The 517,867-nt window shown below is 43.3% G+C and overlaps 7 protein-coding genes, 2 long non-coding RNA genes and 1 other non-coding gene across 25 annotated transcripts; 6 read left to right on the top strand and 4 right to left on the bottom strand.

Moving 5' to 3' along the window:
• The first annotated feature begins 62,070 nt into the window (after positions 1–62,070).
• Positions 62,071–83,042, top strand: TCP11 (t-complex 11). 4 transcript variants are annotated; one of them, XM_042938523.1, is made up of 10 exons: positions 62,071–62,163; positions 62,488–62,625; positions 65,539–65,635; positions 71,753–71,873; positions 78,893–79,113; positions 80,054–80,190; positions 80,472–80,689; positions 80,769–80,950; positions 81,709–81,872; positions 82,611–83,042. In XM_042938523.1, the coding sequence occupies exons 2-10, from the start codon at positions 62,502–62,504 to the stop codon at positions 82,841–82,843; spliced, it is 1,497 nt and encodes a 498-aa protein (XP_042794457.1). In that variant the 5' UTR covers positions 62,071–62,163; positions 62,488–62,501; the 3' UTR covers positions 82,844–83,042. The 4 variants fall into 4 exon arrangements, with proteins under 4 accessions (XP_042794457.1, XP_042794456.1, XP_042794455.1 ...); XM_042938522.1 differs by having other exon boundaries at positions 62,097–62,364; XM_042938521.1 differs by having other exon boundaries at positions 62,097–62,364; positions 62,483–62,625.
• A 1,080-nt stretch (positions 83,043–84,122) lies between these two features.
• LOC122219810 lies at positions 84,123–95,961 on the top strand. Its single transcript, XR_006202558.1, has 3 exons — positions 84,123–84,401; positions 94,516–94,585; positions 95,823–95,961. It is a non-coding gene; the product is annotated as an uncharacterized LOC122219810 (long non-coding RNA).
• A 165-nt stretch (positions 95,962–96,126) lies between these two features.
• On the bottom strand, positions 96,127–275,217 carry ANKS1A (ankyrin repeat and sterile alpha motif domain containing 1A). Of its 8 annotated transcripts, XM_042938509.1 has the most exons (26): positions 274,909–275,217; positions 205,626–205,706; positions 203,707–203,863; positions 201,828–201,890; positions 194,980–195,276; positions 194,107–194,182; positions 193,717–193,818; positions 193,513–193,614; positions 191,924–192,120; positions 188,074–188,166; positions 183,174–183,294; positions 168,632–169,221; positions 129,505–129,571; positions 124,198–124,304; positions 109,310–109,408; positions 108,344–108,496; positions 108,124–108,231; positions 106,264–106,428; positions 104,442–104,567; positions 104,146–104,217; positions 103,887–103,973; positions 103,157–103,294; positions 101,498–101,668; positions 101,092–101,190; positions 100,394–100,491; positions 96,127–98,889 (listed from the first exon to the last, which is right to left on the bottom strand). In XM_042938509.1, exons 1-26 carry the CDS (start codon positions 275,097–275,099, stop codon positions 98,886–98,888), a joined length of 3,564 nt encoding a protein of 1,187 aa, XP_042794443.1. In that variant the 5' UTR covers positions 275,100–275,217; the 3' UTR covers positions 96,127–98,885. The 8 variants fall into 8 exon arrangements, with proteins under 8 accessions (XP_042794443.1, XP_042794441.1, XP_042794445.1 ...); XM_042938507.1 differs by lacking the exon at positions 96,127–98,889 and having other exon boundaries at positions 98,896–100,491; XM_042938511.1 differs by lacking the exons at positions 96,127–98,889; positions 101,092–101,190 and having other exon boundaries at positions 98,896–100,491.
• On the top strand, positions 230,537–238,862 carry LOC122219808. Its single transcript, XR_006202557.1, has 3 exons — positions 230,537–230,980; positions 231,937–232,006; positions 237,716–238,862. It is a non-coding gene; the product is annotated as an uncharacterized LOC122219808 (long non-coding RNA).
• Positions 275,218–275,308: 91 nt separating the features above from the next.
• TAF11 (TATA-box binding protein associated factor 11) lies at positions 275,309–283,591 on the top strand. Of its 4 annotated transcripts, none has more exons than XM_042938516.1 (6): positions 275,309–275,523; positions 276,037–276,729; positions 280,196–280,344; positions 281,764–281,851; positions 282,199–282,295; positions 282,932–283,591. In XM_042938516.1, exons 2-6 carry the CDS (start codon positions 276,559–276,561, stop codon positions 283,060–283,062), a joined length of 636 nt encoding a protein of 211 aa, XP_042794450.1. In that variant the 5' UTR covers positions 275,309–275,523; positions 276,037–276,558; the 3' UTR covers positions 283,063–283,591. The 4 variants fall into 4 exon arrangements, with proteins under 4 accessions (XP_042794450.1, XP_042794451.1, XP_042794452.1 ...); XM_042938517.1 differs by having other exon boundaries at positions 275,309–275,564; XM_042938518.1 differs by lacking the exon at positions 275,309–275,523 and adding an exon at positions 275,629–275,869.
• Positions 283,592–283,813: 222 nt separating this feature from the next.
• UHRF1BP1 (UHRF1 binding protein 1) lies at positions 283,814–343,584 on the bottom strand. Of its 2 annotated transcripts, XM_042938505.1 has the most exons (21): positions 343,333–343,584; positions 315,753–315,915; positions 315,613–315,651; positions 314,816–314,907; positions 312,239–312,428; positions 311,782–311,922; positions 311,181–311,351; positions 310,310–310,502; positions 303,188–303,274; positions 302,483–302,653; positions 301,958–302,097; positions 301,410–301,551; positions 300,955–301,148; positions 299,297–300,753; positions 294,363–294,559; positions 292,756–292,910; positions 292,517–292,667; positions 289,794–290,056; positions 289,240–289,348; positions 289,008–289,114; positions 283,814–288,610 (listed from the first exon to the last, which is right to left on the bottom strand). In XM_042938505.1, the coding sequence occupies exons 1-21, from the start codon at positions 343,374–343,376 to the stop codon at positions 288,485–288,487; spliced, it is 4,332 nt and encodes a 1,443-aa protein (XP_042794439.1). In that variant the 5' UTR covers positions 343,377–343,584; the 3' UTR covers positions 283,814–288,484. The 2 variants fall into 2 exon arrangements, with proteins under 2 accessions (XP_042794439.1, XP_042794440.1); XM_042938506.1 differs by lacking the exons at positions 315,753–315,915; positions 343,333–343,584 and having other exon boundaries at positions 312,239–312,319; positions 314,817–314,907.
• Positions 343,585–347,945: 4,361 nt separating this feature from the next.
• LOC122218989 (keratin, type II cytoskeletal 8-like) lies at positions 347,946–349,547 on the top strand. Its single transcript, XM_042937272.1, is given in 2 exon segments — positions 347,946–348,140; positions 348,142–349,547. Coding segments are annotated over 2 exon segments (1,449 nt in total). The 5' UTR covers positions 347,946–347,960; the 3' UTR covers positions 349,411–349,547.
• An 11,375-nt stretch (positions 349,548–360,922) lies between these two features.
• SNRPC (small nuclear ribonucleoprotein polypeptide C) lies at positions 360,923–420,221 on the bottom strand. The gene is made up of 7 exons (XM_042938504.1): positions 420,064–420,221; positions 372,565–372,988; positions 372,185–372,227; positions 367,762–367,870; positions 365,654–365,743; positions 364,036–364,140; positions 360,923–361,270 (listed from the first exon to the last, which is right to left on the bottom strand). The coding sequence occupies exons 2-7, from the start codon at positions 372,570–372,572 to the stop codon at positions 361,146–361,148; spliced, it is 480 nt and encodes a 159-aa protein (XP_042794438.1). The 5' UTR covers positions 372,573–372,988; positions 420,064–420,221; the 3' UTR covers positions 360,923–361,145.
• Positions 420,222–420,427: 206 nt separating this feature from the next.
• ILRUN (inflammation and lipid regulator with UBA-like and NBR1-like domains) lies at positions 420,428–516,276 on the top strand. 2 transcript variants are annotated; one of them, XM_042938502.1, is made up of 5 exons: positions 420,428–420,785; positions 457,933–458,087; positions 463,685–463,882; positions 495,848–496,176; positions 512,952–516,276. In XM_042938502.1, the coding sequence occupies exons 1-5, from the start codon at positions 420,628–420,630 to the stop codon at positions 512,985–512,987; spliced, it is 876 nt and encodes a 291-aa protein (XP_042794436.1). In that variant the 5' UTR covers positions 420,428–420,627; the 3' UTR covers positions 512,988–516,276. The 2 variants fall into 2 exon arrangements, with proteins under 2 accessions (XP_042794436.1, XP_042794437.1); XM_042938503.1 differs by lacking the exon at positions 512,952–516,276 and adding an exon at positions 506,156–506,354.
• Positions 491,217–491,319, bottom strand: LOC122220810. The gene has a single exon (XR_006202991.1). It is a non-coding gene; the product is annotated as a U6 spliceosomal RNA (small nuclear RNA).
• Positions 516,277–517,867: the final 1,591 nt, after the last annotated feature.

Genomic DNA, 517,867 nt, shown 5'->3' with positions numbered 1-517,867 from the left:
AATATCTCCAGACATTGCCAAATGTCCCTTCAGAGAAGGGGGCAAAATTGCACCTCCCCAACCCCAGCCCCATGGAGAATCTCTGTCATAAAGTATAAATCAAACCATGTCACTCCCTCGTGAAAATCCTGCAATGTCTTCCCATTGTTCTGAGCATGAAATCCAGGTGCTTGGTGTGGGCTTCAAGGCCCTTGTAGGCTAGATTTGTGTCCCTCTCCAGCCTCACTCAAGCCCCTCTGCTCTCATCTGCCATCACCCTTTGGCCATGTAAACATTTTTTGACATACCTAGATAAGACAAGCTCCTTCTTGGACAGAGTGGAAGATGGGGAGACATCACAGATTTGGGATATGTTCACACACATTTATGACAACTTGTAAATATTTCACTTATTGAATGGCTTACTTTTGTTTTTCCTGTCTCCCCCATAAGAATGTAAACTCCATGAGACCAGGAACCTTGTCTGACTTGTTAACTATTGGATCTTCATCATCTTCCAAGGTGCCTCCCTCACAGAATGAGTCCTGAATAACTATCTGTGGAATGAATGAATGAGGGTGGCAGGGGCTTCGAGAGGGAGAAGGTTTCTTGGGTACATTGAGGCCTGAATCTTGGGCAGGAAGGGTGTAGAGTAGGAAGGGCAAAATGTGTTCTGGGGCAGGGCTTAGGGGGGTGAAAGAAACAAAGGTCCAGAGAAGGCACAGTGGCCCGAATGTGCCACGACTGACCCAGGGGACATACGAGAGCAGACTCTCCTCATGGGGCAGAAGGACAGGTGCTGTGTGAATATGGTTTTGGGTCTGAGTGGATTCAGGGGTGAAGAGCTTGAGTCCCTTGATGAGGAAGTGCGGAGAGAAGTCAGCCAGGTTGGAGCCTCGTGAAACGGGAACCAAACAAGGGAGGGTTGTGACTGCTGAGCCGGGAGTCCGGACTTGGCTGGGCCTCTGAAAAGTAATGGTTATTCCTCTAATGGTATCTAACCTTGGTGACTCTGACTGCTCTGATCCCCTCGGGCCCCTGGAACCAACTCTATGGCCGTAACAGAAGTCAAAGGACTGATCAGACAATTGAGCCTAGACCAGTGCAGGAGCACAGGGACCCAAACAGAAGAGGCCTGGGGCCTGCTTCCATCTTCCCTCCCTTTCTTGATGTGTGGCCTTGCTCCAGGCATCGGACTACGATGGACCTCCGTGTCCTTCTTTTGGAAAACAGAGTTAACAATACCTGCCCCGTTCAGAGGAGAAATGAGGTCATGTTTGTGCAGCATTGTGAGCTCACTGGACACAATGAGTGTATTCTTCTTAACAGTAACAATAATAATCATTACTGCAAATCTAACCAGTGAATATATCTCCCCAAAGCTGGAGTTGGGCCCCTCAGTAGGATAGCAATTAAAGTTAAAAAAAAACAACAACAACAACAAAAACCTCTAGATGGGGGAATTTTCCAGCCCCATTTTGATCTTCGGAGTTTGCAGAGTTGATATCGCTGTGGGAGGGAGAGAGAGGCCTGCAGCAATCATTCATTCTATTTCCATTCAATTGTACTCATTGTATCTCTCTTGTCCTTGACTTATCCCCAGTGGGTTTTGCAACTTCTCCCCCTCCTGCATTCCAAGGAGAAAGAGGTCCCTTAGACTCTCCATCTCCACACCACCCAGGGTCCCATTCACTCATGGAAGTGGTGATCTGGCTGTTAGAGATCCTGGCATTTAGGCATTGGCCACAAACTAGCCTGCAAAGTAGGTGGTCCTTCCTGAGTACTTGAGCCTCTTTTCTACCCATCCCACTAAGTAGGCCAATGATTCCCAAACCAGGCTGTGCATTCAAGTCTCCAGGAGTGGGGCCCATGGATTCTCAGGTGATTCTAATGCAGCCAGCCAGCACCTGTCTGAACTTGGGAATCACCAGGTGTAGTGAAATATTAGTTATGAAACATGACTACAAGGAGCAGAGCAATGCTTACACATAAGTGCTGTTGAAGTTTGGGTCAAGCTGGCAGAAGACCTTCTCTCCTACCCCAATCCGCTAAATGACAGAAAACTCTAGAAAAAAAAAATCCCTACTATATTACAGTGTGAGAAAATAAGAGAGAACCATTAGCATATCAGAAATGTTGGATCCCTGAAGGATGAAGAACAAATAGCATCCAAGCTCTAAAGCAATCAGACTAGAGGGAACCAAAGCTAAAACACATGAAGGAGTAGATTGCTGTGGAGGGAAGAATGGTTTGAGGGCTCTAAGCCTGAGACAGCAGACTTGAAATAACCAGAGGAGGCCCCAGGGATGTTCCTTGCTGCTTTATGACCAGTTGGCCCCAACGTTGGGATTTGCCCCAACGTGCTGGGGCTAGAGAGGCAGAGCAATGCTCCAAGTAGCTTCTGACACTCTGAGAGAGAAATGGGGAATCCTCCAGGAGAAAAGCCGTCAGCAGGTGGCTCATCTCTCACACTGTCAATAACCAGGGACATGCTACCATGAACACAAAGCTGGCAAATAGACATCCTCAAATGCAGTGATGAACAGAACATCGTGAATCACTAAAGGTTTAAGGAAAAATAGAACCATGGTTCAGAGAAATTCTAAGCTAGTACTGTCCAATAGAACCTTCTGGGATGATGGACGTGTTCTATAGTTGAGTTGTCCAATATGTAGCTACACACCACATGTGGCTATTGAGCCCTTGAAATGTGGCTGTTGCAGCTGAGGAACAAATTTTTTATTTTATTTTGTTTTAATAAATTAGAATTTGTTTTAAAATATTTTATTTTTAAGTAATCTCTATGCCCAACATGGAGCTCGAACTCCCAACCCTGAGAGTAAGAGTCACATGCTCCAACAACTGAGCCAGCCAGATGCCCCTAATAATTTAAATGTAAATAGCAAGCAGCTACTGTATTGGATAGCATAGCTCTACACTTAACATAGAAGAGTAAACACCCAAAGAAATTGAGACAATAGAACAAATAACAACACAAAACAGTTTATTTTGGGGCACCTGGGTGTCAAACATCCCACTTCTGCTCTGGTCATGATCTCACAGTTTGTGGGTTGGAGCTCTGCGTTGGGCTCTGAGCTGATAGCTTGAAGCCTGGAACCTGCTTCAGATTCTTTTTGACAGAGAGAGAGAGCAAGAGAGAGCATGAGTGCAAGTGGGGGAGTGGCAGAGAGAGAAAGAGAGAGAATCCCAAGCAGGATCTGAACTGTCAGCGCAGAGCTCAGTGTGGGTCTTGAACCCACAAACTGTGAGATCACAACCCAAGCAGAAGTCACCAAAGTCGGATGCCACCCAGGCACTCCCAACAAAAACCAGTTTAAGTGAAGAATAATTATTATCCTATAGAGATTCCAAATAATAATAAATCAACCAGCAGGGGTAGCTGGCTGGCTCAGTTGGTGGAGCATGTGACTCTCGATCTTGGGGTTGTGAGTTTGAGCTCCACGTTGGGTGTAGAGATTACTTAAAAATAAAATCTTAAAACCCTCAATCAGTGTTCTTAGAAATTTAAAAATTAATTATCAGATTTTCAAATTCAGTAGATGGTCTGAGATGAATTTAATTATCTAGTTATTAGGGAAGGCTGAGCTGAAGAAGTCTCCTTAAGTATAGTGAAAAGAATAAAAAGATGGAAAGTCTGAGAGAAAAAGGTAAGAGACATCTGTCTAATAGGTATTACAGGAGGATAGGACTTCAGAGAATAGAAGAGAAGAAATAATTAAAGAACTAATAAAAGAAAATTTCCCAGGTGTTGAAGAAAGAAATTAATCATTAGATGGAATGTTTCCAGGAAAAAAAAGACCCACACCAAGACTTTATAGTGAAATTTCAGAACAACAACAATAAAGAAAAAAAGGCCTGGAACCTTCCAGAGAGAAAAAGCAGGTCACCAATAAAGTAATATTAAATTGGCATCAGACTGGATGTTAAAAGACAATGGGACACTATCTGCAAAGTTCCAAAGGGAAATGAAGTATTCAAGTAGGAAGGAGAAAATTAAGACATTTTTTTGTTTTGCAAGGGGAAAATTTGCCACCTTCAGATACTTTAAAGAATTCCTAGGGGGTGTGCTTCAGTTTAAAAAGTAGTGAATTCAGGGAAGAGGAAGACGTGGGATGCTGAAACTATGGTGAACAAAGAAACTAGTAAAACTTAGTGAACTTTGAGTAACTACCGAGGCATAATGTAAACATTTTAAAAACAATACGGGGGCGGCTGGCTGGCTCAGTTGGTGGAGCATGTAACTCTTTATCTCGGGGTCGTGAGTTCAAGCCCCACGTTGGGTGTATAGCTTACTTAAAAAATAAAATAAAATAAAAACAACAGTATGGAACCATAATCTACCCAGATGATCTCAACTTGGGAGGTGGCAAATGGAGGAAGAAGAGGAACACTAAAATGTGCTAAAGGAGACAGAGTTCCTGATTAGCTGTAGACATTGGTGGAAGAGCATAAGTTACAGATATATGGATTCAAGTGTAAGAGTAACCAACAGAAGATGGAGAATTGGAAAATAAAATTCCAACTATTTAGGGTGAATTAAAAGGGGGGCAAAGAAAACTTAATCTAACAAAAAGAAAAAAGAAAAAACAAATTAAAGAGGAAGCATAAAATAAAATAACAGGTTAAGTCTAAAAAATCATTGAAATAATACATGAAAAAGGAGAAAAGTTCTTCTGTTAAAGGCAAAAGCCTGCTGTATGCTCTTGACACAGATGTGTGTGATACTAAATGGCAAGAACATTTTGAATATGAACATATGGGGGAAATACACCAAGCAAATGATAACAAAAGTTAAGCAGGTATATTAGCATCAGACAATATGGAATCCCAGGCAAAAATCACTAAAAGAAACAAAGGATATACAGATAAAAGTTATAATCTTATAAAAAATATATTATTTCTATGATTCTTAATGCAGTTTCAAAATATATAAAGTAAACACTGATAGAAACCAAGGAAAAATGAACAAATCTCTGGCCCTAGGTAAGTCTCAGAAATCTACAGATTATGTAGACAAAAGTCTTAATGAAAATAATGGAGGATTTGAGTGACACAATTAACAAACTGTAACTAGTATATGTTATACCATACAAACCAAGAACACATTTTTTCCCCAAACACATTTTTAGCATTCACACAGAAAAAAACTCAAAAATTCCCCAAATCCCCTTAACACAATGTATTTTACCAGCCATTTTCTCTGTCCACAATATGTGAAAATCAGCAATTAACATTAAAATGTTGGGGCGCTTGGGTGGCTCAGTAGGGTGGGCAACCGATTCTTGATTTTGGCTCAGGTCATGATCTCATGGTTCCATGAGTCTGAGCCCGACGTGGGCTCCATGCTGGCTGCTTGGGATTCTCTCTCTCAGCCCTTCCTCCCCGTCAAACCATTAGAATGGTGGGGTGGGCTGGGGTGGGACTCTGTATCTGTGGTACTTGGAAATGTAAATTCATTCACAGGGAATTCCTTGGAACTCAAAGCCTGGTGTAATAGAGTCTCTTCTGATGTATACTTATGGATGGAAGTCTCATGCATGAATGTCACCTGTCATGGTGTCCTAAAGTAGGGAAACATTATTGTGAACCTTTGCTCCTGCGAGTGAAGTCTAAATAAACAGCCTGGTATTCAAACCCCTCCAGAATTGGCCCCCAGCCTGCCTTTCCTCTCTCACCTCCCACTCTTCTCCACCACACAGGCACCACAAACTCTTGGCATGCACACCACCTAATGGGTGCTCCTTGGTCCATGACACTCATCCCGTTACTTAACTCGCCCCGTCACTTAACTGTTCCACCTGAGTAAATCTCACCTCCTCCCCCTGATTATGCACACCAGCAAACTATGGCTCAAAGGCCGTATATGGCCCAGCCCCTGTTTTGTAAATAAAGTTTTTTTTTTCCTTTCGTCTGGGATCAGGGAGGCATTTGGACTCACTCTACCTGAGCGAAAGCAGCAGTGAGAGTTTATGTTGTTATACACACTGTCTTTAAAATGAAAAAATAGGAGGTGCCTGGGTGGGTTGGTCGGTTAAACGTCGGACTCTGGATTTTGGCTCAGGTCATGATCTCACTGTTCATGAGATCGAGTCCCATGTCAGACTCTGTGCTGACCGCGTGGAGTCTGCTTGGAATTCTCCCTCTCTCTCTGCCCCTCCCCTGCTTGTGCTTTCTCTGTCTCTCTCAAAATAAATAAAATAAATAAAGAAATAAAAATATTAATTTGTAAAAACCAAAATAAAATGAATAAATAGCAAAGGAAGATTAAAGTGTTTATCCAACACAGTGCTCTGGCGAAATTGGAATTATTATTGTCTCGTGATCTAATTCCTAATTGTTTTTTCTTTCTCTTGGACATCTCCTTTATTTAACAGAAGCTTATAATGTGTTTCCTATGAGTCTGGCATTCTTGTAGGTGTTTTATAAATTTTCACTCAGTTGACTCTCAAGACAGTCCTGGGAGTTAGATGCTACTGTCATCCACCTTGTAGAGATGAGAAAACTGAGGCACAGAGGGGTGAAACAACTTGTGTGAGGACACATTCCTAGTATGTGGCAATTTGGCTCTGGAATCCTCACTTACCCACCATCCTGTGCTGCCTTTCATCCTCAAATGTGACTTGCCTTTTTCCTCTAGGTTAAAAACACGTCAAATAATGGCTCATCTCCCCAGCCTGAGATTAGTACAGTTTCTACTCTATTAAACATATAGAATGGGTGTTGTATGTAAGTGATGAATCGTTAAATTCTACTCCTGAAACCAATATTACACTATATGTTAACTACCTTGAATTTAAATTAAAAACAACTACAACAACACATCGGGATCAGTCACCAAGGAGGGTACATGTAAAGAATGAGCTCCAAGGAGGGGGTGGGTTATGTAGGTTACCGCATCCCCATCACCTAGAACAGTGTCTGACACATGGAAGGTGCACAGCAAAAATATTCTGAATGAATAAGCAATCAGATGAATTGATGAATGAATGGATAAGTGTATGCATTAGATATGTATATAAATAAAGTTTTATTGGAACATAGCCATGCCCATTCATTTATATAATGTTTATGGCTGCTTTCCCCAGAGTTGAGTAGTTACAACAGAGGCTATATGGCCCACAAGGTGTAAAATATTTACAGAAAAGTTTGCTGAACCCTATTTCTTCCTCTTGCTGTCATCAGTAATCCAGGGCTGGAGAGGAACCCCTATCACTACTTGTTGAATGAAAAATAAATGGTCAAGAATGGCCTGTGCAGGAAATAGCAAGGATGTTCTCTGTGCCCCAGGAATGCCCTGATGGGGGAAGAGGAGGCAGCATTACAGATGGACGTCACCCTTGCAAAAGTGGTTAGAAGGCAGGCTTTGGGGCCGGGATTGACTTGGGTTTGACCGCCAGCTCTGCCATTTACCAGCTGTATGACTTCGGGCAGCTTCCATGCTCTCTTTGAACCTCAGCTTGCTTCTCTGCAAAACCATGGATGATAAAATCTAGAGTAGTTCAAGGCTCAAGCAAGGTAATGTGCAGAAACTGTCTAGGATCTAGGGCCCCGATAAACGATCATTCTTTTTCACTGTGGACGCCGAGTACTTTTCAAGGTTGGTCTCTGATTACTACTGGCCAGTTTTCAATGAGCTTTTGTGCCCAGGTAGCTCTTCACAGAGAAGACCACCACTGCCCCCACCCCTTTCTTCCTGCAGTTACCTTCTGTAGCCTTCCAGGTTCTACACTAGCTCTCATCCTGCCCTGACACTCCCCGATTTCTGGTCCCCTGTACCCATCTCTGCATGTACTCTCCCTTTCTCTGTTTTTCAAGTTATTATTGTTCTCTGGGTGTTTCCTGTGAATCCAGACATCTGCCCAAGCAGATCTGCCCTCACAGGGGGTCCAGTGAATTCTTGAGGGCTGGCCACTGGATTTGATGATGGTGGAGAGGGGTGCTGCTGAGCAGACCCAGCCCAGATCCAGGCCAAGTGGGCCCACACCCACCAGTCACTTGAGTGACCAGACTAGACAGCTTTTGCCTGAAGTTGCTGGACTTGAAACTGCCACCACCAGATAGGCATTCCTTCGTGATTATTCTTACCCTCATGCCATTCCTCTGTTAAAATGCAGGTAATTCCTGGGAGGAGATCACCTGTGTCCGGGTTCTTATCTTGAGTTATAACCTCTACCAATGGTCAACTAATTGTTGGGCTGTTGCAGTCTGAGATGAGGTGGTATATCTGCAAATAATTTCAACATTGTGAAGAGAACGTAGAAGCAAAGGATCATTCTTAGTGTTAGAAGGTGTTAGCAGTTATCCTCGCCATTTCATCACAAATGGCTTTTGAAGTATACTCCTGAGGAATGAATCTCTAATGGTGGAATTCCAGACTACAAAATAAATTTTAAATTGTTTAAGGTGGCAGGGCAGGTACTTTCACTTTCAAAGCCCACTGCTCCGGTGGTGATCAACTCAGCCAAATTCTAGGCCAGGTCTGACCACTGGAGTTCTGGAGTGGAGAAAAAGGTTACTGAGGTGACTGAGTTGTTGATGCCAAGGTTTAAGCCAGAAAGAGTCTTAGAATCCTCTCATATTACAGATGAGGAAATGAGGCCCAGAGAGAGAGAAGGTTTCTCAGTCATTCATAGCAGGGGAGCCTAAGTAGTAAGCAGGAGCTAAAGTAGCTAGGATGGGTCTGGGGGCCAGGAGGGGTCAGAAGGCAGGATGAAACCAAAGCTGTGTTAAGGGTGAAGCCCTCTTGCCAGTGCCTGCCCTCCTCAGCGCTTTCCTTATGCGCACCCAGCACAAATAGACAGACGGACAGAAGAGTCCACCCAGGCTGCCCCTCCCCCATCAAGTGCAACTGCTCCTTGCCTGGGGCCACCCTGCCAAGGGGAGGCCTCCCATCCCAGGCCCTTGGCCCATGGAGAGAAAGTCCGAAACAATGCCTTTAAACTGAAAACATTTTTGTCTTTCTCTATGGAACAATGGCCACTAACAACCATGGAACTGGAGCAGAAATGGAACGTGAACCCCAGGGGCCTGGGAGCCTGGAGGGGTGTGGGGGTGGGGAGGGACTTGGGGGACAGAGGTCTGAGGAGAGCCTCTCCCTACCACCTCCCATCACCCCCCCCCCCCCCCCACACACACACACCTCCTGTCCCTCTGAGGCACTTCTAGAGGCCACTGACTTTTCCATTTGGAACACCACTTGACCCCCGCCCCCAAAGTCTCATGGGGCTCTGGGTGGCTGCACAGGCCACCCTCCCACCCACCCCAACACCGTCCTGGGCACTTACCGCAGGAAGGCCAGGAACAGCAATCATGAGACAGCTTAAAACAAACCCCCAAGCCCCTGGAGCCCCTGCTGCGGAGAGGACAGGGCCATGTGGGTGACCCTAAGGCCACTGACTGACCTCCTGTTCCTTCACTGTGGAACCTCCAGCGTTGGGCTCTTTTGGGGGGTAGCTGAGACAACGTGCCCCGCTGAGAGTGGGAGATGACGCATTTTTCTGCGACCACAAGCCACTTTTGACGGGTCCGCCCCATTGAGGAGCAACCGAAACCTCATCCCACCCAGCACGGCCTTTGTCTGCACCACATATTTGTCTTATTTGGAAGATTTTTGTGGGTTTTCCCGTCTTTCCCCAGCGCTTACTGCCCTGAGGGGGTCGGAGGCCATGGTGGGGCTGCGGGAACGGGGTAAGAGGCATTCCTGGGGCACGATGCCTGGTGGTCTGCGGCATGGTTGGAAGAGGGGGAGAAATCTGCCCCCCACAACACCCTGTGCCCCAAATGGGCACCCTGGACCCAGGTCGCACGTGGCTCCTGGTCCTTCCTGGGCCTGTTTCCTGTCCGTTTTCTCCTCTCAGCCTCCTCAGCTCCTGCTCCTCAGTCTCATTCCTTCATCCCCGAAGCCCAAGCCTGCTTGGCTCCTGCCATCCCTGCCTCCTGGTGGGTGCACCCACCTTCCCTCCTCTTTCTTTCTGCCTATCTGAATTCTGAAGTGTCTCTCAGGGCCTGGTGCCACCTCTCCTCCTCCTTGGTGCTCCCCCTGCACCTCCTCTCCAACCCTTGGCAGGGTCTCCTGCTTCTGTAACTGGCTGTGATCAATTAATTGTAAACACCACTGCACTCGGACCAGCCGGGTCTCCTGCTTCTGAACTTCAGAAGTGTGTGTTTTCTATCCCTTTGGTGATTCCAAACGCCCCCTGCCTCTGTAACAGCTGCCCAGTGACATGGAGGACAGAGGCTACAGCTTTTGTTCTTTGGTTCCTCCCCCATCACACCTTATATGAAGCAGTTTGCTCCATTAATATTTGTTTGACTGGGGCTTCTCAAGGGTTGGCCATGGACCGAATTAGAGAATCTCAGTGATGGAAGAGACTTAATCCAATGATCCACTCAGAACTTGAATTCCTGCCAAAAAGTGTCTGGCTTCAGTTTACATGCCTCTAGTGATGGAGATCTCACTACTTGATGTGGCAAACCATTCCCTCTTCTGCTAGCTCTGACCTTAAGAAAGTTCTTTCTCATGTTGAACTGCTACCTGCCCCCTTTCCCCACCCTACTCCCAGCTAGACCACATAAATCTATTCCAATCCTCTTGCCTCACGAACGCCCTTCAGATATTTGAAGGCAGCAATCTCCTACTTCTGCAGTCTTGTCTTTTCCTGAGGGAAACACCTATTGTCCTAACCTCCAGTGCCCCAGTCCCCCGGTGACCATGGACCTGGAGAATTCTCCCCCACCCCCACCCCCCTATATAGAGCATTTCCCCAAAGCCCTGTTGAACTCATTCTCCTGACAAAATTTCCTCTCTTTCTGGATCAAAACGAATGCCATAGCTTTCAGATGGGGCTTGCCTCTATGTGGTTATTTGAGATGTCTCAAAGGAAGGACCCATTCTCTCACTATGTTAAAAAAAAGGAAGGAAGGAAGGAAGGAAGGAAGGAAGGAAGGAAGGAAGGAAGGAAAGAAATTGGAGGGCACTGAGCAGCTGCTTTGTCTATTTCTCTGTTTGTCCCGGAGCAGCCTACCCTCGCCTGAGGGGTAGCCGGCAAATCTAAAACTAATTCTACACTGCAGTGGAGGTCTGGCTTTCCACACACCTCAAAGGCTGTCAGGTCATTTCTGTGCATTTTAGTATAGGTATTCCAGAGGGAATACCAAACGTTTTAAACCAAAGGGGTGACTCATGGTGGCATTTCAGGATGGTGAGATATGTTAGGAAAGGCAAGTCTTGTGGTGCCAGGCCTGCCTCTCCCCCCACCTTTGGTGGGTGATGGAGAGCTCCCAGCCCCAAGTATATTTGCATCAGGACCAGACACTTCCCAAGGGGTTGCCCCCTCTAGTGCCCAGACCCCATAATTTGTGCCAATTATTGGAACCTAATGCTTTGCTGCCTTGTATATTTCACCATCTTTCTCAAGTGTCTGTATCTTGTAGCAAGTGAAGGACTCCTTGAGGAAAATGACAGGGATCTTAAAATATTCTTCCCAATGTTCTGTATCTTGATTGTAGTGGTGCGTACACAAACGTATGCATTTACTGAAACTCATCAAACTATGTACTTAAAACGGTTACATTTTATTGCATGTGAATTATACTTTGATGAAGGTGGGGCTTTAAAAAAATTCTTTGTATGTTCATTTATTTATTGTTGAGAGAGACAGAGAGAGACAGAGCATGAGCTGGGGAGGGGCAGAGAGAGAGGAAGACACAGAATGTAAAGCAGTCTGTCTGAGCTGTCAGCACAGAGCCCAATGCAGGACTTGAAATCACGAACCGCGAGATCATGACCTGAGCTGAAGTCGGACGCTTAACCGACGGAGCCACCCAGGCACCCCTGATGAAGGTGTTTTGTTTTTTTTTTTAAACCATGTCCTGCTCATACCTGGATTCATATACACTTGTGGATTGATTTACTGAGTTAAGCTGTACCTAGAGCTGTAGCCTAGAGCCATCTTCATTTCTAAACCCAATGATCAGCTTGAGATAGCTCCTCAAACAACATGGCTGAAATGACTCTGCATTCTCTGGCCTTGCCTCCAACCTGGTCCTCCTACCCAGTGACGCATGCCTAAATCAAGCAGACTTATTCGGTTCCTCACCCAGCCTATCTTGCAGGATTGCTTAAAATGACCATTACCATCACCAGTACTGTTGTGATTACACTTCCCTCATATACCAGCTCTCTACCCAGTATTGCCAATCACGCACCTTGAGAGTTGAAGGTTCCTCCCTAAAACTCCGAATGTGAGGTCACTATGACTCCAGGTTGATTTATCAGACCACGGCTGTTGCTCTGAGCTTCCTAATCACTGTGTTCCAGAAACCACGTGGCAGTGATCTTCTTGCCTGATGGGATACCGTCCCCGGGCCAAGGTTCTAACCATCTTGCCTGAGCTATGGCTCAAGGTGTCTGAGTCCCTTGGAGGCTGAGCTCTGTTCTTCTGCCCAAATGCCTAGCTTCTTTGACTTGCCCTGAACTCATGACTGTGTCCTTAAAAAAGAAGATAGGGGCTGCCTGAAGGTAGCAAGGTGGGATAATTTTTACTCTCCTATTTATGCTTTCCAGTCTATCCTAATGATTCCTGAATAAGTGAATCTGTCTTCCCGACCAGACTGCAAGCTCCCTGAGGGCAGAGGCTGAGTCCTAACCCTCTTCATTATTCTCAACTTCTAGTGTGTGCCTAGCACATAGTTGGTATTTGATAAACGTTTACAGAGTGATTAATGAATTGAATTTTATGAAGACTATGGGTGAGATGTTCTGCCTTATCAGACAGTATCCAGTGCTGATGGAGGGAGACCGGAACTTTATATATGGCTGACTGAACGTGCCTTGGTCCAACCATGTGGGAGGGCTATTTGGCAATCTCTTGCCAAGTGGAAGATGCCCTCCCTAGTCTTTACTCTGTATGTGCACAGGAATGTTGACAGCACTGCTCTATGTAATCATGAAAAGCTAGAAGTGACCTGGACGTCCATCCACAATAGACATTGTGGAAGCCACACAATCAACCACAGCTTCGCTCATTCATGTGGATGATTCTTAAAAACATGGGGTTAGATCAAAAAAGAAAGTTGCTGGGGCACCTGGGTGGCTCAGTCAGTTAAGTGTCTGACTCTTGATCTCAGCTCAGGTCTTGATCTCAGGGTCATGAATTCAAGCCCTGCATTGAGCTCCATGCCCAGCATAGAGCCTACTCAAAAAAAAAGAAAAACAAAGTTGCTGATGGATATATACAGTATGATACCACTTCCATGATCTTTAAATAAATGCAAAACATACTATATATTAGGCCTGATAATTTAGGCTCCAGACTGGCTGAGGGGGGACTCCGGACCCAGTTCACCCCTCTGCAAAGGGTATATGTAATATATATATATATGTCTATGTATATATTTTACTATGTATGCACTATATATTGATATAAGTAATATATGGTAAAGTATAGAGAATAATAAACATCAGATCCAGGAGAATGGTCCCCTCAATGGAGCAGGGAGCAGAGAGAGATATACTTGAGTCAGGTGCACAGAGGTCTCACCAGTATTGGTAAAGTGATGTTTCTTATGTCGGCTGGTATGGGTATGTGGTGTTTGTGATGTCATTCTTTATTCCGTGGTCATTATTATTGCTGTTCCCCAGACATTTGCAGCCCCTTCTCCTTCTAACCACTAGAAGGATTGCACTTCCTGGTTCCCTGTGACTGGCAGAGGAAGCCTTGTCATTAGTTCTGGCCAGTGACTTGTAAACTAGAGTATTAAACTGCATTTTGAGACCCTCCAGATCTCTCTTTGGCTTCTTGAGATGGTGACTGTTTTATCAGCTTGGGTCCCTGAGTGATTTCAGGGAGCAGAGCCCCTGGCTCATCCTTGAAGGACACATACCAGAAGCAGAAGTATGTTAAGCCACTAAGATATCAGGGTTGTTTGGTATTGCAGCATAGTCTAGAATATTCTGACCGATATATACCTTTTAGTGTGTCTAGAATATTTCAATTACAAAATGAAATGAGGGGAACATCCATGACCTTCAGGCAAATGCCAAGATTCGATAATCTCTCCTATGAGAGAGAAGGAAGGAGAAGGAAGAGAGAGAGAGAGGAGGAAGCCCTGCAACTCCTCATTTCCATTGATTTCCTTTAAAAAGAAAAAAGAAAAGAAAAGAAAAGAAAAGACAGGGGCACCTGGGTGGCTCAGTCAGTTAAGCGTCTGACTCTTGATTTTGGCTCAGGTTGTGATCTTACGGTTGGGTTCACGGGATCAAGCCCTGTTTCGGGCTCTGTCCTGACAGCATGGAGCCTGCTTAGAATTCTCTCTGTCCTTCCCCTCCCCACTGTGCTCCCTCTGTCTCTCAAAAATAAATAAACTTTTTTAAAGAGGCAATTTCCTAGCTCCCTGTTACCCATTGAGGAATGGCAGTGGGCAAGCTCAGCAATGAATTTGGGTAGACTTGAGGCTGGAGTGTACCTGGCATTTCACTACACCATCCTTAGAAATCCATTGCGCCCCACTGTGCTTTCCACTAGCCGGGGCTCACCTTTGGGAAACAAACCCAGCTATTGCTGGGCATCAGACACCTGTGGGGCAGATTCAGCTTGGCATATTCTCCGGGCTTCTGAGTCCCCCTCCTCCCCTAAGCTGCAGGAACATCAGCCAGAGCAGATACCAGAGATCAGAGAAGACAGGATGTGAAGTTTCCCATCTTACATGCCTGGCAAGAACATGAACCTGGGCTCTCGGGAGGTTGGGGCTGGCTGGCTCTGTCACGCAGTCTGGAGCCCACTGATACTTCAAACACCAGCCTCCTGCCTTCTTGCCTCCAGAGGAAGTGTTCCTGGATTACCTTGACTGGAGGGGAGGAGAGAAGGAGCTGCAGGTAATACCTGGATTTCTATGGTGCTTTTCTTCTTAAAGCTTCAAAAGACTTCCCCTACTCTGATCTCCTGTGGCCTTCCCCAGAAAGATGGCAAGGAGAGGAAGATTCTTTCATTTCCCAGTCCAGGTGAGGAAATGGGGGCCCAGAGTGGGTAAGCAAATGGCCCGTGGTCACAGAACAAGACATAGATAGGATTCTGATGGGCAAAAGTCTCTGTCTCCAGACCCCGTCTCCCTACACTGGTCCTAGACCCACTCTGCTGGGCTGGCTGGCCTCTCTGTGTGGGCAGCAGCTTCTGTGCTCTTAGCTGCCCTTGCAGAGGGGCGGACCAGGCCCTGAGTCTCTGCTCAACTGTCCTGGGGCCTGAACAGAGAGGAGGAGGAGGATCTGGGAGAGGCTAAGGTCAGCCTCCACTCCCACAGAGCAGTGACGACAGGTTGGCTCTAAGCCCCACGGTCCCGCCAACTGGGAGGTCAGGCCAGAGAGGCTGCCAGAACACCGGGGCTGAAGAGGGTCCAGATAATGCAACTGGGGTAGCCTCTGTGGGTGGAAATGACATTTCTTGGCTTTAAATAGCTCCATCTCCGGAGCCCCGGAGCCTCGGCGGGCCTATTAATTCCTAGACTCCTGGGGCTGCCCAGCCCCGTCATTCTGTTTGCACAAGCTGTGTAAGATCTTAGGCATTTTTCCTGCCACCCGTCTCCCCACCTCCCTTCAGTTTCCCTGTGTGATTTCAACAAGGGGTTAGTTTATTTCTAGTAGCAGGCCTGGGGTTCCAGCTGACCGCGTACATATTTTGTCCTTCTTGCAAGTGACATGGCTCAAATCAACAGCAAACTCTTGAGGCTTTTCTTTGTAACCTGGTGTCTCCGTAAAAGAAAGGTAATGTCTATGTGCACGAATGGCAGAAATAGAGGCCATATCTATGCATGAATGTGTTTGTATATCAGGTTAACTAACCAATTAACTCCCCAGATTGATTGATTGATTGATTGATTGATTTTAGCACTTACTAAGTGTCAGGCACTATGATAGCCCTGGGCACACAGGCTAAACAAGAGTCCTAACTGGTCAAACAACTATTATCACCCGCATGCCTGCCCCTAGTGGTGTCTCCTGGCCTGGTTGGATATCCCAGCCACAAGACCTACGTATCTCTGAATCTTGCCTGTCCTCACCCAGCTGAGAATGAAGAAGAGGAAAAGGCAGATGGGTACAGGAGGTGCTCAGTGCAGAAAATTGACAGATCATGGTAGCTGACTGGTTGGAGAAAGAGAAATCAATGACAAATCAGTGACTGTGCCAAGGTATTTGGCCTGATGACAGAGAAAATTGGAGAATGGACAAGACAGATACATGGGCTTTGGAGGGGCAGTAGGCCACTTGTTTCAGTTTGCTGATAACAAAGTCCAATCATAGTGGCTTAAACACACGAGGATTTCTTCTCTCACATAAACATCCACAGCTCCATGGACAGTGGAGCAGCTCCCCAGTCCCTGGGGGATCCTCTTATCTTCCTGCTCTGGTCATCCTCAAATTTGCCTCATGGCCCAAAATGGCTGCCGGAGGTCCACTCATTTCATCTGAACTCCAGGAAGAGAGAGGGAGGAAGGACAGGAGGACAAAAAGGGCATATGCACCCCCACCCTTTTTAAGACACTCACCTGTCACCCTCTGCTTGTGCCTTATTGACCAAAACTTAATCACATGGCTTCATCAAGCTGCCAAGGAGGCTTGGAAGTAGTTTTTTTTTGTTGTTTTTTTTTGTTTTTTTTTGTTTTTTTTTTTTTGTAGCTGGATGTGCTGCCCAGGACTCTGTTACTAGTGAAGAAGGGAACGACTGATATCAGGAAGCAACTAGCACTTTCTGCTATGGTACTTACTCAATAACTATGTGTGGACTTGCATTGAATCAGCAGGAAAGATAAGGAATTGTGTTTGGGGGCAAGAAGTTTGCAGTGAGGATGAAACATCTTATTTGAAACACGAGTGGAACGTATGTGAAAGGGAGCTGAATATATAGATTCTCAGGTCAGCCACAGAGAGGTTCCCAGAAAACCATGGCTGGTGAAAGCCCCTGGTTTAGCCTTAGGTCAAGTATACAGCATGGGGTAGGGGTTGGGCGGAAGAGAGGGAAGAGCACCTTGCAAAAGAAAAAATTGACAGACCACTGTGTCATCACTCTGTGCCTTCATCTGGGCTCATTCAGCCTTCGAGTCAGTCTGTAGGATGCTGCAGCTCCTACCTGTGGATAGCTTTGGAGGGTACCTGTTAAGTACAGTATGCCCTATTCTCTCCTGTGCCTAGGCTGAGAATTTTAAGGACATCCACAGGAAAGATACCCCCCCCCCCATCTGCTTCTCCCCATGAAGATGCATCCTGCTTAGTCCCTGCTTGGGGAATTCTGGGAGGTGAAGAGTAGGGGGCTGTCCCATGGAGAGGGAGTAAGGGCAAGGGAAGGGCTTCTCCCCTTCCTACAGAAAGCCTCAAGAAATTTCTCCCAGGGGATTTGAATCAGTGTTTCTCCATCACACACAATTTTACCCTGCAGGGGACATTTAGCCAGGTCTGGGAACATTTTTGATTGTTATGACTAGGGAAGTAGGGTGTGCTATTGACATTCAGTGGGTAGAGGCCAGAGATGTTGCTAAACATCCTACAAAGCACAGGACAGCCTCCCACAACAAAGAATTATCCTGCCCAAAATATGAATAGTGTCGAGGTTGCAAAACCCTGGTTTATATGAGTCTGATCACTGGGCCCACAGGAAACTTAAACAATCCGTTTAACCCAGACCCACGCAATGTCGATTGACATTTAAGCTAACTCTAGGCTTCTGACAGGCCTATTTAAACACCAGAGGAAAGCCTAAACCATGCTTGTCATAATTGACCACCACTTATTGACCATCAACTACGCCTGGGTTCTTTACATAAATGACTGCCACGTTTTCAACAACCATAAAAACGTAGGCAGCGCTATCATCATTATCCCTGTTTCACGGATGAGCAAACTGAGACTCAAAGAAAATAGCAAACAGCTAGTAAGTGACCCCAGGGCCCACTCACTTTTCATTCCCCACATGCTTCTCATATTTGTTACAGTCCCATTGCTACATATATCTGCTTATGGTGTCAGCTTTTGAAAGCTCATAATTGGGCATGACAAATGAGGGAGCACTCTATCAACCAATCCTTCTGTTCACTCTAGTACCTCTTTCTTCGGATGTTCTGGGTGAACAGGAGTCTCTATGCTTAAAGCATATAAAGACGTGTCAGGAGGATGCAGTTCCTTGAAAAGCAAAGCCAAGTAGCCACAAAGCAGATGAAAATATGCCCAAGTTCACGAAGAGGTCAAGGAAGTGCAAAGTAAAGTAACAGGGAGATACCTCAGGGGGTGCCACCTGTTAAAATCACCAAGCACTGGTGCCATGTCTTGCTGGGTGTGGGGGAAAGGGCATCCTCACTCACTGTTGGCAGGGAGGGGAGGTGTTAGAACTTTCACAAAAGCAATCTGCACTATCTTCTAAAATTAAACCCAGGGACACCTTAACCCAGCAATCCCACTTCTGGACAGATAACAGATAATGTAACAAGGCTTTTTCGACACCCTTGCTTATGGTAGCAAAAACCTGGAAACACAGTGGATGCCTGTCACAAGGGGGAAGTTTAATAAATTAACAAGAATGGATTTTATCGTAAGTAATAATAATAATAATACCGGTATACAGTCACAACAGTTCCTATGATATAGAAAAATATGCCTAGCAAGATCCCATTTATGTGCATTTGTGTATATGTAAATGCAGAGGAAATATTTGCATATGCTTATACGACCATGGAGAAAAATACAAAAGGGTTCATTCTAGGTTCTTAATATGGGTTTCTTGGAAGTGGAGACCATACGGGGGTGGGAAGCAAGGAAGACTAAAGAAGAAAGGAAAAGGAAAAAAACCGCATTTAGTATTATGTGTGATATGACCAAATGCATGCACTTATGCAACACTTATAAATGTGTAGGTATCTGATTAAATTAAACTATAAGAAATGTAATTCTCAAACGGGCCAGAGCTGAGGAGGAGGCAGCGTGTTTCCCCTGGCCCGTGGGCTCTCGGCTCCGGCTCCGGCTCCGGCTCGGCTCCGGGTCCCCTGGGGCCGGCGGGCAGTGGCTGCGCGCTCCCGGGAGGCGAGTGGCGGGCTGGCCGGGCTTGTCTCGGCGCCTGCGGGCGCGATGCGCTGCACCTCGTCGGGGGCGCGGAATCCCTCACCTCAAGGGAAGCAGACGCTGGCCGCCCGGGAGACCGCGCGGGGATTTTCCAGTGGGGGCGGAGGCTCCTGAAAGGCGCATTGTCGGCCAGGGGAGGCCGGCGCGGCTCAGGGACGGCAGGGTCACAGAGGCCTGGGGGTGGGAGGGGGAACCCCGGCTGGGCATCCCAGGGCCGCGCCTCGGATCCCCCCTCCCCGCCCGCCCGCCCGCCACATCGCCCGATTCTCCTGAAGCTCTGCGAGAGAGGCCTGAGGCCCCTGTTCAGCGCAGAGGCGAGTATTACCCGCATGCAGAGGGGGCTGGGAACTCGAGCCCAGCGAGCCACAGGGTTTGTGCGCAGGTCGGCTTCATTTTGGAGCCCGAGGGTGGCTTGGGCAGGCCTTGGTTGTCGGTATTGTGGCTCCCTCTCCCTGCGGCCTAGGCCTAGCTCTGTGCCTGCCGCACTGTAGGCATTCAACATTTGCACGGTGAATGACAGGGCCTTTGACAGGAGATGTCTGGGGATGACCCCTCTGGTGTCCCCATCCTCTCTCCAGAACCCTGGGCAGCATTCCTATACCATCAAAATCCCGATCTCGACCTGTAGACCTGCGTCCTGCTCCCCACCTCCCCTCCAGCCAGTGTGTGTGGGTGGGGGGGGGAGGGGGGGGTGACGGGGCAGGGAACTGCCCTGAGGACAGGGTCTGTATCAGACGTGTTTGATCACCTTCCAGAAAAAAAAACGACAGCCCAACACACAGTAGGACAGTTACCAAAATTTACTGTGGCACCGCAGAGGAAGAGGACACTTTGAGTCAAGTGGGTCTCTCCATGTCCCTTGAATAAAAATCTAATTAGGTCTTATTCTGCTGTTTGTACCAAGAGAGGAACTTAGAAATGTAGTCTTGGGCCACTCAGGAGACCTGGTGGCAGGAAGGCAGAGGTGTGACAAAACTCGTAGCTTAAAAAAAACAAAAACAGACTGAGTGTAAAGTTTAAGGGTTGATGGAGGTGGCCAAGAGGCTTCTCTTGTTCGCTTGCCCTGGGCTGTTTGCCAGAAAAGAGGGAGGAAAAAAAAAAAAGAGAAGAAAGAAAAAAAGAAAGCCCTCGTAGGGGTTAAGTGGCTCTAAGGGAAAGATTTTCTACCTGGAACTCAAGCAAGAATTGGGCTACAAATGAAATCTAACTTCTATGACCAGAGAGTTGGCAGGAGAGAAATGTGTGTAGGTGTGCGTGTTTGTGTGTGTAAAAACCCTGGGCTTGGGGTCAAAGTTCTGATTTCAGGATCCGAGCCAAGGTCTCAGCGACTTAGATCAGCCTCTTGACCCAGGGAAATATCCTTGACTTCTCTGAACCTCAGTTTCCTTATCTGTAGCCTGGGGATAATAATCCTACTTCATTTCACCTGACCGTCTCCCCAGTGGATGTGTGAGTACCTGTCTCCTTGCCTCCGTACCGCAGGTCCTCAGTAAAAGGCTGTGAGTCAAACGGAATCTTGTATATCAGTGTTTATTGCAGCATTGTTGAAAACATTGTGCTGAGTGAAAAGAAGCCAGTCACAAAGAGACAAATATTATGCCATTCCACGTATGTGAGTTACCTAGAATAGGCAAATTCATCGACTCGGAAAATAGAATAGAGGTTACCAGGGCCTAAGGGGAAGGGAAATGAAGCGTTACTGCTTAATGGGTACAGATTTTCTGTTTGGGATGATGAAAACGTTTTGGAAATAGATAGTGGTGATCGTTGCACAACAGTGTGACTGGAACTAATGCCACGGAATTATACGCTTAAAAATGGTTAAAATGGCAAAATTTATATTATACATATTTTCCTACAATAAAACATTGAAGAAGGAAAAAAAAAAAAAAAAGGCCATGGGGCCCAACTGTGAAAAGAAAGCCCTGTTTTTGGTAGCAGCACTTTTGTGATAGCTCCTAGCTGGAAACAGCCCAAAACTCCATCTAGAGTAGAATGGACACAGTGTTGTCTGTTCACACAATGGAATGCTACGCAGTTGTGAGAATGACAACCACACACAGCGATCAGGGTGAATCTCGCAGATGTGATGTTGAGTGAAAAAGGCCAGACACAGAAGAGGACGTCCTGTATGATTTCATTTATGCAGCGTTCAAAACCAACCAAAACAGTCTGTGGTGCAAGAGGTCAGGATAGGGTTACCCTTGGGGAGTGATTACTAGAAGGGAGCACGAGGGGGCTTTTGGGGGCTGGCAGTTTTCTGCTTCCTGATCTCGATGCTGTTACCTGGGTGTGTTCACTTTGGGAAAATGCTCCAAGCTACTTCATACTTATCATGTATATTCTTTTCTGTATTTCTGTTTACTTCAACAAAACTTCTTTTTTAGGTTCTTGTTCAAGTCTTGAGTGAAGGGAAGGGTGAACTAGAAAGCAAAACTACAGAAGCCTGATTTACACACTTAATCTGTGCCTAAGCCAGAGGGACTATGAAACTATAATTCTCTACACTGCTTGCGATTTATACCGCGCCCCCCTGCCTCCCCCCCTGGCCTCCACTAGCTGTTACCAATTAGTTTTTGAACTCTCAACAGCCGACGTTCCATAGCTAGTGCTAGCCAGGGACCTGGAGGGCAATGGGGTGCACCCTAGCACCAAGAAGAGGCCCTGATCTGCAGGCTCACAGCCTGTGGAGAAAATTCCACCATCGGCTTATAGGTACACAGTGGGCATTCGGCAAATATTTGTGTGTGGACTGTGTCATAAACATTCTTTAAGTACACCCTTGGCATCCCATTACCCCCGTTTAGGGAAGGGGTGTTTGTAGCCCCTGTTTGCAAGGACATAGGGTTTGGGTGCCTAGAGGAGAGGTTGCCCCTTTCCCCAACATCAGGAGTCCACCTTCCAGCTGCCCTACTGGGCACTGTGGGGAGAGCTGATCTAAAACAGTTGACTTGGCTCTGTCTGACCCAAGGTGACTCCTGCTACCAAACAACTCCGCAGTTGGGGTTAGGGGGAGGGAGTAATTTATATTTTTTGCCTGGTGACAAACTGCTAAATAATAGATCTGGCTAGGGTTTTGGTTTCCCCCCACTGGCTTGACCAGTGTGTTGGCCTTATTGACTCAATCAAGCAAGTTATTTCGGCCCTGTGGGGACCCAGAACTTGGTTTCTGCCTTCCCCTCTCTCCTGGGTGTTTGGGCCTCCCCCAGGTGTCTTGTTTGTTTGCCTGCCTGTCTGAGGCCCTGAGGGCTGAAGAAGGCAGTGTGGGCCTTTGCCAGACTCTTGGAGCTTACACGACCTGCGGGCTTTACAGGACCTGGGGCACGAGGCCCTGGAGGAACAGACTCCTGCTTGCAGGGGTGTTCCCCTGCACGTGAGTGGCTGTGGCATTTCCATCTTTTTTCTTTCTTTCTTTCTTTCTTTCTTTCTTTCTTTCTTTCTTTCTTTCTTTCTGATTTTATTTTTTTAGGTGGTCTCTACTCCCAACCTAGGGCTCGAACCTACAACCCCGAGATCAAGAGCTGCACACTCTACGGACTTAGCCAGCCAGGCCCATCCATCCTCTTTCTGTTTGTCCCAGCAATACCGTCCTTCCTCTCCCTCTAGGCCCTGCTGCCTTTCTTCCTGCAGCAAATAGCTGGCCATTCTTTTTTTTTTTTAATGTTTATTTTTAAGAGAGAGAGAGAGAGAGAGAGAGAGAGAAAGAGAACCAGTGGGGGAGGGGCAGAGAGAGAGGGAGAGACAGAGAATCCCAAGCAGGCTCTGCACTGTCATCACAGAGCCCAATGCGGGGCTAGAATTCAAGAACTGTGAGATCATGACCTGAGCCAAAATCAAGAGTCAGGTGCTTAATCTACTAAGCCACCCAGGAGCCGCTAGCCACTCTTGGTTTTAATGACAGCAATAGCAGAAACATAATACCTTATGTGGGAATAGTGTTTTATGGTCTATGAAGCCCTTTCATAGCATCATGTCACCTGACCCTCCCACAACCCTCTGGAGCCGATGCTCTTGGAGGTTCTGGAATTTGCCCAATGTTGGGGACTCATAAAGCTCAGAGCATATCTTTTGATTTCTGGTCCTCTCTTCTATCCTTTCACCCAAGATGCCTTCTTGCCTTTGGAGACTGGGGCAGAGGCTGCTGGTTGCCACCCCAAATCCATTCCCCTTCCTACCTTAGTAAGAGAACCTCAATTTTAGCATTGTGCCCAGGCAAAAGAAAAATTCCCAACCTTACTTGCAGCCAGTAATTTGTGAGTAGAACCTTCAGGAAAACTCCTTAAATGGGGTTGGGGGCATGGACCCTTTTTACCTTTCCTCACTGCCTGGAATCTGACAAGGAGGTGATCTTGAGGAGAAAGCCGTGTACTAGGATAGAGGAGCAGAAATACAAAAGGAGCCTGAGTCTCAGATGACCAGAGAGCCACCATACCAGCTCAGATTTCCCACCTCTTTTACATGAGAGAGAAATATACCTCTGTTGTTTGAGCTGCTGACATACGGTTGTCTATTTGCAGCCAAGTTTAATCCCTACTGATTTGGGGACCCCATTTCTGGTGATACACAGTCTGTCCTCCCTTTCTTGCCCACTCACTTGGAATGCAGGGGGCTCCCTCCTTGTAGTCCTCAGCTGTCTCTGTTTGTACCTGCTGCGCCCGGGTCATGAAAGCTGTCTCATGCAGGCACTTTTCTGGGTCCCTTGAACTTGCTGGGAGTTCTATCAAATGGCCACATAACAGTTTCTCCTGTGAGTTCCTACAGCCAGGTGATACTACTGTTGGGGAGAACACACAAGAATTCTCAGCACTCCGCAGTTTGCATAGATTTGATTCTTCTGTACATGCTAAGATCTATATTAAAAATAGGGATTTTATGGGGCGCTTGGGTGGCTCAGTCGGGTGAGCATCAGACTTTGGCTCAGATCATGATCTCACGGTTTGTGGGTTCGAGTCCTACATTGGGCTCTGTGCTGACAGTGGGGAGTCTGCTTGCGATTCTCTCTCCCCATCTTTCTCTGCCCCTCCCCCACTTGTGCACACACACTCTCTTTCTCTCTCCCTCAAAATAAATAACTTAAAAAAAAAAAATTAGGGATAAACACCCACACTGGAAACCACTGTAAGAGCATAAAGGGCACAGCCTCTCCAGCCAGAAGGACCTGAGTTTAAATCCTCTCTCTGCTACTTATTAGTGGCAACCCTGGTCAAACTCCTTAGTCTTGTTAAGCATCACTTGCCTCACCTGCAAAATGGGAATAGGAATAGAACCCACTTGATAGGGTTTTGTAAATTTCCTAGCATGGTGCTGGGCACCTTGTAAGAAGCAGTACATATTAGTTAATATGTCTTCCTTCAATAACAGCTTCCCATTCATGGGGCAGGGATGGTGGTGGGGAGAGTTGAAGTCTTTTTTTTTTTTTTAATGTTTATTTATTTTTTGAAGGACAGAGAGAGAGATAGAGCATGAGTGGAGGAAGGGCAGAAAGAGAGGGAGACAGAGAATCTGAAATGGGCTCCTGGCTCTGAGCTGTTAGCACAGAGCCCGAAGTGGGGCTTGAACTCATAAACCCTGAGATCACGACCAAAGCAAAGTCAGACACTTAATCAACTGAGCCACCCAGGTGCGCCCCCTTTTTTTTTAAAATTCCAGAATCATTAATATAAAGTGTTCTGTTAGTTTCAGGTATACAATGTAGTGATTCAGCAATTCTATACATTGTTCAGTGCTCATCACAAGTGGCCTCCTTAATCCCGGTCACCTGTTTCACCCATCACCCCACCCACCTCTCCTCTGGTAACCATCAGTTTGTTCTCTATAGTTATGAGTCTGCTTCTTGGCTTGTCTCTTTTTCCCACTTTGTTCTTTGTTTTGTTTCTTGTTTCTTAAATTTCACATATGAGTGAAATCATATGGTATTTGTCTTTCTCTGACTGACTTATTTTGCTTAGCATTATACCCTCTAGATCCATCCATGTCATTGCAAATGGCAAGATGTTGTTCTTCTTTTTTTTTTTTTTTTTGGCTGAATAATATTCCATTGTGTATGTATATCACTTCTTCTGTATCCATTCATCTGTCGATGGATGCTCGGGCTGCTTCCATATTTTTGCTATTATAAATAATGCTGCAATAAACATAGGGGTGTATGTATGTTTGAATTAGTGCTTTTGTATTCTTTGGGTAAATACCCAGTAGTGCGATTAACGGGTCATATGGTAATTCTATTTTTAATTTTTTGAGGAACCCCCATACTGGTTTCCACAGTGTCTGTACCAGTTTGCACTCCAAGTCTTGAAAGTATTGAAAACAATGGTAGGTATCCAAAGAACCTTTTAATGATGCCCATCATCTTAGTATCCAGGTGTTTTTCATTTCTCCAGCAACAAAAACCATGTTCGGAGGATTCCTACCAGGGCTAGAGCAGGGGACCAGGAGTCCTGCCAATATTTTCCCAGCTTTGCACTCCCTGCTATAAGCCTCTGATCCCGTTATTCCCCTCTCTTGCCTCAGTTTCCTCAGCTGGAACATGGGAGGGTTCAGCTAGAAGCCTGGCTCTCTTTCAGTTTAGGACATCACCATTGTCAGTCCCAATTCATGTCATCTCTCTGTGCCTGGTTTACCCTCCCCCAAACCACCCCCCCCCCCACCATGCCCTCTGGACTTGATTTCTGAGGTCCTGTCCCTGTGGCTTGCCTTCCCTTCCTCTGACCAGTTCACCCATCAGTTCCCCTGCCTTCTGGTGACTTTACCCTTTTGAAAGTACTCTCTGTCCCAGCATCATATGAAATGCCCCCATTTTTCTGGGGAAGAGGCAGCGCAAAGGTCTGTCTCATCTCTGCAGTAGAGTAGACTTGGTTTCCGATTTTCCCCCCACATAGGTTCAGAGCACTTTTAGTGTTCTAGGTCTTGTCCAAAGGGCTTCATGTGTTTAAACTCACATGGCACTAGAAGGGTAGATACTATATTGTTATCATCATCTCATTTTCCTACTTTTAAAATAAGGAGAATGAGGCACAAAGAGTTTAAGTAACTTGCCCAAGGTCACAGAGCTGGTAAGGGGCAGGAATGCATGTTTGCAGGCAGTCTGGCTCTAGACACTATGCTCTTAACCACTGTACTAGATGATAATCTGATGTCTCAACTTTGTCTCTTCTTAGTTATGCAATCTTGGGTGGGTTGTTTAACCTTGTCATTTTTGTAAATGCTGACCTATTTGAGAATACGTTGCAGACATCATGATCTTTGCTCTAAATATTTTAGCATTTGTCTACCATGAACAGGTAGAGACCTGTAACCTCATCAACTCAGGAAATTTGCCATTGATACAATACTAGCCTCTTATACAATGCTTATTTTCACATGTCTCTGTCTCAATAATGTCCTTTGTAACTGTTTTTCCCCCTAGTATTGAATCCAGTCAAGGACCATGAGCAGCTTTTAGTTACCATGTTTTAAAAACTTTTTAAAATTGAGATATAATTCACATACCATAAAATTCACCCTTTTAGGTGAATACTTCAGTGGTTTTCTTACTACATTCACATAGTTGTACAGTGATCAGCATTATCTAAAACCAGAACTTTTCCATCACCCCAAATAGAAACCCTGGACCTATTAGCAGTCATTCCTCATTACCTCATTTCCCCAGTCTATTGCAACCACTAACCTATTTTCTGTCTCTATGGACTTGCCTATTCTGGACATTTCACATAAGCTGAATCATACAATAGGTGGCCTTTTGTGGCTGGCCTCTTTCACTTAGCATAAGGTTTTCGAGGTTCATCCATATTGTAGCATGTGTCAGTACCTCATTCCTTTTTTTTTTTTTTTAATGTTTATTTATTTTTGAGAGAGAGACAGAGACAGAGACAGAACATGAGCAAGGGAGGAGCAAAGAGAGAGGGATACACAGAATCCGAAGCAGGCTCCAGGCTCCGAGCTGTCAGCACAGAGCCCGACGCGGAGCTCGAACCCACAAACTGTGAGATCATGACCTGAGCCAAAGTCCTACGCTTAACAGACTGAGCCACCCAGCGCCCCGTTACCTCTTTCCTTTTTATGGCTTAGTATTTCATTACATGGATATGCTGTATGTTGCTCATCTGTTCGTCTGTTGATAGCCAGTTGTGTTGTTTCCATTTTTTGGCCACTATGAATAATGCTGCTGTGACATCCACATTTTAGGGTGTAAACTGTGAACATGCAGAACATTCCCCCATTTGGATTATCTGTTTTCCTGGTGATGAGTTTCAGGTGCCCTGCATCAGCTTTCATAGCCTAACAAAGGGCTTTCTCTTTCTGCTAAGCCCAGCCATGAGCCGACATCTCTGCCCAGCCATGCTGCTGGCAGGTGGCACAGGCTGGTGGAGGCAGAGCTCCCTGCGGCCCCAACAAAGCAGCGCTGTGCTCACTCCCACTGCCCGCAGCCCCTGCCACTGCCCCCCCCTGCCCCGTGGACACAGAACCTCAGAGCTATTTCAGGCCCTTCGTGGTGGACCTGGCTGCTGGACACAACTGCCTTCCTTAGAGGCATGAAGGTCATTCCCTGGGCTTGGCTCCTTGGGTCTGGTGGCCCAGCCCCTTGCTTCTGGTTCCCACCGACCCCCAGCAGTACCCCCCGTCCTGGGCAACCAGAGTGAGGGAGCAGAATATGCATCACTGGGATGGGCTTCCTGTTGACAAATGCCGGCTTGCGGCATCGGGTGTGGTTAAGGCTCAAAAGAGCATCTATCTAAAAATGGGGCCTTTCTGCTCAATGGACGTGGAGCACGTGTGTCTTTGAGTCATTGCTGCTTCCTTCATACCGGCAAAAACAGCCTTTCTTCCCCTGCTGGTTTCCTCTCCAGGAGTCCCACAGCTATGAAAACCTGGAGTCTTTTCCCTCCTGGACCTCGTCCCCAGATTAACAGCCCACAGCTTTCCTGGCAAAATCCACAGGGTGGCAGGGGCTGCGGCACCAGAGCTGTTTGTTTATTCGTCAAAGCAGAGTGAGGCAGGGCTTTTTGAGTCACTTTCTGACTCGCTGTGTGGCTTTAAACAAGCCACTTGACCATTCTGGGCTCCTGTTTTCCCCAGCTGGAAATTAGAGAACGGATGACGCCATTCTTTGCAACATTTATCCACAGACAGAGGTTTGTTTACGGGTGAGATAATGGAGCAAATGATAGAGATGGGTGAACCTTGGCCTTGGAAGTACAACCATTTGACAATAGGTCAGATCCCCATTTGGCCGTCCTGTGGCTGGAGGTGGTTGTGGAAAGAGCGCGAGCTGTAGGCCAGACATTCCCAAGGTCAAAACTTGTCTCTTGGCATCTTATAGCTGTGTGGCCTTGGGCAAGTTAATCTCTCCGACCATGTGTATAATGGAGATAATAATAGTTTTTTGGGAGGTAATGGAGAGATTAAAAAACGTAGCATTTTGGGGCACCTGGGTGGCTCAGTCGGTTAAGCTTCCAACTTCAGCTCAGGTCATGATCTCATGGTTTGTGGGTTCGAGCCCCATGTTGGGTTCTGTGCTGACAGCTTGGAGCTCGGAGCCTGGAGACTGCTTTGGATTCTGTGTTTCCCTCTCTCTCTCCCCCTCCCCCACTCATGCTCTGTCTCTCTCTCTCTCTCTCTCTCTCTCTCTCAAAAATAAATACACATTAAAAAGAATAAAAGAGGTAGCATCTATAAAGTGCGAAGGACAGTTTCTTCAATATTGTAGATGCCAATAAGCCACTGATTGGGAGAAAGTATAATCAGATAGGGAAAAATATACCCGAATCTTCACTCCTCTCTCTTGGCCAATTTCTCATGCTGGAATTCAAGGCAGGTAATTTGGTGCTATTGGGCGAATGCCCCAAAGTTTTACTGTGCTATCTTTCCTGGGAATGAAGGCCCCTTGTCTCTCACCCTCCTTTTTGCTCAGCCCAGTTTTCACCGCCTTGGGAAACAGAACCAATCAGAAATAGGTTTCACAAAGTCCAAGTTACATCTGGAGGGTGAAATGCTGCAGGGTGAGGCGGTGCACCCCCACCTGTGGGGCCCCATCTCACTGGGAGGCTTGTGGGTTCTGGCCTCCCCGGTGGCACAGTTCTGGGTGGGCCACCCAGGGGCTGAGATTTCGGGACTGCCCGGCCACAAATCCTCCCTGTCTTGTGGGCTAATTCTTGATAGTCCTCGAAGCCCGTTGACTTAAAGCTTTGATCCCCTGCTGGAGAGAGAGACCCTGGGAAAAGATATCATATAATCCTCCTCAAACATGTGACCCTCAGCACCTGTAAGTGCAGTGACATCGCTGCTTGTCTCTGTGTCGTCGTTCTCCATCTTCGTTTTGGAACAGAACCCCCAAGCCCTCGCTGCCCAATTCGAGCAGGGTTTCTTGACTTTGGCACTACTAAATGTATTAGTCTGGACAATTCTTTCTCGTTGGGGGCTGTCCTGTGCATTGTAAGACATTTATTTGGCAGCATCCCTGGTCTCTACCCACCACTACCCACCCACGTGTGACCCAAAATGTCTCCACGGACATTGCCAGGTGCCCCCTGGGGTGGGAGCGAAATCTCCTCAGGTGGAGAACTGCTGAGTTAAAGACCACGTCTCCCAGCCTCCCTTGCAGCTAGGTGTGGCCACATAATGAAGTCTGGCCGGTGGCACATGATTTGAATACTCAGAAGGGTCAACGTGAGCAACAGCCACTTTCCCTACAGGGAGGCTCTCTCCTTCGTCTTCCCCCTTCCTGCTGCTGGGAATGTTGAACACAGTGTCAGGAGCTGGGAGCAGGAAGCTGTGGGTCAAGGAGGCAGAGTAACAACGGAGGAGCCTGGGTGCCCAGCGATGTGGAGCCACCGTATCCACCCTGTCGCTAATACTTAAGGTGCTGCATGAGAGGAAAAAACAAAACAAAACAAAGCAACACAAACAAACAAAAAGAACAGCCTCCTATTTATTGGAGCCACTGTCATGTTAGCTTTTGTCACTGCAGCCAAATTATATCCTAATTTCCAGAATGAGTGTATCACCGCCTTTCCTGATAGCAGACAGAGCATGACACAAGAAGTGAGGAGAACGTGAATGTGTAGATAAAGGAACGAATGACCAAGCCTGCCTCTAAGGAGCCCCTTTAAGTTCCAGGCACTGTGCTAGGGGTGTTTGTGAATACTGCTTCCCTTCCCTTGACTGAATCATTTGAGTGACCCTATGGGAGACGGCCTATTATCTGTGTACTTCCAGAAGAGGAGGGCAAAGCTCAGCGAGGTCGAGTGACTCCTCTGCATCTCCCAGCCAGCAGAGGACGGAGCCTAGGTTTGAAAGCCGCCGCTGCGCAGTGCTGCGCCTTCCGCTGGAGACCATGCAGACAGGAGGCTCCAGTAAGGATGCCACTGCCTTTGGGAAAACCTGTCACATGGAGCCCTGCTCCTGTCTCCACCCCAACACCGTCCTTCCTCCCTCACGCCCCACATTCAGCCCTGCTCAGCTCTCAGTGGTCCCCCCAGGCTTGCAGGTGCCTTCCTGCCTCTGCACCTTTGTTCAGACAGCCTCCTTGGGCTGGGCTGCCTTTAGCACCCTCCCCCATCCCTAAATCTGCTGGCTCAGAGCCCTTCTGAGGACTGCTCCGACATCTCCTCCTTCTTCGGGAAGCCTTCCCTGACTTGTACCCTTTTCATTCCGAGCAGGAGCCTCTCTCCATTCCCTCCACATCCATACCACTCTGTGAGGGCACCTCCCACACTGTGTGAGACTAGTGTCTACGTGAGGGAGCTCTTGGGGGGTGGGACTCTGTCTTCTTTGTCTCTGTCTCTTCGCTGATCAATGTGATGTTAAACCCCCCTACTTCCTCTAGGACAGGGGAGGGAGGGAGGGATGCTGGGATGCTGCCAAGTGAGAGAACCAGCTCAAGATTCATTCATCCCTTTGTGTGACCACAGTGAAGATCAGCTGCTAGTCACTGTGAGGAGTTTCACAGGGAGAAAATGTCCTGGGTTTGGTCCTCAAAGAGCAAAGACTCAGAAGAAGTCAAATATAGAACGTACGTGATGGTGAAGTGTGGACCCTCTGTGTTTGTGGATCGTCTAGAGAATGGCTCCCCTGAGCTCCCCCATCCCCCAGCAGGCTATGGGCTCTCTCCATCCCATCAGTCCCTAGGAATGCCAGCTTCTTCTAACAGCAGCCTGAGCAAGACATCACTAGGAAGAACAGTCTGCTTCCAGAAAGCCACACACCAAGATTCCAAGGCTGATAAGGAAGACCAGGTACCCCTGTCTCCCTGCCCCTACTCACTCAGATGGTGGGAATTACCCTTATATCTTGTTCTGGGGGATCTGCTGGCATTCAGGGCTGGGGGAGACCTTTCACAGCCCTCCAGAGACCAGGAAGGGCGTTCCATCTAGAACAGGATGATTCCCTCCCTCGGGTGCCCTGGAAGCTCAGAGGGGCATGTTGAGAGCCAGAGGACAGGCTGAGACCTCTGCACACTGCAGCTGGACCTGCCCCCACACTGTTGGGGGGGGACACCTATTGGTCCAGAGTTCCCAGGGGGTGTTTCTGTGGCCCTCTGACCAGTGGTTTGGAAATCTGGGCAAGGAGCCCAGCTATAAGTCAAGCCATTGCCAGAATAGCCTTCCATTCTCACCAGACCAGGGAAGGTGGGGACATGGCCTGGCCCACAGAACGGGCCCGAGGGTGGAGGAGAATGACAGATGTCCTGGGAACAGCAACGGTGTTGGTGGTGACAGCACCAGCCCCGGAGTACCTGTCAGGCGCTATTCTAAGCACATATGTAATCCTTACAGGCATCATGAGATTGATCCTGGCATCGCCCTCTTTATTTATCCAAGTCCTCTCAAAGCCTTGTCCAGGGCAAAATGCTCCACAGAAGCACCGGCCCGCTCTGTGAGGCCTTGGGCGGCGACACATCAGCCCTGCCGAGCCCCCGCTGGCTCCGTGAGAGCGAGTAGCAGCGCAACCACAACTGTGCTTTGGGAAGGCAAAGGTATTGACCAGACTCTCGGCTGTTCCTTTCTTCCTCAGCAGGCCTGGCCTGTGCACAGGCACCGGGGACCGCCAGCGCTTTCCAGGGAGAGACTTCCGATTCTTCCATATTCACGGGGTCCTCGCTCTTTTTTTTCTTGCTGAGCACACCCCATTTTGTACTGCCTGAGGAGGGCCTGACCAGTGTGGACAAGAGGCCTCCTGGCACTGGTCCCGCCCCTCACTAGCTGTGTGACCTCAGGCAAGTGGCTTTCCCTCTCTGGGTCTCAATTTCCTCATCTGTAAAACAAAGAGGTCTGCTGGAGCTACTGCTTTGAGCAACAAAGTCCTAATGTCCTGTGATCAAAGGCCAGCGGAAGGGCTGGGGGACCCAGACAGGAGAGCTCAGCCCTAGCTCAGCTTCCCATGTTAATGGCTTTGCCGAAGGAAGGTCCCTGGCTGCAGAGGCTGCTTTATCAAAACGTGTTCCAGCTCACTTAGGATTACACTTCACTTGGCTGAACTTCAAAAGGGGCACAAGGGCTCCTCCGCAGACAATGTGGGCGGAACGTCAACACGGCCGGGGCAGGCCTAAAGGGGTCACCTCACTGGGCAGCCAGGCAGGCGGGCGGGCTTTTATGGACCCTGCAATGGGGGAAAGCAAATGGAGGCAGGCTGCAGCCTCACGTGGTGGAGCTTTTGTGGCTTTCACGTGGTTATGTCTCCCCTGCTCTGTGACTCTCAGATCCCAAAGGATCGTCCTGATGGGCCACAGAGATAGACAGCCTCTCATAGGATGAAATACAATCTGAGGAGTTGCCAGCCTCCTGTGGGAGGGAGAGAACAAAGCAAGTTTGTGAGAGGCAGCTCACGGGTGACCCCTCCTCAGCAGCTCTGTGTGTGAACAAGGGACATGGGTTTTAGTTGATGAGTTAGTTGTCTGATGTGGCTTCCAGAGAAACTAAGGCTTTGGTGCTGCATTTAGAGAAATAGAGAACGAAGTTGAAGAAAAGTGAGAATATTAGTGTTACCATTTATAAATGCTTCCTAGCCTAGACCCTGGGCCTAGCTAGTTAATTATATGGATTACCTCATCATCGCCTGAAAATATCCAACGAAGAAAACAGTGTCATGATCTCCCCATATTTCCCGCACGCAAACGGAAGTTCAGAGACGTTAAGTGACTTGTCCAAGGCCACACAGCAGGTAAAAAGGCAGAGGTGGGCTTCAGTTTTGGGTTTCTCCACCTATTCTGGCACCAAAACAACATTATGTGACAAATAACAGAAAGCAGTGATTGTGAGTCTTCAACTTTTAGGATGTGCAGAAGTGGGGTCACATTTGCCCCACACTGAATCTTTGGGAGAAACTAAGACTAACGGGTGGAAGGAAACCATCTTCCACTCGGTGCAAGGAAGACATTTCTAGTAACCAGCTGTCTGAAGACCACAGGCCCCCTTCAGAGGTGTGATTTCTTTGACCTTGGGTGTGGTTTTATAGAACCACCCGGCAGGGAAGTGGGCAGGCAGGCAGGCAGATTCATCGGGCGAATGAGTGAAGGACGCTGTTGCTAACCCTGAGATTTTGGCAGATTCAAGGTCTGAGGGACCAGGTCAGGCAGGTACATCTTGGACTCGGGCATCCAACCAGCCTCATCATATGAACGACTTCTCCTGGTGTTACTAGAGGTATCTTATACTGGGCAACGGAGGGCCAACCTGAGGACCTACCTGGCTTGAGAGAACACTGGCCTCAGGGTCAGGACACCTGGTCTTTTGGCTTCAGCTTTCAGCTCTATGTCCTTGAGCCTATTCCCTTGACTTCTTGGGACCTCAGTTTCTTCACTGGTAAAAAATGATCTTGGATTGGATTGTTTCTATGGTCTTGAAGCATAAACAGCTGTTTCACAGGAACTTGGGACAGCAGGCAAACCCTAAGTGTCTCAGAGGCAAGTGTTGGCGAAACAGAAGCAATGGAAAGAAGACTGAGGGTGGACCCCGGGGGCAGCCTTCTGAAGGCAGGAAGTCCTGGCTTGGGGGCTAGGGCCCGGAATCTGGGCTGGTGGTCCAAATGGGGAAGCCAGCTCTTGCATTTTTATTGTGGAGAAGCTGGTAGAAACACACTCAGCAGACAAAACAAACACACCAAAGTGGGTTGTTGGTGAGGGCGTGTGTTTTGTCTGCTGAGCCTGACGCCACTGGTGTGCTTCTTCCCCCACAGAGACACACGAGACAGGCTCCTAGAGGCCCTAGGTCAGAGGAGGGGAGCAGGCTTGCAGCTCTGAAAGGGCTGTCCTGCGTTTTGCAATTAACACCCCTGAAGGTTTGTTATTTGTGAATGAGGGGGAGCTCCCCCAGAGTCTGCTTTTTGAACTAAGGAAAACCTGGGTTCGAGTCCCAGCTCTGCCACTCACTGGCTGTGCCAATTTGAGCAATTCGCTTAACCTAGGTTGTCCATATAATTTATCATCCAAATGGGAGCACTTTTGAGAATGGAAAGGAAAGTGAGCATTAATTGTGCTGGGACATAGCACAAACTGAGACTCTTTGGGGCAAACTGGGGCATAGGTCACTCCACTTAACCTGTGCCTGCATTGGAAGAAGGGACTGTGTGGTGTGAATATGCACGTGCTTCATATGGCTGTGCAGAGGAAGCAGTGAGCCGCACAGCATTAAGCGGGTGCTCACAGAGAAGGTTCCGGGTTGCCCCTCCCTGTGTTTCTGAGAAGGGCTGTAACGTGGGGCCAACTGGGGTCCCAGAGAGGCTGTGCTCACACCTTCAAATCCATGTGTTTTTCCCTGGAGGGCCTGTGCTCAAAGCCAGCTAGGATTTGGGCCTCCCTCTGGGATCTGTTTGCCTTTTCATAAACACAGACAGAGAGGGTTTTTCTTGCCCAGACCCTTCTGCTCACAGCTCAGGGATTGTATCTTGCAGCATTCGCTCCCAAGTGATTTGAATCAGGATCTACCAGGGAGTTTGTTTTCCAAGGCTTTAGTCAACATGTGGGGGTGGGAACACCAATCAATTTCAACGTAGAGTCAACTCTTTTTTAAATAGGGACTTTCACATTAGATTTTTCAAAATAACATAATATTGAAGCAAAATTCCATTTCCACCGTTCCATCACCAGCAGCAGCTGCTGAAGATATTCTGGTTTTAACCAGAGGCTTCCCCAACCTATGTGTTAGCTGGTTCCTTTACCTGTATGGCAGGGCCTGGGCTGTGATCTCACACGTTGGGGGTGTGGGATCATTCTTCCATGGGCTTCGGGTTCCCCTCTGGCTCCTTCCGTGTGGTCAAAGGACTGCTTGGGACAGAGTCTTATTTTGCCTCATTCTGATCCCTTGGTTTGTTGATTCCTCGAAATAGCAGCCATGCAGCCCACACCTTCCAAGATCCCTCCCTCTTAAACTGTGGCACAATTCCGGAAGTTCCCAGATGAGCATTCAAACCTCATAAAAAAGCTCTGATAGCCTTTGAGATACCAGGATTTGGCATGAATACTTTTGACAACGTATCATGGGTCCTGAATGCGATCACCCTGAGCAGGCCCAGACTTACACCTTCCCGAGACCTGCAGGTTGGCTGGGTGTGCACACGCCTGGCATCCTCCCGTAGGTCTGAGCCCCTGTCAGTTGCCTGCTCTGGTCCCGTCCCTCTTGGCTCCTACATTTCCAGAGCCTGTCCTGTATCATGCACCGCCCACCCCTGACCCGGGGCATCTTCTCTGCGGGCTGGGAAAATCAGGCAAAGTCTGAGAACTCCTGAAACAACCTGTTAGTTACACACTTACGATGTGTCCATCACTCTGCTAAGTGTAACACATGCTATTGCGCTTCATGAGCCGTGGCGCAGCTTGCACTCAAGAGCTGGGGCCCTGAGGAGGGAGGTAGAAGAGTAAAAAGAAAAGAACTTGAGCCTTGTGTAAGTACTGGGTTACCCCTCTGTGCCTCAGTTCTGTCACTTGTAGAATGGAGATAATAACAATAGTTCGCACCAATTGGATTGGTGCGAGAGCAGAGTGGGTTCACAAGTGTCAAACTCCAAGAGCCTGACATGTGGCAAGTTCTCAACTGCCGTTGGCCATTTTTATGATAAACCCTCATCGTAACCCTAGGAGATGGTGACTCTGACTATCCCTGTTGACAAACAAAAAACTGAGATTTGGAAAGGCCAAGTAGCTTGCCCAGGCCATGTGCTAGAATGATAGTAAGCATGCTTTGGGAAGTCTGAGGTCCTGCTCTCTGTGACATGAGAGTCTGGGTTAAATCCCAGTTCAGTTCCTTTGCACATATTTATAGAGACCAATGTGCCCAGAGCCAGGGAGCCAGTGGGGAGCTCCACCCAGTTCACATGTAGCCCAGGCAGGAAGGCTCTGGACTAGGCACAGTTAATCTCCAGCCACCCCCACTGGCTTCACCTGGCTCATTAAAACCAGACACGTTATGAGTTTACTTAGCATCTGCAGAGAACCTCTTTCATCTTCAAACACTTCCCGAAGCACCAACCAATTAATCCTTACAACACCCTCATCTCGTAGACAAATATTTATCCTCATTTCATACCTAGGAAAACTAAGGTGCAGAGAGAACAGGCTGGCGGGAGGAGGAACAGTGAGTGGCAGAGCCAAGCTGAGATTCGGAGCCCCCAGACCCCTCTGGCCACCCAGCCCATCTGGAGGCTGCAGGGAAATTCTTCCCGTAATACCCACTCCCCCCCGCCTTTTTTTTTTTAAATGGAAGCAGAACCTTTTGCAAGTTCAGAAGAATTAGATTTCTTTAATAGTAACCTGCAGGAAATACATTAAAAACACATTCTATCAGTTACAAATCTTAATGTCACCAGCCAAGGATGAGGGAATTAATGCCGAGCCCCAAAATACATATAGTCAGCAACTCTGGGGCAAGGGCAGAGACGATTTATAGAGTGCGAGGTCTGGACGTCTGGAGCAGGCAGGCTGAGCTCAGCGGTGAAATTGAAATAGGGCTGTTTTCAGATGGGGCAGAAGGGGGTGGGGAGGCTGCGAAGGTCGGCTTTGATTCAATCATTGTTTCCCATTTCTTCCCAGCGTAGTTTTTTTTTTTTTTTAATGCTATAAAGACCAGGTTCTGATCTGTCACAAGAAGATTGCTTTTGTTAACTTAAGCTCCTATCAAGGGCAACTTTAAAAGAATCAACCCCCCAAAACAATCCAATCCTGATTATCTTCCCTGTCTACCTGGCTCAAACAAAGGGGGAACGGCTGCAGAATCCGGGCAGCAAAGACAAAGCATGCGTATAATTAATGTGGTTTTAATTCCTTTAACAGCAGATAGTTTTCTTTACCTTTAGATTGTACAATAAAACACAATTACAGAAAACCACACCCCCCCCCCCCAAAAAAAAAGTGTAGCTTAGTAAATTGGGATGAGGGAAACAGTGCAGGTCTTTGAAATTGTTTTAATTTTTGGACTCAGTGCTCCATTTTGCCAAACCTGAATCTAACACAGCCTTGGAAAAGAGAAGTTTGGAATCTCAGGGGTAAAACATGCTCGTTTTAGGAAGGACGGTGGCCTCAAGAACTATGTATATCATTATGTATATATCAGCTGTTTAGAATGGCCACATCTGCAGCCATGAGTTTTTCTCACAGAGAAAGGGTAGTAAAGGACTCAGTGAGCACTAGGGGCTGAACCCCACAAGCAGAGTCTTGGGTCCCCAGCATGTTCCTACCACTGGCCTCTTTTGTTGCAAACCACACAGCATTCCCCTCCTCCCCGCCCCCCCCCCCCCAGGGGGCTGGGCAAGTTCTTGTGGCCTTTTTCCCTAGAGGCAGAGGTGAAAAGGAGTCACATCACACCTCCTCCCTTTACTGGTGAGAAAGCTGAGGCCACAGGTCTGATCCGAGGTCAACAGATAGTGGTAGGGCCAGGAATGAGAGCTGGGTCATAAGACTCCCTGTTCAGTGCTCCTCTGCCACACTATGGTGCCTCTTTTCCCCTGACAGGATAAGGCTGGGTCAATAGCTGCTTGTCAGGAACTGGTAACAACACTGTCACCAGCCCGAGGACCCAGTAGGATGACTAGTCATCCCCAGGCAGACCTCATGAGTTGGTCACCCTCCTGAGCTGTGTCCCTGTAGCTGATACCCAATTGTGTTGGCAATGAATATGTGTTGGAGGAGATCAATAGACAGAGGAAGAAGGAGTTTCTTGTGCTGAAAGAGTTGACTTGGAGTACAATCATCTGATAACTAAGATTTTTAAAAGTTACTGAGGGAAAGCACAAGTTTGTCCTGAATTATAACAGTTAACACTTTGAGCATGCCTTATGATTTAGTGCACTTCACATTCCAAATCTTAGTTATTTGGGCCCTTGAGGCAAAGATGTCTGATTAAAATCATTTTCACAAAGTGGGAGACTGAGGCACAGAGCTGGCCTAGCCACCTAAGCCAGTGCACCTCGCTGTGAGTGATGGAACTCGCAAAAGCCCCAGTTCTCTGACCCTTAGCAGATGCTGTTCCCCACCCCTTCTCTGGTCAGGAACCCTTGGCTAGAGGCCAGACCTTGAGTTCTCTCTTTATTTAATTGTTGGGAAGCAGGAAGCCAGAGCTGGGGGTTTCTAAATTCAGTTCCAAGGACCTTGGATTAACACCAAAATAATTCCCTTACTGGAGACTTGTTCTTGGAAAAGAACCTTAGAAGGGACAAAGAATGATCTCGGTTTGATCAAGCAAGGCTATTTGTTTACCTTTACCTGCCACGATCTGAAAGCTGAGCTCCTTCTGAGACAGTTTGCAGAATCTACCTTCCCAAATGCCATTCACACAGCCCCAGTCCCAGACATCATCGCTTTCCCTGCGCACTCGGGCACCGGGCTCTGCACTTCTGAAATTAGAGCTGGAGGTGAAGGCTTAACCAAGAGCTTTGCTTTCAATGCCTTTCTTCTTTCTTGGGTTTTAACTGCTTTTTCTGGCCTCAGGGAATCCCTTGGAAGTTAATAAAATTTACTACATCAAAGGGCTCCACAGCCATTACCCAATTAAAACCTCACAGCACTCCTGCAGCAGGTAAGCATTATTAACCCCATTTTACAGATGGGGATACTGAGGTTAATTGGTTTGCCCCTGGCTACTGAGGAAATGAGTGCCCCAGCTGGCATTAGAACTGGATGGTTTGTTCACATCACTCGGAGGTGGTTGTCTCTGCCAAAATCCGTTTTCCAAGGCACCTTGATTCTTAAAGATTTCTTTTTCCTTCAGGAAACTGATTCCTTACCAGCTGCATTGAGGATGAGGAATTTCCCCAAAGCTGGCTCCTGCCTTCAACCAGGAGAGGTGCCATAAAAATAGATGAAAGCTAAGAGTTCAGTGCAGTAATTTAGGAAACAATTTGGGCCTTTCAGAAATTAATGTTATTTAAAGATGCAGATTCATCCACCCCAGTGGCCTCCTGGGAGTGCTTCCCGAACCATCTGGTTCAATCAGCTCATTTTCTTTCCCCTAATCCTCCTGGCTCTCGTGTGTGTGTGTGTGTGTGTGTGTGTGTGTGTGTGTGTGTGTGTGTGTGTGTACAGCAAAGGTTCCTGGGGAACTCGCAGCATGAATAAAAAGCAAAGACCTTTCTCTTTCACCAGTCACCTCTCCTCTTTTCCAAACAGCATTAAATTCCTAATCCTGTTTATTCTTAGTGGGGGTATAAAATTCATGTTCCAACAGACAATGAGGAGATCTGTGGAGGCCTCCACCCCAGGGCTCATGTCCTCGCAGTTTGGGTCCAGCCGAGATGGTTGGGGTATCTTTACCCCGTTTGCTGAGACAACCTACAAAACCTGGTGGTGTTTGGGAATAAATTTGCCCAGGCCTGCTGAAGGAGGAAGAAGAAGCAAAAAAAATGTGTTTGGTCTGGTTAAAGCTATCCATGAGCCACAGGGAAGATTTCAAAGACTCAGGTGAGAGTTTTCAAAAGAAGCGTTTCAGCACAGTCCCAACTATGTAAGTCCTTACTTCTTGCTGTTCAAGTCCAATTATAATCCACAAAGGCAGGATGCTGTGTTTACATAAATAATTACGAGATTTCATAGAGCCAGACGTGTTGCGGCACACAAGAGGCAAGCCCATAAATTACATTGGGGAATTAAGGGTCAGAGTGATCTTATCTCCGTAAATCCGGCCAAATTCCGACAAGCTAAAGGCACATCCGGTTGACTGAGCCTTGGGAGGCACAGGCCCCAGGAACCAGTGATCCTGAGGATGGCGCTAACCCCCCAAGCCCCCCAACTCCCTTTCTGCTTCTCCTTGTTCAGGTTTGCTGGCTGCTCTGAGTGCTACGGGGTGGCAGGAAGAATTGTCCCAACTTGCTCTTTGCTCGATCTGCAAGAGAGGAAGGCAGGAGAGGGGTGTAGGCATCTTTTTCCTCCTGGACCACACAGGATCTTGCTCCTAAAACAACAGCAACAATACAGTGATGGTAAGCAGCAAGGCTGTGAGAGTAACAGAACAGAGCCTCTGCTGGATGTTTCCCTCCTGCATGGGCCAGACCTGGAGGTCTGCATTCATTCAACAGACATGTACTGAGTCACTGCTGCATCCCTGGGGCCACAGCACAGGGTTGAGGGCTCAGGCTCTGAAGCCAGAATGCTTGATTTGAATCCTCGCTCTGCTGGCCACCCTGGGCAAGTGACCTAACTCTCCTGGCCTCAGCATCTTTACCTGGAAAATGGGATAGTGATAGCACCACTCCTTTAGAGTGAGGTGAGGATTTTTTTTTTAAGTTTATTTATTTATTTTGAGAGACAGAGACAGCATGAGCAGGGGAGAGGTAGACAGTGAGGGAGAGAGAGGGAATTCCAAGCAGGCCCTGTGCTGCCAGCACAGAGCCTGATGCGGGGCTCGAACTCAGGATATTGTGAGATCATGACTGGAGCCGAAACCAAGAGTTGGACGCTCAGCCGACTGAGCCACCCAGGCGTGCCTAGAGTGAGGTGAGGATTCACTGAAGTCATGCATAAAGAGCTCTTAGAACAACTGGCACATAGTAAGTACTTAATAAATGTTGGTTATTGCTATTCTTATTCCTGTGCTAGGCACATGGGGGTCTCTGTTCTCAAGGTGGTTACAAGTGGGTTGAAACAGATGTTCCCACATAAACATGAAAGGTATAACAAGGAGTGTGCTAGGGGTGCCTGGGTGGCTCAGTCGGTTAGGCATCTGACTTCGGCTCAGGTCATGATCTCACGGTTCGTGGCTTTGAGCCCCGCATCGGGCTCTGTGCTGACAGCTTGGAGCCTGGAGCCTGTTTCAGATTCTGTGTCTCCCTCTCTCTCTGCCCCTCCCCCACTCATGCTCTGTTTCCCTGTCTCAAAAATAAAAATAAACATTAAAAAAAAATTAAAAAACAAGGAGTGTGCTTGATGAGGTACCAAGTGAATGGAAAAGAATAAAGTTCTAAGGAGTGGGCAGAAGGCGAGATTGCTGTGGCAAGGAGAAGGCTTCACAGAGGAAAGAAGGCTTAAGCTGGACTTAAAAGATGTGCAAGAAATGGCTGGACCATAGAAAAGCATGACAGATGGGAGCAGAGCTCCAGGGAAGGGGCTAGAACCCCAAGAATCCACAAGAATTAAGTTAGAAGTCAAAGTATTATGCAAGTCTGATGCTTTCAAGACTACAAGCCAAACCTCTTCAATTAAGATTTCCAAATCAAAATGTTGGCTTTTCTTATAGAGAAAGAAATATTGATTTGTGTTAACTTCGTCTGACAAAACAATGCTACAAAGTAAGGGCAACAGTTTGTTGTGAAGAGACCAGAAGAGGCAGAGATCTATTATAAATAGAGCTTCAGCTTATAAAAGGGAAGGATACAGGGGTGCCTGGGTGGCTCATTTGGTTGAGCTTCTGACTTCAACTCAGGTCGTGATCTCACAGTTTGTGCGTCTGAGCCCCACGTCGGCCTCTGTGCTGACAGCTCGGAGTCTAGAGCGGGCTTCGGATTCTGTGTCTCCCTATGTCCCTCCCTGCCCTCTCTCTCTCTCTTTCTCTTTCTCTCTCTCAAGAATAGATAAACATTAAAATTTTTTTTAAATTCAATTATATTAAATAAAATAAAAGGGGAGAATAGGTATATTTGATGGATGCTATTCAAATAAAATAATAGTGTGGCAAAGTAAAAAGTATTCTACCCAAAAAGTGTTCTGTTCAGTTCAATTATTCTTTGAATATCTATTGAGTATTTACTGTGTTCCAGACATTCAGGGAGGCTCTGGTAGTGACAATAAACATGGATTCTGATATAAATGTGTTGATCTCATATTTGTCATTTTCTGTAGGTTAGAAAATGATCTAAAATAAAGAAATAAAAGCAGATCCACATGAAGCAAGCATTTCAAAAACATTGCTATACGATGTGTTTCCAAAAACTTTTTAATCTGCCTTCATGCAATTTCATAGATGAATTTGGTCTTCATCTGAGTATGAATTACAAGAATTTGCTATTGAACATTTTATCTATTTATTTTTATTATTTTTAACAATGTTTTTATTTAGTTTTGAGAGAGAGAGAGACAGAGCACTAGTGGAGGAGGGGCAAAGAGTGAGGGAGACACAGAATCCAAAGCAGGTCCCAGGCTCCCAGCTGTTAGCACAGAGCCCAGCGCGGGGTTTGAGCTCGTGCGGGGTTTGAGCTCGTGAATTGCAAGATCATGACCTGAGCCGAAATCAGACACTTAACTGACTGAGCCACCCAGGAGCCCCTGAACATTTAAAAAATTAACACAGTTACCAACAACTGAATTTCTAAACAAACTTTTCCTTGGATATCACTACTTACAAAAAGTAATTAATTCAAGAAGCATTCAGTGAGTGAACCAGTCATGTGCCTGGCACTGTTCTGGTTGAAACAAAGGATAAGAAAGAACTTGAAGAAAAAAAAGAAAGAAGGAACTTGAAGAGAAAGAAGGAGTTTTGCTTCCGGAACAAGATGGAGCAACAGGAACTAGATTTATTCTCCTTCCTGAAACAACCAACCAAGCAACCAACCGACAAAACATATGGAAAAGTGGTTTTCAAACCATTTCAGGCAGTAAGACAGTTGCTGAGAGATAGGAAAACAAAGTAAGGACTACAATTGCCCAAGCTTACTGTCTTATGAGGGTTTCCAGGTGGCTGCAGCATGGGGAGAGAATCCAGGCAGAGCTTAGCAAATTGTCTGAGTTGAGAATTATCTGTTTGGGGACAGAGCAAAAGTCTGGGGAGAACAAGGTAGCCAGAATTTGCAGGACATAGTACTGAAGAGGAGATACAGAGATCTGGAGATCTAGAGAGGGTCTCCCTCAGGTATTCAGCATGATAGGCCCATGAGTGGGAGGAAACTACCCCAGGCTGGGGAAAGAACCATTTGAAAGGATCAGAGAAAAATCCTAGGTGTTCACAAAGAGCTGGGAACAGAGTCCATTCCCCTAGCCAGACTGGAATACTGTAACAATCATGGAGCATTGGGTAGAATACTCAATGGGTATCACATCAGTAGTAGGGAATAGTTAGCCCTACACTAAATACTGCTCTGGTCCTACCTAATTTTTTTCCCTCTCTCTCTCTCTTTTTTAAAGATACTGTTTTATTTATCTTTTTGTTTTGAGTAGGCTCCATGCCCAACATGGGGCTTGAACTCATGACTCTGAGATCAAGGGTCACATACTTTACTGAATGAATCACCCAAGCACCCCCTACCTAGCAGCTCTTAAAAGTAAGACTAAAAGGATCAAACTATTTCCAAGTAGCCTAACTGACTCCCATAACAAAGTGCAAGAGTATTTATAGAAATACCAAAATATCCAGCACCAACAAGGTAAAACTAACAATGTCTGGAATGTAAACAAAGATTATCAGGCATGCAAAATATGACTCATAATGAGAAAAATCAATCAAGGGGCACTTGGTTGGCTCAGTCTGTTAAGCGTCTGACTCTGGCTCAGGTCATGATCTCACAGTTTGTGTGTTTGAGCCCTGTGTTGGGCTCTCTGCTGTCAGCAAGGAGCCTGCTTCTGATCCTCTGTCTCTCTTTCTCTCTCTGCTCCTCCCCCACTTGCACAGCGCACTCTCTCTCTGTCTCCCCCCAAATAAATAAATATTTTAAAAAATCAATCAATCAAAATTGACCTGAACAGACACAGATGTTATAATTAGCAGCCTAGGATGTGAAACCAGCTATTATAACTGTATTCCATATGTTCAAAAACATGTATGACTTTAAAAAGATGCAAACCAAACCTTTGGAGATAAAAACTATAATAAGTGAGATGAAAATTGTACTCCCTAAGATTAATAGCAGATCACACTTTGCAAAAGAACATTTTAGTGAATAGGAAGACACAACAGTGAAGCTATTGAAAATTATACTGGGGAAAAAAGTTTTAAAAATGAAAAAAGCAGGGCACCTGGGTGGCTCATTTGGATGACTGTCTAACTCTTGATTTCAGCTCAGGTCATGATTCCAGGATTGTGGGATCCAGCCCCAATTAAGGCTCTGCACTGAGTGTAGAGCCTGCTTTTCTCTCTCTTTCTCTCTTTCCCCCTCCTACCCGTTCCCTACTCATGCATATACTCCCTCCCTCTCTCACTCTCAAAGAAAAAAGAAAAAGAAAAAACCATCAATACACATGGGACAACTTCACACAGCCTAATATATACATAATTGGAGACTCTGAAGAAAAGGCAGGAGTACAGAAAAATTATTTGAAGAAACAATAGCCCAAATTTTTCTCAATTTGATGAAACTTTACACTTACACTTCCAAGAATTTCAATGAGCCCCAGGTACAAGAAACCTGAAGAGAACTACACTAATATGCATATGATCCAATTGCTCAATACTTGTGGTGAAGAGAACATTTTAGAAACAGCTAGAGAAAAAAGACACATTACATACAGAGGAGAAAATATAAGGATAGCTGCAGATTTCTCATTGGAAACAGTACAAGTGAGAAGGCAAGGGAGCAAAATAGTTTAAGTACCAAAAAGAAAAAAATAAACCTGTCAATCAAAATCCTATACCCAGCAAAAGTATCTTCAGAAATGAAGAAATGTACCATACAGATCTTTCTGGACATACAAAAGCTGACAGAATTCATCACCAGCAGCACTACACTATAAGACATATTAAAGGAGGGGCACCTCGGTGGCTCAGTTGGTTGAGCGTCAAACTCTGTCTTTCGGCTCAGGTCATGATCCCATCGTTCTTGGGTTTGGGCTCCGCTCTGGCAGTGTGGAGCCTACTTGGGATTCTCTCTCACTCTCTGCTCTCCCCCACTCATGCTCTCTCTCTCTCTCTCTCTCTCTCTCTCTCTCTCTCTGTCTCTCTCTCTCAGGATAAATAAATAAACCTAAAAATAAAAAAAGGAAAAAGAAATGTTAAAGGAAGTCCTTCAGGCAGGAGGAAGATGATACCAGATAGAAACATAGGTCTCCCCTAAGGAATGAAGAGCACTGGAAAAGGTAACCACATGGGGAAATGTTTTATACATTCAAAACATATATATATGTTTCAACTGTGTATATCTCTTTCAAAGATAACTGACTGCTTAAACCAAAAAAAAAGGTGGTTTATTACACATGTGTAAGTGAAAAAGTATGGCAACAAAAGCATAAAGGCCAGGAAGGGATAAATGGACATTATAAAGTCTTTATACTATATGCAAAGTGGTATTATTATACACTGTGTATATAATAATAATATTGTGTATAAACTGTGTAGTAATAATATTATTATTAACTGTGTCAATAAGCGCATTAAAAATAAATGGTTTATACTGTCAAATTTCACTTATGTAAGGTTACTAGAGTAGCAAACTCCTAGAAACGGGAAGCAGAATGGCGCTTTCCAGGGGCTGGGGGAGGGGAAAATGAGGACTTATTGGTTATGGGAATAGAGTTTCAGTTTTGCAAGATGAAAAAATCCTGGAGATTGTTTGCATAACAGTTTGACACTGTTAACACTACTGAACTGTATATTTAAAATGGTTGAGATGTTAAATTCTGTTATGTGTATTTTACCACAATTAAAACCAAACCAAATCAAACAAAAAAAATTTCATGCATTTCTCTGAGGTGAAAAAAAATTCTAAATGCTTTAATTAAAAGGCAGAGGTTGTCAGACTGGATAAAAAAGCAAGGCCGGGGCGCCTGAGTGGCTCAGTCAGTTGAGTGTCCAACTTCGGCTCAGGTCGTGATCTCACAGTTCGAGAGTTTGGGCCCCACATCAGGCTCTGTGCTGACAGCTCAGAGCCTAGAGCCTGCTTGGATTCTGTATCTCCCTGTTTCTCTGCCCCTTCCCTGCTTGTGCTCTGTCTCTTTCTCTCTCTCAAAAATAAACATTAAAAAAAATTTTTTTCAAAGCAAGTCCAAATAGAACTTTTATTTATTTCTTTTTAATCACAAATGTGTCTGTATTTTTATACATTGATATTTGTGTGTCAATATTAGTACTCCTTCTGTAATACAATATATTATTATTTTAAACATTTCAAAAGATGGCTCTAAGCAGGGATCCTTTGTCTTCTCCAGACGCTAAAGTATCTCCACACAGTGAGAGTTTGGAAGTCCTGTCCTAAGCCTCACCTCATCCCTCATCTGGCCCTTCTTTCCTTGGATGCCTCATTTCCTTATCCATTCACAACAAGTGTTCTGAGTGTCCACCATGTGCCAGACATGCTTGATTCACTAGTGACACAGACACATGTGCACTGATAACTACTTGGTCCTTGTCCTGCCAGAGGAGGGCCCACATCCACCTCACCCAATGCTGGAAAGGTAAGGTCATGGGGCTCAGAAAGCTCACAATGGAGGAAATTACTTTGTCCAAGGACAGTGGGCCTTCCTGGGAAAATGAAGTTAGGAGTATGACCCAGGGAAAAAGGAGAAGTTGCCTCAGCAAAGGTGGCCAAGTGGATCAGCAAATGAAAATGCCTCTGTTGAAGGAGTCCTCAGGAGGACCCGGGTCTAGCTCGGTGAGAGAGGGGGCCAGGAGCCAGAAGGGAGCAGGGCAGAGCAGCAGGACCCTGCACACCTTGTCAGGGATTTGGGTTTTCACCCTAGGAGCTATGGGGAGCATCCAAAGCAGGCAGAAGAGTGGGGGCTGCCATGGGATCAAGATAGTCATAGATACATTTTGAAATGATTACTATAGTAGGCAAGGAGAAGGGACTGGAGAGAGTGAGAGAGGAAGCAGGGACATGAGCCAGGGGCTGCCATAGATGAAAGAGTCCAGAATACGCCACCGTGGCATGAAAATTATTTTGAGCTGAAAGTAGTCTCTTTCATGAACTCTCTATTCTGTCTAAAAGCAGGCCTCCCAAAATAACCCAGTTGTCCTAATCCCCTTCCTAGGAGCAACCAGGGAAAGATTGGCTTTTATCACCTGATAAACCCTGATATTGTCACAAAACCATCAGTAACTCTTCTCATCTATTCTGTAGGCCTGTTCATCTTTCCTAAAAGTCATTTGTTTTCCTTGTAAGTAAGTACTTTCTCCTCCTCTGCTTCTCCTATTAAGTTGGTATATAAGCTCCCACATTCTAATTGCCTAGTACTTGAATAAAAATCTTTTTTCTTGATAATCTGTCAGTTTAATCCACAGACCCTAGTTATGAATCTAAAAGGGTAGGGGGAAAGTTTTCCATTCTGCCTTGACATAGGTTTCTGGGAGAGAGGTGGTCTTGAATGGGGTTGGGGGTTGGAGGTGAAGAAAAGTAGATAGGTTCAGAACAGCATTTAGGAGATCATATATCATTGAAGTCAAGAGCACAGACTAGAGAGACAGCTTGCCTGGGTTCATAATTCTGGCTCCACCACTGTGTGACAAAAGCTGTGTGACCTTGGGCGAAGGAAACACACTCCAAATATAAAGACACAGATGTCAAACAGTAGAAGAGTGGGAAAAGATATACAATGCTAACATCAACCAAAAGAAACATGGACCTGGGAATATAATGGACAGCATGGTGACTATAATTAATAATACTGTATTTTTATATGTTTGAAAGTTGCTAAGAGAGTGGATCTTATAAGTTCTCAACACAAGAGGGGCACCTGGGTGGCTTAGTTGGTTGAGAATCCGACTTCAGCTCAGGTCATGATCTCATGGTTCATGAGTTCAAGCCCCACATAGGGTGCACTGCTATCCGTGCAGAGCACACTTTAGATCCTCTGTCCCCCTCTCTCTGTCCCTCCCCACTAACGCGCGCGCTCTCTCTCTCAAAAATAAATAAACATTAAAATAAAAGTTCTCAACACAAGGAAAAAAAAACTGTAACAACTGTAACTATGTGAGATGATGGATGTTGACTTAATGTGGTGACCATTTCAAATTGAATCAATGTTATACCATGAAACTAATATAACATTATACATCGATTATATCTCAAAAAAGAGGTCTGTGACTTGGAAAGATATCCATGATATATTAAATTGAAAATAGTTGTGAAAGAAAGAAGGAAAGAAAGAAAGAAAAGCAAACATCAGAAAAAGTAGATTTCAGAGCAAAGACTGTCGCCAGGTATACAGAATATCATTTAAAAAAATATTCCATATCATAATGATATGGGGGTCAATTCATCAAGATGACTTAATTCTGAAAATTTTTGCGCCTAATAACAGAGTTTCAAAATATGTGAAGCAAAAACTGACAGAATGGCAAGGACAAATAAACAAATCACAATTACAGCAGGAGATTTTAATGCTCTCTCTTAATAAATGATATTGACAGGTAGAACATAATCAAGGGTATAGAAGAAAAACACCAGCATCAATCAACCTGACCTAATTCCTATTTATAGAACACTCTATCCAACAACAGCAGAACATACATTCTTTTGAAATGCACATGGAACATTTACCAAAATAGACCATATTCTGGGCCATAAAACAAGTCACAATAAATTTTAAAAGGGTCAAGTCATAAAAAATATGTCCTCTCATCACGATGGAATTAAGTTAGAAGTCAATAACAGAAAGATTTTTGGAATATCTCCCAATATTTTGAAATTAGACAACACCCTTCTAAATAACCCATGGTCAAATAAAAATACAAATGGAAAACTGGAATGTATTTTGAATGGAATGAAAATGAAACCAACATATCAAAATTTGTGGGACTCCACTAAATCAGTACTTGAAAGGTCTCAAGTCAATAATCTCAGCTTCCACCTTAAGGAACTGGAAAAAAAGAAAATCAAATGAAACCCAAATAAGCAGAAGAAATGAAATTGTAAAGATCAGAGCAGAAATTAAAATATAATACATCAAAACAGTGAAGAAAATCAATGAAGCCAAAAGGTAGTTCATTGAGACATTAATCATACCGATTGACTGTTAGCCACATGGATCAGGAAAAAACAGAGGACACACAAATTGCCAATATCAGTAATGAAGGGGGTGACCTCACTACAGATTTTATAGGTTAAAAAAAGGATAATAAGGAAGTATTATGAACAATTTTGTTAATGTCAACAGTGAACAATAAATACCAACCAGACAACTTAGGTGCAATGGACAAATTCATTGAAAGATAAAGTAACAAAACTCATTTAATAAGAATAGATAACCTGAATAGCCCAATATCTAAATTGAATTTCTAGCTTAAAATTTCTGCCTAACAAGAACTCCAGGGTTAGATAACTTTACTGGTAAATTTCACAAATATTTAAAGGAGAAAAAAAATAGCAGTTCTTTTTTTTTTTTAAGGATTATTTACTTATTTGTTTATTTTTGAAGTTCATTTATTTATTTTGAGAGAGAGAGATTACACAAGCAAGCAGGGGACAAGCAAAGAGAGAGGGAGAGAGAGAGACAATCCCAAGCAGGCTCTGTGCTGATAGCACAGATCTCATGAACCATGAGATCACGACCTGAGCCAAGATCAGGGGCTGGACACTAACTGACTGAGCCACCCAGGGGCACCCAAAATACCAATTCTATACTAACTCAGAAAACTGAAGGGGAGAGAATCTTCTCAAATCATTCTGAGGCCAGTATTATTCTGATACTCTGATATTGAAAGTAGACAAACACATTTATAAGAAAACTACAGACCAATAGCCCTTATGAACATAAATAGAAAAATTCCAAACAAAATTTTAGCAAATCAAATCCAATAATATATAAAAAGAAAAAATACACCATGATCAAGTGGGGTTTATTCCAGGAAGGCAAGATTGACTTAACATTAGAAAACCAATATACTTCACAATCTTAACAAAATAAGAGAAAACATGAGCATCTTAATAGATGCAGGAAAAACTTTTGACAACAATACAACATGCATTCCTGATGAAAAACTAAGCAAACAAACAGTAGAAAGGAACTTCCTCAACCTGATCAGGACCATCCATGAAAAACCTACAGCTAACATACTTAATAGTGAGACTGAATGCTTTCCCTCTAAGATGAGGAGCAAGACAAAGAATACTTGCTCCCATCACTTCTATTCAACACTGTATTAGAGGTTTTAGCCAGTGCGATAAGGCAAGAAAAAAAATCGACATTTATATTAGGAAGGAAGAAGTAAAACGGTCTTTATTCAAGACAAGCATGATCCTTAAAGAAAAATTGATAAACCAGACTTAAAGAAAATGAAAAGTTTCTGTTCTAAAAGATGCTATTGGGATAATGAAAAAGACTGGGATAAAAATGTTTGCAAAGCATTTAACTGATAAATTGTAGCTGGAATATGTAAAGAGCTTTTAGAATTCAATAATAAGAAAACAACCCACTTTTTTAAATGAGCAAAAGCTTTAAATGGACACTTCTCCAAAGGAGACATCTAGGTGACAAACAAGCACAAGAAAAGATGCTCAACATCATTAGTCATCAAGGAAAAGCAAAGGAAAACCACAATGAAAAACCACTACATCCTAGAACGTCTTAAAAAAAAAAAAAGATTAACAATACCAAGTATTGGTAAGGATGTGGAACAACTGAAACTTCTGTACACTGCTGGTGGGGACGTAAGGTGAGGCAACCACTTTGGAGAAATGTTTGGCAGTTTCTTACAAAATTAAACATATTTACCATATAATCCAGCAATTCCACTCTTAGGTTTTTACCCAAGAGAAATGAAAACATATATCCACAAAAAGACATGCTAGAGTATTTATAGGAGCTTTATTCATAATAGTAAAACACTAGAAATAACCTAAAGAGTCATCTTAGACAAACTGTGGTGTATTCATACAATGGACTACTACGCTGCAATAAAAAGGGAAAAACTACCAATAAGTACCACAAAACAGGTGAATCACACAGATGTCATGCTGAGTCATAGAAGTCAGACACAAAAGACTACTGTTGTGAACTGAATTGTGTCCCCAAAGTCATGTGTTGAAGCTCTAACCAAGAGCTTTAACTGTATTTAAAGCTTTAACTGTATTTAAAGACAGGGACTTTAAAGAGGGAATTAAGGTTAAATAAGGTCATAAAGGTTGTGGGACCCTAATCCAATAAGACTGGTGTCCTTAAAAAATGAGGAAGAGACACCAGTGATGTGCCCACAAAGAGAAAAGGCCATATAAGGACATAGTGAAGGCAACCACCTGTAAGTCGAAGAGAGAGGCCTTAGGAGAAACCAAGTCTGTCAACACCTTGATCTTGGTCTTCCAGTCTCCAGAACTGTGAGCAAATAAATTTCTGGTGTTTAAGCCTCCCAGTCTGTGGTACTTTATGGCAGCCCCCAGGTACCTCCCCCCTCCACACCCCAGTGTGTTTCTGCCCCAGTGATTCCTTCTGGAACCTGTGTTCTCCCCAAAGCTTTGAAAGTGTGCCCTCCTCACACCGCACCCCCAAACAATTTTTTTCTTAAATAAAAGAAAGGAACATTAAAAAAAAAAAAAAAAAGAAGGTACCTGATAAATGCAACTACATATTATATAACTCCCCTTACCTGAAGTTTTAGAACAGGTAAAACTAATCTATAGTGGCAAAAAGTAGATCAATGGTTGCCTGGGGCCTGGGATAAGGAAATGGGCATTGACTGCAAATAGGCTCAAGGAAACTTTGGGTGTGATAGAAGTATTGTTTGACTGTGGTGGTGGTGGTGGTTACCTGGTATATATGTAGTTGTGAAAAGTCGTTGAACTATATACTTAAAGTTGGCACATTTTATTCATGAAAAATATGCTTCAATAAAGCTTTAAACAAAATATTATGTAAAAAGTGCATACAAGAACACTCGAATGCAGCGTAAGGGAGTTGTGAAGTCTACCAATGTTTCCTATGTTTCATTTCGCAATTTTGGATTTTTAGAGAGGTGGCAAAGGAAGCTGTGGGGGAGTCTCAGCCCTATATCCAGAGACGGATGAAGGTAGAGCTCTCCCTTATAAAGGCCCATAGAGTTATAATCATGTATTTCCCACAATCTAGTCATGAAAAAGAGACAACAATAAGTATTAGCCAACATTCAAAGATATTTGGTACTTAAATTTTGTATCTTTCTTACCAAGGTCCCATTTCTTTTTCTTTCTTTTTTTTTTTTAACGATTATTTATTTTTGAGACAGAGACAGAGCATGAACGGGGGAGGGTTAGAGAGGGAGGGAGACACAGAATCTGAAACAGGCTCCAGGCTCTGAGCTGTCAGCACAGAGCTCGACGAGGGACTCAAACTCATGGACCGCGAGATCATGACCTGAGCCGAAGTCCGACGCTCAACCGACTGAGCCGCCCAGGCGCCCCACCAAGTCCCCATTTCTATCCTTGACTGGTTTTTTTAATTAAAAAAAAATTTTTTTTTAATGTTTATTTATTTTTGAGACAGAGAGGGACAGAGCATGAACAGGGGAGGGTCAGAGAGAGAGGGAGACACAGAATCTGAAACAGGCTCTGGGCTCTGAGCTGTCAGCACAGAGCCGGATGCAGGGCTCAAACCCACAGACCGCGAGATCATGACCTGGGCTGAAGTCGGAGGCTCAACCGACTGAGCCACCCAGGCGCCCCTATCCTTGACTGGTTTTATTTAGCCTGGGGACAAGTCCTTCCCGGTGTCTTGTTCTCTAGTTTGGACTGGGTGTGGCCTCAAAGTCCCTCAGGATGCTTGCCTAACAGGGGACTGAAGGCTCTGGCTGCAGGCCCTAGAAGGTGTCTGCCCCAATTAAGAGGGAAAATTACTATACCCTAACCCAGCAAGTCTTGCTTCTTTGCTTACCATAGGAAGAAAAGAGAGAAGGGCACCTGGCTGGCTCAGGTTGGTGGAGCTGGAGCATGTAATTCTTGATCTCAGGGTGGTGAGTTCGAGCCCCACATTGGGTGTAGAGATTGTTTTTTTTTTTTTAAAGAGAAAGAAAATAAGAAAAGAGAGAGAAGACTTTGATTCAAGATTTTATAAGTGTTTTCTAGCTACTATCCTCTGAGCCCATAGTAGGTTCTTTCATTGCTCCTCTCACACACTCACTCAACTACATGATGAGTTATATCTCCATGCTAAATTCTGTAGTAAGGGCTGGGGTTAAGGAGAGAGTGAGGACCTGTGCCTTCACACTGCTTACATTCCCGTGGGAGTTAGGGGCTATAAGCATCTCAAGTCGAAGTGGCTTAAACAACAAGAAATGTATTGGCTTGATTAGCTTGGGGCATCTTAGGCAGGAGGCTGGGCTTCACGAGTGACTCTGGTGTAGTGAGGTTGGCACTGAGAAAGCTGCCAGGGACAGTTCCCCGCCTCACTCCAGCCGGACAAAGTCTAGAGGAACGGTTCTCCCTCCCACGCGGAAGCACCAAGTAGACTAATGGAGCCTCTAGCTGACCTCTCATTGTGCCTTATTGGCCTGACTCGTGTCACGTGCTCTCTCTGAACCAATACCCTAGCGGAGATGGGATTACTTTAGGCCAATCAGGATTCTCCTTGGAAATGGGTCTGGTAGTAACGCGCTGTGCTTGTCTCTGGGACCAAAAAGGAGAGCCACTAATGTATTCTAGCTGGGCTAAATTAACTCTAGTATGCACATTGTAATCTTCCATATTGGTTCCGGGCAGCTGATAACCCTTTAGCAACTTCCAGAAGCATTGGCTTCAAATACTGATTTCAACTACTTATTTCAAGGGAGTAACCTTAGACAAAACATACCAGGATGTCCAGAACTTTCACTACGTGACTGTGGAGGGGCAGTCAGGAAAGACTGCTCGAGATGGCTTCAGAAGCACAAGCTTGGTTTTGAGTTCCTAGTCCTGAGACTTTCTAACTGGGTTCAATCCCTTAAGTTCTCGGAACCCCAGTTCCTCTCCTATACAATGGGATTTGTGAGAGGAGTAAAGGAGATAATATATGTGATGCTTTTTAGTACAGTGCCTGGCTCACAGTAAGCGCTCAGTATTACTATTTAACATGTGCAAAGCCAGACCAGCTGACAGCATCACTAGATACACCTGGATGGTTCTGTTTGTGTCTTGAGCCACATCTTTATCTTCTCAGGATCTGATTTTAGGTCACAGTTGGTTGAGAATAGGAGTACTGCTTACAGGTGTTTGTCAGGGTTCTGTCTTTCACCTGTATTGCTTTTCTCTTGTGTTCCTCCACCTCCCCTTTTAGGAGGCCGTATAGAGCTCTGAGGTCAGACTCCCTGCGTTCAAGTCCCTATCTTACCACTCATCCCCTGTGTGACCTTGAGTCAGATACTTAAGTTCTCCTCAGCTGTAAAGCAGGTATAAAAAAAACATCTTTTATTTATTTTTTAGTGTTTACTTTTCAGAAAGGGGGAGAGCAGGGGAGGGACAGAGAGAGAGGAGACACAGACTCTGGAGCAGGCTCCAGGCTCTGAGCTGTCAGCACAGAGCCTAACGCGGGCCTCCAATTCACAAACCTCGAGCTCATGACCTGAGCCGAAGTCAGATGCTCGACCGACTGAGCTACCCAGGCACCCCAAAACAACATCTTTTAACAACGTCGTAAGGGTGTTGTGAGAATGGTAATAGCACATCCATGTGTGAAGGGCTCCCAAAGAGCCTGGCACATGCCAAGCATTTGATATGTTGTCTGGTATTATTAATACTATTTCATCTCTCAACCATGGCTCCCGACTCTATTCTTGTTATCCATTTGCCTCAGTCTCTCTCCTTAATTCCAGCTGCTTATTCTGACCTACCTGTTAGACATTTTCTCATAAGGATCCAACCAAAACTTCATTCTCCTCAACCTGTCCTAAAGGACACCTACAGTATACCACCCACTCTTCTCTTCCCCCAAATTCCCTCCTCCGCCTCCCTGCAGCCATTCTTCATCAATGTCAGCCCTGATGGAATGCGAGAATTCCAGATCCTGGAAAGCCTTGTTTCTCTCTCCTTTTCCCCACAAACTCTCATAGTTGGAGGGCACTAGCACCTGCTTGAGGGAAATGAGGACAGAGTGACTCGCCCAAGGTCACCTGCAAGTGGGCAGCCCAAGGAACTCAGGCTTCCTGCTTTTGAGGTGATTCCCCTTCCACCACCCCACGGTTGTTTCTCTGTGCCATGGAACCACTTTGCCCCAGTTGCCCTAAGGGCCTTGGCAGGCTCGCAGTTCCTGGGGTTGGGGAGACTAGGCTGGGGGGGGGGATGTCCCCAAGTAGTTCTTGAAACAATTAAAAATCAGATTTCGTAAGCCCAGTCTCCTGTTGTCCTGAATTGTGCACTGGGGAAGGGGGGAGATGGTGGGCAGGGGGGGGAGGTTGGCTCCTCTGAGAATTTCTAAGCATTGTGAACAAAGTAAAACCGTAGGATGTGAATCATTCTGAGTGTGCCTCTGTTGGTCACCAATGGGTACAAGAAATGTAAATTCTGCAGGGGTTATTGTTGGTTTAGCCAGTGTTTTTCAAAGTAAGAAATTCCAAGCATGGAATTTGAGGGTGCCCAAGGGAGCCCCCCAAGTCTCTTCTTGCCGCCCCATCTGTCTTAGCTCTGACAGATCTCAGGTATGAAACGCTGTAGCTGATGGGTGCTCAACGGGGGGGGGGCACGTGCAGGCTACACACAGGCTTCAGACACCAAAACAGCCTTCTACTCATTGCGTTTCTACTTCCTCAGACTATTGAAGTCAGAAAATTCTTGCCATTCCTGAGCTGGTAAGGGAGACTCAGACCCAGTGACCTCCTTTTGTTCCTGCCGGGGCTGCAGCCCTCTGCCTTTTTCGCCCCGTTCAAGTGAGCTCCCGCTTCAGCTCCTAGACGCTGAGGGTGGAGGAAAGGGGAGTGGGGAGGCCGCAGTGGGAAGGGTCTACAAGGTGAAAGGAAGGCGGCCACACTTTCCCCATTCTCCTGCCACACCGTGGGAAGAAGAAAAGCCCCAGAGTAAAACCAGAGTTTAAAACCATCCCGTACTCTGTTTGTAGAAACAGGAGGTAGAATAGAGGTTATCATGGGCTGTGAAGGAGGGGGTTGGGAGGAGGGGAGGGAGGCTTACTGTTTAATGGGAAGAGTTTTTGTGGGGGATGATGAAAGGTTTTGGCTATAGATAGTGGTGATGGTTACACAACCTTGTGAATTTAATTTATTGAATGCCACTGGGTTGTACACTTACAGTCGTTAAGATGATAAATATTATGCTATGTATTTGGCCTCAAAAAAATCGACAATAATTTTTTTTCAAAACCCCATTCTCTGCATTTCTTTTGAAACTGACTTCAAATAGACTGGCCTTCAAATCTGTGCAGCCGGGTTCTTTGTCAGGAGATCATTATACTTTGCTTTAGGCTGGTGGTTCGAGAGAATTATGGATGACAGGACTGATTGAAACTGATTTATTTCTCAAGTGTTTGAGATTCCTTCATCCCTACCCACTAATGTCTATTCAGGAAGGGCTTGTCTTTACCAAAGACAGAAAAATAAAAGAAAATATACAGGCCACCATCTAAAGTGGGCCTGGTTTAAGAAAATCTCCTATGTGAAATCTCAGATTTGGAAAACAAATTGGTGGCTGATGATTTGCCTTACAAAAGACTGATTCACTTAACAAAAGAGTTTACTCAAAGGTTCCTTTAAGAAGTTAGCCCCCTGATGCATTTAATGATATTATTGGATTAAAAAAAAAAAAGCCATCCCGACCATTCAAGGACACTGCACTGTAAATACGTGAATGCATTGTATTGTGTTGTAAGAGTGGGAATAAAGGAGTCAGGACTCTTTGACAAATGGACCATTTTGGCCCAGAGTAACACAAGGGTGGGGGGGGGTGGGGTGGGGGGGCACCAGCAGAGCAAGTTTTCTTGGCCTAAAATCCAGGCGGCTTTCTGGGGAGGCTTTGGGAGTTTGTGATTTATTTAAGACCAGCTAAGCCCAAGGCCTGCAATGTGTCCATTTTGAGAACTTATGGTCAAAGTTGTACCTCTGCTCATGCTGACCCCCCATCACCTGCCCTCATCATAAAGGCTCTCAGGTGTGAGTTCAACTCTGTCCTGCGATGGTAGAAAAACATATCTATTGCCAAAAAGTGGATTCTCTCTGGTGATGAAGAATGATCCTTATTTATGTCTGCATAGGTACATTCTGGGGCCCATAAAGGTTTAATTGTCCCTCTAACTAGTTTTTTTTTTAAAAACCCACAAAGAGGCTGCCAGCTTTCCCCAGAGTTTAAAACCAACTGAATGCGGTTCTGTGGAAACTGCTTTAAGTGTGGAACTCGCGCCGTGTCCTGGGGCACAAGGCGTGATTGTTTTGGGGAGTCGAAAGATGCAGCTCTTAGGAGGACTTTTAAAGTCAGTTTTTGTGGCTTTGGGCTGCTGCTGACCCTGGCTTGCTCTGCAGAGAGAGAGAGAGAGAAAGAGAGAGAGACTCTCTCATCAGGAGCCTGTTTCTGTAAGTTACTCCCAGGGTGCCACTGCCCTCTACTGCCACCATCCGGTTCAGGGGGGACCTCCCCGTCACAGGACCCTAAACATTCCTCTTCTCTCAGATGTTGTCTTTGAAGATTTAAAAGACTCACAGGACAGAGAAGAGATGGAAAGAGAGGAAACATGTCTCTGAGACAAAAAAGAGAAGGATGGACACTGGTAACTGAAACTGGGTCCAGACACAGACACAGTGTGCCTGACTTCTTGAGTGTGTGTGTGTGGGGGGGGGGGGGGGGAGGAGGAGCAAGGGCTCATTCTGCTCCTCCACACCGCCTGTTCATGCCTGTTTGCTCATTCTGCATCTACTACGTTCCAGGCACGGTGGTAAATGAAGTGCATGCAGTCCCTGCTCTCAGGAAGCTTATGGTCTCGTGGTGGAGTTAGACATTTGGTGAAGTTAATTTTGCTAACAAACATATAATTATATACTGTGATGAGGGCTATGAAGAAAATGTATGAAAGAAGCTAATGAGGTTCATAGAAGTTTCTCTGCAGAAGTTAGACCTGACAATCTAGACCTGAAGAATGAGGGAGTGAGTGAAGTTTGAGGGGGATAGGGGAAGGGGAAGGATACCAGATGGAAGGGACAGCATGTGCAAAGACCCTGAGGCAGGAAGGACCAAGGGCCTCTTGACTATTGCTGATAGAGTGAGATGTGGCTAAAGAGGTAGGATGTTTAATGCAGCTGCCAGAATCTTCTTTATCCTCTCTTTGAGCCCGCTTTCCTTAAAAGATTTGTAATGGTTTCTCCATCCATCACACTTCACTTTGAGCTTCAAAGGGCTATGTCCAGATTGCCCCCAGATTACCTAAAGCTTTCTCACCCTCCTCTTGGGCTCTATGAGGAAAACACGTTTATCAAGAGTAAAGCAAATAGTTTTGACATGTGGTTCTGTACCATAAGGGAGGCTATAATGAAGTCAGCCCTGGTTTACATGACTCCAAATGGTTTCATTTAAATGTCCCACCCTGTATTTAGGCGTCCCTACCACTTTAGTTGACTGTTTATCTTCCAGTATAGTCTACTGTACTTGCAGTCTTGGCCTCTATTTAATTCCGTCTCTTACTTTTTCCATTCCATGGCCTGTCATTTACATTTTTCTTTAGGAAATGCAAATATTTATTTACAGTATTAATTTTTACTCTTGCTTAGCACTATATATTATAAACGCTGTGCTATGGGTTCTAGTCCTGAATTTTCCATAAACTGGTGGTGACCTTAGCCAAGTCATTTAACCTCACTGAGTCCAAGTTGCTTTGTAAAATGAGGTGTTTTTCATTTCTGTTATTTTGTTTTGTCTTACAAAGCTAGCAGATCCATATTCAGGATTCCTCTTAAATTCTGTGGTTCTGTCCCTCTTACAGTCATCCGGGAGTATTTCTCTTACATTTTTGTCTTTGTCAACCCCTCTTTCAGAATGTCTTTGTGGGTAGGACCAACTTTCTGTATAATTGCTTTTGTGTGGTAACATACCCAGAGTAGTATTTAGCAAATGAAAACAGATCATGGTGTTGGGCTTGGGTTAAAGCTCACATATGGGGGGAGTGGTTGAGAAGCAGGAACATTCTAGCTGCAGGCCCGAGATTCCTTAAATTGCTTCTCAGTCTGGGGTGTATGAACCCATAGGGGTATATAGAGGTGTGCCAGGGTGTATAGGAAGCCTTTCCTTCTGGAACAAGAATTCTACTCCAAGATTTGAGGAGAGAAAAGTGACTCTAGTATTAAGACAAGTAGGGAAATATTGTAAATAGAAAAGAAAAGTTATATGATAGCTTAATATAAAAAGGGAACCTGGGGGGTGGTCACATGTGCACTGCAATGTGAGAGGAAATGGGGCTTTTACTTCTGTCCTTGGGTTGCTCGTCTCATGCATCTTTTGAAATATGTACACTTTAATAGAGTAAAGGTGCTAAGTCACTCGAGAAGGGCATTCCTGATAAATAGTGGACAAATGTGGAAAATCCAGTTACACCCATCAGGAGAGTTTAAAGAGGGTCCTGAGGTTGAGAGGGAACCAGGTTGAACAAAGACCAAATCAGTTTTACAATCTTGCTTGGTATCATGGCTGAAGGCTGAGTCTGAACTGATCCAAACATCTGGAAAATCTCTCACCCTTTCTCTGACCTCCAGGATCACTTGTCTGTACCCCCAGCTCGGATACTTACCATACCATTTTATGTTATATTTTCTTGTTTATACGGCTTCTCAGCTAGAATCAGAGAGGTAAGGTGAATTAAGAAAAAGTATGTGATTGACAGTCAAGCCCTTACTTGCCATGTGACTTTTGGTTACTACCTGAAATCTCTCTGATTCCCAGTTTGCTCATCTATTAAATGGTGCAAAATAACACCCACCTTGCCTACCGAACAGGTAGGATTGTGTGGAGAGCATATGGATTTGCAATGTAAAAGCATTTTGTAAATCATTAAACACAAATCAGTTATTATTAACTAAGACCCCAAAGGGAAGGTGGGTATATCTCTCACATCATCTTTCTATTCCCCTCAACTTTTAACTTTGCCTAGTTGGTTCTGATAACTATTAGAGATAAAGATCATGAAATGCTGTCCCCAGGCTGACCCTGGGAAAACTCTAATTCTTCTCTCCTACCCCCATCTTTTACTCCTTTTCTGGCTTCAGTCCCCACCCCCACCCCCAGGTGCTGCCACACTGCTGTTTCTTCCTACTGCCCCGTCCAGAGAATTTGGGTATTAAGAAGACATTTAAAGAGGCTGTGTAATATATATGCATGAACTGCCGGAGGTAATTTCAGGCATCAGCAGGGAAAGTTTTATGGCAATGCCATTTTTGTGGGCAAGTGAACTGGTGTCATTCTGGAAACTTTCTCCCAGAAATAAAAATGCCCAAAAAGAAATCTGGATTTTTCTTTTTTTTTTTTTTTAAGAGACCCAACCTAAATATTTCCTTATGTACTAATGAAGAACCATATTTTCATTGAACTCTTTACTGAAGTTGGACAATTCCTCTCCCTTCTGAGTTTGGAGTGAAGGCCAGCCTGTTTCATATTTGACATCTCTGAGGGAAATACCAGGAAAGGTTGAGGAGGGGGTAATGGGCAGATTTAGCATGTATTAGTTTAAGAACTCTTCAGCTAAACAGTAACTTTACTAGGCCATTCCCTTCATATCTGCCTTGGCCTCAGAGAAGAGTGGGCTTTCTTAACCAGAAATGTTTTCAGGGGCACCTGGCTGGCTCAGTCAGTAGAGCATGCAACTCTTGATCTCAGGGGTTATGGGTTCAAGCCCTATTTAGGTGTAGAGATAAGAACGAGAGAGAGAACTGTTCTTGGGCCTTTTCATAATTTTCCCCTTCAAAATGCATGAATTGTGCAAGAAAAAGCCACATTCCACACTAACAAAGCAAGGGTTATAATAACTTGATTTCTTACAGGCAATACTTTCATCTCATGTTTTATTTTATTACTTTAAATCAAGCTTTTGTTGTAAGAAACAAAGTCATTTAATAAAGAGGGGTAGGGGTGTACGGAGTGGATGCTTTCTTTTCATTTTTCCCCCTCAAAGTGCAGGGATTGGAGGGGAGGGTGGTCGTTCCAGGTCCTTACATCACTCCAGGGGCAACAGGGCAGACCCATAACCAACGGACTTGGAGCCAGAAGCGAGGGCCAGCCCTCCAGGTCCAGGATGAGCCCAGGCCAAGAATTCAGTGGAAGAGCCTACACTGCTGCCCAGCTCCCATGCCTCCACGGACCTGGACCTCAATAGACCTGGCCAGGAGTCTCGGTTTCCACACCTGTAGAATGGTAGCATGGCCTTGCTCTCTCAAAAAGAAACCGCCCTCCTGGGTGTGGTTCTGTTTCTCGGGCTATGAGAGCAGGCAGAAGAGAAACAAAGCACAGTGCCCCTCCCTCCCTAAGCAGTTCCAGGTGATCTTTTTCGTAGGGAGCCGGAGATGCCAGGCAGAGACCAACCCCAGCGACCACGCAGGGTCTGATGGGCTTCGTGCCCACGACGACCCAGCACGAGCCAGAACGCCTCGGCCCCAGCAAGGCGGGCGGCGGGCGGCCGACTGCGGGGTGGGCACGTGATCCCGCCCGTTGCCCCAGGAGACGGGCTGCGCTTTGTTCTCAAATCCCCGACTCTCCCACCGAGCGCCCTCGGCGTGGCGGGCGGGGGTGCGCGAGGGGTTCGACCAGTCGCTTCCGCGTCTCCGTCCTGCCCCTCCCGGCTGCCCGCCCCCCCGCCGCAGTGGTACAGCCCGGGTCCGGAGGCGGCGCGGCCGCAGCCCTGACCCCAGACCAGACCGCGGGTTGCCGGGGAGGAGGTGAGCGACGGGAGCCGGATCGCCGAGAGCTCCCCCTGCTGCCGGAGCCTGAGAGGGCCTGCGGCGGTCGACCCGGACGAGGAGGGCCGCCCGCATCTCGGCCTGCTGCCTCCTCGTTGCGCGTCCAGAGCCCGACTTCTGGTTCCCCGCACCGCTCTTCTAGGCTCCTTTGTCCCGTCTGTCCCCCGAGAGGCCCCGAAGGTGCCCACCCTACTCTTTTGGTCTGTCCGGGTCGGGCGCGACGGGCCAGGCTTCAGCTGCCTGGTCGGCAATTGGAGAGTCCCCTTCCCCGACGCCAACGGCGGGTCATTTCTCCCAGTCCAGATTCCATCCGCAACATGCCGGACGTCAAGGAGAAAGTGCCTCTGAAGGACACAGGCGATGCAGAGTGCGGGTCCTGCAAGCTCGAAGCCTCAGCACCGACCGGGGAAAACGAGAGCGGCCCCAAGGACCACCCTCCCTGTAGGTCCCGCCCCGCCGGCCTTTCGCCGCTCGGGCCGGCGCCCAGTGTGGGGCCGGCGGAGAGGAAGGGCCCACGATCCTCCTGTAGTCCTCCCGTCCCTCTTGCTTTGGGTCCCCTTCGCCTGGCCTCCCACCACCCAGTCTCTGCCCACTGGCCCTAGGCCCCCTATGACCCAAAGGTCTTCAAAGAGTTGTTGTTCCAGTTAAAAGAAGTGAGCCAGGTGTGATTATTTGAATCTGACAAGATTTGACGCCGTGTTCGTTCACAGCCGTTGTCGTTGTAGTTTGAATTTGTAAGTGGAAAATGGCGGACCCTTGGAGTAGCTTTAAAGGACCCAAGTGATCCCAGATGGAATTGTGTTCTTTTGGCGCTTCGTTGACTCAAGAGGTTACTACTGCTTTGGGCTCCTGTGCTTGAGCTCTGTACTATAGATGTACTTTTATGTTCCTATTGGGTCACAAGGGCTCTCCCACACTTCGGTAGGTCCAGCCTCACTAGGACGCATCCTGCATTTCTCTTATGATAATCTCTGGATAATTTAAACAGGCATCACTCCGAAGACCTGTCCACATGCAAGAGTTTAACCTGAGTTAAATTCTTGAAGATTGAAATGGGAAAAATTAGTTGAACGCCCTGCTACTAAGTTGAATTACACTTGTTTCTCCTATAGCCACATGGGGGCGCTGCTGGCTAACAGAATGGGCCCAAAGTGGCAAATTGGGTGCGGTGAAATTTATTTAGCTATGAATCTGATATGGGGGTGGAAGTCAGTATTTTGTAAATACAGTGTAAACAAGTTCTTCAGGTGGCTGGATTTTAAAAATCTGCATTAGTTGATTTTACCTCTCATTTCTCTCTCGGCCCGCCCCTTTCCTGAGTTTTACAGCTGTTGGGAGTTGCACAGCGCCACCAAACTCGTGAGCAACAACAATCTTGTCAATGTTATGAACTTTGACTTGTAGTTGGAAAGTGTTTCTCTGTGTGATCTTTAAGTCCTTCAGTAAGCTGCTGTAGCTCACTCTCCCTTTGAAGATGTTCTCTTCTCATTTCGCATTAGTGAATTAGGGGATGGTCCATTTACATATTTGACTGTGTTTTGCCATTTTGGCTGACCCTAAGGACTTCAGAGGGGCTGCAGAAATAAAGGGAACTTCCAACCCTGCATGTAAGGTTCACTTCATCTTTATGTTTCCCTAAGCAAGGGCTCAGTGGCTTTTTGGTAAATTTGCGATCACCTTTTTACCCATAAATTTTTTATTTAATTTTGAATTTTGAGATATTTCAACTTTGTTGAAAAGTAAACAAAAAGCGCAGTCGATGTCCACATTGTCAACATTCTGCCACATTGCTCTCTCTCTCTCTCATATATATTTATGTATTTTTTTCTTTTTTGCTGAATATATATATACACACACATTCTGCCACATTGCTCTCTCTATATATACATTCTGCCACATTGCTCTGTCTCATATATATGTATGCATTTTTTTTCCTTTCTTGCTGAGAATTAGAATAATGACTACCTCTAAAAACTTCATCATGTATTTCCTAAGAATAAAGGCATCCTATGTAACCCTTTTTCTACAATAACTGTCTTTCCTTTTTTCCTCTTTTTTTTTTTAATAGACTCCTGGCCCTGAGATCAAGAGTCGTGTGCTCTACCCACTGAGCCAACCAGGCGCCCCTCCTTTTTACATTTTGAATCTTCTTCCTTATGGAAAACTGGATCATTTACAAAAGTATAGTGACTAGTATCATGAACCATATTTACTCATCACCCAGCTTCAACAAAGATCAACTAACTCATGGCCAATCTTAGTTCATTTATATCTGCTCCACATCTTGGAATCCGAGACTTTGCTGGAAACAAATTATGAAGTGATGTTGAAAGAGAATGGGAAAATACGACTTAGCTGTGTGCAGCTTCGTTTCACATACAAGTGATCATTATAACTCTCATGCCTGTTATGTGAGAATGTTGTCAGCTGGGTCTGTGCTAAGACTTTAGAGCAGTGGTTCCCAACAGCTAGTGCTGGTTTGTGACAAAATTCCTAGCAATATTTAGTGAAAGAAAATAAAGATGTTGTAATGAGTTTTTTCCTAAAGCTAAATTGATTCAGTGTAAAGGACTACTCTTTATTCTGACAATATTCCCGTTCTGGTTTTTTGTTCTTATGTTTTTTTTTTGGTTTTTCTGTTTTGTTTGTTGTTGTTGTTTGTTTGTTTGTTTGTTTGTTTTTTAGAGGTTATTCTGTTATGAAATGATGGCTTGGTGGTGGTAGAGTGGATTTTTTATTTGCTTAGTTGCTGGTCTCACTGTCCATACTTGGCAAAACAAAAGTTGTCCGTTGCTCAAAAGTCTTTTTTGGAAATGTGATTAGTCTGTGCAATCCTAACATCTGGGAGCTACTGCTTTATGAGACCAAATGACATTGGTGCAACTCAGTACCATCTATATGGAGATGTTAACTCTCATCAGAGGCTGGAAGAGGAGAGTAGACTCAGTCCCCTTAGATAAATGTTTATTTTTGCAAATCACGAATCATTGTTTCTTTGCTGCTTTCATAATCATTTGGCTTGTTTGTTATTTGTAAAATAGCTTCTTTGTCCTCCCTTACCCCCACACTGGACTATTCCGCAAGGCACTGAGGCCTAGGACAGTTGGCTACAACATGCCCGACTACAGGCACAGGGCCTGGAGTTCAGGAAACAGAAATGACTAGAATGGTTGAATGAAGTTTGTGTAAGATCAAGTTGATGAATCTAAATTTGGGGCCTACTCAGAGTGAATCTCTGAATAAAATAGAAATTTAGGCTTGTGTCCACCATAAGTTTTTTTTTTTTTTTAATTGAGATAGAGTTGATGCATAACATGGGTTTCAGATGTACACCATAAATTCTTTGTATCACAGGTCCAATAGATACAGTTGACAACGTTTCTAAGCTGAACCACAATATTGGAATGAATCGTGATTTCCGCATGGAAGAAAAGGTTTTACCTCCAAGCAGGTACTGATTTTCTGATTTTCCCATTTTATTCATCCTGCCATAGGTTTTAGCACTAATGTCTTCTGACCAGACTTGAAGCATTTTTATTTAATAATACAGTCAATGCTTTCTCAATAAAACTGGAAAAAATACAGTGTCTGAATATAAACCTTAAGAGGTCTCAACAATTTATTTATTTTTTTAATTTTTTTTTTAACGTTTATTTATTTTTGAGACAGAGAGAGAGCATGAACGGGGGAGGGTCAGAGAGAGAGGGAGACAAAGAATCTGAAACAGGCTCCAGGCTCTGAGCCATCAGCACAGAGCCTGATGCGGGGCTTGAACTCACGAACCGCGAGATCATGACCTGAGCCGAAGTCGGACACTTAACCGACTGAGCCACCCAGGCGCCCCCCCCCCCTTTTTTTTTTAATTTTTTTTTTAAGAAGTCTCAACAATTTAAACAGAAGAGTAATTATTAGTATTAGAGAGTCAAGAAGCAAATGTTATTTAGTGAATCAACCACAGTAATTACTATTGGAATGTTGATTTTGGGACCCCCCACTAATAATAAAATATCAATAGAATGGATTTCAGATCTTCTTTGATGGGTGTGGAGGAAGCAGCCTGTGCTGCTGGCTGTGCTGTAGGCTGGCTATTGTGGCCATCAAATGATCCCAAAGCTTGGTAGCTAAAACCATGTTCGTGATCTCACAGTTTGCGTGGGTCAGAAATATGGGCGTGGTTTAACCGTGGGCCTCAGGCTCAAGGTCTCCCTCTCATGACGTTGCGGTCAATGTGTTGACTGCTGGCCAGAGCCCCCCTCAGTTTCTTGCCACGTGGCAGCTGGCTTCCCTCTGAGTGAGAGAGTAAGGGTCTGAGAGATGGTGCCCACGACAGAACCCACAGTCTTTTGTTGCCTCATCTCAGAAGTGCCTCCTGTTGCCTCTGCTGCGTTCTGTTTGCTAGAAGGTGGGTGCTGAGCCCAGCCCACCCTCCGGACATGAGATGACACCAGTGTGAATGCCAGGAATCCTAGATCTTTGGGGTCATCCTCCCGGCTGCCTACCTTATAGCTCCTTTCAATTACTCTCTTAAGTGACCGCAGATTAAACAGGCACAGATAAAATACTAGTTTTCTCATAGTGGCGTTTTCAATTGTCTTTTTGGCCAGCTCATAAATCAGTTTATTTTAGGAATCGGGATCAGAACTCTGTTGATAAATAATGCTCCCCCACCTCCGTCAAGCTTCACTTTGATTGTTAGTTATATTGGCAGTGTAATAAATAAGAACCATCTGGTAAGTGTGAATTAAGTGGCTCTGCTGGTTTATTGGCAGTTGAATGGGTAAAATCGGTGTCAGATTTTAAAACGGTTCTAATTTCCCACCAATGGATATGTGAGGGCAGCTGTGATTAGCTTCCTTAACTGGTTTTGTTATGTGGCAGCTTCAGGGAATCTGTGACTAAAGGGCCATTCTCTGTCACAGGCTGTTCCCCTCCCTCCTCTCTGTGCTCTGATTTGCCCTTGCCTGGTACCAGTGGGGGTCCATGCCAAGCACAGCTTCTATGGGAACGGGTTTTCACCAAAATCCACATTTCCTAGCATCTCTCTCACTGCTTAGATGTGTTTGTTGCTTGAAGGGGAGGAGAAAAGAATGAAACTGGGAGTGAAGGTCTGCCAAAGGGGCAGTAGTGAGACAGTTGGGGGGAGGGTGGATAGAAGAGATGCCAGAGGGAGAAATGAAACAGGGGAAATACTATGATTCAGAGCTGGGTTTTCACGTAAGGTAACACCAAATTCATATCAGGAAAAAGGTTGAAATAACAGAGGTCACTCATTATTGGCAATTGGCTTCCCTTGTGCATAGGATGGTGTTCGTGACAATTGCACATTCCGAAGGGAAATCCCATGTTTGGGCATTCATTCAATAGGTGTTATATTGAGTCGTTATGTGGTAGGCAAAAATGGGGAGTGCTGGAGATAGAGATATCGATAAATAAGGTACTGTCATTGCTGTTAGGAAGCTTTTGTAGGAGCGACAGTTGAATAACAGTAAAGACTGGTAAACTCACTCATAGTTGTGTATATAGAGTTTCATGAGAGTCCTCAGTTGCTTAAGGAGGGTCAGAGAAGATTGGCCCACAGAGGAAGACTTGAGTTGCTTATGAAGATTTGAGCTGAGTCTTAGAAGTGGAATAGATACTTTCCAGATGGTCTAGGTGTGAAAGAATGCTCCTGGCCGAGGAAACTATGTCAGAGGCAAGAATATAGTATGTTCTTTACAAGTACCTTGGTGTGGTTGAGCACAACATACTATGAGATAAGAGGAGATAAAGTGGAAAAGGAGAAAGGAGACAGAACAATATCCAGATGGGTCCAGGTAGTGGTTTATGTTGCTGAAGAGGGGAAGCCCCTAGAGGACTTTAAATGAGCATGGCATCGTGATCAGAACTGAATTTTAGGAGTATTTTATTTTATTTTATTTTATTTTATTTTATTTTATTTTATTTTTGAGAGAGAGTGCATACATGCATATTGGGAAGGGGCAGAGTGAGAGAGAGAGAATCTTAAGCAAGCTCCTTGCCCAGAGCAGAGCCCAGCATGGGCTCCATCTGACGACTATGAGATCATGACCTGAACTGAAATCAAGAGTCTGATGCTTAACTGACTGGGCCACCCAGGCGCCCCAAGAAGTCCTTGATTTTAGAATGAATTGGTGGAGAAGAGATTGACAAGGGACAAGACTGAAGGCAGGGGGACCAGTGAATAGGTTACTGCAGTCATCTGGGTGAGAGGTGCTGGGAGGAAGGAATGGATTTCAGACACATTTAAGATGCACAGTTTATGGAACTCGGAGATGGATTGGTTAAGTAGGATGAGGAGAAAAGAGTTGAGAACAATTCTAATGCACCTTAGACCATTGGACAGATTATAGTTGGTTACCTCTGATGATTGGGAATGGTGTGTTGGGAGAGGAACTTTGACTTTTTGTTCTTTTTCATCTTTGTATTGCTGAATTTTTGTTTTACAAGAAGCATGCATGACTACTGTATTTTTCGGGGGGGGGGGGAGATGTTTAATTCAAGAAAACCAATAGCAATGACTAGGTACAGCCTCGGACTTTTCAAATGGTTCCTTTTCTTATGAGTTTAACTCTGTAGATTTAGAGACATCATTTAAATAAACTTTCAGAGGAAAATTAATTCCTGTCGTTCTTTTTTTAAATTAATAAACATTAAAAATTTTTAATGTCTATTTATTTTTGATAGAGAGGGGGAGAGTATGAGTGGGGAAGGGGCAGAGAGGGAGACACAGAATCCGAAGCAGGCTTCAGGCTCTGAGCTGTCAGCGCAGAGCCCGATGTGGGGCTTGAACTCAAGAACCATATCATGACCTGAGCTGAAGTTGGATGCTTAACCAACTGAGCCACCCAGGTGCCCCAACACATTTTGTTAAAGTAGTTTTGTTTTCCAGAAAAATGATTGGAAAGTACAAAGTTCCCACATAGCCCCTCTTCTGCCCCATTGTTTATATCTTGTAATAGGTCACTTGTGACAATTGGTGATCTAGTATTAATACATTGTTATTAACTCAAGTCCATAGTTTACATTAGGGTTCATTTTTTGTATTATATATTCTATGGGTTTTGAAAAGTGTGTAATGTCATGAATTCACCATTTTTGTATCATACAGAGTGATTTCACTGACCTAAAAATCCCCTGTGCTCTACTTGTTCGCCCTTTAGTCCCTGCTCCACGAATCCTTGGCAACCCACTGATCCTCTTACTGTCTCTGTTGGTTTCCAGAATGTCCTATAATTGGAATCATACAATATGTAGCCTTTTCAGATTGGCTTCTTTCATTATGTAATATGCATTTAAGATTCTTCCATGTCGGGGCGCCTGGGTGGCTCAGTCAGTTGAGCGTCTGGCTTTGGCTCAGGTCATGATCTCACAGTTCGTGGGTTCGAGCCCTGCGTTGGGCTCTGTGCAGACAGCTCAGAGCCTGAAGCTTGCTTCGGATTCTGTGTTTCCCTCGCTCTCTGCCCCTCCCCCGCTCACGCTCTGTCTCTCTCTGTCCCTCAAAAATGAATAAATGTTAAAAAAAAAAAAAATGTAAGATTCTCCCGTGTCTTTTTGGGGCTTGGTAGCTTATTTCTCTGTAATGCTGAATAAAATCCCGTTGTCCAGTTGTACCACAGTCTGTCTGTCCACTCAGCTACAGAAGGACGTCTTGGTTGCTTCCAGGTTTTGGCAATTACGAATCAAGCTGCTATAAACCTCCCTGTGCAAGTGTTTGTGTGGACGTAAGTTTTCAACTCATTTGCTTAAATATGGAAGAGCACAGTTACAAGAGTATGTTTAATTTTGTGGGAAACTGCCAAACCATCTTTTAGAGTGGCTGTACCATTTTGCACCAGGAATGCATGAGAGTTCTTAGAGTTGCTTAACATCCTCACCAGCATTTGGTGGTGTCAGCATTTGGGATTTGGGGCATTCTCATAGATATGTATCATTACGTCATTGTTGTTTAATTTGCAGTTCCCTGATGAAATGATGTTGAGTATGCTCATTTTTCATATGCTCATTTGCCATCTGCATGACAACTTTGGCGAACAGACTTGAGTGTCTGTTCAGATCTTTCCCTGTCTTAAAACTGGGTTGTTCTCTTCTTGTTGGGTTTTAAGAGTTCTTTGTCTATTTTGGATACTAGTTCTTTGTCAGATACGTGTTTTGCAAAGATTGTGCTTTGTGTTTTCATTCCCTTAACAGCGTATCTCACAGAGCACAAGTTTTCCAACTTGCCAATTTTTTTCTTTCATGGATCTTGCTTTTGGTGTTTTATCTAAAAGGTGGTTGCCAGGGGTGCCTGGGTGGCTCAGTTGGTTAAGCATTTTACTCTGGCTCAGGTCATGATCTTGCAGTTCACAAGTTCGAGCCCCACGTTGGGCTCTGTGCTGACAGCTTGGAGTCTAGAGCCTGCTTCAGATTCTGTGTTTCCGTCTCTCTCTGCCCTTCCCCTACTTGTGCTCTGTCTCTCTCGCTCTCTCAAAAAAATAAACATTAAAAAAATAAAAACAAAAATAAAAAATACAAAAGGTCATTGCCAAATGCACAGTCCACCTAGATTTTCTCCTGTGTTATCTTCTGTGTTATCTACATTTTACATTCAGGCCTGTGATCCATTTGTGGAAGGTACCAGGTCTGTGTCTAGACACATTGTTTTTGCATGTGGCTGTCCAGTTGTTCCAGTGCCACATTCTGAAAAGACTGGTCTTTCTAAATGGAGTTGCCTTTGCTTCTGTTTTTTTGTTGTTGTTGTTGTTGTTTTTTAAGGGAAAGAAATGATGGATCTTTCTGGCCCTCATGACTGGCTACCTGGTAGTACCAGTGAGATTGGGAATACAGGAGGAACAGGTTTGGAGGGAAGATAGCAAATTCATGGGGCACCTGGGTGGCTCAGTCGGTTAAACGTCTGACTTTGGCTCAGGTCACAATCTCGAAGTCCATGAGTTCGAGCCCTGCATCGGGCTCTGTGCTGACAGCTTAGAACGTGGAGCCTGCCTCAGATTCTGTGTCTCCCTCTCTCTCTGCCCCTCCCCCTTTCATGCTCTCTCTCTGTCTCAAAAATAAATAAACGTTAAAAAAAATTTTTTTAAAAAATAGCAAATTCAGTTTTGGATCTGTTCATTTGGAAATACGTATATTCGAGTATTATCAAAGAAGGAAAATCCTGTTTTTCATTTTAGGACTGTAAGAAAATAAAAGATCATTTAGTTCATCGCTGTATGTATACACAAATGGAAACTAAGTCACATATTATCTAGGTTAGATGCAACGTCAGTGCTAAAGCTGGCCTGACATGTCTTCAGGATTCTTTGTGTTGCAGGGCGGGGAGGGCTGCTTGGAATCATGAAGAGCCCTTCTGAGAGCTTTTACTGATGCCCTTGATGACATCCGAGTCTGGCCCCAGCTTGTCAACTTTGCTACAGTCTAAACACAGTTCCTGGCCTTTCCCTGCCAGTATAATCGTCTTTTGTCATATCAAATGCTGTTTGTTTGGGGCTTAGGAGATAATGACCTTATAACAGTTTTTGGGTTGTGAAAGTAATTTGCTCATTTAACCCTCTTACAGTTTGGAAGGCAAGGTCAAGGAGACAATGCATAATGCCTTTTGGGACCATCTTAAAGAACAATTGTCAGCTATTCCCCCAGACTTCAGTTGTGCTCTTGAACTTCTGAAAGAAATTAAAGAGGTGAGTGACAGACTTTCCATTTGTAAATGTGAATGTCCTAGACATCTCCAAGGTCATTGGAATGTCAGTGGCTAGCAGATCCTAACTGAACATGGCCCATGAATCAGTCTAACCAGTAGATGGAAATCACACAGTTTCAACAAGGGAGTTTTTTATTTACTTACTTATTTTTTTTGAGAGAGAGAGAGGGCACAAGTGAGCGAGAAGGAGAGAGAGAAGCGGGGCTCAACCGAAGGGGACTTCTGTTGACCTGAAGCAGGGCTTGAACTCACAAACTGTAAGATCATGACCTGAGCTGAAGTCAGATGCTTAACTGACTGAGCCAACCAGGCACCCTCAACGAGGAAGTTTTAATATAAAAATTATTATGGGGCACCTGGGTGGCTCAGTTGCTTAAGCATCCGACTCTTGATCTCAACTCAGGTCTTGATCTCAGGGTTGTGAGTTCAAGCCCCGTGTTGGGCTCCACACTGGCATGAAGCCTACTTAAAAAAAAATTATTGTAACACGGAATTGGAGAAACAAGATCTTTGAACTAGTGAGAAGCAAAGAAAACTAAAGTATACTAAGATATCAGATCTAAGGAGAATATATTATGCTCCTATGGCTGTGCCAGGGGAGGCTACCAGCCTGTGGGCTGCTGACCACTGGGCACTGCAGGACCTGGGTGCTGCAGCAGGAGCCTGGCCCTGGACAGGTAGACACTTGCTCTGCAGGAACTGAGCCCCAGAGAAGCCACTCAGGCTGTGGGAGCCAGCTACTGGCAAAGCCACACACACACACACACACACACACACACACACACACACACACGCGCGCGCGCGCGCACACACACTGCATAATGCCAAGTGAGGATTCCAGAACCAGGAAGGGAAGCTCTCGCCTTTTGCAGTGTCTTTCTAGTATGTGGTGGGCACATCCTAAGGTGTCCCCCAGTGATCCACGCCTCTGTATAATCCCCTTTCCTTGCTTGAGTGGACGAGATCTGTAGCTTGCTTGTAACCAATAGAATATGCAAGGATGATGGGATGTCTGTCCTAGAAATGCATTTCACTATGAAAGACCCCATCTTAGCAGACTGGAGAAAGTCTCTTGCAGCCTTGAAGAAGCAAACAGGTGTGTTGTGAACTGCCCATGGAGAGGGTCTCATGGCAAGGAAATGCAGGTGACCTCTAGGATCTAAGGACAACATCCGTCTAACAGCCAGTAAGAAGCTGGGGCCCTCAAGTCTACAGGTGGAAGGAGACGAATTCTTCCAGCAATTGGAAATGAGCCTGGTGACAGCTTCCTCTCCAGTGCAGCTTCCAAATGGTCATGTAGGCCAGACAACACCTTGACCGCAGCCTTGTGAGACTCTGGACGAAGGACCCAGCTAAACTGTGCCTGGGCTCCTGATCCACAGAAATTGTGAGATGAGAAATGTGTGTGCTGTTTTAAGCTTCTAAATTTATGCTAATTGGTTAAGCAGCGCAGAAAACTAATAGTGCCCTCTACAGATGAGGCTTAACATTGTGCCACCTGGTAAAGGAAAAATATTTAAGGGACTTACTCATTTTCTCAGAGCAGAGAAAAAAATCATGGACTTGGAACTGAGAGACAATAAATTGACAAATGTTACATTCCATTCCTGTGGCCGCTCAGCTTCCACATGCACCCTTCCACACACACTGCAAATTCCTGAAAAGAACTCTGTTTCTACCTATTAAGATACAGCTGTCTTACAAGTTCTCGTTCTTTCCATAAAATGAGACTCACATTCCCAACAGTTACTGTAACCATTGCTATCTGTATTGCTCCTCAAATCCAGCCACAGTCCTTCTGAATATTCCGTTACCTAAAGTCCAAATTGTAAGGTTAACTTTCAGTAACCTATCTGTAAGATAATAGAAGGAGAGAGAAGAACATGGTTAGCATATACAAATAAACCCATACTTGTAACAGGCAAAGAGAAAATCTATAGTTTTTGTTTCTGTAGTTGGTCACAAGGCTATTGTTGACCTATGGCTTCCTGCTACTGTTGATTCCATATTTCTCTTGTCCACAGCCAGAGCCTCAGCGGTTGGGTTACTTTACATGCTAGAGTGACCCAAACCTTCATCGCCAAAGAGACTGAGTCCTTAAAGCAATTTACTGTTGTTTGTATGCTGTGGTTTTCTGTTAACCTTTATTATTAGGTGTGGAAGTACCAAGAGGAACCTCAGAGAATCTTCTTGCCCTCATTGTGTAGAGCACCAACCTGGTTTCCTCTCCACAGCCAGGTCATTTGCTCTAGCCAGTAGAAGAACTCCTTTTTTCAGCCTATTGGTTCAGTGGTCTGAGGAGCTCAGAATAACCAGGTGCAGCCACATCTTCTGATCGCCGGAACCAATGCCAGCTGAGCATCAGCAGAGCCTAAAGTTAGCAGGATGGGAAACAAAAATTCTCCAACTAGGTTATTAGGTACGATAGTAAGAGAAACCAGTCCTACCTCCACTCCCTGATTCCTAGGACCATGTTTTCTGGCTTTGGGAAACTATACCATATGATGGTCTTTGATTCAAAGACTGTATTGCATCTTATCAGACAGAACCTCTTCCTTTCAGGGTTTTGTCCCTCAACTCATGCTGTAATCGAGTCAATAAGCCATTCCAGTTTTCAGTTAAGGCCTGTTGATTCAAGGGGGAGGTGGGTATGAACCCAGTGCTGCACTTCCTTTGCTAGAAGATGCATCCTTGATCAGATGGGGCAGGACAGTGGATAAGACATTCTATGAGTACACAGATGTTGGTGCTGATAGAAGCGTTCACACCCATATCCAGAATATGTGTCTGTTCCAGTGAGGATGAATCTGTCCTCTCCTCGGTGGAAGAGGTCCAGAGAAATCATCTGCCACCAGGTGAGGTGGTTGGTTGATCCTCACTGGGGAGTGGCGCCTTATTAGGGGCTTTGTATTTTTAAGGATTTTTAAAATTGTAAACATATGTAACAAAATTTTTACCATTTTAATTTTTTTTTCTTCTTTTTTTTAAAGTAGGCTCCATGTCCAACCTGGGGCTTAAATTCATGACCCTGAGATCAAGAGTTGCATGTTTTATGGACTGAGCCAGCCAGGCATCCCACTGTCTTAATTATTTCTAAGTGTTACAATTCAGTGGCATCACGTACATTCCCAATGTTGGGCGACCATCATCCCATCCATTTCCAGAACGTTCTTATCTTCCCAAGCAGAAACTGTACCCATTAATAGTAACTCTTCATTACCTCCTTCCTGCAGAGTCTGGTATCCTCTATTTTACTTTCTGTCTCTGTGTGTTGACTACGCTAGGTACCTCATATAAAGAGAATCGTATGATATTTGTCCGTTTGTATGTGGCAGATTTCGCTGTAGCGTAATATTTTCAAGGTTCATCCATGTTGTAAGCAAGTGTCAAAGTTTCATTCCTTTTTATGGCCAAATAAAATTCCATTGTATAGATACACTACATTTTGTTCATCCATTCATCTGTTGATGGACATTTGTGTCGTTTTCACATTTTTGCTATTGCGAGTTGTACTGATTTGAACATTCATATACAAGTTTTTGTTTGAACACCTATATTCTGCTCTTTTGGGTACATACCCAGGGGTGGCCTTGCTGAATCATCTAGTAACTCTGTGTGAGAAACCACTAAACAGTGGTTTCAATGGTGGCTATACCATTTTACATTCCCACCAGCAAGGCATGAGAGTTCCAGTTTTTCCACATTTTCCCCAGCTCTTCATTTCTTTTGTCATTATAGACATCTTGGTGGACATGAAGTAGGATCTCACTGGGGTTTTGATCTGTACTTCCCTGGTGGCTAGTGGTGTTAAGCATCTTTTCCTGTGCTTGTTGCCCATGTTCTGTGTCATCTTTGGAGAAATGTTGATTCAAGTCCTTTGTCCGTTTTTAAATTGGGTGGGTTGTTTGTTGTTGTTATAAGAGGTCTTTACATATTCTGGATAGTAGCCCCTTGTTAGGTAAATCTTTTGCAAATACAGTCTCCCATTCTGTGGGTAGTTTTTTCACTTTCTTGATAATGTCCTTTGCACAGAAGTTTTAATTTTGGTGAAGTCCAATTTATCTGGCTTGTTCCTTTTGCCTTTGGTGTCATATCTTGCCAAATCCAGGATTATGAAGATTTATCCCTTTATTTCCTTCTAAGAATTTTAGGATTTTAGCTCTTCGGTTTATGTCTTTGATCCATTTTGAGTTGTTTTTATAAGATGTGAGGTAAGGGTCCAACTTCATTATTTTATGTGTAGCTTGCCAGTTTCCCCAGCACCATTTGTTGAAAAGACTGTCCTTTTCCTAGTGAATGGTCTTGGCATTGTTTTAAAGAATCATTTGGCCATATATCCAGGTTTTATTTCTGGACTCTGTTCTATTATTTTGCTCCATAAATCTGTCCTATCCCAGTATATGCTTGGTCTCCTATGGGCCATTTCATCTGATGATCGATTGCTGTGGTGCAGGCCTAATCATATGGTTAGGTAGGTCAGACAACACATGGTTCTTCCTGGGAAGCACAGGCCACCTGGCCACCGAGTATCTTATGGTGAGGTGTTTACTTCTGCAAAAGCCCAGAGGCAAGCCAAAAACTGTTTCTCAAAAGGCAAATAGCGATTTGCAGAAGAGGGCATAGACTCGCTCTAAAACTCTAGAGGTCTGTGCTGCGATGCTCTTACTGGTGCCTGCCAGAGGCTGTGTAACAGCATCCTTACCTGCCATGGACACTTTAAGTATCACTGAACCTGTAGGATCATGTGGCCCAAACGGTACTGCAGCTTGTATGACAGCCTGGACTTGCTGCCGTAGGGACTACTCTCACTCTGGTTCCCGCTTGAAATTGGAAACCTTAGGAGTGACCTTAGATGAGTGTTGCAGGAGCAAATTCACTTGTGGTGTATGTTGCCTCGAAAACCCAGAAAGGCCTGCAAGTGTTATGCCTCTTTTTTCATGGTGGGTGGTGTGAGGTACCACGACTTGTCCTTCACCTTGGAGGGGTTAGCTAGACAATGTGCAGACCACCGAAGCTCTAGCAACTTTGCTGGGGTGGCAGGCTGCTGACATTTTCTGGGGATTATCTGCCATCCTGTAGTTTGCACGTCTTCCTGAGGCATCTAAAGTCCTTGCTGCTTCCTCTGCCACAGATCCAACGGGTCTGTGGCCTTTTGAGTTCACACGTCACCTGTGCTACAAGTTTGGTATCTGTTAGGGTCCAATCAGAAGAAAGGACCCAGAAAGTAATGTGAACCAAGAGAAACCACAGTACCGCAGGAACACGCTGTGGAGGCGCCCGCCAGAGCCAAGAAGGCAGGCCTCTTCCTCCTTCAGGATCTCTCCGGCTCCCTCTGCGAACAAGACTTACCATTATGCTAGCCGGCAAAGTAAAAATACTTCAAGGGCCTGGCTCTGTTTTCCCAAAGTAGGCCCTGGAGGGTACACTTGGCACTGAGAACCTCCCGCCGGTAACTGGCATAGTTTACCATTTACATGTTTTTTGGGTTTTTTTAGTGTTTACTTTTGAGAAAGAGACAGTGTGTGCGGGGGAGGGGCAGAGAGAGGGGGACAGAAGATCAGAAGCAGACTCCACACTGACAGCAGAGAGCCCCATGTGGGGCTCAAACTCACGAACTGTGAGATCATGACTTGAGGCAATGTCGGCCGCTCAACCAACTGAGCCACCCAGGTGCCCTGACCATTTGGATAGTGTGGACAGACTTGTATTTAAGACGAGTCCGAACAGGTGGGAAACGTGGTACCACACAGTACTCCTCTCAGTTACACAGGTATGCGTTGAACCTCACCCTCACCCCCACCATGTTCTCTATGTTACAGAGGTACAGGGATGAACAGAGTCTCTTTTCACAGGGAACTTACATTTTGGAGTTAATAGGCTATTTCCAGTGCCCCTTAACTGTTCCTTGGCCTATTTCTTCCTCGCCCTTTGAAGTAAAATAATCTAAAAAATGTCTGCTTTTTATTTTTTATTTTAATATGAAATTTATTGTCAAATTGGTTTCCATGCAACACCCAGTGCTCATCCCAACAGATGCCCTCCTCAATGCCCATCGCCCACTTTCCCCTCCCTCCCCCCATCGACCCTCAGTTTCTTCTCAGTTTTCAAGAGTCTCTTATGATTTGCCTCCTTCCTTCTCTATAACTTTTTTTCCCTCTTCCCCTCCCCCATGGTCTTCTGTTAAGTTTCTCAGGATCCACATAAGAGTGAAAACATATGGTATCTGTCTTTCTCTGTATGACTTATTTCACTTAGCATAACACTCTCCAGTTCCATCCACGTTGCTACAAAAGGCCAGATTTCATTCTTTCTCATTGCCAAGTAGTATGCCATTGTATATATAAACCACATCTTCTTTATCCATTCGTCAGTTGATGGACATTTGGGCTCTTTCCATAATTTGGCTATTGTTGAAAGTGCTGCTATAAACATTGGGGTACAGGTGTCCCTATGCATCAGCACTCCTGTATCCCTTGGGTAAATTCCTAGCAGTGCTATTGCTGGGTCATAGGGTAGATCTATTTTTAATTTTTTTTGAGGAGCCTCTGCCCTGTTTTCCAGAGCGGCTGCACCTGTTTGCATTCCCACCAACAGTGCAAGAGGGTTCCTGTTTCTCCACATTCTTGCCAGCATCTATAGTCTCCTGATTTGTTCATTTTAGGAGTGTCTGCATTTTAAATTTAAGAGTACCTCATCACTGTGTGATGTGTGTATTTTATATTGTTCTTGGTGTTTCTTTTTACCACACTCCTTGATTTTACTTGTCTCTTTATCTCATTCTGCCTAGAAAACGATGCACTGTTGCTATATCGATCCCCTAAAGCCTTGAACTCTTATCGGCCTCTCAACAAAGATAAATAATGTTCTCTAGGAAATTTAGGTACCCGCTTCTTGGTCCCTAAAAGACAGGCTGACGTCCTTGACTGAAGGGGTTGTCCATTAGGGAAGGTTCGGGGCTTTGCACAGAAAGTGACTCCCTTTGATTTCTTTCCTGGGCAGATCTTGCTCTCACTGCTGTTACCACGCCAGAACCGCCTAAGAAGTGACATTGAAGAAGCACTGGACACGGAGCTCCTCCAGCAGAAGGCAGAACATGGAGCTCTGGATGTCCCGCATCTCTCTAAGTATATTCTCGACACGATGACTTTGCTGTGTGCACCAGTTCGAGATGAAGCAGTGCAGAAACTAGAGAACATTACAGACCCTGTTTGGTTACTGAGGTGTGAAACTTGACTGCCATCCCTTGAAACCTGCCTCAGTCCCTGGGCCAGGAAAGTGGGGTCAGACACCAGATTATAGCCCCTGTCTTGGCTGGCTCTTCCCTACTGAAGACCAGACTAATTCCTCTCTTTTTTCTCTTTGCTCGCCTATTAGCTATTTCCCCGCCCCAAATGGCCTTAGGTTGGTTGGGCCTCCCACATAACATCCTATCATGAAACATTATATAGAGTATGTGTTCAAACATCTTTTCCTCAGGCTTTCACAGTGTGAGGGGACAGGGATGGGAGGTTATTCCTGTATAATAGCTAAAGAAAGCAGGACCCAGACAGTTAAAAAAAGAGAGAGGAGTGAATGGCCTAGAAATGGCTTCAGAAATAGCATCACCTATAATCCCTATTCCCAGAAAGATTCATTAGCATGCTGGTATATTCCCCTTTGCTGAATCTACCTTTTATTTATTATTATTTTTTAAATTTATTTTGAGAGAGAGCACAAGTGAGGGAGGGGGAGAGAGAGAGAGAGAGAGAGAGAATCCCAAGCAGGCTCTGCACTGCCAGCACAGAGCCTGATGCAAGGGCTCGAACCCATGAAGCCATGAGATCATTACCTGAGCCGAAGTCAGATGCTTAACCAACTGAGCCACCCAGGCGTCCCTGACTCTACCTTTTAAAACAGACAACAGAATGATCATGTGGAGAGAGAGCTAGCCTGGAGGCTTCAAGGTCCAGAGACTTACCAGTTCCTCACTCCGCCATTCACTTACTCTGGGCCTTGGGTCGTGAGTCCCCTCATCACAATGTTATCTTCTGTAAACTTAGGAGGTGGGACTAAGTTAGTTTTAGAGCTTCTAACTCTGGAATACAGTGATTTAATGACACTTTCTGTAGGTTCCCCTCTCACTAGATTTCTTTTCGGAGTATATTTTATTTTCTATGTCAGGGGGATCTTCCAGGTCCTGGGCCTGATGAAAATGGACATGGTGAACTACACTATCCAGAGCCTTCAACCCCACCTGCAGGAACATTCCATCCAGCATGAACGGGCTACGTTCCAGGAACTCCTCAATAAGCAGCCAAGTATGTAAATAACTCGAGGGCAGGAGTGGAAAGATATGATCTTGGGTCTGACTGCTATGATGTTAGAGAGTATTTTGCCTCTTGGGAGCAGAAAATTTCTTCCTCAGGTAGCGGGAGGGAGAAGGAAGAGTTGTCTGAGACAGACACCCTCCACCGCTGCTGCCACCAAAGCTCTGATTTGTTGACCAGGAGCATATCTTGAAGAGAACCTTAGTCTTGGAGCTTTAGGGATGCGGATGCTGAACACATTTCCCCACTTCCCCACTCTCTTCCTATCACAGGCCTCCTCAGTCACACCACCAAATGGCTGACCCAAGCAGCGGCAGACCTCACCACACCACTTCCGACTTGCCCTGACACTTCTGACTCCGCCAGTGTGGCCAGCTCCTCTCCGAGCGAGGCAGCCATCAGCCCTGAGCCCCTCAGCCCTACAATGGTGCTGTCCCAGGGTTTCCTGAACCTCCTTCTCTGGGACCCTGAAGATGAAGATTTCCCTGAGGTAGGTCTGTGGAGGGCATCGCCGTGTTTTGTGTTCAGGACCCTCATCTCCTGACAGCCTGTTCTCCCTGCTCCCCCAGACCCTGCTGACGGATAGAACACAGCTGCAGGAGCTCGAGTCCCAGCTGAGCCAGCTAACCATCCTGGCCTCAGTTCTGCTGGTAGCCAGTAGTTTCTCTGGCAGCGTGTTGTTTGGCTCACCCCAGTTTGTGGATAAGCTGAAGCATATAACCAAAGACGTGATGGAGGAGTTTAAGTCCAGGTGAACTGCACAGATTTTTTTAGGGTAGATGGTAATTGTGGTACGAGAACATGGACAGGTCGTGAATGATGCTGACAGTTCTACCACAGACCACAAAGATTGGGACCATCCACAAAGACTGTTGATGTCTTTCCATAATGGTCTTGAGACTTGTGACAGAGAAAAAGAAAGCTTTCTTCCAAAAAGGGTAGTGTGGAGGATAGTTTACTACATAATGATTCATTATCTTGTTTGCTACAAAGCAGTCATTGTCTCGCTGAGTGGATGCCAGTGAGCTGGGCTTAGGTATATCCAGGAGTGTTGATTGAACATCCCCTGTGTGCAGGGGTCACACCAGACGACACAAAGGAATCAGAAGGCCAGGTCTGTCACTGTAATTGGTGATAGTAGGACATGTGACCACAGAAAATGTCCAAGAAAGGGTTAAAATTGTATATACACATACATAAATAAACTCCATAGGGCTAAAGAATTCTGAGTGGATACCAAACTCACGTCCAGAGTTGACTTTGTAGTCTGTCTTGTTTCCTAAGAAGCAGAACATGGTATCAGAGAGAACAGTTGGCTTCTGGAGCATAGTAGTGAAGATGCTGAGCCTACCCACTGGGCCCTGCTGCTACCAGGGACTGGGGTGAGGGCAGGAGGATATCTGGGGGTCTCCCTCCAGTGGGCCCAGCTCCTGGTGTGGGGCTTCCCTGGCTCTGGGCCTATGCCAGGGCCATCCGCTGGGTACCAGCTTACTCTTCTTCATGGTGTAGGCCTGAGGAGGCTATGCAGACTGTGAGTGAACAGGTGTCTCAGGAAATCCATCAAAGCCTCAAGAACATGGGCCTTGCTGCTCTGAGCAGTGAAAACACAGCGTCTCTGATAGGACAGCTCCAGAACATTGCCAAGAAGGAGAACTGTGTCCGCAGTGTCATTGGTGAGTATGCCTGTGGGGATGGTGAGAATGTTCTGGTGAGAGGTAGATCCCATCCCTGGAAGTCAGTTACTAAACCATTTAACAATAAAAAGCATGACCATTGGGCGAGTCACTGTTTAGGCTTTAGTTTTTTCAAAATGCTGGGTTGAGAAGATATTCCTTTTAGTTTAAAGACTGATTCTTGTTCTAAGGAAGATTTGCATCCAGGAATTCATGACTTCTGAGTATGGCATGCTGCCCAACCAACCTGGTTAGGTCATCCCTGGCCTTCTGGGTCGTTTCCTGACTGTAGTCCAAGACATGTGACATCTACCCCCCACGTCCCAGCAATAACAAATTGATGCTGAATTAGCCAGAGGACATTTTCCCATAGTAAGGACTTATCCCTGTTGGAATGGAGGGCATGAACTTGACCTTGCTCTTAACCTCAGCCATCCGAAGGATTGGTCTAAGATCCTCGTGATAAATACTCACTAGGATCTACTGATAGATGCTTAGGTAATCTTTTGAATAGTCTAAAATTTACTAGCCCACTAGTTTGTGATCTTTGCTATGTCCTTGGGAGCCAGAAAGCAGCCCCCTTCCCAAACAAAACAAATTTCCTTATCTCTGGGTGAGTGGGTCGGCTAGTAAATATCTCAGTTAACTTGGAGCTCGAGTGAGTAGAGTTGCAGGGGTAATGTTGCCCCCTGAAAGTTGTTTGCCTTTGCCCTACTCACTGTCGTCTCCTGCTCACAGATCAGCGGATCCATTTGTTTCTCAAATGCTGTTTGGTCCTTGGTGTTCAGCGATCTCTGTTAGATCTCCCTGGAGGCCTTACCGTCATTGAAGCAGAACTGGCAGAATTGGGCCAAAAGTTTGTCAGCCTAACGCACCACAATCAGAAGGTGTTTGGCCCGTACTACACGGAGATCCTAAAAACCCTCATCCCTTCCGCTCAGGCACTGGAAACAGAAATGGAGTCTCTCTGATAGCACCAGCTCAAAGCCCTGGCGCCTTGGACCCAGGAGAGCTCCTTATCACTCTCCTGGGGTGACATCACCACTGACCATCAGAGCAGGAAGCCCTCCTCCCCTCCTGCAGCCAGTACACCCAGGGCTGTAGTGATCAGCATGTAAACACCAGCTGGCCCAAACTCATTCATTAATAAACTTCTGAACCACAAGCAAACCTCCACTCTCCTGTGCTTCAGCTGTGGCTGAGCCCTGTGCTCTGGGCCCCCAACTAGCCGAGATGCCAAAAGACCCCCAGCTTTTCCTCTGCTGGCCAGGGGCTCCCTTCAGCATGCAGAGCTGAGAAGCCAAGACACTCGGGTGCTGGCATTATTTCTCTAAGGGTAAAGCATTTCTCTGAGGGCTCTGAGAATCTGTAGGATTATCCAAAATGTGACTATAACGGCTTCTCTGGAAGTCAGAAATTTTTGTCCAATTCAGCTCAGGATTGGGTGCGGTTGAAATAGGTTACTAGAAACCTCATTTCTAGTACCAGATTCCCCTGAAGATTTCAAATGATGCAACAAGAAATCAAGAAATAGTAAGAGTCTATTGCAGGTCTGCAGCAGGGTGAAACTGAGGCTGCATGCAGATGATATTGGCTGCTAGCAAGCATTCTGTTGAGGCAGGTTTCAGAGTTTGTGGGATTTCTCTCTCTGGAATATCTAGAGTTTATTGTTGATCCTGTTCTCCAGCTGCGTGAATTTCCTGTTCTCTCATCTCTAAGCTTAGACACCCCGTTCTTACGGAGGTGACATGGGCATTTAGAGGTGGTACAGCCTCCATTCTTCCTACTTCCTGTCTGGAACTGTAATGGGCAGGTGCGTTGTGAGCTCCTGTTGGCATCACCAATGAGGGAGGTTCTGGGAAGGGCCTGGGCTTGTCCCCTGGCATCATAGAGCACCACCATTCTCAGGCTGGCTGCACCAGAGCAGCCCTAACCTAGTAGAGCGAAATGAGGAAAATGTTCCATTTAGATTGGCCCTTTTCAAATAATGGAGAAGAGGGGCGCCTGGGTGGCTCAGTCAGTAGAGTGTCCGACTTTGGCTCAGGTCATGATCTCAGGGTCCGTGAGTTCGAGCCCCGCGTCGGGCTCTGTGCTGACAGCTCGGAGCCTGGAGCCTGCTTCAGATTCTGTGTCTCCTTCTCTCTCTAGCCCTCTCCTGTTTGTGCTCTGTCTCTCTCTGTCTTTCAGAAATGAATACATGTTAACAAATATATAAAATAAAGTAAAATAAAATAAAATAATGGAGAAGAGAAAATGAAAATTCACTTATGTGCTCTCCAGGTAATGTGAAGAGAAACAAAGGGTGAGAACGTTTCAGGAACGGAGTGAGCTGCAGACAACACATGGAATCTAGGACCAACAACAGAAGGGGGATTTGCACTCCGTTAACCCAGGGCTTCTTCCTCATTGACTTCCTTTTTAGAGAGAGAGCCTAGATGGGTGACACAGCTGGGGCAACAGTGCAGCCGTGACCAGAAGCGCTGGAGGGCCTGGATAGACATCCTCAGGATGGGGAAGCCCCGCAAAAGGGTATGTTTAACAAACAGTGAAACTTGCCTAGATGAATTTCTCTGATTTGCAAGGACTAATTTGAATTTCTTAAAAATCCACATTTTGGAAGCCTCATTATCTTAGAGGCAGAAGTGTTCTGAAGGGACACCCGTGAGAAGGTCTGGTCGGTGGGTGCAGACACTAAGCCGACAATAGAACCTTGCTTTATACTTCATAATTAAAATCTGGAATGATCGATTTCTTAGAAATTTTGAGTTGATTTTCCTGTGCTTCCATATAGAGGAGAAAGGGATCCCGACCCAAATAACGAAAGATTCTGTCCTGCCAATGGTTTCAGGGCTTATATACTCAACGTTGTGGAAAAATACACAAAATTTACCATTAGTGCATTTAGTACATTCACAGTATTGTGTAACTATCACCACTATCTAATTTCAGAGCATTTTCATCATCTCAGAAGGAAATCACACTCAAGAAGCTTGCTCTTTTGTTTGTTTGTTTAATATTTTATTTTTGGGGCGCCTAGGTGGCTCATTCGGTTAAGTGTCCAACTTCGTCTCAGGTCATGATCTCGCGGTTCATGAGTTCGAGCCCTGCATCGGGCTCTGTGCTGACAGCTCAGAGCCTGGAGCCTGCTTCGGATTCTGTGTCTCCCTTTCTCTCTGTCCCTCCCCCCACTTGCAATCTCTTCCTCTCAAAAATAAATAAACATTAAAAAAATTAAAAGAGATTTTATTTTTAAGTAATTTCTCCACCCAACATGGGGCTCAAACTCACAACCCAGAGATCAAGAGTTGCATGCTCCATGGACTGAGCCAGCCAGGCACCCAGAGTTCGCACTGTCTCTTCTCCCCTCCCCCTAGCCACTGGCATCCACTATTCTGCTTGTTTCAATGAATTTTTTGCCTCTAGATAAATGGAATCAGAATATGAGGTCTTTTGTGACTGGCTTCTTTCACTTAATAGAAGGTTTAAATTGTATCATGTCGTGGCATGTATCAGTACTTCATTCCTTTTTATGACTAATATTCCATGATATGTATATACTACAATTTATTTATCCACTCATCACTTGATGGACATTTGGTTGGTTTTCACCTTTTGGCTTTTGTGAATAGTGCTCCTGTGAATATTTGTGTTTGGTGTAAGTTTTTGTTGGAACACTTCTTTCTTTCCTTTTTTTTTTTTTTTTTGTTTATTTTTGAAGGAGAGGGCGAGACAGAGACAGGGACAGAGACACAGCATGAATGGGGAGAGGGGCAGAGAGAAAGGGAGACACAGAATTTGAAGCAGGCTCCAGGTTCTGAGCTGTCAGCACAGAGCCCGACGCGGGGCTCAAACTCACAAACCGCGAGATCATGACCTGAGCTGAAGTCAGATGCTTAACCAACTGAGCCACCAGGCTCCCCTGGGACACTTATTTTCAATGCTTTAGAGTATATTATATCCAGAAGTGGAATTGGTGGGTCAGGCAGTAATTCTGTGTTTATTGAGAAACTACTAAAATGTTTTCTACAGTAGTTTCTGCATCATGTTTACCTTCCCAGCAGCAGTGTGTGAGGGTTCTAGTGTCTCCACATTTCCACTAACAGTAATTTTTTTCTTTTAATTACAGAAATCTTGGTGGGTGTGAAGTGAAATCTTACTGTGTTTTGATTCACATTTCCCTGATAACTAGTGATGTTGAGCATCTTTTTCATGTGTTTCTTGGGCACTTGTAGATCTTCTCTGGGAAAGTGTTTATTTTAGTCCTTTGCCCATTTGTGAATTAGGTTGTTTGCTGTTGAGTGTAAGAGTTCTTACATATTTTGGATACTAGATCAAATCAGATCTGATGTGTCAGATATGACTTGAAAATATTTTTTACCATTCTGTGGGTTGTCTTTTTCTTGATAATGTCCTTTGATGCACAAAAGTTTTAATTTTGATGAAGTGTAACTTATCAGGCTTTCTTTTTATGGATTGTGCTTTGGCCATCAAATCTAGGAACTCTTTGCTTAGCCCTAGATCCCAAAGATTTTCTCCTGTGTTTTTTGCTAAAAGTTTTGTGTTTTACATTTAAGTCTATGACCCATTTAGAGTTAATTTTGTATAAGGTGTGAGACTTAGGTTGAGGAACTTTTTTTTTTCTTGCCTATGGATGTCCAGTTGCTCCAGTATCATTTGTTGAAAAGGCTGTCTTTCCTCTGGTGAACTGTTTTTGCACCTAATAAGTTGGGCATATTTGCCTGTGTCTCTTTCTGGGTTTCTATTCTATTCCACTGATCTATGTGTCTTTCTTCCACACAACACAGTATCGATTACTCTAGCTATATAATAAGTCTTGAAATTGGGTAGACTGATTCTTCCCACTTTATTCTTCTTTTTCAAAGTTAAAAAATTTTTTTAATGATTTTATTTGGGGGGGGGAGAGACAGAGAGAGAGGGAGACATAGAATCTGAAGCAGGCTCTAGGCTGTCCACACACAGCCTGATGCAAGGCTCGAACCCATGAACATAAGATCATAACCTGAGCTGAAGTCAGACGCTTAACCAACTGAGCCACCCAGGGGCCCCTCAAAGTTTTTTGTTTTTTTTTTTTATTAAGATATTCTAGTTTCTTTGTATTTTTGTAGACTAATCTTGTCTATATCTACAAAAAAAAACTTGCTGGAATTTTGATAGATATTATGTTTAAACCTGTGTATCAATTTTGGGAGGATTGATACCTTTACTAAGTTGAATGTTCCAGTCCATGAATATGGTATATCCCTCCAGTTATTCTTTCATCAGGACTGTGTAGTTGTTTTTTTTTTTTTTTTTAAGTTTCATTTTTTAGTAATATCTATACCCAACCTAGGCCTCGAATTCACAACCCTGAGATCAAGAGTCACACGCTCTTCTGACTGAGCCATCCAGGTGCCCTAGGACTGTGTAGTTTTTATATAAGTCCTGAACATGTTAGATTTACACCTAAGAATTTTTTTTTGAGTGATTTAACCGGTGTTTTACTTTTAATTGTGTCCACATGTGCATTTCTAGAAATAGAATTAACTTTTTCACATTTATTTTGTATCCTGTGATCTTGCTAAACTTGCTTATTAATTTTCTTGTAGATTCCTTGGAATTTTCTATGTGGATAATCATGTATTCTGCAAACAGGGCCAGTTTTATTTCTTTTCTAACATAAATGCCTATTATTTCCTTTACTTGCCTTATTGCACTGGTTTGAACTCCTAGAATTTTAAGACTGGTAATAGTGAAATCCTTTCCTTGTTCCTAGTTTTAAGGGGAAAACATTCAGTTTTTCACTATTAAATATAATGTTGGTTGTAGGTTTTTGTAAATGTTCTTAATCAAGTTGAAGAAGTCCCTGTCTGTTTTAAGTACCACAAATTTAGTGCCTTGAGACAAGCCAAATTTATTATCTACAGTTCTGGATGTAAGAAGTCCACAGTGGGTCTTATGGGCTAAAATTAAGGTGTAGGCAGAGCTGCATGAGGCTCTAGGGAAGAATTAGTTTCCTATGACTGCTGTAAAAAATTACCACAAACTGAGTGGCTTAACAAAACCAGAAATATACTCTCTCAGTTCTGAAAGTCAGAAATCAGTCAGTTTGGGCTGAAATCAAAGAGCGGGCAAGGCTGTACTCCTTCTGGAGACTCTAGGGAGAATCTGTTCCTTGCCTCTTCCAACATCTAGTGGCTGCTGGCATTCCTTGACTTGTGGCTGCATTACTCAAATCTCTGCCTCCCTGGTCACATGGAGGTTACATGGTCCTCTTCTGTGTGTATCTAAGCTCCCTTTTCCTCTCTCTCTCTCTCTCTTTAGTTTATTTTTTAATTTTATTTTTTATTTTTTAAAATTTACATCCAAATTAGTTAGCATATAGTGCAACACTGATTTCAGGAGTAGATTCCTTAGTGCCCCTTACCCACTTAGCCCATGCCCCCTGCCACAACCCCTCCAGTAACTCTCAGTTTGTTCTCCATCTTTATGAGTCTCTTCTGTTTTGTTCCCCTCCCTGTTTTTATATTATTTTTGTTTCCCTTCCCTTATGTTCATCTGTTTTGTCTCTTAAAGTCCTCATATGAGTGAAGTCATATGATTTTTGTCTTTCTCTGACTAATTTCACTTAGCAAAATACCCTCCAGTTCCATCCACGTAATTGCAAATGGCAAGATTTCATTCTTTTTGATTGCTGAGTAATAATCCATTGTGTGTGTGTGTGTGTGTGTGTGTGTGTGTGTGTGTGTGTGTGTGTGTATACATACACACCCCACATCTTCTTTATCCATTCATCCATCGATGGACATTTGGGCTCTTTCCATACTTTGGCTACTATTGATAGTGCTGCTATAAACATGGGGGTGCATGTGTCCCTTCGAAACAGCACACCTGTATCCTGTGGATAAAAATACCTAGTAGTGCAATTGCTGGGTCATAGGGTAGTTCTATTTTTAGTTTTTTGAGGAACCTCCATACTGTCTTCCAGAGTGTCTGTACCAGCTTGCATTCCCACCTTTTCCTCTCTTTTATAAGGATACTTGTGATTGGATTTAGGGCCCATAATCCAGGGTAATCTCCCCATCTCAAGATTCTTGATTTAATCAGATGTGTGAATTATCTTTTGCCATGTAAGTAACATATTCACAGGTTATGTGGATTAAGATGTGGACATCTTTAGGGAACTAGTGTTCACCCTCTATTTCCATTTTTTTCTGAGAGTTTTTAAACATGAATGGGATTTGAATTTTGTCAGTTTTTTTTTTTCCTGCATCAATAGATACTATGGGATTTCTTTCTTTCGATTGTTAATATATTGGATTACATTGACTGATCTTCAAATATTGACCAGCCTCCTGTCCTTGGAATTAATTTCAATTGGTCATGGTGTATAATTCTTTTTCTACATATCTGAATTGTATTTGCTAATATTTTGTTATTGATTTTTTGTGCCTATATTCATGAGGGATATTAGTTCATAGTGGTTTTTTTGTTTTTGTTTTTGTCTTCTTGTACTTTGGTTTTGGAATCAGAGTAATACTAGTTCATAGAATGAATTAGGAAGTGTTCCTCCTCTTCTGTTTTCTGGAACAAATTGTGTAGTATTGGTGTTAATTCCTCTTTAAACATTTGGTAGAGGGGCGCCTGGGTGGCTCAGTCGGTTAAGCGGCTGACTTCGGCTCAGGTCATGATCTTGCGGTCCGTGAGTTCGAGCCCTGCGTCGGGCTCTGTGCCGACCGTTCAGAGCCTGGAGCCTGTTTCAGATTCTGTGTCTCCCTCTCTCTGACCCTCCCCTTTCATGCTCTGTCTCTCTCTGTCTCAAAAATAAATAAACGTTAAAAAAAATTAAAAAAAAAAATAAAAAATAAACATTTGGTAGAATTCTCCAGTGAATTCATCTAGTCTTGGAGACTTTTTAAAATTATGGATTCAATATTTATAATGCTATTTGAATTATCTGTTTCACCCTGGGTGAGTTGTGTTTTTTGAGTAATAGGTCTATTTTGTCTAAGTTGCCAAAGTTATATGTGTAGGGTTGTGCATAGTATTCTTTTTTTTATCCTTTTGATGTCTACAGGGTCTGTAGTGATAGCCGTTGTTTCATTCCTGATATTGGTAATCTCGGTCTTCCTTTTTTGTCAGTTTGGCTACAGGTTTGTCAATTTTATTGGTTATTTCGTAAAACAAGCTCTGTTTCATTGATACTTTCCCAATTTCTGCATTCATTTTCATTGATTTCTGTTTTTATCTTGATTCTTTCTTTCCTTCTCCTTGCTTTGGCTTTATTTTGCTCTTCTTTTTTGAGGCTCTTGAAGGTAGTTAGAATATTGATTTAAGACTTGTCCTCTTTTCCAGCATATGCATTTAGTGCTGTGAATTTTCCTCTTGGCACTACTTTACCTTGTCCTACAAATTTTGATATGATGTATTTTAATTCTTATTCAGTTTAGTGTGTATTTTGATTTCCCTTGAGACTTTCTCTTTGACTCATGGGTTACTTAGAAGTGTATTTATTCCAAGTGTTCAGAGGATTTCCTGTTATCTTCATGTTACTGATTTTTACTTTGATTCTGTTGTGATTCAAGAACACACTGTATATGATTTTAACTCTTTCAAATTTGTTGAGGTTTGTTTTATGGCCCAGGATTGGTTTTTCTTGGTATATGTTCCATGCACACTTGAAAAGAATATGTATTCTGTTGTTGTTGGCCAGATTGTTCTATAAATGTCAATGAGATCCTGTTGGTTGATGGTGGTGTTGAGTTCTAATCTATCCTTAATGATTTTCTCTCTATTCATTCTGTAAGTTGATAGTCTCCAGCTGAATTAAAGTCTCCAACTATATTTATTATATTAGGTTTCTCAGGCTGCCATACAAAACACCACAGACTGGGTGGTTTAAACAGCAAAAATTCATTTCTCACATATTTGGAGGCTGGAAAGTCCCAGATCAAGGACTAACAAGGTCAGTTTCTGGTGAGGACTCTCTTCCTGGCTTATAGATGGCTACCATCTTGCTATGTATACCTCACATGGCCTTTCCTCTGCACCTGTGTCTGGAGAGATCTCTCCTTCCCTCCCTCTGCTTATAAGGCTAGCAATCCAATTGATTTAGGACCTCAGCCTTATAAGCTCATTTAACTTTAATCACCTCCTAAAAGCCCTGTCTCCAAATACAGTCACACTGGGGTGTTAGGGCTTCAACATAGGAATTTGGGAGGGACACACTTCAGTCCATAGCATTTGTGGATTTGTCTCTTTCCCTTTTCAATTCAGTCAGTTTTTGCTGCATATATTTTGCAATTCTGTTGTTTGGCATATACACATTGATTGATGTGTCTTTTTGCTGCACTGACCCTTTATTATTATATAATGCCCCCTCTTTCTTGTAATTGTCTTTGCTCTGAAGTCTACTTTATGAGATACTAATGTAGCCACTCCTGCTCTCCTTTGATTGATGTTTACACTGTATATCTTTTTCTATCCTTTTGCGCTCAGTCTGTTTATATTATTTGAGGTGTGTTTCCTTGACAGCGTATAGTTCATGTTTTTAATCTCCTCTGCCAGTCTCTTTTAATTGGTGTTTTTAGACCATTTAATTTAGTGTAATTATGATATGTTAGTGCTTAAGTGTGCCATCTTTTGTTTTCTAGTTATTCTGTTTTCATCTTTTTTCTGTCTCCCTTTGAGTTACTTGAAAAAAAACGTTACACTCCATTTTTATTTTATCCATAGTGTTTTTGAGTTTATCTCTTTGCATAACTTTTTTAGTGTCTTCCCTAGGAATTATATATATGCATAGCTTGCCAGTCTACTGGTGATGTCATCTACCAGTTCGAACAAAGAATAGAAACCTTACCTCCATTTTCATCTATTTACCCTCCCCATTTAAATGATAATTGTTTTGGAGCACCTGGGTGGCTCAGTTGGTTGAGCATATGACTCGATTTTGGCTTGTCATGATCTCAGGGTTGTGGGACTGAGCCCTGCATCAGGCTCTGCACTGGGCATGGAGCCTGCTTAAGATCCTCTCTCCCTCCCTCCCTCTCTCCCTCCCTCTCTCTCTCTCCCTCTCTGTCTCTCTCTCTCTCCTTCTCTCTCCCTCCCCACCCCCCCCTTCCCTCTGCCCCTTCCCCTTAAAAAAAAAAAGATAATTGTTTCAAACATTCCCTTTACAAATATTTAGAAACACATTAGACTGTGTTATGATTTTTGCCTCAACTGTCAAACACATTAGAAAGCTGAAGGGGAGAAGGAAAGTCTATGGAGTTTACCCATATTTTTGTTCAATGTTTGTTCATCCTTTCTGGTGTTCCAAGGCTCCTTCTTATATTATCTCCCCTCTGTTTAGACAACCTTTTTATCACTCCTTGAGGATAGATCTGCAGCTGAGTCCCTTCTTTTCCTTCATCTGAGGATGTCTTGACTTCTCTTCATCCCTAAAGGGGATTTTTGCAGGCTATGGGACCTGGCTCTTTTTTTCTTACAGCACCTGAAAAATATGTTACTTCCTTCTGGTCTCCACTGCTCTACTGAGAAATCCACCATCATTCACATTATGTGTCCCCTGTAGGCAAGGTTCATCTCTTGCTGCTGTCAGAGACTTTTGTCTTTCATTTTCAGAAATTTAATTATGATGTACCTTGGATATGATATGTGATGGATTTCTTTTGGTTCATCTGGTTTGGGGTATGCTCAGCTTCTTGAATCTGTGGGTTTATGTCTCTTGCCAAATTTGGGAAGTTTTCAGCCATTATTTCCTCGAATACTTTTCCAACCCTTTCCCCTCTCCTTCTGGGACTCTGCTGACACAAATGTTTGATCTTACGTTAGGATTCCTAGGTCCCTGAGACTCTATTCATTTTCCTTCCAGTCTGGATTCTGCCTCTTTCCCATCCATCCTGCTGTCGAGTCCATCCATGGAGATTTTGATTTTGGTTATTTTATTTTTCGGGAGCAGCTTCGTTACTGCCAGGCGTTGGTGGGTTTCCACTAGGCCTCCTTCGATACCACCCCAGTGGGAGTTGGGGGGCACCGTGTTTGCCTGGTGAGGGGGGAGGTCTAAGTCCCCTTGGCCTTTGCTGGCCGCTACTGTTTTTCTGCAGTGGCAGAATGGAGCAGAGCTGTGTCTTACCAGTTTTCTGTCTTACCAGGCTGCCTCCGTTCTGGTCCTTTGGCTACAGAGAGCAGACTTTGGTCTGGGCTTTGTCTGTGCCGGTGCTGTTTCTGCCAGGGGTTTTATTTGCTCTTAGCAAGAATAGGGAAAAGTAGGTCTACTTGATCTTCCTGGAAGCAGAAGTTCCAGTTTATTTTGGGAGCTGTTAAGTTTTGTCCTTCATTATGTGTGATGCAAACATTATTTTCAGTTGCTTTTTTTTTTTTTTAAATGGTGCATTTGGCTTTGCAAGAATGTTTGACTTTTATGTAGTTGAATATATTAATCTTTTAAAAAATGGATTCAGAGTTTTGTAGCATGCTTGGGAAGAGCTTTCTCAAACCAAGATTATGAAAATAAAAGTCTCCCCATTTTCTTCTAGTTTTGTTGGAATTTATTTTTTCTACGTTTAAATATGTGAGCCATCTGGAATTTATTTTGGTGTGAGTAGGAATCGGAATTTCCCTGTGCTGTCTCCGCCACCCCCTTGGTTACCCAGTTGTCCCAGGCCCATTACTGGGTGATGAATATTTTGTGGTGTTGGGGAAATTCTTTTATTTGATAAAAATTTGTTTAAAACTGTGTTGTTCCTGATAGCGGAATCCTGAAGGAAGCAGTCACAGAGTTGTAGCGGCAATGGCCACTTTAAACTCTGTACTTCATGGGTGTCGGTGGGTGACAAGCAGTGCTGTGTGAGCCACACAGTTTGAGTTGCAGGACATCCGGAAAGGTGTGCTTGTCCCTGTGTGCTGGGAGGCAGGTGAGCCCTGGTACCCTGTAGTTGTAGGAAGCCAGAGGTGGCCAGGGCGGAGAGGGCATTTTGAGCTGCTCTGGAAAGGGCTCCAGCTTGCCAAGCTCTGCCTCCCCAGGAGCCTGCCCACTGCCTAAAGGGTTAGCCACCGTGGCCACAGGAGTAACGCGCCAGCTGCCTGGGTTCCTGACCGCAGAGAATCGGGGGTGGGGGTGGGGGTGGGGTGGGGGGTGGCTGGTGAGGATGCCGTAAAATGTCATGGGGGAGAAGGGAGTGCACGAAGAGGGTCTACCTCGTTCAGCAGCAGACAGTAATGCTGGACTCCTGACAGCTCCCTGCCCCCAGAGCACGTCCTAGAGGGAGTCATGGGGACGGGGACGGGGATGGCCAGGCAGGATGGGGCAGGCAGATTCACTCCTGGTGAGTGTGTTCCATCCTTCCATTTGTGAAGCTGCCCCAACCGGCTCCTCCTCCTGGTCTTTCCCTCCTCATTTGGCCAGGCCGCAGCCCTGCCTGTGGCTCAGAAGGGCAGGCTCAGGTGCCCGACAGGAATGTCTCCCCGCCCATCCGGCTACCGAGGCGTGATCAGCGCTGCAGCGCTGGGGTCATGCAGCCTAAGAGTCCCATACGTAAGGCTTCCAAGTGATGCCAAAAGGGATTATGACAGTGGCACTATGTCCCGACACCCTGTTCCAGAGCAACAGTGATACTAATTATGGCCTTTCTCTCCTGGCTGTAAGGTTTTTTTCTGTCTAGGAAAGAGTGCCAGAGCCACAGAGCACAGGGGTGTGAGGATGAACCTCCTAGCTGGTAAGTGAGGCTCTCCACAACTGGACCTCAGTCTGCTTCCCAAAGTCAATGTGATCTGGCCTAAAAAGCTCTAATTGGAAGAAGCTGGGATTTGGTCCCTCCTCTATTAGCTGGCTAGCTAGGAAAAGCATTTCCCTGTTCTGGGGTCTTGTTTGCTTCATAAATACAATTGGGTGTTGGATTAAATCAGCGATTGTCTATTTAATTTTTTATTTATTTCATGTTTGTTTATTCTTGAGAGAGCGTGCGCGAGTCGGGGAGGGACAGAGAGAGGGAGACACAGAATCTGAAGCAGGCTCCAGGCTCTGAGCTGTCAGTACAGAGCCCCACTCTGGGCTCAAACTCACAAAGCGTGAGTTCATGACCTGAGCCGAAGTCGGATGCTTAACCGACTGATCCACTCCGGCATCCCTGTGATTGTCTTTTTTTTTTTTTTTTTTAATTTTTTTTTTTTCAACGTTTTTTATTTATTTTTGGGACAGAGAGAGACAGAGCATGAACGGGGGAGGGTCAGAGAGAGGGAGACACAGAATCGGAAACAGGCTCCAGGCTCCGAGCCATCAGCCCAGAGCCTGACGCGGGGCTCGAACTCACGGACCGCGAGATCGTGACCTGGCTGAAGTCGGACGCTTAACCGACTGCGCCACCCAGGCGCCCCCTTTTTTTTTTTTTTTTTTTTAAATTTTTTTTTTTTTTTGTGATCGTCTCTTTTAAAGCCTTTTGACAAATGGAGTATTTCACAGAAACTCTTTGCTAGGCGGCTTGGGTGCAAGCAGGCGTGGGACCAGGGGCTCTGAGGACGCCTAAAGCTACTGGACTAGATGGTCCTGAGGTCCTCTCCAGCTGGCCCTGGGAAGTACTGTCATCTTTCTGAGCCTCGGTTGCTTCAGAAAGGTGTGAGGGCTAACGAGATGGGTGCCTAGAAAGCTGCTAGCGGGGTCTGGAATATAGATGCTGTCAGCGAAGAGGTTATTAGTGCAGTGTGTGCCTTTCTAAACCCTCCCCTTTAAATACCAACCCAGGTGCTGGCCCCTCCTTCCCTGTCCCCATCCCCCCGCCCCCAGCTCTGAAAGCAGTCCTCCTTTCGGACGCTCAAGGGACCATCCAGTGTGGCTCGGGCTGGTAGCTAGTTTTTGTCTAAAACTAAGTTCCTTGAGGGAGACACGTCTGGTCCAGGGCTCAGAATCCTCCAACATGGTCCTGTACAGACATTCAATAAACGCTTGTGGGTTGACAGGCCCAGACAAGGACGCCGGAGCTGTGGCGATAACCAGAATGCGGCCCCTGCTTCAGAGGAGCTGTTCTAAGGAGGGAAGGTGAGTCACTGAGGCCTGGCAGCTCAACAGGGCCAACTACAACGGGTGATCCTTGGCAGCCTCCCGCTGAGGCACGCTAGCCAGAGCGGAGTCCCCGCACCCACACGGTGGGATGCTTGACCCCCCCCCCCCCCCCCCCCCAGAGCCGGCAGACGGCCTGTGCTGCCCTGCCAGAAAACAATCAAGAAGATTTCCAGTTCAAAAACTCCCCAAAAGTAAGGCTGGTTTCATGTTGCTTCTCCTTTATTAATTCAGTCTGTTCTAAGTTGTACAGTTATGAAAATAACAAAACCAAAGCTGGAAGCCCAGGGATATTTACACTCTCTCTCATGTAGTGAGGTCAGTCTATGTTGTTGCACAGATCGGTTATGTTTGGTACCACAAGATGCTCGTAATTCGGACAAAATCAGATTAACAATTATATGTACAGTAAAATAAAAGGGGAATTCATTCAAGTATCAAAATACAGAGACAAAGATTAAATAACATTTTTATTACAATTCAGTCCCATTGCCACACCATTAGCAACAACACTTTTGTGAACTGCATCTGACAGTCATTCTGCAGGTCTGGGCATTTCGGAAACAGACCGAGGTCAGACTAGCTTTCTAATGTAACGACTGCAACTATGTTTGCTGCCTGCTCAGCCAGAAGCTTCTCAGGGACTCCCTCTAGAATCCGGTGCTACAGACCAGAGAGGGATGTGGAGCATTTGCAAATACAGAGCCTGTCAGGGGTCCTACTGCTCAGAGCAGCCAGCCGGCGAGAGAGAAAGAAGCAAGCAGAGAACCTGAGGCCGGTGCCAGGTACTGACTCCGTTTCCAGTCCTGCCTGAAAGGGCTCCTGCACAGCTCAGAAAACGCAGCGAGACTCAGAGAAGTGCAGAAGCAGGGGCTTTTCCGCTTGAAGCCTGTCCTTAAAGTTACACTATCCCTTCCTAGGGAAGGAAGAGTACCTGCCCCACAGGAAAAGTAAGAAGGAAAGAAAGATCCAGTCCCTACCCTTCTTGACTATTCAGAAAGAAACCGATCTCAGAACGAAACCCAGCGCCCGAGCGGACTAGCCAAGGCTTTCCAACATGACAACACCCTGAATAAATAAGGATATAGCAGCTTCAAGGGGAGGAAACACCTATAGAGGATTTAAAAACAAAAAGCTTGAGCAGCTCATCGTAGTGTCTACACAGTTTTCTTTTGGGGCCTCCCGCACGGGAGGCGCACTGGGGGAGGCCAGGCCGTCCACGGGTGGAGGCGAGGGTGCCGGCACTAGCACGGCCCTTGGGTTTCCTCCGTCAGAGGCTCGAGGCCGGCAGGGGCGGGCGGGACATGCATGGCGGCCGCCGATGGGAAGCTCACGGGCCTCGGAAGAAGTGGGAAGTGAAGCCAAGCGTCCGGGTGTTGAGGTCCTTGTTTAGTACCGGAAAGTGGGGTGTTACCCGCCTCTGCTCCAGAGAGGAGGGGACTGGCGGGGCCTGCGGTGGCAGGCAGAGAGCAAGTCAGCAGGAGGACGGGGCCGGGCTTTCCGTTTCTGGCCAACCGCAGGGGTTGTGAGTGTGCCCAAGAGCACTCTCCCTGCACAGAACCAGCAGAGAATTTCAATTCACAACCTTCACTGGGAAAGAAGTGCCACCTAACCTGGAATGTTGGTCCCGGGAGCGGCCTGCACCGCGCCAGCAGAGCGTGAGGTCTGCTGAATCACCGGCGGGAGAAAAGGCTCCTCTCCGCTCCCTACTCTGGAAGGTACTGGGCAAGCAGCTGACCTGGCCCTGCCTCAGCCTCACAGCAACCGCCCTGTCCCCCCCACCCCCCTCCCCATTCCCTTCACCACTTGAGGAGCACAGAGCGAGATTCCAAATTAAAAAGCAAAGCAAGCCAGCAGGAGGGCTTAAGTGGCAGTGCTGCACCAGGACCCCAGCCTGCCCTGAAGGCCACGCTGGGGGAGAATCAAGTTGACTGTCACCCAAGAAGGCTAAATATAGCCTTCTCCACACTTAGAGCCAGGGATGAATCCAGCAGCTGAAATACAACAGTCGAACCAATAATTCAGAGAATCAAAGTGAGTCCTAATCACACAGACCCAATTAGACAAATCACAAATTGGCAGGCAGCAGTCTTAGCTGACCTACCCATTAATGCCCAAAACAAAGCTGCTTCTTCTCTCCAACTGAACTCAGGCAGTCTGAGGTCGCCAGAGAGCGTGTGGGCCGGCGCTCTGACCACCGCCAGGTCAGAGGCTGGGGAGCGGCCCAGAGCTCCGGGCGCTGGCTCAGACTTCGTGGCACCAGGGGCTGCTCGCTCAGCTCCGTCTGGCCCCTGGGCCTTCACATTTGGAACCCCAGAAACGGACTGGAAGTCTTTCCTTTTGCCGGGTACCCCTAAGGCTGTGTTTTCACTGCTGAGGCTGTGTCCGGCTCTAGACGGGACAAGAAGTCGTGCAGTTCATAAGGAATGGCAACTAGCTTGGCTGGGTTTGAAAAGTGGACTCTAACAGACCTACTCAGTTTTGCCCACTTGTGCCTGCTTTCAATTCACCCATGGGCCATTGCCTTCTCTTCACCCTACCGGACCACACCAAGGTCCCGTCCCGAGGACAGAAGCCTGCACAGACTGGCCTTTTAGCCAATCTCAGGTCCCCTGTCCTCTGATCTGATGGCCATTTCTCTAAAGATTGGCAGTTTAACCTAGAGGTTTGAGCCAAGTCTTAAAAATTCATTTTATAGAAAATTTTTTTCTATTAAAAAACATCTTCTGGACAAGTCACTTCTTGACTCTCTGGAGTTCCAGTCTCATCTGCTTGAGGCCTGGAGTGCAGCTCGCTCTGTGAGACCTGGTGGTGGCAGGTCCAGGCCGAGCAGCCCCGAGGAGCTGCTACAGGCAGAGGCTGGGCCTGGGTCCTCAAAGCGCAGGTGACACGGCGGTGGCGGTGGCGGGAGCCTGTGCTCCCCACGTCTGTGTTTCCGCGGCACAGTTGGCTCCTTCGGTGGCTCAGCTTGGCAGAAGCAAACACAACGGGGGGAGGAGAGGGTTAACCAAAGGGGCCTGCACAAGGTGGAGGAAACTGAAAGGAAACATGGAAGCAGAGCAGAAGGTCCCTCACAGCCTCCCCTGGGCGCCCTCGTGGCTGTTCCGAGCGCCCGTGGCCCACGGCCGTCTCCGGCTCAGCACGTCTGCTCAGGAAGGCACAAGCACAGGCAGGCCGGCACAGGCACCCACCCCGGTTTATCGACTTGGGCTTCAGCTCTAAAATAATCGCTGTCGCCTCCTGGCTTCTCTACCGGACTATCCTACGTTTGCACTGCTTCCTCCCGGAACTGCTGCCTTCCCGTCTCCTGCCATCTGAGCTGATCTGCCCTCACCGGACAAGGCGGGGCTTCTTCAAAGCCTCGGCTCCAGGATCCCAGCCGCTGCTGCTGAACAGACCGCACAGCCTACCCCCTCGGAGGAGTCGAGAGGCTGCGGGTGGCCGAACGGGGAAGGACCAGGTGACGGCTGACTAGCTCTGACCCCCACACTGTGGAGAAGTGTCAGCCCCTGGATGACAATGGGAGCGGCTCGGTCCAGGCCCCTGTCCTTGAGCGGCTCTGTTCTGTGAGGGAAGAAGGTGCACCGTGTGTGCAGGGCACAGGCCTCCCTCTTGCCGGGTCCTACAGAAAGGCCTTCCTCCTCGGTGAGCTAGACTCCAGGGCCGGCCTTGTGACTCACTGGTGAAGACACGAGGGGCCGACCACATATATGCCATCCCGTTCCTCGGAGCGGAAGACTCATCGGGACCCAGAGACCTGCCGAGGGAAGCTGGCCCGCGGGTGTTCAGATGCTCAGAGCTCCATGCTGTGGAGTCAGGCATGTGCCCGAGGACCTTGGCCCTCACAGAACGCAGTCTGACAATAGTCAAGACACATCGCCGAGCTCAGGCTCTCGCTGGAGGGAGACCAGCACCTTACGGCAGAGGAGAGAGGGACAGGGCCACAGGCCAGCCGTGAGCAGAGTGCGAGGGGATTCTGGCACCAGGTGGTCACAGTGGTTGGTTGTGTCAGGAAAGGTGCAAAAGGACAGTTCACTCCCGGCAGCGGCTCCCGGCTGTGGTTCAGCACGGAAGACAGGAGAGGAGGGCGGATGGAGCGCCCGGCCTAGTCAGAGGGTGCTGTCTGGACTCTGCTCGAAGACTGCCCGCCCCTCAGGATTCACAGTGCCTGCCCGCTGAGGCTTCCTGGGTGCCACAGGGCCCCCTGAGCCCTCCTGGTGCCCACCTCAAAGGCAACTCACCCCCTCCCCCACCGAGCTGTCCTCGCCCAAGGGGGGACTTCACAGTGTCCGGTGGTGTTGGGTACGAGCTGTGAGTGTGCAGTGTCTAGAGCTGCCGCCCGGGAGGAGAGCAGAGCCCACCGGGGGTGGGCAGCCGGAAGGAGAGCTGAGAAGAGCAGAGGTCGGATGGCAAGGCACAGTGAGACTAGTGGAGACAGGGGGTGGGCGGTTAGAAGATAGTGGTCTCATACTTGGTGCTGAGGCTCCGCTTAGAGTCTGGTTTAGGGTCCACAACCCAGGAGACACTGGCATGGGACTGGGCATCTGGGTCCGTGTCGGGCGGTTCCAGCTGCCAAGGAAGAAAGGCGAGGGGTCAGATGGGGCGCTGTACCTGGCCGGGGGGCAACAGGGCCCAGCTGTCCTTCCTACCCGCCCGGGCCACGCTGGCGTCGTGCCAGCATGAGGGACACGAGGGGCAGCCCCTGTTCTCCTTGAAGAGCAAGCTCCCTGGGGCTAGGGTGGCAGAAGCGGCACCCTCCCTGGAGCATCATGGGAGGGCCACCTCCAGGCCTCTTCAGAGACTTCTCCCATGGCTTTCTCAGAGCTGCTCAGGTAAAGGAGCCTTGCCTGACCTGAGCGTGGTGCTCGAAGCCCCAAATCTGTTGAGGGTGACAGGAAGGGGGGCGAGGGGCTGGGAAATTCCAAGCCTCAGGCGGGACCAGAGAGCGCACCCTGGGCAAGACCACAATGGGCGCCCCATTGGAGCGCCCCTCTGGAGAGAGGACACACAGAGAAACAGAGAGCTAAAGCACAGACAGGGATGGCGGGGAGGGGGGGGGAGCTCAGGAAAGAATGTCACGCAGGCAGAGAGGGGGAGGCCACTAGTGTCTCAGAGAGCTCACGGTCACTTCGGGGAGACTGACACACAGACAGCAGGAGCTGTAAAGACCTTGACTCCAGGACTAACAGACGGCAGCGGTAGGTAAGAAGGACGATGGGTGGTGCAGGTGTGACAGTAACAACAGCGACTATCGGGGGGCAGCGGCACCTGGGGCGCAGAGCAAAGCAGACACAGACACAGGGTGACGTTACTGGGGGCTCGCTGCGGGCCACGCTCTCTGCAGCCCCACGCCGGCCACCGGCTGGGCCCTGGTGGTGCCTGGCAAGGGAGGGGACAGAAGCCCGTGTGGGGGGGGGGGGGGGACAGCTGTCCACCTCCCGTGAGAGGAAATAACGGTGCTTCCCCAAGGGGCCAGCCGGCCGGCCGCAGCGTGAGAAGACCCTCCTGGAGCCCCCTCCACCCAAGCCCTCGAATCCCGGGGAGAGGGGGTTCTTGGCGGCCGCGGTCCACGTACTGCTGACTTCCTCACGCCGACCCGAGGCTTAGGCACCGGTTTGGAAGACTTTGTTTCAACCGTCTCGGCAGCGGAGGCCCCCATCGGCCTGGACTTTTGGGCCTGCAGGGCCAGCTGGTAGGCCACTTCGAACGCCTGCCCCAGCGTCAGGATGATCTCGTAGGTCAGATTCTGGGAGGAGACAGAGCGTGACTTTAGCACACGAGACTGAAGAGCCACCTCATCCGTTTGCTCGAACCCCTGCCCTGGCCTCACAGCCCTGAGCATAGGTGACCCCTGAACAGGTTAGGGTTCGGCCAATTCAGAACACCGGGCTTGAAAACACAAATCTGTCCCAAAGTGACTGATAACGCTGGGGAACAATCTGAGCATCACACACGTCTTGTTTCCTCAAGCAGGACTTTGTAAACACTAGGGGACCAAGCCCGCACCCAGCTGGCCTGCCAGTCAGGCCCAGCGGCGCCGTCTCCACCCAGCGTCTCAGCTTTCCCCGGAGACCCCGGGGCCTGCCACCTCACCACCTGTCTGTGCCGCTCCGCACCCTCCTTGCACCCTGTCCCTCCATCCGGGTGTCTCTCTTTTCATCTCTCTGCCTTCTTTTCCCCTGGCAAATGGGCCGCCGGGGGCGGCCAACTTTAGGTCCTTCTCAAGGTAGGGTCCTGCTGTGACACCTATGTATGCCTTAACCACTTAATATGAACAAAGCGGTGCCGGTGTTTTTATTAGGTTCCTATCTTTTCTAGTGTGTCACTGATAAAGTTTCTGAGTGTTGTGTCCCCAGTTCGATCCTCCCCAAACCCTGGTGTTTACTGTGTGACTTTATGTAGCATGTTGATTGTTAGAAGCACATATGTTGTGTTACGGCAGAAATGACTGGATGTGGAAAATGTGAGCTACAGGGGAAGTGCCAGGAACTACGAGTATGGGGTAGATGAGCTCGCTTAACCTTCAACACAACCCCACGAAGCCGGTCACATTATAGCCCCTTTTGGGATGAGGAGCCGGGGAGAGGGAACTTCTAAGACTGCACAGCCAGCAAGCGGCAGAGCCCCGAGTCTCATGCCAGGCCAGGAGCAAGCACTGAGGTCCCGGGGCTGAGGATGCCTAGCCGTCTGTGTTCCAGAAGCCACAGAGACTTGCGAACCAGCTGCTCTCCCCAAGGACGGCAGGGATCTGGACAGAAGACGGGGGATGAGGAGAGGGCCGGGGGCCTTGTCTCCGGGCAGAGGGAGTCCCTGCTGCATCGCTGTCCCTGGGCACAAGAGCCCAGCCTGGGCATGAATCTGGGAGAAGGAAGCCTACGGCCATGTCAGGAGGGCACTGCTGCCCCCAAGAGGGAGACAGAGGACGTTTCAGGGAGACTGCTGATAGAGGATAGGGTGGTGGGTTGACAAAGAGCCTGGGGGAGACCTTGGCTGACCTAAGAAACACCTGGGGAGAAGTGGGAAAAGCCTGGTCACTGGAACCCTGGATGCGCCTCTCATTCTGTGTGCTTCAGTCTCCTCACTGTATAAAAGGGACTGGACTGGATGGCTCCCGGGGCCTCATTCGGAACCAAAACATTTCCTAAGTGTCACCCATGCACCAGGACAGCACTGCACTGAGGCCATCTGGATGCAGGCCCCCTCCGGCCGTGCCCAGGGGTGGGACTCCACCCACCACATCCACCGTGCTGAAAACATGGCAATAGTGGTGGCTGGTCTGCAGGTCCTTGGTGATGTAGGCAAAGGTACAGAGGTCCTCTGGGTCCTGGGCCGCACAGGAAATGTTCCGGATCTCATGCTCCGCGATGACGTTCTGCCGGGGGAAAGCAGGGTCTGGAATTCTCCCGCCCCCTGAGGCACACCTCAGCCCCTTTATGTCACCCACCTTTCTCTGTCCCTGCCCGGGGTGTAGCCGAATATGCCACTACTTCTCTCTCCGATTTGTTTGGTGGGGGTGGGGACAGTGTCTAACCTCACCTGACTTAGGTTTAGAGGTTTCCACCTGTGATCACAGTAACCGAGGGAGTAAAATGTTCACATCTGACCACCAGCTCTCCAGCCCAGGGCAGGGGCAAGGCGGGGAGGGTTTCAGGAGGGTGGGGTTCCAAGTGCGGGGTGTCGGGGGAGCCCTTTGCTCATGAAGAGAATCACACCGTGAAGGGCCCGTGAACAGGTAAGAGGCCCACAGGACCCATGCTGAGGAAGACAATAGTCGCCTGTCACGAGGGCAGGGTCCTGGGATCAGGATGTGTGGCAGCCGAGTGGCAAGCATCTGGGCGAGGTGGTAGCAATGAAGAGAAATAAACAGGGCTGGGGACACCCTAGGTATGACGCCCAGCTTGTGGGGGGGTGAGGCATGGGGGGGGGGGGTCCCCTCCCGCCAATAGTGTTTGTGAGAAGCACACCTTGTTGGAGGCATCGATGAACTTGACACCTTTGTACGTGATGGACAAAATGATGGTGGGGATCTTCTTCATGTGTTCGGTGGATTTCTATGCGAAACAAGGAGTTGTCCTGTGAATGTCCCTTCTCAAGGCCAAGCCCCTTGGATCCCGCAGGCCCCGGCCTCCCCCTGTACACAGCGTGGGAGGGCCCAGGTGGCTGCAAATTGATGCCTCCTATCCCAGCCGGCCCCCTCCCACCCCCCCGCCCCGGACAACCTACCCGCATCTTGGCACAGGCGTCTTGGGTGGATTCTGTCCCTCGAAGATCTTTGATCAACATGGAGCCCAGATACTGAAGGAGCAGGCAGTAACTGGGCTTAGGAAGTCCTGTGTTATCATGCAGGGCGACCCAACCAATTTGGGACCAGAGCCAAAGGGTTTCCTCTCCCAACTCCCTTCCCCCATCCTAGCTGGGAGGCCCCCCTTCTCCCTAGGTGCTGGGGGCGTCTGAGATGTACAGAACAGCACTGGAGCCCTGGTCCCAGCCAGGAGAGATGGGCAGCAGGGGCAACTCACATTAGCTTCATAACCGCAGGACTCGAAGATGAGTTTCTCCGGCTGGTGCTGCCAACTCTGCACAGGGGCATAGGGGGCGGCCAGGCTGGGGGGTCGAAGGGTCAGCTTGGCCTCGCGGTGCTCTTCCTGTAGAACACGCAGGGTCACAGGTCTGCTTGCCCACTCCAGAGGAACTCATGGGCTCTCTGAGAGCTCCAGCCCACCCAAGGGCAAAGAAGCCAGCCACACGGGGTTCAAGAGCAGGTGGGGAGGGCAGGGGACAGACAAGCCATGCAGAGGCACTGTGGCGAAGGTGAGGCCCATCCCCACCAGAGATGCAGGACCTAAGCCACCTGAGAGCAGGCTCAGTCAGGAAGGCTCTGAGGTGGAGACGGGAAATGACTAAAACCAGAGAGGAGAAAACAAGCACAAAGCATAAAGGATGGGGAGCAGGAGCCAGGTCCCTGGGAGCCTCACATCCAAGTCAGGGATCACCCCACGTGATTCTGGGGTGGGCAAGTATCCAGTGCTAGGGAGACCTTCTGTAGTGTTCCCTGAGGTGGAAGCTGGGGTGGGGGAGAGGGTAGGAGGCCACTGAAATCCAGGTGCTAGGTGACGGGGTCCTTCTACCAGGGCACTGGTAGAAGTGGGGAGGCGGGAAGAAATTTAGGAAACATTTACGACCTCCATTCCCAGCACTGTGCAGAAGTCTCCTCATATGGAGTAACTAAAACTTTTGGACAACATGCTTTTCCAATCTCGTCAAAGTCATGGCTGTGCTGGTGAAAGGTGAAGGAAATCCGCAGGTGCTGGAGAGGAGAAGTATGAGCAAGAGAAAAAAAGCAGGGACGCCCGGGTGGCTCAGGCAGTTAAGTATCCGACTCTGGATTTTGGCTCAGGTCATGATCTCACTGTTCATGAGATCGAGCCCAATGTTGGGCTCTGTGTGACAGCACGGAGCCTGCTTGGGATTCTCCCTCTCTCCCTCTCTCTCTGCCCCTCCCTGCTGTGTTCTCTCTCTCTCTCTCTCTCTCCCTCCCTCCATAAAACCTTTAAAAAAAAGGGAGAGAGGAAAAAGCAGTGAATTTCAAGTTCACCTTAGCGGTGGGGGGTGGCGGGTGAGAGGGGATGAGGGACACCTGTCAATCTTGTGACCAGCAGGCCAAGGTGGGGGATAAGAGACAAAGCCTGGAATCTGTGTAAGGCAGGAAGCCGGACAGGTGGGGCCTGAATACATCTGGGAGCCCTGAACGCAATGCCCTGTCAGACGCGAGCAAGGAGTGCAGGATGGGGCCAACCTAGGGCAAGGGCTTCAGGGCGGCCTAGGGCCCAGCAGCGGCTGGTGGGTCTGTGAGAGTAGATGGCACAGCCACACGTGTCTCCCAGCTGCGCCCGACACTGGGCTGCAGAAATGTAGCAGGAAGAACAGGGTCTGACCCAGGCTGCAGTTCTGCTGGGCAGGCAGGGTGCAGGGTGTGGAGATGAGGAGGGGAGAAAGCAGTTCTGGGGTACAGGCAGGACAAGCAAGAGGGGGCCAAGAAGCAGCCAAGAGGCGGAGAAACAGGGCCGGTAGCCTGAGGGGCTGGAAGGGAGAGGCTGTAGTCAAAGAGGAGACAGTGGATCTGAACTTCTGAGGCCACATTAGATACAGGAAAGGCCCTTGCAGTGACAGCTGACCACAGCCAGGTGGTCACAGCCGAGGAGTCTCGGGGCTGGACGTCAGACACAGGCTGGGTGGGGCTGAGGGGGAGGAGGCGGGGTCCTCCTCCTGCTGCTGACGCGGGGATACAGGGGCAGTGGAGGGGTCTGGGGACCCCCGTTCACAGCTCCCCTCCTGCCCCACCTGGATTCTGAAGCGCTCCGCTCGAGAAGGTGCCGCAGGGTCATGAAGACTGTCATGCCGCCTCCTGCCCGTGTCCCCAGGAGGCAGCAGCAGGTCAGCGGAGCGGCCAGTGCAGGAGTCATTCTGGCTCAGCGGGGATGATGTCTGGGAGAGCAAGTCCTGGCACTGCAGCGGAGAGAAACCCAGGTAAACCTTGGAACCTATCAGATCAGTCCCTAGACTGGAGGTGTCAGCCAGTCCTGGGGCTGGTTAGGGCCCCACATGGGCAGGTGTACCCGTCAGAACGGGCATTAAGCTAAGGACCAACACCAAGCAGGCACCAAACAGATGGCACGCCGGGCCAGGAGCCGGTGGGGAACCTCGCCTCTGGGCCCAGCCCAGGTACAGTCAAACCAACCAAATTCTTCCCGGAGTCAAGAAGCCCTGGTGACAAGCAGGGCGGGCAAGCAGCCACCGGGGGCACCCCCAGTTCACTTGCACCCTCCTTGGCCTGAAGCCACACGGGGAAAGGGATGGTTACAGGGCTGGGAAGCCACTTTGATACTCAGCAAAGATGGAATCATCGGTCACAATTCACTGAAGATCTCTGGGGCCCGTGGCCAAATCCAAAGCTCTTTTTGAGAAAATACACAGCGCTGCCAGTCAGCACCCTGAGCCCCTGTCTCCTCAGGTCTTCACGACTGAATGTCAGCTGTGCATTGCTCCTCAGGCCGGTCTCCTGTGTAACGCCCACGCCATGAGGCTGCCGTCCATGGGCTGAGGCTCGGAGGGCCCTGCTCGGGGCCCAGTGCTCGTCAGGGGCTCAGTCTCACAGGTCTGGGAACAGAGCCTGTCCCAGACCTCAGCGTGGGCCCTCAGAGTCTAACCTGCAGTCAGGGATTATCTGGCTTCAGCACAAAGCATCCATGAGGATTTTAAAACCACAAGTTCTCAGGACACCTGGGTGGCTCTTGGTTTTGGCTCAGGTCATGATCCTAGGGACATGGGATCGAGCTCTTTGTCAGGCACTGCTCTGAGTGTGGAGCCTGCTTGAGATTCTCTCTCTCGGCCCCTCTCCTGCTTGTGCTCACGTGGGCGTGCCCGCGAGCTTTTTCTTTCAGAATAAACAAACATTTAAAAATAAATAAAATCAGGGGCGCCTGGGTGGCTCAGTCGGTTAAGTATCTGACTTCAGCTCAGGTCATGATCTCACTGTTCGTGAGTTCAAGCTGTTCATCGGGCTCTGTGCTGACAGCTCAGAGCTTGGAGCCTGCTTCAGATTCTGTGTCTCCCTCTCTCTCTGTCCTCCTGCTTGTGCGCACGCTCTCTTTCTCTCTCTCTCTCAAAATAAGTAAACATTAAAAACAATTTATTAAAAAAATAAATAAAACCACAGGTTCTCTAGCCCACCCCAAGTGCAGGGATTTTCCTTCCAAAGACTTGGGGAGGGCACAGGTCCCACTGTGGATTTCAAGTCTTGTTTCAGGTTCACGTCAGACTGCTGGAAAGGGGGCTCCTCCTGCCCCCTGCCTGCCCCACTGGCTCTGTCACCAGCAGCTGCTGGGATTTCGATATTTGCTGTGCTACTTTTTCTAACATTTTACTTTCTACATATATTTAAACAGAATCCTTTATTATAGGCCCTGTCAAGCTTCTGATGTAGATGGGAGGCATGTAATTGATAAATGACCAGCCCAACAACTCCTGCTCTGTGCTCCTTGGGCCCAGGGGCAGAACTGGTCCAACAACAAGAGGGGAAGGATCGTTCACTCCCCTACTATAGAGATCAGAGTGTCTCTAAAGAATCTCTCAAGAATTCTCTTTAATTCCTAGCAATATGAAGAACACCCACCGATCCCTTTCCACCCCTCCCCAACTCACTCTCAGCTGGGAAAACCGCGGGGGCTTCTGGGGTGGCTCCTCATAGGGCCTGTCTGCGAGGGAGGCGATGATGCGCTTGCGATGGCCGAGCAGGTGGACTTTCAGGACCTGGGCAGGGGTGAGAGGAGGGGTCAGGCCACACCTACGCCTGTAGCTCTCCTCCCAGCCCCAGGCCGTACCCTCGTGGGTCAGGTCTGGCCTGAGCAGAGGCTACACTCACGTTGACAAGCTCCAGTTCCCAGAGGTTTTTCACAGTGTCAATGGAACTGTAGCCACTTGACAGGAAGGAATGGACGTAGTCCTGCAGACCGAGGGAGTCCAGCCAGGAGGGCACTGATGGGGGGCTGTTGCCGTCATAGCCCAGAGCTTTCACCTGTGGGGCAAGAAGGGGCAGTAGGACTGACATCTCAGCACTCATGGGACAAAAGTCCAGAGGACCAGAGTCTCCTCCCTTCACACAGCCCTTTGTACCACTGCTCTGGTCCCGGCTCCCCCATCTGGGGTCACCGGAGCATTCCAGGGTTGGGGAAGACGGCCCTAGTGGATACAGCTCGATGGGAGAAAGGTTTGCAGAGGGGTTCCCACTGAGCTATGACAAGGTCACAGACTTGGTGGGACAACATGGTATGTTCCTGTGAAGTAGGCACTGGCCCCACTGCTGGGACTTGTTCATGCTTCCCCAGCTCTGGGTACCCTGGACTTAGCACCACCATAGTCGAGGGGGAGAGGCTTGGGCCTACCAGCCCCTGGCTCCCCCAGGGAAAAACTGCCTCCCCTGCTGCCCTGAGCACCCCTCTGCCTTTCCTGGGGAGGGGCTGACGTCAGGGGTCGGTGCAGGCTGGCCTGGTCTCCGGTGAGTCAGGAAAGACCCCAAGAGGCTCCAGGTGACAGGCCAAACCTGTGGGTACCAGCTCCTGTGCTGGGCAGGGGTCTGGAGCCTCCCTCCAGAGCCTGTACCGGGTCCCCAACTGTCCTTAGTCTTGCTGAGTCTCCAGGCCCCGGGACTTGGCAAGAAAGTAAACAGGCCTCTGTGCTGCCCGCTGTGTCCCTCGAGATGAGAGACAGACAGCCTGTGGCGATCTGCGTGCCCTGGAGCCAAGCTCCTTCCCTATTCTGGGTCCAGGTGGCGTCGGGGACAGGGCCCTGTCTCGGCACAGGCCGAGGCCACCGAGCTGTCAGCGGTCACCTTGGGCAGGGACCGTGCCGCCTGGAGCAGCTTCCGCCGGTGCTGTGGGTCACTGATGCCAATCTCCCGCAGGTCTTGCTCTTCCATCACGTTAGGCCCCTGGAAGCAGAAGAGGTTCACGTGAGCGTCCTCGTGAACGGGTGGCTGACGGCAGCCTTGCGTGGCCCCTCCTCTAGCACGAGCGCTGAGAGGGACGGAGACCCCGAGCTCCCCAGGGAGGCCGGGCCAGGCAGCAAGAGTCTTGTGTAGGCAGGAGTCCGAGGTGCACAGCACACAAGTCTGCCCAGACGGCCCACTCCCGCCCGAGCGGCCCCCCGGCGGGCTGGGCAGCGCCGGGGCTCCGAATGTGCACAGGGCAGTGACGCGGGCCACAGCCGAACCCGGGGCAGGGTCCGGCATGTCAGGCCCAGGCACAGCCCTGGCCCCACTCTGTGTCCACGCGCTTCTCGGGGGCGGGTTCCACAACCATCCGAGGTGAAGGGCGGGTGGACCAGCCCAAGCTTCCTCACAGACATGCTTTCCTAACTCGAAGGCTGCGACAGCCACGTCAGGTGGTCAGCCAAGGAACCAGCCTCAACCCAGGGAGGAGAGGAGTCTCAAAGCGGAGAGATGTCAGAGAAAGTCTTCTGGCCCTGGGAGCTGGGGGGGTGCCAGAGTTGGGCCATGAACCTGACCCCTGACGGGGAGGAGAGGGAGGTCTGGCACTCACTGTGCACGTGCCTGCTAGATGACAGGCCCCAGAGCTTGTGACCCGGACACACCAGTTCACACTCACGCCCCTGTGCGGTGGATCCTTTTCATCCTCGTGTTAAGGATGCAGAAAAGGAGGCAGGGAGGTCAGGAACTTGCCGAGGCCACACATCTGGCGGTGGGGCTAAGACCTGGCTGCTCCCTGTCCCCAACCTCTATGATGAGGCTTTATGCCTCACAGTAGCGTCATCAGGTAAGTCTTTTCAGATTATGATCCACGAAAACTCGTGCATTCTGCCCCACCTTCAGCCACAGCACCCCGCCCCCCCCCAACACAGAGGCAACTGGTACCACTTTTCTGGATGTCCCTCTGAGGCCAGTTTCCTTCTCTCACAAACGGAATTCTTGTACATCTTGTTCAACACCTTACTCTTACTACTTAATATACAGGCATACCTCAGAGATCTCATGTGTTTGGTTGCAGACCACAGCAATAAAGTGAGTAAAGTGAATGTTTTGGTTTCTCAGGGCATACCATATGTTTACTATGCTATATCGCCTATTAAGTATACAATGGCATTATGTCTAAAAAAGTACATACCTTAATTACAAAGAACTGCTAAAAAAAAAAATGTTAACCATCATCTGAGCTTTCAGTGAGTTACAATCACTGATCACAGATCACCGTAAAATAATAATAAAGAAAAAATTTGGAATATTGCAAGAATTGCCAAAATATGACACAGACACACCAAGTGAGCAAATGCTGTTGGAAACATGGCACTGACAGACTTGATCGACGCAGGGTTACCACAAACCTTCTTCCGTTTGTAAAAAATGCAGGATCTTCCAAGTGCAATAAAGCGGAGCACAATAAAACGAGGTACGTTTTACAGGTATACAGGAGATTGCTTCACATCAGGATATTTAGACCTGCCTCTTTTTTTAAAAGCCGCATGATCATCCAGGTTAGGGACCTATTATAAATTATTTTAACTAGGTCCCTGCTGCACGATGACTATTTCCAATTCCAGCTTTTACAAATAGTACTGCATGAATACCCCCATATGTGCATCATTTCTGGGACAGTTATCAAGAAAGACTGCTTGGTCAAAGGATATGTGTGTCTGGAAGTCTAACACACATTTATATTCCCATCAATGACACGAGTGCTAGATTTGTCACACTGTCGGCAACAATTGCAGAGAAATGGCTTATCACTGCACACTTCCTATTGTAAAAGCATCCCACTCACAGGGGAAGCTTCAGCACCTTTTCAGGTTTTGTCAAGTATTTATTTATTTTTATTTTTTACTTGAGCGAGAGAGAGCACGTGTGCGTGTGTGAGCAGGAGAGAGAGAAAGAGAATCTTAAGCAGGTTCTCTGCTCAGCGCGGAGCCCGAGGTAGGGCTTGATTCCACGACGCTGGGATCATGACCTGAGCTGAAACCAATGGCTGGATGCTCAGCCAGCCGAGCCACCCTAGGCGCTCCTTATCTATCAGGTATTTACATTGTGATTCCTGCCCCACTCCATGTTCTACAGGCTTTAGACTTGGTGACCCATTTAATAAAAGGGACTATCGTTACCCCCACTTTATAGCTCAGGAGACTGAGCCTAGAGAGCATGAACAACTTGCAGGGTCACACATATGTAAGCATGGACCCAGGATTCAGCCCAGCTGTCTTGTCCATACGCTCTGGGGCCACATGTGTGGGGGACATCCATACCTCCTTTTCCAGCAATTATCCCTTTATATCTTTATATATATATATATCTGGAGGTACTGATCTTTTCTGTACTTGATTTGTAGAAATACATTAAAAACTAAGGAAATCAGGGCATCTGAATGGCTCAGTCGGTTAAGCATCCTACCTGGGCTCAGGTCATAATCTCACGGTTCGTGGGTTCAAGCCCTACGTTGGGCTCTGTGCTGACAGTGTGGAGCTTGCTTGGGATTCTCTCTCCCCTCTCTCTCTGCCCCTCTCTGATAAGCGCTTTTTCTCTCTCAAAAATAAATAAAAGTAAGGAAATTAACCTATTATCTGGAAATAGTTAGACATTCGTTTTTTCCAGTTTGTCACTTCTCTTTTGACTTTCATGTTGGCTTTGTTCGTGCAGAAATCTATTGGTCTGTACCTATATCCCGTAGAGCTTCTCTTAGTTCTATCAGGCTGAGAAAGACCTCCCCTCTTCAAGATTTTTAAAAACAATTCTTGCATATTTTCTTCCTGTAATTTTTCATTTTTACCATTAAATCTTTAATCTACAATTTTTTTTAAGTGAAGTTCAAGAGTCAGGATTCAGTTATTTTTTTTCCTAGGCAGCAAGCTGTCCATTTCGTTAATGAACTGTCTTTTCTCTACCAATCTGAAGTGACCTCTGCTGTGTCCTAAATTTGTGTGTTTCTGGGACTCTTTCTGGACTTTCTATTTCTATTTAAGCAACTCAGGCCAGCGCATGCAGACCCTCACCTGGCGGTCTCGCCTTTGTGCCTGAGCCACGGTGCATGTTGGCACAGTAGCCCCCCCGGAGCCCGTGCATGGTGACAAAAACCTTTGCCCCGCAGAGGACCCCTTCCAAGGCTCAAGAGAGCCCGGGGAGAGAGCTCTGAAGCCAGACCGGAAGCTTTCCTGCTCAGGCTGCAGACAGAACACACCCCTTCGCAGGGGCACCAGGGAGGCCTGGGCCTGTAGAAGGCTCCGTGCGACAAGGGTACCACCCTCTCCAGGTCTGAGGCCAGTTCCTGAGTCACCCCAAAGTCAGGAGTCACCACCCTGAGTTCCTGCAGTCCCTCTGGGCCCACATCTACGGTGTGCTGACGGGAAAGGCAGAGAGAGGTGGCCTCTTGCCCAGACTCTGCCTGACGATGAGTCCTCACCTGGTGAGGACACGCACTGGACTGACCGGGGCACCTCGGAGATGACAGCACTGCAGGGAGTTTCTGAAATCCTACCGTATCCCCAGCATTTACTCATAACCCTTCACACGCTTTTAGGGCAACATTAAAGCTGAACTGAAGGCTGACAACAGGGAAAACCGGATCCAGCTGGAGACAGGGCCTTCATTAACCCGTCAAGAGGACTAGGGGGCTGTATGCGGCAGTGAGAAGAAAGAGGCAGAGGTAAACCAAACCAAAGTAAAGGATGTGATGGAAAATCAAAGCAGGTAGTTGCCAGAGCATGTCCAGGGTGCAGGCAGGGTCTCCTCATTTCCTGCACGTGCCACACCTACATCCTCTCGGATTAGTCTGCGTGGTGACTACGAGGTGTTACAAATCCTCAAAGGCAAGAAACATTCTGGAAGTTTCCACACCCTCTTTACTAAAGGGAGGAAGGGACCACTGGCTTTTGGAACCATCTTCACAAGAAAGGCTGTGGGGGAAAAGAGACTTTTTACTTTACCTTCTATCACGTTAATGTTTATACCGAGGGCTGCTATCTTCCAGGCCCTGTTGCGAGCCAGCAATTAGGGAGCTAAGAAAGCAGAACAGCTCATTAGCCTAAGCATTTCTGTTAATAGAGATTTCTTAGATTTTATTTTTTATATGTTTGTTTATTTTCGAGAGAGGGAGAGAGAGAGCGTGCGTGTGAGCAGGGGAGGGGCAGAGAGAGGGAGACAGAGAATTCCAGGCAGACGCCGCACTATCAACACAGAGCCCGATATGGGACTTGAACTCACAAACCGGACCTGAGCCAAAATCAAGAGTTGGATGCTTAACTGACTGAGCCACCCAAGTGCCCCGGTTTTCTTAGGTTTGAAAAAAGTTTCTAATTCTAGGAGAAATCTGAAAAATGTAACTAGTCGACACTCAGCCTGACTGGGTTCAGTCCCTGAGGAAGGCAGGACAGGAGGACAGAGGAGGGACAGAGTACCAGTGCCTCCCCGTCCAGGGCTCTGCTTCAGCCATTCCCTGTCCTGTTCCTCCCTCCTTGCAACCAGCTGGCAGGCGTTGACTACGGCTCCTCACTTTACAGGCCAGGAACCAGGTTTCACGGCCAGTGGCGGTGCCAGGATCCCACCTTCTTGGCCACATCCTGCTCTCTACACATCCAGGGAAGAGGGCAGCAAGAAGCGGTCGTCAGGGTCACTATGCACAGTAAGTGCACGTTCTGCTGGTCTTTGTGGGGGAGGTGACATGAAGAGATGCCAGTGAACCCGAGTCCTGACCACGTCCTGGCACTGTGCGGGGACTTTGCCTTCATCGCTTGAAAAAAACCGCCCAAAAACCTTTGAGATAGGAACTGCCCACATTGCACAAAGAAACTGAGGCTCAGAGAGCAGGAGTGACATATGCGAGGTCACAGAGCTTGTGAGCTGCAGAAGGACAGTTAAACGTCCCTCTGACGAACTCCAAAGTCACGCTCCAGTCTCCTTCTACTTGTTTAGGGAGGTGGGCTCTGTTGAAGACAAAGCAAAGCGTGGAAGGTACCTACCAGCAGCAGCAGGGAAGCCGTCCCAGGGCTGGGGACGCTCGGGCTCTGGAACTAGGGTCCCTGCATAGAACTTCCCTCCCGCCTCCCTGCCCTCCACCTCCAGGGCCGGGGCAGTGCTTCCACCTGTATAGAATCCCAACTCTTAGCGCTGCGTGGGCCCCTAGAAGTGGGTGAGGGGAAGGGGAAGGCCTGCCGAGGCCTCACAGTGAAGGAGAAGCAGGGTCAGGATGTGGCCCAGGCCTCTGCGTACACAGCCCAAGCCCTGGGCCCAGGAACAGGCTGACTCAGGGAGAGGCCGGCCCATCAGAGCTCAGCTGGGGCAAGCGTGCCCCTGGACTGACTTGCACAATCATACACCATCATTCCTGGGTGTCCTTCCCTGAGAAGGCACAAACGAGAAGTGGCGGTACTTTCACTCTCCTTCAGCTCAATCTATTTGAAAGGCCTCTCCTTCCTACCAGTATCTGTCACTGGGCTCACCAATGGGCGCAGAAGATGGCACTTTCAACAGGGGCGCGTCGGTGCTAAGCGGGGTCTCCAAGGCCCAGATCCTGCGCGTAGCTCAGTGGATGTGTGGACAGAGGGGAAGACAGGGGCCATGGGAAGGGAAGGAGCACGGACAGCAGGAACTGCCTCTGGGAGTCGTGGGGAGAGTCCTGGCGGAGGTGGAGGAAAGGGCTGTTGCAGGGCCCCAGTCCTTTCTCTCTAGCTTTCTCTGGCCCTCCAGGGGTCTCTGAATATCTTCAGAGTCTTCCTGACCATATGACTTCAGGAGAAGGAAAGATCCTTTTGCATCCTGAGAGGTATCACACTTGTCAATATTTTGCTGGAATTTTCTTTAACTGTCGGGCATGTCTTCATTCAACAAATAGTGGAAAAGACCTAAGAAGGGAACATTTGGAGTGTGGCACATTGGAGTGGACGCTTCTCAGCCAAAGGGAAAAACACTGAGCTGCTGGCTGAGGGTCCTGAGGCTGTTACGGGCCAGAGGTGCCTGTCTCACTCACGGCTTTGCCACCACCTGCATCTAGGGCAATGCCTGGCATGTTGTCCGCGCATAATAAAAATCTGTTGAATGACTAAGGATACTTTGGAGGCAACAACACGGATATAAAAAGAAGAGGCTGAACAGCCAAAACCAGTGCTGCTGACTCCGTGATTGTGGTCTTTTGGAGTCCTCTGCGAGGGAAGAGGATGAGGTCTGGGGAGAGGTGGGGACGTGCTGGGGTGGGGAAGGGGAGCCCCAGGGACGTATGAGCTGGGGGGGAGCAATGGCGGGGTCCAGAGGGAGTTTCACAGGGAGGTGGGAAGAGGGCAGAGAAGTGGGTCAAGAGCTCCCCAACTGAGGGAACAGCACAGGTACAGGCAGCTGTGACAAAAGCCACCCTGCCTGGGAGCAGAGAGAAGTTCCAGGAGATGGAAGTGGGAAGGTGGGCCTGGGCTGGAGGGCTGTGCCAGGGAGTTAGCTGGTCCTGCTCAGGGCAGAGGGAAGCTATCCTTTTCGTCACAAGGAAGCTGAGGTTCAGCAAAGGACTGACTTGCCTGAGGTCACATAGCCCTGTCCCTGCCATATTCAGGTTACAGAGCTGCCTCTTTCCCAGCTCAGAGAAGAACCAAAGCGGAGAGAGGGCAGTCATTTGAACTTCACCCTATTTGAACACCCTTCCTGACTTGTTTCCAGGCATACAGGGCTCAGCATGCCCCTGGCAAAGGGTCTGAGGATGCAGAGGTGCTAGCCCGGCTTACTGGAGGGGGGCCTGGGAAGCTGATGCCAGACCTGAGGATCAACGATTTACGGAAGCCCCAGCCCACGCCTGTCATGAAGGCACGGCATGGTGCTCTGCCCCCCTCCTGAGGCACAGGGTAGCACTCAGGGCAAGAAAGGGGGTCTGCCACCAGCAAGCCCCGACAGGTGGGAGGTGAGGCTCTAGCCTAGGCCCATCGCTGAGACGCAAGCCCAAGGGATGTTTCAGTCCCTCCTCAAGGCAGACAAGCCCTCAGCACGGAGGCGCTGGGCGGACCCCTGGCACCCGTTCTGGTCACTGTTTTGCTGGGGCCCTGATTCCGTGGCAGACCGTGAGGTCAGCCGGGCTCTCCGGGGGCTGCCATACCCGCTCCCCCTCCTGTCAGCTGGGGATCCAGGACCCAGCAGTTCGAGCAGTTTAAGTCCCTGAAGCGCGAACACTGCAAATTCTCCACCACGCTCAAACTCAGCCCTTGCCCTCTCAGGAGGGCAGGGCCCACAGGCAGCCTGGGGGGGAAGCCCAGACTGGTGTAGCGCGGCGAGCAACAAAGCCCTGCGCCTCCTACTCACTTTCTGCCCCCCTCCCAAAGATCCTTCCCGCTCCCCCCTGCCAGGCCCCTCGGGCCTCAGACTGCTTGGGTCTGCTCGCCCCCTCTCGCTCCTGGTCCACCTGTGCAGGTACCCGTGTGCTTACTTAGTACAACCCCAGCCTCAGAAGGCAGGCCTGGCTCAGACCAGGGCCCTGTGTTCGGCAACCTGCGCCCCAGGTGACCGTGCCCGGAACGGCTCCATCGCCGTGGCCGGTACGTGTCCTGGGAACCGCCAAAGCCTGCCTGCGGCAGAGAAGCCAAAGTGCCCAGTGGCGGGTTAAATCACGGGGCGCCCATGTACTGGAGCGTGTGCAGTCACTGCAGCTGGTCACGAGAGTCCGTTAAATGTCACAGGGAAAGGTGTGCGTGCGACACAGGAGTATGTGAGAAAGCAGGCTTGATGATAGTGCACCTGGGCATCCACCTCTGGGCCCAGTGACGGCCAAACGTCCGCCCCTCTGGGATCCAGCCCCCACTCAAACAAAGGCGGGTACGGTCTGGTGGAAGAGGGTCTCCTGGGCAGAGCGGTGCTGGACTGGCCTCCCAAGAAGGTTTATCATTGCCCCGAAGTGATTTCCAGACTTTCTGCCTGGCCCGCCCCTCAGGCCTCATTTCTGTATTCAGCGTGGCCGCTTTCATCTCAGACATTCACCGTTTCTGGGGCTGAGGGCTTTCCGTGTGCCAGCTACCACATGCAAGGCAGCTGTGGCATAAAGAACCCGTTGGAGTAAGAACTGAGTTCAAATCCCGACTGCGCCGCTCCAGGTTCTTAGAAAGTTAGAACCTTGTAAATAGGATCAAGCCCTCCTGCTTCGCAGGTTAAATAACAAATCCCATGGTGCTGAGCGCTCAGGGACCAGGTGCTCAACGAGTCTCGTGTTTCTCTGTTCGCCTCTGTCTGGCCCGGCCCCGCTGCCTCCCGACTGCCTCACTTCCCAAACGGGCACCTTCCCCCAGCTCCACACCCTCAGCAACAAGAGCGGCTCAGCCCTGACCCACACCCGCTACTCTCCTGGTCACCCCCTGCCCGCCCCCTGCAGCACAGACCTGCCCTCACCTGGAGAGACAGAACTTGAAGGTGACAAATGCAACCAGTTCTACAGAAGATGAGGAAGAAGCACAAATGCTACCAAGTCCCGTTTCTGACGCCAGAGGCCCCTCCGCCCGCCAACTTCAGAAGGGTCCTCAAGGCTGCGGCAACAGCACAAGCGTCCGGGACTCGCCTCCCAGTTTCACGGAAACAACACCCCTATGCCCCCTGTCCTCCCGAGCCAGTTCTCAGTGTTCCCATTCTCCCTGTACCAGCACAGCATCCTTCCATCCATCTGCTGCCCGCTGCCCCTGGACACCTGAGCCTTATCTGAAGTCAAGGTGCTTCATTCATCCCCCAAATAAACAGCGTAAGTTACCCAGGCCCAAGTCAGCCTGGGGTCAAAGGGCTCGGTCCCCAGACCACCCAGAGCAAGCTTTATGTCTTCGTGGGTCTGAGGACAAGGCCAATCTGATTCCCACAGAGCACGGTTGCCGCCTGGCCTCCACTGCAGAGAAAATGCCACCTTGCTGCCTTACATTCTTACATTTGTAGTCGGTCTCAGTCGCTGTTACGCATCACCACAGGTAACAGTGTGTCCCCTTCACAGCTTATGCCCCCATGAAGTAGGCAGTCAAGTGAGACGCCATGGGACAGGGGGACATATGGGGGCGCAGAACAACCTGCCCAAAATCTTATGAGGGGACCTGGAGGGAAACCCACATCTCCCAACTCCCTGATTCCCTCTGCAAGTGAGTAGAACCTCAACTTTTCTCTTGAGCCGTTGCCCCCCCAGTTCACGTCTAAGTGTGGCCTCAGCAAGCTGCTCAACTTCACTGAGAACACGAGGCAGGGATACCTACCATCCCCGACCCGTGGTGGTGGCAGCTGCAGGGCCAGAAGGGCTTCAGTGCCAAGAGCTCACTGGGGTCTGATTCCCAGCAGCTTTTTCCAGCCTTCTGGAAGTCGAGTGGCCCCCAACACACAGGGGGCGGATGGAATGGTCTGCCTGGTCCAGACGGGCACCTGCAAGTGATGCCAGGTAGCACTAGCCTAGCTCACTGGCTCCCAGGCCCCTTCTTTGGGGGGACACACTGAGCACGAGGCCCAGACACAGCATGTTCCTGGGCAAGCAGGTGTGGGACTAGAGTGGGAGGTGGGGGCACCACTCTGGGCCTAGGAGACTTGCTTCTAGGACAGCTCAGCCGTGTGCTTGAGAGGCAACCTTGGGCAAATGACTGAGTCCAAGAGTCCTCAGTGTGGTGTCTATGGACCCCAGGAGTCCACGGGTGGGCTTCAGGGATGCCTGGGAACACCTGAACTTTGACACGTGGCGTGTGAGGAGGTCTGTGCCTCTGACAGAGACACATGGACCCCGGGGCCCTGCCCCCTAGGCCTCACTTCCCGCACATGCACACTGCTGGGGGTTGGAATACGTGAACACTCGGATGTTCTGAGGGGCCAGCACAGAACCCCCTGCTGCTGCTCACACTGAGATGTCCGCAGCCAGAAGCTACAGAACAGGAGCTGTTCACCTGCTGCACACATCTTCAAGGGCAGTTAGTTAAGTTCACAGACGTGAAAACAGTTCTCAGTTTCTTCCACTGTAAAGGCGGCCGGAGAAGGACAGAGCACACAAGGAACACAAGTGGGGGCAAACACAGTGGGACTCCAGCTGCTGTCACCCCTACCCCGGAGAACTCCACACCATCTGGCAGAGAGAAAGGAAGAGGGAGAGCAAGAGGGTACGCGGCCTGGAAAGAGGCCCAGAGTGAGCCTGCCTCGTCTCAAGGTAAAAGGGCCCAGCGGAGACAAGGAAGTATCTGGTGGCATGTCAGTCAAGCCCTGGGACCCCGCGAGGAGTTAAGTGACCACAGAACTGAGTCAGTCCAGGAAGCAGGATCCACACTGTCCAAGAGTATTCCTTTTAAAGCCCGGCTCCACTGACCCTCCGAGGCCCCTAGTTGAGGAAGCCTCCCTTTCAGGCCCTGCCTCACTCTGGGGCACAGAGAATTCTAGTAGTTAGAGGGCTATGTGGGGAGAAGAGGGGGCTAGGGCAAGTGGAGAGGAAGTCGAGGCAGGGAGGCATCCAGACAGCAGTGCCAGGGCACCCCTGCCAAGGCCAGAGAGGCCCCTTGAAGCCTGAGAGAAAAGAACGCAGAGGGAGGGAGCTTGGGAAGCCAGGGTAGGAACCCAAGGGCATGGCCCCACTGCGGACAGAAAGCCGGCCTCTGGGGCTAAGGAGTGAGGAGCTAACGCGGGGAGCACACAGGAAGAGAAGCTCCGGGGTCTGGGGGTCAGGCTGGAAACGTCACGGAGGCCAAAAAAGAATGACCTCCTCCCCAAGCCTACGCCTCTCGGCTCTCTCAGGGCTTGCTCCTCTTCACTGGTCATCCCTCCCCAACACACTGGAACAAGGTGGCCTGGTCTCAGAAACAGACAGGAAAACAGTAGGAGCCTATCCGTATGTGGTGGAAGCCTGTGGAGAAATAAATTGATGGGAGGAGCAAGAGGCCTCCGTGACGATGCTGGCCGTAAGAGGTGACGGGCCTGTGGCTCAGTCTGTGTCTAACCCATCCTCCGCTGGCTGCCAGACTCGTCTCCATTTTCCGTTTGTCTGTCATCCAGCACAGCACCCACCACGCGCCCTCTCTACCATGCCCTGCCATCTAAGGTGCACCCCGACGCCAGGGCCTCTCTGCCCGATGAGGGGAACAACCCGATAGCCTCCCATCGCTTGGCTGTCAAGGCCCCTTGCAGTCGAGCCCAGCCCACCCCTCCTGCCCAGCCAGTGGCCTGCCCTTCACTGCACTCCCTACACTGGCCTCCTTACTCACCGCAGATGGCTCAGGCTCCACACTCGCCTTTCCTCTGCCTGTGTCTTTCCAAGCCCACAGCCTCTGCAGACCCTCAGACAGCAAGTGCAACCCAGAAGTTCAAAGTTGGGACAGATCTGGGCTAGCATCCCAGCCCTGCCCCTCACTGGCAGTGTCTCCACCCTCTGGGCCTCACAGCCCCATCTGAGCCCTGACCAGCAGTATGCCCAGGGCTGTGAGCCAGCTCAGCGCGGGCACTGGGTCCATGCCTGGGGAGGCGGGTTCTCCTCCCCTGTGCTCCTGCAGCACCTACACGCCTCACCATAGTACTTAACACTTGGCCGCTTGGTTGTTTTAATTGCTTTATGTGCCTTGTTTTCCCAGCTGGACCATCAAGATCTTTAAGACACCTGCATTATTTGCTTTTCTGATTTTGGATCCATTCGTTGTAGGAAATGCAGAAAATCTCTTATGTTCCAAATAAGAGAATAAAGCCACCCACAACCCTCCTCAGATAACCACTGAAAACGTTCTGGCTTATTCCCTTGTATCTCTTGTGCAGAGATGTTGTCTTTTTTGAAAGTTAAGATCATGTTGCCTATGGATTTTTGTGTCTTGATTCCTTCACTCAACGTCTGCCCACATCAGACATTCTTCAAAAACAGTTTTTTGACACCCACCTAACGCTCCAGCATGTGGAGCACCATCACTGACTCCACTGCCACCTCTGTGAAGGGAGGTCAGGCTCGGTCCCCAGATATGGAGACTTGCACCAGCACGCTTGGAGCTTCAAACTCGCCAATCACCAATTACCTTCCTTCCGTGCTGATTAAATGCATTTCCTCCCTTGTCCTAAGAAAGCCCATTTCCTGTGGACAAGACTTACGGTGAAAAACGGAACTGGCTGTGATGAGCGAGCCAGTGTGGTGGGCTGGCCGGCAGAGGCAGGAGCTAGATTCCTGGGCCCTGTCTCCCAGGGTCTGGTGTCAGCCCGATCAGCCTAGGGAGCACGTGGCAGCCCCCACTGCCCCGGCCCCGGTCCTGACCCTGACCCCTCCAAATCAAAGGCCCTTTCTGCCAGCAGGCAAGAGAGTATGAATAAAGTTCAAGGTGCAGTGCTTATCCAGCTCAGTCATCACATCATAGGAGGAACAACCCAGAACAGGAGGATGTTGGACCTAGACAGGATAAAACGCCAGAGGCCATGACAGAAAGTCTTCAGTTTTCTAAAGGGTTTAAGCGTGTTCTCTGTGGCCCAAAAGACAGAGTCCACAAGGACTCAGACTTTGACTAAGCCTGAGCAATGCAAAGAACAAGTGGCTACTACTTTGTAAGGTGGTGGAATTCCCTGTCGCTGCAAAGTATGATGGCCGAGATTGTCTGGAAAGGAAGGCACAGGTGATTAGACCACATGATGACAAAGTCCCTCCCACCCCAACAGGGAGGAGCTGGACCCTGTCACAGGGAAATTCTACAGCAGTGCCTGGTCTGTGAAACACTCTTAGTGTCCAGATGTTCCTCCTACCTCGAGAGCTTAGCTCTCTGGAAGCTACTCATGCATCTTGTAGAAGTTTCCAGGGCATTTCACAACGAAGAAAAACATTTGCAACCTACTGAAAACCAAACTACACGGAGATATACCATAGCTAACATGATGGAAATTATACCATATGCAACGAAAAGAATGTTTCTCAATAAAAATGCCCTTTCTTGTGTGTTTTTTTCCTTTTTTTCCGGTTGCTAAAACAATTAGCCTTACAGTCCATCTGGCAATTTACATGTAATTACCCAGGATGCTCTGCATGGCTCCTCAGGCCACTCTAGCTACCGGAAGTAATGTGCTCAAGAGAGGTGCGATCAGCATTCCTTCCTGTACAGACTCCACCTGCCAGCGCCCCGCTGGAACTGAGACAGCAGCGATGAGGAATAGCTCGTACCCAGGGCAACAGGAGAAGCCTGGAGGGCCCTGGAAATACTGAACTGCTGGCCTCCCTCCATGAGTGTCCTTCCCCCAAAGACAGACACGTGGTCTAGCAGAGTCCCTGCACCCTCCGGGATGGACATTTGGCTCAGGGCCAGATTTACCAAGATGCCCGCCTAGCTACTTTCTTTCTGGGTGTGAGCACAGGAAGGGGCAGGGAAACAGTTTTAAAGGAGTCTTGATGTTCAACAGTTGGGAACCTTACTATTTCCAAAAGTAGAAGAAGGAGGGGTGAGAAGTTAAGAGCTCAGCCTCTAAAGTACTGAAGCACAGGGAAGGGACAGCCCGCCTCCCTTGCCTGCCTGCCTGCCAGCCAGTCTGGTGAAGGGGTATGCTCGGAGAGTGAAGGCCCCCCAACACTCAGCACCAGGGGCCAAGTGCCCCAGCTTGCTGGTTGAACCACCACCTCTACCCTGGGTTTGTCGGCCTTCCCCCAGGAACATGGTAAGTCAGGGGTTAGGTTATAAGAACCATAAATATACTCAGTTAATGTAAGAAAAAAAATTGCTATTTAAAAACCCAAGACTTTTAAAAGTTGAAAAGTAACGGCCCTAAGCTGGCTTTGGAAGGGTGGCCCAGGTGAGGCGGGCCTGTCCCAGTCAGGGTCCCTCCCGGCAGCTCCAGGCTAGCACCCTGGGCAGGCTGCTATTCGGTAGGCACAAAATGCAGCCTCGTTAGTGGGAACTCCAGAGGGACCCACACTGGAGACGGGAGCTCTGGGCCGACTGACCCCCGCCCCTTCACCTCACCACCTCCTGGAGGGGTTCCAGGAGAGGAATGCTCATGGGTGCCCGAGCCACTTTCTGGACTGAAAGAAGATGCACTGGATCCTAAGCCCAAGGCCCCAGCCAGGCCCCACTCCACAGGGAGCCTGGGGAAAGTCACCCGGATTTTTCTTTTTCTTTAACACCTCGTGCTTTATAGGAAGACAACACAAAATTATACCTCAGAAAAGCAAACAATCCTTCCAACCACCAATTCAGCCTCTCCTCTGGGTCATCTCTGAGGTCACGAGTCCATGAGGCTACACAGCCACATTCCCCACCCTAGCCGCTCAGCCTGGGCTGGGCTGGGCAGGGAAGAGGCCTTCCTGCTGGACCAGGCTCCCTGCTTCAGCAACTACCTGCTTGATGGCACCATTCTGGGGAATAAAGGAAACTTCTGGCATCCAACAGAGATGGGGTGGAAAGTCATCACAGGGGACCTGGCTGTCCTGTCCACCAAAACTCCCGGCGTCTGATCCAGAACAAGACCCGCCTTGAGGCCTCACTGCACGACATATGTTCTGAGGTCTGAGAGGGAGACCAGCAAGGGGCAAAGGTCTACAGTCAGGGACCCTGCCTCTTGGGATGCAGACTTGCAAAGAGCTCTCCCCATAGAACCGTTTCTGGGAGCAGAGTTGAGGGAGACCGAGTTTAGAAAGAAGGCACATGACAGTCGGCTGACTTCCTGGATGTCTGAGTCACTTCATTCAGCTCTTCGCTGGGATACGGGGCTACGCACTGTTTAGCACTCCAGCAGGGCCCACGGGAGACCAGAGAGGCGCGTCTCCGTCTCCGCCGAGCTGCACCCCGCCCCCGAGGAGGCCTGCGGGCACTTACCAGGAAGCGGACATCGTCAAAGCCATTCAGAAGCAACTTGCTCTCATACTGCTGCAGCCCAACCGCCTCCAGCCACTCCCCGACGCTCTGCTCCAGCGTCCGCGAACCTGACGAGAGAGGAATCGGCAGACGCTTGAAAAGGGAAAACCCATTAAGGCGGTAGCAGCGGCACTCTGAGGAAGACAGATGGCACTGCCACATCATGGTCATTACCATAAAGCAGCCAGACTATGTACAAGAGACCAGAGAGCAGAGGACCCGCAGCTCCTCTTCCGGGTGCAGGCCGAGGGCAGGTGGGCCCGGGCCGCACACCCACCCACCCCCTCAAGTCTGAGCTCCTCCAGGGCTGCGGTGGCACATGCACGGTCTCTGCCCACAGGTCAGCGTTCACACTGAGGTATTTCAGGAAGTCTGTTCCCACGGGCACTAGAGGGGCTGGGGGCTCCTCTCATCCATGCAACTTCTGGAGCCCCCGCGGGGCCGTGGGCGAGGGACAAGTCCTGTGACCTTGCAGCACAAACCGGTCAGGAGAGAGCACGCGTCTTCATGCAGCTGAGGGGCACAGGCACACAGCGAGGGCTCCGGGAGGGAAGCAGCGGCGGCTGTTCACGGGACCCAGCACATGCAACACAAGCAGCACAGAACCCGGCAGGGGGAGAAAAGAGACTTTTACTTGTTTTCCCCCAGCAGTCCCGGAATAAGCAAACCATGGCCACTGGCCCTTTGTGCTCAGAGGCTCAAGGCAGAGGGGGCCGAGTGCTGCGCACGGGCCGGGGCCCGGGGCCCGGGGATGGGGCTCAGGTGTGGCCCTGCTGTGACGGCGACATCGCGCTCCCCCGGGCTGCACGGCCAGCAGGGCCAGGGGCCCAGTCCACAGCTAGACTCTGGCGGCTGGCGAGCGGGGCGTCTCCCGCGCCAGGGTGCTGTCTGAAGTGCTGCCTTCCCGGGCCGGGCTCTTTGGCCGGGGCTGGGCATTCATCTTCCTCTTCTGATAGTGGCTGTTCCTGTGACTCGCCTGCCTGCTCAGGTGGAAAGCAGGCAGGCAGATCCAGTTCTTGGCTAAAGACGACAAAACCCGACCCGATGAAAGAAAGGGAAAAGGGAAGCGGTCCTCTGTCAGCTGAGCTGTGACGGCTTAAGTCTATTCACATTCGGCGCTGTGCTCTCTCTGGCTGAGTGACACAGACAGCAACGGTCTTCCCAGGGTCTCCGGATCCTGATGTTCTCCTCTGAGGGCCGGCAGGGAAGGGACGACATGTATCTGCTCTGCTCCTCGGCCGGACGGGGGGGCGGGGCGGGGAGGAACAGAGTTCAGCCCTCCCTGCCGACCTGAGCGCCTAGCCCCCACCTACTTCTCTGGTTCTCATGGGCAAGAACAGATGATAAAAGAAGGAAAAAAGGGAAAGGGAGGAAAAAGAACCAACTACAAAGACATCACCTCCAGAGAACTCTTGACACGGTGAAAGTCATTCTCTTGTTCTCGGCACTTTCTGCCCTTCAAGGCAGGCCAAGGCCAACTGGCTTGGTTATCTGGGAGCCCCCGGTGACCCACTGTGCTAGGCTCCCCCTCCTCTGTCCTCTGCAGAGCAGCTGGTGGTCAGGGACCCGGTGGCCTCCCGATGCACGATGCAGCAGCACTCCAAGACGCTGGGTCCCCTGCCCTTGACTGGGGCTGTCTGCTCCAGGGAACCTAGGCGGCGGGCTCTCGTATGCTCACGAAGTCAAGTGTCCCTGGCTGCTGATTCATTCCTGCTTGTAATCCCCCAGCCGGGCAGCTGTGGTCCTGCCTGCTGCCGGTGGATGTGTGCGCTCACAGAACCGCAGCAGAGTGCTTTGTCTGGAGGCTCCTGGGCTCCACGCTGCCTGCTGCCGGCCCCACAGCCCTCGCTCGCTCTCATAATGTCTGGCCCTCCCCTTCTCCCCTCCCCACCCTCCTCCCTTCCACGCTCAGGAAAATACATCAGGGAGCGGACATCGGAGCAGAAGCCGCTGCTGCCTCCGCTGAGGGAGAAGGACACAGCAGCACAAGCATCACAGCAAAATGACAGGCTCCCCAGCATCTCCTGTCGGCCAACACACATGCGTCTGAAAGGCGGAGACGGGGAAACCCTACCTGCAGCTCGAGGGGCTGGAAACAGCTTATTAAGGAGAGAGAAGGCACATTCCTATAGTTTTGGCCAACAGTGTCTCGGACAGCCAGAGAAGGGGACAGAGGAATGACACCGCCCTGAGGGCACAGCCCACAGGTTAAGCGACCCCCTGCTCACCATGTAAGAAAGACCGTGCCTCTCTGCCAAGAGAATAAGCCATGTGGTGTCACAAAAACAGGTGACCAAATAAAGACATTATACCTAATATTCCTCAGGTGAGCAAGCACACTCAGCAACTCGGGAAGGGACTTCTCCTGGGGCCTGCCGGAGCCCCGGAGAGAAGCGCCAGGCCCAGAGCAGGCCCCTCGCTATCTAGAGGAGGAGGGTATGGGAGGGGAGGCACCAAGGAAAAGGGGAGCCGGGACCAAACCCCAAGTACAGCCATGAAGACAGAAGAGGTCACATGTAGAGACAAAGACCCAGGGACCACATGTCACCCCCTAAACATGCTGGGGGACACCGATAGCTCAGCAGGCTGAAGACGGTCCTGGCAAAGAAAGGGCTGTGTGTGCAGGGAGATCAGGCCCCAGAAGGAGCCTGCACTGAATGGCTATTCAACAGCTAAAGCGGCTGGCTTTAGCAGAAGAAAGCAAATGATCTCTTGCGCTCCACAGACAGGCTTTTGTGGAAAGCAGCCAGAGTGGCCGGGGCCAGTGGGAAGGCTTCCCCTCCCTGGACTCCTCAGAGTGGAATGAGTTGTGAAACCTGTCTGTTGGGGATTCGGGTAACTAGCTCCAGTGCTGGCAGCTCAGGGTCCCAAGGTCCAAGACGAGAGTAAGACTCCAGTTCCATACTGGGTCTCGTCCTATAGAACACGATCCTCTGTGAAACCAGTCACGCTGAGCAATCCTGTGCTTAGTTAACAGCTGCCTGCTGGAAGGCCTGCTCCTCCTCCCAGGCTGGCAACCCCAGAGCCCAAGTCTCTCCTAGATCCAGAAACCTGAGGACAATCTGAACCCTACACGTGACCATTCAAAACAAGCAAGAATTCTGCTCTGGCCTGAGCTGAAGGCTGGTGCTCCCTGAGGTCCTGGGGAAAGTCCCGTCCTGACCTGTCAGATAGAAGACAGAGCTCATGGGCAGACCTGAGTCTACTTTCCCCATGCTTCATGGCCTGGCAGCAGTGCAGACATAGCAGGCTGGGGACTCTGCAGCATGAGTGGGGGCACCCTCTGTTCAGGTGGCTGTTCTCGTGTGCCCACCCTAGACGGTCCTACGCCGCTGTATGGAAGATGGTTCAACTCAGCAGTGCTAAAACAGGACTGTGTGTCGGGACCCGGTGACCTAGGGGGGAAGCCAGGCCAACTTTCACCACTCACACAGGTTCGTAGGGGTAAGAACTAGTGGGTGGGACCACCAGGGCCAGGAAAGAGCTCAGTGTCATCACTTCCAAAGAGAAGGGCTCTTGCAGAAATGTGTTTTCCAAAGGTGCTGCCACATCTCCTGATTTATCAAAGTTGAGATACTGACCCAAACTCTCAAGCACGTGCATTCCTTGGACATACAGGGGTACAGGCAAGCAGAAAGCTGCTTCAACCGAACGGACTGCTATCGATCCCAGTCCTGGCTGTCCCCCAAGCACGGTTTTGGAAAACGGTAATGGTGTTTGTCTCAGTCCTGAACATCTACTCCCAACAAACATTTGACTCTTGATGAAGGCTGCACACAACAACAAAGAGGGAGGCTGTCTGTTCTCCAGCACGTGGAGACAGAGCCACAAACGCTGAGTCAGAAGAGCCACCCCTGCAGACCCCAGCGTAATCCAAGACTGATGACTACGATGGGCCACACCCAGCTGGGCCCTCTCTTGCTAAAAGCCAGGGAAACAAGGCTGCTGGAAGGTGGCTCTGGGAACCCAATTGGAGACGTGGTGGAGGGAGACAAGCAGATGCACCTCCTCCCTAGGTTTTTTGATACGGGTAAGTAATTATTTCATGGACAAAAAAAGAGCCTATCTACCATTTACCTCTTCTGCTCAAGTATTTGTATATATTAGTCATTCCCAACAGACCTATGAGGTAGGTACTATTATCCAAAGGTAGATAGGGAACTGGGGCTCAGAGAGATTAAGGGACTTGCCAAAGACCCTCATACATCCAGAAGCCGAATTTGAACGTGGGGCTGAGGCTCCAGAGCCCATGCAACTTTCACAAGCACCACAGCCTCAGCAGCTCCCTTCCCCCAGTGTGCACACTTGTCCCCACCCATCTGACTCCCTGATAGGGCCAGAGGAACCAGAAGTGTCACCTGGGCTAAGAGGCCAGTCCTGCATGCAGCCTCCTGAGTGAGCGAGGAAGCCCTTCCCTCCAGCTGGAGAGGCATTTCCTCAGGGATGGTGAGAGGCCAGGCCTCACTGAACTGACTCGGCCCGGGTGCTCTGGTGGCAGAGGGAGGTCTGCAGGTGCTTGGGGGATGGGGCATGAGACTTGCTCTAGCTAACAGGTACCTTTAGAAATGTCCCCTCACCTAAGAAAGTAATACAACCACAGGTCTGTTATCAAGGAAAACAGCTCAGATATGGCCTCTCTAGCTCCCTGCTTCCAACAAAGGAAATCAAGGCTGACCACACCCCTAGGGCTTTGAAAAGAAAAGAATGCCGAGAGTAGCAGTGACCCAGGATCAAAACGAGTGACTAAGTAAATGGAAAAATGCAGAGACAGACACAAGGAGGGACAGCAAAGCCAACCCCTCCAGGTGATGCAGGCTAACAGTCTGAGACCACCGAGCCAACCCAACGCTCTGCCACTGCCGTGGAGCAGCCGAACGAGAGCTACTTTCTCACGAGGGGTAAGTGCCAGAGTTGCCTGGGAAAGTGGACAGACCGAAGCCAGAGTGCACTCCAGTTTAAACCAATCGGAGAAAACCTACATTTACAAAAATACTTCTGGACAAGTGACAACTGTTAACTTAAAAAAAACCTTCTCAATAGGTGGCCTAAAATGCAGTTTCCCCTCCAACGTGTAAGAAGAGCCCTCGCCCTACAATAACAGCTCGATGGGCCATACAGATACGTGTCTGAATTGCAGGAGCAGGACGCGGGCAGAGGCTGACCTCTCTCACCCACCAAATGTCTGTCTTCTGTGCCAGAGGAAAAACCTGGGCCAGAAAGGAGCCAGAGGTCTGTGTTCCACGGGAAAGCGGCTGCTTGGTACGATACCTGAGATCTTCTGTTGTTCCTGAGAAAAGTCAATCCCTTCTCCAATAGAGCTCATGATTTTCTCAATCTGAAACGGAAGAGAGAGGAACAAAAAGGAGAGGCTGTCAGGCTTCAGTTAAACATTGCCGGCTCACTATCAGTGCACAGGGCAGTTGGTGTGTGTGGGAGTGCTCCAGGTCTCTTCCAGATGATTCCAAGGTCCAAGCGCCAACCTGCAAGGGATCAGAACTCTTTGCTGCTCATATCAAGAAAGGCCCTTCTGTGGCCACAGCCCAACAGGGACTAAAGACACGCTCCGAAAGGAGGGAGTGGGTAACAACCTGGGCTCAGCTGCTGGAAATGCCGAAAAGTCTTCCTTCCAAGGCATTTATATATCCCTCCTGCAGCACTTCCCCCAGCCCAGCAGAGACTGGACAACAGCAGGCCAGACCTGGCACATTTCACTGCTCACACCAGAATTTAAATTCCATGAGAGTAGAGACTTTGCCAGCTTGGTTCCATGTGACACCCCAAGTGCCTAGAGCAGTGCCTGGCAAGTCCTAAGCATTCAACAGATAATTGGTGCTGCCTGACTGCCAGCTCTGAGGTATGAGGACAATTTTTAGAACTGAGACAAGAAGAGAACCTCAACATAGGAACCTCTTAGAAGTGAAAGTGAGGCAGGCGTATAACTCTGATTAGAGGATCTTTTGATGCAGACATGTACCCTTCCTCTGGACCACAGCAGGGAGAGCTGGTCTCAAAGCATCCGATGTCTCCAGCATTGCCCCCTGTATGGACCACCTGTTCCAGCCATCTGGCTTTGGTCACCCTGAGCCAGAGCCAAGCCCCCCACTCCAGGAAACCTGGCCAGGGGCAAGACAGGGCAGCAAGGAGGCGGACACCTTCTCTTCCTCTCCTCCTCTTTTGGGATGCAGTGATAATGAGCTCATTCATGGCTCTTTTTCCGAAAAGAATGTTACGAGAACCTTTTGTACCAGGGCTTGGATGCTTTTTCCTCTAAGTGCAAGTAAGGAGCCTGGGTCTGACAATCAAAAAAAAACAAAAACAAAAACAAAAACAAAAACAAAACTCCAAAACACAACTCTCCAGCCAGCTTCCAGCTGGCAGACAAAGACAGCACATTTGACAGCGGGCAGAAGAGCACAGAACAAACACCATCCTTCCCTTTGCAGCCGGGAGCTGTGGCTATTTTCCTCCAGCCACAGAAAACTGCCTTTTAACACACACTGTGAACTCCATCCCTGAGCTCAGCAAAAGCCAAGGGAAACACAACACGTCTGACCTGTGGAGCAAATGGAGGTGTGCCTCTGCTCACCAGCCCCACAGCCCAGAGGCAGGCACGGAAGCGGGCAGCGCCACCGCAGGTCTGCCCTGTCCCTTGAAGAAAATGTCTTCCTCCTTCCCTTCCTAATGCATCATTCTCTTTGGCCTCCGCATATTTCAAGAACTGCCTCCTTCAACAGGCAGCCTGGTGCCGCGTGGGAAAGACCCACACGGACAGGCAAGCACTTTCACGCTTTCCCAGCTTCAGTGCTGACTCTACAAAAACAGGGATGGGTCTTGGGGCGCTTGGATGGCTCAGTCGGTTGAGCGTCTGACGTCGGCTCAGGTCATGATCTCACAAGTTCGCGCCCCCCGTCAGGCTCTGTGCTGATAGCTCAGAACCTGGAGCCTGCTTCCTATTCTGTGTCTCCCTCTCTTCCTGCCCCTCCCCCACTCGTGCTCTGTCTCTGTCTCTCAAAAACATTAAAAAACAAACATTAAACATTAAACAAAAACAAACCAGGGATGGGTCCTGCCTCCTGTGAAGGGTTGTTGTGTGGATTAAAAGTAGAGCTTACGTAGAGCATCTAGCCAAAGGCCTGGCTCACAGAAGATGCCCGATAAAAGGTTCGTGTGCTTTCCACTTCCCCTCTTAGAGCTCCATTCAACCTAGTAAAAACCTAGTTAAAGTCAAAAAAAAATTTTTTACTTGTATTTTTTGACAAGTCATACATCCACAAGATTCAAAGTTCAAAAGATACAAAGGTTATTCAGAGAAGTCTCCCTGTGCCTGTCTCCCAGCTGTCTGGCTCTCCTCCCTGCAGGGAACCAGTGTAACCAGTTTCTCAAGTGTGCTTCTAGAGCTGTTCCAGCCACATGTAAGCAAACATATGAAGGTATTCTACCCCCACACTGACAAAGGCAGTCTATATATGCTGCTCTGCATCTTGTTTTCTCTATTTAGTAATACATCTTAGAGTTCTTCCCACAGTTCATAAGGACATTTTTTTTTTCTTTTTCTTTTTAATAGATAAGATATGTCACCTTATTTATTCAACCAGTCCCCTGGTGGTCACGTATGTAGTTTCCAATCTCTTCTCATTCTCAACAGTGCCATGAAGAACACTGTTCTACATACATGTTTGTACACATGGTTCCCTCTTGAGAGTTCTTCCAGGCACAAAATCTTGAATTAGCAGCAGGGACCCCACGGGTCGTGTAATGCCAACTCCCACCCCATGTCCGATTTTGCTAAAGACCTTCCAGAGATAAGGCGTTAGGTGATTATGATGATCACTGACTCTCCCAGTCAGTTCGCCTTATATGCAGAAAGTGCCAATTTATAACATCTGTCTTTTTACAGATTGAAATCTTTTTTCTTCTGACTTCAACCCACTGGTCTGGTTATTGCCCTAGAATACCTCCTCTTCCACAGGAAAGGCTTAGGGATATTTGGAGACAGGCCAAGCTGCTCCCCCACCCCCAGGCTGCACTACATGACACATCAGTGCCCAGGTCCCAAAGCCTGGGCTGTCCAGATCATAGAAGCCTCCAAGCTGGGCAAAGAGCAGGCACTCCATAGATATCTGTTGATGTGCTTTCCTTTTCCTTTTCTCTATTTACAGGAGAAAAGCAGGGTGCTCGAGATGAGAAAACTTTTCTCTGCATGGGGGGAATGAATGGGTCCTTATCCCTGGAATGGCTCCACCAGGCTATGGATCTCTCTTCCAGGCCAAAGAGGGTGTGTGTGGGAGAATCACCACTGAAAAGGCCACGAGAGTTGGAATAAAGCATGTTTTACCTGCCATTTTGCCCCCTTGGGCTGGCTTGTGTTAAACAGGGAACCTACTGAATGAATGAAAGCCGGGGAGGGAGGGGCCCATTTACTTAAGAGCTAGCAGAGAAAAAGCTGTTTTCCCAAGGCATGCAGAGTGTCATGGGTGGAAAGAGCTGAACTGGAGGACGACCCCAAGGTAGCTTTTAATATAAAATCAAGTCATCTATGGTACCTATTTCATGATCATCATAATCACCTAACACCCAAAGCCACAGTTGACCTAACCAATCAGCATCTCCTGGCTGCCCAATTCATTGGCCCTTTGCCAAAGGGCCTTTTGAAATCCGAGTGAACAGAGTTGAACACCCTGCTGCTTCTTTGCTCTGTTCCTTCCTTCCTGCTGGCCCCAGGAGTCACCCTCACACCCACTACAAAGGGCCAGGAACAGCCCACGTTTCCACAGCCCACCCTCTGGCAGGGTATGCAAGGACACTCTCACAACTATTTCATTGAAACTGTACGTGTCGCTGTCCTGTGAACTGGAGTAGCTAAGTCACGCTGAGAAGATTCTAGTTTATAGAGGAACTAGGAGTACTCGGCAGTTTACTGACAGCTTACAACCCAGCACCCCTTCCTGCCTTGGCAAAAACACAGGGCTGGGAGGAACATGGCAATGAAAAGGTCCTGTTTGGGCAGAGACCGGCAGGTGTCCGCCCTGACACCATAAGCACAGAGCTGTCTGGGACTGTGATCTTCCCCAGGGGCTGGGGAAACAGGGAGGAGCCGGATCTCCTCTCTCCCTGCCACACCCTCCAAGGCCCTGAACCAGCAGAGGGAGAACATGGTCATTCCAGTCTAGACAAAGAGGAGCTGACCGAGAAAACAGACACCATTCTGATCTATATACTTTGTGTAGTTTAACCATTTAGGCTTGAGTTAAAAAAAAAAAAAAAAATCTGACTAAGCTGTTTTCTCAGAAATGTTCTGCATCTCAGGGGACAAAGCAGGCAGGTGTAATGTCCTGGAAGGGCACAGTTCAATATTCTCTTTTCTATTGTTGAGGTTCAGTGACCTTTTGGGGGAGAGACGGACAATGGTCACGCTCTAATACTGCACTTCACATAAACTCTATAGGGAACTTATATTTGTGTTTGGTAAGGCCTGAGCATTATCGACATAACGGATACATGTACCTTAAAAATGCTTGGAAATATTCCATTTTCAAAATATACTCAAGGTTATTCTATTTAGACTCTCCCCTCCTGCCCCCACCAGGGATGTATGAAACATATTCCCCATGTGGCTGAAAACAAAAATAACTCAAACGCTAGAGACACCGCTGCTTACATCTTCTGACATGTGCTTGTTTAGAACACAGGATTGTGTGGTGCTGGGTGGCTCAGCCGGTTGAGAGTCTGACTCTTGAGTTCAGCTCAGGTCCCAATCTCACAGTCGTGAGATCAAGCCCCAAGTCAGGCTCCACGCTGGGCACAGAGCTTGCTTCAGATTCTCTCCCTCTCCCTCTGCCCCTCCCCTGCTCTCTCTCAAAAACAAAAACAAACAAAAAAGAACACAGGATCATGGGTGGTGATATTCCGTATACAGATAAACAGGTCTCTATTCCCTATCACTACACCCTGGCTTTGGGGAACAAGTCAGATTACAACGGACTTTTCAACGTGTATCAGGAGTGATGGGAGGGAGAAGACAGCTGTCGGGGACAGAAATACCTCTGTAGGAACAGGAAGTCCACCTGAGAAACCACAAGCCTGGATCCAAGGCCTGTGTGAAACCTCCCTTCCAGAAGGTGGTACAAGTTACAAGCAATGGCTACGTTCAGGGGCTCCCATTTGTAGTCAAGTATCAGGAGAGCAGTTATCAGTCTGGTCAACATGCCCATTAGGTGGGGCCTAACATAGAGGAAGGAGGGAAAGGGATCACCTGCTTCCTATTTTCTTTTGGTGCAAATGGGAACATGAAGGGAGATGTTTCTGCAATTCACCATTGACTGAATTTGGCTCTTGAGGTCAGACATTCCCTCCCAACCCTCTTTCTGCTGCTTGGGGAATTCTCAGTTCCCAAGGACTCTCCCACCAGTTGGAAAATACATACCAATCCCCTTGGGCCCGTACTGCCAGGGCTGGAGACCCTTTCTACCTCTCCTTCTCTGTCCCAATGCTTAATACCTGATTGGTCCAGAAACACACTCTGCTTTGTATCGTTATTTCCCTGATGAACTGTTTTTAGGAGGTGTCCCAGAGACACTACAGAGCCACTAAGGGCAAGGACCCTGTTTCATACTGTCTCTTTTAGATCTCATATGGAGCCATGCACAGGGCTGGCCCACTGGAGGCGGCCAGTGACAAACAAGAACAGCTACAATTTGTTAAATGCCCACATCGGGCTAGTCACCTCATTAATACTGTAAGAGAGGAAACGCAGCCAACACTTCTGGACCCCAGTCTGGATTCCCTGCCCCTGTTTTTATCTGTCTCCAACCTCCCTGGGTTGCGGGCACAGTAACCTCATACCCTACAACTACCAGCTGGCCCTTTCGCTCAGCAATCCTGCAGAGCATCAACTCACTGCCAAGCAAACATATTATCTCATTTTTCAGGTGAGGGAATTGGAGCTCTGCTTCATGGGCCGACTCCCAAACTCCTCGCGGGTGGTACAGCTCTTGCTTCCGCTAAGTGCCGTTGGTGGCAGAGTCTGCTCCCCGGGGAGCTCGAGCTTCCTGCTCTGGGGTACTAAGTGGCAGACCCTCTCCCTTGCTTGGACAGTGCTCCACATTCCTAGGAGCACAGGGCTAAGGAACTGAGCCTTAAGCACCCCAAGTCTCACTGGATGCTGCACGCGTGCCATCAGGTGACTGCTGACATGCCTCCAGCTGGGCAAGGAACCCTGAAGACTGCTGACAGCTGCACTCCCGGGCCCAGAAACCACATAAGAATTCATCACCACTTCTGTCTTCCTGCCTCTCAGCAGCAGACAGGCTCAGCCTGGAGTGGGCTTTGATTCCACGTTGGAAAAAGGGTCACTGACCAGGGTCTGGGTTATTTTTTTCCCCCCTCTCCCTCCGCCCCTGACCAAATCGCACAAGGCCTCAGGAAAGACAGAGATGGATTGAAGTAAATTATTTGTCCTGATTTTCTAACCTTGTCAACTGCTTTTAGGAGAGGGAGGCAGGAGAGGGTGGGGGAGGGGAGAAGAGGGCAGGGAACGAATAAATATCTGCCAACAGACTCAGGGCCGGCCTTCCGAGGCAGAGGCTGCGGTGGCGGCTCCATTGACAATGAGTAACTTCTTTTCCACAGAGCACGCCGCTGTTGGTGGAGGCTTAATTTGTCTCATCACAGGGGGCACACAGATTGTTGCTGTATTTATTGCTGCATATCCCCCCAACTTGAGTCCCCTTTACATCCTTACCTTCCTTCTCAATCCTTCCAGGCTGGGAGACAACAGAGTGGTTCTGTTTCACAAGTGTTTTGTACTTGTGTCACCTCAGGCTCCTGTTAAAGCCTGCATGTTATCTGCCCCAGGCTAGACTCTGGGGGAGGGGCGGGGGAACACAAAGTCCAAGACGCTGTGGCTCCCCAATTCGTTTCCTATCCCCCCTTCCTCATTTTTTACCTTTCACATGCCTCTTAGGTTACTGACTGGGCCTTCCCTGCCCCCCCCCCCCAAAGCAGCTCCCACCCCACTTCTCCCAGCTGGCACTTTCTGACCAGGGACATGCTCCCGACCCACCCACCCACCAGAGATGCGCATTCCCCAGACCCGGCATCACATCTCATCTCACAGGGAGGAAGACCTTACATGCAAACAACACTGGCCAGTGACCTCCGCACCCTGGAACACCCTACCTTCCAGGCAAATCTTTAACTCAAAGCCTCAAGAAACTGCTGAAAGGAGAAAAAAAGTTGGGAGACCTAGATTCCAATTAACTTTATTATGGCTTGCCACATAACTCTGGGTTATGTGCCAAATACTGGCTTTAATAAGTGGGACAAGACTCTAAAAGATTAATGAGGGTTATGTATTTGGGTTCTACTCCAATTTACACAATCTCCTTTCTACCCAGGAGGAGGCTTATTTGGGGGCCGGGGCTGCGGAACGGGGAGGAAGGCACCCAACCTCAGGGAGGCTGCAGGTCTCTAAAATGCCAGGCAACCTGCTTCCTGGACCTTCCTTGGTTTTTCTTTCACTACCACCATCACCGAGTAAGCTTCCCTTGCTCCCATTCCTCCACAATCTGAATTTCATTAAAGCGCCCTGGCTGCACGGTTAGCCTAGCGATCGATTAAACCAGCCCACAGAAAACACTCTAAATTCCCATTCAGAACTGATTTCCTCAGCAGTGTGGCCAGGGAAAGGGTACCACATCCGTCAGCTCCTCAGATTCTGCAGGGGGAACATCTGCCTCATAAGACTAGGGGAGTCACATGCAAAACTCCCAGCACCAAATTACACATACTTATGGTGTGAAAAAAAGATCATATACATTTAATGCAAATACACTATCAGTATCCATCAGCTGCCCTGAGATTTGTTGCAGCTTACCACTCCTAATGGTCTCTGAAGTTATGAAAGAGGAAGTTGGATAAATGAAGTTGACAGAGTTCTCAAAATTCATTTTAGAGCACTAGTTAAAATCCTTCAGAGAAGCCTGTTAAAAAACAAAATTCAACTGAGTAAATTTAAAGATCTAGTTGGCTTTACTAAATGATTCATGAGTTGGTTAGCATCCCTTCTAGCAAGTAGAGGGGAGCTCCAAAGAGCTACAGAAGGGGAAAGACTTTCAAAGGCAGGACAAGGAAGTCAAGAACAGAAAAAAGGACTATTTCAGGTGAGGTCACCTTCCTCTGGGGACAAAAGGGTCTTAGTAGGTAGATTACCTCATCTTCCTTTGGGGAATGTGACAGATTACCTTATGGGTGCTGACCAGAAAATTCCCAGACTGACCTGGTTAAGACTACATTTCTAGGGGAGGTTGAAAGTGCAATTAGATTAGGTTAATTAAGCCCCAGTCTGGTGACCTGGCCTAAGGGACTCCACTTTGGGCCTGTGGTTTTCTTTTTAACAAGCCTTACACAAAAGCGCACACTCTGCATTGATTCCATTCATATGAAGTTCTAGAACAGACAAAACTAATCTATGGAGGTGGAAAAACGTAGGGGGCAGTAAGGAGTGACTGGAAAGGGGTGCGAGGGAACTTCCTGGGTTTATGGCAATATTCTGCATCTTGATAGGAATCTGGGTCACACAAATGTATGTGTCTGTCCAAACTCAAGGAATAGTAGACTTGAGATTTATGCATTTCATTTTGTATACATTTTACTGCCCCTCTTCCCAAAACCCTATGAACATATATCTATCAAACTCCAGTTAATGATATACAATATGGTTAAACTGTTTAGGGATGAAATCTATGATGGCCACAAGTGACTTTGAAATGCATCAAAAAATAACCAATTTTTAAGTGGACTGAGGGATGGAGGGATGGATGGATGGATAGGAGACAAAACAAGTACAGTAAAATGCAATTAACAGAATGTAGGCTCGAGGTGCTGGGTATGTAGGGACCCACTATTCAAGTCTCTTTCAAGTTTTCTGCATGTTTGAAAATTCTCAGAATAAAATCCTGGGAAAAAAATATTTCTTTCAGGATCAAATCTTTTAGAGAATAGTAAATTGTAAGGTCAAAAAGGCTTGAAGTTTCATCAATTGTAATGAACTCTGCTCAACATGCTAATAAGCAGAGACAGGCTCAGCAAAGGAGACAAAGAGAAAGGAATGTGGGAAAGCTGACTTCACCATTATTCCGTGTCACCAAGCTTGTGGGTGAAGGGCCCTCAGCATAGCGTCTCTGTTGTGGTGTGGCTTTCTCTATTCTGGAACCCAGGCTAACCCTGATCTTGACAGTCTGAAAACTCAATTATCAGTGTTCCCAGGGATGAGCAAACCCTGGGAAACTGGTTCGTATTAATCCGACTCAAAAGACACTGATCCCTCCATCAATGACTTACTTCAGCATGGTAAGCAGCACATTAGAATACATGGCTAATGGAATGCGTTCGTATCCTCTAGAGCCTGAAGTCAATAAAATGAGATCAAATCCACCCTCAGAACACTGAGGGAACAAGGTAGAGGTGGGTGGACTGTGTTGAGAGCTTATTAAATTATCTCTTTCCTACTTAGGGAGGTCCTCTTTCCTGAAAATCGAATTCAGGGGCTCACAGCAAGGCACCCTTCTCTTCAGAAAGTACTTTTGATCAACAATGTTGGCACTCGAGCCTCCCAGGGTTGTTAGGTCCTAGGGTTGGGTTCTGTCACTGCGGCACTCTGCACTGAGCACCAGCTCAGTGCCCGCCCCGTGGATCAGTTCATCCTCACAAGCAGCCTGGAGGAGAGCTCTGATTCTGCCCATTTTACAGAAGAGGAAACCAAACGTCAGAGAAGAAGAACAATGTCCATGGTCAGAGCACTAGAAACATGTGACTGTGCCCAACTCATTAGCTTTATAATTCATGACATCCAGCTTCTTTAGGGCCTAGCTTCTACTCTACTAAAGTTCAGAGCACAATTTCAAATATATGGGATAGGGAACACTGAAAAGATTCTGCAGAGTGAAAGAAGGAACAAGGACTTTGGAATACAAAACTTGCATTTGAAATACTTTTTTTTTTTTTATTTTTCCAACGTTTTTTATTTATTTTTGGGACAGAGAGAGACAGAGCATGAACGGGGGAGGGGCAGAGAGAGAGGGAGACACAGAGTCGGAAACAGGCTCCAGGCTCCGAGCCATCAGCCCAGAGCCTGATGCGGGGCTCGAACTCACGGACCGCGAGATCGTGACCTGGCTGAAGTCGGACGCTTAACCGACTGCGCCACCCAGGCGCCCCTGAAATCCTTTAAAATTAGTTGTGGAACCTTAGACAAGTCATTTAACTTCTCTTTCAATTTCCTCTTCCATGAAGTGTGGAAAAATTCCTCACCCGTGGGATCGCTGCTACGGGCAAATTACTCGACCCCTCTTCTTCAAGATTCTGTCTCTTCACAGGAGAAATGGAGACATCAACACAGGGCTGCTATAAAGATGTGAGACCACACACACGGAGTCCTAGCGCAGTGTCTGGTTTCTAGAGGGAGCTGTAATGAGGAGTCTGTTTACTAGGATACTCAAGCAAGCTCTAACTTCTGGGGTGCCTGGGTGGCTCAGTCAGTTAAGTGTCCGACTTTAGCTCAGGTCATGATCTCACAGTCTGTGAGTTCAAGCCCTGCGTCAGGCTCTGTGCCGACAGCTCAGAGCCTGGAGCCTGCTTCGGATTCTGTGCCTCCCTCTGTCTGTCCCTCCCTCACTCACACTCTGTCTCTGTCTCTCAAAAATGAATAAATGTTAAAAAAAAAAAAAAAAAAAAAGACGTGGGGTCTTCGTGTGATTCATCCATTCCTGAAAGACACTGTCCCATAGGTGAAGATACACTTCTTGCTACTGTAAGCACAGAAAGGGAGATTTGCTCCTTCTCCAAAGGCAGTATCTGTCTGCCCCTGTTACTGGGAAGTTTCGGTCCCTGCCAATATCCAGGGGCCATAGCAGTAAAGTACCCAGGAGCGTTGTAACATTCTGCGCTCGGAAAAACAGGGTTGAGCCTAAGAGTCATTTCGTTTTCACGCTGGAACCCACTTGACCCACTTGTAAGTCTTGCTTGCACTGAGAAACGTCTGTGGTCCTTGTAAAAGCACAGATGCCAGGTGAACAGCCCACACAGTCTTACCCCCTTGCTTGTTTCAGTTTATAGAGATTAGAAAGGGTTTGCACTCATGATTCACATTCATCTGGTTCCAAAATAAACAGAATTCTACCTAAAAAACAAGTTAATCAAAACCCAGGTTCCTTTGTTTAAAAAAAAAAAAAAAAAAAAGGACATACCAGGGGGAAAAGGTTTCCTTCTGGCAGAAAATGTTTAGAACATGCTGTGTGAACAATAGCTCACTTCCTGGACACTCAGCTGGAGGCTGCCTCTCCATTCAGGACAAAACGTTTCATGTGAGGGAGGGGGGGGAGGTGACGCCTTTCTACAAGGCAGCTCCTTGGCAGGAACACGGTGGGGGGGTGGCAACCAGAGAGAAAGGGGACAGAGGAGAGGAAGCAGTCTCGGCTCAGGCCTGCTCCCCTCCCCCACAGAGGTAGGGGCTCAGGCCGTGGTGCTGGCCTCACATCCCACACCTCTGAGAAAGCTGGCTCCTGCAGGGCAGGGTCAGCAGGCAGGGAGGGAGGCGGACCGTGGAATCAGCAGGGCCATCTGCAACAGCAATACCACCACCTCCTTTGCAAGTCCGTTAATGACCTCTACCTGACTGACCGAGCTGCACACCATCTATTCCCCCAGTAAACTCATGCTCGCGTTCCCAGCTGGCAGGATTCTCTCAAGCACACCCGCGGGTCTCCTGCTTCTATCCCACCGAGTGTTCCGCTTACCAGGAATTAGTTGGGATCATTTCCAAAACTGGTGTAAGATAGTTGTATATTTGTTGACGAAAACAGGGAAGTTTAATTAAACGTTACATAAATGACGAAACAGGCACAAAAAGAGCAGTCTCTGTGACAACCAAGTAGATGCTTTGAAGAGACTCAATAACAGGCCTTTGAATCAGGTGTTGTTGGAGAAATAAATTATAAAAGGTTCTAAAGGATTCTGTACTCACAAGTGACTAAATTCTTGCTTTATTTTTAAGAAACTCTAACTGTGAGTTTTAGCCAATGACGTTTTACGGGCGTGATTCACGTAATGAAGAGGGCAGAGAACTCCAAATTAGCACGTCAACAGGGGAAGAAAAGGCCCTAATGCCACATCAAAACACTGGGAGGCACACCTATTCGTTTGGGGTTAAATTAAAATGTTTGTTTTTAATTAATTTATTTTTTTAATGTTTTATTTTTTTATTTTTTATTTTTGAGAGAGAGAGGGAGTGCGCGCAAGAGCGAGCAGGGTAGGGGTAGAGAGGCAGAGAGAGAGGGAGGCACAGGATCTGAAGCCGCCAGCTCTGCCCTGACAGCAGAAAGTCCGACACAGGGCTCAAACCCACAAACTGTGAGCTTATGACCTGAGCTGAAGTCAGACACCCAACCGAGCCACCAAGGCGCCCCTGTTTGTGTTCTTTTTAAAAGTGACTTCCTCCTTTAACAGAGTTTTGTAATTAACCAAACAACCCCGTCCCAAGTGCCCATTGCAGAAAGCCCCTACAGGGAGCTGGCAGGAGCGCCTGATAAACACTAACCCCTGTCACAGATGCCAGGAGCCGGGCCACACCGTAATTCACAAACTGCTTTTGTGCTCAGGTAGGTCTAAACCACCAGAGACACAGAACCCCTCTCTGGCTACTCTTTCCTGAAAAGCCGGGTAAATCCCAGCATGCAGCGGCCCTTCCTTCTTCCTCATGGCAGTTCCTGTTTGCACAATGCCTTATGCTTTCACTGATCACTGCCAGGGTCCAGGGCCAACCAGCCACGGCTGTGTAAGTTGCAGATCAAAGGCATTAGCAAGTCATGGGCTCTTCCATTCTATCAACTCAGAGGCTACCTCATGCAAGTCAAATTTACAGCTGCCATTCACTCACACACAGCACTTGGTAACGGGAACTCCTCGCAGCCCAGATCTCAAGCTGGGAGCACAGAGATGGAGTCACCAGGTTAACAAGACCCTTCCCCTCCATGTGGTCCCCTTTACCTACCCTGGCAGACCATGGGACAGGGAGGCAAAGCAACTGGAGTCCTCCAAGTCTCCTAGATGTGTTCTGAAGCTCATGGGCATCCAAGGTCATCCTGAAGAAAAAGCCTGAGCTAGGAACTAGTCTGTGCCCTGCCCCACCCATCAGGGAGCATAAAAAACCATGGGAATGGCATCTTCAGGTCCCCCAAACATACTCTCAGAGGATAAGATATTAAGTACACGGAGGACAATTGTTTTCTGGGTAGGAAAGCAGAGACTAAGACCATGGACGACAGTACACCTGGGATGCCTGACCCTGGCCGAAGGCCGGATGATGGTGCCTAGCTCTTACCCCACCCTACCCACCAGTCTACACTGCTGCTGCTCCTGAGGTCCCAAGCCCAACCCGGGCAGGCCTCTGCCTTGTCTGCAGCCCCCAAATCTTCACCCTGTAATTCCGTCCAGAACCAGATCAAGTCACCTGTGCTCCTCCACGTTGTGTGCAGTCTAACATAAAAAAGTTTCCGGGGTCAGAGCAAGGCTTTATCCTTGGTTTGTCCCTTTGGCAAAATACATAACCTACCTGAACCTCGTCCGTAAATATGGATGATGATACCTGCTTCGCCGTACGGCAAGGGGGTTAAATGCGGTAACACAGGTAGAGTGGCTGGCACACAGCAAGCATGTGATAAGCATTGGTTCCCTGCCAGCACCCTTTCCGGACTGACTGCATCTAAGGTCTTTGTTTAGGATCCTTGCCTCCTGCAGAGGCAGCCGGGCTGTACTATACTAATGCAAACATGTTCACATAAACATAGTCCAAGGATGAGCCCTGGCCCTTCGACACATGCACACCACACCCAAGCTTCTTTTGTATTTCCCAGTGGCGCTCTTAGCAGGCACTGAGCACTGGGAGGGTTCAGTCAATACCCAGTGGAAAAACACACGAAGAGCTTTTAAAGTGATTACATCTGATTCTCAAGGAGGGATCTGTTCAGGACATACATCTTTCTTGGACCTGAGCTTTTTCCCGAAGAGGAAATGACCAGAGGAAAGTGGTGGCACTCCCAGATGTGTGGCCTCTTTCCACCTAAAATTCCTCCAAATGCATCCTCACTGTCTCATTGCTAAGTTCCTGAGTCAACAACCTCTATTATCAGCCCTGTGTTGACCTCAACCACAAGCAACTGTGTTCTTTCCTCTTAAAAAAATGAAATTTTTCTCAAATTCCAAAGGGTATGTTTTATAATACTATGATTTCAACACCAATAATAAATGACCCATCCACAAGCCCACCACCCGGTGTACGAAATAGAACATGGCCACCAAACAGCATGTCTTTCCTAGGTCACTGTCTTCCTTTGTGCTTCTCTGAGGCCACCAGCCTCTTGAATTAAATGCAATCACCCCCTTGCTTTGCTTTGGAGTTTACCACTGACATCAGTATTCCTAAATGATGTAAGTTGCCATCTCACGTTCTTGGCCTAGGGGGTAGGAGCACAACTTGATATCCTCGTATTAGCCCAATAAATTCTGGGACCAGAGCTCAGGGTCGGGCACTCCCTCTGCTGCCGAGGGAGTAGAAGGCCGTGGAAAGGACCCAGCATCTGAAGAAAGGGCACTGGTAGGGGCGCCTGAGTGGCTCAGTAGGTTGAGTGCCCGACTTTGGCTCAAGTCATGATCTCACAGTTCATGGGGAGCTTGCTTAGGATTCTATGTCTCCCTCTCTCTCTGCCCCTCCCCTGCTTGCGCTCTCTCTCTCAAAAAATAAAAAAAACATTAAAAAAAAAAGGGGGGGGGTGCCTCGTAAAGGAAGAGCAATAAGCCCTTGCTTCTTGCTGGGCTGGCCAAGGTCACATGTTCTCTGGGTCTCCTGAGAAAAGCCCATTCCCTATAAGGGCTGTGGCACGAAACTACTGTGGGCTAACTTTCATGTTAAAGTATACAATCACACCGGATAACCAGAAAAGACCCAGACTTTTTGAAACGGCCTCAGTGAAGACGGCCTGCACCAGGAGAACCCCTGTGGACTTGCCCTCTTGGGCCTGTTACTAAGGGAGTCTTGCAATTACAGAGTGCACGAGTATTCTCAGACCATCAATAAAAGCGGCAAGTGGGGAGAAGAAAGGCAGAAAAGACGGACATGCTATACTCTCCACATTGTGAAACCTTTGCCTTGGGAGATCCCTGGGCCACCCACCAAAAGACCATCTCCAGCCTCAGCCTGAAGGGAGATTCCAGAGCAACCACAACCCACCAGTCTCAACTGTTTTGCAAGCATTTATCACTGTCAAGAACTGTCCTCTAAGGATTTTGTGTGCGTGCCCTGGAGGTAGGGCCCTTTGGAAAAGTAGCGGGAGCCATAGCCTCAAGACAACATCAGTGAGGGAAAAGTCAGTCAGTGGAGCCAAGGAAAGACCTAGTTTATCAATGTTTGAGTAAGACCCAGGACAATTATTGCTTTAATAGTTCTAATAACTTTATAACATCTCCATTGTTGGCTATCTTCTAGCCTCTCAGTTTCCAATTTCCGTTTTGTTGGACAAGCAGTTAAAAGTTAAAAGGGGACCACGTGCCTATTTCAGTTACAGCAAAACTGGGGAGACCACGGAAAACTTTGTCACTTCCTCACAGAGTTCTAGGATAAGAGGAGAAGGGGGTGGGGTGGGCGAGCAGGCAGCCTGCGCAGGCGTGCCATTCCCTTAGGTCTATAGGAGAGAATAAATAGGAGAAGAGGAAGCTTGTCGAGACCCCCAAGAGTCCCTGGCAAAAGGTCAGGGGTCCCCGGCTGGGCCTCCTAGCTCCACTGTTAACTGAGGTACACAAACCTTGTCTTCTAAGATTCCAGCTCTTACTGAATCAAAGGCTTGAGCAACAAACAAACTAGTGTAGAGAAAGGATAAGTTCGGGCTGAAGGAAGTGTAGTGCCCACTGTAACCATGATCAACGAGGGATCTGTTTTTCTCCAATATCTCTGGGCTCAGGCTGTATGTGTGTGCAAGTCTGTGTGCCTCTGCGTGCGGGCACACGCATCAGAATCTCAAATATGCTCCCACACAGTTGAAAATAAACAGGATGGCTCTAGTCAAAACTGTGAAGTACAAAACCTCTAACCTCCTTTTTAAAAATGCTTTGCTCCCAGAAGTGGGACTAAGTGAGTCCAGCTGGTAAACTCAGCCATTGCCCACCACCGCCCCCCCCGTCAATGGAAACAAAGGATGGGAAGATACAGACCAATCTCTCAGTTTGGCAAGTAAGGAAATGAAGGCTCAGAGAGGTTAAGTAAGATGGGCAATTGAGGGCCTAAACCTTGCTTCTTGCCTCCCTGCTGAGATACTCCACTGATTTTGTGAGCTAGGGAAGTGGCAGAACACAGAGCAACCTTTTAAGCCTCCAGAGGCTGAACCCTAAAGGCATAAAACTTGAGGCACAGATAAGCTCTATCACCCTTAGCTCTCTGCATCCCCGGCGCTAGCCTCGCTCAGGAAAATGGCTTCTGTGCAGAGCACTGTGCTGTCCCAGTTAAACAAGGGGACACAGGGCAGTGGTCCCTAAACTTAGCAGGTTTGCAGGCCGTTTTCCCTCCTAATTGGGATAATGGGAATGTTTATCCAACTTTTCATCAGGGCCAAAAAAGGACTTTAGAAATGAACATGACAGAAGTGTGAGGGACAGCTTTGTGACAGAGCAGTTCCAATCTTGATCATGGTGGCGGTCACACGACGTGCACCTAATAAAAGTGCACAGAACCGCACACACATGTCAAACTGGTGAGATGTGAATAAGGTCCGTGGATTATGTCATCGTCACTTTCCTGGTTCTGATATTGTTCGAGGGTTATATTATATGTTACCACTGGCAGAAGCTGGGGGAAGGGTCCTGAATAAAGGACCTCCCTGTACTATTTCCACAGTGTGAATCTAGGATTATTTCAAAATAAAAACATTTGACTAAGGGACAAAAAAACTCGAGCTCACATGAAAACCATTCCCTTCATTTTATGAAGGAAAGGACAACTGAAGCACCAAAAAAAAAAAAAAAAAGAATGGACACAATCAGAATAAAGACAGTTGGCAAACAAGCATCATGGGCACTGCCATGACACTCCTTGTCGTCCTTCGTTTTCTTATCATGGACCCAGCAAAACCAGGTTAGGAGTACCTCAGTAAGAGTGCAAGATTCTGGTCCCTCCATCCTCTGCAGCCTGGCAAATCACTACAGTGTGCCAAGAGATCTGCCCAAAGGGGGGCCTGGCACACAGCTCCCCTCCTCAGCCTGGTTGGCTTCTGACCCTTCTTTGCAGCCTGGAGAGACTAGAACCCAAGGGTGGGCAGGACGAGAGTGCTGTTCAGGGTTGGGGGGAAGGGCATGTAAGGCTGTGCTGACAAGAAGTCGAAGTTTCTCTTCTGCCTTCTTCTCCTCCTACCAGTGCCCAGAAGCCTCTGCTTTTCCTTTTCTTCTCCATCAGAGCAGAGACCCAATGTCAGCCACTTATAGCCCTAGATTTCTTCATTTACTCCATCCTGCCCTCTCCCTGGCTCAGACTCTAAGATCCAGAGTATTCTCACAGCACCCTCTCCCTTACTCCTGACACCGTCCTTGGCAATTGCTTTCAGGCCCCAGGGTACTTGCCTGCCACACTCCCCCAGAACGGGGACCCCAGGAGCAGGTCTGTCCTGGTGTGCCAAGAGGGAGAGGTTGTGCTCCACAAAGCCCTCCCGGCACAGGAGCAGGGCGGGGGCATCCAGGAAAGCCGGAGAAACCTCAGCCTGGACCACTGACGGGTGGCACATTAGGTGCTGCCAGTCCCTGCCCGCATTCTCCCGACACTCATCACTTCTGAGCCTGTCCACCGGACAGTCTGCAACCACAAGCACCTGCAGCGCTCTGAGGGTCCTCTCTGGCCTCCAGAGCCCTCTAGGCCCACACCCTAAGTTGACTGGAAGTGCCAGGGTGATAATGTCCTGCACCTCTTCCCGCTAAGGGAACAGCTCTCACCCACACCGACTGGAGGTGATAAAGATCCCAGAGCTCCCTCCGCCCTCGAGTGGGGTAACTGAGGCCACCTGTCAGGGCTTCCCAGTGGGCTTCTCAGTGGGGCTGAGCCCCAGGGCTCAGAGTGGTAACCCCATGATAACAAACCCTTTAATTGCTTTCCTTTCTTTCTCGTGACCCCATTCCCCTACCAGTGCTTTCGGAGATCACCTCCCAAATAAACTATCTGCATTAAATCCTGCTTTGGGGGGAACACAACCTAAGATAGATATTCCCAGGGAACCCCAACAATTGGGAAATTAGAGCCAGACTTCAAATATGAATGAGTGTTGTCTCTGTGGGTGTCTGAAGGATGTATATCTGTGTAATGAGGGAAACTGCCAACAGCATGGCCACTGTCAGATACTAGAAAGCTGGCTAACGGGGAAATAACGATAAAAACCTGATTTGCCTGGGTAATACTCATAATAGCCATTTATAAGAACTGCTTTTCATTTGCTTAATTACCACTCGCACAATAACTACCATGGATATATTAAATGTGTCAGAAAAAAACCTACATTAAATTTTATTTGATTATGAATGTTATACAACCCCACACTGGAGGAAACCCTGCCGAGACAGCTCTTAAAGCAGTGGTTGCCAAACTTCAGCAGCAAGGGAATCATCTGTTCCATTGGTTGCTGGGCTCCACCCCCAGAGAGTCAAATTCAGTAGGTCTGGGAGGAGTCGAGAATTCTCATTTCTATCACGTTCCCACGTGTAGTTGATGCTTGCTGGTCTGCGATCACACTTTGAGGACCACTGCTTAAAAGTGCCACAAATGAGGGAAAGAGTGACGAGAAGGTTAAACTTTCCCTGTGGCATGTGCAACATGGGGTGATACTCTATTTCAAGAAAGTAGGTGGGATCTTCTAACACTCTAGATCAATCACTGAACCCAAATGAGATTCGGCATGCTGATGGTTTGAACCAAAAAAGGTAAAATGAACTCTGTTACTCAAACAAATCCCAGGAGATCTGGGTTTGCTCATTTATTCAATGAGCGACAGTGCCCACTCTGTCCCAAAGACGTTGCTAAGCAACAGAGGTCTGGGAGCTGTCAAAGGTCTTGTGAGACTCTGAGTAGGTCACATTCTCCGTGGGCCTCAGTTTGCTGAGGGAACTGTCCAGCTCAGACATTTTACAATGAATCAAAGGAACATTGTGGCTCAAAGCAAAAACATTCTGCGTGGCTGTCTGGGCGGTGTCATGGGAAATATGCGTAACATCTTAGCTGCTCCTGGGGGCTGACTGTGACAGGGCAGGTGAAGCCCTGCCAGCAGTCCTGGCCCCGAGACCCTTCTGGCTGGTCAGTCCAACCAGTCAACGGATGCCCCAGTTCAAGGTGCTGCCAAGGTGGGCCAGGACTATGGCCCAAACCAGCCAAAGACTGTGAAAGCACCCAGCATGAAATCCATGTTCTTAATTGGTACTCCCCTGATAGAGTATGACATTTAATCACTCCAACTGCTGAGGGGGAAACTGGAGCCGCTCACCAGAATTAAGGATGCTATGATAACCTCCTCCACCGAGGTTTTAAATGAGCCTTGTGCTAACAGCGTTCCTGCTCTGAATGCAAAGCAGGACGCAAGTGGGGAGAGGTGGGGCAGCCACCTGTGAAGGGCAGCCACCGGTGATACCACTGTGTTTCTGAGAGGCCTGCCTTCTGAACAACTCTCCTGATGTGTCCTAGGCAAAGCACTGACCTTCCGGATTCCATGGGGAACCTGCAGAAACATTCTGGTTTTATTTCACTTTCCAGGAGGAGAAACTGTTACCCAGAGATGACCATAATTTGCCCCAAATCACCAACAAATCAACTGTGGAACTGGGAAAAGAAGTGAGGCTGATTTCTGACAGACCCAGGCTGGCAACCTCTGGTCAGCATGCAGCCAGGCTTGAAGAGCCTCGGTAAAGAGAACTTGGCAAAACGAAAAAAACTACCCTAAGACCCATATGTCAACATGGCATTAAGATTACACAGGTGGAGGGGCACCTGGGTGGCTCAGTCACTTAAGCGGCCGACTCTTGATTTTGACTCAGGTCAGACTGTCACCATTCATGAGATCGAGCCCTGTGTCAGGCTCCATGCTGGCAGTGTGGAGCATGCTTAGTATTCTCTTTCTCCCTCTCTCTCTGCCCCTCTCCCACTCATGCTTTCAAAATAAATAAATATTTTTTTAAAGTAAAAAAAAAAAAAAAAAAGATTACACAGGTGGAAACGGGAGTTCAGCGATGGCAGCCTCAGGGAGGGATACCATGGGGCTGGGGCACATTTACCTACCTACAATCTCAATAGTCCCTTGCCAGGCAAACCCAAAGAAAATATTCTTTTACATATAAACAACTAACATTTTCTTAGTCTCACATAAGGTATAAATAAAAGCATATTTAGAAACTATTTTTGGCAATGCCTGGGTGGCTCAGTCAGCTAAGCGTCTGACTCTTGATTTTGGCTCAGGTCATGAGCTCATGGTTCATGGGTTTGGGCCCCGAGTCGGGTTCCATGCTGGCAGTGCAGGGCCTGTTTTGATATTCTCTCTCTCTGCCCCTCCCCTGCTCTCTCTTTCAAAATAACTAAATAAACTTAAAAAAAAAAAAAAACAACCAAACTATTTTTGTTAATCTAACACATAAAACTTAAATAAAAACAGTGAAGCATATCATTAAGACCTAGCCCCTACTTCCAATCAGACTGCTGTCCCCAAACCCTCCTTATCCAGAACTCAGGAGCCACCCCTGATGTCCTTCAAGGAAGCTAAGAGAAAGAACTCTGTCCTTTATCTGCACCCCCTGCACCCAATATCTAGCACAGTGCCTGACACATAGTTGGCATCTAATAAGTACCTGCTGATAAAGCACACACTCTCAGCCAGCCTGGACAGCCACTGGCACTGTGGCTGGGAACAGGGCTCCAGGGAGGCCAGCTTGTGCCTTTTTGACTGTTACTCTTAGTGAGACAGTTCCCAAGTCAATGTATTCCACCCACTCACAGGGTAATGAGTCCCACAGGCTTACTATCACCTGGGTAAAGCGAGTGGTTTCCTAAGTGTCTGCATCTGTGTTTTACTTTGTTACGCTAGGATTTAGGAACAAGGCTGTGACTGGCCTATGTAGTCCTTTGGTGATTTCACAGCTGTCAATCACACACTCAGCTCAGGATTCCTTTCCTTGAACATGGAGCCCTCACCTTTGTAGATTTGATGGTTACTCACCAACCTCACCTCAGATTTATGAAGCTGTGTTTCCTTTAATAGCTCAACACTGAAGAAATATAGACACAATTGCCACAGGACATAAAACGTAGCAAATGATGCAATGACCCAAGTAATGCCAGAGCCTACAAACACCTGGAAATATATTTTAATTAATCCAAGTAGGAAGACTGTCTAAGCTAAATCCAGTAAAGAGCATAGCCACAAACTTGGTAGGGGTACACAATGCTCCCCAAATGCAGGTGGCATTTTCCACAAGCCATGTTAAGACCCAGTAAATGCTGCTTTGTGTAATCACTGACCAAAGGAATTGTGGGTGTTAACACCACTGGTGACTTCAAATAAAACACCTCATTAGTGGACCTGTCTCCCAGGAATGGGGTCTGAATAGGCAGCAAATTCCAGCCTGCTCGGGTCCATCCTGGCAAGGAACCCCTTCCAGGGCACAGAGAGACGTTAACGCATCTCAGCACGAGGGCCAATAAGCTTGTGCTTCATTGAGATCGGTCTCCTTTTCCATCCTCAAGGGCCTGGGACATTTTACATTGAAATCTTTGTCAGCAGTGAAACAAATGCGTCCACCACTAAGCTCTGGCCTTAGAAATTGGCAGTTTTCCAGTCATTGCCCAGGATGAATAAAGGCCAAATCTAATTGAACCTTCAGGAGGAATTTAGCGCAGAGAAACAGCATTATCTGAACTGGAGCATGGCCAGATCTCTGGGTTAATACCCCAACAGGGGAGGACTCATCAAGGACCTTATTTCTAGATCAGCAGCAATATTTCTGATTTTTAAAAAACAGACTTCAAGAAATTTTCGCTTTAGCCAAATCAATTCCACCAGCTTTCATATAAGTCAGAGATGCTAACTAACTCTTCTGCTCTATTGAATAAGTGCCTATAAAGCCTGTAATGGCTTTAAACACATGGACCCAGCTAAGGATTTGTTTAGTTACGCATTCACTCTACCGCAGCAAGTCCTTCTGGAGACCTACGGGGACAGATGGAGCTACCTGGGCAGAAGCTGATATTTTCACCAAAATATCCCATATCTGGTTTGGTTCTTTCCTCTTCCCAGTCTAATTTAAAGGATTAAGGGCCAAGAATGGACCAAACCTATTTTTGTTCTTGACTTATATATATGCTACTTGAAAGTAGAAAGTGTTGTAATACTCACTGTGACATTTCCAAGGGGGCTTCTCTTTTCAATATTTTTTTAATAAATGTTAACTCTTTTATGTATAAGAGGGCAGGCAGTAAATGGAGTTAGCTTAAACTTACACTGGCACTTAAATGTCAAATTCAACCCTCCTTTTCCAAATCAGAATGTTTTAGTAAAACATTTTCAACTTAAAAAAAATTAAGGGGAGGGGCCTAATCTATCAAATTGAGAAATCCACAAAACATTAGCAATAAACCTCTCCTGAAATCCATAAACTTCTATGCTCTCATTTGTGAAGCAAATTATACCACATATTTTCTAGAATCCTTCAGTTATGGTGCATAAGGGCTATTATATGTTACTAGAGAATTAAAAAGAAAATCAAATTCAAAATTTAAGGGTGAGATGGAGAAGGACTTAATTATTATATTTCCCTCAAGAAGAAAAAGAACGGTATCTATGCCCGAGCATGGCAAGGTCTTTAGCAATTCAAACCTTCAGCTCTTTGGAGTGAACACGGCATTTTAAGGACTCAGGACCTCCAACATCTGAGATCCTTGACCACTGGCTCACATTTCTAAGTGCCCATTCTGGGAAGGGGAACCTGAGGGCTTGCAGAAATGAACCGTTATTACTATCCTTGAAATGTCTCTAATCTGATTAGGGAGACAAACCATGCACGAAAAAACAAGATCAGCAATGCCCATAGTGCCAATCACTGAGCAGGGCTCAGGATTGAGGAGTCAGGGCTGAGGAGTCCACAGCCAAAGGGGGGCCGCCTCTGTAATCGTGAGGTATTGGCAGGAAGGTCTGCAGCAGGGACTGGACCCTCTGGTCCCCGCCACTGTTCACCAGCCTAACTCCTTCAATCCAAATGGCGCCTGTCCCCACCCCCCCACCCCCTCTCAGAGTACTATATGCTTCTTTGAGAGCACTTATCTTTGTGAAATATTTTTTGTTTGTACTTGTTTACTATCTGTCTCTCCGTTTAGACTGTAAGTCCCTCAAAAGCTGGATGTTTGTTTACTGCGTCCCTTCCTACACCCAGCACCTAGCTCAATGTTTGCCATACAATGGGCTCTCGATAATGTGTTGAATGAATGACTGAGCAAGCCTTTAAGGATGGGTGGAATTTCAACAAAAAGAAATCAAGAAAGCCATGCCAATAGGAAAAAAAGTATAAACCAAAGTGTAGAGGAAAATTGTGGGTAAAGGAATTGCCTGGAGCCAGACAAAATAAGAATAGAAGATAGGAGAGAAAGCCAGGTATAGAAGCTGACCCTGGGGCCATTCTCCGGAGACCCAGGAGCTCTAGGCCAAAGAATGTAAACTCTATGCTGGAGCCATAAGGGACCAAAGGTAGTTTTTAGTCAGGGGAGGTAATACAAAATATTTCAGATCATGAAAAAGCAGCCACAAGTAAGAAGGACTAGAGGAGAAGCCCAAAGGTAAGCAGGAGAATATTTGAGGAGGTAGCTACTGAGGTGATACTGGGGAGGGGGGTGGGAAGGGAAGAGCAGAGGCTGTGGGAAGAAACATGGTGACTGACACAGGAGGGAAGAAGAGGAAGACTTCAGAGTCAAGGGCGAGTGAGGGCTTGAGACACTCAAAAAAATTTTTTTAATGTTTCTTTATTTTTGAAGGAGAGAGAGATAGGGTGCAAAAGAGGGAGGGGCAGAGAGAGAGAGAGGGAGAGGGAGACACAGAATCTGAAGCAGGCTACAAGCTCTGAGCTATCAGCACAGAGCCCAATGTGGGGCTTGAACTCATGAGCCATGAGATCATGACCTGATGCAAAGTTAGATGCTTAATCTACTGAGCCACCCAGGCACCCTGGGCTTGGGACACTCTTTACGGGGACTGGCTAGGGGTCATTTATACAAAATAGGCTCTCCCAGTCCCCATCTATCCTACTGATTTTAACTGGAAAATTGGCATAAAAGCATCTTTACTTGCAAATTAAGGGCAGGGTGAATCTTGTACCTGCTAAACAATGCCTAAGAAAGGCTCAGGGATCCAGAGCAGAATGATTCTGGCTGGTAAGTGGACAGCAGTCACAGGCATTGTTCCGTAAGGGGGTGCAGGAAAGACCTACATTGATTCTGCCAAAAAGCAACAGGGGAGAGGCTCAGCTGCGTCTCCCAGGCAGGAGGCACAGGCAGAAGCTTCCCAGGGCAACATGCAGCTCTCAGTCCCTTCAGAGAACAGCTTTCCGTAAGGCCTCCTGACAGGGGTGTAGGGGCTCTGGAGGGGTCATGCATACAGTCCTTGATTTGGGCTCACTGACAGATTCATCCCTTTAATTTTTCAGGAGAGTAAGGAGGCAATCACAATCCTTGATGAAGCATTATCAGGAGCCATGTGGCAAGTAAAATCTCATCATGCCGTATAATGCAATCTGTAATGATGTCATACGACTTCAGGAGGACTTGGTGATCTGGATGCATCAATGGCCAGGACAGATGCAGTTTGAGAACAAGTCATCTGAGGAAAAGGAGAAGAACTGGGGTGCCTGGCAATGAAACACGAAGGTTTGAGGGCAGGAGGACAGAACCGCAGATTTAAAATGTTTTGTTTTGTTTTTAATATTTATTTATTTCTGAGAGAGAGACACAGAGCACAAGTGGGGGAAGGGCAGATAGAGAGAGGGAGACACAGAATCTGAAGCAGGCTCCAGGCTCCGAGCTGTCAGCACAGAGCCCAACGTGGGGTTTGAACCCACAAACTGTAACATCATGACCTGAGCGAAGTAGGATGCTTAACCAACTGAGCCAGCCAGGCACCCCCAGAACTGCAGCTTTAAATATGGGAATGACTGTTTAGCAGGACAGTGTGCAGGACCCTCAAGGTAGAACCAGAATTGAGGAGGTGGAAGTCACCGATCTGAGCTGGACATGAGAAAGGATTTTCTGAGATTTCATACAAGCAAAGGCCGACCGCAAAGGCAGTCACTTGGAAGTTTCCAGGAAGAAGCCAGAAATTCACTTTTAGAGAACGTGGAAGTGACTGTCCATAATGCAGGTGGATGACATGGTGACTCAGATTTCTTCCCATTTCTTAATTTGAGAATCTGCCTGAAATCACATTACTCTGCAAGTCACACAAAGCAAAAACAAAAGCAGAAAAGAACCAAAGCCTAACAGTCCTCCATCTGGGATGGTGAGAAGGGGAAGAAATCCTTTGGGCCTTAATAGTGAAAAGAAAACCTCATGCTTTCTCTTAGGAGTCCTTCTCTCAAATCATTTTCCTTTATATACAATGACACAATATTTTTCTGGAGTTAGGGGGAAATGTAAGACAGTGTTGTAATAAATTGGGTCGAAACAAGAGGAATTGAAAAGTAACTGTGAATTAATGTGAAAACAAAAATTCCATTTACTTATATTCTAAATTCGATCTTACTAAGACTTAGAAGCTGTAGCTCCAACCGGTCTCCCTCATTTATCAACTCTAACACTTTAAGCAAGTCCTTTCAACTCTTAAAACTTCAGTTTCCTTACCTGGAAAACTGAATCCAATAGTGGGCTAGATGAAATAGTTGCTAAAAGTCAGCAAGATGTATGATCTTGGCAATTTTTCGGATTTGACACCAAAAGCAAAGACAACAAACGCAAAAATAAACAAATGGGACTATATCAAACTAAAGAGCTTCTGCATAGTGAAGGAAACCATCAAGAAAACAAAAAGGCAGCCTAGGGAATGGGAGAAAGTATTTGAAAACCGCATATCTGATAAGGAGTTGATGTCCAAAATATACAAGGAACTCCTACAACTCAATAGCAAAAGACAAAGGCAAAAAACCAAAACCAAAACCAAAATCAAAACAACAAAAACAAAATCAAAACAATCTAAAATGGGCAAAAGATGTGAAGAGACATTTTTCCAAAGACACACAAATGGCCAATAGGTACATGAGCAGATACTCAACATCACTCATCATCAGATGAAATGCAAGTCAAAACCACAGTGAGTGCACCTGTCAGAATGGTTGTCATCAAAAGAGACCACAAGTGCTGGCGAGGATATGGAGAAAAGGGGATGCTGCCCACTGCTCGTGGGGAGGTAAGCTGGTGCAGCCACTGTGGAAAACAGTATGGAGGTTCCTTAAGAAATTAAAAATAGAATTACCATATAATCCAGCAATTTCAGTTTTGGATTTATATCCAAAGGAAATAATATTCAATATCATATTCAATATGTTATATCCAAAGGAATAATATTCAAAGAGATTTATGCATCCCCATGCTCACAGTGGCACTATTCACAGTAGCCAAAGTATGGAAATAAGTGTCAACAGGATGCTTATCACCCGTTATATAAAAACAAATTCCAGAAGAAACAAAGACTTAGACCTGAAAAATAAAAGTCCTAAAAGAAAATAAGAAAATGATGATTTTCTTAATCTGAGTAGGGAAGGTCTTTTTAACTAGGACACAAAATCCAGAAGTCATTAAAGAAAAGACTGATTCAATTATACAAAATTTTAAATTTCTGCATGTTAATAAAAAATCCATTGGGGCACCTGGGTGGCTCAGGTCATGATCTCACGGTTCATGAGTTCAAGCCCCGCATCAGGCTCTGTGTGGACAGCTCAGAGTCTGAAGCCTGCTTTGGATTCTGTGTCTCACTCTCGCATGTGTGTGTGTGTGTGTGTGTGTGTGTGTGTGTGTGTGTGTGGGTGTGGGTGTGTGTGTGTGTGGGTGTGTGTGTGTGTGTGTGCGCGCGCGCACGCGCGCATGCTCATACTCTCTCTCTCTCTCTCAAAAATATACATTAAAAAAATTTTTTAAATCCACAATGTTGTATGTCAATAATATCTCAATAATAATTTTTAAAATCCCATCCAATAACAGGATGCCTGGGCGGCTCAGTCAGTTAAGTGTCTGACTTCGGCTCAGGTCATGATCTCATGGTTTGTGGGTTCGAGCCCCACATCAGGCTCTGTGCTGACAGCTCAGAGCCTGGAACCTGCTTCGGGTTCTGTGTCTCCCTCTCTCTGTGCCCCTCCCCCGCTCATGCTCTGTCTGTCTCTGTCAAAAATAAATAAAAAATTTTTTAAAATCATAAACAAAGCCGAAAGACAATTCATATTTATAGGTAAAGGGCTAATTTTTTCAAACATAAAGAGTTTCTACAAATTCAAAGAAAGATAAAATCAACAACAAAAAAAAAAAAAAAGAAAGAAAGAAAGGAAGGAAGGAATGGAGGGATGAAAAAGCAAAGGAATAAGTACAACCCAGAAAAGTTTTTTTTTAAACATATGAAATGATGCTGACCTCACACATAATAAAAGAGACACCCACTTTAAAACTTTATCAAGATAACATTACCTATCTATTAACCACAAAGAGATTAAAAAGCCGACCACCCCCCCTCCCATCGGTGAGGTGTGAAGAAACAGGCTCTCTTCAGATGTTGTGAGTGTAAGAGTAAATTTAATATGCATAAACCCTTAACACAGCTGTTTATCCTCTAGAAATTTATCTTAAAATGACTTTGTATAAGGATATGAATTGCAGTATTACTTATGTACATATTTTTAAACTTTTATTTATTTACTTTTAATTAATTAATTAATTAATTTTTGAGAAAGAGAGAGAGAGAGAGAATCCCACAAGGGGCAGAGAGAGAGAGAGAGAGAGAGAGAGAGAGAGAGAATTCCAAGCAGGCTCTGCACTGTCAGCTCAGATCACAACCCGAGCTGAAGTGGGCTTAACCCACTGAGCCACCCAGGCGCCCTGCAGTATTATTTATAATTAGGAAAAACTTAGTAACATCCAAAATATCCACGTAGACAAAAGTTTTAAAATAAATGATTAAGTATAACCATACTGTGGAATACTATGAAATACAAAAGAGAAAAGGAAACACTACGTACTTAATTAGAATGATTTTCAAAAATACATTATCAAACGAAAAAAGCAAGGTTCAGAGCAGTGTGTAGAATATGGCACCTCTTGTCTTAGGAAGAAAAACACTTAACATGTTTAAAATGCTTATGAATGCACCAAATACTTCTAGAAGGATACTCAAAAACTCAGGAAAGGAACTGGGTGCCTGGAGGACAGAGAGGGAGGCATTACAAAATTATATATTCTTTGGTACCTTTTAAATTTCAGCCATATAATACTGGATGTTATAACTTAAAAAAAAAAATCCCCAGTGTATAAAAATTCCATTTCCAGGGTTGGCTTTGCCTGAACATCTACATACAGTTAGATATGAAGGCTGTTTAAGACAACTATTCCCTCCCAGAGCACAGGTCAACACCTTGGAAACGTTCTGGTAACTCCTACTCTTGAAGTGCACTCCTCTGCCACCACACCCCAGCTTCCTTGGTGTTCCCTCCTATCCTCTGGGTCAGCAAAGAGGGCTCAGCCAGCCCCTGGAGATAAACTTCTCCAGGGTCATCCACCCTAGGAGTGTCAGTGAGGGAAGCTATTCCCTGGCAGCAAAATCCAGGACTGCCTAACAGAGACAAGGCACTCCAAGGGTTCTGGGGCAGCTCTGCTGAAAATAACTAGTTCCAAAGTAGAAAGGAACCCGAACATTTACACAAACCACACCATTTCAACTGAGTTTACGATGGCTTCCTGGTTGTTTAAATCAGGACAGGCAAGAACAGACTGCCAGACAAATTGTCATTTGTAGGCCCCTAGTGAGCTTAGGCAGTTTTCCACCTGTCCAGACAAATAAACATGCTGCCGTGAGTTATGGACAGGTGGGCCCTGTGGTGCCGGAGACTGGGTCATTAGAACGCGTGAGGAAGACTGCTCAGCATCTCGGCCCTGCCCACAATCTCCGGGCCACAAACGTTCTTCTTACCCACTGGCTACTCCCCTGGAGGAATCAAAAGGAAACATCTATGGGAAAAAGCAGGACAAAGAGAAGTGAAGGAACCCTAGGCAAAGAGGGCAGCCATCCACGAAAACACAGAGCTGCAATCAGAGAGCACACCTTTGAGGGTGCTGGCGCAACACTGGGGTACAGGAAAGAGCTCTGTGTTGCAGGTGAGGTCCAGATTAATTGCTTTCCTACAGTCTTCTATAATAGAAAAGCCTGTCCCTCACTTTCTGGCCAGGTAATTACTTAGCTGCCACTCTGACCACACAGCACATGTCTAAACAAATTAAACTTCTCGGGGGCCTATTCATTTCATGGAGGCAAAAACACAGAAATATCGTTGTCCTGTGAGAACAGACGGAAGCCAGCTTGTTTTGCTCTACTTCACGGGGCTCTGTGTGAGCCACAGATGATGAGGGCTAAAGCAGCCAGCAGGTCAGATGGGCAGGAGCACGGCCAGACCAGACAGAGGCGTTGCAATGCCTGGCATCTTGACCCGAACCGGACCCAAGCCCGCATGAACTACCCACTCACTAATCAGGCAGCCACAGTCCCTGGACAAGGCTAACAGAGGCATCCTCCACCTCCAGCCGGACATGCCAGAGGTAATATAATTCACCATCTGGAATAACACAGAACCCACACCCACACATACACACCTATGTGCACATATGCTCATAAAGATGACCTCCATACCTGGTGTCTATGAAGCTCCCTCTACACCAACTTCCCTAATCCACCCTGGATCAGAGAATGTTTGAGGCCACCAGCATCTCCCTCTCTAACTGGTAGCAATTATCTGTCTGGAACCTGTGGGCTTGACTACCAAGAAGAAGCATTTCAGATTCATCAGGCCTTCAGCCTTTAAGAAGTCTTTCAGGGCATCGGCACCATTTCTTAGTTCCAAGAACGATGGTGCTGATACTCAGACTCACCTGCCCTGACCCCTTGACTACCTAGTCATCTGTACTTCTCACACAGGATTTCTGTATTCGAGATTCCTGGCCATCAGCTGGTCTAAATAATTTTCAATTTCCTTCTCCTTGCTTTATAATCCTGGTTTTTAGATTTTGTTTCTGCTTTCAGCATGCGACGCACCCATGGAATGGATTTCCTAAGACAGTGTCCTAGAACCCAATCTCTCTTTCACCACGCACTCAGTGATCCTTGCCCAGGATGACAACAAGGACAATGATCAAGTTTGGGAAATTCTTACAGATTCAGATTTCATTTGATAGCTTAAGAAATACATGTATGTACATAGGCTTCTATGTGTACACATATAAGAAGTCACTCAACACAAATTAATGGGGAAAAAAAGGCAGAGGGGAAAAAAACAAGATGAGAAAAGAAGCAGGTGGCAAGAGTGGCTAAAAAGAAAGCAAAAGGAAGTTAAAAGTAAAAGTCAAGCAGTAAGATAGATTTGTAAGACAATGTAAGTGTAGAATGGAATCTCAAATTTGTCTGACAGGAGAAATTAATCACTAACAGAAAGCAGCTTGACAGCTCAACTCATGCCTGGCCCCACCCCTCCTTGTCCGAGGGCCCCTCCCCTGCAGCCTCACCCCCATCTCGCTCTATCCTTCCTCTTAGCTTTATTTTTCTCATTAGCTCTCTTTTTTTTAAATTTTTTTTTAACGTTTTATTTTTATTTTTGAGACAGAGAGAGACAGAGCATGAATGGGGGAGGGGCAGAGAGAGAGGGAGACACAGAATCGGAAGCAGGCTCCAGGCTCTGAGCCATCAGCCCAGGGCCCGCCGCGGGGCTCGAACTCACGGACCGCGAGATCGTGACCTGAGCTGAAGTCGGACGCTTAACCGACTGAGCCACCCAGGTGCCCCTCTCATTAGCACTCTTATCACCAACTAGCATACTACAATTTTACTTACAGTCTTCTCTTCCTGCCCCCCGCCCCCAGCTTTCTAGAATGTCAGTTACAGAGGGAGAAGGGATTTTGTCTATTTTGTTCATTGCTCACCCCCAGTGCTTAGACTAGTACCTGCAGCTTAGCAGGTATTCAACAAATTAGTTGAATGAATGGAAACTTCTCATAAAAATACACTTCAATTATGTATTATTGTTGATTATATGAAAATACCTCTACTTGATTCTCAGACACAACTGCTGAGAATATAAGATTAACTACTATTTCCTAAATTATACAAAATAGTCTGTATCCAACTGATGCCATTACTAGAAAAAAAAGAAGGAAGAGCAGAAGCAAAGTATAGAAAGAATGTCCCAGAAAATGTTTCTGTGATTCTCAGCATTTGTATGCACTGGCATAAAGATCAAATTCTTCTCATATATTCACCGACATTCACTGTCAACTAAGCTTTTGGTCTGATGTTTAAAACAACAAAACGTGGGGCGCCTGGGTGGCTCAGTCAGTTGGGCATCTGACTTGTGATTTCAGCTCAGGTCATGAACTCAACGGTTTGTGGGTTCGAGCCCTGCCGTCAGGCTCTGCACAGACAGTGAGGAGTCTGCCTGGGGTCCTCTCTCTCCCTCTTTCTCTCCAACTCCCCTGTTTGTGCCCTCTCTCTTTTAAAATAAATAAACAAACTTTAAATAAAAAAAAAATTAAAAAACCAAGCGTAAGGAAACAACAAAGAGGAAAGAGGGGGAATTCTCATCTTCTGGCAATTTCACAAATAACCACAAATCCCTACCTGGTCCTTGATGGTGCTGTCCTGAAGGGGGTAAATACAACCAGAATGTTTATGAAAGGACAGGGGGCGGACAGCGTGGCTTGGTGGCGGATGGGGAAAGAAGTGACCTAACACTACAGGCAGTAAAATGCTCTGTAGAATAGAAACATGAGTTAACACTGGCACAGCTGTTAAAAAAGAGAAAAGAAAAATCCTTCAGGTGGAGAAAGCTGGGGAAAGGCCTCTCCTTGATGCCACCAGGAAGAATAAAGAATGAAAAGGAACGGTACATGAGGAAAGTGAGGAAGAAAGTAAAAGACTGGAAAGGGCATAGATGAACAGGGAAGAAAGAACAGAGGGGAAACAAGGAGATTAAGAAAAAAAAAAGAAACAAAACAGGAGTAAAAAGGTAGGAAACACAGGGAGGGAGAAAGCTGGAGAGGAGAGGAAAGCATGGAAATGAGGACAGAGCAGATAAAAGCCAGGCCTCCCCAGACTCCTGTGCTAAATGAAGTGGCAGCCACAGGGAGAGGCGCCCTTCCAGGCCAGGTGCCAGCCGACCCACCCTTCCCGGCAAGCTGTCCACTAGGAGGCATGATGTCACCAAGAGCTGTTTGGTGGGGTGGGGGTGGGGGTGGGGGGTTGGGCACACCAGTCCTCTCCTCACTAACTGCAGAGCCAGGACTAACTCTGGCTTACTCACACCACTATGTATGGTGTGCCCATGGAAATGCCCATATATGTATTTTCAAATCTGGGCTAACAAAAATCACTTGAATTTATCAGACAGAAAGGCAAAACTGTTGATTCAGGACTGCCTAAAAAATAAGTGAGATTATTTTTAATATTACGAAAAAAAAACCAAAAACAAAAAAAAGCTCTCAATCATACCAGACCACTTAAGACCAAGGCAAATTCTGAGCTTCTAGGATAAAAGTTGTGACTCCTGTGTGCACCAGGAAGCAACTTAGACCCTCCAGGCTCCAATCTGTCCCCAGAGGTAGGAGTATCACATTCTTGTCTGGAGTGGGCTGGCTAGGCTCAGCAAAAAGACTATACAGCATGCTTGTTTACATACTAAAGAACAATACAAACTGCAGACTACGGGTGTGGAGGAAAGTTTAGCCACAGTCAGCAGAAACTCAAGCTCAAATCTCTTTATTTTATATCTAAGTCTTTTTTCTCCACGCACACCCAACCCTCAAGGGTTAAAAGCAACCAAAGCCTCTGTGGAGTTGAACCAATCAGCTCGTCTCTTGATGACATCATGCCTCCAACTGGACAGTTTGCCGGGAAGGGTGGGGCGGGCCAGAGACCCGGCCTGGAAGGGCGTCCTCCCTGCTCCTGCCCCTTTTCTCACTGAGGGATCCGAGAGCCAAGGGTCCCCTCTGCTACCATTTCAGATGAAACCAGGCCATTCCCCAAATCCCTGGCCAGAAATTATTCTCAGTTTGTACAAAATGTATACAAAGCACATCGTCCCTGCTCTTTACCCGTTTCCCACTTGTTTAATATTTATGAACGCTGATTACAAAACACACATTTATCACTTAAGCCTTCAGCCAAGTTTTAAATTACTCAAATGTTTATGCTAAGTAGACAAGCAGCCTTCTGTGGTTTTCTCTTTCATAAACTTCAGTCCCACTCAAAGGCAGGTATGTGAGAGACCTATCTGATCCCAAAGACTATACACATTCAAGCCACAATCTGACCAGAAAGTTATTTTTGTTCTTGCGAGGTCTTTATTTCAGACGTTAATTGCTGCCGCTGCTGCGGTGTGCACTCGTGGGTGCAGAGGATGTGCGCCGAGCAGAGACAGAGGATGGAAATACATCTAGGAGACGGTGATTCTGGGGCACACAGCTGAAACGCTGACGACACCCGCCACAGCTCTACGGAAAGAACGGGCTTCTTCCCTACAGTTGGAGGTGGGACAGGCTTCAAGTTAGATGATGCATCTCTCCTGTTTCCCAGCACCCTGAATATCCACACCTTCTAGCTCATCTGCAAATGAAGATTAATTTACAATTTACATGCACGAGCCATGTTTACTGCTCCAGCACACAGCCATCTATGCTTGCTTACGCTTGATAGAAACAGTGCTTAAAAATGTTGGTATCACTCAGGGTCCTCTCAGGAAAAAGACGGCACATTCAAACGGGGTGACCAAAGGAGCTTAGTAAAGGGACTATTATTATTATTTTTAAAATATGTATTTATTTTGAGAGAGAGAGTGAGTGGGGGAGGGGCTAAGAAAGAGAGGGGGAGAGAGAGAATCCCAAGCAGGCTCTATGGTGACAGTGTGGGCCGAGGGGCTCAATCTCATAAACCTCATAAGCTGTGAGATCATAGACTGAGGGGCTCGATCTCGCAAACCTGAGATCATGACCTGAGCTGAAACCAAGAGTCAGAAGGTTAACCAACTGAGCCACCCAGGTGCCCCAATAAAGGGATGGGGTAGAGTAGGGAGAGAGTGTAACAGAGAGAGAAAGCAACAAGGGAAGAGAGAAACAAGGGAGAGAGTGAGTCACAGCCAGGAGTCTCAGGTTGGAAGCGTGAAGGGGAGGAACTAGTTGTCAGAACCCAGAGACAGCAGCTTTTGGGAAAGGTCCCTCGGGGGACAGCTGGTCTTCAGTAGGAGGACACAGCCAGCCCAAGATTTCTTTGGCCTGGTGATGCAGTCCATACAGATCCACCTTCTGGGGCACACAGGCAGGTGGAGAAGGGTAGGGAACATCCCCGAAGGGCAGATGGAAGGTACCCTGCACAGTGTCTAACAACAGGAGAACAGTTGAAGCAACAGCCAACACACCAGCCCTGTGATATAGCCACGTAACAGAATACTATGCCTCTCAGAATTCAGATCTGAATCTGGATCTTACGGACACTGCCGTGGTAAGATGCCCACAAAATGCAGTAATTAGGTAAGAAAAACAAATTATAAATCAGTAAATATATTAAGACCCCAAATCTGGATATACATCAAATGTTAACAGAGGTTAATAACATGTAGAGAGATGTAGGTGATTTTCCCATTCCTGACTTATATTTTAAATGTTTTGTTTATGTATAGCTTTTCAGTTAAACTTTTATTACACCCCTATTCTATCGGGCATCGTTAAGATAACAACGAGAGCTTTGACTTTTAACTGGTAAATGGAGAAAGTATCTACTGAAGCTTGGATTTAGATCTCCTCTGAGGCTGAGCTCTTTTAAAAAGCAAACTCTATTATTTTTCGTTACTGAAAATCTAACCGAAAATAGGGAGAATGCTAGTGTCATAATGAACACCATCTCAGGGGTCTACCTTAACCAGGCTAACTTTTGGAAGTCCTCTTGTTCTGGGTAATCAGCAAGGGCTGCACTAGGCACCTGTAAGGAGCAGTCTGTATCTGGAAAAAGTGACTCTCAATCTATCAGCTGTACAGGTTTCCCAGCTATGGAACATCAGCCCCAATAACCAGCCAACCAGCCACTGCTGGCCATTATGTAAAAGAATACATTTGAAAAATAAATAGTAGAGAGGGCTGCCGATTTCCCCCCGACTTCTCTTCTCTTCTCCTCTCAGGGAGTTGGCAGAAAGGCTCATTAACTTCTTAAAGAACAATGGGGGGCTACAGCCCTACTTTTCCAGGCTGGGCCGACTCTTCTGTCTCTGGGGTGGGCCGGAGTCACGCAGCAGGTCACGGGGTGAGGGGCTTGAACTCCACTGCTTCCTGGTCACTCTGCCAGCACCAGACAACCCCCCCCCCCCAAAAAAAAAAGTTCTGCTTTTCTTAAGTTCTGAAGACACTCTGGGCCTCAGTTCCCATTCTCCAAAGCTTTAAGCACAATAATAATACAAATATCTACCATTCGCTCAATATTTTATGCATCTAGAAACTGTGCTAGGCACTTACACATCTAACTGGTAAAAACGCCTCTGAAACACAGATTTGACTGCCTCTGTTTCACAAATACCGGTAACAACACTGAGGATTCCTGAGGCCACTCATGCAACAAGGTGGAGTTGATGGTGGAGTGGGGGCTCAAAGCTGGGTCTGCTGGCTCTGGAGCCTGAGCCCTGTGTATTACCCTGCACCGCCTTCTAGAAGCAGCCTGGCAGACTCGCCCACAACCCCATCTGTGCTGGGATCACCGCCGCCTGGGCCCCACAGCGAGCGGAGTTGGACCCACGCACCTTCAGAACAGCTTTCCCCACCTCCCGGGGATCTAATGATGAACCAGAAAAAAAAAAAAAAAAAATCAAGCACAAGATACGGTAAAGCAGCCTTCAGGCACTGGTCAGGGGTAGAGTGGGGAGCAGTCATTAACTAATGCCCTGTTCCAGGAAAGTCTGCCAAAGCCCTGTGTGTAGGGCCAACCACTGGGGGAAACACTTCTGAAGTTTCTCTTTAGCTAGAGATATCCACAAAAACCAAGTATAATATGACTCGAAAACAATGATGAAGGATTTCGCATGAAGGGCCCTGTTAATATTCACTCTTGGTCTTCTGAATTCTTTCCAATGAGACCTCAGTTGCCTTAGTTTTTCAAATTTGAAGTGTAACGCTGCTTCTGGTGATTCAGTCACATCACGGACTAGCCCAGGACACCTAGACCTCATACAGTCCCTGGGTTCACTGCACCTACGTGCAATCTCTACCTGCAACAGAAATGTTAGCATATGAACCTCCTCTCACTAAGGTGCCAAGAGACAACTAGTGTGTTACCCCTGAGGGCCAACTTCAATTAAAAGCTAGGCCATGCTTCAGTGATTTCATGTCTCTTCTCCAGGAGGAAATGGTGGAGCTCGTAAGACTGCCTGGCAATGCCACGTGGTAACAGAGCACGGATATCCTGTGGCGAATCACCCAGCATGATCTACCTCTAGGCTGGAAGAGGTATGCTCAGGAGATGAGGCCAAAAAGAAGAGGTAATTGGTTAGACTGGTAAAGCCGTCTTCCAGCCCATTTGAAGGATTCTGAGATATTGCCTTCATTTCAAATCAAAATACTCACTTTTCAGCCTCATGTTCAGGCCCCTCCCACTATCTGGTCCCAATCTCACTCCCTCATTTCTTTTTCTTTTTTTTTTCTAAGATTTTATTTTTTTTACTTTGTTAAAAAACATTTTTTTTAACATTCATTTATTTTTGAGAGAGAGAGACTTAGTGCAAGCGGGGGAGGGGCAGAGAGAGAAGGAGACACAGAATCTGAAGCAGGCTCTAGGCTCCGAGCTGTCAGCACAGAGCCCCATGCAGGGCTCGAACTCACAGACCGCGAGATCATGACCTGAGCTGAAATTGGACGCTCAACCCACTGAGCCACTCAGGAGCCCCATAAGGTTTTATTTTTTAAGTAATCTCTATACCCAACGTGGGGCTTGAACCCACCACCCCGAGATCAAGAGCCTCATGCTTTTCTGGATGATCCAGCCAGGTGCCCCTCTACCCTTATTTCTTATGCTCCCCTATACAAATTCTACACTCTATAGAAACGAAATGACCTAAGCTTTCCCAGCTCTACACCTTTGCTCATGCTATTCTCTTCTCCAAGGCCCTTTCTTCATTCTTCTAGCTTCAACCTGGTTTTCACCAAAACACTTGGCTCTTTAATTCCACTCCCCTTCTACCCTTTTTCACCTCTTGTCTCCACCCTCCCCACCTCCACTGATACTTATTCTCCATGGGCCCCTCCTGCCATTTCAGAGCACACTGTATTTACCTTTTCTTTTCTTTTTTTTATAAATTAAAAAAAATTTTTTTTAATGTTTATTTATTTTTGAGAGAGAGAGAGACAGAGCACAAGCCAGGGAGGGGCAGAGAGAGAGGGAGACACAGAATCTGAAGCAGGCTCCAGGCTCCAAGCTGTCAGCACAGAGCCCAGCTTGGGGCTTGAACTCATGAACTGCGAGATCATGACCTGAGCAGAAGTCAGCCACTTAACTGACTGAGCCACCCAGGCACCCCTCTTATAATTTTTTAAAAATGTTTATTTTATTTTTTGAGAGACAGAGAGTGAGCGGGGGGAGGGGCAGAAAGAGAGGCAGACACAGAATCAGAAGCAGACTCCAGGCTCCGAGCTGTCAGCACAGAGCCCAACAAGGGGCTCGAACCCACAAACCGTGAGATCATGACTTGAGCCGATGTCAAACGCTTAACCAACCGAGCCACCCAGGCGCCCTGGACTTATCTTACTCTTAAACTGCTTAACCCTATACTTGACTGTAAATGAGTAAAAGACAAAGGCAGAGCACACATTCCTACAAACACACAAACTCTGTGTGTCATCTCCCATGGGCCAGGGAGCTCTCTCACTCAAACTGATTTTCCTCAAGTGGCCTAGAGTCTAGTACGGGCTCACCAAATCTTGGTTTATGAACCAGTGAAAACTTTCTACTGCACAGGATACCTCAGCCCGACTACCCCAAACCTCATCTTATCTGGAGAGAAGAGTGCAGTAGGAATTGCCTCCGCCCTGTTCCCACACCGGGAATGGGATTCACTCTGGTTTACATAACTTTGCAGCTGCAACGTGAACAGACTTGGGTAGGGCATTTAGTGTACAGATTGCTCAAATGGATGTGTCAGCTGCACTGTTCCCCTCCTCTCAGAGAGCTAAATTCATCTCTTGAACGTGTTCCTGGGAGATAGAGCCAGTCCCCTTCAAAGGCAGCTTCCTCTCAGCAAGAAGCCTGCAAGGGTAGCACTTTCACATTCTCTGGGTGTTTACCAATCTTTGAGAAACACATTCTTCTGCCCAGTAAGATATGTCACAGGTCACCGAAAAATATTCGGGTACATATTTCTAGCTACTCTATAACAATGGTTATGAAAGGAACCTGGGCCTCAGACTCCAAATGTTTTCTCCTCACTAATCTCTCTTTGTTTTTGGAACCACCTAGCCCTCTGCCTCATCAACCCGGGAATGTGGGACGGGCAGAATGCTTCTGCTGGGAGAGGCGTTTGGTCTGCAGGGGAAGGCAGTAAGAATAATCACAGAGGAGCGGAGAACAGAAAAGCCCCACTCTGGTCCCCTTTCAGCAGGGTCTCCCAACGCCCACCCCCTCATCCCCTCCTGGCTAACCCTGGATCTTCACTCTTCCTCCTGAAGACTCACACAAAGTTCTCTAGCTGTTCTTAAGCATCTTTAGGGTGAGCACGACTCCCTCAATGGTGGCTGATGGGACCCAAATATTTCCAAACAGCATGTCATTTCTAGGAACTGCCTCTCCCTCGGACCTGCTCTGCCTGGGGCCTCCACCCTCCAGTTTACCCGTGAATGGACCTTTCCTTTGCCATCTGGGCAAGAAGATCCCCTGCCCTGGCAACGTGGGGCCTGCCTCCTCACAGCTGCCAGAAACACTCTGGTCGTAGCGCGAAGGAACCAGGGCAATCCTGGCTCATACGTCCTGGTCCCGGGAGTCAGCGCACAGGGGAGCCGTGGTGGGCTGTGGCTCCCTGTGACGTCACATGGCCTTACCTCATCCCACTCCGAGGCGAAGGAGGGCGATTTCTCCAGCCTCTTCTTCCCGATGCTGCAGTTGGACAAGGACTCGCTCCGGCTCCCCATTGTAGCGTCCTCCGTGGGTGAGCAGGTCAGGAGATCAGAGTCAGACTTGGACAAGCTGCGGCTGAGTTTGAGTTCAGCTTTGGGTTTGCTGGTGGGAGGGGCTCGGCTTCTAGCCCCACTCCGGTCTCTTTCTTCCTCGGCACCACCAGGGTGTTGAGACGCCGTGTGAGTCAAAGTTTCGGGGTGCGATTGGCTGTTGGTGGTGGGCAGGCCAGCTGGGTAACCCACTCTCTTACTCTGGTCCAGGACACTGGGCGGGGAGGCTCCAGGAGCGTGCACACCCGTCTCCTCCAGCTGCATGCTGGCCTCGTGACAGGCGCCCTGTGCGGGGGACCCTTCTGGATGGCTCTGGCCAGTGGCAGAGAGCAGCTGGAAAGGGTCCTGCCCCACCTCACACACCGGGGAGGAGCCGTGGAGGAGACCTGAGAACTGCTCTGGGACCTGCCCGTCCTGCCCCTCCGCAGAGTCCTGGCTCCGGCTGCTGCTGCTCCGCCTGTGGTCTTGGAGTGGACGGAGAGACAGAGAAATAAAAAATTAAACGTGGCAAAAATCAACAAAGTTCCAATGCAGCCAGCGTACGGCAGAGCTGAGGAATTCAAAAACAGGGAAAGAGGGAAGCTGGATGGGCTGGAGAGAGGACAGAGGGAGAGAAGAAGAGAGGGGAAGGAAGAAAACAGTTTTGTATTGTTCTTAATGTTCAATTTGTACCCAAAGTTGGAGCATTTATGAAATTCCAAACACTGGCCTGATTAATGCTATCTGGCAGCCCTCCCTGTTGCTAGGTCTCTGTTAACATTAACGACCAGACCTTGCTATATAAGGCTAACAGTGCTGACTATATCCTACAGAAAGGACACGAGTAAGGGACAGAGAGCAAACACGGAGTAAAAGTGAGAAAGAAAGAGAGAGAGAGTGCCAGCGAGCAGGCGAGACTCACTCCTGGAACATCTGATACATTTCCATAAAGGCCAAAGTGTTATTTAGAGCCGCCCGCCCTCCCTTCCTCTGGCAAGCAGCAGCAGAGGGGAAAAAAAACGGAGGTCATGATCTACAACCTGCAACTTCTGGAATTCTTTAAGGGAACATGCAAAACAAAACAGCAGAGAAGTAACTGCTTCCTTCCTCACAGGGGGCTGTTCAGGGTTCCACGCCTCATCCTTCCTTCCTCAGGGAGCAGAGACTTTTCTGTTCTTTTTTTTTTTTTTTTTTTTGAGAATGTGCACATCTCACTCCTTCCAAAGCCTCCCAGCTGCTCCTATTTGTTTAAGTTTAACCTCAGTTGATCCACTGAAAACAAAACGGTCTAATTTGTCAATGCCAAGAGATATTTGCAGCTCTCTCAAGACCTCCCCAACATCCCCAAAATCTGACACTACTAGTTCAGGAGGCCAACTACTACTGTATACTCACCCAAGATATCAAATGCCTCTGCCCTGAAGTGGCATAAATAATTGACCAAATCAGAGTCCCACGCCAGGATCACACTGGGACACCCAAGGGGCTCGCCCTGTGTGAACTCTCACCCATTAGGGATTTTCACCCACATCAGCAGCCCTGTGCCCAGTATGAGCTCACATTCCTAAGCTAATATTCAACGTTACCTGCTCCGTAAGTGGAATCTACAGCACAGATACCAAATGATTCCGTAGTCTGCCCAAAGCTCCCAAGTACTGTTCGTGAGATCAGAGAACCTTAGAACTTGAAGGGGCAAGGTCAAATATTTTTACAGATGAGAAATCCAAGGCCCTCGGGCCTTTGGTGGTTTTGTCCAAGGTGGCGGGGGAGAAGACTTTAACCTAGGCTTTTCTGATCACCTGGCTCTGGTTCTGGCTATGCTGTTCTCTAGCTGTGTGGCCTTGGCACTGATCTCATCCTGCTGGGCTTCAGTATCTAAAATAAGTAGGATGGACTGCCTGGTCCTTAAAAATCCTTTTTATGTAACAATGGTGATGACAATCCAAGTCTCCACCATGCTCTGATGGCAAACTTCTCCTCCTCAGGGGCTGCTGCAGATCCCTGCCTGGGTGCCTCTCCTGCTACTGCCTGCATAGCACCCACGCTCCTTCACCAGCCTGCCTGCAGCCCAAGGCCCCTTCTTGAAGCTCAGTTCCACAACTGAACAGGGTCGTCAGGCAAGGAGGGGAGTTTATAGACATGATACACTAAAACAGAGTCTTCACCGGGAACGCCAGTGTCCCACAATGCTGGCTCTTCCAACGCGGCCTTTAAGGATGGGTCCCAACAACCAGTTCTCATAATGAGCCCACTGCCCTGAGGTCTGAGTAGGGACATGGTTCCATTCACCCCACTTTCTCCAGAAGAATGGTTCAGTCTCCACAGTCTGTTCAGCTTTTGGCAAGCCTGCAGAAGCTTCAAGGGGGCAGCCAATTAGTTCCACTTTATGGCTCCGATTACTTATCCACAGGAGCCCAGAAGTATGAACTTTGGCATCTCCTTCCTCTACACTTGACTGCTTCAGGATTTTCACACCCCTAACTCACAAACTCTATATCCCAAAGGTCAGGTCCAGAGCACTAAACAACTTGAATCTTTTCTCTAGGGAAGAAGAAATGCTGCATATGTAAGAGTTTCTTCCAGCTTAACTTAGCCCCAGGAAGCCATGACTTTAGGGCTATGAATTTCACATATGACAACTGAAAGCATGAACAAGAATGCCCCGTAGTGTTGTGCAGTGGGGCCAGAGAAGACGACATGCAACCATCTTATGGGGGTTCAAACCAACAGCACTTCCTAGAAGAGGATGATGGGGAGAGTCAAAATTGCTACCTCTGGGACCCTACCCTAGTGGCCAATTTCCTACAGATTCCGGCCCAAGGCGCAATGTTCCTCTGACTGCATTTGAATACAAAAGAGGACTTTGGTAACAGGAACACAGGCTTCTATTCCTTTGTATCAGCATCTAGCTCCTTATTTAACAATATTTTGGGGAGGGAGGGGAGTTCAATGACAAAGGAAAACACCAGAGTCCAGAACTGGGAGTTAGCCTGGCTCACACTGCCTGGGTGGACCTCAGAACCCAGGCTGCAGAGAATGTTCTGTCGCTGTGGGAGCTGACAATGAAGGCTCTGTCTAACAGCCACCCATTCATGCTAGCCATCAATGAAGAAAGAGAGACAGATGCCAAGAGCTCAATACCAGACAGATGCCGGGGGAAGGAAGTGGGCAGAAAGAAGGAATGGAAACTTATGGAAGGAGGAAATATGTGAAGAGGAAGAATTGCTGAGGGTCATAATCCCATTAGAGAAAATACAATCTACCAATACTTTATGGGGTATAAGAAATCACGGAAAGGGATTCTTATAATTACATGACTTACCCAGGCAATTCCCTAGGAAAGACACCTTGGTATTTGAAAAGCTTGTCAAGATCTAAGACCTTCAGGATCTTAATAAGCCTCATAAAAAACTATATCCAAGGCTAAGCTAGATTTCCTGGCAAAATCAACAGGTAGGAAAAGAACTACTCAGTGGTCCTTTCCTTCTGTAAAGTCAGGATAATATTGGGTCTCTTAGGGCATTAATATAATGTGTTAATATAATATTAATATAAGGCACTGATCATGAGCCAGAGAGTGAGCAAATTACTTAACTTCTCTGTGCCCAGTATTCTCACCTACAATTTTGGAATCATAATAGTACGTACTTCCTAGGATTGTTGTGAGAATTATACATGTAAAGCACCCAGCACCACATTTGGCACATGCCAGCCCTCAATAGATATTAACAATTCTTATTATTCTCCGCACAGGATCCATTACAACATATTTTGCTCACGGACGAGACCAATAACTTGTCTGTTCCTCGTAGGTTTGTGCAAAAGCTCACCAAACACAGCATACGTGACACATACAAACATCCATTGCCTTCATCATCCTTACAACTCTCGACAGCAGAAGGAAGGGACAGAAGGTAATAGAGCAAGAAGGGCTGAAGTGAGATACAGGCCCCAGAACTGTGGCTGTAACCACCCACTCCATCAATAAGCACATGCAAAATGTTTGTCTTCAGGGGCCACCCAAGAGATAAAAAAGATGAAGACACTGAGTGTGCTCAACGGGCTTACCAGCTATCCAAAGAAACTAGCATATGCACAAGTGACGAATTTCAGATGAAAATTAATAGATACATAAACCAAATGCACAGTGAGCAGAAAGGAAAGTGTGATTGCTTTCAGCCAGAAGGATTCTCAGAAGACGTAGCTTTTGAGCAGGGCGTTGAAGGAGAAGTAAGGTCTTGATAGGCTTAAAGTTTAGTGGAAATACATTAGAAAAAGCAGAGACAGGAACCTCGGTGCCTGGGCACTCACAGACTTTCAGACTCGCAGAAGAGAATCCTCAGGCCTGAGGCTTTCCCTGACCGGGAATCACTGCGCTCCCACCTTAGAACTACGCAGCTTCTGGGGCGCCTGGGCTCCAACTCGATTTCAGCACAGGTCATGATCTCACGGTCATGAGATGGAGCCCTGTGTAGGGCTCCACGCTGGGCGTGGAGCTTGCTTAACATTCTCTTCCTCTCTTTCTGCTCCTCCCTGGCTCGTTCCCGCGTGTGTGCATGCGCGCACTCTTTCAAAAAACAAACAAAAAAACTACACAGCTTCCACTCCTCCTCCCATACTGCCTTCAGCCATCCCTACAACCTGCCCTTCTAGGAGAGAGACAAGGGGCTAGGACACAGGGACAGCTGTTTCCTTACTCTCCCCATATATCAAGGCCATCTGCTCTATTGAGTAGCACACAGCAGCATGCTAATTCCCAGCCCCTTCAACTTTCAATCTTTATTCATTCTGGGTGTTCATTTTCCTTTTACCCTGTGAGCCGCTGAAGCAAGGGGGTCTTCTGTGCTGCATTTTAATTACTATGATGATCCACGGGGGATCTCAAGGACTTTTGAACAATAACATTTTAACATTTACACATTTTTCAATCACCCCCCTCCCACCCCCGTCTGTTTAAATTAGGGCAAAAAAATGCAGCGTGTGTGAGAACTTGTAAGTCAAATCAACCCTCGGACACAGAGAAGAAGGTTACTCTGGCTACCCAGACTGTTGTGCCTTCTTCTTTTCCGTTAGGATTGGAACGCTCCAATTGCCCAGTGGCTATGGTGAGCACCAGGAACTGGGTGTGTCCAGGAGAACTCCTAAGTCCTTGGCTACTTTTGGAGAGCCACCGTGTTTTCCTCAGAAGGAAGGGGCCGACTAGGTTATGCAGGGACTTGCTGGTGACTATGATCCGATAAGACAAGTAGACCTAGCATCCATTCTCTGGTCCACGACAATCAGAGAAACAGAAAGAGACCTGGACTGGGATTCAGGAGGTCCAAGTTATAGTCCCTCCCTGGGTCTTTTTTTAAAAAATGAATGGCTGTAAATGCATTGTCTAGGGCTTTGACATTTAGTATGATTTGACACTGATTAGATGAATTAAGTTCCCTTTTAGTTCTATGATGCTAAGAACGTGAATAGCAGCAGAGCTCTGGATGAAATGATTTAACCTCATGGTTAAACAGGCTTTTTGGATTCAGCTAGACTGGGGCTTAAGACCCAGCTCTAACACCAAACTTCTTTCTCATCTATTAAACAGTGATAAAAATAGCCCCTACCCGGAAGATTTGTCATGAGATATACAATGACCTAATCAGTGTAGATGAACTCAGCACATGGCCGCCCATAAGAAGCATTCATTAAATGGTAGCTATCATTATCATCATTTTTCATTTACAACCATTTCCGAACTGCTCTTCATGCTAACACTGCACCCAGAGGCTGGTTTCCTTTCTCTCGACTCTGCAAAGGAGACTGGTTTCTTCTAAGTGGCCCTATACTCTAGATAGAATAAAACTCAAATGCCAGAGAAGGTCCTGTCGTTCTACAAGTTCAGTTCAGGGTGATGTGTGCCAGCACAGCGGGGGAAAAACTTTCAGGTCAGGAACCTCCACTCACTGCAGCACCCACAGGTACAGCCCAGCTTTGGGACTCGGACTATTCTACTTTGACTTGGTCCTGATTACCTGACATCTCCCCCGTTTCCTGAAACTCCTCTTGAAGAGTCTGTCCCCTCTCTGTGGCCCCTCAAACTTCCCTATTTAATACACCAGCTCTGCTTGGATCAGTTTCCAACCAGCCATGATACTTAACCGTGCCTAATTTAACAGCACACTTGCTGTCTCTATTTCCCTTGATCTTCTGCCAGTTCCAGCACTGGGTATTCACAACCATTTGCTTTCTCTCCTCCAGTTGCTGGAATGTTGAGCCCTGTTGAATACTCAAGAAACAACTGAGTCCTCAGCTGGCTTCCAATAGCTACAGTGTATTAGGTACTAGTTATTCTATGCTAGACATGCTGCTAAACACTTTCTTTTTTAATATTCACAACCATGGGGTAAGAATTTGAATCCCTACTTTACATGGAGAAAATGAAGCTTAAAGAAGTTAAATGACTCCTCAAGGTCACCAACCAGTAAGTGGTAGAGCAAGAATCCAAGTTTACTACCAAGCCTAGCTACCCTTTTATTCATCTCTCGAAAACTGTGGTATCACCATAAGATTGATTCCTCATTTCTCCCACTCTTTTTAGACTGTCATCTTTCCCACAGCACCTATACTCTTGGGTAATGACATCAATTTCCTGAGAAGACTTAGATCGGACAAACTTCCTTACCTGTTCTCAATACCACACATGTCAAACCTTGGGGATAATTTGATCTCTTCCCACCTACCTCAGGGAAGTATCTCCCCATCTTGAATTTCACCAATAGCCTTCTAACTGCTGAAGCCTTTTTCTAGTCTTCACTGCTTCTAGCTCTTTCTATTATCATGTGACACAGTTTACCAGTTATCCCTGGTACCCACTCTCCCCTTCCTGCTTGGTCATGGGGTTTTTTGGATTGGGTCAAACCACCTACATTAAAGACTACATTTCCCATCTTCTTTGTAGTTAGGTATAGTCACATGACCAAATTCTGGCCAACGGGTTCTAAGAGAAAGTGAAACTTTTGAGAACTATCTTTAAAGTTCTCTCCTTTTCTTTCTTCCTATGCTGACAGCTTGAACTTGAATAGTCATCTTGAACCATGATGACAGAAAGAGACTGGTTTCTTGAGCATCATGAAATGTCACGCTAGCCCTTGACTTCTTACCTCTGGACTTCTGTCTTATTTAAACAACAGTTATTTTGGGGTTTGCCTCACATTCACTTCTCACTCAATTTCCTCACATTGGCTTCTATGACACTGCATTATCCTGGTTATCTTCCTATGTTTCTTTACCCTTGTGCTTCTAAATATAAATTATATTCTTGACTTCTTCAATCTCTCTAGTTTTTCCCTCAGCAACTGATTATCTTTTATGTTAACCACCACCTCAACTTGGATGATCCCTGAATATGCATTTCTAATCTTTCTATCTCTCTTGAACACTAGACCTACATTTCTAAGTTATTTATGAGGTATCTTTCCCGATATTCATTATCTTTAATATCCTTAACATATGCAAAACTGAACTTAACATCTTCCTTCAAACATGTCCCTTCTCAAGCCCCTATTTCTGTCAGGTGCACCATATTTTCCCAAATAACCAGGTTCAACACCTAAGAATCATCATGAATACCCCCTCTTCCTGATTCTTCCACATTTGATTGTAAGGTCCTGTTAATTCTACCACCTCAATACCTCCACCATCCATACCCTTCCTTCCTATCACTTCGTACTATTAGTTTGGAGCCTAATTTCCTTCAAGAGATTCCTTGAAGTCTCTTGACTTCAGGATATTCCTGCCTCTAGTCTCTCCCAACTGCAATCAAAGATTCCACAATTATACATATGTAAAGCATGGCTTCAATCCTGCCATCTTACTCGAAAAGCTTCAACAACACTGCACTATCTTTGTAATAATGACTGACATTTGAGATCCAATACTCTACACAACCAGTTCTTTGTTTGAGCCAAACTAGATTACTTACCATTCTCCAAACACGAGCTCTATCATCTAACATTTTACTCTTGTTTATGCCACTCCCTCTGGCTGGAAGACCCTCTCCTTCCTCCTTACTTCTGCCTACTAAATAGAATTCTCTATTTTGGGGTTTAGCTCAAATGCTACTTCCTTCATAAAGTCTTCCTGATCTCCTGCGCTAACATAATTTATCGATCTTTTGAATTCCAAAATTACACCAATCTATAAAAATTTAACATATTCTGCCCTTTCGTGTATTTTACGTATGCCTCACATATACATATGTATATAAATGGCTGTCAATACATTTTATGGAAGAAAATACAGATGTATATACCTCACAAGGCTTGGACTTGTTTTGCAATGGAGAGAAAAGCAAACTATTCCAACTCAGAAATAGAAATTGATAAGAGCAAGGCAGCTGTAACAGTAGGGCTTTTGGCGGAAGCTCCTCTAATGGAAGAAGGTAAGAGACGAGGAAGCTGCTAAAGATAAGGCTTAATTATTAAACTGTCTCATACACACATAAATATGTATATATACGTATTTTGCATTTGGAAAAAGCATCCAAACTTACTCCTGGGAATCTACCATGAAAAGCTAGCATGGACTTCCAGGTAAAGATGGTGGACTGAATACAGGTACCAACTTACTCTTCTTCCTGAAGTCTTACTAAACCAAATATAAAAATGGGACACAGATGGAAGCATACCTGAGAATCCCAAGCTGGCAAAGGGAAAAGCCAAGGCTTATACTATGAATTTTCTAAAGGCTCAGGAACTGGCAGCACTTGGGACATGGGAGTAGAGGGAGAAGCTAAAATAACATTTTCCTCCCCTCCAAGAGGATTAAGGTCTTCGTGCTCATGCGCAAACTTCACTTAGATCTAAACGCATGGCTCTCAGGAATATTGACTTACTTCCATCTAAAAAACCTCAGAGTGCAGCTGCGCGCCAAAGAGTCCACATGTATCACTGTCTTCAGATAATCATTCATCACTGTCCTAAGCTAAGTAACCACTTCACCTAGACCTAAGCATTATCAGTGGATGCTGCAGAAAGCACCACAGAGAACAATGATTTTTAGAGCTCTTGGCTACTTTCCCACTTGCTATCAAACCTGGAAGGTTGTCCAGTTTCTCAGAACAGTATGTCCAGAGTGTCCAGTGGGCAAAGAGTTAAATGCTAAAGAGAAATAAATGACTATGCCACATGAAACTGGAAACATGCTCTCGTTGCTAGTTATGCTAGCCCTGAATAAGGATTTCAGAAGACTTCTATGTTGGAAATCACTTAAATAACAGAGGAATACCTAGCTGCATAAAACTACCATAAAACCATCTGGGCCTAGTGCCTTTGTAGAGGGATGAGTTTTCTGCTTCACTGGCTGCTTTCTACTTCTGTCAGTTTTTGTTGTATCTACAGACATAAATGGTAATCTGCAACTACCAGATTACCATGCATACCTTGTCATCAAGATGCTTAGTCATCAAGCACTAAATGCTACTGGAAACCCCACCTCAACCAGTCATTGTGACAGACCATTAAGGGTCCCACACAATTCATCCTAGGGGGATGGCAGCAACCTAACTAACCACAAAAATTTATTCCTATAAATTCTCTTATTATTTTAAAAATCTCTAAATCTGTGCTTATATATGTTCTTTATACTATTCCTACATGTTGTGTTTTTTTCCTCTTTTCTTGATCAGAATTGTCAGAGATCTTTAAAAAAAAAGTTTTCATTGTAATGGTCAAGTCTATTTTTTTTTAAACTTCCTTATTTCTACTTTTATTTTTTTCTTTAACTAACTGAAATGTAACACACATACCATGAAGTATGTGACGTATACTATCTGCTTTTTATCTTTATTCCTCTCTGTTACTTTCTTTTGGTTAAGTTTTAGTCTTTCTTTTTTTTATAACAAATTGAAGAATATAAACTTTCTCCTGAGTATCACTTTGGCCAGATATTACCAGTATTTATATGAAATGTTTCTGGTACCGTTAATTAATTTCTAAGTAGAAAAATAAGAAAAAAAAAAAAAAGATAGGCCACTCACAGACTATATAACACTAATGAACAAGATGCTCAATTTCACTAGATCACACAAAGGCCAAATACAAAGGACACTTTTTTGGCTTACCATGGTGAAAAACATTCAAGAGTATTAATATCCCAAGTTGGCAAAGGAATGGGAAAGTGTGTGCTCATAAACAATCAAGCAGGGCAATTCAGCTCCACCAGTTAGATCTAGACAGGTACCTGCACTCTGGCTGCCTAATTCTACCTTCTATCAATGCCTTTTAAGAAATACTCTTATAGGGGCGCCTGGGTGGCTCAGTCGGTTAAGCGTCCGACTTCGGCTCAGGTCACGATCTTGCAGTCCGTGAGTTCGAGCCCCGTGTCGGGCTCTGGGCTGATGGCTCAGAGCCTGGAGCCTGCTTCCGATTCTGTGTCTCCCTCTCTCTCTGCCCCTCCCCTGTTCATGCTCTGTCTCTCTCTGTCTCAAAAATAATAAACATTAAAAAAAAAAATTAAAAAAAAAAAAAGAAATACTCTTATAAGCATGTAAGAATATGTGTATAGAATGTCCACACCATCTTAATTTATAACAGAGAAATACTGGAAGCAACATAAATATCCATCTACTAGAGACTGGAAAAATGAGCCGTGGGAGATTTAACAACCATTAAAAAAGAATAAGGTAAGGCAGATCTTTTAAGAACTAAAACAAAATTGTACCCATGATCTATAGACAAGGTAAATTAAAAACAAATAAGTGTGCAAAACAGTTTGTAAAATACATTTTATGTTAAAAACAAACAAAACAATCTCACATAGTCACTTTTTTTTTTTTTTTTTTAAATAAAGACAGCAAAGGACCTTAAGTTGACACTACACTTTCAAACTGTGGACATCTCCAGCAACTGTGAGTAGCCGAGAGGTGAGAAGACTTGACCATTTTACTTGTATTCACTTCTATATTTTTTGAATTTTTTTTCCTGTGAGCTAATACAAATACACTCTTAAAATGCAATGTAAACAATCTCCCATCCCATCCCTCATACTGTAGTTTCTTGAATTATAGTAAGGAGGGCTGAAAGCTCTGGTAGTCTCATTAGCATGGCCTTTTGAGAACTGATGAATTAATTTCTAAAAGCTGCCTAAGATAAGGACCTTAGTGGAAAAGCAGAAAAGACTGACTATGTATTAATCCATGATCTAATCTGCAGACTTGCCTCACATTTACCAACTTTAGCAAGCATTGCTTCCAGGCTACAGAGAAACTGGCAGAGCCCATTTTCATATTTAATGCCTCAATTCCTTTGTCTGAAAGCTCTTTGAGTGATCCAAGCAGCTCACCTGGGGGCAGGCACACCCCACAGGCTGTGGTTCAATTAAATCTGCTTCCCGCACCACCCACTCTTTTAACAGTTAGCCCAGTATTGCAGAACTAAAAGAAACCAAAGCAAAGGAGGAGCAGATGGGAGGTCTTAAGTCCTCCGTGGCAGTTTCCTCCTTAACCTAGAGATCTCTCTTGAGTTGGGATAGAAAATTCCTGCACTTGGGGCACCTTGGTGTCTCAGTCAGTTGAGTGGTTGAGCGTCCAGCTCTTGGTTTTGGCTCACGGTTTCAAGAGTTCGAGCCCCATGTTGGGCTCTGCAGTGGCAGTGTGGAGCTTGATTGGGATTCTCTCTTTCCCTCCTTTTCTCTCTGCACCTCCCCACTCTCACTGTCTCTCTCTCAAATAAATACGTAAACTTAAAAAAAGAAAGAAAGAAAGAAAGAAAGAAAGAAAGAAAGAAAGAAAGAAAAGAAAAAAGAAAATTCTTGCATTTGTCAGCCAAGGAGACCAGTCCCCATTTATGAAGTCTGTCTGACTTTCTCATTTTCTTCCTTCCAAAGGCTGAGCAGCTATCTTATAGTGGGTCCAGATCAAGCCTCTGAAAGAGAGAAAGAATTATAATCTCCTTCCTCCTCGACACTAAAAATGCTTCCTTGAGAACCAGTTTGAAACAGAGCATTACATTAATTACTTGCTTTTTAAGGGTTAATTTCAGTATGATTTATTATTAAACAGCTGAGAACTCATTGGTGCTCTACTCCACTTGCTCTATATGTTTTAATTAAAAACCCACCAATGTGATTAGAAGACTCAATACAGTTAAGATAGCTCCCCCAGATTGTTATATAGATTCAGCACAACCCCAATAAAAATCCAGCAGGATGTTTTGTTGAAATGAACCAGCTCACTCTAAATTTTTGTACTGAAAGAGGAACTAGAATATCTAAAACAATTCTGAACAAGAATAACAACATGACAAAGGCAACAAGGATGGTCTTCAACACATCATGCTGAAATAACTGGATATCTATGTGCAAAAAAATGAATTTTGAAGCATACCGCACACCATATTCAAAAATTAACTCAAAATGGGTCACAGATCTAAACGTATACCTAAACTTACAACATTTCTAGAAGAAAATACAGGAGAAAATAGTTGTGACCTTATCCACTTATCCACATTGAACTTCATCAAAAATGAGAGCCTCTGCTCTTCAAAAGACACTGTTAAGGGAATAAAGAGAGAAATCACAGACTAGGAGAAAATCATATATCTGATAAATAGTATGCAAAACATACAAAGAACTCTCACCACTCCATAAGAACACAAACAACCCCCCTTTTTTTTAATGAGCAAGAGTTGAACAGACACTTCATTAGCCATATGGATGGCAAATAATCACATTAATAGGTGTTCACTTCATGAGTCATTAGGGGAATGCAAATTAGATCCATAATGAAATATCACTAGGCATCCTATTAGAAGGACTATAATTCTGAAAACCTGACCAATATTAAGTGCTGGGAGGAGACCTAGCAACTGTAACTCCGATGGAAAACCAAAACGGTATAAGCACTCTGGAACATGGTGTGGCAGTTTCTTATCAAGTGCAGCACATAATTCAACTAGGACCCAGCAATTCCATTTCTAGTGTTTTCCCAAGAGAAATGAAACCGACAGTCATACAAAAACTTGTATGCAAATGTTTATAGTAGTTTGATTTGTAATCGCCAAGGACTATAAATGACCCAAATGCCTCTCAACTAGAGAATGCATAAACTGTGGTGCATCCATACAATGGAATACTACTTGGGAATGAAAAGTAACAAGTTACTGGTACACACAACAACACGGATGAATCTCGAGTGAAATTACGCTAAGTGAAAGGGGCCTGACTCAAAGGGTACATACTGCAGGATTCCCATTTATAGGACATTCTGGAAAAGGCAAAATTCTTGGAACAGACATAAAAGTAGTGGTTGCCAGAGGTAAGGGAGGGGTGCGGGACTGGCTACAAAGGGACACAAGGGAGTTTCTGGTGTGATAAAGCCATTCTGTATCTTGAATGTGGTGGCAGTTATATAACTGTATTTGTCAGACTTCACGGAACTGTACACAAAAGGGGCAGTTTATTGTATTTAAATTATAACTCTTTTTTTTAAAGCTCCAAATGGAAACCATAAAAAAACAAAACAACCACTATAAAAATGACCACAAAGTGTCTGCATGCTGGAAGAGAAACCTCTTCAACAGGACCATTAAAAACAAGGTCTACCACGTCATACACATACGCACATGTCCTCTTTGCCACCCCCTACCCTCTGACAGGCCCAGCAGAGGGCAGTTCCAAACAAACCATCGCAACCCCCATCCTTACCGGAAGCGTGACTGTCTTAGCATTGAAAGGAGGCACAAATAATACCCCACGAAGGACCTAGTACCTGAGAGCTATAAAGAGCTGGGAGAGGCCACAGAAGTTCCTTCCAACTGCAGGGGGAATGGCACTGCCCCTTCTTGTTCTTCCTTAGAACGAGGCTGTCACACACTCTCCAGCAGTGCGCTCACCCCTGTCGTGACCGCGTTTATATCGTCTGCCTGGCTGTCCGTCCTGCGGCACTCACTCCCTCACGGAGGAAACGGAATTTTGCAGAGGCAATGAAAGTAGGCCAAGGCGACAGAGCACTCTAGTTACCGGGTGGCAGCCAATCACGGGCCCCTCCCCAGGAGCGTCTCACTGTGAGGTCAGGACTCAAAGCAGAGCCTGTGCCGTCAGCCTGCCCCCAAAGGGATTGACTTGTTGGGCTTGTTTTTCCACAGCCTTAACTTGAGGGTTTATGACTTGATACCCCAAATCAAGCTCCGTTACGCTGCGGGCCATTTCTCCTTCCACGGTTCTTACCTGGTCTGACCTAACCACCTCCTTGCTTCGCGTGCTGCAGGGTGGTGAGCCAACTCTACCTAACACAGGGCATTGACAATGAAAGCTCATAATCAACACCCACCACCCCCAACTGCTATGACACCCAGCTCCCTCCTCCCAAGGAACATCATCCTCTCCTTCCACTCAGGATCACAAACTTTAAAAACCCTTTCAAGGTTGTCTCTGATGGGAGCGGGGTGGGGTGGGGGTGTACCTTTTGGTCTTCCATCCGCGGATACCAGCTTCTTTGTTTCTGCTGTTAACAAGAGCTCATAAGGATGCTCGTCCTCTTCCCTGGCTGCACTTCCCTGAATCCAGGGTCTCATGGCCAAGACCTAAGAGAGAAGACACCACAGAACTTCTCATGTGGGTGGCTAATACCAAGGCAGATTATGTTGAACAAATTCAAGATCCCTGGCTCCTTTTTCACCGGAGAGGAAGAAGTGGGGGAGGGGGTGGGAAGAGAAGTAAATAACTCAGTGTCACGTGAAACCACAACTGCTTTTCTGGATATGCACCTGCACCTCGAATCTCAATGGCCTTTGATTAAAACACTCCCCTTTCCTTACCTCATTATATCCTTCAAAAAGCCATTAATAAAATCCAAGATCCTTCCTTCTCTTGCCTCTCCCATCATAACAGTATTCTGCATGGTCTCTTTGGGGTGGATAGTAGCTTCCAAGCTGTTTTTAGCTATGGTGCATCACAAAAGCCTCCTTTCTCCACGATTCTTTCTTAATATGCACACATACTACCCCAAGGCTGGAACCCTTCCCACCTTCTCAGGAGGGAATCAAATGACTTCTGACTGACCCTGAATGACTGACCCTTACTAGAAACTAGAAACAAAGTGCTCTATTGGTCCTTCTCTATTTTTGTGAGCCTTTCTCCACAGGTCCTGGGGGTTACGGGGAAGTTTCTCTCAAAAGCCGGCTTCCTACTGCATTTATGGTAATACAAGTTTAAACTAATTCCACCCATCTCTGTTCTGAAAAGAGTCAAGTGGCTAGGCAGTATGAATTTCAGTGCAGAAAAAGCAGCTCCGTCTATGGGGAAATCCCTGACCCAGTCAGCCAAGCGTCTCTGCTAAGAGAATTGGCCCAGCGCTGGCTCCTACACCTGCCAAGCGGGTCTAGGCAGCTGAGGGCCTTGTGGCCACAGCTGGTCATGGCACCCAAGGAGCCACACTTCCTCCTCACATCGAGCCAGAAACACCATCACCAGTGCTACAGTCACACTGAGAGAGGGAATGGAGATCCTCGATTTAGAGGACAATTCTGCCTCATCTGTCCTAAGAATCCAATGTGTTTCGTAGGCAAATTAAGAATAATCACATACCAGCTACTGTGAGAGCAAGGCAAAGCACAAAATGTCCCCTTGAGCAGATTGGCTAGAAGTGATATATTATGAACAGAGGGGTTCAGAGGGACTCCCACGTCTGCCTGACAAACAACGGTACCCTACGAATGTGACTCTTTGGCACATGCAGAAGCCTCTCCTTCAGGCATGTCCCACAGCTCACTGGAAATGAACCAGGTTTGTGATTCATCAGGGTTTTCCTTCTTGGAGATATAGCTCACTGCGTTACGGCCTAATGAGACATCAATGATTCCAGGAGCCTCAGACTAAATAAGAGACTGCGGCTCCTGCTTGTTAACAAGGCTGCCACTCTAAAGGCAGAATGATAGTCTCTTTCCGATATTCTGCTAGGCACAGCAGGAACCTCCACTTACTGAAAGCCACCTGGAAGCTAAAAGCTATTTCATTACAATGAGCCATTTGCCTGTATTGCTTAATTCCTTTTGCCTCTTCGTGGGAACACAATTAAGGGAACAAAGAGGGACCATTAAGCAGTTCATACAGTGTCAACTTAATACCACAGGCTTTACAGACAGGAATTTGGGTTCTTCAGGTTTACACACCCACAGCTATCACTGAGCTGGAGCCCTGGAAAGCTGAGACTGTAAGTGTTCTGGACACAGCGAGAGCACTCATATAGCCGCAGGCATGCTTCTCTGAAAGGTAGCTGACAGCTTGGATGCCCGGCCCATACTATCCTTCCTTCTCAAGCAGGACAGCTGATGACTTCCATGTGGAAAATCAGGCCCACTGGACCCACGTTCACTCTGTGCCTGCTCCCGGGCATGACAACCAGAAGCAAAAACCCAGCAAGTGCTAGAGCTGGGAGGGACCCGAACCATTACAGTCACAGCTAGAGAGCACCCAGCTCCAGCTCTTTCATTCTGCAGATGCCCAAACCCACTTTCCAGAGAGGTCTAGGGACTTGCCCAAAGTTATACAGAGAGCAAGCAGCAGAGGCAGGACCATAAAATTCACTTCCCCTGGTTCTGGACCAAGATGGTCTCATTTTTCCTGAGAAGGAGGACTTTCCATCCAATTTAGAACTCTTTCCTTCCTTCAGATATCTTGTGAGAGTCCCCTGCTCACATCCAGACAACTTCTACAGGGATCTCTTCCTCTTAGTCCTGGCTCCTGCCAGCTGTGGGATTAAAATCTCATAATAAAGCAATAGACTGCTTTTCTTGGAGCCTTCCTAACTCCCACTCAAGAAGTGGATTGTCGGGGCGCCTGGGTGGCTCAGTCGGTTGAGCGGCCAACTTCGGCTCAGGTCATGATCTCACGGTCCGTGAGTTCAAGCCCCACGTCGGGCTCTGTGCTGACAGCTCAGAGCCTGGAGCCTGTTTCAGATTCTGTGTCTCCCTTTCTCTCTCTGACCCTCCCCCGTTCATGCTCTGTCTCTCTCAAAAATAAATAAACGTTAAAAAAAAAAAATTAAAAAAAAAAAAAAAAGAAGTGGATTGTCACAGTGAATATGGCAGTAACTGATTTTCAACAGAAAAGATTCTGCTTTTTACTCAATTATTCCTTAATCTTTTCTCCCCTTTCTTCTAGGGCTGGCAATAAATCAAAGCCAAAAAGCTGTATTCTCTGTTACATGGAAAGCAACATTTTTGCTGCAGAGAAAAGCTACTACCAGTCAGCACCTAACTGTGACCAACTGAATGACCGGCCGGAGTGTGGGCAGTTTTCTGGGAAGGGATACCATAGCAGCTGCAACTTCCCATGAAGGTTTCACACATCTGAACATAGAGAAGATCATGGTCAGTCTGATGCAGCTGGCAGCCCATTTGGTGGGGCAAAAACATCTCAACGCGTGTGTGCACGTGCATGTGTATGTGTTTAATTTCTGGAAGCCAGTTTCATGACCTGGTAGTTAATCTGATAAGCTCTTCTGGAGCCAGCTACACTCAGCTTCCCTCCAAGGTTTCTATGGGTCATCTCAGTGACGAGCCTCAGGAACAGGACACAAACACTGAAGCAGATTGTCTGCTAAATAGAAGTCTAAACTATGATGAGCCAGCGCCTCCTAGGATATGAGGTGTAGGGTAATAAAGTTTTGGCAGTATAAGAAATAAAGATAGTGAAGATTAGAGTCCACTTTTGGAGAACACCTATTCATTCACACGACAAACAGAATCTGCCTTGATCGTCGCAAGGATAATGGCCCATATCACATCACCTCTGTATTTAGGTACTTAAAATCACTGAGCAAGCAAAGTCAGGGTTCTCATGGTCTTCTAACTTCTGACTGCCGTGGTCCAACTGACCCAGAATTCCAGACTATTCAGAAGCAAGTCCTAGAAGTATCTCAGAGTCTCCCACCCAGGAGAGAAATGGAGATTTCTCCCCCTATCTCTTGACACCGTTATTGACAAATTATATGCCCTAAAAAGCCCTGGGAGAACAGAAAGTCTTTGTTATCTAATATTTCTTTAAGAGTCTCGCTCTTATCCTCGGGTATTAGGAATTTTAATCCAAGTCCTTGTTAAAGAGGTGGCATAAGGCATTCATAGAGACCTAGCCCCAACTGAATATGCTCCATATTACCAGGTTTTCCCTTATAAAAAGAGAGTAATGAAGCAAATCTCTATATAAAAACATGCAGGGATTTGTTCCATGCATTTCTACCTTCTAGCAATGTATTATTACCCTAGAGGCTGTAATTCTAGAGACCTCTTACTTGAAACATGATAATAAGCATTTTGTAATTAAGGGATAGAAAGAAACAGGGACAGAATTTATACCTAGCATAAAAATCTTCCCCTATTTCCAACACTGACTTTTACATTCTTAAAAGTGCTTCCTTGTATTTATACATTTTGTGAAACTAAAGCCATCCTTCTGGTTCCATGTGCTTGTATTAGATAAAAGAACCTGTCTCACGGGATGGTCTGTGGCAGTACAATAAAAAAGTTAACTCTGACTTCTAGCGATAAAGTAATGAGACTTAACTGACTAGTTTATATTACCTGATTTTTAAATGAAAGAACAACAGGGTATTGAACGAGCTATAAAATAACAAAATTACATAATACTTTGAATCAGTGCTAAATAAACATGGTCTCTGAATGGTGGCAAGTATTAAAGGGACATTCCGAAAATCAAAGATCATGGAAAATATGATTTTCTTCATATAACTAACCCCGTGAGAAGGTACAACTATTTGCCTCACGATAAGATTTCTTTTTTAAAAAGGTGGACTAGTCTCCTCAAAAAACCTTCTTTCTTTGATTCCTCCCACCTCCATGAATCTTACTTCTCTTCTAATTGAGCCTTTATGACGTTTCCCATGTTTGTCCTGGTGGATTCTTCATGTGAAAGGAAGAAGGAAAATGTGAAAACAGAAAGACGACTTTTGGGGCAGAGTCACCAAAGCTCGCTAATATGACGCAGTCTACAGACAGTGATTAGGGGCAAAGTCTACGTTTTGGATCAAAAGATGACACAGGCACGAAAGCAGAAAGGCAAACCGTGCAGATACTGGAGCCAGGAGAACTGTGCGTGGTTTACTCTCAATGTGCAAGGCAGATGGGTAACTGGCCTGTCTGCCAGACAGCTCCGTTAAAATTCTTTGCTTACTACTTAAGTGAGTTTGAAAGATCTTGTTCCAGATTACTGATGTGCACAATACAAATGTACTAATCCAAAGAGGCGCTAAGAGAATGAGAAAGCAGAGTCTTCTTCAAGCACACATTGATGGACCTTCCGAAACCTCGTGCTTCAGTGATGGCAATAAACCCTCAACCCTCTACCTCAGAAGCTGTCAATGGAAAATACTTCTTATCTATACGGTCTTCCTCCTCTTCATCAGGTGGTGGCTTTGCTGGAGGCGGTGGACGTTCCCTCTGCAGAAGAGAAAAAGTAAGTATTTCATGATCTCTTTTTTCAAGTACCTAACTTGTTGATTTATTCTTATCTTAGCCCTTGGAAATGAAAAAGAATAATGTAAAGAACTCCCCCGAGAGACTAAACTTAAGGATCAGTATTTAAACAGATAGCTTAGTATTTGCACGTGCACACACACCCCACCCACAGCACAAAATTCAGTCAGCACACTCCTTACTTTTTGATGTCTGTAGCAGCGATTATACACTTTTTTCATATTCTAGACCACAGTGAGAAATACCAGCACTGAAACCACACAACTGCCTAGCCAGAAAATGTCCTTCATAATACTAATAAAACTCTAGCCTAGGAAAACCAGTCAGCTGTCAGTCTATGTCAAAAAGAGGAAATAGTAAATCCAGAGAATCACCTTGTCAATGAGTTCTAACAAACCAAAGCTACCAAGGAAGTAATGAGGAAAGGAATCAAGGACAAAAACACCAATTCCTGCTCAAACTTTAATGCTACCCCCAATCTTTGGTTTATTCCCCAAAGCTCTGAACTGGTCTCTTATCCTTGGTCACCTCCTCCAATGATTACTATTATGTATCATTAGTATATGGAAACTTTATTTCTTTTTAAATTTTTTTTTTTTACTTAGAGAGAGAGAGAGAGAGAGAAAGAGCTGGGGGGGGGGGGGGCGTGTGTACACACAGGAGAGATGCAGAGGGCAAGGGAGACAGAGAGGGAGAGGGAGAGGCTCGGCATGGAGCCTGACACAGGGCTCTATCTCACGACCAGAGATGATAACCTGAGCTGAAATCAAGAGTCGGACACTTTAACTGACTGAGGCACCCTGGCACCCCTGAAAACCCGATTTCATCTCAGCCCATTTAAAAAAGGAATATTTGTCAGTTACCTGTCCCAGAGCAAGGATTGGCAAGCTCCTTCTTAAAGGGCCTGACGGTAAATATTTTAGGCTTTCCAGTCAACTCTGCCATCGCAGTACAAAAGTAGCCATAGAAAACATGTAACAGAATGTGGCTGTGTTCCAATAAACCTTTATTCACAAAAATGGGCTGCTATGTGTGGGCCGTACTTTGCCAATCCCTGCCCTAGAGCAAGAAACACCCTGAAGCAGGGATCAGTTAGGTCGAGGGTAGACAATTTCAGAAACACATACAATCTTTGGTGACAGAAAGCTGAAGAGAGGTTCGCCATTGTACCTGCAGTTACTGTCAGCATCGTTTATAGTGCAAAGTCCTAATCATGTTTCATAACCAACATTCCTACAGGGAAAGGAGTGGGAACCTGAAATGGGAACTGGCTTGCAGGCTCATTCCCTGGCTTGTACGTTAGTTCACTGCGTTGCTAGAACAGCAGTATTTTTTAAAAGTCAGAGTGGAGGCACATGCTGAATTACAGGAGAGTCTCAGAGAAGTCTGCACGATGTCTCCCATGTCTCAGGAGCCGCCAGGGTCAGTTAGCATTTGGCATCCATGATCTCTCTCCGTTAAAATGTGCTTCAGCACTTGGTATTCTAGCTTCATAAATCAGTCATTCCTACAGTCCCTGGAACCAGATGGATCCCCAACGGCAACAACTTCAAAACAGGTTCATATTTTCAAGCCAAACAAAGCTCTTAGATGAGATTTCCCACTGAGTCCTGCTTTCCCCACCCGTCTTTACTCCAGAAGTGCAGAAACAACCTTGGTCCCTTCCACGTGCCACCTTGTAAGGAGGGGAACAACAAAAGGAGCAGGCCTGTAATCTACACCAATTATCCAACCTTGGGACAAAAATACCCGTGGAAAAACAAAATGATACACAACAACGACCGAAACGACCCATCCTAGAACCCTTCTCAAGACTAGAGGAGCCTAGAAAGGACGATACGAACACCTCTTGCACAAGAAGTGGTCACCAGGGACACTGGAAGAAAAGAGAGGCAGCAGCCTCTTTTTTCTAACGTGAAAACTTTGGCCCAGGAACCTGTAAGTACAGAGCTGATTTATACACACCATCCACTGCATGTGTAAGATGCCGAACAGTCCCTTGGCCACAGTTAATTACCAAGGGCCAGGAAGGTAGTGGCACAGTCACCACATACTCAAGGAAAAATGGCAAAGCATGCACTCGAAGAGGCATCAGTTTCTACTTAGCAAGACCATCGATGGATACATTCCTAGAGTGGGATGGAACAAAGAGACTATAAATCAGTGGCTAAGCCCGTAGGAACTTGGTTATTCAAAGCTTTCTTCCCTAACCCTGTGTTCTTCTTGTAAAGCCTCTAGCTCCCTCTAATGGTCATCACCTGTAAGTGCCACAAAGCAATGCCTTCCTCCACAGGTGGATTTGCTTAATTCCTTGTACCTAAGGCGAAAGTGAGACCAACCAGCTCTGTCTACAGAAGCACCATGCCAGAGGTGCTTGGCATATGTGTGTGCTCCCACCACTCACAAGGAGTTGAATTAGCCCTTGATAATACCTACTACTCTGGTGGGCTTTTCCAAAATCCATGCAGAAACGCTGGGACTATTCTAGGACCACTCTAGGAGCCTAATGAAAAAGAACACTTAGAAGCATCAGGCCCATTCCCAGGGAACATCTGAAAAACCCAAAGATCACCTAGGAGCCAAAGGCTCATCAAAACGGTCATAAGGCAAATTTAGACCAAAAGGGAAAAGTCAGCCTCTCCAACAGGAAGAAATGATATACACCTGGAAATATGCCCCAAGCTGGGAATTACTGGGATTCTATTAGAGCAATGGCCAGTTTAGTAAAAGGGCGGTGCTCAAAACCTCAAATTATTGTGCCTGGCCATGTAGGAAGGAAGTTCCATGGGACTGCTGATTGAGGCTTGGGCTCAGAGGAAAACTGTGAGGGAGAAAAAGGTAATAAAAAAAATTATTTTTTTTTTAAGAGAGAGAGAGAGAGAGAGAGAGTGAGTGCAAGCAGGGGTGGGGGTGGAGGGTGGCCAGGGTGGGGTGGGGTGGGGAGAGAGAGAGAATAAGATTCTCAAGCAGGCTCCACACTCAGCATGGAGCCCGACATGGGGTTCAATCCCAAGACCCTGGGATCATGACTTGAGCCAAAATCACGAGGTGGACACTCAACCAACTGAGCCACCCAGGTGCCCCCGGAATAAAAAGTCTTGAGAACAATGTACAAGAGTGGAAGCAGAAGTACCAGAGAAAGAAGCAGTAAGATGGCAAGGTGGACCTTGAGAAGAAAAGGCTGGGACAAATAGGAATGTCACATACTAACATATGTGATATCTGATTAAGCCTTGCTACGACCCTGCTGAGTGCAGAATCTGTCCAGGTCCAAATGGATAACGTGTCGACGGCAAATGGAAGGTGGGAATGCACTCAGGGCAGGCAACAGCTTACTTCAGTGAGCTCTTTCACTGTGGAACTGCTCTCCAGAGAGAAAAGTAACAATATAGAGCAAAGACCCTGGGGACAGAAGCAGCAGTAGGCTATGCAGAAATAAAATGCTTCTAAGGCCAAAATGTGCTCTAAGGCCAAAAACTAATAGAATGATGCAAACATGTTACATCGAAAACCAAAATTCTACCTCAAGGCGATCTGTATAGTTAACCACACTAAGCAAGAGGAAGATGTGGCCGAGCCCCAGGAGAACAGGGGAGCAGGATGCAGGCCTCTGCCAAGGGAGCCGGCACTAGGGGCACACTCCCTCTCCCCGCGCCCCACCGAAGCACAGGAGGCCGACAACACAGCACCCGTCTCGTTGCGGGGTCCCCGGGCCACATACAGGCCTCACTCCAGCAGCTTTCACTCCTGCTGCCTCGGCCTCCTTGCTCATGGAGTCCCGGTCAGACGATCGCCCACTGGCCATGCTGTCCAACGAATGGCAGGAGACAGCATTGTAGAGCGCCTCGTAGGGACCCTCCTCTTCAGCGTTTGTGTCAAAATCAATGATCAGTTCGGTCACTGCTTTCTCCACGTCACCTGAACAGGTTAGAGAGCAAGAGTCAATGGACGAGAGCACAATCTCAGATTTCCAACCACTACAACCACCCAGAGCCCCTCATCAACCTGAACTTGACAAACAATAACCAAAAGCAGTAAACTACTTTGCTCCACGGGTAGGAGAAAAGCATGACAGTGTGTGTTAGAAAAGGGTTTCCTTGAGTTTCAGTTGCTCTTTATACCCTGACACTTACAAGAGATTTTTCTCTAATTCAACATGGCAAATCCTTGACATCTATGAGAGACACCTCTCAAGACCTTTATAAATTCCCAGAACCTCAATACCGTGATAGAATAAACTTGAACCATAAAATGTAGCAAAGTGTAACTGGAAACTTAAGTAATCCTTTAAATTCTTAATAAAAACCTCCCTGTGCTCAAGCAAAATAGAGGACCGTGAAGCCTTTCTGACACGGAGGCACTATGCAAGGTTAAACTCACTCACCAGAGAACTACAAACCTCAGAGTACCTGGGATCCAAATTTGTGACTCTGAAAAATCACCTGTTATGGACCAGCGATCTCTGGGTCTCTGGCAAATAGTCAAATTGTAATCGTAAAATCCTTGAAGTCCAAGAGCTTAGTGAACTCCTAATCCCATTACTAGTGGATTATGAGGTCAAGAAAACAAGTGGGGGTGGTGGTGGAGGTGGGGGTAGCAAGGACTCCACAGTAGAGACAGGCTGAGCACCCTTTAACCTTATACCTCTGCTCTCCTCTGAAAAATCCCTTTCCCTTTTCAGTGTGTGGCTTTGTTCCATTCCTCCAGCCTCCTGGCTTTCTTTACTGTGCTCGTATCTGAGGGAAGGTGTCAATCGGTACTTTGTCCTTCTCACTCATCACACCTACGACCCAAAAGGCTGCTCAGTAAATCTGAGGAGGTGGATTGTAGCTAACGACGGAGAGGCTGGACTGTCTAGGGAGTGCCCACACCACATTTGTTGGCCAAGTGACATATTACCAAAATCTGCCGCGTCCACATCTACCAACCAGTTGATACTCGTTCAATATTTAACGTGGGCCAACTATGCTCAAAGCATGACAGTATGTGTTAGAAAAGGGTTTCCGTGAGATGTGAATTCACCTGGAGATCATCCCACCTACAACACATCCCAGAAGAGACCTCACAGAGCCAAGTGTAAAAGTGGAGAATCAAATAAAGTAGGAAAGAAGAGGTCCAAAGTCAAAGGCCTAAGCTATGTCCAGTAAAAGTTCATATACTAGCTGGAAAACAAGACATTTGGATACAAGCTTATTAAGTGCTCCCAACCCCCTGAAATTATTACTTAAATGAAGATGCTTTCATTCTACCAAAGCCCATTCAACTCTTCAAGCCGAGAGCACCTGCGCTGGCAGAGAAAAGCCACCTTACCCTGAGATTTCTGGGGTATGGAGTCCATACTGGAGACGACAGGTCCCTGGGATGTGGGGGTTCTATCTGCCTCTTTTGCGCTTCTTTTTCCAGTCATGTGATCTACACGGGAAGACAAAAACAAAAAAAAGCTGCACCAAATACAAATGCTGTGGTTTGGCCAGTGTGTGCCCTGGTCGCCCCAACAGGCAGATGAACTGATACCTTCAATCAGTGCTGCTATCTGCTGGCTCTTTTGAGAAGGCAGTTCCCGGACAGTGTCTAGGGCAGTCAGTCCACGGTTATCTTTTATGTTGACATCAATTCCTAGAAAGGCATACCAGGTGGACCAGGGGAGTGAGCAGTTTCAAGTCAGCCTCAAAGAAGGTCAAATTCCAGGACACCCAATGCCCCGAGTAGCATGATCAACATTTTTCATCCAAAGCTATTTAATCCAGCTATCCAAGAACGCTTCGTACACTTGCAATCAATCAGTGGAGACAGACATACATTGGGTTTGAGTGCAGCCAGCAAAAATCCCCCTCTGGGGAGGCTAGGGAGAAACGACCCCAACCCTGGCATGCTGTGTAAACAAGAGCGCTGCCGACCTCTCACCTGCAGCCAGCAGGATTTGCACCACATCGGTCTTGCCAAACAAAGCAGCCTCATGCAAAGCACTGCCCTTCTCCGTCTGGAAAGCAAACGAGAGCGCAGAGCAGCATGTCGTCAGAACAGTGACCCAGGTTTGGCGTGGCTCCACACGACAAACGGGACATGGACAAGAAGGGACAGGAAAATAAAATAAACCACACAAAGTTCTCTGTCATTATCTTTCCCACTTTTCTTGTCTGGATTCCGAAACCACAATCGTGGCCCATATGCAAAGTGTATCTGAAGTGCCACCATCAGGCCACACGTAAATAACTGCACAGCGACTCTTGGAGCCACCTATTGGTGAAACTCCTCAAAAGTCCACCTTCCCGGGTGGAAGGGATAATGAGAAGAAAAGTACATGGGGCAAAAAAACCACCTTAACTTCACTCGTGGTTTGGTCAACGTGAAGCCTAAGGAACAGCCATTCAACCGAATGGAGAAAGCTAACACCACAGGGAAATGCTAAGTCTCCCGTTGGCAAGATCAAGTTGATGGGACTTTGCAGGAGGCAAGCGCTGGCAGTGGGAACACCTGTACAGGAAGATAATGAAATTTTTCTGATTTTCAGAGAGAGTCCACAAGCACATCTTTTCAGGGCATAATGACAAGATATTACCCCTGAAAAGAAAAGAAAAAAAAAAAAAAAAAAAAAGATACCAGACTCACTTGAGGAGTCTGTCTCTGAAGTGTCACATCAGAATGAGTCAACAAATGGAAGCATCTGACACGTGGGGTGAAACGTGCTAAATAAGAACACAGCCCAGCAGCATGGTACTTGTGCCTTTTCCAAAATGACTAGGTCCCCTGGGCCCGGGGGTATGTCCGCCCCGCTACCTGGTAGTTGCTATCCATGCCGGCGTCCAGGAGGACCTGGACCACGGCTTTGTGGCCGTTCCTTGCTGCCAAGTGCAGGGGGGTGTGCTTCTTAGTGTTGCAGCTCAAGAGGTTGGGGTGCGCGTTCAGGAGCATCTTCACCACCTCCAGTCTCCCGTACAGCGCCGCCAGGTCCAGCGGTGTCTCGAATTTGTTGTTGCGCATGGTGGGGTCTGTTAGCTCCTCTAAAAGGACCTTCACCACCTCCGTGTGGCCGTACTGCGCTGCACAATGCAGGGCCGTCTCGTTGTCGTTGTTCTAAAGAGTTAACAGGCAGATGACATCAGAAAGGTAACTGGCCGACTGGCATACGACTGGGGCAATCACACGTAAAACCACTGAAGTTTAAATGAGAAAAACAGCAGCAATATTTGGGGACTACTAGGTGTCAGTCAGAACCCAGACGTACTTCCCGGCCAACAAGCCCGACCGCTCCAATCAGCCACGTTGTGCCCCGGTGACTGCCAGAGGGGAGCTGTCACCTGCTCACGCGTACAGCCTCCTCGTGTGTGCCATGAAGGAGGGGTCTACAGATTGGAAGGAGAGTGAACTAGGGCGTGTGGAGGGCCTCGGGCAGACGCCCTGGCGCCCGTGAATACCAACCATATCACTGCCATTGACTCATTCTAAACTTCAACTGGTTTTACAGTTTATATTCAGTCAACCCTGTAGTTCGGATTCTGGACTCGTTGATATCCACTGCCTTACAAACAAGCTTTTTTGAAAGAGCTTGTCATCTGCATAGCTCCTTGCATGCAAATCAAACAGCCAACGATCACAGTAACAGAGCAGAGCACCAAAAATCACTCTCAAGGTATCAGCCAACAGCCATTTCCAGGGGAGGGAGGCACTTGAGCTCAGTCCCAGAGGAACATGGGGCCCGATGTCGCCCTGTGCCTGTGCCTACTCCAGGAGCCTGCACCAATCAAAGCATGCGGAATCTACAGTGCAGGGAAGTATTTCTTATGTCAGAAAGATTCAATCAGGCCCCGGAATGTTTTATGAGAGGTGCAAAATATTCAAAGTTGTAACATGGCCGTCCATTCAAACTCACAACCCCCATGGTCCTTAAATGCCAATTTTGCGTCAAACTAAAGGTAGAACCTGGGATGAAACGGGAGAAGTCTGTGCTTCATCGATCATGAGAAGCAAAATGTTAATCATTCCAATTGTGCTTTTTCTTTTACCACTACTGACAATATATAAGTAGAGCAGGAATAAAGTAATTTCCATGACCTCTCCTTTTTTAGATGCACTAGTAAAATAATTCTCCCACAAGATTTTGAGATTCCTAAATTTATCCAGGAGGCTGCTGCCACCTTAGGGAAACAAAGCTTATGAGGTGGTGTGTCCAGTAAGTCAATATTGTGCACCTTTCAGTGATCAAAAGGTAAAAACGAAATGTTTCCACAACTTCTTTAATTCTATTAATTACATTAAAAGTAACAGACCAGGAGTTACCCAAACACGCATGCAATTCCATCTGCTTTTGATCTGGCATTTGACTGCATCATTTTTTCCAGCTACGCCAAGTGTACCAGAAAGATCCAGAGGTGCTGGGACCGAGGCCCCAAAGGGCCAGAATGATAGCAAAGAAAAATTTTTTAATGAAATAAGGACAGATAAGGTGATAGCAGGAGGCACATGCAAAGATAAATGCACACAGATAAACAGAAGAAGCAGCACTGAGCTCAAACACGGCTCGAGGAGATTAGCAGCTGAGTGCAGACAGCCTTCACTGGCCACAGGACACAGCCCGTTAGCAATGGCCTCCTGTGATATAACTGCGCCCAAGGGGCAGATTCCACGTCAACCTAAAAATCTGGAGGGAAGGGGAAACCGGGCAGACAGCCCATCTTTGGGGTTCCTGGTGACAACCGGTCACTAAGACACCCCATCTGGAGTGCCCATTTCCGACTGAGCGTGAGGCCCTGAGCCAACTTAGAGCTGTCGCTTCACTTTCTCAGGATGAAAGGCAGCTACATCTACAAAATGCACAGGAGCTTTCTTTTCAGTGGTTCCAGAGCAGAGTGGCAACCCAAAGAAGCTTTAAGAGGATTCGCAGGGTTTTACATCTCAAGATTAGCATGACAGCAGGGCCAAGAAAGTCAGCTTATTCTTATTAAAACTCCAATCCAGAAAAATGTGTTTACTCTGAAGCAGACACTGCTGTCTCTTTTACATCCAAGTTGTCTCCCAACAAGCAGAATAATCTGTCCTCAATTTTGTAAAGAGTATGCCATTAGAGCCTGAAGAACTCTAAGACTCTAAACTATCCAGCAGGAGGAAAAAAGAAAATCTGTTTGTTTGGTTTTTTTCAATTTTTTTTTTTGCTAGCACTAAGGCAGCTACCACAAAGCTGCCTTACTGAAAGCAAGGTCTTGATCACTACCAAGCAAATTTCCTGCCTCTGTTAAAAATGGCCTAACCACATCTCTGCACAGTGTCATACTCAAATTCACACTGTAGAAAGCATCTTACTCATGCCTCAGTCTTGCCCGACACGGTCTGGTAACTATAATGCTCTTCAAGTCTGTGGTTACCCCATCTTTTGACTAGTGAACACAGGCCATCACAATGAGCTCTTCCTACCGTTTCCCTTTTGAGCCCGACAACTTTCAGGGCTGAAAGTCATTAAGTGTTGATTCATGGACCCCTAAGAAAGGGAGGGATTCCAAAGGAGGGCACAGACTCCTAAAGACCTGGAATCCTTCTCTTTCACACTCGGAGCATCTCACACACTCAGAGTTCCCAGAATCCTGTTACTATGTATTTGGACTGAGAAAGGAGACTAAGATCAAACACCCCAATTTTCCCCCAAAGTCTTTGCACAAACTCTCCATTCCTGCCCATCTTGAGACTCATTCTCATTTCCCCTTGCTATACTCAGCATCTCTAAGAAAAAAGATCCCAATACCCTTTACATACGGAGACCCCATTTAATGTGTAAATCCATTATATTTATGTGCCATCTACATAACATACACATAAACTACAAGCAGCAGAAAACTATATAGAAACATTTCCATGGCTTTTCTCCTCTTGAACTATTCCAAGCCATCACTTCCCAGTGCTTAGACTATAGCCCAACTGTACTCTTGTCCATGGTTGATAGATACTTAAGTTAGAAACACCTAAGCTTCAGCTCTCCATAGCAACAATGGTATAGGTCCCAGAAATAGACCAAAATTGGAACAGAAGGACAAACTGAGCCTACTGAGATTTAGAAGACACAGGACAAACATGAGAATTGAGTCCCCATGGAAGAAGAGCTAGGTTTACTCTGTAGTGCTCTGGAAGGCAGAACTCTGACAGACAGATGGAAGGTTTAGGAAGACAGTTATCAGCCAAGCATAAGAAACCAAACATCAGTGGCATCCAAAAAGAGGCAGCCAAGTAGTAAGTCTGTTACCAAGAGAAACATACAAACAAACAAATAAAACAAGGGGTAGATGGCTCATCTTTCAGGTGAGAGAAAAGGATTTCTGCTCTGGATGGCAAGTTGGCCTAGATCAGGGCTTCTCCAACTGGCTTCGTTCTGGAATTACATGGGAGCTTAGAAGTAACTAAGTCCCACCCCAGACTTGCCAAGGTAGCACCTCGGAGGGTAAAGCCGAGGAAGACTATTATTAAAAAGCTTACCAACCTAGCAGGCGCCAACTTGACCAAGCAATCATCTATCCTCATAAAAAGTGAGATAAACTTTTTTATCTCACACCATGTGCCTTGTGACGTGAAGCACTACAAAGGAAGGAATATAACATCACTCCTGTGGCATTCCTGCTAAAACCGTATAGCTTGAATCTAGTCATGAGGAAATAGGAGACAAATGAAAACTGAGGGAAAGTCTACAAAATGACTGGTCTATATTCTTCAGAACTGTCAATGTCACACAGGTCTCTGGGCAATGGGTTAGTGTGTTCGGCTATTAACTAAAAGGTAGGTGGTTTGGTCCCACCCAGGGATGTAATGTTTGCAGTTCAAAAAAAGTCCATGTCGTGAAAGGCTAAGAAGGACTGAGGCATTGTTCCAGATTATGTATGATCCTGGACTGGATCCTGGACCAGGAAAAAAAAATTGCTCTAAAGGACATTATTGAGGGAACTGCTGAAATCTGAACACAGATTCAATATCAGATACCAGGATTGTATCGATGTTGAATTTGCTGAATTTAACAACTGTACTGTGGTTATACAAGTGAATGCCCTTGTTTTTTTAGGAAATACAGGCTGAAGTATGTGGGGTTAAAGGGTCATGATGTCCATGACTAAATATCAACTCATCAACTACAGCAACAATATACATATATATTTGAGAGAGAGAAAATGTGCATGCAAATGTGACAAAATGTTAAAAATTGGTGAATTTAGCTGAGGAGTATAATGCAGCTTGTGGCAATGTTTTATAAGTTGAAATGTTTTTTCAAGACAAAAAGTTTTCTAAAAGCTTGCTAGGTGATTCAGATGCAATCAGACAAGCTGATCAGAATGTGAAGACAACTGGTCGAGACAACTTCCGGGTCTCTTCCGGCTCTAAATCTCAATTATTTTTAAGTGTACAGAAAAACAGACCTATCCTAAAACTAATTTGACTGTTGCTCACCTTATGATACTCAGATTAAGTTAAAGTTGCTTTAAAAGGAGCAAATGAACAATTTTAACAGTTCTACCTGCTAAGGATGACCTACATTCTGGACTGGTTTATGCTGACTTGCTGAAAAGGAAAGGCTCCCTCCCTATGTCGAAGAGGAAGATGAAACCTCATGAAAACTACCTCTGCTCCCAGGAAAGGCACCTGAGACTTAATTTCTACAGGTGTCTGATGAGACTTCGCACACAAATGTACTTTCACAAAACAATTCCCAGACACAATCCAGGTCAATAAAAAACCAGGATAAGAGCCAGGGAGGTTAGATTTAAACTAGCTCAAGGAGAGTTTGCTTTCGTAGCAAACCCCAAACAGCTTTATCCCTTAATGCAGTACACATCATTTGGCCCTTTGGCGGGGGGGGGGGGGGGGGGGGGGGGGGGAGGAAGGCAAAGGCCAGTATTTCCAAAAAGAGAAGTTATGTTCTTATTCCATTTAGACCAATTTTCTTTTATGTGTGGGAAATCAAGGGATAAGAAAATGTGCTTTCAAGAACCAAAGACTTACCCTTTAATCAGAGCTTTATAAAAGCTAACTGAACTAACCACTGGGTGGGAAAACAGTCACTTCAAGGTGCCTCACCACAAGACAAAACCCTGAAGAGCCTGAGTGATGTTTCATTAAGCATCAATCCATGAGTAACAAAGAATAAATTCCAAAGTGCCGTTTCAGAATATTAATAGTTACCAGATAGTTTTACTTAGTATACATTATCTTACTTAAACTCCAAAACAATCCAGCAAGGTAGATGGTATACCCGACTTTACAGAAGAGGACACTGAGACTCACAGAAATTAAGTAACTTATTTAAGTCAACAAAACCAGTAAGTGGCAGCACGGAATTCAAAGTCAGGTCTGACTTGAAAGATTGTGACCTTGACCCTTCAGAGTTTTCTCTACTATACCATGTCCAAAAAAAGAAGAAAACTATGATAGGGCACCTTCCTATTTTGAAAATTAGAAAGCAGAATTTAGAGACAGTGGGCCAAACAAAAGTTAATGTGTTCCACTACTCCAGATCAAATGCTGCTTCTCCACCATCAAGGCCCAACAGCTGAAGAAAATGGCCCATAGAGGCTGCCTGGATCCAGCCCACAGGGAGCTTTGTTTGCTAAATCAGTATTTCTCAAAGAATATCTGCCTTGCATTGGAAATGTATAGAAGTACCTTATGTTTCCCTTCCCTGAGGCTATTGTAGTCAGATCAAGTGAAAGGCAGCTACTGTGAATAATGCACTGACTCAACCAAACTCCAGCCTGATGCCAAAAAGCAAACCTCACCTGAATGAAAACTCGGCTCAAAACCAGCAGGTGAGAGCACGGAGAGAGGCTCACCATCACCAACCCACAAGCTCTGCCTCCTGCCCGAAGTGGTGAGGGCCGGAGGGGCCGGGCAGTTCATCACCAAGCATACCGAACCATTACTCGCCCCGGCCTCACAGGAGGCTCGAGGCCAGTGTCCTGCTTAACCCTGCGACTTCATTTCCTATTTTGGAGCCCTTCCAACAGCCAAGAATGACCAAGCAGCGAGAGAAGCTAATGGCTGGGGAGAAGCAACTGAGGCTTTAAAGTCCCAGGCAGAAATGCACAAACTCAAGGAAACGAGGAAGGAATTGTGATAGCTTTTAAGAGTAAAATGGAGTCACTGTGCCCCTGTCCCCAACATCTCCACTACCAGCTACTGAAAATGAGATTCCACTTCAAAACAAAGAGAGAAAACAGACTGAAATTTTTTTTCATCTAACAAGTACAATTTAATCATTTTCTGTGCTTGTTATAAAGTAAGCTAATGTATTTGACATCTTGTCATTGAATTTTGAATTCATTTTTGAATTTAAATGATTTTAGCAATCACAATGATGAATTATGCATATAATATGGTTCCTTCTTTTTTCCCATTTTGGCCATTTCTAAGCTTTTCAGACATTCCGGGAAAATCACCCAACCTTTCCAGAATTAGCATGGGTTTTAAAAATAAAACCAAAACCCACTGAAGCTGCAATTTCCCATTCCCAGACAAGCCAAAAGCAGATGGGCTGAAGCAGACAAAGTCAGGGAGACGATGAGGAGCCTGAGTGGATAAGAGTGGAAGCCAGAGAGGACCAAAGAGGGGGTGCAGCTTGGAGAAATGATGCAGAGAAATCCTGGCAGCAAAGTACACACCTTGGCATTGATATAAGGGTCAAAGGGGCCGTACTTTTTGAATTCTTTGATCTCAAGAGCATTCTATAAAAAGGAGAGGAAAAGAAAATGTGATGATAAAGTGGATGAAATACGTCAAAGCAATGCCCAGCCCTGAGGGGGCCCAACACAAGAACAACTTGGATGTGCCTTCTGGGTGCTTGGAAAGGAAGTTAATGGGGAAGGCAGCCTTAAGGGCAGAGCACACATCACCCCCTCTTATCCAAGCAACCAACTGGAACCACATTAATGGCTTTTAAATAAATCAATGTGGTACTATGACCTAGATCCATTAGGTCCTTCAAGCTACTGCAGACATCTTGCCCAATCCCTGCCCCACCCACCTGCCTGCCAGATACTCAAAACACCGGGCTGGTGTCCCACCTATCAACGGATACTCCAGGCGGGAGGCAGCTGTGAGCAGGACAAGCTAGCACACTCAAGTGGCTCAAAAATCCAAGCAGCTGTGTTCCAAGGCAAAAGTGAGCAAAGATAGGATTAGAAATGGTTGCCGAAAATTTCTTAAATGAGAAGGACTTTAATGGGTGACTAGATTTTTCAACATTGAGGAATATTAGTTAAAAGCAAACTTCCTTGTAAATTTCCTCCAGATAAGAGAAATTACAATCACTTTAGCCAGGAGGAGTAAAACTGCATTTAGCTTCTAAAGAGGCAATTCTAGAGACAATTTTCATTCCTAATGTTAGAAAACAAACATCCTCATTGATGATCTTAAATTTCTGTTGCTCACCTATCCAGAAAATTCAGCCCAAAGGGGGAAAGGGAAGCTGATGAACAGCTACACACGTGCAATCTCCAAATTGAGAGATTTGGGAGCATCGCTTTAATTTTCTCAAACCTCAGAGTGGAGGTGCCCTTCTCTGAGTCGAAGTCAAGCTCTTAACAGCTCCCTGAGAATATGCAGAGCTTTGCTGATAGATAGGCTTGCAAGAATGATTTCTTATTTTTTGAGGAACAACCCTGATCTAATTCTATAGGTAATTTAACAACCTCCTCTCAGCAAAGTCATTAGGCAAATAGTCCTGAGCTTCCTGAGAGGAGTAGCATCTCTCCCATTCAAGCAACCAGGAAAAGAACCTGCTTCAGTTCAGAGCAGACAGGAAACCAGAATGGCTTGTCACACAGGGAAAGCCCGTCTCCTCTCAAATGGACACACAATGTCACATCCGAACTACAAGAAACGGTATTTTATGAGAGGATTGTCTAGAACTTGCATAATGCAAGTATAATTTTTTTATTTTCTAAGAATGATCTCTGCTTTGTCAAAGCATGGTCACTCTTAAATCCACATTATGGGACCTCATGTAACTAGTTTTCATTCTGTTGAATCACCTCTGACCTCCACTCAGATGTTTTTGTGAGCTCCTTTTTCAGCACCGGCACGAGGCCTTCCACCTCTGCCAGTTCTGATGTAGGTAAAACAGCAGCAAGGTTCACACAGGACTGAAGCACACTCGGCAGACTGCTGTTTACCGGCTAGAGTTGCACTGCCATGTTGATGGCATAAGCACAACTTATAATTAATTAAGCCTGCCAGTTTGGAATGGCCTCGAAACAATTTTGCAGGATTTGCATTATTTCCGATTTTGCACAGGAGGTATTTAGATTTTTATTTTTATAGCACTACACCAAATCTGCACATTCAAACGCGTGTAAAGTACATCCTCCGGGGTATAAGATCCCCCTGATGCATTGGGAGAAGTGGTGCTGGCAGGAGGGGAACCATTTGTGGGGCCTGGAAGAGCTGGTTGCCTGAGCTGTACACACTATGGAACTGAAACAGTGCTGGGGCCAACGTCTGGCTGTAGCTCAATGGAAGAACGCTTCTCTTCCTTCCGACCTGCTCATTGACTCTGGTGTGTGAGGGCCCTTGATGGATGAGCAACCGCACTATCTGGGCATCTCCTTTCCAGGCTGCCAAGTGCAGAGGGTAACAGCCTTTAGAATCGGCCACGTTGGTCAGCGCGTCGTTCCTCAGAAGAACCTCAACCACATCCCTAGAAGGCAAAAATCAACCATGAGTTTGCAGAACCAACAGCTCTTTACATTTGTGCAGCACAAAGCCCTTTCACAGATACTCTCTCACGTGGCTGCCCTCTCTCTACCTGAGCTCATCACCCAGTCTCTTCCTTTTATGCCAGGAGCTACTTGTACAGCTGCTGATACGAGGCTGAAACACCTTCAGCTGAACTACAATGACTCATCACCTCCCCATCTATCTAGGCTTTCTAGACAATCCACCTATACTCCATTATTCTGAAAACATCTGGCCCCATTGTCTAATAAACCTTGCAATGTTTCCTTGTTTGTGATGTTTAAACAGCATTCACGGATAAAATTTACATAAAAGTAGTCGTGCAAGACAAATATCATTATTCACATTATTCAGAGCATTTAGTGATGTGGGAGCTAAAAGCAGGGAGGCAGAGCAGAATTAAAGTTGTTGTGAACATAAGCCAGACACATCTGGTATCATTTGATACGTCAAAGAAGAAGGACTTGGCTTTCTTCTTGGTGACACTGTTAATCAAGCTGATGCAAATGTATAATTACCCCCATGCACACGAGGTCAAAGAAAACCCCCACTGTAAATAACAACGGCATCTGGAGAGAAACTTGGCTAACAAGTTGCAGTCACTTAAGTTCAAGATTCACTTTAATTCAGGTCACCCCACTAGTTATGGGGGCAGGGGGTTCCACAGAGTTACTGTCAGCTTTGTCTAAGATAGCTACAGAAAAGACATAATGATCACGTTCAATATACTTTAGAGAAGTGTAACGTACAAGGGAACAATCATCACCTGTTTTTGGCACATCAGAGTCAATTAGGCTGGGCCAAATATCACACAGGTGTTACAGAATACCTCAAGGTGGTGAGGGCCCTGCTCCTTGCTCAGCAAAATCTAAAATGGTTCCAATAATCCCTCCTCATAAAAACTGAACCTCTACTTCTTATCTCCTGGAGTATGAAGCCTCAGACTCTCTATAACACCCTCTGTTCTGTTACACTTTGGTTTCCTTTCTTCCACATCCTGGCCAATCTACTCACTGCATCCACTACTGTGCCCGCCCCGGGGCTGAGCCGTCACATTCTCTCTCACTTGAAAGGCAGTGCCCTCTGGGAAAGGCTGCCAAACCATTTGAACCTATGTCATCTTCTCTCAGACTCCCCCTGAAGCACAGCTTCTCCATAAAACCTGCTGCACAAACCCTCCCCTCAACAACTACTACCAATACCTAAGAGAATTAAATAGGCCATATGGTTTATGTATCTTTCCCCTTAAGAATGGTTCCTGTTGTCTACCAGGCCTACTTTATGAGGCAAGAATGGCAGGCAAGAAGACAGAGTAAATAAATAACTAACTCCTTTAACAGAAGGGACCAGCCAATCTATTTTCAGTTTACAAAGGTACTGGCTACCTAACAGATTACCCAGCCCCTTTATGACCTGGCTGCCCCAAATGTGACCCTCATATTCAGGTCATTGTGTGGGACTGCACCATTTCAAAACAGAAAAGGACAAAGAGAAGAAAAAGGTAAAACTTAACCTTTGGTTGGAGTTTTTTGGGGGTGGAGTAGAGAAGGGTGCCTAAATTATACACTGAAGAGAGACTTGGGAATTCTGGATATACTAAATTTAGTTTGTTTTTCCCTGTTCCTCAACACTACGGCTTAGTGATCCTTTATAGGAATCAAAAAAGACAATCCGAAAGCCTGGGTTCTGAAGGGTCGGGTAGGAATGTAGCAAAAAATACTTACTTATGGCCATTCAAAGCAGCATGGTGTAGAGGTGTGTACCCAGTGCTGTCAACACAGTTCACGTTTGGCCCCCTCCAGATGCTATAGAGGAAGTAAAGGAAAAAAAAAAAAGTTTAGAGCCAGCTAGCTACTTAGAAAATAATTCTCTGCGGTGTTTAACCAAACTAGTTACAGTCACATGATTCCCAATAAAGGACAGAGGCTATTTACGACAGAAGTGCACAGCACTGAGGAAACACAATCATTTGCGGAGTCAGGTGTCAAGACAACAGTGTCATCATTTAAGAGCTTGCTCTTCTGTACCCTTCTCATCGTTTTTACTTTTATTATTTTTTAAAATTGAATCCATTTTCTCTTCTGGCATATGTTTGAACTCTGCTCTATGATAAGTCATTTCTGCTCTATGATAAGTCATTGAAGTGTTACTTTTTTTTTTTGAAGTAAACTCTATTCCCAACATGGGGCTTGAACACACAACCCCAAGAGCAAGAGTCTCATGCTCTACCGACTAAGCCAGCCAGGTGCCCCATGTACCCTTCTCACGTTTAACTACATTATTCACACAGTCTGGGAATCATGCCTCTGAATACTTCCAGGATTGTAAGAACAGTTCATTAAAAGGCCATCAAAAATATCACTGAACCAACCATTCAGCCAGTCAGAGGTACTGGACACCCACCTCTAAGCTGGTGACTGAAAACTCAAGACAGACTCAACACAGACCTACGGATAATCCAGATGAATTAACCAGCAAGAACCAAGATGAAAGAACCCACATTAATAAAAGCACCAGGACACATGTGTTAAGATGCAAGAGACAACTGGTCTTTCCTTTGTGAAGGTCTTATTGCTAAAAAGAAGAATAACAACAAAATCTGTAATGTGAATGCCTTATTGAATCAGAAATACTGCACTAGGAAGGCTGCAATGTCATCTTACTTAATCCTCAAAGCCTTAATTCGTACTTCTGTTTCACACCTTACTCCACTGGCCAGAGCTACTAAAATAATATTAAGTAGCAGAGGGCTGCCTTGTTTTGTCCTTGCTTTTAATGAGAATGCCTCTATCGTTGGTAGTTTGTATGAGGTAAACACTCTAACATGTAAAGGAAGTATCTTATTTTTTTTTCCTTCTAAAAATGTTATTAAAAATAGTTGTTTAGGGCCACCTGGCTGGCTCAGTTGGTGGAGCATGCAGCTCTTGATCTCGGGGTTGTGAGTTCGAGACCTATGTTGGGTGCAGAGATTACTTTAAAAAAAAATTTTTTTTTTTTAAATAACTGTTTAATTTAAATGCATTTTCTGCATCGGTGAAAATAATCAGTTTTTCACATTTAACCAACTAATATGCTATTATCAATATGTTTCCTAATAATGAGCCTTTCTTTCATTTCTGCAATAAAACTTACTTGGCCATTATCCATTATGTCCATCTTAGTGAACTGTACTTAAGAGTATCTACTTGAGAGTATTTTACTTAGGATTTTCACAACTGCATGCATAAATGAGGGTGATCTAAAGTTTCTGCTTTTTGTGTTATTCCTACTAGATGGGACAGGTGTTAGGCTTGGCTCACAGATCAGCTGGGCAGCTATCTACCCACTTCTGTATTTAGGAATCACTGGCATAGAGCACTAAAATGATAAAGAATCACCAGTAAAACCATCTGGGCCCAAAGACTTTATGCTCAGATGTTGGAGGCTGCATTACTTATAACAATAAAATTTTGGAAATAGCCCAACAGTCCATCAATAGAGAAATGATTATGATGAAGAACTACAGTACAGAGTAGAACACCATATTTATATGCTTATATTGCTATGTAATAAGAAAAGAGATGAGGGGTGCCTGGGTGGCTCAGTCGGTTAAGTGTCTGACTTCAGCTCAGGTCATGATCTCACAGTTCGTGAGTTCAAGCCCCACGTTGGGCTCTGTGCTGACAGCTCAGAGCCTGGAGCCTGCTTCGGGTTCTGTGTCTCCCTCTCTCTCTGACCCTCCCCTGCTCATGCTCTGTCTCTCTCTGTCTCAAAAATAAATAAAACATTAAAAAAAAATTAAAAAAAAAAAAAGAAAAGAGATGATAGTATAATGTTAAAGACAGAAAAAGAAACAAAGTGGTTAATACTGTATAGAAAGAATCTATAAGGGAAACTAATCAGGATAGTGGATTCAATGCATAAGTTTACTCCATCTCCTGTCTAAAGTTCTATGAAGTACAGAAACAAGTCCTACCCTACACCACAGATGGGTAATAGACAAACAGAGTCAGACAAGAACATAAGAAAAGATTCATCAAGTAACTGACAATGTTGAGAATTCCTAAAAAGCAGAAATCAGACAAGGTCAGCTCTACAGAGGCACAGCCTGGAAGAATGAAATTAAAATAATCACACACTGGGGTGTCTGGCTGGCTTGGTCAGGGGAGCATGCGACCCTTGATCTTGGGGCTGTGAGTTCAAGCCCCACACTGGGTGCAGAGATTACTTAAAAATAAAATTTTTTGAAATAAAAGAAAGTAAAATAAACATACACTACTTTTCGCCAATCAGACTGACAAAAATGAAAACAAAGTGTTTATAAAGATCAGGAAAACAAGCACTCTTCTATACCACTGGTATGAGTTTGAATTGGTGAATTCCTTCGGGAAGACAATTGGCAGGATCCACCAAACCAAAAATAGGCATTCACTTTGAGCCAGCATTTCCACTTCCTGGCAACCATTCAACAGAAACACTTGTACACATGCACAAAGACACATGCTTGTACTGGACTCTGCTTCACCACCAGAGTGAAAACTAAAAACTTCATGTCCATCAGTAGGTGGGCAGTTAAATCTCAGGTGTGCCCATACAAAGAATTATATAACCATTAACAGTAACAACAAAGGAAAGAAAGCAAGTTGGACCTAAGTGTCCTCACATGGAAAGATTTCCCAAGATACACTGTGTTAGGGGAATGTGAAAAAAAAGAAGGCATCGTGTAGTATACAAAACATGAGCCCCTGTGTTAGCAATGTGTATGTACACGCACACACGATGGATGGTGATGTGAAGAGGGCTCCCCAAGTGTTGACAGTGGTTCCCTCTGGGAAAGGAAATGTGTGCTGGGGGAACCTACGGGTGATGAGGAGGGACTCTCACATTCTGCTCTGTATTCTACCACACTATTTAAAACCCAATGAGAATGCATTCATGTATTTTTATAATAATTTCTTAAAAGAAAGAGGGGAAAGAATCTATGCATAGGGAAAAGAAAACCAAGAAAAATATCCAACTGTTAATAATAAACAGTTGAACATATGTGATCTGGGCCGCTTGAATGGGCATGTCTATATTAGGTTTAAAGCCTTGAGATACATTTTCAGTGAAAAGAGAAGATACACATGCTTTGATATCTAAGTTATTTGTTCGTTGTCAGTTAAAGATGCTGTGACAAGGTCAGGAGCCTGAGGTACTTCCTGGTAACCCCCATCCTCCATTAAACTTGGATTCCTACAGGAACTTCCAAACAAAGAGTTAAAAGGAACCATACCTCTTTGTCACCCATGTACGATAACCTTATTTTCTAAACCAAAAAGTGTATGCCTATGCCTGACAACGGTGAGGACGGCAGTAAATGAAATGGGTCTGGAAAACCTAAGAGGTATGGTTTTCATACTTATTTTCAAACTGACCCACCAGACAACACATCATCATTCCATTAAAACACAGGTGACACCTAAGAATCAAAAAACAACTTGTTTGCCCCAAATCAGTGGCAGATCCACAACTCCCATTTATAGAGTTCTTGCCATTTGGCCAAACAAGGACTTGACGATCTAACTGGGATGACAGGATGAGATAAAGATGCATCAGTACAAGGCTGGAATAATAATCTGACAGCAAGACGACCAGAATAAAGCAACAGGGCTGGAAAAAAGAAAATACCAATAATGGGCCACGCAGTCAGGAGCACAGGTTTGTCAGCTCCTCAGACCCCCTCAGGAATGTGCCAGCTCATCAACGATTTCAATCCAGGTCCTGAAGTGACCTGAGAACTAAGCTTTAAACTGCCCTTGCTTTAAAAAAAAAGTTTTTTTGAATATTTATTTTTGAAGGAGAGAGAGACAGAGTGTGAGCAGGGGGGAGGCAGAGAGAAAGGGAGACACAGAATCCAAAGTGGGCTCCAGGCTCTGAGCTGTCAGCACAGAGCCCGACGTGGGGCTCAAACTCACAAACTGTGAGATCATGACCTGAGCCGAGGTCAGACGCTTAACTAACTGAGCCACCCGGGTGCCCCAAAACTGCCCTCCCTTTTAACAAAAAAGGCAGGACTGAGCATGCTCTTTCTCTTTCTAACTTTTACCTCTATGTCTCTGGTTTAGAGGTGATTAAGCTTGGGTGCCCTATACTAGCACTAGAACTCCCTCAACACAATTTAAGAAGACAAGGAAGAAAGGTAAGGACTTTCCTGCATTCAGCGGCAACATTTCCAACTAGTAAGGTCTTCCGCCCCTCCCCTGCTTTTTCTCTAACTAGCATTTTGTCTAAATGCCCATCTAGAAATCTGAGGAGATGGGGGCTATATTAAATAAAAACTAAATGAAAACAGAGAACTGTAATCTCTCTGCTTAGAATTTTAGCTTCAAACAGGATGGTAACATCCCCCTCCACCCAAGTGTCTTCCTTTTTGGCAGCCCAAGAAAAGAGCTATTTACAATCTGGGTCTTCCTCTCTATCACAGCTGTCCTGTTAGGTTTTTCTAAGACATTAAGTACCAAAGGGCTGCTCACCAACAAACAAAGGCAAAATAAAACACGCCAAGAAAACCAGAGGGGGCGAAAAACGGTCCAGGAGATTCTTAAAGTTTAACCTGTATAGATCGTACAGAAATGCAATGGCTGCCTTCGACTCGTAGAACAAACCATCGCAGTATCCTTGATGAGTCTTAGGGGAGTCCTAGCAATCCTGCATGAAGCAACTGCACAACCCAGGTGAAAAGCTGAGGCTCCATAGTTAGCCCACCTAAGTTATTCAAAACTTGCCTCTACCACTGCCAGTTGCATGACAAGTCACTTAATCCTCCAGATCTTTCTCTGCATCTGTAAATTCTACTGTGATAGGCTCCTCAGGGCTTAAATGGCTCATGGAAACTAGACCTAAACTGGTTTGAACCAGTTTAATTGCATTAGGGTTGAGAAGCCTAAGACGTGTCACAGCAACCCAACCACATGGACATGATGCCAGAGCACAGCAAGCCTTGCCTTCTGTGACTCAGAAACACCCAAATTGGAGATGGCATCTCAAGGCATTGGAAGGGCGCCTGGCTGGCTCAGTCCGAAGAGCATGAGACTCTTGATCTCAGGGGTTGAGAGTTTGAGCCCCATGTTGGCTGCAGAGATTAACCAATTAAATAAATATATTTTTTAAAGTAACGATATTGGAGAGGGCAAGAAAGAATATGACTGATGAGGACCTGTGGCTTTTGAATCCCACCTCAAATGCCTCTCTCCATTCATTTAAAAACTGACTATACACTGATCCATGGCAGGTGGCATGCTGGATCTAGAGGTAGTGATGAAGACGAATAGGCCAGCCATACAGACACAGCCTACTCTATACAGTGAGGCAGGTGCTGACTGAGGGTCTGCTCGCAGGGCTATTTGGGCATGTATTCAACAGCTAAGTTAAGTGTGCCCCCTACATGCCAGGCACTGTTCCAGGGCCTGGAAATGCAAATGAGAAAAGACAAAGTCTCTGCCTTCATGGACCCAGAACTCTAGAGGGAGGGAGAGTGAGCAAATAAATAAATAGAAATATGGTGGCAGGTAATGGTAAGTGCCATAAAGAAACAAAGGAAGCAGATCAGGCACTCTTGAGACTCAGGAAATACCTCTCTAAGCAGGTGACCTTGGAGAAGAGATCTGAATTCAGGGAAGGAAGGAGGGGCCTGGATGTCTGAGGGGGACAGGTAGAGAGAGCATCAAATGCAAACAGCCTGAGAAGGAGCATGTTTGACATGTGGCTGGAGAGCAAGGAGCAGGGGGCTCTACGTCCAGGGAACAGGCTTACAAAGGCCTCAGGTACGCTGCGTCCACTAAGCATCTACTATATGTCAGGCTCTGGTGAAAGATACAACGTCCACACTGAAGGAGAGGGGGAGCACTTTCAAAGCAAGAGGCAGGGACAGAGACTCTGAAGTCCAAACCATCATGACCAGACACTAAGTCTCTAAAAGATGAATCTGGATTAAAAGATCCATCAACGACACCCACAATTAAATCTACATATCACTCTTCAGACCTAGCAAAACTCAGGCAAAAACCTGAGGTAAAATTGCTGAAGTTTCTGTGAAATCAAATAAGAACAGCAGAAAATACACAGAGACGCTTATTCTGTCCAGCACGGTAAGGCGCCCAGTTCAAATGTGCCCTGATCCATAACACCTTTCGTGGCTCTACTGGCTCATATTAATCTCTAATCTCACCCACCTCAGATTTTCCAGATCATCTATGGCACCTTCACCACAGCATTTATCACATTTGACCTTGAACCACAGTGAATTTTTTACGCTGCTCATTCACACCACGTATTTTAAGTTCTTTGGGGAAATCCCTTGTGTTTCCAAGAGCACAGCAGTATGCAAGGAACTGGCTTAGGGCCACCAGCTTGCAACTTCTAACACTGGGTTTTTACCAACCTGCAGTAGGTCTTTATGCACGAACAGAGTCGCTACACCTGTATCCTTTAAAAATGGCAATCTCTTGAAGGGACATATAAGAATACTGCATTTGAGATGTCTGTCTATAAAACACAGGAACAGAAGAACCGTAAGTTAGAACCAAAGTGCCCAGCCCACTTTCATCTGTGACTATTCTATGGGATCAGATCTCAGGACTGAAGGATATCCTAAAGTGGCTCTGTGCTGGCAGTAAGCTTGCTTCATGTGGTTGTCCAGCCACTTAACTGCTTCCTTCAGACAGACAAGCAACGGCAGGCATCTCAGTGGGCCGGCAGAGTGTCCAATCCAGTTCGATTCAATTAACGTTTATGCACTACCTTCCATATACCATGGTGCTACACAGTCTCCACCCTACAGTGGGGAAGTCAGGCAAGTAAACAAATGACAACACAGAACAGTGTGTGACATTCTGAGAAGGAAGTATGCCTAGGGTAGCTTAGAGGGAAATGGAAATAAGGGTGGTTTTGCAGAAGAGGAGATACTTGAGCAGAGCCTTAAAGCTTAGAAGGAATCAGCCGGACAGAAGAAACAAAGAGGCAACACCCAAACTCAAGGTCTTTCAAGTAGTCCCAGCAAACGGCCAATGCACGTACTGTGAGTGGCTGGAGCTCCAAAGTGAAAGAATGGTGGCTGCGAGCATGGAGAGGTGGGCCGAGCCAAACTATGAAGGGTCTTGGAAACTACCAAACTCTGAGTGGGGGGTAATCAGATGTAGGTTTTAGAGAAATCCTTCTGTTGACAGCCGGGAGATGGGAACGTAGATGGCTAATTTGCTATTCATCATGCTGTTGCGAGGGCCTGATATATTTCAGAATTGGGGGGGGAAACATCACTTTGCCAGGCAGTTGTGTAGATGATGGAGTGGAAGTGGTGTGTGACTAGGTCCACGGAGCCCGGCTGGAAGTCAGCAATTCAAGCATGCAGTGAGGACCCGAATGAAGGCAGTCGTAAAGACAGAGAGAAAAGGACAGATTCAAGAGAAAACAGAAAGGATCTGGTGACTAAATCAGAGTAGGGGCACAGGGTGAGTGAGAAGCGAAAAATTCAATACACAATGAGAGTAAATTCAGGGGGAAAACCAGGGCTGCTCTGCTTTGTGAATGGGATGTTGTGAGGTAGAGGAGAAAACGAGGGGAAGGGGAGAAAGTTTTGTTTTGGTTTAGTTAAGGCTGAAACGAATTTGGACTCCCCCATGCAGATAGATGTCCAGTCAGTAGGTGGGTAGCAGGGTCCGGAATACCGTGGTTACATGGTCAGTTTAAAATGATAATTTTCAAGTGTTTACATGCATGTTCCCCATATTTGACCCTTACAACCATATTTATGGAGTAGAAAAGTACATATTATTGTTTTCGTCTTATAGGTAAGAAAACTGAATTTCAGATGATTTACTGCTTATCATACAGCTAATTAATGTGGCACTGAAACAAAATCCCACCTCTGACTGCTACTGCATGTTTTTTTTTAGTTTCTCCAGGATCTTGAACTTGACTGTTGAGAGAAAACAACTTTGGGCTATATGGGTCTCCTCCTGTATTAATTCTCAGGAGGTCAAAGACTCTCAGAGCAGCACCAAGTCAGGAAAGGGCCTTCTCCATCACTGACTATAAAGAGAGAGCAATGGCAATGAACATGAAGGGTAAGAGAGGTTCTGAGCAATCTTCCAACCAATTTTATTAAATCATTAAGGTGTAAACAACAGTTTGTCTCAGCCTTTTTTTGCCAAAGGCCTTCACTGTTTTTCTCTTTTAGTTATCCTTGCAAAGGCAGATTTATCGTTGAACTTCAGCAAGGGCTGGCAGTTTTCCAACACAAGGAAGCACTATCCAAAGTCAGTCTAATTTTAAAAAGATTTCATCTTACTCAAACAAATTTGACACATCCTTACTAAAATGCTTTCTACATATTTAACTGTTGAGGTTTAAAAGAAGAGATAACAAGGAGCCCATGAAACCATCCCCGTTGCCAAAGAAGCTTGTGATCTTCGGAGAAAGACAAAACTTACCAACATAAAACAATTAGACACAAAACCATCCAAAACAGTGCAAACCCCCCTAAAATCAAGTTAACTGGGAAAAACTGAACATGTGTTTTACTTCTGCTCATTCCTGATCCCTATCAAAATGCAAGTGAATACAAACAGGAGAAAGAGAACAGTAAACATAAATATGAACATTTTTTGGAAGATGAAAAGTAGGTAAGTTAGCAGAACTGAGAAAGTGAATCCCATGGCCATAAAAAGAGATGCCTTTTCTGCCTTCACACATACACACCCTGGGAAGGCTCAGGGATTAGAGGTACCAGGTGGCACACGAGGCTAGGGATAAGGAGGGGTTGCAAACAAGAACTTGATACAAATTCTGTTTATAAAGAGGCATCAGACCACCAAATCTCTAGTCACATCCAGGGCAGCCAGTAGACGATTACACCTGTACCCAGGCAGGAGAAGGTATATTTATTCTGTGAAGAAGCTGGACGGGCTCCAGACTGGGGGAACCTCAGGAACAATAAAAGGCAGAGAGAAGCACTGTACTGAAAACAGAAGCCCTAAAAGGAAGTCTACATCCTGAAGGACGGGATCTCAGCTCTGCTCCCAGAATGCTGGCAGCCCCACCCCCAACCCCCAAATAGAAGGTTGGAAGATTCTTTCCTGCAGAAACCAAATGATTCCACAGAAAAGTTCAATAGATGCAGACTTTTGGGGATTCCCCATCAAACCAGGTAGGTTCCTGCGCAATCATCCTATGATATAAAACCCATCCTTGCCAAGTTCTTCCCACCTCTATACAGACCATCCAATTTGCTTCTTAGTGTCTTGCTCTTAATTGAAAATGACAACCAAAGACGAGCACACATTTGATCGAGGAAGGTGTTCAACATGAAACGACACAGCACAAAACAAACCGAATAAAGGGACTCAAAGGAACAGAAACTGAAAACCAAATAAAATCTCAACCCAAAACAACAATAACAAACTATGATCACACAAAAACAGGATTAAGAAAAAAAACCTGCAACAATTAGTGAAAAGTTTTTGGAAATTAAAAAGTGATAGTAGAAATAAAAACATAATTAAAGAGCTAGAACATAAATTTGAGTAAACTTCATATAAAGTGTAACCAAGGAAAAAGATGGGAAATACAAGAGAAAGGATAAGAAAATTAGAGGACCAAGAGTTCCAGAGAAAAGAGAGAAAGCAGAGAGGAGAATATTATCAAAGAAACTATGTAAGAGATTTTCCTAGAACTGAAGGATTTGAACCTCCAGTTGAAAGAGTCCATCCTATGTTCAGAACAATGAACAATTTTTAAAAAGACCCATCCCCAAGGCACAATGAAATTTCAGAATACATTTCAGAAGTCATGGGATAAAGAGAACACATTTTCCAGGGACAAAAACCAGTTTGCATATAAAGGACTGAGTGGCATCAGAATTTTCAATAGCATCTCTGGAAGCTGTAAGACAAAAGAGCAATGCTCTCAAAATTCTGAGGCAAAATGATTTCCCACCTAAGATTCTATAGCAGACAAATTATCAGTCAAGTATGAAAAGAGAATAAAGATATTTTTAGACATGCAGGGTCTCAAATTTTACCTCCCACACACCCTTTTATCAGGAAGTGACTGGAGGATATGCTCTACCAAATAAATGAGCAAACCAAGAAGAGGGAGATAGGCATCCAGGAAACAGGGCCAAAAAAAGGGAAAGGGAATCAGCCAAGCAGCAAGCCTTGAGTGCGGCTGGAGGACACAGGGCTCCAGGGGCGTGTCTGTGGGAGAAAATGAAACTGACAAGACCAATTGATGGGTCTGCCTGGGATGTGGAAAATAACATTAAAGGATTTAAAAAGCATGGTTGTAGTTTGGAAATTAAGAGTCAGCTGGGCAGAGGAAACTCTGAAAACCAACAAGAGAGGCAGTTAATGAACCGTATAAGAAAAAAAAAAAGATTTTAGTATATTAATTGGGCTAGTAGGTGAATACTACTGGCCGCCAAAATAATACAAACATAAACATTAGGTACTGATGTAACTAAAAATTGTGATCTGAAGGATGAAGAAAGAGGTAGTGGATTGACATTGGACAAGAAAGCTAAAAACTCTTCATAACAGACTGATAGAGGATGGCTAAAACTTAAAAAAAAAAAAACAAGAAACAACAGCATAAAGCATAATAATCTGAAATATGGATGAAATACCTACAGAGAGCTAAAAGCTGGAAACGTTTGCTTTCTCAGAAAGGAACTCAGGTTCCTTCTGGGAAGAATGTCAGAAACGATTGTGACACTACATGACAGGCTGGATGAGTCCCTGTCAACTATGAAATGTATAATTTTGGTAACCTTGGCTTTTTGTGGCCATGTGTTTGTGTTTCAAGCATGATGAGAGGCAGTGACTTTGAAGGGTTTATTCCATCATGAGAGGGAAACACGAGCAGAAAGGCAATGCTCCATTTTAACTTCACAGGTGACACAACTCACACAATGAACTCGGAAGGATGGCCTCCTTGTTCCTCAAAGCCAACAAAGAGGGCTCCCCTGCCTTCTGCCAAGGACAATGGTTTCAGAATAGACATATTGGTTACATCCAGTGTTGCTGTCTACAGCATCCTATTCTAGGCCCTTCTGTTTCTAGTCGGTAACTGGAACGAACACACCCAATACCACACACACGTAAGTCCACAAGTTGTTGGAGAACAGGGAAACTGTGAAACCCAGTACATTCACTGAATGACTATGAATGTTCAAGGTCATTGCTATCTGAGGCAAGCCTGGCACTGCGTCCCCACCAAGGCCTACAGCAGGGAGGGGAATGTGAACAGCAGCATGGGGAGCACACAGTGAAACTGTTGTTTCACTACGGACATGGACATGACAACCTAGGAGGAACGCTGCCATGAAGTGAAAGTCACTACAGGAGTACTCTGCTGCTAGAATATATTCATGAGGGTTGATGTAGAAATCAAGTTTTCATAAGCCATATTTCCCCCATGGTTTACACTATTACTTCGGGGGCCCTTATCTTTTATTCAATTCAATTTACCTTGGCATGGCTTCTTAACACTGTTTCTGTTCTACAGCTGAAAAAACAAAAAACAAACAAAAAAAAACAAACAAAAAAAAAAACAAAAGGCACAGAACTGCTGAACTGCATGAAAATGACCTCCAGAGTTCAAGATTCTGATTCGACTTTAGTGAGTCATTCAATGCATGCACTCGTCGAGCAAAACAAACAGTTGTCACACTGCATGCTCCACGACAGCAGGGACTGTGCTTGTCTCATGCCACCTTCCCAAGTGGCAGTTACACAGTACCAGGCACCCAGAGAGAAGAAAGGAAGAGGCCACTGTTCTACTCTAGTACCTTACAATAAATAAGACCAAGTCTCTGCTCTGAATAACTTCAGAGACACAGAAACAAAAAATTATAATGCAATTTCATATGTGCTATAAAAGAACTGTGCAAAAGCTAAGGGAACACGGAGGAAGGCCTGGATGAATGGCATTTCCATTAGCAAGAAAAGGGATGAAAGGGCTTTGTAAACAGCAGGCAGAATGTGAGATCACACTGCAGCCAAGGTGATGTAAAAGCAGACACTTCCCAGTTTTCTGCATTCTTCACCCAGGGTCTCTTTCCTAGAAGACTAGGCTCCTTCCTGCCTCTTCCCAACCCCCATTTCCAATTTACCTCTTCAATTCCGATCAGCTTGAGCAAAGCTCTCCTCCTCCGGAACGTCTTCCTTTCGTTTGCAGGCCAAGCAACTGGCTCTTCATGAGCTACTTAGAGAGCTTCTTTTACTTTGCCTTCATTACAATGTTTCACTTTAGAGTTCTGTATCTGCCACTATTTGAGTCTTTCTCACTAGAATACAAACAACCATGTTTACCACTGTATGCTCACTGCCAAGAAAGAGCTGTACCTGGCACACGCTGAAAGCTCAAAGAGTAAGAGAAATCTACACCTAAAGTAATGAGGGAGCCTAGCTACTCAAAGAAAGGTATGGTAATTTTTAGATTAGAGAACTCAAATATCCTTTGCCAAGTTATTTCTTGGGTAAAAAAAACACTGCACAAATTTTACTAAATATACGTGCACACTCATTCCACCCTAAGATGACATGTTACCCTAGAAAGAAAAAACACTGTTTCTTCTCTTGTTTAGTGTGTGTGTGTGTGTGTGTGTGTGTGTGTGTGTGTGTGTGTGAAGAAGTGCTTATAAGAATGATGTGCTCCCTGGCTTGTCAAAGTCCAGAGGTTTAACTGGGCTGAGGGAGGAAGGCCAGGTACCTTCCTCAGTCACGTTTGCAGACAAAGATGCCTTCGCCTTAGGGAAACCATAAATCCAGACTTTGAGACCCCTTTCTTGGAATTTTGACTCTGAAAGGCCTGGAAATAACAGCTAACATTAAATGTTTACTAGGGCACCTGTGTGGCTCAGCTGGTTGAGCGTGTGACTCTCAATTTTGGCTCAGGTCATGATCTCAGGGTCATGGGATTGAGCCCAGTGTTGGGCTCTGGCTCTGCACTGAGCATGGAGCCTGCTTGGGATTCTCTCTCCATCTCCGCCCCCTCCCCTGATTACCTGCTCGCTCTCTCTCTCTCTCTCTCTCTCTCTCTCTCAGAATAAATAAACATTAAAAAAAAATGTTTACCATGAGCTAAGTATACTTTAATTAAAGTGGATTAAAAAACCCACTGATCACTTCTCACCAGAACCCTAAAAGGGAACCCAGGAAACTGACAAGTACACAGGTAAATAATTTACCCAGGGGTATAGAGCTGGGAATGAGCGACACTGGGTTTTAACTCCAAAATCTCAACCAATGTGCTATATACAACTTCTTGAAACACACTCTCTCCTTACTGTTTTTCTCATTCCTGAATAAGAGGACTCCCCCATAGCTCATCTTCTCTCATTTCCGCCCTGTTTCACATTCCCCACTCCTTGTTCATTCTGTCTTGCTCTTTTTCTTTCTTCCCAAGGTCATAGGAAACCAATAAAGACGACTGAGAGAGAGGCACTATGTTCTAGCTGGGAAATGGGTCCCAGAGGGATAGGAGTAGAAGTAGTTAACTGAAAGACTCCCATTAACATTTCCAGAAATCCAATTAGTGACAAACTTCATTACTTAAGGTAACTATTGAAAGTATTGACATTATAATGAAAGATACAAATTAACTAAATTCATTAATCTTAAGGTATTCAACATGATTATTTTGTTGTTTTAAGCAAATTAAAATGACAAGTTCAATATAGAAATAATATATGCAAAAGGGATGAACACCTCAAATAAAATTTATTATCAGATTTCAGTTCCTACAAACCTCACATATATTTCCTAAATGCCCCAAGCACCACAGACAAAATTAGTATCGTGAATGTGGCTAATAGTGGAGGCTTGAATGTCAAGGATCCCAATTTGTTCACACATGCAACTGACCAAATGCATAAATCCTGGACTTGCCACGTATTAGCTACAAACTCTCCAGTAAATCACCTAACGTCTACGTAAAGTGGAGATGTCACTTGCCCTATCTCTAACCTTGAGATGGCTATTTTATGGAATAAATGGGATAATTAATGTATGTGAAAACTGTAAACTGGAATCTAAAATATAACGGCTTGGTATCAATATCTAAAGTGAGGCAAGGCATTCCAAACAATGAAAACAGTCAGTATAGACGTGCTGACATGAAGAAACATGCAAGATATATTAAGTAGAAAATGCACCTGTATAACAGGATGTAGAGTATGATCTCATTTCGGTTACAATGGTGTATTTTTCTAAGCCTATACTCATATATGGAAGGCTACATACCAAACTGTTAAGACTGACGAGTTCTGGGGGTGAGGCACGCATTACTTTAGTAATAAAACACAAATACACACACACACACACACACACACACACACACACACACACACACTGACAAAGACACTCTCCTTGACTAAACTTTACTCAGGTTCCTCTGAGCACTCTTTTTTCTTTTTTTTAATAGTCATTCTATCTTATTTTATTTTGTAATTTTACAGAGAGAGAGAGAGAGAGAGAGAGAGAGAGAGAGAGAGAGAGAACACACACACATGCGCACAAACAGGGGAGAGCGGCAGAGGAAGAGACAAAGAATCTTATGCAGACTCCATGCTCAGTGCAGAACCCAATGCAGGGCTCAATCCACGACCCTGGGATCATGACCTAAGCTAAAATCAAGAGTCAGACTCTCAACGGACTGAGCCGCCCAGGCGCCCCATGAGCACTCTTTCAATTATGCCTGGTGGTCCCCATTCCATCTTTGGCCTGCGCAGCCAAGTTTTAACAAGAATCCTGTTAAGTAGGTTTAGCAAGAACCGCACGTCCCCCCCCCCCCCCATCTGATAAAGTTCTTCATCCCCCACCTTTGGTATCTAAGTCCTTGGCCTGCCTTTAATGAAAATCCTGTTTGGTCAGTTCAGCAAGAATCCCCCTACTCTGTTGTCTCCTCTTAATTTTTCATCCCCTAAGCCCTCACCATGCTCCTTGGTTATAAACCCCCACTTGTCCTTGTTGTATTTGGAGGTGAGCCTCATCTCTCTCCCCTTGCAGTGGTCTTAAAGTCTTCCTTACTGTTTTAACAACAGTCAGAACAACTTTTATAACAGACACATCTACTTTTTTCTTTTTTTTTTAAGTGAAGCCAGATCTAACCCAGGAACACGGGCTTCCATTTATGAGATTCTTTTTTTTTTTTTAATGTTTATTTATTTTTGGAAGAGAGAACATGCACATGCCTGCAAGCGGGGGAGGGGCACAGAGTGGGGGACAGAGGATTCAAAGCAGGCTCTGCGCCAATAGCAACGAGCCGCATGTGGGGCTTGAACTCATAAACCGGGGCTTGACCATGACCTGAGCCGAGCCGAAGTCAGACACTCAACCGACTGAGCCACCCAGGCGCCCCCGTTTATGAGAGCTCTTAAGAAGGAGTATGGACAAAATTTATTTCTGGATTTGGTCTCCTTTTTAAAAAACCTCTTGTGGTCTTTGATTTTTCCAGCCTCTGGAGGATGAAAATCAATTATTCCCATTTGCTTCTGAATGGAGCTCTTCAATTACAGACGCTAAGAACAAGCTTGCTTGAATGAGGGCAGTACCAGTCCCCAGGGGAGGGGACCAGATGGGTCAGTGATTTCAAAGTCTAGTGCATTTTAGAAGATGTTGTAGGAATTGCACATAATGGGTATGTACCTTTAGTTTAAGTGATGGTGAGGTTAAGGGAGGTGAGTAAGTCAACAGGGGGTTACCAAATCCCAGATATTCTACATCCTAAAACAGTTCACAAATTTGTCTCTTTCTCTCCATTTCCAAAGTCACTGCCCTACTTCTGAAATAACCTCCAAGATTATCTTGATTACCTTAAGTCTCTTCCTTCATCGACAAAAGACAAAAAACACTCTCTATAACGTTGTCACTATTAACTTTCTAAAATACATATACAAGCGGGTATACCTTCCAAAGAGCTTTGGGTAACTCTTGCCTATAGGAAAAACTTCCTGCCTCTGCCATGCAGTAAGAATCTTCCCAAGCTATCCCAGTTACCTTTCTGGCTCCACTACCCTCCACACTCTCGTACACACCCTGGGCACCAGACATGTGCCTCCTGTCTTTGTACTTGGTATTCTCTCTGTTTCATCCTATTTTAATCTCTGTGAAATCTCAAACATCCTTCAAAGCCCCAATCAAATGCCACCCTGCTTTTCAGGTGGTATTAACTTTATCCACATCTTTTCTTTATAGTCCTCTACTTACAGCATTACAATACTCTGGTTGTTGTTTTTTTTTTTTTTTAATTTGCTTACATTACAATACTCTTTTTTTTTATTTGCTTTATTTCCTTCATCAAAAAAACAAACTCTTCAAGGGCAAGGGCCTTGTTTTATTCCTCTCTCGTTCTCCAGTGCCTAAAACCATCATTTCCGAAACCTTTACTTGAGAGATGAGGAAACTAAGCCATACTGAGGAGAAGAGATAGCTAGTGAACAGCTGAACCAGACTGGAACCGAAGCCTTGTGTCTTCCTATGAAATGTTCTTTTTACTACAACACTGGCCAGGATAAACCTACCTTCCTTCCTTCCTCATATGACACTTGTCCTCAGCTCTCTCCTTTCATCACCTCCCCTGCCCTTCTCCCTTTACTTCTTCTCTTCATGAAGTGACCTATCAAGAGGCTTGAACATTCGGCGCCACAAACAGATAAATGCCCTCATTGTTAAGGCTCAGAGTCATTTTGCTAATGGGTAATCTCAGTGTGAGGAATGGTCTGGTACTGTGAGGTCAGGGGAAAGGAAAGGAGGTGGGGTTCAGTCCATGAGGTTTGCAAAGGAAGCCAGAGCATCCTGACGGGGCTGATGCGCAACAAGTAATCTCCCACTCTCGGGCCTACCTGGCATCTAGTCCATGGCAAAGACTTCTTATTCAAGTGCCACCATTCACCCTGACCAAAAGAGTCAGGATACAAGTAACCACCCCCTTTGTGGAATCATTTTACTACTAACCTCCTCTCTCCTTTCGTTCTATGGAGCCAAGGTAACTTCCCCAAGCAGAGCATTTCCTTTCTAAAAAGCACATTCTATTCTTAAAGAAAACAGGGCAATTATTTCTTAAAATATATACTTACAGGTTATACAGACTGAATTTTGCCGTGTCAAGCTTTTCTGTTTGAACTAATTTTAAAGTCATTTCCCCATAACTTAGTAAGCACCGTAGCCACTTAGTTGCAACTTCTGTTGGTGAAAACAGCTGAACAAGGCACATTGCTTTGGAAAATTTTAAAAAACAAAACAATAACACAACAAAAACTTTTGGCTTTAACTAAGTCCAGGGTTCCTCATTTTTTTTGCTATTTGTGATACGTTTTAAATCTTGTTTAATTCTAGAGCCTGCCTCAAGAACTCTACCAAGATCTGTATTTAATCAGCCTCTCAAATCTATGCTATTTGCCAAATACCTTTTCTAAAGTTCCCAAAAAGCACCTACTACCCTGTCCTTGGAGTCTGTCCAAAAATAAGCACTCACTCTGGATGACCGAAAACGCTGAAAGAACACCTGACTGAAAAAGCAAGGGCATGCTGTGTGTAGTATCTACCAAATGAGAAATAAGAGACTTGACCTTGAAAGTTATCAAAGAAATAGTTTCCCAAACTGGAAGGCTTTCCCACCAACAGCTTTTTCCTTCTCAGATTATAAATGTGCAAGAGGCAGCCATTTACAACAAAAACTCTATATGGGAAGAAATATACCTCCATATATCAGTGACTAAGAGGAAAGCCCTATCATCTCCCAAAGGCCTAGAGTATGAAGAAACCCATATGATTATGTACCTTTAATGAGTCTAATAGATGTTGTCTTTTGGAAATATAATGGCTGCAATAGAGTCTACTAGGTACTAGGTACCATATTAAACACCTATGTTAGAGCTCTAACCAGTAAAATAAGAACTCCCATTTCACAAATTTTAACATGCTCACAAAAAAGTACATAAAACTAAAGAGAGGTGACGCCACTTGCCCAAGGACACACAGCTAGCATAGGAAGCCAGCATGCAAAATTCTTCTCCCTGATCCACCATTCTATTAATAATGAAAGCCTTAGTTTTACTAGTGAAAGTCTATGGACTCTAAAAAAAAAGTTCTGATATTTCTGTATTAGATCCTAATACTTATGCCTTTGTGCACACATGTATATAGCAATTACTGGCAAAAATTTAGAGATTGAGTCAAAGCAAGGCTTATTACGGCTCTGAACTGTAATATGAACTAAAAATCCCACACTCCCAACTGGTTCTTTGAAAAGATCAATAAAATTGATAAATGTCTAGCCAGGCTAACCAAGAAGAAAGAGAAGACACAAATTACTAATATCAAAAATCAAAGAAGAGTGGAGCACCTGGATGGCTCACTCAGTTAAGCATCTGACTCTTGACTTTTGGCTCAGGTCATGATTTCATGGTTCGTTAGATTCAGCCCCGTGTCAGGCTCCATCAGCAAGGAACCTGCTTGGGATTCTCCCTCTCTTCCTCTCTCTCTGCCCTTCCCCCACTCACTCGCGTGCTCGCACGCACATTCTCTCTCTCTCTCTCTCTCTCTCTCTCTTAAATAAATAAACATTAAAAAAATGAAAGAGGAGTCATCACTACTGATCCATGGACTTTAATAGGATAATAAAAGAATATTATGAACAACTCTATACCCACAAATTTGATAATTTACATGAAACGGACCAATTCTTACCAAAACTCACACAAGAAAAAATAGATCATCTGAATGGACTTATATCTATTAAAGAGACTGACACAAAAATTAATAACCTTACAAAACACAAGGCACCAGACCCAGATGGTTTCACTGGTGAATTCTACCAAACATTTAAGGAAGAAATGATACCAATTCTCTGCGATCTCCTCCAGAAAAGACAAGCAAAGGGAACACCTCCTAACTCATTCTAGGAGGCCAGCACCACCCTAATACCAAAACCAGACCAAAGACATTATAAGAAAGGAAAATTACAGACCAATATTTCTCATAACCCAGATGCAAAAATCTTTGAGAAAGGACTATTAAATCAAATGTAACAATACACAAAAAGAATTATACACCATGACTAAGTGGGATTTATTCCAGGTATACAAGACTGTTTCGACATTTGAAAACTAATTAATGTCACCTATCGTGTCAACAAGCTAAAGCAAAAAAATCATATGATCCCACCAATATATGCAGAAAAAAGCATTTCACAAAATCCAACACCCATTCATGGTAAAAATTCTCAGAAAACTAGGAATGAAGAGGAGCTTCCTCAATTTGATAAAGAATATCTACAAATATACCTGTAGCTAACATCATACTTAATGACAAGAAACTAGATGCTTTCCCCTAAGATCAAGAAAAAGACAAGGATGGCCCCCGACCATCGCTCTAATTCAATGTTATACTGGAAGTCCTAGCTAATGCCATGAGAAAAGGAAATAAAAAGTTTTCAGATTGGGGGGCACCTGACTGGCTCAGCTGGAGGAGCATGCAATTCTTTATCTCGGGGTCATGAGTTCGAGACCCAAACTGGGGACAGAGATTACTTAAAAAAAAAAAAAGTATTCAAATAAGGAAGGAATAAATAAAATAGATAATATGGAAAGTCCTGAACAATTAACAAAAAAGTCCTCCTAAAAATAATTATAGCAAGGTTGCAGGACAGGAAGTTAGTATACAAAAGTCAATTGCTTTTCTATATACTAGTATATACCAGTAATGAACAATTGGAAATTTGAAATTAAAAACACCATCATTTACATTAATTAGCACCCCAAAATGAAATACTTTAGTATGGATCTAGCAAAATAGGAACAAGATCTATATGAGAAAAACTACAAAACTCTGATAAAAGAAATCAAAGATCTAAATATAGAGGCATTCTATGTTCATGAATGGGAAGATTCAATATTATTTAAGATATCAATTCTTTTTTTTTTTTTTTAAACATTTATTTATTTTTGAGACAGAGAGAGACAGAGCATGAACGGGGGAGGGGCAGAGAGAGAGGGAGACACAGAATCGGAAGCAGGCTCCAGGCTCTGAGCCATCAGCCCAGAGCCCGACGTGGGGCTCGAACTCACAGACCGTGAGATCATGACCTGAGCTGAAGTCGGACGCTTAACCGACTGAGCCACCCAGGCGCCCCTAAGGTATCAATTCTTAACCAAGTTGACCTATAGATTCAACACAATCCCAATCAAAATTTCAGCAAGTTATTTTGTGCTTATCAACAAACGAATTCTAAAGTTCATATGGAAAGGCAAAAGACCCAGAATAACCAATACAATACTGAAGGAAAAGAACAAAGTTGGAGGACTGACACTATCTGACTTCTAGACTCACTAAAACTGCAATTATCAAGCCAGTGTGGTATTTGGGATACACACACACACACACACACACACAAAAATAGGATCAATAGAACAAAGAGCCCAGAAATCATCTCCCACAAATATATTAATCTTTGACAAAGGAACAAAGGTAATTCAATGGAGAAAGCATGGCCTTTAAAACAAATGGTACTGCAACAACTGGACATCCACATGCAAAAAATGAATCTAGACACAGACCTTACAGCTCTTACAAAAATTAACTTAAAATGGATCATTGACCTAAATGTAAAATGCAAAACCATAAAACTTCTAGAAGATAATAGAAAATCTAGATGACCTTGGGCTCAGCAGTGACTCTATAGATACAACACCAAAAGCATGATCCATGAAGGAAAATATTGGTAAGTTGGACTGCACTGCAATAAAAAAACTTCTGTGAAAAGCACTCTTAAGAGAATGAAAAGACAAGCCACAGACTGGGAGAAAATCTCTGCAAAACACGTACCTGATAAAGGACATGTATCCAAAACATGCAAATAACTCTTAAAACTCAACAATACGAAAACAATGCAATTTAAAAGTGGGCCAAAGATCTGAACAGACACCTTACAAAAGAAGATAGACAGATAGGAAAGCAGTATACGAAAAGATACTCAGCACCACATGCTGAGTTAGGGAATTAAGGTACTGCAAATTAAACTACAATTAAATACCACTACATACCTACTGGAATGGCTAAGATCTGAAACACAACACCAAATGCCGTTGAGGATGTGGAGCAACAGGATGCTCATTCGTTGCTGGTGGGAATGCAAAATGGTACACCCACTTTGAAAGACAGTTTGGCAATTTCTTATGGAACTAAATCCAGGCCACCATATGATCCAGTAATTGCATCTGTAGCACTCAACTGAACTGAAATTTTATGTCCACACAAAAACCTGCGGGTGAATGTTTATAGCAGCTTTATTCATAATTGCCAAAACTTGGAAGCAACCGAGATGTCCTTTTGAGGGTAAACTGTGCTACATCCAGACCTCAGAATATTATTCAGCGATAAAAGGAAATGAGCTACAAAAAGACATAGGGAAAGAAGTTACACGTGTATTACTTAAAGAAGCCAGTCTGGAAAGACTACATATAGTAAGATTCCAACTACAGTTGACCCTTGAACAACACGGGTTTGAACAGAGCAGGTCCACTTACGCATGGATTTTTTTTTATATATATATAAATACAGTACAATACTATAAATGTATTTCCTCTTATGACCTTAACATTTTCTTTTCTCTAGCTTATGGCATTTTAACAGAATACAGTACATATAGCATACCAAATATGTGTTAATCAAGTGTTTATGTTGTCAGTAAGGCTTCCAGTCAATTGCAGGCAATTAGTGGTAAAGTTTTTGGGGAGGCAAAAGTTATACATAGATTTTCGACTGTCAGCGCCCCTAACCCCCCGCATTAGTCAAAGGTTTAACCAGTAGAGGCAAAACAATAAAGACAGTAAAAGATCAGTGGTTGCCTGGGGTACAGGGGATGTGGAGGAGAAATGAAGATGAAACACAGGCTATTTTTAGGTCAGTGAAACTACCTTGTATGATATTGTGATGGTGGATATACACATTATGCATTTGTTAAAAGCCACAAAACTGTACAACACAGAGTGAACTCGAACAGACTTTAGTTAATATTTCAATATTGGTTCATCAATGATAACAAGTATACCACACAGTCAAGATGCTAATACCATGCATACAAGGTGCTAATAATAGGGGAAACCAGGGGCGCCTGGGTTGCTCAGTTGGTTAAGCGTTCAACTTCAGCTCAGGTCATGATCTTGCAGTCTGTGGGTTCGAGCCCTGCGTCAGGCTCCGTGCTGACAGCTAGATTCTGTGTCTCCTCTCCCTCTGCCCCTCCCCTGCTTATGCTCTCTCTCTCTCAAAAATAAATGTTTAAAAAATTTAAAAAAAATAATAATAATAATAGGGGAAACCATGGGGGTAAGGGGGAGGAAGGGCTATATAGGAACTCTGTAGTTTTTGAGCAATTTTTCCTATAAATTTAAAATTTCTCTAAAAAACTGAGGTCCCTGGGTGGCTCAGTTGGTTAGCAGCCTACTTTGGCTCAGGTCATGATCTCAAAGCTCATGAGTTTGAGCCCCATGTCAGGCTCTGTGCTGACAGCTCAGAACCTGGAGCCTGCCTCGGATTCTATGTCTCCCTCTCTCTCTGCCCCTGTCTCAAAAATAAACATTAAAAAATAAATAAATAGGGGCTCCTGGGTGGCTCAGTCAGTTAAGCGTCCAACTTCGGCTCAGGTCATGATTTCGCAGTTGGTGAGTTTGAACCCCACCTCAGGCTCTATGCTGACAGCTTGGAGCCTGGAACCTGCTTCAGATTTTGTGTCTCCCTCTCTGTCTGTCTGTCTGTCTGTCTCTCTCTCTCTCAGGAATAAACAAACATTAAAAAATTTTAAAATAAATAATTTTTTAATTTTTATTTAAGTCTCTTAAAAAAATCCCACACTCCCGGGGCGCCTGGGTGGCGCAGTCAGTTAAGCGTCCGACTTCAGCCAGGTCACGATCTCGCGGTCCGTGAGTTCGAGCCCCGCGTCGGGCTCTGGGCTGATGGCTCGGAGCCTGGAGCCTGTTTCCGATTCTGTGTCTCCCTCTCTCTCTGCCCCTCCCCCGTTCATGCTCTGTCTCTCTCTGTCCCAAAAATAAATAAAAAACGTTGAAAAAAAAAATTAAAAAAAAAAATCCCACACTCCCTAAAAATGAACACTAATATCAAAAATAACAATGTACAATGTATAATCCAAAACATGGGAAGACAAAAATCAGCATCAGAATGAAAAGGGGCATAAACCAACACGGGTGGTACAATTCAAATACAAGTCAAGATCCTAACTTTCCACTCCCTGCCTGCAGTCTTCAGTTCTCAACTGAGGGATAAGTTGAATAGAGGTTGGATGCAATTACCCAAATCGAAATATTACAGAGATAAAAGAAACTGTAGAGATCAGCCACCTACTCACTCACTCTTTAGGTGGGGAGCATGAAACCTAAACATTTAAACTGTCTGAGTGCCAAGAAGCCAACAGATTACATCTCTTTTAAGCTACTAACCTCAAATCTAGACCATAAAACCGAAGAGTATTTGAGCTCTGACCACTTGTGATTGACTGTTCACAGCACATCTCCAATTACTGTGTCATGTACTGCTAAGTACCAGTTGTTCTGGTAGAGAACATTTTCCCTTGGAACCTAATTCCTCAAGGAAATGAGAGATGACCAAGGTGTGACCTAGTCCTCAAAAGACAGCAAAATATTTTAACTGCATATTGGTTGGAGAAATTCCACCTGACCACTAAGAATCCCCAAAAGACTCTGAAAGAAAATGAGACATAATAAACCTCCTAAAATTAAAGGCAGTCATAGTGCTAAAACCTCTCTGTATCCAAACTGCTCAACTAGGACAATGTTACTTAGAATCCAACAGTTTGTAGGCTGTTATTATTATTAACCCCTAAAAGGTATCACTTCTTTCTTTTTCTTTCTTTCTTTTTTTTTTTTTTTTTTAATAAGGTATCACTTCTAACCACCCCAACAACTACACTGAGAATAGCTCCTAGAAGTCTCGGATCTCAATTTAATTTCCTGACTCCTACAGTGTGTGCTCAGTCCTGTTCCCCACACAAGTCAGACCACGTCCCTTTCAGCTTTCCTAGCCCAGGTCACAAACTGCTGCTTCGTGACATCTCTGAAATGTCTTTAAAGAATGAGCAGCTGTCAATTTTAAGGACTGACTAAAGTTATACCAGGAATGTCAGGAGTGTTGAACATCAGAGAACCTGATGTACCCATTAACATATTAAAGAAGAAAAACCATATGTTCCCTTCATTAGATATAAAAGATTTGTGAAGTCAAAACTCTCTGGTGATTTTTAAAAAACTTCTTTGGGGGCAAGCCCCTCCCCAGCTCATGCTTTGCGCAAGCTCTCTCTCTCTCTCAAAAAAAAAAAAAAAAAAAAAAAAAAAAAAAATATATATATATATATATATATATATATATATTAAAAAAGAACTTCCATAAACTAATGTCAATGATATATAGCAGAAAAAACCAACTTGCAGATTATGTATCATTATCAAAACAAAAATGGAATATATTTGTAAAAGCATAGGGAAAAACCCTAAAATTACATATATATATATATATATACATACATACATATATATATATATATATGTATATACGTATATATATATACACACACACACACACACACACACACACAAATACACATAGAACTGCTGGAGAAATTGAAGGGAGGAAGACACACTATAGATTCTATATTGACTTTTCCCATCATGAAGACGTATTTTTTTAATAATTTAAAAATTATATTTTTGTTTTAGGAAAGTTAGGATCAATAGCACTCCTAGTTGTGACTCAATTTTATATCAAATGTACAGAGAAGACTGTCTACTAAGAATCATCAGAAGAAAAATATTTCTGTTATATAGACTGATATAAATTAAATCATCTCTCATTTCCATTCTTCCTCCAAATTCTCGTCCTCATCGTGTGTGTCACATGCAGACTCCCATTGGTGCCGTAAGGATAAAGGTCATACCAAGGGTACTGCCCTCAATGCTCTGCACATTGATTAAATACATTTCTCAGGAGAAACAATGTGAAACAGCACATTCCAGGCTTCTTGGATCCATCTTCAGGTCAGTGAACTGTATCGGTCAACTCAGGGTGCTCAGTGAGATAAGGAATGTATAATTAATCTTTTCATTATCTTCCAAATTTATGGGCGGTTGTTTTCCAGAGCTCCCTCTGTGCAATCTCAACTTCAGAGACATAAAGTGCTCATCAGACAGTGCAAAATACACTCTGTTCTTAATCCACATAGCTGCTTATCTTAGTACTATTCTTGGCTCAAAAGATAAGTGAATAGTCCCTTCGAAGTCAAATCTGGAAATGAGAGCATTAGTGGCCATCTAACCAGGATCAAGCTGACTAAAACTCATTATGCTTACACCACAGCACTTCCTCCAAAGCCTGCTCAGGTGGCCTCGGCCACAGTCCACAAGAGCTGGGAGCAGCTTGCTGTGGTTGGTTTTTGTATCTTCATATACTTTGCAGAAATTTCTTCTAAGCAGAATAAGGAAACCATTAACAAATACTATGTGATGCAAAGCATTAACTATCCTTAGCATATTCTCTAATACTTTTTCTTTTTAAGGTTTATTTACTTTGATAGAGAGAGAGAGAGAGAGAGAGAGAGAGAGAGAATGTGTGCATGAGTGGGGGAGGGGGGGAAGGGAGGGAGAGGGAGAGAGAGAGAGAGAGAGAGAGAATGAGAGAATGAGAGAATGAGAGAATGAGAGAATGAGAGAATGAGAGAATGAGAATGAATATCCAGTCAGGCTCTCTGCAGAGAGCCTGACTCGGGGCTCAATCTAACAAACCGTGACATCACAACCTGAGCCAAAATCAAGAGTCAGCTGCTTAACCGACTGAGCCACCTAGGTGCCCTGCAAATACTTTTCATTTGTGATTGCTTAAAAGCAAATAGCAGAAGGCAACTAAATACTTCACCACAGTGCCTGTCATAATATTGCCAAGACAAACTGGACTAATTCATGATAAAAGTACTTATCAAATGCATACTACAACCTAGATGTCCACTGAATCAACAAGATCTGCAAGCAAATTCCACAAATCTGAGGAAATATACAGGATCAGATCAGGTGAGTTTGTTGAGATGATTTGTGAATGCACTCCTGTGAAGCTGTTAAAGAGACTTCCTTCCATTTTCCCTGTCTGCAGGAGGCATGCTTTCTGATCTGTCCCATCCCTAAAGGTAAAGAGTCTGCCCTTCAGGGAAGGACTCCTGCAACAGACAGACAGACAGCGCTGCTGGTGATCAGCCTGTAAGCCTGCCCACTTCAGATGTTAATGTGAGTGAGCTCACTTGGCTGCAGATCAAGGCCACAATTACCACCTTTACTGGTAATAAAAGTGGTATTTCTATCTCCATCCATCTGTGTATATTTCAGTCTTTCCAATTCCTGCAAAAACTAATAAAGACAGGTATTCTTTTTAACTGTTTCCCTTATACTTCAGAAAACCCACCTCCAAAGAACCTAAAAGCAGTGCTCTAACCCTTTATATAATCTATAATCAGATGTTTTTAAAACAAAAATTCAGAATTCTCAGGACAACTGGTTATACTCTAACATTGTAGTTACTTACGAGTTTCAAAGCCATTGTCAGACTCTTCCAAACTCAGAGAGGGAAAAACAGAAAACAACAATGTAAAAGATCATTAAGGTATCTCAGGAGTCAGAAAACAAAACTAAGTAAAGGATAAAAATTCAAATGTGACACAAACACACTTCTGGGAGAAGAAATAGAGGAACAAGTATGTTATATGCATGGCATAGACCGTGGCCATGAGAGGCATGTGACAAACATTTGTCCACTGGGGGGGTAGACGTCTGTGTACGTGAAGAACAAAATGATTTGTGACAGGGCAGGGACAATGATACAGGCCTCTTCCATAGAGCAATTTCACTCCATTCCCCAAGGGAAAGGAAAGCTCTTTTTGGGGAAGATATTGGAGACCTCCCCTGCCCTTTAATTCTAAAAAAGCCTAAGTAAAATTGATTTTTTTTTGAAGCCCATTGAATAGGCGTAAAAGGATTGTTCCCAATCTGCTTGATGCCTGAAATTCTTCTAAGAAAAAAAAAAAAAAAAAGCCTTTTAAACTGCAATTAGAAATAAATGGCTTAAAATATGCTTTAAAAATGGTTGAGAAGTAATGCATTTGGTACAACTACATTTTACTTAATTATGAATAAGTGACATCAAAGCTTTCCTAGCTTGGAGGGAAGGAAAAAAGAATAGGAGGTCAATAGGCGCCTTAAGTGGAAGAGAGGTCACTGCAGAGGGAGGTATAGGTTAAGGTAGGAGAGGAGGATGTAAAACCATCACTTAAAATGATGATGTGTTAGAAAATTCAATGACAAAGAAAAGTGTCCCAACATATATTAGACCAAGTTCTACAAGAGTTGAGACTACGAGGTTATGGGCTTAGTTTGGGCCCTAGCACCTTGCCCTAGTAAGTTTCCCCACCATGAACACTATACAGACTGTTACCAGACTAATTTCCCTAAAGCCAGAGTCTAACCATTACTAAGCTACTCCACAACCTTCAGTGGCACCCATCAGCCTTCAAAATGAGGTCAAAATGACTCAGTGAAGAAGGGTTGATGACTTGTGTGGTCCAGCCACAACGTCTATTTCCCAATCTTATTTTCTTCACTACTTCAGACCCCCATTGATTCAGCAAACTTCAGCTTTTCTCCAAATATGCACCGCCTCTTGGACTTCAGTGCTTTCCCCATCTGCCTCTCTCCTGATGGTCTGTGTTTTGATGCTCACTACAGAGGAGGGGGTGCTGAGCACTCTAAACCAAGTTCCGGAAGCCCCCTTCCCAGTTGCTGGGAACGTGCCTCCCCATCACCACTTCATGGGGGAGTCACTTATTTTAGATAAGTAACTTACACCTCCCTTCTTTCAAGGTTCTCCTTACACAGCTGGTGACCAGAGATATTTAGGAAGTCTCAATGCCACTTTTAATATTAAAAATGCTGGCATGTATTTTACCCAGTGGGGTTTTTAACAACATGTATTAATTTCAAGTGTTTTATGCCTCCAGGATTTAGTTTAAACACAGGAGACAACTAAAACTCCAGGAATGAGGAGCCCACTTATTTTAAGCAGTTCCCTTTCACAAATTCAAGTACAAACAACAAAGTCTAACAAAGTCAGAAAGTCCCAGCTCCACATTTAATCTCAGCAGTTTTTAATGCAAACTAACGTTAGGTAGTCCCACTTCTGATTCAGAAGATGGAGCATTTAAAAATGTAAAACCAGCCCATCCCCAGGCAGAGAAGCATGAAAATGGAGTCAGATCTCCTAAGCATATAGTAAGGACAGAACTCAAGAGATTTTCTTATATTAGAGTGAATACAAACGGCCTCACGTGGCCACTGCTCTAAAGGAGATAAACACAGATGAAAGAAGAAACCTGAGCAGCTTGGTGTTTGAAATAACTGAAAAAAGTGATCCGCAGCAGCCTTATAAAATAAATTGGGAAAGAACAAGAAGAAACAAGGTTAAGAGAAGCAGGGTGAGGAAAACAGAGAAGAGTAAGACAAGAGTGTTTTACCTGAGATGTAGACACTTTTTTTTCTTTAAATGCCTTAGCCAAAAGAAACAGGTTTCACATGTGTAAGAGCAAGGGAAGCTTGGTTCAGAGCCAACCTGTCATGAAGCCCAGTTTCCAACACTTACTAAGAGGCAAAATTGCAAAGATTTTTTCCTTGTGTTAAGTGCCAGGGGAGGTGGGGGGGGGGAGGCGGGGAAGACCCCCTAAGCTATATGCACATGCAAAGGAGAAAATGAACAATAACTAGACAGGGTCCTTGAGTAAGGCCAAAATAATTTATTTTTTTTTTAATTTTTTTTCAACGTTTTTAATTTATTTTTGGGACAGAGAGAGACAGAGCATGAACGGGGGAGGGGCAGAGAGAGAGGGAGACACAGAATCGGAAACAGGCTCCAGGCTCTGAGCCATCAGCCCAGAGCCTGACGCGGGGCTCGAACTCACGGACCGCGAGATCGTGACCTGGCTGAAGTCGGACGCTTAACCGACTGCGCCACCCAGGCGCCCAAGGCCAAAATAATTTAAAGCTAACCAAGCTCTAGGCAAGCTCCAAAGACTACAGTGAATAAAAAACCAATTTCACCCAGTGTTGTAAGTGTCCTGGGAACTAGAATGAGGGCTTCCTTCCTCATCAGCTCTCTGGAAAATGCTTCAATTTGTAAGGGGAGTAAGAGAAAAAACAAAGCTTCCAACTTTCCAAAATACACAGTTATTTGGTTGGTTCTTCCATTTTTCTCCCTCTCTCCAGCTCACTCCTCCAAATACCACAGTATACTCGTCTAGAGCCACAATTTCTGGAATAACAGCCATAAAATATCAGCTATTGACTGCCACATGTTTTTTAACCTCAAATGAAAATAATGTTTGATTACATTAATTCCCATCTAATTCATTAGTAGTTTTCAAAGGCATTAGCCCTTAAAATGCTTTTGGAAGATGTCAGTCAAAGCTACAAAAGGGTAGGAAGAAATCAGTACGATATCAAAGGAAGTCAAGTGTTTGAAGGAAGGGCAGCCAGTTGCTTCCAGAAAACTTACAGTTTTTCCATGTATAAATCCAAAACAACCTCCTTTCCATCACTCTATGCACGACCCCTCTGCCACCCTGCATTTAGAATCTTTTCAGGCTTCTATTTCTAATAGCTGACTTCAAAAACAAAATCCATTTAACCAATGACATTTAGTCTCTCAAAGTGGTGCTGGAATGATCAGTGACACAAATTTAAATTCTACACTGCTAAATTAAACTTTCAAAAAAGGACTCACTCTTCTAACTCAACAATAAAAATAAAAATAACCAATTCAAATGTGGCCAAACGATTTGAAAAGATATCTCTCCAAAGAAGAGAGCTAATGGCTAATAAGCACAGGAAAAGTTGCTCAATATCATTAGCCGTGAGGGAAAAGCAAATTAAAAAATCACTTTATACCCACTAGGATGGCTAAAATAAAATGTACAATAACAAGAGTTAGCAAGCAAGGATGGGAAAAAACTGGCACCCGTATACACTGATGGGACTGCAAAATGGTACAGCCTTTTTGGGAAACAATTTGTCAGGGCCTGAGAAAGTTAAAGGGAGTTACCATATAACTCAGAAAGTCACTCCAAGAGAAATGAAGGCATACGCCCCCCCCCAAAAACTTGTATATTAATGTTCAAAGTAATAGCCAAAACATGGATACAATCTAAATTTTTACCAACTGGTGAAAGGAGAAGTAAAATGTGGCAAATGCATAAAATGGAGTATTATTTGGCAATAAAAAAGAACAAAGTACTGACACTTGCTATTACATAGATGAACCTTGAAAACATTATGCTAAGTAAAAGAATCCAGTCACAACCCAGACTGCTATGGATCACTTTTTCTAGTTATTTCGAATACCCGGCTGCTCAGGTTTCTTCTATTGTCTCTTCTGATCTCCTGTTTGTGTGAAATGTCCAGAATGGGCAAATCCATAGAGACAAAAAGAGTAGTAGTTGCCTGGGGAGACTGGAGGAAAATGGGGAGTAAATTCAAGTGTGTAAAGGAGTTTCTTTTGGGGGGGGGGTGATAAAAATGTTCTAAAATTAAGACTTTTGTGATGTCTGTACAATTCTGTGGCTATATTCTAAACTACTAAACTGTACACTCTAAGTAGGTGAATTTCATAGTGTGTGAAATGTATCTCAATAAAGCTTAAGAAAAAATAACACACACTATCTGACTGGTAGATATGACCAGGGTAAAGACAAGAATAACACATTCAGGTTATGGCATATGAATCTGTGTCTGTCTTGTCTCAGATACAAGCAGATGCTAAGAATCAGAAGCTTTGGACCTAGAAAGGGACCTGAGAAAGCATCCAAACCAACCCCCTTATCTTCTAAATGAAAAAAGTATGGTCAAAAGGGGGAAAATGACTAAGGCAGAGTTGAGGCCAGAACTGAAGTGAAGGCCTAATCCCATGCCAGATTCTCCAGTCTCTCTGTGCCTTAAACTTTCTCAGCACTACCCAGGGTCTTCCAACTGGCTGCTGGAGGTCTAGCCTCAGCCCAGCCCATCCCTCCTCCGGAAGCTATCCACTGTTCGAAAGTAACTCTCTTGTATCTGCAATTATGTGTCCATTAAACTTTGAACACAGACTAAAATACAGTCAATGTTTCAAACCTCTGACCTAATGTATGCATAAGGATTCTTTAGTTGGAAAATAATATGTAAAATGGAGAAAAAAGATGAGTGTACATTATCTGGAAATGTGGGAACAGTAAAATATTGAGTCTTATTATTCAACACTACCTGTTCTATACAGGGGCTATTGTGGAATTACAGAAATGAAGAAAAGTGCTTCTCCTAGAGTCTCTAGTTTACAAATGTAACAGATTCACTCATACAAACATGTTACTGGCGGGGCGCCTGGGTGGCTCCGTTGGGTAAGCATCTGACTGCAGCTCAGGTCATGATCTCATGGTTTGTGAGTTTGAGCCCCACCCACATCAGGCTCTGTGCTAACAGTGTGGAACCTGCTTGGGATTCTCTCTCTTTCCCTCTCTCTGCCCCTCCGCCACTTGTGCTTTCCCTCTCTCTCAAAAATAAATACATAAACTTAAAAAAAAAAAAGTTACTGTGTAAAATAGAGATCCTACAGAAAAAAAACAAAACAAAACACTATGAATCCAGAAAAGGACACTCACACTATTAATCGTCTAGTATTTTGTGCTTCTTACTCAACCATTTTCTGCCCTTTAGCTCTTTGGAAGTATCCAGAACATAAAGGGGTGTTATCTGTCATACATTCATCTGACTGTGGATTTCCCCAGGCTTGCATGTAGACCATAGGGGACTTTCCTGAACGCAGGAAAGGCAACTCAGCAATTGACTTCATCCCTCAACCCCCAGACTGGTTGGAAGAAAAGGTACAGCAGTTCCCTCCTTCAACCATTGTAAGTCACTCAGGTTTTATAAGATTTAAATATCTCTTAAGATTTGGTGGTTCCATGAAATAGGGCCATTTTGTTAGGAGTAGAAAAAGAGTAAGGGGAGGGGCCAGGGGTTCTTCTTTATAAAGATGTAACTTGTTTCTGAGAAATTCAGAACTAAGAAAGCATGAAGGTCCAAGCCTTTATTTGAGATAAGCATAAAACCCTTCCCTAGACCAAAGTAATAAGGAAGAAGGGTCAACTTCTGATGGGTAGTGTACCAACTGGAAAGAGGACTTGGCTACACATGTGATCACCATGATGGGAATGAAACAAATACTACTTCTCAGGAGACCTAACATTCCTAAGTTTGCAAAACTGCTGTGAATTTCCATGACAGGAAATTGTGCAAAGGCAGAGAAACTGGCTTCATTAGAGACAAGCAGAAGAACAGGAAGGCCAAAAGAAGGAGGAGACCATTAGAGCCCGCCACAGGTCATGTCCATCAACCCTAATGCAATTTTGTGCAGAATGTCAGCATCTCTATTTTACAACAGGAATCTGTTTTAAAATTTAGAAGAATTCAACAGCCTGCCCAGGTCACACAGAGAGCATGTGGCAGGGCTAGAGTATGAACCCTGTTTTGCTGGACTCCACAGTCCCGGGCTCCCACTGCCTCCAGGACCATCCATTTACTACCTTCCTTCTCACAGAAGCTCTTTCTCTCTCTCCATTACATTCCTGTGCTTTATCCACTTATGTTGTTGACCCTCCAAGAACAGTCTTGGAGAGATACCCCTACCACCCCATTGCTAAATCCTCCCCCAAAAAACAGTGAGAAAGAAGTAACCATCCAGATATCTACCCTAGTGGGGCCATTTTGTTTATCACTGTCATTAGAATATTTAGCCATCTGCCACTTTGATTAAAATTTTTTCTTCATGCTTATTTTTTTTTATGTGTATTTATTTTTGAGAGAGGGACAGAGTGTGAGTGGGGGAGGGGCAGAGAGAGAGAGAGAGAGAGAGAGAATGAATCTGAAGCAGGCTCCAGGCTCTGAGCTGTCAGCACAGAGCCCAACATGGGTCTCAAACCCATGAGCCATGAGAGCATGAGCTGAACCGAAGTCAGACACTTAACCAACTGAGCCACCCACGTGCCCCTTTATTCTTTTGAAATCTTTTCTCTCTCTCCTTATTGTAAAGATCATACTGGTTAACCATTACTTTTATTTGAAAAAAAATTTTTTAATTGAAGTACAGTCGGCACACAATGTTACATTTGTTTTAGCTTTATGACCATTACTTTTAGTTATGAGACCCAAACACTTGAAAAGGCCCTGTTCTAGTAGGCCTTGCTTTTATCATTTTTTCCCCATGTAGTTCTGGCTTATTCTTCATGTTGGTGTTGTATGGCTTCTGAAATCAATGAATGAGATTTTTCTCTTTAATTATCTTTCATTGATAGCTCTCTCCCCCTCTCTACACAACAACCCCTTATAGGAGGGTACGGTTGTCACCCTAATTTATCATATCAATGAGGAAACTGAGGCACAGCATGGTTGAGCACCTTGCCCAAAGTTGCACAACTAGTAGTGTGGCTGGGATTCGAATCCTGTGGGCTCAAAACCCCAAAGCCACTAAATTCTATGCACTTTACAAAACCTGTCTCACATCTTCATGACAAATCTTATCTCCATTAAATGGACTTAGAAACTGAGGCTCAAAGAGGTTAAGTGACTTGCCCAAGGTTACACTTGCCCAAGCTTGTGCCAAGCTAATAAGCAGGCACAGCAAGTGTTCACACCAGGTCTACAGGACTCAAAAAAGCACCTATTCGTTCTTATGTGCCACCACGCGGTATTCATTCCTAAAGCAAATTCCTCAGGAGAACCAAAAAGAGGAAACAAAACGCCATCTTAAAAATGGCGGCCCCAGCTAACTAACTGATGGGAGACTGGGAAGCAGAGTAACAAACAGTAGAGACGCAAGAGCCAGACTGCCAGGATTCGAATCCCAGCCACAGTACTAGGTGTGCAACTCTGGGCAAGGTGCTCAACCATGCTGTGCCTCACTTTCCTCATCTATATATAAAACAGGGTAACAACCGTACCCTCCTCATAAGGGGTTGTCATGAGGATGAAATGAGCCAGGGCTTGGGAAGTATTAGAACAGTGTTTGACACAAAGCAGTGGGGGAGGGAGGGGACAACAACTGTTCAAAAAAGAATCACTGAAACAGAGCAAACATGGATAAGGTCCTTAGCCCAATCCCCACCCCACCCCCACCAAACTGCCCCCCTCCACCTCCTGCTGGGATGATGCTTTTATTGGGCTTTTGGGCTAGAGCCTTGGCCTGGGGGAAGCTAGGACTCTTTATCTAAACATTGCTGGTGTCATTCCTGTGACAGTGCTCCAGACAGAGGGATTCCAAGCATGAAAATCTGAGACCTTTCAGATGATCCTGTGGTGCTTGGGGCTCAAAAGGGCTTCTCTCCTCTGTGTTTCTTCCTTTGCAATCTCAAAAGCAATCACATCACTGACAGCTCCTAACCATGGTAGCTGAGGGCTCAGCTGAGGGCTGACATCTGAAACAGCAGAAGCACAAGGAAGGGGGATAATATCTCCAACTTCGATCTAAGTTCAGAAGTTCCCTCAGGGACAACAGGGCTGTGGCCCAAATACCACCTGATTCTCCTTCTCCAAGAAGCCCGTGCTCAAGAGGGTCTAGGGGAACTGGCAATAAAGTTGAACAGCAGCCACTAGGAAGCAAGTGCCAAGTCCGGGCTCTGCTGACAGCTGACCAAGTCGAGCTGAACACGCTATGAATGAAGAAGGGAAATGCTAACCTCGTCTACTGCTCCTGCATTCAAACTGCAGCCCCAAGGAAGCCACCGGTTTGGGGAATGGGGCTGCGCTTAGGGTTGCTCTTGGTTCCAAGGGGTAATCACTTTCTTGCTTGTCATGAAACCTTCCCCTAACCTGCTCTTCCTCTCCATTCTCTCGCTGACCAGATTTTTGCACGGCTATTCATACCAGACTGAAGACCCAGGTCACCTTGCACTTGTCCCCCTGTGTCTCCATCAGTCCTCAAATCCTCTATGTTAGTACTATGTCAAAAGGCTACCTACACCTACCCATTTTTCTTTACTACTGTGGCGATCACTTAGTGCCGACCTAGATGAGATGCACTATGAGAACAGCTTCCCAGCTGGCAACCTGGCCCTTGTCACTCTCCTCTTTCTCCTCACTCTGTAAGTCCACCGAAGACTCATCTGCTTGAATTTCCAGGTCCTTATGTCATTCACAGCTCAGAAATCCCTAGTGGCCCAAATGGCCCCTGGTACCCCTCTACAAAAATTAATCTTTACATTTATGTTATAATTTATCAATCTCTCCCACCTCCCATGCACAAAATCACATAACCCAATCTAAACTCCTGTTACCTTAATGTTTCCTTACAGCTTCTATAACACATCATGTTCCTTCCTATTTCTGCACCCTTATGCACACTGCTCCCCTTGCAATTATTCTCTTTGCATGACTCAAACCTTCAGCTCATGTCAAGGTCTACCAATGAAGCCTCTCCTGACCACCTCCCACACCTTACCTCCTCTTCCTCTGAATTCCTCTGGCACTTACATCCTGTACCACATCACTTTTTGTACATACATACATACGTACATACATACTGAATACTTAGTATGTGCCAGGCATCATTCTAAATGTTCTATGCTCATTTAATCCTTCCAACAACCTGATGGAATTATTCTCATTTTACAAATTGACAAACTGAAGCACAGATAGGCTATCTAGCCCAGAGGCCCCAGCAGAAAGCCCTGGAGTCAGGATGCAACCTGGTGCCAGAGCCTGAACTCCTAATCACTATATAATCATTACACACTGCTTCATACTGCACCAGGGTTATAAGTTACTCACTGGCACGATCCATGCCAATATGCCCTGCAGTCCATCCCCAAAGCTGTACACTAGCTAATACCTGGTAAGTGATGACAAGAAACAACATCAAGTCCCCAATCAGGGACTGGTTCTGGTGCCTAGCAGCAGCTACAAGAGGTGCTTTTCCCCTCCTGGGAGGCTGGGACCTGGGTAACAGGTCATCTGTCAGATGTAAGCCAACATCCAACTAATGTGAGTATAAAATCCAGTACAAAAATCCACCTCAAGTACAGACACAGAACACACTTTTGTCTCTTTGTCTACACACTTTACAGTGAGAAATACTTAAGAATTCAAGTAAGTTGCATGACACAAATTAGAAGGGTCACAAAACAATTCAAAAGGTTCCATTTTGGAAACTATGAATAAAATGATGCTGTCCCCTTAGAGAAAATATCTTCAGCATCATCAGCATTCTCCCCCCACCCCCAACTCCACCCCTGCACTCAATAAGTCCAGGGACAAGAGATCATGCATCTAACATCATTAACCCCGAGAGGAATGGCTCTAAGAGGGTGGGAACACTGGACTTCCAGAAGACTCTAGAAACTCCTGAGGGACTATCCTTCTTCCTTTAACACATCTAATCAAAGGCACGGATGGTCAAGGGAGGCCATAAGTAGCCATCAAAGAAGTTTCTCAACTACCACAGGTAAGTTTCCCAAGCTCCCACCACCCAGAGAATGCCCTGGAGAGTCCATGACTCCAGAATGTTCTCCGACTCCACTGGTGAGCACTGCTCACCTGTATCCTCTGAGGGTAGCACACCAGTGGCTGGGAACATCCAGGTTTCTTTACTATAACTTGTGATCATCAGAAGATATAAACCACACCAGAGCAAGAGCCACAAAAATACAACCTTAGTCATAGTTTTGCTTCATGGTAGCCTGGACATGTTAACACATATAAAAGGAGCTGAGCTTTTTTACAGCCTCCTCTAGTCTTACTTCCTAATTCAAATCCACTCCTGATGAGAATCCCTCAAGACTCTCTCTAAAGCAGGGTTTCTCAACTTCAGCACGACTGACATTTGACCAGAAAGTTCTTGGTTTTGGGAAACTGTCTTGCACACTGTCTATGTTTATAGCGCCCCTGGTGTGCACCCACTAGATGCCATAGTACCACGCCCCACCCCCTGAGTTGTGACAACAATCATCATCAATGTCAGAGAGTAGGGAGGACCATTCCTGGTTGATAACCACGGCTCTACAGAAACTAAAGAAAGCTCTCTTTGGTCTGAATCCCAGAGATCATCACCCCAACCCAGTTGCAAGCTGAAATTACTTTTCCCTCAGTTTTCCAATCCACATACAGACCTCCACAAAGATTCTATGGACAGAATCACCCTGAATAAGATTCTCTCATTCTTGGTTTAAAAAAAACAAAAACAGAACAAAACACAAAAAACAAAAAACAAAACAAAAACAAAAACCTCTTCCTTCATGTCTTATCACTTCAGCCTCCATGGTTTCTCAGCTATTTCTCTAGAAAGGTTCTAACTTTCTTATTCAGTTACCCCCAGGCCCACAGGCTTACCCTGCTATCATATGCAGTGTGTAAAGGTGTAATTACATGCTCATTATCTGGTCACAGCCAGGGACCAACCAGACTCCCTTTCCCTGCATCCTTGATGTCATTTGTCATACAGGACTTGAGGAAAGCCATTCCACAAGCAAAAACTAGGAGAAAAATGTATTAAAAGAGAGTTTATTGAAGGCCCCAAACAAATGGGTTTTATTTTAAAATAATCATTTACAGAGGACAGGAAAGAAATCAAGAGTCTGCTAAGATAGTTAAAGCTTCTGAGAAAAAGAAAAGAGCAATGTGAAAATGTAATTCATACAGGCCAGTAAGGTACTAAGAATTAAATGTCTCCTTGTAAATAAATGCAAGGAAGAAATATGAGAACACTTAAAAGACCAACAGAAATAAACATAACAGTAACTGCTGAGTTGCCAATTTAAAAAAAAAATAGTCTTCAACAACAGAGAGGCAAAAGATCAACATAATTAGGTAGGAAAAGTAAAAACGATATTAGAGGCAATTAAGACTCTTCTAAGATCAGATAATATTAATAAACGTACTAACAGATTCTTATGCCTCTGTCTAATTATTTTGCTTCCTCTTCCGCCTCCTTGATCATTTCAGACGGATTTTCTTGAAATGGCAGGAGCCACCCATTTGGAAACCCCAAGGTCCCTGTGCCAATGGTTGCCAAACCACATACAGAAATAGCAGCACTGCAGAGAAACATGAAACTTAACAAATTACCCCCAAAGAATGTCTCCTTCAGGAAGGGTTAAAGGCTGGGAAAAACAGGAAACGGTACTTGTATAGAAGCTTTTTTTGAAAGCAACTAGGCTCACCACTGCAGAAGCTTTTTGAAGCAAAAAAATGTGTACAAATCTTCAACGACTTTATGAGGACTATAGTGAGTACTGAGGACATAGGTCTCTGGGACTTATAAAAGCATAAGGATTTTGTTGAAAGAAAAGCTAGAGGAAAGTGTATCTGAAACCAAACCCTGACCAATTTCTATCAGACTTCATAGACCTAGCTGAATGGTTCATATTAACATCCATAAACACATGAGAAAAGAAAATACACACACCAGAAAACCCTCCATCCAACGCCAAGTACAAATAGATCCTGGGAGGCTGTGGGGCCAAGCCAACATTCACAGTGCATTCATTTTTTTTTAAACCTCCTCTAGGTGTCTGAAGGCACGGAAAAGAAGAAAAAAGAAGAGGAGGGAAGAAGGAAGAGAGAAGACAGGGGATGGAGGAGGGAAGTGGGAGGAGGGAAGAGGGAGGAGGAGGAGGGGAAGAGGAAGAAGGAGAAGAGGGAGGAGAATAGGAAGCAGGAGAGGAGGACAAGGAGGAGAGGAAAAAGAAGAAAGCAGACACCCTTCAAACAGCTTGCAGGCTCTTGGAGCACAAAGCTGTGAGGAGCAGCATGGAGCCCGACATTGGGCACAACACGCTTAACTAAGAATCTGAGAGCTGACCATCTTCCTATCAGAATTCAGGACACCTTTCCTAGGGTCTCAGAAGAAGAAAGGCACCTCCCTTCTCAGACTCTAGCTCCCCCACAATCCGCCTATTCCGTTACATGCATGATGGAGCTTGACAGACCTCAGTTTAAAACTATACGACTTAGTAGCATCCTGAGCGTGGGCAAGTGGCTTAAACTCTAAGTTTATTAAATAAGAATTAATGTGAAATTAAATAAGACATAACAGGAAATGTGCTTACCCAGTTGCTGGCAGCCAGTATGCATTCAATATGTGCTATTAACATTATTATAGCAGCATCTTCAATTGCTCCCTTTCCAGCATGTTTTCCCACTGCCTTCAGATGTGGTCAGAACAGAGAACCAAACAGAGGAAAAAGGCTTCACTGGGTCGCACTGCCCCAAAAGCCATCTCATTTCAATTTTTCCTGTCCTTACCCAACTTTGGAAATCAGTGTTCTATACACAGGGAGACTCCCTACCCATTCGCCGCACAGCCCTGAAGGCAACCATCAGCTTTTCCCCACTTACTAGCTCACTGACCTCGGACTTATTACTTAGCGCTTCTGTGCCTCAGTTTCTTCATCTGTAAATGAGGATAAAAGTGCCCATTCATATGGTTTTGTGAAGACTCAACGTAAAGCATTAGTACTTCAAATTACAGTAAGCATGCTTGAAATTTTAGCTGCTAATGCTCTCTACTTACACTTACCTTCAGAGTATTGGTCAAAAAAAGCATGTCACTTACATAGACAACACAGACAAGGGGGAATCCACGTAGGAAACAAGCAAGGAACAATGTTTTAAACGATCTGCATGTAACAACCTGAAGGAGAGTATTGATTTATTCAGAACATCTAGCTAGATATGTTCTCCTGAGTCTCCCCGCAAACCTCTAATGCCCATAACATTTTACAAAACAAAAGTCCTTGATTCTTTTACTAGCCAATGACACTGAGTCTGCATGTTTGACTAGATGGACCCACTTCCCAAAAGAACTTCCCAAGGGGGCTCAAGCTGTTGTAAACACCAAATATCAGTTGTCTTGATAAAAAAGTCATTACCTATACCATAGTCTGATCAGAAGGCTTTAAGTTATACTCGGGCTTTTTGAAAATATAAGTCATTACACGGATACCTAACACTAGAAAAAAAATTTTGAATAAGGTTTTTTAAAGATGTTAACATTTAAAAGATGTGAACATTTTCTTGAAGGACTTAAAATTAACAATAAGGATTCTCTCTCCTTTCTCCCATATCTTCAGAGTTCTTACAGAATTTCAGAGTAGAAGGAGACTTGGATATTTTTGAAGCCAAGACTTTCATGAGCAGCTACATTTGGAAGCTCCTCTGAGTTGTCCTCGGGCCCTCAGTTTGGGTGAGGACTGAACAAACCAGAAGAGGATTTAACTCGCCATGCAAGTCCTCCAGGCCTATTGCACTGCACTGGAAACAGCTCCAGCCTGGGTGCTAATTAATCACACAAAGAGCATGCCAATCCCACTCTGTTGTTTGCTAAAACGTGCAAATAGAAAATTAACATATAATGATGTTACAAAAGGCTGGTACCCCAATGTTTCTCAGAGGAAAAAGCAAACATTGTATTATTCTGATGCATTAGCTTATCTTTCCGCTTAGATCATCTCTAGTCCCAGTAAACCTAGGCTTCCAAGTCCATCTGTGGTTTGTTGTTTCAAAAAAATATTCAGAAGGGAGGTGAAACCTATTCTTTGACAAAGGGCCTATTTTGATAGAAAGTCTTCACACATTCCATCCTTTGGATACACTGTCTAAATTTTTTGTACCAACCAGAGATCCAGGTGGCCTAGAGGGCATGATTAATTCTATTTTTAACTTTTGGGCAAACTAAGAAATGAAGCTATAAAAATGGATGATTCTCTGCTCTCTCCTCCCTCATGTTCCCAAGCTTGTTTTTGTCCAGAATCTTTATCTGTCTGTATGACACTCTCAATGTTTTGTGCTATTAAAGTACTGCAGTTGCTCAAAATCAGATGTATCCAACTCAGTATCTTCCCAACATGAAGAATCCATCCCGTTAACTATTACTTTTGAAGTCTACTTGTACTGCTACTTAGAAAAGAAGCAATAAGGCCCTGGGATGGTAACTGAGGGCAGGGAAACAGCTGACAAGTCCTCTGCAAGGCAGTGAGCTCAGGACAAAAATAGTATGTGCCATGAAGCCAGGCAGACCTAGGTGAATGGCACTGAGCGCATTACACAATTCTCAGAAAGGGTCTATTCACACCTACCTCAGAGAAGCTGAAGGAGAATTCAATAAGAATATATCGAAAGAGCCTAGCACAAAGAGGCGTATTAATGAATGTGACTTTTCATCCCCAAACCTGGATATACCTTTAAAAACCGCCCTAGTGAGGGAACAGGGAAACGCTTGCACCTCCTGGCGCATCACAAAACAGGCAAGCAGACCCATTCATCAAAAATCAATAGCAACTTAGTTAGGGACTCCTTTCTTAAGAAAAAAAACAAAACAAAACAAAACAGAAGAAGAAGATGAAGAGGAGGAGGAGGAGGAGGAGGAAGAAAACCCCTACCCTAACATCTTGGAGCAGGGAGAGGAAGGAATAATGTCTACCAGGCAATGAGGATACAACTGTGGCCAAGAACGAGGCCTTAAGTACCTTACAGGGCTTGAGGTGGATAGAAACAAGCAAATGGGAAATTACAACACAGTATAATAAATGCAACACCAGAGGTTACAGAACAGGTTCTGGGAGCACAAAGTAAAGGCCCTCCTTCGCTTGTGGAACTGGAAGATTCCCACAGGAAGTGACCTATGAGGACCAAGACAACAACAACAGCAGCAGCAGCAGCCAACACTTGCTGAGAAGCTAGTATGTGCAGGAACATGCTAAGTGCACTTAGGGATTACCTCTTGTAATTCTCTGAACACCTCAAGACAGCCACTACTATTCCTGTCATTTTAAGGAAGAAACAAAGGGGTTAAGAAATTTCCCCAAGGTCATACCACTAGCCAGTGGCAGAGCTGGGATTTGAACCCACACAACCTGATTGCAAGGTCTTAACCACCACGCCTACTGCTTTCTCTAAGATGAGACCAGAAGCCATCAAAAATCAGAGCATGAAAGTTTTGCAGACAGAGGCGTCTATGCAGCTCTAGATGCAAGTCAGCACAGGGCCCAGGTTCAAGGGAACTGCAAATGGGTATTTAGTATTTGTTCAATTAAGTAATGCTGAAGAGTCTAGTGCAAAGCTAACAGTGGGGAGTGATGAAGAAAGAGAAAGAAGCCAGATTCCAAAAGGCTCAAAGACACATTAAAGAGACTGGACCAAAAGTTGGAAGCTTAACCAACTAGGCTACCCCTGCGCCCCTCATCTGCACTCTAATGCAAATTCTGATTTTCTAACACCAAGTCGATCTAGCTACACAGTGGTTGTAGGGACTCTGATAGGTAATGTGGAACGTTTGGGGGGCAGGGGAGCTTGGTTGGATGCAAAGCAAAGAGGTCACACAAATGAAAAGGTGCAAAAGAAAACATCGCAAAAGTGTGAAAGCTGCCTTTCCACAAGCCACACAGGAAAAGCTTCTCCACTCAGCCAAGGGCACTCCCGTTTCTCCATCGGTGGCCCCGTCTGCCATGACTGGGGCAAAGCAGGGACAGGCTGCTGGGTTAGCTGCTTAAACCCCACTTCCTTCTCCCCCTTGCTCTTCCTCTGCCAACACACACAGGACACCGAGAGGGCCTGCAGGGAAAGCTTTAATTGTCAATCAAATGAAGGAATATGTTGCACCCCCCCCAAAAAAAAAGAGATGCCCATTAGAAGGACCTGTGTCTCTAACTGTAAAATGGCTTTAACTACAGCCCTTCTACTCTATCACTTAATCCATGCTGGGCAGGAGGGTTGCAGGGTACACGTGGAATGAGGGACAACCGAGTTGCAGCCAGCAGTGACCTTGGTGCTTGCTGCCTTAAAGAACAAAGAGCAGTGTTTGTTCACAGCAGGTGTTTAATAAATGATGCGTGAAACACCCAAGACAGAATATACTAAAAAATTTAAGAAAATCTCCCACAACTCTGTAGCCCGATAACGAGGTATTTTTTGCCCTCGTTTTTATGCAAGGCAATTCCCAGCGGAACCCCACAGAATTACAAGCCCTGCAGAGACGGCATTTGGAACATTCCGAAACTTTTTAAGTCACACAGGGGCAGAGCATATTTCAGAGGCAAAGGGAAGACTTTTACCAGAGACCAAATGAGGAAAAACTTCTTTAAAATGAGACATCTGGCAAACCTGGCAATTCAGTTTTTGTTTGTTGATGAACATTTCTTGGACCTGGGCTCCTCTCTGAATCACTCTTCTTAAAATAGAGGCTTTATAGAGAGCATTTTGTCTAATTATTCTCCCACGGCAGGCTCCATTGAGAACACAGAGGAAGCAGCAGCCTCAATCCAAAGTAATTTCATTTTCATATTAATTAACATTTTAACTCCAACTCAGCAATATTTGGGGAAGAGTATACTGTGGTTAAGACTTTGGTCTCTGCCTTTCATAAATCTTCACGTCCACATTTTCCTTAATGTGTCAACAAGCCCCTTTACCCCCAAATCCTCCAGAGGCTTTTAACGGGCCATAAGAAGGATAACAGCTCAGTTCTAGAACCAAATACTTTCTCGGAAAAGACGGGAACAGAGAGAGCCAGCTCTGCCGTAAGCCAGGAGTGGACCCCAGACAACACAGAGTGACTCAGGGATCAGGGCTTCGAGAAGATGCCAGCCCACCTCAAAGCCAAACCACAGCCAGCCTTTTCTTTCTCTTCATTATTACATTTTCATCAGTCAAGCTAAAGTAGAAGAAGAAAACCCTCTGGAAGGAAATCTTGGAAATACAAAAATCCAAACTGTACCTCATTGATAAAATGAAAAAAACCATGAAAAACACAAAGACAAAACAAAACCTGTTAGACCTGAAGCTCCAAGATGTTAACAAATACAGATCTATGCTTATGGACAGCACATCTACATTTTTTCCTCCAGCTTCTACAGGACTAACTGTGGGGACCTGTTCACTCACCAAGTATCTGAGTATCTACTAAGCTCTAGGCACTGCCACAGGGGCAGGGGGACACATGAGCAAAACAGACAGATATGGCCTTGGCCTTGACAGAATGTATATTCTGACGGGCAAGGCAGACTTCAAATGATCCCAGAAATCAATGTATGTAAAGAGCTAGAAACAGATGGACCCTCTAGATACATGATACCCCCAAATGCCCTCGTAGAGTAAAATATCGTCTCGTTTTATGGCTGAAAAATGAGATACATTAAGCAATTTGCCAAGATCTTACAACTAACCACCTCAGTTCAGCAAGGCCTCAAGGTCCCACCCTCTAACCACTCCAGGTCACCTCGGCCCTCTGACTGCTGCTGTCAGAAGCCCTCAGTAAGACCACCAAGGAGAAATGATTCACAACACATCCTGTTGCCATACTCAGATACTTTGGACAGGCCTATGTTCAATAAACTCTGTTTTAGAGTCCACAATACAATGTCATACTACTCTTCTCACTTCACTTGTGGGGAAATTTTCCTTCTTAAGTTCTGCAAAAATTGAAAACGGTCAATAACACAAGAAGCCCAAAGGCCTTTTTCACAAAATAAACCTAAAATGGCTATTCGGCCCTGGAGGATTTCTAGCTGCACAAGAAAATAGGTCAGCACATTACCTTAACTCTGCTTTTCTCATCCTGGCCAACTCAATATTGGCTAACAGAATTTTCAAAACTGTTTCCTCTCCAATCTTAAGAAAAATCTAGGGTGCCTGGGTGGCTCAGTTGGTTGAGCAGCCAACTCTTGGTTTCAGCTCAGGTCATGATCTCACGTTTCATGGGTTGAGCCCCGCGTCATGCTCCACGTTGACAGTGTGGAGGCTGCGTGGGCTTCTCTCTCTCTCTCTCTCTGCCCCCCTCCCACTTTCTGTCTCTCTCGAAATAAATAAATAAACTTTAAAAAATTAAATAAAAAAAAGAGAGAGAGAAAGAAAAATCTTACTACCTCCCAAACCAATTTAAAAACTACATTGAAAAGGGGTGCCTGGGTGGCTCGGTCAGTTAAGCATCCGACTTTCGCTCAGGTCATGATCGGGCTCTGTGCTGACAGCTCAGAGCATAGGGCCTGCTTTGGACTCTGTGTCTCCCTTTCTCTCTGTGCCCCTCCCCCGCTCATGCTCATGCTCTCTCTCAAAAATGAATAAACGTTTAAAAAAATTTTTTTAAATACATTGAACAGTATCTTCCTGAAAGCACCATATAAATCAAAAGGTGATGACTAAATCATTCTAGGTTCATTAGGGTGATTTACTAACTTATTAATGTTTTTGTTGAGCAAACTATGAGTCCTTAAAATTGACTGTTTAAATTCTGAATGTTTTTAATTATCAAATTTTCAAAAATACAGTCTCAAAATCATTTGTATGAATTTTTAAAAGGTCAGCGTAAACTTCTTTAGGAAGATGCTATCCTTCTTGATTGTTGGGTTTTAGATCCAAAGACTGTTTTATTTAGTCTTTCCTACCTAGTGAATAGTTGGGGGTCAAGAGACTGAGGCTTCAGCTCAGCTACTATTATGATATGTAACCTTGAACAAGTTGGTTCATCACTCTGTGATTACATATCTGTATTGTGGGTACATGAGAACTCTCTATGCATTTTACAGCGTAGTGAAGCCAAATAAGATTACACAGGTAAATGCAAAAGATATTGTTTAAAATAGAGATATTTGATCATCTTTCTGTACCTGGCTCCTAGCACCGAACCTACTACAGAGCAGCAACTCTGCTGTTTGAAGGAAAACAGTAAAATGTTTGAAGGAAGAACAAAGTTCACTCCTATAGAGGCAGACAGCATTCATCAAGTACAGGAAAGGAAACCTAACCTTAGGGAACCAAATGGTGGGTCAGGTTAACCACAATATAGGCAATACACACTCAGCCAGCAGGACCACAATAAAAGGCTCTGCATCTCACCACCAAAAACTGAACCACCCATCACGGCATGCACACAGACATACGAGGGCAGGTGAAAAACGTCACTCAAGACCAATTCTGTTTCTCAATCCATCTAAAATGTATCATTCTCTTTTCAGTGAACCTCTAACCAAGATATTAAAGTATTCTTACAAGTGCACTCTTCTAACCTAAAATCAACTTGGCAGTAGAATAAGATAGTTCTATGAATAAAAGTCTATTAAATCCTTACTATCTGCTAAGCGGGAAACTGTCGCTTATTTCAATTGCTACTCTTTAATGAAATGTGTTGTCAACTCCTCTCAAATGTGAAGGGGTCCCTCTCCCCAACAGTGTGCTCTCCTACTCCTGGGCAGGCCACTCAGTCCCAAGGTCTGGAGTCTCAACTCCCTGAAGACCCCAGACTTCCAGAATACCTGAGATCAGGGAGAAGCCATAGGAGCTACTTTGAGGTTGAGGTTGGGTGAGACAGAATGGGGGTGAGGGCAACCCTATCCCTCCAAGGGCTCTATGGAAGAGAACCCAGACTTTTGTGTTTCAAAACAGGGGAACCAGGGCATCACAGTGATGAGGATCAGATATATAAGGAATCAATGCAAAATGCTGACATTGATGCTAATTATAGATGCTGAAGAGCCAACAAATTAATAAACAAGAAACTGTGAAAATTTGATTTGGCCATGTAAAACTTAATACTATTAGTCACTTATGTGAGCTAATTACCAGGTAGCACAATAATGATCATGCATATCATTAACAGTGTCAGATTAGCATATGATTGTTAGATTTTGTCACAACACTGCACTGAAGTCACCCACAAATTGTTTCACACCTAGCATGCTTCTAACTCACAACTTGCAGCTGAAAGGAACGTCCCTGGGTGAATAAGAACTTGTGTTGTTGTAAAAGCATTAACAGTCCCCAGGCACATCCTGAAAACTGAAATAGTAGAGATGTGTAGTGGCCCAGAACACTACTCAGAGATCCCGGAGGCAAGAAATGTATCTTGCAGTTTTATCATGTAGGCCTCTGAAGCCAAACTGCCATTTCTCTCCTGTTCATCTGAATAAGGATTCTCTGCCCCACACACCACCATCCTTCACTCTAAACTGTCAAGGATTTATAATAACAGGAAATTTGGGAGTTGGGACAGGCAGATGGCTGAATTTTGGCTGACTGCAGAGAAAAGCTTCCTCTAGGCATAAAGGGTGTGGTTTGGGTTTCTTAATGACCACTCAGGGTTGGGACTCCAGAGGCTGCCAATCACAAAGCCCAAGCAGCTTGTGTTGCCTTCTCTAGAAGTTTTCAGTCCTATGCACTTAGTCCTTGAGCTTCAAAAGGACACATTCTCATAGCTAAGGCCAAGGATGGAGTGAGGAAGTCCTGGGCGCCTAGATAATAGCCCTGTGGGTTTAAGGATCCCCCTCACTGCTATCCTGTGCACACAGAGGGCTTATTTTAGCAGACCACAGGCCAAAGCAAAGACGGTTAGCTTTAAACTTTATAAAACCCTTAGAATCAAATTTATATACCATTTCGCAAGACGCACTGGTTTGTAAATAAAGTACATGTCTCAGTAAATAAATAACTGCAAATCCTGAAAGGAGTTAACGTCTGCCTTTTCTTCTTTCCACATCACCAGTTCCCCACTAGTTCATGGGTTCAGGGGTTTGTCGGTCTTCTCTGGAAATACCCACTTGGGAGACTTACCTTTCATCACAATATTCAAAGGAAGATTAAAACAAACCAAGAGACTCATTTATCGGCGTGCTTTTTAAAAAGTTACACAACTATAGGTCTCCATCTACAAACTTCTGTGACCCAAAATAAGGAATGGGGCTGTTCTAAAGTAACCACTGTCCTTGTGCTGAAGAGGGGGAAAAGTATTTCACTTCAGTTATGACTTACAAAACTCTAGTTCTACAAAAATCCACTCTCATTTTACATTGTAACATCCTATTTAAGTCATCAACCTCTCAACTGCTAATTAACAACTACCAACTCCTGTTCATTGACCTCCTAAGTAGCTCTCCAATTTGGCCTCCTCTCCCTACCCACTGTTAACTGGACTGGATCATTTTGCACTCCTAGTCAATTTCACAAGCCCCCCCCCCCCCCCCCCCCCCCCCCCGCCTTCCATTTCCCAAAAACCTGAAGCGATCTTCCAAAATTGCAAATCCATCATTACCTTCAGTGCAAAATCCAACTCCTTAACAGGAGCATAATGGGCTCACCTGTGCCTGCTATCTCAGATAATCTCTCCCCACCCCACAGCACCCCACCTCCCTCCTTCTTACCTGCAGTTACCGGAATGTGCCATTCTTTCCATCTATCTACTCCCAGCATACACAGTACTCTCTTCTCCAGCCCAGAAGAGCCCTCACTTACCCCCTTCTTTGCCTGTACGACTTTTAGCTCTAATATTCCACTCAGACTTCACTTCTTCTAGAAGGCACATAGAGCTACCTCCACCCCCATCCCTGTCCTTTCATTCCTATGCGATTCCCCCAGCATCCCTCTGCTTCACAGCACTCATCACACTATCCTCTGTGTCCCCCAGAAGATTAAAGGTTGCAATCGAGATTTCTTTTCTAACTGCACTGGCTAGGCACATGGTCTGGCACTCATTAAATGAAGACACTGCCATTGTCCTTTGGTTTCAAATTAGCACAACACCCCCAAGAGATTTACCCAAAAAAAAAAAAAAAAAAAAAAAAGCATAGAAGGAAGACTGGGTGTGTTAACTGCTGCTCTTTGACTACCACATAAACTACTGAAAGAAAAAAAAAAAGAAACTTCGAAGGTGACTTTAATGATGATGATAATTGCTATGGTAAATGTCAGTTGAAGGCACAGAGCATGGTGTCATGGAAAAAGCACTGACTCTGCAGCCAGTGAGATATGGGGTTGAATTTAGGTAAGTAATACAAAGCCTAGGTCTGTGGTTTTATGGGACAATGTATTTAAGCCTGGAAATCTGTCTAGTGTAGAATTTGGCACATACAGACCCATCCCTGCTCCCGCCTCACTGTACTTCATGGACTTGGGTGTATGGGGGAGAAAAAGAAACACATTCCCAGGCAAAAACCCGTGGTGACTGAGGTCAAAATAGTGGTTTCCCCAAGGAGGAGCATTTTTGGCTGAGAGGTGACCAAGAGAGGTGACCATTTCTGGAGACTTGGAAATGTTCTACGTCTTGATCTAGGTGATAACTGCACAGATGTATACATTGGTAAAAAGATATCATTGTGTACACTTAATGTCCATGTACTCACTGTATATAAATTATATCAAGAGGTTTTTTGGTTTTTTTTTTTTAACTAATAAAAGAAACATACTTCCCCTGTTATGGAAGACCGCCCCAAAGACAAGGCTCTGAAGTCAAAGGATGCTTGCACATTGAAGACTCCTGGTTACTGACAGCAGTGATTCTTAGCCCTGGGCCAAAGTGTTATTATAAAAGGTCAGTAGGCATTGACAGTAGGCAGAATAAATGTCTCACCCACACATATAACAATGTCCCAAAAGTACAGAGAAGCTACCACATTTAATAAGACACAGTTATTGCAGAGTATTACTTACTACCTTCACAGTCACTCTGTCATAACATATTTTCTCAATCAACAAATACTCAAAGTACAACCACAATCCTGTTGGGACTGAAATAATTTTCGAAGCAATCTCTTTCTCTCCCTCCCTCTCTCTCTCCTTCCCTTCTTCCTTCCTCCTCCCCTTTCCCTTCTTTTCCTCCCCAACTCTCTCCCCCATTCCTTCCCCCAATCCTTCCTTCCCCCTCCCCCTTCTCACCTCTCTCAGGCCTCCAGCCTAAGTCTAAATTTCATCAAGCCAGCATCCACCCACCCTACCAGCCTCTCCCTCACTGGTTCCACAGGTAGTCTCCACTCCCCCGGAACAGTTTACTCACTGTTCAAACAGCTCTTTCTCTTTTTTAAAAAAAAAATTTTAACGCTTATTTTTGAGAGAGAGAGAGAGAACAAGCACAAGAGCACAAGCGGGGGGGGGGGGGGGGGGGGGGGGAGGGGTGGCAGAAAGAGTGGGAGACACAGAATCCAAAGCAGCCTCTAGGCTCCGAGTTGTCAATGCAGAGCCTGATGCAGGGCTTGAACTCACAAACTGTGTGAGATCATGACCTGAGCCAAAGTTGGGCACTTAACCGACTGAGCCACCCAGGTGCCCCCAAACAGATCTTTCTCAATGCAGCTTCTCTACCCTTGCTTCCAGCTGTTCTCCTCCGCCACACCAGTCTCCCACCAGCTATCTAAGTCTTAGGCTTTCTTCTAGGGCAGGGCTCAAGTCCCACCTCCCAGGAGTATCTGCAGTGGGAGGAGGGGTCTCTAGACCACCCTTTTCTCCTGGTACCATCATCTTCTCCTCCAAACTCCTTTAGCACAGACTATTTACATCCAGTGCTATATGCTGAGTACCTAAGGAAGAGGAATTATTACTATAGATGAGGCACCAGAGGCAAAAAAAATTAATAAAGTCATTTATTACCTCTCAACTGGTAGGTGGCAAAAGCCAGATGTGAACCCAGACAACATGACTCCAGAGCCACTATCTGATATGGTCTTTGTTTTCTATTTTGAAATAAGTTTAGGCTTACAGAAGACTGACAGAGTTCCTGTAGACCTTTCACCCAGTTTCCCCTTATGTCAACATCTTACATAAATAACCATGGTACACTGACCAAAACTTAAGACATGAACACTGGACTTAAGACTATTAAACTAGGGGCGCCTGAGTGGCTCAGTCAGTTAAGCGTCCGACTTCAGCTCAGGTCATGATCTCGCGGTTTGTGAGTTCGAGCCCCGCGTCTGGCTCTGTGCTGACAGCTCGGAGCCTGGAGCCTGCTTCGGATTCTGTGTCTCCTTCTCTCTCTGCCCCTCCCCCACTTGTGCTCGCTCTCTCTCTCTCTCTCTCTCTCTCAACAATAAATAAATGTAAAAAAAAAAAAGACTATTAAACTAAACTGCAGACTTTATTCAGATTTCCCCAGTTTTACACTCCTGCCCCCTTTCTGTTCCAAGATTGCACTATACACTTAGTAGTCAGTCTGTACAGTTCCTTAGTCTCCAGTCTGTAACAGTTCCTCAATCTTTCCCTTGTCTTTCATAACCCTGTCACTTTTAAAGAGTACGACTCACATATCTTGTAGGATGTCCTTCAACTTGAGGTTATCTGTTTTCTCATGATTATACTGTGGTGACAGATTTCAAGGAAGAACACGAGAGGCCAAGTATCCTTCTCACCACATCCCTATCAGGGGTAAGTGCTATCAACATGGCTTACCACAGGCAATTATCAACCGTGACCACTTGGTTAAGGTGTTGTCTGCCAGGTTCTTCCACCACAAAATTACTGTTTTTTCCTTTTCCATACTCTACGATTTGGAAGCCAGTCTCTAAGTCCAGCCCACACTCAAGAAGAGGGGAATGAAACCTCATCTCCTGGAGAGGAGAGCTTCGAAGAATATGTGGGCATGGGTTGAAAGCACACCAGTAATCAATAAATATTTCAGGGAAGATGCTTGGAGGCCATATGAATGTTCTGTTTCTCCTTAAACTTTCACCCACTAATTTTAGCCTCCACTGGAGATCTTGCCTGCAGTGACTATTACTGTGGTTTGCTAAAGGTGATTTTCTATTCCCCTCATTCCTTCTACATTTATTAATTAGAATTCTTCTGGAAGGACGAGCTATATCTTCACCCCCATTTATTTATCGAATCATTTATATCATTAACTCATGGATATTTATTTCATTCTTTGGTTAATAATCCAAAACTATTGTTATTCATGTTGTTGTTCAAATTGTTCCAACTTTGGCTTTCGGGAGCTCTTTCAGGTTGGTTTCTATGTTCTTTTGATGTGCCCCTGTCTTTTTTGTTTTCTCTGCCCCAGTCCTGGAACCAAACATTTCTCTGATGAGTTGATAGGGTCATTGTGTCATTGCTCTAATCAAGCTGATTTCTTAAGGGAACTGACAAATTTTGTATGCCTAACTATCTCCTACAGCAGTACGCATACCATACAACTATCCAACACTAGTCAGTGTTTGTTTAGGAAAGCTTCAAGGGCAGAAGGAGCAATGGCCCACTTACTCACAGAGATGCGAGGACAGACCTCTCCTCCTCTCCTCCTCTCCTGACCTACCCTCTGCACAAGGTATACAAAAGGCCTGGCCCAGTTCTGGTGCACAGTGAGAAGACAGTAAGCCACAGTCTGATTGTGCAACTGCTTTGAGATGTTCTCATGCACCTTCCTCAGGACACCTGGCAAGCATGCTAAAAACATTGCCTTGTTTTATGGATGGAGGAACTGAGGTGCAAGTGAAGTAAGAAACACTCCCAAGATCATTCAGCTAGAGCGTGGCTGAGCTGGTACTAGGCACAAGGCCCGGAGGGACTGCTCTCCCATGCCCTTTCCCAGAGGCAGTGTGCACTTAGAAGGAGGAAGGTTCTTGGAGACAATGTTTCCTGTGGATTGAATTTTCTGTCTAACCTACGTCCTCCTCTCTTCAGAGTTCACACATGGAGACACTAGATAAAACTAAGAGACCTGTGTGTTTTCCAGATCCCAAGGATCAAGACAGACCTAGAGCAAGCTAAAACTCTACGGACAAGAAGAACTTAAAACTTAATTTACAGATTTTGTCCAAGAATCTACAACAACACGTACAAGGCTAAAATCAAAACCCATGAAGGAAGGAGCAACAAGACTTAGTTTTTGTTCCACTCAAACCCAGATGGCCACATGAACCCAAAGACCAATCCTAACTTCTAAGCATAAATACTAAGTGGACATTGAGAGATTAAAACAAATGTGAACCACGATCAAAACTATGGCAAAAAGCAGTAGGTTAAAGCCTATAGGTGTCAAAGGCTCACGAGTCTCCCATACCTGGTAATGAGGAAAACTGTTGCCAGCCAGAGTCATCATATGATTCCAATGACCTCATTATTTCATCACCAAAAGAAAATCAGATGACACCTTGAGCAATAGGAAGCATTCAAAAAAATGTGTGTGTGTAAACAAGTAAAACAGTGGCCATTGGGTTTTTAGATAACATTCCCATTTTTTCAGAGACCCAGACTTGTGGTCTGAACTCACAGTGGATTCAATTCACCAAAAAAAAACCAAACCAAAAACGTATCTCTACCTGGTGATCTGACTTTTAAAGAAGTGGTTCATGGGAAAATCGTTTTACTGGAATGACAACCAAAGCCCACAATAAGCCAGTTGGAAAGCCATCAGTATCAAGATAAAAAAACACGTAAGTTCTAAGCAATCAATTTTATAGATTACAATGGGACCTCACCCCTCTGCCCCTGACACACAAAGCAAATCTTGGGTTTAGCTGCTATTGGATCATTTTGTTAGTACCAGAAGCTTACACACAACTTACAATTACATATGCACTGCTATCAGCAAACATAGGTATTTTTTTAAATGTTTATTTATTTATTTTGAGAGAGAGAGAGAAAGAGAGAATGAGCAGGGAAAGGGCAGAGAGAGGGGGACAGAAAATCATAACTTGAGCCAAAATCAAGAGTCAGATGCTTAACTGACTGAACCCCCCCATGCACCCCCAATAGGTATTTTTAAATGATTATGAAAACCCACTCAAAAGAATTAGGTCTTCATAAATATCCACCAACTGAATGAGCAGGAGCTAAAGTTTACTTGGGCTCCTCTGTAAATGAATGATATAGTTGGCAAAAGAGTAAGTATTAAAAAGAGGTACGCAGGGGCGCCTGGGTGGCTCAGTCGGTTAAGCGGCCGACTTCGGCTCAGGTCCTGATCTCATGGTCCGTGAGTTCGAGCCCCGCGTCAGGCTCTGTGCTGTTTCAGATTCTGTTCAGAGCCTGGAGCCTGTTTCAGATTCTGTGTCTCCCTCTCCCTGACCCTCCCCCATTCATGCTTTGTCTCTGTCTCAAAAATAAATAAAACGTTAAAAAAAATTAAAAAAAAAAAAAGAGGTACGCTGAAGTGATGGAAATTGAGGACAATGCATCTAACATAACACATCATCATGGGTAAAGAAAAGACATTAAGAAAAAGACAGCTCTATCAATTTGACAAAGCATAGTGAGTCAAAGTACTGGATCCTGATTTCTTATACACGCTCTCTGGAAAAACAAAAAGCAGTTAAACTTTAAAATGAAGCACCAAGTCCTGGATCATTTACTTAGAAATCTTTTTGAAAGCCTGCCCTGGGCCGGCTAAAGATGGTAAAAGGGCTGCTGATAAGTGACTAATGAGAAAACTATTCTCCAGCTAGGTCTTAAACATACAATTATGGAGGCAGCAATAGATTAAAAAGGAGCAATTCTGGAATCTCTGCCAATTTCAATATCTGAGGTATTTGCATTTGTAGGTAAAAAGTAATAGAGCTCTTCTATTACTGCTAAGCATATAGGACCCACAGGTGTTTTCAGAACTGCTTAACTAGAATGCTATACTCTCCTTCCACTTCCACAACCTGGGGACTCAACAGCTTTCTTCCTGGTAGCCATGATCTCCACACAAAACAGACTCTAAAGGCCCAAATGCAAAGCCTCAGTCCTGGGCAAGGCACTTAACCTCTCCAAATCTCATCAGTGAAATGGTCACTAATACCTACACCACAGGATCGTGAAGATTAAAGCGCCAAGGATTATGGAAAGTAACACCCCCTGTCCCTAAATCCCAGGCTTCAAATTAGTATCAACACTCATTTGAACCGGCCGGACAATATTCTCTGGAAATCATTTTATGGACAAACTAATTATTATTTGAGGTCTAAAATTTGGACGTAAACCACTAATGAGGGAGGGGGATGGGGGGGAGAGAACTGTAAAAAAAGCAGTGTGGGCAGCAAGAAATTCGAAATCACTTCAAATACACAGGTCTCTGGTTTCTTACCAACTGTTCAGACTTACTTCCCTTGCACACACTTTGGCCTTGGTGGTACAGCTGGCAGTCATGTGTCCAAAACAAACCTTTATCACTTTGAACTTGGGGAAGTAGGGATGCCGAGCTTTCTCACAGATGAAATTCCTGAAAGCGCATTAACCTGCTTGAGAGGAAGATGGGAATTTTCTAGAAGAAAAGCTTGAAAGAAGCGATATGGGAGGCTTTTCCCTCTTCACGAGCTGCAGGGCATTCGCCTATACCCTCTAAACTAATATATTATTTGGCATAAATTTAAAGACATTCCCCTCACGTAATGTTCCTATATTCCAGGGAAACTGCCAATGATTTCTTTGAAAATAAGCCTTTTACTTTAGGTCAAGTGTTCCAAAGGGATTTTGTGTTACATTCTTGAATCAAAAAAAGAATCCCCAGTTGCCTAAAAACTAAGAGCAAGGACTCCGAAGCCAGTCTGCCTGGGTTCAAAACCAAAACCAAGCTGCACCATTTCCTGGCTTACCACCTGGGACAAAGCTACATGACTTCTCTGTGCTTCAGTATCCTCATCAATAAAATGGCAACAATGCTAGTGCCTTCCCCAAAGGGACAGCATGAGGACAACATGAGATCATATTTGTAAAGTGCTTAGAACACTGTATGACACAAAGTAGGTGTTATAAAAGCAACTATTACATTAAAATAAATAAATCCCTCATTCATCTTTTTTGGTAAAATATTACCTAAGCATATAGCGAGTGATGTTTGAATCTCATCCAAAGAGACAATTCTCCAAGTGGTCACATGTAGTGCTTTATAAGCAACAGTTTGGGAGCCAGAGAGACTCCTGGCTTTGTACCCCTCTGTGTGGCCCTGGACTTGAACCTGTCCCTGAACCTTGACTTCTTCATCTGTAAAATGGGAATGACGATAATTATCTACTAGGCATACTATAAAGGTAAACTGAGAATATACAGATGTAAAGTTCTTGACACAAAGTATTAAGTGCTCAAGAAGTAAAACTATCCCCCTTCCAAATACACGTGTACATACCCACCTACAACTATGGCAACAACTCTGAGCTGTTGTGAATTAACTTATGAGTTAACTACCTCAGATACAGCAATATGGGCTGACTTTTGCAAGTTTTATCACGGCTGTGGGGCAACCGGAAGAAGCAAGATTCAGGTAGCTGGACCCAACCAGGACAAGTATCAATGCTCAGGCTTCATCAAGCTGGATCAGAGGAAGAGTGGGACACAATGGACCAATAGTTAAAAACAAAGCCAGGACTGGGGCTCCTCTCCAGGCCCAGCCAAGAGCTAAAGATCTAAAAACAAACACAAGAAAGCCTAAGAATCTTGAAGTGATTCAAGTAAACAGCCCTGAACTGATCTGTTTTGCAAGCTTTCCTGGTTATTGAACTTCTTTTAAGAAGGTCTTGACTATAATTCAAAAGGAAAAATTATTGGAGAAATGGATTGTGTTTAAAGAGAGCAAAAGAAAATCACAATGACTGCTTATTCAGGCGAAAGGAAAACAAAGTCAATAGGTTGGTTCACTCAAACAAAATGGGTTCTGATATAGGCAGAAAATTCCTTTAAAGAAGTTTCCTTCTGGGGTGCCTGGGTGGCTCAGGCAGTGAAGCATCTGACTCTGACTTGATTTCGGCTCAGGTCATGATCTCATGGTAAGTGACAGCCTGCTTGGGATTCTCTCTCTCCCTGTCTCTCAAAATAAATAAGTAAACCTTAAAAAGTAAAATAAAATAGGGGTGCTTGGGTGGCTCAGTTGGTTAAGCATCCAACTTCAGCTCGGGTCATGATCTCACTCACAGTTTGTGAGTTTAAGCTCCACATCAGGCTCTGTGCTGACAGCTCAGAGCCTGGAGCCTGCTCTGGGTTCTGTGTCTCCCTCTCTCTCTGACCCTCCCTGACTTGTGCTCTGTCTCTCTTTGTCTCTCAAAAATAAATAAATGTAAAAAAATTATTTTTAAATAAATAAGAGTCAAGAAATCTTTAAAAAAGAAAAAAGAAGAACGATCTTTCTAAGGTTAAATAAAGTGCCACCTCCAAATTAGCTTGTGTTCTCTGTAACAGCTAACACCTTAAATAACAGTACCACTTTTCCTACCTTTCAGAGGTAAGAATAGAGACTTTTCAAATTTTAAAAACAGAATGTTACTCAGGGCACCTGGGTGGCTCAGTTGCTTAAGTCTCTGTCTTGGGCTCAGATCACAATCTCGCAGTTCATGGATTTGAGCTCCATATTGGGCTCTGTGCTGACAGCTCGGAGCCTCGAGCCTGCTTTGGAATCTGCGTCTCCCTCTCTCTCTTCCCCTTTCCTGCTCGCATTCTGCCTCTCAAAAGAAAACATTAAAAATTTTAAGAAAAATAGAATGTTCCTCAAAGAAATTAAAATCCCTGAGATTTTAAACTTTTGCTATGACTGAAAACAGTTGTAATTAGGAGATCTACATAAGCAAAGCTGAAAGTTGCAAAATGTACAGAAGGATGGACAAGAAAAAATTTTACTTTCATGGGGCGCCTGGGTGGCTCAATCGGTTAAGCATCGGACTCTTGATCTGGGCTCAGAGGTCATGATCTCACAAACATGAGATCTCACACCCCACATCAGGCTCTGTGCTGATAGCATGAAGCCTGCTTGGGATTCTCTCTCTCTCTCTCTCTCTCTCTCTCTCTCTCTCTCTCAATCTCTCCCTCCCTCCCTCTCTCTCTCAAAATAAATAAACCTAAAATTTTTTTTCTTACTTAATCCTCGTAAAGACAAGCACTCGATCGTACCTTCCAAATGTAAAAATCAATGCTACTTATCCAGTATCAGTGAATGCTTAATAAATGCTGACTACTGGTATTATTAATGGTATACACATTTGGAGCTGCTTTTCCAGTCACAGTAAAAGGACTGACTCAGCCCATACATCACGTTGCCGCTAGTCATCACTGGCAGGGATAAGCACATGGTGTAGTCACGACAAAGGACAGACCCCACCACGTGGAGACAGAGCTACAGCCGCAGTCTTGCAAGAATCATGCACCAGCCAACTCAACGGTGTTGATACCTGCTTGGCACTATGAAGCTTCAGTGTTTTCAGCTACATTTTCCATTCTGAGTAAAGAAGTTCAGTATATTTCTCTTACTTGTATTCTTTTTAATATTTATTTATTTTTGAGAGAAGTAGAGAGTGAGCGGGGGGAAGGGCAGAGAGAGAGGGAGACAGAATACCAAGCAGGTTCTACGCTGACAGCCCCATGTGGGGCTCAAACCCATGAACCGTGAGATCATGACCTGAGCCGAAACCAAGAGTTGGACGCTTAACCAACTGAGCCACCCAGGTGCCCCCTCTTACTTTTACTTTTATTTTTTCATCTTAACTAATGAAAATGCTCTTAAAAGAAGGTGAGAGCCCCACATAAAAGTGCTGTGAAATCCGTCAGTATAATGGTGCTGGATGCTCTCACTGCCTAATAGAGGCCAAAATCTCTCTAAAGTAGAGCCCTGACTGTCCCAACAACTATCAAAAAGAAAAAATAAGTGGTTCCATGTGCTGCTTTTATCACTTAAAAAAAACGTATTTATCTATTTTGAGACAGAGAGAATGAGCAGGGGAGAGGGGCAGAGGGAGAGAGTGAGAATCCCAAGCAGGCTCCACACTGCCAGCACTGAGCCCAATGTGGGGGCTCAATTCCACAAATCGTGAGATCATAACCTGAGCTGAAATCAAGAGTTGGATGCTTAACCAACTAAGCCACCCAGGCGCCCCTGCTTTTATCACTTTTAAATTGACTCTATAATGTAGTATTTGTATGGCTAGTCAACGGGGGAATCTGGGCCAAGGCAGAAGGACCCAGACCCAAACCTCCCACCTGTACTCCAAGCATAAAAAACCAATGAATAAAATGTAACAACAACAAAAAAATGCTTTTGTGTATATTTTGTATATAGCTCCAAACCAAGAAAAGAAATGCACAGATGTCAGAACAGGAACTCAAAATCAGAGCTGTGAATGGGAACTCCCAATGCCTAAATTAGAAATCAACAGTAAGTACAGAGAGAAATGTGCTTAGTATACTTAATAAAAGACAGTTCAACTCACTCTTCAATGTTTATGTAAAAAGAGTAACACCATGAAACATATTCAGAGTAACAAATAAGACTGAATAATCTAAGTAACAAGTCAGCTTAACAGATCTAGATTCTTATCTAGAGTCAGCCCATAAAGCTGGTGGGAAAACACTATTTAAAGTTGGTCTTCCATAAGTACTACCTAAGGAATTTGGTTACTCAAGTCCCTCAAGCATGCTTTTAAAGTCTTTTGGCATCTATAGGGCCATCTATGGCCAGCAGGAAACTTAAAAAGAGAAAAAAGATTGGAAGCTAGCTGAACTAATCTATACTCTCAAGGATTAGAACACTTGATTTGCAAATTGCCAGATGAACCAGCACAAATGGGGGGGGGGGGGGGACTCTGAGTAGAAATATCAGTCAAGTAAAATACACAAACACACACAACACCACTTCATTATAAACCAATTCAACTGCTTTTCATAGTAAAATAAAATTCTTAGTCTAAATATCTCAGAGCACATTTTTAAGAGGTTTTACTGAAGCATAAATATGTTTAAATATATGAGTTCCTAATGATATTTACAAAAAAAAAAAAAAAAAAAAAAACCTCATTAGACACCACTGAAGACTACTAGGAAACCAAATGGATCTGAAAACTGGTAAAGAACAGAAAAGAATCAGGCATTCAACTCATCTTTTGTGAGCAAACTGTATCCCAGGATAACCAAGTAGTTGGTAACAGGAGGTTTCTCTCTAAAAAGTATTCCAGGTAATAAGTGAAGAACGTAAAATAGAAATGAAATATCACCATTTTGCAAACTCTTAATGAAGTCATCGTCTAGGCAGTGATCTTCAATGGCTGCCACCATCACAAGAAAGAAAGACTCAGGACACTTGGGTGGCTCAATCAGCTGAGCATCTGACTTTAGCTCAGGTCATGACCTCCCGGTTCCTGAGTTTGAGCCCCACACTGGGATTGCTGATGTCAGCCTTTCAGCACAGAGCCCGCTTCCCCCTCTCTACCCTTCCCCCACTTGCGTGCTCCAAAAAATAAATAAATATTTAGAAAAAGAAAAAAAGAAAGACTCAACTGAAGGAAGCACACAACACCCCGAGGAAGAAATCCTGTCAAAAAAATTGAACCTGAATCAGATCAAGTCTCTAGATCCAATTTCCAGCTTATAGGCAATACAGGGGACAGATGAACATGTTAAATGACACATCAGAGATGCAATCAGCAAAACCCGGACTATGGGAAATGGGGCAAATGCCCCTTTTCTTTCAAATACACTGGAAAGAAAAATGACAGAGATGAAACCCACAGATTTAAAGAGACTAAAAGATATATCAAATGAATACAAGGTGTTTACAGACTTGAACAAACCAACTGGAAAATACAAAATATTTTAGACAATATGGAAAATTTGAACCCTAACTAAACATTTGATGATTTTAAGGAATTGCCATTTTTTTAGATGTGATAACGGTATTGTGAATATTTTTTTAAAGAAATCTTTATCTTTTAAAAATATGTGCTTAAGTAATATGATATATAGGCCTCTCTTCAAAATAATTTCGTTGCAGCAGGGGGAGTGGGTGCCTGCGTGGCAGTTAAGCATCTGACTCTTGATTTCAGCTCAGGTCATGATCTCACAATTGTGAGATCAAGCCCAATGTCAAGCTTTCTGTGCTGGGGATGGAGCTGCTTGAGTTTCTTTCTCTCTCACTCCCTCCCTCCCTCTCCCTCTCTCTCTCTCCCCCTCTGCTCTTCTCCCCTGCTTGCATTCTCTCTCTTCCCTTCTCTCTCTCTCTCTCTCTCAAATAAAATTTAAAATAATAACAATAATAATTTAGTTGTGGGGTGATAAAAAGAAACAAAATTGGCCATAAGCTGATAATTGTTTTATGAGTACATAAGGTATGTGAGGTGTCATTATTTTATTCTCTTGATTTCTGTATGTTTGAAATTTCCCAAAATAAAAGCTAGAACAACAAAAGAAAATGGCTTTTGTCTCATTCTGCTTCAAGCATATTGCTCAATGCATTGTGTGTTATTAATGGCCCTCTTCTAAACATTAGCCTCTGAAGAAGGACCTGAGAGGTCCCAACTTGACCATTAAAAATCCTATGCCTGCACAAAAGTAACTTTCTAAATAGAAGTAGCATTAGCGGCCATAGATCAATACATTACTTCCCAATCAGAAGGACCCAGAAGATGTAACTCTTATTATAAGAGTCGTCAAATACAATTGCATATGTAAGTCTCGTCACAGTTGAATACTCAAACTACATCTACTGTTCTCAGTACATAAAATGTTATAAGCACAAATGTGCACACAATCTTATCTACAAGATTACATATGCCAATGCTGTTCCAACAGCAGAAAACTAAAAACAAACTCCTAACTAATGGCAAAGAAGGGATTCAATAATTACAGTTCATACACACTATGGAATACCACTTACTCATTTAAAATGAGGTTGAAGAGAAAATGAAAGTTGTTTATAATACATTAAGTGAAAATTTGAGGCAAAGTATGTACAGAACAGTGTCATTTCTAGTAAAAAAATTTATTATATATATTTACATATTATATTATATTATATTATATTATATTGTATTATATTTTTTTTTTGTATAGAAAAAAGACCAAAGAATGTACATGAAAATTGCAACAGCTAACTCTTTTAGGTGGTGGGATTACAGATGATTTTATTTTCTTCTTTGTGCTTTCATGTGTCTGGCAATTTTTCTATACTAAATGTAGAGGTCCATAATCCCTTATTTAGAATTCAGATACCCAAAAATTCCTGAAAATAGATTTTTAAAAGTTACTGGCAAACTTGTTTAGGTGCAAAACCTGCCCTAAACATACTTCATATTTATCCCCTTTAGTGTGAATATTGACAGATGTCACTGCAGGGATACAATGTTTCAGACTGTTGACCCAGATTCCACTAGGGGCTCACTAGGACTCTTCAACAACCCCAAAATTCTGGATACTAAACCCCAATGTCTCAGACAAAACACTGTAGACCTGTATCAGTCTGTACCCTGCCACCATTACCATGTTTAGGCTTCTAAAAATGGGACTCACATTTGAAAAGGTTGGGAGGTCCTGCTATCAATTATTATAACTTTTAAAGCAGCATCAATATAAAATATGTCCTTAACAACAAGATTACCATTCCAGTTTATCAAAGGTGGCAAAGCACTGGGCTCCCATCAGAAGGTTTCAGCAGCCAAGGTTTACCAGGCATTATGTGCCTTCCATATTTTAGCTCACGTGATGCTGCTTCAGGAAGTAGATACTATCCCAGGCCCATTATACATATGAAGACACAGATGCTCAGAGAGGTTATGTAACTTGACTAACTCACAAGGCAGAGTTGGGTCAGAGTCTGACCTTCGGCAGCCATGCTAAGGCCTCGTCAGTTAAGTAATCCACAGGGCAGTTCTGCTTCCTGGATCATCTCCACCATTTTTAATAGCAGTAATAACATCACAAGTAAAGCAGAGACGACTGACTTGTTTTAAAAACTCTTTTTTGATTTGTAAACTAAACAAACTTGATCTACAAATTACTAAGAAAGGATAAATATGAAGCCATAACATATAATTTCTAGTATTACTACCATTAACTCTAACCACACCAAAGTTATTTGAAGATGTTCTACGAATGTAACAATATAATTTTCTATACCACAGAAAATCTCCCAGTAATCTTTTGGAAATCAGTGTGGGGAACATTTTCTGAGGGCTGTCCAGAAGAGACCAAGTTCCTACCCACAGGAGAGCCTGACATTTCCAAGAACAAACTCTCCACTATCTACTTTTGGGGTTTCCTTGGTGTCTCTGGGCTATAAAACCCAGTAATTTACTTTCCCTACTGAAAACTAGGGTAGAAATAGCCTTGACTTCCTTTTGCAAGCCAAATTTCACAGCTGTTGAGGGTGAACAAACCAAGGGGAAAAAAACCTTCAGAAGGGATTTTTCTGGCCAAGGATGCAACTTTCACTGGGACCATAATCTCCCAGGACAAGTGAACATACTGAAGCTGACTGGCTACAAATCAAATTCTTCCAACCACAAGACTGTTTCACTGTTTCCAGTCTCTAATTTTTGTAACTAAGACAGTAAAAACTGAACTTCAATTGGAGAATTCAGAAAAAGGGAGAGATGTCTGACTTTTCAAACTTATGTAAAATTACCTTTTTCTTTTCTTTTTTAAAAATGTTTATTTATTTTTGAGAGACAGAGACAGAGCACAAGCAGGGGAGGGGCAGAGAGAGAGAGAGGGAGATACAGAATCTGAAGCAGGCTCCAGGCTCTGAGCTGTCAACACAGAGCCTAATGCAGGGCTCGAACCCACAAACCGCGAGGTCATGACTTGAGCTGAAGTCAGACGCTTAATTAACCGACTGAGCCACCCAGGTGCCCCTAAATCTTTTTCTACACTTACACGCCCTACTCGTTTAAGATTAGTAACTCTCTAGATTTTTAGGCACAAAATAACCACATAAAATCATAGTCTGCTTTAAAGAAAACAAAAATGTACAGCAATTCCAAAATAAAAGGGCTGCTATCCCAATAAAATCATACTTAAAAGAGGTATATTAAAAAGTTCTTGAGGCGCCTGAGTGGCTCAGTCGGTTAAGCATCTGACTTCGGCTCAGGTCATGATCTCACGGTTCATGAGTTCGAGCCCCGCATCAGGCTCTGTGCTGACAGCTCAGAGCCTGGAGCCCGCTTCAGATTCTGTGTCTCCCTCCGTCTGCTCCTCCGCCGCTTGCACTCTGTCTCTTGCACTATCTCAAAAATAAGCATTTAAAAAAAAAAAGTTCTTTAAAAATCATTTTTAAGGAATTGAAAAGCTTTAGTGTAATATCAAGAAAACTGTTATCCTAATGGATAGTTGTGTTTTGTTGGTTTGTTTTGTTGCGTTCTCTTGGAAAGAACCAGAACTTAGATCACACATGTCCATGAGATCCTGCTTCAGGACCTCACATCAACATCGTAGAATGCTGTTGTCCTCTTAGGATGTTAAAATCATTTGCTCAAATTAGGCATATTCAAAAGAAATCTGGCACTGCAGGAAGGCAGTGAGAGAAAAGCTGTCATGTCATTACAGTTTACAAGCTATACATCCATTCTGGGGAGTGAATGAAGGACCATTTTAATGGGATGGTTTTGTTAAACACTTTTTTTTCTTTTGAGTGTGAATTACTTACATAAATTTAGGAATCTTTCTTAAAAACAATGAATAGGTTGTCATTGTCTTCTGACATTGGAAGAACTTTCTATTGTCCCCAAAGTGGGGTCCATTTTTCAAAAGCTTTCATTCTTCATTCCTTATTTCAAAAAAATTTTTCATATTTTTGGGAAACTCGTGGTGATTTCTGGATAGTCTCCCTCCTCACCTCAACTGGTAGAATAAAAACTAGTTTATAGCTACATTTATTGCTACTGTCTATACATTTTCCGATTTCTCCAGTAAGCCTCCTTGGCTTCTTCTGTTCTTACTCTTCTCATGCTTGAGAAATTAAATATAGAATGTTCCTAAACTATGACACATCTACTCCTCAGTCCTAGCCTTTGGTTTAGTTTCTCTGTGCTTCTGAACCCTCAGGAATGCATTTTACTTTACACCTTTCACATACATCAGTATTTAGCTCAAAACTCAATAAAAGTTTAAGTCGATATATGATGATTTCTTGTAACATTTTCTTTTTTCAGGCCTTTTTGCCCTTTAGTTGATAGAATTCACTTCTAACCCAAATCTTACGGTCTCTAATAGAATTTGCTTTCCTGGAAATCAACAGTTTCACTAAAAGCATCAACATATCAAACTCTACGTTCCATGACAATGTGCGTCCAGGGCTGAAAAATACCATGAGTTAAAATGATGTTTAACACAGCGCTTGTCCCAAGCTACCAACTGAAGGCATGCATTTGTTCAACAATCAGAAAAGGAGATACTATTATGTAAAGTAAAATCCATGCCATCCGGAACCACTCTAGGACTAGACATTTCAGATAACTATGCTTTCTAAATAATCTACTTTAAGTAACAAAAATTATATTTGAATCATCTTGGATAAAAAACTAAAATATGTTTTTCCTTCTTTCATTAACATGCTCTATTGCATATAACTTATTTGATGGCTAAGAGTCATAATAAACAGAAATTACAGCACTAAGATCTAGTACAACAATGCTTGGGGCCTATGCAAGTGTGTAGGGCTATGCACATCTATGTTAATAGTCTCAAATTACTGAGGATGGGAAAAGCTAGGATAGATTTTAATCGCTTTTTCTGTCTCTTATTTTGTCAATCAGTCACACAGACAAATCCTACTACTATAAACCCTGGAAACAGACCATGTATCAGGAGAGGGACTGATTTTGATAAAGTACCTATTCTGTGCCAGGTCTGAGATAAACTTTGCAAGGCATGTAGCAATCAGCCTGGCACAAAAGTAGAAAATGGGTAAACACTAGGTAAATGAATAGCACTAATGTGCCTACCTAAGCACGTTCTCTCTTATTTACAGCTTCTAATCTGCCATGACCTGGAAAACGCATACCCAAGTGTGAAAGAACACCATTTAAAATATGTCTAGCCTGGTACTTTGCACCTACCAGGGGCAGCATGGCAAAACTGTATGTGCTGAACTGAGGATGGCGAATAGTGAGCATTTACAATGTGCCAGAAAGTGTGGGAAGTGTCTTACACACATTATCTAAGGTGATACCTATAAAGCAAACAATATTATCCCCATTTTACAGATGGAGAAATTGAGGCTCCAAGTGGTTGAGTAATTTGTAATAAAATCAAGCAGCTAGTCGGTGATGGCAGTACTCTATGAATTCAGGCAGTCTGACTACAGAACAAGTAGTCTTTTTCTTTTTGAGAGAGTGAGAGTGAGATAGAGAGTGAAAGAGAGAATGAGTGGGGGAGGGGCAGAGAGAGAGGGAGACAGAGAATCTGTAACAGGCTCCAGGCTTTGAGCTGTCAGCACGCAGCCCAACGCAGGGATCGAACTCCCGAATGGTGAGATCATGACCTGAGCCGGAAGTCAGATGCTCAACCAACTGAGCCACCCAGGCGCCCCAAGAACAAGTGTTCTTAAGTGTAATACTACACTGCCTCTGAATAAATGTGCAGTAAAGAAGAAAAGGTCAGAAAGACATGAAGTTTATAACAACTTTTTGTTTTCCTAGTAGAAGTTTTTGCTGACTTTCTGATTCTCAGGGATATTCTCAATGGGTGAGGGTTACTGCACGTCAACATTATACTGACAGGCCAGTGCAATAAACTATGAAAGCCAGACAAATAAAGAATGAGCCAGTGAATTACTGCACACTACAGATGATGGGTTCCAAAGAAGTAGAAGCCTGAGAGATCTGTGTGTATTAGGGTCATTAGGGAGGGCTGTAAGAAGTTAAGACCTAAGCCCAAGAAGTGTAAGAGAAAAGCCATGGGGTAAGAGAAGGGGCATTTTGTAGTTTCAGAATCAGCACAAACCCTCTGTGGAAATGGCGGGGGGAGGGGTCGGTTGGGGGGGTTGGTCATAAGTAGATGAACAAACACACATGTGGTTTGGAACATTTATATCCAATGCAGCTGTAAGCTCTTATTCTTGCCAGCTTTACTTGGTCACTCAAACAGCTGGACAAACATAGGTTACAGTTGACAGTACTAGTGGGGGTGGGATATGGCAGTTAATGCAAAGGCTAGATCTAAAGCTACAATTCCCTAGCTCCCGTTAAGGGTCCTTGAGGTGTGGAGGGTGGGCATAGGGAACCTACCTCTACAATTTCCAAACCTAAAAAGGGAGGACATGCTGACCTAGGGACTATTTAAATACATAGTATCATTTGCTCAGAGATCTTTCACTAGGTTGAGCCAGAATCACCTCTAATTAATGACACACCTAGTGTAACTATTGGTGCAGATCCTCCCTGCCCCTAAGAATCACAAGGATGAGAGGTTAGGGCAGCTCTTAGGCCATCTACCATCTCTATAAGAGACAGGAGAGCAAGTCAGGAATCAGCTGTCTTACGCAAGGGTGTGGAGACACATCCACACTTCAGGACAGAGACTGAGCTTACTAGCATGAGGCCAAAAGTAAAAACACTGTGGTAAACAAAGATTTCCTAGTCTTGCTTAACTACACGGCAGCTAAATCCTCAGCAAAATGTTAACAGTCTCTGAAGTGTGAGCCTAAGAGCAATTTGACCTGTACTTGGAAAAGGTGGGAGACATGTGCAAGTTTCTCACTTCAGCAGGATATACAAGGGGTTAAGGTATCTTCTGGCAAACCTCCAAATGCTACATTATTCACCTGATTAGAGACTGGCACTTGGAACATGTATGGTCTTTCTCTCATCTCTCAGATATCAGAAGTGCAGAAATATCAAAGTAATCCTGATAAGATTCAAAACCCAATGCATGCATCCAAAGTACGTTTGAGTTGCGAGGCACTGATCTAGGGACTGAGACTATAAACATACGAAGAAAGACTACATCACTCTAAAGGATGGAAATGTACCCATTCATTATTACGTTTTATCATGCCCAAAAACTCAAGACTGCCGGCAGGAAGTTCTTCTAGTGCCCCAGTAGCACCAAACAAGTCTTTTTCCTGCTTCTATGCCTCTGACCATAGCTTGCCAACCTGGAATGGTCTCACTGTACGTCACCTATCTATATCCTCACATCCTTCAAAGCCACCTGAAGTCCTCCTCCTAGAAGTCATAATCTCCATCTCATCCCCTAAGTTCTGTCTCCTTTTGCTGAACTACTAACAATCACAGCGAGTACAACCATCACTCTATTTAGAAATTTGTCATCCTCTAATCGATAACTTTTATTCATTCAATGAATCCTAGGTACCAACTGTGCGACAGCATTGCCCTAGGGACTGGAGAAACTGCGGCAAACAGCACTGGTTTTAACCTCCCAAAAAAGAACTCATGGGGAGAGTTCTCCTATGCCGCTTTTGAAAATCTTCTGTGTAGACCTGGGTCTGTACTCAGTGCTTCATACCTAACAATTTATTAGAGCCCTGGGCTTCTTTGGTCCAAACTCACTCAAACTGAAGTTACAAAAACCAATGGGGAACAAAAGCCAACGAAGCCATTTCTAAATGAACTTCCACTTCGTAAAAACCTCAAAAGAACAAGGAAGGAAAAGAAAACAGGCTATGAAAGTGCTGCTGAACCAACACATTTTACTCACACTGACAAAGTACCTCCAATCCCCCCTCCAAGCCACACAAAAGTGACCTTTCTCTCTCCATCCTTACCAGCTCCGGATTCAAGTGTTTATTTTAACAACAGATCTCAGAAAAGTTTAAAGCACCCCTAAGTTTCCTAAACAGATTTTCCTAAAGCTTTGTTTCTTGATGAGTAACCCCCTTGATGAATCTCGCATATGCCACTTAAGAGACTGATCCAATGAGGCTCCCGACAACGAACTAGAATTTGAGCTGCAAGCACAAGAGGGGCTAAAAGAACACCACTCTGAACGTGATAAATCCAGACACAATTTTAGTATCAACAACAAAAGCCAGGTCCTGCGGAGCAGGGTGGAAGGTTCCAAGTTCCCAAAAGAAGGGAGCCAAGAGAATTTCCTCCGGGGGGAGCGGTGGGATTCTGCAAGGCGTGGGAGTTTCTGCATGAGGTGAGGGAGATTTCAAATAAATATTTCTCTGCTCTAAAGTAGCTTGTGAGATACGACAGCTGGCACCCGAGAGCGGGCGAGGGTGAAGCCGGGCTGTGCCATGCGGCGGAGGCTGCCACCCGGGCACTCCCACCATTCTCCGCAGCCGGGTCAGGATATGAGAGCCCGGCGCCGCGCGGACCTGCACGGGCGCTCCTGGCCCCGTGGGCCGCCGGTCCTCGACCCTGGCACCCAGCAAAGCCACCCGCCCGGGTCTCAGGCGCCCCGACCTCTCAGGAGCCCCAGGAGACGGGCGGGGGAGAGGGGATCTCCAGCCAGCCGTCCGGCCCCGGCGCGTTACCCACCTGAGCAGACTGGAGAGGGGATGGCTCGAGGACCCGAGGCCGCCGCCGCCGCCGCCGCTGCTCCCGGAGGAGCCGCCGCCGCCGCCGCCGCCCCCGAAGCCTGAGGAGAGCCGCTTCCCGGACAGCAGCTTCTCCACGGCCGGGAGGTGCCCGGTGCGGGCCGCCTCCAGCAGCTCCTGCTCCTTCCCCATCCCCAGGGCCACCGCCCCCTGGACCCCCTTCCCGGGGCCGCAGCCGAGCCTGCTCCGGCTCCCAAACTTTCCGTCTCCGGGCAACGCACCCCCCAAACCGGCCGGGGACACCACCCCCCTCCCCCCCGCCTTTTCTGCCCAGGAGCGCGTCACTTCCGGGATCTGGCGTCACGCGTCACCGCGCCCCCGCGCCCCGCCCCCTTGCCCACCTAGCTGGGCGGGGCTCGGCCGGCGGGCGCAGGTGGCTTTGGTCTGCTGGAAGCCGACCGGTTTGTGTCGGGATAGGCCTCCAAGGGCAAGAGGAAAGCGCCTGATAGATACCCGCTGTACAGGTGTTAGGGAACAAATGGGGCCCACCTGTATGCGCCTCCCGACGTGCGCTTCCTCCCCAAAGGTTTTGGGAGCCCACAGGACAGGAAATACGGTAATTCACCCAGGCAGCTTAGAAACAAAGAGAGAAATACGGTAACGCGCACCTACATTTTCAAGTTCATTCTTTCGGCACGCATAAGTTAAATATGTGATGGATGTTGGGACCTAGTGATACAGAAGTGAATAAAATGGCCTGCTCCGCACCTCAATGAGGGAAGAGAGGAAATTTTTAAAATACAAATATCTCTTCTTCATGGTCCCAATCTCTGAAAAGGCTCGTTAAAGTGAAACATGCAAAGACAAGACCTCCCTTCCCAGTAGAGTTTGTTTCCTCTTACTTTTTGATGAAATTAACCGAACTGACATAAGAAGTCAAGTTTGTGAAACCGACCTGGATAGTGAGTACCGGTGAATTGGAAAAATCATTTAATTGGGTAGAAAGTATATATTGTCTTTGCTACTGGAACTGTTCCTACCTCTAATTAGGCGCTCAACAAATGTGGAGTGAATCGATGGGTTGGATCAATTCTGTTCAAGTTATATGACTTTTTTTTTTTTTTTTTAGGTGCTTGAGGAACCGAAAAGAAATGGCAATTCACACAGGCCCACGGCCTCTCCCCAATTAAAATGTACGAGGTTGAGTCCCTGCCTAAAACTTTACCAGGCAGCCACATCCCGAGGCATTGGCGTACAACGGAAAAGAGTCTTCTACCGTCCCCAAACTTTACTCTGAGGAAAATGGATTAGGGAGTTAACCACGTTTTTAGGAAGGCAGCATGGAGGGGGAAAAACGTCCTTCAGGAAATAACACAGCTCTCCTTTACAAATGCTGATTTCCCAGAGTGGGAAACCCACAAACTGATTTCCGTACCCTCAATTTTCCGTCTCCAACCGCCACCAAATCAGTTAAAACGGAGCTCTTGAAGTTCCCTACGCGTGCCTTAAAATGATCCCTCCGAGGAGCGGTAGGGGTGACGTCATCGTAGCGCGACGCTAGGAAGTAAGCTTCTAGGCTGCTCTGACTCTGTCAGTCCCGAGCTCCAGAACCTGACAGGACTGCGGTCTCGCCCTTCTTTTTCTTGCTGCTATGGATAATGCCTGCGAGTCGCCCCCGGAAAAAGGTGGAGAGACGGGGGAGTCAGAAGAAACGGCTGCTGCTCCCGGGGGCCCGGGGGCTACCGACACAGACGGAATCCCAGAAGAAACTGATGGGGACGGAGATGCGGATTTGAAAGAAGCTGCGGCGGAGGAAGGCGAGGTAGGGAGACATGTGTGGATGAGGTCAGAGGAGTACTCCGAGATTGTGTTAACAGAGCTTGCTCGACCGGCTTCCTGGTTGGTCCCTGCCAAGCCCAGATAACTCGAACTCACCATGACTCCCTCTAGATCTGCCAAGATGTGTGCGGAGAGGGAGGAGACAAAACTGTAGTGCTGGTTCGGTTCCAGAGTCCCAGCCTCTGGGTTAATACTTTTAATCCCCGCTCCTAGATATTAAGGCTACTTCTAAGAGATTTTTTAAAAAATTTTAGGCAAATTCTACCCCTAACGTGGGGCTGTACCTCAGGACCCTGAGATCAAGAGTCCCATGCTTTTCAGGAAGGGCTACTCAGGCGCCCCTAAGGGAATTTTACATAGCCTCTTGGTTTTCCTGGTGAGGAAATTGGGATCTGATGTCACAGACAGTGCAAGAGCTAGAACCCAGGATTCCTCGTATCCCTTTGACCGAAATATGGTTTCTCCTAGATGTTGCTCAAGCATAACTGTCATACGCCGCAGAGCCGTTAAAGGGAGACTTGGAGTTACTGGTTCGGTCATGTTTTTACCCTCGTGGGACATTTAACTACGACCAGTGACCTGGGTGTCAATGTCCAAGGGACTCTATAGCATAAACACACCAAACCCCAAGAGCTCAGCAGTGTTGCCTAACTGAGCATCAGTCAGGGGACTAGAATCTCAGCGTGCTCTGGCTTCCATTTCTAGAGATGGAATCTTGGAGTCTTAGAACTTCCTAGGGACTTAAACAGATCATGGGGAGGACACTGCATTAGATAGAAACAGCCTTTCAGAGAATTAGGTTGCATCAAAATATATAAAGTAAGAACTTTTAGAAAAATGTGGGAGCACCTGGTTGGCTCAGTTGGTTGAGCATGGGACACTTCATTTCAGCTCAGGTCATGTTCTCACGGGTTCCTGAGTTCAAGCCCTGCACTGGGCTCTGCGCTGTCAGCAAGGCTCCAGCTTGGGATTTCTCTCTCTCTGCCGCTCCACACCTCGTGCTCACATGCTCTCTCGCTCTCTCAAAAAATAAGCATTAAAAAAAAATGTGATGAAACTTTTTAAAGAAGGAACCTTTAAAAAAGATCTGAAGGACATAGAGGGTTTGAATAATAATTGGTTCGGTCCAATAAAGAGCTCACTACATACAGAAATTTGCACCCAACAGGAGATACATTTTTTTTTGATACTTCTGACTGAAACACTGTTGTTTTTTTTAATGTTTATTTATTTTTGAGAGAGAGAGAGAGAGCACGACCGGCTTGGGGGGGGGGGGGGGTTGAAGAGAGAGAGGGAGACACAGAATCCGAAGCAGTCACCAGGCTCAGAGCTTCAGAGCCTGACGCAGGGCTCAAACCCACGAGCCGTGAGATCGTGACCTGAGCCAAAGTCGGACATTTAACGGACTGAGCCACCCAGGCGCCCCAAACTGAAACACTTTTAAAAATTGATCATATACCAGGGGTACCTGGGTGGCTGGTTGGTTAAGCTTCCAACTCTTGACTTCCGCTCAGGTCATGATCTCAGGGTTTGTGACATGGAGCCAAGGCTGGGCTCCCTGCTGACAGCACGGAGTCTGCTTGGGATTCTCAGTCTCCTGTCTCCCTCTTTCTCTGCCCTTCCCCCACTCGCGTGCACGCACATGCGCGCTTTCTCTTTCTCTCTCTTTTTCTCTCTCTCTTTCCCCGTCAAAAAATAAACCTTTTTTAAAGTTAATTTAAATTAAATTAACTTTAAAGATTGATCATATACCATACCACAAAGAAAAACCCAAATTCTTAAAAGCGGAAATCAAAACAGGGCGCATCCTATTAGCACAGTGCAATAAATATGAAATTAACAACAAAAAGCTTCTCCCAACTGCCACTCCCCCCAAATAAACTAACCCCTGGACATTTTAAACTGTTTTTTAAATAGCCCTTAGATTAAATTAACAAAGAGAACACTACATCATATCATACGGGCCTTGACCAAAACCGTATTTAAAGAAAAATTCATAGCTTTACATATTTGTATTAACAAACAGGAGATGCTGAAAATAAGCACCCAACTCAAGAAACCAGAAAAAGAACAGAATAAACCAGAAATATTTGATGTTCAAATTTAGGCCAAATAAATTTTAAAATCCAAGAAAAATGACTCATTTTTAAGGAGAATATAAATCACCAAAATTCAAGCACATAGAGGTTAGAAAACTTGTATAAATAGGTAACTAGAGAAGAAATTGAAAAGTTTTTTTAAAGATACGCTATCTTCACTTTTACCTACCCCCTTATATTCCTCTATGAGTTTATGTGAGTTCCTCTTTAAGAAAAACAGGTTAAATCCCATTAATGAAGTTTGTTGTCTTTTGATTGTATATTAAGTTGGAGGGGATGAAGTTTGGATTTGAATTATTATTAAACATCTAGCATGAGTAAACCTATGTTAAATGCTTATGTGGGAAGAGAAATAAGAGACAAACCTATCTTCAAAAAGTTCACATTCTAGCAGTGAGAAACATTTGCGTGATACAGTAGAATTGAAAGATAGGAAGAAAAGAGCATTATGTGTGGGAGAAGCTCACTTAAAAGTTCCGAATCCATGGGGCGCCTGGGTGGCTCAGTCAGTTGAGCTTCTGATTCTTGGGTTCCACTCAGGTTATGACTTCATGGTTCATGAGCTGGAGTCCACGTTGGGCTGTGTGCTGTCAGTGTGGAACCTGCTTGGGATTCTCTCTCTCTCTCTCTCTCTCTCTCTCTCTCTCTCTCTCTCTCTGTCTCTCTCTCTGTCTGTCTCTCTCTCTCTCTGTCTCTCTCTCTCAAAATAAATAAGCTTTAAAAATATATATTAAAAAACAAAAGTTCCAAATCCAGGGCCAACTAGCTCGCTCAGTTGATAGAACCTACAACTCTTGATCTCAGGGTCATGAGTTCGAGCCCCATGCTGGAGGTAGAGTTTACTTTAAAAAAAAAAAAAAATTATTAAAAGTTACAAATCCAAAGAAACACTGTTTTGATGAGAGGGTGCCTCCTTTTTAATATTCTTTCAAGATGGAATCATCAACAATAAAGAGATGTATAGATTTAGAGGCAGAAGAGCTGGCTGGATGGAGAGGCCTTTTCTGACATCCCCTCTAAAGGATGAGGTCAGGAAAGTGGGCTCAATGCGGGAGAGTGGTTATCATGATCCTTGGCACTTCATTTCCTTTGTAAACATACTAGAGCTAGGATCATATAGCTAAACTGGAAAGTTGGATTCTTTGGCTGGTTTTCTTTTCACAGCTAGGCTATAAACTTCTTTAGGACAGAGAGTGTATCTTAACGCATGATGGTACAGCCAGTGCTTGGAACCAAAAAAACTATTGAATAATGGATTTGTTGTGCTGTAAAGAGAATGAGGTCTTACCTTCTTCCCCAAGTCTGGAAAGTAGGCCAAATATATAATAGGGTTTCTTTTCATCTTCTCAGCTGAAGAGTCAGGATATCTCAGATTTAACAGCAGTTGAAAGGGAAGACTCATCTTTACTTACTCCTGCAGCCAAAAAAATGAAAATAGATACCAAAGAAAAGAAAGAGAAGAAGCAAAAAGTGGATGAAGATGAGATTCAAAAGATGCAGTAAGTTACTTTCTGATTTTTTTTCCCCATTTCAAGTCTCTAACTTGACCGTACAAAGTCAATAAATTTGGGGAGCCTGTAATTTTTTTCCCTTTTTTATACTCAAAAGAAAGTAAAGCAAATAATACTTTATGTAACATTTTAGGAAATATAAATAAATAAAAAGAAAAAAATATCCTCTTGTCACCAGAAATAAACACTGTTAGTATTTTGAGGTATAGTCTCCAAGGTATTTTCTATACATGTATATCCAGAAATAAATTTTTTCAAAGATGTTACTGTTTGTGACCTGTTTTTCACATTGTATATGGTGAATGTTTTCCATCTTTTTTAATGGGCTCATTGCAAATTTATCAGAGAATACAGAAAAATAGAAAAAATAATTACCCATAATCCCACCACCCACAGTTAACCCTGGGTATGGATTAGGTTATATACTTTTTCAGATTTTGTTTTAAATGTTTTAAATATTTATAGCTAAATACTTTCTTGTAAATCTGCCTGTAAATTATCAATTTCAGTGGGTGCATTGTATTCCATTATGTAGATGAATGATCATTTAACCAATACCTGTAGTTCTCTTTCTTCTTTTGACATTATTATGATTGAGCATCTTTGAGCCCATCTTTGCATACTTGTCCATTTAGTTCCTAAATAAATCCCCAAGGAGTGAATTGCCAGTTCAAACAGTCTGAATGTTTTCAAAGACTCTTCATACACATTTCCAAATTTTTCTCCAGAAAGGTGGTTGCACTTCACACTCTACCAGCATGTATAAGTTTGTGTCCTCCCATTCTTACTAATACCATTCTTTATAATGCTCATCTGTCTGATTCATGAAAAATGTTATCTTATTTTAGTTTATCATTTTAATTTCTTTAGTTAATAGTGAAGGTTAACTTTTTTTCCTCTGTGTTGGTCATCGGTCATTTTTGTAACTTGCCTATTCATGTCCTTTGCTTATTTTCAAAATCGCTATCTTTTATTTATTGGAAAGCATTAAGAGCATAAACCCTTCTCCATATATTTTACAAATATTTTCCCCCAAGTCTGTTAATGTCAAAAACTAGTGGTTTGAATATAAATTTATGTATCAAATTTTTACCATCAATGTGAAATGTAATAAGGTAGAGTTAGGGGTAGAGAGAGCCTAGTGCTGAAAACATAATCTGTATAGTGACCCAACATTGTAGTTTAAGTTTTTGTTGTTAATGAAGTAGAAACGAAGTTGGATGTCATTTTCTCTCAAGTTTCTAAAGAGTAAAAATGCTTTGTCTTCATTCCTTGTAAGCACCAAGCTTAATGCTATTGACCCCTCGAAAATTCATTTTCTAATTGTCTGAGACTTTTATTGATGTGATAATATACCTTAAACATTTGTTGTTGTAAGCCAACTTAATTATCTGAATCTTTGTCTAGAATCCTGGTTTCTTCTTTTTCTGAGGAGCAACTGAACCGTTATGAGATGTACCGCCGGTCAGCGTTCCCTAAGGCAGCCATTAAAAGGGTAAGGATGGGCTATCACACTTCATTTCCGTCAGATATGAGAGTTGAACTAGACACAAGAACTGTGTCCACCTCATTTTGAATGAGGTGCTAGTCAAGTTGGTGGATCATTCACACAGGAAAACAAAAATAAAATGCCTCTCGATTATCAATTGGAGTTTTGTATTCTGGGGATAAGGTCTAAACATAGAGAATGAGTGGCTGTACACCTGAATCTTTGTCTTAATAGTCTTAATTTCAGTATCCAGCCTTTAGTAAAAACCTTTTTAGTACAAAACTCTTAAGGGTACCATATTCTTAAAAGCAGTCCTTGACTTTCTTAATCATAGTCTTTGTTCTTCTTTCAAGCTGATCCAGTCCATCACTGGCACCTCTGTGTCTCAGAATGTTGTTATTGCTATGTCTGGCATTTCCAAGGTTTTCGTCGGGGAGGTGGTAGAAGAAGGTAAGTGTTGTTGATAGCATGTACAGGATTGAACCTCTGGTGGTCTTAACTTTCAAGAATATCTATGCTAGGGGACCTAATAAAGTACCTGTGGGTGTTTCCATTTGCACTAGAAGTTGACCAAGTGGGGCACTTTGTATTCAGGAGAGCATGACCATTATTCCTCAAAAGTTTTAATACTGGGACTCAAGGAAGCATCTGGGAAATCTTTCCAGATTCCTGTCCTCAGTCCAGGGCGACAGAAGCCTACTCCGTATTTTTCCCCAATGGAGTTTGCTCATTTCTGTTGCCAAATTAAAGACCTAAGATAAGCTATCACTGGGGGCTGACCAGTGTGGTATGATGAGGAGTTGTCGAATCCTGGGAACTGTCCTCTATCCATCAAAGAAAGAACCTTGGCTGAGTGTATTGCTGGTCTCCAGTCAGTGAAATGTTTTATTTTTTTAAGTAGAAGATTATATATTACACTAAAGCTAACATGATAGGTTTTATAGCATTCTCTTAAGAAGGGAAAATGTCTTGGTTTATTTCCTTAGCAAGCTTAAGAAGGGTTAATGAGAATTACAGGATTCAAATGGATTATGTGATTAATAAGTCCTGTGTGACCATGAAACTTTCTTCTTATCTTCTGTCTAGCACTGGATGTGTGTGAGAAGTGGGGAGAGATGCCACCACTACAACCCAAACATATGAGAGAGGCTGTTCGGAGGTTAAAGTCGAAGGGGCAGATCCCCAACTCAAAGCACAAAAAAATCATCTTCTTCTAGACTGAAGCCTAGAAAGGCCTGGTACTGAAGGAAGGAGTACCGGTTCCAGACTTCCTACTGCATGAGACTTTTGCACAGGTGCTTTAGTCCTCTAAGGATTCCATGATGATTTTAATGTTTCTCAGAACTCTGATATTCATCACATCTAAAAGGCATGCAGCCTGTTTCATACTTGCCTTGACTAAATATTGGCACCTCTTTGGACATTCTGAGGCATTTAACTATTTCTTGGCTAGTTGGAAGAAGAAAGGTACATGGGCCTTAAGCGTCTTCCAGACAGAGAAGCTGCTTTCAGAAAGTCTTTCCAAGAAAGCTTTGATGGTTTCACATTGAAGCATGAAGTTGCTATGATTTAGGTTGTTTCTTCCATCTGGTTTTAAGTAGATGAAACAACCAGTAACTTTGACTTGTGATACTCTACCATGAAGAACACAGTGATGGGAGGAGTAGTGGAAAAGTTTATCCCTGTACACATGTAAAGTTCCCTATGGATCTTGGTGAGTGATCATTAAACTGTTTTCCAACTTGCCTTATGTGTATTCATTTTCTGTCTAGCTGGTTGGAATGGGGAGAAGTTCATCATTATTTTTTGGTGTCAGATTAAAACTGGTCTTTGGCTTTTTTTGAAAATTTGAGCCCTTCCCATTTTCTACTAGAACCATTTAAAATTTTCTCAAGAGTACTTAAAACACTTAAAAAATAATGTAAAAGCCCATATGTTTCAGGTTCCTATAAACAGATAAACCACAACCAATGTTTAGTAAGTTTAATTTGCTTTTTTCAGGTGGTTCACAGAACCAGTACACTCAAGGTTTGATTAGATAATGCAACATTAAAATTTCCCAATACTGACCAGTATTCCAGTTCATCAGATACATTCTCATTGTTTTCCTCAAAGAGAGGGGAATGGAGTGACCTTTTATTGACAGTGATTAGCAGTAATAAGGCTACTGTATATAATTGGCAATCCCCAAGAATCCTTTCCTCTATCATTCAGTTTCATAGGGAGAAGAGTTTTGAAGCTGTTCTCTTTTGAAGCTTTCCTGAGCATGTCTTAAAAGATTCCAATTCTGTTCAGCACCCTGATGGGGGGGGAGTGGGGAGAAACAGTTTGGACTCACAAAGTTGAGCAAATCTTTTATATCTTACACTAAAACCCATGGCTTTAAACATATATTTAGCCAGTGAAGAAGACACATCACATTTGGGGCATTCCACAAAGAAATGCTGTAAGACTCAGGCTAAATCTTGACCAAAAACTAATAAACTGGGGGAAGGAAGAAAAAGCAAATAGTCTCTCAGCTCCAACAGGAATTTTTTTTAACGGTTATAGGAACTATAGCTATTTCAATTTGAGATATTAGATAAGGCTGAAACTTATAAACAACAAGGGAGAAAGATCACATCCCAAGCCTGGCCATTTAACAAAGCCTCACCGTTTAAGGTTCTCCCAGAGTGCGTCTTCCTTGTGTCTGTTGTAAGAGATGGGGAAAATAATCCCCCCTCAACAATAGCTACTAACTACTATCCATACCTACCTAGAGGTGAATGGGAATATTCCTATTCTAGTAGAAAGTGGGGAAAGATCTAGGTGAGGGCCGTAGTCTCTGGAAGGATAGTACATCACACCAGCTTCTCTTGAAAGAGTAAGGACTATGGTAAGTCACAAGGCAATGAGAGCTTTTGTAGTTCTCAACCAAATGCATTGCAGCAATGTTCAGTTGTTTCCATTGTTTTGTGATGTTACTATAACTGATTTTAGAAGTTTAGGCAAATATTAAATGAGAAAAAAACAAACCTTCAGTGTTAAGGTTTGAAATGGCAAGTTCCCATATCACTATGGGAATACTTCAAACTACTTGCTTTCCACCAGCCCTTGAACTAGTCTAAGGGGAAACTAATGTAAATGGGTTAAATGGGAGCATTTAAATTATGGGGCATGTAAGGGATAATGTTTATCCCTCGTATATTCCATACACAGAAACCATTCCTTTCAGAAGCATGAAAAGGGTACATAAAATTTGAGGCCCATGGCAAAATGGGTGGGGTGGGGGGGGTGGGAGGTGGGGGTGGGGATGGGAGATTAAATAATACAGCAAAAGCAGCCATCACAAAAATAGAACCTATTCCTTCTGTCTTAAATCAAAGAAATGAGGTTAATTATTCCAGTGAGATGAAAACAAATCTGAGATTGATAATCATCCCTGTAGCTCAGCTAAGAGATAATTAACTAGTCCCTACACACTAAAGCCGGTCTCCAGCACGTCCATGTAAACGGGAAATCTAGACAATCATAGATGATACATAGTTGTAAATGTTTCACAGCTGAAATGATGATGTGCAGCAGCTGAAGTCTTTGAGGGATAGTGGTGCTATCACTCCAGACATTTTCTTGAGGTATTATTTCTTGTTCACAGAGTCTTAGAGCTCCAAGGCAGAAATCATAAGCAGTCCAAAGCACTACTGTTTTCCTTCCATTTTTTTTTTTTCTTTACATTTACCCTGAGGACTACCAAGAAAGTCTTCTTGCTCCCAGTGAATAGGAGTATGAAGTTATACAAGATGATTGTTACTAAAATTTCATGGGACCATGACCCCCACATTTCCTGGAGGAGGATTTCAAGACACAATAGCCAAAACTGCCACGTAAGTCAGAAATTCTAGGGCACCATTTGTCACATAGACAAGAACTCTGGAGAGCCCAGAAACCTGACTGAACTCTGGTCACTAAAGGGGTTAGCCTTGATGCCTGCCAGAATTGTTTGTATTGCCTACCAGCAAGCACAGGCTTAAGGTGAAGGTATTCCAAGCAATACCTATTAGGCATTTTCTTTGCATGGAGGGATGCCAGAGGGATATGGTGGGTGGGGGAGGTGAAGAGGGGAAGAGAATCAGAATGTGGTTTTAAACCAATTCAGGTGAACCTAAGGTTGAATGATTCTATTTTCCAGCTACTGAATCTCCCTCCTCTAAGAACATTAGAAAGGCCATACTTGAGAGGACCAGTGATCCATTTTTCTCAACATTATGCCTTCCAAAGGAACACTAAGGGGGAGTTTATGGAGGGACACAGTTACCCTCTCAGTTGTATTTCACCAAATAGCCTTAGTTTTCTAGAATTCCTTTGGAAGGTCACCATACAAGGATTCCTCTTAAACCTTCAGCACCTGTACATAGGTTCTGCCAACACCACTTCTTGGACAATGAGCTCCTTAAGTTTCTGATTGGCTATGGGAAGTGCTTTCTTGTACCGAAGGCTATGAAGTTGAGCCCTAGAGCTTGTATTTCAGGACTTGGTGAACACGTCCTTCCTCCTGTTTATCTGACGTCACACCACCCTTAGCTTTCGTCTTTCCAGAATTGGAGCCAACATCTTAAATATGTGTACTCATGTGGAAGTATCTCCACTCTCTGATAATTTTTGCTATTCTCTTGACCTTTCTTCCCTTCACCATATATTTTGCAAATAAGGTCACTAGAAATGCACAGACAATTTAAGCCATTAAAATGGTTTTGTAAGGGGTCCTGTTTTCTGTATTGTCTTCATGTGCCTTTCCTGATGATGCAGTTGGGTTTTGAGCCACAGCAGCACACTGACCCCTCCTTCCCTTCAGCAATGGTTAAGTTTCTGTGCTGAGTTCTGACAGAGCTTGCTGCCTCACTGGTTGCTGGTAAGTACTTTACTTTACACTTACCTAGACTGAACCTCACCTGTGATTTTCCTGTGTGGTCACAGCCTGGCTTATGTGCCTTCTCTGGTTTTGTTATTGTTTTAAGTCCCTTCTGGTTTACCTTTTATTCCTTGGAAGTAGGGACACTTGACTGCATTATAATATCCTGCTCTCAGATTATTTATAAAAGTCTTAAGTAAGGTTAAACCAAGCGTTGACCCATAGGAAACTTCCCATTAGCATTATCTCCAGAAAGATGTTTATTCTTCAGTGTCTAAGTTTTTTCCTAAGCATGACAAAGTATTCTCGTATCTCATAGTAACTGGTGCTTTTGAAATTGCTTTAGTGACGGACCTTGACAAAAGTTCTTTGGAAGTCTGAAGAAATTATATCTTGCTCCTTCTTGAATGCATGTTTCTTTTTATCCTCAAAAAACTAGAATATGCAAGTCAGGCATGATTTCCCATAAAGGAAAATAGTTTATCTTTCCTCCAATAGGTCATGTGTGATTAAGATTTTAGTGACATCACTAAATAACTATTTTACCATCTTGCCAGTTTAGTTAGCTAATGAACTTCCGTCCAATCAACACAGCATGAAGTGTATCACAGAGCAGTATGGATGAAGGTAGAATGCTGGGGAAGAATTAGGTAGGAAAGAAAGAGGGGGGAAATAGTTGTTTTATGGGGCAAGGGGAAACCTACCTAAGTTGAAGCGTTTTTGTTTTGTTTTGTTTTTTACTTAAGTCAAAATTACACGGTTTTAAAAAGCCACAGTGATAGAAGGGTATGAGAGGCAACAGGTTGAGATGTTTACGTTATAGTTTAAAACACATTTTCAGCTCCCAAACCACCAAATGCAGAGGAGAGTGCTGGTAGAAAGTCCCAGTGCCTGGAGAGCAGATGTGCCTGGGAGCCCAGGGAGACGAAGGAAACAACTTCTGAAGTACAGCTGTGGAAGAGAGGCAGGACTCTAGGCAGGCAACAGGGGGCTCAGGATCAAGTCCCTTGGTGATTCTTACCACATCATACCTTCAACCTAGCTCAGGGAATATATTTTCTTGATTTAAATTCCAAATAAATTCTGTTACAGAATCGCATCGCAGTGATGAAGTACAACAGAAAAGAAGCTTAATACAGCTTGGCTGACTGTAGGATCAGCCAAGATGGTATGAGCTTGGCTCCCTTTCCAAAAAAGGCAGCATCCAGGTCTCCCTTACTCTTGTGCCTCTCTCAGCTCCTGCCTTGCTGGCTATTTCCTGTTCTATTCTACTACCATGGCCAAAGCTCAGGCCAAGGACTTCTCAGGTCTGCTACAGGAAGCTCTGGGACATAGAATCTTTGGTGGCTCTGTGGGTGACTGAGGAGATGGGTACCTTCTCTTGTTCACACAGGCTGTAGAGGAAGCAAATGTCTCTGCCATGAAACCAGGTGGTGAAATGGCCCTACAGTGTTGACAAGATTCCACCTAGTGTGGAGAGGGCCAAAAGGCTTTATACAGGCAAGACATGCTTGAGCCACGCACAAAGCTGCCCCCAGTTTCCTAGAACTTGGTCATACTTTGCCCTGTCTTCCACCCGAGTCAGAACAGCTAGTAGAAAGGACACCACAAGGAGTGAGGTGAGCACTCCCCAGTCCCTCTGGCATCCTTAGCAGACTTATTCAATGCTGGACAGCGCCTTCTGTCATAGGTGGTGCTATTGCTGGTGATCTCCTTCTCTCTCCTTGGCACAGATGGCTGAGCCACTGCTATCAGAGCTCAAAGAGGGGGTTATATTTCCTAATCTCCTGAAGCAGTCTTTCTTTATCCTGGTTGGCATTGGCCAATGCTCGTTTAGTTTCTATAAGTTCCTTCTGCAGGGTAGGCAATTCTTTCACCTGAGGAACAATAAATTAATTTACAGTTAATAAATAAGGTAACACGCCTTGCAGAAACATCCAGTAAAGGAGCAAGGAGGCAGAATTGAAGCAGAAAAATCCATAAATTCAGTTAGTGATCAACTAGATCTTTCTAAAAGCCTAATCCCATCTTCAGAATTCATCAGTTATAAGGACAGCAACAGGTAGAAATACACGATCAGCAAGCATTCACCTACAGTTCCTGACTTACATCCTCTATTCAGCACTTCTGGAAGTTGCTGCTAGATGATAGGTGCCCAAACTACCCAGCTATACACAGCACAGGCAACCTTTTCAGCTCTCTGAGTTTTACCAGCTTCTGAATTTACAGCCACTAAGGGTCTACGGGAAAGGTATTGTGCAGTTAGGTCCTCACCTTCTCTCCAAAAGACTCTCCTGTGGGCACCAGAAACATCTGTTCTTTGGGGGGCTGCCTCTTCTCACTCTTAGGTACTTCAGCTGATGGTGTGTCCTGAGCAGCAGCTGGAAAAAAGTAAAGGTTCTAAATAGCAAACTTCTGCCAACATGCAAGCAATTCCTAGGTATCACCCACTCCCTTACAGGACAGAAAAGGCAGAGAAGCCGGGAGGCCAACAAGCCCAACTCACCGCCTATGTGGAACACACCATCATCACTCCGTTTCACCACAACATGCTCCATGGCCAGAGTAATGGGGATAGGGCCTGGAGATGTTGGATAGATGGGGGGTATATCATCCTGCAGAAAAAAGGGAAACCACATGATGCCCTCAAACAGCTCAGAGCAGTTTGGGTGACAACCCATGCTTCTACCATCTGGCTTGAAGCGGCTTTATGCCATTGTGTATCCACACATTCTTGCAACGTGGAGAAACATAACTGAGTTTCTCCCATTCTAGAGATGGTCAAACCGAGGACAGATAACTTAATGGGCTTATACATAGTCATGTATGCCAACGACAAGGTCAGGGCTAGAGACAAGGTCTCCTCACCTAAATCCAGAATGTTTTGATAGCAACACACATTTTATGTATTACTATAACCTTCACAAAGAATGCCAAGCTGCATTTGCTCACTTGATCCTCACCACACTGTACAGCGGCCAGGGAAGCAATGATAGCAGTCACTGCCAGAATTCCTTGCCTGACAAAGTCTAGAGTAAAAACCAAAAAAGCTCCTCTCACCTTTAGGGTGATGCTGCAGTGCAGGAGTTCAATCTGCATGGGAACTACCACTGGGATCTCTTCATCCTCCAAGAAGGGCCCCAGGCCATTGAGCACCGAAGTGAACAGCTCAAGGTCACAGCCTCGAAGCAAGAAATGCAGGAAGCCATTTTGTGTGGCCAGTGGGGAGCGAACGGCTGCACCAGGCCCCACCTCAAAGCGAAGGCCCACTGCTGGCCTGATGTGGTCAGTCTTCAAAGTTGAGGATTCCTGAAAGCTTGTACCTTTCAGAAGAGAGACAGAAGGAAAACATCAATTAATTATCAGTCAGGGACTTTTCTAAGCATTTTACATACATTTAATATTCTTAAGAACCCTATGCCAAAAGTATTATCACCATTCCCATTCTAGAGATGAAGGAACTAAGGGACAGAAAATAATTTGCCCAAAGTTATACAACTTGTAAGCAGCAAGCACAGGACTTGAATGCAGGCAACAATGACCACAAAGACTGGGCTTGGCCACTTTGCTATCATGCCTCTCATGGTGGAAGGGAGGTCAAGGGCCAATGGAAAACTGGCCTTGCTATAAATCTGAGACACTGGGCTAAAGGCCAAGAAAAAACACAGGACCCTCAACTCTGCTACACTTAAACATCTCTTCCTTTCTCCAAATCTTGGTGTTCTCATTTCTCTCTGATAAAGCCAAGCAGGATCTATGCTAATCTTCTCAAAAGTCCATAAAGACCTATCACAGGTGTAGCCAAGGATATGAAACAACTTCTATACTTATATAGCTGCAAATTGTTACAAGCATTTTGGAAAACAAATCGGTATTATCTAGCAAAGTTAAAGTTATACCTATCCTAATGCCCTAGAAATTATATCCTCAGGAATGTAACTCCGAGAAACTCTCTAACACACATACCAGGAGACACGTATGAGAATGTTCAAGGCAATCCTGTATGAAATAGCAAAAAAACCCGGAAACAACCCAAATGTCTGTAAAGAAGAAGTAGAGTAATGGGTACAAGGGATATTTTGGGGGCGATGGTAATGGTTGCACAACTCTGTTAAACTGCTAAAATTTATCAAATTGTATACTTATCATGAGTTAATTTTATAAATGCAAAGTATACCTCAATAAAGCTGTTTTTAAAAAGCAAAAACTGGTATATTCATACAACAGAGTATTATATATTAATGAAAATGAATATATCATAGCTAACTCAACAACCCAGAAGAATCTGAAGAATATCAAAGAAAGAAGCCAATCATGAAAGAATACAAAATAATCCCACTTAGAAAACCTCAAAAACCTGCAAAGCTAAATAATACATTGATACAAACATGTAGAATTGCAAAGTAAAGCAAGAGAATGATAAACACAAAATTCAGGATAGTGGTTCTCTATGACAGGTGAGAGGCAGAAGAAGATCCAGGAGAGAGGCTCCTGGAGACTTCAAAGTTAATGATACTATTGTATTTATTAAACTAGGTGGGCGGGGGGTGTCTGGGTGGTTCAGTCAGTTAAGCGTCCAACTCTTGGTCAGCTCAGGTCATGATCTCATGGTTCCTGGGTCAAGCCCTATGTCCAGTTTTGCACTGACAGTGTGGAGCCTGCTTGGAATTCTCTCTCTCCCTCTCTCACTGCCCTTCCCCACCCCTCTCTCTCTCTTTAAAAATAAGTAAATACGGGAATGAAAGCTGGTGCAGCCACTCTGGAAAACAGCATGGAGGGTCCTCAAAAAACTAAAAATAGAACTACCCTACAACCCAGCAATTGCACCACTAGGCATTTATCCACGGGATACAGGTGTGCTGTTGGAAGGGACACATGCACCCCCATGTTTATAGCAGCACTACCAACAATAGGCAAAGTATGGAAAGAGCCCAAATGTCCATCGACGGATGAATGGATAAAGAAGATGTGGTATATATATATACAATGGAGTATTACTTGGCAATCAAAAAGAATGAAATCTTGCCATTTGCAACTACGTGGATGGAACTGGAGGGTATTGTGCTAAGTGAAATTAGTCAGTCAGAGAAAGACAAAAATCATATGACCTCACTCATATGAGGACTTTAAGAGACAAAACAGATGAACATAAGGGAAGGGAAACAAAAATAATATAAAAACAGGGAGGGGTACAAAACATAAGAGACTCATACATATGGAGAACAAACTGAGGGTTACAGGAGGGGTTGTGGGAGGGCGGACAGGTTAAATGGGTAAGGGGCACTAAGGAATCTACTCCTGAAATCATTGTTGCACTAGATGCTAACTAACTTGGATGTAAATTTTTAAAAATAAAAAATAAAATAAAATAAATAAGCAAATAACCTTTAATAAATAAATAAATAAATAAATAAATAAATAAATAATAAAGTACAATTATCAAAGGACTGAATCTGAGTGACAGCAGTTCCCTGATCAGACACAGTTTGATGTCAGCAGCCACACAAATGAAGAGGTGGACAGTGGCCTCCTGTATAAGCTTAAGGAGCACCTGGGAAGTGAAGATGGCTAATAGCCTACTGAATACAAAGCCCCAGAAAGACCTATGGGAGTCTCTCTGCAAGCAGGAGGCTTCACTGGAGTTACTCCCCCTAATGGCTACTGGAGAGAACGACCAAGGGCTTGGCACTTAGGACAACTATCCTTGGGGCACAGTGACAGGTGAAGCTAGGGCTGCCCCAGACAAATCCCACCAGCTCTCCTGGAATTGCTACCATCCTCACCTGGGCACTGTCCATGCAGGAACTGCCATAGTCCCACGGTTCCCAGCTGCTGGAGGGTCAGTTCCTCTGCCTGGAGGGCCACAGTCAGATCTTCACCATGCACCTCAATCCCAAAAGACACCTCATTCACCTTCAGGACCAGAACGGAGACCTGTAAAAGGATACTCTCTTAGCTGCGTCCCTCCCAAGCTTCTAGCCTTGAGCCTACCCTCTGCAGAGAAGAAAGTAGAGCAGCTGACCGGGTGAAGACTGAGGTCTTCCCCACTGGGTGAGACCGAACTGTTGGCCTCTGGTGACCCCTGGCCGTAACTATCCATAAGAGGGCTCCCTTGAACGCCAGCACTGTCCAGGACATTTGGAAGAGTTCCTGGTGGAAGAGATTCTGGACCAGACTCTGTATAAGAAAGACAACAGATGAGTTTCAAAGTCAAAAAATTCTGTTCAAATCCAATCTCTAAAAACAATGACACTATAAAAACAACAACAGCAACAACAACAACAAACATTTATGACGTTTATGAGAACAAATGGGAATTTGATGGATTTAAGGAATTGCTAATTTTTAAGAATGGATAGTGGTATTTGGTCACATTAAAAGAAAACCTATAAATGGATGCAACCCAAGTGTTCCCTGACGGATGAATGGATTAACAAAATGTGGTATAAACACACAATAGAGTATTAGCCTTAAAAAAGAAGAAAATTCTGACACGTGCTATGAAGTGAATGAACCTTGAGGACATTATGTTAAGTGAAATAAGCCAGTCACAAAAGGATTCCATTTATATGAGGTACCTAGAGTGGTCAAATTCAGAAATAGAAAGTGGAATTGTGGTTGCCAGGAGCTGAGGGAGAAGGGAACAAGGAATTACTGTTCCATGGGTACAGATTTTCAATTGTAGAAGATGAAAAAAGTTCTGGAGATGGTTGGTGATAGTCGCACAACGATGACTATACTTAATGCCACTGAATTATAGTTAAAAATGGTTAAGATTGCAAAGTTTATGTTATATATATTTTACCACAATTAAAATTTTTTTTCAAAGATCTTTAAAGTCTATTTCCTAGAGATACGTCATAAAAATATTTATGGACAAAATGATATGTTTGGAATTTGCTTCAAAATAACATGGAAGGAAGGGAAGTGAACAGAAGTATATTTGAAACAAGAATGACCATGAGTTCTTAATATTTGAAGCTAGGTAATGGGTACATGAGGACTCACTATTTGATTCTGCCTACTTTTCTACATATTTGAAATCTACATATTTGGAATAATATTCCATATTCCATAATAATAACAAAACAAACAGGGTACACACCACCCAGTTTCAGAAACAGTGCATTCTCTTTTCATTTTCATTTAGACACTCTTAAGAGACCATTTAAAAAGTGTCCAGTTCAATAAGATAAAAGAACCAGTGTAACTTCCAGTAGTGACTGATGCAATTCCTAAGAGTTACTCATTTTACCATAGACAAAGCTTCTAGTTATTTTCCAACACTAAAATACATAGGCAAAACAAAACAAAAACAGACAACACACACACACCACTGACGCCAGCCACCAAACTAATCCTACTGCCATAGCTACGTGGCTGTAAGACTAGCACTCTCTCCTTTGGTCTGAGTCTGGTTCTGTGATAAAGGTTAAGTGCTAACCCATAACCTAGAAAATGTGTGGATAAAACCAGAGCCACAAATCTATTAAAATTTCTCTTTTTTGGTCTTGGTTAAGAAAATGTCTATTTTATCAGAACTTAGCTCCTTCTGTATCCTACTGGGATACAGGCAGCAGAAAGAACCCTTTCTGGAATTCAACTTTGCCTGGCTCTGCTTCCACCTACCAGACTCCAAGAGCATCACAAAGCTATCACTGCCATCACTGTCCACTGAAATCCGATCTTCGGGGCCACTGTTATCCAATGAAACGCCATCAAATGACTGCTGAGATACCGTCCTCTTCATGGAGAAAAATCGGAGTCGGGCAGCACTTCCACTCAATGGTGCTGCCGCCCCCTCATCTATTTTGGCCATGGGCTCCCTGTTTAAAAAACAAAAACCACAAATGTGGCTTAAGATATATGTTCTGTCCCTTGCAATACCCATCGCTTTCAGCCCTAATAGTTATTTATACATAAACTCTGATGTCAACTATTACCTGCTGTAAGGGGGTCACACCATTTTCAATTGCTGGCCTTTGTGAATCCTCCGGCATTTCAAACTGCATAAGCAGCTCTGCCATATTAACATTAAATGTCAAGTTTATTCAAGGTCATCCCATTTTTAGAGGAGACCAACTACTTACAGCCCCAGTGCTAATGAAGACACCTGAAACCACCCACATCCATTCCACAAGTGTTTACTGAAAAACTTCTGCATAAAAGGCACCATACTAGGTACAGGGTGGGAGTGGAGAGTAGATAAAATAAGAAATAAGGCATCCCTTGTCCTCAGTTAATGTATAATCTATCAGGAAAGAGAAGATTTATTTATTTATTTTAACATTTACTTACTTGAGAGAGAGAGAGAGAGAGAGAGAGAGAGAGATGAGTGGGGGAGGGGCAGAGAGAGGGGGAGACAGAGAATCTGAAGCACACTCCAGGTTCTGAGATGTCAGCACAGGGGTCAACACGGGGCTCAAACCCACAAACCGTGAGATCATGATCTGAGCCAAAGTTGGACACTTAAATGACTGAGCCACTCAGGTGCCCCAGGAGAGAGGAGATTTAGACACAACTTACCAGTATACAGGAGTAAATCACACACCTCATAGAGGAAAGAGATACAAGCCAAAGGCTAGGCAATATCAAAGGGTGAGAAGAAGGGGATCAGGAATGGCTTTGTGGAAAGAGATGGCATGTGAGGTGGCCCTTGAAGGACTGTGAAAGAAGGAAGGGGGCATTCTATGGGGGAAGAAACCACATGAGCAGAGACACGGAACTAGAAAATAAAAAGCACCTTTGTAGACCAGTCAGTAGCTCAACCAGCTAGAGCTTTGGTTTTGTTGGGGAGAACAGAAAGGCACAACTCAGTGAGAATAAACCTTTAAAGATCTTTTTTTTTTTTTTAATTTTTTTCTTTATTTTTTTGAGAGAAAGGGAGAGCGTGAGCATGGGATGGGCAGAGAGAGAGGGAGAGAGAGAAAATCCCAAGCAGGCTCCACACTCGGCACCAAGCTTGAGGCAGGGCTCATGACCTGAGCCCAAATTGAGAGTTAGACACTTAAGCAACTGAGCCACCCAGGTGTCCCCTTTAAAGATCTTTTAATCTTACCTTCCCATTTTATAGCTGAAAAAACTCACTCAAGGTCATAAAGGTGGAATTAAGAAAAACCCAAGTCTCCTAACTTCTTGCTTGCTAAGTGTTTTTTTTTTTTTTCCTCTTTACCACATGGGTTGCAGCCAGATTACTGAAAAACCTGGATTAAAGATTACATATGAAAGTGCTTTTAAAACTATTAAGTAGAGGGGATATACAGGAAATCTCTGTACCTTCTGCTCAATATTGCCATGAACCTAAAACTATTCTAAAAAACAGTCTATTAAAAAACTGTAAAGTGCTGTAAGGAAATATCATAATAATTGATTATGCCACACTAATAAATTCAAACTAAATTCAGGGGTTATAAGGAAAAAGCCTGAAAGTTTCAGAGAAGAGAAATAACAAGATCAGGCCTATGTTTTAAGAATTGTGACCTGACTCTTTCAAACAAGGTAGGGAGGAAAAGACCTCCAATGAGGAAATAAATTAATGGTTTACTGAAATAGTCCACATGCGGGAACAGACAGCAGAAGCGGCCATGAGACTCCCTAGAGCAGTGTTCTCAAAGTGTCGTCCTGGTAGGAGCATCAGCATCAATGGGTGGCTTATTAGACATGCAAACAGTCAGGCCCCATCTCAGACCTACTGGATGAGGAACTCTGGGACTGGGGCTCAGCAATGTGTTTTAACAAGCCCTCCAGGTGATTCTGAAGCATGCTTCAGTTTTAAGAACCACTGCTCTGGGGATTACAGTCAGAATTTGACAAATGACTGAAAGAGGCAGAGCTAAAACACAGAGCTTGAACAAGCAGGAGAATGATGCTACTGAAGAAAAGAAAGGAACTGGTCTGGGGAGAGATAAGGAATTTAGCTTTATGTATGTGAGGCTCGACACACCCTGGAAAATCCATGCAGAACTACGTACAGTAGATAGTTTTAAATGACGAGCAGGGGAGAAAAGTCAGAACCGAAAATATAGACCACAGCAGAAGTGAGAGATGGATAAAATAACTTAGAAAGTATTAAAAAAAATGCACTGATATAAACCTTCCTGAAGCTTGGCAAATATGTCAAGAACCTTAAAAAATGTTTGTAGTTTGGGGCACCTGGGTGGCTCAGTTGGTGAAGCATCTGACTTCGGTTCAGGTCAGGATCTCACGGTTTCTGAGTCGGAGCCCTGCATCAGGTTCTATGCTGACAACTCAGAGCCTGGAGCCTGTTTTGGATTCTCTGTCTCCCTCTCTCCCTTTCACCCCCTCTCCCCACCCCCCCCAACCCCCAACTCATCTCTGTCTCTCTCTCTCAAAAATACCATTAAAAAAAATTTTTTTAATGTTTGTAGTGTTTGACCCAATAATAACCCACTTCTGGATTTTTATTCTAAAGATTCAGATATGCATAAAAGAGTAATACTCACAAAAATAAGGGCATTTAACACAGCATTGGTTCTACCTGAGAAAAACTGGAAACAGACTAAAGCCCGCCCATAGTGGAATGAATGAATAAATTAGGATACATCCATTTGCTAGAATACAATAGAGCAATTAAAAATTATGTATTCAAATACCTAATGAATGGGAAATTATTCACACTAAAACATTAAGTGAATAAAACTGGAAGTTTTCTACATGATATAGAAATAATATAATTCTATTGCCAAAAAAAACAGTATTTGTGTATACTATGTGTGTATACACAGGTAAGGATTCACATGGGTACACAGGTATATGTATAAAAATTGGAAGAAAATAGATCCAAATGTAAATAGTGGCTATCTCTGCATAGTGTTGTCACAAGTGACTTTGTTTTCTTCTTTATTCTTCTTTTTCTACATTGTTAACAAAATGAACACAAATCATTTTTATAATTTAAAACATAAAATTATGGCAAAAGCAATCAGAATACAGACAGCCTAGCGCCGTGGAACAGTTGTGTTTATAGGATAAGGGGAAGAAGAGAGCATCCAAGCTTTCTTGGCTCCTTCTGAGTAGTGTGAGTGGCCAAACAGGGCCACAGGCATTCAGGATGACTGCAGGGCTGGCTGCCACACAGGGCTGTCAAGGACAGGGAGGACCGAGAAGAGGCCATGGGACTGGAAAGTCAGAAGTCAAGGTTGGTGTTTCAAAAAAGGCTGGTGTCACACACACCTTTCTTATCTCTTTACCACCTCTCCTCTTTTCCCATCTCCCTTACGCTTCTCCATTTAGAAAAAGCAGCACGTTTGGTGACTTGGAGTCCAGGCTTTCAATCCTCACCCTACCACTCACAAGTTATACAACCTTGAACAAGTTTCTTACCTCCCTAAGTCTGTTTCCCCATCTGTAAAAGGGGGACTGATATTAGTACCTGCCTTCAGGGTTGTACAAGAATTCAATGGATTAATATTGTAAGTATTGAGGTCAGTGCCTGACACACAGAAAGTACTCAATAAATGTTGCCTAGTATTAGTATATCTATTATCCCTTTAAGTTTCCCTTCTCCTTCCTCCTAGGCTATCTGTGCCTAAGAGAACTGGCATTGCTCAGAGACCCATTTAGACCCACAATCCACTTAGACAAAGCTCTAAAGCCACTGATTTTCAAACCATGATCCTCAAACCACAAAGAGTCCCCAACAAAGATTTCCCATAGCCTTCATTATCTTTCCTAAAACCACAAGGCACCCATGGAAAAATCCATACCTTTCCACTCTTCTGACTGTGCATTTCTGTGTTTTTCTGCTTACTCCCCACTGCATCTTCAGTGCCTAACACAGAGCTGGGGACAGAGTCAGGGCTCAAAAAATTTTTGTTGAAAAAAATTTTTTTTGTTGAATAAATAGATAAAATAGATGAAATTCTTCCTTCTCTAACTCTGGCAGACATTGACAAGGTGTACCAGAAAGCAAACCCAAAGCCCCAACCTCTCTACTTATAAGATAAAGGATTCATAGGCTCATCCTTTCTAAAACTTCAGTTTCCTCAGCTATAAACTGAGGATACAAATTTCTGTAACTATCTCATGGGGCTGCTGTGGGGATCAAATCAAACAAGATACTACATGAAAGACCACTAAAAAGAATAAAATATCATGCAGATGCCAGATATCATTATTATTATTCATTATTATTCTGGGCCTATCTGTATCAATAATGGTGACTCAGTGAAAGAGGAGGGAAGATCCTATGAAGCAATAAATGCTGACTTGAAAACTCCCCAAGAATAGGCTAAGATACATGGAGGCATGTGAAAATCCAATTTCTGGCTCTTCCTCTATCACAGAATTAGAGGTAGTCCTAAAAATAAGTCTCTACAGTTGGCATACCTATATCCTCTTGGTAGCCTGAAAACTCTTCCACTGCCCTACAGGTAGCACTGAAAACTAAAGTCTTTGCCACATTAAAGAGGCCATGCTATACATTGTCCTGGACTAGATGGTGCTTCCCAAACTAAAAGTACACACAGCAGGAGGCCTTAAGCCCAATGATCAGAGCTAGGAGGAAGAAATAGGGTGAATGAAGGAGGCAGAGAACCACTCACTTGGCTGGGGGCAAGGACAACATCTTGTGCATGGTGGAGGTCATTCGGTCTCTGCCCAGACTGAAGGCATCCTTAGTCAGGGACACAGCTTCCTTGGTGAGGTCCATAGTGGCATGGAGAGCCTCTTTTGTGGCATCCTTGGTCATGTGAATAGCACTTGACAATTCTCCCTCAATGTTCTTCAAGGGGATGAGCTCAGCCTGTCCATTCACAGTGGTATCCCTGCCACTTGGGGGCTTCAACACAGCCGGTGAGGTGGATGCTTGAGCTCTGCTCAGTCTCTTGGCCTGCAAGGAATCGACTGCCTCATGGCCCTTCCCTGCCTCCTGCTGTGCAAGAGAATCTGAATCCTGTAGTTCTCCATTGCTAGGGAGAGGCAATGGCCTATCCTGGGATGCATCCAGATTTTCAATGCCACTATCCTCCAGAACCTTCTCAGGGCTTGCTGGGCCCTGGTCTGAAGAGGCATCAGACTTCAGCTCCCTATCCTCTGAAGGAGACAACTCTGAATCTATGAGGCTGGTGGTATCTGAACCTGCCGAGTCAGCTTCAACAGTCCCAGGGGTAGGATGCATGAGCAGAGCCACCTCAGCACTGGGGAAGAGGACCCCAATGCAAGCTGTCTGGTCCTGCAGGGGAGACCCGGTCATGGCCTCTGTATCCTTAGTCAGTTGTTCTTGAAGACCCTGTAGCACCTCCTTCAGGCGCAGTAGAGCCAAGTACTGGTAATGGTCAAGCCTCACACGGACATGTGCAGGGGAGTGTACAAGCATGTGAACATCTGCTGCATCCTCGAGCTCAGTCAGAGGCCCTTTGTTGTCCACACTACTGCTGCCTTCTCGCAAAACATCCATGACTTCTGTAAGGCCTGACAGGCTTTTCAAATCATGTTCAGTCTTTGACCTCTGATGGGACACAGTGTCTGGGGCAAGGACCTCAGACTGGACAGGACTGCCAAAGCTAGCTGATGGTTTCAGCCTCCCTTCTGTGGCCAAAAGGAGCTTCCGTGCCTGAGCTTGCTGCCAGCGGAGGGGCAGACAGGCCCAAATGGACAAGGGGAAAGGGGCCACAAAATTCAAGGTATGGCCTTTGAAGTTCTCTGTTCCCTCAAAATCCAAGGAGATCTGGGTGAAGTGGATGGACCAGAGATCCTGGGAAGCCTTAAGCCTCTGGGGAGGGAGGGTACTGGGTTGAGGAAGGCGGGAATCCATCTGGAAAGCATGATGTAAAAAAAGCATGTGCAGAAGGCTAAAGCCACCTGGAACCTTGGGAAAGTGAACATAATTGGAATGAAAGAACTCAGCAGCCGCAAAACCTCGGAAGAGACTTTGGAGGTCTAGACAACTACAATGTGGGGCATGACGCGTATTGGTGGCAGTCATGCCTGATGCAGAAAAGACAAGGGCCTGAGGACGATGCAACCCAGCCTGCTCTCTCTTCTCCAGCGGGAAGCTCACCTTCAGAGAGAAAATGAAACCCGATTCAGAATGGACATCTGAGTAGCTCTGCAACCTATCATTGATACACATGTGAAAGACTATTTGGGGTGTGACACTGTTTTTCTTGTATCAAAGGGACAGAGCAGAACCCTGGATTATAGCCATGGGAGAAATGCAACTATGACTGCCAACAGGGAACGAAATCCCACTCTCCCCTACCTTCAACCAGAAGGCATCTAGTCGAATATCCAAGTGTTCATCTTTCTGGCTTGAATCTTCCAGCTTGTAGATAGCTTTGAACTGCTCCAAGCTGCGGTATAAATCCAGGCAGAAGAGGTTTCCCCAGAGCAAGCTGACAGGATCCACAGTAAATGTCAGACCATTTAACTGAATGTAGAGATTGGGACAGGGAACTGGAAAGCAGAAAAAAAAGGAATCGCCATGTACAAAGTAGCACCTTGACCCTTACTTACCAGCTAAAATTCATTTTATTATGAAGAAAGCAAAGATGCATTCTCATACAAGGAAGAGTTTGTAACAAAGGTGTTCTCAACTAACTCAAACACCTACAATTCCTAACGTCAAATGAGAATATAAGCCATGGCCCCAAGGCTGGCAAATGTGAAGAGCATGAGCTAAACAGTAAGAAGTGACCAACCAGATGAGATGCTTACCTGGAAGCTCCTGATTATCGGGGAAGTAATACTCTGTGAACTCAATATGAATGGCAGAGACCTGAGTGGGTAGGTTGTGAAGTTTGCGACTACAGGAAAGGAGTGTAGATGGCTTCTTACTTGGCTGTCCAGCTGTAGAAACCTACATAATCACACACAAGTTGCTGTTAGAATCTGTACAGCATACAGAATAGAATTTCCTCAATTTCCTGAGGTTGTATAAAGCCACTACAATCCTTCCAAAATCTGTCACAGGGAGAAGAGGTTTTTTCACACGTGTTGCAGGCATTTTCACACCTGCCTAACACCATCTGCAAGTTCATTTCTCTCAGGGGAAGGTTTGAAGTGGGGTATTCAGAGGAAACTGGGGAAATCCCAGGTCCTGATCTCAGCAGCCATGCTCAGAAAGAAACAGACCAATGTGTCAATCCACTCAGAAGTAAGGGAAGCAGCCCCTGAATTCCACGATCTTGCTCACATCTGCTGCCTGCCAGATGAACTGCTCGACCCCTTTCCAACCATGCCTCCCTGTGTCCTGGGCTTCTCACCTGGTGAATGTCCAAGTCATCCACCCGTATTACCATGCAGCTAGAACGTAAGCGATTCCATGCTGGAGGCCGAAAAGCAGCTTGTCGGCCCTGAGAGGGGCTTCTCTCAAGGGAGTTCTTTTGAGGACTGGAGAGAGAATCTAAGTAAAAACAAGAAGGTAGGAAAGATAATCGGGTACATTCAACTCTCATTATTAATAGAATTAAAAGTAAAAATCCTAAGATCGTTAAGGCTATAGGTAGGAAAGAGAGCTTAACACTGCCTAGCGCCTAGGAACTCAAAATTCATACTCTCCTTAAGACCAACGCAACAGCCTACTGAATAAAGGAGGTAACAGCCTCTCTTCTACACTGCAGCTATTCCTGAAGACAACTAAGACTCTGTAAAGAAAAAAAGTCACTGATATCTCTCCATGGGATGAGGTTGGGATAATTAGCTAGTCCAGTGCTTTATCTTCACTGGATATTCAAAGGTAACTAGCAAGAAGCTAAGCAATGGGAGTCCTCCAGCTCTTTGTAACCTACCTGCTTTCCTCCGGAAGGGAGAGTCCAGCCCCAGGTGCCAGGGAGGTTTGAGACCCGTCTCCTCATGCCACTTCTCCATTTTACTCTGAAATTCCATCACCAGCTTCTGGGCCCACTGGCCTCGGGTCTCCATGGCCTCACAGTGCCGTACCCAATGTTTGCAGCTGTCACCTATGCAACAAAGAAGCAAGAAGATTTTAGTCCAAGACCACGATCCAACATCCCAATTTTTCCCTTCCATTGGTATAGTCATAGTTCAGAATCTGATCCTGTATCCCAATGCAGATTTCTATGGGATAAGTAAAAATCATCTAGTGAGAACAACTCAAGTTCTTCTGGATTCCATATGTGATTTTTCCCTAAGGTTCCCTAAAGACCAGCTGCTGACTGTCACCATCTTTGACCATGGACTATTAGAGAGGCTCTAAAACTACTGGAAGTAGGGGCAGAACATAGAGTCAAAAGCAAAATCTCAAGCACTGCCTCTCCTCCTACTCCTTCTTTATCACTCATAAAGAATCATTAACAGCAGACCCTGCAAGTTTCCAGAAGATGTCTTCTTCAAGAGGGCTATTCCCAACACCTCTCTGAGCTGAAATTCCTGGCACCCGCCTGCTGGGCAGTCAGGGATGAATCCAGGAATCTGTCCTCAGTACATGTGTGGCTGGGCAGCACCAGGACTGCTGCCATGCAGAACTGTCCTACCTGCCCAGTGGAAGGGGTAATAGTCAAAGGCCATCTTGCGAAAGGTAAGCTGCATTGCACCACCCATGAGTCTGTTTGCAGAGACACCTATAAAAGAAAAATAAGGATGAACAGTGGCAGAAGAAACAAAGAAGCCGAAACACCACTTTAAGTACTTAAAAATGCTCTTGAGGATCAGTTCCAAAGCCTGATTGATACACAAGTGCAATTGAAAGACCATGATGACCGGTGACTTGCAAGGCTGAGGCCCTCCTCTTCTGGTTTATAAAAATCAATAGACAAGACCCCCAAAATGTATATTGCATTATTTCTGTAAATGGCTGCCAGATTTTCAGAAAGGAAAAGACATTTCAAAACTCAGGATTCATGAATTACAGTCCTAGGTCTTCCACAGATACACTCTAAAACCCTTACCCCAAGGGTAAGATTGGTTCCCCCAAACCTAGCAATGCCAGGATTGTTCTGCCTCAGCACAATACCTGGAGAGGCATAAGCCAAATTCCCCCAAAAACAGAACCCCCATTATTTCCTTTCACATCCTGGCTTCAGAGCTAATTAAGCAATCACGTACATACAAAGTACCTGAAGCAGGCTCCAGGCTCCAAGCTGTCACTGAACACTAAAACACTGCAGTAACAAGGACATTGTAAAATATGCATAGAAGATATTGTAGGTACATTGGAATTTTTAGCATTAAGTCAAATGATGTATTATGTTTACCTTGAATTTACATTTAATTCTTACTAGATGAATCAACTTTCCCTATTTCTACCTTATCTCTCCAACTATAAAAACTGTTAGCAAAGTAGTTAGAGTAGGAACTATTTCTCCTACATATCATATTATCTGACCTACCTTTCTATGTTCTACACTTCTATCCTATCTCTTATTAGGGTGAAGGGAAATACCATGGAATCCTCTAGGTGTAAACTGACACACCTACAACCAGGAAGGTCATTTCCACCCAATCTAGATTTTACCACCCCAAGTTCTGGACTAATCACCATCCTACACTCGTGTTCCTGTTTCTCAACCTTTTTGTTTATTATTACTATCTCTAAGCCCATTTAGACATTTTTTTTCCCTAATTGCCCCCTTCTCCATAAAATTTTCATACCACAGGTATACTATATATGTTTATGTACTGTATGTGTGTTGTGTTTTTTTTAGTGTTTATTTTTGAGAGAGAGAGAGAGAGAGAGAGAGAGAGAGCGAGCACGAGCAGGGAAAGGGAAGAGAGAGGGAAACATAGAATCAGAAGCAGGCTCCAGGCTCTGAGCTATCAGCACAGAGCCCAACACAGGGCTCGAACTCACAAAGTGTGAGATCATGACCTGAGCCAAAGTCAGACGCTTCACCCACTGAGCCACCCAGGCACCCCTATGTCTGTGCTTTATACATAAAAAGGATAAGCATCAAGTTTACTCCTTTTATTCAGTGCAGGGTTATGAAAGATTAATTCTTTTAAATTAAAATTTAAATTTAAAAACTTAAAGCTATTAATTTTTAACAACTTTATAACTATATTTCCTGGAAGTTAAGCATCTGACTTTGGTTCAGTCATGATCTCACAGTTTGTGAGTTCAAGTTCGACATCAGGCTCCCCACTGGCAGTGCAGAGCCTGCTTGGGATTCTCTCGCTCTCTCATCTCTTCTGCCCCTTCCCAGGTTGCATGTGCTCACTCTCTCTCAGATGAATAAATAAACTTAGAAATAAATAAATAGATAAGTAAATAAATAAATAAATAACTATATTTCCTGCAAACCCTGTAATGAAATGTACTTCTTATATAACTCATAATGTATCAAATTATATATGCAAATTAGCAATTTACAGAAACACATAACAGCAATGTAATCAAACTTCTAATTATTCAAAAGTATTTTTAGAAGATGGTGGAACAGCATGGAAGTTTTTTGTGTCTCGCATCCATGACATACAGCTAGACCAAGACTAAACCATCCTGCACACCTAGAAAACTGATTTGAGATTTAACACAACAATCTGTACAACCTGACCACAGAATTCAGCAGCAGGTCCATCTATTCAATTTTCTTTTTTTTCACTTCTTTTCTTTTTCTTGAATACAGAAAAAGTTGTTTTATTTTCAATTTTTATTAAAAATATTTTTCTTTAAATTTTTTTACTATATTTTTTACTTTTGTGTAAATTTTTTCAAATTCTATTTTACTTCCATCATTTTATTTTAGTCTACTTCAGTGTATTCACTTTTACAAATTTTCAAATGGTTTCCTTTTTTTTCTCTTTTTTGTTTCTTTTCTTTTTCTTGAATACAGAAAGAGAAAAAATTCATTTTTATTTTTAATTTTTATCAAAAGTATTTTTAGCAAAACAAAGGAAAATTTAAATAAATTTCTTAAAATTAATGTCAGTGAACTTTTTTTTTTTTAAAGTAAGCTCAAGTAAGCTCTATGACCAACATGGAGCTTGAACTCAAAACTCTGAGATCAAGAATCATATGTTCTACCTACTGAGCCAGCCAGGCACTCCTTAGCAAATTTAACTTAACTTTTGCTTGATACAACAAGATAACTTTTAGCTTAACTAGCTGCTAGGTATTCATTCAGACTGAGTCAATATTTTTTCTTTTCAGCACTTAATTCATGATTTGCTGAATAACCTGCAGAATTAAATAATAAAATATAGGGGTGTATGGGTGGCTCAGTCAGTTGATTTCGGCTCAGGTCATGCATGATCTCACAGTTCGTGGGTTGAGTCCCGCATCAGGCTCTGTGCTGACAGCATGGTGCCTGCTTGGGATTCTCTCTCTCCTTCTCTCTGTCCCTCCCTGCTTGCTCTCTATCTCTCTCTCTCCTCAAAAATAAATAAATATAAGGGGCACCTGGGTGGCTCAGTCGGTTAAGCGGCCGACTTCGGCTCAGGTCATGATCTCGCGGTCCCTGAGTTCGAGCCCGGCGTCGGGCTCTGTGCTGACAGCTCAGAGCCTGGAGCCTGTTTCGGATTCTGTGTCTCCCTCTCTCTGACCCTCCCCTGTTCATGCTCTGTCTCTCTCTGTCTCAAAAATAAATAAACGTTAAATAAATAAATAAATAAATAAATAAATAAATAAATAAATAAATATTTAAAATAATAATAATTTTAAAATATAGACTATTTAATTCCTTTTTTAACATTTTTTTGTTAATTTTTGAGAGAAAGAAAGAGACAGAGAGTGAGTGGGGGAGGGGCAGAAAGAGAGGGAGACACAGAATCTGAAGCAGGCTCCAGGCTCCGAGCTGTCAGCACAGAGCCCCATGCAGGACTCAAACCCACGAACTGCGATATCATGACCTGAGCTGAAGTCGGTCACTTAACCGACTAAGCCACCCAGGCGCCCCTATTTAATTCTTAAAGTTCAAACCACAAAAGCACTAAGGCTTAAACAGAAACAACACTGACAAGTCAGCCAACCGGCATGTGCGGGCCACCTCTTACCATATGACTTTGAGATTAAGCAATCAGTTGGGAAAAAGACCTCTAATCACAGCCATCTATTCACCATAGTTTTTAGCAGTGATCTTCCATATTTTGTGTATCTTCCATGAACTCAGTGTCAGTGCTCCTCATGTGATATCCAAGAAAACCCAAAGAAAGAAATTAAATACCAAGGACTAAAGTTTTGTCATGTAGGGATTAAGCTTTAGAAGGGTACAAACCAGTGTTATAGCTAAAATTTTTTTTCACCTCCACACTTCACCAAGGAACCAATTTTTAATGTCTAGAACAGGAAAAAATCAAGACAGAAAGTATATCAGTGGTTGCTTAGAGTTGCAAAATGGGAAGAGACAGCTAATGGGTACATGATTTCTTTCAGGGAGGACAAAAATGTTCTACAATTAGACTGTAGTGATGATGATTATACAACCCTATAAATATACTAAAACCCCCTAAGTTGTATATTCTAAATGGGCAAATTGTATGGTATGTGAATTAGATCTCAATAAAGCTGCTTAAAAGGAAAGAGTCAATTTTCATCTGCTGCTGGGTGATACCATCCCTGTTAAAAATGCATGCCCAAGGCACTGGAGGGAGAGGGTTTCATGGCAACGCTCCCTCCAATGGAGTTATTCAGACCTAAAAGAACAATAAACTACATAGACTGAGCATATTAAAATAGGGTCTAGAATTGAAATCAAAATCAAATATAATTAGCAGTCACCAACATATTTAACTATAAATACATAATCAGATATGGGACATAAATGGTAAATAGTGTCCATAAATGACTGAAGTTCTCCAATGAGCTGTGGGATGAGGAAAGCTTGGCCTTAAGAGAGATAAAGAAAGAAAGTTTTTGGCTCACAGGCCTCATCCAGACGAAAAAGAGTTAAAAAGAAGCAAGTAAGGAGTGCCTGGGTGGCTCAGTCAACTGAGCTTCCTATTTCAGCTCAGGTCATGATCTCATGGCTCATGGGTTCAAGCCCCACACTGGGCTCACTGTTGCCAGCCTGTCAGCGCAGAGCCCACTTCAGATCCTCTGTTCCCCTCTCTCTACCCCTCCCCGCTTGTGCTCTCCCCAAAATATAAATAAAATAAAAATAAAATAAAATAAGATAAAATAAAATAAAATAAAATAAAAAGCGGTGACACTCTTTTCTCCATCAACCACTAACCTCTTCTCTGAATTTTTTTTAATGTTTATTTTGAGAGAGAGAGAGAGAGAGAGAGGGAGGGAGGAGTGGGGGAGGGGCAGAGAGAGAGGGAGACACAGAATCTGAAGCAGGCTTCAGGCTCTGAGCTGTCAGCACAGAGCCTGATGTGGGGCTCAAACCCATGAACTATGAGATCATGACCTGAGCTGAAGTTGGACTCAACCAACTGAGCCACTCAGGTGCCCTGCTTTTCTGAATTTTAAGAGATAGTGCTGCCCCACCTCAAGCCAAGGTGTGCCCAAGGACCCACCCAGTTTCCAATAATTTCACCTCTAATGCCACGGAATAGGTAAGTGTGTTACTCAAGGGCCCAACATCCCAGGCTATCATGTCCCTTAATGAGAAAAGAAGGTAGATGTAGCAAGGAGCCTCTAGAGCAGCACTGTCCAAAAGAATTTTCTGTGATGATGAATATCTTCTATGGTCTGTAGATTACACTGAGTACTTAAAATGTGGGTGGTGCAAATTAGGGGCTAATTTTTTCATTTTATTTTATTTTAATTTTAACAGATACACGTGGCTATTGACTACCATACTAGACAGAGAGTTTGAAAACAATGCTATCCAACAGAAATATAACATGAGCCATAAAAATAATTTTAAATTTTCTAGTAGCTACATGGAAAACAGTTTTTTAAAAAGGTGAAATTAATTTTAACAATACATACAACTTAAACCAATATAATCAATATATTATCATCTCAACATATAACCAATATGAAAATAATTATCAAGGTATTCTATACTCTTTTATTCTACTACATCTTCAAAATCCCATGTGGAAATTACACTTGCAACCAATCTCAATTTGGATCAGCCAACAGTAGTCATATGTGGCTGCATATTAGACAGAACAATTCCAGAGAACTTTAGAATGCTTTCTGTGCCACCTAGTTCTCCCTTCCCTTTTCTCCCCAGATCCCAGGAGAAGAGTCAAATTCACAAGAACTGTTCCTTATTCCTTTACAGAGTCATACATCACACCTGGGTATGGCAGGTTGGAAGTTTTCTCCCTATCTAAAACTATCTCATACAAAAAGTTCTTAAATTCCAGCAAATATATTAATTTAGCTAAATAAATAAATAAATAAATAAAAAATAAATAAATAGGGACTGCAAGGGAGGGTAGTCATTTACATCTTAGTGTGGGTTATGGGACCTTGTCACATGAAGACAACAGTGCTAAATACTCCTCCATCAAGCAAAAGGGTCAAATTCTCAATAATACACTCTTAATAAAGACCTATGAAAAGATCCAAGACAAAACAAGAGGAAAAAACCCAAAGCCTTTATAGTAACACTTGGAAGAAACAACCAAACAAAACAATAATCGTTTTAGCAAAGAACTTCCAAAATAAGTGGGTGGCTAACCAGTGAGCAATTTATTTCTTGTGGTCGCAAAAGCAATCTTTATGTTGTCACTGCTCCTCTCAGCTCTCTCAGAGTGGGAGTAGACAGGGACTGAAGTCACTTCAACACCACAGAACAGCAAAGCAAGAAAGATAATGCTGCTTGGTGCCCCAGGAAGAAAAGGTAAGTTCCCCCAAGGAAACTGAGTCTAGGGGTCATTAAAGAGGCAGACATTAACCCTCAGAAAGGATACAGCAGCACAAGAAAAATCTACCGTATGAGAGCATCTAAAGCCAAGAGCTGGTGCAAAGGGGAGTATAAAGGAAATACAGGCAGAGTATTAAAGGAAGAGGCAGCAAAGGAATAATAATACTGAGCATGTGCCTATAATTAAGGTCTTCCAATTCAGTATATTATTTCATTTGAGCCTGACAACAACCAATGAGGTAAACGAGTAAGATATGATTTAACTCAAGTTCACAAATGATGAAACTCAAAGAGGTTAAGCAAGAGGCTAAGTGATTTCCCCAAGACTCATGAAGACAAAATGAGTCAATTCCTTTTTCATTTTGAATAAAACATATACGTGTATGTAATACCAATGGCCCTAATGAATGTAAAAGCATGACGAGAATACAACATAACCTCTCTGCTTGGGAAGAGGGCATTTACACATAAAAATTATTTAAATTGACTCAAAAATCTGAAAATTCTGGGGTTTCCTATACTTGAATTTTCTTTCCTAATAGCTTCTATCAGTGGTCAGTATTGGCCAAGGGACACTGGGGAGAAAAGAAAGTATACAATGCTTGAGCTCTACCCTTGAAGATTCTGACTTAGGGAGGTCTAGGAATAGCATGGCACCTGTATTTTATTAAGTATTGCAGGTGGTCCTGCTGCCTTAAGGCTAAAGAGTACTACCTCACACCAACAAAAACAGAGATGCCACAGAGGCTGAGGCTCAAGGAATGCCCTGATTAAGGGAAGCCAACCAAAGTACTCCATGGCATCTTGAAAAGAGCCCTCCATCCCGAAGCTTTGTCCAGAGCTGAAGGCAGTGATGGACCACCCAGCCCAGGCTCAGGCCAAACAGGGTACCTGGCTCCCGAGACTGGCTATCGTCACAAATGTGCAGGTCCAGGCGGGAGATGAGCAGATGGTAGGAGGACTCTTTCACATCAAATTTCTCAAAGTACTGGCTGAGGCGGCTGCTGCTGCTGTTGCTGCTGCCTTGGCTGGCACCAAACGCCTGGGCCCAGGACTGCTGGGCACTGGGAGCAGGTGGAGTGATCTATATGTGACAGAGAGAAAAATAAGAAGTCCAAACCCAGGCAGGCTCCTCACAGGCTTTATTAAGCTTTATTTCAGTCTGAAGAAAACCACATTTTAGCAAGATGACTCTTCCCTTTCGTAAGTGTTCACCTGGTAGCTCACGTAGGTCTGTCCCACCTAAATAACCCAAACTGCAAAAAGCCTAATTATAATTAGTGTAGTAATTGTCAGAGTTCTGTTCTGAGTTTGAATTGCCCCCCAAGCTTTGACCCCCCCAGGACTTAGCTCACTGATGCCAAAACACCTCCTACAGGAAGTCTTTCTTAAATGACCCCTTTCAGTCTGTGTAGTTAGATGCCTCTTCTTTGTGCTCTCATGGCACAGTGTCTACTTTTATACACATCATGTTGTAATAGCTTGTTGACAGTAAGTATTTTAAGACAGTGAAAGCTCCAAGGACAAAAACAAGAAGTTTATTATACTCTCCCTTTCCAGTGGCCAGCACTATGTAATAAGCTAACACACTGGAGGCACCCAATGAACAGAATAAATAAATAAATCAGACACACAAACAAAACCTATGCACATCTAGAAGTAAATGAAAAATGCTCCAAATAAGCCTAGTAAAGTCTAGACTCCACCTATGTTGATATGAATTAGGTCTGGCCTACCATCTCCCTAGCCCCACGCCTCTAACCTGTACAGGTTCAGGGGCCAGGCTCTTCCTCTGCTGGGCTGACTTCTCCATGGCCTCACTCAGCGACTCTGCATACTTCATCATAGCCTTGAGCTGTGAGTCAGTCAGCACCCAGAGCAGATCATCCAACAGGAACATCAGCTTGGAGGCTACCACATTGCAATCTTTGGTCTGAAGGAGACACACAGAACATGAAGTTCAACATCTTGTATTATTCCAACTCAAAGTGACTCTTGCCCAGTTAACTTCAGAAATGGCTTTTAATCCCCAGAACATGAAAGGAAAGCAACAACCACTGTGGAGAGTCCATTTCTTACAAAGCTACTAATGTTTTCTGCAATTAACAAGAAGCAGGAAAAGTGAACTGCTAGGTGCCTAGGTCCATGTCCCTGTATATGGGTAAAAACTGTGGTTTCCAAAATACAGATGACAAGGAGGTGGAAATGTTCACAGAAATGTTCTGTGCAACACTAAATTACAGGCCTGTCCTTTTCAATTGTCATTCCTAGAGTCAGTAACATTCCAAGAGAGAATACCAACTCCCAGGATGTGTAGGAGAATAAAACATGGAAGTTTTCATGAGGGCAGAAAATATACTCACTCTTCTTTTGAGGGCTATTTGGATCCTGCCTTGGTTGGTAATAAGCCTCAATGGAGTGGTGACTGGATCCTGATCACCATTGTCGGTAGCATCTGCCTCGATTCGAAGTGTTTGCCAAGTTATTTCCTTAAATGTTAAAACCTGGAAGGAGAGAGAATAAATTCCCTTAATTCTGTGGATGAAATTAACCAAGAGGCAGTAAGTCCAAGGGGGAAAAGACTGGCAAAGCAGAAACCCCCACCATTCTCGGTTGGGATCCCACCAATAGAATGCAGCGGAACAGAGATCCCTAAGTGAGGAAAGGATGCAGCAGTAACACTGGACAGAAGGGCTTCTTGGGTTCACAGGAATAAGGGCAATATCTGAGGAAATCCCCAAAGCAGGAACAGTATCCTTTAAAAAGAAGTCCTATTCTGGATCTCCCCATTCTCTTCTCCTGCAATACTAGGGTTGTCACCTCTCCTCGGCGGGGGTCAGTGATGCGGGTGAGGCGGAGGTCACTCTGCTGCCAGTTGGGGTTGACACTGTAGCCCTGGAGCTGCCACAATTCAAAAGAAGCGTGGAAGGCCTTGGAGTGAATCTTGATGGTGATGGAATTGACGATGATGAACATTCCCTCCACCACCTTCTCGGCAAAGCCATACTCACTACAACAAATGAGGCAGACCAATGTTCAGAATCATGTGAGAGTCTGTGCACACTCTGTGCTGGAAGACATCAGACAAGATTATTAACAGTGTCTCTCTTTGGGTGCTAGAACTGTGGATGGTTTCTTTCTTTCTTTCTCTTTTCATATATATATATGAAATGATGACATACTATATGGTTACATTTACATAACTTTAAAACTAGGGAAACTAATGTATGGTGTTACAAATCACAATGAAAGTGATCCTTGGGGGTGGATATAACTAGAAAGGCCACAGGAGACTTCTAGGATTCTGGAAGTTAGTAGTCTGTTTCTTGATGTGTTAACTTTGTAAAGAATCACTCAACTATTATATACACATGATTTGTGTTCTTCAATATGGTACACTTCAATATAATTTACCAAAAAACTACACTGAAACACCATGTGTCATCTATTAGATTAGGCAAAAATCCTATAGCCTGACAATATTCTCTATTGACAAGTCTCTGGAAAAACAAGAACTAGTACACAATGCTGATGGGAACATAAAATTATATCCTTATAGAAGGTAATTCAGCAATTACTATTAAAATTATACATACATTTTCCCTTTAACCCACGAGTCCCACTTCTAGGAATCTATCCCAAAATATGCTGGCAAAAAAGGGAGAAACACCCCAAATGTCCCTCAACTGATGAACGGATAAATCAAATGTGGTATATCTATCCATACAATAAAATATTATTTGCCCACAAGAAGGAATAAAGTAGTGATAGTGCTAAAATACATCTAAACCTTGAAAATATTATGCTAAGTGAAAGAAGCCAGCTATAAGAGACTACAGAGTAAATGATTCCATTTATAGGATGATCAGAATGATGATCAGAATAGATACAGAAAGTAGATTAATGGTCACCTAGGACTAAGGCAAGGGACAATGAGGAGTGACTGCTAATAGGTAGTATGGGGTTTGTTTGGGTGATTAAAATGTTCTAAAATTGATTGTGGTTATAGTTGTACAACCTGGTGTAAATTCTAAAAACAATTGAACCATACACTTCAAATGGATGAATTCTATGGTATGTGAATTATATTTCAATAAAATCGTTTTTAAAATATGTTGGAAGGGGCACCTGGGTGGCTCAGTCAGTTAAGCTTCCGGCTCTTGGTTTAGGCTCAGGTCATGATCTCATGGTTTGTGGGTTTGAGCCCCGTGTTGGGCTCCACACTGCCAGCATGGCGCTTGCCTGCAATTCTTTCTTCCTCTGTCTCTCTGCCCCTCCCCGGCTCTCTCTCTCTCAAAATAAATAAATAAGTTAAAAAAAAATAGAGTTAAAATATGCTGGAAAAATACTAAGTGACTCACGAACAAGGTCATTTATTGCTGCACTATTTGTAACAGCAAGAAAACTAGAAATAATTCAAATATCTATCAATAGAGAACAGGCTATAGAAACTACGATGCCTCCTGAAAATATTTTGAGTATTCTGTAGATTCAGAAAGGAATGGGGCAGGGGTTGGTGCCTGGCTGGCTCAGATGGCAGAACATGCAACTCTTGATCTCGGGTCATGAATTCAAGCCCCACACTGGGCATAAAGCCTACTTTAAAAAAAAAAAAAAAAAAAAGGAATAAGGAACGTTGCTCTATATACTTCTATAGACTGATCTCCAGGATATGTTTTTAAAAGAAAAACCAATGTGGAAAGTGTTTATGGTACACGGTATTTTATGTAAAAAAGGGGACAACACAAACATACATACGTATAACATATCTTGTTTTATGGTTTTAACTTTGGAACTTTAACTTTTTATTTTATATAATTAAAAAATAAATTTAAAAACAATTTAAAAATTTTAAACAAACTGATATTAAATTCCTGGAAGACAGCATAAGAGAAAACCTCGATGACCTTAGGTACAGCAATGACTTTATTTATTTTTTGGAAGAGTTCAAGTGGGGAAGGAGAAGAGAGAGGGGGACAGGGGATCCAAAGTGGGCTCTGTGCTGACAGGTTGACAGCAGCAAGCCCGATGTGGGGCTCAAACTCACAAACTGTGAGATCAATGACCTGAGCCGAAGTCAGATGCTCAACCAACTGAACCACTCAGGTGCCCCAAAAAGGTTGTTTTTTAAATGTTTATTTATTTGTTTTTGGGAGTGAGAAAGCGGGGGAGGGGCAGAGAGAGGGGAAAGGCGGGTGGGGAGAGTCTCTGCTATCAGCGCAGAGACCAACGGGGGGCTTGAACTCACTAACCGTGAGATCATGACTTGAGCCAAAACCAAGAGTCAGACACTCAACCAACTGAGCTATCCAGGCACCCCAAAAGCTTTTGTTTTTTAGTAAAAGTTGATATGGAACAGTTAATATATTGGAAATAATAGGGCCATTAGCAACTAACCTCTGTCCTGAAGCGAGGGCAATGGGAGACTGTCCATTGGGGGGCCGAGGCTCCTCACATGTCTTCATCTCCACCTCTACCTTATCCAGACACTGAAATAAAAGCCACGAAGAGCTAAGCATCTGCACAAAAACCCACACAGCACACGCTGCGGATTACCCATCTCTATACTCTAATGCCTAGTTGAGTGCTGTGCCCACAGTGGGCACACATTAAATGTCTGTCGAATGAATGAACAAACTGAAATGCAAAGAGAGGCCTCATCTTCCCTCTTCCATGTCCATTAGCAGCAGAACTCCATGACAAGTATGGGATTAGCTCATAGCAGAAAACTAAAACATAAATCCAAGTTACAGAGATTACTATTCCTGGAGATTCCACTCTTTGAGTAAAGGCATGCATGGATCAGGGCTTTCACTGATGAAGGGCTTTCAGTTGATAATCACCCGACAGTCAATATCAACTACATTTCTCATTTTTCCTCTGTCAGGATTCCAAAGGAAATGTAAAAGTAGAACCTGGGTAGCAAATTTGTTATAAAAAACAAAAAGCAAAACAAGCAACTCAGGACTCCTGGGTCTTGTGTCTCAATGTTAACATTATACCTCATAGCAATACCAGAATAAGCCCAGACAGTAGTCACTCTGTCTGAGAGAGAAGCTGACAAGCCAGAAAGAGCAATCATCACTCCCAAAAAGGATAGCCTATCAGGACTCCTCCCCATCTTCTCTCAGATCTTTTAAAACCTGACCCCAGCCATCCCCATGTGATTACTTGCAATCAAGAAAAGCCATTACCAAGCATATGGGATGTGTCTTCAACTTTGTCCACTGGATCTGAAAGAAGAAAGCAAAGACTCAGGGCTGTGGGAGCTGTCCCTCAATAAAGCATGCCTGTTGGCCAAGGACAGCAATAGCACTCTGACCCCCATTCTCACCCGGATGGAGGCCCTGTTGCAGTAGACCCGAGTGATGGCTAACCAGGTGGGTAGCTCCAGCACATTCTGTAGAACCTCTTCATCTAGCTCCAGGTTCGTCAGCTGACCCTCCCCTTTCAAAGTGCTCAAATTGATTTTGTCTGGGGAAAGATTTTTGGTGAACCTGAAAAAAGTAAAAATAAGAAGGTATTATTTCTATGGAAATCCACTAAATGGGCATTATAGCCAATAACGCTTTTTAGTTTGGAGAAAAGAGAAAGTTAAAGAACAAATGTTGACTAATGACCACACTGTCTCTATGCCAAGTAAGATGTTAGGTGAGACCTATCATTCTACTCATGATTGTATCACCTTTCTACTCAAGTGATTCTGGAGAAATGGCTATAGCAGTGGCAATATAGACCTTTGATATTTCTGAATCCCCACATAAAAACAGAGCAACTAGATAGCAACACCAGAAGCCCACGGATAACACTCATAACAAAACTAGAAGACAAAGCAGCCTCATAAACCCCCACATAAAGCAAGAGGGAAAAAGCATCAATAGCCACAAGACATATGTGCTATAAGCAGCTGTGAAAATCAACATGAAAGCAATAAGGCATCTGACAAACCAAAGAACAGAACTACAAGACAACCAAGTTTTAAATGAAAAGCAACGTGGGCCAATTGGATCATAGCAGTTGAAACTAGTGGGGTGTAGTCAACTGCAAGGGGTCCCCAGTGAGGTCCAAAGGACCTGGAGCAGGCTAGCCCTATAAACTCAGGAAACTAATCAAGGTTCCTTGTTAGGACACAGCACCCATGTTGAAAAGAAACTGTTGGGAGAGGAATCCAAACTGAGCAAGATAGGGAAAACAAATGAAGAAAAGAGATTGTACAAACAAAAGTGGGGGCGGGGCTGGGTGGAGAGTAGACAGACCAGGGTATCTCAGAAAGCAAATTATATTTCTAACACTACTTGAAACAGACGAGGGAGCTCTATGAAGTTAGAATGTGAGACGGGGGCGCCTGGGTGGCTCAGTCGGTTAAGCGTCCAACTCTTGATTTTGGCTCAGGTTGTGGTTGGTGGGATCACGCTGCAGGTCAGGCTTTGCGCTGACAGCACAAAGCCTGCTTGGGATTCTCTCTCTGCCCCTCCTTCCCCACCCCCCTCTCAAAAATAAACTTCTTTTTAAAAAATGGTAAATTTAAAAAAAATGTGAAATGGTAATACGTTAATTGTTGGCTTGTTAAGTATAGTCAAATGAAACCCCAGACCCTTACACATCCCTTTACTCATGTGACAAAAGAACAAACCCCTCACCTATAGTCCTGCCAAAGTAAATGAACCTAAATCTCATCATGCTACTAGGTCCAGTTGAGAATTTGCAGGAAATACAGAGGACAGAGAAAAAACGCTGAACTGCACCATAAGCGTGCAATCAGCAAAATACAGACCATAGGAAACTCTACAGGTCAAGTGGCCTGGACATAATTCACACAGGCCAGTCTTCTCATTATTCCATGCTCACTGTCTCCAGTCTGCTCACGTGTTCTTGCCACCCCTTTCCTGGAGCATCATCATCACAGTCTGCCATGCCAGGCCCAATGCAAGACTTCTCACTGAGGCTTTCCTTCCCCAACTGCTGCAACTCATATTAAACTTTTTTTTTCTACATCTCTGGAATCTGTTACACACATTTAAGTCATAATCATGGAGGGTCTTAGGATGTTCTCTAATTCTCCCATATGTAACCACCCCTGTGTAATTAGATGTGAAGCCTTGTGAGGTCAGAGGCTTGGTCTTAGCCATGCCTCCTAATCAAAATGGTTACCTGACATACGCACATACCTCTCAGCTAACTATCCTGCTGCCTGACTACTCCCAGTTCCCTTCTCATCTTTTTGGTTAGATCAATTTAAGGGCAGTTCCTCACACTATATCCCTCTTTCCTGTATGACAAACTGTCTAGATGAATCTCATCCCTGTAATTCTCACTGTTGCTGCCTCTGAGTCACTATTTTCCACCTCAATAATAAATTGTATCTTGCCCTCCATCCATAACTACACTTGGCCCTTATACATATTAGATGCTAATAACTGACTTCAGAGTTACATATTATTTACCAACTTTTATTTGTTCATATACATCCTTTCCTTTTACTAAGGTGTATTTTAGTGTTTTTGGTTTTCCTTGGACTATAACATCATGATGTGCATGAGTTTTATCTTCACAATTTTTTTCTACAGTGCCTAAAATGGTACTATATAAAAAGACTCTTTAACAATTTTTAAATGATAGTTAAAAATTTTTAGAAGTTTATAAACATGCAAAAAAAAAAAGTACTATATGATAATTAGAGATTCATAGGAATCAATGGCATGATAACAAATTCAGGAAACTGCTTACCTGTGAGACAGGGGAGGGTTCCACAGTCAGCTGCAACTATATAAATACTTATTTCTCACATTCTGTATAAATACTTATTTCTCACATTGGGAGGTGACTGTATGGGAGGTGAACGTATGGCTATATTACTCTTTATATATTTTTGTATGGCAAATATTTCATAGTAATTCTTTCTAAGATTTCTATCAATTACCTAGTGTATGTACTTACTGTTTGAAGCGCTACTCCTCCATGGGTCTCTCACACTCCTACATGTCTTGCTGAGTATACCAAAAACACATGATCCTGACCACTCCTTACCCGGGCCACTTCTCAGGATTGGGTTTGCAAAGATCAGCTTTGAGGGATGAAGTAATGTGCCCCACCCCAGGACAAAGAGCAGGCTTGTTTACCACTTACTTCAGTGTTCCATTCCTATAAAATATGTGCAAGCATCCATCTGGGTCCGTTTGTGTCACTCCCATGGGACACGAGGGGATAAGGGGGAACTAATGCAAACATTTGCTTATGCTGCTTGCAGGGCTGTGAGTAATAAAGTCTTCTATCTCTGATCTAGGAGTATCATGTGTTCTGTCAGCATCCATAAACTACAACAAGCTCATTATTAGCTTTTAAATAGGGTAAAATAAAATTCTATACCCGTAGACATACTTTTACTGATTTTAATTCACAAAAAATGTTTAGTCAACATTTACTGGGTATGAACCAATGTTAGTCTCTGAACCCAAAAGACAAGCTTTCTACAATGGCTCCTATCATCTGAAAACTAACTTGCTACAGAGGGAAAGAGAATTTCTCTTTTCCTTCAAGGAATGGCTACCTATAAGGAAATAGGACTGGGGTGTGAAAGAAAAGAAAGAACATCTTAAACACTTCCACTACATAAAACAAGAATAACAACAATTGAAACTAAAGGAAGATACACAGTGCATGCCCCTTAGGGACTTGGAGGAAACACAGTCCTGTGGGAAGGAAAGAACACAGAAGCAGAACTTAACATTATTTGTAACCACTAGGTACAGGCAGGCTTTCTTTTTCAAGTCCTTTATATTTAAACAAGATACTACAATTATTTTTTCCTAGCAACACTTCCTCTACTCTTAAGTATTCAGGAAAGCCACATCAGCTCCAAAATTGGGGTGAGTAACCCTTCAGAAGTATTAGTCTTAAAGATAAGAATTTTTGAAGATAAAAAAAATTAGTTTTAAAGACTGTAACTGTACGTGTCCTCTTTTCCCCAGATTGTGATAAGACCCTACCTCTCTGCCTCAACTGAGAATCATAGTAGGTGTGAGACACTGTCAGAGATGGGAGTCAGGACCCCTTCAATATGCAGGAGAGAACAGGCTGAGAGTCACTAAGATAAGCTATTTCCCTTATGATAAAAATCTCTCTAAAAACAGGAGGAACATACTTTGAATAAAATGAAACAACCACAGTCAACAATGAGTTACACACATGCTAACGTTGACATTCTCAAAGTGGTTACACTGAACAGGCAACCTGTACCTAATTTCTACATTGTGTTCTATGCAAAATCTAACTCCATTTACAGTTCCATATAAAAAAATACATGTCATTTTTCCAGTCGTGAATAAAAAAGTATGAGACTTGTGTTACATTTCACCCTAACTTTGCCAGGATTTAGGGCAATTGTGTCTCAAACTATGGTCCTGTGATCAAATGGGTAGAATCACCACGGTGTATGTTTATTTTAACATGTAGATTATTGGGCCACACTCCAGATATGCTGATTCACAATGGGGAGGGGAGTAAGGAATCAGCATTTTACAAACTCAGGGTGATTCTTCTGTTCTCTAAAGTTTGAGAATGGTTTAATTTGAATGGTTTAACAGTTAATCAGTTAAAGTGATTGAAGGCAGGGAAAATGAGAGGTTCAAGATAGAAAAGAGATGCATAAATCCATTCTTCCAGAACAGAGAAGTTTTTGAATTCTATTCTTATCATGGCTTGGTGTTTAAGAGCACAGGCTTTAGGGTTAGACTTGGGCTCAAAATCTGGCTCTCTCACTAATGCTGTGACTTTAGGCAAACTGTTCAACCAACTTCACAGGACTGGTGGAATTAACAGAGCTAACTAACATACACTAAATATCCGGCATTTGTTAAGTGCTCAATAAAAAGTAATCAGTATTATTTGTGGATTCCACTGCTGCCTTTAGAAAAGGATTACATTATTATCTTAAAAAATAGATTCAGGAGGCCTGGATTATAATCCTAGGGTTCAAGCTGTCTTCAAGAGACAACCCCTCAGGTCTCTTTCTAGCTCAATGTATCCTCCTCCATTCCCAGTATGCCTATTTCTATCCTTTCCACCCAGGCGTCTACAAATTGAAATCTGAACAAGGTTAAAACTGAATTAATGTTCCTCAGAAAGCCTTTCCAGAGTCCCCACTCTGGCTCCAAGAATAGATTTTCATCCTTTGTCCCTCCAGTACTACTGGGTCACAAGAGAACTGAGGACATGGAACAAAGTTATCAATCTAGTCAAAATCAAGCTTGTAAAGGCAAGACTAACCAACTGAAAACAACAGGTGTATAGGTGATAATCAGCAGAGTTCTATGAACTTTGTAGCCATGTCATCTGGCAAATGACAGCACTGTCTTCTTCAGGGAAGTTCTATAGAGAACCCTGTGCTCATTTTATCCTGATAGTAACCAGGTGGACTTATCTTGGAAATGACTACAAGTGTATGAACATCAGGCAGTCAGGACTAGAGACTAATCTCAGTGAGGACTGGTCATCAGACTCTTGGCATACTGCCCTCATCAACAGCACCAACACAGAGGAACAACGGGAAAAGCACAAAACCCAGAAGAACCTGTCTTCCTAGATGAGGCCCCAGAGGAAAAGTGATCGCTCATATTTCCAGGTAGGGTACAGAAGAATAAGCAAGTGAGAGGATAAACTTCCTTTTATTATATAATTTTGGTTATCAGAGTGGAGAATCTCTCTATAGAGATTACATGCAGGTCTGCTGGACCACCAATGGCTGTTCTCCCCTAAGAGTAATAATAAATTTGTCAATTTACTTTTATGATTCAACAAAAAGTGGGTATCACCTTATTAGCTTCTCAAAAAAGGCAGTAAGAATTCCTCAACTGATTTTGACCGCATTTTACAGTAATAACAAAGAATAGGTAAAATGGTAATCCACGAGGACGGTTGTGGAGGAGGATTGTGGAGGTTTGCTCAAACAAGGAAACCAGATCTGAATCTGATCTGAAACCACTTTATTCAGTATCTGTGTTCCTAACTGAGGATGATATCTCTGATTCCAGGGTTGCTGAAAAGGCTAATGGAAGCCTGCTATTCCACTTTAAGTATGTGGGGAAACATTTTCTGGCCATCTGTTACTGTTACAGAGCATAGAAGCTAAGATGAAATCAAGTTGGAAAAGATCTTGATCAGGTTTCATTTCTGCCAGAGGATTGCAATCTGCCAAAGAGACAACAGAGAAAAATTCTCAGATATCTTTGTGAAAATGTACCACAATGTTAGAAGTGAGAATTCTTAGATTTTTAGATTCACAGAATTTCAGAGTAGAAGGCATCTTAAATAATAATTCAGACCAAATCTATAATTTGCAAATGGCCAGAAAGTTAAATGACTTTCCCAAGAGTCATAGCTAGCCAGTGGTTAACCTGGGACTAAGTAAATGGCAGAAATGAGACTTAACTCAGCATTCGGTCAACTCTCCCACTACCCTGTACCCTGTAATTCAGTACTTTTATTGCTGATAATACAGTCAATAAGTTGCAATAATCAGTCTGCTTCAGGTCCCAAAGAAATCGAAACCCCACAAAAGCAAATATGCCTGTAAATATGCTTTGCTTCCTTCACTATTTTTTTCCACTAAGGTGATCACAGCCCAGGCCTTGGTTTCTAAGCTTCCTAAGCAAATCCATACCAAAGTATTTTCACTGCTCAGCCACACCACAGGCATGACTTTCAGCCAAAATATAACACATCAAGCTGTGGACCCCCAAATCATCTAAACAAAATATCTCAATCATTGAAGTAGTTAACATTAGTCTACTCTGGACCATGTGATAGAATATACCATTCAATCTTAGAGGTTTGTCCTAATAGGTTTTACTCCCAAAACTGCTACATGAATGGATATATGCTTTTCTTAGAAGAAAATTCTCTCTTCTTCTGGATTTTTGTTTCCAATATTGGGTTTTTTAAATTGTTTTTGTGTTATTTAAGGTGCAATTTATATACAGCTTTTTTTTTTTTTAATTTATTTTGAGTGGGGGGGGGGAGGGGAGAGGCACAGAGAGAGAGAGAGGGAAAGAAAGAGAATCCCAAGCAGGCTCCATGCTCTCAGCGCAGAGCCCAACATGGGGCTCAAACTCACAAACCATGAGATCATAACCTGAGCCAAGCTCAAAAGTCAGATGCTTAACCAACTGAGCCACCCAGGTGCCCCTACAGTAGCTTATTTCTGAACTTTCTATTTTGTTCCACTGGTCTACTTATCCTTATGCCAATACCACACTGGCCATATTATGGTAGGTTCATTTTAAGTCTTAAAAGTAGTATAAATCTCATTTTGCTTTTTCCCCCCAAGATTATTTTAGTCATTCTAGGTCTTTTACACTTCCATACAAATTTTTAAGTCAGCCTGCCAATTTCTGTAGGATGGAGGAAAAAAACACCTGTTGAAATTCTGATTGGGACTGCATAGCTCAACTGGGGGAGATCTGACATATTAGCAAAGATGAGTCAGTGTATCCTTGAAGACGGTATATAACCAAGGGATGGCATATTTATTTGGGTCGTCTTTAACTTCTCCAGGCAACATTTTCTAGTTTTCAGGTATACACCTTTTTTTCAATTTATGTATTTTATATTTTTGAATTATAAAGGAAACTTTAAAAATTTTTCTAGTTGTTTGCTGCTAGAAGATAGAAGTAAAAGTGCTTTTTCATATTGATTTTGGTTTTTTTAAAAGATTTTTTTAAGTAGTCTCTACACCCAACATGGAGCTCAAGCTTACTCTGAGATCAAGAGTCCCACACTCCACCAACTGAGCCAGCCAGGTGTCACTGTATTTGACTTTATATCCTACAACCTTACTAAATTCAATTATTCACTCTAATGGTTGTTTTGTAGGTTCTTTAGGATTTTCTATGTAAACAATTATATCTGTGGAATAGAGACAGTTTTACTTCTTCATTTCTGATCTCTGTGAAAACTGGTATTTATATATTGTTCCTATACGTTGCTAGTATAGTTCTAATACTTGCTAGTATTAATACTAGCTAGTACTAATACTTGCTAGCAAGTTCTAATACTTGTTAGTCCTATACTTGCTAGTATAGTTCTAATAACTAGTTCTAATAACTTTCTAGTTATTAGAACTTACTAGTTCTAATAACTTTTTTTTTAAGAGGCCGAAAGAGTTCTACAAAGACATTCACATAGTCTGCAACATCTTTGTCAGTTTTCTGTTACCAAGATTATGATAGACATATTAAACAAGATGGGAAGTGTTTTCCTTCTCTATTTCCCAAAATAATTTGTGTTAAATGGGTTCTATTTCTTACTTAAGTGTTCAACACAAATCATCAATAAAACCATCTGGACCTGGAGTTTTCTTTGTAAAATAAAGTTTTGATAACAAATGCAATTTCGTTAATAGACATTGGGCTACTCAGATACTCCATAGTCAATTCTGCTAAGTTACATTTTTCAAATAATTATGTGCACTTCATCTAAGTTGTTGAGTTTTTTGACAACAGATATTAATAATCCCTTAATACCTTTTAACACCTGTAAGATCTATATCCCCTCTTTCATCCCTGATAGTATTCATGACTTCTTTTTCTTGGTCAGTTTCACTAACAGTTAATTTTAATGATCTTTAAACAAAAAAAAAAAACAACTTTTGTCTTTATTAATTTTCTCTATTTTGTCCTATATTCAATGTCAGTGATTTCTACTGTTTTTCCTTTATTCTACTTACTTGGGTTTATTACGTTCATCATTTTCTAGCATCTTAAGTTGGAAACCTCATTCACTGATTTTTAAACTTTTCTCTAATATAAGCATTTAAACCTATATGTTTCCTAGTATTCACTTTATTTGCTATATCCCACAAGTTTTGATATGTTGAATTTCATTGCCAACTAGCTAACATTTTCTAATTTCTTTAACAAAATAATTTCTTTCACCATGAGTTATTTAGAAATGTATTTTAAATATTCCAAATTTGCAGGACTTTTCTAGTGATCTTATTTTTTATTGATTTTTAACTTAATGCCATTGTAGTTAGAGAATATACTATGTAAGTTTTCAATATTTTGAAATTTGTTGAGACATATTTTATAGTTTAATGTATGGTCTATTTTGGTAAACATTTCCTGTGCACCTGAAAAGAATATTGTTGTTCTCCAGTTGTGTTATGTATAGTGTTCTATAAATGTCAATTAGGCAAGGCAATGCATAACATTATTCAGATCTTCTATATCTATATTGATATTTTTCAAGTTGTTCTATCAACTACTGAGGGAGGAGTATTAAAAACATCCAACTATAATTGTTGGGGCGCCTGGGTGGCTCAGTCAGTTGAGCGTCCGACTTCAGCTCAGGTCATAATCTCACGGTTTGTGGGTTCGAGCTCCGCATCGGACTCTGTGCTGCCAGCTCAGAGCCTGGAGCCTGCTTGGGATTCTGTGTCTCCCTCTCTCTCTGCTCCTCCCCTGCTCACACTCTGTCTCTCTCTCAAAAATGAATAAAGATTTTTAAAAAAATTTTTTTGAATCCAACTATAATTGTGGATTTGCCTTTTTCAGCTTTGGTTTTGCTTCATGTGTATTGAAGCTATTTTATTAGGTTCATATACATTAATGATTGTGTCTTTTTTTTTTTTTTTTTGAGTTTATTTATTTTGACAGAGAGAGAGAGAGACACAGAGAGAAAAGAGGAGGGGCAGAGAGAGAAGGAGAGAGTGAATCCCAAGCAGGCTCCAAGCCAACACAGGGCTCAATCTCACGAACTGTGAGATCATGACCTAAGCTGAAATCAAGAGTTGACACTTAACTAAGCCAGTTTTTCTGATGAAATGATTGTGTCTTTCTGATGAAATTATCCTTTTACTATGAAATGTTTATCTCTGTAATTTTTTTTTTATTTGAGAGAGAGAGAGATTGAGCAGGGGAAGGGCAAGAAGGGAAGGGGGAGGGGGCAGGGAGAGATAAAGATCTTAAGCAGACTCCACATTCAGCGTGAGCCCAATACAGGGCTCGATTCCATGACCCTGGGATCATGACCTGTGCCAAAATCAAGAGTTGGGCACTCAACCGACTGAGCTACCCAGGCACCCCTCTTATCTCTAGTAGTAATCTTTGTCTTGAAGTCTATTTTGTCTGATGATAATATAGTCACTCCAGCATTCTTGTGCTTACTGTTCACACGGTGTACCTTTTTTCATCCTCTAACTTTCAATCTATTTGTGTCTATCCCTTTTTTATCCAGTCTGACAACCTGTACTGTTAATTTGGAGTGGTCAATCCATTTACACTTAATGTAATTATCGATATTGGTTGATTTTGGTTTAGCATTCAATTTGTTTCATCTGGTTTTTGTTCCTCTATTCCTCCTTCCCTGCCTTCTTTTTAGGTTAACCTAATTATCTTCAGTATTTCATTGTAATTTTATGGGATTTTTAGCTAAACCTCCTTACCTATGTGTGACTACTCTAGGGACACACAATGTAAACTTATCACAATCTACTTACAGTTAACATTATACTACTTTAAGTAAAAATTTAAGAACTTTTGCAACAAAATAGTTCATTTACTGTCCTTCACCTTGTGGACCATAGTTGTCATATATATTACATATACAACAGTCCCCCTTTATCCACGAGGGATATGTCCCCAGTCAATATCTGAAATTGCAGACAGTACTGAATCCTATATATACTACCTTTTTTTTCTATTAAAACATAATTATGACAAAGTTTATAAATTAGGCAAGTAAGAGATTAACAACAACTAATAATAAAATAGAACAATTATAATATACTGCAATAAAAATTATGTGTATGTGGTTTCTCTCAAAATAGCTCATTTTACTGTACTCACCCTTCTTCTTCTTGTGTTGATATAAAATGATAAAATGCCTACCTGATGAGTTGAAGTGAGGTGACTGATGTAGGTACTAAGACACAGCATCAGCTTACTACTGACCTTCTGATGATATGTCAGAAGGAGGATCATCTACTATGGACTGCAGTTGACCACAGGTAACTGAAACCATGGAAAGCAAAACTGTGGATAAGGGAGGACTACCATACATATGGTACAGACCCATAAGACAGTCTTGACTATTACAGAAATAGTCTTGAACATCTACATTTGCAGTGTTCTTCACTCTTTCTTATAGATCCAAATTTCCATCTGGTATCATTTCTCTTCAACCTGAAGAACTTTCTTCAGTATCTCTTATAGTACTGCTAGGATTCTGTTTTCCTTAGTCTAAAAATGCCTTTACTTTCCACTTTTAAAAAACATTTAAGCTGGATATGTAATTTTAGGTTGAGAACTTCTTTCAGCATTTAAAGATATCAGTCCATTGTATTCTTGCCACTGCTGTTATTGATGGGAAGTCAGCCATTAATTTCTATCATTGTTCTCCTTTATGTGAGAAGTCATTTTCCTCTGGCTGCTCTCATTTTCTCTTTCTCTTTAATTTTCAGCAACATGACCGTGATGTGCCTAGAGTAATCTTCTTTATATCTATCCTACTTAGGATTGACTGAGATTCTTGGATTTTATAAATCTGTTTTTCACCAAACTTGAAACTTTTAGCCACTATTTCTTTTTTAATAACAGCTCTATTGAAATAGAATTCACATACCATAGACACATTCATTTAAAATGTACAATTGACTGGGGGCGCCTGGGTGGCTCAGTTGGTTAAACGTCTGACTTTGGCTCAGGTCATGATCTCATGACTCATGGGTTTGAGCCCCACGTCGGGCTCTGTGCTGACAGCTTGGAGCCTGCAGCCTGCTTCAGATTCTGTGTCTCCCTCTCTCTGTCCTTTCCCTGCTCTCTCTTTCAGAAATAAATAAACATTAAAAAAAATTAATTGAATGGTTTTTAGTATACTCACAGAGTTGTGCAATCATAAGCTTAATCCATTTTAGAACATTTTCATTACCCTCTTCCAAAAACACCTGTACCCTTCAGCTATCATCTCCACTCTCCTTATTCCCCCTAACCTGGTAACCATTATCTATTTTGTCTCTATAGATTTGCCTATTCTGGACATTTAACATAAATGGAATTACATAATATGTGGTCTCTTGTGACTAGCTTCTTTCACTTAGCATATTTTCAAAGTTCATCCATGTTGTAACAGGAATCAGCACTTCTTTCCTCTTTATGGTCAAAAATATTCCATTATACAGATACACCATCTATATAATGTTTTATCATTATTGTTTATCATCATTTATCATTCATCAGTTGATGGGACATTTGGGTTGTTTCCCCTTTTGAGACATTGTGAATAATACCACTATGAACATTCAAGTACACGTTTTTATGTGGACATACGCTTTTATTTGTTGGGTATACAAGTAGGAGTGGAATTGCTGTGTAAAATGGTTAACTCTGATACTTCTTGAGGAGGTGCCAGACTGTTTTCCAAAGTGGCTGCACCATTTTACAGTCCTACCAGCAGTGTTTGAGAGTTCTTACTGTTCCACATCCTCACCAACATTTGTTATTATTTCTCCACATTTTCACCAACACTGTAATTAGCTTTTTAATTACAGTCATCCTTGTAGCCATTGTGATTTTGATCTGCATTTCCTTGATGGCTGATAATGTTGAGTATCTCATGTGTTTGTGGCCATTTATGCATCTTCCTTAAAGAAATGTCTATACAGATCCTTCGCTTGTTTTTAAATTGGGTTGTCTTTTGTTTACCTGTCAGCTATTATTTCTGCAAATATTTTGTCTTGTTTTAATTATCTACTGCAGCATAAACGACTCCAAACCTAGTGCCATAAAACAGTAAGCATCTTATTAAGCTCACAGATTTATGCATCAGAAATTCATTCAAGGGATAACTGGGAAAGCTTTACTCTGATTCAAGAATTCTGGGGCTTCATCTGGGATGCCATGAATGGCTGGGAGCTGGGATCACCTAGAAGTGAGTGGCTTCTTCACTCACATGGTTGGCTCCTGGACTGGAATGTCTCAAAGACCAGCTCAGCAAGGACTGTTAACTGAAGCACCTACACGTGGTTACTCTGTGTAGCTTGGATGTCACTTCCAACCCAATTCTATTGGCCAAGAAAAGAACACGTATGATGGTAGATATTGTTGCAGCCATCTTCGGAAAATACAATCTGCCACATGTCTTCTCTCTCCTTGCCTTCTAGGACTCCAAATACAAACATATTAATATTGTCTCACAGTCCCTGAGGCTGTTTTTGTTTTTCAATCTTTTTTCTCTTTTCTTCAGAGTGGATAATTCCTGTCTATTTTCAAGTTCACCAACCCTGTTAAGCATATCCAATTAATTTTTCATTTCAGGTATTGTACTTTTAAGTTCTAGATTTTACATTTGGTTCTTTTTATAGTTCCCACTTCTCTGCTGAGATTCTCCATCTGTTCACTTATTATTACCAAGTTTGTTTAATGTCCTTGTCTGATAATTTCAACATCTGAGTCATCTTGGGGTCAATTTCTATTGACTGCTATTCTCAACGAGTCACATTTTCCTTCATTGCACATCTAGTCATTTATTATTGTATACTGAACATTATTGAGATTCTAAATCCTGTCAATCTTCCTCTGAAGAGTGAATTTTGTTCTAGTGGGAAATTCACTTGTCTAGATTCATACTCCAAACTCTGTCACCCCCATAAGAGGCAGCAGCTAAATCTCAGCTCAATTCTTTCAGCTAACTATTGCCTTTCCTAGGCTTCATGAAACCTTTCCCCATGCATGTCAAGGATTTGGACAGAATTTAAAAGCAGACTGTAGGGCTCCCTCTTCTGTTGCTCCCTCCTTTCTGAGATTTCTCCCCTCATTTCCCACCCCCTCTTATAGTCCTGAACTCTATTCTCTGACTCCCCAAGCTAGTAAAACCGTAGATTTTTGCTTGAGTTCTAGCCACCGCCCACCATGCAAACTGGGGAGTATCCTCAGGCAAAAAAGATTTATGAGAAACCTACCCAGTACAGTTCCCATCTTTCAAATTTTCTGTCAATTTCTGCCTGATTTGGTCACTTTCCAATGTGTTTAAATAGTTGTGTGGTTTTTTTTAATATACTGTCCAGAGTTCATAATTGTTATCTGAGAAAAAGCTAAGTCAACATAAGATACTGTTATAGCATTAGAAGAAACCTTTTATACTAGATCTCATTGGTATTATATCCTCCCCAAAAGGCAACCATGATTTGAGTTACCAAAAACACATATGACCAGATGTGCACAAATGTGCCCTCTCAAAACAGTGTGATAAATGGTAATAGATAAATCATCCTCTTAGTGATCGCTTATTATAAAAAATTGAAATATAAAAAATATAAAGAAAAAAGGAAAAGGTATAAAAGGAAAAAATAAGTTTCTAATACACACACACACACACACACACACACACACACACTGACTGAGCTCACCAGGTGACCCAAGTCAGTCTTCTAGGACTGAATACTTGCAATCTGGCCCACTAGCAAGGATCCAGGCATGTTACATATGGACTCCTCATCTAATTGACTGTTAACATATTTGAGTACCACCTGGAATTATGGCTGTAAGATAGATAGATGTATAAAATAGAATTATCCCATATATACTCTTCTAAAACTTGCTTTTATTTTCAATGAACAATATATCTTAGGCATTTTATACTGTCAAATTTCTTTTTAACAATTGGAGACTACCCACAAGCAACACTTCTGTATGGAGCATTATAATTTATTTAATAAGTCCCTATTGATTACTCTTTTACATTACTCTCATTAAATAGCCTTATAGGTTTTTCTCACTTGTTTGATTCCTTCTATAGGATGAATTCATAAAAGTGGAATTATACATTTTACATTTTGACAGATACTGACAAATTTCCCCCCATAGACATGATAATTGATTTACACTCTCAATAATTGTAACCAATTATACAAAATTCTGAACATCCATGGTAGCTATGTAGTCAATGAACTGAAGCCCTCCCATTTACCCTACCTTCCCATCCCAATACTAGACCAGTTAATATTCTGGAGATTCTGGAGAGTTCTCTTTCCTTAATGCTCAACAGTTGCCCTGATGAACATTCTAATTCCCTTCCCTAAGCTGGAAGCCTTGCTAAAACCTAGCCTATTTAGCTGAAGCCCTAATACCGTGTCTGGTTTGAGCCAGCCTTCTTCATCTTCTTGTTTAAAGGTTTTATTTTTTTAAAGTAATCTCTACACCCAACTTGAGGCTTGAACTCACAACCCCGAGATCAAGAGTTGCATACTCTACTGACTGAGCCAGCAGGTGACCCAAACCAGTCTTCTTCTAGAACTGAATACTTGCAACGTGGCCCACTAGCAAGGATCCAGGCATGTAAGGCATGTTACATATGGACTCCTCCTCATCTTACTGTTAATGTATTTGAGTACCACCTGGAATTATGGCTGCAATTTCTTAGCCAATGTCTTTTCTACATAACCTTTTATTGGTCATTCTAGAATTAGAACTAAGATAGTGGGGGCTCCTCATCAACTATAACTCAGAAATAGCTGCTCTCTTCCCTCTCAATTCTTTAACCATTCAGTTCCCATAGTGATTAGGTCCCAGATTCTTTCCCCATACCAGTCTTGAAGATATTACACCTCATGTCCCAAGTCTTAGAATTAATGAAATCTGAATATTATATTTCTTATTTTAAGACTTACACACAGGCTCTTGGATTAGCCAAAGTGAAACTGCCCATTGCTAATGCTCAGAAGAGGCCTATTCTAACAGATATTGTTGGTTATTCACTACTGAAATGTGAACAGAGATTTCTCCATGGTATAGCCTCAAACAATTATTTAGAGAAGTGTGGCACATAAATTATCTGAGTTTTGAAAAACACTCAAGGAGGAAACTGAGGAAAAAAGATTCCATACACAAGGCTGTCCTTAATTTTTTAACAGAATTGGCCATAATTTTGGCTAACATGTATGTTTACTTTAAAAAGCACAGACTGCTCAAAATGAGCTATGTTTCACATCTGATGGTGAAAGAAAACCCCTGGCAAACCTCTGAGTAGTTTCCCCCACAGAGATCATTCAACGAACAAATACCTAAGATAGCATATTCACTGACTAGTATAAATTGGTTCAAACCATATAAGTAGCTGTGGAGGAAACAAAGAAGAGCTTAAAATAAAAACAAAGGTCTTGGGGGGCACCTGGGTGGCTCAGTCTGTTGGGTGTCCGACTTCAGCTCAGGTCATGATCTTGCAATTCATGGGTTTGAGTCCTGTGTTGGGCTCTGTGCTGACAGCTTGGAGCCTGCACCCTGCCCGGGATTCTGTCTCTCTCTCTCTCTCTCTGCCACTCCCCACTGGTGCTTTCTCTCTCTCTCTCTCAAAAACAAAACATTAAAAAAAAAAAAAATGTCTTAGGGCAGGCACCTGCGTGGTTCAGTGGGGTTGAGTGTCTGACTTCAGCTCAGGTCATGGTCTCATGGTTCATGGGTTCGAGCCCCACATCAAGCTTTGTGCTGACAGTACAGAGCCAGCTTCAGATTCTGTCTCCCTCTCTCTGCCCCTCCCCCATTCACATTTTTTTTTCTCTCTCTCTCTCTCAAAAATAAACATTAAAAAAAATTTAAAACAACAACAAAAACAAAGGTCTCTAACCCTAAGGACTATGTGTTCCTCTAAAGCTAACATTGTGTCATTTCCATCTGTGTCTGGCACAAAGTCTAGGACAAGAATGCTCAATTAATTTTTATTGATTATAATACAAAGCAAATAAATGATAATTGCCAAAGAGATGGAATGAACTAAAGGGTATATCCCACAATCCAACCACATTCTATCACACACTGTAAGCCAACTATAATACTCTGATTAACTGGATATGTTAAACCAGGTTTAAGAGTGTCATATGTAAACACGGAAATAAACTTATCTGTGAAGTTAAGGTAGAAGGCACACCCTTCCCATTAGAGACAAGTAGAAAGTACAAGGTTTTTTAAAAGGAGAGAGAGAAAAATAAGTATATTCTAAAAGCTGTGTCTAAAAGGGGCACCTGGGTGGCTCAGTTAAGTGACTTTTTCCTTTTTAATTTTAAGATGATTTATTTATTGAGAGAGAGAGAGAGAGAAAGAGAGAGAGGGAGTGGGAGAGGGGCAGAGAGAGAGGGAGAGACAGAATCCCAAGCAGGCTCCTCATTGTCAGGGTGGAGCCGAGCGAGGGGTTCCAACTCACGAACCATGAGATGATGACCTGAAGCTGAAACCAAGTGTCAGATACTTAATCAACTGAGCCACCCAGGTGCCCCAAGTGACTGACTCTTAATCTCAGCTCAGGTGTTGATCTCACGGTCATAATCTCACAGTTTTAAGTTCAAGCCCTGTACTGGGCCTGAAAGCCTACTTAAAAATTTTTTAAAAATTTAAATATAAGCTCTGTCTAGAAGCCTTTAGAATAAAAATATATATATCAGGAAAAATGAAAAAGAAGGATATTTCTCTGAGAATAAAAATTATTTTTAAAATAATAGCTAACATTTAATAATTGCTTACTTTCTTCCAGGCACTGTCCTAATAAGCACTGTTTTAATTAATTGATTTCTGTCAATGACCCCATGATATAAAGGACAACGATTATCTCCATTTGACAGAAGAGAGAACAAGTATAGAAAGGTTAAGTAACTTGCCCAAGATCACAGCAAGCTAGGATTCAAAATCAAGCAGTATGGCTCAAGAACCTGCAGCCTCAACTACACTATGCCATCTCTCTGACTTTTAACAAAGTCAACAGAGGTGTAAAGGTCTGGAGAAGTTTGTTGCCTCAGACCTGGATCAATGGCAATAGAGAATAAGCTGAGCCCTACCTAGATGTGTTGGTGTAGTATACAGACATCTATGATCTAGCCTCTATCTTCCCAGTATCATCTCTATCTATGTTCCACCCTCAAACCCTACATTCCAGGGACACAGAACCATATGCAGTCTCTTAAAGGCACCCTACTGTTTCTCAGTTCAGTACCATTGCTCATGCAGCTCCCTCTGCCTGGCATCACCTCTCTGCCCCTGACTATCTGTGCCCTTCAGGCTCCACAGATAACTTCTTAATGCCTTGCTGAGCTTATTGTTTACAGGCCTGTTTTTCACTGGATGCAGTTGAGTCCTTGAAAGTGATGCCTGTCTCAAGTTTTTGGAGTTGCTGGCGCTTGGCACACAATTCAGGTGGTCAATACAAGTTTCCTGATAGAATTAATGGATAAATGGTCTCAGAAACAGAGTCCTCAAAGGCAGCCCGGGGCCTGGGATTAGCTGAGGTGAAGGCTAGCTCCGTATCTGAGAAAGAGTGAACCGCCACCTGCACCTGACCATCCAACTGTCTTGCAGCAAATCTTCCTCAAAGAAACTGAAGAACCTCTCAGAGGTTTACGGGCTCAGAGGACTAAGGAGACACAAGTCAGCTCCATCTGAAAGGAAGGGAGAGAGGAAGGACTCTGCTGAGGTTCAGGAAAAATACATTGCCTCTGTTAAGACATTTTCTCAATGAGAGAAATCAACCTCTGTTAAGACATTGTCTCAAATAAACTGTATTCCTGAACTGCAGCCCTTTCTTTAACATGAATTTAAAAAACACACAGATTTCAGAGAGAGAGAGAAAGAAGGAAAGAGGAGAAGAAAAGGAAAACAGATTTATCTAAGAAAAGAGAAATGCATGTTTTCAGCTCTGCCCGGGAAAGCACTAGACCAGAGAGCTGGAGGCACTCAGCTTCAATGAACTTAGCCTATCCTTTTCTGGATTTTCTAGATTTTAGAACTCTCCAACTCTCCAAAGACACACACATACCACAAACAGCTGCCCAGACCCCTGCTCCTCCCCCACTGCCATGGAAACCATTTTTGGAAAATAAAAAACAAATTGGGAACTTTTAAGAGTATTTGTGGATTCAAAAGCTATGAAAATAAGAGGAACTTAGGGAAGCTGACCCTGTGGGACATTTTCTGAATTAGAATTGGTCTAATTAGAGTAGCATTCCTTCTCCAAAATATGTTCTCTACATTCACCCCTGACTTAGCTGAAATCACATATCCTAAAGAACTGGGAATTTTGGTGCAAAAGTGAGAGGAGGAAGGCATGCAGGCTTGGGAGGGCGGTATGGTAGTGGAGGGCTGAGGGCAGAATTAGAGCAATGGGGTGCATGAGGAGGTGGGAAAGAGACATCAAGAGAAGAGAGAGCGTATCAAGAGCAAACTTCAGCTGTTTCAGAATTTAGTCTAAGTTAGCGATTCTCAACCCTGACAGACTCAATTCCATGAGTGGCACTGCCAAGAGTGACAACATTTTCTAAAATAATGACAAACACTTGGTAAAGTTTGAAACAATCTTCCCAGAGTACCTGGGTGGCTCAGTCTGTTAAGCATCTGACTTTGGCTCAGGTCATGATCTCACGGTTCATGAGTTTGAGTCCTGCATCAGGCTCTGTGCTGACAGCTTGGAGCCTGGAGCCTGCTTCGGACTCTGTGTCTCCCTCTCTCTCTGCCCCTCCCCAGCTCATGCTGTGTCTCTCTTTTTCTCTCAAAAGTGAATAAACATAAAAAAAAAAAAAAAAATCTCCCCCCATGGTAGGTGCAATCTAGAACATTCACTGTAGTTTAAAGTTGTACAATATTTTGTGTTTATTACAACAGAGTTAGACTCTATGTTTATATAAACGGGCAACTCACCTATGTAAACGTCTAACAAATACTCAAAATTCAAAAGGACAAAGGACAATGCTTCTTTGTGTGACATAATTCTGCATGATCTCAGCATCTCTAGCCCGCTAAATGCTGGTCACACTCCTAAATCACAACCATAAAAAGTCCTTGCTGCGATCTCAATGACCTAAAAGATTTTACTCCAAGGATTGGGAGAGAAAAAACTTTTTTCTTCTATTTCATCTCCACTCCTCCTTCAAATGGTTCCTTAACAACCAAAACTCCCATCTACTGAGTTTATATGTAGTTAACCCACTATGGGTTTTGTGGGCTAACCTGAGAACCTATTCAACACTCAATACAATATTTCTACTAAACTACACACTCCCAATTCCAAACTTAGAAATAAAATTTGAGAATATATCATTCCATAAGTCAGAGACTTACATATACTAACCTCTCACCATCAATGTTCCAATTTTTTTTTAATTTTTTTAATGTTCATTTATTTTTGAGAGGAAGACAGAGCATGAGTGGGGGGTGGGGGGGCAGAGAGAGAGGAAGACACAGAATCCAAAGCAGGCTCCAGGCTCAGAGCTGTCAGCACAGAGCCCAATGTGGGGCTCAAACCATGAACCGCGAGATCATGACCTGAGCCAAAGTCGGACGCTTAACTGACTGAGCCACCCAGGCACCCCTCTTTTTTTAAAGTTTATTTATTTATTTAACTATAAAGAAGAGACGGAGTGCACAAGCAGGGAGGGCCAGAGAGAGAAGAATAGAGAGAGAATCCCAAGCAGGCTCCACACTGACAGCACGGAGCTCAATGAAGGGCTCAAACTCACAAACTGTGAGATCATGACCTGAGCCAAAACCGAGTCAAATACTTAACTGACTGAGCCACCTAGATGCACCACTGTTCTAATTTTCTTAAACAATGGGCTAACATCCAAGCTACACATGACCAATGGACTATACAGATTAAGTATATATGTAAAATGATCATTGCTGTAGGCAAATAAAACAATGTCAATCCAACAAATATTTATGATACATCTAGTCCTTATGTTCGTAGCAAGAAGGTACAAACTACATACCCTTTACCTAAATTCTAACCTATAATATTTTATACTTGTTTTCTGCTTTACTGTATAGATACTGATTGATTCTACTGCTTATAAATACTGGAAAATGTTCTACAGTATCTGATACTGATAAGTCAACATCAGTAGCAAGTACTTGCCTCATCACACAATGATAAAAGGTCTCTTAACAATACTGGATTTCCTTGACCCTTTGTCTCCCCCCACCACTATCCCTACTCCCTAAGTTTAAGGTTCCCTGAATTCTAGCCATGCATTCCCATTCCACACATCTTCTGCACCCACTCAAAGCATCTTCAAACTCTCTGGTTTTCAAGGCAGACAATGGACCACTATCCCTGCCATCAAGGAAGACACACTCCAGTGTGTGTAGAGAATTGAGCTGTGATGAAAAGAATCTTTTTTCTTTCAATGATTAAAGCCATACTTACAGATTTATTATCCAAACAGGTTCTATATTAGGTGAGAGCTAAATGACCTCTGATTTTTTTCACTCTAAGAATACAACATATGATTGTGCTATGTTCTTAGATTATGTATAAGTAAATTCACTGGACCCAACTCCATGTATATATTTCTGCTATTTCATCCATGCTGAGGTCAAAGTTTCTTCTTCGTAGTATGCCTTGATATTAAAAAACAAAACAAAACAAAACAAAACAAAAAAACAAAAAGCGATAGACAGGAATAGCCCCTGTTCTCTCCTCTCCTTAAGCACTGATACAAAGAGCATCTGAAGCTGGACGTTTAACCAACTGAGCCACCCAGGTGCCCCCCAAATGTCTAATCCCTTAGATATGTTAGCCACAACCTTAAAGATGTTGGGCTCAGTCAGTCAAGCATCTGACTCTTGATTTCGGATCAGGTCAAGATCTCATGGTTTGTGGATTCAAGCCCCGAGCTAGGCTCTGAACTGACAGTGTAGAGCCTGCCTGGGATATTCTCTCTTTCTCTCTCTCTGCCCCTGTCCTACTTGCATGCTCTCTCAAAATAAATAAACTTAAAAAAAAAAAAGAAAGAAAGAAAAGAAAGAAAGAAACTAATAGCAATCTCTCTTGAGATTGCTCAACTTCTAGATAAATAGTAATAGTCACTATTTATTGAATACTTTTTCAGAACCAGGCATTTTTATAAATTACTTCTAATCCTCAAAACCACACTGTGCATCACTGTCTCCCATTTCACAGATAAGGAAACTGAGCTTCAAGAAGCTGAAAGACTTGCTGAACACACAGCTTATAAGCAGCAGAGTCAAAATGTGCGGCCACCTTCTGGAATCCAAAGTCCTGGTTCTTTCTGCTACACTGACGTGCGTCTCAATCAATTTTTCAAAGCAGGTCATTTCATGATTTGTGAACCATACATTAAGCTATTGTGTGTCAGATACATACAACCGTATGGCTCTGAAATTTTTATTACTTTTAAATGCTACATTTTAAGACACAAGACACCATTCCAAGTAAGAAATTTTATGGGGTGGTAGTTATAAATTACCCTAATTATTTCTATTTAACCTGCCTAATTTGAACATTTCTCCAAAAAGATCTTATGTTTTCGATGTTCTGACATTTGCTTGTGACTAAAATTTACAAATAGATCAGAATTTAAAAACTAAACAGAGGCAAATATAAAGTAGCTATCTGGTTTACCACAATGAAGTGTAAAAAAAAAATTTTTTTTTCAAAACATATCCACCAAAATGGCTAAAATGAAAAAGACGAAAAATACCAAGCGTTGGCAAAGATGCAGACCATCCAGAACTCTCAAACACTTCCAGTGGAAATGGAAATTGGTACAGCCACTTTGGAAAACTGTTTAAAAACATCTATTAAAATTTATCATATGCATATCCCACAACCCAGAAATTCCACTCTTATGCATATACCCAATAGATATGTGTACATTTGCTCACCAAAAGACATATACTAGAATGTTTCTACCAGCACTGTTCATTATAGCCCAAACTGGGAAGCTAACCAAATGTCCATCAATAGTAAAACATATCAATAAATTGAGGTATATTCACATAATAGAATGCCACACAGCAATGAAAATGCAGAGTCTACAATTTGATTAATCTCACAAAATAACATTGAGCTAAAGAAGCCAGACAGAGAAGCATATATATTATATGATCCCATTTATATAAAATACAAAAACAGGTAGAATCTATATTGTTTGAAATCAGGACAGTGGTTACTCTTTGGTAGAGATAATGACAGAAGACACAAGGGGGCTTCTTAGGTGCTGGTAATATTGTTTCTTCATATGGATGCTGATGACAAGAGTATACTCAATTTGAAATATTCAGAAGATGGGAAGCTTATAGTAGCCTAACAGTAAAGAGAATCAGAACGCCTACATTTGAATCTCAGTTCCATCACTTACTAGTTATGATTTTGGGCAAGTTCCTTAACCTCCCTGTGCCTCATTTCTTCATCTATAAAATAGGCCTAATAACTACCACATAGGGTTAGTTTGAGAATTACATCATTATAAGACTTGTAAAGTGCTTATTTATACAGTTGGTTATTATCATTAAGTATTTGCTAAGTAAAAAAAAAAAAAAATGCTTTATTCTGAAGCAACACAAGAAAATGAAGAAGGGAAACAAAGACATATAAGATTTGACTATTACTAGAAAATGCACAGGGCACCTGACTGGCTCAGTTGGTTAAGTGTCTGACTCCTGATTTGGGCTCAGGTCAGGATCTCACAGTCATGATTACTTTTTAATTTTTTTTTTTTAATGTTTATTTTTGAGAGACAGAGAGACAGACAGAATACGAGTGGGGGAGGGGCAGAGAGAAAGGGAGACACAGAATCTGAAGCAGGCTCCAGGCTCTGAGCTGTTAGCACAGAGCCCGACATGGGGCTCAATCTCAAGAACTGTGAGATCATGACCTGAGCTGAAGTCAGAGGCTTAACCGACTGAGCCACCCAGGCGTCCCACTCATCGTGATTACTTTTGTCTCAGCCATGTATCGGGCTCCACACTGGGTGTGGAGCCTGCTTAAGATTCTGTCACTCACCCTCTGCCCCTTTCCCACTTGCTCTGTGCACATGCAAAAAAAAAAAAAAGAAAATGAGCAAAATAATTATTTAGGAAATGAAAGCAATAATAAGTAAAGTTTAGTAAAAAGGGGCATGACCTAGAAGTTAAAACTACTCCTATAAATCTTCACCTAAACAGACCCTGGGCCAGCAGTCAATTTCTCTGAGCCTGCAGCTCCCCACTGTCCACTGGGGGTTGGCCACAATGATCTCCTCAGGATGATGAGTAATAACAAGGGGAGGCACTGATCACGAACTAAGAAGGCTGAGCTCACAGTAGGGTCTCTTATTCTCCAAGAGGACTCTGAAATCTTGTATGCCTCTGGATTTCATTAATACTTGTTTTTAAAATATCTATCATGCCTATCAGCCGTCTCTCTGTCACTCGGGGTCACATTTCTTGCAGCTATTTAGAGTAAATAATTAAGACTTCTAGTAGGTTTCTAAAAGAGCCAGTCAAGTGGGTTGCTGTCACCCATACTATGGAGGTATTCCTAACTTCTCTGGTCATGTTATAATAGCTACTCTTTATTAAACCCTACTTATATGCTGGGCCCTGTAATAAATACTTTATCCCCAATCTTCAAAACAATGTGCTAGGTACTTAGTATTCTTCATTATTCTCATCTTTTACAGATAAGAAAACTAAGGCTCAGAAAGGCTGACCCATTCAAAAGGGCAGAGCTGGAAGGTGAATCAGGCTTCTCTGACTCCAGAGTCCCATGCTCTTTCCATGAGCCATAGTCCCTTGACTTACTTGACAATCAATCACATTTCTTACAAAAGGACATTAGCTACAGTGAGCTAAAACAAAAATAATCTAATTTAGTGAAAAATCAATTTTGGATTTTTTTTAATGATTACTTTTGTTTCTAAGTAAAGGTCTCCTCCTGGGTCAATTTAAATGAATACTGCATATTGAAACTATTTGTATTACACAGCAGTCATCCAAACCATAGGCTAAAGCCCTTAAAAGATATTTACATTTCTTCCCTGCTGAATCCCCAGTGACCAGATCAGGGCCAGGCCTAGAGCTGGCACTTAACAAAAACATCTTGATGACCACTTCTCTCAAATCTTGTTTACCAAAATACTCTACTGATAAGAAGGATGCATTCTAACAAAACACTTTAATATCTTATACTTCATGACCAAAATTAAACATGAGAGAGAGTCACTGAAATATCCTTCCTGCTGTTAAGACACTCTCCTCCAGGTCAAGTGGCACTGTCATCATTCACAAGTAATTATTAAACACCTACAAATATTTATTTAACATACTGAGGTAACTCAGTATACCTTCTCTTCTCTTTCTCCATGAGATATGGCAAGCCACAGAAGCTGTGGCTTCCCTCCAGGCAGGCCAGCCTCTGCAGGTATCGTAGAGACCATACAAAGACACAAATGTCATACAGGATTAGGCCAAAGGCCCAAGGAGTCTGATCTGTCCCTCAAATAGATCCATGTCCTACCACCTTTTCCTGGAGCCCTGATATTGCAGACCCAAATAACCTTCTCTTCCTCTTCCCTATCAACCGCACAACACTGAGGAAGCCAGAAATTTCTCCCAATGTCTGTCATACCTACTCCTACTTCATCTAAAAGAGATACTTTGTTCATCTCCAAGGATCCACTGAATAGGTCAGTGTATAGTATTAAATTTTTTCTTTAAAAACTTTATATTCATAGAGAGTACACAGAATATGTGTGCACTAAGCTGGATTCTAGTCCATTGCTTTACCTTCCATTGCAACTTGGGCAAGTTGCTTATCCTCTCTGGGCTTTAGTTTCCTCAGCCATAAAATGAGGAGAGTGAAACTAACTAGTCAGGGGTTATTCACCTAGTTCCAGGATCCCTTGAAAGATTCAGGCATGTGCTTTGGGGGTTAATAACTCTCCGCCAGAATTTATATAAAAATTACCTGTTTGCATATGTGTATTTTTCTGGAGAAGTCTATGGCTTATATCAAATTGTCACCCAAGTCATGGCCCTCAAAATAACTACAGCCCATGTTTAACTGAGCACTTACTATGTGCTAGGCACTGTGCTAAGTCTACATATATTTATTCATGTAACCCTCACAATAACCCTTTGAGTTAGATACTATTATTGTCTTCATTTTACAGTTGAAGAAAGTAAACCAGAAAGAGCCTGGGCTCTTAAACACGAGGCTATGTTGGGTGAGATCATCTCTAAATCCTAAAATTCTCTGATTCTATGTTTATTTAAATGAATAGTTTTCCTTTAGTTAAATTTTCTGTACCACTCACATTCATTAGTCCTACCTTTTTAATGTTTATTTTTGAGAGAGAGAGAGAGAGAGAGAGCGCGCGCGCGCGCGCACACCAGTGGGGGAGGGGCAGAAAGAGAGGGAGACACAGGATTTGAAGCAGGCTCCAGGCTCTGAGCTGTCAGCACAGAGCCTGATGCGAGGCTCGAACTCATGAACCACAGGATCATGACCTGAGCCAAAGTAGGACCCTCAACAGACTGAACCACCCAGTGCCCCTAGTCCTACCTTTTTTTTAAGTGACTCAGGACCCTGAGATCAAGAGTCAGATCCTCTATCCATTGAGCCAGCCAGGCGCCCCCATTAGTCCTACTTTTAAATCTTTATACAGAACCACCAAACTCATGGAACACCCCAGATGAATGCTACCTGAAAAATAATATATTAGAAAACTAATCTGAGTAAAGGGTCCAAAGGCACTTTCCAGTCCCAGCCTCCAATCTGCTTTTACTTTTACAACATGGTGATTAACTAACAGATGTATCTGAATCTAATTACTAAAGTCTAAAATCAAAGAACAGTAAATAAGCCAGAGTATCAGCCAGAAAGGGGGATGCAGCGGCAGCAAAAGCTTCTCACCATACCACTCATCAATCCAGTGAAAAGACCAGGAAAGGTACATTGGTCCAAGGCCCCTGTGCCCCCCGTTGACTAGCGACACCCCCCTAATCCCACCTCCTGAAAACCACTGATCAGTGTGGACAAGGGTTGAATCCGTCTCCCCTTGAGATACAAAGGCTGGTTAAAAGTATTAAGGCATTCCCAAATCCTGCCTTGGAATAAGAAGCAAAAACTAAGTGAAAGGCTTCCAATTTTTGCACATACTGGTTCTGACAACCTGCAACGGTAACACAGGAGTCAGCAGTTACTCAGTTACTGGAAACTGTTTTGCCGGACACCAGCCTCCTCCCCCCCAAATTACTGAGGGACATAACATTGCTTAATAAATGGCTGCAAAGAAGTGGACTTTGTTAGTTCATTTCACAGGCTGTCAAAAATCCTCCACATCTTAAAGGGAAGGTTGTTGAAACTTTATGCCCAACTCTCATCACCTTTATCCATTTAGTTTGTGTAATGAGAAGAGAAGCAAAGGAGGGAGAAAAGAGATCAAGGGAATGGCCCCGGGTGCAGGGATTATATCCTTTCCAGGGGTGATGCAACAGGGTCAGCCAAAGAAGTGGAGGAGCTGGGAGCTTCTAGGAAGGAAGAAACCAGTGTCGGAGTTGGAAATCCGAGCGGAAAATGCATTATGAAGGACTAGGGGTCACGGTTATTTAGAAGAGGCCGGAGGATAAAGGGTCTAGTCTGGACCTGGTACCAGGAAGGAGAGAGAGAGGAAGCGGTGGAAGGGTTGGTGGGGCCGGTAAGGAGGCGGGCAGAGGAACCAAAGGGGAGAGGAAAAGGCAGGGTCGGACAGGAAAGGGTGGCATCCCTGGGGGCCTCGGAGGGGACGGTCTGAGTGTCTGGGGGACGTGCAAGCGAGGACGGGGTGACCTGTTCGGCTGTGTGGGAACTGAGTGCGGGGGCGGCCGGCCAGGAGGGATACGGAGGCTGCGAGAGTGGAGGGGAGAGCCTGGAGTCCCCCCCGAGGGCAGGAGCGCCCAGCACTGGAGGGCCCAGGGCGAGGGAAGAAGAGTGGTGACAACGGTCGGGGCCAGCGGAGCGGGCCGGAGGCTGTCCAGCTCGAGTTGAGGCGAGGGCCGCCACGGAGTCCCGGCTCGGGCTCAAGAGAGGGAGACCGGCCCGAAGCAGGGGGTACGGGAGGAGGGTCGAAGGGGGTTAGGAAGGGCCCCGGGACGGCTGGGGGCCGGCGCTGGCGCTCTCACCGGGACAGGTGCTTCAGGATCTGCTTCTTAATGATCCCGGCCATGCCGGAGCCGCGGCCCGCGTGGAAGGCAGGCGGGCAGCTGTGGCCTCCTCAGTCGTGAAGAGGCGGCCCCTCAACTCGCCGCGGCGCGGGGACCGGATGCCGCCGCCACAGCCGCCGCCATGGCGCTCTCCCGCCCCTGCCCCGGCGCCGGGAGCTCCGCCACGATCCCACCCACCCGCGCGGCGCCGCGGTAGCCAGCGGGGAGAGACGCGAAGACCGCGCGCTGCTAGCCCGGCTCGCAGCGGCCGGAGGCGCGCGCTGCGAGAGGGGCGCGCGTGACGAGGGGCGGGGCTGGCGCGTGGTGAGGGGCGGGGCGAGCGCGCGCACGCGCAGCGACGGGTGGGAGAGCTAGCTCCGTACTCTCTCTCTTTCTGCCCTGCGGTCAGCCACTGAAAGGTTTCGCCTCCGAACTATACAAGGTTCACACTCCGGCAATTGCTTTGAAACATAAGGGAAAAGGCGGCATGTTTGTAATTTTTGGCAGGAATTCGCCAGATAATTGCGCAGCCCCTGGCCCATTTCTCGTTCACTTCCTTCACACGGTCATTCTTTATTGGTTGAGCACCAACTAACTCCACTCCCGGAATCGGACTGAGGAGTGACAAATAGTCTCAAGAACGTCACGGACCCTTAGAACCACCGCGGTCTGCTGCTTTGTGCTAAAGAACTGAGAAGGGGGCGCCGCGTCACCGTCTATCTTGGTGCTCCTCTTAATCTCTCCCTGGCTAACCAATAGGCAAATGTTTACCCAACACGTAAGGAACTGAAGCCCAGGAAAATAGTTGAAAAAGCTTGCCCACAGCCACAACTACTTAGTGAGACTCAGGACTAGAACCCAAGTGTTCTTCCTCTCAATCTAGTTGCTATTTCCACTCTATTTCGTTCGTGCATTTAAAAGTGTAACCCATATGCTGGGGGACACCTGTAGAACCGGTGGCAAAGATGAAAAGATGGCAGTTTTTTGGACTTAAATCGTAGAGCAAAATCCTGGTAAAATACTCTCTGAGACAGGCTTATAGGAAATCTGGCCAGCTATTCATATTTGTGAATAGGTAATGTATGCACCTAATACATGCACATAATACAATTGTTGCCTGATTCCAGAGATAGTTTAAGCATGGTCAACTATATAAATGTTAAATTTTTAAAATAACCAACAAAATTCATGTATTCCTATGTGTACCTTGTAATAAGTTCAATTTTCCCTAGAAGTTCCCCCAAATTACCTTTAAAAAAAAAAGTTTATTCCTGAGAGAGACAGACAGACAGAACATGAGTGGGGAAGGGGCAGAAAGAGAGGGAGACACAGAATCCGAAGCAGGCTCCAGGCTCTGAGCTGTCAGCATAGAGTCCCATGCGGGGCTCCAACTCAGGAGCAGAGTGGTCAGACGCTCAACCGACTGAGCCACCCAGGTGCCCCCAAAATTACCTTTTTTTTTTTTTTTAACGTTTATTCATTTTTGAGGCAGAGAGAGACAGAGCACGAATGGGAGAAAGTCAGAGAGAGAGGGAGACACAGAATCCGAAACAGGCTCCAGGCTCCGAGCCGTCAGCACAGAGCCCGTCGCGGGGCTCGAACTCACGGACCCACGAGATCATGACCTGAGCCGAAGTCGGACGACCAACCGACTGAGCCACCCAGGCGCCCCCCAAAATTACCTTTTTAAAAGGGAAGCAAATAATCCTCAGCCTGGGTGCTCTACTACCGAAATCCCTCCAGCAGGACTGCACAGTCTATCATTATTTGTCCCTCTGCCCACCTCTCAACTGAAAACATTCCAGGAACCAATAGATCCTATGGAAAAAGTTTCTTGCCAGGATTATTGACCATTATCACTCCCTCCCAATTCACCTGCCAGCTGTAGCGGCCTTGAGGCAATTTCTTGCATTTTGTACTTCTTTTCCTGGAGAACCCTAGCAGCTGATTGGATATCTGACATCAGCTATGTAAAACAAAGCCTCCCCAAGCTCAGAGACTCAGAATCCTTGTTGAACAATTCATCATGCCTGGTGAATGAATTGTTTTTGTTGAAAGGAAAAACTCATGCTCTAAAAAAAAAATATGGCCCCTCTAGGGACAGTGGAATAGGAGAATTCATAGTCTAACAAATAATATTAATGTGTTTATCTTTTCCTGCAATGCTAAGAATGCAAAGCATATAAAAATAAAAGAGGGTACCCTGGTGGCTCAGTTGGTTAAGCAACCAACTCTTGGCTTTGGCTCAGGTCATGATCTTACGGTTGGTGAGATCAAGCCCCACGATGGGCTCTGCACTGACATCGTGGAGCCTATTTAAGATTCTCTCTCTCCGGGCGCCTGGGTGGCGCAGTCGGTTAAGCGTCCGACTTCAGCCAGGTCACGATCTCGCGGTCCGTGAGTTCGAGCCTCGCGTCAGGCTCTGGGCTGATGGCTCGGAGCCTGGAGCCTGTTTCCGATTCTGTGTCTCCCTCTCTCTCTGCCCCTCCCCCGTTCATGCTCTGTGTCTCTCTGTCTCAAAAATAAATAAAACGTTAAATTAAAAAAAAAAAAAAAAAAAAAAAAAAACCAGGTTGTTTAAAAAAAAAAAAAAAAAAAAAAAAAGATTCTCTCTCTCTTCTCACTCTACCCCCTCCCACTCATGCTCGCTCTCACTCTCTCAAAATAAATAAACATTTAAAAATACTTTTAACGGGCGCCTGGGTGGCTCAGTCGGTTAAGCAGCTGACTTCAGCTCAGGTCACGATCTCACGGTCCGTGAGTTCGAGCCCCGCGTCGGGCTCTGGGCTGATGGCTCAGAGCCTGGAGCCTGCTTCCGATTCTGTGTCTCCCTCTCTCTCTGCCCCTCCCCCGTTCATGCTCTGTCTCTCTGTGTCTCAAAAAAAATAAATAAAACGTTAAAAAAAATACTTTTAAAATAAAATATAAATAAACAAAAGGAACTTGGGCCCAATCCATACTTTTTTTTAAAGTTAAACATTTTGAGATGATTGTATGTTAACTTTCAGTTGGAAGAAATAATGCAAAGATATTCCTGTATCCTTTACTCAGTTCCCCCAAGGGTAACATGTTGTAAAACTTCAGTATGATATCACAAACCAGAATATTGACATTAATACACTCCGTATACAGAGCATTTCTACTTTTCTGATATGAATGTCTTTTATTTCCTTTTCTTGACTTATAGAGCAGGCTACAATTCCTGGCACTTTGTTTAATAGGTCTGGTGATGTTACCAGATAGAGAACAGGTTCTGCTGCTTGCCACTCAATCAGTACTTGGGAGGCAAGTGATCCCTGTGGAAGGAAAGGTTGCTTTATTCAGGAAGCCAGCAACCAGGGAAGATGGAAGGTTTTAAGGGAGTAGTCATGGGGGTGGGGCGCCTGAGTGGCTCAATCAGTTGAGCAAATGACTCTTGATTTTGGCTCTGGTTGTGATCTCACGGTCATGGGATCAAGCCCTGCATCAGACCTCACTCTGAGCGTGAAGCCTGCTTGGGATTCTCTCTCTTTCCCTCTGATTCTCTCTGCTTTTCATGCTCTGTCTCTCTCTAAAACAAGAAAGATGAAGGAGGAGGGGGAGGGGGAGAAGAAGGAGAAGAAGTTGTTATGGGAAAAGGGAGGGGGGCTATGTGCAGGAGAAGCTGGTGCCCAGGTGGTTGGGTTTGTCCTTTGTCAACATGACCCTGAACAGATTTGCTGACACCAGTGGTGACTGTTTTCGAACGTAGTCAGATCTTATCTTCTGAGAAAGATGGGTCCTTCACTGCTTAAGGCAGTGGTCTGAAAATCTCAAGGAGACTATGTTAGTTCTGCTACAGACCATGGGACTTTGGTCAGCAAGCAAGGAGTGCATAAGCTGGAAGCAAAAGGACCCTTAAGACCAGTTGGAATGCTGTAACAATGAAAGCACACATACTTTCTCTGTTCCCAGTCTTAGTAGGAAAGCATTCAGTCTTTCACCATTAAGTATAACGTTAACTGTAGATTTTTTGTGGATGCTCTTTATCAAGTTAAGGAAGTTCTCCTCTAGTCCTACTTTTCTGAGAGTTTTTATCAAGAATAAATGTTCAATTTTTTCAAATGTTTTTTTTCTGCATTGGATGTTATATTCATATGATTTTTCTTTACCCTGTTAACATGGTGTATACACTGATGGACTTTCAAATTCTGAACCAGCCTGCATCCCTAGAATAAACCTCATTTGGCCATGGTATATAATTACTTTCATAGATTGCTGAATTCTATTGTTAATATTTGCTTAAGAATTTGTGTATATTTCCTTGATAGCTAATGATGTTGAGCATCTTTTCATGGCTTAGAAGCCATTGTATATCTTCTTTGGAGAAATATCTATTCAGATTCCTTTTAAATCAGGTTGTCTTTTTGTCATTGAGTTGCAATAGTTCTTTTTATATTCCAGATACAAATCCTTTGTCAGATATATTATTTGCAAAAAATTCTCCAATTCTGTGAGTCATCTTTTCATTTTCCTGATTGTGTCCTTTGATGCACAAAACGTCTCTTTTAGACCCTAGAAGCAACTTCTCAGCTCTTTCTCGAACCTCAGTCAGGTTCAGCCTACTCGCCTCCACTCCAGCCTCCACCATGTCCAGCAGGGTGACCCAGAACTCTTACAAGGTGTCCACCTCCGACCCCCGGGCCTTCAGCAGCCACCTCTTCACTAATGCACCTGACTCCCACATCAGCTCTTCCCTGTCCCAGGTGGGCAGGGGAAGCAGCTTCAGGGGTGGCCTGGGCAGCAGCATGAGTGTGATTGAGGGCTACAGCAGGGCTGGGGGGTATGGGGGACATCACGGCTGTCTCAGTGAACCAGAGCCTGCTGAACCCCCTTAAGCTGGAGGTGGACCCCAACATCCAGGCTGTGTGTACCCAGGAGAAGGAACAGATTAAGAGCGTCAACAACAAGTTTGCCTCCTTCGTCGACAAGGTGCAGCATCTGGAGCAGCAGAACAAGATTCTGGAGACCAAGTGGAGCCTCCTAGAGCAGCAGAACACTGCTCGGAGCAACCTCGACAAGATGTTCGAGAGTTACATCAACAACCTTCAGCGGCAGCTGGACACCCTGGGCCAGGAGAAGTTGAAGCTGGAGGTGGAGGTTGGCAACATGCAGAGCCTGGTGGAGGACTTCAAGAATAAGTATGAGGAGGAGATCAAAGAATGTGCAGACATGGAGAACGAATTTGTCCTCACCGAGAAGGGTGTGGATGAAGCTTACGTGAACAAGGTGGAGCTGGAGTCCCACTTGGAAGGGCTGACCGACGAGATCAACTTCTTAAGGCAGCTGTAATTCTGGGACACGTCTGTGGTGCTGCCCGTGGACGACAGCCACTCCCCGGACCTGCATGGCATCATGGTTGAGGTTAAGGCCCAGTACAAGGAAATTGCCAACCGCAGCCGGGCCGAGGCTGAGACCATGTACCAGATCAAGTATGAGGAGTTGCAGACATTGGCTGGGAAGCACGGAGATGACCTCCGTCACACGAAGACAGAGATTTCCGAGGTGAACCAGAACATCAGCCAACTCCATGCTGAGATCAAGGGCCTCAAAAACCAGAGGGCTTTCCTGGAAGCCACCATAGCTGATGCTGAGCAGCGTGGGGAGCTGGCCGTTAAGGATGCCCATGCTAAGGTGGCCGAGCTAGAAGCCTCCCTGCAGCAAGCCAAGCAGGACATGGCCCAGCAGCTGCGGGAGTACCAGGAGCTCATGAACATCAAGCTGGCTCTGAACATTGGGATCACCATCTGCCACAAGCTGCTAGAAGGTGAGGAGAGCAGGCTGGAGTCTGGGATGCAGACCATGAGTATCCACACTAAGACCACCAGCGGCTACTCAGGTGGGCTGGGCTCAGCCTATGGGAGCCTCACGAGCCCTGGTCTCCGCTTTGGCCTGAGTACCTTCCAGTCCAGCTTCGGTCCTGGCAGGGGCTCCACTTCCCTCAGCCGTGTCAGTTCCTCCAAGTCTGTGGTGGTATAGAAGATTGAGATCTGTGATGGGAAGCTGATGTCCGAGTCGTCTGATGTCCTATCCAAGTGAACAACCAGCCTGCGGGGGGAAGGAGCCATGCAGGGCAGCGTCGGGAACAGGAGGCCCACCTAATACTCAGCCCATCCTCAGCCTATCCTTAGGAGAAGTCCACTGCCCTGGGTACCCCTCTTGCCCATGACCCCAACTAAAAGCCAATTCAAGTGTCTTTTCCCAAATAAAGCCTCAGATGGCTCTGCCAATCGCCCCCTCAAAGTCTTTTTTTAGTTTGTTTGCTTGTTGTTGTTGATTTACATAATCTCTACACCCAATATGGGCCTCAAACTCATGACCAGAGACCAAGAGTCGCACGCTCCACTGACTGAGCCAACCAGGCACCCCTGAAGCACAAAAATTTTTAATTTTGATGATATTCAGTTTCTTTCTTTCTTTTTTTTTCTTTTGTTGCTGTGCTTGTGGTGTTACATCTAAGGAATAGTTGTATAATCCAAGGTCAGGAAGATTTACATCTATTTTTCTTCTAAAAGTTTTAGCTCTGATATTTAGGAATTTTATCCATTTTGAGTTCATTTTTGTATGTGGTGTGATAAATGCGACCGACTTCATTTACTTCTTATGTGGATATCCAGTTGTCTTAGCATCATTTGTTGAATCATCTTTCCCCGTTGGAATGTCTTGGTGAAAATCAATTGCTGATAAAAGTCACAATCCATTTCTGGATTCTCGATTCTTTCTATTCCATTCATCTGTATGTCCATCCTTACACCAATAGCACAGTGTCTTGATTAGTATAACTTTGTAAGAAGTTTTGAAATGAGGAAACTATAGTGTTTTTGTGTATTTAGAGCTTTTAGATGCATAGCTTTTAGTTGATTCTCTAGTTATTACATTATTTATATCACAGTCTTATCACAGTCTACTCTACTGTCAGTTACCAGTTCAAGTGAAGTGCAGAAAATTCACCTCCCTTTAGGTCTCTTTTCCCTCCCATAGGTATAATTGCCTTAAATATTTTCTCTGTATACATTCGGAGCTACATTAATCAGCATCATAATTTTTGCTTTGATCATCCAACATAATTTAGCAAACTCAGGAAAAGTAGTCTAATTATACTTACCCACAGTTCTGCTTACTGTGTTTCCTTCATTCTTGATGTTATGGGATTCATTCATTCATTGTTTCCTTTCTGTTTTGAGAACTTTTTAGCCATTCTTTTAAAGTAGGTCTGCTAGCAGTAAATTCTCTTAGTTTTCTTTCATCAGAGGACATCTTTATTTCCCATTTATTCCTGAAGCATATTTTTACTGGATATCGGATTCTGGGCTGACAGCTCTTTTCTTTCAGCTCTTGAAAACTATTCTGCCACTTCCCTCTGTTGTCCATTGTTTCTGATGAGACATCTGTCCTTCAAATTGTTTTCCCTCAAGAATAAGGTATCATTTTTCTCTGGCTGTTTTCAAACTTTTTGTCTTTAGCTTTCACAAGTTTGACTCTGACATAACTTGATGTGGATTTCTTTGAATTATCCTGATTGAAGGACACCTGGCTGGCTCAGTTGATGGAGCATGTGACTCTTAATCTTGGGGTTGTAAATTTGAGCCCTACTCTGGGCAGAGAGATTACTTAAAAATAAAATCTTGGGGGAAAAAAGTATATGAGTTATCCTGATTGAGGGTCATTCAATTTCTTGAATATATAGGTTTATGTCTCTTACAAATCTGGGACGTTTTCAACAATTATTTGTTCTAGTGCACTCTTTGGCTCTTTCCTTTTTTTCCTCCTGGGGCTCTGACAACATGAATATTAGACTTTTGTTATGTCCCACAGGTCCCTTAAGTTCTACCTTTTTTTTTTTTTTTTTTTAGTTTATTTTCTCTCTATTGTTCAGACTGGGTATTTTTACTGTTCTATGCTTAAGTTTACTGATTATTTCATGTTACTGATTGTTTGCTGTTAAGCCCATCCACTGAATTTTTTGTTTTTTGATTCCAAAATTTCCATTTGCTTCTTCTTCATGTCTTCTATTTCTTTGCTGAGACTATTTCTTCATTGGTTTTGAGCATGTTCATAATTGCTCATCAAAGCATTTTTATGATAGCTGCTCTAAAATCTTGTCAAATAATTCTAGCCTCTCTGCCATCTTGGTTTTGACATCTACTGATCACTTTTTTAAATTCAATTTGAGATCTTCCTGATTCTTGGTATGATGAGTGATTTTAGATTGAAACCTGGACATTTTCGTATTATAAGACTCTGGATCTTATTTAAACCTTCTGTTTTGCTGACTTTTTCTCACACTGGTCTGGCAAAATGGAGAGGGGCCCTCTTGCTACTGTCAGGTGAAGCTATATAGAAGTCCAGGTTGACAATCAGCCTCCTTGGACACACAAGGGAAGGGTTCCTCATTACTGCTAGGCTAAGATGGGCGTCCTGGCTCTCTAGTAGGGCTCAACGTATACTTCCCTAGCAGGGTGTAGCACACAGCCCCTCATAAGGGATCCACTGACATGGGGGTGTGTGCAGCCTCATGACCACTGGACATTGTTGAAAGTCCTTAAGGTCCTACCTAGGCCTCTTCTGCCATTACCTCTGTCAGGAAGGCTGGGTGCCTTGTTATTGACTGATGGGGGTGCTAATCTCAGCTCCTTATTTGGCCTTCTCTGATACCACCCCAGCAGGAGTTTGGGGAATTTCAATACTGGGGAATTTCAATACAGCCTCACAAAGGTAGAAGAGTAAGTGCCCCGCTTGGTTTTTGTGGCACAAGTAGGAATAGGGCCAGGGTTTTTTCTGTGGTGTTTGGCTGGAGTAAAGTGGTTATTGTCTAAAAGTTTTCTATCTTGCTGTCTCTTTTCTAGTCCTTTGGCTGTAGAAAGCAGGCTTTCCAGGGCACCTGGGTGGCTTAGTTGGTTAAGTACCCGACTTCAGTGCAGGTCATGATCTCTGGGTTTGTGAGTTCAAGCCCCACGTTGGGCTCTGTACTGACAGCTCAGAGCCTGGAGCCTACTTTGGATTCTGTATTTCCCTCTCTCTCTGCCCCTCCCTGCTCACACACTCTCTCTCAAAAATATATATAAACATTTGAAAAACTTTTTTAAAAGAAAGCAAGCAGGCTTTTCTTGGGGTGTGCTTTGTCTATGGCCTATGAGTATTTCTTGGTTGCTAGCTTCTTCTGTTCCCAAGTCTGGCCTATATGAAGCAAAAAGAAAAATCCAGAGCTCATTATGTTGTTCCTTGGGTCCCAAGGTCTGCCTTCTTTCCACCTTTCAGTCTTCTTACGCTTGTTTTACACACACACACACGGCGCACACACGCATACACACACATTCATTCTAGGGTTTTAGTTATACTTAGCAGTAGGATAGGGAAAAGTACATCTACTCCATCTTTCTGGAAGCCTAAGTCCAAACATTTTCTTTAATGTTTTTAACATTTTATTTTGAATTAGTTATAGATTCATAGGAAGTTGTGAAGATCATACAGAGAAGCCCTGTGTACCCTTCACCAGCTTTCCTGCAATGGTTACCTCTTACATAACTACAATAAAACATAAAACCCAGGAAATGGATACAGGCATATCTCAGAGATATTGCAGGCTGAGTTTGGTTCCTTCCAGACCACCACAATAAAGCAAGTATCACAATAAGACAAGTCAAATAAGTTTTTTGGTTTCTTAGTACATGTAAGTTTATAGTATACTGTAGTCTTATTAAGTGTGCAATAGCATTATGTCTGAAAAAAAACAATGTATATACGTTTTTAAAAAAATACCTTACTGTGACAAATATCATATGACTTCACTCATATGAGGACTTTAAGCTACAAAACAGATAAACATAAGGGAAGGGAAGCAAAAATAATATAAAAACAAGGAGGAGGACAAAACATAAGAGACTCTTAAATATAGAGAACAACCAGAGGGTTGCTGGAGGGGTTGTGGGAGGGTGGATGGGCTAAATGGGTAAGGGACATTAAGGAATCTACTCCTGAAATCACTGTTGCACTATATGCTAACTAACTTGGGTGTAAATTAAAAGATAATTAATTTAAAAAAAACTTACTGTGGGGTGCCTGGGTGGCTCAGTCGGTTAAGCGTATGCCTCTTGATTTCAGCTCAGGTCATGATCTCATAGTTTATGAGATCGAGCCCTGCATCAGGCTCTGCGCTGATAGCAGGGAACCAGCTTGGGATTCTCTCTCCCTCTTTCTGCCCCCCCCCCCCCGCCCGCCCCCCGCGAGCACACATACACTCTCTCAAAATGAGTCACTTTTTCTTTTTTCTTTTTTAAAACTTACATCCAAATCCAACTTCCCAACTTGGACTCTTGGTTTCAGCTCAGGTCATGATCTCACTGTTCATAGGTTCAAGCCCCACGTTGGGCTCCATGCTGACAGCACAGAGCCTGCTCCGGATTCTTTTTCTCTCCCTTTCTCTGTGCCCCTCCTCTGCTGTCTCTCTCAAAGTAAGTAAACTTAAGAAAAAAAAAATGAGCACAATATTGATAGGTGTGTAATTCCTCATTTAATCACATGGATAGACATATAACTACTACCACAATCAAGATACAGACTGCTCGGTCACTATAAAAATCTCCCTCACGCTACCTTTTTACAGACATTTCCTACTCTCCTCACTCCCAACACATCCCCAACCCCTAGGAACCACTAATTTGTTCTTCATCTTGGTGATTTTGCCATCAATGGAAACATGCAGTATGTGACTTTTCAGAGTGGCTTTTTTCACTCAAGCATACTGCCCTTGAGATCCATCAAGTTGTTTTATCAGTAGTTTATTCCTTCTTATTACTGAGCAATATTCTACCCACCTATACCCAGAGAAGGATAAGAGTATGCAAACAAGGAAAGGTGATTTTATAGAGAACTCAAGAGCAAGAGTGTTGAGAAGCAGAGATGGGTTATCATTGCCTATTAGGATTCTCGAGAGTAGTTTTCTAGTTTGTGATAGCTATGACGTTTTTAAAACCACTTTAGTGGGGCGCCTGGGTGGCTTGGTCAGTTAAGCGTCCGACTTCGGCTCAGGTCATGATCGCAAGGTCCGTGAGTTCGAGCCCCGCGTCGGGCTCTGTGCTGACAGCTCAGAGCCTGGAGCCTGTTTCAGATTCTGTGTCTCCCTCTCTCTCTCTGCCCCTCCTCTGTTCATGCTTTGTCTCTCTCTGTCTCAAAAATAAATAAACGTTAAAAAACAAATTTTAAAAAAAAGTTAAAAAATAAAACCACTTTACTGAGGTATGATTGACATACAGAAAAGTACTCAGTTTTTAAATTTTTGACATATACACACACCAGTGACATCACCACCACAATCAAGGCAATGACCGCATCCACCCCTCTCAACAGCTCTAGCTGTTCTGAGCCACACCGACTTCCCTGATGGTCCGGCAGTACTTTAAGTAGACTTCTACTTCAGAGTCTTTGTACTTGCTGTTTCCTCTACCTGGAAAGCTTATGCCCTAGACATCTCCACGGCTCCCCCAGCCCCCACCCCTTCATGTCATCTCCGCAGCCACCCCTGATCTGGCACTCTCTATGTCTCCTACTTACTTTACAGCATGTATCATACAACAGTGTTGTTTCTTTTTTTTAAAAAATTTTTTTTTTCAACGTTTTTTTATTTATTTTTGGGACAGAGAGAGACAGAGCATGAACGGGGGAGGGGCAGAGAGAGAGGGAGACACAGAATCGGAAACAGGCTCCAGGCTCCGAGCCATCAGCCCAGAGCCTGACGCGGGGCTCGAACTCACGGGCCGCGAGATCGTGACCTGGCTGAAGTCGGACGCTTAACCGACTGCGCCACCCAGGCGCCCCATAACAGTGTTGTTTCTTACTGTCTGACTTCTAGCAGGACAAATTCATCAATATTACTCTTCTCCTTGAGCATCTCTTTTTTTAATTTTTTTTTATTTTATTTTTTTAACATTTTTATTTTTATTTTTGAGACAGAGAGCGACAGAGCATGAGCAGGGGAGGGGCAGAGAGAGGGGGAGACACAGAATCCGAAGCAGGCTCCAGGCTCTGAGCTGTTAGCACAGAGCCCGACGCGGGACTCGAACTCACAGACCGCGAGATCATGACCTGAGCCGAAGTCAGATGCTCAACCGACTGAGCCACCCAGGCGTCCCAAGCATCTCTTTTTTTAAATCAGTCAGGTTAGATTCACCTGCATGTAACAGAAAACTCAAAAAATGACAAGACTTCAACAAAAAGTATGTTTATATCCCTTTCATGTAAAAGAAGTCTGAGGTAGGCAGTTCAGGCAGCTCTTCAATCATTAGGGACCTAGACTCCTTCTATCTTGCTAACATCATCCTTAGTTGCCAGTTTGTGGTTCAAGATGTTGCTTACATTTCAAACAAACATCATATCCACATTCCTATCAACAGGAAAGAAAAATGGCGGGAAAAACAGACACGTTCTCTCCTGCCATGTGGCCTCACCTAACTAAAAGCTATGGCAAATGTGCTATTCATTGCTGAAGGGCATTAGGGGTTCTAGGGGCGTCTAGGTGGCTCAGTTGGTTAAGCGGCTGACTTTAGCTCAGGTCAGATGGTGATCCCAGGGTCATGGGATCAAGCCCCGGTTCAGGTTCTGCGCATATAGCACATAGCCTGCTCGGGATTCTCTCTCCCTCAATCTCTGCCCCGCCCCTGCTCGAACTCTCTCTCTCTCTCTCTCTCTCTCACTCTCAAATTAAATAAACTTTAAAAACAATTAGGGGTTCTGTGATTACAGATAGTAATAGATACTGGGGTGGGCAAGTAGTAATTCTGCCTGCCATTCTAGGCTCTATTACCTTACTCATCTTTTTGTCTCTCTCTACCTGTTTCACTGCACCAGCAGAGGCCTAAGAGATAAAAGGGATAAAAAGAGGAGAAATGTAGCATTTGAACATTGAGGTAAAATTCTTTGTCCTACCTTTTACTTCTTTATTCTTTCAACAACTAGTCCCCCTTTCCCCCGCCACCAAGGTTACTAGGATGCGATGTGCAGGCAAAGAAAAGGGGAAAGTTTTAGACCTGTTTCTCAGTGTCACTGTGAAAGCTGAATAAAAGTCCTTACAAAGGGATTTGAGATCTTGGCTTCCTATGCTGTGTTCAAAGTCTTATTATTAGATGAGCACTAGGTTAATGGGCTTTTCTTAAATGGCAGCTGAAGAAAGACACTTATTCAAAAAGAACATGTATGGAGAAATTGGACAACACCTTGATGGGTCATCAAAATTATCATCACCGAGGGGCAGATGGACCCTGTGTGCCTGTCTACAGATGTGATATCCTAGGGACAGAGCTGAGGACATGTACCAGAATGTAATCCTGAGAAAACATCAGGCAAATCCAAAATGAGAAATGAGGAACATTGTATTAAACAAAAGGTGGTGAAATTCTCAGTGTCATAAAAGACAAAGGCTGAGAATTGTTCTAGATTAAAGGAGGCTAAGGAAATCTGACCAAAAAATAAAGTACATGATTCTAGAGAGGATCCTGTATAGGAAAGGGGAAAAAACTGTAAGGGCCATGTTGGATCAACAGACAAAAATGAAATATGGTGGGTAGATTAAATTATTGAGTAAAGTTTACATTTTTTTGAGCTTGATAACTAAACCATGGTTGTGTAAGAAAATGTACTTATTATGGGGCGCCTGGGTGGCTCAGTCGGTTAGGCGGCCGACTTCGGCTCAGGTCATGATCTTGCGGTCCGTGAGTTCTAGCCCCGCGTCGGGCTCTGTGCTGACAGCTCAGAGCCTGGAGCCTGCTTCATATTCTGTGTCTCCCTCTCTCTGACCCTCCCCTGTTCATGCTCTGTCTCTCCCTGTCTCAAAAATAAATAAACGTTAAAAAAAAAATTTAAAAAAAAAAAAAAAAAAAAAAAGAAAATGTACTTATTCTTAGGAAATACATACTTAAGTATTTACGGTAAGAGGCATGATACAAGCAACTTACTCTCAAATGGTTCAGGAAAAAAATATACACATGTATATACAGAGAGAGGGAGAGAGGGAGAAAACACGTACACAAATATTCAAACAAATGAAGTGAAATGCCAATAGCGGATACCCTGGTCAGAAGGTATCTAAGTGTTCTTTGTACAGTTCTTTTCTTGCCAACTTTTCTGTTAAGTCTGAAATCCCTCCCACCCCTAAAGAGTGAGGACAATAAGCAGCATGCAGATTACCTTAATCCTGCACCTGTTTAATGAACTGTTCTGGATGTTTTATTTGATTCTCTGCCAGAAAATCTAACGCTTAAGTTTTCAATTGGGAGGGAAAGAAATGACCCGTTAGATAACATTTATTCAGGACACTTCTGTCAGAAAAACCTCAGGCAGGCCAGGCTTTTTTCTTCTGCTCACCAAATGTATCCAGGAACCTAAAAGATACCATCTGACCGAAGCTACTTAATTGGGACACACACTTAATCACCAACGGACTTTTTCCATACAGGATGACCAAATTAGCCTGTGGCTCTATGCAAGGATCCCATTTCTCATGCAGCTGGGAATTAAGGGGACTGGCATTCTGACAAACCACTAAAGCCAAGGGAGTGGAAATGATGCTAGCTTAGACTTCAAATGCACTTCAGTGACTCTAGATCTCCCCACAGAAAAGGAAGAAAGTATGTTACCCCACATCTACACTAACTTCTTCAGTTTTTGAGATCTAGTGGCATTCTTGTTTGCACTATACAAATCTCACATCATAGTCAATTCATATTCTACAATTAAAACCAGATGTGTAAAGGCATAGATCAACAGCAGTAAATAAGTTTGGGTTCTTCACAGCCTCTTACAAAGGAAATGTCTTATGATTGTTAGCTGTAAGTTTGGCTTTTAAGAGGTTTTCTTAATGTTTATTTATTTTTGAGAGACAAAGAGAGAGAGGGAGAGAGCGAGAGAGAGAAAACAAGCAGAGGAGGGGCAGAGAAAGAGAGGCAGACAGAGAATCCGAAGCAAGCTCTGAGCTGTCAGCAGAGCCCAACGTGGGGCTGGAACCCACGAACCATGAGTTCATGACCGAGCCAAAGTCACACATTTAATCAACTGAACCACCCAGGTGCCCCAGTTTGACTTTGAAGGAGTTAATAAAGACAAAAAGAAACTTCGAACTATTTATTCCTACTTGTGTTCATTGTAAAGTTTGTTAAACTTTTAATTCATCACACTGTTTTTCTAAAGCTATATAAAAACACGTTCTTCAAAGAAATGTTTTGGGGCCCCTTGTTAGTTCAGTCGGAGTGTGCAACTCTTGATCTCAGGCTGAGTTCAAGACTCAACACTGGGTGTGGAGATTACTTACAAATAAAAACTTGGAAGGAAGGAAGGAAGGAAGGAAAGAAGGAAGGAAGGAAGGGAGGAAGGAAGGGTGTTTCTAGAATGGATATTCAACCTTAAAAACATACTTTGGAAAAAGCTTTCTTTTAGGAAGACCGAGGTTACTCCTAAGTACCTGAGGCTATTTTAAAAAATAAAATAGGTACCTGTGGGCTTTCTGTGTATATACAAAAGCCAGCCTCAGCACCTTGAGCCTGACAGAGCCATCCAAACCACAAACTTGCTGAGTCACATGTTAAGCTCAGTTGGCAGTTTCCTCTAACAACCTCTTAAGTCTGCAGATTTAAATAAATCTGAGCTATACAAGTCAGATATATAAATAATCAATTTCTGATAAGTCCTTCTTTAAAAGATGTAACAATGAGAAACTAAAAAGCAACAAGTAGTCCTAGCAAAGGCTCAGATTAGGAAACTGACTCAGCTTTTAGAGACTGAGCACAAAATCATCCCCATCAGGATGCCTATTTTTAACTACTTGTTTACCTAGGTAAGGTTATTTGCCTAAATTAGCCCCTCTTCAAGTTTCTAGGGGGAAAAAGCTATCCACCTAGTGCTATTTCAATTTCTAGCTACAAATTTATAAAAAAGTATAGACACACACATACCTCCAGTATTATATTCCTGAGTAAAATAGATCCTAAGACAGAGTTTGCCCAACCCACTAATAATAAACATTTCCCAGGGAGCTTTCCAAAATAGCGAATTTCCTAAGCCTCACCCCAGATATATTAAATCAAAATCTGGAATCTTTGTTTTAAAAAATGATGCCCCACGATTCTAATAATCAGCCAGGTTGTAACTTCTGGTTTAGGGCACCTTCTACCATAAAATCACTATAACAATAACCTCAGATGGCAAAGGTAGTTTTATTTTTTCCAATGTTTATTTATTTTTGAGAGACGGAGAGAGAGAGCATAAGCAGGGGAGGAGCAAAGAAAGAGGAAAACACAGAATCGAAAGCAGGCTCCAGGTTGAGCTGTCAGCACAGAGCCCAACACGGGGCTCGAAGCTACGAACCATGAGATCGTGACCTGAGCAGAAGTTGGACACTTAACCAACTGAGCCACCCAGGAGCCCCTGTTTTGTTTTACATGTAATGATTCAAAATCCAAAAGATACAAAAAGGTGACAAGCCTTTCTCACTCATCCCCGTCCCCCAGCCACCCACCTACTCTTCATTGGCAACCAGTATTACCAGTTGCTTATATGTCCTTCCAAAGATCCTTTATGTGTACACAGGTACATAGATATTTCCTTTAAATAAGAACAGCAGTGAATAATACATTTTGAACAAATCAAGGTTCAGAACAATGTGTATCTTGGAGATCTTTTCCCACAGAGAGCTTCTTTATTCTATTTTAACATGTCTAGTATATGCCATTTGGTAGATTTATCATACTTGATAAATCAGGCCCCTTCGATGGACACATATGTTATTGCCAATCTTTTGCTACAACTCATAATCTTGTACATGTTATTTTGTACATACGCAAGTCTATCTGTAGAATAAATTCCTAGGCATGGAAACGTTAAGTCAAAGGTAATTTTGATAGATACTGCTAAACTGCCCTCCCCAAAGATTACAACTTTTATTCCCATTTGCAATGCCAAATAGCAGCTCAGATTTTACATCAAACTGAATACGAACAGTGCCAATGGCTTGCTTTCTAAATGTTGCTCTGAAAATATCCCACTTAGTAGCCCAGTGATATAACAAATGATATTGTGTAGACAACTTCTGTACCATGGAAATCTGCAGAATTTTACCATGGCTATTAGAAAGTTTTCTGATTATTGAAACCCATGAAAAAGAGGAACTAAGAGAAACAAGAAGCTGAGGTTAAGGCCCTTCTTGCCATCTTTAGCTGACATGCACACACTGAAAAGTCTTTTTCCCTACTTCAGCAGAAGACTTAAAATTTTCCACTTACTACCCCAAATGCTGTTCATGTGAAAAAGTAACCAATTGTGCTATTTATTATTTTAATCAACAAAAAGCTCTACAAGTGTTAGATTTACCAAATCTTGCACATGAAAACTTTACTAAATAAAGGAAGGGTGTCCAAAGGGACTCACTCCACAGCTAAGGGGGAAAAATGTCATGCAGAAGAGGGCATGCTAAAGAGAGAATGAGTTAGAGAAATACAACTGGAATACTCATCTCTTCTATGATGCACAAGGAATACAGAGGGGAGAAAAAAGGGAACACATTTTTAACTAAAACAGTTGACAATTTTATTTTCACATTTCACGATACAAATGGAAATTGCTTTTTTTTTTTTGTCCCACTACTCCCTTGCAAAAACTATTCTCTGTTTGATAGGAAGGGGGAGCAAGTCTTCCTTGTCATGCTGTTAGAAAACACCCAGAGTCACAGCACCATGATCTCCTGGTGAAGAACAAGTAATATAAAATGGATATAAACAGGTTCCTGTCTCTCCTTATCTGTCTGGTCGAGTCATTCCTGGCCGAGTGGGTACCATCATGGGACGGGCGGGAGGTCTCATCATTGGGGGCCCAGGCATCATTGGCATGTGGCCTCCCATAGGCGGCCTCATTCCAGGAGCTGCAGGACAAAACAAAGAAAAGGAAAAAAGAGAGTCAGAAACTACTACTTATGAGAGAGCTTAATGGGACTTCAATTAAAGACAAAAAGTAGCCCCCCTGCAAAATGCTGGAAGAAAGACATACTTGACAGAAGAAATGCAACAAATTCATCACATCTGTAAATTACTTAGACATTCTCAAACAAAGAACAAAGGTCAACACAAGAACCATATGGGAATCATGATCTAATGATAGTAAGGGAGAACTATTAATAGAGTGCTTTCCAGAAACCACTAGGGACACTAGTTCCCTAAATTGACCTTTTCTCACTCAGGGAAATTCACAACTAAGTCACATGTTACCCAGTCAGCTCTCTTAATCAGTTCTATCCACCATATAACCAGGAGCTATTTCATGAATGTACACAGGCACAGAGGACAATCTTACCACTAAGCGTTTGTTCGGAGTTGTAGGAAAGGTGAACAGGAGGCCCATGCTGAGAACCTGTTAGTAACCATACTTCACTCAAGTCAAGAAAAACAGGCAATAATGTGATTTACAACAATTAGCGCACACACACAAATCTAATTTTTCTAATGCATTTTAGAAACTGTTAAGGACTTTTTTGAAGTGTCCCATCAATACACCAGCCAAATAAATGAGCCAGGGAAGGGAGGGCAAGCAGAGGTGGGGGTTGGGGAGGAGTACAGGCATCTTCACAGAATTGGCAATATTCTACTTCCTCAGCTGAGTGGTGGGTTCACGGGTATTCATTTTATTATTATTATGCCTCATGATTTTCATGTTATAGATCTTCTCTTCAAATATAAAAATTTACCTAACTACTTACTAAACCATTTTGATTAAAGGTTTGTAATAGTTCAAGAGAAAACTACATTCAAAGCCGAATACAGCCTTATCACAAAAAGTAAAACCCAAGTATATGCAAAGACACAAAATTCAACAGGTACAAATGTTTCTAAGATCAATTTCAAAAGGAACAGAAAATAATACTAAACTTCTAAGGATCTTATTAAAAACCTCAACATAACATAACCTATATTCAGCATTTCCTAGAAGAAACTCATCTAGACCAAAGACTGAAAACGAGGCACCTGAAAACTTGTTTACTTTGGTCTCCACAGTACATTTACTTTCAATCAGTTGCCAACACTGGCAACTAAGAAGTCTAATTACTAGTAAGTCTAGATACCCTTTTTCAACTTTTTGTTATGGAAATATTCACACATACACAAGAATGAAAAGAGTATAATGGACATCCATGTACCCATCATCCAGCTTCCATCATTATTCACCCATGGCCATCGTTCTATCTTATGCCAACCCGTTCTTATCCTTGCCCACCCTGAACTAATTATTTTAATTCAAATCCCACAGTATTATTTTATCCTGGCGAAAACAACAAAATACTCAGGAGAACTGGCAACACCAAGCCTGCATTCTCAAATGTCAACTGCAGGCTGAAGCTAAGTTCTAGAAGCCTTATCTTTAGGTGTGTCATGCATTCCCAGTTCGTTATATCCCTAAACCCTCTAGGAATTTGAATTTGTGACCTTGATTTAAGAATGTAAAAGAAGGGATGCCTGGGTGGCTCAGGTCATGATCTCAGGGTAGCAAAACAGAGCTCCAGGCTGGGCATGGAGCCTGCTTAAGATTCTCTCTCCCTCTTCCTCTGCCTCTCCTCCACATGCAGAGTGCACACAGGCTCGCTCTCACTCTCAAAAAAGAGGGGGGAAAAAAAAAGAATGCAAAAGACATCATCTAAATCACTTTGTTTTGGCTTCGTAAGGAACTCTTACCTATACTCTACTCCTATCATTCTAAATGATACCCGTAGCAAGCACAGTGAATGCTTCTAGCTAAAAAGCTACTCTATCTAATACCTCTGCACCTTGTCTTACCAGTTGAGTTGTAGGCTTATGTCTATTGTATTTATTCTTATTATAGAATTTAACTTCTGCAAGTAAATAAAAATGAGTATATAAAAAAGAACTGTTTCTATGAAAACTATGTGGATATTTAGAAAAACAATTATCCCAAATCCTCACAAATTTGATAGGTCAGAGAATTATAAAAGATTGGAACTAGATGGCCTCACAAGGTTTCTAACCTTGAAAGAAATAGAAACTAAAGTTGGGAAAGAATGCATTATAGGTATGGTTTATCGGTTTAGGCAAGAAATATATGGTGCTCCAATCAGCAGACTCGTTTTCAAAGCAAAGGCCCTGACCAGGTATCAGAAAAATCTGCAAATTAGTATATATTTATGTTTATGTTAAAATACAATGTTTGAGGTGGGTTTTTCCCCCCTTCCTGAATAAACGACTAACTACAGGGCTAAGGCTTTTTTCATACACTAATTTGGCCTAGTTAACTAAAGATTGAATCAGCAACAAGAGGTAGCACCGCTCCAGATCAAAACTGAAAAAAGTAGTAGTACAATTATTTACCTACCTTATCCCCTTTGGAAAACCTCAACTACCTTTCTCTTCATTATAAATGACCACAAGTCAGGAGGAGGCAAGGAAACAGGAGGGAAGGAGAAGGAAAAAAAGGCAGCCTTATTCCGTTTTTAGTAGCACAAGGCCTTTGGATATCATTCAATTATACTGCTAAAACACATATTTATTTTTCTTTATCATTACGGATTCACCAAGTATAGTTTACTGCAATAATACATTTAGACAATGTATTAAGAATTCCATTTAAATGGAGAACTAAAACACAATGAAGCATCCTAAAAGGAAAGAGATTCAAACTTACCAGGTCCCACTGGCATCATCCCAGGAGGAGGAGGGCCCATCATTGGCATCATGGGAGGGCCCCCCATATGGGGTGCTGGCATCATACCAGGGCGAGGAGGACCCGCTGGAATAACGAATGGGGGCTGAGTTTAAGATATGCTTGCATATTAACATTTCCTCTTCTATGAAACTAGTAGGGCCTCATGGCCCAGCCCAAGTTCTAGAATAATAGACTTCTTATGGTTTCTTTTATAACAGTAGATCCACAAAAATCAATATGCCACAAAACTTTATGACTAAAAAACAAGGACAATACTGCCTAGACAGAAGTATAAAATGAAGTCAGCACAGGTTAAAAAAAATTCCAGAAGTTAAAATATTTTTTTAAAGGGTATTATGCCTTCTGTAGAGTTCCTGACAAATTTAAGCCACAAGTATGTAATTTCAGATCTGTTTTTAAGAAAATCAAAACCTCTGGGGCGCCTGGGTAGCTCAGGCGATTAAATGTCCAACTTTGGTTCAGGTCATGATCTCAGAGTTGGGGAGTTCGAGCCCCACATTGACTCTACTGTCAGCACAGAGCCTGCCTCGTATCCTCTGTATCCCTCTCTTTCTGACCTCTTCCTTGCTCTCTCTCAAAAATAAACATTAAAATTTTTTTTTTAATATATATCTTCTTTTACTTAAAAAAAATCAAAATTTTTAAAAGATTTTTTGGAAATACACAGACGTGTATGCAGAGATATTCCTGACAGCATCATTTACAACAGTTTGGAATAACTTAAATGTCCCACAATAAGAAAATGGTGAGGTTAATTATGGCACATTCATACTACAGATTATTCTACTATTAAAAATAATGGGGTTGGGTGCCAGCCAGCCAAGATACAGAATAAGACAGACAGGTAACCTGACAGTTGCTGTGACCCAAGGCCTGACCAGCCCCAGGATGGTGGAAGCCCAAGAAAGGTTTGGTGGGCCATTAGTTGTCTACCTGCATTAGTGTGCAATTATAAACAGCCCACTTCTGTTCATATCCGTGGCTACTTACAGGACTGATTTTAGGTTTCTGAATTCAATTTCAATCCTAAGCCCTTCCAGGAGAGCCACAGAACTTATGGCCTAGTTATCTCCTTCTGTCATTTAGAAACAAAAACCTTCTCGGAGAAGAGAGGCCTTTGATTCACCCCACTTTCAACTGTCCAATTCTTGGTTTTCCCAAGATGTATATATTTGTGTTAGGTGGGTTAGGAGATAGGAAGAAATGCTGAAGAGTTGATCCACTACACTTTAATCCTTCAGTGTTGGGTTCAGAGCAATAAATAATTTAATGTACTCATCAATACCTCTTCATATATTAGCTCATCTAATCACAGGTACATTCTGACCTTTCCACTGAATCAATTGTCTTGAACCTGCTTGGGATGTCATAAATACAATATCCTAGTAATAATGCAATCAGGAGGTAACTCTGCAGACATTTCAGAAATTATACCACTGATGTTATTTTCTTTTACTGTCTATGTATTCATTCAACGGGCACTCAAAAGCCAACTGTAAAATAATCCAACAAAATCAAAGGATAATCTGCACCCCCTTAAATTATAGCTGTTAAGATAAAAACTCCATAAACTTACGGAGACTAGGGGGAGGTGGAATCATCGCCCCTGCAGGAGGAGGAGCAGAGAATGGAGTAGGAGGAATCTTTCCTTGCTGAAATGCAGCAGCTTTGGAGAAAAAAAAACACACACTAATAAGAACTCAACAACCCATTTACGAAAATATCCCTTTTCTTTCATTTCACAATGATTTCACTCTAAAAAGTATTCATTTAAGATTACTACATCATGGACTCTACAGTTTTTAAATCAACTGTAAGTACTTACCAGCAAAAATTACAATTAACTGGTTTACTGCTTTGGGTTTTTTAACCTATATTTATTTAGTCAACATTGCTATGGCTGAATTAACTATGAGAGCCTGGAGTGGAGACCTCTTACCTACCAATGTCTTACCAAAGAGAGGCAATCATCTTTAATCTGTAGATGTGGTTTACAACCAATTTGAACCATTCAGTTTTGTTTGAAAAATGTTGGGGGCGCACCTGGGTAGCTCAGTAGGTTAACCATCTGACTCTTGGTTTTGGCTCAGGTCATGATCTCACAGTTTCATGAATTCAAGCCCCACATCCGGCTCTGCGCTGACAGCATGGAGCCTGCTTGGGATTCTCTGTCTCCTCTATTTCTGACCCTCCCCCACTTGTGCTCTCTTAAAATAAATAAATAAACTTAAAAAAAAAAAAAAAAGTGCGATACCTGCCCAAAGGTCAGGCTTTACAGAACTGTCATTATGGTTTATCAGTTTTGAAATTAATGTACTGAGCTAAGAGACATGAATGAGAAACTAAAGATTTTTTTTTTTAATTTTTTTTTTTTAACGTTTATTTATTTTTGAGACAGAGAGAGACAGAGCATGAACGGGGTAGGGGCAGAGAGAGGGAGACACAAAGAATCCGAAACAGGCTCCAGGCTCTGAGCTGTCAGCACAGAGCCTGACGCGGGGCTCGAACTCAGCGACCGCGAGATCATGACCTGAGCTGAAGCCGGCCGCTTAACCGACTGAGCCACCCAGGCACCCCGAGAAACCAAAGATTTTAAAGAGCCCACCCTGAAGGAGGATATGATCTTAAAAAATGTCCAATACAATCAACTTTTTTCTTTCTGACAATATGAGGCACAAATGAAAAGAAATTGAAGATCATTTATTTGGGCTTTACAAAAAGTCACAAATAGGGGCGCCTGAGTGGCTCAGTCGGTTGGGTGTCCGACTTCAGCTCAGGTCATGATCTCACAGTCCATGAGTTCAAGCCCCGCGTCGGGCTCTGTGCTGACAGCTCAGAGCCTGGAGCCTGTTTCAGATTCTGTGTCTCCCTCTCGCTCTGACCTTCCCCCATTCATGCTCTGTCTCTCTCTGTCTCAAAAACGAATAAACGTTAAAAAAAAAAAGTCACAAATAAATACTTAAATATATACTCATAGTTAACCATACTGGAATTAAAATTAAAAATACGCTGGGGCGCCTGAGTGGCTCAGTGGGTTAAGCGTCCAACTCTTGATTTTGGCTCAGGTCATGATCCCATGGTTCATGAGATCAAGCCCTGTGTCAGGCTCCAGGCTCACTTCTTGTGTCTTGAACTCAATTAACCTAAACAAAAATTTCCCTAATTAAACAAAAAGAGTATGGCATGTCCAACAGAGATCCAAAACATACCCAGATTATTGTGTCACATCAGCTTCCTTTTTGAGCAGTTGTCTTTGTCAGGATTACAAGACTAAGAAACCCAGGGTCTCTCAGAGTCTTTGAAGGTTAACTATAAACCCACCTCTCACCTTTTCCTATTACAAAAGGAAAATAGTTCTAAAACCTATGATCACTACAAGAAAGATTTCACATAAATTGGCTACAAAATCTGGTCCGTGTCAATAAAGAATCATTAGGCAATTCATTCTTCTCTGCCCCGCTTCCCAATGTAATCAATACCTGATTGCTCTAACCTCAACAATTAATATTAATGTGTTCCTATATCCCCTGAGAAACTAATGACCTTCTAATTCTTTCATTCAACACACCAGAATGTTCCTATTTATCACTCAGAATGAGTTGCTTCTGTGCAAAACAACAGAGAGACAGGGATGAGAAAGAATGGGACCATTCTCCCGCATCAGAACAAGAGACTGAAACATACTTGTTTTGTCGATCAGGCTCTGGGCTTGCTCTTCCATCCATTTCTGATAGTAGTCTTTCACATTCTCTTTGTGTTTCCTACCACTGCAGTGTGTCTTTCTCACAGATGGCTGTAAAACAAAAAGGTCAGATCAGCCGTAGAAACAAGTTTCCCAAACTAGAAATTTTATAAGGCCTTTCCTTTATGTAAGTAGCCTGGCTACCTCTATACGCTTAAGCTGGGTGCTAAAGCATTATTTATAAACATTATCCAATAACACACTGTGGTAATTTATCTACTATATTATCTAAACCAGAGGTCCGCAAACTATGGCCCACGGGCCGGCCACCTGATTTTGTAAAACAAATTAGTGGAACACTGCCACATCCGTTTGTGTATGTACTATTTTTTCCCCTACAAAGCAGAATTGAGTTTTACTATTTTTTTTTTCCCTACAAAGTCATCACAACAAAAACTATATGGTCCACAAACTTAAAATAATTACAATGTGGCACTTTAAGGAAAAGTTTGCAAACTCCTGATCTAGAACATAATGCCATTTTATTTTATTTTATTTTTTTTTAACGTTTATTTATTTTTGAGACAGAGAGACACAGAGCATGAATGGGGGAGGGTCAGAGAGAGGGAGACACAGAATCTGAAACAGGCTCCGGGCTCTGAGCTGTCAGCACAGGGGCCCGATGCGGGGCTCGAACTCACGGACCGTGAGATCATGACCTGAGCCGAAGTCAGTGCTCAACTGACTGAGCCACCCAGGCGCCCCCATAATGCCTTTTTTTTTTTTTTTTTTTAATTTTTTTTTTTTTTTAATGTTTATTTATTTTTGAGACAGAGAGAGACAGAGCATGAGCAGGGAAGGGGCAGAGAGAGAGGGAGACACAGAATGTGAAGCAGGCTCCAGGCTCTGAGCTGTCAGCACAGAGCCCGACGCGGGGCTCGAACTCACAAACTGTGAGATCATGACCTGAGCCGAAGTCAGACGCTTAACCGACTGAGCCACCCAGGCGCCCCCCATAATGCCATTTTAATGCCCTTTCTTAAAAAAAAATTTCTTTTAATGTTTATCTATTTTTGAGACAGAGAGAGACAGAACACGAACAGGGAGGGTCAGAGAGAGAGGGAGACAACAGAATCCGAGGCAGGCTCCAGGCTCTGAGCTGTCAGCACAGAGCCTGATGCGGGGCTTGAACTCATGGATTGTGAGATCATGACCTGAGCCAAAGTCGGATGCTTAACCGACTGAGCCACCAGGCGCCCCTTTAGTGACCTTTCTTAGGTCATTCTATAGCAAAATAATATAGTCCACATACATCTAAATTATACTGTTTATAAGAATATCTTCTTTTAAATGACTATGGGTCTAGAATACAGACTATGTGAATCACATACAAACTTTTGCCTCTAGCCCACTAATCCTTTTGTTCTTTAAGACCTTTACCAAGGTAAAACTGATATAAGATAAACTCCACACAGTTATAACCATATGTTTAAGTTAACATTTATTTAACACCTACCACTTACGAGACACCATGCTGTGTAATTTACAAGCAGTATCTCAATCATGTTATAATCACATGTTCATGGTACAATGGAATATTAATCAGAAAGAACCAATCACTGATACAATATGGACAAATCTCAAAAGCATGCTCAGCAAAAAAAAAAAAAAAAAAAAAAAAAAAAAAGAGAAACGCAGAATATATACTATAAAATTCCATTCATATCAAGTTTTAAAACCAGTAACACTGATCTTTCATAATAAAAACCAGATCAGTCGGGGCCAAGGGTACAGGGTACTGACTGCAAAAAAACACAAAGGAATTTTCTGGGGTGATGGAATGTTCTATTATCTCAATGCACACAGCAAACTGTTAAGTATTTGCCAAGTCATCACACTGTACACTTAAAACATATGCATTTAATCTAACATAAAGTATAACTCAATAAAACTGATTTAAAAAATCACAAGGTTGGGGGCGCCTGGATGGCTCAGTTGGTTACGCGTCCAACTTTGGCTCAGGTCATGATCTCGCAGTCCGTGGGTTCCAGCCCCGCATCAGGCCCTGCACTGACATCACGGAGCCTGCTTCAGATTCTGTGTCTCCCCCTCCTTGTCTCTCTCTGTCCCCGCCCTGCTAGCGCACTGCCTCTCTCTCAAGAATAAATAAACTTTGGGGCCCCTGGGTGGCTCAGTAGGTTGAGCGTCCGACTTCGGCTCAGTCATCATCTCACAGCTCGTGGTTTCAGCCCCGCATCAGACTCTGTGCAGACAGCTCAGAGCCTGGACCCTGCTTCAGATTCTGTGTCTCCGTCTCTGTCTCTGCCCTTCCCCCACTCGTGCTCTGTTTCTGTCTCTCAAAAATAAACAGTAAAAAAATTTTTTTAATTAAAAAAATTGTAATTTAATTTAAAAAATTTTTTTAAAAAGCCATTTCTGATTACAGCCTCATTAATGCGAATTTTTATGGTACATAATCAAATGTGTCAACACTTGGAAGATTTGTGTAACTGAGTGAACCAATATTCCAATATTCATTTTCCATATGACCAGAGCATGTTACAAAATCCTGTCTGGTAAAAGATTCACTCAAAGTGCAAGACAGACCAACAAGTTTTGATGTAGCAGAGTGTTAAAAGTCTAATATGGTTTAAGTTTCCACACTACAGCTAACCATGTGTTGAGTCTGGGTGTAGTATTAAAAGTATTTAAAGTATTAAAGAATATCCACAATTATCTAAAAAGGCTAGCAAGGTACTCCTCTTTTTTTTCAACTCCTTATCCACGGGAGGCTGGATTTTTCATATAATTGAACCAAAACAAAGTGCAACAAGTTTAATCCAGAACATAAGAATCCAGTGGTCTTCCATTAAGCCAGACATTACAGAGGTTTGCAAAAAGGTTATAGCAATGCCATTCTTCACACTAATTTTTTTTAAATAGCTATGTTCCACTTTTATTTTGCTGTTATTATTTTATATGTAGGCTCCATGTCCAGTGCAGAGCCCAACGCAGGGTTTGAACTCACTACCCTTACATCAAGACCTAAGCTGAGATCAAGAGTCAGTCGCTTAACTGACTGAGCCACCGAGAAGCTCCTATTTTTCATTTTAAAAGGTTATTTGCATCACAGATAAAAAGTTTGTTATTGTTACTTTCAAATCAATTGGTATTTTTAAAATTGTAGGTTTTAATTTCAAACACAGCAAATATTAATAGTTAATATAAGCCCTGTAACTTTTCTTTAAAATTTTTTTGAGAGAGAGAGAGAGAGAGACAGAGTGCAAACAAGGGAAAGGCAGAGAGAGAGGGAGACACAGTATCTGAAGCAGGCTCCAGGCTCCGAGCTGTCAGCACAGAGCCCTATGTGGGGCTCGAACCCATGAACTGTGAGATCATGACCTGAGCTGAAGTCAGATGCTTAACAGACTGAGCCACCCAGGTACCCCTTAAGAACTTTTTAAGAATTTTTTTTTAATTGGTAATTTTTGGGGCGCCTGGGTGGCTCAGTTGGTTGGGCGTTCGACCTTGGTTCAGGTCATGGTCTCATAGTTCTGTCAGTTTGAGCCCCGTGTCCAGCTCTGTGCTGACAGCTCAGAGCCTGGAGCCTGCTTCGGATTCTACGTCTCCCTCTCTCTGCCCCTCCCCCACTCATGCTTTTTCCTCTCTCTCTCTCTCAAAAATAAACATTAAAATAATAATAATAATAATAATAATAATAAAAGAACTCAGTAATTTTCAAGAGTGTAAAAGGACCACGAGACAAAAAATGTTTGAGAGCTGCTGGCATAGAAACCCTAAAGTTATACTGCCTAGGCTCTTCTTCCAGCTCTGTACAACTTACTGGTTTACTAACATCCAGTCAGTCATTAATCCATACTCTGCCTCAGTTTCCTCCTCTGTAAAATGGAGATAATACTAACCATATAGGCTTATCATGAGCATTAAACAACATGATACAGGTAAAGCATCTGGAACACTGCCTGACACACAGTAAATATTCAATCTTAGTTATTATTTGTTAAGCAGTTTTTAATTAAATAGAAGTACAGCACTCAGGTTGTAAATTTGGGCATTTCTTTCCAGTTTAATCAATAAAATGTCTGAATGCCTTGTCAGAATCAAATATTTGAACTTCAGGACACGTTCCTGCAATTTTTACTTGTCATGTAAATTTTTTGCACCTTCAATTCTGCTACAGCTTTATTACTTTGGGTCTCAACTCAAAACACTAACTGCTGGAAGGCCAATCATTTCAAATTACGAAACCAGTTACAGGAAGGATGCAGGAAAAGAAACCCAGGTTATTTTTTCCAAGCAGGAGCACTTAAAGCTCAACAGCATGAAAAGCACACATTTATACCCCCCCAAAATCTGATCTTTCACATACAAGGTGTTTTGAAACTGAAAAGAAACACTACTTACAGAGTCATGGGTGAGGTATGTGTCGCAGTAGTCACAATAAAACCTGGAAAGGGGTAGAAGATAGAGAAAAAGACGACAACCAGTTAACAGATGCCCATCCACGTGGGCAGTTCAACGAAGGTAAAATATAAAAAGACCTATGCACGATCCCAAGACGTCAATCTAAGCGACCTGACACAAACCAGGCTTTTCTGTTGCGTCGCGCGGGGTCGACCTACACACACCGAAAGACGACAGTATCCAGAACTCCCGGGCTCCCTCCCCCACACGCCCTCGCTTCCCGGGAAACTTCAAGAGCTAGAATCCGCTCTGCACTCCCCTTCCTGGGCCACAATGGCGACCGTGACCGCGAACACCCCCAGATTCGAGCCCCCACTCACTTAGGCATGTTGCTTTGCAGACCGTTGGCCACTCCGTCCCGCGCCACCCGGAAGTGACGCACACAACAAGCGCCGACGCCGCGGAACCGATAAGTCAAACGCGACTCCAGGAACCCTACCCAGTCGTCCAATCCGCGGCTGCGCTGCGCTGCGACCGCCTTACCCGCTGCGGCCGGTCGAGGGGCGGGGCTTTTCTCTTCATCCCGTCACTTACAGCTAGGCGGGAAGGGGTGCTCGAAGGGTCCCTGCGAGGTTCAATCCACGCTCATGTAATCCTGATTCTTGATGCTTCCCGGAAGCATGTTATTCATTCTTTGGACGACTTTCTAAGGATCGCCTGCTATGTGCCAGGCCCTGCTATAAATGCTGAGAGAAGACAGCAGTGAACGAAACAGACAAATGTCCTGCCCTCGTGGAGTAGGCCCTAGGAGTTGGGGGAGACAAATAATAAAGTCAATATGTAGTAGGTTAGATGGAGTTGAGTAGAGGAGTGGGAGTTGGGGAGTGACGCAAGGAAGGGAGAATTTCAACTTTAAATAAGACAGCTTGCTGAGAAGGTAACAACTGTGAAATAATGGGTTTCCTAAAGCAATAAGCTTGGTGCAAGCGATTTTACATGGCGTCTCTTTTTTAAGTCTCATTAACCCTAGGAAATGATAGAACCCCCAGTTTCTTTTTTCTTTTTTTTTTTTTTAATTTTTTTTAACGTTTATTTATTTTTGAGACAGAGAGAGACAGAGCATGAATGGGGGAGGGTCAGAGAGAGAGGGAGACAGAATCGGAAGCAGGCTCCAGGCTCTGAGCCATCAGCATAGAGCCCGACGCCGGGCTTGAACTCACGGACCCCGTGAGATCGCGACCTGAGCCGAAGTCGGCCGCTTAACCGACTGAGCCACCCAGGCGCCCCCAGAACCCCCAGTTTCAAGTCCCATCTCCTGCTTCCTAGCCTTGCTGCTTGAGAAAGTTATCTAATCTTTCTGAGCCTCATTTTCCTCGACTGGAAAATAATGGGTAATAATTCTTACTTGTGGGGCTTAAGGAACGATTAAATGTGAAAATGCTTGTAAAGTGTTTAGGGCAATATCTGTACATACTAAGTCCTCCACATATGGCAGTTATATTTTTACATAAGAGGATATTGATAGAAGTATCTTGTCCACAGATCTAACCTGTTCTAGCGACAGGGCCAAACTTTCAGCCTGGTCAATCAGACTCCCAAATGGCCTGACCGCTCAGAAAAGGGGAATAAATGTTGGGAATGGAGAGGTAGAGCTTTTGATTCTACTGTTCCATATTCTCTGGTGGTGGAGTTGCAACCAAAATAATAATAATTGCTACCTTATTTGAATGTTGACTATGTCCTAGGTGCTTTGAATGCATTAATTTATTTGATCTATTCAATAATCCTATTGTTCACATTTCAAATGGGGACACTGAGCTTCAACACCATAAAGATGATTTCCTCTCTTAAAAGTTAACTGCAGGATGAAATAATCAGGCTTTCACTACTCTAACAGTGGTAAATGTTAGCATTATTGATGGTGGAACAATTGGGTATTACGTATCTCCTGCTAGGATGCTAACATTAAATAGACATAGTCAACTGTGACCTATTCTTACCAAAAGTGTTCCACTTGGATCCAATCAAGTTCTAGGATAGACAAGAGGATCAAGCTAAAGAAAGCAAAAGGCAGCAAACAACCAGAAGGTGGGAGAGTCTCTGGGACAAAGGGCCCCTTTCCTTCACCAAGTCAAGAAAAGATGTCATTCTAGATTAAAATGTTTTTAACAGACATAACAATCAGATGTATTATACGGTTCAGGGTTAGATCCTGGTTTGAACAAACTAGCTCTAAAAGATATTTTAAAGAAAATATCTGGGCCTTAATATTGCAGTTCTAGAAACCCACCTTTGTGTAGACACCCTGAGTTGATTCTTTTCAATTTTTTTTTTACATTTATTTATTTTTGAGAGACAGAGAGAGACAGAGCACAAGCAGGGGAGGGCAGAGAGAGAATGAGACACAGAATCCAAAGCAGGCTCTGGGCTCTGAGCTATCAGCACAGAGCCCAATACAGGACTTGAAGTCACCAACAGCTAGATCATGACCTGAGCCAAAGGCGGATGCTTAACCAACTGAGCCACCCAGGCACCCCGAGTTGATTCTTTTTGGAGGAGAGAGATTTGTCCACTACGTCTTGGTTTTTTCCCCCCTAACTTCCCTCTGTGCTGATCTTGCACCTGCTTTACCTTCAAATTCATTCCTCACCCTTCCCTCACCCTTTTCAGTATGGTGGTGGTGGTGGGGGTAGTACGATACCTCAAAGGCTGGGAATCTTGGATTCCTGTGCTGGTTGCCTTCTAGGCTGAGTTGCCGGGCACCATCTAAGGGAGGCCTGGAAATGGAGAGATTGAAGAAAAAGGCAGAGTACCCCCAATCTCAGGCTGTCTCTTCTGACCTACCTGGCTCCACTTCCAGCAGTTCCAGGCCTTGGGCTCTGGTAACAAGATGTCCTTCTTCTGTCCCTCCAGCGTGAGGGCAGCACTAATTTCTTGCTCCTCTCTGAGCTACTTCACTTTTCTCTTTTCACTTTTTATCTCTGCCAACACTTCTTATAAGCCAATTCTCTGATTTAAATTCCCTCTGTTTTAAAGACTTAGAGTGGTCTCTGTTTTCCAGGACTCAAAGCATGACCTTACTTCCAAGTTCCAAACGGTATCTCCCCTGAGTCTGGTCTGTGGGCCTTAATATCTGTAAAGCAGTGCTTTTCACACTTCCTCTAGGGTCCCAAGCAACTGGAGGGTTCATTTATCACCCTTATTCCCCCAGGTATAGGGTGAGAATCCCAAGTGCCTACCTGAGCTTGAAATGCCCTTGAACTGTTGTATGATATGTTAAAAGCTCACAGTGTTTGCAATCTACTTTATAAATATTTATATATTTTTATTTCTCTTAAGGTATTTTAACACTTAAAATGTATTTTATTTATTTATTTTTGAGTAAGTAATCAGTACACATGGTGGAAAATTAGAGAAGGACAAAAGTATGTTCCCACACATACACACCCTTACCAGTTTCTCGCATATCCTTCCAGAGATAGACCACGTACATGCAAACATAAACATAACATTTCCTGATTCTATTTCCCAATACTGCATAGTATTTTATTGTATAGATGTACCTCAATATTAACCAGTCTGCTATTGATGAACGCTTAAATTGTTTCCTGTCTTTTGCTATAATAATGATGCTGAAATACACAGTTAATTGGCATATAGATTTGTAGAGTGGATTTCTAGAACTAGAATTAATATGTTAGAGTTTTGCATCTGTAAGTTTGAAAAATATTGTAAAATTTCTCTCTGTTATGATTGCATTTAAGAGTGCTTTTTCATCTTTTCAATCTAATAGGTTAAAAGTGTCATTGTGTTATAATTTTTATTTCTCTTATAAAGTTGAGCATTTTTCTTCATATGTTTAAGATGCTTAAAGAATCAGGGCGCCTGGCTGGCTCAGTCAGTGGAGCATGTTACTCTCAATCTTGAGATTGTGAATTCAAGCCCCATGTTGGGTATAGAGATTACTTAAAAATAAAAAATCTTAAAAAAAAAAGGTCTTAAGAAATCTACAGAGCCCTCCATTTAGATTGCTTTTTCATGTCCTTTGCCCTTTCGCCTAGGGTTAGCCTCATCCTTTTTTTTTTTTTTTTTTTTCATAGAGAACTCCTTAGATATTAGCAAAATTAGCATTATTATAATATGAGTTGCAAATATTTTCCATTTGTTAATTGTCTGGCCTTATTTTGGGTGGTTTTTGTCATGAAAAAAAACTTTTAATTTGTATTTCAGTTAAACTTATTAATCTGTTCTTTTACAGTTTCCAGGTTTTATGTCATACTTCCCCTTTCTGAAATTGTTTTAATTCCATGATATTTTTTCTTGTTCTTTTATTATGTCATTTTTTCAGGTTTGTATCTTTTTATCTATCTGGCATTTTTTTGGTTGTTTTTAATTTTCTTTCTTTTTCTTTTTCTTTTTCTTAATTTTGAGAGAGAGAGAGAGAGAGAGAGAGAGAGAGAGAGAGAGCACGAGCAGGGGAGGGACAGAGAGAGAGGAAGAGAGAGAATCCCAAGCAGGTTCTGTCAGAGTGGAGCCTGACCTGGGACTCAAGCCCACGAACTGTGAGATCATGACCTGAGCTGAAATCAAGAGTCAGATGCTGAACCAACTGAGCCTCCCAGACACCCCTATCTGGAATTTGTTTAAATTTTTTTTTTAATATTTATTTTTTGAGAGAGAGAGAGACAGAGACAGATTGTGAGCAGGGGAGCGGCAGAGAGTGAAGGAGACACAGAATCTGAAGCAGGCTCCAGGCTCTGAGCTTCAGCACAGAGCCCTATGCGGGGCTCAAACTCATGGAACATGAGATCATGACCTGAGCTGAAGTTGGATGCTTAACCAACTGAACCACCCAGGCACCCCTGGAATTTGTTTTAAAGTGTGAAACAGGGATCTAACCTAATTTTTCTTTTCATAAACAGGAAGCCAATTATCCCAGCACCAGTTATTGAATAATTTGTTATTTTTTCTTTTTTTTTTTTAACATTTATTTATTTTTGAGACAGAGAGAGACAGAGCATGAACAGGGGAGGGTCAGAGAGAGAGGGAGACACAGAATCCGAAACAGGCTCCAGGCTCTGAGCAGTCAGCACAGAGCCTGATGCGGGGCTTGAACTCACGGAAGTCGGACGCTTAACCGACTGAGCCACCCAGGCGCCCCTGTTATTTTTTCTACTAATTTGAAATGCTACTTTTATCATGTACTAAATTCTTCTATAAATACTATTTCATTTCTGGGCTTTTGGGTTGTTCCTTTGGTTGGTCTATTAATGTGCCCCTACCAACTGTCTTAATTGTTACAGTTCATATTTTATCTATAGTTATTTTACCTTTTTTAATGTTTATTCATTTTTGAGAGAGAGAGAGAGAGAGAAAGAGAATGAGTGGGGGAGGGGCAGAGAGAGACGGAGACACAGAAACCAAAGCAGGCTCCAGGCTCTGAGCTACCAGCACAGAGCCTGATGTGGGGCTCAAAATCACGAAGTGTGAGGTCATGAGCTGAACCGAAATCAGACGCTTAACTGACTGAGCCGCCTAGGCGCCCCTATAGTTATTTTAATATAAAAATATTTTTCAATTACCCAATTAAATTACTAAAGTTTAACCCTTCCAAAAAAAAAAATTCCCAGCATTGACTCATATGTTACATTTGTCATGTGGTTTGACACATCCCCTGGTACCCTGTGGTACATCCCTGTAGGATAAAGTTGCCAGCTAAATACATCATGGCCAGTTAAATTTGAATTTCAGATAAACAATGGATAATTTTCAGTTGAAGTATGTCCCATGAATTTTTTTCCTGTATTTGAAAACCCTACTACAGGTTACTTTATTAAAAAATAATTATCTTAGGGGCACCTGGCCAGCTCAGTCAGTAGAGCATGCGATTCTTGATATCAGGGTGGTGAGTTCAAGCCCTACATTGGGTGTAGAGATTACTTAAAAAATAAAATTTTTTGGGGGCACCTGGGTGGCTCAGTCGGCTGAGCGTCCGACTTCGGCTCAGGTCATGATCTCGCAGTACGTGAGTTCGAGCCCCACATCGGGCTCTGTGCCGACGGCTCAGAGCCTAGAGCCTGCTTCAGATTCTGTGTTTCCCTCTCTCTCTGCCCCTTCCCCACTAATGCTCTGTCTCTCAAAAATGAATAAACGTTAAAAAATTTAAAAAAATAAATAAAATCTTTTTAAAAAAAGAATAATTATCTTAGTTATATGTGACAAAACCAACTTAAACTAGCATTGGCAAATAGTTACCTATAAAGGCCCAGAAATCAGGGACATCTTAGGGTATATTTATCTCCAGGTGTGGTCTTAAAAAATGTTACTTGGTCTCTTTCTCCCCATCTCTCATCTCATCTCTGCTTGACTGCTTCTCTTTGCACATTGGCTTCATCCTCCCATGTTGCAGCCTGGGTTCCTCCATGCAACCAGGTAAGACAGCCTCAAATATCTCCAAAATTCCATTCTTCTAGCACCAAAATCCAGGGAGGGGTCTGAATGGCCAGGCTTGAGTCAAGAGTCTTCCTTGGGTAGGGATGGGTGGAAACTTGTAATAACAGTCCCATTGAAACCTCAAGGGGTGAGGCAGGAGTATCCAAGAGTTGGGTTGGGGGGTGGGGTACTGTTTTCAAGGAAGAAGTACAGAAAAGCATCGTGGACAAGAAATAGTGTGTACAGCTGCCACCGTGGGTCATACCTAACCCAGTTTGGAAGTAACCAGCTTAACATGGTAATTTCCATTGGAACCACCAGAGGACTTGAGTCCTTAGTGCCTTTGTAACCTATACCTCCCTCCATCTCTCTCTCTCTCATCTTTCCCCTGTGCTAAGGCACTGAAATTAATATTCAGTTATTTAATATTTATTCAATAAATGCTTGCTGACCACTGGGCTGGTGTTCAGGTCAGTGTTGGCCACCATCAACGGGAAAATGAAGAATGTGCTGTGCCCACCATCGAGTTTAGTGTACGTGGTAGGCATTTAAACAAATAACTGTATAGCCTTATATGGTAAGAACTATGATAAGACAACTTCATCAAAAAGAATCACCATGTAGTAGTAACAAACAACTACTAGAGCCAAAATGCCTGTGTTTGAATCCCAGGACCATAAACTATTGCTTGGACCTTAGGGAAGTTGCTTAACCTCTTCCTGGCTTAGCTCCCTCATCTGTAAAAGGGAGACAATAATAATACCTACGTCATGTGATCATGGTTGTAAGGACTGCATAAGATAATTCTTATAAATCACCTAGCACATGGTTAGGCATGCAGTAAATGGTGAACAATGTTTGCATTGTCAGTAATAAGAATCACTTCTAAAAACCCAGCTCTCTTGAATTCCACACACATCCGGGAATCCTTCCAGGCCTCTTCAGGGTCACACAAGGGATGAGCTCTGGAACTCAGAGTCATTTCCCCTCTCCCTTCCAATAAGAGGCTTCAGCCCCACTTTGCAGCCATCAGTGGCTGCTGACTCTTCTATCTACTAGGCACCTTTCGGAAGCCACAATTCTTATTCCCTTCACATACCTAGGGGCCCTGAAAGGCGGAGTAGAAGCTGAATCCCAGAGATGTACTTGTCTCTGCACTCTGACCCGTACTTCCAGCTGAGAGAGGGCTGATCTGTTGATAGATGCCTCTCTGGGGAGGGTCATACAACTATGGCTTTATCCCCTACCTTTTCTTTCTGAACTGAGACCTCACTGCCATAAAGTAGATTCAGAAGGCGAAAACTTGATCTTTCTATTTGGAAACAACAGCAGGACATAGGGCACCAGCTTTAGAAGCTCACACCAGGTCTTCCAGGTGGTATAAACATAGCTATGGCTGAGAACTCATGACCATGGCTGGTGAGAAAGGGAGATCCTCCTGAGGACTTCACCCAATCTTTAGCCCACTCTACCCTGCAAGCGAAATCAACTGAGAGGCGACCTAGCTGCTTCTTTGCAAGGCCTGGAAATAGGTCTTTGCCACCCAGCCTGGGCAACCCTAGGACCTCAGGTGCCCATTTGGCACCTTCAGGATAGCAGCATACCTCATCCATTTTTGTCTGGCTGGGTGGGGAGAAAATGATTCTTCGTTAGTTCTGCCGTGATTGTCTTGCCTCCCTCACGGTAGACAGAGGGTTCACTGCTGGGAACAGAAAAGACCAAAACTCCAAGGTCTGGGGGACAAGTTCTTTTTCTGAAACTCTTTATTAATCTAGGGCAGTTGCATCAACAGGTCATGGTAGCAGGAAGAAGCCTGTTCAAGCACAATCAACAAGGCAGAACAGGTTTGGCAGGGTGGTTTCGAGTAACTCTTTACTGAAAAGGAGCAATTACTCATTCTTGAAATGTCTTCTCTTAGATGTATTTTCTCTTTGAGCCCATTTTATTAGCACGGGAAGCTTTCAGCCAGACTCTAGGGGTGCCAAGTCGGAAAGCTGGAAATAGAAACATAAGTGGCTTTTTTGTTGCTTAATACTTTCGTAGGAGCTGAGCTCATGGTTTGGAATGGTGTGCACAAGCACGAGTGTATGCACACGCGCGGACACGTCATTCTGCCATTCTGCTGCCCCAGGGCATGGTGTCTGGAGTGACTGGCTGTCACTGGAGAAAAGGGAAACACGTTTATTAAGCTCCAGTTCGTGTTGGCACTAGACAGTGTGCTTTCATTATGTTATCTGATGGGATTTGATTTTGAGGGGTTTTTTAACTGATGAGGAAACTGAGACCCAAAGAGGTGACACAATCTGAACAAAATCGCATAGTTAATACACGGCAAAGACAGGAGCCCAAATTATCAGATTCCAGAGCTTACATTCTTTCCATTGAACACACTGCCTGTATATATGAGACTTTTGAAATCTTGGCCTGAGTGTAACCTGCTCCCTGTAACTCTCTCACTGCAGTTGATGAGCCTGAGTTTTTCAAATAAGTAAGCACCAATGAGTAGCAAGGCGTTCCACATACAAGGGACAGCTCCATGAGAAGTTAAATCTCATTGTATGCAATTTATTCTTCAATAAACGTGACTTTAAAAAAAATGTTGGGTATAGGGACGCCTGGGTGGCTTAGTTGGTTAAACATCCAACTCTCGGTTTCAGCTCAGGTCATGATCTGACGATTTCATGAATTCAAGCCCCACATTGGGCTCCATGCTGACAGTGTGGAACCTGCTTAGGATTCTCTCTCTCCTTCTCTCTCTGCCCTTCCCCCACTCACGCTGTTTCTGTCTCTCTCATAATAAATACATAAACTTTAAAAGAAGAAAAAAGATGTTGGGTATAAAATGAACCTAGAAAACAATAATAAAATGATCATCAACTCAATTAAAAAGTACAAACGAGGGGCACCTGGCTGGCTCAATGAGTAGAGCATGTGACTCTTGATCATGGGGTCATGAGTGCAAAGCCCACATGGGGCATAGAACTCACTTGAAAAGTGATAACAATAAAATATAAATCTTTAAAAACATACAACTGAAAAGGAAATATAGATGTCCATTAAAGATCTGAAAGGATACTCATCCTCACTTATAATATTATCAAGCCAAACTAAAAGTCACTGAGATTTATTTATTGCTTATTGGATTGGTAAAGATCCAAAAGATTGATAACATGTAGGTTAGCCATAAGTGTGGGAAAATAGGGGCTTTCATACATTACCGGCATTGGGATAATTCCTATTAAGGGCAATTTGGTCACGTCTATCAAAACTCCATGTGTATGTACCCTTTGACTCAGCAACTTTACTTCTACGAATTTATTTTACAGTCACAGTTGCAGGTATGCAAAATGATGTACATACGAGGTTTTTCACTGAAGCAATGCTTGAAAGAAAGAGCAAAAACCTGAAAAGTTAAATGTCCGTCAATAAAGGCCTGGATGAATAAATCAGCACGGGAAGCTTTCAGCCAGACTCTTAGGGGTGCCAAGTTGGAAAGCTGGAAATGGAAACATTAAGTGGCTTTTGTGTGGCTTAATACTTTAGTAGGAGCTGAGCTCGTGGCTTGGAACGGTGTGCACAAGCACGAGCGTACGGACACGCGCGTGCACGTCATTCTGCCATTCTGCTGCCCCATCCGTGCAATGGAATACTATGCAGGCGTAGAAAAGAATGAAAAATACTTTTATGTACTGATATGGAAAACACTCCAACGCATATCACTGATCGAAAAAAGCAAGATGAGAGACGCCTGGGTGGCTTAGTTCATTAAGCGTCCCCCTTCAGCTCAAGTCATGATCTCGACCTGCATGTGGGGCCTGCCTGGGATTCTCTCTCTCCCACTCTCTCTGCCCCTCCCCCACTCACGATTTTTCTCTCTCTCTCTCAAAAATAAATGAACTTAAAAAAAGAGAAAAGCAAGAGGCAGAACAATGTACACAGTAGATACCATTTATATAACAAAGAAGGGAGATACTCCATATGTATAATATCTTATAAATGCTTCCAAAATCTCTTAAAGGATACACAAGAAAACCAATAACAGGGGTTATCTGTTGTGGAAGGTAAAGATGGGAGGGATATATTTCACTGTGTACCTTTTCAAAATTTTGATGTTTACACTTCATGAGTTTTTAAAATTATGGTTGCCTTTAAAGTAAGGAAAGAAAAGAAAAACACTGAGGCACTGGGGCATACCACATGAGCTGGCTGCACTGTGGGACTATGTCCCCAATCTATGCTCTACAGCCTGCCTTCTTGAACAGACGGACTCTTCGTTGAATGACTCAAATACCATGCAGCCTCCTAAACTGACACCCTTGAACCCACTCCCCCCAAATCCTTGTGATCGTGGGAAGGAGTGCGGCGGCTTTGTTAGGTGTTCTCAGATTGCAAGTGATTCACCCTGGTTGATGACTCTAATCTAAGCTCCATCGACAACATGTGAGGCTTATTCCACTTGAAAAAGCGACTTTTAGTCCCGAGATTTTAGTCCTAAGAACCCAACGCTCTCGTTCCTTATCTCTTAGATGTCCTTTAAAATGTTTCATTTGCTCACCAGAAAAAGTCTGTTTGGCTCTTGGCCTTCTGAGTTTAAAGGAGAAAAATTTGCTGGGGCGCCTGGGTGGCTCAGTCGGTTAGACGTCTGGGGGCGCCTGGGTGGCTCAGTCAGTTAAGCGTCTGACTTCGGCTCAGGTCATGATCTCACAGTTTGTGAGTTCAAGCCCCGCGTCACACTCTGCTGTCAGCTTGCTCAGAGCCTGGAGTCGGCTTCAGATTCTGTCTCCCTTTCTCTCTGCCCCTCCCCCGCCCACACTCTGTCTCTTTCAAAAATAAATAAACATTAAAAAAATTATAAAAAATAAACAAATAAACGTCTGACTTAGGCTCAGGTCATGATCTCCAGCTTCCTAAGTTTGAGCTCCGCATCAGACTCTGCACTGACAGCTCAGAGCCTGGAGCCTGCTTTGGATTCTGTGTCTCCTTCTCTCTCTATGTCCTTCCCCTACTTGTGCTCTGTCTCTCTCCCTTTCTCTCTCAAAAGTAAATATTTTAAAAAGTCTTTTTAAAGATTAAAAAAAGAGGAAGAAAAATTTGTTCATTTGATTCCAGCATTAATGTAAAGTACTTGAGATCCACAACCTGGAGGCAGGAAAACATTTCTTTGGATATAGAAAGCAAATAGCCACTTAAAAGTTTGACAAATTAGGGATGCCTAGGTGGCTCATTCGGTTAACCATCGAACTCTTGGTCAGCTCAGGTCATGGTCTCAGGGTTCATGAGTTCGAGCCTCACATTGGGCTCTGTGCTAACGAGGTGCAGAGCCCGCTTAAGATTCTCTCTCTCTCTCTCTCTCTCTCTCTCTCTCTCCCCCCCCCCCGCCCCTCTCCCAATTGTGCTCTAAATCTTTCTCTCTCTCTCAAAAAAATAAACTTTTAAAAAATTTAAAAAAATAAAAGTTTGATAAATTAGCTTTGTCAGAATTGAAAACTTCTGCTAATGACAAGACATAGTTAAGAAAACGAATAGGAGGGGCATCTGGGTGGCTAGGTCAGTTAAGTGTCTGACTTCAGCTCAGGTCATGATCTCATGGTTGTGAGTTTGAGCCCCACATTGGGCTCTGCAATGGAAGTGTGGAGCCTGCTTGGGATTCTGCCTCTCTCCTCTCTCTCTGCCCCTCCCCTCGAGCTTTCTCTCTCTCTCTCCAAATAAATAATAAAAACTTAAACAAAAGAATAGGAAAGGGACGCCTGCGTGCTCAGTCAGTTGAGCATTCGACTCTTGATTTTGGCTCAGGTCATGATCCTAGGGTCTTGGGATTGGGATTCTCTCTCTCTCTCTCTCTGTCCCTCTGTCCCTCTCACCCACTCGCACTTGTTCTCTCACTGAAATTTAAAAAAACTGGCGCCACCTGGGTGGCTCAGTCAGTTGAGTGTCAGACTTTGGCTCGGTCATGATCTCATGTTGTGGGTTTGAGCCCCATGTCCAGCTTTGCACTGACAATGTGGAGCCTGCTTCGGATCCTTTGTCTCCCTCTCTCTCTGCCCCTCCTCCCCTCACACTCTCTCCCTCTCAAAAATGCATAAACATTAAAAAATTAAGTTAAATTAAATTTAAAAAAGAAAATGGAATGGAAAACCATAGACTGAAACAATATATATTCATGAAACATTTATTTCACAAATGACTTGCACCCAAAATGTATTTTTAAAGACCAATAAGAAAATGACCTCAAAATATCTAATGAGCAAAAGACTTGGGCATTCACAAAAGAAAATATACAAAAGACCAATGAACCCATGAAAAAGTGCTCAAAAGTGTTATGCATTAGGGAAATGTACAAATTATAATCACAGTGAGATACCATCCCAAACTCACTATAATGGCTAAAATTAAAAAGACTGAAAATACCAAATGTTGGCAAAAGTGGATTAACTAGGATACTCCTCTGTTGCTAGCAGGAGTGAAAAATGGTACAACTGCTTTGGGAAAATGTTTGGCAGCTTCCTATAAAGTTAAATACCCGATGACTCAAGAATTTCACTCCTGAGCAATTACTTCAAGCTAAATGAACAGTATGTCTTTGCAAAGACTTGTACAAAAATGTTCAAAGATGTTATTTTCCATAATAACCTCAGGCTGGAAACAACCCAAATGGGCATCCCAGAATGGTTAAACAGATTTGTACAATAGAAAATTAGTCAACGGTAAAGAGGAACAAACTACAGATATACACAGCAGTGTGAATGAACTTTGTAGATACAGACGTTATGTGGAACCAAGAATGCCAGACATAAAAGAGTTCAGTGTTTTCAATTATATAAGGACCTAGAACAGGTAAATCTAATTTATGGTGGAATAAAATGAAAAAATTGGTTGCATCTGGGGGTGTCAAATTGCTGAGGCAATGAAAATGGTGAAAATATTCTATATTTTGGTAGGGATGTGAGTCTCATCAATGAAGGCATTTGTCAAAAGTCATCAAATTATGCCTTAAAAGGTGTGCATCTCGGGACACCTGGGTGGCTTAGTCAGTTAATCGTCCAACTTGGTTTGGCTCAGGTTATGATTTCATGGTCATGAGACTGAGTCCTGAGTTGGGCTCCACACTTGGCTTGGAGCTTGCTTGGGATTCTTTCTCTCTTTCTCTCTGCCTTCTACCCCTGGCTTGTGTTCTCTTTCTCTCTCTCTCTCTCTCTCTCTGTCTCTCTCTCTCAAAATAAATAAACTTAAAAAATTTAATACTTATTTTTGAGAGAGGGGGGAGGGAGGGACAGAGAGAGAGAAGGAGACACAGAATCTGAAGCGGGCTCCAGGCTCTGAACTGTCAGCACAGAGCCCAACACAGTGCTCGAACCCACGAACCACAAGATCTTGACCTGAGCCGAAGTTGGACACTCAAAACCAACTGAGTCATCCAGGTGCCCATAAATAAGAAAACTTTTAAAAAAATGTGTGAATCTCACTATCCATCCTCCTTCCCCCCAAATCTGTAAATAAATATTGACCTATACTTGGTAGATTAGGCTTGAGTAGATGAGAAAATACACTGAAGGTAATGGCAGCCAATTTTCTCACAGTTCAAAAAAGGGAATTACAAAAAGAGGGAATATGCCATGTGATGTTGGATTAGAATTAGAGGTATCAGTAGGAACTTGTGGTTTTACACAGATTTCCTGGCTTTGTCCACTGAGAGAGCCTAGAGAAGCAATGACATACCACTGACAATGGGCATCTTGGTTTCTAAATGCCATTCTCCAAAAAGGGGAACCAGGGTTTCTTGGGGAACAGATTTGGCAAAGAAAGAATGAGATGAACCTGAAATCTCTTCTTGTGCCAGAAAGTAGGAAAGTAAGTGCTCAACGAACACTGGGGTTATATCAAAAGAACACAGGAGCCAGCCTGAAGGGGCTCCCGGTGGCCAAATCTGGGATGATCTGAGCATCAAAAATAAATAATGATGTTACCGGATTATAACCTATGGAATCAAATAAGAATCCACAAGTCTATTCTGATATAAATTTAAAAAATGAGTAAGTAATGGAAAATAAAGAGATCTTCCTTAGAACAGAATCCTATCTGCTAATATAGAAGGAATGACAGAGTTAGAAAATCATCATGGATATGGAAACTTGAGGGTTAATGTGTGATAAGGAAAATTCTCAAAGTATCTCTTCCCAAATTACTTTTTAGCTATCTAGGGGAAAATAATAAGTTTACAGTGGAGAGTTCTGGCAGCCTCCACCACAACCAAGTGATCAAAATAAACATTATTAATATTGGAACAGACCAACATCATGTACCTCCTGCAATCATATTGTATTCCTGTCAAAATGCATAATCTGAATTCAAGGTTGAGGGAACATCAGCCAAACAAAAAATGAGTGATGTTCTGCAAATAAAAGGCTCTACTTTTCAAAAATGTCAAGGTCAAGAAAGACAAAGTAAGGCTGAGGAGTTGTTTCAGGTTAGAGGAAACTAAACATTCAAGACAACCGAATAAATGCAAAGTATAATTCTGAACTGGACATTCAATTGAGAACCAAAATAGGTATAATGGATACTATCTGGGCAAATATTTTTAATATAGGACTGTATTAGTTTCCTATGACTGCTGTCACAAGTTACCACAAATTTGGTACATTATAATAAGGCACATTTATTATCTGACAGTTCTGAAGACCAGAAATCTGAAATCAGTTTCACTGGGCTGAAATCAAGGTGTTGGCAGTTGTGTTCCCTTGGTAGGGGTAAAGCATACAATGTCCCCAACTTACTTTTGAATAAATCACAAATGGGGCAAGATATAAACAATTAAGGAATCTGGGTGAAAGGTGTACAGGAGCTCCACAATTTGAACTATTTTTGGAACTCATCTGTAAGTTTGATTATGTTAAAAAAATTTTTTTAAATGCTTATTTTTGAAGGAGAGAGAGAGACAGAGTGTGAGCAGGGGAGGAGCAGAGAGAGTGGGAGACACAGAATCTGAAGCAGGCTCCAGGCTCTGAGCTGTCAGCACAGAATCTAACGCGGGGCTCAAACCCACCGAGCGGTGAGATCATGACCTGGGCCGAAGTCAGATGCTTAACTGACTGAGCCACCCAGGCACCCCTGATTACGTTATAATTTAATGGTACCAATAGAATAACTAGTAGGGATCATAGAAGCAGGGCTATAAGACTAAAGTTTCATGACAGTTCTAAGGTCACTGGGATAGATTCCTAATCAGAGGCAGGAAAATGGGTTCGATACTTCCTTGCATTTGTATGATGTTTGTTTTTTAAATTATTTCACAGCAAGGCCTGATTTGATCTTTGTAATAACCTTGTGGGATTAGAAGGGCAGGTATATTTTTTAAATGTTTATTTTGAGAGAGAGAGAGAATGTGAGACAGACAGAGAGAGAGAGAGAGAGAGAGAGAATTGCAAACAGACTCCATGCTCACTGTAGAGCCCAACACAGGGCTTCATCTCACGACCATGAGATCATGACCTGAGCCAAAATAGATGCTCAACCGACCGAGCCACCCAGGTGCTCCAGAAGAGCGGATATCCTATTCCCAATGGACAAATGAAAAACTGAGTCACTTAAGATCCACATGAGGTTAGTGGCAGACTTAGAAATGAGAGTAACTCCTGACATGCTGTGCTAATTGTAAGAAAGTGGTTAAGAGTGGCTGAAGTCAGACAGACCTGCACTCAAATCCTGGCTACAACTTTTCCAGTTGTCTTACTGAAGGTAGGCAGGTTATGCAAATCAAACCTGAAATGTCAGCAGCTTGGCACAACCAATCTAATGTTTTTTTATTGTTCCCATTACAGTGAAACGTAGGCCAGTTGGTTCCCTTGATGAGGCTCTCCTCCAGGCAGTTATTCAGGGATCTAGGCTCTGTCTTTGGGAGGGAGGATGGGGTGAGGTAGTCCTTGGCTTCCAGCTGTGTGGATAAGGAAGAGAAAGTAGAAGTGTGGGTGGGATGTTTTAAACCGGGAAATGGGACATATCACATCTACATTCGATTGACCAGAATTCAATCCATTAAATGCATGGAGATCTGGAAAATGTCGTCTTTCTGTGTGGCCAAAAGGAACATAAAACAGTTGGGTAAATACCCAGCTTTGGCTCTGTCATGCTGGCTATGTAAACTCCAGTAATTTAAAACAACAACAACAGATGAAAATCTTAAACAAAACAAAACCAAAAACCTGAACAATTTATTTAAACTCTTTCTAGATTTTCTCCTTCATCAAATGAAGGCAGTAAGACTACATAGGGTTGTTGCATTAAATGAAGCACCTAGGGGCCCCTGGGTGGCTCAGTTGGTTAAGAGTCTCTTGGTTTCGGCTCAGGTCATGATCTCATGGTCCATGAGTTCTAGCCCTGCCTCGGAGCCTGCTTGGGATTCTCTCTCTCTCTCTCTCTCTCTCTCTCTCTCTCTCTCCCTCTCTCTCTCTCTCTCCCTCTCTCTCTCTCTCTCTCTCCCTCAAAATAAATAAACTTTATTTAAAATTTTTTTTTAATATTTACTTATTTTTGAGAGAGAGAGAGAGAGAGAGAGAGAGAGAGACAGTGTGAGCAGGGGAGGGCCAGAGAGAGGGAGACACAGAATCCGAAGCAGGCTCCAGGCCCTGAGCTGTCAGCACAGAGCCCGATGTGGGGCTCGAACTCACAAACCGCGAGATCATGACCCAAGCCGAAGTCGGACGCTTAACCGACTGAGCCACCCAGGGGCCCCTTAAATAAACTTTAAATGAAGCACCTAATGCACATGGTATGTACAACACAGCGCCTCCTCACACGTGGTAAACCACAAATGCTTGTCATTAGTATTCTAAAACTTCTCATGTCTGTTACACTCCTAGTTACATTAATTCCCTGGCTGGGGGTGGGTTATTCATGCCAAACCTTTCCATGTGCTGCCCATTTGTACCTTGTTCTCTGCCCACAGTGTAATGGAGATTAGTCTCCCCAAAAAGAAAGATCAAGGCCTGGGAGTAGGGCCCACATGGCAGGACATAAGGTGAAAAGCAGTGGGTTACAGAGTGTCATTTTGCAAAATTTACCGTCATGGAGATGCATGGGGGGCATTGCAGGCACCCCTGAACCCCCTGGGGTTGCTGACATGGCCCTTCTGTTCTAAACAACAGGTGTGGACAAACTTCCAACAAAGCTGGCTAAGGAGTCTATTCTCAACTCAGGAATTGAGAGGGAAAAGAAGGAGTGGTATCCAGGAGAGGTCAGATGTTACATCTGTTGGGAGTTGACAACTTTCCCCACACTCAGTGCCACAGTAGTTTAAGGTGGCCCAACTAATGCCATCCAAAGAGACCTAACTAAGGACACTCTGGGCTTCCTGGTGACCTAAGAACAGAACGCTGGAATTCATGAACAGGAGCAGGACCCTTTCTTTTCTCCCAGATGGAAATGTCCTTTTCATTCTGGAAATGGGCACCTAGGGCCGGAATTTGAGACCTGCAGCTTACATAGACCCTACTCCATTTTCTACACACAGCCAAACCAGAATTTGGCCCACCACAGAGGGTGGTTTAACCTACCACCAATCTTCCAGAGTTGAGAAGTTTGGCAAATTTGGTACACAGTGTAATTCATAGTGGTATAGCCAAAGTATTCCTCTCTTGGATTAGATGACCCACATTTGAGAACACAGTAAAGTAAAAACTCAAGACTCCAGATCAAAATCTGAATCCACTGGGGCTTAGTCGGTTGAGCGTCGTACTTTGGCTCAGGTCATGATCTCGCAGTTTGCGGGTTCAAGCCCCTCATTGGGGCTCTATGCTGACAGCTCAGAACCTGGAGCCTGCTTTGGATTCTGTGTCTCCCTCTCTCTCTGCCCTTCCCTCACTCGCTTTTTCTCTTTCTCTCAAAAATAAATAAACATTAAAAAATATATAAAGAAAAATGAATCTACTTGAAACAAATAGCAACTTTCACTGAAGCCTTAACTCAAACATGCAACTTTTGGTCATTCTTTATTTATTTATTTTTTAATTTTTTTTTTTAACGTTTATTTATTTTTGAGACAGAGAGAGACAGAGCATGAATGGGGGAGGGTCAGAGAGAGGGAGACACAGAATCTGAAACAGGCTCCAGGCTCTGAGCTGTCAGCACAGAGCCCGACGCGGGGCTTGAACTCACAGACTGCGAGATCATGACCTGAGCCGAAGTCGGCCGCTTAACCGACTGAGCCACCCAGGCGCCCCAACTTTTGGTCATTCTTATGAGAAGCCCTCCCAACATCGCTAGTGGTTAATTGCAAACCTTGAACTTCTTTATTGCTCAAATCAACATGAGTGGGTTCAGAACTCCTCTCGTGGCGCCTGGGTGGCTCAGTTGGTTGGGCTTCTGACTTCGGCTCAGGCATGATCTCACAGCTTGTGAGTTTGAGCCCCATGTCGGGCTCTGTGCTGACAGCTCAGAGCCTGGAGCCTGCTTTGGATTCTGTGTCTCCCTCTCTCTCTCTGCCCCTCCCCCACTTGTGCTCTGTCCCTCTCAAAAATAAGATAAACATTAAAAAAAAAAAAAAAAAAAAAGAGAACTCCTCTCATCTCCATGTAAGACCAAAGTCCAGACAGCCTTCCCCCGAGATCAATGTGAGGCCCTGCTTAATTGTGCTGTGTTTGCTGACTGAACTAACTCCCTGACCTCTGGGACTCTGGACCTGTCTCTACGGTCCTGTTTTGTTTCTCCCTTACCTTATTTATTTTGAGTTTTATTTATTTTTTTAAATTGAGAGAGAGATTGGGAGAGAGAGTGCAAGCGGGAGAGGGGCAGAGGGAGATAGAATCTTAAGCAGGCTCCACACTCAGTGAGGAGCCCCACAAGGGGCTTGATCCTGTGACCCTGGGATCATGACCTGAGCCAAAATTGAGAGTCGGACACTCAACTGGCTAAGCCACCCAGGCCTCCCACCCTTTTACTTTAGTGATCTTGGTGGACTTGATTCCTTTCTGCCAGTATGTGCCAGATCCTGGGAAGTCTTGTTTTCCTACCACTTATCAAAGGTGGCTCCAGAATTTCTGTCATGGGGTTCTTAAAAGGGACAGGCTGTTTGGAAGGTGATTAGGCATGTCTCTCTTGTTGTGCATTTCCAGGGGTATCCCTTACCCGGTATTTCACATAAATGATACCCCTTAGAGCTATGGGACTTAAGGGCTCTGAATTTCAGGAGTTAGGAAGCTGAATTTCCCTAGTACGTTTTCTACTTAAACTGCCTGTTTATTTGGAGTGTCTTGATGAGTAGGGAGGCTAAAGCTACTCTCAAGCCACCTCTCAGTGGCTACCCACTGAGTAGCTACCCCCGTTACCCACCCATGACCGGAGGTGAAAACAAATGTGGAGAAAATTTGAAATCAAAGGTTGTGGAGTCTGCGGTTACCACCGGCGCCTTCTGAAGGGTCAAGAAGCTACACGAAGTGAGCCTAAAATGAAAACTAGAGGAGGAAAGAAAAAAAGAGAAAAAATTTTCCAGAGGCAATTCTACATATATAAGCTCTTAATTCCTCTCTGCTGGTTCCAGGAATGATGGCTCATGAAACCATGGTGGTTAAAACGCTTTTCAGGGTACCTGTGTGGCTCAGTGGATTAAGCGTCTGACTCTTAATTTCAGCCCAGGTCATGATCTCCCTGTTCATGGGTTCAAGCCCCACGTTGGGCTCCACGTTGCCTGGGATTCTCTCCCTGACCCTCCCCCGCTCTCTCACTCTCTCTCAAAAATAAAAATAAGATTAAATAAATAAAAGGCTTTTCTGAAGAGGAAAGTAGTGTGGGGTCATGATTCAGGTGACTCAAGTTCACATTCCAAGTCCTGCAGCTTCAGTTCTTTAATTCTGTGAAATCTGCTTCTCTTTCCCAGTCAGTCTCTTGCTGTAAAATGGGATCAGTGACCCAGACCACCTCACAGGTTTCTGTGAGGCTCAAATAAGATAATGATATGAGAGTGTACAAAGGGATTTGGTTTGCTACGAATTTTAAGTTTCAGTTTATCTAAAATTTCTGACCTTCTTGGAATTTCCTCAAAAAATTTTAGGGAACCTGACAATCATTTCAAATGCAACTTGTTTTTGTAAACTCCCCTTCTTCCTCCCACATATTTCTGTCTAGAGTATCTGTAAAGTCCCCTTTTATTTTTTTAAAAAATATTTTTGATGCTTATTTTTCACACACACACACACACACACACACACACACACACACACACACACAATGTGAGTGGGGGAGGGGCAGAAAGAGAGGGAGACACAGTCTGAAGCAGGCTCCAGGCTCTGAGCTGTCAGCACAGAACCCAACGCGGGGCTCAAACCCACCAACTGATAAGTCGGAAGCTTAACCAACTGAGCCACCCAGGAACCCCTAAAGTCCCCTTTAATAATGCAAGTGCCCTGGGGCACCTGGGTGGCTCAGTCGGTTGAGCATCCGACTTCGGCTCAGGTCATGGTCTCACACCTCATGAGTTGGAGCCCCGCTTCGGGCTCAGAGCCTGGAGCCTGCTTCAGATTCTGTGTCTCCCTCTCTCTCTGCCCCTAACCCACTCGCATTCTGTCTCTGTCTCTCTCAAAAATAAAAATAAACATTAAAAAAATTAAAAAATAATAAATAAAGATAAAATAATGCAAGTGCCCTGGGGGAAAGTCATGGCTGACACTCTTTCAGGTAACACCTTCTTTGTCCATGAATGCTTCAGCTCTGAGCAGGAATGAGATGTGGGCTGGGCCTTTGGGAAGGAAGGAAAGACCACAGCTTGGCAAAGAAACTCAGAGACCTGATAGCAGATGGCAGAAAACAAATTTACTTTGTCTCCTAATTCTGCTGAGGGGAAAACCCGGGCACGGCTACCTGTCATTTGGTAATGTGTGCCGATGCCCATCCAAAGGGGGGCGAATCATTTGTGTTCCTCTCTGTGATAACTGTATACCTTTGTAAATGTGTAAGTATAAATTATATTTAACCCCACCCCTTAACTGACAAATGATAAATGGCTGGATTAGAGTTGGGATCTGAGGTTCACCTGGAATCTGGGGTTTCAGCACTGTATCAGCCTTCATTTCAGTTCACCCACGAGAAGTAGAATAGGACAGGACTAGGAAAATAGTGAATTTTCTCGGGAGAAAAGCTTAGATTTGTCCTTTTGTACTGTGAAGGGAACCTGGCCATTTTTTTATGAGCTGCGTTTTTCAAACTCTGAATTTTTAGTCTTAATATTTATCATCCAAACACCAAATAAGCAGCTTTCCTCTTGCTGCTCTGACACCTTTTAATAAAACTTTTTTTTTTAATCTGCATTTTTTTAAGTTTATTTTTTTTTAGTTTGAGGGGTTGGAGAGGGGCAGAGAAAGAGGGAGAGAGAGAGAATCCCAAACAGGCTCTGCACTGTCAGCACAGGGCCTGACATGGGGGTCCATCTCACAGACGGTGAGATAATGACCTGAGCTGAAATCTAGAGTCAGAGGCCAACTGAGCCACCCAGGCACCCCATTTTTAATAACATTTTAAAAAATTAAGGTATAATGAGGGGCGTCTGGGTGGCTTAGTCGGTTAAGCATCTGACTTCAGCTCAGGTCATGATCTCATAGTTCGTGAGTTTGAGCCCTGTATTGGGCTCTGTGCTGACAGCTCAGAGCTTGGAGCCTGCTTTGGATTCTGTGTCTCCCTCTCTCTCTGCCCCTCCCCTGCTTGAGCTCTGTTTCTCTCTCTCTTGGTCTCTCAAAAAATAAACATTAAATTTTTAAAAAAATATTAACATATAATGATAACCAGTAAAGTGTGAAAATATTAAGCTTGATGAAGTTTTACCCATGTATATACCTGTGTAACACCAGATCACGTTACATTGAATGTTTCCAGCACCTTAGAAGGCTCTCATGGTTCCACCCAGTCAACAGCCTTGTTCTTCCTCCCCATCTTCCCAGAACCAACAATCCAGCCTCTATCAGCAGAAGTTAGTTTTGCCCATCTTATCAATACAATGAGACAGAATATGCGGCACGTATGTTCTTTCAACATTATGTCTGGGCAATTCATCCATGTTGTTGCATATAGCAGGAGTTCGTGTTTGTACGCAGCATCCCGTTCTGTGGATAGATCACAATGCCAACGGTTCATTGGCATTGCACGTATCCAGTTTTTAGTGACTATGGATTGTAGTGCTGTGGGCATCCTTATGTTTCTGATAGTGGACATAAGCCTTCTCTTCCCTTAGATACATCTCTAGGAGAGAAATTGTTGGATTGGATGGTAAGCATGGGTTTAATTTCAATAGGTAAAGACGAACAGTTTTTCAAAAGTAGTTGTACCAGTTTATTCCCACCACAACTGTATGAGAGTTCTAGTTGTTCCTCAACCTTGCCAATACTCAGTATTTCCATTTTAAATAATTCGTGTCATTCTAATGAGCATGTATCTCATTTGTGGGTTTTAATTTGCAACCAGTGTCTTAAAAGGTACATAGGCTCATTGGGAATTTTGGATGTTCTCTTTTTTGAGTTTAAGAGCCTGTTTAAGTCCCTTACCCATTTTTTTTCATTTGAAAATTTTTTATTTTAGAGAGAAAGAGCACATGTGCATGAGCAGGGGAGGGAAGAGAGAGAGAGAATCCCAAGCAGGCTCTTTGCTGTCAGTGCGGAGCCTGAGTTGGGGCTCAATCCCAAAACCCTGGGATCATGACCTGAGCTGAAGTCAAGAGTTGGACGCTCAACCAACTGAGCCACCGAGGCACCCCAAGTCTCTTACCCATTTAACAATTGGGTTGTCTATCTTTTACTTAGTTATTTGTAGAAGTTTTTATAATATATATTTTGTATTTGAGTCCATTGTTGGATGCATGCATTATGAATATACTTTTTCAGTCTGTGACTCACCTTTTCACTCTCTTAATGGTGTTTTTCATAATTTTAACATAGTTCATTTTATCAATTACTTATTTTATGCTTGGTACTTTTTGTGTCCTATTTAAGAATCTTTTGCCTACTCTTGCTTTTTTTTTTTTTTTTTTTAATTTTTTCTAGTGAGAGAGCACAAGCCAGGGAGAGGGGCAGAGGGAGATAGAGAGAATCTTAAGCAGGCTCCACGCTCAGAATGGAGCCCGACGTGGGGCTTGATCCCATGACCCCAGGATGATGACCTGAGCCAAAGTTAGTTAGATGCTTAACGGACTGCGCCATTCAGGCACTTCTCTCGCTTTTTCTTTTCTTTCTTTTTTTTTTAAAACTTTATTTATTTATTTATTTATTTATTTATTTATTTATTTATTTTGAGAGAGAGAGAACCAATGGGAACAGAGGCAGAGGATCCAAAGTGGGCTCTGTGCTGACAGCAGAGATGCAGGGCTCGAATTCATGAACCATGAGATCATGACCTGAGCTGAAGTCTAACACTTAACTGACTGAGCCACCCAGGCACCCCGCCTCTCACTTTTTAAAAACTAGACAATTATTCTTGTCAAAAGTAAATTGTAAACCTATTAGGGCAGATAGATTTTCACAAAGAAGAAAAGTAATCACCTATAATGATACCATCCAGCGAAATCTCTGCTAACATTTCAGTATATGTTTTAGTATTTATAAATGTTTATGCATATGGTTTTTGTTTTCTAAAAAAGTAGGATTATGTTGTATTTACTTTTTAGCTAACCTTTTAAAACATATTTTATATAAATATCAATAAATATTCATACTCATCACTTATTGATTGTATAATAATTCATCGTATGGAGATGCTAGGAGTATCATTTTTAAGTAGTTAAGTTCACATAGTAATTAATATGTGAACAAGCAATATCAGTAACACTAAACGGAACTGTCTTAAGGACTGAGAATCCTTTGGAGAAATCTATGAAGGCAATGATATCCAGTGTCAGAAATTTAGACTCAGTTCTGCTACTAGCTCCATGGCCATGGGAAAGTCACTTAACATCTCTCTACCCTGGAATTCTCCATGACATTCTCAAAATCAGAACGTATTCTGTAAGGTTTTCTCAAACTCTGAATGTCTGAGGATTTACCCATCACAGACACGGTTGCTATGTGTCTTCCCCTCCTCTAGTATTTTGACTGACTCACTTGTCCAAATGATCCGTTAGGTCAGAGTAAACAAAAACCTTTGGGAACCGTGTGGCAAGGTAATCATGTCCTTGGAGCAGAATGAGTGTAGGGGATATCCATCACAGCTTTGCCTAAAATCAGCTGCGGGTGTGTGACCCCAAGGGACTTCCCTGGAGAGAGGAGCTAAGAAATGAAACTTTGCTTTTTATCAGAAAAAAGGTGGCTTAGAGAGTTAAGGACTTTCAGGGGGGAAATCACTGTTATGTTTAACTCTCAAAAATTGGGGAGAAAGAACCCTAATTTAAAAAAGACACCATAAAAGGTAAAAGCATAAAGACCTTATATTAAGACAGTTGAGCAGAGGAAATGCTATCGGGTGGATTACACTTGGAAATATCTCCTTGAATTGCTGGAATGACAGTTACGAATCTGATTTGGAGAGGGAAGGTCAGAAAACGGAATTTGGGTTAGTGTTTATTTGTTCACCATACCACTGTGGACCGCTCATCTCTCTGAGCCTGTGTCCTCATCTGCGAAATGAGGAAATGATAATATCTCGTAAGGTTGTCATGATGATTAGGGGACATAAGTGGTTTGACACAAGTAAAGCCCTTTAGCCACTCTTAGTACATGGCAAGTATAATTTCTTTTCTTTTGCAATTTTTAAAAATTGAGGTAAAATTCACAATCCATAAAAGTCACCATTTTAAAGTGTATAATTCAGGGGTATTCACTTTCGAATGCCCCCTCTCTGTAAAGAGAGATTTCCTACTATTCTTACTTTCTGATGTTATACTCTAATAAACTTTTGCCTGCTGCTCAAAAAAAAAATAAAGTGTACAATTCAGTGGTTTTTCATATATTCACAAGGTTGTGCAACCACTACCAGTATCTAATTCCAGAACTTTCCCATCACCTCAAAAAGAAACCCTGTCCCCATTAGCAGTCACTCGCCATTACCCCTTCCCCACAACCTCTGGTAACCAGTAATCTCTGACGATTTACCTATTCTGGACATTTCATATAAATGGAATCTACAGTATGTGCTCTTTTGTGATTGGCTTTCATTAGCATAAAACATTCAATATTATTGCTATTGTTTTGTTTTCCCATTTCCTGTGACTTAAATAACATGAGAAGCAAATGGCATAATGGATATGGAACCTCTTTGTAAAGAAGAAATTGCTCTGGAAATCTAAGGATTGACTTATCCATTTAGGTATTCACTCTTGTGTGGGAATGGAGAGATGGCCACAGGGACTTCCTAGAGGGAAAATAAAATCATAAAGTTCAGAGATATGACAGAACTAAAAATATCTTCTGTTATCCAAAAATAAATTACCCACTTGAAAAATGCTCGGCTAACTTTCCTCCTAAAGCTTTTTGCTTGCTCAGTTAAGTTCTCTTTGCTGTGAGGCTGGCCACCACCAGTCCAACTCATCAAACTCCCCAAGCCTTTGAGCCATGCTATGCCTGGATGTGGAACATGGAGGCAGGGCTGTGGAGGATCTTAGGAGGAGGCTGTTGGCCATTTCCCACAGGCCAGCTGTCCATAATGGTCTCTGAACCACCCCACAGTGTTGGCGGAAAAGATCTGGAAGCAGATATTACATTTGATTTCTAATCTCTTCTTAATTGTGCTCTTGTGTAATCTAGCAGAAGCTTGGAGCCCACTTTTATTTTATTTGTGTAGATTATGACTCATTTGGGAACTTGCCCATTCAAATGGTCCTGCCCAAATGCAGATAGTAATTTAGTGACATTCAAAACTCTCAGGATCATTAGCTCAGACTCCAAATAAAAAATTTCTTCACTCATAGAATTAATTATTCTGCTTTGCATTGTCTCTCAGAGGATTTCTTGAAGACTTGAGGCCTCCAAAGAGGCTTCTCAGAGTTTATTGTCGGACTTATCCTCCTCATCCCAAGTCACAGATGACTTGGCCTTTACCGTAGCATCACCACAGTCTGCTAATGTTGGATGGTCTGTAGGTCTAGGTAGGGCTCGCTGGCTTTTGTCACGTGGTATGGTGGGAAATTGAAGTATTTCCTACCAACAGCAGAAGAAGGTGAGGAAAGACTGTCGAAATGTCTCTTTAGTGACCTGTGTGATGCCACAGGGTTTCACCTCCCTGTTTGTCCTGCCTCCCTCTTATCTGATAAAAAAAAATTTTTTTTTGAGGGGCTCCTGGCTGGCTCAGTTGGTACAGCTTGTGACTCTTGGTCTCAGGTTTGTGAGTTCAAGCCCCATTTTGGGGATAGAGTTTATTTTTTAAAAACTAAAATTTAAAAAATTTAAAAATTAAAAAAAAATTGAAGTGTTTCAAGAGGCAGTAGGGTGTGGTTGTTAAGAGATCAGACTCTGAGGCCAGTTTGCCTTCAAATACCAGGATCACCACTTACCAATACTATGACATTGGGCAAGTTTTCTCATCTGTAAAATGGAGGTACTCAGAGTAACTACCTTATAGGGTTGTTGAAATGATTACATTAATTAATACAAGCAAAGAACCCAACAGCGCCTATGACATAATAAGACTGTGTTTTCTGCTTATAAACATATACATCTATACATATAAAGAATAATATAATAAATATCCAAATCCTTACATGCAAATTCTAACATTATGATATATTTACTTTAGATATTTTTCAAAAAATTTTTTTAAGATTTTATTTTTAAGTAATCTCTATACCCAACATGGGACTGAAATCTACAACCCCAAGATCAAAAGTCTCACACTCTAACAACTGAGTCAGGCAGGTGCCCCTAGATACGTTTAAAGATATAAAATATTACATAAAGAGGGACGCCTGGGTGGCTCATTTAGTTAAGTGTCTGACTTTGGCTCAGGTGATGGTCTCACAGTTCATGAGTTTGAGCCCCACATCGGGCTCTCTGCTATCAGTTCGGAGGTCGCTTTGGATCCTCTGCCCCCCTATCTCTCTGTCCCTCCCTCCATCTCAAAATAAATAAATAAACTTAAAAAATTACGGAAATAATTACACACACATGCACATGTATACCTCCCCTATTACATTTCCTTCTTTTTCTTTCTTGAGATAACCATCCTCCTGAAATTATTATTTATTATTTACATATTTTTTAAGTTTATTCATTTATTCATTCATTCATTTTTAAGTAATCTCTACACCCATTGTGGTGCTCAAATTCACCACCCCAAGATCAAGAGTCACATTCCCTTTCAACTGAGTCAGTTAGGTGCCCCCACTTATTATTTTTAAAAGCTGATATATATAATTCCATAAAAATTGTATTCTAGTTTTACCTGTTTTTAAACCTTATAAAGGGGCGCCTGGGTGGCTCAGTCGGTTGAGCGTCCGACTTCAGCTCAGGTCACGATCTCATGGTTGGTGAGTTCGGGTCCCGCGTCAGGCTCTGGGCTGATGGCTCAGAGCCTGGAGCCTGCTTCCGATTCTGTGTCTCCCTCTCTCTCTGCCCCTCCCCCATTCATGCTCTGTCTCTCTCTGTCTCAAAAATAAATAAACATTAAAAAAAAAAAAACCTTATAAAAATTGCACCAGGGGTGCCTGGATGGGTCAGTCAGTTAAGCACCCAACTTCGGTTCAGGTCATGGTTTCCGGGTTCATGAATTAGAGCCCCACATAGGGCTCTGTGCTGACAGCTCAGAGCCTGGAGCCCGCTTTGGATTCTGTGCCCCCCCCCCCCGTCTCTCACTCACTCATGCTCTTTCTCTCAAAAATAAATAAACATGAAAAAATTTTTTAATTGCATTATATTGTACAAATCCTTCCACCACTATTTTTCTCCTTCAACTTCATGGTTTTGAGATTTACCCATGTTGCACGTGTAGCTACTTCAGTCATTTTAATTGCTGTAGGTGTTTTGTTTCATGATTATATCACAATTGATTTATCCATGTCCCTGTTGACAGACATTTAGATTGCTTCCAATATTTTGCTCTTATAAGCATTGTTGCAATGAACATTCTTGTGTCTGTCTCCTTGTCACACATTTTCTAGGGCATCGACCTAGACGTGGACTTGCTGGGATGTAAGGAAAACTGCCTCTTCAGCTTTCCTAGGCATTACCAAATAATGGCTGTGCTGAGTGGTTGTCCTGATTTTCACTTTCCTGGTAGAGAACAAGCAGTTGTCTGACTCCACACCCTCAGCAATACTAATTAAGCTTGCCAGTTTCTTCATCTATCAAAGGGAAATCAATATCCATGGTTATGCTTCTTAAAGGTCTTCTGTAAATGAAGGGAATATCTTGTAGGATGTCATTGCCAATTCACTACGTGTTGGGCATCATAGTAAGTGCTTTATATACACTCTCCTACTTAGGTCTCTTACTGACTCTAGGAGGTAGAATAGAAGATTTAGAAGGAGTAATTCATTCTTCCAACATCACATGGCTCATAGCTGACAGGGCTGGAATTTGAACTCAAGTGTGTCAGGCTTCAATTATAATTACCCCAATGCTGAGCTCATGCACAGTCTTTAGGAATGGCATTAAATCAACTCTTGGTGGTGGTGTTGAATTTCTGGTAGAATGCCTTCCAAGAATGAACAATCTGGAGAGATAATATGGTTGGCTACTGTTTGGGGGTTTATTTTTTCCAATTTTAAGTGGTATGTATTATGAATCATACAAGACTTTAATATAAATCATAGAAGGTTTTCGTGTGTATTGAAGGGGGAAATGTCACCCACAAACCCATGACCACACTTGACATAATATTGTCATTGTTCACTCTCTAGTTGATTTTTAGTGAGTGCTTTTTTTTTTAAAGGAGGGTTTGTAGCCACTTTGGAGCTTGAAGTGACGACAACACCATGGATGAGAAGTTACCCATAATGAGCCATTTCTAAATGCCAGACATTTATGCTATTTATGCTAAGTTTTGCACATATGTTAATTCCTGTCTTTTTTTTAAAAATTGAAATGCAATTCAAGTACCAGCAAATCCACCCTTTTAAAGTGTACAATTCTATCTTTTTAGATGAGGAAAGTGTACAATTCTATCTTTTTAGATGAGGAACTAAGAACTGAAATATTCTTTTCTGTACGTGAAAGTTACAGAGGTTCAATGTCAGTTTAAAGCCTGATGCTTTGTTAATATGGGAGAAGGGAAAGTGGGTGGCGGATATAGCTAAAACAAGATTGGCCCTAAGTTGATAATATTGACACCAGGTGATGTATATATGGCAGTTTATTGTTGTGTCCAGTTTTTTAATATTTAAATTTTATTTATGTATTTATTTATATTTTAAAGTTTATTTTTTTTTAATTTATTTTGAGAGAGAGAGAGAGAGAGAGAGAACAAGTTGGGGAGGGGCAGAAAGAGAGGGAGACAGAATCCCAAGCAGGTTCATCATGACCTGAACCAAAGTCAAGAGTCAGAAGCTTAACTGACTGAGCCACCAGGCACCCTTATTTATTTTTAATTTTTTAAGTTTATTTAAATCCAAGTTAGTTAACATATAGTGTAATAATGATTTCGGGAGTAGAATTCAATGATTCATCACTTATATTTAACACCCAGTGCTCATCCCAACAAGTGCACTCCTTAATGCCCATCACCCACTTATTCCATCTCCTCACCCAACACCCCTCAGGCAACCCTCAGTTTCTTCTCTGTATTTAAGAGTCTCCTAAGGTTTGCTTCCTTCTTTCTTTTTATCTTATTTTTCCTTCCCTTCCAGTATGTTCATCTCTTTTGTTTCTTAAATTCCACATAGGAGTGAAATCATATGATATTTATCTTTCTCTTATTTCACTTAACATGATACACTCTAGTTCCATCCACATTGTTGCAAATGGCAATATTTCATTCTTTTTGATTGCTAAGTAATATTCCATTGTATATATATACCACATCTTCTTTAACTATTTGTCAGTCAATGGACATTTGGGCTCTTTCCATAATTTGGCTATTGTTGATAGTGCTGCTAGAAACATTGGGGTGCATGTGCTCCTTCAAATCAGCATTTTTGTATCCTTTGGATAAATACCTAGTAGTGAAATTTCTGGGTCATAGGGTAGATTGGTTTTTAATTTTTTGAGAAGGGTTCATACTGTTTTCTAGAGTGGCTTGTACCATTTTCCATTCCCACCAGCAGTGCAAGAGGGTTCCCCTTTCCTTGCATCCTCACCAACACGTTGTTTCTTGTGTTGTTAATTTTAGCCATTATGACAGATGTGAGGTGGTATCTCATTGTGGTTTTGATTTGTATTTCACTAATGAGTGATGATGAGTATCTTTTCATGTGTCTATTAGCGATCTGGATGTCTTCTTTGGAAAAGTGTCTGTTCATGTCTTTTGCCCATTTCTTCACTGGATTATTTGTTTTTTGGGAGTTGAGTTTGACAAGTTCTTTATAGATTTTGGATACTCACCCTTTACCCATTTGTAAATATCTTCTCCCATTCCATTGGTTGCCTTTTAGTTTTGTTGATTGTTTCCTTCGTTGTGCAGAAGATTTTTATCTTGATGAGGTTCCAATAGTTCACTTTTGCTTGTTTCCCTTGCCTCCAGCGACATGTCTAGTAAGAAGTTGCTGCAGCTGAGGTCAAAGAGGTTGTTGCCTGTTTTCTTCCCTAGGATTTTGATGGTTTCCTGTCTTACATTTAGGTCTTTCACCTATTTTGAGTTTATTTTTATGTATGGTGTAAGAAAGTGGTCCAAGTTCAGTCTTCTGCATGTTGCTGTCCAGTTCTCCCAGGTCTACTTTTTTATATGTTTAAATTTTTCCATAATAAGAAGTAAAAAATGTTTTTTAAAGAAGTCTAGCATTATGCTTAATGAGAGATCTTTGTGTATTATATTTAGGTATTGAATGAATTTGGGTCTCTGATGTGAAAATCAACACAATACACTAACTTTATAAAACATAGTTTACAAACATTTCTATGTTTTATCTCATAACTACTCTCTGAGGTGGACAGTGTACGTGTTCCCATCTCCATTTCAGAGAAAAGAAAAGTGAGGTTCAAAGAGGTAGATCTGGGACTTTAACCCAATCTTCTCACATGGAATTCAGTGGTCTACTACCTTTTATTTGAAATGAATATAGCCTGCAGGGCACCTGGGGAGCTCCATCACCTAAGCATTGGACTCCTGATTTCAACTCAGGTCTTGATCTTATGGTCATGAGATAGGTCCTGGGGTGTGAGATTGGGCCCTGTGCCAGGCTCTGTGCTGGGCATGGAGCCTGCTTAAAATTCTCTTCCTAGGGGTACCTTGGTGGCTCAGTTGGTTAAGCGTGTGACTCTTGGTTTTGGCTCAGGTCATGATCTTGAGGTTCATGAGATCAAGCCCCGAGTCTGGCTCTCCAATGAGCGCATAGAGCCTGCTTGAGATTCTCTCTCTCTCTCTCTCTCTCTCAAAATAAATAAACTAAAAAAAAAAAAAAAGATTCTCTCTTCTTCTGTCCCTCCCCCACACACATACACTCTCTCACACAGTTTCTCCCCCACTCCCCCTCCCCAAAATGAAATGAATACAGCCTTATTACTTTTTGCACATTAAGAATAATGTATCTTATTTTGGGGCACCCAGGCAGCTTGGTTGAGCATCCAATTCTTGATTTTGGCTCTGGTTGTGATCCCAGGGTTGTGGGATCAAGCCCCCCATCAGGCTCCATGCTGAGTGTGAAACCTGCTTAAGATTCTCCCTCCCTCTCTCTCTCTCTCTCTCTCTCTCCCTCTGCCTCTCTCCCCAGCTCCTGGTCTCTCTATAAAATAAGGTAAAATAAAACTTATTTGAAAACAATTTAGAAAAGTTACAAAGAAGAAAAATGTAATTACTCTTAACATTTTGTTTCTTATCTGCCAAATTTTTAAATTTTGTATAAAAATGAAATGTGATGAAATTTTCAAAATCTTTTTCTCTTGAACAATAAGGTATTGTAAACATGTTTCCATGTCAATAAATATTAATCTGGATTTATTATATGATGCTACCATAACTTTTTAAACTAGTCTTTTGTTGGACATTTAGTTGGTTTCTAATATTTCACTATTATGAACAATGGCAAAATAAACATTCTTGTACATGTTTCTCAGCTCACTTATTAAATTATTTTCATAAGATACCTGACTAGGAGCGGAAAATCTGGGTCAAAGCATTTGTAAGGATTTTGGTACATATTGCAACCAATCTCACAAAGGTTGCAGTGGATTTACATTCTCAACCATCCAGTGTTTTTGGGGGGGTTTATTTCTTCACTGATTCATAGTTGCTTTTCTTGCAACAGATGTAATTCAAATGTACCAGTGAGAATACAGTTCAATTTTTGAAGGTATAATCAGGTTGAATTACTGAGCAAACTATCAATGAACAATTAACTGTTTAAAGTAACAATGTTCAAGTTTTAGTGTACCTAAGAATCACCCGGTGATTCCTGGGCTCCATCCCAGTCACAATGACTCAGGATCTAGGTTCCTGGGACCCAGGAATGGACATTTTTAAGAGTCTCCCTCCCCTCCGAGTGACTCTGATACAAGTAGTGCAGGAAATTACACACAGAATCACTGGCTTAAGAATACACGCAGGGGAGGGGCGCCTGGGTGGCTCAGTCAGTTGAGCATCCAACTTGGGCTCAGGTCATGATCTCATGGTTCATGTGTTCAAGCCCCACAGCTGGCTCACCGCTGTCAGCGTGTTGCCTGCTTCAGATCCTCTGTTCCCCCCTCTCCCTGCCCCTCCTGTGCTCATGCTCTCTCTCTCTTTCTAAAAAAAAAAAAAAAGCAATAAAAAACAAATAATAATAATAAGCATTAAAAAAGAATACACACAGGGGAAGGTTGGGAGTTTGTTGGTTATGGACTTTATTACCTTTTGGTCATATGAGGTCTGGTAAGAAATGAAATCTTTACTTTCTCAATCTCTCTCTCTCTCTCACACACACACACACGCACACACATACACACACATCATGCTGTTGCAGAGAAAGCAAACATTTTGCTTTGGCTGCCATGATCAGTCACAAACATTTATTTATATAGAGATTATTATTCTTTAGGGATTTCAGTTTTGTTGTATTTTGCTCTTTTCCAAGCAAGCACCTCTGACGTTCCTAACCAACTAAGCACCTGAAATTTCATTTAATTTCCTCTTTTCTGTAGAAACTGAGATTGTCTTGAAAGTGGTCTCTGAGGTCTGCAAGAAGTGGGCAGAAGATAGACTGAAGGAGGCCAGAAAATTCTATTGCCTCTGAAAATTCTAAGCCCTTGAGATGCTCTCACCCTGGAGTTACTACCACGGCCCTTTGAAACTCAAATTAGCTTTTGAGGCGTTTAACTTTCCAGGAATTGCTCACCTTTGCTCAGCTTCAGGAAACAGCTTTTATTTTTCTCCTTGGAAGTTTATTTTGAACACAAGGTTTCTTTCTCATGGAACCCTTCAGCTCTTGCATGTGTGGTGGCGTGGCTGGCGCTTCACACATGTGGCCCTCTTGTAAGCTGAGGGGAGGGCTGTGGCCCTGAGGTCTCACCCCTACCCAGATGCCTGCGGCGGGCCGACTGTTGAGGACCCTACTGTCTAGGGCTACCGTCTGGCCGCTCAAGGAGGCAACACCTACAGGCACCTATGGCTGAGCAGGGGCTCATCACTTCAGGGTCAAGTCCATGAAGACAATTTATTCACCTGATAAGTAGAAAATCCCAGGGGGCGCCTGAGTGGCTCAGCTGGTTAAGCGTCTGACTTCAGCTCAGGTCATGATCTCATGGTCCGAGGGTTCGAGCCCTGCGTCGGGCTCTGTGCTGACAGCTCAGGGCCTGGAGCCTGTTTTGGATTCTGTGTCTCCCTATCACTCTGACCCTCCCCTGTTCGTGCTCTGCCTCTTTCTGTCACAAAAATAAATAAACATTAAAAAAAATTAAAGGGGCGCCTGGGTGGCTCAGTCGGTTAAGCGGCCAACTTTGGCTCAGGTCACGATCTCGCGGTCCGTGAGTTCGAGCCCCGCATCAGGCTCTGTGCTGACAGCTCAGAGCCTGGAGCCTGTTTCAGATTCTGTCTCCCTCTCTCTCTGCCCCTCCCCTGTTCATGCTCTGTCTCTCTCTGTCTCAAAAATAAATAAATGTTAAAAAAAAATTAAAAAGAAAAAAGAAAATCTCTGCTAGTGTGAAAGTAACAAATAAGTGTCTTTCATTCTCTTCTTTTAAGTGGCAAATAGAGTCATTCATTCACTGACAGTCACTTATTACTTATGCCAAATGTTTATCGTTACCACATGCTGTACACTGGCATGGAAACAAAATCAGAGGGTCAGTTTTAAAGAAAAAAACTTTATGAGGTGACTGGGGGGGGGTTCAGTCCATTAAGCATCTGACTTGGGCTCAGGTCATGATCTCACAGTTCTTGAGCTCAAGCCTCGCGTCGGGCTCTGTGCTGACAGCTCAGAGCCTGGAGCCTGCTTCGAATTCTGTGTCTCCCTCTCTCTCTGCCCCTCCCCTCCTCACACTCTGCCTCTCTGTCTTGCTCTCTCTCAAAAATAAACATTAAAAAGAATATTTAAAAAAGGAAAAAAAGCTTTATTGAGGTATAATTTACATACAATAAAATTCACCCATTGAAAGTGTACCATTTGATGACTTTTGACAAATGGATACACTCCTGTAAACATCACCACAAATAAAATATAGAACAATTCCATCAATCCAACCCAAAAAGTCCCTTCGTGCCACTTCCCAGTCAGTTCCTCACCATCCATGCAAATTTCCCTGCAGCCCTAGGCCTCATTGGTCACCTTCTAATGCTATAGCTTACTTTTGCCTAATGAACTTCATAGAAGTGAGATATGCAGTTTGTATTCCTTTGTGTCTGGCCTGTTTTGCTCATTACGATATTTTCAAGATTCATCCATGTTGTACGATCAACAGTTCTGCTTTTGATTGCTGAGTAGTATTCCATTGTATAGATATAACAGAATTTGTTTAGCTATTTTCCTGCTTATAAACATATTTAGGTTGTTTACATTATTTGAGTACTAGAAATCAAGCCGCTATCAATCTAGTTTCTACAAACAATTATATTAAAGAGTGGGGGTGGAGGATTGTTAAGACTTAAAGGGCTTTGAAAGGCATATCCCCAAATGTAATGTGTGGAGCTCTTTGGATCCACACTGTATTGGAAAAAAATATCTTAGAGACAATTTAAGAAAACTGAATATGAAATAAGTATTAGATAATATTAAAAAATTCCTATTAATTCTATTAATTATGATAATAGTATTGTGGTTTTTCATTCTTTCTTCACAGTCCCTGTCCGTTAAAGACACAGTATCCAGAAGTATTTACAGGTGGAATCATATGGTGTCTGGGACTTGCTTTCAAATACTACAGCGTGCGTGTGCATGCACACGCACATACACATACACACACACGTACATACTCACAGGAAAAAGGTGAAAATAGCATGGCAAAATGTTGATCATTGTTGAAGTTAGATCTTGGGTGAATGGGGGTTGAGTGCACCATTCTCTCTAGTGTATGTTGAAAATTTTCCATAATAGAAAGGTTTTTTTTTTTTTAAAGTTTATTTTGAGAGGGATCCAGAGAGCAAGACAGGGGCAGAGGAGAGAGAGGGATAGAGAGAATCCCAAACAGGCGCCATACTGTCAGTGCAGAGCCCGATGTGGGGCTTGAACTCACTAACCGTGAGATCACGACCTGAGCTGAAATCGAGTCAGACGCTTATAACGACTGAGCCACCCAGGGGCCCCAGACCTGGATTTTGAAAAAGGGGTCCTATAGCTTCTCAGAGCTTCAGTTCCCTAATCTTTAAGTGGGGGCTAACAATTTATTACAACGATAAAAAATTGGAAGTAGTCTCAGAGTCCATCAGTAGGAGACCGGTCAAGTAAAATACATTCCTAAATACGAATACTCTATAGCCATTAAAAATGATGTATCTGTATATTTGTTGATGTGGAAAGCTGTTTTCAACATACTATGAATGAAAAAAGCAGGCTAGAGAGGCAACTGTGGTAAGAGATCATTGAGGCAAATTATACAAGTGGACAGTTATATGAAAGATATATTTACTAAAATATTAATAATGGTTATCTCTGGGTAGTGAGATTTAGGGTGTTTTTAAAATTTTTCTTTATAATTTTCTATATTGCTTAATTTTATTTGCAATAAGCATGTATGAGTCTCTGCAAAATAATGAAGCTACTAAAAATAAACTAATACAACCTGTTTTTCTTGAGAATGACATGAGAGAATGGATGGATATGTTGAGAAATTATAAAGCGTTATTACATAAATTGAAGATATTAGGATTAATGTTAGTATTTATTACCCCAATCTTTTCTGGCAGTATCCTAGAAATTTTCAAAGAAACACAGTAAGAGAAAGTAATGACAGCTCCATAGACACACAACCAGCCTGACCATGGTGAAAAGGTAAACTCCTTAGAAGTGAAAGAAATCTGGAGTAAAGTGGAGGGCACAGGTTTCTTTCAGAGCCTTGGGCTTAAGTCCTGGCTGTCTCAACATCTGTGTCTCCTTGGATGCATTATTTAAACTCTCACTCTCTATTTCTTTATCTGCAAAAGGGGAAGAATAATAATAACACTGATCTCATTTGGCTATGAGAATTAAATGAGTCTAAGTACTAAAGTACTGGACATTTGGGGGCGCCTGGGTGGCTCAGTCAGTTGAGCATCCAACTTAGGCTCAGGTCATGATCTCGCAGTTTGTGAGTTCAAGCCCTGCGTCAGGCTCTGTGCTGACAGCTCAGAGCCTGGAGCCTGCTTCTGATTCTGTGTCTCCCTCTCTCTCTCTGCCTCTCCCCCGCTCATGCTCTGTCTCTCTCTGTCTCAAAAATAAAGATAAACATTAAAAAAAATTTAAAGTACTGGACATTTGGCATATTGTAGAGTTGCATTACATTTTTGTTCCCCTCTTCCCCTTTTTCTTTCTTACCACTAGTGTGGATGCAGATGGCAAGATGCTTTACATATTGTGAACCCACTGGAGAAAGAGTAATTATAGTAAAACCAAAGGGGTTGTGAAGTGTTTGTAGTTTTGTGGGGTTTTTTTTGTTTTGTTTTTTTTACATGAGGAAGAGATAAGGAGTTGGCATTTACTTAGATGATGTTTTGACTCTGGTAAGCTGAAGCGGTCAAGAAAAGAAGGAAGAAGGAAGGAGAAGAAGAAGAAGAAGAAGAAGAAGAAGAAGAAGAAGAAGAAGGAGGAGGAGGAGGAGGAGGAGGAGGAGGAGGAGGAGGAGGAGGAGGAGGAGAAGGAGGAGGAGGAGAAGGAGGAGGAGGAGAAGAAGGAGGAGGAGGAGAAGGAGGAGGAGGAGAAGGAGGAGGAGGAGAAGGAGGAGGAGGAGGAGGAGGAGGAGGAGGAGGAGGAGGAGGAGGAGGAGGAGGAGGAGGAGAGGGGAGGTGGAGAAGAAGGAGGAGGAGGACAAGGAGAAAAGAATGGACTACTTCTGGATGTATCTAGGTTGAGAGACAGGGGGACAGGAGATCAAGACAATCAGGTTTTCTTTTGCATTGTCCCATTCACCACAGTAGGAAAAAAGACCCAGGACATCAGATGCTCTGTCCTGAAGAAAAGATAGTGTAATAGGTTGGTGCCTCCTGTTTTTTTTGTTTGTTTGTTTTGTTTTGTTTTGTCTCTCGAGTAGGGAAATAGGGTAGAGGAGGTGGAAAAACCCCAAATGTGCGGGATCTGGTTCTTTCCTATCATGCTCCAGGTGGATGTTCAGAGCAGAGGTACTGCTCACTGTAGTAGGCTGCTCTTGAACCTCACCCATTCACTTCCCAGAGAAAATTCCCCCTCAAGTACACCTTAGATTTTAATTTTATTCCCATTACCTGGATTCACTTCTAGGTATATTTCTGTGATCAGAACAAACAGGAGGCAGTAAAAAGGAGCCTGGGTCTTGTAGCTGTTAAAGACTCCCAAATGCACATAAAAGAATGGAGTTGTATCCTTATCTTACAACATATATGAAAAATAACTCAAAATGGATTAAAGACCTAAATGTAAAACCCAAACTATAAAAGTCCTAGAAGAAAACACAGGGAAAAAACTTCATGACTTTGGACTTGGCAATGATTTTTTGGATCTGACACCAAAAACACAGGCAACAAGAACAAAAATAGACAAATAAGACTACATCAAACTTAAAACTTTTGTGCATCACAAAGAGATAAATATTGTATGATTCCACTTATATGAAGTATCTAAAATAGTCAAATTCATAGAAGGGTGCCTGGATGGCTCAGTCGGTTGAGTGTCTGACTCTTGGTTTCCACTCAGGTCATGATCTCATGGTTTGTGGGTTCAAGTCCTGCATCAGGCTCTGTGCTAACAGCTCAGAACCTGGAGCCTACTTCAGATTCTGTCTTCCTCTCTCTTTGCCCCTCCCCCGCTTGTGCTCTGTCTTTCTCAAAAATAAACATAAAAAAATTTTTTTAATCAAATAAAATAGTCAAAATCATAGAAACAGAAAGTAGAAATGTGGGTGCCAGGAGCTGGGGGGAGAGGGAAAGGGGAGTTGTTGTTTAATGGGTACAGAGTTTCAGTTTTATAAGATGAAAAACTTCTAGAGATTCGCTACACAACAATGTGAATATGCTTAACACTACCAAACTGTACACTTAAAAATAGTTAAGACAGTGGAGTGCCTAGGTGACTCAGTCAGTTGAGTGTCTGACTCTTGATTTTGGCTCAGGTCAATATCTCATGGTTTGTGAGATTGAGCCCTGTGTCAGTGTGGAGCCTGCTTGGGATTTTTTCTATCCCTCTCTGCCCCTCTCATGTGATCTCTCTCTCTCAAAATAAATAAACATTTAAAAATAGTTAAGATGGTGAATTTTGTTATGTATTTTTAAAATCACAATTAAGGGGCGCCTGGGTGGCTCAGTCGGTTAAGCGTCCGACTTCGGCTCAGGTTGTGATCTCGCGGTCCGTGGGTTCGAGCCCCGCGTTGGGCTCTGGGCGGACAGCTCAGAGCCTGGAGCCTGTTTCAGATTCTGTGTCTCCCTCTTTCTCTGACCTCCCCTGTTCATGCTCTCTCTCTCTGTCTCAAAAATAAATAAATGTAAAAAAAACTTTTTTTAAAATCACAATTAAAAGAATAAACAGACATCTAAATGACTTTGGTGTAATGTGTCCCCTCACTAGCCTGTTCCTCAAACCTTGTGGAAAATCATCAGGGCCTGGATAAGGTCTCCTAGAAGGCTTCTTTGGGCATCTCAGCTCACCCTTTCACTCCTCCCTCCTCCCAAGTCCTACTCACCCTGTCTACTGCTCATTTGGCACTTGAACACATGTTGCTTTGTACTGTTAGCTACCTTTATATAGTTATTTGTAGAAACGCATGTCCTTGTATCTCCCCGATTGTTATGTTATACTTCAATATTTAACATTTACAAGCACTTATGCCCACCTCATTTGAGCTTCCAACCCTGGAGAATAAGCACAGAATGGAAGTTTGGCTTATGGGTATGTTTATGTGAATACTAATTGTAGCTGTAGGTTAAATTCCAAAAAGTTTTTCTTTTGTTTGACATATTCTTTTGCTTCACTTCAGTGATCTTTTTGCAACGTTCCCTATATTGAAATGAATAAACTGAGGTCTACAGAGAAGCTTAGTCATTTGTCCATGGTCACATAGCAACAAGGATGAAGGCTCTCTTTCTGGGCCACTGTCCCTAACTCAGCCTTGCTGATAGTAAGTCAGCAGACATTTGCTTGCTCAACCGGGTAGCTCATTGGACTGTTAGCTGCTGCCTAGGTTTTGCAGCTTACAAAGTTTAAGACAGCTAACATGGGGAAAAGAATGTCAAAAACTGAAATGAATTCATGTTTGATAAGCCCCCAGGTCACCCAATTTTCGTTTCTTCAAAACGAAGGGTCTCTTAATGTTGTATGACATGATTATTTTATTAAAAATCCTAAAATACAGATAAAAATGTAAAAACATCCATTATTCCCCACACTCAGATTGTCATCATCAACACCTTGAAGTATATCCTTCTAGACATCTCCTGCACTTATTCATGCATCTGTTAGAAATTAGAGCATAGGTAATACTGTTTTCTCATAGCTTTTTATCATTTAAGAATATACTGTAGGGGCACCTGGGTGGCTCAGTCGGTTAAGCGTTGACTCTTGATTTTGGTTCAGGTAGTGATCTTATGGTTGGTGGGTTTGAGCCCCTTGTTGGGCTCGCTCTGTGCTGACAGCTCTCTCCCTCCCTCTCTCTCTGCCCCTTCCCTGCTTGTGTTCTCTCTCTCTCTCTCTCTCAAAATAAAAAACTTAAAAAAAAAGGGACATATTGTAAACATCTTTGTATGTTAGCAGAGATAATAGGTCCGTCAATTAAAGAATCAAGTTGATCTATTTCTTTAAATATAAAAAAAGGATAAAAAGAATTAAAATGATCAATTCTCTATTAATATTTCCAATCTTTTGCTATATAGTTAGGTTTATACAATATGCTAATTTTACATCCTGTTTTTTTCACTTAACATAGGCAAGTTTTATTCTAAAAATTCTTCAAATACACACTTGTTAAAACTTTGGAAAATACAGAAAACTGTAGAAAGAAAAACAGAAATCCCCTGCAATTTTCCTGTGTGATATAATGCTATAATATTTTGATATATTTCTTTCCAGTTGTTTACTCTGCTTATTTTGTTATTTAGTGTGCTTACTTTAATGAGTTATAGCTATAGTCTAAAAAACAGGATTATACTGTATTTACGATTTTGATGCAGCTTTTAAAAATCGACACTAACATCAGGATTTTTTTATATCATTAAGCATTCCTCAAAAATGTGTTTTCAAAGGAGGTATATAAAATTCTACCTTACCAACATAACTTTAAAATGTTATTCAAAAATTTTATCTTTTTATTAATAATTTTTTTTGATGTTTATTTATTTTTGAGAGAGAGAGAGAGAGAGAGCGAGCAGGAGAGGGTCACAGAGAGAGAGAGAGGGAGACACAGAATCTGAAGCAGGCTCCAGGCTCTGAACTATCAGCACAGAGCCTGATACAGGGCTCGAACTCACAAACAGTGAGATCAGACCTGAGCCGAAGTCGGACACTCAACCAACTGAGCCACCCAGGAGCCCCCAAAATTTTACCTTTTTAAAATGATTACATGCTCAGTGTAAAAACTCAACTAATACAGAAATTTAACATTAAAAGTGAATGTTTCCCATAAATTGGGTTGCTAGATTTAGCAAATAAAAATACAAGATACCCAGTTAATATTTGTGACCACTTACATTAAAAAAATTGTTACTGGGGTGTCTGGGTGGCTCAGTCGGTTAACAGTCTGACTCTTCGTTTTGGCTCAGGTCATAGTCTTGTGGTTGGTGGGTTTGAGCCCCACGGCAGATTGTCAGTGTAGAGTCTGCTTGGGATTCTCTCACTCCCTCTCTGGCTGCCCCTCCCCTGCTTCCTCTCTCTCTCTCTCTCTCAAAATAAATAAACATTTTTTAAAAATGTTGTTTACCTGAAATCAAGTCTAACTGGTTATCCGGTTTTTATGTGGCAACCCTACCATAACCCCACCTTCCTTAACCATTGGTATATATTCCCCCAGATATTTTGCTATGCATATATTCCAAGCACATACATAAACATATACACTTACTATACTTTTTATATAGATACAAAAGAGATCATGGTATATATACTGTTTAATAATTTGTTTTTTTAAAAAAACTCAATCTTCTGTATCTTGTCATGTTAATTCATATAGGCCTATTTCATTGTTTAAATGGTGGTGTAATATTCTATAGCATAAATATAGGCAAAGCCTTATGGTTGGTCATTCAGATTGTTCCCAATTTTTCAGCATTACCAAAAATTCTGTAGTGATCATCCTACATATATCTTTGGTCATCCTTTTTAGTTATCTGTATGATACCTAAGATGCAAGGTGCACATTTAAAATTTAATGGCCTTTACCAAAACACCCTCCTGAAAGGTTTTTACGAATCTGTAATCCTATCAACATTGTATGAAATTGTGTTTTTCTTCACATCTTGTAGAATACTGGCTATGATCAATCTTTGCCAAATTGACAGATAAAAATGATTATTGCACTTTTGTTTTAATTTGCATTTCTTGATTATTCATGGTATTCAAAATATTCTCATACATTTACAGGCCATTTATATAATTTTTCTTGTCAATTGCCCATTCATGTCCTTTACCAATTTTTCCTTTAGATTGTTTTTTCCTTGGTTATCCTAATAGCTGTTTGTTTGTTTACTTATTTATTATTTATTTTTAAAATTTTTTAAGAGAGAGAGAGAGCATGAGCAGGGGAGAGAGGCAGAGGGAGAGAGAGCGAATCTTAAATAGGCTTCAGGCTCAGCACAGGGCCCAGCACGGGGTTCGATCCCATGACCCTGGGATCATGACCTGTGCTGAAATCAAGAGTTGGATGCTCAACTGATTGCACCACCCAGGCGACCCAAGAGCTGTTTATTTATTAAATGATGATATTAGTACTCTGTCCTGTGTATTATAAATATTGTCCTTGAATTATCCTTTTGTCTTTTGATTATGCTCATGGTATTTTTTATTTTTATTTTTTAACTTTTGAAACAAAGAAGTTTTAAATAAAAAAAATTTTTTTTTAATGTTAACTTATTTTTGAGAGAGAGACACACACAGTGCAAGTGGGGGAGGCACAGAAAGAAAAGACACAGAATCCGAAGCAGGCTCCAGGCTCTGAGCTGTCAGCACAGAGCCCAACGCGGGGCTGGAACCCATGAGATGTGAGATCATGACCTGAGCTGAAGTCAGCCGCTTAACCAACTGAGCCACCTAGGTGCCCCTTAGATTTTTTATACAGGCAAAACTATAGATCTTTTCTTTGATATTATGATTGGAGATTTCTTCTTCTAAGATTATTGAAATATTCATTCAGGTTTCTTTCTAATTCTTTACTTTTTTGGTCATAGATTCATGTAAAAGTATATTGGTGAAAAGAATGAATCCACTCCTGCCCACATATATTTTTTCAACAATTCCCCTATTGGTGGACATTTGGGTTATTCCACCTTTTTACTAGCATATGTATTATAGTACTTTTAACAAAAAGCTTTTTTATAAACTTAAGATTTGGGGGCTATTGTCTATGAACATTATTAAGGTTACTCACATTAATTCATCTGAATTCACATCCACTCACTTTTAGGAAAAATTACATCAATTTATATTCCCAGAAGCAGTGCTGTTTGAGAGCACCTGTTTCTCCATATTCTTGCCAACTAAAGCTATTATAAATGTTTTTGAAGCTTTGACAATCTGATTAGGCAAAATGTTGTTGTTTTTGAGAGACAGCACACAAGCATGCAGAGTTGGGGAGGGGCAGAGGGAGAGAGGGAGAGAGAGAATCTTAAGCAGGTTCCAAGCCCAGTGCAGAGCCGGAGGTGGGCTCATGATCGCGAGATCATGACCGTGGGATCCTGAGCTGAAACCAAGAGACAGATGTGTAACTGACTGAGCCACCCAAGCGCCCCTACCTTATTGCTGTTTTAATCCATTTCTTTAATATGGGTGGCATAATACATCTTTTAATATGTCTATCTGCCATTTGTATTTCTTCTTTTGTGAATTGCCTTTTTGTGTCATTTTTTTTCAATTGGAATTTTCATTATTTGTTTTAAATTTATTTTTTTTAGTAATCTCTACACCCAGTGTGGGGCTTGAACTCATGACCCTGAGATCAAGAGTCACACGCTCTCCCAACTGAGCCAGCTAGGCGCCCTTAAGTTTTCACTGTTTTTAAGAGTAGGACGTGCATCCCTATCTAGAAATCAAACATTGTATTCACATGATTTTCTTAATTTTTTAAAATAACTTGACTTTTTTTTTACTTCATCTAAGAGATAATGTATTTTGAATGGAATCTGGAGATTCTAACGGAATCTAAGAGAAGCTGAATAACCAGGACTCAAAGTGATAGGAACTTCTCTCTCCTAAGCCTTCAGGTCTCTCATCTTTGTTTCTCTCTGCCTTGTGGCTCTCTTTCTGCAGATGGGCATTATTTTGTTTTCAAGGGTGCCCCACAAAGATAGTCTCTTTTCTGTATTTCTATCACTGACTTTCAAGTAAACAGCCCAGGCCTGTTCCACAAACTCATTGAGTTCAGTTCCAAATTCCTGAGAGAGAGAGAGAGAGAGAGAGAGAGAGAGAGAGAGAGAGAATCTGATTGGCTGATCCTAGGTTGAGCATATCCCTTTTGTCCAATCAAATGGAGGCTAAAGGAAAGGGCAATATAGGATACATATGGCTGCTGGAGGCCACATAGAGGGTCATTAATAGTTGGCAGAAAAGAGATCATCACAGTTTGGATATATACCCAAAAGGTTTCTACTACAAGTTGCTATTATCATATAATGTAGCATAACATCTATTTGGACTCTGTCTGTTCCTTGCATCGGTTATGCTGTGGCATAATCTTAGTACTAGCCGGGCTTGGCAATTCTGAATCTTAGGGACTTAGAGGTTTGGAACCAATCAAGGCTGCCCTGGTGAGATGAATCACTTTTCTCCCAGACTTTTAACTTCTAAAGATTGAATGGCTTAACTCCTTTAAGAAATTTTAAACTGAACTAGTCTGGGGATCTGGGGTTAATTTAAATTTCTTATATGTGATCACCAGCCCAAGAAATTCAGAAAGAAACTGGCTGGTTGTATGATATCCCAGGCAGCGGCATCTCTGGGCAAAGTACCTGACATAGTTCTGAGATAATACCTAGAAGCCCTTTTGGAATACTGCCATCAATCAGCTTTTTGTCCTTAGGGTGGTGTTCAGCAATTTGTTCTTTTGTCTCTCAACTAGTCCTTCTGCATGTCCTCTTTCCAACAAAATAAAACAAAGCTGCAGAGCCATTATAGCAGAACCATGCATGTTAATAATCCCCCAGATTCAAGTGGAGATTCACATTTCTGTGAGTATCCTGACGGGTAACACCTCATTTTCTCCATTTAATATCTCATCCCGCAAAAGAACAATTCAATGGAAGGTGGAGCGGCTGGTTCTTCCTTCACACCTAATGTGCCAGCCACCTTGGTCAGTGTTTTTGCATAGTGGTTAGGGATGGGTCAGTCTTCTATTGTGTGTGACTGTCCCAAGATTTGCAGAAGATTATCATCCTCAGTCCTCAGGGAATTAATGGCCAGGGTACCACATCCAATCTCATGAGAACCCCAAATGTCCCCACAATGTTCAGAATTCACTTTAGGAGTAGTTATACTCTTTTGAGATAACTTCTGTCATAAACTGAAGTTCTGGGCCACTTGGGTCTCTTATTTGCAAGGATCTCTTTATGTGGGCTGTTTATGAGTGAGTCAAGACTTTAATACTACATGGTGTTGGCCAAGAGTTGTTAGTTTATCTTGGGTCAGCATTCTTTTTTTTTTTTTTTTTAATTTTTTTTTTTTTTTTTAACATTTATTCATTTTTGAGACAGAGAGACACAGAGCATGAACAGGGGAGGAGCAGAGAGAGAGGGAGACAAAGAATCTGAAACAGGCTCCAGGCTCTGAGCTGTCAGCACAGAGCCCGACACGGGGCTCGAACTCACGGACCGTGAGATCATGACCTGAGCCGAAGTCGGACGCTTAACCGACCGAGCCACCCAGGCGCCCCTCTTGGGTCAGCATTCTAATGGAGTTGTCAGGTTTATAACAAAATAACATTTTCTTCTTTTGGGTCCTAGGTCAACACAACATTAATCCATGGATATTGCAAGTTAAGACACTTAGTTTTAGTTAATAGAGTAATATCAATTTCTGATTATTTTGTATGTAAGGCCAAACTGAACTCAAAGTATAAAAGGAATTGTAGTAGGATATAGTGGGTACAGTGCTAGACTGGGAGTTTGAACACCCCTTACTAGTTGTGTAATCTTGGGTAAATCAGTTCCCCCCTCTTGGTTTCAGTTTCTTCATCTGTAAAATGGGGGAGGTTGGGCTAGGCAGTCTTAGATTTCTTTCAGTTCTAATACTGGGATTTTTATAATCTGTGTTCCCATTCCACCATCCATAAGATTGGGACAATATGTGTTCACCCCTGAAATAGAATTTTCCTCAATATTAGTAACATATTCCAATATTGTGGTCACCCAAAAATTAGGCCTTGGCAATGATTTAAGTTCTGCTCAGGTCTTAGAGGCCTAAGAACAGTTTCTTATAAAAAAAGTTCAGAACTATTATATGAGTTTGTAAGTATTGTAACTATCTGCTGTTAAAGTTATCTCCCATAGTATATCACTGGAGAAGGGTGGTCCCTTAGTAGGAAAAGAGAAAGGGCATATATTTCATATTGTAATAGAGAACAAGGAAGGGAAATGAAGTAGAAGGGGAGTCAGGTAAAGAAATATCCTGGGCTACTTGTATCATTGTTTATTTCCAGAGTCGTCTTATGTTTGTGGCCACAATACTAGTTATCACTTCTTGAAGTGTTTTTTATGGAACAGGCGCTGTGTTGAGTTTATATTTTTTATCTCATTTAATTCCTACAGCAGTCCTATCTGGGCAGGCACTATGATTATCAATAACTGGCAGAATGAGAATCCTAAATGTGTGTGATCCAGAACCCAGGCTTTTAAAGATATTTTATTTTACTAACAGAAAGAGAATACTGTCCCTTTGTAAAACCTCCTAGCAACCCAGACACTACAGTTCACTTATTCTAGTGCTGTGTTGTTGAAATTGTTATGGAAAACATAACCCATTAGGAAACTGAAAGCTGGTTTTTAGTTTGGCTGCTCTGTATTTTTGGACAAGACATATAAGCTTTCCGGATCTCACTTTCCTTATTGGTAAAGCAGGGAGCTACTTGAAGGCAGAAGACCATTTCTTCCTCCTCTTTTCCTCTTTGGATGTGGCGGTGTTGAACAAATGGGAATGCAAGGGGGTAGACAAAATGGTCCCTACGCTGCCTTTCTCATTCTTTGATCTCGAAATGGGGCCTTCACCAGGCAGGTGTACCAAATTTACAGCAGTATTTTGCTTCCTATTTTAAAAACAGAACAAGTCATGCCAAATCCTCGTGACTTACTTAACCTTTGTTTTGAGAGGGCTGGTCTTGACAGAGTGGGTGGGAGGATATGTATGTTGCTGTCTGGACTTCTGATTGATGTTTGTATCGAGGCCTCCTTAACTTCCGAGACTTGACACTGCTGTTGCATAACAGAAACGGCACTAACAAATTGTAGTAACCATCGCCGAGGATGGCTGGTAACCAAGCGTTCACGGCACTTACCGACCCGGAAAAACAGCTCTTAAAACTTGTGCAATCAAGCCCTTCCAGGACAAGGGGCAAAGCCCTGGCCGAGAGGACTGCGTCCTGCCTGCACTTTGGTACTCGACCTTGCCATGGTCTCTTCTCCCGAACTTGTTTTCTCACCTGCAAAATGGTGGAGTTGCTGTGGACCAAGATCCCGGAGCTTCTCCCCAAACCCCGGACTTTAACTCCTCCCCTTGAAAGTGGGGGCGGAGAGAGGAGAAGGTCAGGCCAGGAGTCACCCTCAGCCGCCGAGCGGTCCCTTTCCTCTTTGCCACTCCCCGCCCCCTCGCTCCACCTCGGTGAGGTCACGCGGGAGACGTCACGAGGTTGTGACGCCACTGAGGGGCGGGACTCCGGGAGAGGAAGGGGCGGGGCCCAGGCGGGCGGCGCTTGCGCAGTGGGCGCGGCGCGGGAGGAGGCGGAGGCGGCAGAGAAGCGAGAGGCGGCGGCGGCGCAGGCGGCGGCGCTGGGGGGGGTGGGAGGGGGGGGAGCGAGAGAGTGAGTGAGTGGCTGAGTGAGTTTATCCCTATGAGGCGGTGAGAGGCCCGGGGCCTACCTTAAAGGAGCGGGGTCGCGGCGCCAGCTAGCAGCGAGCCCCCTCCCGGTCCCCGGGCCCGGCGGCGCGGCGGCGGCGGCGGCGGCTCGGTTGTGAGGAGGCGGGGAAGCGGGTGTCCGGCCCCAGCCATGGAGGGCATGGACGTGGACCTAGACCCTGAGCTGATGCAGAAGTTCAGCTGCTTGGGCACCACCGACAAGGACGTGCTCATCTCTGAGTTCCAGCGACTGCTCGGCTTCCAGCTCAACCCGGCCGGCTGCGCCTTCTTCCTGGATATGACCAACTGGTGAGCCGGCCCCATCGCGCCAGCACTGGGGCCCGCGGGGAAGGGAAGGGACACCCGAGCCCAGCGGCAGGGCGGGCCGGGCGGGCGCTGAGGGGCACCCTCTTCCCGGGGCGTGGAGGGAGAGTGGGGGAGCCTCAGGGACATGGGAGAAATTTGGAGGCTGAGCAAGAGTAGAGAGGACGTACGAGGGGAGTGGGGGGCCACGGAGTGCAGGAGGGGCGGAAGGGAGACTGGGGAGGGCTTCCCGAGGTTCTGCGGAGAATTAGGGGCCGAAGAACATGAGAAGAGGAGAAAGACTTGAGTATCGAGACCATAGGGGTGGACCTGTGAGCAGGAGGGCTGTGGTGTTGGTGAAGAGTACACAGCACAGGAAATCTGAATTTGGGGAGTGGGGGGAAAGCCTGGGGTGTGGAGTTAGGGTCGAGGAAGACAGGGATGAGAGGAAACTCCGGGAGAGAATTAGGTGTTCTGGAAGAACGTGGGGCACTGGAGAGACTTGGGAGTTAGGAGATGAGAACAGATACTATGCGCGCGCGCGTGTGTGTTGTGTTTCTTCATTCGAAGACAGGGAAAAAGGAAACATATTTTGGGGAAGGACAAGTGAGTACGGTAAGAGAGCTGACTTTCCGAACAGTTGTGCCAGGGAGGAGTGGGATCTGCTAGTAGATCTAACGGAGGACCGGGAGTGCTTGGGGGCAGGGTCTGGGAAAGCCTTAGGAAAAGTGGAGGAAAGGAGATTATCTTGGAGGAGGGAACTTTCTGGGAGAACTGGAGCCCTGGACTCCAGAATGCCAGAATGGAGAGGGGCTTATCTGAAATAAGACTGGGTTGTTTGGGAAAATGGAGAACTTGGCTTAGGAAAACTAGGAACCAAATCTTTTGGCTTGGAGTCTCCTTGTAGAATTGGGGCAGAAGACCATGGCGCTTAGACCAAAAGGAGTGTTTCTTGGCTTTGGATGTAGCCCTCGCTATTTTTGATAAGCAAGGCTTTCTCCTTGTTCTCTGAGGAGGGGTTGTTGAATTCACTCACTTAGGGTGAGTGGTAAAGTACAGACCATTAGACTTCTTCTGAAAAGATTTCAGGTGAAACAACTCATTTTTCTTTGGTCGGAAAGCCATGGGATGAGTGCCCTTTGCTCTCTGTGTTTGGGCATTCAGTCCCCTGACATGTGGAATCTTGTTTCTCTTGGCATCACTTATACAACCAGCTTCCCCTTTATTCCATGTCCACTGAATGCCTCAGGCAATGCCAGAAAAAAGAGGCTGTAAGCTTAGTCTTTATCCCATTTCTCATCTAGTCCTGTCTGGAATGGTGCTCGTCTTACTTGTAGCTATGGTCACACCAAAGATGATGTGTGAATTTTTTTTCTGTGTAGCATCATTGGTGGGTCTTACTATTTTATCTTTAAACTTGATTGTTACAGCAAGAGTGGGATTGAATTGCTAGATGTTTAGAAAACTTTTTGAGGCATTGAATGCGAGAGATAGTCTTTATAATTAAAGAAGCATTTATGATCCCCACTTACATCTTTTTACATCTGGGAAGAGAGGGACTACAGCCTGCAGTAGTTTTCTGAACACCAACTTACGGTGTTTAAATAGTCCTTGATAGGGGTTATTGAAAACACTGAGAACAGGTATTACCCTAGTGAAATTTAGAAGTAAACCTATATCTTGACGAGGGTTGTTCTCTTGCCTGCCAGCTTCCCACCCCCAGCTCTTTTTCTTCCTTGTTTACATTAGTTCAGCATAGGAAACTTGGCATATTGTTGCTGCCAGTTTGGTAGGGGAGGATCATTATTTCTCCCCACCCCCTTGTGAGTCGTACCATTTAAACCCTGCCCTAATAAGTTTTTAGTTCTTTAGAGTCAGTATTTATTAGTATAATTATTGTGGCTACAAAACCAGTGTAATGAATTTTATGTGTTTGAGGTGTGTGTGTTTAACATCTAAGATTGTTTTTAGGTTTTGTGAAAGGTGAGGCCCAGTGTGGGTAAGAAAAAAATAACTTAAAAATTATAGTTGCGTTATAAAAATTTTATTTGAATTTTTTATAAAAAATTATTAAGCTCAATGGCACAGAGTAGCATGTATTCTAATGATGTAGCATCTCTGTATGAAACAAGGTGTGATACATTTCTGAGCAAAGTAGTGAGCCATTAAAAGATGTATTCAGGTTTTTTCTTCTTTTTTTAATTTTTTAATGTTTATTTATTTTTGAGAGAGAGATTGAGAGAGTATGAGCGGGTGAGGGTGAAGAGAGAGTGAGACCCAGAATCTGGAGCAGGCTCCAGGCTCTGGGCTGTCAGCACAGAGCCCAATGCAGGGCTCAATCCCACGGACTGAGAGATCATGACCTGAGCTGTGGTCTGACGCCCAACCAACTTAGCCACGCAGGCGCCCCAGATGTATTCAGGTTTTAAAGCAGTTAGAAGTTAGTAGCTTCTTAGGAATGCAGGCAATTAAGTGGTAACTCAGCTTTAAGCCACCTTATTTTCTGGTTGTAAAAGTCATATTCTTTGTCTTTGATTATAAAATGAAAAATTTTTTGTGAATTGAAGGAAGTAAAGCTTACTATTCTTTTCTTTCTATTGAAAACAGTTAGCCCCAGTATTATATTTCGATTTCTATTTTGACCTGGTTAAGTTCATTAGATTTTTGTTTTAAACAAATGCTCATCTTGATTAATACAATCTAGTTAAAATAAATATAGTCATGCATGTGTACTTGGTCAAAACATTTGTCTGTGTTGTTTAAGAAATATGTGGTCTAGAAATGTATTGTTTTTAAATGTCATTTAATGTCTAACTTTGTTGAGATGGTCCTATAATATAGGTTGGCAAAATCTCTCAAATTGCTGTGATTAACCTGTTGAATTTGAGATGATTAACTTTACTGTGACTTCTTAAGTGCCTCCTATTGGTTGTAATAAATAACCACCATTCGGTTGTTTGATGACTGCTAGAAAATACTATGGTAAATTAAAAATCATTATTTTAAAACGAAGGCCATGAGTTTTCTAAAATGAAACTCAAGTTGGAAAGACTTTGCTTTTATTTTCAAAAGTAAGTATTAGCTTTTTAAGAAGCTGTCAAAAAAACTAAGTTGAATGTTTTGGCCTTGTCAATTATCTACCCTATAAACTATTTTTTTCCCCTAGTCTTTAGTTCATTGTGCATTTTGTAGATATTTCTAATTTTTAATTTGGAATGAAGTATTGTTTCAGCTTAAGCTTTTTTTTTTTTTTAATTTTTTTTTTTTTTTAACATTTGTTTATTTTTGAGACAGAGAGAGAGCATGAGCAGGGGAGGGGCAGAGAGAGAGGGAGACACAGAATCCGAAACAGGCTCCAGGCTCTGAGCTGTCAGCACAGAGCCCGATGCGGGGCTCGAACTCACAGACCGCGAGATCATGACCTGAGCCGAAGTCGACGCCCAACCGACTGAGCCACCCAGGCACCCCCAGCTTAAGCTTTTTGTAGTGTTTATACCTGAGTTGGCAGCCATGCTCCTGGGATACTTAATAAAAGTAGCCAATATTCAGTTCCTCAGTAAGTACAGAAAGTGAATAAGTGGTGTGATTAAAAAAAAAAAACCCAGTATGCTAAGCCAACTGAAATGATTTGTAGATTAGTATAACTTTCTATAGGTGGAATGTCTTGCAGAGACACTATTGGACAGTGAGTATAGAACCTGGAATTCTAAAACTGGAAGTTGGCTTAAGAGATTCTCCAGTTCATTCCAGTTTTTCCTGAAGAATTGCATATAATCCTTCCAAGACAGTTTATTTTTGCATCCCTGAGGGCAGAGATTTGCATGGTACCTTATTATAGTATTTAATTACTTTTCTAGTTAGAATTATGTCAAAACTAAATCTCTCTTACTTACTACAGTTTAAACTTTTTCATTGCTTATGCCCTCCTTGGAGATGGAGACTGTCTAATAAACACCTTCCTTAAGAGGTCAGAAAGTTTCTGTTAATTGAAATCACTAAAATTTTTTCACTATTTATAATTTAAACACATTCAACTTAATGGTTTCTCATCCTTTAATGTAGTCTAATACACTTATCTTTTTTCCAGGGGAAACCGACATGATTCATAGGAGAATTTACATATGATTTTTAGAAAATTTAACATAAAACATATACCATTTTAACCAATTTTAAGCGTACAGTTTAGTGTTATGTAAGATTTCAAATTCTCTTCTGGTCCTCAAAATCATTTGTCTCTTATGTTTTTAAAGTGAGTTTTGTTCTTTAGCATTTGTGACGAGGCAAGTAACACTTCTAGATTTTATTTTTTAACACTTCTAGATTTTTAGAGGGCATTAACTTAGGAGTCAGTATTGGCCTTATTTCTCAGTTATAAGTATAAATAATAGTTGACTAGCATATAGACACTGTTGATTACTTATTTGGCTGGCCCTTTGCAGTTGTGGTGTTGCAACATTCTAGCTTACCTCTTGGTGTCTTCAGGAAGTAATATACATTTTTTGGAACATTACATGTGCCCACAGTGGATGGAACAGATGTGTTCTAGAAAAGCAACTTGGAAAAACATTTTTGTACACTCATGTCCTGCTGACTTTGTCAGCATTGTCAGAGGCACCCCACTGGATAAAATAAAGGTATAACTGATGAAGTGAAATCAGGATCTAGATGTAAAAATCAGTTGTACCTTGTATTTCATAGTACCTCCCCTGCCTGGTCTTAATCCATTTTTTCAGTCACCTGCATGGTAAATGAGTTTCTGATCCACTCTCTAGTTTATGTGTATGAGTCTAGGAAAAGCCTGGCAGCCAGACTTTTGTAACATAAATCATGATATTAGTACTGGGTTCCTTGAAAAAAATGTGTGCCAAGCAGCAGTTTTAGGAAGAGGGTAGGGAAGGATTGCATAACACTCAGTGATAGAGTGTTGTACAGTCTGTAACATTTTTAAGAAGGTTGAGAGTTCTTTGGATATTCTTCTCCACTTTTTTTCTATCTTTTTTGAGTGGCACATAGAAGTTTTGGACTCTGGGTATAAAAAAAAAGTTTATAAATAGAGTATTTAGATTCATTTTAGTTTTAAAAGGAGCACAGTAAAAAGTATATTATTGTCCTGCAGGAAGTCTTTACAAACAGTATTGCTGTGGGCCTTGTATTTCTGATCACAGATTAAGTGAAAACTAATCTCCATTATAGCTAGGATGGGTGGAGATGGTTTCTTCACCATTTCTTATCTTCCCACTCCTTCCACACAAAATTTGTGTAGCACATAACACCAAAAACTATCAACCAGACAGTATTTAAATAAATGTATTTTGAATAGCAGATAGTGTAATACAGAAGCAGAAAACAGCCTGTATTATACTTTGTGTTCTGATAGGAAAAGAACATGCCTGAAATGATGAGAGAAAAGTTTTGGAATAATGAGGAAACATTCATATGTCAGTACTGAATTAGCTGAATTTCAGAACAGGTAGAAATGGACTGAGTCAAGTAGAAGGAATGATTCACAAAGATGGAATGACTGCTGTGGGCAGGTTGCTTTCTTAGAAGTTTTGAAATGATTAGGCGATTTGAACTGATGAGAAAGTAGTGTAATACAGGTAGAGGATGTTTCCTAAGTGAAACCAGGAAGGAGCAAGTGGAGCAGAACCATCGAGAATATTGGCTTGGCTATAATGCGGTTAATGGGATCAGGAGTAACAAGACATGGAGCTTATTTTTATTTTTGGCTTGGAATATTGCTGATTTTTAAAAAATTGAGGTGAAATCGACATGAAGTTAAACCATGAGAAAATGAACAATTCAGTGGCATTTAGTGTATTCCTAGTGTTGTACAACTACCATATATATCGAGCTGAAACATTTTCATCACCCCAAAAGGAAACCCTACACCCGTTAAGCAGTTGTTCCTCATTCCCTGGAAACCCAAGCCCTGGCAACCACCCAGGTCCATTTTCACCCTTTGCCTTTGACAACTACCAATCTGAATTCTTTTCCTATGGATGTACCTATTCTGAATATTTCATATAAATGGAGTCATACAATATTCGCGTCCATTTGTGTCTAGTGTCTTTCAGGCTTCATCCATGTTGTATAGCATGTGTCAATACTATGGTTGAATAATGTTTCAACAAAGTATGTGTATACCACAATTTATCCATTTGCCTCTTGATGGACATTTAAGCCATTTCCAACTTCTGGCTATTGTGAATAGTGCTGCTATGAAAATATGTGTACATGTATTTGTTTGAATACCTGTTTTTACTTCTTTTGGTTATATACCTAGGAGTTGAATGTGTAACTTTTTCAGGAACCACCAAACTGTTTTCCACAGCGGCTGGATTATTTTATAATCCTCCTAGCAATGAACAAGGGTCTGTCCCAGTTTCTCCATACTTTGCCAACCACTTGTTATTTTCATTTTTTTAATTACAGCCATTCTTATGGGTATGAAGTGGTACCTCACTGTGATTTTGATTTGTGTTTCTCCCATCCAAGTACTAACCAGGCCCGACCCTGCTTAGCTTCCGAGATCAGACGAGGTCGGGCGCATTCAGGGTGGTATGGCCGTAGACTGATTTGTGTTTCTCTAATTACTAATGATATTGAATGTCTTTTTCTATGCTTCTTGGTCAGTGCATACGTTCCTGGAGAAGTGTTTATTCAAGTCCTTTGACTTTTTTTTTAGTTGGATTGTCTTTTTTGTTCAGTTGTAAGAGTTATATATTCTGGATACTAGACCCTTATCAGATATGTAATTTGCAAACATTATTCTCCATTCTATAGGTTGTCTTTTTATTTTTTTTGATAATGTTCTTCAGTGCACAGGTTTTTATTTTGATCAGGCCCAGCTTATCTAATTTTTTGTTGTTGCTTGTGCTTTTGGCGTTGTATCTAATAATCCAAGGTCGTGAAGATTTACCTGTATGTTTTCTTCTAAGAGTTTTATGGTTTCACTTCTTAAACTTAGGTCACTGATCCATTTTGAGTTAATTTTTGCATATGGTGTGAGGTAGGAGTCCAACTTAATCCTGTGGAGCTTAGTTTTGATCATGTCACATGCTCTGGGACTGGCTTCTCATTGACTGCATTAAATATATCCTTTACTTGTATTAAATACATATTTTCTTCAGAACACCCCTAAAAATTGGGCCAGGAAAGTGTGCAAGGTTTCCTAATGGGGGAAAATATTAGGGGTGTTCTATTAGGAACCAAAATTAAATGTGTATCAATTAATTTATTTATTTTTGAGAGAGAGAGCATAAGCAGGGGAGGAGCAGAGAGAGAGAGAGAGAGAGAGAGAGAGAGAGAGAGAGAGAATACCAAGCAGGTTCTGCACTGTCAGCACAGAGCCCAACACAGGGCTTGGTCCACGAACCAGAAGATCATGACCTGAACCCAAATCAAGAGTCAGATGCCTAACCGACTGAGCTACCCAGGTGCCCCTAATTGTGTATTTACAAGATCAGTTTATCCTTTTCCCCATCTTACCAGCCATTCTCTCTGATTTGTCCCTGTTAATAGCTCCATTGGTCTCCTAGACATTAGGCTTGAACTGAGTTCTATCCAATGCCCTCTCTTTCCTGGACACCTCAAATCACTTGCCAAACCCTGTTCGTTTCCACTCTACAGTGCACTTTCCAACTCTTGTTTTCCATTCCCTGCACCACTACCCTAACAGGAATACTCTCCAAATTGTTTCTCTACATCTGGCTCTCTTCCTTCCAATCCATTTTGTGGACATACCACTACCAGACCAATCTTTCTAAATCACAGCTTTGATCTGGACCATTTTTTTTTTGGTCAGAAACCTTTAATAATGCCCTTGTTATGTACCACATAAAGAACAGGGCTTTAGCTTGACATTCAGGGCCTTCCAAAGATTGGTCCTGGTTTATCTGCCTCTACCTTTCCTGCATACCTTTATGCTGGATATCTTGCTTCTCTCTGCTCCATTCAAGCTGGTCTGCTGCTCATTTCCCGCATATACTTTTGCTTTCCCAATTTAAACTTTTTTCTTCTGCCTGGAATGTTGTTCTTCCCTTTCTTATGCCTCATGAAATCCTTTTGTTTTTTTGAAATTGGGACACTAATTGTTCGTAGTAGTGCTGTCTTCTCTGAACATTGCTTTTTTGATAATATTGATCACATACGATACATACCCTGGAGAGGAAGATATACCCTAACAGCCTTTGGTTCTCCCTAAACATCGGATTCAGTAAGGTGTGAGAGTAGATGGACTAAAGACTTCATATTTAAGGAGACTTTGTGGTCCAGTACTGTTAGAAGAAACAAGTCCTATAATCTAAGCTCTTTTTCAGGCTTTTTTGTAGATTCAGTTTGCCATGAGATGTAAATGTTGTCAATATATGTGCCATGAAAGAAATTAAAATTTAAGTTAACGGCAAGAATATTGTTTCTGGAAGCAATTTGAGCCCTCTAAAGGTTGGCCCCATCTTGGGGTGCCTTGGGGCTCAGTTGGTTAAGTGTCGGATTTTGGCTCAGGTCATGATCTTGCAGTTTGTGAGTTCAAGCCCCGTTTCGGCTCTGTGCTGACAGCTTGAAGCCTGGAGCCTGCTTCGACTCTGTGTCTCCCCGTCTCTCTGCCCCTCCCCCACTCTCTGTCTCTTTGTCTCTCAAAAATAAATAAGCATGAAAACAATTTCAAGTAATTTTAAAACACTGTATGGACCACATGAAGCTCATCTATAGGTAGGATGTGTTCCTTGGACCACTAATTTGCAACCTCTGGACTAAAAGTGAGAAGCAAAAATCTGTTCTTCTTTCCAGATGTAGCCACTACTATCTATTTTTCTGTACCTTTTAGAAAATTTCCATGCCTGTAGAATTTTGTATGTGTATGTATACTTACAGAATTTTCTGTGTGTGTGTGTGTGTGTGTGTGTGTATTTTTTAAACAGCAGTGGTATTGCAATTTGAATAATTGTTCTTCCTATCCAGAGTAGTGGGTAACACAGCCCTTGTACTGAAGTAGTTGTCAAGATATTTGGATAGGATGATCAAATAAATCTATATTTTACTAAATAATAGCGTAGTGGTAGATTTTATCTCTTCAGATTTGATCTCTTCAAGTACAGTAGAATTCTTTCACTGTATTGAGCAACCAACTCTCATCCAGTAATTACATGTAATTATTAAAACTTGTTTTGCTGTATTAAGAGCAAAATGTGTTAAGTAAACTAGTGAATCCATCTGAATTTGCTTATGAGATATTTTCAGAGAACACATTTTATAAGGTTTTTTTAAAATTTATTTATTTTGAGAGAGAAAGATAGAGAAAGGGAGAGAGAGAATCCCAAGCAGGCTCCACACTAATGGTGTGGAGCCTGATGCGGGGCTTGAACTCCTGGAACTCTGAGATCATGACCTGAGCCGAAATCAAGAGTTGGATGCTTAACTGACTAAACGCAAGGGACCCAAAACACAAGACTGAAACTGAAGAGGTTTAACTCTTATGGAATTACCTTGTGCAGATGAAACTGATACATTTTTCACTTGTAAGGGTTATTGATTTTGTGAGTGGTTTTCTCATGATTAGCCAGAGTTAATGTATGTCTTTGGAGAGGAGCAGTTAATTCCAAATATGGAACTCAGCCCCACTGAATTGACTATGTACTGGATTTTAAAAGACTCACTTTAAAAAATGAACAGTTGTGTTTTCTTATGTGTGAACCATGGCTCTATGAAGTATTTCCAAGGGTTCACACTTGAATTATTGTGCTTGAGGTCAGTGATTCACAACCTATTATGGATCAACAGCCTACTACTCGATTGATTGAATGATACACAGTGTGCTTCTAAAATGCTTTCTGGTCAGGATTTACTTTCTGAAGTAAATTTTGCTTTTTAACTAAAAAAAAAACTGATAACGGACTTTGGGACAGTAGAAATCATTGGCTGAGGGATGAGGTTTTGCATACAGCTATATAACTGGGAACCAACTGTGTTTAAAATTTTTTTTAATTTAAAAATAATAACTTTTATTATGATACAAAATTTTATTATGACTTAAATCATTGCAGATAAGCTAGAAAGTGCCAGTAAGCAAAAAGAAGACAAAAGCAAGCCATACTCACAGGAGCCAGAGATAAACAATTTTAACCCTTTCATCTGTATTTTTCTAGTACATACTTGCATGTGTTTGTGTGCGTACCTGTGTTTGCTTTATGAAAGTGGAGTATTTGCTATATTCCATGTACTGTTTCAAGTGATTACTACATAATTTAATGCTCACAATAATTTCAGGAAATAAATACAGTTATTCTTACTTTACAGAAAAGGAAAAGAGGCTCAGTAAGGTTAAGTAACTTAGTAAAGTTACATGGGTAATAAGTGGTAGAAATAGAATTCAGATGTAAGTAGTCTCGGACTAGAGTCTGTGCTCCTGATTGCTGTGTATACACTTGGTGGGTTTCTAGGGCTGCCATAACAAATTACCACAAACCGGATGGCTTAAAACAAAAAGTTATTCTCTTACAGTTCTGGAGGCTAGAAGTTGAAATCAAAGCATCAGCAGGGCTCTGCTCGCTCTGAAGGTTCCTAGAGAAGAATCCTCCCTTAACTCTTTTTAGCTCTTGATGGCTCCCTTCTTTTGGCATTTCTTGGTGTTCCTTGGCTTGTACTACGTCACTCCAACCTCTGCCTCAATAGTCACAGGGCCTTCTTCCTTGTGCCTCCAGATTTCCCCCTCCCCAGATTTCCCCAATCTCCAGTCAGTTGGATTTAGGGTCCAACCTGATCTGACCTCATCTGAACTAATTGCATCTGCAAAGACTATTTCCAAATCAGATTGCATCCTGAGGTTCTGGGTAGATGTGAATTTTGGTGGATACTCTTAAACCACTACAAACACAATTTGTAATCTTTCACTGAAAAATCTCTTACGATTATTCATTTTTAATAAATATGATTCTATACTTTTAAAGGCTTCATGGTATTAAGTGTATATAAAATAACAATAATCCTTTTTTGTTGGATATCAAGGTTATTTTTATTTTTTTGTCACTGTAAACTCAGTATTGAAATTCTTGTAGGTAAATCTTTGCTTGCATCCTTAATTGTTTCCTTAGAGTTTTTTCATAGAATTAGATTGCTGGGCTAAAGATAAACGTGGTTTTTAATGCTCTTAATATTTAATTGCTAAATTGTCTCCCTCATAAAGGTCAGACTAATTTATATTTCTGCCAGCTACTGTGTGAGTAGCTGTTCCTTTAATACCTCATCAGTGCAGCATATTACAATTAAAAATGTTTTTCTTTTGTCAGTTTGGTAGATAAAAAGTGTGATCTTGTTTTAATTTGTATTTTGTCATTTCTGAGGAGTATTATGTCCTAAATGTCCACTGTATTTATGAATTAGCTGAACATGCCCTTTGTCCATTTTTTTAATAAGGAAGTTTGCCTTTTTGGAAAGTGGAGTTTTTTTTCCTGACTGTAAAAGTAGTGATACTGAATACAAAAAATCAGCCAGTTCAGAAATATTGAAGGAAGACATATTGCTTTATAGCCTGCTTTTTCACTAAACGTAGATATCTTTCCATGTCTGTTTTTCATGGCTGCTAGTGTTCCATTACTTGGGTATTCTGTACTTTAGTTGAGAAGCCATTTATTGGTTTTTGTTGTTTTTTGCTATTAGAAACATCTTTTCATATTTGCCTGATTATTTTCTTTTCTCTTAGTATTTTAAAAAACTGTGACATATAGCCCATGTATTTATTTTGGAGAAATTCTTAGAAGTGGAATTGCCAGGTCAAAGGTATGGCCTTTTGAAGGTTCATGAACATTGCCAGATTGCCTCCATGAAGGATGTAACAATTGATAATACAAACAGTTTAGGCATTAGAAAACTTGGTTTCTGGAATGTCGATTTTTAATTTTTGCTGAATAGATTTATCTGATAGATAAATGTTTGTTATTCTAGTTTGCATTTCTTTGCTGGTGAAATCTTAAGTTTTATGTGTGTGTGCTGGCTATTTTTTTATAGGCCTTTTTATTTAAAAAAAAAAAGGTTCTAATGAACCCTGTGTATCCATCATCTTGATTTCAGTCATTAATTTTTTTTTTTTTTGTCTTTTTTTTTCCCCTCACTAAAGAACAGTATTTTTAAAGCAGATTTCAGCTATGTGGTGGCTACTTGTTTTGGTGTTTAAAATGTAACAACTTTATTGAAATACAATTTACACATCCTAAAATTCACCTATCTTAAGTGTACAAATTCAGTGAGTTTTGTAAATTTATAGATTTGTATAACCATCATCACAAGCCAGTTTTAGAACATTTCTGTCACTCCAGTAAGATTTATGGCAGTTTGAGGGGCATCTGGGTGGCTCAGTTGGTTAAGCATTCGACTTCGGCCCAGTCATGATCTCACAGTTTGTGAGTTTGAGCCCTGTGTCAGGCTCTGTGCTGACAGCTCAGAGCCTGGAGCCTGCTTCAGCTTCTGTGTCTCCCTCCCTCCCTCCCTCCCTCCCTCTCTCCCTCCCTCTCTCCCTCCCTCTCTCTCTCTCTCTCTCTCTCTCTCTCTCTCTCTCTGCCCCTCCCCCATTTGCACCTGGTGTCTCTCTCTGTCAAAAATACAACATTGAAAAAGTATATCAAAGAAATAATTAAAAAAAAAAAAGATTTATGCCCATTTGTGGTCAGTCATCCCCAGTGCCAGGCAACCACCATTCTGACTTCTGTCTCTCTGAATTTGCGTTTTCTGTATATTTCATGTAAATGTAAACATGAAGTATTGTGGCCTTTGTGGCTGGCTTCTTTTCTTTATTAGCATAATGTTTTCAAGGTTTATCCACATTGCAGCATGGATCATTGATGGAAGTTCATTCTGTTTTATTTTACTGCTGAATATTCTACAGACATTGAAAAATAATCATTGTTATTAAAAAATCATTATTCAAACAGTACCAGAGATTTTTCAGTGAAAGGTAAGTCTTTTTTTGATTCTAGATTTTGTGTCTCTTCCCAGAGACAGTACCTATTACTGATTGGTCTCTTGTGTACCTTTCCAGATGTTATTCTACATAGCTTTAATACCTGTAAAGGTCCTTGCTGTTTGGTATCTTTGTCATTTTTTTAATATATTTTTGAGAGAGGGAGAATCCCAGGCAGTCTCTGCACTGTCAGTGCAGAGCCTGATATGGGGCTCAATCTCACGAACCATGAAATCGTGACTTGAACTGAAATCAGGAGTCGGACACTTAACTGATTGAGCCACCCAGACACACTTGCATCTTTGTCATTTTAAAAATTGATATTTGTAAGTTAGATTTTGCACATGTTTTTCCAGTTTCCTGTTTGTGTTTTAACTTCTTAAAAATTTTATTTAGATATGTACTTATAAAATGGATATGTGTTTCTTATGAAAAGTTTAGATAGTACATAGATCGCTGTGTTTCCCTCCCTCAACTCACTCTGCAAAAGTAGCCATTAGTCTATTTTTTCAGAGACACTGTGTACCTTTGTAGGCCTGTATTTGATCAGAGAGTCCATATGTATGCTAGTAAGTTATTACTATACTTTCCTCCATTCTACATGCAGATTTAAATCCCTCCTCTTACAGTTTTTTTTTTTTTTTTTTTCCTGAAAAAGAACTGTCTTCTACATAGATACTTAAAATTTTGTCAGTGAACGTAGTTCCTGATAGATGTCTTTAGATCTTAAATGTTAGGTCTTTTTGGGAAGTTTTTTCCTCCACAGCGCCTTAAAACAAACTTTGATATATTGTTAAGTACGGACTTTAGGCCAGGTCATTTCAGATCCATCATCTACTTCAGTTGTCAAGAGTTTTTCTGAAAGCATGATCTGTAGGTGTACCATCTCTTGTAGAGGTCTTCTCTCCTCCCTTACACTTGAAAACTTGTGTGTGCGCATACACACACACACACAGAACCTAGGTATATGTATTATATATAGTATATATACGTTAGCTTATTTAACTTCACAGTATACTGTGGACATCATTTTTTTTAATGGGTGCATGGTATTTATTCATTGTGGCTGACTATATTTAATTTAAATATTTCCTTAGTGATGGACAGCTAGTTTCCAGGTAGTATTTGCTTTTATAAAGCTGCTCTGGTACAGGTATCTTTGTATACTTGTGGGTACAGTTTTAGAAGTGGAATTGGTGGGGCTGGGTGTATGGGCAGTTTAAATTTTGATAGGTAACATCAAATTGACTCCAAAAATATTGTAACAATTTTCATTTTTACTGTCCCTGCACAAGAGTCCTTGGCTTTTTAAAAAAAAATTTTTTTTTGAAGGTTTATTTATTATTGAGAGACAGAGAAACGGAGTGAGCATGGGAGGGGCAGAGAGAGGGAGAGACACAGAATCTGAAACAGGCTCCAGGCTCTGAGCTGTCAGTCCAGAGCCTGATGTGGGGCTCAAACTCACAAACCGCAAGATCATGTCCTGAGCTGAAGTTGGACACTTAACCGACTGAGCCACCCAGGCGCCCCAAGAGTCCTTGTTTTGCCACACTTTTATCAACCAGGAATGATCTTTGTCTTTACATTGTTGCTGGTTGACAGGTTAAAATGTATTCATTTTAATTTGTATTGCTTTAATTATGAATGAGGTAGGACATCTTTCCATATCTTTATTGGCTATTTGTATTTTCCCCAGCTTTATTGAGGCCATTTGTACTTTTCTGTGACTTATTTGTGTTTTCTTCTCTGTCTCAACTGGAGTGTTATTCTTTCTCTCATTAACTTGAGTTGTTTATATATTAAGGCAATGGACTTCTTATTAAATACTTGCCTTTCCTCCAGTTTCTTTTAACTTGGCTTATAACGTTTTGTTTTGTTTTGTTTTTTTTAACTCTGTGGCGCTTTCTTTGTGAATTTTTATGAAATTGAATCCAGCAATCTTTTCTTTTTTCATTTCTGCTTTTGGTTTCATGTTTATAAATCTTTTCCCCACATAATTGTTACATAATTATTATTTACCTCTGTTTTCTTTATGATTGCATAATTTACATAAATCTTTTATATAGTTAAAATGTATTTGGCAGTGTTTTGGGAGGTCCATATCCTAACATGTTTTGCAAATGATTAGTTGGTTTCCATTTTTTTGAGAAATTCATATTTCCTCCCAAAGATTGAAATGCTACCTTTATCATGTATCAAATGTTTATACACACACACACACACACACACACACACACACTTGGGCTTGTTTTTGCACTTTTTCCTCTGTTTATGTCCAGTTTTCTAGGGTTGAATAAGAGTTTTAAGGTTTGCTTAAAATATTTTTAAAGGCAAGTACATCTTCTTGTAATTTTTCAGTTTTTCCAAGTTATAAATGCACATAGTCTCCAAGAGTAAAGTAAATTTCTACAGGCTTGTTAAAAGAACCAGGAATTCTAGACCCCCTTTTCCTTCTTTCAGTTCCCAGAAGCAATCTTTTTCAATTCTTTCAACTGATTTTGAGATTTTTGCCTCTCTATTGATTTTTTTTTCTTCTGTTTTAACTATAATCTGTTTATTTCCCACAGGGAGATGAGGATTTCATTCTTTGATAGCCAGTGTGGTGGTAAAGAGCAAAGTTCAGAGTTTCTGCTATGTACTGTCTGTGTGACTTTGGCAAGTTATTACCCTCTCTGTGCCTTGGTTTCCTCATATATAAAGACAATATCCTTTTTTATCTGAAGATTAATTAATTAACATGTGTAAAGATTTAGAGCTGTGCCCTGGCACATGGTAATTGTTAGTTTCACTTACCCTGTCTCCCATTCTCCCATTTTAAGTGTTTGTAATTTAGAGAAGTCCGTTTTCAGCGTCTATGTTGTTTTAACTGTTTAAATGCTTACTGACACTCGAGCTATTAGTATACTTAGATTCATTTTCCCTTTCTGTACAATCTTTTGCTGCCCCAAGGGTAATAATTGTGTAGGCTTTTGGTTTGTTCAGTCTCTCAGATATTTTTTTCCTAAGTCATTCTCAAAGTCCTTACCAACCATGAATCTCTTCTTCATAGGTTCAGACGGTGTTGTATCAGTTTAACCTTTTTGAAGAACTTTCTTCCAGAGCATTTGACCTACTCTAATCTGGACTGGTTGAGCTCTGAGTGTGCTGCACAGCTCTTATTCTGGGTACCCTGGGGATTTCTTTCACACTCCTCCTACTCCCCACCCGTTGTTGGAAACCTTGTTTCCTGGACCCCATTTTTTTAAACTTCCTGAGAGTGCAGAGGAGATAAAATTTGAGACTTTTGTATTCTGAAACTATATTTTACTCTGATGCTTAGTTGATATCCAGGTTTGCTTAGGTAACAGTTTTAAGGTTGGAAATATTTTTTTCTCAGAATTTTGAAGGCACTGCTCTTTTGTCTTCTTTTTTTCCGTGGAAATGTTGAAATGTGATGCTGTTCTGATACTTTGTTCTTTGTATGAATCCTGTCTTTTCCCTCTCTGGAAGCTTTTGGTAACTTTGCTGTGTGTCCCTGGTGTTCTCAAGTTTGATGGGGATACATTTCAACATGTATTTTCATACCTTGTGCTCAGCTTTAGAGAGCCCTTTCAGTCCGGAAACTGTCTTCTTTTTCTTGGGAGATTTCTTAAGTTAATCCTTTGATTTCTTTCCCTTCATTTTCTGTGTTCTCTTTTCTTAGGTCTCCTATTTTTCAGATAGTGGATCTTCCGGTCTGGTCCTCTGTCTTTTCTCTTTTCATCTTTTGACTCTTTTTTTTTTGCTCTGTTTGGTGGGAGATCTTCAAGTTGCCATTTTTGTTTGCTTACTTTTTAGTCTTTTTCTTTCATATTCAATGCTTTACCTTAAGTATTTGGTTGTTCTTGGCTGTCTACTCCTATTTAAAAGTAGGACACAGAAAGTGGATTGGAAGCTGTGGACCTGATTGTAGTTTTTAAGTGAAAGCTTTAAAAAGCCCCACCCATTTCCTCCAGGGTGGGGCATTCACCAGGCTACGTGTGCAGTGTTTAGACAGATCTAACGGTTGGGTTTAGGCAAATGCATAACCTCTCCTGTTTTTATCCATATCTTCACCTTCACTTGTAGGGTACCCGGTGCTGTTAATTCCTGAACCTTTTGGGAATCCTCATTTTAAGTCGGGTTGCTTCTCTACTTTTCCCCACTGCTGGCTGAGGAGGATTCAGCTTTCTCAGGTTGGCTAAGTCATTTACCACTTGTTTGTCTACCTTCCAGAGCATCAAATGTTGCTTCTTCACTTGTTCACTTTGTCCTCATGAATTTATGACTTTTCTCCCCATTTGTCTCAGTTTGTTCGGGCCGCTATAACAAAAGCAACCACCATAGACTGTGTGGTTTATAAACACCAAACATTTATTTCTCACAAGATCTAGAGGCTGGGAAATCACAGATCAGGGTGCCAGTAGATTTGGTATCTGGTGAGGGTCTGATCCTGGTTCACAGATGGCTGACTTCTCATTGTAACCCCACGAAGTTGAGGGGTGAGGGAGCTCTCTAGGGTGTCTTTTATAAGGACACTAATCCCATTCTTAAGGGCTCCACCCTCATGACCTAATTATCTCTAAAAGCTCTACCTTGTAACACCATCACATTGGGAGTTAGGTTTCAACATGTGAATATTTGAGGGCACAAACATTCATTCAATCTATAGCATCATACCTGTATTTTATTTTATTTTAGCTTTTTTAATGTTTATTTTAGAGAGAGAGAAAGCAAGCAAGCAAGCCAGCCAACCAGTCGGGGAGGGGCAGAGAGAGAGACACACAGAATCCGAAGCAGGCTTCAGGCTCTGAGCTGTCAGCACGGAGCCTGATGCAGGGCTCAAACTTGTGAACTGCAAAGTCATGACCTGAGCCGAAGTCAGATGCTCAACTGGCTGAGCCACCCAGGAGTCCCTGCCTTTATTTTATTTCTTTTAATGTTTACTTATTTATTTTGAAAGAGAGCAAGCAAGCAGGGGAGGGGGCAGAGAGAGGAAGAGAGAGAGAATCCCAAGCAGGCTTTGCACTGTCAGTGTGGAGCCCAATGAGGGACTTGAACCCACGAACGGTGAGATTATGACCTGAGCAGAAACAAAGAAGTCGGGAAGCTAAATCGACCAAGCCATCCACACACCCTGCATACCTGTATTTTAGGAGGGATTTTGGGGGAGAGTTGACGCCAGTGCATGCAATTTTTCATTGGAAACTGAAAGGAAACATTGGATTTGTCTCTAAAATTTTCTGTTTTGCCTTTTCATTTTTATTATGATTTATATGATTGGGATGTGATATAAAATTTCAACATGCCAATTGAATAATTGATCAGGTTGTAATGATGTTACATATATAGATAGCTTTTCTTTGGTGAAATGGAACTGTTTTACCTGAAGGATCAAGAACAAATTATAAATCGTTATCATTGGCTATGAGCTTATAGTTGGCTTTTATTTCCTTTTTTATACTTTCATTTCCTTTTTATACTTTAATTCTTGATCTTTTTCTCTTTAATTCCTAAATTTTCTACAATAAATAAATGTAATTAGGAAAAAATAACACCTAAGTTGAGAAAAGTTGTTAATCAAATCCTTGTATAAAAATTGGCTCTAGATCCCAGTGTTCTTTACCTCCTTTAGGTAATCTCCAGTTAACGAACACTAAATTTGGGGTGTGCGTGTGTTTTGCGGAGTTCATTCTGATCTCGCAACTTTTTATTTTGAGGAATTGAAAGACTAGCACAATGAATACCTATATAATCGCCATTTTACCACATGTTTTATTTTTAAGTACCTTTACTGAAGTACAGTTTACACAGCATAAATTATCCCAGTTGAAGTGGATACTTGAATGATTGTTAGTAAGCTTACAGAATTGAGGAACCATCACTAGAATCCAGTTGTATAATATTTCATCATACAGTAAAATTTCTTCTGCCTGTTTACTGTTAATCCCCATTACCATGCCCCAATATCAGGCAACCACTGATCTTTTTTCTGTCTTTAAACAGTTGTCTTTTCTCCACCTTTAATATCAGTAGAATCATCTAATAGGTGGTGTTTTGTATCTGGCTTTTTTTACTTAGCATATTGTTTGTGAAGCATTCATGTTTTTTAATTTTTATATATTTTTAAGAATATTTATTTTGAGAGAGTGAGCATGCAAGAGCAGGGGAGGGGCAGAGAGAGAGAGAGAATCCCAAGCAGGCTCTGCACTGCCATCACAGAGCCTCACACAGGGCTTGAACTCACAACTGTGAGATCATGACCTGAGCCGAAATCAAGAGATGGTGGCTTAAACTGAGCCACCCAGGTGCCCCATATGTTTTAATTTCTTTTGAGTAGATACTTAGAAATTAATTCCTTTTATTTTTTTAAATTTTTTGTTTTTAAAGTTTATTTTTGAAAGAGAAAGAGAGAGAGACAGCATGACGGGAGGAGCAGAGAGAGAGGGAGACACAGAACTTGAAGCAGACTCCAGGCACCAAGCTGTCAGCATAAAATCTGACATGGGGCTCGAACTCAGAAACTGTGAGATCATGACCTGAGCTGACTGAGCCACCCAGGCACCCCAACTTTTTTTTTTTTTTTAAAGGTTTATTTATTTTCGGAGAGAGAGAGGGAGAGAGAGAGAGCACACGCAGGGGAGCGGCAGAGGGAGACAGGGAAAGAATCCTATGCAGGTTCCATGCTGCCAGTGCAGAGTCCTGTGGCTTGAACTCAATAACAGTGAGATCATGACATGAGACAGAATCAAGAGTCAGATGCTTAACTGACTGAGCCCACCCAGTCCTTGGATTGCTATTTTGTATTTAACTTTTTTACGAGTAACTACCATTTTATATTTAATTCTTTTCCAAAGCAACTACCACTTACATTCCCACCAGCAATATATAAGAATACTCTGTCTAGATTTATATATTTTTTGTTTAACCATTTGAGATAAATTGCAGAGAGGTTGGCATTTCAGCCCTTAGCCCTTCAGTAAAGATCTTCTAAGAACAGTGGTCTCATCCTGTATTACTGTAATATTATTGTCACTCTCTAGGAATTTAGCATGGAAACAATAGTATTATCCAATATACATTCCGTATTTAGATTTTCCTATTTGTTCACAAAATGTTTTTTATAACTTTTTTTAAAATCCAGGATCTTCTCATACATCTCATGCTATATTTGGTTGTCATGTCTCTTTACTTGCCTTCAATCTAGAGCAAGTTTCACTCACCTTTGTCATTTGGATGTTTTATGACATTGACATTTTTTTGAGTCCAGCCCATTTGTCCACTAGTATGTCCTATATTGTTGATTAGTCTGATTGTTTCCTCACAGGTTCAGGTTAAACATTTTTTTGTTAGAGAGAATACATGGATGATCCTATGTCTTCTCTTGCATCACATCAGGAGGTAAATGTTGTAGTTTGTCCCATTATTATGCTAAATTTGAATATTTGCTTAAGATAGCATCTACCTCTTTTTTTCCTTTGTAATTAGTAAGTAATCTGTGAAAGACTGAGTGTATCCTTTTCCCCAGCAGTCTTTCTCCCAACTGTATTAGTATCCACTGATGATCCTTGCCCTGAGTCATTTATTGCTTGAGTGGGTTGCAAAAAGGTAATTTTCTAATTTTGTTGTTCCTTCTTCATTTATTGGCAAGTCTTTTGTAAAGTTACTGTTGATATTTAAGTGGAACTTACCAATTCGATCATGAAGGATTTTATGGGGAATGAAGATTTTTGGTTGGTTATTTATTTATTTGTTTAGTTTTAGAGAGAGAGCATGCATGAGTGGCGGAGAGGAGCAAAAGGGGAGAGAGAGAGAGAGAGAGAGAGAGAGAGAGAGAGAGATTGAGAGACAGAGAGAGAGAATGAGAATCTGAAGTAGGCTCCATGCTCGGCTTGGAGCCTAATGCGGGGCTTACTCCCACAACCTTGGGATCATGACCTGAACTGAAATCAAGAGTTCTATGCTCAGGGTGCATGAGTAGCTCAGTTGGTTAAGCGTCTGACTTCGGCCCATGATCTCTCAGTTTGTGAGTTGAGTTTGACCTCGTGTTGGGCTCTGTGCTGACAGAGCCTGGAGCCTGCTTCAGATTCTGTCTCCCTCTTTATCTGTCCCTCCCACTCATGCTCGCTCTGTCTCTCTCTCTCTCTCTCTCTCTTTCAAAAATGAATAAATGTTGAAAAAAAAAAAAAAAGTTGAATGCTCAACCAACTGAGCCACCCAGGCGCCCCTATGCTTATTTTTTAGCGTATCCTAATAGTGTGGAAGTAAGTGTATTTATTTGCCTTACCCTCAGCCACAGAGGATCCCAAGAAAAGTACTGAAGAGAGAGATCTCCTTGACTTTTGTGAAGCCTGAAATATATAAGCTCCTTTGCTGTGTTTCCATTATTTTGGGATGTTTGCTGCTCTTCTCTCTTTGAGAGACCACTCTTTTTAAGGAAGAATTAGCAAAAGCTATAGAACATTTTTTTCCTCAATTTTTAGTTTTTCTTTGTAAACCAAATTGGATAGTTTTTTTTCCTGTTTTCTTTTGGATGGATTTGTGATTTTTTGGTAGTAATCTAACTGGTGGTAAGTATGCAGTGTCATGTAAGTAGCTATTTTTTAAAAAATCCTCTTCTTCTGTAATGTATAAAAATGCCATAGTTGGATGAGCTATCTAGACTATTTGTCATCTGTAGCTAGTTGCCGAGAACATGAAAACATTAAAGAGTATGTGAGATTGTTTGCAAGTGTCATAGAACTTTTAAAGGAAATAGTTTTTAAATGTTGTCTTCCTTGTTTTTTCTCAGTGGTTACCAAAAATGGCAGCAATCTCTGACATATTTATACTGTCATTTTATTAGTGTGTAAAAAAGGGGGGAGGGGCTTGTTCCTCTCAGGTTTGTGAGCTATCATAAAATCTGCATTTATTGTATTTCACCAAGTTTCATCTAATTTAGTTTAGTCTCCTAGCTGTAAGTATGTAGCTTTTTAAAGGTACCTATCTCATGTACCAGAGAGTAGCCAAATATAACCATAGAGTATTTGGAGATGGGTTGGCTGAAGAATGAGTAGAGTTGGCATTAATGCCATGTGGCATTATTTGGTAGTGATGATAAATTGCATTGGCTTTATCATATTACATAGAACTTGGTCAAGGTTTATTTACCTTTTTGTTAAGGGAGAAAATAAGATTGAAAACATAAGGGTTTTAGATTCACTCTTAGACGTGTACCATAGTACACATTTTTGGAGATGAGGTATACTGAGGTTTACTTTTTATTATCTCCAAAGATGGTGTGGTTGGCATTGTTCTTTAGGGGAGGTGAAACTGAAGAGGCTTTGAAGCAGGCCTCTGTAGCATGCCATCAAGAAATTGCAAAGGTAAGACACTTAGACAGGTATAGAGCATTTTAATCAAAGGTGTAGAGTATTTCTTTTCAAAGCTCATGCATTCTTCTCTGTATGCGGAAACATTTGAGAATGGAGTATTTGTTTATAGTTTAGCTTTTAGGCACTTTGTCCTTTTTTAAAAAACAACCCCCCCCCCCCCCCGAAGTTTCTAGTGTTAGCTCTCTGACTAGGCAGCAGGATAAGATGCATTTGACCATTGCTGGCTTATTGTAAGTTTTCTGTTAGGTAAACATACTTTTGAAAACCATAATTATAGATTTACCTGATCATTTCGTAACTGCTACTTAAAATTATGTCCCAAAGAAAGTTTCATGAACAACAATAAACCACAGATGTTTTGTTTATGAAGATAGCTTTTTGTCTGAATCACGTTTTCGGTTCGTCATTCTGGGACTTTTTGGGTATCATACGTTTCATGTCTCCTCTGGGCCGTTCTAGTTAGTATTTTAAAAAATTTCAGTTGGCACTGAACCTAGTGATTGTTTACTTTTTAGGAAATATTCATGACTGTTAAGTTGGGAGTAAGAAAAATGGGAGTTATTTCTAAATATGCATCTTTAATGGGTAATTGGGTTCTTAAAAGTGGAGTTATGATGAAGGAAATGACTCAGCACTTTTTAAATTGTGATCCTTCTTTAGTCTGCTTCATATTCATAGTTTTTTTTTTCCTTTTGTGATGAATATTTTCAAATATATAGCAAAATAGAATATAACAAATAGACATTCATAGTTTTTTGCTGCTGTAGTAAATTACCACAAACAGTGGTTTTAAAAAAACCACCAATTTATTATTTTATAATTATGGAATTCAGAAGTCCCAATGGGTCTTACTGGGCTAAAATAAAGGTGTTATCAGGGCTGTGCTCTTGCTAAAAGAATCCCTTTTATTGTCTTTTCTTGCTTCCAGGGGCTACGTGCATTCCTTGGCTTATGGCCTAATTTTTCCATCTTCAAAGTCACTGAGTCCTCCTGTTGCTATCTCCTTGGTTCTCTCTTCCAGTTCCCTCAGACCACTCTTAAAGAAGTGATCACATTGAGTTCCCTGGTATAATCCAGGATAATTTCCCCATTTTAGGTCAGCTGATTAGCAGCCTTAATTCATGTACCCTAATGTTTACATGTTACGGAGAGTAGGACATTATGGGGTTGATGAAAATGTTCTAAAACGTGGTGATGGTTTTACAATTCAGTGACTTTACTAAAAACTCATTGTAAACTTGAAATGGGTGAATTTTATGCTATGTAAACTATATTTCAATAAAGTTTCTTTGGTAAACTTTTAGATGCTCTTTTTTGCTTTTAGAAGTCCAAATTTCTTAATGAAACATATTGGTCCCATCCTGATTAAATTTTTTAAAAGTTGTGGTAAAGTACATATAACCTGAAAGATGCCATATTAATCATTTTCACATGTACAGTTCAGTTGTGGGAAGCATGTTGTACAACCAACGTTCAGAACTTTTTCGTCTTGCAAAACTGAAACTCTACCCATTAAACAGTAACTCTCCATTTCCCCCTTCCCTCTGCCCCTTTTAGTCATCCTTCCACTTTCTGTGTCTATGAATTTGATTACTTTCATATAGGTGGAACAATTGTGACAGCTTATTTCATTTAGTATAACGTCTTCAAAGTTTAGCTATGATTTTCCTTTATTTTGTTTAAAGTTTTATTTAAGTAATCTCTACATGCAACACGGGGCTAGAACCCACAATCCCCACAATCAGGAGTCGCATGCTTTTCTGACTCAGCCAGTCAGGCACCCCAGATTTTCCTTTTTTTTTTTTTTTTTTAAATGTTTATTTTTGAGAGACAGAAAGACAGAGCGTGAGCAGGGGAGGGGCAGAGAGAGAAGGAGACACAGAATCTGAAGCAGGCTCCAGGCTCTGAGCTGTCAGCACAGAGCCTGACTACGGGCTCGAACTCCTAACTGTGAGATCATGACCTGAGCTGAAGTTGGATGCTTAACCAGCTGAGCCACCCAGGCGCTCCCAGGTTTTCTTTTTAAAACTGAATAATATTTTAGGGTGCCTGGGTGGCTCAGCTGGCCAAGCATCTGACTCTTGATTTCGGCTCAGGTCATGATCTCAGGGTTTGTGAGTTCAAGCCCTGCATCAGGCTCTGTTTTGTCAGAGCAGAGCCTGCTTGGGATTCTCTTTCTCCCTCTCTCTCTGCCTGCCTCCCCCCTCTCCATCTCTCTCAAAATAAATAAACTTAAAAAACAAACAAAAAAAAAAGACTGAATAATATTCCATTGTATGTATATACCATTTTATTCATCTGCTCACCTGTTGATGGAGACTTGCTTTCCTCCACTTTTTGGCTGTTACGAATAATGCTCTAAACATTGATGTGCAGTTATCTCTTTGAGATTCTGCTTTCAGTTCTTTGGGGGATATACCCCAAAGTGGGATTCCTGGATCTGAGTTAAGTTTTAATTTACCTTTCCAGCTCCTCTTCTGCCTCTTATAATAGACTTTGCACCACATGTACAGACTCTATCCCTGGAACTCACTATGTAATTTTGGATTAATCTAGACCTATTATGTTGTAGGTAACAGAATCACTCCATTTTTATTTTTTAATTTTATTTACTTATTAAAATTTTTTTTGAGTTTATTTTGAGAGAGAGAGAGAGAGAGAGAGAGAGAGGATGCCAGTGTGTGAATGGGGGAGAGACAGAGAGAAGAGGGAGAGAGAGGATCCTAAGCAGGCTGTATGCTAACAGCATAGTGCCTAACATGGGGCTCGATCCCATCACCCATGAGATAATGACCTGAGCTGAAATCAAGAGTCAGATGTTTAACTGACTGAGCTACCCAGGCTCCCCTGTTTATTTATTTTTAGAGAGAGAGAGTGCAAGCAGGGGAAAGGGGCAGAGGGAGAGAAAGAGAATCACATTCAGTGCAGAGCCTAACGTGGGGCTCAGTCCCACAAACCTGGGATCATGACCTGAGCCCAAATCAGGAGTTGGGCGCTCAACCAACTGAGCCACCCAGGCACTCCCAAACTCACTTCAAACTGGATAATGCTAAAGGTGTGTATGTTGGAGTCGGGGGAGGTATCTTAAAGATGTTGCTATGTTACACAGAACCCAAAGACCTGAATATGTTTGGGCTTCAGGAAAAACTGGACTTTAAAATAACTCAGGTTTCTGGCACTTGGGTGGCTCAGTTGGTCAAGCATCTGACTTCGGCTCAGGTCATGATCTCATGGTTGGTGAGTTTGAGCCCTCCCATTGCGCTCTCAGCTGTCAGGGCAGAGCCTGCTTGGGATCCTCTGTCTCCCTCTCTCTCTGTCCCTCCCCTGCTCATGTGCACATTCTCTTCCCCTCTCTCTTTCAAAAATAAGTAAATATTAACAATTTTTTTAATATTTCTGGTTTCTTTGTATGTTCTATGTAGGTGTTTGCAGTGGTCTTCTATCTCTGCTGAATGGAACTGTGACTGTCCAAAGCTCCCAAATATGTAGTTTATAGTTCATATACTATGGGAAAAACTTTCACTTCTAAATTCTGGGGTGCCCCCACCGTCACTTAACTGTGGAATGACCTCGCTGTGTCCTGAGGAATCCTATGTGGAAATGAGAGCATTGTCTCAACAAGTAACAACTACAAATGCTGTCATATCTCTCCCCAATGGGATATGATTCTAGCCAGGTCCAGCTATCATACTTTGACTTATTGTTAAAGGTGCCCCATCCCACCAGCTGAAGGCCTCAGGATGATAGCCGTGCTTTCCTTGTTTTGTTCTTGATTGGTCCAGATAAACATTTGCATGATCCTGCAGCCTGTAGGCTAAATGATAGTTTTTTTCTTTTATTGTTATCCTTCCTCTACCCTCTCTAATATAATCCCATCATGAGAGGAAAAGCAGATAAAAAGGAGAAAGGAAAAATACTATATTTTGGTTACAGTTTATTCCATTTATTAGGCACCTTCTATGTGCCGGGCACTATTCTCAGCTGGGGGTTATAAGCAGAAAGAATACAGAGCATGTGCTATCTTCTACAGGACAGGAGCAGTAAAATACAATCAACAAGTCTCGTGGTCACCTGTTAACTCATTTCACTGTTAGAAGATTGAAGGCTTTAGCCTGGCTTGCCCCCAAAAGATTTACCATGTCTGATATTACTCAGGACCATCCTTGAGAGGAGCACAGGGGACAGGATGGGAGATAGTTCTTTTTATGAGGGCTGTGCTGCTTTAGCTTTCTCCTTCCAATAAGATGCCACTTTTTGGACCTAGGGTTTGACTAGGAGTGTAATAATTACGGCCTCCTAGAGTGCCTGGGTGGCTCAGTTGGTTGAGCATCCAACTCTTGGTTTTGGCTCAGGTCGTGATTTCATGGTTTGTGAGTTTGAGCCCCACGTAGGGCTCTGCACTGCCTGTGTGGAGCCTGCTTGGGATTCCCTCTCTCTCCCTCTGCTGCACGCTCTTTCAAAAATAACTCACGCTTAAAGAATTACAGCCTCCTGATGATGGCACTCTTTTCAAACTTCAGTTCACTGCTTATCCATTGCATGTTGGTGCATTCCCTTTGAAACCCAACCCCAGTAATATTTAGGCTTTTTAGTCTCTAAGATTGCTGAAGAGAATACCTGGGACCAGGTTAATTCTCCTTAGTTTTGCTTATCTTCCTGGCTTAAAGGTCTCTACCTCAGGGCAGGTGGAAAATTCTGGATTTAGAGCTTTCTCAAACCTCTGTGGAATGTTATCCCCATAAATTTACTCCCTCCCCAGCCTTATTTCTGTCAGATATACTTTATAATGAGGGGAGGGAATGGCAGTTTGGGGGAACCCTATGCAAAGGTTTTGAAAGGGATTATCTACATCCTATTCATCAGGGTCTCCCTGTTTCTTAGTGGCACAAAGAATTCACTTGGTGAATTTCAGCAGAGTAATTATCTGATCAATAGAGGTTTCGGATCCATGGCTTTAGGGCAGAAAGGCCTTTGCTTAATCATTATATTCTTGTCTTATTTGTCATATCTCCCCTCTAGGAGACTGGATTGGACAGGATGGTGTTTTGCAGATTGGATTGTTTTGTAGAACCTTACTGAAGTTAGCATAGTCTTCTGTGGGCAATTTCTTTTTGTCGCCCAAAGCTCCTAAAGCATCATGTAGCTTTGGAGTGCATAAGGAGTGTAACCAACTGCTTTGCCACACACAAGGACTGCTGGCTTCTCAGCCCGAGGTGGGAGAGGCCTCTTCATTTTGTCACACACTTAGGGTTTGTTCCTTTTGCAATACCTCAGTCTTGTATCAGTTAGGACTTTTTAGAAGTGGTGAACAGAACTTTGTCACACTAGCCTGAGTGAAAATGAGAATAATGAGGATACTGGGAGGATATCTTAGAACGTAAGAAATTCATTTGGGCTTCAAAAACAACCAGAACCAGGGACTTGAACGTTGTCAGTCCTCTCTTTTTCTGGCTGCTTGTGAGTTTGTGGTCTTTTTTCTCTGAAGACTGCTTTTCTGTGTCTTTTAGTCCCATGGGCAAAACATGGCACTAAAAAGTTCCCAGTACAGGGAGAGATTGCCATCTCTTTCAGCTCCAGTCCCAAAGTTCTCGGGGAAGCGTTCAGATAGATTCAGCTTTGGGTCAGGCATTCATTCCTGGACTATCAGTTGTGGCTTAGAGCAGACTGATTTATTAATATGTTATGTTCTTATTTTATATGTGCTCTCCTGTGGACAAGGACAGCAATCCCAGAGAGAAGAGGCAGCTCTTCTTCATCTGTGGGCCTTTGCACGCACTCTCCCTCTAGTTAACTGCTTCATTCCTCTAGGTGGTTAACAAGTCCATCAGTTTTGATATTATCTTGTTAATGAAGCTTTCCCTCAGTTACTAAGTTTGAATTAGGTGTTTCCTCCTCTGTACTTTCATATTCCTTGGTTGTTTCTTCTCTGACATTTATCACATTGAGTTGTGATTATCTGTTCCCAAATCTTTCTTAATAGATTTTACATTCCTTTGTAGCAGACTTTGTCTTATTTATTTTTATGCTTACAGTACCTATAGTCGTGAATGAGTTAAAACTTAAATTAAAAAAAAAATGAGTAAATGTTGTATACTTACTGATTGGCAAAGAATGAAAAACTTTGTGCTTATAATATACTTTGACAGATTCTAAGATAAATACTGTTGGTTCCTTTAGTCCTAGAAACTGTTTGGTGGGATTAGGAGATATCATTTAGGGTGATCGTGAGCATACGGATATACCACACTTGAGGTATGGTGAGGTGCCACGCGTGTCTCAACTTGCTCTCCCACTTAACCCAAATCTGAGCTTCACCATTGATTGGACTTAACATGTAAAGTGTCACCAAGAGTCACCAAGAGCTAGGGTCTTAAATAGCGAAGGATCCTATCCATACCCAAGATTTGTCTGGCTTGTTTTTTTCCCTCGAAAATAGTTGATCTTCTTCAACATGCAATGCTGGGGCAGCTGGATAACCACAGGCAAAAGAATGAAGTTAGACCCCTGCCTTACTCCTTATACAAAAATTAAATAAAATGGGGCACCTGGGTGGCTCAGTCGGTTGAGTGTCCGATTTTGGTTCAGGTTATGATCTCGCGGTTGACGAGTTCATGCCTCGCGTGGGGCTCTGTGCAGACAGCTCAGATCCTGGAGCCTGCTTCGGATTCTGTGTCTCCCTCTCTCTCTGCCCCTACCTCTCTCATGCTCTCTCTCTCTTTCTCTGTCTCAAAAATAAATAAACATTAAAAAAATTAAATAAAACAGATAAATGGCCTAAATGTAAAAGCTAAAACAATCACACTATTACAAGAAACATAGGGATAAATCAGCATGACATTGGATTTGGCAATCGTTTCTTAGATTTGACATCAAAAGCATGAGCAGCAAAAGAAAAACTAGATAAATTGGACTTTGTCAAAATTAAAGCTTCTGTGTATCTAAGGACATTATTAAAAAAGAGAAAAACCAGCTTATTTGTAAGTTGTCTATCTGATAAGGGTCTACTGTCCAGAATATATAAAGAACTCTTACAACTCATCAATAGGAAGATAAACGGCTCAGTCAAAAAATGAACAAAGGATTTCTCTGAAGAGGATATACAGATGGCCAACAAGTAAATAAGATGTTTATGGTCATTGGTCATTAAGGAAGTGCAAATCAAAACCACAGTCAGATATTACTTCACATCTAGTAAGAGGCTATAATTGGAAAAAAAAAGTGTTGGTGAGGATTTGGAGAAATAGGAACACTTGTACATTGCTGGTGCAAATGTAAAATGGTTCTGCTATGGAAAACAGTTTGGTGACTCTTCAAAAAGTTAAGCATGGGGTGCCTGTGTGGCTCAGTTGGTTGAGTGCCTGGTTCAGGTCATAGTCTCAAGGTTTGTGGGATCCATCCTCCCATCGGGCTCTGCACTGAGCATGGAGTCTGTTTGGGATTCTCTCTCCCTCTCCTCTGCCTCTCCCCCCTCCCCTCCCAACACAAAAACAAAAAACAAAAAAAATACACACAAAAGTTAAACATAGGGGTGCCTAGGTGGCTCAGTTGGTTAAGCGGCCAACTTCAGTCAGGTCATGATCTCATGGTTGGTGGGTTCGAGTCCCACATCAGGTTTTGTGCTAGCAGCTCAGAGCTTGGAGCCTGCTTCAGATTCTGCATCTCCCTCTCTCTCTGCCCTCCCCCTGCTCATGTTTTCTCTCTCTCTCTCTGTCTCAAAAATAAATGAACATTAAAAAATTTTTTTAAAAGTTAAGCATGGAATTACCATATGACTTAACAGTTTTACTCTTAGGTGTGTATCTAGAGAAATGAACCCATATGCTCACACAGACAGTTGTATGTGAATGTTTGCGGCAGCATTACTCATAATAATCAACAAGTAGAAATAGCCCAAATGCCCATTAACAGATGAATGGGTAAACAAAATGTGGTTGTATACATTTCATGGAATATTATTCAGCCATAGAAAGGAATGAAATACTGATCAACATACTACAATTTGGGATGAATCTTGAAAGTATAACACTAAGTGAAAGAAGCCAGACACACAAAGTCACATATTATATGATTCCTTTCATATAAGTTATTCAGAATAGGCAGATTCGTGAGAGAGATTAGTAGTTGCCAGGGAATAGGGGGAAGGAGGAATCAGTAATGATTACTTAATGGGTGTTCTTACTGGGTATGAGGTGATGAAAAAGTTTTGAAACTAGAGGTAGTGGTTGCACAACATTGTAAATACACTAAATAACACTAAAGTATATACTTTAGTTAATTGTATGTTATTTGAATCTCACCTCAATTTTTTTTAAAAAGAGAAAATAGTTGATCATGACATATTATCTAAAGGCACTTAGAAACTAAACTTCTGTAATGCCAGTGTTGAATTTGCAGTGTCTTTAGAATCTTTTTTTTTTTTTTTAAACTAACAAGCTAATTTTATTATCTCCGATGACAAGAATTACCCAATGTAAGTTGGCTCTGGGGTTGCCAGATTTAATTTAGTGGTTTATATCATCAAGCACACAACAATTATTTCCCTCTTCCTGATTGATCATCCTTAACATATCAACCTCATCCCCATCCCAGTAGGTCTCCTCATGTTTCCAAGATGAATTCTACTTACTGAATTTTCTTGATATCTTCCAGTGGCAGGAAAAAGGGTTCCTTCTCTCTTTTTTTTCATTTGCCTTTTTATTAACTTTTCAAACCTACAGAAAAATTTAAAGAATTGTAGTGTTTACCCTTATACTTACCACCTAGATTCAGCAGTGGTAAACATTTTTGTCATACTCTGTTTTCTCTATATAAACATCTTCTGAATCATTTGAAAGTTGTAGGCGTCACAACCCTTCATCCTTAAATATTTCATCATGCTTCTCCTAAAAATAGGCATTTAAAAATTTTTTTTTTAACTTTTATTTTTGATAGAGACAGAGCATGAATGAGGGAGGAGCAGAGAGAGAGGGGGACACAGAACCCAAGGCAAGCTCCAGGCTCTGAACTGTCAGCATAGAGCCCAATGTAGGGCTTGAACCCATGACCTGTGCATGACCTGAGCCGAAGTCGGACGCTTAACCTGAGCCACCCAGGTACCCCTAAAAATAGGTATTCTTTCAAGTAACCACATACTGAGATACAAAAATAATTTACAAAAATTTTTACTAATAAGAAATATCTAATCTGTGTTTAAGTTTCCCTAGTTGTCTCCAAATGTGTCTTTTATAACCCTTTTTTTGTGTTTTTAATAAATCAGAATCCAATCAAGGACCTCAAAGACCGTGTATTCCTTTTGGTTGTTATATCTCTTTAAATCTAGAACAGTGCCACCACCTTGCCTTTTCATGGCAGAATGCTTGGTTTTTACTTTCTATTTGGAAAAGGTATAACTGCTGATGGTAGGTAGAAAGATCAATTCTAGGGGCGCGTGAGTGGCTCAGTTGGGCATCCAACTTCGGCTCAGGTCATGATCTCACTGCTCGTGAGTTCAAGCTCCGCATCGGGCTCTGTGCTGACAGCTCAAAGCCTGGAGCCTGCTTCGGGTTCTGTGTCTCCCTTTCTCTCAGCCCCTCCCCTGCACGTGCTCTGTGTCTCTCTCAAAAATAAATAACAACAACAAAAAGGATAAATTCTAAAAAGTAATAAAAATAATGGATCAATAGATAGCCAGGAAAAGAGGAGAGAAGAAACAATCTTGGACTTGCTAAGGCTCTAAGAAGTGGGTAAATGTTGGTGTGAACTTGCTCCTCTTAATGAAATGTTCACAAGTTCTTTTTTTTTTTCTCACTGTGTTCACATACTAAATAGTGTCATCCGCAAGTTAACTTTTAGGTTTGAAAATATGGAGTCTTCTTTAGCCCACTCCTGTTCCCTACCTGCAGTCATCTTTTTGGTTTAATGAATTTTTAGTTTCTTCACAGTAGTCACAAGTACTTACTTATTGACTCTTCTGGTCTCCGTGTTTAATTCCCACTAAGTTGACGTTGGAAAGCCCTAGTAAGACCCTTACCTATTTTATTGATCCCTTTTCTAGTCAGATTTTTCAATCATTCAGAGATAATTGCAGTCACACTCGTGGGCTTGTGGCCTTAGTAGCAGTATCATTGGCATTGCAAAGGTGAGAGAAACTTCTTGTGGTTTGGAATAAGTATTGCTTACAGTCCAAAGATGCTACTGTTTGTGCTTAACTGGATTAGTTCATTATTCTGATTTCCCATTTGTGCCCAAAATTTGGGTAGTTTTCTTTTTCTCTTAAATAATTTGGATCTTTTTAAGTTTTTTGTTCAGAGAATGGAAAGAAAAGATACCTAATTTTATTTTCCTGGGAATCTGAGCTAATACTTAGACTTTTGATACTCCCTCTTGAATTCTGATTTCCTGAATTTCTTAACTCTTTTCTACCTCCATATTTTTGGATGATGTTCCTGACTATATATTCAGCACATAGATGAATTTTCTTCATAATATCAGTAATCTGACCTATGTATGTATATACATTGTACAAAAATAAATGTTCTGTGTTTGTGAATTTTTGCAAGGTTAGATACTTGACCATTTTCAGTAGTTCAATTTAAGGGAAGGTTACAACTAATTTGTTTATAGAATTTGTGATGGTAATTATTATGTTCTTAAGATCAGGTGTTCAGGGGCACCTGGGTGGCTCAGTCGGTTAGGTGTCTGACTTCGGCTCAGGTCATGATCTCACGGTTTGTGAGTTCAAGCCCCACATCAGCCTCCATGCTGATAGTGTGGAGCTTGCTTGGGATTCTCTCTTTTCCCTGCCCCTTCTGCTCGCTTGCTCACTCTAAATAAATAAAATAAAATAAATAAAATATTATTTTTTCACATATATATAAAAGAAAACAAAGTGTTCAGAGTGTTACTAGGTAATTGGAAAGTTCTGGATAAGTTAAAAGTTTTATGCCTTTGAATAAATTCTCCTAATAATTGACGGTCTAGCCTGGGGCAAATTATTTACCTGTCAGTGCATTAAGGCCTCCTCTATAAAATTAATGTTTGGCAATATTGCTTCTGAGTTACAAAACTGCATTTCATGAGAGAACACTTATCAACATCACCAAATTCTTCTACACTGAATCAGGTTAACCTGATTATCAGAATAGTTGAAGCTGTTGTGCACCAAGCCCATTTTTTATTCAAGTAGGAAAAGCTGCCTTGGGCTGATAGCCTCAGTATGAGAGGCAGTTGGTGTTACCCTTTTTGAATGTCCCTGGTTTGCTGCAGTCTGCTGGACTATAGGCTTTGTAAAGGTAGGGGCCTTGCCTGTCTTGCTAGCTGTTTTATCCCTAGTCTCAGGTTGAGTGCTTAGCACATGAATAAATGCTCATTATTAAATGTTGGTTGAACACCAACCCTAAGGCATTTACACACATTGTCTCATGCAGTCTGCACAGCCAGCCCTATAATGCCAACTTGGTAATATAAAATATAAGTCAGCCTTTTGATACAAAAAACTCAGCTTTGTAGATGAGTAAATGGACATAGATGCATAGCCCCTTGTTCAAAGACCCACAGCCAGGTGTAGGAGCTGCCTCCAAACAAAGCCAATGTAAAATTTTACCATTTTAACCATTTTTCAGTGTACAGTTCTGTGGCATTAAGTTTATTCACAGCCATCACCATCATCTTGGCCTGTGCCCTTTTCCCCGTTGGTACACTGCCTTCCTTTGTTCTTCAGGGTGCTTTTGGTTTAATCTGAAATCATGTTAAAACTTCTTCGAGTGCAAACAGTGAAGGAACCTGGAAGCTTAAACTTTCAGACTAGGCTGAATACAGAGTCTGTGTTCTCCCTTTTCCCATTTCCTCAGCCAACTCTATTTCACGTAGAATTTCTTGTTGGCTAATAATAGCTGAGTATGTTGATTTGAACGGGAATACATGCTATCATATCTACTTGTTCTCACATTGAATTGGAGCTGTTTGGTCTATTTCTGCCGTTGCTTGGTCCAGTCAGGCAGTGATCTAAGTGGTCCAAGTGGGAGAAACTGTGTACCCACATTTTGAACTGTGTACCTGCCATATGGGTTAGAGCACCACTGGGCTAAAGTCCACTCTTGGCCTTGTACTTGGGAAGTTAATTTGCTTTGTCATCCTCTACTCCTGCTTCCTGCCAGGAGTCCAGTTTAGTACTTTCATTTTCACTTTGGGATTTAAAAGTGTTTCTTAATCTTTCTCTGGCTGAATTATGTATATAATACAGGTACAAAGGAATGGTTTTGTTGACTTAGCTGTGGGATGAGTTGGTCTGTGTGAAACAAGATTTGAGTTAGGGGGACAGATTTGCGTAAGGTAGTTGAACTTATTCATGTTTCTGCTGCAGTGGTCTTGAAGTCCTTTCTGATATCAGACAGAGCCAAGTGGTGAAATATGACACATGCTGGGGATGAGAATTGGCAATTGTCCTGAGTGCACAAATAGTTTCTTCCCTCCCAAGCATATTTTACAGCCAAGTGAACAGAAAACAATTCAGCAGGCTACTTGCTGGAGTTCTGTGGCAGAAAAATCATCTTTATAAAAGGGTGGACACATAGCTTTTACACAGAGTTTTCAGAAGAACAAAATGCAAACTAGGCTTATTTTCCTTTTCCTCATTTTATGCCTGATTCCTAAGTGTAAGACTGATTCCAGATACACTCCTAAGGCCTGTTTGTGGGTGGTAGAGGCTGGGCGTCCCCAAGTTTGACCAGTCACGTATTACTCATTTTGGATCACAGTCAGCTAGCGAAGGAAGTTGCTGAGAAGACTAAAGTCCAAGCCTTCCTATTGAATAGTCAAGCAAACAGTTTGGCCCCTGGCCCAGCTCTGCTGCATGTATATTTTATCTAGTACACACACAACAGGCAGGCAGTTGGTGGTGGTGTAATTCCAGTCAATACGACTAATACGACAGGCCACCAATGCATGAGACTTGACCTGAGGCAGCTGCTCTAAATATAGACCTCCTTTCTGGCAGCTGCAAACACCTGGAGGAGCAGGCAGGCCCCCAGCAGAAAAGTATTTGCTGTTAATAGTATGTCTGTTGAACAGTTGTATACTGTCAGAGCTTATTTCATGCTATGTTTATGTATAATTAAAAACAACCCACTGGATCCATTGGCTTATGTTTGGGTTATGTTTAGAAAAATGCAATTTGTGTTGTTGTCTACTGTGGGGACTGGAGATGATGTCACTAGTTTAAGTAAGACCTTAAGAGGAGCGGTTAATGTAATTACTAACAATTTCTTTGATCTTTCTAATGAATACAGCTTGCTCAAACCCCTTAGTGGCCTTTGGTTTCTGGCATGGATGAACATGCTGTCAATCATGTGTTTCTGTTCAATTAGGGACTCTGGTTTGTATGCTTGGTAGTTCCTTCTGACATAAGGGGGTTTATGAGTAATTAAAAAGAACACCAACATTTACAAAATGGTGCTTCCAAAACAGAAACTACAAAAGCTTATAAAAACATGTAAGAGATACTTAACCTTTCTAGTAATAAGATAAAACCATCTTAAAATAAGAAACATCAATGTTTTAATTTTTTATTTATTTTTAAAATATTTATGTTGAGAGAGAGAGAAAGCGCGTGCGCGCTAACTGTTGAGGGGCAGAGCAAAAGGTAGAGAGAATCCCAAGCAGGCTCCACACTCAGCACAGAGCCTGACACATGGCTGGATCCCATGACCAGGTCATGACCTGAGCTGATATCAAGAGTCAGGTGCTTAACTGACTGAGCCACCCAGGCACCCCAAGAGAAAACCATTTTAAGGCCTTACTGAGATCTTCCCTTTTACCTGTCAGATTGACACAGATCTAAAATTTTGGAGGAACACTGTTGATGAACAAATGAGGGAATATACACTCATACATTCTTGGTGGGAGCATTCATTAAGTGTACAGCTTTATTGAGGGAAGTTTAGATACATCTATTAAAACCACAAATCCATGCTCTTTGACCTAGCAGTATCCCTTATAGGAATTTATCCTACAGATGCATTTGCATATACATATATATATAATATATATATATAATATATATATTATATATATATATTGCATATATATATATAAACGATATGTGCTTAAGCTTATTTATGGAAGAATTAAAGATTGGAAACAAACTCATAAGTGGACTCGTTACATAAGTAATGATGTATCTGTACATTGGATACAGCTATAAAAAACAATATTCACTGTGTACTGATAGAGGAATGTCTTCATGGGAATAAAGGGAATAAAGCAAAGGACAATGTATAATATATCACTAATTGTGTAAAAGGGGAAGAAGAAAGAATATCATTTGCTTGTATATGCATAAGGAAGTTCTGGAAGGGTATTTAAGAAAGTGATATGAACAATTATGGGTATGTGTGTATAGGAAAGAAGAGATAAGATGGCTAGTTTTCACTGTACAAAACTTTCTGAACCATCTGCATGTACTGCCTTTTCAAAAAATTAAGTACTTGGAATGTTTTTTAAAATCGAGCTTTTTTGAATTCCAGGCACATTTATAGAGGAGCTCTCTTTTTCTTTACCCGTACTTGCTATCCTTGTGGGTAAAAGAGAGATTTCTTCATATTGTTGTTGATGATGCTGATGTTTCTTACTTTTTATGTGGGCACCTTGGGAGAAAAGTGTTGCACAGGTTTGTTAGTCCTGGGTTTTTCCCTGTTGTTCCTCAGCCAGAATCGGTGGCTCTGAAGATTTATATACCAAGAGCCTTCGGTTTGATAACAAGTCCTGAGAAGTAAGCATTTTCCATTTGTTTGACAATCAGGATAATATACTCTGGACAGGACTAAAGTCTTTTGTCTTTTCTTTTTGTTTGTAGGAACCTACAAGCAGCAATTGGCGCCTATTATGACTTTGAGAGCCCAAACATCAGTGTGCCCTCTATGTCGTTTGTTGAAGATGTCACCATAGGAGAAGGGGAGTCGATACCTCCAGATACTCAATTTATAAAAACGTGGCGGATCCAGAATTCTGGTAAATGGATAACAGGCAATTCTTCATTGCCCAGTTTTTTTGTTTTGTTTTGTTTTGTAGTTAAAAGAATTAGGGAAATGTTTTAGCTTCAGGAATGTGCTTTGGTAATTCTGAGCTTTTTCATATACATGATACAGTACTTTTTTATGCTGGTGTGATGACCAAACATCAGTGAAATGTCCCCTGCTTTAGATCAGGAAAAATAATTTAGATCTTTCATCCTTTTTTTTTTTTCCTTTCAATTTAAGTGTTGATGCCTCTAAACAATTCAATATTCATTTGATACCAGGAGCTAGGCCTGTGTGTAGTGATGGTATTATCTTCACCTGTACAGTTCTACTCCATCATTTTAATTCTGCTCTAATTAATCTTCCAGTTCTTTCCAGCAGACTAGAGGAGGTACATCCTTGAATAGAACAAGGTAGTTAGAAAGAGCTGTGAGCATCTGCTCTTTTGAAAGCTCATTTCTTTATAACCATAAGGATGATTCTTTATGAAATTTCCTTGAGGTATCTCTCTACAACATTAATACCACTTTGAAAATAGGGTAAGAAATGTGGGGATTTGTTCAGAATGGGAAAGATGAAAAGATTGAGAAGTTTTTTTTTAAAGCATTGTTTTGATGTACTGCTGACTTTAAGGAAAATTAAAAATAAGTTAACAATAGTTCTTTGAAAATGGTATCTGGTAACAGTTAATTATCTTTTACTTGTTATTATAATGACTTTTTAAATTTGAATGGGTTTAGTATTGCTAGTTTCGTCCAGTAACAATGCTGCTGACTGGATGAGGATGCTTTAACTTCCTTGTTGCTAAGGACTGAACAGGGAAATTCTGAGAGATGGAAAACTAAGCAAAAGGCATATTTAGCTAAAAATCTGTGGGTGTGGGGGAACCCTATCTAGCAAGGTGTGATGTGAGCTGATTCAACTCTTGGGACTCAAACCTGTAAAAGTGACCTTTTATTGACTGTTTACTTTTCAGTTCTTTAGACTTTAATTTTTTTATGATGGGAAAAAACTGACTACACTAGCCTTTTATATATAATGTACCAAATTGTGATTCTTAGTTTTTCTGGCTTATTTAGAAGTAACTCTCCCTTGGATGGAGGTTCAGTATGCCACTGAGGAAATGCATATAGTGTGGATTGACCCAGTGTTGTAGATGATAGGGGACATTCGTGGCTTTATAAAATTTTTAGTAGCTTCTTCTCCCTTTTGGTTACAATGGTGTGGGGCATCGTTAGTTTGAGAAGCACATGGTAATATGGAAAAATAGCCATGTTTTCTATTTTTTTTGAAATTCTTTTTTTTTTAAAGGTCGTTTATTTTTGCCTAATTTCTTTCCCTTTTGAGAGGGTCTGATTTCTTTCTCACTTTTCTTAATGTTGTGGGCTTTTAAAAATATTATAACAGCCTCTTTAGTTCAGCTTCTGTTCATCATATTTCTGCTCTGAATTACTAAAACCTGCTGTGTTGCTGGTCAAAACTCCTTTTGAAACTTATACATGAATAGGTTTTATTTCATGAAAAAATTTAATCTAAGACCTCTTTTATTTGTACTGAAAACACTGAAAACAGTCAGGCTTTCCGTGAGTTCTTCATTGCGTTTTTAAATATTGAAAGTTCTTAGAGTACTGTTGAAATATTTAAAATACTGTTTGGTTGCAGAAACCATTTTGTATTTCAGAAAGGCTCTTGATACATCCACTCACTCACTAGACAGTTCCTTGAGTTAATGGGAGATTGGGAGAGATTGATCTAAAATGGCTAGAATGTCAAATCAGAGCCCCAAAGAGCCTGCCTTTCATCTTGACTTGGAGAGAACCTGTACTGGTGGGCCTGGCTGCATTTTTCTGCCTACTTTTGTGTAGTATCTCCAGTTTAAAGTAGCCTCTGGGTCTGCAGTCTTTCTTCCTGTGAAAGGACATTTTTTGCCTGAACACCTCTTGAAAAGTTGGACAGCAGTTGGCTGGAGATTTTACCCTTCAGGTTACTTTAAACATGTAGATTTTTGTATCCTTCTGGAAATTGTTCAGTTGTAAAATAGTATTGTATCTGTACACTAAATGCTTTCCATTTGATTAAGGAGAAACTGGCGTCCCATAACTAAGGAATCGGTATGTTATTAAAGAGTAAGAGGGAAAACATGCACGTGTACTGGTTCTTTAGCATCATTCTAATCTGGCCTGAGTTCTTTCTGGAAATAGAGTAACGCAGAAGAAGGGCAGGACTTAGCTATTTCTCCTCTGACCCTTTTCCTCTCATTCATAACCTTCTCTAAGAGATAAGTGCTCACTGAAATAGTTTCACAAATAATTTTCATGGCATCTTTCTGCTGTTATGTTTTAGGCATGCCAAGCATTCAAATATACAACAGGTGAGATTGATAGGAACTGCATATAGCTGTCCCAACAGTTTCCCCAAAGAAGATGGACATCACACATTGTTTAAAATTCAACTTTTAATACTGTTTAAATCCTTGGTTTCAGACCGTAGAAAAACAGAAGCGAGACATTTAATGACAGACGCAGAATCCCAGGATCCAAACCTTTGGCACTATATAAGTACTAGAAGCTTGGGAAACTCAATCAGGAAATCTTACCATTAAAATGGAAAGTAAAAATTTGAAACTGCCCTCCATGGTGAAAGTAGATAATTTTCCTTACCAACACTTACAGCTTCCCAGTACAACTGGGATGTATACAGCCATGCTTTATTGTCCAACTGTAGTGAATGTTAAGCTGAGCATGTTATGGTAAACTCTGGTGTTCGTGGACTTTGGTGAAGTAGTTGAGATTGTGATGTGAGAAAGTGGCTTCAGAGTCAACTTTATTTTTTGTGAACACAAAACAAGGGTTAAGAAAAGTCCTTGAGAGAGAACAACTGTTTTATCCATTTTTCTTTTGACTCCTTGAAATATTTAATTTCTACCTTTCTCTTCAGTATGACTATAGAGAAGGTAATTCTGCTTCATCCATTCAGCAAATAGTGACAAGATCAATGAAAGTCCCTTTTTGCATGTAGCTTAACTTGAAATGTAATCTCCAAGCTTATGGGGGTTAAAAAGAATAGAGGAGCTTCACTGAGGTTTTTTTACTTCCTCATTGCTCTTTGGATGTTCCTTACTGTCTCCAAACTATTTCTATAATCACTTATACCTAGTAAGCCCAGGCTTTCTGGAACTGATAAGACTTTTATCTCATTTTTGCCATGTTCTCTATCATCTCAAAATTGCCATATTGCAGAATTTTTTTGTTTCGTATTTACTTTTTATTTGTTTGAATAAAATTATACTCCACAATAACTGGAGAATCACAGCCTTGATCCTATACGTGCTTATGGTACTTAACCTGGGAAGTTATAAAACACAAATTAGTCTTTCTTTTCTTCTAGATGTATCTATCCCCCATTAAGCCATTTTGTAACTGAGACTTAATTTGAAACCCTGTTGTATTATATTTCTCAAATCCAGATTTTAGGTATGCTGGTAGTCGATACAGGTCACCAGTATTTCTCTTTCCTCTGTATTAAGAACCGGTATCTTTGATCTCTTTAGAGTTTACCTATCCTAACAGGCTGTAAAACTGTATGTTGTGGTTGTGAACTCTCAGAAGGGAAATGATTGGTTCTTCACTTATAGCAGATTAACACTTTGGAGTTGATGGTGGATAACTCATCCAGTTTTTTCTTCTACATGCCTCTAGGTAACACATTACTAGAGTATTTGGTATACTAAAAAAGATGAGGACTGTAACTGTATAGTTTGTTGATCATTTACGGTTTACCAGCGAACTCAGTTCCTCTGGAGTATGGCAGCACTCCCTATTTCGTGTAGCTGACAGATCTGACTGACTGGGTTGTTTGTGGTTGTCTGCTCAGGACAGCCCAGTATGTCCCACATCCAGACAGTCTTGTTTTCCTTATTTTCTTAGACATTCAAAAACAGATACATTCTCGGGTTTTCATACAAATAGATGTTGTCTTGTTTCAGGTGTGTGTGTATATGGGTGTGTGTTTGAAAGAAAAATTGTGAATTTGACCCTAAAACAGTAGTGTAATTTTCCTCTTGATCTTGGTCTTTAGAGAGACTGACATTTTCCAAGGTGCTTCATGCCAGCTGCTTCTATTCTCGACCTAAGACAAATATGCTTTTGCCAAGGCCATAGGCCCCAGAAATGAAAAACAGAATTTGCATGTATTGCCAGGGTATCATCTACAGCCTTTCCACCGGCAGCACCTGCCCTTTGTGGTGTTAACTTGGGAGGGCACTTTGCCGGCAGGTGTGTTTTTTAGGAGTGTGTGACAAAACATAGCGCCCGTTGCTTCATCTGCTACCCCTTAAGACCCAGGAACCACGGAGTGTGCTATTCATTATGGGGCTGAGGTCTCAGCAGTGGAGCTGTAGTTGCTTTTTTCTCTGGTTCCCTTTTCGATCGTGAGTCATCAGGTATATCAAAACCAGTCTGGCACTTTGAGAACTAGGTACTAAGGCATGCTAGAATACTCTTAGAAGAGAAATTTCAAGCGTGCTTTGTCCTGAGAGTCTGGCCATATCTATCTTTTCACAGTGGTGTATTTTTATAATGAATGTATATATCCCCCCAAAAGATATATAGAGGTTTCTGTCTACAGCAAAAAAAGGAGTATATTGGAGAAACTTCACAGGAAAGATAACCTCTAGTCACTGTGTGGCCCTATGACTTGTCAGAACAAAGTATATGGATTTCTCATTTTGAACTCGTTTTCATGAAAACAGGTACACAGGAAGAGGTACGCAAATAAGATCTTTGTCACTTTCAAAGGAGGAAAGATATTCCAGCTAATGCCTTTTCTCTGTATTGCCATTCCTATCCTTTATACAAGTATGTCTGGCTGCTGTCATCCCCCCTGAGACCACAGTTCATTGTGTTATTAACGAGGGGAGTTACCTGTTCCTATTTTCCCCACTACTATTAGATTCTGAAAAAGAAACTTTCACTTGACTCCTCTGTCTTGTATTTGCAGAGTCTCTTGAACCTTGGTCTTTTCATAGTTACGGACGCCAGAAGAAAAGTCATACATCAGGGGAAATGTTTTCAAATGAAAATAATACAGAAATTATTCCTCATGTGTTTCATCCTCTTGCCTTGATAGAAAAAGTAGGGACAATCAGATGTATGTATTTTTACTTTGAATGTCAGCTTAAAAAGTTCAAGTGAAAATGGGCATGTGTTACCTCTTAGTAAAGAAAGCAGGCCTCCGAAGATGTGGGCCTGTGCTTCATTTCCATGGCTCTTTGTGGACATCATTCTTAGGTTCTATGGATTCAGTGTGACGTATGGCCTTCCCTGGGGTCCCCTGAAACACATCTTCTTGAGGAACTGCCTTGCTTTGGTCATATGTCCTTTATCTTAGGGATAGACTGTTGGTCAGAGATTGTTAACTCTGATAATCCTTCTGATCAGTCTTGTGACATTATCTAGCTCAAGGATATGTGGCTAGGTTCACGTATGTGTGAAAGACCGAGAAAGAGGCCTCTTCTACAGTTGTGTAATGAACTGCACCCGGCATAGGACCACTAATTGCCTAACATTTTTTTCTTTTGCTTGAACTCAGGGGCAGAGGCCTGGCCTCCAGGGGTTTGTCTTAAATATGTCGGGGGAGACCAATTTGGACATGTGAACATGGTGATGGTGAGATCGCTAGAGCCCCAAGAGATTGCAGATGTCAGCGTCCAGATGTGCAGCCCCAGCAGAGCAGGAATGTATCAGGGACAGTGGCGGATGTGCACTGCTACAGGACTCTACTATGGAGGTGAGTATGTCCTTGTGCAGCCCAGGGTGAAGGAATTAAGGTAATATCTTCCAGCATTCCCAGTGTTGCTCACAGAGCCTGTCAAATTACATAACAAGGCATGGCCTCTTTTAAACAGTCACCCCATGCAGGTAAATGACTTGAATTTAATGACTAATTGATTCAGTCTAGTGCTCTCCCTGTTACACTAGGAAGTTAAAATTTAGCAAAGTGCATGAGATATATATATATCTTGCATTCTAAACAGTGATTTAGTAGTGCTGCTCTTTTTCTTATATAATCTAGTAGGTGCTGTAAGAATACTGAAGGCAGTCCTTGCTCTCAGAGTCTCTAGATAGAAGTCATGTGAAAAGAGGTAATGCACAAAATGTGCACTCTTCTCCCAACCTGAGGCCCTGTCGACACCTCTCACTCCTTCTCGTTATTGCCATACTTTTTGAGCAGAGTGAGCTACACTGTCTCTTCCCTTTTTCATCTGTTCTTCAGCCTAGTCTGTTCTTTACCCGCTCCAGTGAAATGAAATCAGACTACCCAGTTTACAAATCCAATAGGCACGTAGTCTTCGCACTAACTGACCCTCTGTCGTTGGGCACCGTACTCCAAATGTTTTTTGAATTGTGGACCTTCCTAGACTCACATGATATCAGTCTTGTTTCTCCTCCCCTGAATGATCTTTCTCTGTCTCTGTCTAGTCTCATCTTTGCCCTGAGATTCCTAGATTCTGAGCTGGGTCCTGTTCCTGCTCAGTTACCTCATCCATCCACACGGGTTCAGCTGTCAGCAGTACAGCTTACATGGCGATGTTCAGATTCATATCTGTGGCTGCAGACTCTTTTTGGAGCTCCAAACCTGTGTTTGAACTGCTTATGGACAGAACACTTGGACATCCTGTAGGTTTCCGAATCTTAATATTCCTAGGCAAAACTTACATTCTTCTCCTCAGCACCCCACTGAGGTGATCAGGCAGGATCGTTGGGGTCATCTTTTGTTCTGTCTTACTGTCCTTCATTACAAATCAGTTCCTATTGGTTCCACTATGTCCTGTGTCCTGGTAATCCAAAGAAAAATAAATGGTAAATAGTTACTGCCCTCAGGGAGTTCCTAAGTGGACTCAAGGCCAGTTGGATCTTTGGAGTGTGTTCAGGGGGTCCTGGAATCAGTGTTCTTCTATGTGTTTTTGCAGCCAGTGGAAACTTTATATATTTTTATAGCCTCAAGAAATTTTAATGTTAGAAAGGGTGTCTCATAGTGCTTATGTGACATCATTCTTTGCCTAGAACCTTCATGCCTACTGTAATGGAGCCAACTCCCTTGGCATGGGGCTTAAAGCTCCTCACGATCTGGCCTCGTTTTCACTTTCATCTTCGGTCTCCTCTTCACTCCCCCACAGCCAGCCCCCAAAGACGCCACATCCTTTCACTTCTCCCTGCTCTTGCTCATGTTCCTATGGCCAGAAATCCCTTTTTTCTTCTTTCCATTAAACTTCTGCTCATCCTTGGGGCCCTGATGAAGTCACCATTGCTTCTTCCCCCTTCCTGCCTTGCTCACTCTCCCCACTGCTCCATGGAAATCCATCCCTCCTTTTTTCATTAATATTATGCACAGGCTTGGTTATACTTATTAACACATTGTATTTTAGGTGTTTCTTTTTTTTTAAGTTTATTTTTTTATTTTGGGAGAGAGAGAGCGAGAGAGCGAGAGAGAGAGAGAGCACAAGCAGGGGAGGGGCAGAGATAGAGGAATAGAGAGAGAATTCCAGGCAGAGAATTCTGACAGTGCAGAGCCTGATGTGGGTCTCGAGCTTATGAACTGCAAGGTCATGACCTGAGCCGAAATCCATTGGTTTAACAGACTGAGCCACCCAGGTGCCCTTAGGTGTTTGTTTACTTACCCTTTTCTCCTACTAGACCGTGAATTATTTGTTGGATAACAAATGAATATGCAATCATATATTAGAATGCAGAAACTATTTGTCCCTTTCCTTCTGGACTCTCTTTTCAGGCCACTTCTAAAAACCTTTGTACCTGCACAGTTGGAAATACAGTTGACCCTTGAACAACGTGGGGGGTTAAGTGTGCTGACACCCCCACACAGTCGAAAATCCACGTGTAATCTTTGGCTTCCCCAAAACTTTACTAATAACTTTGTTGACCAGAAGCCTTACTGATAACATTAAAACATTAAGTCGATTAACACATATTTTGTAGTTATATGTGTTATATACTGTATTCTTACAGTAAAGTAAGCTAGAGAAAAGATGTCATTCAGAAAATTGGGAGAGAAAATACATTTACAGTAATAAAAATAAGTATATATATGTGTGTGTATGTCTATATCTATATCTGTATCTATATCTATATCTATATCTATATCTATATCTATATCTATATCTATAAAGAAATCCACATATAAGTGGACCCACACAGTTCAAATTTGTGTTTTTCAAGGGTTGACTGATTTCTCCCACTGCTGAGCTCCCATTGCATTTTTTTTTCCATTGCATTTTCTCTTTACCTCTCGCTCCCTTGCCTCTCTTTGGCACTTTACCTCTTTCTACCCAGTTAATTTGATGAATGTCTCATATCACCTTTAAAACTTAAGGTGATATATGTCTTAATTTATCTTTGTAACTTCGAAAAGCTGAGCCCAATGCAGGCGGAGTGGAGTGGAGATTTTTTTTTAAATGAATGTCAGTGTTTTTAAGGGAGGGGTGTGACTGCATACGTGACTTAAAAAAAAAAAATCCCTTTGATCCAAAGATACTGCTTCTTACTGTTCTCTGGTGTTCGAGAATTCTGTGTGTGTGTGTGTGTGTGTGTGTGTGTCTGTGTGTGTTTTATTGTTAAGATAAAAATAATTATCTCTATGTGGGACATTAAAATTTATACTTGTAACATTCCTCTCAAATTCTAGAAGTTGGTAGAGTATTAATATACTAGCTTTGGAGACAGTAAAGAATTTAAAGCTTTTCTTGGTCATATAATCTGTGAGTTGTTTCTTAGGACTTTGTGAAATCTAATATCTTCAAGAGATCTTAATAATTTATCTGGTTCCATGATTTTCAAAGCATTTTTTTAAATCAGTAGAATGCTTTCCTTTACAAATAAGCATATATGAATGCCCTCTCAAAAAAAGGGGAAATATAAAAGTGAAACTGGTTTTAAGGCACCTGGGTGGCTCAGTCGGTTAAGTGTCTGACTTTGGCTCAGGTCATGATCTCACAGTTCCTGAGTTCAAGCCCTAATGTTGGGTTTGCTGCTGTCAGCGCGGAGCACACTTCGGTTCCTCTGTCTCCCTCTCTCTCTGCCCCTGCCCCACTCTCATGTGCTCTGTCTCTTTCAAAAATAAATAAACATTAAAAAAAAAAATGAAACTGCTTTTGTTAAATTGGGAGCCTCCTTAACCACTGCTTTGTGGAGTAGTCTGCAAACAATTCATCTTCTCTAGTAAAGAATTTAATTCCATTGTACAAACTACCACATTTCATTGAATCCAGATTACTGTTGATTATAACACATTCTGATAGCAGAGATGGTAAATTACTGGCAGAATGTGAATATAATATACATAAAACCACAACTATGCACATTAAAAAAAAATAAACTGCCTTGTTAACCATGATGGGCTCTTCTCATTTTTTCTGTTCACTCTTAGTTTGTGCACGCTTAGTTTGCAAACTCATAGAGTGTATTATAGTGGTAAGAGTTTGGAAAGTAAGCCTAGGTTACCTGTGCACAAACTTGGACAAGTTAGGTAACTATTCAATAGCGTTTCATCTTTCTGTTTTAATAACAAAGCTTTTGTTTTTGGTGGGTGATCTCTTCTATAGTCTTTAGATGGTCTTCTCTAGAAAGAATCCATTCTCTTTATTTTTATAATAACATGTTTCAGTTCATTTCTCTTCCTCAAAAAGGCTTTTTGCCATATTTAATAATTTATAAAGTGGACCTCCTTCCCCCATTTTAGATTCGTTGTACTCTCTCAGAGTCAAGAGAGGTGTTCTTGGCATGTTGTGTGGACCGTTCTTCCCTATGTGAGGCATGTTTATATGACCGTTGGCCCTCTCTCACTAAATACCTTAGCTTTGCATATTCATCTTTACCAGCGACCTTCTTCAGCCACACATGTTTCTAACTCCCTTGGTTGATTACCACTAAGTATCTGATTCCTGGCAGATTTATTTTCAAGCTCAAACATTTTCTTTTACTTTCTTTTTACAGCCTTTTGCTTCTTAGATAAAAGCAACCTGTTATCTAATACCTGCTATATGTTAGGCATCGTATTGGGCTCTATACATATAAATCACCTTATAAGGGAAGTATGAGCTACATTTTATGATGAGGAAACTGAAGACCAGATATAATTATTAATAATTTGTCTAGGGTTCAGTGAAAGTTATAAATTATAGTTATAAATTAAGAAAAGTAGTTTTACGATCTTTGCTAATGAATTTGGCTCTCACTACTACATAGGGTTTGTGAAGAAACTTTGGCCCAGGGTGTTGATACTTGTCCGGGTTTAGGCAGGATGGGGTTTATAGTCGCCACATCTTCTCCACATTTCCAGAGTGAGTTGGGAATGAAGGCAGGGTTAATATTGGTGGGGAAACTCTTAGGTAGTTGGGTAAATATCAGTTTATCAGTTGCCCAAGAAGTTCCTGCCTGCTAGGAGACGCACAGTTCTTATAGGACACTTGACTCTGGGGAGGCAGTAAGCAACATGAGGGGTTGTCACCATTTTAGTCTTGATACCAACAGTAACATGTTTCTCTCCTCCTAATCAAGTGCCCTCTTCCAAAATTCCACAGGAGAGATTTATCCCTGCACTGTGATGGTTCCTTCTAAATCAGAGGTGTTCTAGTTGTGAAGTAAGCTAAGGTGAAGTACTGGTCTGGTCATCACATGCCGATGAAGATTTCTCCCACTTGAAGTGGCTCCTCTTGTTAAATAGTTCACATGGGTCCCTGGGGACATTGTACGTGTACATTAAATACTTATACATAATTCATTTAGTTTCTCAGAGGTTAGGAATGGAACGTCCCTTATTAAGCTGCTAAATCATAATAGGTCCCATGTAATTAGGAAACGTATTGGGTGCTAAATATAAATATATAAAAAAATTATATATACATATAATTTTTTTAATGTTTATTTTTTGAGGGAGAGACAGAAAATGAGCAGTAGAAGGGCAGAGAGAATGGGAGACACAGAATCCAAAGCCAGCTCCAGGTTCTGAGCTGACAGAACAGAGCACAGAGCCTGACACAGGCCTCAAACTGACAGATCGTGAGATCATGACCTGAGCTGAAGTCAGATGCTTAACCGACTGAGCCACCCAGGCCCCCCTTGGGTGCTCTATATAAACCACACTGTTTATTTCCTAAAACCTTGCTAAGTTCTTCTTCCACCTTCCCCTATTATGGAATGTCCTTCCTAGCCAGGTGATGCAGGATTGTCCCTCTTCATTCTTCTCCTATATTTTAACTGATCGTTGTTATATCAAAGAAGCTCTGATTTTATACAGTCAAGATTCCACACTTGTGTCTTCTATGTAGATGCTGTTCTTCTTGGCGTTTCTGCCAGTTCTCTTGCCCTCTTCCATATTGAACCCACCTTTCTTTCTCTTTCTCTTTCTCTTTCTCTTTCTCTTTCTCTTTCTCTTTTTCTTTTTCTTTTTCTTCTTCCTTTTCTTTTTCTTTTTTTTTTTTAATGAAGAATAATTAGCATAATCGGTATTGTTTTAGTTTCAGGTATACAACATAGTGATTTCATATTTATATACAGTTGCCACACATTTATGTACCGTTATTTCTTTGTATCTGTGGGTCTCTTTTGTTCGTTAAATTGTTTTGTTTTTTAGATTCCACGTATAAATGAAATCATATGATACTTGTCTTTGACTTATTTCACTTAACACAGTACCCTCTAGGTCCATCCATGTTATCACAAATGGCAAGATTTCATTCTTATGGCTGAGTAATATTCATTGTATGTATATACCACATCTCCTTTATCCATTCATCTGTTGATCAACATTTAGGTTGCTTGCATATCTTGACTATTGTAAATAAGGCTGTGATGAAACATAGGGGTGTGTATGTCTTTTCAAATTAGTGTTTTCATTTAAAAAAATTGTTTTATGAATACCTGCTGGTTGTATGGTAGTTCTATGTTTAATTTTTTTTTAATTAAAAGAACATTTTTTTTAAACATTTATTTATTATTGAGAGACAGAGAGGCACAGAGCATGAGCAGGGGAGGGGCCGAGAGACGGGGAGACACAGAATCCGAAGCAGGCTCCAGGCTCTGAGCTGTCAGCACAGAGCCCGACGCGGGGCTCGAACTCACAAACTGTAAGATCATGACCTGAGCCGAAGTCGGACGCTCAACTGATGGAGCCACCCACGCGCCCCTGTTTAATTTTTTGAAGAAACTCCATACTGTTTGCCATAGGGGCTGCATCAGTATATACCGGCAGTGTATAAGGGTTCCTTTTTCTCCACATCCTCATCAAAACTTGATATTTCTGGGGGCACCTGGCTGGCTCAGTTAGTAAAGCATGTGACTCTTGATCTTGGGATTGTGAGTTCAAGCCCTGGATTGGGTGTGGAGCCTACTTTAAAAAACAAAACAAAAACTTGATATTTCTTGTCTTTTTGATAACAGCCATTCCTACAGGTGTGGATGGTATTATATTATGGTTTTATTTGCATTTTCCTGGTGGTTGGTGATCTTGAGCATCTTGGCATGTGTCCGTTGGCCATCTGGATGTCTTCTTTGGAAAAATGTCTATTTAGGTGACTTGACTTTTAGAACCTCCCTTTTTTGTATCTTGGACTCAAAAGGTTGCCTCATTTGCTTCTAGAAGATCCTCAATAAGGCACTGTTTCAGTTCTGGTCTCTAGAATTCTGCACTATCAAAAATATGAGGGGCGCTTGGGTGGCTCAGTCAGTTAAGTGTCCATCTCTTGATTTCGGCTCAGGTCATGATCTCATGGTTTGTGAGAATGAGCCCCATGTGGGGCTCTGTGCTTACAGCACAGAGCCTGCTTGGGATTCTCGGTCTCCCTCTCTCTCTGTGCCCCTCCCCCACAGTCTTTCTCTCCATCAGTCTCTCTCTGTCTCTCTCTCACATAAATGTTAAAAAAAATTTTTTAAAGAAATAAGAGCAGCCCTTGAAAACAACAGATTTCTTTTTTGATAAAGAAATGCTAGCCTAAGCTGAATGTGACTTGTATGGGAAATGTTTTTATTTTTAGAAAGGACATTTCAAAATGTAAATGAGATCTGAAATCCTTAAATATCTTTATGTTTAAGGTTTATATTAAGTCTATAAGGTGATGTGCTATTTCAGCTTCAGAGAAGGAAGCCTGCTGTTGGTAGTGGTGCCTCACCAGATGGAGTAATTATTTGTGTCTAGGTAGTTCTACATGTGTTGACGGCAATGTGAAATGGCTGTACTGTTCAGATTAACTTCTAAAATGCACATATGTGGGTCATGAAACTCTATGGAACATAGAAAATCAAGAAATAGGATGAAACAGTGATCAATCCATAAAAGATAGTAAATAAAATATTTGCATGTCCAAGTATGAAGCATCAAATGTAACTACTTTGAAATTCAACTGCGAGTCGTTTTAATATGTGCTGTTATTGCTAACAATTTGCTTCATAATTAGTTTTATTTTTTCTCAGTAGGCCTAATATGTACATGTAAGGATTTGATAGAAGGGCAAAAATATAATTTGAAAGCAGCATCTTTTTTTCTTATGGTAGGTAAAGCCCTTTTGTTAAAGAAACTTCTCTGACCTGGAATGTCAGTTTCTAAGGATTGTAAATATGGGGATTGACAGTTCCTTAAAAATGTTTTTAACCAGGGGCACCTGGGTGGCTCAGTCAGTTAATCGTACCATTCTTGATTTTGGCTCATGTTGTGTTCTCGCAGTTGATGAGATCTAGCCCTGCATCAGGCTCCATGCTGACAGCATCAAGCCTGCTTGGGAATCTGTCTCTCCCTCTCTCTGCCCCTCCCCCACTCTCTCTCTCTTTGAGACACACACACACACACACACACACTCACTCTCTCTCTCTCTCTCTCTCTCTCTCTCTCAAATAAGTAAACATTTACAAAAATGTTTTTAAGCAAATCTGATTCTTCATTGAAATATTAATATACTTTTTGATAAAAAGAAAAGTAGTTATAAAGTAACCTTTATATTGATATAAAATACTTAAAATTTTTAAAGATTAAATAGTTAAGCATAATTTGCTTTTAAAAATATGTTTATGTAATCCTTTTTTGTGTGTATGCACTGGTAAGGGCTATAGCTGAGGCTGGAGCTAGTTAAAAAGTGTTTAGTTAACTTAGTATATAGCCCTATCATAATAAAACACTTAAAAACTGTGCCTCTCTGATTATTAGATGACAGCAATTTTTATATGATTAAGGGGAGGGGTAGAGCCATTACATTAAATGAACACATTTGATTGTATGATTTTGATTTCAGAAATAATAAAAGTGAGGAAAAAAAGAACAATGGAGGAGATATAGTACATTTCTCCTTCACAAAAAAAATGTTTACATATATGCTGAAATTGTTTCACATGAGAAATTCTTAAAATTGTACTAAATTGTTGTGTGATGGAAATTGTTAGTAAGTGCCATTGTATATACTTCCATCTGAATCAGGCCAGATCATACCTCTTATGAAAGTAAGGAAGCAAGCATAATTGCCTTCCACTCAAATCATGGTGAATACTTAATTTGTCAGTATGTGCTGTAAACCTGCTGAAAATTGTGTGGTTATTTTTTAACAGAATGATGATTAGTGTCTAAAATGATCAGTGTATTTGTTTCTTAAGCTTTACCTGAGATCTTAGTTTTTCACATGTGGTTTATATTCTTTATTACTGCTCAGAATGTAGCCATTACTTTATTTTTAGAAACTTCCCATTAGTCTTGTAATTAAAGGTGGAAATCTGTGAGGAGGATGGCTCCTTATTGAAAAGAAAATTGCATTCTGTTCCTGTAATGATGCTTTGACACTGGCCACAAAATACTCGAATGGGTTTTTCCTTGAAATGGCAAAGATATTTATCACTTAGAAATTAGTTCATTCTATAATCTTTATCTTGAAAAAAATACTTTTTTTAAAAGCTCTCTTATTTTTCTCCTTTTACGTTTAAAAAGCTTAGGCTTCCCTTTATTTCCAAAGAGAATGTCAGTATTGGACATTTGGGCTCTAGAAAGGAATGCTGTGTGAGCCTGTTAACCTCTGGATTTTGCTTTGTAGTGATCAGTGTCCTTCCACTTCCCTCTTGTTTTCTAAAAGTTTTTGCTTATACTTTGTTTTGAGATGATCTTGAGAGCAATTGAATTCTAGAGTGGGTTAGGCTGTGGTTTAGTAGCCACTTCAAAGTCATTTTTCCTTTTTAGTTTTAGTTTCTTTTTTATGTTTAGAAATCAGAAGTGGTTAAGAAAGCAGATCCTACTTCTGACCTAAGTCTTATTTGAGGACTTTAAAAAATGTTTAATAATATGTTAGTATAGCCAAAATATGATCATTTCAGTACTAGGCTTTAGCCACATTTCAGGTAATCAGTAGCTACATGTGGCCTCATTGTTCAGCACAACTCTATAAACTCTAATATGTTGTATTATTTCTTCTTTAAGAAATTATATAGAATTGGTGGCGGTCTTCTTTTAAGGAATTTGCCAGTGAAACCATCTGAGCCTGGAGGGTTCTTTTTTGAAAAATTTTGGATTACTAATTTGGTATTTTCATAGTTATAAATCTGTTCAGGTTATCTATTTCAGTGTGACTTTGGGTAATTTCAAGAAATTGGTCCTTTTTACTAAATTGTGAAATTTTTGTATGTAGAGTTGTTTGTAGTACCCTTTGTTATTTTTAAAAAAAATTTTTTAATGTTTATTTTTGAGAGACACAGAGAGAGAGAGAGAGAGAGAGAGAGAGACAGACAGACAGACAGAGCGTGAGTGGGGGAGGGGAGAGAGAGAGGGAGACAGAATCCGAAACAGGCTCCCAGGCTCTAAGCTGTCAGCACAGAGCCCGATGTGGGGCTCAAACTGGGCAGACCTCGAGATCATGACCTGAGCCAAAGTCGCGCTTAACGGACTGAGCCACCCAGGCACCCCTGTAGTACCCGTTGTTATTATAATGCCTTCTGGGTCCATAGTGATAATCTCTTCTCTCACTCTTGATGTTTTATGTTTTCTCTCCTTTTTTCTTGATAGATTTCTTAATTTATTGGTCTTTCAGAGAACCAGCTTTTGGTTTCATTGATTTTTCTGTTTTTCTGTTTTCAGTTACATGGATGTCTGCTCTTATTTTTATTTGTTCCTTCTGCTTGATTTGGGTTTATTAATAGTTGTTTTTCCAGTTTCTTAAGATGGAAGCTAAGGTTGACTTGAGACCTTTCTTTTGTAATGTAGGTGTTTAATGTTATTTTCTTAGCCCGTTCAGGTGGCTGTAACAAACTATTAGAGATTAGGTGCTGGGACACCTGGGTGGTTCAGTCGGTTGAGCATCCAACTCATGATACTGGGTCAGGTTGTGATCTCGTGGTCTTGGGATTGAGCCCTGCTCTGAGCATGGAGCCCTGCTCTCTCTCCATCTCTCTCTCCCCTTTCTTGCTTGCGCACCCCTCTCGAAATAAATGAACATTTAAAAAATTAAAAAAAAAAAAGATTAGGTGGCTTGTAGACAACAGAAATTTGTTTCCCACAGTTCTATAGGGTGAGAAGTCTAAGATCAAAACTCCAGCAGATTGGTATCTGATGAGAGACTGCTTCCTAGTTCATAGTTCTTGTGTGCTCTCAACATAGCAGAAGGGGTAAGGGAGCTCTCTGGGGTGTGTGTTTTTTTTGGGGTTTTTTTGGTTTTTTTAAGGCAGTAATCACATTCTTGAGACCTCATGACTTAATCACTTCTCTAAGGCCTCACCTCCAAATACAGTCATATTGGGGATTAGGTTTCAACATAAAAATTTGGGGGCTGGGGCACAAACACTTAGTTTATAGCAACTGTAATTCCCCTCTAAGCACTATTTTTAGCTACATAGCACAAATTTTGAAATACTGTATTTTTAGTTTCACTCAGTTGAAAATATTTTCTGATTTCCCTTGAGCCTTTGTCTTTGACCCATGGATTATATAGAAGTGTGTTAAATTTCCAAGTGTTTGGTGATTTTTATGTTATCTTGTTTTGTTTTTTTTAATGTTTATTTTTGAGAGAGACAGACTGCAAGTGGGGGAGGGACAGAGAGAGAGGGAGACAGAATCCGAAGCAGGCTCCAGGCTCTGAGCTGTCATGTCAGCACAGAGCCTGAAGCGGAGCTCGAACCCATGAGCCATAAGATCATGACCTGAGTTGAAGTCGGACGCTTAACCAACTGAGCCACCCAGGTGCCCCTCTGTTATCTTGTTTAATCATTTCTAGTTTCATTCCATTATGGTCAGAGAACACAGTTTATATGATTTCAGATCTTTTAAATTTGTTAAGATGTTTTTGATCCAGGAGATACTATTTTGCTGGTGAATATTTCATGTGTGCTTCAAAAGAATGTCTATTTTGCTTTGTTGGGTGGAGTATTGTATAAATGTCAGATCCAGTTGGTTGGTGATGTTTAATTCCTCTATGTCTTTATTATTTGCTTGTTTCTTTGGTCTGCTAGTTCTGTCTGTTACTGAAAAAGAAGTGTTGAAGTCTCCAGCTACAGCTTTGGGTTTGTCTGTTTCTTCTTCCGGTTCTGTCAGTGTTTGGTCCATGTATTCTGAAGCTCAGTTGTTAGGTGCATACATATTTGAGATTATGTCTTCTAGGTGAATCACCCATTTGTTACTGTGTAATGTCCCCCCCTTTTCCTGGTAATTTTCTTTATTCTGAAGTCTACTTTGTCTGATATTAATACAGCCACTCTTCCTTTCTTTGATTACTGTTTGCATGATATATCTTTTTCCAGCCTTTTACTTTCAACCTAACTATGTCTTTGTATTTGGAGTTTCTTGGAGATGGCATATAGTTGGGCCATTTTCCCCCCAACCTGATAATCTCTGTCTTCTAACTGGTACGTTTAGACTATGCAAATTTAATGTAATTATTTATGTATTTGAATTTAAACTATTTTATTTGTTTTCTATTTGTTCTCTTATTTGAGGGACTTGGGAGTCCGTTACAGTGCTAAACTTATTAGTTATTTGTGACTAAATTCTTTTAAAAGTGTATTTGTCCTGACAATAAAAGAAATATAAAACATAGAAAATAGAAAAAATATGAAGAACAAAGCAAAACATTTACTGTTCTATATGAACACTGTTAATGTATGTGTCCAAATATTAAAAACAAAAATTTTTATTTTTCAAATTTGACCTTGTGTTACATATAGTTGTATAATCTACTTTTTTCCTACTCACTAATATTTTAGGATCTTTTCCCCTGTTATTAAATACTTTCAGAAACTTAGTAGTTGAATACCATTCCATTGGATTACTATAACCAAAATATTATAGATAATTTTTTTATTGGGGTAAAATTTTTTTTTAATATTTATTTATTTTTGAGAGAGACAGAGACAGAATGCGAGTGGGTTGGGGCAGAGAGAGAGGGAGACACAGAATCTGAAGCAGGCTCCAGGCTCCAAGCTGTCAACACAGAGCCCGACACGGGGCTCAAACTCATGAGCTGTGTGAGATCATGACCTGAGCCGAAGTCAGACGCTCAACTGACTGAGCCACCCAGGTGCCCCATTATTGGGGTAAAATTTTAAAGTGTACAATTATGTGGCGTTTAGTACATTCACAGTATTGTGCAATCGTCATCTATTTAATTCCAACACATTTTTATCACCCCAAAAGGAAACCCCATACCCATTACAGTTATTCCCTATTGTTGTAGCCTCTGGCAACCACTAATGTGCTTTCTGTCTCTATGGATTGGTCATTAATTCTTAGAGATCGGGCAAAGTGTATAAATAGTGATCAACTAATAAATGTATTAGACAGCCATCTGAAAAATAGAATCTGGGCTGCTTGCTAAGAATGAACAAATAATAACTTACTTGGCTCACAAATTCATTTTTTTTTTTAAAGTAAAATAGGGCAATAGAGTAGTAGGATGAGCTCTGAAGTCATACCATCTGTAGTTCAATAGTAATTAGCAATGTGACCTTTAGGAAATTATTTAATCTTTTAGTGACTCTAGTTTTTTAATCTACAAGGAAAACATTACCCTACATCATAGTGTTTTGAGGGGATTAGAAGAGTTAATGCACATAAAAACTTGTAGAACAGCATGTCATGATAAGCTCTGATTAAATGTTAGATGCTATTATTTTAGCATTTTTATTATTAAAAGATGAGACTATATTGTGAAACCTTGTGTAGTAATCATTCCTCAGCTGTTAACCTGTTGTGTATTAACTTCTTAGTAAAGTTTCCGTAAAGCTTTTGTCACCTCATATATCCCAATGATCTGGGTTTTTTAGAGTCCTAGTGGGATCTTGAGGGTAGAGTCAAATATTCTAAGTCCTAAAACCAGAAAGGTGTTGAACATTTGTGTGGAGTACCCAAGGCAAAAGAACATTCAGCTTAATGTGAAGAAAGTCCTAAAATCTATAATCTAAGCTTCCACCTTACGAAACTAGAAAATGAAAAGGAAATTAAATCCAAAGTAAGCAGAAGAAGAGAAATAATAAAAATTAGAGCAAGAATCAATGAAATTGCAAACAAAATCAATAGAGAAAATCAGCAAAACCAAAAGCTGGTTCTTAGAAAAGATCAGTTAAATCAGTAAGCCTCTAGACAGGCTAACTAAGAACAAAAGGGAGAAGACCCAATTTACTAAAATAAGAAATGAAAGAAGGGACATTACTACAGATCCCATGGACACTGACAGAATAGTAAAGGCATATTATGAGCAACTCTGTGCCTAGATATAATGGACCAGTTCCTTGAAAGATACAGTCTGCCAAAGCTTACACAGGAAGAAATAGGAAACGTGAATAGGCCTTTATCTATTAAAGAAATTAAATCAGTAACCTTACAAAACAGAAAACACCAGGCTCAGGTGAGTTTACTGATTAATTCTACTAAACACTTATGAAAGAAATTATACTACTTCTCTAGAATCTCTTCCAGAAGATAGAAGCAGTCTCATTCTATGAGACTAACATTATTCTTTTTTTTTTTAATTTTTTTTTTAACGTTTATTTATTTTTGGGACAGAGAGAGACAGAGCATGAACGGGGGAGGGGCAGAGAGAGAGGGAGACACAGAACTGGAAGCAGGCTCCAGGCTCTGAGCCATCAGCCCAGAGCCCGACGCAGGGCTCGAACTCACGGACCGCGAGATCGTGACCTTGAGCTGAAGTCGGACGCTTAACCGACTGAGCCACCCAGGCGCCCCGAGACTAACATTATTCTAATACCAAAACCAAAGCTATTACGAGAAGAGAAAACCACAGACCATTAATTATCTCTCATGAACATAGATGCTAATATTCTTAACAAAATAATAGCAAACTCAATCCAAATATATAAGAATAATTATACATACCATCGCCAAGAGGACTTTATACCAGATATACAAGACTGGTTCGCCATTTAAAAATCATTTGGGGCACCTGGGTAGCTCAGTCGGTTGAGCATCTGACTTCTGCTCAAGTCATGATCACACAGTTCATGTGTTCAAGCCCCACATTGGGCTCTGTGCTGACAGCTCGAAGCCTGGAGCCTGCTTCGGATTCTGTGTCTCCCTCTCTCTCTGCCCCTCCCCTGTTCGCACTCTGTCTCCCTTTCAAGAATAAATAAACATTAAAAAAATTTTCTTTTCTTTTTTTTTTTTTTCAATATATGAAGTTTATTGTCAAATTGGTTTCCATACAACACCCAGTGCTCATCCCAAAAGGTGCCATCCTCAATACCCATCACCCACGCTCCCCTCCCTCCCACTCCCCATCAGTCCTCAGTTTGTTCTCAGTTTTTAAGAGTCTCTTATGCTTTGGCTCTCTTCCACTCTAACCTCTTTTTTTTTTTTTTTCCTTCCCCTCCCCCATAGGTTTCTGTTAAGTTTCTCAGGATCCACATAAGAGTGAAACCATATGGTATCTGTCTTTCTCTGTATGGCTTATTTCACTTAGCATAACACTCTCCAGTTCCATCCATGTTGCTACAAAGGGCCATATTTCATTCTTTCTCATTGCCACGTAGTACTCCATTGTGTATACAAACCACAATTTAAAAAAAAAAAAATTTTTTTTAAATCAGTAAATGAAATCCATTACCTCAGTAGGCTAAGATGAAAAATCACATGTTCTTATCAATAGATGCAGGGAAACCATTTGTCAAAATTCATGATTAAGCTGAGGAGAACTAGGAATAGAGGGGGATTTACTTGATAAAGAGCATGTACAAAAATCCTTCAGCTAACATTATAATGGTGAGAAATTAGAAACGTCTCCTCTAAGATCAGAAATAAGGCAAGAAAAAGACCACTGCTTTTCAGCATCATACTGGAAGTTCTAGGTAACACAGTAAGGCAATTAAAGGAAATAAGGTATATAGATTGGGAAGAAAGAGATGAAACTGTACTTTTTTGCAGATGACATGATGATGTAGATAATCTGAAAAAAAAAAAGTGACAAAAACTCCTGGAACTAATAAGCAGTGATAACAAGGTTGTAAGATACAAAGTTAATATGTAAAAGTCAATGACTGTCCTATATACTAGCCGTGAATAGCTTGATTGTGAAATTAAAGGAGCACCTAGACGCTCAGTTGGTTGAGCGTCTTGACTTCAACTCAGGTCATGATCTGTCTCACAGTTTGGTTTGTGAGTTCTGCCCCTGCTTTGGAGCCCACTTTGGATCCTCTGCCTCCCTCTCTTTCTGCCCCTTCCCTGCTCGCTTGGTCTCTCTCTCTCTCTCTCTCTCTCAAAAATAAAAACATTAAAAAAAATTGAAAACACATTACTGTTTATGTTAGCATCCTCCCAAAATGAAATACCTAAGTATAAATCTATCACAGTATGAACAAGATTAATATGAGGAAAACAGCACAGCCTTGATAAAATAAATTGAAGAACTAAGTAGAGAGGTTTTCTATGTTCACGGATAGGAAGACAATATCGTCAAAATGTAATTTCTTCCCAGCTGATCTGTAGATTCAACACATTCCCGATTAGAGTTCCAGCAAGTTTTTGTGTGGATATCAACCAATTAATTCTAAATTTTATACGAAGATGCAAAAGACCCAGAATAGCCACTTCATATGGGAGAAAGACAAAGCTGGACAAATGACACTCCCTGACTTTAAGACTTAGTATATAAAGCTACAGTAATTAAGACCATGTGGTATTGGTGAAAGAAAAAACAAATAGATCAATAGAACAGAATAGAGAGTCTGGAAAAGGACACAAATACAGTCGGCTGATCTTTGACAAAGAAGCGAAGACAATACACTGGAGAAAAGATAGTCTTTCCAACAGATGGTACTGGATCAACTAGATACCTAAATGCAAAGAAATGAATCCAGACACAGACCTTACATTCTTTGAAAAAGTTAACTCACAATGAATCATAAACCTAAATGTAAAATAGACATAGCACCAAAGAAGATATACAGATAGATGAAAAGATGTTCATTATCATGTCATTAGAGAATTGCAAGTTAAATTAAAACAGGTTACCACTATCCACCTATTAGAATGCCCCAAATCCACAACATTGACACCACCAAGTGCTGGAGAGGATGTGGGGCCACAGGAACTCTCATTTATTGTGGGTGGGAATGCAAAATCGTACAGTCACTTCAGACAGTTTGGCAGTATCTCACAAAACTAAATACTTTTGCTGTGTTTATAATTGTTTTATTCATAATTGCAAAAACAGGGAAGCAACCAAGATGTATAGCAGTAGGTAAATGGGCACATAAACTATGATACATCAAGATAATGGAATAATTCCCAGCACTAAAAAGAAATGAGCATTCAATCCATGAAAAGGCATGGAAGAACCTTAAGTGCATGTATCTAAGTGAAAGAAGCCGATCTGAGAAAGCTACATTCTGTATGATTCTTATGTGACATTCTGGAGAAGGCAAAACTGGAGACAGTAAAAAGATCAGTGATTGTCAGGGGTTGGGGGCAGGAGGAATGAATAAGGCAGAACACAGGATTTTTAGGGCAGTGAAATTATTTTGTATGATACCAGAGTGGTGGATACACATCATTCATTTATCAGAACCCATAGAAGGGTGCCTGGGTGGCTCAGTCAGTTAAGCATCCGACTTCGGCTCAGATCATGATCTCACAGTTGAGTTCCAGCCCCAAGTCAGGCTCTGCTGACAGCTTCGAGCCTGGAGCCTGCTTCATACTGTGTCTTCCTCTCTCTCTGCCCCTTACCCACTTGCACTCTGTCTCTCTCTCAAAAATAAACAAACATTAAAAAACAAACAAACATAGAATGTACAACACCCAAGAGTGAACCCAATATAAACTATGGATTTGGGTCATAATGATGTGTCTGTGTGGGTTCATTGATTATAACAAATATATCACTTTGGTGTGGGATGTTGATAGTGGAGGAGGTTGTACATGTGTGGAGGCAGAATATACATGTATCTTCTCAGTTTTGCTGGGAACCTAAAAACTCCTCTAGAAATAAAGTCTTAAAAGATAAAAAAGTCTACTAAAAATGCTTCTCTTCAATTATAAACATTAGAAAATAACTTTCTAGGGCAGTACGGGTGGCTCAGTCAGTTGAGCATCTGACTTCAGCTCGGGTCATTATCTCATGGTTTGTGGGTTTGAGCCCCACGTCAGCTCTGTGCTGACAGCTCAGAGCCTGGATCCTGCGTCAGATTCTGTGTCTCCCTCCCTCTGCCCCTCCCCCATTCACACTCTGTCTCTCTTTCTCTCTCTCTCAAAAATAAACATTATTTTAAAAACAAGAAAAGAAAATAACTTTTTAGGCCAAGTGGTCTAGAAGGGCTTTCCCCAATCTGCAATATTTTAACTAAATAGATTCAGATTGGTAACAAGGGAGAAGGTACTGCATTTTCAGACTGCAATAAATAACATAAACTCTGGTGGAGTGTGACTTGTGCAAGTGGCATGAGTGAGGGTGCTGTGTGGGAAGAACTGGGAGATGGATTGGAGGTCATAGTGCTCTGAGGAATGTTTACACCACTAGTCACCGGGAAGAGAGATGGGTAGCAGACTCTCATAGTCCAGACTAAGAGGCCTGTGAGGGGCATCTGTGTATTCCGTGCACCTCAGATGTGAGGGAGTGGTGAGATTGACTTTCTCTGGTAGGATTGAGAAGTTGAGATGGCCATGAGTGAGCCCTGTGATCCTGTGTGTGTGGATGTTGCTAGACCCACTTCAGTTTAGGATGAGTACTCATTCATTTCTGCAAAGCTCTGTGCCCAGATTCGAGCCAGGCAGATAATTTGGTCTAGTAAGAGCCTGCAGTGGAAATGGAGAGGAAAGGGTACTTGTGCAAGTTGTGTAAGACCAAAGAAATGAAGAAAAGGAAAAATGGGTTAGGGGGAGAATGAAGAAACATTTAGGAGGTTCTGCTTTGTCACTGCCTTTGACTCTGACTTCTCAGTGAATGTGATGTCTGTAATGTAATTCTTTTTGGAGAGAATGTTGAGGGGGAGGGTGTTGTTTTGCTAGTTCTTGCATTGGTCTGGCTTGGATGGTGATGTTGACTTGCAGCAGTTTCTCTGAAGCCAGAAAACAAAGCCTGTCCTCTTTTAGGAGGAGGGGGAAGGGACAGCAGAGTTAATGTAGTGCATTACCAGATCTCTAGGACAGAAAAGCTTTCACCAGGAGTAACTAATTACCATCCGAAATGCTCTTTTATACTTTCTGGCCATAATTATGTTGAAGACAAGGCTTAAATTTCTAAAAAAGGCAAATGGGACCCCTGTCTTGTTGATATGCTTTTAAGTATTCAAAACATACATAGTAGCTTTGTAGAAAGGTAGCACAGTCCTAAGTTAAACTTCACCTTAGAAGTATGTGTACCGAGAGGAGCAGTCTTTTTTATTTTTAATTTTAAGATGTGTAAGTTTGAGTTCGGTAAATCAGTTGATAGTCTAAAATTTTTCTTTCTGGTTGTTGAACTAAATTCTTGGAGGTACTTCTGCTCAAATATTCTATTTTAACTTCTCCTTTGATGAAAATACTGTTGATACCAGCAAATACCAAGTGTGTCCCAAACAAACTGGTTGAGAAATTCAGCAGTAGTAGTGGAAAAAAACAAAACAAAACAAAACAAACAGCCATCTTTCTACCTGTTTGCATATAGAATGGGTAATATTTAAATATTAAGTCCTTCTATCCAAGTTTTTCTTTATGTGGGCTCTATGCCCAGCATGAGCCCAGTGCAGGGCTTGAACTTACGACCCTGAGATCAAGACCTGAGCTGGGATCAAGAGTCAGATGCTTAACCGATTGAGCCACCCAGTCACCCCTCCAATGTTTTATTTAAGTGCTTTTCGACATAACTGCCAAAATGATTGTGAAGATGTCAGTTTAATCTGTATATTATGCCATTTGCAAAAGTTTGGCTATTAATGTGCTCATAGCTATAGTTTGAATTCTCTGCAGTATTTTTAAACATAATTGTACTTTAAAATTTACTATTTATTTATTTATTTATTAATCTCTACATCCAATGTGGGGCTTGAACTCACAACCGCAGGATCGAGAGTCACATGCTCTACTGACTGGGCCAGCCAGGCACCCCTACTTTAAAATTGAAATTAGGGGTACCTGGGTGGCTCAGTCAGTTAAGTGCCCGACTTTTAATTTCAGCTTGGGTCAATGATCTCATGGTTTGTGGGATCGAACCCCACATCGGGCTCTGTGCTGGCAGCTCGGAGACTGCCTGGGATTTTCTCTGCCCCTCCCCTGGGCTTTTGCATGCTCTCAAGATAAATAAGCATTTTAAAAATAATAATAAAATTTAAATATTTTAAGTTGCTTCAATGTACTTGCAACCTACATTAATTTTCTGTAGTTGTGCTGTTACCCACTCAGATTATGCTTTATAAGTAGGCTATAGAAATGTAAATAGTGAGGATGTTAATATTTACATATTTTCTGTCAGAAATAGTTGTCTCCATAAGTATTATCTGTTTCCTGATTGGTGGAACACTCAAAACTGACTAGCGGTGGGAGTGCTGCATGGTGTTATAGATAAGCACTAGATTAGGATTAAAAAGAGCTGACTTCTGTTTCTGTTTTTGATTCTGCCACATAATATATTCATGATTGACCTTGAGCAACTAACTTAAAGTTACTGGGCCTCAGGGTATTTTTTGTTGGTTGGTTGGTTTTAATTGTGGTGAGATACACATAACAAAATTTACCACCTTAACCATGTTTAAGTATACAGTTCAGTGACATTAAGTACTTATTACACAACCATGGTTACCACTTATCTCCAGAATTCTTTTTATCTTGCAAAACTGAAACTCTGTACCCACTAAATAATAACTTCTCATTTCTCTCTCTCTCCAGCCCTTGACGTCACCACTGTTCTGTCTCTACGAATTTGACTCTTCTGGTACCTCATATAAGTGGTATCATACAGTATTACAATATTTGTCTTTTGTGATTGGCTTATTTCACTTAGCATAATGTCCTGATGGTTCATCCAAGTTGTAGCATGTATCAGAATTTCTTTCCTTTTTAAGGTTGAGTAGTAATCAGTTGTATGTATATACCACACTTTTAGGTCTATTCATGCATCACTGGACACTTGGATTGCTTCCACCTTTTGATATTATGAATAATGCTGCTATGAACGTGGATATAGAAATATTTCTTTAAGAGCCTCCTTTTAGTTCTTTTGGGTATACACTTACAAGTGGAATTGCTGGACCATATGGCAGTTGTATTTTTAATTTTTTGAAGAACCGCCATGCTGTTTTCCATAGTGGCTGCACCATTTTGCACTCCCACCAACAGTGCACCAGGGTTTCAGTTTCTCCACGTCCTTGCCAACACTTGTTATTTTATTTTCTGTTTTTTGATAGTAGCCATCCTAATGTGTGTAAGGTGTTATGAGTTTTGATGTGCATTTCCCTAATGATAAGTGGTGTTGAGCGTCTTTTCATGTGCTTGTTGGCTATTCAGTTTATCTTTTAAAGTTATTTTTTAAATCAGGTTTTGGGTTTTTTTTAGGTAGGAGTTCTTTATATATTCTGGGTATTAACCCTTATCAGATACATGATTTGCAGATTCTTTGTGGGTTATCTTTTCACTCTGTTAATTTTGTCTTTTGATGCACAGAAGTTTTTTTTTTTTTTTTTTTTTTTTTTTTGAGAGAGAGAGAGAGAGACACAGAGCACGAGTGGGGGAGGGGCAGAGAGAGGGGGAGACACAGAATCCAAAGCTGGCTCCAGGCTCTGAGCTGCCAGCACAGAGCCCAACGAGATGAGATTGTGACCTAAGCGGAGGTCGGATGCTTAACCAACTGAACCACCCAGGCACCCCTGATGCATGAAAGTTTTAATTTTGATGTAGTCCAGTTTATTTTTTCTTCGGTTGCCTGTGCTTTTTGTGTCATATCCGAGAAATCATTTCCAAATCCAGTGTCATGAAGCTTTCCCTCTATATTTTCCTCTTTTTTTTTTTTACCCCTCTATATTTTCTTCTAAGAGTTTTATACTTTAAGCTGTTATGTTTAGGTCTTTGATCCATTTTTTTATTTTATTTTTTTAATGTTGATTTATTTTTGAGAGAGAGAGAGAGACAGAGTGCAAGTGGGGAAGGGGCAGAGAGACAGGAAGACAGGGCTGTCAGCCCAAACCCTGACGCGGGGCTCAAACCCATGAACTGTGAGATCATGACCTGAGCCAAAGTCGGACCCTTAACTGACTGAGCCACCCAGGCACCCCAGATCCATTTTTTTAAAGTTGTATTAAGTAATCTCTGTGTCCATGGGGCTCAAATTTACAACCCCAAGATCAAGAGTCACATCCTCCTCTGACCGAGCCAGCTGGGCACTCCGGTCTTTGATCTGTTGTGAGGTAATTCTTGTACCTATGTAGTGTGAAAGTAAGGTTCCATCTTTATTCTTTTGTATATGATATTCAGTTTGAATATGATATGATATGATATTTAACGCTTGTTGAAAAGACTGTCCCTTCCCTTTAAAAAATTTTTTTTAACATTTTAATTTTATTTTTGAGAGTGAGAGAGACAGAGTGTGAGCTGGAGAGAGGCAGAGAGAGAGGCAGACACAGAATTCGAAGCAGGCTCCAGGCTCTGAGCTGTCAGCACAGAGCCTGATGCAGGGCTCAAGCCAATGAACTGTGATACCATGACCTGAGTCGAATTCGGACGCCCAACTGACTGAGCCACCCAGGCGCCCTGTCCTTTCCCTTTTGAATGGCCATGCCAGCCTTGTCAGAAATCATTTGGCCATATATGGGAGGGTTTGCTTCTGAACTCTCTCTCTTTTCTTCTGTTGATCTGTACATCTTTTTACCAGTACCACACTATTTTGATTACTGTAGTATTTTCGTAAGTTTTAAAATCAGGAAGTGTGAGACTTCCAATGTCATTCTTTTTCTTTTTTTAAAAAAAAATTTTTTTTTTTTAACGTTTATTTATTTTTGAGACAGAGAGAGACAGAGCATGAACAGGGGAGGGGCAGAGAGAGAGGGAGACACAGAATCTGAAGCAGGCTCCAGGCTCTGAGCTGTCAGCACAGAGCCTGACGCGGGGCTCGAACTCACAGACCGCGAGATCGTGACCTGAGCCGAAGTCGGCCGCTTAACCGACTGAGCCACCCAGGCGCCCCAATGTCATTCTTTTTCAAAATTGTTTTGGTTTTTGAAAATTGTTATGTTTTTAGTGATGCCGAGAGCGATGAAAGGGTTCAAGTAGTGACTGCCTGATCCCTCCATTGCGGAGGTCCTCCTTCTCAAGCAACCTTTAGCCAAATGGCTTTCATTCATTGATGATTATTGCCTAAGTCATTTCATCAGGGGTTACAAAGTGATTATTTCTTCCACCCACATTATTAGCTGGAGTAGTTCTGGGATAAAAAGAAAAGTTTTCTTCATCAACAGTGATATCTTGCAGTTCAGTTTTACAGTCAGGCTAGACTCAGTGCTTGATTCTTTACCTTTACTTGCCAATTTTTAGAGGAAGGAGTTGGTGCTCTAGTTGCTTTCAGTGAAACTAATGAATGAGGAGGAAAAGTTAAAGGTTAAATACCCTTTTTATAGGTATCATAAACTCTTAGATTTTATATATGAAACCTATTTTAGTTCATTGCAGTTAGGGATCCAGGAATCTGTTTTTTTCACACATAGCCCTCATGTTCTTGATGTAGGTGGTCTGCAGAGCAGTCTGCTATAAAGTAATATGCTTGATTGAAAACTGGCTACTATTTTGTGGTGTTGTCTTCCATACCACAGGTGGTGTTCACTGACAAGTTAATGCCCAGTCTTATCAAAGTAGTTGATTTTTAAGTTACAACATTAAATGTTAACTTGCCCAAGTAAGGAGGCCTTTTCTGCTTTTTGTTTACCGTCATTGTCATAGTCCTCTAACTAGACATAGCCAGTCATCAGACATTACTCTTAACATTGACTAACTTCCAACATGGCAACACCGTAAACATATTTTGTTTGTTTTTTTAATGCTACTTAAGTGGTGCTACTTAAATTGTGCATAGATAATTTGCTATTTATTGTGCACCTATCCTATGCCAATCACCATCCTACAGAATTGATCTCCAGTCCTTACTGTGTTTCCCTTTGACCTAGGTTGTTTGTTTTTGTTTTCTTTTTGTTGTTGTTGTTTGGCTGTTTTTTTTTTTTTTTTTCTTCATTATCTAAGACATTTCTACTATTTCTAAGTCACAATTTAGGAATATTTAGAGAAGTTTCCCATTACTGCCTCCTTCAGCCAGTCCCTTCCTCCCCCTAAGATACTCATTTTTATTTATTTATGGTTTATCTGTTCAGTGTTGTTTGTTTTGCAAATACTAGCCAACACATAGAAATTTGACCCTTTTCTTACACAAAAGTATCATAACTAAAGATACTGATCTGCATCTTACTTTTTTCCCCCCACTTAATAATATATTCCAGAGATCACTCTAGAAATCCTCATTTCTTTTTATGACTGTGGAGTATCCCCTCTGGTAGAATGTCATCATTTTTACAGCCAGTCACTATTGATGGACATTCAAGTTTTTAAAAAATTCTTGCTGTTACATATAATGCTATTATTTTCCTCCTCCAGTTTCTTCCCCATTTCACTGCTCTCCTTCATAGAAAAATTCCTTGGAAAATTTTGTATCAGTAATGGCTGTCTCCACCTCCTGATTTCTAGACTCTTGAATTCTTTCCATCAGGCTTCTGTCCACACCACTTCACTGAAACTCCTCTTTCCAAAACACCAGTGACCTGCATGATGCTATATTCCCTGCTTTGTTCTCACTTCGCAACTTACTTGAATTATTAGTTGCACTGGACCCAATTGATGACTCTGTCCTCCTTGAAACATTTGTGACTAGGCTTCTACTTCTGTGTTTTCTTTGTTCTTTTTTTATTTTTTGTTTTTTTAATAAGATAAGAAAGTAAGAATAATAGGAAAGCTGTCTTTACAGAGAGGGGACATTTGAAAGCGAACGCCCCTATTCTTTTTTTTTAATGTTTATTTATGTTTGAGAGAGCACAAGTAGTGGGGGGGGCAGAGTGAGAGGCAGACCGAGGATCCGAAGTGGGCTCCAAAGTGGGCTCCGTGCTGACAGCAGCAAGCCCGATGTGGGACTTGAACTCACGAACCGACCACGAGATCATGACCTGATGGATGCTCAGCTGACTGAGCCACCCAGGTGTCCCTGTGTTTTCTTTATTCTTGAGGCTGTTCCTTCTGTCTTTTTTCCCACCGTCTTACCATTGAATGAATGCATTCCTCTTGCCTATAGTGTCAGCTGGTGGCTGGGCCAGCTGAGCCCACTTCAGGGGAGGGCTGTCTGTACCAGAAGGGAAATAGGAAGGGCTGGAGTCTCTGCGTCTATAAGTTGAAGCCAAGAGGGGGAAGAGATGAAGGCTTCTGGTTTCAAAGGTCACCTGAAACAAGCCTGTAGTCTGACACAACCAGATTTATTGATGCTAATATGGTGAGGGCAGGCATTTCAGGAGAACTCTGGAATGCCACACAACAAGAGGGAGGAGGGAAGCAGCCTTTGTAAGGTTTGGGTTCTTGCTGAAGGATTCTGAGAAAGCTCTAAGGGAAATGGGGATCAATTTGGGATTGGCAGCTATTTCTGAGGCAGGATTAGAAGGGGGGATTAATTAGGGTTTGAATGCTATCTTGAGGCAGGGCCAGTTTAACATTTGGGTATCCTCAGTAATAGATGCTATAACAGAATGGGTCTGGGGGCATCATTGGTAAGAAAGCAATAGGCACTCGGGGGTTGTTAACGTTATTTTATAGGGGCTGCCTGACCTTGGGAGAAATAATGTTTCCTGTTAACTTTGCACCTGCCTCTATCTATAAGTAAGTGTACTTCAAGCCCAGTTCATGGTAGGGCTATTTTTTTTTCATTTTTCATTCTGAGCTGATTTCCATCTTTTATCTCAGATATATTTTTACTCTTTCAGTTCCATGGCACTGATTTACTGGATTTGGGAAGTACAGATTTTTGTTTCCTATGACTGAAGCAAGTAGTTAAGTAATTAAATGATCACTGTAGTCTCCCACCCCACCCCCAAATTAAGGTGAGAGCTCATAATTGGTAAATAGGGCATGATTTGGGAAAATTGTGAAGTAGGAATAGTTTCTTTGTTGCTGTTTCAGCTTTTCTTTCCAAGCCCCTCTCCCTGTTATACAGGGCCCCAGGAACCCTTCTCATCTCATCTCATCTCATCCAGGCTTTCGCTGCTCTTTCTTAGGCCCTTTCCTCTCCCCTTTTTGAACTTGTGCCTATTGGTTGATTTGATAATGATGTTGATTTGATAATGACCTTAATATATTAAGGTAGTTTAATATATTCCTTGGAGGGGCATTTGCATTTTAAAAGGAAATTCCTAAGAATAATACCGAAACCAAGGTACAAGGTTCTAATGCTTTTGTGACAAGATGGGGTGGGGAATGAGGATGGGTAGGGAACAGGGTTTGAGTAGAGGCTATCCTTCAGCAGTCACTCTGAGCAGCTGATGAACTGGAGCCTGGTCAGCCTTCTTCCCCCTTAGATGCTGCGATAGGTGGTGTGTTGGTAAACATAGCAAAAGTATATGGGCACGTGTCATGGGAACAAGGCTCTGTGTGGAGTAAATAAGGTGGAGATGTAGATCGGAAGTTGAGACTGGGAAGTTGAGACAAGGACAACTGGAAGTGCCTCTTTTTCACAGTGGTACACAAACACTTGGTAGTTCCTAGAGACAGACACAAGTATGTTGAGACTTGCTCATAACACTGACCTTTGAATTGCTTACTGTCTAGCAATGTTTCGGTCCATAGACTACCAGTGCTCAAACTCTCTCCTTTCAAGCCTCTGTCATGGAAGCTGGGCAGTACATATCCAGCCCTCCTACAGAGATGAAATGTGAACCCATAGCTTTAGCCCAGCAGTTTGATTAGAGCCTCTTTACTTCTCCAGATCCAAGTTGTTTCTTAATCCTCAGGGGAAATGTGATGTTCCTCTTGCACTTTAAGGTGCATTGAGCTTTAGGATTTGAATTCACGACGTCCAAACCTAGATATGACCTCCATGGTAGTCTTCGATGTACACACTGACTAAAGCCAGGCTGTGTCTCCTGGTGTTGTGGCATTCTTGTTTCACGACTCTTGGGGACAAGTCTAAGGCATTTGCTCTAGGTGTCAGAAGCCTACAAGATTTCAGTCCTAGACACAGTTTGAACCCTTTTGAGGTGTCTTTGTAAACTTAATATGTAAAAGTTGTGCTTTGTCAAGTCTCCTGGCCTTTTCCCTGGGGATGTCCAGACCAAGTGGGACATATTGATATGGCAGATTATTGCTTTCTGTAAGTGACTTCTGTCACAGAAGCAAGCTCTGGATGTCGTTGGGCAGCTTCAGCCCAATATGCACATCCAGATGATGGCTTATTTGTATAGTTGTTGCTGTTCCCTCTGTTCGAAGACTGTTAACTGGTCCTTACTGGTGTACCGAGAAGGGGTTGCACAGAAGAAGAGAGACATCACACTGCATGGAAGAGTGAACTCATGTGTCTAGTTGAATGGACGACTCGTTAGAAGGAAGACCTCAACATTGGCACATTACTATTAACTAAATTCCAGACTTTATTTAGATTTTTGAAAAAAATGTGGAACACTTCACGAATTCTCATGTCATCTTTGCACAGCGGCCACATTAATCTTCGCTGTATCGTTCCAATTTTAATATATGCACTGCCAAAGTGAGCACAGACTTTAGTTTTTACCAGTTTTTCCACTCATGACCTCCAGAATCCGTCCTAGGATACCACATTACATGTAGTTGTCTTGTCTTTCAGTCTTCTCTGATCCCTGACAGTTTCTCAGTCTTTTCCATATTTTTCATGACCCATGATAGTTTAGAGGAATACTGGCAATTACCTTTTATAATGTCCCCCAGTTTGAGCTTTTATGATGTTTTCCTCAATTTAGACTGATGTTACAGGTTTGGGGAACAATGCTGCAGAGGTGAAGTGCCCTCCCAGGGGGCACCTGATGTTTCCATAACATCACTAGTGATTAAAATTGGTCACTTGATTAAATTGTTTGGTTGCCAGTTTATCTGTTGTAAAAGTTATTGTTTTTTTCATTCCCTACTCTGTTCTTTGGAAGCAAATCACTGAGTCTAGTCCATACTCAAAATGGGTTGGGAGATATATGGAATTAAACTCCCATCTCTTAGAAGGAGGAGTATCTGCGTATATTATTTGGAGTTCTTTAAGAAGGCTTCTCACCTAGCACAGAGCCCAACGCAGGGCTTGAACTCTCGATCCTCAGATCAAGACCTGATCTGAGATCAAGAGTTGGAGCTGAGATCAAGAGTTGTAAGTGAGCCAAGTACCCCTTATTTAGAGTTCTTATGTAAAGAAATTTGACTCTTCTCATCAATTTATTTAATCATTTGTTTATATCACTAAGGACTCATGTGTATTTTTTTTATACTTTGAGTTATAATCCAGTACTATGTTATTTATCTTGTTGCCTGAATTATTCCAGCTTTGGCCAGAGGGAGGTCTTTTAGGTGACTCCTGCATCCCTTTGACATACTCTTACCCTTTTGGTTTTTTTTGAACACTTACTTACTTTCTGATACTACAAATATAGTCCAGGCTCATCTTATATTTTCCGTGACTTAGCCCTAGAATCAGCCATTTTTCTGAGGACCCTTGTTCTTTTTATTGGAAAATGGAGTTCAGAAACCACTGGCCACTGGGAATGTTTAATGCTGCTTGGCTGTCATTACTTCTAGGCCTTCTCAGCAGGCAGAGCTGGGTAGCATGTGTATACATACTAATCTCTGAATATAGACATATCTATCATTGTTTCTGTGTTTCTTCATCTGCATATATATCAAGATAAACATGAGTTTATATTGATGTCTTGGACTTTAGTACCACAGAGTTCATTTTAGAATATTTTCTTTTCTTGCTCATCTATAATATCCTTCTTCAACAATGAGGAACCTTGCTCCCACCATTTCACTGTTCATCCCCAGTACACATGTACCCATGCTGTACCTGTCTTAGAACCCATATCCCCACAAGAAACAAATTTACCAGTTTGAATATTGTACTGATTTTTAGCAATTCTATTTTGGTGGACAAATTGTAGATGTTTATTTATGTTTATTATAATGTGATTTGATCTGTGATGCTAACTTTTAGATATGTTTTTAACATATCCACCATAATCTGAGATGTCTTTGTATATCACCATGGTTCATTAAGATTATGGAGTTGGGCTTCAAGTAAAATATTTCCCTTTTACTCTGCATTTCTAATCTAAACTTAAGAAATAAAAAGTTCATGTTCTCTCTTCAGTAATTTATCATACATTTCTACAAAAGGAAGTTTATACTTATTAAAGTTATATACTTGCTGAAGGTTTTATATGTAAAAGGGACGAATTGAATGAAACAATATTTACAGTACCATCTAGTTCCAAAGTCCTGGTTCAGGTGCTTTTTGAAAACCACCTTAAGGCAACACATTCTAAAATCAGTTTCTCCATTTGCTCTTAAGCCCTGAATGTGTAGGCTTGGCACTTGGTTCTACTTTATTGGCTACTTTTCTAGGACATCCTAGAATGTTGGCCCCGTTCTTATTATTGGTGCCAAAGATCATATATGTTTGTGGGTAAAGATACTTTTTCCTGGGAAATAAGACTGACTTAACTATAGCTTTAGTTCCCTGGATTCTTGGGTTCTCAAGTTCCTGTTGAGGAAAATAAATATGAGCTATACCAGTTACTCTGAGTTGAGCGTTCTCAGTCACCATGTAAGTTGGCTTTTAACTTGAAATCTGATCTTGGGCCCATCACTTCTACCTCCAGACCTCAGATCCTTTATCAAGAAAGTGCAGCTGTTCCATTAGATGACCCCTAAGATTTCTTACAGCTATGATTTTATCATCACAAGTAGTAAAATAACGTGGCTGGCAGTTCTTATCTCAGTAATTAAGGCATCTGGCAAGAACTGGAAATGGTAAGCGTCTCTGAAACAAGCTTATTGGGTCCATTTCTGTCACTGTTTTTATTTGTTTGATTAACACACACACACACACACACACACACACACACACACACACACCATGATTGGAATGGACACATTCTGAAATGTGAAGGCTAGTGGTAGTACCTACATGGCTGAGATTGAACCATGTAGAAGGCATACATTTAGAAGATCAGAACTGAAGTGTTCATTGTTGGCGTTTATAAACCAATGGTTTCTTAAATGACCTTCTCTTTACAGCTACTGTGTTTAGCCTGTGAACAGTACAGAAGAATAGCCAAGGTGAAGAGAGTGCAGTGGCTTACATGTGACATGGCTCTATGAGTTATATGAAAGAAGTTTTAGCTCTTAAAGCCAGGGAGGAAAATGTCATTAGCCTCATATACTGATAACAGTCTTCAGAAGACTATCCTTTCCCATAAGCAAAGTGAAGGAAGCACATGACCTGTAGCTGAGTATGTAAAACATTATGTACTTACAAAAGGATTTTGGAAAACAGAGGGATGAAAGAGAAGAAGTAAGAATTAATATGCTGTAAGACAGGGCATATCTGTTTAGGGAAAACAAACAATAGAGTGAAGAAATGTTGCCTTTGGTTAGAAAGCTAGGAGAGGAAAGCATGGAATGAATCTCCCTCAGGTACCTGCCGTTGAATTGTTCTTTAAGGCCTACATCATGTTGGTTTATGAGATTGACTTCGAGTTTTGAATGAAAGTTCTCTGACCCACTATTCCTGGCACTGTCCCAGATTTCTGAGTGAAGTGGCATGCTGAATATCCTGGCTTACAATGTTAATTAACAGGTTGAACTTTTATGGTACTAGTTTACATGAGGATTCACCTTTGCCTTAATGAAAAGTGTCTGGAATGGATTCCCATTCCTAACATGCTAGCACAGCTAGTGGCTGCAAAGAATTGCTAGTTCCAGAAGTGAACAGCAGGTGTCACTGCATCTCCACTTAATAGGGTTCTGGCTCCTAGCTGTTCGCTTGCAACCAAGTTTTTAACAGAGCTCCCAAACCACTGAACACAAATTGAGTATTTATGGCCGTCCTCAGATACAGAACCCAAATTGAAAATTGAGAATAAGCACAGCCCAAGAGGGTTTCCCTCAATCTCCTCACTATACTTTTTAGTGTTTTTTCCCCCCTAGGCTTAATATTATCTGTATTTCTGTTTAGGTAACCGATGAATTTTATTAGCCTTTTCTTATCAATCATTCAGCAGTTATTTAAGAGCCTTGGACAGATTTTCATATTTTTTTCAGCTGGGTTCCCACTTCTTGGCCTTCCTGCAGCTTGCTTTTTAAAAGCCTTCCAGCAGGAAAGTTGATGTCACTGTTCTCTAAATTGAGGTGCCAGACATCAAAGGAAACAGCCTCTTTCTTTATTCTTCTATTTGAACCCTTAGCTTTGGCAGTTGAGGAAATAACTGAATTATGACCAAAAGTCCTGTGGTGCATCTTCTAAAACAAATCTCTTATGGTTTCAATGTAGATGGTGGGGTGTCCCTCTATTATAACAAAGGCAAAGTTGGTGTTGAATTGGATTATTTTAGAAAGTCTGGGACATACTAAATTTTTGGTATCCTTTGATCACATAGGTTGTTAGGAGAAAAAACACCCTAGGTGATATTTGTTTTAATAGTCAGGGTTAGTGCTGGTTTACACTTATGTCCTGGTGTCATTATTAATAGCTTCCCCCTTTATTCTCAGTTGTCCTAGTTCAGACAATATGTAGTCACTCTAAATTGCTAGAGGTAGGGAGGGGACAGTTGATAGGTTGCTTATTATAGTAATTATAAGCATTTTTTGGCTCAAGAATTATGCCTGCCCTGAGTTTTCTAAGTTATATACATTCAAAATAAAGCAAGAACCACAAAGAGATTATAATTCTGGGAAAATAGCTTTTGGGTTTCTACCTAAAGATCATTGTTCTCTGGAGCAGTGATTTCCAAATGTGGCTGTGCATCAGAATCAGCTGGTAACCTTTTCACAAATAGTTTCATGGGTCTTATGATAGACCTCTACTGAATGTGTACTGGAGTTTGAACTTGACATTACCAAAAATGTAGAAATTCATGCAGTGCAAATGCACTGCACTACTTTGTCAGCAAGCTTTTAAAATTAGCTCTTTATGCTTTGGGTGATGGTTGGGGTTTTTGGTGGTGGCTGCTGTGGGCCTTGAGGGTATGCCTGTCATTGATGTGAGTTGCCTTTTTGTTTCAGATGTCATCTGGGTGATTCTCAGTGTGGAGGTGGGTGGACTTTTAGGAGTAACGCAGCAGCTGTCATCTTTTGAAACGGAGTTCAACACACAGCCGCATCGCAAGGTAGAAGGAAACTTCAACCCGTTTGCCTCTCCCCAAAAGAACCGACAATCAGATGAAAACAACTTAAAAGACCCTGGGGGTTCCGAGTTCGACTCGATCAGCAAAAACACATGGGCTCCTGCTCCTGACCAAACCGAGCAAGATGAGAATAGACTCTCACAGAACTCTGTAAATCTGTCCCCCAGCAGTCACGCAAACAACTTATCAGTAGTGACTTACAGTAAGGTAGGTGCCCTCGGAGAAGAGGAGAAGGGGTAGGTGGTGGGCCTTGGGATTTGTGATACCCCTTCATGGCAAACCTAGAAGCCTAGAATGTTCTTTAAGACTGCTTAGCTTTCCTGCCAACAGCAAGAATACAAAAACCTACCCCTTCTCCCCTCCCCCCCCCCCCCCCCCCATCTTCATGTCCTGTGGATGTTACTTTATCCACATTTGTAATTTACTACTGTCTCTCTGCTCTGGTTTGGGTGTTGAAAGAACACACTTTTTTTACCTTTAGCATTAAAAAAAAAAAAGAAAGTCAAAATATCACCAGCCGTCCTTGTGGTATAAATGTATGCTAAACCTAGAACAACAAAATACCTTTGGAATTTCCTCCTACTTTGTTGTTTTGGGGGTTTTAGGGTTTTTTTGTTTTTTGTTGTTTTGTTTGTTTTTTGTTTTGGGTGGGGCTTTTGTTTTTTCCAAGGAAAAAAGACAAACTCAATTATTTATCCTAAATATTGTTGTTGGCTTTCTCTTCATTTACCTTGTTTGTATGTCTTCTTATCGATGTATTTTCAGTCTGTTATGGCCCATCTACCTCCTCACCCACAACCAAGAGTGGTCCAAGTGATAGTTTGACTTTTTATGTGTGGGGCAGTGAGAGAATTGATTGTTAAGTTCACCATGATGTTAAATATTCTGATTGTTCTGAGACACTTTTCTGGGTGTTTGATTTCTTGGTCTGTTTCTCTCCATGCTAGCTGATTAACCCGTGTCTTCCACACTCTGCTAAGGTGATGATGGTTCTTGGTTGTTGGTTTTGGTTGGCTGAATAAAGCCCTGATGCTAAGAGCTCACTGTTGGAGGTGTTTGGTATGGCAGGGCCTGTGAGCATTCCTGCGCATTCTTCTCTGATTAATAATAATGCTGTGTAATAGGCCCAGCATCCCACCTATATGATCATATAACTGGTAAGTCTGCCCTTGCTTCATGTTGGCATTTACCCTCAAGTTTTTAAAATAAAATTGATATTTATTTGAGAGATAAATTGCTTGTCTGTTGTAAGAATGGTATTTTTCTGGCTAATGCTTTATATATGGTCCAGATCAAGAGACAAATTAAAAAGAAACCTAGAGATGTGAATCCTTTTTTCCCCCCCACAGTCTAGTAAGAGACTTCATTCAGTAGTGATGTAACAAAGGATTGATTTTTTTGGTTGTTTAGATGGTTGTTCTAAAAGATTCTGCGGAATCATGGTAGTTGTACAGGCTATAAGAGAAGTTAATTGGCAAGACAGAAAATTGCCTGTATTTGAGGAAAGACTTCATGTCAAAACACTATAATAAAAGGTTTTCCTCCAAGCTCCTATTTCTCCAGATTTTTCTTCCTTAAATTTAATCATCCAGAGTATGACTGCTCAAGGTGCTTAAGTGAGCCAAGCCCTTAGGGAAGCTTACCCTGTTAGAACTGGAACTTGCAATTGAGTTTAATAGGAAGATGAGAGTTGGAGGAGGCAACACCAGTTGTTCAAGTACTTTATATAATGGAAGCCCCCTCACCCAACTGTGAGCTGCCTGGCTCAGTAGTCACTGTGGTCTTAGGAGAGGGCTGGTGTTCTTGGCCAGGGCACTGCAACTCATCTTCGTAAGTTGTGAACCTGTCAGTTGCTTGCAGCTCCTGTAGGGAGCCCCTTTAGGGACTGATGCCTTTTGGCCAATTCTGTGGTCATTGCCCTGGCCTGGGGTGTGGGAGCTGGGGAGAGATTGACTGGGGGGTCAGAATGGATTACCTACAAGCCTTAATTGAGGTCCTACCATGTTACTTTTTTTTTTTTTTTTTTTTTTTTTTGGAAGGGCTGGGCTAGGTGACGCTATTGAGATTTCCTGAGGTTGGTGAATTCATGGTATGTTACCTAATTTTGTATTTTTTCTTTTTGTCATGAACTCTGTAGGATCATTTAGAAGTAGTATTTGCAAGAACCTCAGAGAAAAGGTTCTCATTGGAGATGATATTCAAGGAGACTGTTGGCTATAATACATTGAGAATATGGCACTTAGGTGCCAAAGAGAAATTGGAGCCTCCCTTGTTTCTTAATTTAAGCAGAATCTTATTCAGAATGCACTTAGGTGAACATCTGGCAAGTTCTCTAAAAGCATTTCTGGCTAAAGTTGAGTCAGCTCCACCTCTTAAGACTTCTTAGGAACAAGGGTAGTGGTATAAACAGTCATCAGTAAATATTTATTAACACATCTGTGTACTGTTTAGATCAGTGTATGTTGTTCAGTAGGAGACTTGAATAAATGAAGTTACCCCTTCCAACTAGTAGCTTACAGTACAGTAGGGGAGATGAAACATGTACACAGCAATTAGAGAACAGTTCAGTCAAGATGAAGTATGGACTGAGAATAACAGTCAAAGTGTGTTTTGTAATTTGTGTGTATGACTGTGGATTAGAGTTAGGGCAGAGAGGAAGAAGAGATTGGGTTGATGGAAAAGGGTTTCAAAGGATAGATTTGGAAGGATAGACAGGAAAGAGAGTGGAGGTACAGTTTAAGTGCTGAGGGCAGAATGAGTAAGATGTGTGGTCAGGAGATGTGGATGATGGACAACGAGAGAAGGGTTCAGTCATTTGCAGTGCTTTCATTTGAGGAGCAGTGGATGAAATAATTATAAATGACTTTGAAAAGATTTGGGACTGTACTTAAATGGATATCTTAAAGCAGAGCTTATTCATAATTCTAAACATTCATGTTTGGCTTGAGAATATAGATTTATTTATTTATTATAAAATTTAAAAAGTTATTTTAATGTTTTTATTTTTGAGAGAGAGAGAGAGGGAGCGCGCGCAAGTGTGAGCGCGTGCACGAATGGGGAGGAGCGGAGAGAGAGGGAGACAGAGTCAAAGCAGGCTCCGGGCTCTGAGCTGTCAGCACAGATCTCGATGTGGGGCTACAACTCGTGAACCACGAGATCATGACCTGAACTGAAGTCAGACACTTAACCTGCTGAGCCACCAAGACACCCCTAGATTTATTTATTTTTAAAGGCAGGCATGCTCTAGTATGTTCGAGGGTATACTTGAAGGGTATACTTGACACAGTGATGAGATCAGTTATATACCAGAATTACTTTTTAGCTGTTCATATGTGCCAGATGTGTTGCCAAGTACTTTACACGTATCATCTCATTTTTTGACAAGAAAACAAAAGCTCAAAGGGACCTAGTTACTTGCCCAATATTACATAGCTATTGAGAGGCAGAGCTGGGATTCAAATCCAAGGTGCCACATTACTAAAACTCATTATTAGTAGGTGAACCTGGGCTCTCCCTAGATCCTCCTTTTGGGCTGGAGGCTATGTTGAGTGAAAGCATTTACTGAACTGATGATCAATATCATGAAGGAGTAAAAAGAAAGCAGAGTTGAAATAAGATAAGTGGCTCTAATGTAAACTGGAGAGTGCCTGTTTGGAGAGTTCCCTTGTTTGTTGAATCTTTAAAAAAAATTTTTTTTTAACGTTTATTTATTTTTGAGACAGAGAGAGACAGAGCACGAACAGGGGAGGAGCAGAGAGAGAGGGAGACACAGAATCTGAAACAGGCTCCAGGCTCTGAGCTGTCAGCACAGAGCCCGACGCGGGGCTCGAACTCACAGACCGTGAGATCATGACCTGAGCCGAAGTCGGACACTTAACCGACTGAGCCACCCAGGCACCCCTGTTGAATCTTTAAAGTAGTGACTTCTTTTCCTGGTTGATAAAAATAAGAACTATTCTTTTTTTTTTTTTTTTATTTTTTTTATTTTTTAATATATGAAATTTACTGTCAAATTGGTTTCCATACAACACCCAGTGCTCATCCCAAAAGGTGCCCTCCTCAATACCCATCACCCACCCTGCCCTCCCTCCCACCCCCCATCAACCCTCAGTTAAAAATAAGAACTATTCTTATAACTCTTGGGGTACATAAACCGTGTGGTGTTTATAATAATTAGCACCCTTTTATTTATAAATGAATGGAAAGGATGAAAGAGACCCTTGGGGCTCTAGAGTTGGGACATGTGTTTTCAGTTCATCCCAGGGTGTCGTCTTCATTGGATGGGTAGGAGGAATACCTTATGCCCTGGTGTCTGGGATCAGGGTTGGCAATAGATTTGACTTATTCTAAAGAAATTCCCTGCCTGCCATTAAGCCCATGACCGTGGTTGTAGTAGACACATATAATTCCCTGCTGCTTCCATAGTTACAGTTTAACTTGCTAAGGTTGGTAGGATGAAATAAAAAGATTGCTTCATGCACCTGCTCCATGAGGGCTGCGTGGATATGTCAACATAATGGCATGTATGTCAGTGCCAGGAACTGGGCATCTCTGGAACCCTTCCCCAGCTGCACTTGAATAGCCATAAGCTCTCTGGACTCAGTACTCCGTGTCTCGGGGGAAACTCTGGGTGGGAATGCCTGCTCTAGCTCCATGCCACAATCCTGGCCCCTCCCTGCATGAGAGCTGTCAGAGGGAGTCAGGAAAGTAAGTATATGCTGACCTACAAAAGATTCATAAATCTGACTCCTCGCTTTTGTTAGAAATTATTGGCTGGCCTCGTTGTCAGCTCAGTTGTGGTTGACCTGTGCCATATGAACAGTCAGATCAAGTATTGGTGAAGAGTAGGGCTATTTTAATGAACCTTTCTATGTGATTAGCTCAAGAGCCTCTGAGGACAGAGTCGCAGTAGGATAGGTACTCACTCTGTTGACTCCAGGCCAGTCTCACCATGAATTCCAGCTCTCTGACTCCTCTCTAGAGGCCAGGATAGCTTCTGTTTGGACAGTGTGAGAATAGTAAAAAAAAAAAAACCAAAACAAACCAATTTATAGAAGTCCAGAAGGAAAAGATAAGTCCTGTTAAAATTAGATGCTTCGTTTTCTTATTTGCCAGTAATTTTTTTAATGTCTAAATGTTTTCTAAGAAGGCCTTACAGAGGGAAAAAAGACACCAGCCAAACAATCTGATTCAGGACAGATGGGAATAAAAATGTGGCTGTCAAAAACCAAGAGGCTGCTGTTCTTGAGGAAGGCCAAATGCTTCACTTCCTTTCTCTAAAAAAAAAAAAAAAAAAAAAAAAAGGAAAGAAAACAAAAGGGTAATAATTTACACTGGGGGAACTGAAAAGAATCCCAGATTCATTTATTTTGTTACATGGCCTATGGATTTTATTTTGTGTTTGTTCTTACTTTAAAAAAAAAAAATCTTTGGAGCTGGTATATGTCATATACTCCTCCTTTAAACTGGATTACAGTCTGAGGCACTGTTATTACTTCCGCCAAATGCTGGTTCAGAAGGAGAAACTTGTTATTATCTTCGTGGGGAGGTTCATCGTGCTCCTCCAGCGTCAGCCACTGCCGAGTGCCATCTGCCCTGCCTGCCCACACTCCCACCTGCTTCTCTTCCTATCTCTGTCTGACTGCCACCCGTTAGTACGTTTTGGATCTGGAGCTAGAGCAGGAGTCAGTCTGCTTTTATTACATCAGAAGTCAACTCTCTCCTAACCTGCTGCTTTCTGTGTTGACAAAGGCATAGAGGAATTATTTTCTCTCTGTTTAGGTGAGAGTTCAGAAATCATACTAGAGGTTACTGGGGGAGGTTTGGGAAAAGCAAATCTTTTGCTCTGTAGGCCTGAGGATATAATGGCAGATGGATCTTCCTGTCTACTTTGAAGTAGCTAATTGGTTTCGCATAATAATAAGGGATGGGCTTGGGGTGACATAATGGAATTGGGTTCAACATTTGCCCAGTTCAGAGGGCACTGGATTTGACTGGAAGGCAGGTAGGTGGTGTCCACAGCTGTGCTGCTTGGTTGTGTGAGGTGATAGCAGGCCGTGTAACCTTCCCACTGCCACGAAACTTGAATTTTCGTTCTCACAGACCCTTTCATGAAAGGTTTAAAGATGGTTCAAAGCGAAGCTAGAAGGAAAACTTGGGTCACTTGATATTTTTTCCAGCTTGTGTTTTCCTCTGGCAAGGGACAGGTAACAAAGGCACACGACAGCCAGGCAGAGGCTGATCAGAAAGCAGTAATTAGAGCTATGAAACTACCATTTATTGAGTACTTATTATGTGCCAGGCACTGCACTGAGAACTTTTTAAATTTAATTTTTATTGTGAAAACTATCAGTGTGTACATAGTTTAAGGAGCCAAGTAGTTCTACAAAGCTTATTACAGAAACACCAGTCACCTCTCTTTCCCCCAGTATTTGTTCCTCAGAGGCAGCAGGCTCAGTGTTTGATATGCATTATTTCATTTGGTGCACACAACAGTACCATGGTGCAGGCGCTGCTATTTCCCTAACTTTACAGTTGCTGAGACTTGAGGTACACAGGTTCCATGACTTGCCCAAGGGTCAGGCAGCTAGGAAATGGTAAAACTAGGATATGAACAAAAGCAATTGTTTTTTACTCCTGAGCCTGCTTTCTTAACAGTGTACTGCATTGATTCCCAATCACAAATAGTGTTCCAGTACATATTATTAGCCGAGCTAACAGCTGTGAGCTAGGGAGAGAATGCTTTCTATAACATATTGCTGCCTTTCAAATGAGGATCAAGCCAATTATTGACTATTACATGACTTCTCTACTACTAAACCACCTCCCCTCACAAACTACAGAAACCAGCCTTTCTCTTTAGCTTCCCAAGGGAAAAGATTGCCTAGAACCTCCATAGTTAGTTGGGTTTAGATTTTTGTTGACATTGAAATTTCCATTAAGTCACTCTTGTAACAGCAACACCTATACCTCTTGCGGCCTCAAGAGGCCAAAAGATACAGTCTCTGAAATTTTACTTTTCTGGAACAAATTTAAAATCTCTCTTTGAACATGTTTAGTGTTTTAGACCTAGAACATACTTAGGGGCTATCTTATTCCCTTTAAAGGCAGATTCTATTTCTGCAAAAACTATCTAGAGAAAGAATATTTTCGGCAAAGAGACAGTCAGTACAAACCCTGAAGTAGAAGTTTACCTTGTTTGTTTAAAGAACAGAGTGAAGGAGGAGAGTAGAGAAAGGTGAAATCAGAGGATGGAAACCAGATCATGGAGGGCTTTATGGACCCTTCTGTAAAGCTTTGGGCTTTCTGCTCTGAGGGACAAAGGAAACCATTAAAGGGCTTTGAGCAGAGAGGTGATAAATAAAACCCCTGCTTTGGAAAGTGGATGTAAGAGAGAATGGAGTAAAGATGTAAAAAGTAAAAGAAGTAAAGAGTAAAAAACCAGGGGTTTTGGTCTGAGCCACTAAAGGGATGGAATTGCCATCAATGGAGAAGGAAAAGACTGTGGTAGAGGTGGGGAGAGGTCAGGAGTTCCATTTTTGGCACATTGGCAATTTCTTTAGATATCCAAATGGAGATGTCAGGTGGGCTGTTGTATATCTGAGTTGCGTCTAGAGTTTAGTAGAGAGGTCTGGGTGGAGATACAAATTTGGCAATTGTGACATATAGATTATATCTCTAATGCTCTGAGACTGGCTGCAGCCCACTAAGTGATGAGTGTAGAGCAGGGTTTCTCATCAAAGTAGTAAGACCATTGAATTTTAGACCAGAGAAGTCTTGAAGATAAGTGGGAAATGGGGGATGTCTAATGCATTGTAAGATGTCTAGCAGCATTCCTGGCCTTCGCCCAGTACATGCCAGTAGTACCTCCCCACCCCCAAGTTTCACAACCAAAAATATCTCCAGGCATTGTCAACTGTCCTCTGGACAGAGAGATGACAAAATCGCCCTACTTGTGAACCACTGGTATAGATAGAGAAGAGGTTCACAGACTGAACTGGGCCCAATACTGTCCATGTAACATGTAAACTTTGTGTTATCCAAAACACATTTACTGCGCGTATTCTTAATTCATAACAGTCTTGTGACTTCTGTAGTTACACTCTTCATTTGACAAAATAATGAAGAAGTTGTAAGTGACTTGCTGACATTCATATAGAAAATTGGGGGTAGACCATGGGCTGGAACCCAGGGACCCAGTTTGAGTCTAATGTTCTTCTAGACCATACTGTGATGAGGTTTGCTGGCAGAAGCAAAGTCTGTTGGTTCTCTGAAGGTAGTTTTTTTTTTTTTTTTAATGTTTATTTTTGAGAGAGAGAGAGAGAGAGACAGAGAAAGAGAGTCAAAGTATGAGCAGGGAAGAGGCAGAGAGAGAGGGAGACATAGAATCTGAAGCAGGTTTCAGGCTCTGAGCTGTCAGCACAGAGCCTGATGTGGGGCTTGAACCCACAAACCATGAGATCATGAGCTGAGCCAAAGTTGGACGCTTTACCAACTGAGCCACCCAGGCGCCCCTCTCTGAAGGTAGTTTATACCCTTAGTGTCAGGTTGTAGAGACTTCCTCATTCATCTTTAGGAGCTCCAAAAGAATTTGTGACCAGGGAGGAAGCAATGCAGAACAGAGGAACCTGTCCTTGTTGGCTGGCCGTTTAGTACATTCTGTACCAGAAGGGGATTGTCAGGAAACTCTGGTTTAATGATATTACCATGACTCTCTTTTGAAAACCCAGAGGAGCCAGGAAAGTCCTCCCAGCCTTGCTGGTGTTTGCGTTGGCATGGGTCATGTGTGCGTTTTAAAAATAAATTAAGCAAACACCATGAGCCTTAGAAAATGTCTTTTGTTGTTTGTAACATTACTATCCGACTGAGAATAAAAAGTATCTCCAAGAACTCTCCCTTTTGTACCTCAACAGCTTCAAAGCCGTTCAACTCCAATTTGTTTGCTTTGGGGCTCTGAGCATTGTTTTAGACTGGTCTGATGCCGGGCAGTCTTGTAGCTGAAACACAGCCAGTGTTCCCAGGATTGCCAGAATATTTTATTTTGGTTGTAAGGGTGCATTTTCTTTCCTATATTCTGAGTTTAGCATTTTCGTTTCTGATGGAAGTTCTCAAGGTAGGACTAGTGAAATTCACAAGTGTGAGAATCTGTCTCCTGGTATAGATGCTTAAGTTTTGAATGTCTTGTTCTCAGTTAAGTCCGCTGTAGCTGTGTTCTAACAGGGCTGGTGTTGAATGTGAGGTGAAGAGCTACTGGGCCTCGGGGAAAATGTGTGCTTCCTTAGAGCTCAACTGAAAGCAAGACCTCTTACAAAGCTGTGGATGTTCGCTTTCAAGGCTTGAGGGTCTTGGGCTTTTTGCTGTGATTTCATTACCCAATAGCCAATTAAAATTGTTTGCTTTCCACAGAGATAGTTTTGATATGATGTAGTTAATAAGTGAGGCCTTCTAGGTGCTAATCCTTAGCTTCAAAGAATTTACTGTCTGATTACATACATGTGACTAGCTCATAGGAAAGAACAGCCAGTAAAGAGTGTATTGAGTTCCAGTTGACTTTTGAGTAAGTGTACAAATGTACTTGGAGGAAAGAGAAAGCAGGGAGGTTTAGAGTAGCCAGGAAAGTGATCCCTTGGTAGATGATAGGCTCAAACTGAATCGGAGGGAAGAGGAACCACATGCAGGAAGGCCCAGAGGCATCCACAGGCAGGGTGTGTTCATGGGACACTGGCCAGCCTGGCTGTGGAGTAAGGTGTGCTTAAAGAAGGTGGGGCGAATTTTGGAGGAAGACCTTTGAAAGCCAAGCAAAGGAGAGTCAATGTTTAATGTGAAAGGAAGCATAGTAACAGCAATACTCTGTTATGAAAAGATGAAAGCAAATATAGCTGAATGAGACCAAGGAGAGACCATTTATTCTCCTTCCTCAATCAGCCAGACATTGCAGGACAGGGGGTGATGCTGTGAACTAATTGTAAGAGAGATGGGAGAAAGGGAAGGCTAATTGACAAAAGGTTACAGGAGCTTGGATGGGAATTCTGAGAGGAAATGGGACCAACAGCCTCACCCAGTGCTTAGCAGGACCCCGACAGTGCAGCCAACCCGAGTGATGACAGGGCTAGGAACTTGGATAAGCTTCTCTCCTTTTGGGTATCCTCCCCAGTGAGACCCTTATCAGTTCTTTCTTCCTTTTTAGGAATCTCCTCTACTCTAGGAGATGGCCATGAGAGAGCTCTGTCTACCAGCTTACCACCTGGATTCTAGCACCCTTGCTATTACTTGGGATTTGGGAGCTAGAATTCCAAGCTGCAAATAACTTTTTCTGAAGTCTTTACTGAAAGGGGAGATCAAACCCAGCCAGTATCCTTCATCTCCTGTAGAACTTTAAATAATATGTTTTCATTCACAATTATGTTTGAGTTTTATTCTTTATGGTGATTTTCTTCATTTGCCATGAAGTAGGTGAAGGCTCTGGGAGTTGCCTTTGGCCATGGGGAGCTTTAGATGGACGGGAGGAAGAATGCAAGGAGGGCGGAGAGATGGATGATGAAGGGAGGAAGAATGAGGGCTGCATGATGAAGCATTGGATGAATGGGTAGAGGGAGGATGGATGGATAGATGAGGAGGTCCCCAGCATGGCTATAAAAGTCAGTTAAGAGCAGCAGAAAAACTGTGCCACAGAGGTAAGTATAAAAATGGTTTTACAGGGCTTTTTTAAAAAATAAATTTGTCACACTTACAACTGAATCAAGCTTTGCAGCAGTTTTGGTACAGTGAGAAGACTATGAACTGAGCCTGCCCCATGATCAGCCCTCGTGCATAAAAATAGGTTTCTTTTCTTTTTAAAGTTTGTTTATTTGAGAGAGAAAGAGTACAGGTAGGGAGGGGCAGAGGGAGAGAGAGAATCTGAGAGAGAGAATCCCAAGCAGGCTTCACGCTGAGGTGGAGCCCAACTTGGGGCTCAGTCTCACGAACCCGGGATCATGCCCTGAGCTGAAATCAAGAGTTGGACACTTAACTGACTGAGCCATGCCCTGGTTTATTTGCTTTTCTTTGGCTGATTCTCCTACTCGTGCTCAGCCAGTCCATCAAACGTGTCTTTGAAATTTTGAGGACTGTCCCACGAAAGTGGCTTGAACACCAGTGTTAAAGCTTCTGCAGAAGTTCCTGTCCTGCTAACTTGGCACTCCTATACCACTAGGAAGACTCGTTAAGCTACTGGCAGCCATTGAGAGAAGGGTCCTTGTTTGAATACTCTTGAGAGTCCTCATTGCCCTTCCTATTACTCCAATAGAGACTATTTCTTTTAATGTTTGTTTGCTTATTATTTATTTACTTATTTGAGAGAGTGGCAGAGAGAGAATCTCAAGCAAGTTCCATGCTTAGCACAGAGCCCAACATGGAGCTCTATCTCACAATCCTGAGATCATGACCTGAGCCGAAATGACAAGAGCCGGATGCACCCCAACTTTATTTTATTTCTAATTAATGAAGAGACTAACAGGTTTAATCAGGGCTTGGTCAGTCTCTGGCCCTTACCAGCGAAGCAGCCCTGTGCACAGGACCTCACCACACCATGTTTACAATACTAGGTAGACGCAGCGCTGACCAGGTTTGGCCCAGGAAATGAGGAGGAGGAGGAGGAGGGCCCTCGTGGTATTATCTGATGCTGCCATCAGTATACTCTGGGAGAGCATGTTATTTCACAGCCTTGCAGCATACGTCCTGTCTTTTTATTAACCTGTGTGAACCTTTTCATTTATTTAAATCACAAATTTAAAGAAGCAAAATAAAGACAGGAAGTGAAAGTCTCCATGTTGTGGTGCTTTATCTAAACAACTAGCTTTCAAAGAGTAAAAGCATAACCCAGAAAGCCCTTATAAGACATCCTCGTTTCATTAGACATTTCAGCTCCCTTTATCCGCCCCCCCCCACCCCCCCGGAGTGTTAAGAAACAGATGGCTCGCCAGTGTGGAGTGGTTCACCGTTCTTTCACTCATTCGTTTTACTGATATTTGAGTTTTGCCATATGTAAGGCATAACGAATTGGCAGAAACAGTTTCTACCCTCTTCAAGGGCATCTTGCTCTCATATCCCTGCACTTACTATACTGTTGAAAATTGATGAAGAAACTCTTAAAAAATATTCTAGCTGAAACAGTACCAGTATTCTGTCTTTCTGGTACTCTGACATACAGTTAATGTTTTCCCTCAGTGACAACTTTTAGTACTCTTTTTTGGAAAAGTTATTCTGATTTCTCTCTAATTTTAGGAGAACTTTTGCAGGTGCACACCCACATAGGATCAGTGATAACCAGATTGCTGGCTAGGAGTGACTCTGCTGATAAACTATTGTGAAAAACAAATCAGAGAGATAGTACTTTTAGGTTTGCTTGAAAACAAGATCACAAGTACTGGATCTTTTTAGGAGATTGTGGTGAATGGGACTGAGCCTCTGTTTCATGTCTGTAAATGTTGTCTTTTACAAATATGTTAAAATATGTTAGAAAATTAGCCAAATAATGGCTCTCCATTGTTTTTTCATCGTGGAAGTGCAGTTCCAGACCTAGCCCAGCTACTGTGATGATTCGGCTGGCTTGAGGCCAAGGTCTTCTTCCCGACCCCAGCAGAGAGGCACCTCTCTGTCTTAGCTGGCGGGGTGGCACTTCTGTGCTTTGAGAGGGCTTGCCTGGCCTGTAGCCAAGTAGAACTTAGGTCCCAGGGCTCATAGGTACTGCAGCTGTTCGGTGAAAAGCTTAAGGAAGGCTGAAGCACACAGGCAACACCTCAGTCCTTATGGACCTAAAGGCCGTCTCTCCTTTGCCAGAACCACTTTCTTGTCCCCTAGCAGACGTAGCCTTTGAAAGCGTTGAGGACTGTGCAAGTTAGGTGGGCCCTGGGGAGCTGGCCTTTAGACCTGGAGTCAGATGCAGGACTTCTCTTCAGATTTGATTATTCATAGCTTCTGTTAGCATAGATAAATCCAGCCTTGCTGCTAGTCCCTACGTGGTGAGAGAAGGGTAGCCTTCTGCATCAGACTCCTCTGAGTTTTGCTGTCATGCCGATAGCCTCACTTTTCTCTTAGTCCATTCAATTCAGGGCTCTCTGGTAATTACCATCTGATGCGCCTATCCCTGTTTTCCTTATTCGTAGAGGCACAACTGTTCTAGGAGAGGTGTCAGCTGATGTCAAGTTAGTTAAAATATTTGGCATTTGCTTTTCCAATGGTTAGAGGTTGAAGAGTTGCTAGGCCCCAGAAGAGAATGAACATATAACTCTGTTGCCAACCCCTGCTTTTAGGCTGGGGTAGGAGACATTAGCCACCAGGACCTGTTACACTGGGTCCTGGAACTCCAGTGCAACCTGAAATGTGGATGGGCCTCCCGTTTCGAATATACCTCCATCCCACTGTTAGGAAAGGCACTTCCTGCTTGGCCTCCTGCCATAGGGCGCCCTGGACACGCTGTTCTTGGAATCTCTGCCAGGCTTTTCCTCCACAACTGGTATTGCATTGCCTGTGTTCTGTGATCCATTTGTGACACCTATAATCCTGCATGTGGGGAGTCTAGATGATAAAATCGTTTTGAAATAGAGTTGGCTTCCTCTCCCTTCCTTGAAGGGATGGTAGTTAATTTGGCAGGGTGTGGGGTGAGTGAGAATAGAGTTTGTTCCTCAAGCCACCTTTCTGCACCAATTAAAACATCAACAACTTCCAATATGCCATTCTCTGGGTGAAAGGGAATTAGATAGCATTTTTTCCCCCCAAAAGGCATGGAACCTCAGCTATTAGGTAGAAGGTCAACAAGTTCATGATCTAAGCTAGTTACACACAACACTGGATGTCACTCAGGACACTCAGGTGGAACTCTGAAGATGCCCATTATGTCTTTGTCCCTCTCCCTGCCTTTATGTCTTTTACAGGACCCATTTATTTACCTGTAAAATGGGAATGTGCTGCAGTTCTTGGCAAAGGCACGAACTCCCTTCCCTAAAGCACTCTACACAAGTCACAAGGCTAGTAGTACCTGCTTTAGAAAGGCCCATGTGAAGTGGGTGGAGCTTTGGTCTGGAAGACAGTTACATTTAGGGAAAAATACTTCATAGACAACAAATGCTGTTCGTTTTTCAGGTTTTCATTTCTCTGTGCATTTTTTCCTGCACAGAGACCTTTGAGCATTGTATTAGTTCTACAGCTTATGGGGATCTAGGGCTTTATTGCTTTCCTTGGGTTGTTCCAGATGAATAAATGCTGGAAAGTACTGAGCACAGCTTGTTTTAAGCTTCCATACTTTCTACATCTGGTGTGTGTGACCTCCAACCAGGCCCTGTAGAATGGAGTCCGAGAGCCCTTCGCTCCCCCAACCCACCCTTCCTTGTTAATCAGGTGGTACCATGGCCGCTGAGATAGTTACAGCGTCAGCTTGCCTGCTGGAGGTGTGGTTGGCTTGAGGGGTGGCAGACATGTGGCCATTTTAAACACCTTTTTTTTTAAAAACAAAAAATGTTTATTTTGAGAGAGAGAGACAGAACATGAGTAGCGGAGGGCCAAAGAGAGAGGGAGACACAGCAGGCTCCAGGCTGCTAGCTGTTAGCACATAGCCCAGTGCAGGGCTAGAACTCACAAACTGTGAGATCATGACCGGAGCTGAAGTTGACCGACTGAGCCACCCAGGTGCCCCGACATGTGGCCATTTTCAACACCACTGCTCTTACCAGTTCTGTGCCCTTGATTCGGTTACCTCTCTGAGTCTGGCTCGTCTTAGTGGATCTTTGTGAGAACTACAGAGAATATGTTACAGTGCCACAGCAGCACCTGGCATGGGATTGATGCTCAATCCGTGTTGGCCTGCCTGCCTCCAAATCACCTTGTCAGGATTTTTGGTTCAGTGATGCCAGCCACCAAGCAACTAGACACACACTTCTGGTCTTTTGAGGCTTTATGTGGGTGAGGGGAAAAAAGCAGAAGCAATTTTAGTACCTTCCACTGAGAACACTATAGAAACTTTAATCTCATGTTCCTTATTCTTGGCAGCTTTGACCTCTGGCCTAAGCATGACCAAAGGGCATTCTTTCCATTCTTTCATGGAGTCCTGTTTTTCAGCCTCCTAAGTCAGGTGCTGTGTTGACTCCTAGAACTTTAAATTCTGGGAAGATTTAGAGAGGAACCTGATGAGATCCTGTGAGGGGAAGGGACCTTACTCAAGGTCAGTTGATGAGGTGGTGCAAAGCTGGGAGTAGAACCCAGATCCCTTTCTCCCAGTTCTGCATGACCTATACCCCACTGTAGTGGAAACAGGGAGGGTGTTACATCTCTAGCCTAACCACCTCCAGAGAGCCCAGGCCTAAGCAACTGTTTTAAAAATTGGTTTTGGAAGAGCCAGTAGTCTTGTGACTTAGGGGTATCTGACACCTCAGGCAGTAGTCTGGGAAATACCTGTCCTCTTTTAGCTACTAAGTCACCAAGAGTTTACTGGGGACCTGTTGGGCTAAGGAGCTGGAAGCGAACAAAACAAAGTCACACTGAAAAGGATTCTAATCGCTGGCCACCCTGCAGCCAAGCACTGTTTTCCCTCCACAAAGAAATGTGTTATTTGGGGGTGGGGGGTGCCTGGGTGGCACAGTCAGTTAAGCATCCAACTCCTGATTTTGGCTCAGGTCATGATCTCACGTTTTGTGAGTTCAAGCCCCACGTCAGGCTCTGCACTGATGGCATGGAGCCTGCTCGGGATTCTCTCCTTCTCTCTCTGCCCCTGCCCTGCTCATGCACTCTCTCTCAAAATTAAAAAAAAATGTTTTTTTAAAATGTCATTTTTTAAAAAAGACAACCAAATTCTGACTGCCCACATCCCATCAAGCTAATAGAAAATTTGATATTCATCACTTTTATGCCTTCTCACCCCGAATTTTGTCTAGATTCAGGATTCTTAACATAGTTGTCAAGCATTAGGAAATACCCTCTGGTCATTTGTCATGGTTATGGCAGAGGCACCTGCTCTTGGTATCCATTTGGTCCCTTTGGTCCAACGGCCCTGCTGCTTCTAGGCTACTTTGAGGAGTAGGACCCTAGTGAGGCTGTCACCAGTTAACTTTTGCCCTCCTAGGTCTTGGCATTGACTGGTCTTTCCAGGGAGCACGCTCCAGGAGGAGGGTGGGAAGATGGAGGGAGGCACAGGTCGTTCTCCGGCAAGTTCATGCAGTTGCTTTTGGTGTTAGCATATCTTAGTGTCTCATTCTTAACATGAGGGGAAAATGAGACATGAAATGAAGCCTTTTCCACCCGGTCAAGCAGCACAAAAAATACCCTTGGGAATTGAGAAGAAACCCTTATCGTGTGGCAAGGGGAGAGGCAACGTGGGGAGAACAGAAATTGGACTTGGGTTAGAACCTTGTCTCTGCCTTTTACTACCCCTGTGACTTTGAACATGTCTTTTAGTCTCTGCAGTCAATGGGCATAGTTAAATGAGCATACTGACACTCACCTGGCTTTCAGGGTGAGGCTTAGAGACAATGTATGCAAAGGTCCTCATACCATGTCTGTTATCTATAGATAACAGACAGTTGCCATTTCTGCTACAGTATTGTTGTTACTATAAGGGTCATTAGCCAGAAGTCGCCTACATCTGAAGTTAAGGTGCAGAAACCAGCATACAGAGATCTTTAGCAGAGAGGTGGAGACATTGTCCACAGGGGAGGAAGGCTTTGTGAACTGGGTGGAGGAAAGTTGGCACTGATTGATCTAGAAGCTGAAAAATGAGGATTACCCCCCTAGCCTCTCCTCTCTTTGGATGGTGTGATAGAGTGAGAACACTTAGCAACTTGAAATGCTGATGTTTGGCCTCTGAGGTTTTGCGTGGCAAGGAAAACCCACAGGCTTTGTCTGTGCCTTGGGGTTTTCTTCTGGCTCACGGGGAACCAGGGATTCTTTTACTTGTTTTGATTGTCTAATTGTACCTTCTCTGTTTACCATCACTGACTATGTTCACTCTCTTCCAGGGGCTCCACGGGCCTTACCCCTTCGGCCAGTCTTAAACGGGTGTCGGCAAGAAGAAAAATTAACAAAAGACAGAAAGCCTGACTTTGGATGGGGGGGAGGGCAAGGGGTTCCTCTGGATTGCAGACCACATCGCATGGACCCCTGGCTTGACACCCCCCCATCCTGGAAGAAGAGGAAGAAGCAGAACAGACTAGTTTTGAGTAAACTCAGTGCGCATGTGTGAGTGCTGAACCGCAGGAATGGTGTTGAGGCTACTAAGAAGAAATCCATGCAGCCACCTTGGGTTTTGTTTAATAGGTGTCAGTCTAACAAGTCATTAGGTCACTCGGGAAGGAAAAAATTTTTTAATGGGGGAAAAAAAGCCATCTTTTTAAACAAAAATTATTTTGCCTACAGACAGGTTGTAGTTTTGAGCACATGTTCATTTTTTGCCCTCTTGCCCCACTTTTGTTTTTAGATAAGGGATAACATGCCCTTTATAGATTAGCTGCTTGCTCTGGAAGCGATTCAGGTTCAAAGCTGGTGTGGCATGTGTGGGGACTCTTCGGGTCAGTGCTACAGGAGGACATCTCCTGGGCCACATGACTCCAGAGGTTTCTGACCCCATTCGTTTTTAATGGCATCAGCCAATGAGTTCTCACCCTTTTCCTCTTCTTTTCTCTTTAATCTTCTGTTGATTTACACCTTTAACATTTGTATTTGTCAACCCCTGTGGCTTGTTACCATCAGAACCTCTCTGAAGACCAAACTTCCCTGTGTGGCCAGCAGAGGAAGCCTTGAGGACAGATCTGGGGTAACATGGGAATTTCTGAGCCCAAAAGGTGTCCTTCTGCACACAGTTAACATCAATTGCTTTTCCTCCATGTTTCTCTTGGCAGAGAGAATTGCCATCACACTTAATGCTCTTTTGGATTCTTCATACACAGTGGCTCCCCATTCACTCTGGGAACAGTGCCTCTGTGCTGTATGTATGTGTGTGCCACATGCACACACATATTGGGTGTTGGTGCAGCTCACCAGCAAGTGTGCAGCAGGCGGGTGGAAAGGTGTCCAGGCTTCTCTGTTGTCACACAACTCCCTTCCCTGTGTTTCCCTTCCATTGTCCTTTGTGGTATTTTCATAGCCTGTTAGTGGAGGCTGAGCTGTTAAGGTATGAAAATACAGCCCCAAGTGGGGAATTGGCCATGGGGAAGGGCCACAGTTACTGACTGTATGATTTTAGAGATCGCATTTTGATGAAACGAGAGCACCACCACCACCCTCCCTCCCCCAAGCTGGATGCTTGGTTATTGGGAAGTGGTGGGTGAGGGGCAGCCCAGCCAGAGCAGAGGCTAATTGGCTGGCTGCTCACTTGGGCATGTGACCCCACTAGCATCCTATGGATTCCAAGCAGGTTGAGATGTGGATCTCTCCATGGGAAGCTTGAACCAGGCTAGAACAGCTGTCTGCCAAAGATACAAGAATATGCAAGTCCCTCTTCTCTTTCCTTCTCATCCTCTCCTTCCCTTGAGTCTTGGTTGGTTTGATAGCCGGGGATATGGATCTAGGGTGTGATTGTAGGGTCACCTGCTTGTTACCACACCCCCACCGACACCAGGGGTGTGAGACAAGCAGGGAGACCAGGTGATGAGTGGCTGCAAGGGGTCATATAGCCTGGGTGTGGGTGAGGGTCTGCCTGCCCGTCTGTCTCTGTCTGTCTGGGTATCTCAGTTCCAAAAATGTGTGTTGTTTGTTCCTCCTCATCCTCTTCTGAGACTGTTGTTTTTTAAAGCTTGATTGTGGGAGAAAAGCTTGTATGAAATTTCCCCCTTCACCTCCCCACCTCCCAAAAAATAAAAGGCAGGATAAACTTTGGTCCACGGGAGAAGTGCTGGGGGAGGGTGGAGCCAACTCGCTGAGAAGGGCAGTGCAGCTGGGTCTGGGGCTAGACTAATAGGGCTCACACTGTAGCACCCGTTTGCAGTGCGCATGAGTTCTCCATTCTGGAGCAGAGCAGAGCAGAGGAGGGGGGTGGTCCCTGCTGGTGCTCAGGCCATCACTGGCCCAAGCCAGGGGCTCACGATGCCTTTTTGTCTGAGGGGCCTGTTAGGCCCAGATCGCCACTACTGTTGGTGCCAACCTCCTGGGACACTGCCACCCTGGAGCCCACACATGCCCAACCGTTCTGCTGGTTTGATAACCAGGAAAACAGCACATTTCCAGCTGCTCCTGGCAGGATTGTGGGAGGCTTTACATCACCTGGTTTCCTGGCTTTCTCATCTGCCCAAACCAGGTGCCCCTTCCCCATTTCCCAGGGGAGCTACCTGCCTTTAGTCAGCAGGAGCTTTAATACGTCACCAGTAGCGGGTCTGGCCCTGCAGAGGCATCCTGCTTCTCTCCTTGCTTGTAGGCAAGGTGACTTTCCCAAGCATGTTGACTTCCCTCCCAAGAACAAACCATTTCTGTACACATCCTTGGAGAGGTGAGCTGCTTACAGAGGGCCAGAGCAAGCACAAACCATAGAGTAGGGGTAGAGGGAGTCCATGGCTCCGCCAGGACCAGGAGGGTATCAATACCATTCGTTCTGCCTCCTCTCACTGGTTTGAGTTCTGAGCAGTGCCTAGAGCCCCCCTCCTCCCCCCTGCCTAGAGTGGTAGTAGGGGTGACCCTCTCAGCCCCAGTAGGCTCTGCTCCTCTGGTACTCTTCTGCAAAAGGCAGCCTGCCTTCTAGGCAGGACCACCAATGTCTGGCACCCATGAGATGAGGCAGACAGCATCCTTAGGGGCCTGAGCCCAGTGAGGGAGGCAGAAGGCTCAGACCTGGAAGAACCTATTGTGTGCATGGAGTGAGGTGTGTGTGGATGTGTGTACGCGTGCATGCCTTTTTTTTTTTCTTTTTGCCATGGGGACAGTTGAATTCGGGGTATTTTTCTACAAGAAACAGCCTTCTCTCCCCCAGTTAGGATAGGCTGTAACCTTAAGCTCATCATAGAACCTCACCAAGACAGCTAGTGTGGCTTGAGGGTGGCCAGGATGGGATCCCCAAATTCAGTCGGAGCCCCAGCAGGAGAGGATGGTGGGGTCGCCAGGGCTCAGAAGTGCAAGCTGATTCCCCACCCTACACCCTGCCTTGCCTTTCCTTCCCTTCATTTCCCTGGATGAATGCTGGAGCAGCAGTGGCTGCCTCTCCACCTGGACAGTGGTGTGTAGCAAGCAAGCTCGGTGGGTGTTTGTGGTGGGGCCTCATGGTGCCTGGGAGGAGACGAAGATGGGGAGGCTTTTCCTTACTGTATAAATGAATATTTGTATGATTAAATTAACACACACACCAAAAAAAAAAAAAAATACTATTTTCATGTGTGTCAGTGAGTTTTATTGTACCTTCAGGCACCCTGTGTACCAGCTTGCCCCCACAGTGACTCCAATGTGCACTTTTTGGTCTCTGGGTCTTCCTTTTGCAAATGGGAAAACCGAGACCCTGAGGTTCATTGTGTTTGGGAAATTAGTCCCGGGGTTATAATTAGATCTGCTGCCCTTCCTGGCTCAATGATCAAAAAGGTGGGGAAACAATTTCCGGTGGCCCTTAGGTCCACAGGGTACTGTGCATCTATTGAGCACATCTATTGTGCATCTGTTCCCCGCACGTAAGAAGAGCCAGCCAAGTTAGTGTCGATCAGCCAGCAGGCATTGTTTGGGCATTTACTGCGTGTCAGGTCCAGAGCACAGGAGTGCGAATAGCACAGGGAGAAGGTACAGCATCACGGGCATCTTTCCTCCTGCAAAGAAAGAGTTGAGTTGAGGAGTCCTCCTTCTCAGTCCCAGCTGGGCCCCTGGCATCCTGGATTTAGATAGAAGAGGGAACGCATCTTCCCTTACATGTTTTCCGTGGTCGTTGGGTGTAGTTCTTGGATGCACTAGGCGCTCCTTCTGACATAAAATGGATTAGGTAAATTTTTGTCGACTGGCCTGGGAACCTGAGTCAGGTAGGGACCATATTCTAGGCAATTGGCAAACAAATTAGAACCTACCCGTGTACTTCTGTGAGATAGGCTTGAGACCTTGGCCAGGAGATGGGGAGGTGGGTTACATGGTGGTCAGATCACATGAAAAAAACTTAATTGGCATGATGGCAGGTGGGTTCACTGGATCCATCTCTTCATGTGTAAAGCACTTGTAAGAGCTCAGAACTCAAGTCACATGATCACCCCTGTGTTGAAGAGAAAGTGGGATCAGAGACAAAGGGAGTTGGCTTGGGTGGCTCAGACCCGTGGCCTCAGCTCCCAGATGCTGGCATTAGTTTCACCTAATTGCAGACCCTAATTAGGCCTTAACCCTGGCTGGCAAAGCTGTGTGTTCTAAATGATGGTGGCCCTGGGTGCCACCTAGAGTGCAGGAGGGGATGCCCTGGCCATCTCCCTGTAGACGGTTCATTGAGGGAACCACAATCTGTAGCCACAGATTCATGAGACATGAAGGCACAGCATAATAAGAACTGGTCTCTGCCCCAAGGGCCTAAATGCAAGACTGGTTTCTCTGTTTAGCCTGATAACAGAGCCCAGGGTGTGGGAGACTGGCCCAGAGACCCCTGTGGTGAGCTGCCCTTACCCCAGCCCCCACCCAGCACTGTGACAGCACACCAGCACCCTGCTTCCTTCCAGGTGCCCTGGGCTATTTGTTCTCTGCAGGAGAGGCGCCCCCACCCTGTCACCTGGGTCTTCTGGCAGCTCAGACCCCTCCCAGGCCTTCTTCAGCACCCCTACCACTGGACACTTATTTGCTTGGCAGAATCTGTTTGTCTTTGGGGCTGTAACCTGTCAAGAAGTCACCAGGCCCTGGGAGAGGGGAGCAGGTTTGATGGCAGCTCCTGGATCAAGCCATTCCCACGGGGGCTAGGTGACAGGGAGGGGGCTCTCTTGCCTTGGTGGGTGGCGTTGGG

This window comes from Panthera leo, chromosome B2 (genome assembly GCF_018350215.1).
Source record: "Panthera leo isolate Ple1 chromosome B2, P.leo_Ple1_pat1.1, whole genome shotgun sequence".
NCBI classification, from domain to species: domain Eukaryota; kingdom Metazoa; phylum Chordata; class Mammalia; order Carnivora; family Felidae; genus Panthera; species Panthera leo.
Note: the sequence above shows the minus strand (reverse complement) of the source record. Positions and strands in the feature narration are given on the sequence as shown.

Bases quoted from the DNA above. Each gene is read 5' to 3' on its own strand.
- UHRF1BP1 (XM_042938505.1), bottom strand. From the start codon at position 343,376: ATGGCCGGGATCATTAAGAAGCAGATCCTGAAGCACCTGTCCCG. The intron at 315,652-315,752 runs GTGAGAATGGGG...TTCTTCTTTCAG, and splicing joins GCAACAGGGCCTCCATCCGG to ATCCAGTGGACAAAGTTGAA. The intron at 294,560-299,296 runs GTGAGTGGTTCT...TTTTTTAAACAG, and splicing joins TTGTCCTTGCCCCCAGCCAA to GGAGCCCATGGCCAAAATAG.
- SNRPC (XM_042938504.1), bottom strand. The intron at 365,744-367,761 runs GTATGTTTCAGT...TTTTCTCCAAAG, and splicing joins GAGCCTGATCGACAAAACAA to CTGCTGCATTTCAGCAAGGA. The intron at 364,141-365,653 runs GTAAGTTTATGG...TCGTTATTCCAG, and splicing joins TCCACCTCCCCCTAGTCTCC to CGGGTCCTCCTCGCCCTGGT.
- ILRUN (XM_042938502.1), top strand. From the start codon at position 420,628: ATGGAGGGCATGGACGTGGACCTAGACCCTGAGCTGATGCAGAAGTTC. The intron at 420,786-457,932 runs GTGAGCCGGCCC...TTTTGTTTGTAG, and splicing joins TTCCTGGATATGACCAACTG to GAACCTACAAGCAGCAATTG. The intron at 463,883-495,847 runs GTGAGTATGTCC...TTTTTGTTTCAG, and splicing joins TACAGGACTCTACTATGGAG to ATGTCATCTGGGTGATTCTC.
- TAF11 (XM_042938516.1), top strand. From the start codon at position 276,559: ATGGATAATGCCTGCGAGTCGCCCCCGGAAAAAGGTGGAGAGACGGGG. The intron at 280,345-281,763 runs GTAAGTTACTTT...ATCTTTGTCTAG, and splicing joins GATGAGATTCAAAAGATGCA to AATCCTGGTTTCTTCTTTTT. The intron at 281,852-282,198 runs GTAAGGATGGGC...TCTTCTTTCAAG, and splicing joins CTAAGGCAGCCATTAAAAGG to CTGATCCAGTCCATCACTGG.
- TCP11 (XM_042938523.1), top strand. From the start codon at position 62,502: ATGCCGGACGTCAAGGAGAAAGTGCCTCTGAAGGACACAGGCGATGCA. The intron at 71,874-78,892 runs GTGAGTGACAGA...TTTCCTGGGCAG, and splicing joins TTCTGAAAGAAATTAAAGAG to ATCTTGCTCTCACTGCTGTT. The intron at 80,690-80,768 runs GTAGGTCTGTGG...CTGCTCCCCCAG, and splicing joins AAGATGAAGATTTCCCTGAG to ACCCTGCTGACGGATAGAAC.
- ANKS1A (XM_042938507.1), bottom strand. From the start codon at position 275,099: ATGGGGAAGGAGCAGGAGCTGCTGGAGGCGGCCCGCACCGGGCACCTC. The intron at 124,305-129,504 runs GTATCGTACCAA...CTCTCTCGTCAG, and splicing joins GGAACAACAGAAGATCTCAG to GTTCGCGGACGCTGGAGCAG. The intron at 106,429-108,123 runs GTGAGTTGGGGA...TCTCCGCTGCAG, and splicing joins CGCGGTTTTCCCAGCTGAGA to TGCCAGGACTTGCTCTCCCA.